The 576,716-nt window shown below is 32.6% G+C and overlaps 7 protein-coding genes across 16 annotated transcripts; 3 read left to right on the top strand and 4 right to left on the bottom strand.

The window, feature by feature from the left end:
• Positions 1 to 11,370: 11,370 nt before the first annotated feature.
• On the bottom strand, positions 11,371 to 53,667 carry LOC118186261 (17-beta-hydroxysteroid dehydrogenase type 6-like). The gene is made up of 5 exons (XM_035356353.2): positions 53,282 to 53,667; positions 21,253 to 21,456; positions 16,477 to 16,659; positions 15,145 to 15,277; positions 11,371 to 12,160 (listed from the first exon to the last, which is right to left on the bottom strand). The coding sequence occupies exons 1-5, from the start codon at positions 53,493 to 53,495 to the stop codon at positions 11,803 to 11,805; spliced, it is 1,092 nt and encodes a 363-aa protein (XP_035212244.1). The 5' UTR covers positions 53,496 to 53,667; the 3' UTR covers positions 11,371 to 11,802.
• A 40,959-nt stretch (positions 53,668 to 94,626) lies between these two features.
• On the top strand, positions 94,627 to 141,653 carry LOC118186260 (uncharacterized). Of its 5 annotated transcripts, none has more exons than XM_085815411.1 (4): positions 94,627 to 95,058; positions 96,911 to 97,035; positions 111,594 to 111,714; positions 141,396 to 141,653. In XM_085815411.1, the coding sequence occupies exons 1-3, from the start codon at positions 94,894 to 94,896 to the stop codon at positions 111,703 to 111,705; spliced, it is 402 nt and encodes a 133-aa protein (XP_085671537.1). In that variant the 5' UTR covers positions 94,627 to 94,893; the 3' UTR covers positions 111,706 to 111,714; positions 141,396 to 141,653. The 5 variants fall into 5 exon arrangements, with proteins under 5 accessions (XP_085671537.1, XP_035212241.1, XP_035212242.1 ...); XM_035356350.2 differs by lacking the exon at positions 141,396 to 141,653 and adding an exon at positions 113,058 to 114,463 and having other exon boundaries at positions 94,628 to 95,058; XM_035356351.2 differs by lacking the exon at positions 141,396 to 141,653 and adding an exon at positions 113,558 to 114,463 and having other exon boundaries at positions 94,629 to 95,058.
• Positions 118,221 to 216,517, bottom strand: LOC118186264 (TATA element modulatory factor-like). 2 transcript variants are annotated; one of them, XM_085815407.1, is made up of 23 exons: positions 215,949 to 216,505; positions 202,766 to 204,388; positions 194,429 to 194,487; positions 192,780 to 192,874; positions 190,798 to 190,915; positions 189,130 to 189,185; positions 188,980 to 189,050; positions 188,697 to 188,793; positions 188,529 to 188,614; positions 179,976 to 180,037; positions 173,661 to 173,725; positions 173,517 to 173,568; positions 169,027 to 169,224; positions 167,553 to 167,607; positions 167,374 to 167,475; positions 166,953 to 167,145; positions 158,733 to 158,802; positions 151,677 to 151,769; positions 149,926 to 150,021; positions 145,578 to 145,727; positions 130,531 to 130,656; positions 118,554 to 118,664; positions 118,221 to 118,438 (listed from the first exon to the last, which is right to left on the bottom strand). In XM_085815407.1, exons 1-23 carry the CDS (start codon positions 216,085 to 216,087, stop codon positions 118,412 to 118,414), a joined length of 3,744 nt encoding a protein of 1,247 aa, XP_085671533.1. In that variant the 5' UTR covers positions 216,088 to 216,505; the 3' UTR covers positions 118,221 to 118,411. The 2 variants fall into 2 exon arrangements, with proteins under 2 accessions (XP_085671533.1, XP_085671535.1); XM_085815409.1 differs by lacking the exons at positions 118,221 to 118,438; positions 118,554 to 118,664 and adding an exon at positions 140,827 to 140,978 and having other exon boundaries at positions 215,949 to 216,517.
• Positions 216,518 to 217,012: 495 nt separating this feature from the next.
• LOC118182413 (nuclear pore membrane glycoprotein 210-like) lies at positions 217,013 to 399,474 on the top strand. 3 transcript variants are annotated; one of them, XM_085815406.1, is made up of 45 exons: positions 217,016 to 217,246; positions 238,434 to 238,576; positions 243,153 to 243,284; positions 243,706 to 243,793; positions 258,957 to 259,107; positions 260,715 to 260,844; positions 263,880 to 264,008; positions 267,896 to 267,964; positions 268,060 to 268,166; positions 284,247 to 284,387; positions 296,826 to 296,966; positions 297,209 to 297,382; positions 300,657 to 300,762; positions 300,853 to 300,939; positions 302,120 to 302,268; positions 308,626 to 308,734; positions 310,284 to 310,343; positions 310,431 to 310,474; positions 310,579 to 310,652; positions 313,678 to 313,768; positions 323,349 to 323,541; positions 328,608 to 328,711; positions 328,929 to 329,033; positions 336,877 to 336,978; positions 337,491 to 337,619; positions 337,739 to 337,866; positions 341,648 to 341,792; positions 342,556 to 342,618; positions 342,726 to 342,902; positions 343,696 to 343,776; positions 346,390 to 346,521; positions 346,870 to 347,028; positions 357,093 to 357,184; positions 360,016 to 360,199; positions 360,986 to 361,158; positions 361,391 to 361,475; positions 361,583 to 361,715; positions 365,610 to 365,746; positions 372,392 to 372,530; positions 373,071 to 373,220; positions 375,848 to 376,095; positions 391,569 to 391,785; positions 392,520 to 392,636; positions 392,790 to 392,885; positions 396,081 to 399,474. In XM_085815406.1, exons 1-45 carry the CDS (start codon positions 217,059 to 217,061, stop codon positions 396,236 to 396,238), a joined length of 5,760 nt encoding a protein of 1,919 aa, XP_085671532.1. In that variant the 5' UTR covers positions 217,016 to 217,058; the 3' UTR covers positions 396,239 to 399,474. The 3 variants fall into 3 exon arrangements, 2 of the variants coding, with proteins under 2 accessions (XP_085671532.1, XP_085671531.1); XM_085815405.1 differs by having other exon boundaries at positions 392,502 to 392,636; XR_015040766.1 differs by lacking the exons at positions 372,392 to 372,530; positions 391,569 to 391,785; positions 392,520 to 392,636; positions 392,790 to 392,885; positions 396,081 to 399,474 and having other exon boundaries at positions 217,013 to 217,246; positions 375,848 to 375,984.
• Positions 399,475 to 453,060: 53,586 nt separating this feature from the next.
• On the bottom strand, positions 453,061 to 506,577 carry LOC118182412 (phenoloxidase-activating factor 2-like). Its single transcript, XM_085815404.1, has 6 exons — positions 506,422 to 506,577; positions 479,653 to 479,872; positions 459,992 to 460,171; positions 457,983 to 458,089; positions 455,368 to 455,636; positions 453,061 to 453,694 (listed from the first exon to the last, which is right to left on the bottom strand). Exons 2-6 carry the CDS (start codon positions 479,851 to 479,853, stop codon positions 453,342 to 453,344), a joined length of 1,110 nt encoding a protein of 369 aa, XP_085671530.1. The 5' UTR covers positions 479,854 to 479,872; positions 506,422 to 506,577; the 3' UTR covers positions 453,061 to 453,341.
• LOC118204516 (tryptase-like) lies at positions 506,501 to 568,241 on the top strand. Of its 3 annotated transcripts, XM_035376828.2 has the most exons (8): positions 529,435 to 529,574; positions 535,883 to 535,952; positions 540,033 to 540,259; positions 546,251 to 546,348; positions 549,599 to 549,879; positions 551,191 to 551,342; positions 560,343 to 560,465; positions 567,228 to 568,240. In XM_035376828.2, the coding sequence occupies exons 1-8, from the start codon at positions 529,557 to 529,559 to the stop codon at positions 567,426 to 567,428; spliced, it is 1,170 nt and encodes a 389-aa protein (XP_035232719.2). In that variant the 5' UTR covers positions 529,435 to 529,556; the 3' UTR covers positions 567,429 to 568,240. The 3 variants fall into 3 exon arrangements, with proteins under 3 accessions (XP_035232721.2, XP_035232719.2, XP_085671529.1); XM_035376830.2 differs by lacking the exons at positions 529,435 to 529,574; positions 535,883 to 535,952 and adding an exon at positions 506,501 to 506,623 and having other exon boundaries at positions 567,228 to 568,241; XM_085815403.1 differs by lacking the exon at positions 535,883 to 535,952 and having other exon boundaries at positions 529,506 to 529,574; positions 567,228 to 568,241.
• On the bottom strand, positions 560,618 to 563,327 carry LOC146997673 (52 kDa repressor of the inhibitor of the protein kinase-like). The gene is made up of 3 exons (XM_085814220.1): positions 562,798 to 563,327; positions 562,055 to 562,153; positions 560,618 to 560,816 (listed from the first exon to the last, which is right to left on the bottom strand). Exons 1-3 carry the CDS (start codon positions 562,848 to 562,850, stop codon positions 560,618 to 560,620), a joined length of 351 nt encoding a protein of 116 aa, XP_085670346.1. The 5' UTR covers positions 562,851 to 563,327.
• Positions 568,242 to 576,716: the final 8,475 nt, after the last annotated feature.

Genomic DNA, 576,716 nt, shown 5'->3' with positions numbered 1-576,716 from the left:
GCCGCGGAGAAAATAGCGCAAGGCGAAAACATCGGCTTTCAAAACACTATAGAAAGGCAAGAAAAAAAAAAACATCGCAGTTCTGAAACATCGTAGTATAAAACATCGTCGTCAAAAATAAAGCAGGTCATAAACATTGCAGTTTTTGAACATCATCCGTAGAAAACACTGCAGTAAAAAATAAAGTATGTCATCGCATGACGCTAGAATCGCATGCATGTATTTTCCAGGCTATTAAAGTTGTAAATGTGTATTTTTATAATGATTTATGAGGGCAAGAAGGAATGAGGAGATTTACATTTTTAATTAATTATTAATTTTATTATTTCATACGTTTTCATTAATTATTAATTTTTGCTAAAAACGCAAGAAGAAAATTTAAGCATTAAAAAACTGGAAATGAACTAATTAATTAAATAATTTTAATTAAACTGAACTAATTAGTTAAATAATTTTGATTAAACTGAAGTAACTAATTAAATAATTTTAAAGTAGGTAATTTTATTTATTCAATTACTCATTTTCTTTTCCTAGTTTTTTATAGACTATAATTTTTTGAAAAACTACCAATTCAAATTTATAAAAGTGGTTGATAAAGTAATTACCTTTAATATATGTTTAAAATTCTAATAATTGCTATGCGTAACATTACTTTTCTATTCATTTTCAGTTTTTGAATATTCAAGTTTCCTTCTTGCTTACTTAGCAAGAAAATTATTAATTAATTCAAAAAGATAAATATAGAGATAAAAATATTCCCCATTTCTTCTTGTGTTCACAAATCATTATTTCAATATAGTATATTTACTACTTTTAAAGCTTGAAAAATATATGTCTACAATGTTATCATCATGCGATAATTTATAGATGCTTTACTTTTTACCAGGATATTTAAAAATTGCGATATTTTATAACCTCTTTATTTTCGACAACAATGTTGTGTACCACGATGATTTAAAGACCTGCGATGTTTTTTTTTTTTTTTTTGTGTGCTTTCTTTTCTTCCACGATGTTTAGTACAACGATGTTTACGCTTTGCGTTGTTTTCTTCGCAACAGTTTCCTCTGCGATATCTTTGCCGCGATGTTTTCGCCTGTAATCATAATAACAGTAGTAAGACTTCTGTCGATACGCTCATGATAAACAGTAATATATTGCTAACTCATAAGTTTATATATTACACATGTCACATACTACTTATATAATCTTAATTACATTCTGATTATGGAGTAATTATTAAATTTTGTTTATCATATCACATTGTGAGGTGCAATGCCTAGTTTTTTAGCTTTCCGACCTGAGGCAGTCGATTTCTTTGGATTTCTTTGGACCTGAGGCAGTCGATCGATTCCGTATTATAAAATTTTACAATACGTTTAAGTAGGTTTTCAAGTCTTTAAGCATACAAAGGAGAGATATTACAAAAGGGGGGGGGAAAGGATAATTGTTTGTGAGATCACAAATGTTCCACAGATTTAAACATTACATTTATCTATAATATTAGCTACAGATAAACAGAATGATTGTATAAAACGAATTTCTCATTTTTCAATTGAATTATGATAATAACATTATAAAGTACCCTAACACTGATTTATAGATTTAAAAAAGAAGTATCTGTTCGCAGTTGATATGATCACTATAAAACAGGGGTTCTCAACCTGTGATACGCAAGAGAAAAATAGGTGGTACGCAAAGAAGCAAAGTATTTTTAACTATTAAATTCAAAAATTAAAACCCCAACGTCCTAATTTTTTTTCCCTCTAAAAACTCGTAAATTTAGGCGATCTGGGCTTTGTTCTTGAACTTGTTATTTGTTCAAGGTTCTTGAGCTTGTTGTTTGTTCAAATTATTGTTTGTTCAAGGTCAGTAGCGGCTTATAGACTTTAGCAAGAAGCGAACGATCTATCTGCATGATAGTTTTTGTGGTTCTTCCATGTTGTACGCTTAACAAATATTCTTTTAGTCGTAGACATAACAAAATTTGCCATAAATGATGTTTTTAAAAGGCGTGATAGAGATGGATGCTGTATTTAACAGGAAATAAAAATAAGTTCCTACAAAAAAGATAATAGTACCTCATTAATTCTCCAGAAGGCATTTCTCGTTTCGGCATTTTGCGTTGAAAACTTTAAACGTCGGTTCACTTTTCAATTTGTTGCCACCAAATATTATCGCCATGTGTTATATTTAAAGAAATTAAATAATGAAAAATCTGAATAAATGTTTGTATGGTTCTCAACATTGTGATAAAACAACGGTTCCTAGAGCCATCAAATTCTGAGTAACGCAATCTTCCGCCGAATATGGGCTGGAAGCGCTAATTTGGAAACTGAAATTTGTTTTATTATCAATTTCATATTTTGCAATACTTCAACAAATTGTTGATTAACAAACTCAACGATTTTAAAGCTAGCAATGACAAAACTGCACGAAAAACAAACATTTTTATCTCCAGTGCGCCAAACTGTGTATCGGAAATTCTAAAGATATGCTCATTTTAAAATTATTTTGCGATATTGCTGTTATTTAATAAATAAAAGTAACACACAAAAGCTTAAAAAAAGCATAATGTAAAATCTGAAATGCTTTCAAATTTTATTGTTATTATTATTTAGTATTTCTATTCAGAAATTAAAAAATAATCATTGTAAAATGTAGTGGTGGTACTAAAGGTTTTCAATTTTTGCTTAGATGGTTTGTTAGATGGCGTTGTTTGTTCAAAAGGTTGAGAACCGCTGCTATAAAACATACAAGAGAAGAGTCTCTGATTTTGTTCACGAGATGGCGCCACTAAATCATTTTTTATAGGTTATGTCCATATTCTGCCCGAAAATTATTTCAGTTGTATTAATGTTGGTTATTCTAAGGCCCTATTCCAGCATTTTCGGTGTCCTATGTGCTCACTATAGATGGCAATCGGTATCAATTAAATATATTAATAACTTAAGGAAAAATAAAGAAAAAAGGGATTAGTGTAGTACAGAATATATTCATGTAGCACAGAGGTTATCAACCGAGAAAAATTTCTGGGCAGGGGAGGGGGGAAGTATTTAATTTTATTTTATGAATATAAAAAAAGTAATTTTATTCATGTTTTAGTATTATTCTACACTTTTTCTTGTTTAATTTATAAATCACATTAAAAAATAATCTCTACATAAATAAATGTGTATATTTTCAGTTTTGGAAAGGAAGGGGGCATGACCATCTGGCAATGGTGATAGGGGTGCATGGAGCAAAAAAGGCTAAGAATCACTAATGTAGTATTTACTTATTATGTGTGATACTTTATTCTGCGTTTAGTCCCCGTTGTAAGAAGGCAGTGGATGCTGAAGATATACCGTATCAGTCGACGAGAACGAGTAAACTCGTTTTATCTCTTTCCCTCCTACAATGCGATTCCTTGATCGCAAAATTCATACTATCGCATTACAGCTATAAGAAAGAAAAGCATTTATTATTTACCAATGAATCTGATGTACTCTGTAATGGAAATATTGTAAAACTATAATACAACCAAGCAGAAACACTAAAAGTCTGATTCTTACAATAAGCTTGAATTCAGAGCTTACTGAATGAAGAGAAATGTTCTTTGTCTATTTTTCTTTCAAGTGTAAATTTTTCCAAAATTTTATTTGATAAAATTTAGAGAAAACTGATTAAAAATTTGATAAAATATAAATAATTTTGGACTTTAAATTCTAACAATCTAAACTAATTTTTTAATTGTATAAAGATTACCGCCTAAACTTCAAAACTGGTGAATTTTAAACTTTTCTCATGTGCATAATATTATTTTATATGCTAATCAGTATGTAACAAAGTTAATATGCAGCCAGTTTTAAAATACGTTTAATGTTAATTCCAATTTATTTACATAATTTAATATAAATTTGTGTTAAGCAATATGCCCTTTGTGTAAATTCAGGATTATTCCCTTCAATAAAATTTCATTTAGATATCGTTTACAGCTTTGTTGGCACTATTAGCGGCTGCTTATGCTGCCTATACTTGGAATCGGTCCTGTTCTTCCTTCTCACATAAACATAATTGTATCTGACTTATGCTAAATAATTGTTTGAAAAAGAATTCCGGTTACTCTGAAACAGAGTCAAAAATCCAGGAGACCATTTTCTGAATTATTTTAATTCAACTAACTGATTAAACAAATGCAATCAAATTTCTAATTTAATTCCGCTAATCTCCGTTATATTAATTTTTACTTGCAAATATTTATTGATAAAACTGCTATTAATTTCATATAAAATCACTAACTAACAATTAATTCAATACAATTTTCTATAAGCCACCAAAAATAACACTACTGTTTATTAAAACGCTTCAATAGTTTTCAAAATACTTCGACTGCTAGGGTTTTGCCACGACAACGAAAAGTGCAATGACCTTATGACCTTTGTAGGGGATAAATATCAAAGCGTACAGAAAAGGAAAATCAAATACAATAGTCTCACCTTATCAGGTGCCTGTTAAAAACATAAGATAACTTTGAATTCCCTAGATAAAACTGTAAAAGATTCTAGACTAAAACGCTCACTACAAAAATAACCGTACTAAACAGGATAATATATAAGATTCGTAACAAAGTCACTAGCAAAATTTATTGCCCGAATTAGTTTGCATGTTTGTATACACAAGCCAGTCATTCAATGTCTTCCTTAATATTCTTTGTTTTAATTCCTAAAAATAATCAAGCAAGAAGACCTTATGAAAGTATTTGGGTTTCGTCAAAAAATGTAATGTTGACTGTTTATGAACAATATCAGAATTTAATAAATATCAGAACAATATCAGAATTTAATATTTAACTGAACAGAGAATAACAGATACTTACTTATTTTTCCAGAAGTCAAATATTAGTGTCAAAATAATTTTTGCAGTAATATAGTATTTATCGCCTTATGCTGTTACTTAATGTAAATGGTTTAAAGTTTATTTTAATCTTCATTGTTCTAATTTTATTCCCTTTACTTAAATGCTATTTGCTGAACTGCGTTGAAAAATGTTTTCTCTTAAATCTCCAGGTAACAGGCCATTTTTTTTTTTTTTTTTTTTTTTTTTTTTTTTTTGTAGTAGACCCAAATAGAGATTTGATTGTATAATGTGAATGCGAGCTAGTTTCTTTAGAATGTGTTCTAGGAAGACATACCTCATAAGATAGCCTTTGAATGCTATTATATATATATATTGATGAACTACTCGACTGATCTTGAAATAATGTTGGGCTGAAAAGCTAAAGCGTTAAATCTCATACATTTTCAGTAATAATTAACAGAAGAAATATTTATTACTTCTAAAATCAAACTCAACAAATAATAGAATTTACTTTAATTGAATTTATTCTAAATGCAGTATTAAAAAAAAATTTCTTATGAATAAACCTATATTAATGTTTAAAAAAAGATTTAGCTTGGAGCACACTTCTCAAATTATAAAGGAAAATCGTCTGCGTTAGTAAGATACGAGCTCGAAATTCCGAATTTCACCCTTAAGTTATTCTAAACCACTTGAATGACTCAGTATAAGATCATTATGATCTTGAAAAACAGAAAATTCTTGTTTCAGATCCAGTAAATGCAATGCTAATTCACCACTCATTGTAAGTATATATTAAACGAGTACACATACTATAACGCTATTTAATAAAAGATATTTAAATACTTTGAGTATACTTTGAGTTCCAGTTTTAGTTTAAATAAGTTTAAAAGGAAAAATGAATTAAAATTTTAACTTTTGTTGATTTCCTATCCAGTCTATGAAAGGGCTTAAGAATAAACATGGAAACTATCGTTGGTTATATATAGAGAGAATCAACGGTGGAAGCCAGATGTTGATCAATCCCTTCCCCTTGAATCTAACTCCACTGCCGTTAATGTCTCGAGAGCACTTTCATATCGGCGAATTTTAAATGCCTTTGTGCAATAACGATGTTCTACTGGATTTCAAACCAAGCTCATCAGCGTGATAGTCAGCCTTACTTGGTTATCTTACGGTAAAAATCATCGTGAAAATAATCTTGGGATTTATACTGCTAGTTCAAATAGTAACACTTATCATGTTATTCAGCTACAACAGGTCTAGGAATGTTTAAATTTTGTCCGGAATTTTGATAAAAGCACATATTTTTCTTCCAAAGGACGAAATTACTTTTAAAATATTAGAAAGAAAACGACTTATATTTAAGTAATGTAATTGATAGCTAAGTCGAATAGGTAAAATGCAACGATATAACTTGGGGCAAAATTTGAATTTTTATGTGAATTGATAGCTGGAATCTTCTTAGTAGTTAGATGCGCAGGCATAAGAATATTGTCACTTCTGTTTGACACCAGTTCATTTCGTATAGGTGCAATATAATAATACTCCGGGTTCAGTTTTAAAAACTGACAAAACTAGAACTGGAATTTGAACAGAAAAAATCTGCTCCTCGTATAGAGCGACCGCATCGTTTGATTTTCAGAATGTATTCAATCTTTTATTTGAAATCAACACCAAACAAGATTTAATTTTTTATATTTATTATAATCAATTGAGAATCGCAGATTTTTCATTACTAAAAACCTACTACAAAACAATCTGGTACATTTAATCTATTTAATGTTTACGAACAGATTTGTTAATTCTAACTTATTCATATTAAAAGAAGAATTAAAGGAAAATAGAAAGAAATAAGGAAAAAAGTCAAAGAGTTAAAGGAAAATGGATGCTAGTTTCATAATGTTTTTTCATTCCAAATTCCAGTTTTAGTTTTTGAAATCCGAAATAAATCTTCTCGAAAAGTTACTCTGAGTTTATGATATTAACTGATATTGATTCGCTGGCATTTGGTGCAGATGGTTATTTTTATTATTACATAAAATTTCATTAGCATCGCGTCAGATTTTAGTTTAGACGCTTTACATTATAGACGCAAAGAAGTAAATTAAGAATTAGACTAAATCTCATTTTCTTCTTTTTTATTTACTGTTAAACATTTAAATGTCATTTGTAGCTTGTATGTTACAAAGACTAATTAGCGACCTTAATTATGTAACAGAATTCTTTTGTGAACATAATGAAGTATAAGATGCTTTCGACGATTTTCATTAGTTTAAAAAATATTATTCACAGAAAATATATACAGATCTCTAAAGTATATCTTTAATGTTTTAAATAAACTAAGAGAAAGTTAAGTAAAATTATTTCGAAATCGCTACGTCAGAAATGCTTAAAAATATTTCTAGCTTAACTATTAGAAATGGAATGCTGGCAATAAATACATATCTTCTCAACATCGCTCTAAATAACGTAAATGAATTATTTACACAGCAAATATTAACCAAAAAACTGAAGGTTTTTTTTTTTGTTTTTGTTTTGTTTTTTGTTTTGTTTTGTTTTTTGTTTTGTTTTGTTTTACTAGATCTTACAGTTTGAATTAAAGCTAAGGGTTATGTGTAGAAACTCTTTTATACTCAAATGACATTTTAGAAATTCAGTTGAATGAAATATATCTATCCGTTCACATATTGCATTTTTTCTTTTTAAAAATACAGTTATGTAAGTTTCATATCTTTAAGTCATTATCGGCCAAGGGAAAGCTAACGAATAAAATTTCACTCCTTCGAAGACGCACTTTGAGCTAATGTAACTGAATAAATGCACTTTCATTTTAATATTGGAAGGTGAAGTTATTCTAAGCCTTAAATATAATTTTAATTATAAATAAACTTTACCCACTTCTTCTTCTTACAGTTTTTTTTATTTTATGTAGCTTGTATAAAAAGTTTTAGACCAGGCAGCATGACTACTTATACTAAGTACAATGTTTATGTAATTTTCGAAATGACTGCGTAGTAGCGTAATATAATTGTATCAAAATACCGCAAAAATTGATTTTTAACGCGTCTGAGCATATACATACGTGAATTTAAAGCTTACAGAAGCAGATGTTAATTCATTGTTAAAAAAGAAATAAACATCTGCACAAGCATTTCGGTGTAAAGAAAAAATGAAGAACGTAATTTAGAGTACCATATTAACAACAGGTTTTTATGTGAAACCCAGAAAATGACACAGTTGATAACATTAGAACCGTTTACAGCGTAATAAGGAAAACATCATGAAATGGTCAAGTGTGTTTGAGTGGTTTAAAGAGTTCAAAGAGGTGAGACAAGACCTAACGGATGACTTTTTTTAGAATCACAGAATAAAAAACAACAAAGGGCCATAATATTAAGAATCGAGATGAGATATGGTCCAACAAGTGATAGCTAAAGAGTTACAAATTAATCAAGAAACAATCAGAACAATTTTAACGAAATAGCTGGGTATGAGAAACATTTTTATAAAGTTTCTGTTCATAATCTGTCACACTCTCTGACCAAAAGAGCAATTACCGAATTAGATTCTTCAAGTTTATTCAGCTTATTTGTCGTATCCTTTTTTGAACTGGATCGACTTTTTAAGATATGAAAATGTAGTCTAAATGACATCTTTTAAGATATGAAAATGTAGTCTAAATGACATCTTTTAAGATATGAAAATGCAGTCTAAATCTGAGTCCACACGCATGCATAAACAATGCTTTGAAGACAATAGTTTCCACAGATATACAAATCAAAACATATGATTTATGAATTATTCATAATTTCAGATTTAAAACTTTCCAGATTTTCATAATTATTTTGTATATATATGTATACACACCCTGCTTACTTAATCATGGCGAATTTTGTTTCACTGTATGCTATTATCTTTTTTTACCGCTGAAATCTGATTACTGTTTACCAATTCATTGAGCCTTTATATAGATAGATTCAGTCCTAAAGTCATAATTAAAATAGTTTGTCCTAAACTTATAATAAAAATTGTAATACTTGCAACAATGGCTCATCATATATTCAGAAAGATAAAAATATGAAGATTAGGGAAAATCTAAATAATAATAAGCAAATAAGCTTGCGCCATCTGCGTAAAGCAGAACGGAAGGACAAGTTCCGTGAATATTTCATAGAATTCTACAAGTAGAGCAATACAAGGTCGTTTATAGAATTAAAACGCAAGCAAAACTATCTAATTACTCTGTTGACCCATATTTAACATATGATGCTTTGATTGAGATCTTCAAAAACGTAATTAAGGCTTCTTTTCTATTCTTATTCTCAGAACTGTTGATGACTTATCTTTTTTTTTTTTTTTTTCCCGCGCTCTAGTACCACCAAACAGCGCCGTTTGTACATAACACTTCGTTATCATCGAAACTGTTCTGTGAATATATACAAGTTCTCTCCCCAATGGTAAACCGCACATACTGACCATTTATTCAAACTTTATTTCAGAAATTTATATTTCATTACATATTGCATATTTCAGAAATTTACGTTTCCTCCTTCGTGTTAAAAAAAAATTACGACACTTTATCATTCTATTCAACGTGAAATAGATTTATAATACTTTTTTAATATTAGTAATGTGATATGAATATTTTTACTTTATGAAGTTTATGATGAAATTTCTGCGACTGCTGGTTGGATCAGTTGCGCAATGTATTTGGATGTTTAGTAAAAGAACAAAAGAATATAATTTGTAAGACACGAAATGAGCACCAGCCTTTTGGGAATAATAATTTGTTGCGTAAGATAGACAAAAAGAAATGTTGAGAACAAATGCTTCGCAATTTCTTCTTTCTGTTTGAATTTTGTTACTATTTCACAATTCTCTCTTTCTTCCAGGAAATTCCTAATATTTCAAGGACTATACTAATTGACACTGAGAGAAACATACGGGTTACTAGCAAATATGGACTCACTGTGGACTTCTCACAGAACCAAAGCTTAAAAAAAGTGCGATTCTTTTGTGTGCTTTGATATATCTGATGTTTTTTTCCAGGAAAACGCTAAAATGTTGAACCATTGCGGTGGGAGATTTCACACTGCTGTCTCATATCACGCAGGAAGTAAAATAGCGCTTTTTATACTTTGCTACAAATATTCGTAGTTAGTCTTTGGATTAAATATAAAAGTATAATTGGTCATTCACAGCTACATTATCACATTTTCATATGTTCAAGCATTTATAGTTCATTCGCTGTGATGGCAGATGACTGCTAATATCTGCTTCCTTTCTGAGGCTCCGAAAGTCATGATAATCAGTAGTACTGATAATGGTAATTATTTTCATGAAACGTCAAAACTCCTAATTTTTATTAAAGCCACCATTATGTCTTAAAAGCTTCTCTTGTTTCAACTACACATTTCCTTTAGAAGTTCTGTCGGTGATATATTTCTACCACTTTTGACATAATTAGTGCATTGCTACATTGTGTACCAGTTTAGTTATATTAAAAGTTTTGACATCAGATCTATAATTATACCTGAAAGTAGCTTTAGCAATATAAAGCTTGGTTACATTTTTATTTATTAAAAATAAACACTTCACAGAGTTTCTGTTTCTAATGTATTTATATGCGCCTGCAAAGAAATAGCATTCATTTCGTTATGAATCTTACTGAAAATACAATTAAATACCATTATATTTCACTAACCCGTAAAGGAAGATAAGAACTCATCAAAAGCATTGCTATGGTGGCAGACAAATATTAGAAACATGACTGATGAACGTTTAAAAAATCAGTGCTGAGCAACTCTTCTGGCAAATTTTCAGTTTTCGAATAAAACTTTAAAACACTAACTTTTAAATTTTGGCTTTCCATTTTAGAGTAACATTCTCAATTTCTTTCAGTATCAGTTGCTTTTCCCTGCTTATTCCTGGTACATACTGAAGATATGCATCTAAATCTAGTATTCACTGTACATGCCGCCCCCAAGATATTTCTATCTAGATTAGATTTATATAATGAACGTGATAAAACGTGAAGTCCGAACGAATACAATGGTAAAATTTGGTTATTCCTCTAATAGATTTAAAAAGCCTTAGTATCTGTTTGTTACTCAGTTTTAATATAAGTAAATTAAATTAAATCAACACTGAAAATAACTCCAGCATAAAAAATGCTATAGATTTATGCAAGCAAATATAATAAACTACTTATAATTATTTTACACACGGAAAAAGAAGGTAGGAATGTCCATAAAATTTACGTTTTCTAATTATGCGTTTTAACAATTTTGTTCTCCCAAAAAGCAGTTAAAAGAATTTCATGCTTCACATGATCACTCGCAGACTCTTTTATGACTGTAGACATATTGCTTACGCTTTAATAAAATTATAGTATTTTTGTTAATAAAGAATAATTTTAGAATGATAGCAGAACAAACGTTTTAATAATTCATTTTAAACATCTGTTTTAAAATTATTTGTTCATGTATTATTTACTATCTGTTTTTAGTTAGTTTATAAATATACATGACACATATGAAAATTGTTTATTTCAAAATAAATATATTCAATTAACTTTATAACGATTGATAAAAGTATATGAACATATGTTTCGCAGAACAGCACACTGTAGCTGTTTTACACATTTTTAAAATGTTGATGAGTTGATTGCCCTTGCAGCTAAGTTTTCTTAAAGAAATAAAATAGCAAATAATTAATTAACCATTCAAATTTTAAACTAATGAGATATTACAACTCTGCCTAATGATTTGCTCATACTAATAAGTAAAAATATATTATTTTAAAATAAAATACTTCCACAGTTAAAAGAGAACTGCCGAATAAGATCAAACAAAATTCTATATATTCTTCACCACGTTGTGTTTTGGCCTACACTCCAACGAAATTCAGCATATATACGTACTTTGCTATGAAATTAATTTGTACATCTTTATTACAGTTTTATTATGAAGATTTCCCATTCTTTTGCCCACCAGACAACTGTCTGTGATTAGGTTGTATAATCTGACATATGAGTATATCTAGCAGCTGAGTGGGTAACAAGGACATGAACCATAGTCGGATTTTGTCCGCAGGTCCAGAGCACCGATAACTAATTTTCGGCCACACGCTAACTACGGCTACCTCCATGCAGTCGACTACTTCGTCCAGATACGGTCGGGCATGCAAAGCCATCTTTTGCATGCGAACCTTAAAATCTTGATAGTAAGGAAATCCATAAGCTTCTTTTATGGCTTCTGGTGTTTTTTCCCAAGAGTTATCCAAAGCACCCGTAAGAACATCAGATTGTGAAATTTTCGTTCTGTCATTAAAAAAAAGTGTTATTTAGGAAAATTGAAAATTATTACATATTTAAAATACATAAATAGTAAATATAAATTTAAGTTTTGTATCTTAATCTTCTATCATTAAAAATGGTAATTAAGCAAAATAAATAGAACTTTTAAGTTCTGTATACTAAAATAAATCGATAACAAGAGCACTATATCGCAGATGCAAATATGTTAACTCTGTTATATTGTGATATTTTCTTGGAATGTACACTTTATTTTCCATTTTCGTAGAATTTCCATTACGTTCTCATTCGTATCGAAGTATTTTAGCTATAGAATTAGCTCTGTGTTTAAAACGTTTTCAAAAATGCTTCGTTCATAGCATGAAAGACGTGGTAGTAGAATTTAATAAACCTGCACAGAACTGCGATTTTAAATTTAACAATCTAAAAGGATGCATAATAAAATATTAAGCATGCGATTTTTAACAATATTATTATGTAATGAGTTCACTAAATTTTGAAAATCAGTTTTTCAATCCTGTGAATCTAAGGCTATCTTCGGGTTAAATTAATTGATTTGGATCTCGAATGTTTAGTCTTTAGCTACCTTTCGAGATGAAATTGAATCAAATCAAATTAAACAAAGATATGAAAGAAAGGTTGTGATCTGGTTACAATAAACGGATCTGGTTAATAAGCAAAGAAATCTTTTTGCTGAATTTCATGAACTACTTTTAATGTTAAGGTTTTTTTCCCTCTTTTGGGTAACCTATCAGCCTGCCTTTATAAATTTCAAAATAAAAACTATTGAAATCGGAAGAAGTTTAAATAACCTTGCACAGTTAAAAATCAACTAATTATAACAATTGTAGTTAAAAACAAAGTTAAGTTTAACGGTAATAACCAACAATACGTTAGCTAAAGTGTAGACTGAATCTCAAGTGTACGTTTCTTATTGTATTTCGTGTACTGTCTTACGTTTCTTACATCTTGAGATTTCTTTTTAAATTCCTACTATTAGCTCCCACTCTCTCTATATCTTGTTCAAGTTTTCAGTCGTTAATAAAATACTTTTTATTCATCCACTCAAGTTCAAATACACTTTTTTAAACTTGTAGTGGATGACACTTCATGTTAATACAGGTTTTTCACATATTATTTTCCTACTTATTTATTCCTGTTTATCGGAACTATTCTGTTTTTATATACATTATATGACTTACAAATAATGACTGTTTATTAGAAATTATCACGGGCTTGAAAAATTAATTTTATAACAACGTATAAATAATAGTACATGACTGTGATAAATGGGATTGTAATATTTAACAAAAATAAGTGGCAACAGTAAGACAGAGTTCTAAAGATTTTTAAAGAAAGTGTATGGAATTAAAGAATAGTAGTTTTATAGAGTTGGATGAAGCGGATGTAATGTCCCATTACTTCGAAAAGTAAGTTGCGAAGCACTGTAGATTATGCACTAAGCACTATAGCCACTGTAGCACAGTAGATTGTGCAGTAATATATCTAGGACGATTTATATTCATCAAAGGCATTGATATGGGGACAAACAAACATTAGAAACATAACTGATGAACGTTTAAAAAATCAGTGTTGAGCAACTGTCCTCGAAAATTTTCGGTTTTCGAATAAAACTTTAAAAATAAACTCTTCGCAGCAGGTCAAACATATGTCGCCTTGAGTCTTGTGAAATCATTAGATGGAATATTAATTGAAGAACTGAACTGCTCGCAACTCACTGGAAAGGTTCCTTGCAATAATGAAGCATTTTAAGAGATGGATAGAATGTGAAATTATAGACCAATCAGCTTCATAAATTAGAAATGAAAAAATGTTAATAATGTTAATAAAAAGTAACTAAAATAAAAATTTTCTTTTTTGACCTAATTAGGAATTGACTTTAAAATGTCTTTTATTTTACTTGTTACTTTTACTTTAAGTGCTGTCCTATCTTCCCTCTCATTCGCGGCACATATTCGCTGAGACCAGAAGATTATAAAAATTAAATCGCGTGCAAAATAGTTTAATAGCTAGAGAATGTTAACTGCAATTTCATGCCTCGTAAAATAGCATCCTTTCCTTTGTTCCTAAGAATTAGTGCCGATTTGTTTGGAAAGAATTAATATTGATAGAAGGCTGCATCGATTTCCATTGCCTTCTAAGGTGGTTGGTATGTGCCCCCCCCCCTTCTACAGCCGGGGATAAAAATTAGGTGTCTTCTTTCAGAAGATTTGATTTTGATAGTTATAACTTTCAAGACTTAGTGGCCTTAAGCATTAACAGTCAGTATCTTGCAAACTCGGATATTCAGTTGTTCCAGTTCCTGATATTCAGCTTCAAAAACAGCGTAGCTTTTCTAGTTATTTGATTATTATCCCACACAGGGCCTAGCAAGCAGAATAGTTAAACTCCCAGGGAGAAATCTGCACAGAAGAAAAGAAAGTCATTATCGATAAGTAATCGAACCTTTTTCTAACTACTCACATGTGAACTAATAAAGTTTATTGAATTTTAAATATGTTTTTGTGTAAGTTGATTGTAGTCAAGGCAATAAATCGCTCATAGTTAGGAAATAACTCTAAGTGAAATACCGTTAGGTGGACAGGGTATAAGCACAGAATTACATACTGAGTACAGTGTAGTAATTTTCATTTCTATATCACCGTATGCAATTTTAAAACATATACCCCTGGAATTATTAAAATGAAATAAAAATAATCATTGTCGAAATTCGCCTTCCTAGGATTTTAAATTCTTATTTTCTTGAATAAAATAATTGCTCTAAACTACCGTAATGAATGTTTCGTGATGCTAAATATTCTTATTTATCATTCCAAATATTTGTAAATAGCGATTGACAGCTTTAAAATGACACAGTGCATATTCTTATGTATAGAATGATGTGAAATGCAGATTTTTATGAACAGAAGAAAATCTAAAATCTGCTTGGCTATAATCTTAACAAACAATTCAAATAAATTCACACTTACTTATACATAGATGGCTCAATAGAAACTACACTAACGCCCCACTTTAACATTTCTCTACGCAAGCCATCAGCGAATGAAACTAAGGCATGCTTAGTCATAGAATATGATAAGAAACCTGGATACGTCAAATGACCTGCAAAAAATAACTAGATTTTAAACAGATTACTAGATCAAAAAGAAATATGCAGGGTACTTAATACAAATAGTTGCGTGCATTACTTCTTTAAATATTGGTATTTTCAATTACGATGTTTCTCAAAATAATACCCAGTAGTATTTTATGAAATCAATTTCGGTATTGAGAGTTGATTACTAACTTTGATGAGCAGGCATAAAGTTTACGTTTTTATAAGAATTATGTGCAGCAAAATGCTTATATTTTTATAAGAATTATGTGCAGCAAAATGCCCAAATAATAAAATTATAATTTAATAAATTAAATGGAAAATGTGCTACATATTTAAGTGCAGGATTCGACATTATCGGTTCTGAACAGATTGAAATAGTGTCCTTATTAACTGAATGAATTTTTTTTAAGTAATTCAAAGTTGTATGAAGTTATCTAATAAAGTTAATAATGAGAGTGTTACTTTACTCAACGATTATTCATTAACTGTCCAAATGAATATTTTTAATTTTTTGGCTTTACTGTTGCTGCCTAAATCTGGTCAAAGCCTCATCGAAATAACTTAGACATTAAAATGATGAAGTCAACAGACTCACTCTTGAAAATATCTATAAATTTTGAAAGTAAAGTTACGGGATGTTTTGTATTTAATGAAACATGCTGAACATTTTCTTGGCAGAGCTTTCGGCTCGCCAAATAAAAGGTTGTACTTTGTAATTACAGACACCTCCTACATTTAATACTTTAACAATTCTCCAATGTAAGCATAAAAACTGAATATGAGGATTTCTGGATTTTTCATTAAAATATACGCAACAATTGTATTAAACACGCCAAAGAATTACGTAAATAAATGTTCACGACGGAGTTCAATAAAGACTGCCTGGAACAGATCATTTACTTGAAATTAAAGTCCTCTTATTGCACTCAGCATTAAATATGCAATGGAATAATTTCAATTCTATTTGTTTAAAATTCATTCATAATTTTCTTTCATATCCATATAAAATTAAACTTCACAGAAATTTATAAAACATTCTCAATTGATCTGTCAGCTTTACAAAGAAATCTGCTTGAACATAACTTCAAATTTTATAACTTAAGTAGCGAATTTATGACAACTTTTGCCTAATTTAATATATTCGTCTTTCAGCTTTAAAATTACATAACCCATAAAATGCAAAATTTTATTAGCAAATTAATACCTGCAACGCTAGCGACAATAACTACCCTTCCCTTTGAGCGTCTGAGAAGCGGCAAGAAAGCTTTAGTTACACGAACAGCTCCTAGCACGTTCACATCGAACATATGCTCAATAACGGACATACTGCACCATTCTAGCTCTGAGAAAATTGCTACGCCAGCATTGTTGACTACACACCACAGATCTGAAAAAAAAAAAGAAAAATTGGGGCAATACATTTTTAATTAAATTATAACTGTGTTATTAAATTAAGGTGCTAGAACTAAATTATAATAGACAATAATATTTTCTAATCACTACCAAATTAAATTAAGCAATAAATAAATTAAGTGAAAGATTTGGCATTAAATAACAGAATCTACTAGCTTAACTATTCCTGCCAATAAGCAATATTTATGTAATTACAAAAATAAGACCCATCTATCATTCTGTGAATATAATCTGTTGGTCTGTGCAGATGACAGATTCTCAGTTTTCCCAAAGAGGTCCATCTCATCAAAAAACTGATCTTAAAATCAAGAAGAAAGTCCAAGAGGAAATTCAATTACACTCTTAGACGAAAAACGAACGACGCACCGAGAAGATATAAAGCAAATTGGACACAAATTGATTTGCATGCAGTTTTCGACGGAAAATGTAAAATTTTACATTTTGGCTGCCAATGAATGAACGATTGTCGCTACAGCGCATCTGATGTGCGCAACTGGCAGGATATTTAAGAGGAGAAATTACGATTCAAGGTCATAATTTCTTCGCGAATTTCATTCCGTGTACTCTGGTAGACAGTAGCTATGCTTCGCATACAGGTGCACGAACGATATGCGCAGATGTCAAAATTTGTCATAAAAACTGAATATGAGGATGTCAAACAAAGAAGCCGGTTGGTCTTATCGGAGAATAGCTCGACATTTGAGCAGGAGCGATGCCACTATTAGACGATGTTGGCACGAATGGGTGAACCATGGCCGCACACAGCGTCAAGAAGGAAGCGGTAGGCCTAGAGAAACAACAGAACGTGAAGACCGAGCAATCGTCAGAACGGCACTAACAGCGCCAGATGCATCATTATCATCGATTGTACGTGCAACTAGTGCTTCAATGACCACAAGGACCATTCATAGACGGCTCACAGAAAGGGAGCCGAGGTCACGGCGCCCCTTGCGCCGACTACCATTGGCCTCTGTACAACATCAAGCCCGTTTGCAGTGGTGTCGGCTCATTCGCACTGGAATGTCACTGACTGGAGTAGAATAGTCTTCAGTGATGAGTCCCGCTTTGGACTGAGCCCAAATGACCAGCGAAGGCGAGTCTGGAGACGCCCCGGGCAGCGGTGTGATACCAACCTATCTTCTGGCAGACGGGCCGACAACCAGGAGTGATGGTCTGGAGTAACATTTCATTTCATAGTAGAATCTCTTTGGTTGTCATCCGTCGCAACCTTACAGCACAGCGGTACGTCGACGAAGTTCTAAGGCTCGTTGTGTTGTCCTTCATGTCCCGCCACCCTGGGGTTACATTTCGGCAAGATAATGCCCGCCCCCACACTTCACATGTTTCTACTGCTTGCCTAGTGCTTGCCGAACATTACCTTGGCTAGCAAGGTCGCCGGATCTCTCTCCTATTGAGCACGTTCGGAGCATTATGGGCAGGGCCCTCCAACCAGCTCGGGATGTTGACGATCTAACGCGCCAGTTGGTCAGAATTTGGCACGATATCCCTCAGAAGGACATCCGCAACCTCTGTCAATCGATGCCAAGCCGAATAACTGCTTACATAAGGGCCAGAGGTGGATAAACGCGTTACTGACTTTTTCACTTTGTGAAGCTCTGTCACTTCAATAAATCATCCAATTTTTCTCAAACTGTAATCATTTGTTTTCCTGTACATGTACATCACTTCTACCGATTTTCGTCCCATTCGGATAACTCCTTCTTGGTGCGTCGTTTCTTTTGTCTAAGAGTGTATGATGCAGCAAAGAAGCACCCCCCTCCTCTGCCTATGAGTGACTTTAAATTCAAAACTGAATATTGCATCATGAAAAACCCACTGAAATGATATTGATATCGATGAAATGTTGTATGTCGTGTACCTTAGTCTGAAGAACACTATGATTGTTGTTGCTTCTCTCTGTAGTCTGAGGCTAAGGTAGACATAAACTAAGCCGTCACATTATCAATTCAAATCTAGATTTTTTCCCTGTAACTTAAATTTTAGGCGTCCAGAAAAACCATACATAGCATACGCCGAAGGACATATGCTTCATTGCAATGAGTTTCTCAATTAACGCGTCCTTGAGTTACCTTCTCAAAAGTAACGATTCTTTAAAGCAGCTAATTAATTATGACCCATGCTAACTCAGTCGAGGCTACAGGAAAAATAAATTATTCATTAATTCATGTGCTTACTTAAGAAAAATTAACTGAAGTACTGCAAAATTAAATCAACGCATATTTGGTAAAAGGGTATAAATTTTATGTTCAGCTTTTTGATAAAGAAATAATGCAGTTCATGATAAGAACGCAAGGAGCAAACACAAAAACGCTAAGAAATAGAAATTTTGGTTTATTGATTTATTTTTTATTCGGTTTATTATAATATCGGATATCAGAAATTGTAATATCGGATCTATCGTGTCTAATTATATTTTATTGCTACATTATATTTCGGTTCACAACTTTCTTTTAACTAATTAACTCGCAAGCATTCTTGATTTCAGTCATGAATATTTTTTACTGAAGAGGAATGTCTTGAACGTGTATTTGAAGTATTTAGATTTACTAAATGAGTTTGTAAAGAATTATCATGTTTCTCCATGTGTGCTGTCGTGGTTTAAATGGTAAACACATTCAGCTAGCAAATTGGAAGATCCCACATACACAGCCTTCCTAATGTGAAACATGTGGTAATATATTCAAAATAAAGCAAAATTATGTTTTGATTGATTAATTTTTCTTAAGGAAGTATTCAACTGATTTATGTATTCATGCAAACAAGGTATTCGAAAGCAAAACGTTTCACAAAGTTCACAAACAAATAATATTTATTATGGTATTGGATATGTCACCCCTTAAATTTGACTGAAGTTTTACAACAGCATTTCATCTTTTTAATCAGGTGGTCTAGTGTAGAAGGTAATATACGTTACTTCTAACTAAGGGCAGCTTGTAATGCTGAGAGAATAGTTAGAAGAAGCTGGAGAGCAAAGACAGCTTCCAAAGATTTTCTGTAATTATCCCAAAATTATTCTAAAATTTTCTGTTGAAATGTGATGCCTTGAAGACGCCAACCGCTGCATATAAAACCACTAGAAAAATTCGCGTCAAAGAATAAAGCTATCAGCCGTACTATGTGCACATTGTTAGACGACGCGTAGAGGAGAAGGAGAAACTTTCTGAAAAGCTAGCTTCAAGAACTTTCGCGTAACTCAGAAAATCAAATAACTCGAAAACCAAATTTTGGAGAAATGATTTTTTCGGCGAGCTGTTGAGGATAGTTTGTAGATGTGATACTGGTTTTAAATGTACATTTCCTGCCTCTAAAACAAATATTGATTCATCCATGAAGAGTAAATCTAACTATTGCCCTTCTGTTTACTGTGCATACCAATGTCATCATTTTAATCGTATTTCGATGGCTTTAGCTCTGAAAGAAGCATGTGCTAATGGTTCCTGGGCAGGAATTCTTTCCCCTCACCATACTGGCAGATAACGACCTTCCTAATCATTGGTACTGTTGTTCGGCACCGTACCAATCTGTGGTAATCATTGCTCGAGATTAAGTACGGTTGTTCGGCGATTACATTAGGCAGTAATGCGTATTTTGGTCACTAGAGGATGCTGCCTTGTGAAAACTTAGCTGGAATCTCTACATAAAAGTATTATTTGTTTAGAATCGTTTCCTCAAATGAGAATTGATAGAAAAGAAATTGAAAGTTTTCTTAATGGGCTCTCTCTCCTTCCAGGCTTCAACGGCACGGCAGTGTTTATAATCTACTTTACGTATTCTATGTGTAATAACCAATCTTTATAGAGTCATTAGGCGTTTTTGAAGTAAAACGCTTAAAAAATGTGCAATGCCCTAGCCGCAATTCAAAGAGCGATCTCTCAACTGTCCACCGGATACGCTTCCAATTACCCCTCAAAGGAAAGCGAGAAGGAGAGAGAAAATACCTTACACACTCGCCCTTTTAAAAAGCAACTGGGAAGGAAGAAAAACAATCGCTAAATCGTCGGGGTGATAAATTAGTGTCCACCACCATTTTTAGTTCGGGCGCCAATTGTAGAGTCTATTGGGTATATTTTTGAGAGTCAGATATGAAAAATGTGCAGTGCTCTCCCCAGGATACGACTTCCACACCTTCATACTGTAAAGCCTGACGTGTTTTCCAATTATACCAGGAAGGCACGTGGTAAGAAGGGATAATAACCTTGCATCTTAACAAAAACCAATGCAAGCATTTTTCAAAAATTTATTTCAGCTTTGAATTTTCCAGATAAAATAAATGTATTTTTCACCACCATGATTAATTCAGACGTTTTTCATTCAACAAGAAGCTTTCTTAACATTAATTTAATATTTGAATATCCCAAACAGTTTAGTACGATAAATAATTTGCAAACATTACTGCAAGTCTTTACGTTCTGGAAAGCAAGGTGGTTAGCCAAAATTTTATATGAAAATTTTAAACCCGTTTATAGCAATGTACAACAGCGTTATAATGACATGCAAGTATGTAAAGTTTCTATTGAGCTAAAATTGCTTAGTTCTTTAAGCAAACCTTTATCTCCTAGCTCTTCTTCTACTTTACGAACAAGAGAATGCACCTGGTCGTATTGAGTAACGTCCAAAGGTAAAACCTTCACAGACATCTGCTCTAGCTCCTTCGCCCCATCACTATCTAACGATAAACAACAAGCATAAACAGTAAATCCAGCAGCATGCAGACGCTTAGCGAGATCCAATCCAAACCCTGTATCACAACCTGCAAAAAAAGAATTTAAATTAAATACATCTTATATATTTATTAACAGTGAGTTATCTAGAAGTCAAAATGAATGCCGTGTTATAATTACAATGCATAAAATTCGGTTATAAAAAGGGTTCATGGCCTTTTCCATTTTCTGTATATTGAAGCAAATATAGGAAAAAGGCTTTACTATCAAGCAAATAAACTACATCAAATTTAGCCAATTCATATACTTTCGAAAGCCAATTTATGTTCTGTGTTGGGGACGCAGACAGGGTTCTATGTTAAATAAACATTTAGGAATATTTCCTAAAATAATAAATACAGGTTATTTCAAGATTCTTATGGACAGTCTTAATGGTTAGAAGTATGAAAGTGTCCGGAAATTTGAATTAAAATAATAATTCTGTTAATTTAGACGCAGGCTATCACTTGGCTATCACTGAATTAATAATCATCATTCTTAAATAACTAACTAGGACTGTCAAAATCGTAAAAAACAACCTTATATTTAGCGTAGGTATAATGAAACACTCAATCGATTTCGAGGGCAGCTAAAGGTCCCTCCTCATCAGGAGAAAGACATACATAGAAAGAAGAAAATAGGAATCACAGAAACACGTGGTGCTTATCAGCACTGCACGTGGTTATAACTAGATTTTTAATCAGAGTTGCACTGGCCGCCTACTTTTATTGAGCCAGGCTGTCTGATCAAGCATAAAGAAATATTAGCGAAGTTAAAATAGGGAGCGAGGAGCAAATGCACATTACGCTCAAAATCTGAACTTCAAATAATGGAAAGCAACCACTGAACGGATTTTTATACCCTCTAATAGTACCAAGTGCGAGGAGGTAACGCCATCTATCGGCAAAAATAATTGAATTAAGAAAGTAGAATTTTAAAGGCATTAGGAAGGACTGGATTGGACTTCAAATCATTAACTAAACTTTCTAAATCTTTGTGAATGTGAAAAGCCTCAAGAAAATCCAATTCGCCTATCGAAGAAGCCTTCTGGATGATTTTTGCAGACCCAAAATCAAAATTATGGTTAAAAGTCCAGCTATGATACGTTATTGAAGACTTGTTAATTTCCCCTTTTTTGACATAAGATTCATGTTCCTTGATACGAAACTTCAACGCTCTTTTTGTTTGGCCAATATATCTTAAACCACACTGACATGATATACTATAAATTCCCCAAGAATTCAGGACAGAAACGCAATCTTTTAGAATCGAAGGGTGAATTTTATTAATAGGGCAGAAACCGACTTGAAAATTGAATTTCTGGAGAATCCGTGCAATTTTATAGCTAACAGAAGGATAAAATGGAAGCACGACAAGGTCATTGATATTATTTCTAACAGTGGAATGTCTTCTTTGATGGGAATCTGAAAATTTTTTGACGGCTTTATCAATAATCACGGGAGAAAATCCACGGTCAATCGCAACTGCTCTCAAATAATTAAGTTCATTGGTAAGCAAAGATTCAGAGGAACAAACTTTTAGCGCGCGGAAAACATAATAGTAAAAAGAAGCAATTTTTTGCTTAACAGGGTGGCATGACTTGGCATGGGGTGGTAAACAAACTGCAAAGGGTTTACGGTACACAGTGGTGCTAAAATGGTACACAGTGGTGCTTACAGTACACAGTGGTGTACCGTAAACCCTTTGCAGTTTGTTTACCACCCCATGCCAAGTCATGCCACCCTGTTAAGCAGAAAATGGCTTCTTTTTACTATTATGTTTTCCGCGCGCTAAAAGTTTGTTCCTCTGAATCTTTGCTTACCAATGAACTTAATTATTTGAGAGCAGTTGCGATTGACCGTGGATTTTCTCCCGTGATTATTGATAAAGCCGTCAAAAAATTTTCAGATTCCCATCAAAGAAGACATTCCACTGTTAGAAATAATATCAATGACCTTGTCGTGCTTCCATTTCATCCTTCTGTTAGCTATAAAATTGCACGGATTCTCCAGAAATTCAATTTTCAAGTCGGTTTCTGCCCTATTAATAAAATTCACCCTTCGATTCTAAAAGATTGCGTTTCTGTCTTGAATTCTTGGGGAATTTATAGTATATCATGTCAGTGTAGTTTAAAATATATTGGCCAAACAAAAAGAGCGTTGAAGTTTCGTATCAAGGAACATGAATCTTATGTCAAAAAAGGGGAAATTAACAAGTCTTCAATAGCGTATCATAGCTGGACTTTTAACCATAATTTTGATTTTGGGTCTGCAAAAATCATCCAAAAGGCTTCTTCCATAGGCGAATTGGATTTTCTTGAGGCTTTTCACATTCACAAAGATTTAGAAAGTTTAGTTAATGATTTGAAGTCCAATCCAGTCCTTCCTAATGCCTTTAAAATTCTACTATCTTAATTCAATTATTTTTGCCGATAGATGGCGTTACCTCCTCGCACTTGGTACTATTAGAGGGTATAAAAATCCGTTCAGTGGTTGCTTTCCATTATTTGAAGTTCAGATTTTGAGCGTAATGTGCATTTGCCCCTCGCTCCCTATTTTAACTTCGCTAATATTTCTTTATGCTTCATCAGACAGCCTGGCTCAGTAAAAGTAGGCGGCCAGTGCAACTCTGATTAAAAATCTAGTTATAACCACGTGCAGTGATGATAAGCACCACGTGTTTCTGTGATTCCTATTTTCTTCTTTCTATGTATGTCTTTCTCCTGATGAGGAGGGACCTTTAGCTGCCCTCGAAATCGATTGAGTGTTTCATTATACCTACGCTAAATATAAGGTTGTTTTTTACGATTTTGATTGTCACATTAGCGTGTTTCTCTTCTAGTCTAACTAGGACTGCCTTGAACCACAAAACTGTGACAGCAGGGTGATGTTAATAACCTTAACATTTGATACTGAAATTTTCTTCTTAATATTTTCATATAAGTGCAAAGCTTTGTATAATTCGCATATTTTTTCAGTCATTCTGGCTGATTATATGACCAGTTCCTGAAGCTTTGCTGACAAGATTCATGAAATATCGAAGTCAAACAAATTTTTCCCTTTCGTTTTCAATACCTAGGAAGAAAGATTAGAACTAGAAGACTTTTCGTCTGATAGGCATGTTGTATACCGCACCGATGAAAAGAGAAATTAATAAGGAAAGATTTCACATCGTAAGAAACTAACAATGCAAATGATATATGGATGTGTGCGTAAATCAGTTATAACACTGTTAAGTTTTAACTAAATATACAAGTATAGTTCAAATACACACAAATAAAGTTTAACGGTTCAGGAGGTCATCATTATCTGCTATAAATTTTGCAATTGCAAATCCTTAAATAAATTAAACTAATTAACGAAAATCAGATACAGTTCCCTACTTATCAAAACTTTTAAAGCTAAAATTTGAAGAATAAATATAGATAATTGGAAAAAGATTTTTTTAAATTCTATTGCAGAAATTCAACAAACTGCAAACATTTTGCTTTACGCTGTATCTTTTATTTTTGAAAACAATTATAAAATAGTTTTTAAAGTAAATGCTATTAAATTGTTACATAATGCATTTCAAGTATTCAACTGATTTATGTATTCATTAATTAATTAAGTTAATTCCGTATAATTAATAATTAAGTTAATTCCGCATTTATTAAACTTGTGCTTTAACAGCCATTCTTAGAGGCAATTTAATTTTAAAAAGTTGTTCTTACTCTTGCCATATGATAGATGACAGAATTTAAACATATTTTCCTTTCATCATTTGCAATTGTAGGTACATACCTAATTAATTCATGTAAACTTTCTAACAACTGCAATGAAAAGCAAAGAAATGTAATTAAAATGTTGGCGTAACAGGTCATAATTTATGTAGCATGTTCATTATCAGTTTCAGTAACAAAAGCTGCTTTATTCTTTCTGATGATTAATAACTATGGCAAAAGGAAGAAAAAAGATCCCTCTGCAAGAAAAGAGGCAGAACTTGGTTATTTATGGGATCATTAATGTTCACAGGAAGGAACCGGACTACGCTAAATATCTTCAGTAATCACAAACGGTAGCTACCTCTTTTTAAACGAGTACAAAAGCAGAGCTGTTATGTTGGAACTTGATTATGTATTAAAACAACAACAAAAATTATTTCCGATTTGACAAAAATAATTTACATTTACAATAGTATCCTTAAGACTATGTACTTATAAAGTTTTTTCGACATAACTAGTGCCTTTATGGTCAATCACTGGTTGAGCAAACGTTTGGTTTTATACGGTCCGCCCATATAAAACCAAAGGTGAAACGTAGGAAATGAGAAAGGTAGCAAATTATTTTCTAAACAAAGGGCGTAAGAGCTCTCCAGTTAGTTGAACAACCGTATGCCGACAGTGAAAGAAAATACGAACGTATTATTGATCATAGACAAAAAATAACTAGACTAGTTTCATAAGGAAGAATGGATCTCAGATTCAGCGCGGTAGATGTCGAATAGCAAGTTAAAAATGAGAATTTCTGTCTTAGTGTCAAGCTCTTGATTTTTTTTTCCCCCAAATTTTGAGGGTGTTCTGAATACGCTCTATGCTCGTCATAATTGATAAACGGAACTCAGTTTCGACCTCGTTTGAGGAATTCATCTTTTTGGGATAATTTCTCTTTTTACACTTTAAAAAGTCTTGGAATGTCATGCCCACATTTAGAAAACGGAACATCCCTATTGGTGCAGCACAGCTCTGCTATCCAATTGGAGGAATAGAGACGTTAGAGACTGTAGTTTTATTTCAGAATTGTCCAGAACTTTTTCAAGTTCTGAGGTGAACACAGGATGTGAAACTTCTTTAATACAGAACTCTCACGTCCGCAGAAAATAATTGTTGAAATGACTCTTCTAATCAAGCTTCCACTTCTGACCATTATGGTCGGGATCGAGGAAAGCACCTCTTTGGTTAGAGAGACACAAATTACCTTAAATATAAATTCTCTAAATAAGTGGATCAGGGAAGCACACAAAAATTTCAGTCACAAAAACAGCTGAATAAATTACAAATCAAATAATGCAAATAAAAAATTAGCTACTATCTTAAATTACTCTTAGCAGTTATGAATTTAATTTTAACAGCTGCGGTATAAAAAAAAAGGAAAAGAGTATGTATTTAGCTGGGAAAAAAAGCAGAAGAAAACTTGAAAAAGCAGACTTGGGAAAAAAACGAAAAATTTCTTGATTAAATACTGTTATAAGTGATTCAAAAAGATTTTTAAAAATTTTCTTTAAATACCCATGAATTTCATTAAATGCATGTATACAAATTGTCTGACACAAACTTTTGCTACGTAATTTTTGTATTATATTTAATTTAAACGCAATATTGATTACTTATAGGTATTTGAAGATAAGTTGTAAAATAAAATTTCAGTACCTGAAAAATGAGTTTAAAAAAAAATTTAACCACTTTCAGAGAAATTTCTATGTGATTGAGTTTTTCAGTCACATCTGAGTCTTGATAGCCGAAAATGCGTGCTTTGTTTTAAGCTTTTATACAATGGTATTTTTCATATTAAAAATCGCATTTTTAATTTCCCCATCCCAAAGAATAAACTTACTTGCGCCGAGTTAATGTGAAACTGAATATTTATTTAGTCTGTGACAAAACTCTGCAACTGTATGTTATTATAGTAAATATATAAAATTGACAATGACGTCAACATTTAACAATCGGTTTATTAATAACGCAGATTATGGTTTCCATATCCTATTTCAAAAATATTTTAAACTATATCGAATTTAAAAAAAAAACTAAATTAGATTAATTATCTTAATTTAAGTATTATTAAAAATCAAGGCACATACATTTTCAAGAAATTAATTAAAAAGTCTGACCTTTTTACTTACAAATCACAAATTAACTCTGAACTTAATTTGTAACATGTTGACCTCTCGTAAAAGCTAATTTCCGCCAATTATAAGGCAGTTTTTATTTTCCTTTGAGAACATACAGACTCCCCGTGCACCACATATGTACAACACGGGGCAATTATAAGGCAGTTTATGAAAGAAACTTGAGTAGAAAAAAATATATCAAGATGTCTGATTTTAAGATTATTTTTAGCCTGCGTAAGGACCCAGTCTGCTTCCAAGTGGTTCAAGATTAATCCAAAAGAGCTCTGTAAGAAAGGAACTTTAGTTATCACCATGTAAACCGCTCGATAGGTTTCTGCCGTTAAAATGTTATTTCTAAAATTCCATTATTAGTCCAAAGGGGCGCTTTGTCCCTGAAGGACTATTGTTTTCGTTTTGCGATTTTGCGTTGAATCACTATAAACGGCGAATCACTTTTCCAACTGTTGCCACCAAATGCTAGAGTTCTGCATTATATTTGAATAAATTAAATAATTAAAAATCTGCATAAATGTATGTATATTTCTCGCATTGTGATAAAACAACGGTACATAGAGCCATGGAATTTTGAATGGCGTAATCCTCCTATGAATATGGAGATATGGAACACCAAATTTGAAATTTGGAATTTGTTTTATTATTGATTTCATATTTTGTAAAACGTTAGCGAATTTTTGAGTAATAAATTCAACGATTTAAAAACGAGCAATGGCAACACTCTACGTGTTAAAAAAAAGCTTTTTATCTCTAGCACGCGGAACTGTGTATTGGAAATTCTAAAGATATACTCATTTTTAAATTATTTTGCACAATTGCTATTGAACTGAATTTTATGGTTTAAGTGCAAAGAACATGATAAATAAAGGTAACACACAAAACGTTAAAAAAACGCCCCTTTGGACGTAATTTTAAATCTAAAACCTTTCATATTTTTTTTAAAGTTTATTTTCGATGTTCACTTTCAGTCAACAAAAAAATACTTCTAATTCAGCAACAAACAAAAAAATCAACAAAAAATACTTCAGTCTTTAACTTTTTCGTGTTATACAGAGTAAAATGGGAGGAGGGATAAATAAAATATCAAATATTTATTTCCTTTAAAAAAGGCTCGAGTACTACTAAAATTAACATAGACGTGATTGATCACAGACCATATTTTCTTATTTATTTCGCTTGATTGTGTATGCCTTGTTTTCTGACTAAAAGTTGAATATTTTAACAACAGTGCTCCACATCTTTTGCCTCGAACCCTGGTTTAACGTAGCGTTTGCGCTTAGCATATCGTTTCTGCTTATTTCTTTTCAGACAGTTACGTCATAGATTCATCTATATTCAATAGGTGGACTATGATTTTGGTAGTTAGAATGTTGCTACCTCTCTTTAACTATTGATGATGCTTCAAAGGCTGAGAGGCTAAAGCCATGGAACCCTCGTAGTCCGCTCTAGGTTCTGTTCTTGAGGATTGCTGCATAAAGTAAGAGCACTTTCCCCTTAAAAAAGTTCCTCCACGAAGGCATCCATCCCGTGAAATAGCTAGCTTTTCATGATTTTAAATATTCACTTGATTATTTAACCAAACTTAAAGCTTTTACGCAAATTTAGCGTTTAATTTAGCATAGCAGTTTTACTGTAAATGTACCCTTCGCTAATTAAATACCTGATAATTTACAAGCCACTATAAGACAACGAATAAATTCACTATTAAATATCAGATAATAGGAAAAAACATTCTTTCAGTTGCAACACCTGCTGTTGATTTCAAGTAACTGAGCTAATAATTCAACTACAAGAATAGTAAGTTACTGCGTTTCTTCTGTGAGGTCAAGGGCAAATTTACCAGCCAACCTGAACCTGGTTTAAAAGTCAAAGCTTCCTTTCACAATGGGTACAAATTTAACTATTATAATCTTATTTGACTAGAGACTACAACTTTTCGTTCCAATAAAGGACCAGCTCCATGGTATCAATGGAGATCGACTAACAACTAAAATCATAATCAGGCTTAAAAACCGGCTATCACAGAGGATTGAAAACCGACAAAGAAAGTAGGAAAACCTACAGAAACTATGATCTGCCCGGATACAGAATTGACAACTGCACACATTTTTTACTGTCCGCCCATCCTTGCTGAATTATTAAAAATTCGAATCGTGTTTACGAGACTGAACTTCTACTGCCAGGATTGTGATCTTTCGCTCATGACACTATTTGAATAGGCTTCATTATAGACACGACAGCAATAACAACAGCTACAAATTTTGCCTAAACCGCGACAGAAATTTAAACACAACACTTGACAGTGTGGGATCTGACCTTAATATACACAGTATTCACAGAAAGACCAGTACTGGACTCGCCAGTAGACTTTGCTATAATCGGCCAGGCAGCGGATCGCAGGACACACTACTATTCATAATTCTTTAAACTTTGTAGCTAAACTGCTTGCCTTGAATCTACATAAATTCTGGAATGATCGAACCTCGTGACGAAAAGAGGCAGAAAGAAAGAAGTAAATCAAAAAATATTTCCTTAGCAAATTTTAAACATAAATCCCATGCAGTTAAAACAAAAAGACTCGGTGTTTCAAGACAGCCTACAGTTTTTCCTAACTGACGGAAAAAAATTAATTCATTAATTAAATTAAGTTATAATTATTCGTATAAACGTTCTTAAGTACTAAATTTCACTTTTATAAAATTAATTGGGGGGGCGAGAACTACAGAGAGTTTTTCTATCTATCAAAATTTATGTTATGTTAGCTACTTTTTTTGGTTGAGAAAATCTTAACCTTTAACAACGCTAGCTCATAGTTTCCGTTTTTTTCATATTGTTACCTAAACTTGCCTGGATCTATTCCACTTCAGATAAGCTTAATTTCGAATAAATATGCACGTACAGTAGAATTTATTCATGATCTACTCTACTCAGTCTTATGGGCTGACACTTAGCCCCATCCATTACTTCAAAGACCTAATAATTTTTATAAAAGTTGGAGGATTAAGTAATTATATTTTTTATTACAAATAAAAACGTAAAATCATTTCTGATTCAAAGAAGAATTCACTCACAGGACGCCATATCATAAATCCCTTACAAAACATATCTTTCTATCGCTTTCTACAAATCCTAACCGTTTTTTAAAGGTTTCAATATTTGATAGACATGGATTATTATTATAATAACTGCATCCTTTTCAAACATCTTGCTCTGATTTTCAGTTTTAATCTTGAAATTCGATATTCGGATAATTAAACACCCGGATAAATGGAGTTCTGATAACTCATGTTCTATTATATTTCTATAAATCTCATATACTTAATAAGTAGCTTGTTATTATCTCAACATTTAAATTTTTTCATTCATAACTGAAATTTGAACAATAAATAATTACATAATAGGCTAGAAAGTATACAATACGTAGAGTTATTATGTTTATTAGGAGCCGAAACCATGAAAAAGGAAAAATTCCTTGCCGGGATTTGAACTCTGGACCAACTCATTGCTAGCGGGACGTGCTTCCAACTACACCGTGAAAGCACGGAAAAAGTAAGGACAAATTCTTTACGAGGAGAAATACAAAATCACACGTAATCAAAAACGGAAAAGATTAATTTTTTTTAAACTCACTCTGAGCTGAAAGCTATGTCTGTAGAACAAAATGCACTGGAAGAAAATTAAAAATGCTATACTCAGATGAATACTGGATCGGTAATAAGATGAAATATTCTTCTTGCTCTTAAGTTCTATTCGCGGCCTAGACGAGACCATGTCGTCACAACATTCCTTTCACTCAAAGCCTAATTCCGCTACCTAACTCTCACCATTAATATAATGTAGACTTGAAAGAAGCGAGGTAGCTGTAGAAAGCAAATACAAAATTAGAAAAGTTAGTTCCTAAGGTTAAAGGAAAAGAAGCCACCTGCATAACATAATAATGGCGAACCACGCTAATTTTCCGGTAAAAACCATGCTGATCAATCAGCGTCAGTAGCACTGAGACGAAACTCCGCCAGCAAAACGATTACGTCGGGCTCAAAAATCAGATGATGAACAGCAATTTTGAAACACCAAATCGTTTTTAGCTCAGGCAGTAAGTATTTTTAGATCTTATATTTTCACGCATTTCATAAGCGGCAGATAGCGTACGTATAACTTTAACTGGTGAAACAGAAAATAGCTCAACTGGTAAAACAAAAGATCTTGTGTGAATCGCTTTATCTTGTGATCTAGAACTTGGAAAAGAAAACAGCCTAAAATCAAATCTGTAGTATTTTCAAGTATGCATTCCCGTAATAATTCTAAAAATATTCTGTTTTATATTTCGATAGTTTCTGAGATTATAGTGATTTGAAATGAATACCTGCATGCTGTTGCATTTACTTAATTTATTTTACATTTTTTTATCTCTAATGTATGGCATTTAAAATTTTTTAAAAATTTAAGCCAAAGATAACTTTTTATTTGAGATCTGTGTGAATAAATTAAATACACTGGTTATCATATATTAAGGAAAAATCACAAAAATCACGATTACTGAAAATGTTACATGTAGAATTTAATGAAACTTACCCACAATATAAAACACATAGTAGTGTATCAAATAACATAAAAAGAAATTACCAGACAAATATCGTAGTATAGAAATTAGCACATGTATAAAATGAACAAATCGAAGGTGTCAGTTTGCTATAGGAAAAGTACCTTCAATACGGAATATGATACAATACAGCACATACAGCGCAATAGAAGCAATACAGCACATACAGCGATGCGTGATGCTTTCAATTATGCGGTCTATCAGTTACATAGGAAGAGAGAGCCATTGCTCTTGCAAAGCAGTTGCAAGCGCGACAAGCGTTTGAGGGAGCGGATTGAGAGCAGGTAGACGTCTCCCTAAATCATCCAAAACGCGCTCGATAGGATTCAAGTCCGGGGATCGAGCTGGCCGCTCCATGCGCATAATTGTTTCCTGTTGAAGATAATCATCTATGATGCGAGTCCTGTGTGGTCTTGCGTTGTCGTCCTGTAACAGGAAAGCATCACCTATTGCTCCAGCATATGGGCGCACATAAACATCAAGGATGTCATCTCTACAAATCTGAGCATTCACGGATCCCCTTGTAAAGACATGGAGATCTGTGCGTCCACCCAAAGAGATGCCACCCCAAACACAGACACTGCCTCTTCCGTATGCATTTCTTTCACGGATGATAGCGGGTTTTTGGTTCTCTCCATATCAAATAACGTCTACTATCGCTTTCTAGACTAAACCTGGACTCATCCGTAAAGAGAACCGCCCTTCATTGATCAGGCGTCCAGTGGACATGTAGTCTTGCCCACTGAAAACGGTCCCTCCTATGGCGTGACGTAAGCGGCACACAAATGGCTGGTCGCTTCGCATACAGACCACCTTCGTGAAGCCTTCTACGGACAGTTGACGTTGACACAAATCTTCCGGTGGCTGCAGCAAGGGAGGATCTAAGAAGCGTCGGAGTAGCGGTTCTATTCCTGCGTGCACATAATGTCAAATATCGGTCACCGGCGCTCGTCGTAGCAGTTGGCCGTCCTTGGCTGAACCTCCTAGATGACAAATCTGTGGTTTGAACTTGCCTCCAAAGTCTATGAACCACAAATGGACTCACATTTAGCCATCTGTCCACTTCTGTTTGACTTTGTCCTGCCTCTAGTCTCCCAAGGCGCTCCATCGCAGTTCTGCGGGCAAATGATTCCTGGAGATCATTGTTACGAATTGGTTATCTCAGATTTCTGATGTCACTGTCACAGTGAAATATGTGGGCTTGCTCTCAAACATGGACTTTTATGCTCCTCGCAGATGTCGTATTGCGAAAGCAGCGCCACTAATTTGCATATCGCAGTTTTACTCAGTTACTCTTACTTGGCAACATATTCAAATTTTACACGGTTTGGCTAATTTTTGAGGGAGTTATCGCTATTTTTTTATTATTATTATTATTATTATTTTTCCTTAATTTATGATAACCAGTGTAAAAGTACTCCCAAGTCGGAAGAATATTTAATTTTAGAGAGAGAAAAAAATAACCCCAAAAATAACAAATTTTATTGAATTAAATCAAAAGACTTTTCCTTACTTTATTACCATCAGTAATTCAGTGCGTTAAATATAGAGTGTCCAGAAGTCCCTGAACAAATTTATCTTATTATTTTCAGCATTTTGTAGAGGTAGCGCTGTAAATTTACATTATATTACATTTTTATATATATGTAATGTGAGGGTATGGGAATCCGAAATTCTTCGTATTATAGAATTGAAGAGGGACAGCCCGAAAGTGAAGGTTTGGTGTTGGGATGCTGAAATCATTTTTCAACCGGATGGCGCGCCAACGGGAACTTGACACAAGCTTTTCAGCCTTGTTTGTGAAAGTGTGACCAGTATCAAAGGTATAAATTTTTCCATTCCCAAACAGAAAACTGTTAAAGTTGTTCTGGGACTTTGTGGACACTCTGAATTATGGACTGTGCAGTTGTCTTAAATTAGTATCTAACTGCAATTCTATAATTCCATGTTGCAGATCACTCAATGTAATATCAAATTCTATTTAAAATGGATCGCAAACTCTCAACAAATTTGTTTCAATTTTTCGAAACTCGCCAAATTTTGCTAATAAAGGATTGTCTACGATATCTAAAATTCTACCTTGATTTTGGAAAAAAAAATCTAGAAGTTATAAAACAGTTAACAAAGTTAACATTTTAAATGAATTAAAAATTCAAATCTATTTTACTGATAGAGGCATTGAAAGCAGAGAAATTAAACAATGCAATGCTATTACCTTAAACCTGTATCGCACTACAAATCTATAATTTCACGTTGCAGATCACTCAACATGATCATTCAATGCATTATTAAGTTCTCTTGAAAATGAACAATGAACTATTAAAAAACTAGTTTCTATTTTTTAAATCATCAGATTTTGCTAATGAAGCATAATTTACGATCTACGAAATACTATCTTGATTTGTTTGATTTGATTTTTAGAAAAGCTTTAAATTCTGAAATAGTTCAAAAACTGGAAAATTCAAAATGTTATTGAAAGCAGCATCAAAAGACAGAGAAAGATTAAGCTATTAAGCAATCAAAAATGCCTTGCATCGTAAGGAATTATAGCATCCCCCCTAATCGTGCTCTCATGGTGTATGTGCTTAGCATGTCCACCTAGCAAATGAAAGATCGAATCCTGGGCAAATTCGATTTCTCCAAGCTCCAAAAAAATTAGTACGAAAACAACCTCTATTGGAATGCCAGAATTAAAACGTGGGGCAAGCTATTTGTCACCACGCAGACTTGATAATTTATTCTTACGCGTTCCTTCAGTCCCCTTTAAGTGGAAAAAATATAACAAATTATCGCATTTGAGTGAGCGTTTTCTCATGGTGTACGCGGTTAGCAGAAAATCTATGGTTCTATGGAAGATCTGTGCTAGCATTCAGATTGATCTGGTTCGAATCTCAAGCAGGGCGGTATTGATTTCCTACGTTCCCTGCCTTCGAAAATCACTGGTACCCGAAATAAATTGTGATGTACTGTAATTCCAACCGAAGCCGATTTGGTTCACTGGGGCTTGTGCCTCTCTTCTGTCGCCCTTTAAAGGGGGAGGGAATGTAAGGAATAATCTCCACTGAGGGTAATGCAGTGTAAGAAGTTCTATGTTCAACAAGCAAGTTGAAGATGTAGAGCTCAAATCCTGGTGAACTCACACTTGAGTTTTCATGTTCATATTCCTAAAATTCCAGTAGTGATTACAGCAAGATACAATAGATAAAAGCACGACCTAAAACGACTTACGAACAGTACCTATAGAAAAAAGGCGGGGAATTTATGACTGAAAGTTTCTGCTGAAATCCGTAGAGCAAGCGATGTGTTATTTAGTTACAAAATCTCATCAAAATGTATAGGAATGTATTATAGGGACTTTTCCCCTTGGTCAGATAACGCGCTGTTCGATGTTATGCAAATTGTATTTCTTTCTTTGTACCGAGGAGCGGCGCAGACGCAAATTTGTTAGGTTTTTAAAGCTCGCGTTTAGAGCTTTGAGGTTGCTGTGAATTACTGGAGTTTCAACTAAGCGGAGGTTCTTCTGAGTTTGTGTTGGTAAGCCGCCACTGAAGTCGAAGTTTGTGTGGTCTTCGCCGTTCCTCAACTAACTTACTATTTGAAAGTCAATAAAGAAGTTTCGGTCAACGTTAGGGGTCTGAGGTTTTTTGAGTTCTATACTGAAGTAATATCAAGTTAATTTACAGTCCACTATTTTTAAACAACGAAACGTACATGTTTTATGGTCCGTCGGCTACGGAGTCGCAGTAAATTTGGTGAGTCAGTGTGTTTTTTTATCTTTCTTATTAGATAATGGAATTTACAACGCTTAGGACTAAAAAGCGTGTAGCTAAAGCTAAGTTAAGTAAACTGAAAGAGAAAATTGCAGTGACTTACGATTCTGCTGATGTTGATCAGTTGGAACTTTTTAAATCTAGATTAAATGACTTAATGATCGAACTTTCGGATATTTTTAGTAACATATTTGTAGTGTGTGAAGAAAAAGATATTGATGTATTTATAGAAGAACAACAGGTCATACAAGATACTGTTGATGAGTTAATTTTAATGCTAACCAGAGTTAAGAATGTTAAAGACATTAGTGTGGAAACTAAATCTTGTGAAATAGCGAGTATACGCTTACCTAAGCTAACTCTTCCTGTATTTAGTGGCAGTACTGAAGAATGGTTATCATTTTTTGATTTATTTAAAACGGCGATGGTGGATAATGACCGTTTATCAGGTGCACAAAAGCTACCATATTTAAAGGGTTCTTTAAAAGGAGATGCTTTGCGGATTGTTCAAGCTTTAACTATTTGTGACAGGAATTTCGAAATAGCGTGGCATTTATTGTGTCAAAGATTTTCACATAAGAGAGAATTACTTTCATCGTTATTAAAGAAAATCTTGTATTTATCAAATTTACAATCTGAAATTCCTAGTCAGATATTAGCGTTAGTAGACACTGTAAGAGAGTGTGTATGTTCGTTTGAAAATCTAGGATTCAAAGTGGAGCAATTCGCGGATACTATTTTAATGTTAATAGTACAGTTTAAATTGGATTCTTCGACGAGAGGATGGTGGGAAAGAACATTAAAGAGTGAGGAAATACCAACACTTAATAATCTGCTAGAGTTCTTGAAATCTCATGCCAGAACCTTGCAAGCAGGTAAAACGCAAGGTGTTAAAAAACAAGTTACAAAAGACAAATTAACTTCATTGGCTTCAGAGATTCGCGCGTAGTGTACGTATTGTAAAGCCGGTCATTCAGTTTTTAAATGTAATAAGTTTTTAAATTTGAATGTTCAGGAGCGCGTTAATTTTGTCAAGAGAAATAATGTTTGTTTTAATTGTTTGGTTTCAAACCATAAAGCTTTCGAGTGTAGAAGTACACATAAATGTAAAAAGTGCTTTAAAAATCATCACACACTACTGCATTTAGAAAGAGTTCAAAATGAGCCAAAGGCACGTAAAGGAGTTACGAACAGTTCGAATGAATTATCAGTGACGGCTAAGCCATTTTTCCCTGGGCCAGAACCTCGCGCTCAATCGGCTGGGTCAGGGAAGAATATCGCAAGTTCTAGTCCAGTAATTAAATCTTGTGTTTCAGACTTTAATTTTCAGAGTGAAGTTTTATTATGTACGGCTCTTATTAAAGTGTTAGATTCATCGGGTGAATACCAATTGTGTAGAGCCCTCCTTGACCCTGGCAGTCAAGCAAGCCCGATTTCTGAAGATTGTGTACAAAGGCTAGGGTTAGCAAGAAGAAATGCCAAAGTTTTTATTTCATGTTTAGGGTCTTTGGATACGAAAACTAATGGGATTACGGAAATAAACTTCGTTCCGCATTTTCCGGCGAAAGTGTCATTTAAAACACCAGTATTTATCATCAATAGAATTATTGGAACTTTGCCGCATTTTACATTGGATAAGAAGTACGTTGAGGAATATAAGGATTTAATGTTAGCAGATCCAACATTTTACAAAAGTGGGCCTGTTGATATACTTTTAGGCGTAGATATTGCCTTACCTCTTTTAAAGGGAGAAATAATTAAATGCGAAGAAGGTAAACCGGTAGCTTCTCGTTCTGAACCAGGATGGATTATTTCAGGTAGTGTGAATAATTCAACAGAAACTAATCCTACTATCTATGTTAATAATATACAAGTGGAAACTGATCAGATGCTGTCTGACTTTTGGAAATTGGATGCTGTACCTACGTTTGACATGCTTACTAAATCGGAGAGAGCATGTGAAGATTATTTCAAATCTACATATACGAGAGAGGAAAGTGGGGTATATACTGTGAAATTGCCGTTTCACTCTCCGCCTTCTCAGCTGGGAGATTCCAGACAATTAGCTATGCGTAGATTCCAATCTTTAGAAAATTCACTTCTAAAAAGGTCTCGGATATATGAACAGCATAAGGATTTCATGAGGGAATACCTTGAGCTGAACATATGGAGGGAGCGCCTGAGGGAGAGATTCTTATTGACTCTACGTATTACATGCCTCATCATGCCGTATTAAAGGAATCAAGTACTACGACTAAACTGAGAGTTATTTTCGATGCTTCAGCTAAAACGACATCGGGTCTTTCATTGAATGATATTTTGATGGTTGGGCCAAGAGTTCAGCAAGAGCTGTTTCCAATTCTTCTACGGTTTAGAACTCACAAAATTGCAGTATGTGCCGATGTAGAGAAGATGTTCAGACAAATTCGTGTCCACCCAGAAGATGCAAATTGGCAACGAATGCTTTGGAGGGATAGTCCTAGTGAGCCCTTGAGTACATTTAGATTAGTGACAGTTACATATGGGACTGCCTGTGCGCCATATTTGTCTACTAGAGTAATGAAACAACTTGCATTAGATGAACTGAGATTTCCTTTAGCATCAAAAATTGCCCTTCGTGATTTTTATCTTGATGATTTGCTTTCAGGGGCAAGAAGTGAAGAGGAAGCGAATGTTCTAGTTCAGCAGTTGAATGAAATGATGAAAATGGGTGGATTTCGCTTAAGGAAGTGGATTTCAAACAGTTCAGCTATTTTAGAGAATATTCCCGAGTGCTTACGAGAATCCAATATTTCTCTTGAAATAAACAGTGACAAGAAAGTAAAAGTATTGGGAATTAATTGGAACAACTCTAGTGATACGTTTCATTTTTCGGTATGCGTAAGTGATAAAGAGTTTACTAAGAGGACTATTTTATCAGAAGTAGCCAAAATTTTTGATCCAATGGGATGGTTAGCGCCAACAATAATATACGCGAAAATATTATTACAAGAGTTATAGAACTTACAGCTGGGTTGGGATGAACTCGTTGATAAGAGAATAAGTAGAAAATGGAAGCGTTTCTATCTAGAATTGCCCTTACTTTCAAGCTTACAATTTCCGAGGTATGTCTTGAGTCCGAAGGCAGTAGTGATTGATATCCATGCTTTCTGCGACGCTTCAGAAAAGGCTTATTGTGCAGTCATTTATCTCCGAACAATCAACCTTGATTCGTCAGTCAAAGTCAGCCTTCTGACATCGAAAACCAGAGTAGCGCCCTTAAAAACCCAGTCTCTTCCGAGACTAGAGTTGTGTGCTGCGTTACTTTTAGCAAACCTCTTACATGCAGTATTATCATGCATAGAACTGCCTATTAACAATATTTACGCATGGACCGACTCGCGGGTTACATTGGCATGGGTTTCGTCCGAACCTCGCCGTTGGCTACCTTTTGTGGCAAATCGAGTTGCAAAAATCCAGGAAGCTGTTCCAGGTATTCAATGGAATTATGTTGCTGGGAAAGAAAATCCTGCAGACTGTGGGACCAGAGGTTTTATTCCATCAGAATTCCTACAATGTGAGTTATGGATGAAGAGACCGCAGTGGTTAAACGAATCCGTAATTCATGTACAGCAAAATTCAAGTGTAGAATTAGAGAGTGAAGTTATGTTGAAGGAATTGAAAAAGAGTTTCAGTTCAAATGCTTCCAAATTTGAAGAGCCTAGTGTGTTTTCAAGATTTTCATTATGGTTAGTTATGTCGAGTGTTAGCGTGGTGTTTAAGATTTAGAAATAATTGTAGTAAGTTACCTACAGAGCGTATAAAGGGTTATTTATCTACTGAAGAATTCTGTGAAGTTACTTCTATGATTGTTAGGATTGTGCAAAGAGCCGAATTTCCAGAATAATTATTCTGTTTAGAATCTGGTAAACCCTTGAAGACATCAAGTAAATTACTGTCTTTAAGTCCTTTCTTGGATTCCGCGGGAGTAATGCGTGTAGGCGGAAGGCTCAGAAACTCCACAGTTTCAAATAATCAGAAACATCCTATGATTTTACCTAAGAATCACAATATTACGCGTTTAATTATTAAGCATTATCATGACACGTATCTTCACGCAGGTACGCAGCTACTCACTTCTGTCATACGACATAGATTTTGGATTGTGAATGCTAGAGATATAAGAAAGTGTATAAACCAATGTGTTATCTGCCGTAGAGTTAGAGCGCAAACTGCAACTCAGCTAATGGCAGATTTACCCGCTTCAAGAGTTACTCAAAGTAGAGCTTTTTCTCGTGTAGGGATTGATTTAGCAGGACCATTTAACGTAAAATATCGTCCGGGTAGAGGAGTCAAAATCTTTAAGTGTTACGTATGTCTATTTATTTGTTTTACTACAAGAGCAATACACTTAGAATTAGTTGGAGATCTTTCAACAAAATCATTCCTCGCGACACTTAAGCGGTTTATAGCTCGTAGAGGCAAACCGTGTGAAATTCACAGTGATTGTGCAACGAATTTTATAGGAGCTAATAAAGAATTAAGGAAAGCCTTTTCTATTCAACGTGATGAACAGCTACAGGGTTATATTTCTTCAGAAAATATTAAATGGTTATTTAATCCTCCCTCTGCCCCTCATTTTGGAGGGCTTTGGGAAGCGGGTATCAAGTCTATGAAACATCACTTAAAAAGATGTTTAGGAACACTTAACATACGAAGAATTTTTGACATTAATAACCCAAATTGAATCCTGTCTTAATTCTAGGCCTTTAGTACCAGCTTCAAGTGATTGTAGCGACTTGGAGGCGATAACACCAGGACACTTTTTAACCGGAGCGGCTTTAAGCGCTATTCCAGAATCTAACCAATTTCAAGAAACCATGAGCTGCAGTGACCGTTGGAGGAACGTGCAAAGATTATTTCAACATTTCTGGAATCGTTGGAGCAGTGAGTATTTATCTAGATTGCAGCAGAGACCCAAGTGGTGCAAGTTACAACAAGATCTGAAGATTGGTGATATGGTTCTTATTAAGAACGAAAATCTACCTCCGCTACGTTGGAAATTAGGTAGAATTATTAACGTGCATGCTGGTCTGGATGAGAAAGTTCGAGTGGTGAGTTTACGCACGTCTAATGGTGAAATAAAACGACCTATAGCAAAGCTATGCGCTTTGCCATTTAATTCTTGATTTAGAGACTTTAATTTTTATTTTTCAGGTTTATGCAGTTCAACAGTTTAAATTTATTGTTTGAATCCCCTTGGGACTTCAAGGCTGGGGGTATGTTCGATGTTATGCAAATTGTATTTCTTTCTTTGTACCGAGGAGCGGCGCAGACGCAAATTTGTTAGGTTTTTAAAGCTCGCGTTTAGAGCTTTGAGGTTGCTGTGAATTACTGGAGTTTCAACTAAGCGGAGGTTCTTCTGAGTTTGTGTTGGTAAGCCGCCACTGAAGTCGAAGTTTGTGTGGTCTTCGCCGTTCCTCAACTAACTTACTATTTGAAAGTCAATAAAGAAGTTTCGGTCAACGTTAGGGGTCTGAGGTTTTTTGAGTTCTATACTGAAGTAATATCAAGTTAATTTACAGTCCACTATTTTTAAACAACGGAACGTACACGCGCCATTATAATAATTTTAAATAAACTTAAAATTTCCTTTAGCTTCATGGAAAAGCATTTGAAATGTATGTAACTATAATATTGTTATTTAAAAATATGAGGGGAAAAACTGATTAAACGTTAATTATTTTCAACTGTCTTATCATCCTTAAAAGTATCAGTATATTGTTAAAAAGCATATTGTTTCGCTTTATTGCAATGATAAGCATTATAATAGCATAGTTTGAAGATGCATCAAAAGTATCGTAGGAACACAATAATGTATCGAAGCCACGGTCTCCTCTCACATTAACGTTTCATAAACAAAGAAAATATTATGAAGTGTTAAACTCAGTATTTTATATGGAACAAACTGATAAGGAGTTAATGAGCCTTCGAATAAGAATGATATGATTTTTAAAACTATTTCAGATACAGTAAACATAAAGTTTACAAAGGCTTCGATTAAGACCTTTGTAAACTTTATGTTTGGCACTTGAAATCTTCTAAAGTTTCAAATTAAAATAACTTGTTAATTAAACTAAAACTAAAATTTTCATAAAAAGTGATAAAAATAATAACATTTACTTATTTTTTAAGTTGCTAAATGTTTTTCTAGTTTATATTTATTTTCGTCATTTTCTCACTTAGCGTGTCCTTCTGGCTCCTAACAGCAGTTTATCTAAAGAAAAGCAGCAGACCTTTACGGGGAAAAAAAATATTACTTCTTTTTCTTCTATACGTTTGAAAGCAATGCTTCTTGCTCAAATTATAGTCCAGAAAAAGTTGTTTTTAAAGGAAGAAAACGTATTACTTTATAATTTCTAAACACAAGCGTGTTCTCCACTTTTGTGCTGCTCTTTTACTGAATTTGTTTGGATATTTCATCTCGAAACAGTATTTTTAGATTCAGTTTATAATCTGCATTTCCAATTGTTTTTTAAAACATGCTTTTTTTATTTTATTGTATACATTTAAGTGTATGAAAGATGTTTAGTTAATTACTTTCATTTGTAAGTTATATATTGGTTATTTTTTCTCAGTAACCAAAACAAATTTATGAACTAAAAAGGAACTGAGTGCTCATTTCGACCATGTCCAGTTTGGGCCAGAACGGGTTTTCATCGGCTGAGTAAAGCTAAGTACTATTTAACGTATTACAAAACTTGATATTCATGAAACAAAATAGTAAATGTAGTTTAAACGTTTTTATTAAATACTTCTCTTATTTAGAAGTAAATTTAATTGACTCTTGAGATATTAGATTAAATTTTTATTGTCTGCAGTATTACTAGTAGTACCTGTTAATCTAATGTGAAATATGTTTAGTCATGAATATTTTTATTGATATTATAATGGGTATTCAAACTATCATTATCATTAATTTTTAGTACGCTCTTGTTTAGCAGTATTCTTGTTTAGTTAGTGTTTAGTACGCTCTGATAATTCATCATGGCCCAATACACGTTTCAAGAAAGTTTCGTTACAATCCAAAACTTTTGGGCAAACCATTATCTTCTCAGATGAAGCCCATTTCTGCTTGAGCGGATATGTTAATAAAGAAACCTGTCGGATTCGTTGTAAAACAATCCCCAAGAGATGCATATGAAAAACTTTTGCATTCTCAAACTGTTAATGTATGGTGTGGTTTATCGCATAGTGACATCAACGTATCATTTTTTTTTTTTTTTTTCAAAATGAGAGAAGAGATGTAGTTATAATGACTGGTAAGCGATATTAATTGATACTAATATTTTTTATTATTTATTTATTTATTTATTTATTTTTGGTGGCCAGATTTGGAGGCTATTGATTTGGCTACAAGTGGTTTCAATAAGACAGCGCCTCACGTCACACTGCTAATGCCGCTATCGACGGATAGCAAAAACAAGTTCGTCAAAGAATAATGTCACGACATGCGACTATTTGTTGCCTCCCAGAAGTTGTGATTTAACTCTTTTAGATTACTTTTTGTGGGGTAATTTGAAATTAATGGTCTATACGAACAAACCGCGAACGCTTGAAGCATTAAGAATAAATACTGAAAGCTGCATTTAGGATATTAGGCCCGAGATATTGCATACAATAGTCGACAACTGAGTTTATCGAATTCGGTCGTGTGCACTAAGTCGAGGTGGGAGACTTAAATGATGTTTTATTGTGTTTCAAAACAATAAAAAAAAAGTTTGATCCGAGCGAAAAAGAGCCGCGCTCTGAGTATGAAAATAGCTATAACGCGAACGTCTGATGAACTTGCTTTTAAACACGTTATTATCCGCCAAAAATCTGAGTCTCTTATTAAATTAAGCTTAATTGTCAACTTCAGCTTAACTTTTATTCTACAGAAGGTTGTATTACACATGTTTAGAACGATTACACATGAATTATGAATGTTTAGAACGATTTCTGGGCCGTTTAATTACAGTATTTAAAACGTAAAGAGAATTTCTTCAGATGTTCGATCTAGCAGCCTTTTCTCGGACTATAGGTCTGCCTCGTGATTTCAATTACAGAAAGGACTTTTGTAAAATTTCCAAGAGTATAAATTTCTATTTCTCTTTCACTCCAATCCAAAATCCATCAGTCATGGTGGGTTTTCACTCAGGAAGAGCGCTTTTCGTGAGACCACAGACACAATAGTCCATAGGTGAAACCTCCGAGGACTTTGCAGGATTGCGTTCAAAAGATATATTTTCAATACAAAGTCACTGAGATAAAGAAATGGAATTTCTTCTGTAAATATCGGACGTATAACTTTTTCTTGATAACCCAGTTTTTAACATTTCTTTCCACTCTTCTTATTTTTAATTTCTCGGTGTAAGAGATTCCTGAGGGAATAATAAACCGCTTACTAAAAATTTCTTTTGCATTGATTGAAGCAGCTTCGCACTTTTTTTTCGTTTCCGATAAGAAATATACACTGCTGGGCATTAAAATTGCAACTCCATGAAGAAAAGCAAATATAAAAGATATTTGTTGTACGTAAACAGTATGACTTGACAATAAAATGACTAAATTTGTAAGCAGTTTGGGGGTTTACAGGGATGCGAAATTAGTAGAAACAGCTGCCAACCTCTGGCAGCTAAAACGACCCCTACCGCGTTAGGCATGAAATCGACCTGGGCTTGCATGATAGAAACGGGCAACTCATTCCATGCTGTTTCAAGTCTATGCCCCACTTCTTCAACTGTGTTAGCTGGAGAGGGGTGGGGCCAGTCTCTCAGCAGCCTATGACCAGATGTTTTCATTGTGTGATAGATCTGGAGACCGTGCAGGCCAAGGCAGCAGTCGAATATCCTGTGTATCGAGGAAGGTCAGAACATGACGTGCAACATGCGGTCTTGCATTATCTTGTTGGAAAATGGTATTTGGCAGGCCTCGAAGATAGGACACAACCACTGGATGTCAGAAATGAACAAAATTACCGTCGATTCGAGGTAGAGATGTGCGTGTCGTGCACCCAATGATTGCCCACAACATCACACCGGGTACAGAGCCCCTATGCTGATATCGAATGCAAATAGGCAACGCGCGGTCTCCTCGCTATCTCTAGAGACATATATGGGCATCAGAATACTGCACTCAGAACCGATACTCGTCTGAAAAGGCCTCATTATGCCACTCCTGTATCCAACTTTGTCATTCGGTTCAATAGAGTCGCCACCTCTCTCTATGATGCAATGTCGAGGGAAGCCGAAGTAATGGTCGCCGTGCTGATAGTTCACGCTGCTGCAAATGTCGATGTACAGCACGAGCAGATACTGGGCTTGCTCCAAACATGCCCATTTCCTAATTAATGGTCCGTGATATGGTTTTGCAGGTCTAATCTCACAATATGTCTGTACTCTCGGGCGTTAGTAATGGGAGAGCATTCAGATCCTGCATGCCGTTCAGTATGACCCGCTGCAATCCATTGCTTCCATATTCACACGGTAGTGGTTGGATGTTGACCAGTGCGACGAGCGATATCACAGAACGGTAATTAACACTCTCGATAGGCAACGATCTTGCCTCTATCGAATTTCGACACTTGCTGGCATGCATTCTTCTCATTCGAGGCATATCACAATATTCTGAGCAAACTCCGAACTTACAAACTGCTTTCCGAATGAAAAATCCGCTTCACAACTTTCCTTTTATTCAGTGATTCAGATGTCGTTTCTCCCTCCTGCGTCGTCTAAATGCAATGAAATATTAATTATTTGCATATCCCAACCTCTTCGTCCTTCCATGTGATTCTAACGTAGTCAGATCCTTCCTTCCTAGTGTTGCAATTTTAATGGCCAGCAGTGTATACTTTTCTGTTGCAGTCATTTAGATAAAACAGCACCATCTGGATACACCAGCATATCATGCATTTCACAACGTTTTTGAATTATGGAATTGAAATATTTCTCTTAACGAAGCACAAAAACATACCCTTCAATCCATAGCTTGTTCACGTGCGAATTTTGAAAGAAGAATAAATTCAAAGGTAGCAGGCGATTTCTCATTTGTGATATGTTGTTGCCAGAAATATTTTTCTCAAAACATTTCCTTTTCTTTTTTTAATTCTTTACAGAAATCGTTCTAAAAATATGCAAACGCCCTTTGTACATTCATGAATAGCCAAGTGAAGTGTAACAAAGTAATCTTAAGACCTGAAGTAGAGGTTTATTAAAACTAATTTGATGGCATTCAGTCATTCTATCTGAATGAACTTCGCCCTTCATTCTGCTCACGAAAACTCGTGATGTGGGATATATTGACACCTGTTAGAACTCACGAGTAGAAATGCAAGGTGATTTTGCTATACACATGTACTTCAAATTTAATACAAGCGTCATGAAGTTAACTTATTAATTTTTTTGGAAATGTTTCCTGAGTTCTCTCAATGTTTACTTTTTAATGTTAGTTTATTTTGTGTTAGAAATGGTCTCAGATTCTAATTTCTAAACTTGAAATAGAGTACTTAATTTAACAGTATCTCCTTTTAAGACTGGAACAGATTCTAAATAAAAGTGAATTTATAGAAATAATACCAAATTTAAATTTAAAATTATGAGATATAACCTTTAATTCAAACTTACAAGTTTCCATCCAAATGAAACAGAATGAAAAGGGAACAGTAAAAGAAATTAAAAAGATTCATCACTAGAAGCATTTATTAATAACGAATAATAAAAATTCTACTAATCAAATTCTAATCAACGATAATTAGCAAACTGTATTTTTTATTTCATATGCAAAACTTCAAAAGAAAATCATCATCTCTGCAAGAATATATAATATCTAAAATAAAAATAAAAATCAAATCTCTAAAATAAAAATCACTTCGTTTTAGTGTAATAAATATTAGAACAATCCCTATTTATTTTACAATGTTTAAGCAGTCCCACTTTCCTCAGCGATTCTTCCAAAGTATCAGTTTTAGTTCTTAAACCGAACTTCCGATAGTCGATGCTGAACTTTTCTTTCGTCTCATGGATCACCCGTTCTATAGAAACTATCTATATCCAAACACTGGCCAAAATAATAATTTATAAAAAATTTAAAATTTTATACTGTAGAGGGTAGCTCTGAAATATGTGTTAAAAATGTAGATTAGGTAGCAGGATCTAACTAAACGTATTTTGTAATGGAATGTGTTTCAGGATATGGCGCAAGTAAGTGCTGATACCAAAGAAAGGTACATTAAACAGGTAAATAAGAAGCAAAGATAAAGTCACAAATGTTTGATTCAGGTTTGAAAATAGGTGCTCGAAAATGCGACTATCAATATCAATACAAGGCTCACAGCAGCGACATATTAATAAAGATCTCAGGTACTTCAGGCGCATTTCCAGCAATTACTGACAATGTTGCGACTAAATTTTCATTGGACTCAATGGATCTTCCGCAGATCATGTTCATAATGTAGCCCCAAATGAAAACAGTTATGCATTTGAAATCCGGGAACCGTGGTGAATAAACATGCGTCTTCCCTGCCGAATGGGTAACGTCAAGATAATTTCTGACGTTAATATTGAAATGAGGTAGCGCTCCATCATAGTGGAACCACATTCGTATGTGAACAGCTGAAGTATAAAAAGGTAAGTTCCGGGAAAGTATTTTGTAGAAACGTGCCGCATGTACTACCGTTCGAGCGATTAGGAAGAATGTATGGCCTTGCTGGGTAATTATTCACCATACCAGAACAAACACTAATGCAGAAGTGTTCCGGCTAAGCATATGATCTCGTACCATGTGGTGCAAACCTAGCCTCATGTGAATAAGAGTGCAAGTCAAAATTCGCTGCAAACTACTCTAGATACTAATGGTTAAAATTAACCCGTAGACGATAATCGCCCAGTTTCAACGTCTGTAATCTCTGGATATAATATGGATGAATTTCTTCCTTATTTAAGGTCTTCCAAATGGTGAGTTGGCTCACACCTAACACATGTCCAACAACTCTCATTCTTGCACCAAGATTTATCTTCATATGTGCATATTACAGCTTTTGCTTGCTGCAGGAATTCTGCGATATCTTCTCCTGATCATAAAACACCTATAAGCACGCAAGTTTCCATATTCGCAAAATCGCCTGTTAAGTTGGGAATGGTATGTACAATCTTTAAACATCAACTTCACTTCCGTCTATAGCCTCATAGATACTCTACCTTAAGTATATACCTATATACTTGCCTTTCCTACTTATCTCGTTAACCACTACCTTCACGTAGCGATACATACTCTAGAAACCGCACGGGAAATGATGATTTTGCGCAACTGCTGGTTTAGCACGCCGATCTGAACAGCGCTCTCTAACACCTCTACGAGCCATTTCTAATTACAAAATTTGCTTACTTTATTCCTCCCTACCTGCCTGTACATTTCTGATAGATATTTGAAAATCACCCTGTATGTAATATTCACTAGCATCCATGAAATAAGTGGTTAGGAAAGAGGAATCTTTCAAAAAATGCAGCTCTTCTTAAGCGCTATGTGCCGTGGCATCTCATTAATCACTGCTTCTAATAAAATATTATTTTAAAGTTCCTCTAAGCTCTCTATCACTAATCCAGATTAAAAACCACGGCCATAAGCTTACTGCACGCTATGAGGAAGATTCTGTTTTTCTGCACGCTATGAGGAAGTCGTTAAATTCAGATTTTACTATTAAATAGTTACAAGGTAAAATCAACGAAACAGAGATTTTATGTACAAAATTAGAGAACGTGCATCAATGCTAACAAATTACAGCATCTGTTTATTCACAAGCATAAAAGCGAAAAATAAATGCTAAGATTATTTCGGGAAAAAATCCTAGTAGTTAACAAAACATCTTGGAGTCAGATTTAATTCGAGCCTTAATTGGAAGAAGCATGCAGCAAATCATATTCTGTTCGTAAAACTACTGATGGGATTTCTAGAATAAAATGACTTTACGATTTTTTTACCACTAGAAACCTCTTAAATAGTGCAGAATATATATATGATTATTACAAAAATTTACTCTCACCTATACGTCTCGGTTTGGCACTCAGAACTAGTAATTCCTTAATATTAATTACAAACATTCCAAAACAGCATACAAAAAACAATTACAGCAGCTCCTTGGTTTTTTGTGCACAATATCTTCATAAGGACTGAAAACATGAAGAAGCATATTCATACGTTGAACTAGAAATTTGTTAACAAGGCAATGAAAGTGAAGATTGCCAGTTATGCAGACAATTTCAAGTATAATCGATTGACGTAGCTTTTAAAATCAGATCAAACAACATCCACCTACATCATGATTAGTTACTAGACTGTTAACTGTACATCGCTGTTAATTTTTTACATTTATGTATTTTCTTCATCTTAAACATGTTTTGCATTTGTATTTTTGTATTTTTCACACATGTTTTAGTAAGAATTTTCATTATTTCAATTTCTATTTCGACATCATTTGATTAATTACAATTGAGTGTTGCTAGGTTTGAATTTTCTCAGCTCAGGTTTATTCTGCTTATCTTCACAGGGACTCTGGACTTGACAAGTAACATTCGGAAATTTCGATTCATTTGCTGATGCATGATATAACACTTTATATTGAAAGCCTTTACTCATGCAATTAAATAAAGTATCCTAAGTATACAACAACGAGGTGACGCAAAGATGAAGCGAACTATAAGGAAAAAAATCTTCTTAGATTGTTATATCAAGAGGAAATATTAATGAGATTTTTTAGAAAACTTGCGATTAGTGACCCAGTGAAGTTCATTGTTAAGATTTGGAGTGAAACGTTTGATACTACTTTAAAGCCCTACATATAATAAGGAAAATTTTGGAGAATAAGAAGTAAGAAAATCAATCCCATTGTTGAAATCGTTTCCAGTATCTTTCCTTGATAAATGACTTTAAAAGGATAAACAAAAACAGAGAAAAAAAAAAAAAAAAAAAAAAAAAACCATTGCAAAGTTACTACTGAAAGACGAGAACGATGAAAATTATAAGATTTTCAGCGTGTTAGCTTAAATTACAACACGAGCCAATAGAATGGATGGAAAAAGTAAGTGAAAATGAAGGTAAAACTGCAGAAGTTGGCCAGGATGAAACATTCGAGTGTGCAATGAGTTATTACATTATAAAGGTCAGTGAATTGAGTTCGAATTTAAGGACGTTATGGATTAGCGCAGGGTTATTTAAACTGCAGAAACGAATGACGAATTATATAGTAGAGCTCTGCAAACTTTTTCAAAAGCAAAATCATTCTTTGTAAGTTTTATTATTATTATAATTTAACTCTATTTTAAATACTATGCTAAATCTATTTTACGCGGGTTTTTTTTATCTTGTATAGGATTTTTTGTCAATTATTTGCATTTCCCTATTTTCTGTGCTCAATTCTTCAATAATTAACGGAGATAACAGGAAATTAAGTATATGTTACAGCCTAAGTCTTTTCTTCCATAGCGATTAATTTGATAGAGAAAAATAAATAGCTGAGCTAATAGTAACAATATTTTCAAAAATTTTGACTAAACCATTATTTACATTTTTTTTAACAGTTACAAATACTTTCAAAAAATACGCAAAAAACATAATTTTAAAATCTTCAGATCGTACTGCCTAATTCCAGATATAAAGTTGTAATCTGTGCTATTGAATAAATATTTCTTTAGGGTATTTGTAATATTTAAAAAGCGATTATTGATAAAAAAAGTCTTCCAAGCTAAGAATTTTCGATATTGTTTAAGTTACTCAACTAACTAAATCCATGAGCAGACTGCGTATATTCCTTTGTTTGTTGTAAATATGCCCACTAGCGGCAGAGCGGTAAAACCGCTGAATACTGGTAGTTCGACCAAGGCTCCAATCCGAGCAAACGAGATTAGGCTGCATGTAAGTTTTCGTGGTTTTCTCCAATGTAACTTTATTACTAAAAGATAAAAGTATAACTTCAAGGATTATGCTTTTATCTATATCCAATGAAAGCTTTTCTTTAAGTTTTAGTATATTTTTATGTTCAACAAATGCTTTGAATACAATGAGTTTTATCTATATCCAATGAAAGCTTTTCTTTAAGTTTTAGTATATTTTTATGTTCAACAAATGCTTTGAATACAATGAGTTTTATCTATATCCAATGAAAGCTTTTCTTTAAGTTTTAGTATATTTTTATGTTCAACAAATGCTTTGAATACAATGAGTTTTATCTATATCCAATGAAAGCTTTTCTTTAAGTTTTAGTATATTTTTATGTTCAACAAATGCTTTGAATACAATGAGTTTTAAATTTGAAACTTTCTTATGTTTAGTAAGACTCGAACTTCTCTCTCTCTCTCTCTCTCTATATATATATATATATATATATTTATATATATAATTCTCGGTAAAATTAGTAAAATTTTAAGAGCTTTTTTTTTTTTTTTTTTTCCGATCAATGAATTCATTTCTTTATTTTTATTTCAATAAATGTCAGAAAATGTTTTTAATACGCAAAGAATTGTCATCAATACAACATAAATAACTCAGTATAGTGAGGCTAAAATATTTAGATTTAACTTATGCATATTATGAATCGAAAATTAGTCTCATTATTCACGCAGTTTCAATGAAATGACTCACGTAAATGACTATTATAGTATTCTCTAACAGATCTGTAATGAATATATTTCGCTTATGCTCATAATCACAATTCATAGTCAATAAAGCTTACTTTACTTAATTCATTTCTTAATTTGAAAGGTTTGGATTACGAGAAATCATTCAAGAGGTGTAAACTAGTGCAACCTTTTTAAAACCCTTTGTATACCTGTAGATAACGTTGCGATTAAATAAATATCTGATTTTTTTAGATTTAGAAAAGGCAAAAAAAAAAAAATGCTGACTTATAACTCACTCACTGATTTAGCTATATGTTGCAAAATCGTAACATTCTATCGTAGAAATTCTATTTGGAAAAGGTAAAAAAATGCGGACTTTTAACTCGCTCACTGATTTAGCTATATGTTCCAAAAACGTAGCATTATCGTAGAAATCCTATCAATATGATAAAAAAAGTCATGATAAAAAAAAAGGGTGTGAAAATGAAGAGCTACTTAAATATAAAGAGAAAAATGCAGACAGTTATATCAGTATTTGTTCTTAAAAAAATTTACGCTTCCTGTCAATCACTACGTTAACTTTTTCTCTAGATAGTAATTATCAGCATGAGATACCGAAACGCGAAGCCCCATTATACAGATATATGCCACTGCATGGTATCAATGTCGCATTGTAGAAGACTTTCTTTTTTTCTCTTCTGCCCTACCCTCTTTATTTTAGTTTTCATTATCTCTTGGTATTAAGTTTGTTGTCTTGCTCATATTTATAATTTAACGAATACTCGAGCCCTTACGTAGAAGCTCGAATTCCGTTTGCTTTTCGTAAAAGAAATTATGATTAACATAATAAAACAAAATTATGAAACAAAAAAGAATTTAATAGACAGAGTCCGTAAACACTGCATTCATTAATCAGTCTTGTTTTATAGTCTCGGTATCAAATGGGATGTGTATCTGTTATTTATTTGCACTACTTGTACTTTCCGCGTGTTCAAAATTTGCATAATTTATTTTTATTTAGGGGTATAAATTTACAAACAAAAAGAAAAACATCTTTTACTCTGAATATTTTTAAAACTTTTATTTTAGATAAAGAACTTGCAATTTTATGCAAAATGAATAACAATATCACACAAAAAAGGCAATAAATTTTTATCTAACAACTTTTTATTAATTTATTAAAATTCAAATTCTGATTACGGAAAATGACTAACAGAAGCAGTTTAAAATAGCATGCAGAAAAGCGTAATGATTAGCAAATTCTTATTTTCGTAAAAAAAAGCATACCTAAGATTTAGAATCTTGATTTATGATTTAAAAACTTATTTTACGCTAACCTTTTTCATTTAATATTTTTTTCTAATTAAAATATGTTTTTATAATTAAAATAACATTTTAAATTAAAAAAAATATTTTCAATTATAAATCGAACACAACCAATGCAATTAATTGTAACACAGTATTAAATGTTCTTTAAGTCTGAAAAGTTAATTAAGAAAAAATTGTTAAGAAAAAAAAAGCTTTTCATGACTATTTCAAATTTAGCTTAAACAGCTTTAAATTTTAATGTGCATTCTCGCGATCGGGCTGGCTTCACAGTTTTAATAATTTACCCATGCATGCGTAACAGTTATGAAAGGGACTTTCTTAGAAAACATGTTCACGAAGGCATCTCTCCAGTTAGACAGATAGCCTTTGCGTGCTTTCTTATAAGCATTTAACCAAGCTAAATTTTCAAATGGGTAAATTTTATCACTCGTATTTACGTCAGTCAGTCCAAACTTTTTTTTTTTTTTCATTAATTTCGTCAATATAAAGTGCACATTTTTATCAACTTAGTTATTTAATTGATATATCATCATATCTCATGCAACGAGACTGAACTAATTTAAATAGCACAATAATTAGCAATGTGTTATTTTTTATATATTTCCTACATATAAAAATTTCTTATACATAAGATACCCTTTAAATGATTTAGAAGAGAACTTACCAGTGATGAGGACTGCTTTCTCAGCTGGACAGACTTTCAACTTCGGAATAATTGATAATACCCATCGAGTCAATACGTTAGCTGTGTATACTACCACTATAACCCATCCTATTACACCAAACATAGCATTGACACTATTCCACATCGAAGCAATGGAAATTAATCCTCCCAAAATAAGAAGAAACAAAATTCCCGCCACAAACATAGTTCCCATCTTGAAATCCTGAAGGTGAGAGCGTACCGTTTTGCTTAACTTAAGAAAAGCAAAGCAAAGACAATGCGATTCGGTTTTGCCTCGGTACACGCAAACGAAAGCCTTTTCCTCTTCTTTTTATTGGCAGCTCTTCACGGGAGCGGTTCTGACGAATGGCATCTATCTGATAGGATAGGAGGCGCCAAACACCTCAAGCATTTCCTGATTGTTTATATTCCCAGGCACACGGGCACAACAGCGGAATTAATTTGACTTGTGCACCAACACATTAACAGCCGTTCTTCTGTTCAGATCGTACAGTATATAGCAGTTGTTCTCAATCTTTTTTTATCTCATACACTCCTATAACTACTGCTGGAAAATTACTCTCTTCCTCTCCTTTCCAAAACTTGGAACATATAATTTTATACATATTATATATATATATATAGATAGATAGATAGATAGATTATCTTTTAACGTGTTTTATAAATTAAACAATGAGAAGTATAGAAAATTTTGCATAAATACCACAACATGAATAAAAGTTTAACTTTTATAAACTAAAATTAAATACGTAGATAAATAAGGGTCTGACCGCATTTCCCGATTGCAACTGTGTTTCCCGATTGCAACCCTCCTGGTTGAGAACCCTGGTATATAATGTAATAGAATAACAGAAGTGACCTTTAACATACTCATTAGACTAGCGTATATGAGTTTCTTTTTATTAATTACTCGTGCATGTATACCGTAAAATTCCACTTCTTCGGACTAAAACCTTTGCCTGTACCAGTGATCTCAAATTGATAAGGCCAAATGCACGATCTGAAAGCAGCTGACGGTCCGAAATTTTTTAACAAAATGAAAAGATTTTTATCAACAAAATTAATTTTTAAGCTAAAATTTAAATATGATACACTAAATATTTATCAAAACATAAATAAACAGTAATAAAAATGACGCAGAAGAAAAAATTTTAATTTATTTTTATTTTCAGTCTGAATCTAAAAGTTGGTATCCTCAAGAAATTTCTGTTGGTTACGCTTTGTAACCGAAGTCTACTGATAGCTAAATATTACACTTTTAGAGTGGCATTTGTTTCAAATAATTCTAATGTGTTGAATTAACCACTAAATAACTTATTTTTAACTGAGACAAAAAATAAAGAAATTACGAAAACTTTACAACCGTAATAAAACTTGGGAATAAATAATGACAGCCGATTATCTTTCTGGAACTTGTTAAGATTTTCTTTGCATATACAGAAAAAAATACATGTCTTTATAAGTAAATAATATTAAACTTTATTATTTTTTACTTCAACTTTCAGCTAAAAACGATTATTCTTACTGAAAATTTTCATAACCGAAAGTATTTATCTTTTGACAAGTACAAACAAAACTGAATCAAATTGATGTCTGTAAAGCTTTGAATAAGATTTTGTTTATATAATTGCGGCAAAGCCTCGAGGACTATCTGCCTAAGGAGAGGGAGGACTTCGTGGAGAACTCTATAAAAGAAACTGGCTCGTATACATATTACACATGGGAAAAACCACGAAAGCGCCCATGCAGCCAGCCCGCTCGCGAGATTCAAGCCTCGGAACGAAACGCGCACTATTCAGCGGCGTTACCGCTCGGCCGCTAGTGGGCCTGAATAGCATTTACATCAGAATATAAGTAATTAAGGGTGTACTCCAACTGCGCTAATGAAAATCCCCCCCGGGTCGAGATATAGTCCAACTGCGCCAATCAAAACTTCTTTCCCCTGCTGCCTACAGGGTTACAATTTAACTTTTCGAAGCCAATTGTAGCCAAGAGGAAAATTAAAAATAAATAAATAGAATTACATATCTCAAGAACCAGTAAAAAATATCTAACGAGCAGGCAAATTACTTGAATAACCGTAATAAATGCGAGAGCTAACAAAGAAAATAAAAGGTATTGGTAAACGTACATATTAGCATTACAAACATCTTTCATTTACGATATTATTATCATAAGTTAAATAATTATAAAGCATACAAATTATATTTTTAATAAATTACATCAGTAATAGTCAAGATGTTTGAACTAGACTGAAAAATTTAATAGAGTGCAAAAAATTATTCCATATCAAAGTGTGTTAAAGAGTGGTAGAAATATTTTTTGTTAATTAAAGCAATCATGTAAATGTTTGCAGAAATTAATAGTTAAATTCAAAAAAAAAAAAGCTTAGCATGAAATCTATTATAACAACATTACTATGCGTTTGGATCACTGACGCATAAATTGTAAATAAATTTAAATTATTATGCTAAGAAATTTTTCTAAAATTTATCTAGAAGAAAAGAATTAGATAAACTGTACTGCAAATTAATATAATCAGTCAGGCCTCTCAATAAATAAAAGCTTATTTTTTTAACCAAAAATTAAAAATTAGGATGCAAAAGTTTGTGTAGTATACTTGGAAATATCTGAACATATAATTAGTTAGAAACATACAATTAAATTAATAACAAGCTAATTAACAGTAACATTAAGCTTAATTCCATTCAATCTAAAACAAGCAATCGATCAGGAGCTCCGCATAACTGAAGTTTTAATGGTATTTTACGTAGATTTGCGTATAAAATAAAAGTTGCACTTCTGAAACAAGTGAATAATATACTGATAGTCAACAGGAATTAAAATACAGTGGTTAAAAATATAACTACTTGTCAGAAGGTATGCAAAGTTGCCATGGCTAGAGAAATTGAATGATTATAGAAAACTCATAAAGTTAAGCGCTACAGTGTGTAAAGAAAATTCTGGAATAAACATCTTAAGTAAATTAGATGGAGAAATAATCCTTAATTTATTGATATCCATATAAACTCTAGGCTTTTGGAAAAATGTTACATATAATTTGCACCGAGGTATCAATCACCGAAACTGAGTTAATTTCTTTCCTTATTTTTTCTTATTAGAGGGATTTGTAAAAAGGTATGCTAAGATAAAGGTGAAAATTTTTGCATTATTTTTAAAGAATAAATTAAAAAAGTATTTTTACTTCAAAAACTGAAATTTTTACGCTACATTTTTATACAGTAAATAAGTACAAAAAAAAGAAAGAACTGGGGGATCACTGGGACTAGAAACTCGGGTCGAAGTACCAATGTTTAGGGACTTTTCCACAAGACCTTTTGAAATTAGGCTGAACAATATATTAAAGAAAATAGAAGATACAGCACACGTAAGAACAAAAGTGGGCTGAATTAGAGATTTACACGTTTGGTGAATGAGTTAAACTTACCTGTATGGCATTATGAAATATTAGGAATGTAGCATAAAAGCGTGAGTGAAGAAGGCAATGGCAATCTAAATCATTGTAATCTAAATGTATATCATTATCAGTATCCGCTATTTATTTCAATACTGCTGAAAAATTATAAATGAATTATATTATAAATCTCATGAACTCGTTGCATTATAAATTACAACAGTTAAAAATATTATTAGCGTGATTTAGCGACCATCTTTGTTAACAAATAATTTCAGTAATTAATTTTACAAATTATTCAGCCTAAAACTAGGATGGAAAACAAGCTACATGCTGAAGATTAAGCTTTTCCAAGGTGTTAGAAACATCTTCTGTTAACTAGAGTTGTGATGCAAGAATTTGTAAAAATTATCATTTAAATATAAATTAGCATAAATACAATACAAAGTATATAAATTCTACATACATGAAAACTTGAGTACAGTGCAACAATATGTGAAAAAGGAATGGATTAAAAGGGAACTGAAAATCCCAAGATATGAATATAAGGAAGTTTATTATTTTTTTTAATTAATTAATTTATTTATTTTATTATTATGAAAATTCTGCTGACGCTCATAATTATTAATTTATTAATTAAATGTGTATTAGAAATTAAATGTATGCCAAAGTACATAAGGTATAAAAGAGAATAAATATTTAAACGTTTCTAGTATTAAAATATTTAATTTGTAACAAAGTTAAATAACCTTAAAATAACTTCAATGATTAAAAATGGAAAGCTTAATACGGGAATATATTGCAATAATATTAGTGCGAATTTAGAACTACTTAAGGAGTCCAATTTTTAGATTTAATAAAGATAATCTTTATAATTAAATTAGAACTGTTTACCTAAAATGGTAAATTTGAAAGTTAAAACCATTCTGCTATCTAAGAAGATTTGTTAATATTTATCTAGACAAGAAATTTATTTAAGGTGAGGTACAAATCCGATATTTGATACGTTGATTATGTATCAGTTTTGTGTATGTCATTAATCTATCAATTTTACTATTCAAAACTGATATATATATATATATATATATATATATATATATCAGCGACTAAAATCTACAACTTGGAAAGTTTTTAATTCTTACAGAGAATAAAAAAGATCTGGCTCATCATTCCTTTAAGCATCATAAAACATTAAAATGAGTGTAAAAGAAATTTATTTTTTAGCACACGCCAAGCTTTAAATTAATATTTGTTTTACATGCACAATTTTTACAATATTGATAAACGAAAATACAGGCTTGCAGTCTCAATAAAATGTCCCGTTAATGGCGATAAACGACTTTTTGTAGCACCCAATCTTCTTGGTAAAAAATGGGGTTAGGAAATGTCGCGCAGTTCGTGGATTAGAAAAGAGGTGGACGGGGATTTTCGATCAAATTTGCCGCAGTTCTTACCCTACCGTAATTAACACTATTTTTGTATTTTCTGAGGCTTTACTCACTTTCGTCTTTACTGCTAATGAAAATAACGTTAAATTAGACTCCAAGTCAATAAAAATTTAAACATTTTCTTTAAATATTCTTGTCATAATTGCACCAATTAATTTACCGAAAATGTATTAGCGAGCCACGTCAAATTCCTATGGGAAACTTAAGTGGCTCGCGGATCACCAGTTTGAGAAACATTAGCCCATGCCAATAAACTGAAAATTTGTCTGTGTTCTGTTTTTTATAATACAGATCGAATATTTGAAGTACGAAAATATATATTTTCTCGTGCGCTAAATATATTTATTTACTTCCGATGTAAGAAAAATAACGTTGATTAACCCCGAAGAGGTAGACGAAGTTGCTTTTCTTGTATTGAGTTTTATTAGGTGCGTCATATTTTTTTTTTTTTTTTTTTTTTTAAATGTACTTATAAGGTATTTCTCCCGCCTTCCTAGCGTGCCTTCGTGGTGTATTGGTTCTGCACGCTGGGCCGGTATTCCAGAAGTCCGTGATTCGATTCCCGGAGAAGGAGTTGCTAATTTTTTATCTCTCTTGCTTCAAAATACGTAATGTCTCTACATACTTAGTACATAACGTAAATGAGAGAATTTATTTTTTTCGCTTATCGTCTACTTTTTAATAAAAATTATAGTTATAAGTAATAAAATATTTACTTTTAGTAAACAAAATATGAAACTTTTATTTAGATTTTAGATAAGATCGAATAATGAAATTTTTTATCTATTGATATTACACAACAAGTTATATTTTAATTATTGTAAAATAATGGACTTAATTTTTCTTTACACAGGTTCCAAAGTGACCACTGTTAGCATTTTCATACTATATCTAGTATTTGTTTTTAAAAAGATTTTAGTGTTTTAATATAGTAGCTTCAAAATCAAACTATACGTGGACGAAATGCATGAATCTGAAAGTGACTGAAAGGTAAAATTTGAAAAAAGAACGTAAGAAAAGAAAAACAATTTTTTTAACAAAACAAATTTTCTAATTAAGTTTAAAAATTTTTGCTAATATTAGCAATATATTTATCAGTATACAAAAATGAAAAAAAGAAAAAATTAAAATTTATGATTATTTTCTGTCTAAACTCTAAAGGCTGGTATCTATAAGAAATTTTTTCTGAAATTTTGAAATTCCCACTTCGTAATCCTTCCGTACTGATGCCTAAATATTAAAATTTTCTGACTGAACGTGTATTCAAATAGTAATTCTAATTCACTGAAGTAATCACAAAAATAACTTACTTAGATTAAAAAGAAATAGAGCTAAATTTCAGAAGAGGGACAAAACTTGAGAATAAATAATGTTTATTTTCTTTACTACATTTTCCTGTGGCGCATTCAGAAAAAATGCATGTTTGTAAGTAAATGATTTTAAACTTCTTTGTTTGTTACTACACCTTTCAAGCACAACACCTCTAGGCATTTCGATTTTCATAAAGTAGAGAGAGCGGAGGAAAATTACTAATATTTTCATCACAAATTATAGTTGATCATCGGAATTCTGGTTCATTTCATAGACTTATTAATTTTGAACTTCAGGATTAAAAAATTGTTCACACATTATGTACTCCCAAACAAAGCTATTATTCTTATTGCAAAAACTGTTAACTTTGATTATTTGTCTTTGACAAGTACTACTAAAAACTACCTTCAAATCTTTTAATTAAGATTTATATCACATTAAAAATTAACTGCGTTTCTAGAAATTCCAAGGCGTTTTTTAGTAATTAAAATATAAAACAGGACTTCAGACCATTATAATATTAAATTTTTTATACATTATAATATTATTTTTTATGTCATAATAATGTTATTTAATTTGTTAACCATGTATTCGCCGGCCACATAAAATTACTTCGGGTGCCGTATGTACCCCGCGGGCCGACAGTTTGAAACCACTGTTCTAATACATTTACTATCGGATTTAGCATTTTCTTCCTTCCGAGTCATGACAATAAAAATAACGTGAGAGGAAACAGACATATGAATTTGTATCTGACCTTGAGTGCAACAAAAAATGACAACAACAAGCAACTTTGGGAGCAGTTTAACTGCTCCTAAAATCTCTTAAACTAGAGTACATTTTTTGTTCTTAACATTCATTTTACGAAAAGTAAGTACCTTATATTCCGGTGTACAACGCACACATTTAATACAAAGATCCAAATTTACGGGTGCGCGTTATACGCCGGATATAAAAATGGTGGATTAAAAGTAAGGAAAAAAAATCAGTATACAAAAATTAGATTTTTTACAGCTCTCTAAATGCTTTTTATTTAAAAGAAATCCCATACCTTATGAACTTTAAAAATTTCCTTTATCGGATAACGCGACGTCTTGTCCATCTATCGTTATATCTTCAGGCACATCATCTAATTCTGTTTCATTTTCTATATCATTGTCACTGATCCATAAGTAAATAGTCATGATCCGTTCCATCTTTCTCAACACTAAATACCCTTGCTGCAGCACGATTTCCATTTTCTTTCGAAAACTAAATAACTTTGAAACCAGCACTGTGTTGTTTAGTTTGGCAAAAGCCATATTTAACACTAAAAGGAACACTAAATCAACTATATTTCAAATAAAGCGAATGTGATTTATTAAAAACTTTAACGTTCATTTCAAAATCACGGCTTCATACACGGCTACAGAAAGAGGAAACAGTTGACTCCTTTAATTTCGCGAATTCATACGGGTTGGAAGAGCATTCTCATCCCAAATTCTATCTCCCTTTCCTCCAAAACTAGAACAATATTCTTACGTCCTTCTGCACTGAATACAACCCACTCTCTTTGCAGAATTATTTACTCCTTCAAGCATTTTACCCGCACATACGTATTCTTCCCCTTATCGCTTGCCATTTCGGTGAACCATTGTTCAAACGCCTGGAAAAATTCTTCGAATGAATAACTTCGACAAATAAAGGTATCTTCTCAAAAATAAGGGTGCGCGTTATACAGCGAATATACCTAAAAAGTAATGCATACAGTTTGAAATCATATGTGCGTGGTTATAAACCGGTGCGCTTTATACGCCGGAATGGTCAATTTAAATTCGGATTTCTACTTTCGGCTGACTATTACCTTCGTTTTCTAATTTCATCAGGAGGAAATAAAATGAAAATTATCATGGAATATATTCATGAAACTTTTTCATGTTCAATTTTTAGGTTAGATTTGGGGACTGATGTTCAATTCTTAGGCATTAAAATATATATTTAGGGATGAGAGGGGAAACGCTTTTGAAATGACTTGAATGTATTGCAAGCGAGATAATGACACATTAAAACACTTTAAAGTGAAATAATTCTCTACTACACTGAATTCCTTTCCAAGTAGATAAATTTCAGAGATACTGTATTAGAATGTTTAACGTTGCTGAAATGTGAAATGAGTAAACTCATGTTGTTTTTACATTATAATGTTACTCCTTTTGAATTTTCCAAATCTTGCTTAAAACAATAGTATGCAAATCTTGATAGAGAATGAAATCAATCGAAGACCATAAAATTAGTGGAATGAATGATTTTGAAGAATTCATGGTTTTGAAGGAATCTGCTATAGCAGAACAAACGCTTCCTAATTCTATAAGGTATTTCTCCCGCCTTCTTGGCATGCTTCGTGGTGTGGTGGTCTGCACCCTGGACGCGTGTTCCAGAGGTCCGTGGTTCGATTTTTGGCGAAGACGTTGCTAAATTTTCAATCTCTCTTTCTTCCAAAAATTACCTAATGTCTCTACAATTCAACAATATTAGTTCAAGTTGCACTGTGCTTTCTTCATTTGCCCATAGCAACTGAAAGAATATTTCTTGCTGTGATAATTAAAAGAACAAAATAAAAATTCATCTACAACTTTCTTGAAGAGTGACATCTTTTGACAAACAGAAAATACGAGCATTCACTAACACAGATTTTATTGATCTTTTAAAATTAATTCATTTAATAAAATGGCTGTAGTGTAGAATTGAGTGTTCCTTCGATTAGCGACTTTTTTTTTTTTTTTTTTTTTTTAAGTTTTAGCGATGAAACCTCACTTCTCTTTACCATGATAGTTTTAACTTTGTTTTAGCTTCCTGATTTTATTTAAATGAAAATAGATTGATGTGTACATGGACATATTTAAGGCAGTGCGCAATGCCTAGTTTGTGCAATTCTAGGATTTTTTTTTTTTTTTTCAAGTGATAACAGATCGATGTGTACATACATGGACACAGAGTTTGTGCAATTCTTTGACTTAATTTCAATTTTGATTCTTATTGTGCTTTTGTGTAGCGACCATATTTAAATTCTGCCTTCCTGGCGCCGATCTTGGCGTCAAAAAAAAATCACCAAAAAATAAGGGGTACTCAATTGTAAACTTTTACCAATAAAATTTGCAAAAAGTTATATTAATTTTTTCTGTGCTGTTTGTTGAAAGTGAACATGTATACGGTAAACATATTGTTGCGTGCATACAGGTTCGTTTTGAATTGAATGCACAAGTCCGATGAAAAATGAACAAAATTTATTATTATCACAACCAACAAAACAAAATGACTAAATTTCCTTAGATATTCGTACAGAATCACAATATCTCACAGTAGTTACCTTTTAACTACTCAAACGTTCAACGTAATATTGCCTAAATTTCCTTAGATATTCGTACAGAATCACAATATCTCACAGTAGTTACCTTTTAACTACTCAAACGTTCAACGTAATATTGAACTCATATTGTTGAATTGTAGAGACATTACGTAATTTTTGGAAGCAAGAAAGATTGAAAAACTAGCAACGTCTTCGCCAGGAATCGAACCACGGACAGCGTGCATACCACCACACCACGAAGCTATGGAATATGTTTCCAAATACACTAAGAAGACATGCGAAAAGGAGGGAGAAAATACCTTATAAATATAGAACTGTAAAGTATTTTTTTGAATCAAACTCTCAGGCATGCTGCTTCTGTAAATAGGTACCTGCAAACACTGTAAAAGTTCTGGCATACAAACTTTTTAAAAAATCAATTTCTTAGTCATGTTGTCAGTTCTTCCGGCGTTGCAGTACTTATTACTTTTGAAATCATTTTTATATTTTAAATATAAAATTTCTTTGATCACTAAATAAGATTTTATTATATCACTAAATAAGAGTATGTTATATAAATACTCTACGGCAATGGAAAATTATACAGAATTTTATATACATAAAGAGTTGATGTTTTTCTCGCTTTTATACAAAGTTCACCATACAGATTGACATTTACAAATAAATTTTCGTAACCATGGTAGCAATACAGATTATGTTACATATCACCGCTCAGTTACTGAAATTTTGAATTTTATGAACCGTGTAAATTATGAAACGTCCCTTTCTGCTACTAACATTTGTCTTTTAAAAGAAGAAAAATCTTCCTGCTACTCTCGACTTCAACGCCTTTTGTCCCTCTTCTCTTTATTTATCACACTATGGAGGTAAAAATAGATGATGTTTTTAATAGGCGATGAATTTCCTTAACCTCACAAAATCCGCTCCTTCTTTGAGGGACACGAATAAACTCAGAGAAAACATCAAATCAATTTCTGTCTTTCATTTACAGACTTTTACACTTATGAGCAGTATCTAGCCCATTCTTTCTCAACTTTTTTCAATGAATTAGTGTTTGAAAACTGAATATCAAAAGCTCACCTTTATTACGAAACAGTGTTGTAAGTTATAGTATTGGTCGCATTTCTTGTTGTTAAAAACAGTATAAAAGATAAACGTTTCAAGAACGCTTTTCGCCAGAATCAACGGGAAATACCCAAGGATTGGGGAAGTTGAATCACCTAGCGGAATTCCTAGATGAGCGGTGTTCCTAGTCTGTGTAAATAGGTAGCAGGTAATATACTTGCAAAAAAAAAAAAAAAAAAAGAAACACAATAATATGATATGAATGTTGTATTTCAAGGCTGCATAAGAATAATGTAATTTAAATACCTCTGCAGCTTTCTAAGAACATTAAAATGTTAACGGTATTAAATAATACTGCACTGCTGACTGCGCAACGTTTGTAAAATTTCAAAAAACACTCGAAAGACTGCATAGAAAATCACGCAGCCGTTTTTCTAATTCCAGTCTCGGCAAAATACTATTTAGCAAAAACCGGCAAAGTTTTGGTAAAAGTCTGAAACTTGTGAGTCATGAGCATGATAAATACCTATTATCCCAACTTTTTACTTTCTTATTCGAAGTAAAGGAAGTATTGTAATCGCTAAAAATTTCGGGCATCATATTTCGACAGAAATATCTATTTTGACCGTTTCCGAATCCATCCGGACGATTTTTTTTCGTTTGACGTCTGTACGTAGGAACAGAACAAAGAACTGTTTTTTTCCAAAACGGATTTAAAATGGATTCTAAAAGGATTTTTTTCGTAACGTACACATGTGCGTTTCGGGACGTCTGTACGTACGTACGTACAGACGTACGCATGTATGTAGGTATGTATCTCGCAAAACCCCAAACCGATCAAACGTGAAACGTTGAAATTCTCTATATGTGACCGTTATAACCTATAACATCTAGCTGTGCATCTACTTTTTTGTTAGAATTAGCAGTACCAAATATATATAGTACATTCTTTTGCAAAATAATCGAAGCACGATAAAGGAAGTTATTATTTTTAATGAAACTGAATATGTGTCTAGCTCAGACACAGATAATAACATGAAAAATCAAGGTCATATTACCTGTTCACGGCTCACAATCGCCCATTGAGTGTTTATTAAATTAGTAGTTGGTCGAACCGCCCATGGAGGCAAGGAGTGCTTGAATTCGTCGAGGCAAGGAGTGGTAGAGGTTCCTAATGTCATCCTACGACAAATTCTGCCACGCATTCATCAGTTGTCGCTTCAGATCTGCGATATTTTGTGGTTCCCGAATCTGGCGGCCTACCATGTCCCAGACATACTATGTGAGCGGTATGTGGCCTGGCATTAACTTGTTGGAAAATGGCACCAGTATGACGTGCCGTGAAGGGTAATGCAACCAAAGAATCTATAGTGAGATTCTTTGATGCAACCGGCCGCAGGATGGTATCAACATATCGTTGAGCTGTTAAAGATGTACGGAGAATGACGAAAGACCACCTGCTTCATAAAAAATAGCGCTCCCCACCATCACACCAGGGGTTATGGCTGTATGCCTTTGTAAAAGAAAGGCTGATTGGAACCGCTAGCCCCGTCCTCTCCAGACACGAACTGAATGGTTATTTTCTTCAAGAGTGAAGCGGGATTCATCGCTGAACACTATACTACGCCAGTCTGACGGAAGCCATGATGATTATGCCATCTTCACGTATGATCATACCAGCGCCAAATTAGAAACTGCATTTGATCGAAAATCGCTCAGTTAGATATACTAGGGTAGCGCTCACGCGCGGGCACCTGAATGCAATGTACTGACGTACTGTCGCTTGATCCGAAGCCATGATGATCGACTGCGACACCACTCCAGACGATTCCGCCGATATTTGGAGTCAAAGGCCTTAAAGGTCTTAAAGGCCAATGTGAGCGTAACCCCGCCTCAGACAAGCGCCGTGAGATGGTGGACGATACCACAGGAGGTATAGATGTGGATGTAGTCCGTTGAATAGTCGACAATGATACCGTTGGGGCGGTTCGGACCTGACGAACAATCATCCTATCTTGCCTGGCATTTGTGCTCCTTGGCCTTCTAGAGCCTTCATTTCGTCGGCCATTTCCTTGTAGCAACTATTGCTACCAACATCTTCGCACAGCAGGTGTACGCTGCAGGTGGCGGCCTATTGTACGGTATGACCACCCAGCTTCACGCAACCCTACAATGCGACCACGTTTAAAGTCGTTTAGTAGTCTGTGAGGTCTTCGATATCGTCGTAATGCCATCTTTAGTTGCTTCTTTACGGAATTGCAATGGCAGCAACAAAAAAGATAAATTTTCCGCCTCTGTTACTGATTTTATTCTTTGCGAATTGCGCACTAGAAATGCGCGCTATGATCGCAATTCCTGTTCATTTGCCTTGAAACTTCGATCATTTGCATGTTCGATCAAGATGTTTTTGCATACCAAATTTCGTCACGATCGCAAAAGTCCTTCTTGGTGCTTCAGTTTTGTTGCAAAAGAGTGTATATATATCCAGCCCCCTTACCCGGAGTAAACGTCCTTACGCGGCCTTTTCACAATCATTGATCATAGACTTATACTTCCAGTTACAGAAGCGTTTTAAATGACGTCATATTTCGGCAATTTCAAATTTCCCATACGACAAAAATTGAACGGGATATTTAATTTAAAAATTTACAATTTTGATGTCATTTTCAACTTGCCTTGCGGTTAGTTAAGTTAGAATAATTCAAGGAAATACGTTTAAATGAAGTGCAGCAAAAAATCTGTAAAATTTAATAGACCGTACAAGGAATTCATGTGGTATCCACATCCGTTTTTTTTTTTTTTTTTTTTTTTTTTTTTTTTTTTTTTTGTCAACGAATATAGTATGACGTATTGCTGAAACTGAGTATTTATTATCTTATTTTCAGAAATTTGTACAAACAACTTTAAAATTAGCATTTGGATAGATTCAATATTTCTGGAATAAGCATGACTGTCAGTCGATTCCAAGGTATTCAATCCAAGTAAAGTGTCCAAGACGAATCGAGTGCAAGACATATACCAAATCTGAATACGAGTACTAAAGTCACAATATTTGGTAGTAAAATTTATTGAATTTATTAATAAATGTTTCCTTTATATTTATATTTTTTATGTAAGAATCGAATTTTTAATTTACAGTATCTGCTTAGCATGATTTCAAAAGAAGTATATTTATAAGTAAATGCTTTCATTTGAAAAGCAAAGGTTCTCATTTCTTAATCACTTTTAATTTCTTTACCTCACTTTCAAAACACATTTTTTAATTAATTAAATATAAGCAGAATACTTTATTTGTCCAAAGAGGCAATTTGCTCAGAAGGACTATTGATTTCGTTTTGGCATTTAGCGTTGGTACCTATAAATATCTATAAAAATCTGTTCACTTTTCAAATTGTTGCCACCAAATATTATATTTAAAGAAATTAAATAATGAAGAATCTGCATGTATGTATGTATGTTTCTCGCACTGTGTTAAAACAACGGTACCTAGAGCCGTCCAATTTTGAATAACGTAATCCTCCTCAATATGAGCATCTGGAAGCCCAAATTTAGAATTTATTTTATAATCTATTTCATATTTTGTAAAACTTTTGTAAAACGAACTTTTATTAAGAAAAACCAATGGCAACAGTGTACGGGGGGCCAAAAGAATTATCTCCAGAGCGCGAGATTGTGTAACGGAAATTCTATACCTATGTTCATTTTAAAATTATTTTGCGATATTTCTGTTGAGCTGAATTCTATAGTTTGAGTACGTAGAACATGATGTTTAATAAATAAAGATAACACATAAAACGCCCCTTTTGGACTTTTGTGTGTTAAAAAACGCCCCTTTTGAACGTAATTTAAAATCTGAAACCTTTCAGCTTTTTTTTTTTTTTCCTTTGTCAAAAAATTGGTGCAAACAAAAATTGGTGCATTTGAATTGCAGCAAACTTTATATATATCTGCATTAATCTTAAGTAATTCCAAAAGTGAAGTTTTATTTTTAATGGAGTTATCGCTTAAGACAAAACCAGTATCTAAAAGCCAATTGCGAATAAGTTTTAGAAGATGACGAACAAATTAACGAATTTTTGATTAACAAACTCAATAATTTCAAAGCGAGCAATGGGAATACTGTACAGGGAAAACTAATTATAAACAGAACACTAGCAAAAGCATAAAAAATTTTTAAATAAAAAAATCTGAAAGTTTTCAGATTTTACAGTACGCCCAAACGGGCTTTTTTTTAACGTTTCGTGTGGATCTTTTATTTATCAAATATCATGTTCTTCGCACTTAAACCATAAAATTCAATTCAGCAGCAGTATCTCAAAATAATTTTAAAATAAGCATAGAATTTTTTAGAATTTTCGATACGCAGTCTCGATACGCAGTTTTCGATACTCAGTTTCGCGCCCTGGAGAATTTTTTTTCCCCTACAGTGTTGCCATTTCTCGCATTGAAATCCTTGAGCTTTTTAATCAAAAATTCGTTAAAGTTTTACAAAATATGAAATCGATAATAAAAAAAATTCTAGGGCTTCCAGATGCCCATGCTCGCTGGAGGATTACGTTATTCAAAATTTGATGGCTCTAGGTACCATTGTTTTATCACAATGCGAGAAACATACATACATTTATGTAAATTTTTCATTATTTAATTTCTTTAAATGTAATACAGGGTTGTAATAATTGGTGGCAAGAGTATGAAAATTGAATCAACGCAGAAAGTGAATCGACGCAAAATGCCAAAAGAAAATTAATAGCCCTTCTGAGTTGACGTCTTTTGAGTTTAAAAAAAAAAAAAAAATCTCCAGTGCACGAGACAGTGTATCGGAAATTCTAAAGATATGTTCTTTTTAAATTTTTGTGGTATTGCTGTTGAATTGAATTTTATGGTTTAAGTGGAGAACATGATATTTAATAAATATGTTTTTGTAAATTTGAAGAGGTAACTTTACATGTGAACTTTCTCTTATTGAAAATTATCTTCGTAAATAAGCAACAACAATCAAGGAAACTGCACAATTGCTATTATAACGAACTATTACTATTACGCGTGTTTTTTTAAAGTTTATTAGCTATATGTCTTTTAAAAACATAAAATGAATCACTGGCAAAAGCAGAAAAATTATCAGTAATATCAGTAAAATAGGAAATAAAAAAATAATAGAAAAAAGAACTCCTTCCATTGCATTTATTAGAGATAATCCATTAAAGGGAACTGGAATGAAAAGCACGGAAGGACTTACTTCCTGTCGATTTTGTAATATAATCCTCAGAAATTTTCAGAAATAAGGGGAACAAGAGAATAATTAATGCCAGAAAGGGCAAAACTACAATAACTGAAGCGTATAGCATTCCGTCTTGCATTTGAACTTCTGTATACACTTGTGCACGTAAAATTTTCAGCACAAATTTTCCAGTGCGAACATTATACGGGTCTTCTCTTCTAAGCTCGCGCTAGTTTACACATATTCTTCCTCTGAAGCCCGTAATAACGCTTAAAGGCCCGAACCTATGGAAAAAAAAGAACGTATGAAGGCAACGATAATTAAATGTGTTATGCAAAGAATTAAAAATTCTAACATATACAACTCTGGGCTGTTTTTTATGACGTGGACAAAAAACACACTTTTACAACTAGTTTTTTTTTTTTTTTTTTTAGTCCAAAGGGATTTGAATCCCGAAGGACTATTAGTTTCGTTTTGGCATTTTGCGTCGGACGGATAAATGTCGGTTCACTGTTGCCATAAAATGTTAGAGTCCTGCATTATATTTGAAGAAATTAAATAATGAAAATCTGCGTAAATGTATGTATATTTCTCACATTGTCATAAAATAACGGTACATAGAGTCATCGAATTTTGAATAACGTAATCCTCCAACGAATATGAGCATGTGGAAGACCAAATTTGAAATTTGAAATTTGTTTTATGATCGATTTCCTATTTTTTAAAACTCTGACGAATTTTTGATTAACAAACTCAAGGATTTCAAAGCGAGCAATGGCAACGTTGTACAGAAAAAACATTTTTATCTCCAGCGCGTGAGTCTCTGTATCGGAAATTCTAAAGATATGCTCGTTTTAAAACTATTTTGCGATATTGCTGTTGCACTGGATCTTATGGTTTAAGTGCGAGGAACATGATATTTAATAAAGAAAGGTAACACACAAAATGTTAAAAAACGCCCCTTTGGACGTAATTTAAAATCTGAAACATTTCAGATTTTTTTTTTTTTTTTTTTTTTTTTTTTAATAATTGTGCTTATAAACATATTATCTAAAGCAGATTCTACCGTTTTCATCATGACAAAAGCAAAATGCATCATATACGGAATGAAATTTTCATGCGGCTTAACACGGAAATTAAAAAATAAAAATGCTGATGGGAAGATTACGCGCGTCAATATTCTTTGTTTATAATTTATCCTCAAAAGCAAGTTGCTAGCATTACGAGTATACATGGTACACACAGTATTATTATCATTCTATATACGAGGGTTGGAACTTTAATTGTGGCAACTATTCATTTACAAGGAATACAAAAGTGATTCATGTCACCATGTTTTACAGTCCTTCAATATAGTCGCCAGCATTGTGTACAACCCGTTTCCAACGATGTGGAAGTCGCAGAATACCTGTAGCAGCGCCTGTTTGTTTGATTGCCTCAGTCCCATCCTGGCTGATATCTACATGCATTATTATGAATCAAAATTGTTTGAAACTTTAAACTTCCCGGCATGGTTCCGCTACGTAGACGATACTTTTAGCCTGTTTGAAGGTAATAAAGATGATTTAAATAAAGTTCTTTCAACAATGAATTCTATTGATCCTGCTATTCAGTTCACTTTTGAACTTGAGACTTGCAATTCTCTTCCGTTTCTCGACATTCTGGTCACACGTAACACATCCAACTTCAGTACTACAGTTTACCGTAAACCTTCATCGGTTTGCCTTCCACCACACTTTAAATCATGTCATCCGACTAAACAAAAGTTAGCTTCATTTTATTCCTATGTTTTCCGTGCTCTTCAAGTTTGCTCCTCCAAACTAGCCCTTGATGAAGAACTAAATTATTTAAATGGAATAGCTATTGACAGAGGCTTTTCACCCAACATTATTAATCAAGCAATTAAAAAATTCTCATCTCAACACACCAAAAGGCACACTCTTGTTTTAGGAAATTATAAAAACTCTGTTGTCATTCCTTTCTTTCCATCAATTAGCTATAAAGTGGCACATATTTTGCAGAAATTTAACTTTCGGGTTGTTTATTCATCCATCAATAAAATTCTGAGTTCCATACTCAAGGACCCCATTCCGGATATGAATTCCTGGGGTATTTATAGGATTCCTTGCCAGTGTGGTTTAATTTACATTGGCCAAACTAAGAGAGCCTTAAAATTTTGCGTCAAGGAACATGAGGCATATGTTAGAAAAAAGGAAACACAGAAGTCTTCTGTTGCTCAACATTGTTGGCCCGAAAATCACACTTTCAAATTTTCTGCTGCCAAATTTATTCAAAAAACATCTTCCATTGGAGAACTGGATTTTCTAGAGGCATTTCACATTCATAAAAATCTTTCTGTTCTAGTTAACGATCCTAATTCCGATCCAATTTTGCCTTCGGCCTTTAACCCTCTGAGCGTTATGACCGGGCTTAGGCGGTCAAGACGGCCTACCTCGAAAGCGTTACGGACGCTTCTAGGCGGTCACTGGAAAAGTGTTCGAAAGCGTTAATGACGGTTCTTGGCGGTCAGTGGTGAAGACCTCGAAAGCGTTATGACCGCCTTAAATGCAGCCGTGCAGATGTCTCCTGCCCCCTTTATTTCTGGAACCCTGGAGATCTCTAAATGACAGTTCTCAGTAGGAGGCAAAGAGGGTTGCTCTTTTTCGTTTTAGACCGCTATGTTTAATCGCCAAGAAAACGCTTGGACATGTAGTTGTTTATAAACAACAAACAAGCGCGGACATTCTTCGCGAAATAAAAAAGTAGCATGTAAGCATGTTTTTTTCAATACTCTCTTTAAACAGATAACATTTTCATAAAATATCCTTTAGTTTTTAAATTGAATGTTCAGAAATATGCGAAATGCTCGTGAATTCAATTAAAAAAGAGCATTAGGAAATATTTAAACAAATTCACTTATGGATATATAGATACATAATTAAAACCGACAAGTTATAAGTTTTAATTAATTCGAGCGAAACGAGTAGAGCATTTAATTACTGCATTTAATTTAATACTGCATTTAATATGAGTTATATATAATTACATGTAAAGAATAACATAATTCAAATAAAAATTAGCCATCAACAGTAATTTATAATAAGCGTATTTTGAACGGATTTATGAAGCATAATCTAATTTGATAGTAAAAATAATAATGGCGAATTATTTATTCATTTTGAAACAATATTCGTCGCTTATACTGGTTTGATGAAGTTCTGTTCAAATTCATTTCAAATATTCCAAATCTGTTTATGTACATTGATTTCAATGCGATTTTTATTAGAAAAAAATTCAATGAGTTTGATTTTCTTACATAATTGAAATTACATTGTTCAACGCAAAATAACTACAAGCAGAAAGGCAAAGGTGTGTTAAAATTTCTGTATTTTGCTATATAAATTATTAAAATAACCAATCTACAGCCTAACAACTGAATGCCCGAAATATAACCCGCAACTTTTTAAATTTCAGTTAAAAAAAACCGCAGTAAATAAATAAAACGAAAGACTATTAAGAAAAGAAGCACGAAAATTTACTTTTTTATGTTTGCTTACTTTATTTTTAGTTCAAAGGGACAATTTGCCCTGAAGGACTTTTAATTTCGCTTTGGCATTTTTCATTGAAAACTATAAACGGCGAATCACTTTTCAAATTGTTGCCACTAAATATTATCGCTCTGTATTATACTTAAAGAAATTAAATAATGAAGAATCTGCATGAATGTACGTATGTTTCTCGCATTGTAATAAAACAACGGTAGCTAGAGCTATCAAAATTTAAATAACGTAATCCTCCATACAATATGGGCATGTGGAAGCCCTAATTTGAATTTGAAATTTATTTTATTATCGATTTCAGATTTTATAACACTTCAACGAAATTTTGATTAAAAAACTAAACGATTTCAAAGCGAGTAATGTCAACACCGTACGAAAAAAATCCCATTTTTATCTCAAGCGCGAGAGACTCTAAGATACGCTCATTTCAAAATAATTTTGAGATATTGCTGTAGAACTGAACTTTATGGTTTCAGTACGTAGAACATGATATTTAATGAGGTAACACACAAAACGTTAAAAACGCTCCTTTGGATGTAGTTTAAAATCTGAAACCTTTCATATTTTTATTTATTAGTCCAAAGGTATTTAAAACAATAGTCCTTGAGAGACTATTGTTTTAAATACGTATACTAATACTGTTTTCGTTTTTGCCATTTTGCGTTAAATCACTATAAACGGCGAATCCCTTTTCAGACTGTCGCCACCAAATTTTAGAGTCCCGCATTACATTTGAAGAAATTAAATAATGAAAATCTGCGTAAATGTGTGTATATATCTCGCATTGTGATAAAAAAAAGGTTTGAAAAAAGGCCGTCCAAGTTTGCATGACGTAATCCTCCTACCAATATGGGCATGTGGAAGATCAAATTTGAAATTTGGAATTTGTTTTATTATCTATTTCATATTTTGTGAAACTTTAACCAATTTTTGAGTAACAAACTCAACGATTTCAAAGCAAGCAAAAGCAACACTCTACGGGAGTGGAAACCTTTTATCTCCAGCGCGCGGAATTGTCTACCGACAATTCTAAATATATGCTCATTTTAAAATTAATTATCGACATTGCATTTGAACTGAATTTTATGGTTTAAGTGCAAAGAACATGATATTTGATAAATAAAGGTACCACACAAAAGGTTAAAGAAATGTCCTTTTAGACGTAATGTAAAATCTGAAACCTGTCAGATTTTTTTAAAAATTTTTTATTGTTTTTTGAATGTGTGTTCTTGGCGAATGACGCAGTAGTCGTGTATAATCTGAATATATAATAATTATTTGTGCTATTTTTTTATTTGAAATGCATAGAATTCTCTAAAATAGTAGCATTCTTAGATTGAATATTGTCTAAGCAGGTGCAATGATATTTTAACTTCATTACCATATCAAATTTAGTTTCTTTTTAATTTAAAAACTTCGTCAGCGATCCGAAGCACCTTTTTGAATCATAGGATGAGTTTTAATAAAATTTGTAGTAGTCTGAATTTTTATAAGTATTCAGAATTACTGAAATAAAAAAAGCTAAACTTTTTAGAATTTCTTTATCAAAGTATTACATCTTAGGCCAGCAAGACCTGATTAGTAAAATCTGGGAAAGAATCTATGATTGTCTAGTAAGAAGTTAAAAAAAAAAAGTACTTTAGGTCTAAGCAGTAAAAAAAGCTTGTCCCTCTATCGAAAATTGTCACGTATGTTAGAAAAGATTTTGCAAGACATTAATATTTTGGTTCAAACATGATTTTTTTTAATTTAGTCTCTTGTTTTGGAGATGGTGTTCAAGCATTTTACCATAATTTTATTTTCACATGTGCAGAATTTTTATATTTTTTATTGATCGCTGTATTTTTAACTTCCATAGCATAAATTAAAGAACTACACATAGCAACTTCAGCCATAAACAGATGACTTAAGAGAAATTTGTTTTGACATATTATGCGAAAGATTAAATAAATATTAAATGCTTTTGCATTTATGTTACATGACAGTAATTAGAAAACAATAACTGTAGATGTGCAAAAAACCTGTACTTATAAACCTTCTGTATTTTTAAAGAAAGTACAAAATAGTTCAGAAAGCAGATGGCTTTGAGATCATTCAGTAATGTCATCGTAAGTATATTCTCTTCAGATTTGTCCTAAAAGAGTAATTACACCCCTGGGGATTGGCGTACTTACGGAACGGAAAAACAAGCTTTGAAACATACTCATACAAAAGTCCTACCTTCTCTTCGACAGATAAATGACAGATGTGATAATTTGAACACATGCTTTCAATCAGTTGTTTCCTTCTAACAAAGCGTCTTGCGCGGCTAGCAGGATCCTAGCAAAGTCTTGGTAATAGCCTCTTGTGTTAAATATGCTGTGTTCGAACTCAAATTCAAAGACAGGCATTTAAAGATTTTATTAATGTTTTTTTTTTTTTTACATTCGACGATTCAATATTTGTTTAAAAAATAACCACATAAATAAACTTGCATAGAAGACCAAAATTATGTTGCTGTGGAAATGTTTCATCAACAGTTATTAGTAGTTATAACAGCATAACTAAATAAGCCCATTTCGAAATATGGATGATATTGCATTCATTATTTTTAATCTGAAACAATATCAAGTTGTTATTACTAGATAAAATGGCTTAAAATAAGCTGACACATTATAAGAAATTTTTTTTTAATGAAAATTGGATTCACTTTCTTTCACATAATTTCCAGGGGCGTAGCTAGAGTTTCCAGCGCCCGGGGACAATTGAAGAATTTGCGCCCCTTTCTGTGTGCCAAGAATATAAAACGTTTCATTAAAAAATTTTGTAGCATGAATTTGGCGCCCTTGGACGCTGCGCCCGGGGACAGATGTCATCCCTTGCCCCACTCTAGCTACGCCACTGATAATTTCTGACCAGTTCTTCCAAAATATTTTAAAGCTTACTTTATTACATAATAGAAATGTCTCCACGTTCGTTATTTTTAGTTAGTAATTTTAATTAGGGCTGTTATATAAGAAGGCTATGTATAGTTGTTGTTGTGTTATAGTACTTATTTTATTGTATAATGCAAATTTTGATCAATTGGTTAATTTTATAATGTATAGAGGAATTTCAAAAAGAACAAAAGTAATTTCCATCGTTATAATATGTCCTTAAATGGTTCCCAATAAAAACATAGTTAACTAAGTAGTATACTACATTATATTGATTAATTTACTAACCAAATAGCAAAAACATTTCAAATTCGAAATCCATCTTTTTGCTAAGTACTTTTTGCAAAGTAACAAAAATTCTAATCCCTTTGTTGTTTAAATTAAAGATAAACAAAAAAAAATTTTTTTTTTTCTTTTTTTTTTTTTTTTTTCCCTGAAATGCTAATTTTATGTTATTTGATAAAAACTGGGAAGTGCAAAATCAAAATCCTGGCGAAATACATATACTTATGAATGAACACAGCACACAAACATTTCTTCAACCTAAGCACGAACACAAATAATATTTTAAACAGCTTAAAATGAATCCACTTTCAAAGTATTTAATTTGTGATAGATAATGACAGTAGAAAACATTTTCCAATATTTCAAGATAAAATGAGGTTATTTCTCAGGAAGTTTCACAAATAAACTCACAAAATAAAGAACGCTTTTTTAAATTTTTAATTTGCAATATGTTAGATGCTTTATTGAAGAATTTGCTATAATATCATTCTGATTTTCATTTTATCCAAGATTACCATTATGTTTCACTGATGAGCAACTTGCTAATTATTAGTCCAATGTTGAGTCCTCCTTCTGTTTTCTCATAAAATCGCCTTTGTAAATTTAAAGTTTAATTTAGCAAAACATTTTCCACCTAAGTGGTAAAATGTCTTCGTAAAGGATTCCCTAAAGAAATCTGCTTTGTATTTATGTTGCATTTAGGGATATTTTCAAAAACACACGCTGCTGATTGCTATTTTTAATAGGTGAACAAAAGAAATATTTTTTTAAGAAAGAATAAAACTTAACTTACAAACTCAATTTTTAAAATACATTTAATTATCTTTATGCTTTAAAAATGCCTTGTCTGGTAACTGTAAATGCATAAATCACTTGTTTTTTAAGACTAAGTGATCCACTCTAAGTTGAATAATTACAAATAGCGTAATGTGAACGATTAATGAAGCTAGAACGGCCAGTTTATTCTTATGTAATTAATAAAAATTTCATTGTTTCAGCATCCTAGTATCTTTCTTCTTCCATACTAAAGCTCACATTTAAGCTTTAGAAAATAATCATATTTCTTTCAATTACCATCCCTCACTCGAAGCTGATGAATAAGAGTTTTTATGCATAACAAAGGTGTTTTACTGGGTATTCGGATAGAAAAAAAAAATTCTCGAAAAATTTGAGTTGTTAATATATTTTTGAATAACATTCTGAGAGGAATTCATTAATAATAGTAATATGTAAAACCATGAAACAGGTAAACTCAAAACGTCCTTGGAAGGATCAAAATCATGATCGATTCAGTTATTAAATAACGCAAAGCTGCGAGGGCTACCTGCCTATGAGTAAGGATGCCTTCGTGGAGGACATTCTGAGGGAAACTAGCATATTATACAGGGGGATCAACCATACAGCCGGTCAGTTCGTTTGTGATCGAACCCAAACCAGGTCGAACTGCCAGTATTCAGAGGTGTATCTTAACCACTGATGAGGCTTGGATCACAATCATGAATCTTCAAACTTATTCATCTAGACGGGCTGTCAATTTACCTTACAAGGGCACCAAAAAAAAAAAAAAAAAAAAAAAAGATCATTCCTTATATTCTCTACTACTTGCACCACCACAGGACGCAAGGTAAACCAGTAAGTCTTTATAAATATACTAGCACGACAGCATTATATGAATTGTTGAGCATTTTAACTTCGAAAATTAGAATAGTATTTGAAAATGAATATTATGTTCAATTATTTTTAAGTTTGTTTGCAAACTGATCGTTGCCTTTCCAATTCAAAAAAATTTCGAATCATATGCTAGATATATCATTAAAACATTTACTTGATTTGGCCACCCACTTAACTTACACGTTGACTATTTAAATAGCGCACTACCAAATGGCACATTGAAAATGATCATATCATCTCAGTGAGATGGATATGATTTGCATCTCTTTTCTGTTTAGCATCTCTTTCTCGGAAACAAATCTACCCCTGTAGTAGATTAATGTATAGGTAGCAGACATTCTGTCACTGTCAGCCGAGCGGTAAAGTCGCTGAATAGTCGCAGAATATTTTCTGCGACTATTCAGCGCAGAAAATATTCTGCGACTAGTTCGATTCTAGGAGAACGGGCTGGGTGCATGGGCGTTTTCATAGTTTTTCGCATATATATATATATGAGCAGTTTCTTTAAAAAGTCCTGGGGCCCACCAACGGCCGAGCGGTAAAGTCGCTGAACAATGGTAGTCCGGTCCGAGGTTCGAATCCCGCGAACGGGCTGGCTGCATGGGTGTTTTCGTGGTTTTCACCATGTGTAACGTGTATACGAGCCAGTTTCCCTTGGAAAGTCCTCCACGAAGCCATCCCTCCCCTTAGGCAGATAGCCCTCGAGGCTTTGCCGTAATTAAATAACCTAACTTTTAAAACGTCCTCCACGAAGAGACCCTCCTCTTAGGCAGACAGCTCTAGTATGCTTTAATGTACTAAAATAAGCCAAAACATTCTGTTGGCGAAAAAGCAAGATTGCATTTATCGTGAATAATTTCTAATGCAAAAGTTATACTTGTTACTAATGAAAGAATTTATTTTTGTATAAAATTCAGATCACTTGAATTTTAATAATTCTCAGAAACGAAACACAAATAACAAGAAACTAGACAAATAGTCATAATTAATTAGATATATAAACGATGTAATCATTAAGCATATTTTTAGTAAGAAAGAATATTTTGTAATAAATAAATGAAAAATATATTTAATATTAAAGAATCCTCTATATATCTCTACAAAGTATAAAAATTACAAATATTTTTCAAGGTGCATGTGTATATGTACCTGATAAAAATATTTACATTGTTTATTATTCTAGGGATATTTTTAACCAGGTGCATATTTTCCGTGAGGCATTTTCTGGAGATTTTTTTTCCGATACACATTTTCAGGATATTTTCTTGGCATTCGTTTTACTCAAGTGGTTAGATTAAAGTGTTATTTTGTATGCTGTGAAACCTAACTAGAATTTATTTTCATTCCATAGTTGCTTCACATAAATTTTCGATTTCATGTAATATTCAGTTTCATAATTGCACTATCATTTTGAGATTTACTATACTTTTCAGTTTTTTTTTTTTTTTTTTATTATTATTAAATGTCGTCTACAACTACTTTCAATAAAATACTGATATATAATAGGGAAATATAACATACACGCGCACACATGCTCACAAACATACATCACCATATGTATACACAGTGTTTTGTATGTGTGTTTACATATATATATATATATATAGTTTACATACAAAACAATTTTAATAATTCCTACGAAAAATGTGATAAATTTTCACGAAATAAACTGCTTAAATTTATATATATATATATATATATTGCGCTTTCCATAGTTTAACATAGATGAAGTTTTTAAAGTCTGAATTTAAATAATGATATTGTGTTTATATGTACTGTAATTACTGATGAAAGGATGTTTCTGAATTTAAGGCCAGGGTAGTTTAAATTACTAACAGACGGCAAATACACAACTTGAAATCAGAGTCTTTGGAAGAAGCAATAAATTTAGAATTTACGGCAGCTCCATTTCTCGTCATAGTTAACAAAATGAAAGAACTGAGAAAGATCAGAGTTATAGATAGCGGATGCTTTTTTGTCCTTGCGCAAAGGTAATGGTCTCCCATATAAAGTAGAAAATGTACAAAGGTGGTAAGCTTTTAGTTCAGTACCCCCTGGAGGTATATTTACGTTGAAGTCAACGTGGAGATTCCGCTATTAGGTGTTTTTTTTTTTTTTTTTTGAAAAGGGTAATATCTTTTTCAGCACATAACCAGAAATAAGAGTTTATGTTTTCATTACTTAATCTTCAAAGCTGTATAATTTGGAGCATCTGCTCGGAAAACTGTTAACTTATTTTTCATCATTCATGAAAAGAATACACACCTGTGTAAATGTCTTGGAGAAATAACATCGTTAACAATTTTGCTACAAAGAATTTTTTTTTTTTTTTTGTTTTGGTTTCTATTAACATCTCAATAATGCACGTAGTATATAAATACTTGCATTGTAACTCATATATAGCTAATTACAAGGAAAATGCATTGTAACTCGAAAATACATTTATTTTCTCAAGAAGCTCCTTTGACCAAGCTATTTACTTGTTTTACACCCCCCAAAGTGATTTTACTCTATAAAAGCCGAAATGCCACTTCATTTATTTTGCTGTTGAGTTATGCGATATACATGCATACATACGTACAGACATACGTCGCGCTAAAACTAGTCATAAGTCCCAAATATAAAATTTCAACATTTTATGTTAAGTTATGCGACATACTTACGTGTAAACGTCATGATGGAACTATTCAAAATGGAAATTTCCTTTGAAATAGGAAAATCGAAATGTTTCGTGATTACAATACTTTATTTATATCTCACAAGTCAAAACGGTGTCATAAATAACTAATTACTAATAAATTTATGATGCAATCTAAAGAATTAATTAAATCTAACACATTAAACTGATAATATTTGAAAATTAAATATAAACATAACACTAAAATAAGTTGCGAATAATTTGTATTCGAAAAATTGGAACACGAGAGAAAAAAACTCTCACAAATTCCCTTTGTATATTAAAAAGTATTTCCTCAGAAAATAAGAATAAAAAAATGCAAGATTAATTTTTACCATTATCGAAGCAATTCCTTAAAGAAACTGGAAATTTAAAGCATTTTACCTAGTTTCTCTTACTGATGTATATTGACTAACTTTCTGTATTCGGCACATATCTTGATTTAAGGTACGAGTAATATACAGCATATGTGTTAGTGTGCAAATTATAAAGTAGCCAAATAGGAGATAAAATACTATTTTAGCAACCAGTCTCGTGACGAAGAGAAAAATTAATTTCACTCGCTAAATTCAACGGAGGGGAGAATTAGCTTAATTATATCCACATGGTAAGGGGGGCCCACTTTTGAAATAGATTGAGTAAAAATGCTTGCCGTTTTTGGGTAAGAAAACACGATTATTTTTACGTCGTTTCCTGAAAAAACCCGTAACGCTCGGGTGGGGGGGTTAAAGAAATTATGTTTTAGTTCTGGTTTCACCAACAGATGGCGCCACTTGCTTATTCTTGTCCAGGCTTTCTTATCTAATCATTATTTCCTATCTTGTTCATTTGCGGTTTTGCAGCTGAGGATGCTGGTTTGGTAAAACCATCGAAACTAGTCCTGTGAAAATTTTGTAAATATAACGCTGATTTTTGTTGTTTGACTTCTGAATTAGTAATTCCTGATTAGTTTAGGTGAGATCCACTTTAAATATATAATTTAATGTTAGCGGATAATTATGAGAATCTTTTATTATATTAATTTGGATATTTGATCTTGATAAATGAATCTTTGAATTGATACATAATGTTGAATATTAATAACGGTTTGGTCAGCTATCTGAAATTGGATATTCGAGAAAATAATAAATGTGTTTGATTTATATTTTATGTTTCATTTGTTTAATTTTGTGTGTAATTTACTGTGGTCTGTCATGTTCCTCCATTTGCTTGAGCCGGGAGACTTTTAAGAAACATGGATCTTTAGTGAATTTGCATTATTGTTTTTCCCTAGTGGGCTTCACAACGCGTCCCATTGTACTAATCCATTTCGAATAACGATTTGAAAGTGTTTTGGTTTTAGGATAATTGATACTTAGGTGCTAGGAATGAAATTAAACTTTTGATTGATTTTTCCTTAGGGACTGTTTGGTGTTTATGAATGATTCTTGGCTGGTGCTTTGAGGTTCTGGTTTAATGAAAATGAACATGATTCTCTCAATTTAATTAGTGAAATGATTTGATTATGTAGTTAAGTGGATTTCGGATATTTAGAATATGAGAGTTAATATATTTTTGCTCGAGCACTAGGGAAGATTTATTCCTCTATTCTTTTATTTGAGGTTAAGTTTAATATTAAAGGTATGTGAAGTTGCATTGATGGACTTGATAAACTTAATAAATTATTAAGATATGTTTTGTTAAACGTTTTTGAGTTAGATAACCAAACGGTCCACCTCTCCCGCCACTACACATTTCAGGTTTATTACGTTAATTTTTTTTTGTTAGTTTTGTCCAGCACCAGTCAGTTAATTTTAAAGCCCATAATTTTCAGATATTCAACACTTGGTAAAAGCTTAGGCAGGCAACCCTCGTAGGTTTCGCCTTAAAAATTCAGTCTAACAATTTCAGTAATTAATTATTATGGTAACTTGCTTGATGCAGTTTCATTCTTTACGAGTATATCTTTGCAGCAGATTCCTATCATGCAAGATTGATTTTAGCGAGACTTAGATTGATCATCTTTATTAGACTTCGCTTCTGTAAATGGGTTCGTTGGCTAATTGGTTAAACCAATGAATACGTGTTCCACAGCACATATTTATATATGTAAGTATTCTGCAAAGCCCCTGCATTTAGATAAATTAGATACCCCCTGCATCATAGATAAATATCTATCTATTCAGAAAAATATTGCCTTCAATTTAATTGTTGTTAAGTGATTTCAGTAGTGCTAGTTCTGCATTTAGAGTGAAACCGATGATTTTCAAGATTCAAAAGAAAAAATAGGAAAGAAAAGGAAGGAACGTTTTCCAAAATACGAGACGTATTAGTGATGAATACTTGCCATATGACTTTTCATGGCATGGCGATGAACATAACAGAATCCTGATTACCTATTGTGAGGAAATAATATTTAGTGGACTCATTCGGCAATACATAAAACTTAAAAGGATCTTAAACAGCAACCATTCTCATGTTGTTCAAAATCGACAAAAGTTTTTAAGTGGCTTTTAAAATAGCAAAATAAATCTCGTGTTTAAAAAAAGTATTTTTCGGTTATTTTGATTACCCATTAGGTACTTCATTTGAAGTAACGTTCAGCAGAGGGGGGGGGGACCTCTAAAGTAAGAAAGACGTTCATTTTATCAAAAAAAAAAAAAAAAAAAACAGTGAAGTGCTGTGGTGAAAGAAAGGCGTTTTCGGTTGCAATCAAAAACGCGTTGGGTAACACTTAAGTAAAGTAAAGATTATCTCCCATTAAATATAATGGAGAACAAAATGTTTACTCTACAGCAGGGGTTCTCAACGGAATGCCCTCAGCCTTTTATAAACTAATTTTATTCGAGTTTTGGTATTCATCAACGTTTTCTATGCTTTTTTATTATTTAATTTCCAAAGCACGTTAAAAATTATCTAAATCAAAAATGTATTTCTAGCTTTGAAAAAGAGGGAAATGGTCTAGAGTAATATTGAAAGGGGCGGATGGGGTAAAATAGGATAAGATCCACGGCTCTACAGTTAAACGAAAGACGTTAAAGGGGAAACTATCAATTAGTACATTTCATTAACTTTACTTATTTAGATACCCTTGAATCACTTTTATTTTGCAACTATCATTATAACTATTATTAGTATCATTGCTTGAGCAAAAGTATTTTTTGTTGAATATAATATACCCTGAGAAAATGACATTTCTTTACACTGACGAAGCTATGTCATTAACAGCACAAAATAAAGGATTAATGCTTTTATGACAGGAAGTTATTTATGACAGACTTGTAGTTGTATTAGTAAATCTTGGTATTTCCACAGAAAGGCATTATTGAGGAGACGCATATATATTTACCAGGGCCGTACTTACGTATAAGCTACGCAAGCTATAGCTTAGAGCCCCCGTTTCTTGGCCCCCCCACGAAAAAAATATATATTATAAATATATTATAACAGACTTATAAAGTGCCCCATATCTCAAATAGCTTAGGCCCTTATCAAGTCTAAATCTTGCTGTGGTATTGATGGGGAAATTTTAGAACAGGTATTTAAGACGACTACTGCCGATAATCGTGAGTAAAAAAAAAAAATAAAAAAAAATAAAAAAAAATTAACAATATAGCTAATAAGCAAGCCTAATTAAGTCGAAAGTATTTCTAAAGCTGTATGAATGTTTGGAAGGGGATGGTTTATCTGGTTTAATTATGGCAAAGCACTGTAAGGCTGTTCACCTAAGGGGTAGGACGGCTTCGTAGAGGAATTTCAAAGGAAACTGACTTGTATACATGTTACACATAGGGAATGAAACGCCCATGCAACCAGCCCGTTCTCCTGAATTCAAACCCGGACAGAACTACCAGTGTTTAGCGACTTACCGCTCTGCCGTTGGTGGGTCCTGTTTGGGATTGACTATGCCATTTTGCTGCTGAATTCTGAAACGGTTTTCAGGTAGGCCAAATATTGATTACAATCAGTACAGTTTCAAGACTAACGTTTTGGAGCTTTGAGGATAAAAACTTTTTAATGACAAATTTCAGTGTTTAAACTAAAATACCTTGACAAAATGTATGACAGATTAAATTCTTTAAATGCACTTCAGTTAACCAGAAATAAAGTTAACATAATATTATGTCATTTATAATTTTAAGTCACAAAACATAGAATTTATACAACAAAACTGAATGATTTTGCAAAAATTCCTGCTTCGGCGCACTTAGTCGCAAAGGGTAAATGCTCACACTTTTGAAAATAAATTTAATCGTATTCAAAAAAAAAAAAAAAAAAAAAAAAGGAATGTCATAACGATACAGTAAGTATACATTTTGGAACTTTTAAAGTCCAAACATAAACTTAGCGCTAAATATAACCGTTGGAGCGACCAACATTCGCCATTTAACACCAGACATAAACAGTGGAACGAAATCGGTGCTACTTTGGTAGACGCACGGATTTTGGCGAGTAATACAACTTATGGTAAACCCATTGCTGGATAAGTTATTTATGGTAACCTATACTTTGTTGTCATTTTATTTTAAAAATAGTGCGTTTTATTGTGCATAAATTCCGTGTTTAAAATATTATTTATGGCTTTTAAATATTAAAAATCAATTTAATTTTGCATTTTTATGTGAAATAAAAATTTTATTGTTTATCATATTTTATGAAATTTTATGTTGTGGATGATGTAATCAATGACGTCACCTTACTTTAAAAGTAATTCGTTTTAATATGTATAAATTTAATCTAATGTTTTAAACATTATTTATGGCTCTTAAATATTAAAATACAATTTAATTTTGCATATTTTTTTAAAATGATTTTATTATGTATGAATTTTTAAATAATTTTAATTCTAGCCGTGATGTAATAAGCTCTCTGATTGGTTATAGAATATTTGTGCATTAACGAGCTGTAATCAGCTCCCTGATTGGTTACTGACAATTTGTGCATTTCCGCGCCGTTTTAAAATTTAATTTATATCTTCGAATTCCTTCAAAGATGTCTTCAAAGATGTTATCTAAATTATGATTCTGATTTTTTATTGTGGTACTTTGGTACTTATCAATAAACAACAGGTTAAACACTCAAAAAAATGTAAGTACATATTTTTCTTTTATTATATAATTGTATACTTCAATTTTTGTTAAAAAAATTAATACACTATTTTCAGAAATTGCTGAGATAATTATTGTCCATATGTTTTAATGTTAATTATATTCTATATAACGTATTTTAAAGTATTTTAATTTAATAATATTCTAATTCTTTTAAATGTTGGTATGATGGTTTTTAATTCGATATTCAATTTCAGTAATATTTTAATCTAATTAAACGTTGGCCCAATGTTTTTATAGCGGTGTTTTTATTCTCTTCTTTGATATGAAAGTAATAATAACCTTACTTTAGTATTTTATACTCGTAGTAAATGTATTTATTTACACTTGCCTGCCATCTTAAAAAATGACATTTTCAACAAAAAATTAATCCATTACTTTTAACGATATTTATTTATTTATTTTTTAAATTTCGAATACTTTACTATGCGTAAAAACAGCGTTTTTCAAGATGGCTGACGTTTGTAAAAATCGCGCCAACAATTCGGCCAACGTAAATCGCCAAAAATCCGTGCAACCGTCTACCAAAGTAGCACCGCGAAATCTAACAATAGCAGCAATGGTAAAGATACTTAAAGCTACATGAAAACAAAAATAAACTTGCAGTACAGTGAAGTATCATACAAGTATAATATGTATAATTTATAATATGTACAGTGTCGAAGCTGTGCGGGATGTCGAATTCGGGCAATTCTCTCACGTTTCTTAAGCGAAAATAGATTCGAAGAAAGATCAATATTTTTCAAGCGAAAACAGATAGTGTGCAAAGGTGATAGAAGTGGGCACATTATTGCATACTTATTCACCGCTTAGCTATCATGACACGATATAAACAAGATACCACATTTTGCTGTTCGGCGTACATTTGGCGACTGGCGCTCCGGTAACTGAAAAGTATTTGTATTTTAACCAATCGCTTATAAAGATTCTCCTTCCATCTCCGTCTCCCTGATGGAACAACTATTTTCTTCTTTTGGCTCATCTGGTGAAAACAATGTCCAAAATATCACCGAAATAACTTTCACACACACACACCAAAAAAGTAAGATGGGTCTTTACCATGGAAGCAAAACTTCTACATACTTCAGTGTCGTCCTTTTGAATTTATGCGCTATGTTAATGTCTTACAATTTAAAATGGTGCAGAAAAAAATATTACTAAAATTTTCAAATTCACTCTTGTATGAAGCAGTAATCTCTACACATGAAAATGGTGAAATCTAAGCACAAAAAGAAGCTTGTTCATCTTGAAGATTTGTCGGTAATTGTACATTAACCGATACGCGCCTTTGCGCTGCCAAAAATATTGGCTCATTTTGGCCATTAGATATATTTTGCACTTCAGCAGATCAATATAGACGAAACAGCTCTGTCAAGTGTTTGTAATTACATTCATTATAACTTCCTGCAGCTCGTTCCTGCTTTCGTATCATCCTTGAACGAAGCGTTCATTGCAATGGGCGCCTGGACTGGAGTCCAATCCCAATCAATGTTATATCACTTTTCAATTATTATTTCCATATGGTGCGTGAAGGCATATCGTAGTGAAAAGCAATAATTAAGGCAATAGTCTTTGATAAGAAATAGACTGTAGAGATGACACAAGCAATTGTAAGTCCGCAACCGAAGGGTCGAAACGTAGCATCAGGAATACTGGCAGACAATGCGTGAAGAGAGAAGTAACATCTAACACTGAAGGCATCGTTGCTTGAACTGGGCGGAGAAGAGGCTGAACTATCTAAAGTTGAGGCAGGTCATGTGACACTGGAGCGTCCAATGTCAGATTTAAGAAGTTACATTTGGGAGGCTGAGGGAGGTTACATGCAAGCTGTGATTTTTTTTAATTTTAAGATGTATTAATTAACTTAAGAATATTTTCAACAATTTTTTTAACTAGTATTAATTAAAGATGTTTGCTTCTTCACACATATTGAAGAGTAGAAATAGCTTTTCCATGGGAGTTTCTGCTTTTCTGAGCTGATCCATACTGGATCTTAATAGATTGAATAATTTTGAAACATTACTATTTCCAAAAACAGTATACAATTCTTTCAAAGTAGAAAATATGTGAGAGAAATTATCCTGGTTACTGTTGTTCTGGTTTTTAGCTGTTTGCATGTGCTTTGATGTGGCTTGGGCGTAACGTTTTCCTTCAGTGAATGTAGCTGAGTGAAGAGTTGTGTTCTTTAAGTTAGAAATTAAATTTGGTGTGCTATTATTATTTCTGGGTGGATTTTTTTGGGAATTTCTAGCAACCGCGATATGATGCTGGGTGATTTTTTTAAGCAATTTGCACAGATTGGTTTTTCCTGGTGTAGGGCATTCTGAATTTTTATGATTCTGTGCACATTTAACACATCTGGGCAAAAAGAAGCAATTGTCTGATGAGTGGTGGAATCGCTGACAATTGAGACATTGTGGAACTATGCTTTTGTTGATGTATCTTTCAATAGTGATCATGAAAAGTCCTAGGTGTGTTTCATTATAAATATTTTCAATATTGACTGTTTGCATGAGTTGAACCTGGAATAAAGGCATAGGTTGTTTAGTTTTAAAACGACGAACTGTGCTAAATAAGAAAGGGACTTCATTCGAGCATGCTCTTCGGCTTGAATCACTTCCCAGTTCTTATTCTAACACATTAACGGCTGTTGTCGACATTACATATCCATCGTATATCTTCCATCATGTACAATTTTATTGCGTAAGAACTAGTACCGGTGATACTTTAGCGAAATACCATACACCTAGAAATAATGGATTAGTTCTGCTTCATTTCTCGGAAGACGCATAATGCAAAATTACTAAAAATTAATACGAGACGAACAAAAAGACGTTGCATCGAGAATTCTCCGGAGATTGCCAAATAATGACACAGTGAATATACGTGTTTAGGAACGTGCACGAACTCAGTTAATACATAATAATTTAATATGTTCATTATAATGTAGATTTTTTGTGGCAACAGTGATGTTTTTTATATATTGCTTTGAGCGTGATAACGCATGGAATTTTATTCTTTTTGTAATGTTTAGAGAATGCTAAATAAAATGGTTCGTTGTTAATTAAAAAGGTTTTCTCTGCTAAATATATTACCATTCGTCCGAAGTTATTAAATAAGTCAAGAACTTGATTAATTTCAAACAACTGGCGTCCTTCGACAGGACGGAATGACTATTTGAAGAAAACGAAACTACGGTTTGAAAACGAAACATCGATTTCGTATTGGAATTTATCAAGTGAGTTTATTTGATTATATCCTTTATTATTTGAATATATTGGACATATTGAATTTAAAATCAGGGAATTTTTATTACGAAAGCGTAAGCCTCTAAGGCAATCGTTTACGATTACTTCCAGTGCTTTAGATGCTGAAATTCTAAAGCCTGACGTGGAGGTTAATCAACTCCAAGTATTGAGCTCACAGTTGGAAAGAAAATTTAAGCGATTAGATGAAGTTCAATCACAAATTTTCGAACTTTTGTTGAAAAGTGAAAACGAAAGTGAATATTTAGCTGATTTTGACACGAATGAAACATATCGTGATAAATATATCAGTTTAAAAACAAAAGTAGAAAACAAAATGGTGAATTCCACTCCTGTAATTACACCTGGAATTTTAGAAAATTCCACGAAAAGGAACTTTAAATTACCAAAGTTGGAGCTTCAAAAATGCAATGGGGAGACCCGAAATTGGTTAGGATTTTGGAGGCAGTTTAAGAAGATTGACGAAGATGTAAATATAGATGACGATGACAAATTTCATTACCTATTACAAGCAACGGTCGTTGGATCCCCAGCGAGAGAGCTCATAGATAGTTATCCTCCCTCTGGCGCGAATTATAAAGAAGCTATCAAGCAGCTAAAATCTCGATTTGAACGAGACGAATTACTGGTAGAAATCTGTGTTCGCGAATTATTAAAGTTGGTTTTGGCTCAAGCTAGCAAAAAAGGAAATATGATTCTATCCAACTTATATGATAAGTTAGAAACGCAACTCAGAGCTTTGGAGACGTTGGGGGTAAAAAGTGAGATTTATGCAGCTATGCTGTATCCCCTTGTAGAGTCTTCACTACCTGAAGAAATCCTGAGGGCATGGGAGCGATCTCGCCAGCGTAGGAAAAGTGTTGCACACACTGAAAATTTAGAAAATTTATTGCATTTTCTCCGAATTGAAGTTGAAAGTGAAGAGCGTCTTCAGTTGGCCCGTACAAGTTTTTCTGCTCCAGACAAATATGACTCTATTCCAGCCACAGCAGCTTGTATTTATGCAGGAGATTCAAAGAAGAAACAGCTTAATTTTTGTGCTTGGTGTGACAAGGAAACACATAATTCTTATGAGTGCTTTAAGCTGCACAGCCTTTCATTGGAAGATAAGAAAAATTTACTAAGAAAGAAAAAAAGCTTGTTTTAACTGCCAAAAAATTGGGTATGCTGCCGAAAAGTGTAAAAGTTCTGTGAAATGCCTATTCTGCAACAAACATCATGTAACGGTGATGTGCAGAGAACTAAAAGGTTCTAAAAGTTCAAAAAACGAAGCACCTAAAGTAGCTAACGAAACGAGTGAAACTTTATTGTCTAACCACAAACTGCAAACGACTCTTCTCCAAACTATTATGGTGAAGATTGTCCATAATGGAAAAAAGGAACTTGTGAGAACGCTTTTTGACTGTGGGTCCCAAAGATCTTACTTACGGAAATACATAATAAAGAGACTAGATTTAGTCCCATTAGATCAAGAGATTTTGAGCCACAATTTGTTTGGTGGAGTTGAAACTGAATCTCAGGTCCATGGTATTTTTGATATCGAAATGCAAGGAACGGAAAATAAATTCAAATACGAGTTATCGGTTTTAGATAAAGACAAAATTTGTGGATACATTCCTAGAGTGACACTCAAATATATATGTTCCTCACTTCGAGAACATAAAATCAAAATCAATGATTCTGGCAGAGATACACCGGATATCGGATTGTTAATAGGAGCCGACTATTCCGGACTGTTGATGACGAATAATATCATTCCAATCGACAAAAACCTTATTGCGCTTGAAACAAAATTGGGCTGGACCCTACAAGGCCCAGTGCAAAGTCATAATACTTTGCTTGATACCGTCGGACTTTGTTATTTGGATCTCACAAAACTATGGAATTTAGAGACAATTGGCATAAAAGATCCAGCGGAAGTGAAGATTAAGGAGAATTTAGACACTGACACGATCAAATGTTTCCTAGAGAACATTGTAATATCGTAGTGTATGTAAAGTAATCGAGGGCAATAGGGATGAAGTCTGCTTGCCTTGGAAGGATAGTCATCGGATTCTTGAAGATAATAAAGATAAAGTGGAAAAAAGACTTTTCTCCAATACATGAAGACTGCAGAAGATGGGATTTTTCGAAAAATGTGATGGTATTATTAAAGGCTGGTACTAGGAAGGTATAATTAAAATAGCTCCGAATAATAGTGATACTGCTCACTATTTATCTCATCAAGCAGTAATCAAGGATTCCAGTCTGACTAGGAAAGTGCGACCTGAATTCGATGCATCATTGAAGGCTGAAAATGGGAATTCCTTGAATGCTTGCCTCGAAAAGGGGCCGAATTTAATAAAATTGCTTCCAAAACTTTTGATACAATTCCAGCAACATGCAATTGGTGTTACTGCCGGTATAAGGAAAGCATTCTTCCAAATCAATTTGTGTGCCAGAGACAGATACTTTTTGAAATTTCTGTGGTGGAAAGATTCAAACAAAACCGACATTGTTACCTACAGACACTGTCGTGTCGTGTTCGGCATTTCCTAGAGTCCCTTTCTGTTGGGAGCAAGGATTTCTTACCATTTGAATAATGCTCCACGAGATTTGAAAGGAACGGCACTTAGATTGTAGAAATCCTTTTATGTCGACTATTGTATAGCTAGTTTCGAAACCGAAGAAGTAGTCAAGTTCAAAGAAGAGTCCCAAACTCTAATGTTTTCAGGAGGTTTTGACCTTAGAGGGTGTACTGCTGCACCATTCAAAGATAGAAGCATGACTTCCTATCAGAAGATCATTCCAATTCTGGGACTCTCATGGGACACCGAGAATGATGAAATTTATTGCAATTTAATCCCTTTGACATTTTTGGAGAGTGCCCACACGAAACGATCTCTTCTGTCAGTCTCACAGAGGATATTCGACCCCATCGGATTTACAAGTCCAACTACGTTAATTCCAAAACTCCTTCTGCAAGAAACATGGAAGATGAAACTTTCCTGGGATGAAAACCTTCCACAAGGTATAGAAAGAGAATTTCAGGCTTGGCTCAAAAGACTACACTTCTTGAATTATTGTAAAATTTCAAGAAGACTTGTGATTGGACCCTTCGATGACTGCTCCATCTCTCTACATTGTTTTAGTGATGCTAGTAAGGTATCTTATGCAGCATGCATTTTATTGGGTGCATATTTTGAGGGCAAAACTTCAGTACAATTGGTATTATGTAAATCAAAATAACCCCTGCCAGTTAAGTAACTATTCCCATATTAGAGTTGCTTGGAGCACTTATAGCTACTCGGCTGTACCGTCAAGTCATTGACGCTGTTAAATTGACAAAGTGCCAAGTGTACTTTTGGAGTGACTCGTCTGTAGTTCTGACATGGATCAAAAAAGACTCCCACTGGAGCGTTTTTGTGGCAAATTTGTAGCTGAAATAAGGAGATGCACAAATCCGGAAGACTGGCATTATGTACCAAGCTCAAGCAATCCAACTGATCTTTCCTCTAGAGTGTGCGATGCCAATATATTGCTACAGAGCAGATAGTGGGAGTGGCCGGATTGGCTTAAACAAGAGCCGGATAAATGGCCTCTCTCTGAAGAATCAGAACTATGAACAGTAGAGAATATGTTGCAATTTCCTAAAATTGCAAGGTGGGAGGATGTTCAGGAACGTGCACGAACTCAGTTAATACACAATAATTTAATATGTTCATTATAATGTAGATTTTTTGTGGCAACAGTGATTTTTTTATACAGTCAAAAGTCGTTAATTCGGACACCCATAATCAGTAATGATCTATAATCCGGACCTCAAAGCTACAAACTTTCTGCGCATGCTTCGCATTCATAGGCGTTTACACGTGCGCGTAAGACCTTTACGGCTGCGCATATGCGTGTGCGCAAGCGCATAATACGTTTACGTATGCGCGTTTAATGTTTAACGGACGGTATAAGCTAAGCTAAAATTATCTAATTCAGTTAATGTTATAGATTGCGTTGTTCCTTAATCTTCGAATTGGATTCGGCTTATTATTTTTTGCAGACTGTTAGAGCAATTTTATAAAATTAAGCTGGAACTTTCGATTATGTCAAATAGAATTTCCGATATATATTTACTAATATGTAAAGGATCTACAAAGCGAAAGTATGTTTTGAAATCCGAAATCTGTTTATCAATTTCACGCTGCTCTGCGGCAGGGGAGGGGCAGAAAAGCCGCGGCGCGCAATGAATTGGAAGTTGATCTGTCATCACTATCCTTATCTTTAGGGCAGATGTTTTTATTTTATTTGGCTTATAATTCCTTACTAAATGTAGTATTTCATCTCGATGTACTCCGTCTTTGATATGATTTAAATCAAGTTCCTCGTCATTATAATTCGCTTCTGATAGTGAAGAAAGTGACAGAGAGGTTATTGAAAACGAAAACATTTCGATTGACAAATTAGTCGGTATTCTCGACACAGCAATTATAGGACTTGAGCAGCGGAACTTTGAAACTAAACAAAAAATTATGTCTGTTTAATAGAATTAAAGAGAAATTATTGTCACATGAAATGAAGCAACTTAAACAACTTACATTGAAAGAAATGTTGAATAAAGTAAACAAATAAATATTAAGCTCTTTCTTTTTGTAAATTTTGATACCCTTTAGATCATAATTGTTCTTTATTTCATAAATTACGATTTCATATTTTTAATTTTGTAATTTCTGCATGCCATCTTACCAGATTTAAACTGATGATCTATAACCCGGAAAAATCGATAATCCGGAATCGCCGAAGTCCCGACGAGTCCGGATTAACGACTTTTGACTGTATATTGCTTTGAGCGTGATAACGCATGGAATGTTATTCTTTTTGTAATGTTTAGAGAATGCTAAATAAAATGCTTCGTTGTTAATTAAAAAGGTTTTCTCTGCTAAATATATTATCATTCGTCCGAAGTTATTAAATAAGTCAAGAAATTGATTAATTTCAAACAACACGCTCTTGCTCTAATTCGTCTGAATTTGACTTTATATATTAGAAAAGAAGTTATCCCCGTCTCTCCTCACTCCTTCTAAATAAACTATATCCGCACCCCCTCTCGAAAATTCTCCATCTCAATGGCAACTTAATAAATTGGCGAAAAACTAAGTTTGCTGTCTTTAGGGTTCAGTGAAATATTTTTCTTCCTAAATAACAATAAAAAGAATTATTTAAGGAAAAAAAAAAAGACATTTTCTGGGAAAATTAAAAGTCACCGAAATAACATTAGCCAATATTTTTCAATTTATCGTATGGGGAATGAGTTTAAATAAATATCCGATCCGATCCGAATAGGTTATTGCGAAGCGCGCTGTTTCCAGCTCCTGAGTTCTGCCCATAGGGCAGTGGAGTAGCGAGCATAACTGACGCCCAGGGCAAAATACCTTTTTAACGCCTGCCCTTCCCCGAAAAAAAAAAAAAAAAAAAAAAAAAAAAAACAGTGATATGATGAAAATCTTGTTTGGAGACCATTTGGCGCCCCTCTGCGAGCGGCGCCCAAGGCATCATCCCTTGCCCCCCCTCGCTACGCCACTGCCATAGGGCACATGGCATTGAATGTTGAGGACGTAGTAAATCCAGCGGAAAGAATCTTAAGGTTGGAGAGAAGAGCCTAGACATCATAGGCAATAAGAAGAAAGTTCATCATAGGCAATAAGAAGAAAGTTCATCATAACAGCTACAGTAAGTGCGAATCCCACAGAACTACATCATACAGGAAAGTGAACAAATCTATAAGTTCACTTTGATCCTCTCTTCAATGATTCCCAAAGCGAGAAAAACTTTTAAATAAATATAAAGTGTGAAAATCTATATATACCCAAATGCGTGTCTGGTACGCGTATGAGTGTGTTGCTGTTGTGTTTTTATTTAAAATTATGCCCAAAACACAGCCATTTTACTGACTGTTGAAACCAGTGGTGCAGATAATCAGAAGGTACCAAAACATTTAGTAAGGAAACTAACTAAGCTCCTTGCTCGCAGCACTCTTTCATGTTCCATTTTATTACTACGCGGCTGTTAGCTGACCAGCCCTTGTACCCTGGAAGCTCTCTAAAAAATTCCCTTTTTGAGGGATATTTCCTCTGAGTAATAGGGAAAGAGGATATTGATTAGCTGTGAAGGTTTTTAATGCAATAGACCGAAATGTTATAGCAATTATGGAAGTAGACTTGCCATATATAACGTGTGTGTGTGGATGAGAAATAAACTGAAATACGTAATGTTGAGAAAGAATTTGTGAAACGCAAGTTAGAGGGATCTAACACAGAAATCAATGTGATTTCGTTAAGTAAATTAATAGCATATAAAATGCTTCCAGAATTAGATCATTTGAATTTCAGTGTTTTAGAGCATTATATTTTAACGCTGATTTTAAGTGTAATTATTGTGGTAATTACTGTTATTGTATCTAAAATATATGCTACAAAAATCGATTTTGGAAAGAAGGACACGAAACGTTCAGAAGTAATATATGTTAGTTTCAAAATTTTTCTAATAAAGCTTATCGGACTAATCGGAGAAAAAAGTTAATAGTACTTACTTATTGTTAAATTTATTAATTTTATTTTTTGTTTTCGTGACTGTGCGTTTCTGCAAAACATGTTTTATTTTAATTGATTAATATAATTGACAATTAATTATCTTCAGCCTTTAGAATTAAAAAAAATTAATTTTAATTTAGAATTGTATAGTTGTTTCAAAGTTTAAAAAAAAAATTGTTTTTAACTTTTAATTTTATTTTGTTGAAAATTTCGTAATTAATTTAGTTTCTTGCTTGAAAAGACTTTCCTCTTCTATTAAAATAAAATGAAATAAAAAAAAATGAAATGAAAATAATTTTTCTCATTAAATTTAAGGGAAAAAAATTATAGTTGAGCAGTAATCAGATTGTATGCGTATTAAATGAAATGATACTGATGATTCTCTTTAATATTATACTGAAGCAATCTGGCTAATGTCCTGTTAGTTAAATGAACTGTCATTGACTTCAGTAGTATACCTAGTTACACAAATATTTTTCATTTTCCATTGTAACAGTGAAGATAATTATTCCAGTCTTTGTTTGTTTAAATATTATATTCATAGCTAGGGTCTTCAGCACCCAGGGACAAATAAAGATTTCACACATCCACCTCTTTGCTGAGAAGGGAAAACATTTCATTAAAAATTTTTCAGTTTACCACCTCCTGGATGCTGCACCCCCAGGGACAGATATCTACCATTGCTTATACCTTAGCTATGCCACTGTTGAAGATAATTATTGCAGTCTGTTTCAGTGTAATCTATTATATTCAGCTCTTGACAAAATTTGATTCATTTTAATTCCTTATTCCTGAGGTAAATAAATCATACACAGTTATCCTAAATATGATCTAGATTCCTTTAACCTAAATTCCTACTTATGAATTTTTTAGTTAGTTAGTTAGTTAATTAGTTATGAATTTTTGTATATGTATCACTTTCACAGTAATCTTTCTAAGTATATAAACATTAACTGATATGTGAAAAAAAGAGTATATTGTATATATATTTATGCACAAATCTTAAATACCATAGTGAATCAAATATAAGAGGGTGATCCTTATTTGTAACATTTCCTTTGGAAAGCTATATCCATTTTATATGTGTGGCCTAACATTTAAAAAACTATGTTAAGGTCATATATTTTTTAACTTTTGCTTTGAGAAAGAACATACTTATTTTGTTTTCCTTCACGGTGCATTATGCAGAGCATTTATCTTTTTAATCAAAAGTTTTGTCCGTGCTCTTTTTTTTATTGGGACTGTATTCAGAAATGTATGTATGGATGTATATGTTCATGCATGCATGTATGTTTGAACGTAAGAATATATATATGCACACATATAGCCAAATATATACATACATAAATTTCTAAATCCAGTCCTAATAATAGAGGAGCCTGTTTCAACATATCACATATTAATTTATACTTGTATGTAAGGTATCTTATGTAGAAACCCATTTCTTTTCCTGTAAAATTCCTTAAAAATTATATGATTATTGAATAAGTGAGCTTGTCCTACATTTGGTCTGATATTTTATATAGAGACTTACATTGCTGTCCATAATGTATGAGCATTATATGTATCAGTATTATATGAGCAGTTTTCAAGTGTATTTTAAGACAAAATGCATTAAAAATGAGAACATTGCTTAGCACTTTTTCTATTTTAATGAGGATTTTATATTTAGTTGCAAACCTTTAGATTGTGCATTAATAAGTTTAATGTACTTTTTACACTCATATAATTTGATTATAATTATTCATATATTCATTATTAATTTTTCATTTTCGCTTTTGCAGATTAATAAACCTGATGACAAACAGTTCAGTACAATTAATTCTAAGATGAAGAGGCCATTAGCTGCATTTGCTGAAAGCATGATACATGCAGATATGACAGAAGAGCAATTATTATGTGAGAAAGAGTAAGTTGACTGTAGTTTAAAGCATAATTAAAAATTAATGTATGGTTCTTTAGTTATAATAGTGCTCTCTTTTCTGAGAGGGATGCTGAAAAGAAACCAACAGCATTATTAGCAAATTTCAAATTTAATTTATTTTAATGCTAATTGATATTATTTAACAATATAATTGATACTAATTCAGAAGTCAAACAACAAAAATCAGTGTTATATTTTCAAATTTTCACAGGACTAGTTTCGATGGTTTTACCGAACCATCATCCTCAGCTGCAAAAGCGCAATGCAATCCATTTGTTTCTTCAATCCATTTACGCTTTTGCAGCTGAGGATGATGGTTGGTAAAACCATCGAAACTAGTCCTGTGAAAATTTGAAAATATAACGTTGATTTTTGTTGTTCGATTTTCGAATTGGCATTTGTTCGGCATGTTATTGTGTCTTAATAATATAATTGATATTATTATTATTATTATCTATTAGTTAATTGATATTTCATCAGCAAAGAATTTTACCAGCTGTTTTTGGCAAAATATGAATCCATTGCCGAGTTAATCTTATCTGTTTTTGCAAATGTCTTTTAGTAAGTGCTACAATAATCAGAAAAGTCTGCTAGCACAATATCTTCAGTATAAACCAGACAAGTCAGCATTTCAATTCCTAATCCATGGATCTTTTATTGAATAAATGTTGAAGAGTCATGTTGGTGTTATTTTGAAACAGGATTGCACCTTTTCTACTAAATTATTCCTGGTAGTTTCATTTTAGTTTTTTGACTAGTCAGTTCAGTTATTGAAATCAAATCTGTAAACATCTATAATGAAAAACTTATCTGTTGCACAATATCTTTCCAATCCAATCATCAGAGCCAGTTTATCAAGTGGCCCCCATAAATCTGCCTTTGTCCACTAGAGAAGCCTTTTTTTTTTTTCCATACATAAAAAGATTTTAGTAATTTATTCATTAGATCATAACTTCTAATGAATAAATTATGGGGAACCCATATTCAGTATAGCTTCTCAGTGGTTTATAAATAGTCACAAATGATTCTCACTTATGATGTCCCATGTCATTTAATTCTTAATACAGTTTTAATTCTACCAGTACAATGAAATGTAATAAAAATAAAATGTCAAGGAAGTTATCAAAGAGGAGAGAAATTATTAAACAGTGAAATGCTGTATCCTTGATTATTAAGCAATGAGCTGTTTATATGTATTAAAAATCAAATAACATATTTGCGATACATATATTATTGAAGCAAACACTTCTGCAACAATAATAATAGTAATAGTTTGCAACTGGGCTCAAACTATCATCTTACTCTGTTTATTTTATTTACACATACACTGCAGAGAACTTAGCTATTTTGTGATTGGAGTAAGTAATTGTGCAATAACTTACTTTACTTTAATCTCTCACAGAAATAAGAGTTTGGGATGCATACTATTGCTTTGTTTTATGCTTTAAAACTCAGTGTTAAATTATTAAAACTCTAAATATCAAAAGCCGAATGCTTTGCTACTCTTGAAATAATTTCTGAGAATCTCACAAATCAGTTCAGCATTTAGCAGTTCATTTAAAACATAAATATAAGCAACATATGCTGTGAATATCACATCAGAGAGCAATGTTACCAGCTTGGAAATTTAACATCTTTGATGAAATGCAACCTTGTGAATTCTGGATAAATGTAGAATCTCAAGGCAGAGGAAAGCAAGACCATTTATGATAAATAAAGCACCAAATTGAAAAACACAATTTTTAAAAATTCCTGTTTCATGTATGCTTACTAATTTTTTATCCGACTCACTAAATTACTTGCAAAAGGTTGAAGGCATACAACTTGTCATGCACTGATGTTTCTAGCCTCCATGAAAGCTTAATATTATACTTCCTGAATAATAAAATATTTAAGTTTAAAGTATATGTAAAAAGAAAACCTTTTTAAGTTGTATGGTTTTATTTAATTTTATTTGTAAGACTGTTAATAAGAACATACTGTAAATCAAAATGCTTAAAGAAGATACTGATTGATTATCATACTCAATAGAATCAGACACTCAGTAGAATCAGGCATATTTTCTTATATACACGTGACAGTAGCTAACTCATGTATGCCTGTACCACACATGTGTGTACATAAGAATTTACATGCATTATATTTAGTAAGTGTTTTACTGATCAGTGTTTTCAAGAGCACTTTTTGGGTCAGAACTAATTGTAATGGGGCTGTGAACTTTATAAAATGCTTCTTTTTAGCATTATTTATGAACAGAATAGTACGTATTAGCTATAAAAATATCTAAACATATATTTGTCATAAAGTCAGCAATGATTTGCTGACTTTTTATAGGGATGCAGATACTCAGAAAATACTAAGAAAAATGTAACTGAACAGAATACAATTATTCTTGAACATGCTTTTTCTTTGAAATTCTTGTTATTATTGCAATATACTTAACTGTTGTCCATATAGGAATATTGGAAAATTATTTTGTTAATATCCCAAAATTCTTATATGAGTATTTATGATTTTATATAGTTTCTAAGAATGTTTCAATAATTAAGAAAAGTTTTTGTTATATTTTAGTACATTTAACAAACTGCCAAAATTCAGTAACTTATATTAAACATTCTAAATGACTTAAATTAAATTAATTAACTTTATTTGAAACATTATTTTCCAGTCTATTTGATGTTTTTAAGTTTAGAATAGTATTGGGATGATCATTAAGCAAGGATATGTAGGAAAAATTCAATACTTATTTTAAAAAGACCTGTACCAGAATTTAAAACAGTCATTGTGGAATGTTGTTTTGTGATGGTAAATAAATGCATATGTGTACAAAAAGAAAATCAGCATGTTGAAAAGGTGTCAAAAATTGATATCATTGATGTGTGTAAATAAATTAATCAGCAGGTAAAAAGACAAATCAAACTGAATAAAGCCTGTAATAACAACAAACTATTTACATCAAATATAACTATTTTTCTGGAGGCCTTCTACAGTATTTAATAGAAGCACTTGTAAAATTTCAGTGTGTAGGTAAAGAAAAAAAAAAAAAAAAAAAAAAAAAGAGAGATTTTAGTCCAATGGATGATGATTGAGAAATAAAAAGAAAAATTAATATTAAATACCTAGGTATAATTTAAATAGAAAGTAAGTTAAGAATGAATTCAAAGTTAATGAAAAAGGATCTTGCTTTAAAAAATTAATAATTGGTGCTACCATAAACAAAATTCTAAATAGTACTCATAGTATTTATATCATGCAAGAATCAAAATTTAATATCCATGATTGTTACAAAATGATTATTGTTTCTTATGCTAGAATATATTGGAAGCTATATTATATTATTAATTCTTAAACAAAATTAAAATATATTTAATTAATTATTAAACAATAAGATGTTTTCTGTGATATAATTAATATTAATAAGTGATTGATGCAAAACCTTTCTAATGATATTATTTTCTTCAGGTTCCTTTTCATAGAAAAAATGAGATTTTGTTATAGATTAATCATATTATCATTATGATATGGTTGTGTCATATTGCTCTATATGCTCTTCATTTGAACATAATGTGATAAAGATTATGATTTCTTAATATGCAGTGAATGTTTTTTGAAAATTTTTTATGCCATTCAATGTGTGAAAAGCAGCTCAAGTATATTTTGTTGCTGGTAGAACTTCTGTTTTAACTTGATCCTTTAGATTTTTAAATTGTCAACACTTTTTGATTATGCAGGATATCCACCCCAGAAGAGTATTCATAAGGCAATGCACTGTATTGCCAAACCTTCAGATTTTAAAATTTTCTTTAAAAGTTTTTAAAATTATATTAATTAAAATTTTAATTATATATGCTGAATTTCTTCTTATACATGAAAAAATGAATAATAGTTTTATAGAAGGTGCTACAATATTTTATGATTAAAACTTAAGGCCTGTATGTAAATAATGTCTATACCCAATAGTGAAGTGATCAACATAATAGCTACTACTTCATTAGAAGCTAGATTCTAGAGTCCTGATGACAGAATGTTTCCACTGGTTCAGAATATATTTTAAGCAATAGATGTCATTTCATTAACCATATTGTGTAAAAAAATATAATGTAAACCAAAAAACTAAGATTGATGCAGTGTACAAAGTCCGAAATCCGGACATCCATTAGCCGGAATGATCTAAAATCCGGACCTCAAAGCCACAAACATTTTTTTATTAATGCTTTATGCATGCACATTTGATTTTTCCTTCCATAATAAAACATGTGGAGATTTTCACTTTTTTTTTTTTATATTAGTAAAAATTCCTATTCTTAATTTCACTTAGGCACTAAATAAAATACCTCGTTATGGAAAAAAGTCATGTAAGCACATAAATTTGTGAGATTAATAATTTGGTTCCATAGCTGAGTATCTTCATGGCATACATCTCAAACCAAAACATTAACTTATTTTATATCCCTGACGCCGACCTCGAGAGTCATTATTTATTATATTTTGCTTCAGTACCGCATGTTTATCAATAGCTTCAATAATAACTCATGCCGTGATGTTTAAACTTTTTTTTATATTAGTAATTGAATAACAAGAGTATGGCAACCTTTTATTTTAACATTATGCTGGGCGATGATTATAGATTTTTCAATGCTCTAAGAAATATTGACGAGGAAAAATTCAGGAAAAATTTCTTTTCATATGCTAAAAATGCCAAAACATTACATTCAGTGCTATTTTAATTAAGAATAACTGATATGTTATTCACCATAAACCTAGAATTTAGGGAAGACAAAATTTTTGGAATTTGGGGAAGCACCAAGCGGCAAAATTTAGGGATGAGAAGTTTTTATGATTTAGGGAAAGCACTGGGATCCAAAGTTTAGGCGTGGTGAAAATTTAGAACTTAAGAAAGTGCTTTGTAGCAGAATTTAGGACCCGTAGAGACTGCAGCAGGCAGTATCTCGCGCCAGCTCTAGATAAAGCCTTAATATATGTGGGATTTTATTTATTTAGGACTCAGATTAGTTTGAAGCATGTGCAAGAAATAAACATATGTATAGTGATTAACTAAACTAATACAATTCAGGCTTAATTCAGTACGCAATAGGAGCAAGACAAAATTTAGTGAAACAACTTGGCTTTAGTCATCAATCTTGTGATACATAGCCAATAATGTATAAGGGACTCTATTAAGCTAGGCTAAAATTATCTTTACTGATTCGAAGGCATTTCAATTAACCCGTTTATGCCTAAATTTTTTTGGCAATTTTATTCATTATTAATGAACTTATATCACTTAATATGAAAGATATAAATACACTTTCGACGTCAAAGTGATTACGATTGCCATATTTGCTGAGTTAATTAATGTCCTGTTTATGGGACACTGGGCATATGTGTAAGCAAAATACGCCTGTACTCGTATTTGAAACATTCACTATTGCAAATCATTAATAATAAGTAAAGGTTAATATAAATAAATTTTAAGAACATTTTATGATTTTACATATTATAAACAATGGACATGTAAAAAAAAAAAAAAAAAAAAAAAAAAAAAAATAAATAAATAAAAGCAATTATTTTTCATGAAATTGTTGAAAGCATTTATCATGCAGTCCAACGTTATATTTTTCACATTTTCTTGTGGTCATACCTGAACACTGAGCACATTGCAGTTGTGTTTTACTTACATAGTTGTGTTTACAATTTTGTAGCCAATTTGGTTAAATAAAATTTCATTGTCACACGCTTACTCATCTTTGTTGAAGTGATTGTTCTTCCAGGTTTGGGAAGCACTCCAAATTGTTTGAGATAGTTCTGTGAAATGCTGCTGCAAAATTCTAGTTGATTCATTGTGACCTGTTTCTTGCAAAATGTTCGATAGATGATCCATGAATTTTGAATTGAATACACCTGTATTCAAAATTTTAACATTGATAAAAAAACACGGCATTAAACATGGTATTAAAAACAATCATCATGGCAATTAAAAAGCATGTCAAGTGGAAACCACCACTTCTTTCCACGGAATCAAATGCGATAATTTGAAATATTATCATCTATTCGATCGATTTCTCCCATAAACAGGTTGTATGTAATAATTACCATCTTCTGTGTCTCAGAAGTTGACCAGCGTTTGGTTGAACCTAATGGATTCACTCCAGTACAGTTTGAAACTCTTCTAACAACACTTATTTTTCAAAAGTACATTTATTACACCAGATGACATTCTTTCTTGTAATCGATAGCACCTCTTTCTTTTTTCTCTCAGATTTTTAACGGTTTCAACCAGATAGTTTCCTGTTTTCTCTGGGTGTATCTACAACCGCAAATCTAGAATTTGACAACTCCTCAATGAGCTTTTTGGACGAAAAGTAATTGTCTATTGCTATCGTAAATGGATATTTCCTTCATTTAAGATTAATTATCTGAAATAATTGATCGAATTTTCCAGTAAATAACAATTAGAATTTTTTTTTTGTATGCACAAAATAACCTAAATCATATTTTCGTTTCAATAATATACGTAATCTGAAAAAAAAGTTTCAAGAAAAAATAAAAAATTGATTTTCACAATTTTAGCGAATATATTTTCTGTACAAACAAATATATTTTAGCAAATCTTGTAGAATTTAAGTATTTTGTATACAATAATAGTAATAAGAGAGTAGATTTTGAAGTTTTTTGCATAAAACATGCATATTTCGAATACAAATGTGTTTAGGTTATTGATAAGACAATAAAATCTTTTAGGCTTAGTGCACTCACAAATGCCCAGTGTCTCATAAACAGGACGCCAAAGATTAAACGTAATTATACAAAAATGATATTGTTATTTTTGCAAAATAACTTTGCAGAAGTTTTTTGTGATCTATTTTAAGAAAATCATTTTAATGTTTTTTTAGTTTTATGAATAAGAAGTTTGCAAAAAATACTTCATGTGGCTACCCATCATTTGTCAATGCTCGAATGTTTCTTATAAAAATAACTTAATCTAAAATAATTTTAATGTCTATCTAGTGGTTCCACCTTTTGATAACAGTAAGAACAATCCTCAGGTGCATTGAAAAATTGCTTCGGTCAAGTGATATATGCACTACAATGTTTCCTACACAGTAATTTCTAAGCATCCCATATTTTAGCCATTGGGCATAAATGGGTTAATGTAGCAGACTGCACTGCTTCCTGATCTTCTAATTTGATCCAGCTTATTAATTTTGCAGACTGTTATTATTATGGCAGTTTTATAAAAACTAAGCTTGAACTTTCGATTATGTCGAAAAGAGTTTCCAATTCTGGAGTTGTCAAATGATCTACAAAGCGAAACCATGTTTTGATGTCCATTAAACAAAAAGTGGAAATGCTGCAAAAAGTGGATAAAGGCATATCTGTCTCAAAATTATGCGAGGAGTATGGCATTGTCCATTGTATATGACACAAGAAAAAGGAACTTTTTGAATTTTTTGTGGAAGCATCTTAAACAACTTACATTGACAGAAATGTTTAATAAAGTAAACAAATAAATATTAAGCTTTTTTTTGTAACTTTTGATACCCTTTAGATCATAATTGTTCTTTATTTCATAAATTACGATTTCATATTTTTAATTGTATAATTTCTGCATACCATCTTACCAGATTTAAATTGATGATCTATTATCCAGAAAAATCCCAAATCTGGAATCACCAAAGTCCCGACCAGTCTGGATTTCGGACTTTGTACTGTAGTATTTTATTGATATCACAGGTGAAAATATTTTTAAAAGACAACTTATATATAGAACTTAAGTCAAAACAAAAATGTAAATATTTCAAAGTTCCACTAGTCACCTGTAAATTGATTTAAAGATGAATTTTCTGCATTTCTAAGCACATTAGAAGTACAAGACATTTTCGAATATTCTGCTTTTATTTTAGTTTATTTAAAGAAATGTGTAAATTAGTTTAAAATAGAGAAATATTAATGAAATGTTTCTAAATAATACAAATAGAGCAAGTAAAAATAATCTTCACTCCATTTTTCTAGATGCTACTACATGAGATATAAAGTCAAATGCCAAATTGTGATTTTCTGATCTTTTATTTTTTCAAAACTTAGTTTTTCAGCTGAAGCATGAACTGCATTAGAAACAGCTATTGTGACAAACCCAAATGCAATCAAAGATTATATATTTTTCTAACTGTTATTTTCTGATATTTTGCTTTGATTTTTATTCTTCATATGAGGCAAGCAAGAGTTGTACAAGTTCCTTTTTGCATTGAGACGATTTCCATAAAATTTTGCTGCTGTAATTTGTAAATATGGTGAAGCAAAGTGTTATAAATTAAGTTTAATAAGATAATTTTCATTTCTGGAAAATGTCTTAAATTAATATATTCTGCATAATCATTCTTTTTCTAAAAGTATCACTGTTGAGAAAAACAATTTAAATTTGCATATTGCTAATCATACAAGAATAATTGTTGATATAAGTTTAATATTTCTAGTGTATGATATAGCTGCCAAATCTCCATGTTTTACTGGGATACTCCTAGGTTTTTATTCATTATTCCTGTCCCCAGGTAGATCAGGATTAAGTTTTTTGGAATCGATTTTTGGTCCTTAAAGTCCTTAATTTCGGCTAAAATCAAAAGAAGGTCCTTAATTTTAATAATCTGTAATTTCTGTATGTTTTTACAACTGCCATTTTGAGTGTGAATTAGCATTTTGCAGCAATATTTTTGGTGATTCACTGTCAAATATGGTTATTTTTTGAATGGGTGAATGGGTTATAATTTGTTCCTATTTGTAATATAAATGGTGGGATGCTCGAGGTTCTGAGCAAGAAGTGAAACATAAGCATTTCGAAATTATTTCATATTTTGTAATGAAGAGCTCTCAAACAACTTTCTGCTTTTGGGGATGTGAATTCTTTTATTAAATGGTTCTAAATTTGGCAAATTACCAACATTTTGGCGATTTTAAAATTGGTTTCTAGGAAAATTTTTAATTCTGAGATTGGGAAATTTTAACAACTTTTTTAGAACATTTTAACATTGATAAATTTTATTAAAATAATGGTAATATATTAGAATTATATTTAAAAATAACATTAAAATAAAGCATTTTTATTTTTCACTGTTATATTATAAAGTTTCATTTTGGCCACATATTATACAATGTTTTGAATCTGGAAAAGAAACAGCATATAATGCTATAAAGAACACTTTACAAAACTGTTTTTAGCAAAAGCAAAATAGCTATGTATTTAATTAAAAACGTCTTTTTAATTTTTTCATGATAAGAGTTTTTCCTTTTTCTCAGAATGTTCAGAATTCTCAGAATATGCATCAGTTTTTTCTTTCTCTTTTTTTCACTAGACTCAAGTATGGAAAATATCAAAAATGCTTCTAATCTTATCATATGGACAGGCATTATAGATAGAAAGGAATTTTTTTATTAATAAAGAAATTGAAAACTGACAATTCAAAAGATTCATCATATGTCTTTAATGCATCATACATAGGGCTGGTGCTAGGCATTTGGCTACCTGACACAGTCTCTGTGGATCCTAAATTCTGCTGCCTTTCTGAATTGTGCCTCCAGTGCCTGCTGTGAATTCTAAAAGTTTTGCCATTTCTAGATTTTGTTGCTTGGTGTGTCACTAAATTCTAATAATTATGCCATACCAGCTCTGTGACCGGACCTTACCATATGTATTTCATATTTCTTCTGAATGTTCGTATTACTAAAGAAATAAAATTAGCAGCTTTTTCCATACATTCTAAATGCATTTTGTCTTTTAGAATAACAGAAATCTTTAATTAAATTCAAAAATTCTAAAGTGGAAAGGAAATGTGTTGAAGAAAGGAACTAAATATATAAAGGGAAAGAAAATTATTCTTCTGAGATATTATAAGTTATTATTATGTAAATCACCCAGTTGTTAACAATTTCAGCCTTTACTATAATTTCCCATTTCTATTTACTCACCAGAATGAAAATCACCGAGACAGTTTTTATACTGAGGTGTTTAGAGTGTAAGACAAGAGTGTCTTTCTGATCTCCACTTGATCTCTGTATTAGTTCCTACCAGCTCTGATAATTTGTAATTACAGTCAAAAGTCGTTAATCCGGACTCGTCAGGCGATTCCGGATTATAGATCATCAGTTTAAATCTAGTTAGATGGCATGCAGAAATTATAAAATTAAAAATATGAAACCATAATTTATGAAATAAAGAACAATTATGATCTAAAGGGTATCAAAATTTACAAAAAAAAAAAAAAAAAAAAAAAAAGCTTAATATTTATTTGTTTACTTTATTAAACATTTCTTTCAATGTAAGTTGTTTAAGTAGCTTCATTTTGTATGTGATAATACATTCTCTTTAATTCTATAAACAGACATAATTTCTTGTTCAGTTACAAATTTCCACTGTTCAGGTCCTATAATTGCTGTGTCGAGAATACCGACTAATTTGTCAATCGAAATTTTTTCGTTTTCAATAACCTCCGTCACTTTCTTCGCTATCGGAAGCGAATTATAATGACGAGGAATTTCATTTAAATCATATCAAAGATGGAATACATCAAGATGAAATACTACATTTAGTAAGGAATTATAAGCCAAATAAAATAAAAACATTTGCCCTGAAGATAAGGATAGTGCTGACAGATCAACTTCCAATTCATTGCGCGCCACGGCGTTAAAGATAAACAAAGGATATGCCTTTACCATTTTTTGCAGCAATTCCACTTTTTGTTTAATGGACTTCGAAACATACTTTCGCTTTGTAGATCCTTTACATATTAGTAAATATATATCAGAAATTCTATTTGACATAATCGAAAGTTCAAACTTACTTTCATAAAATTGCTCTGACAGTCTGCAAAAAATAATAAGCCGAATCCAATTTGAAGATTAAGGAACAACGCAATCTGCAACATTAACTGAATTAGATAATTTTAGCTTAGTTTATACCATCTATTATACATTAAATGCGCATTCGTAAACATATTTTGCGCACGCACATTCGCATCCGTAAAGGTCTTCTGCACATGCGTCGTGGTTGTGTTGACGCATGCGCAGAAAGTTTGTAGCTTTGAGGTCCGGATTATAGATCATTCCGGATTATGGGTGTCCGAATTAACAACTTTTGACTGTATTAGTCTTTCCATTACCGCTGCTGACATTTGAGTTTATTATGACGATGGAGTTACTGAACCAAATTATATTGTCTATATTTTTAGTTTAATTACATTAATTTAATTACCAAGAGCACCAATTACATCATCTTCTTCTTGTTTAATGACATCACCAAGAACTGTAATTGATTTTGTTTGCATAAGAACATGCCTTTATGTTCTGAGTTCTTTTTAAATAAGAAGCTTATTTAAACCTCTGATTTATAGTTACTTTCAGGCATAGTGGTAATTTGTTTCATGACTGTCTGGGGGTGGGTGGACTATTTAACTTTTATCAGATCAAGTAAAGCCTCATAGGTAGTACATTGTGGAGAGATTGAAATTTAGGAGATAAAACACACAGAAACTAATGAGAACATTGTTTTGCGTATTGAGACAAATTTCTAATTGTTAGAAAAGATGCTTAAGGAGAAGGAAATTGCTATAAATTAGCCAAAATGTAAGGGTAGACATTCAAATTAAAAAAGATGCACAATTATTTTGTTTTCTTGCCTAATATTGTTTAATGTGTAATTATCCTAATATTGTTTAAAAATCAATGTCATAAATTGCATGTATTTTAAACTGTGAATTTGATTAGATTGTGATATTAATAGGGTTTTTTTTTAGCAAATATTACAAAAATTAATTTAATTTGATAGTGGCTATGTAAATCCATAATGACTAAGATTTTCTAATACCTAATTAATTACTTCTAAGTAAGTGCTTACCCTTAAAAATTATCTTTGCATATTAAAGCGAGTTATTGCTTTTCATTAACCTTTACTGTGGTCACAAGGTAAAACACAAAAATATAAAAATTCATGTAAAACTTATTCTTTGCATCTAGTGAAACTTAAAATAATGCAAAACAACTTATCACCTCTAGTGCTTTGGCTTAATAGAACCTTAATGTATATTAACTGAGTTATAATCCCTACAACTCTACACGAAGCTACGACATTAACTGCATCAGACAGATTTCAGCTAACTTTCAAAACTTCTAACTGTGGCTACATCAGGCCTTTCAGGTTTGTTCTGATCAGCAGGTCTCTCTCTAGGCAAGCAGTCTTTTGTTATGAATCATGCTGATTATGATTTTAATGCTCATTTTAACCTATGCTTCTTGACATAAAATCTACTTACTATTTACTAAACCTCTAGACTGAGCAAGTATGTGACAAAATGAAACATAAAAAAAAAAAAAAAAAAAAAAAAAAAAAAAAGAGCCAACTGTTAGTATATTTAATGCTACTTGATAAATTTCATAATATTTATTTTATTCTCAAACATAAATTTGTTAATTAAGCTATATTTAATAATAATTCATCTACTTACAGATCTCTTTTATTTTTAGGTTGGTATTAAAAAGTGAAGTTCAGGCATACATATAATATTTTTAATTGAATTTATTCAGTTCCCATTTGCTCATAGGTCCTTAATTTTGTTTCATTAATGGTCCTTAAAAGTACTTAATTTCCGTGTGCAGAAATGTGTATGAATCCTGTAGATCACAGAATTTCCTAGATTTTGATAACATTTACTAAAAAAATATTTTCTTGCAGTAGATGAAATTTGCTGAATTAGTTAATTCTCCCACCCTTAATGATTTTCAGAAATTGTATTTAATCTGAATTTTCCTAATTTACTGCAGACATTTGTAAGAATTGTTTTGAAGATTAAACTCGTGTTTAATCAAGTAATATTTGTATTTCATTTTCTTTTACATAAATGTATGGTATATTATTAAGTTTATCCATACAATAAATTAATTTTATTTTCATTTTATGTTAAGTAATTTGACAAATAAACATCTACATTCAATTTTCCCAGTACAAAAGTGTAAGATAATTAGAAAATGAAATTAACCAAAGAGTATGGATTTTAATACAACTGATCAAATATTGGGTATAAACAAAAGTTTCCCATTACCACAAATATCGTCTGCACAAACAGTTCGCATTGGCATGTTTAATTATATTTTATCAAACGATATTTGGCATTTGAAAGAGACTTGCTTTAGAACACTGTGTTGCAAAATTTGTAAAAAGTATTGCTGTCATTAAGTACAAGGTATCTGAAATGGATATGGTTATTATGCTACCAGATTAGAACCATCATTTACTTGCAGTTCTGTTGCAAAAAGTCAGTTAAAACGTCATGAAGTCATGTATACAGCTTTAGGTACTAATGTTATATCATATGACACTCTGAAGATTTGGTATTGAAATTTCAAAAAGGACTATGACATTCAAAAAGCAGAGCATTTTGGCCGGCATACTGGCGCTGATGAGGACCGCCTGTGAGAACTTGTGAAAGAAGATCAGTATGCAACCATTCGAGAGCTTGCTAAGGAGTTAGACATTACAAATTTCTGGAGCGGATTGTCACATGTGATCAAAGTGGATTTACTTCACAGGATGAAAAGTGGGTTGGTCTGCACCCGGTGAGCTCGTCAGCAGCGTCTCAGAGCACAATTTGACTAACAAAAATCATGCTTTGTATCTGGTGGGATTGTCACGGTATTATCCACAAAGAGTACCTGGAAAAAAGTAAAATCCTTGACAGTAAGATGTACAGCGAGATGCTAGTCTGTATTGACACTGCTATCAAGGAAATACATCAAACCGAGTTCTACATGTGTCTGCATTCACCAGCTGGACTCTGTACAGACTTGAATGGGATCTGTTGCCACAACCATCATATAGCTCCAACATTGCTCTTTTAGACTTCTATCTTTTATCACACCTGCAGCTACACCTTGCTGGTGCTATTTTCCGTTCTGCTTAGGATGTCCGAAATGAAATTGATGTGTTTATGGACTCACGGCCGCCAAGTTTCTGAGCCGAAGGCTTTGAAATTCTATCAAAACATTGGAAGAAAATCATATATTTGGGTGGTGATTACTACCCGCACTAAAGGTATCCGGAAAAACGTGGTTTTTTTTTTTCTAACTTTATTAAGGATGTTTTTTCGAGGAAAACTTTCGTTACAACCAAGTATTAATACATTTTACAGGTATGGATAGATATAGGGAAAAGTGGGTGGAATATCAGAATTTCACCATTGATCACACAGATATAGCCCCATGGCACTAACAGCTAATAATTTTGTAAATAGTTCAGTTGTTTCAACCACATATTATAAAGTGAATAATAATAAGTCAATTTGTAGTTTTTGGTTTAAGTAGCATTACCACAAAGAATGAAAACTTCTTTTTCTTATGTCAAAGTTGGCAGCATGTGAAGCATTTAAAAAAATAAAGCATGATATTTTTATTTGTATCTCATTTTATACCAATAGTTAGTCATGCATGAAAATTATAAAAAAGATATTTGATAATATTCTTGCCTTTCTACAAGTAGTAAATATTCCTCTTTTTCTCAACAGAGTTCGACAGCAGCAGTTAATTCAAATATATGAACTTATGAAACAACAGAGCAATAAATTTGGGGAAATCAGTTTATCAGATGTAGAGGAACAAATGAAGTTGTATCAATGATATTTTAAGGTATATGTTTATTGTATGTGAAGTGCTTAACTCTCTGCATTCATGTTAAACTATTTAATTTATGCTTTTTCTTAGAAACTGCACAATTTAAAACAATTTTGTAAATGTATGCTTAATATCGTATATTACAGAATAAAACAAAACATAAAATGCTATGCATTTTTTGCAACATTTCTTCACCTTTAGCAAATATAAAAATGCTTTAATACAGTCAAAAGTCGTTAATCCAGACTAGTCGGGACTTTGGCGATTCCGGATTTTAGATTATCAGTTTAAATCTGGTAAGATGGCATGCAGAAATTATAAAATTAAAAATATGAAACCATAATTTATGAAATAAAGAACAATTATGATCTAAAGGATATCAAAATTTACAAAAAAAAAAAAAAAAGCTTAATATTTATTTGTTTACTTTATTAAACATTTCTTTCAATGTAAGTTGTTTAAGTTGCTTCCTTTTTTATGTGATAATACATTCTCTTTAATTCTATAAACAGACATAATTTCTTGTTCAGTTACAAAGTTCCGCTGTTCAGGTCCTATAATTGTTGTGTCGAGAATACCGACTAATTTGTCAATTGAAATTTTTTCGTTTTCAATAACCTCCGTCACTTTCTTCGCTATCGGAAGCGAATTATAATGACGAGGAATTTTTTCATTTAAATCATATCAAAGATGGAATACATCAAGTTACGCATTTGTAAACGTATTTTGCGCACACGCATATTCGCAGCCGTGAAGGTCTTACGCACATGCGTCCTGACGCATGCGCAGAAAGTTTGTAGCTTTGAGGTCCGGATTATGGGTGTCCGAATTAACGACTTTTGACTGTATATACCAATTAGATGAATTAATAAAAAATGTGATTTTTTCTTTTTTTGGAAAATGGAGCTTTTTTTATCTGTTATTTATTTTAGCAATATTATAATAATTGTTCTATAAAAATTGAAAGTATTTTTTTTTTGGAGTCAATGATAATGCACAATGGGCCAAACTGATGATTAACATAATAAACAAAGTACACGTAGTAAACATCAGTAGATATGGAGGATAATTCTATTTTCATAGATTCATAGTCTTTTAAATTTGATCTGTATTTTGGCATATAAACTGTGGATGTGAGTGAATCAGAATTAAAAAATAAAATTTGTTATATAATAAATCTTTTCTAGCGTTTCAATAAAAATAGGCCTAGACATTATTAGTTTAATGAAAAAGACCTATAAGACAAATGTTTTGGCAAGTCAACCACTTTTAGATGAAATCATGATTTCAGAAAAAGATTCTTTGCCAGATAAATTTTCTCAAAAGCCTAGCTGACTTGGAAAGTTTTTTTTTTACAGAGTAACCTTGCAGAAAGACTGACAGATGATATGTGAAGACATTATACAATCTGTTAATAATCTGAAAACATCTGCATTTTGCTTCATAAATTACTGCTGTATATACCATTTATGTTCCAAGTAATTATCTCATCAATGAATGGAAGAATAGTTTTTAGCCATTTGAGATGTGTAGTGAAGGAAAATAAATTGTTGTAAAGAACTCAGGTGTCTAATGTGTAGTAAGAAGTTGAATATCATCCCACATTAAAGCAAGAAGTGGTTGCCTGGAAACATAGTAACTTCATTTCTCTCCAAAAAATATTTGCTAACAGTCAATTGGAAAGGTAGTAATAATAAAGTTTCAGGTATGGAAATCTGGTGAACTGGAACATCATTCTTCATCTTGTTATTGTTAGTCATGACTATTTTAATTTTGAAATATCTGCATCAATATCTATCAAAGATGTATAATATGTGGTTAGGCATCATTATAATGCCCTTTTGCATCTGTTTTCTAGAGTTTCTAAAGAATTATTGTATTAAAATCCTACCAGAGCCTGCCCTTATCATAATCTTCCTCAAATGATTGATTTCTGGTTGTTTTGCATGGTTGTCTGAAGAGAAAACTGTAGCATAAAATTCAGTGCTGAAGCTGACATCATTCAAGATTCTGTTCAGAATTCACCAAAAAGGCTTCTGTAAAATGCCTTCCTGACATGCTTTGAAAAGTAGACCAAGTTATGGGACCATTGCATGTCATTTGAAGGCAGACAGATTTGAGTAAGGACGATATATATTAATTACCTCATTTTTCTACAGTTTACTCTGTTTTTATGGAATGGCTTTTGTATGAAAAATTCAGATATTTGAATTTGCGTGATTAATTGCTGTTCTGTTTACTAGTCACTAAAATTCTATTGAATTTTGTTAAAAATATTATTGTTTTGCAGTGTTAAGATTTAGGAGGGGTAGAGAATAAAATCATAGTATAATACCTCATAAGGTAATGCATTGAAAATAAATAATTAAATGTACAGTTCCTTATTAGATGCTGAATTTGAAACTTGTTATAAATACATACACTATGTTAAGAAATATAAGTATGGCACATATGACAGAGAAAAATATTTTTGTCTCCAAATGACTTTTTGCATGGAATAAAGTGATGTTACACATATTAACCATATTAAGAAATTGAAATGCAATTAATATTAGCAAAATGAATTCATTTTTTTTGTGATATCTAATAGTTAGGTAAAGAGTTGTCTATAAAAGATATGTACTGAAATTAAAGTCTTCAAACAGCATCATATTGAAATTTTAAGATTCTTTTATATTTGTAAACATGACAGCTTCCAGCTTGTATAATATTTGTTTATATTTATGTACATTTATAAATAAAATATTTACATTTTGAGAATTTATATAGTTTTGTTTTTATCAAACATAATAAATTATTTTACAAAAACTTGTGTATAATTTGCTTATTTAAGTATTCACTTGAAAGGAACAGGTCAGCCACATGATATTGCCATGCAGGAAGGGATAAAAGGGTTTCTCCTGTTCAACTGTCTTGAAGTTCCCCCCTTCTTTTTTTTATCAAAACATTCTGTGATTTGTTAAGACATTTGTGATAAGTTTTAACATGTTCCGGGGTAAACATTCTGCAATTACAGAATGAATATAAGTATAAATGTATATATTTACTTTTCCTATATTCGAAAGATTACTTCTTTAATATTTCATTCTCAATGGAGTGAAAGGCTATTACTTTTACCGTGCTTCAAACATTTTTAATTTGAATGAAATGTTTTTACACATTTTTGCTAATTACATTAGAAAGAAATTTTTATTTGGGTAACGATGGTAAGGCTAATATAAAGTCATGCATCATTTTTCTGTTTACAGAGTTTCTTTATAAAATATTTTCTCAGATAGATGATACTTTGTTTTTCTGAAGTGCTGTTTAAATCATCAAAAGTGAAAAAAAAGTCATAGTCTTCAAGACTTGTCATTGAATTACTATGAAATAAAGAAATAATTTTAATATTATGAATTCTGTACATAGATAGATAATTTTAGTCAAGTTATATGTGAAATTGCTATTTTTCTGTATAATGCAACATAAGAAGGTAAGATAATAATAATTTGGCGAAATATCGCGAAGCTGGCAGTGGTTTTGGCTGCTAATTTTTGTCACCAAATTTGGCGAGTAAAGTCCCAAAACTTGGCCACCATATGGCGATATTTTGGTTCGATTCCTTTATAACTGTAGTGAATACTGTAATTGATTCCTATATTATCTGCTACTGTTTCTGGCCCTCACATGCCTTCCAGTAATTGTGAGAAGCGGAAAGTACTAGAGAATTTCTCTGTAGCCGGGAGAAAACTATATAAGACCGTCGAAAACATCAGTTTCTTAGCTTTTAGTTTTGGTTTATTAAATTACGGCAAAGCCTCGAGGGCTATCTGTCTAAGGGGAGGGATGCCTTCGTGGAGGACTTTCTAAGGGAAACTGGCTCGTATACACGTTACACATGAGGAAAACCACGAAAACGCCCATGCAGCCAACCCGTTCGCGGGATTCGAACCTCGGACCGAACTACCAGTGTTCAGCGACGTTACCGCTCGGCCGCTGGTGGGCTTCTTAGCTTTTAGTTCAGAGCGACTTTGGAGTGAGAGTTATGTTTTGCATTCTGTTGTGTTTAACGTTACTAGTATTCTGAAGTGTAAGTACTGATTGTGTTCTGTGATGTGCTGTACGACTATTCTGTGGAATGGTCCAGAACTATGAAGTCTCTTTTCATAAAATAAATTTTATCAAGCTATCATCGGTTCTGCGTGCATTCAATCTATTGCAAACCCATACGCATGCAACAATTTTTCATATCAGCAGTGGGATTGAATGCCAGTGACAAGAGTGATGGAAGAGCACTTAAGACAACTGGTTGCAGCTTTTCTGCTTTCAAAGAAGAGATGAAAGCTCGCCAAGATCCTGTTAAAGAAGAGATGAAATCTTTTCAAGGTGAATTTGAAACAGATCAAGAGGAAATGAAAAGAGAAATTACGTGCATATTAGAAAACAAATTTGAGGTTATGAAAGACAGAACAGATATGATTGAAAATAGGGTTGCAGAAATTGAAGAAAGAGTTTCTTCTGTTAATAAACCAAAGAGAGAATTTCTCCCACCAGCAAATACCTTAAAGAAATGCATAACGATTCTCATGGATTTAATTTTTTATCTATTCTTTCTCTAAAGCTTTCCACATATGATGATAGTAAGACCTCCTGGCAAGCATATAAGACACAATTTCTGTAGTGGTGGATGCAAATGGATGGGATTCCCAAGCTAAGGCCTGTCATCTCGCCGCTCTTCTGATAGCAGGTGAAGCAAATATCCTTCAAGCTTTCTGAAAACCCAAAGGCTAGTGTTCAAAGCCGTATCTGGCACTTTGGAACTGTGCTTTTGGGAGATGTGTTTAAAAGACTGTAGCAGGCTTCAATTAAAAATCCTTCAACAGAATCACATGGAAACACTCCAGGAGCTTGCCATAGATGTTGAACGGCTGTATCATCTTGCCTTTTCGGAATGCTCAACAGAAACAAGGGAAATCCTTTCTCTGCAGTACTTCATCGATGGTTAACAATCGAAATTAACAATAGATTTTGATGCTGTGGCTGCATGCTTTGTCTTGATGCAATTCTACTGATTGATCGCACTATATGTATAAAGAGTAGGTATTTCATATTTGAAAATTGGGTATAAAATAAGTTTATGATAATATGTGGACTCTTATTTTTAATTTGCCGTTATGTGAAAAACCAGAAACAATCATAAATCACTTAGAAAAACTTTCTTTAGATTCCTTGAACCATGCTTTAAGATTTTTTTTTTTCTTTTCTTTTATGATAATAAATGGATCTTTTTTTTTTTTTTTTTTTTTTTTTTTTATATTACAGTCATTTAAGTACACCCAAGATTCATCTGTAGTGACAACATTTTCCGATTTTTGTCCAGATAAGTGTTTCACATAAAGAATTCTGCGGTGCATTCTACATTCAGTGATATGTAGTGGAGAAAGACGATTCATATAAGTTTTCTTGCCTTTTTAAGATTCAAATCAGCATTAATTGCTTTGTTCATAATTAACACTGAGTATTTTATTGATTATGAAACTGTCCTTTGACTTAGCAGATTTTCTTTTAACGTTAGAAACATTCCGTTTTTCCGTTGGATATGTATTTGGAAAAACTTTTCCACTTGAAGCTAAATTTCCCCCCTTTGTTGGCAACATTACCTATTGTAGCTTTAAGATAAACCATGGCTTTCAAAACCTTTTTTACTAACTAAATGCGAATAATTTTCTTCAGAAAGAACACAAACATAGCTTTCCATCCATAGTTTTTTTTAAAAGTGACATTTTGCATAAAAACAAAACTGTGAAGTAATGGATTATAATTTATACTTTCAAAAATATAGTTGCAGTTAAAAAAAATTCCAAGCAGAAGATTTTTTTAAAGCAACATCTAAAAAATGTATGAACAGCCTCTGTATGTTTTTAAAAGCAGTGTTTTATGATGAGTTTTAAACCGGAAAATTGACAACCATAATTTTTTAAAATTGAACTTCTAAAACCCCTTCTGATGATACTAGTGATTTTTAATTATACTCGAATGATAAAACAATTTGAAACATTACACAATCAGGAATGATGCAATATTTGCGAGTTGAAGTATCAGAAGAGAAACTATTTGTTGCTTCATAAAAATCCATGTAGAACAGAATTTGTTTAACAAAATATAAAATATAATAAGAGAGAGTAAAAAAAAAAAAAAAAAAAAAAAAACTTAGATTGCAAGTTCTTTTTTGCTTACTTTTCCCCTGAAATCAGAGCAGCATATTGTTTCCAAAATTCTTCTGAGTTTTCAAAAGTTTACTTATTTATTATTGTTATAAAACAGGGTCGTCATTGCCAATACTTGGATCAAGACTACACGGCAAATCAGTTGGCTGTAAGGTTTTGTGTTAAGAGTGAACAGTTGAAAATTCTAGACTTATGGCATCTGGTTTGAAAAAAAAAAGGAAATGAACATACTATGAATATACAAGCTTAGTTAAAAACAATGTAACAGCAGAATTAGAAATCATGTTAACAGATATGAAGGGAAAAGATTTCAAGTATTATAAATTAATTTATTATATTTATACTTTATAAGAATAATATTAATAATAATATATACATATAATTATTCACACTAATACATCTTTTAACGTTCCAAACACATGTGACGTGTTTTCAATACCCAGTGCTTCTTCAATACACATTGTAGAAGACAGAATTGGCTAGCATTTATGCAAATGTGTATGACTTCATTTATTCACCAATAATTCTTCAATCTAGAAAACAAAATTTCTGAAATGAAACTTCAAGATTTTTGTAAGAAAATATTCAGCAATTATTAATGCACTTAAAACACATCAATTGTATCAGGTATAAAATACAAAAACTTACTTGAGCTTTATACATAGATTTCACATCAGCCAAGTCTAATTGTAATTCTTCAGTTTCTTCAACTTTTTCTCCATACATTTGTAGTAAAGTATTATATTTTTGATTGAGGTCCTGAAGGGAAATATAATAAATATGTATCCTTTACATATACAAAAATTTATATTCCATTTTGGGCAATTAAATATATAAAAGACATCTGACCTTAACGTTTATGCATAATATGTGCCCAAAGTCTGGTAAATCCTAGGTTTTACTGGTAAAACATAGCTTTTACCATGGCTTTTAAAAAACAAAATTGGTTACAAGTGGCTTGGTAAAAGTCCGCAATATGCTTTAACATGATTCCAGTTCACCCTTTTACCAAGCCTTTACAGTAAAACCTAGGAATTACAAACACCTTTCGGTAAAAGCCCGAAACGAGGGATTTAAATTGACTCTGAATAAACCCACGCATGCAAATTTCCTTCCTTATTTGCGCCATTTGCAGTCTAGCTCCAAGCAAAGTAAACAAGTGGCTATGATCTAAAATGGAAGCAGTTTGTTTACATTTCAACATATTTTGTGTTTTTTATTTTGCTGAAGGAAATGAGTGATGTTATGCAGAAAACATTTTATGACATTTACCTGAATCTGTAAAAAATAAACACAATAACAGCTTTTATTTAATAAATGAAGTGAAAGAAGCAAAATGTGTGAAGAAAAAACAAATGGTTCATTGCAGAAGTTTGAAACGCTACGATATTCGAAAATTTGGAGGACAGGACAAACTTACAGCACCACTATCTTCAGAAAAAGCAGAAATCCTGTATTATGTTACAAGTGATGAAATCCTCAATGTCATACATGACGCTCATATCGCAGTTGGCCATGGGGAAGAATCCATATGATTAAGCACCTGAATCCCAAGTACAAGAATGTAATAGTAGAATCTATCACCATGCATTTGAAACCATTTCAGAAAAAACAAAGAAACTGAAAAAGGGGATTGTAATCAAACCAGTTGTGCATAGCGAAATGAATTTTCGATGCCAAATAGACCTAAGAGATATGCAGTTCAATCCTGATCGTGATGTAAAATTTATTTTGGTGTATCAAGATCATCTTACCAAATTCGTTTTACTCCATTTTTAAAACACACACACACACACACACACACAGCACATTAAATCACTATTACTTGTCTCCCATTATGATATGATAATAAAACTGGTTCTGTTTGCATATGGAAAATCTTTGCAGTTATTCTTATCACTGAGCATATGGGATATCCATTCACTACCAAGCCAATACATTTTAAGGGATGCTAAAACTGTTGACCAAGAAATGGTCATCTTTTTTGAAATTTCCTCAGTTGCTTGATGAGGACCTTCTTCCTCAATAACCAGAAAACATTTGCATCAAAGGTGTGAAAAGCCACTTTTTCAAGCATCTTCAAGGTCAAAACTGCCAATATGAAATACGTTGAGACATTGTTGACATTTGCAAATATCTAAATAATTTACATAAAGTGGGCTGACATTCACTGTTAGAGTAACTGTATTATGACCACAAGCCTAATCAGAGCTCCTTGAAGCACCATTATTCATTTTGTAAAGGGTATTAAATGTTCTATTAAAATCTCAGTTGAAAGAACAACATATGTGCACTTTAACAACCTGAATTGGAATGAGATCAATGCTACAGCAAACCTAACAAAAATACCAAAATTCTATGCCTCTAAAAATAACATTATTTATGTGCCCTTATTAAAAATGTAATACAAGTATGATTTAAAGAGAAAGCTGCATTTATGATGAATACATTTCTTAAGAAAGACTTGTATAATAACACCCACATTAATGAAATTAATAATATCATTTTGAGCTATAATTAAAGTCAAAAAGAAAAAAAAAAATGGTTTAAAGGTTCACATGAAATAGCAAGCAAGAGGCTCAAAGTACTCTCAGTTGCAGGTATTCTTTTCCTAAAACACACATTTACACAGGGTGTTTAAACAAAGATAGGATAAATTTAAAGAGGTTGAAGAAAACTTCAGAGCAATTTTTTTTATTAAGTTAAAAATAAAATGTAAAAATTCTTGACGTGAAGACAAGCAGCGAAGGCACAACCACAGTGACACAAAAAATGGGGGGAGGGGGGGATTAAAAAATAAAAATTGAAAGATTTCAGATTTTATATTACACTCAAAGAGGCCTTTTTTAAATGTTATGTGTATTACTTTTATTTATTAAATATAATGTTCTTCACACTTAAACCACATAAAATTCAATTCAACAGCAATTTCAAAAATATTTAAAAACGGCATATCTTTAGAATTTCCGATACACATTCTTGCACACTGGAGATAAAAGTCTTTTTTTATGTACAGTGTTCCACTCCTAACTTTGAAATCACCGAGTTTGTTAATCAAAAATTTGTTCCAAGTTTTATAAAATATGAAATACACTGGTGTGCAAAAATTAAGGACGAAATCGAAAAATTAGCATATCAACTGAACGAAGAGGCAGAGCGGACAGAAAGACCAATCAGGAGATTAAGTATGGTGATGTACAGTAGCACATGCGCAGATATGCAGGTAGACGTAATGGGAGAGTGTCTGAGTAGTATAAAGCATGTTGTCGGTGTAAGATCAGTATTTCTGGCAAAGAGATTGCACGCCGTATAGCAGTTAAAATTACACCGAGTTGCTGCCTCAGCGAGAAATGGCGAATAATCAATCTGTTAGACGACATCTGAATGCTTTTACCCGAGGTCAAATCATTGGGAAGTTGGAGGAAGGCCGCAGTGTGACAAGTGTGGTTGCAGAGTTCGGAATTGCGCACAGCACCGTTTCACAACTTTGGAGACAATTTCAAACTACAGGAACAGCTATCTGGGGGTTTAGTAGTGGTCGTCCACGAGGAACCACACTCGCAGATCACCGGTATATAACCTTACAGGCCAGAAGAAACAGGCGGCAGACAGCGGGAGAAATCGCTAGACACACGACACAGGCAACTGGACGACCGACATCGCGTTTTACCGTGGCCAGAAGACTGCACGGTGGTGGTCTGTTTGCACAACGACCTGTACGGTGTGTACCTCTAACGCCTGCCCATTGGAGAAGGCGTTCTCTGTTGGTGCCGGGAACACCGGAATTGGAGAGACAATGAATGGGGACGAGTACTCTTTACAGATGAGAGCAGATTCAGTCTGAGTAGCGCATACTCATCTGGAGAGAGCGGGGAAGCCACAACCATCCCTCGAACATCATTGAAAGGGACAGGTATGGAGGTGGCGGTGTTCTCGTTTGGGGAGGCATCATGCTTGGTAGTTGTACAGATCTTCACATCTTTGATGCAGGTTCAGTCAACGGGACCCGTTATTGTAATGAGATTCTTCTTCCATATGTGCGTTTTTTTAGAGGCGCTATGGGTCCGCAGTTCCTTTTCATGGACGACAATGCACCATATCATCGCACAGTAGCTGCCGAACAGCTCTTAGAGAGTGAGGATATTGAACGTATGGATTGGCCGGCACGATCTCCGGATCTCAATCCCATCGAGCATGTATGGGATTTTCTAGGCAGACGCTTGGCAGCTCGTACCTTACCACCAGTAACGATTCTGGAGCTTCGATTGGCGCTGCAAGACGAATGGGCAGCAATGCCTCAACAACTCATTGACACCCTCATTCTCAGCATGGGCAGACGCTGTGAAACCTGCCTAGCAGTCAGGGGAGATCATATCCCCTATTAAAGACTGGATGTTTCTTGCTGGACACCCATCACAGGGATGTTTCGGCCTTCAGTCGCATTGCACTCCATGCTACTTTTTCAATAAAGCTTCTTTTTATCCCTCTGATTTCTCTTTGAGTAAGTGTTGCTTACATTACTCATGTCCTTACGTATTGGGGATCTTACGGTATTAAATGTGTTGATTTGGAAAGCTTTTGTACAAAGTTATATTGAAAAAACCGTCTCGTCCTTAATTTTTGCACACCAGTGTTGTTGACGTCAAAGGCACCATCTGTGAAAAATATGTAATATTTGTGTTCTAAAACCATGCGCTGATGTTTTTATAGTGCCACCTTGCGCCCACTTGTATTGAGTTTTGAGTGTGTTCTGAGACGCCGCCGAGAGATGTGAACTAACTATGCGGCTTTTTGAGTAATTAATAAATTTTAGTATATAGTCCATTTTTGAGTTTTTGTGTAAAGTGATTTATTTAATTATGAGTTTTACTGAGCTATTGACGGGCCCATTATTGGTCCGTCGAGCCGGAGCTCGAAAACTTGTGGATTACTCTTAAATAGAAGGCATGTGGCCTTAATTGTAATAACTGTGTAATTGAAAAAGTAGATTGAAAATGTTTAAAAGTGCAAAAAAAGATGATTATCAGCGTATTGCTGTAGAGCTGAATTTAGACATTTCAGAAGCGAAAACTACATCAGATTTAACTGATATAATAAAAAACAGTGAAAGCTATAAGAAGGATCCTGTATTAGTTGAAGGTATAACTAATAATATCATCGATGAAAGGAAAAGTGACGAGAGCCGTTTGCTCGAACTTGAGAAATTGAAAACGGAACGAGCGAAATTGGAACTAGAACTTGCGAAGTTGCGAGCAGAATCAAAGAGTGAAAACCTCATAGAATATGAGAAAAGAGAAAATGTAGAATCTCTTGACTCTCTTATTAAAAGTATACGCACATTAACAACTAAAATTCCAATTAGACTGGAAGGTTGGGGTTATTTCTTTTCATCGTTAGAAAGGGCATTCATTTCAAAAAGTGTTCCAGAGAAATTTAAATCGGAAATTCTTCTAAATTTGTTGGGAGATAAAGCCACAAATGTTATTACATACATTAAAGACGACGAATTAGGAGATTATTTGAATGTTAATGAAATAGTACTAAGAGAGTTCGAACCATTTCCCCAAATTTGTTTAGAAAATTTTAGGAAGACACTACGAATGACGAATGAAACTTATGTGGAGTTCGCGTCTAGATTAACCACGAGTTGGGATTATTATTTGAAACAGAAAGGTAAATAAATGACTTTGAAACATTAAAACAATTAATGATTTCTGATAAAATATGTCAAACACTTGATAAAGAGGTTATGTGTTTTATAAATGTAAGGCAAGAAAATTCTTGGTTTAAACCTGTAGAATTGGCGAAGGAGATAGATTTATATTATACATCAAAACCTGTAGTGGATAATTCTAGGTTGAGTAATAAAAACAGTTATCCTAAAAATATGTCAAAGGTATTTCTAACTGATATAAAAAATTCGAAATGTATTTTATCATGCAATGAAATTCATCCTTTGTCCAAATGCCCTGTTTATAAAAACATGACAGTTAGGGATAGAGCTGGGCTAGTGAAATCGAAACAGCTGTGTTTCAACTGTTTAGGAAATCATAAAGTGATTAATTGCAGCAATAAATTCTCTTGCAGTATTTGCAAAAAGAAACATCACATGACACTCCATTTCCCTCCGGAACGAAAAATAAACATAGTTGTGCAGGCATCATTTGAACCTCTGCAAGCTAAAACGAGTACCGATCAAAATTTATTATCAACAACGTGCAATCTTGCAAATGAAATAAAAGCTGTCTTACTCAGCACTTTTGTTTTTTTAATTAAAGATGTATCGGGTAACTTTTTTAGGGTTACAGGTTTGTTAGATGTGCTAATTCAAATTTTATGAGCAAAAGGTTAGCAGATTTGCTTCAATTAAAGGGAGAAAAGACTAACATTTCTGTTTCAGGATTAAATAATTTGTCTTTGCATATAAAATCTAGAGTTAGTGCAACTATTTTAAATAGAGACAAGAGTTTCGATTTAAGTTTAAATTTTTTGGTGGTTCCTAAAATAACAGAATATACGCCCTCTAGGCCTCTTGAAATTAATGTTTCATCTTTAGATAATATCAATTTAGCAGATGACAAAGTTTTTGAGCCAGGCCCAATTGAATTTCTGATAGGTGCAGAACATTTCTATGAGCTTTTAAAACCAGGTCAAATTTCCCTTCAGGATTCAAATTTAAGATTACAAAATAGTGTTTTCGGCTATGTTGTAAGTGGGACTCTTCCTGCTAAAGGGGAAAGTAAATTACATTGTGGGGTTATTACAGATAATTTTGAGTTAGAAAGAGCAGTAAGAAAGTTTTGGGAAATCGAAAACGTAGAAAGAGAGTCTGAGATTTCTAAGAGTAAAGAAGCAGAAATTTGTGAACAGCATTTTCTCAAAAACTATTCTAGGGCTGAAACCAGAAAATATGTAGTCAAGATACCGTTTAAGGAAGATCTAATGTGTTTAGGGAATTCGAAACAAATCGTGCTTGAGAGGTTGAACTCGTTGTGGACACGTTTAAGTAAGGATGAAAATTACTCATTATTGTACTCTGATTTTCTACATGAATACAGTGAACTAGGTCACATGACTGAAGTGAAAGATGAAGATGAGCAAGAGGGGAAGTATTATATTCCACACCTTGGCATTTATCGCCCTGAGAAAAGTTCGACACCTTTGAGAGTAGCGTTCAATGCTTCAACTTCAATGTCAAAAAGTAACTCATTGAATTCAATTCAGTATAATGGTGGTGTAATTCAAGAGGGCTTGTTTTCAATTATGGTACGTTTCTGAAAACATATTTATGCTTTTACAGCGGATATCAAAAAGATGTACCAAATGATATCAATTCATCCTACTCAAAGGCAGCTACAGAGAATTTTGTGGAAAGAGTCAATTAATGGTCCAGTTAAAACTTTAGAGTTGAACACAGTCACCTATGGCACAGTAAGTGCACCTTTTTTTGCCATGAGAACATTACGTCAGCTTGCTATAGATGAGTTCACAAATTTTCCATTAGCAGCTGCAGTTCTACAGAGTGATTTTTACAAGGATGATGTTCTAACAGGGTCCAGTTCATTGAGTTTGGCAAAAGAGCAGCGTGAATTAATTGAGATTTTAAAAAGTGCAACTATGACTCTGTACAAATGGTGTAGCAACAATCCGGAGCTTGCAGTTAACATTGATGATGAATACACATTTCAGTGCACAAATGAAGTTTCAGCCCTTGGTGTTTCCTGGAAAGCAGATAAAGATTGTTTTAATTTTAAAGTGAAACTAGAAAATGAGTCTAAAATTACTAAAAGCAAGTTTTGTCAACAATAGCAAGAATCTTTGACCCACTTGGTTTATTGGGTCCCGTGATAGCTAAAGCTAAAATATTTCTTCAGAGACTATGGGTTTTGAAGCTCAATTGGGACGATCATCTACCTAATAAAGAAGCCAAAGAATGGCAACAGGTTTTCTCTGAACTACCACAAATATGTAAATTAGAAATTAACAGATGCATTCTTGTCGCAGAAGCAATTGTTATTGAGTTACATGGATTTTGTGATGCCTCCGAGTTAGCTTATGGAGCTGTAGTTTATTGTAAATCCATCTCCCAATACGATGAAGTGGTGATAAGGCTGGTAACAAGTAAATCAAAAGTTTCTCCTATAAAGCAAGTTACTATACCAAGATTAGTTATGCGCAACTGTATTGCTTGCGAAGTTAATGACTCGAGTAATATCTGCTCCGAAACTTAATGTGAATAATGTATTTTTCTGGAGTGACTCTTCGATAGTTTTGGCTTGGCTGAAAAAGGAGCCCTGTTGTATGAAAACTTTTGTGCTAATCGAGTTGCGGTGGTTCAAGAAATGACGGAGGTGCAACAGTGGCATCACGTCCCATCTAAACAGAACCCTGCGGATCTCATATCAAGAGGTGCTGATCCGGTCAAACTTCAACTGTGTGAACTGTGGTGGAGTGGTCCCCCATTTCTTCTTCAACCTGTGATGACTAAGTGCCAAGATGATATCCCTAAGGAGTCCGAAGAACTGTATCTTCGTGAATTAAAACCACCAGCAGTAAGTGAAATATGTGCACTTATTAACACTTATGAGCCATTAGATGTCATCAATAATTGTTCATCTTACAACAAATTGCTAAGAGTGGTGGCTTGGTGCAAGAGATTCTTGCATAACACCAGGCATCCATTGCATGCTACACGCGGAACGTTGACAACCAGTGAACTTTCTAGTGCGTTATTGTGTATTGTGAAAAACATTCAAAGGACTTCATTTGTGACAGAAATCCAGTGCTTAGAAAAGGGTTCTCCTATTCCTAATAGTAGTAAACTATTGAATTTGTGTCCATTTTTAGATCATGATGGAGTACTCAGAGTGGGTGACAGACTAAAAAACAGTGACTTAAGTGAAATGAGAAAACATCGTACGATTCTGTGAACTAAACATAATTTTACTATAATTGTGATTAATCATTTTCATGTTCTTTATTTTCATGCAGGTGCTGAAACAACCCTATCACTTACAAGGAGTAAATTTTGGATTGTTTCTGCAAGAAATTTAATTAGAAAAATTATATTTAATTGTATGATTTGTAAAAAGGTAAATTCTAGGTCTGTGCAGCAACAGATGGCTGACTTACCAGCTGCGAGAGTTTTTGCGAAAACAGGTCTCGATTTCTGTGGTCCATTTCTGGTAAAAAATTTCGTAGGTAGAAGTAAACAGGTAAGAAAAGTATTTGTATGTATTTTTGTATGTTTCACTACAAAGGCCTTGCACTTTGAAATTGTTAATGGTTTAACAAGTGCAGCATTTATAGCAGCACTTAAAACGCTTTATTGCCAGGCGAGGTAAACCCTCAGATATTTTCAGTGATAATGGCAGAAATTTTGTGGGTGCTCATAGAGAATTAAGAGCGATTTTAAAATCTTTATTTAAGGATAAAAAGTGAGGAAGAAATCAAAGGTTATTTGGCTACTGAAGGCATAAATTGGCATTTTAATCCTCCCTCTACTCCCCACTTTGGAGGTTTATGGGAAGCTAGTGTAAAATCCCTTAAATATCACTTGAAACGTGTGGTGGGAAAAACAATTCTAACTTATGAATAATTTTTTACTCTGATTGTTCAAATTGAATCTGTACTTAATTCTCGTCCTCTTCGTCCCAAATCAATTTATCAAATGATCCAAATGATGTAGAGGCATTGACACCTCACTTTCTTATTGGTTCATCTTTAATTGCATTGCCTGAACCTAATTTTACAGAGATTCCTATAAATCGGATAACTAGATGGCAAATGGTTCAAAAATTAAATCAAAATTTTTGGAAAAAATGGTCGTTTGAATATTTAAACAAACTTTTAAATAGACCTAAATGGTATAAAGGAAAAGTAGAAATGAAGGAAGGAGATTTAGTTTTAGTAAAAGATTCGGATAATTACTCTCCTTTAAAGTGGCATTTAGCACGAATTATTAAAACCCATCCAGGTCAAGATAATATTATTCGAGTTGTGACACTTAAAGATAAAAATGGAACCTATAAAAGGCCAATCACAAAAATTGTACCTTTGCCTTTTGTTAATGAAAAAGTTTCAGTTACTTAAATTGTATTTCTAGTTAATTATCAAGTTTGAGTTTGTATAATTGTATAACCATCATTATTATTATCTTGGAGTGTTGTGTTTGTATTTTATAACTTGTGTTCGAAATTTATTGTTGAATGTAACATTCAAGGCCGGGCTGGATGTTGATGCCAAAGATGCCATCTGTGAAAAATATGTAATATTTGTGTTCTAAAACCATTATGCTGATGTTTTTATAGCACCACCTTGCGGCCACTTGTATTGAGTTTTGAGTGTGTTCTGAGACGCCGCCGAGAGATGTGAACTAACTATGCGGCTTTTTGAGTAATTAATAAATTTTAGTATACAGTCCATTTTTGAGTTTTTGTGTAAAGTGATTTATTTAATTATGAGTTTTACTGAGCTATTGACGGGCCCAAGTGTAGATAATAAAAATAAATATTTGGGCTTCCAGGTGCCCATGTTCAGGTGGACAATCATGCTATTCAGAATTTGATGGCTCTAGGTCCCATAATTTTTTTCACAATGTGAGAACATACATACATTCATGCAGATTCTTCATTTAATTTCTTCAAAATACAATACAAGGCGATAATATTTGGTGGCAACAATTTAACAAGTGATATGCCATTTGCATTAGTGAACCAATGCAAATGTCGTTTTGAGACTAATAGCCTTTCTGAGCTAACGCTCCTTTGGGCTAAAAGTAACTTTTACCATTAATAATTACAGTAACTGCTTGAAAGGGTAACCACCATCATATATAACAATGAAGGAGAAAGACTGAGAGACTTTCTTGTATACACCAAACATCCTGTATGCAACTGCAACACCAACCCATATTCTGGCAGAGTTCCTCATCAAACTCAATAAAGTCTCACAGATGAGGCTCATGAGATGTACCACAAAAAAAAAAAAAAAAAAAAAAAAAAAAAAAAGGATTCAGCAGATCAGCGATTAAAGAAAAATCTTACATTTTTTGTATTTGCAAAACTGCTACTTGTAGGTAATTAAGTCTTCTTTGAACCTTTACATTTAATTCTTAAATGTGTATTCTACGGGAAAAAATATTTCAGTATATTCTGCCACCTTTTTTAAGATTGTTCTATTTTTTTAATATATCCTGTATTTTATTTCAAAGCATAATAATTAAAAAAAAAGCTTGCACAAAACATGTAATATTGACATTATTTCATATGTCAGTTTAATTTACAGCTGTTATCAAAATTAAAGGATAATGACAGAAATAAAATGTAACTGATACTTAATGATTGTTTGCAAAATTGTGAAATTAAAATCAAACTTATGAAAATTGAAATGATGGAAAAATTAAATCACTTATTGTGGAAAATGTTTTTAATTAATATAGTGTACGATCATCTCAGACAGATACGCATACCTCACATCTTGATTTCATCGACTTTACGAAAACATTGATCAAGTCAATTGATGAGGCTGACCACTATCATACATTAGCAAACATTCTGGGCCAACAGCATCCCTAAACAGTCTAACTTAAAGTTCTAATACGTCATCTACATGTCTCTGAGTGGTTACAGATCCTCCTTGAAAAGATATGCAGCTCAGTGCGGCCATTTGTCATGATTTCTTCCCAAACCATTAAACCATGATTGCAGTAATGAGATATTCCATGGACAAGAGAAGGCGAGTTGCATGTTTCTTCCTCTTTCCAGATTAGAATATGTCTAAAATCGCTGTTCAGACTATATCTGGATTTGTCAGTAAACAATACTTGGGCCCAGTCATCTTAACTGCATTGAACATGATGACGCCACCAGTTTAAATGGGCCCCTCTGGAAGATGGAATGAGTGGAACTCAAAACATTGGTTTTCTTACATACAGTCCAAGCTCGTTAAGCCTCTGCACAGCAGTAGAAAGGCTAATTTGAGTTCCTGTGGCAGTCTGAAGGTCTAAAACCAAATTTCTTGTAGTTGCTTCATGGTTTCTTCGAGCCAACAATGACAGAAAACAAGTTTCTGACACAGTTGTTGCTTTTGATCACCCTTGATCAAGTTGTCTATCAACTGATCCAGTGCTTTAAAAATAGGCACCAGACTCTTGACATGACACTTTGAGGGATATTCAAATCTTGGGCGACCCCCATTTGTGTTTTATCTACCTCGATTCTACCAATTATCTGCCACTTTTGACCTTCACTTAAATGAGGCTTTTGAGCTATAACTACTGAATACTGATCATTCTCAGTAACCACATTCACTTTAAACAACACTACAGACCGGAATTCCAACATGCATCCATTGTGCATCACACTGTCAAACACCAAATTTGCATATTTATGATGCTAATATATGCACAAAAGTGCAAATTTGTATTCAATTGAATTTAATTAACATAACTAATTACAGCTCTGGGCATTGGTTGCAACATTAACCTAGTGAGCATATTTTTTCTCACTATCCTTTAATTTTGATAACCAGTGTATATATTGATATGAAGCAAAAAACAAAAACTAACACAAAGTTTTTTAATTTCATTTTATAAAACACTAAATGAAAGAAACTGATTAATTACCTTGTAGTCTTCTTCAAAAGATTTTAAATTCATGACTTGCTTTTCAAGCTCTTCAATTTTTCCAGATAACTGAACTAATTCTTCAGCCATTGATTCTTTTAATTTTTCTAATTTGGAAATTTCACACTGCAACAAAAATAATTTAAATGCATTTCTTGAAGCTAATCTAACAGCATTAAATTTCATGAAAGGTCTAATTTATAGAATTATATAAAAAATTTGCACAGCTAGAAAAATATTTTTAATCTTCACACATATATAACAAAATACAAATATAGTTTGAAGATCATATTTAATAACAGATATGCCCTTAAAGTGATGAAATTGTATTTTGAGATTTATTTACAGAATCACTTGAATGAAACAAAATGTGAAGAAATAACATTTTTTACTGAAACATAAAAACTCCTTCAAGTTAATGTGACAGATTAACTTGTCCTCATAATTTCAAAATCGTTATGGAATAATAAAATCAAAGCTGTTAAATGTAATTAACAGTAATTTCAGCCTTTAAGAAAATAATACTAAGAGATAATGAAACTACTGCAGTCAAGTGTCAGCAACATAAGTAGTTGCCAAGGACACAATCAAGAATCTCCCACCTCCAAGAAAGTGAAAATAATAAATACAAATTTTTCTCAGTCTGATATTTTTAATACTTTTCTGTCTGAGTGTCACTTGGGTTCAGCTTCTGACATTCTTGAGTTACAGCACTTTTTATCACTTTTTTTTTTTTTCTTTTCTCCTCAGATACCGACCGTTTAATTAAAGAAATATATAGATGACAACACTCAACCAAAGTTGAGCTAGAATCAGCATTTTACTGTTTGTTTCTGACACTGTGTTCTGACAGCAATTGTGTTTGACTGATCAAGATAAAAGTGTACGGAAAGTAGTAAAAGTAAGGAATGCCTGCTGAGGTAATTAGAGTGAATTACTGATACTGCTGTTGTTCATGAAATGAGCGACTGCATTTTAAAAATTTACTCATGTTTCATGCACATTTTCAGTGGTATATATTAAAACAGCATCATCCTACTTGCAACTTTTGAAACTATTTCTTAAGGAATCTTTTTTTCCTATATTGTCATTAGTCCCCCTACCTAATTTGGTGGCATTCCAGCTAATAGATCAAGCTACAGATGCCTCCAAAACGAGTCAGTTAAAAAAAAAAAAAATAAATAAATAAAAATAAAAAAAAAAAAACAGGCCACCTCTCTTTTTTAGCTTAAGAGCCACTGGTGTTTAATGAATAGATTTCTAAAGGCAGTGTGAGGATGTTATCGAACATATAAAACAAACAAAAAAGATAGATTCACCTCAATTAGATTCTTCATTTTCAGCAGAAACCGAGAAATGCAGGAGGTGCACAACTCCCTAATTAACTTAGAAGGCCTTTTAACCAAAGAAGATATAGGCCAGAAGCTAGGTAAAAAAAAATTCACAATCAATTCTTAGGGCTTCCTAATATTGTTACTAAGGAAAATTCTAGGATAGCTCACTTAGCAAGACAGGTTGAACAGACACAGAATTTAGAGGATTTAGTACAGGGTTTGTTAGTTAAAGAAAGTAGGACTTGCAAAAACATAGAGAGAACAAGATCGGTAGCAGACAGAGATCCAGATTGAGATGACCACAGTCAAGAGGAAAGGAAGTGGTTCAAGAATATGTCCTATTGGTTTATCCCAAGAGCTCAAGGAGAAACTGGTCAAATAAATCCAATAGTCCAAATTAAAGATAAGGGTAAAAAATGTTAAAAAGATTAGCAAAGGAGGACTTCTGATCGAGATAACGAAGAAAGATTAATTAGCAATCCTGGAAAAGGTGATCAAAGAGAGAGTAAGAAACTAAAAGGACACCAAATATTCCCAAAAGTGCAGTCCGAGAATGATACTGTACAATGTCAACAAAGATATAAACCAAAATAATCTCAAACATCTGCTAGACTTAAAACAAAAAGGGCTAGAAGATGCAGAAATGGAAATGCACTTTATCATCAATGCATGCTATGGTCAGCAGTGGACCCAGCCATCTTTAAGTACTTAAATCTAAGAAAGTCAACATCCAATGTACAAAAATCAACATCAAGGAATTTCTAAAAATCGCACAATGTGTCAAGTGCCTGGGATTTAACCACAGAGGCAAAAATTACAGACAATAGCAGAAATCATTAGCTACCACTTCCTGCAGGATAATCCCTCAGAAGTTGGTGCAGTGTATGTGCAAACTAGAATAGAAGCAGAATTCCCACCAGAAACTGAAGATGGCATCCTTTTTACGATCCAGGAAGTGAGAAATGAAACAGCCTCAGCTAAAAAAGGGAAGGCCTCCGGCCTAGACACCCTCACGATCGAGACAGTAGGTGAACTTCGCTTAGCCAACGAGGATAAATTCTTAACTCTCTTATACAGCTGTCTTAACACGTTGACACTGGCCTGACCCATCAGTGGGTCATACTTGTCTGTTCCGTAGTGTGGCCTGACTCACCGGTACGTCATACTTTCTCTGTTCTGTGGGATGGCATGACCCACCGGTGGGTCATGTTTGATTGTTCCACGGGCCAGCATGACTCACCGATGGGTCACGCTTGTATATAAAAAAAATACTAAAATAAACTTGTATATCCGAAATTCAATTATTATATTATAAAATATATAATTTTACAATATAATAAATTAATTTAATAATTTTAACGTTATAATTCTTTAATTTTATAATTTGGCACTGCGCCACCGAACAAATTCCCCGCTAATTCAAGCGTTATTGCACGAAACGAACAATTATAAGGAATTATCCACACCGCATTATCAGTGTATTAAATATAGTTACTTCCCGACAGCATGGAAGAATGTAGAGTTAGTGCTGTTCCACAAAAAAGAGAAGGATGATAAGTCAAAACCCAGCTCATACTGCCCTTTTGCTTACTATTGACTTGACAGAAACTACTAAATAAACTCGTGATGCAAACCTAACACACCACCTGGAAAAGAATGGTCTTTAAAGTAACAGCCAATATAGCTTCAGGAAAGGATGAAGTACAATAGACACCCTTAATAGTCTGCAATACATAAAACTCAAAAATAAAGAATAGAAACTGCATATGTGTGTCATATCTTTAGATATAGCATCTGTGTTTAATCAGTTTCAGTGGCCAGTTGTTACCATATGGGTCACAAAGTTACCTACAGAAGAAACAGTGTCAACATCATGAAGACATACTTCAAAGGAGCACCTCAGAGGTTTAACATCAGCCCAGTGCTATGGAACATTATTGTCGACACAGCTTTACATTTGGATTTTCAGGGTATGGCACGAAATCAGGCTTACACTGATGACTTCATTCTAATTATAAAAGGAGGCAACAGAAGCATAATAGAAAGACAGGGGGCTCACACCTTAGAGATCCTTATGAAGCAGAGTGAAGATTGTAAGTTAAAGTTTAGAATACAGAAAATGAAAATTGTATGTTCTCAAAAGGGACCAAAATAGGTTCGAACACCCCAAGGATTAAGTGGCAAAACATCCCACTCATGAAGCAAGATATGCTAAGATACCTCGACAAAAAGCTCACCTGGATACCCCACCTCTCTGAAATAAGAGACAAATAAAATAATTAATAGCTTAAATTGAATGGTCAATGCCCAATGGGACGATTAACCAAGGAACTTTACCTGAGGGCTATAGAAAGAATAGTACTTGATAGCAGCACAGTCTGGATGACAGATATGGCAAGAGCTTGTGAAAAACTTTTACAAATCCAAAGGATAGCACTTTCGACAGCTTTTACGACCAAGTCTACAGCTACCCTGCAAATATTAGCAGGAACAATACTACTAGACTTGAAAGCACTTTTATGACAAACTATAGATTCTTCCATTATAAGCAACATGCAAGGATCAGAGGATGTACCATCATAAATAGTGACAATATTGAGATCAAGGCCAAAGAAACAAACTGCCACTTGTCACTAGTGATCAATGTTAAATGGACAAACAAAGACATGAAGAGACAGATTACAACATATACACAGATGAGTCAAAGATGAAAGAGAAGGTAGGAGCTGCTTTCATAACTTCTAAAGACAATGTAGAAGTCTACCACGAAAATTATCATCTGAGCAACCATGCCACATTTTTTCAAGCTGAGTCATATGCTCTAAGAGCAGCAGCCCTAAAACCTCAATTAGCTCTCACACAGGGAGCATCAGTGTACTGCAGGCTTTAAAAGAGCAAAAAGGACAATACACCGCAAAATGCTCTAGCTGATACACTTCTACCTCCTGATAATACTCCCACGATGTTAGCAGGGGACTTCAACGCGAAAAGTACAGCGTTGAACTGCCGGAGGGAAAACCCCAATGGCAATATTCTTCAAAATTATCTCATCAATCATCCGGTTGCGTTATACGCACCTGATGAATATACTTATCGACCGGCTAACATAACAAAATTGGATATTCTTGACTTAGCTATTACAACTACTTCCATCCCCATTACTCTAGATGTCGCACATGAATTGTCTTCAGATCACCTCCTGGTGATAGCAACACTTAGAGTTATCAAAAAAGACTCTTCATGCACTTGCAAAATTACGAACTGGATTACTCATGAAAATATCATGCAAGAAACAAAAATTGAGATGCAATATTTAAATAGCACGAATAACATTGACTGCACTGTCTCCTCCCTTACTGAAATTATTCAGAATGCGGTTGAGCAAGCGAGCAATACAATTCAGAAATTAGATAAAATCTTTCAATTTCCAAGTGAAATTCGACGGATAATGTGAGAGCGCAACCACCTCTGCAAAGCTTATCATCTCTCGTGGGATTCTGTTGCCAAACGAGAGATAAACCGCCTAAACAAGAGCATCAGAAAAGCAGTAAAATAACACAGCAATGACTTGTGGAGTGATAAAATCTCCCAAATTAACATCCAAGCCGGGTCGCTTTGGACTCTTATTAAAAATCTTCAGTCGAACTATGTTTCCAATCGCCCATTATTTTATAACGATGTTGTTGCTACCGCAAATCAAGAAAAAGCAGATATCTTTGCAACTCACTTGGCGACACAATTCGCACCAAATGAATGGCCGGTTAATAATGATTTCGAGATCTCGACTCTGTTAAGCTTAAGAGCTTAGACTGGTTTAATGCACCCACTGTAAGAAACCTGCCGAAATTTGCTACCCCTGCAGAAATAACAACATAAGAAAATAAATAACAACATAAGAAAACGCAAGACACGTAAAGCACTTAAAAATGATGGAATTACCAATACTGCAATGAAGAAACTCTTATCATCTGTCATCAGCAAACTCACGAGCATTTTTAATCCATGTTTATCTCTATCCTACTTCCCAAAACAGTGGAAAAGGCCAATGCACTGCAAATGGCTAAAGTGATTTTAATTCCTAAACCCTTCAAAAACCACATGAAACCAGACGGATATTATCTGATCAGTTTGCTCCCTATACTAGGGAAAATATATGAGAGGATTATCTTAAAATGCATGCAACCCCACTTGGCACGTTTGCCGCCGGAGCAGTTTGGCTTCCGTGCAAAATTATCGACTACGAAACAACTGGTTAGAATATCAGAATTTGTAGGTGCTGCCTTGCATAATAAACAGTGCACTGCTGTCCTCATGCAGGATGTGGTGAAAGCTTTCAACCGCGTCTGGCATGAGGGGCTTATCTTCTGTCATTTTGAAAGAGAACTTATTCTTACAATCCATTCCTTTATTTCCGATCGCACTTTTTATGCTTGTGTGAATGGTGCAAACTCTAAGGAACAACGTATTCTCAGTGGATTTCCACAAGGGTATATTGTCGGACCAATTTTGTACCTGTTCTATGCTTCAGACTTTCCGAAGATTAATCAAAACAACTCCATCCTTGCTTGTTATGCGGATGATACTGCTCTGGCGGTTAAATCTGCTAATTTCAATCATGCTGTGAAAACATTCAAAAAATTTATTCCCAATATTAAAGACTGGTGTGCGAACTAGAAGGTTAAAATTAACGCCACAAAATCACAGCTCATGATTATCCGCAGGAAAAAGCGTAATGCTGTAATCAAGAAAAATCTCACGCTAATCAATGAAGTAGTGGCGGTGGTTTCTACTGCAAAATACCTGGGAATAATCTTCAATGACCGTTTTACATGGACGCATCACATTAATAATGTGCATGACAGGGCGACCTGTGTTATGAAATGCTTACTTCCGATTATTGGTAAGTACTCGAAACAGGATCTTGACAAGAAAAAGTTAATCTACATATCTGTCATCTGACCAATAATGACTTACGCCTCCCCGGCGTGGACTACTGCTACTAAATCTGATCTCGATAAACTACAGAAGGTACAGAATAGATACCTTAGAATCATCACTAATGCTCACTTCTTCGTGAGGAATAAATGCCTACATGATGATTTGAAAATTGACACTATTACTAAACATCTTGGCAAGCTTAACAGGCAATTTTACCAGGCTGCGAAAGATTGCAATGTTATGAATTATTTTAATGTATTCACCTATGAAATTCTCAATGAGGACCGTTATTTATGACCTTTTAGTGCTTTCACGTTATGGGAAAACGAAGACTTCCCAACTTAGCGGTTTTACACACTCTCAAGCAGTGTTTGTTTTGGTCACAACCTGGGAGGATGACCCCCATGTGACTAGTCGCTGACGCTTGACAAGCTTACTGTAAATACTGTAGTGCTTCCTTTGCATTTCTTCTATTTTATCACATGAATTTTGTATCCTAGTAGTCGAGGAAAACTTGATTCTCACTGTATTATTACTTATTTATTTTTACTTTTATGTTTTCTGTGTTTATCGGACTCTGTGGACAGTAACCAATCGGACTTTTCGATGGGCATAACCCATGTGACTCTAACAGTGAGGACTTTTTTTTTATCTGATATGGACTGAATTTTGCTTTTTATTGTACCAATCCTCATTTTTATTATTATATACCTCTTCCTATGCTGGGAAAAATATGATTACTATGCTTTTTCACTATTTTATTTTATTTAATGCAAGTTACTCTGTAACGTGGACTCTGCGGCCAAACACCAATTAGATGCAGCCATGAAGATCACCCCCTTCTTACTATGTAGTCAGGATATATCTTATTATTTACCATATTTTCACTATTACGCCTGTTTTGTAAGCAAAAAATCATTTTATATTTTATTTTGCATATTTTGCTGCATCCTCTATACTTTAGGATGCTGGAATTTCCTCCTGAACTACCATTCCTCCTGTCTCCATGCCTACGTGACCTGGCATCACACCCCTCTCGTCTCCTACTACATTTGAGCACCTGCTAGCAACTACATTTCATGACAGCTGCCAAAAGCTAGACTTTCTAGCTAAGCCCGACGAACAGCGGTAAATGGAATGTACACAGAGACTGTGAGAGAACTTAACCTAGAAAGAGAAAAAAAGACGTGAAACTCCAGTCTCAGAGGAGGCAGCAAAAGGTAGAATTAAGAAAGCCCTTCTCGAGTAGTAGCAATTAAGATGGTCAAACGAAGACACAGGAAGATTCACTCATGATATTTTTCCAGCGTCGGCCCAATGAGAATCAAGTATAACCAATACTATGTTCACGCCGGTACTAATTATGGAAAATTCCCAGCATACTATGTCGATATGAATATCAAATGCATCTTCGGCACAGCAGGTCCAAGTGCTGACAACATCCACTACCTTAAAGATTGCTCAAGTACAAGCCAGCTAAGAGCTTCTTATTTTCCACTGAAGTTCAATTGTCAGCAATCTTTAAAGACTACTACTGTTTTAAAGGCACCATCATCATTATCTCTTCATCAATAAAAAACCTGCATATTACAGTAGAAAAATAAATGTAACAGGTCAAAGAAATTAAAAATGAAGTTTGATATATAAAATGTGAGACTCTGTTAAAAGTATATTGCTGGAATCATTTCCTAACTTAATTGCATACTTTTGCTCCAGTGTGCAACTTTTATTGCATAAATTTTATGAATTATATTATTATTCTAATACCAAATTTCATAAATTTAGCCTAAGCTAAGCTCTAAACTAGCCTACATTCTATTTTCTCTAATGTGTCATTTCTAACAATGCCATACAAAATATTATGAAATAATTACAGAAAATAATACATTCATACAGGCATTGTTTACTTACATTGTCTAATTTGTAACAGCACTGGATTAAGAGTTTACTACCAACACTAATGAATGCATTATGGTTTAAATAATTTCCAGAAATCAGATAGTAAATTTTTCTTAAAATATTTTCTAACTATAATGATATTATTTAGTGGGTACACTTATGATAACATACGGAAAGTAAATTAATTTTCTTCTCACTGAAAAGACAAAAAAATAAATAAAAAAGTAAGTGAATAATAAATAAACATTTTCAAGAATATATTAAAAAGGGCACATATTATATAATTTTTATTTTAAATTAAAAAAAATCAATTATATTTCATGATTATTCCATAATATATATAATATACAAAAAGACAGGTTATACATTTTTCATTTATACACCTTTTTATTCCTGTCCCAATTAACTTCTATTCATATTGATAAAAAATACTTTCTTTGCATGAAACATAACGTTGATTAAATATCCCTACTTTTTTTTTTATAGTTTATTCATCAGTATTTCTTTTCGCAGCTCCAGCTTCTCTGAAACTAAATTTTCTTTTTGGTAACTTTTAGAAGCTTTATTTTGGTAACAAGGCATGAAAGAAAGATGTGGAATATCTCAGATTGGGCAAGGTTTTAAATCTGGATCGCTGATAGAAAAAAATTTGTTTGGATTTTAGTCTTTTAACTAAGGAAGTTTGTTGATGGGACATACTTCATTCTTGTGCTACATAATAAGAAAGTTTAAATTCTGTAAGTGAACTACTGTTCCTTATTTTCATTGTTAGTGTCTTGCTTAAGCCTCAAAATTCCAATTGTCGACAAGATCCCACTTCAAAATGTTTTCTTTAAAAACATTAAAATCCAGATCTATGCTAACGCTTAGAAGACAGGTGACCTATTTATAGGCCAGAGTTTCAGAGTCTCAAAAAGACAGCTGTGGCCAAAGTTTCGGCCAGAGAAATTCTCCCCTCCCAATTAGGGTGCGGAGATAGTCACTGTTCGAAAACCTTCCCCTGCCACTTGTTTGATGACCTCTGCACCTCACAACTATGGCGTTTCATAAATTACCTTTCATTTTCCCTCAACAGTGCAATGTTACCTTTAGGCAAAAACTTTCAGTTGTGTTTATTATGATTAACTTCCTGTCTAGAATTTTACATAAGTAACCTAACCATACTAATATGCATATGAGTATGGTATATATGTATGCAGATGAGGTGATGTGTGCATATGCAACACAAACGTGAATGTGCAACATGCATGTAAGCTAATTGCACATGTGTATGTAAAAAGATATACGTACATGCGAATAAAAGCATACACATGCACATATGTGTAAGTACCTTGTATATATGATAACTTCGTATATGTATAGATGTACCCATACAACTATGTGTCACAGAAATCAATGAAAATCACAGATTTAAATTCAAATATTAAATTAATTTATGTTATTATGCACGATGAAATGCAATAATATTCCAATTATTGATGATATTATGGAAAGAGACTAATTCCTCTTATAAAGTCAGAACTTTCTATGAGATCAACAAGTAATTACTCATGCGTTTGCTTTCTATATTTAATATTATTTCTATATTTATTATATTCTACATTTAATATATATTTCTATATTATATTCTATATTTAATATATATTTCTATATTTATTATTATTTTCTATATATAAATATTTGCAAATCCAAAATGTGGCAAGAGAGCAAAATGTGCAAATTTTGCTTCCTACAGTTTTACAGCATTTACTAAGATTTTACTTTAAAAAAAATCTTTCACTGAATTAGCATTTACTCTTCATTTCTTAAGAGATAATTAAAATGAATATTAATAATTAAAATATAAATACATATGTATCCTTGTATCCTTTTGCTTCAACCTTTTTCTTATAAGAAATTGTACCTGTATTGATAACAATCAGGTCATACCTTCGGTCAATTGAGTATTACCTAATGGCATATCAGTGAAGTTGATATACCCTGGTGGTTCTCGAAGGTTCTATTCTCTGCTGCAGCTAAATAAAACTTCTGTTTTTTTCTTCACACACATACAATGAACATATGGGCCAGTTACATTCAGAAAGTCCTTAACAAATGACCACAAGCGGCCGAGCAATAAAAATACCTGGACATTGTTAGTTCAGTCTGGGATTCGAATCCTGGCCAACGGGCTGGCTGCATGGCCGTTTTTGAGGTTTTTCCCATGTGCAACGTACATGCGAGCCAGTTTCTCTGAAAACATCTTCCATGAAGCATCCCTCCTTTTCTGTATAGTGCCTAATGGCAAATCACATAATAAATAAATAATAATAAATATAGTCCTTGAAGATGTTATTTTCCCATATAGGCAAACAGCAGTAGCATAATTTTGCGTATTCATACAATCTAATTCATTTGTACTACGTAATTTTATCTGTATTATCTTATTCCCTATTTTACCAAGAGAATGAATTACTTTTCTGCATAAGCCTTTTTTTAAAATTAAGAATGAAATTATCATCGTCATAAAGTAATAATGAGAAATCCTATTTTAATAAAATTTGTAATTTCAGTATTCCTCACATTCTTGTGCTTAATGAAACTGTGAGCTAAATTCTTGTGAAGTGACATGCATAATAGCATCTATATTTTAACAAGATAATTATCTGTTTATGAATATCCCAATCTTTATACACGTATAAAAAATTTTTTCAGAATATTTGGATTACGACCATGGCACAATGGGCTATCTGCCGAAGAGAGAAAGGGCTTCCTGGAGGACTTTTTAAGAAAAATTGGTTGATACTCATGTTACACATGACGCCACAGACAGCCAGCTTAGTTTAATGAAATGTGAACCAAACCTAGCTATCAGTGTTCATGGATTTCATAACTGGACTTCTGGTGGGTATATGTAAATAAGAAAACAAAGTTAATAAATCCACTTGACATTTTATGATATTAGCATTAATTTCAGCAATTTTTCAGTGTCATCAAAATGTATTCCCGCCTTTTTATTGTAATTTTTTTATTTAATATTGCTGTTTGAATCATGCAAAATACAATGCAATGCATTAAAATATAATCAATAAAATCCCTTTTTTTATAGGAAAGGAGCATATATATATATATATTTATTTAAACAAATTTAAATTTTAACAAACATGTATATACGTAAAAAAGCAAATTTAAAGTTAAAATAATTAAAAAATGTGCAAACATATAAAAGATTTAATTTTCGAACTAATCTACAATATCATTTAAATTCAGACAGCATAAGTAAATCAAGTGCAAAACCAAACCATGAAAATAAATTCACCAATTTAGCAAATTAAAATTAATCTAATTTTTTTTTTTTTTTAATGCATAAGTGAATGAATGTTGAGCAGGCAGGAGACAGACTTATCAAGGGGAAGTTGCCTTCAAACCTAACTCTCCAATCATTCAATTCGTGTTTCGTCATTCATGTAGGCAAGGGTAAAAGTCAAAACCAAAAGCAAAGAGTGAAGAATGTCCAAAAAGAAATACCAATAAAGTGGTACCTTTAGAAATTAGCAATTAAAAATTAAAGTTCTAAAAGGAAAATACCAATGAAGTTTTTTGAGAAATAAGCAATGTAAAATCAAGTATTAAATTAAACTTTAAAAAAAATTAATTTAGAAACCAATGCATTTTAGAAACCTTTGTCTACAGAAACCTCCTCGAAACGAATATGCATATCAATAAAAAGGGAACTAGACATAATTTATATAAACCAATAAGAAACAAAAAGAACTAATTCATAATTTAAAAAATATATATTTATACTTAAAAATATAATTTCATATCTAGAAAATACTTAAATACCACATAAAAAATATTAAAAAAATACTTAAAGCAAGTAAATAGTAAGTTTTAATTCAAACTTACCTACTATATTAGCCTTGGGGTCTGCAAAAGTATTTCCAAAGTGATGTAAGTGTGTTCTTCAAATTATATAGATGGCGCTTATGTAAGTAAAGTTGAGTGCCAAGCTGCTATCTTTGTTTTATTAAATTTTTTTTGCAAACTTTAATATTAAAATATTTAAATATAAATCTAGAAAAAATTAAATTAAATTAAATATCCTAAAAGTATGTAATTCAAGTTTTAATTTTAACTGATCAACTATTTATGGTAGGGAGTTAAGTAGCTGAGCCAATTAAGAGATGTAAGTTTGCTTTGCAAATATCATAAAAAGAGTACTAATTGAAGTAAAGTAGAGTTAAGTGGTTATTATGAATTAATAAATGTAAACTGTTTGTAATGTGAAATGTGTGTTCTGTTGCAAAATTGTGTAAATATTCCAAATAATAACGTTAAGTGAAAAATTTTTTGTGAAAATTGCAAATAATTAAAAAGTAATTAAGTAAAACTGAAATGTTTTACATTTTTTTTAAAAAAAAGTTTTAAAGTAAAATTTAAAAAGTCTTAAAATGTCTAAAAAATTCTTAAAAAAATTTCCCCCCAATTTATTTTTTTTGAAGTAAAAATTTTTTGAAATGAATTCTTTAAAAAACCTCTGAAAAATTCCCAGAAATTTCCCAAAAATTCCTTAAAAAAGTTAATTAAAAGTTATATTTAATGAAAGAAAATATTGAAAGTTTAATGAACTTGATTTCAACTGGTATATCAAAACTTAACTAAATACTGGCTAATGTATGGAAAATTAGAAGAACACTCAATTCGAGCTATAATTGAGACTTTTGAAAAGAGTTGGCCCTTTATTAGTAAAAGGAAAGAATCCAGTATTGATTAAATATGCATATTTACAAATTTATTTACAGTAAAAATTTACAAGATAATTCCTTTACTCTTCTATATCCTCCATTACCCTCCAGCTAAGGTTTAAGGTAATGTTATCATACCAAAAAGAGCCAAAAAATTATAAAGTAAAGTTAATGCCTGCCTTTTTAATACATAAATTAATAAATTTTGGTGATACTTGGTTATCAACTTGAACATTAATTAGCTTTATTATTTCTTCCTTAAAATCTTCTATTTCAGTACATATATTTTTTATTCTGATTATTTAGCTATGAAACGTGTTTTCTATTACTTTTCTAGAGATATTACAGTTCCAATTAATTAGCTTAATAATATGAAAATGGAAATTCTTTTTTTTATCATATAATTTAATTTTGCTGTGTTTAATAATTAGCAAGTCTAGGTATTCAATAGTATCTTGATTCGTATTCGTTTTATTCAGCATTTGAGTCCTCATACAAGAAATTGTCCTCTGTACCATCCAGTGCATTACTAATGCCACACTTCTTAAGTGATTTAACCATTTTCTGTGTTCTCACAGCATGTCATGAAACTTTGACCCATTCACAAATGATGTATTCGACGCAGTATCAGCATATAAGACGGACTCCGTTTTTCAGAACTATTTTCACAGGAAAAAGGTGCGTCTTATATGGCAACAAATATGGTACTTAGCTATGAAATCTCACCATCATATGTTTTCTTAGTTGAGGGAGAAGAGTTACAGAAAAGTGAAAAAAATTCCTTTGTATTATTCCCTAGTCACTTATCTGAAAATCAACAAAGGTGACCCCCAAAGGCAACCGAAAGGAAAAGGTTTCAAAATAGCAGTCGTTTCCCTTTACAATGGCAGCTAAAAGGTGGCAGAAATGCATTTGGATTGCCCATCTTTTTAAGTGTAAACCTTTCTAAGCTTCCCATCTTTTAAAGACTAAAATATTCTCAGAAAAAAATTATTCACTCAAATGTGAAAAAATAAAGATATGGCCTTTTTTTATTTTGTTATTAACCATTCAGGACTATGATCACATATATGTGATCATGCGGTTTCTCCCTTCATGGCTCATGGTATCGTGTATGAGCCAGCCTTTCCAAGTATTGAGGCCCATCATCACACTGATGTAATTTAAAATCAAAATATTTTACTCATGTTTTAAATGACATCAGATGGTGTTTGAGGTCCATCATATTTTTGAATAATGTTCCGCAGAGTGTCGATCTTCGGTATATGCCTTCAGTTCTCAGAATATTTTGTTTTTTTTTTGTATTTTTGTTAGATTAGGGGAATTTGAACATATAAACAACTGCACACATTCAAATCTTTCTAGAGTACAGCTGCTAATACAACTTTATACATGTAAATAGTTAGTTCATTTTGTTATATGTATGAAAATTGTTCTAACATACCATGTAGTTTTACTAGTAATTTGTTAAAATTTTTAAAGTGTCCATTCCCCCCCCCCTCCACACACATACACATTGTATTAAGAGATGACTTTTTTTAATAAAATGAAACTAATTTCTTAAATTTACAATTATTTTTTTTTAAATATGACGAAAATTTTATTACAGTATATTCAGATATTATCAATGATAATAAACTGTAAATTTCAGCAATGATTTTAAATGAAATTAAGCTTAACAGGGAAAAATGCCTGGCCCTGTGTGCACATATACTTTTATAAAGCATGGAACTTGGAGAACACTTCTTTCTCTTTTCCCCCCGTCTTGAATAGGTTAAATTTTATATAATTCGAATTTGTACAATTTTAAACAATCAAATAAACTTCTTTTTAAAATACAAATAGTATTTTAACTAAAATCAGGATAATAAAATTAAATTTATATAGCAGCAGTAACATTAAAACTCTTCAGCTAAAACCTGAAAGTTACATTCTTAAACTAAAATCTTGATTACACATGTTTCTCATTTATGTGAATTTTTTAATGGTCTCTTGAAAGACATACAAATGGTGTTTTACTGTTTTCAGATAGAGAGTTTTACTGTTTTCAGTTAATTTTCATAGACAATGAATATTATAAAATCTTTGCCTATAAAAATTAACTGATAAATAATCTAAATTAATTAAGAAAATCATATATTATATTTACCTGTAGTTGAAAGTTTTCACCTTCTCTCTGTTTTAGCTGTGATTGGAGATTTTCAAGCAAAGAAGAGCCACTTCCTAATCGTAATGATTCATACACAGACAATCTGTACATATTCACAGGAGTGTGCATTCCTTGATCATGGACTTCATCCTATTCACATTTAATGAAATAAGATTAATATAAATTCAATACACTACTCTACATTTTTCAGAGTAATATAAGACAGGCAGGGAGCAAAATTATTCAAACTAAGCTGTTTTTTTAATTTCTCACTTCATTATTCCATTTTAAATGAAAATATGTAAAATTACTAGTTGGTACGATAAGAACAAGCAAATTTTTGACTTTTTCAAATACTTTTTTTTTTCCTCCTATCTGTAACCAGTGATGTTTTCATAATTATTGCATTTATATTCATGTTAGCAAAACAATAACTCATTTATTCAGTTTCCTAAAAAACAAACACTGTTTCATTAAAAAAAAATATCTGTGTTTTAGATATGCTTTGAAAAATACACATTTGTCTGTGTAATGAATCTGATGTAGCTTATTTTCCATTAGCCACTTAGAAAAAAAACATCTTTTCTCTAGTTATCAGGGAACTGTGATCTACATTTTGCTTGATGCTATTTCTCTCTTCCCATGTTGTAAAAGTCATCCATCAGTTAGAACAATACTCTCTTCCAACATTTTAAAAATCCACAGCCTTTTGTGTTCAAAAGAGTTTTAGATATACAGACATTTATTTTTTAGTTGTGCAGACTGAAAGAACTGTGAAATAGCAATTTCAATATCTTTTGATTTTACATCCCCTTTTATACTTCCTTGACACATCTGCCATTTATGTTCTTCATCACATTTAGTCCTTTGCTTAAGTAAATTGCACAGTGCAATTTAGGGAAATTTTAGGGAGCTCAAATGCAGTTTCTCTTTGGCTGCACTTAATGAGAGCATCATCACTTTTTTAAAATTTATCCTTCTCTTTCAGTCTTAAAAGACATTTTCAATACGTTAAAATTATGCACATAGCAAATTAAGAAATACTTCCTCCAGTAATTTTACATTCTTGTTCCACATCAGCAGAAAGACTGCATTTTCTCTCTCAAGTGATGTGAGCTCCCACTTCATGATAACAGGCTACAGGTATGACCAATGCTTTCTCTTCTCCCTTTTTATTCAAAATCAATTAATAAGCATTTAAGATAACTTTCTTCTTAACTTTAATAAGCATTTAAGTTAAGCATTTAAGAAAGCTAAAGAGGTTTTTGAGAACTTCTAGGGTGTAATTTTCTTTACTTGGATAAACTAAAAACAGTGTTGATAGAAACAGGATATTCTGGAAGGTGGTATTGGTATAAATAGGTCATTCATGAATCAATCTATTGGCAACCTCAGTTTTATAAGTGCAAAAGATGAATTTAATAAAAAGCAATTATTCTACTTATTCTAATACATTTGTTTTGATTCCTGTAATAAATGACTATTTTTATTTACCAATGAGTTTAATAAGCAGCAGCTACTGTACCATCACCACTGAAAGAACAAGGTCCCTCTTCTGCTGCAAGTGATGTCACCAGCTGCAAAACTAGTAGGCATAACAAACCTTTCTCATGGTACTGTGTGCCCGTGATTGAGGTGCGAGATTTGTATTTTGTATGTATATTTAAAAAGGACTAACAAATATTTTATTTGGTGATTACCAATAATCTACTGAAGAATGGTTTATATCTGTTGTGTACCTACCCACAGAGGAAATTAGTAAAATGCTTAAAAAATGCACTTGTTTCCATTTTATATGCAAGAAGTGGTTATGTGCCATTCATTGGCAGAATTACAATCCATCAAAACATTAGATACATACCTTTAAAAAAAAAACTAAATATGTAATTTTTTACTCTATATAATTTTTAACTGAAAAAGAAAACCCTAACTAATATGTTTTAAAAAATTATGTATTTTTTGATAATCCAACAGTTAAGCTTTATTTCATATTTGATACTAATTAACCCTCTGGCTGCTCATCCCACGATTTCCACAGGCAACTCAAATGTAGCAAAATCTGCTAATCCCGCGATTTCCGCAGGCATGCGTTTTTCTTTCTTTATTTAGGAGCACATTCCGTTTTTGCCCCATTTAACCACTGAAATAAATTATATACAGCATTATACGTTTAGTTTACATTTTGGCCAACAGATGTAGTTAGTTGTCCACTAAATTGCGGCATTTGAAGGCACGTGGTATCACCGCTCAAACTCCACTTTTTGCGCCTTTTTCTTAGAGAAATGGCTGCTGGAAAACATTCAGCGATTATTTTGATTATTTAATTAAATTGTTGAATTATTAATTAGATTTATTGATTAGATTAATAATTAGATTTATTGAATCTGGTGTGAAGACTGTGAAGTTGGACATTGCCTTGAACCCTGTTTTGAACTCTATCATACTAAACTGCATTTCTAAGGTATTTTTTCCTCAGTGCTTTATATTTTCTTAAATTTTATATATTTTACTATTTTACATCATGCAATAAATAGAAATTGACTGAAATTAATTTAAAAAAAATTTTGGGGGGTGATAACATTTGAAATTGGTTTTTCTGGCAACTTAGTTTTTCATGATAAAAATCTATATATACAAAGAATATTTTCTAGAAAGGAAAAATGCACTTTTCATTTCTCCAATATATATATAGAGAGAGATTTAAAGCATGAAAAAAAATTTTTTTTGAAGCGATTTTGGTCTACAAATTGAGCAGTCAGAGGGTTAAACTTCTAATAATGTTATTTTGAAAATAATAAAACTTGAAATTAATTAGACTGATATTAATTAAGACACAATAACACGCCGAATAAATACTAATTCAGAAGTCAAACAACAAAAATCAGCGTTATATTTAAAAATTTTCACAGGACTAGTTTCGATGGTTTTACCAAACCACCATCCTCAGCTGCAAAACCACAAATGAACAAGATAGGAAATAATGATTAGATAAGATAAGAAAGCCTGGACAAGAATAAGCAAGTGGCGCCATCTGTTGGTGAAACCAGAACTAAAACATAATATCCCTAAAAGCCCTAAAAGCCTAAAATCTGTGAAAATTTTGTGAATATAACGCTGATTTTTGTTGTTTGACTTCTGAATTAGACTGATATTAGTTAACAAACAGCACATTAACACAAAAGCATTTAAGTAAATTTGTAATGAAATATGCTGGCATATTAATAAAAGTATTATATTTTAGTTAGTAATAGATAAAACATGACTTCATAAATCTTTTCAGAGGATCAGGAATAAGTATATATACTAGAATTCAGAAAGATAGCATTTTTCAGTTCTGTAATTTAATTCTGAATGAAAATCTAATGCCTTGTAGGAAAACTGCATTTTCATTTTACATTGGAACTATTCGTAAGACTTTCTTATGAATCTATAGCGGAAGTAGATTATGAATTTAATTATCATTCTTAGGTTTCTAAAAACATTTCCTTGAATCAGACATTGAGAGAGTAATCAAGCATTTTGATAATGAAAAAGGAACTTCAGTAAAACTAATTTGTTTCATTCAAGAATGCTACACCTTCACAAATGGACTGCCCACAATACTTATCAGCTTAATCTTCAGCTTCTAAGGTGTGCTTTGCCATAATTAAATACACCACCACACCACTTCAGCTTCTATCGAAAGTGCTGATGACAGCAGAGATATTTGAGAAAAACAATTTACAGCTTGCACTTTTTGCAAATCTTAGTAATGAACTTTATTTTATGATAAGAAAAAATGTTTTCAGACATTTTTAATTTCTGTCAAACATAAAAATCTGAGAAAGTTCTTAATACCTGGACAACTATTTTCAAAGAAAATAAAGTGCTATTATTATGATAAAAAATGTGTGATATTAAAGTTCTATCTTTTTGCTATTTTTAATACTCATTCTGTTTCTGAAGTAATAAATAATATTTTTTTTGAAAGTTTAGATGCTTTATTAAATATTTATACACCATAAAAAGAAAATTTGTTTTCACTTTTATAAAAATACCTATTTCTACATTAAAAACAGTTAATAATGAGAATTATGGTAAGCAGAAAAATGCAGCATTCATTACGGACTTTGTACTGTACATGGATTCTGCATTATTTAATAACAGAAACGACATAAGAAAAGCAACATAGTTCTTTTTTTGTCATTGTTTACAATGAAATAATGCATTTATGATATTTTTATCTATATTATAGATATCTCTTTTATAAGCTAAAATCATACATATTAACTTTTTATACATAGAATCTACAGTGCTTTAAACTTTTTCTTTGTTTCATTAAATTATTGAAATATAATCAAAACTTTACCTGTGACCAGTTGTGAATACTACTCACAGAGCTTCTAACAGAACCAGTTGGTGAAGGACATGGTGAGCTGCCTGACATGATTGCTGCTCTCACATCCTAACAAAAAATTTCTTTAATTTAATATGCTGATATTGTGATAAGAAACATTGGGAATAATTCTATAAAACACAATCTTTCAATTTGCAGGTAAAAGTTTATAGAAAGTCTTTTCTTTTGGCTGCATTGCACTTTTGCTAACATTTCCTCAAAACATAAAATAGTGACACGAAGGGACAATTTTATCACGAGAATAGAAAAAACTAACACGTGCTACATTGTACTTATGACAACATTTTTTTTTTTTTTTTTTTCAAATGCTCAAAGCATGTTTTTTCATAAAACCTCTTCAAGATTTGCAGAGAATATTTTTATTACGTCAAAAGATTCAAAATGGTGAATAGAAAGGGGCAATTTTAAACAAGAAAATAGGAAAAAGAAACAGTTATCATATCAGGTGAACATAAAGCATGAGAACCAGAATTTTTGAACTTTTGCCCAAAATTTAGCCACAAGACATTGTAAATGGCGCATTAATCTAACGCAAAATCTATTACTCATCTCAACACTCCAAGTTGTTTTCTATGAATTACTTCATGCAAATGCTGCAACAACACTTTTTGATAACAGTTTGGACAATTATTCAAAATTCATGATGCACAACACTATGATAACCAAAGAAAACAAAACACAATTTTTTGATTTTTGATTGTTTTTTATGCAATTTTTTGGTCTTACTTCATCTTTTCAATACCATTCATTTGATACTTATGCTGTTCTTACAGCAAAAACATGTTCTACCACTGTTAATAATGCAATTTTAGGAGGACTCCTTAGAAAGCATCTCCTGGGTCACTTGAACACACTCTTTTCCCTTTAACATTAATATTTTCCCCCAAACAAGTGATACATTACAAATGACATTTCAACATTGCTTGCAGAATCAATATGGGAAAATATTAATGAACATCCTTCAATACTTAATGATAGTTTTTAAATTCCAAATCTCTGACTTGATCAATGTGGTGCTCATTAAATGAAGTGCAAGGTCTACTAGAGCAAAGTCCTCTTTAACATATTCTTTGCCTGTTTTAAACATCTTACCAGGGCTGATCCTGGTGGGAGGCAAGATGTTGCACAACACGTGAGCAGCCAATTTCAGGGCGGCGAAATGATTATCAAATATATCATACTTTTGTAAAAAAGGGTGGCCAGTTTTAATTTGCATGTGGGTGGATAATAGTCTACAATCGGTACTGCATTTTACAACACTAAACAATTTTCTTTATTTGCTAATGTGTTAGGGGTTACCCTCAAATGCTTTTGCAACATTTCAAATGTTTTAGCAGCAGAAATTTCACTGTGAAAACAAAATTTAATGCATACTCTTTCCTTGATTACTTTCAGCATTTTGTAAAAATACCAAAGCAAAAATTTTTTATTCATTAAAAATAATTATTTGCAAATAAGGAAATCAATGAAGGTCATAATAATTTCTGGGGGGGGGAGGACACAGCAAACGAGTTCTTGCATGTATGTATCTTATATGAATCATTTCCAATATTTTCTGATTACAACAGTAAGTCATAATCAAAATGTCTTATTAAATTACTTAGACACTGACAGAAGCCCTTCAATTATATATAATTTTATAAACTTTTGAAATCAAAGCTATTTAAAAAAAGTTAAAAAAATTTTCGTTTTTAGACACATACCCTCAATTTCAACTCTTCTTCTAATTTCTGAACTTTTCTTTTTTCAGTATCTAGTTGCTCTAAACAATTTGCCATTGTATTGTGTAAATTTTCCTATTAAACAGAATACATAATAACAATCTACATACTAGGAAAATAAAAAAATCTGTTATAATAATGCCAATAAGGTTGTCATTCTATGTTCAGAATCTAAATAAAAATTAATGCTAATTTGCATAAATTATACAGATTAAGCATAAAGTATTCACAATGAATTAATGAATAAAAAGTCATCTTTACATCGATAGTTTCTTTTTATCTAACATGGCTTCATTCGGTACTATTCCGTTTTGAGGATCGTAAAAAAACTGCAGCGAAAATGTATGCGCAAAAGTGACAAATCTAGTAAATGCGCCCATTTAACAGCGCGCCAAATCTAGTGTATGTGCTGATTTCAGATTGCGTAAGTTTATATAGTTCTATATTTCTTAAGATGCTATTGAAATACTAGTTTAATTTTTAAATCCTTTTTTGATTTTAAATTCTTTTTTGATATCCTATGGATTTAACAATTTGGGAATTGCCCATGACGAAAAGTGTGCAATAGAATTTTGGGTTAAGTGCAGAATCACCCACTTATTTATTTGCCACTTTTTACAGGGGTAAAAACAATTAGATTTTTGTAAATTTACATTACTTTGTAAATTTACCTACTGCTTGACGCATTTTTAAGAATTGCCCACACTTGGTATCCATGTACACATCGACCTATTTTCACTTAAAAAGTAAAAGAAAATTTACAAAAATCTAATTGTTTTTACCCCTGTAAAAAGTGGCAAATAAATAAGTGGGTGATTCTGCACTTTACCGAGAATTTTTTCAAAGAAAAGCATCATTCATTATAGAACATTATGTTCGAACAACCAAGGAGATGAAAGTATGCTTTAGTGATAACTCGGTAGCGAAATAGCGATGCAGGCATCCATTCAGTTATGTTTAGCAATTTTTATATAAATTACAATAACGATCTGAAATAGTTATTTACTCTTATGCTTCCATTCAGTCTCACGCTCAGCCTTTTTTATATAAATTATAATAATGAAAAAGTATTATATGAAATTAACCTTTCATCTAAATTAAAACATCAATCTTAATTATTTACTATTATACTTCCTTTCTTCCATTAGGGTTGCCGCAATTATTTTTGGCAGCACTGGCATCAACAATAGTTTGGCAATTTTTTATGGCCCACAAAACTGAATAGTACCCTTCAACTCCTTCACCTATATCATAAAAATACCTTCTTTTGACCACCAATTAATATATATATATTTGAATTTAACAAACATTCTCTATTCATAAAAAGCAAATTTAAAGTTAATTTAAATGAAATTTAATGCAAACAAATGAATGATTTATTATTGTTGCGAACTAATCTACAATATCATTTAAATTCTAAGAGCATATGTAAATCAAGTGCAAGTATCAAAATCCATGTATAAATATAAAATTAAAATTCCAAAAATTATTTAATCCTAAAATTTTTTTTTAGAAAAATGCAGATGTGAATTATTATTGAGCAGGCAGGAGACAGACTTATCAAGGGAAAGTTACCTCCAAACCTAACTTTTCAATCATTCTATTCGTGTTTTGTCATTCATGTAGGCAAGGGTAAAAGTAAAAACCAAAAGTAATACCAAATGTCTCAATTATAGCCCGAATTAAGTGAATTACCAAAAAGAAATTTAAACAGATGGAATTTTGAGAAATTAGCAATTAAAAGACAAGTATTAAAATTAAAAAAATTAAATTATAAAAAATAAGAGTAGAAAACAAATGTAATCTAGGAACTCTTGCCCACAAAAACTTTCTCTACACAAATTATGAATATAAATTACATATTATCTATCAAAAACAATACATAAATTATACCTAAATAATACTAAAAAAGTAAATAGTAAGTTTTAATTTAACTTACCAACTAGTTTGTTTTGGGGGGTGAGAAGTATTGCCAAACTAAGTGATGTAAGTGTGTTCTGCAAACTTTAAATAGAGGGTGTTAACGTAAGGTTGAGTGTAAAGTTGCTATCTGTGATCAATTTAAAAAGCCTATTCTGTAAACTTTTATGTAATGTAAAATGTGTGTTCTGTTGTAAAATTGTGTAAAAAAATCGTAAAATGTAAACTGAAATGTTATGCGAAAAAATGTAGCAAAATATTATGAAATGTAAGATTTAAAGGATGTAAAAATTGAAAAGTTTTTGAAAAAAAGTACTGATAAAATTTTGAAGTAAAATTTAATTTTAATTCAGATTTTGAAAATTTTTTTATAAAACTTTTTTAAATGCTATTTAAAGAAAGAATTTATTGTAATATTCTAAATTTATTAAAATTGCATTTCAAGTGGTTTAATTAAAACTTTACTAAATACTGGCTAAAAAGTAAGGAAAACTAGAAAAAGATAAAAATCTTCACTTAATTCGGGCTATAATTGAGACTTTTGAAAAGAGTTAGTAAAAGGAAAGTATCTGGTATTGATTACATATACATATTTACAAATTAATTTTTACATTATTTACAAGATAATCCCTTAACTTTTCAAAATCCTCCATTACCCTCCAGTTAAGGTTTAAGGTAATGTTATCATACCATAAAGAGTCAAAAAATTATAAAGAAAAGTTAATGCCTTTCTAATATATAAATTAATAAATTGTGTTGGGATTTGGTGATTAACTTGAACATTAATTAGCTTTATTATTTCTTCCTTTAAATCTTCTATTTCAGTACATATTTTTATTCTGATTATTTGGCTATAAAATATGTTTCCTATTACTGTTCTAGAGATATTAGAGTTCCAATTAATTAGTTTAATAGTATTAAACTGGAAATTCCTCCTTTTATCATATAATTTAATTTTGCTGTGTTTAATTATGAGCAGGTCTAGGTATTCAATAGTATCTTGATTCGTATTAGTTTTATTAAATTTTAAACTATTTGGGTAAATTTTGCATTGCTCAAAAGCAGAATTATTATTGAAAGTTATAATATCATCTATGTATCTAAATGTATTTGTAAATAACTTTAATTCATACTTATTTAAACTTAGTTGGAATGAAAGAAAATAATACATTTTCACACCTTTAATTAATATTTATTGAATAAATTAATTTCCGTATGACCTCTTCTTGTTACTTATGGCCATCATGATGGTGATTTGTAGATACCATTTTTGAAATGTCTTACCCTTAGAGGCGAAGAACTCAAGTAGTGTTTGGCTGACATCTGCTTCAGTTTTCAATTTTTCACCCTTCAAAAATTTTGCAATGAGAAATTTGACTGATAACTGGAGGATGCTAAGTCTGGAAAGTATGGTGGATGCAGCAGAATTTCCAGCCTAGCTCCACGATCTTCTGATAAGTGACCAAAGCAGCATGTGGTCTAGCATTTTCATGATGCAGAATGATATGCTTTCTGCTGAACATTGGCAGACTCTTTTATTTGGCTGTTTTGTTTAAATCATCCATTTGCTGACAGTATCTCTTCATATTGAAATTTCTTAAGTTTTCAAAACCCCAGTGTATTGGTCCTTGGATGTCCCACCCTATACACAGCATTCTCTTATTCAGGATCAAACTCAGTTTAGAGGTGGTTGGGCATACAATATGCTCTTTTCCTGATGAGATTTCATAGGTAATCCACTTCTTATCATAGTTACTATCCAGTCTAAAACAGGCTTGTTTTTCGGCCTGAACAAGCCAAGATGTGCATATGATGACTCAATCATGCAAATTTTTCTCACTTAACTCATAAGGAACCCATCCGGAATATTCATAGACCAATCTTAGTTTCCAAATATGGTGCGAAATGGTTTGTTGAGCTGAACTAAGCTTTTCTGCATTCTCCAATGTTGTCAAAAATGGATCTTGTTTGTTTTACCATCTTGTCTTGACAATATTGTTGCTGATCAAAGGTTGCCCAGGGCATTGGCATATCATTAAGGTTGAAATCATCTCCAAATTTTTCAAATCCTTTCCTGCACATTCTATCCAAAATTGCATCTGCACCAAAAAGTGTCATTAAATTTTGACATGCTTCTGTAGCATTTCTTCTTTGTTGAATTCATACAAAACACAATGTTGTAAATGAACTTATTGGCAAGCATGTTTATACGATCATGTCTCACTTAATAAATAATGATATCAGACATTTTTTTTTCAGTTAATTTAGAAGAGTAGATGTCTATAAATGCAGTGATAAAGAGGGACAGCCATACAAGTCTCAAATGAATATCAGCATGTGTGCTGAAACTTGAAATACATTTTTGGACAGAACTTTCCAGTAAACTTTACATATTATTTAACTGTGGACATGATAATTTTTATAAATTTTAAATTTAATTGCTATATAAAAATGCTTATGTTTAATACTTTATTTAAAATGTTAATACTTTATTGACTTTAAAAGGGGGAAAAGTCCAGAACTAATTATTTATTTCTCTTTATTTTATTCATATACAGTCAAAAGTCGTTAATTCGGACACCCATAATCCGGAAAGATCTATAATCTGGACCTCAAAGCTACAAACTTTCTGCGCATGCGTCGGGGGGGGGGGGAAGGACACAGCGGCACACAATGAATTGGAAGTCAAGCTGTCAACACTATTCTTATCATCAGGGCAGATGTTTTTATTTTATTTGGCTTATAATTTCTTACTAAATGTAGTATTTCATCTCAATGTATTCCATCTTTGATATGATTTAAATCAAATTCCTTGTCATTATAATTCGCTTCCGATATTGAAGAAAGTGACACAGAAGTTATTGAAAACGAAAAAATTTCGATTGACAAATTAGTCAGTATTCTCGACACAGCAACTATAGCACTTAAAGAGCGGAACTTTGTAACTGAACAAGAAATTATGTCTGTTTATAGAATTAAAGAGAAAGTATTATCACATAAAAAACGAAGTAACTTAAACAACTTACATTGAAAGAAATGTTTAATAAAGTAAACAAATAAATATTAAGCCTTTTTTTTTTGTAAATTTTGATACCCTTTAGATCATAATTGTTCTTTATTTCATAAATTATGGTTTCATATTTTTAACTTTATAATTTCTGCATCCCATCTTACCAGATTTAAACTGATGATCTATAATCCGGAATTGCCGAAGTCCCAACGAGTCCAGATTAACGACTTTTGACTGTATTAGAAGCACATGATAATTCTCATTTTAATAATCATTAGATATCAGAATTTTCCCACCCCCATGTTAAATTCTGTCCTATTATTAAGTAAACATATGTGATTAGGGAAGGCCTTTTTTTGAATTATGGTTTTTCACACAAATTAGATCTACAAAAGTAGACATGAATATGTAAAGCAATGACATGAATCAATAACTCAGAGTTAATTGAAAAACATGTATAGTACTGTCATTCAAATAAAAATTTGTTTTAAATTCTTTGGATTAATGAGTCTTCTTTTATTTAGTTATTCATTTATTTTACTGTGTTTTTACAGCAATTTTATAGATATTCATTGTTTGTTTTGAGCGAGCCTAATTTGTGACCACTATTTTATTTGCACTTAATTAATTCCCTTACTATTTTACATGTAATTCTTATAAATTGTGAAAATAACTTAAACATAACCTGAGGCTGTTGATGTTTATTCATTCTTGGCAACAGATTTTGATCACCAAGCCGGCTTTTCATGTATTCTTGCCTACATGATAATATTTGCAAAACTTCCAGAACACACATTTTTAACTCTCTAAATTGATACTTTTATATCATTCAATACTACTTTCTTCCTTTGATAAAGATATAAATAGCTGGCTAATATGGGTCTCTTTATTTTGCATTGGCATGCTTATGAATTTTTTATTCAGCGAATATAGCTTTTGCTATACATGCAATTTGCAATATTTAATGTTAAAAAGAATTTCAGCAATATTTTTATTTGTTTTCTTTCAGACGTTTCTCTATTTAAACCATTATCCCCTTAAACTGAAATAAAGGTTTATGTTTACCTCTTCATCCAGCATAGTTACTTGACAAACTTTTAATTTATATCTATATAGTACAGTAGAAAGACTCTAAGGCATTAAAAGGCTTTCCCCTTCACTTCTTATTGCCCCATACACAATTTTAAAAACTCAATCAGCATTGGTAGTTTTTGTTGTTGATAAAAAAATGAGATATACTCAACATTATCTTTTATCTTATTTTATGAAACGTAAGATACTACTTACAAAGGATGTAAAAATTTCTATATGATTCACATATCATTAACTTCTTTCTACACCACTCTTTGACCACACTCTACTTAATTTCAACCAAACAATTTTTTTTCATTGATTATTGTTCGGTGTCTGAAAGAGTATTGCTTGGCAGCATGGTTTTACGCCAAGCAGAGTTTGGCTTTAGTGTAACCCTAAAGTTATTTCGTTTTTGCTTTATTAGTATGAATGATTTCTGACTTGATGTAAGAGCATATGGTTGCTCGCTTTTTAGCTAACTTACATAGGTAACTATAAGCACATGCGTGTGCTAGTATTCAATAATGTTGTTTTTGTTAAAATAAAATTGTTATTGTTAATATTACAGTCCACTTACTGAAGTTAAGTATCATTAAATAAGTTCGAGCTATCTTCGGCAGGAACAATTATCTAAGAGTGGCATAGCACTTCCTAGAACTTTCTCTACATGTGTAGTAAAATTGCAAAGCTGTAATTCATGCCTTTTATTATCTTATTAATTTAGAAAAGAGATTTTTTAAATGAAGTTTTAATAAATTAAACATAGCTAATAGGCAGTTATGTTTCAACTCTTGAAAAGTTACAGCAGGTTTATCTGAAACTACTGTGTTTCTGAAAAATTAAACATAACAAAACTTATAAATGAAGCTTTGCACATCACAAAATATATACTTAAACTGCATTTTGAACACATATAACTATCAACAAACTACAAATATGTAAAATAATAACTGAATAAAAAGTGTATAAAATAAGATGAATACAAGTTACAGGAATTATGTGGTCAATACATTATACATAGAAAATAAAATTACCTTTTCTTTTTTTAGCTTTGATAATTCTAAATTTAAATTCTGCTTTGCTGTTTCCACTGTGCATGTTTTCCTGCCCAGAGAAAGAAAATTGATTTTTTAAAGTTTTATCCAATACTGTATTTATCACATACATAAATTAAAAGGAAAAGAAAGGCTGAAACAACAAACTAACAAAATTTGACATAATTTTAAAAACTATTAGAAAGGATCAGATTTGAATTATAAACATATTTTAGTTTTTATGAAATAATCACTCTTTTATACATCCTACTTGTCCCTACATCAAATAAACAAAGAAATACACAAAACAACAATTATTTTGACATTTCAATCTTTTAAGAATTTATATAGATAACAAAACATCTAAAGAATGGATATTTATTATTTAAAGTACTTCTTAAAACTGCAGAGATAAATTTGTTCTCATACAATAATTAATATCTGACATTCATGAACTAAATAATACACTGTCACAGAAAAGAACAAATTATTAGACTTGAAAAATTAAAAGTAAAGAGGCTAAATGTCCTAGAATTTTAGAAGCAGGGATTCTAAAGGCCTATCTACATGGAGACAATCTCCAAATAAGTATCTCTGCATGTCTGTGGCGCTTATGCCAATTCATTTTACATAAGAAAACATATCTCCGGAACATCAGATAAATGTCTGCACAATGCCTGTACCACAAGTCCTGATGATTGCACATGACAGCACATGTTGTCACCAGAGAAATATTTGCCAATAGCCAATGAAACTGCATATGGAAATGACATGTCCAAAAAGGAATGGCGGTTACTCTCAACATTTAGCTTACAGAACATATGGTGGGAATCATTGAGTTTTTCCTATTATTTTAAAAAACATAATTTATGATGCAGTATTTCTTTCAGATCATAATTCCCAATGATTTCCTTATAAACAGAATATTTTTTTCACTTTGGTACAAGCTATACAATGATGTATCTTCTTTTACCTCATTTGTTAGCATTAATTAAATATACTAGAATATTCATCCCTGGGGATTATTACTACATTCTTATGTTCTGAGAAGTCTGACAAAAAAGAAAAGTTTACTATCGTTTGCTATTTGCATTTGATTGTATTTCCACTGGGCACATTTACCATTGTATTTAAATTTTCTGTGAACCAGTAAATTGTGACTTCAAGTTCAGCCAAGCTATTTTCTGGTTTTTTCCTACTGAAAATAAATATTTTATTGTTTCTGAAATTTGGTAATTGACAGTTTAATAATACACGAATTATTACAATTTTTACATATCACGTACTAGCAGCTTCGCTGCCAGCCTTCGTCTGGCTTTTAAATGTACCGGAAAAATGGCTGAAGGGAACACCAAACGTTAAATTTAAAAACTGTGTAGAATTTTACTCTGCAGAACAACTTCATAAAAAAGTTATTACGTATAACAAAATTACAATGAAATAAGCAATATTCCTTAATACAAATATTAATTATCCTAATAAATAAATTAACCAACTTCCCTTTGCAAAATCTTAAGAACTCAAATGGTATAAAGGAGGTTAAAAACTTCGTTTCCTAAAAAAATCACTCAAAACTTCTCAGTATCTTAAAAACAGTGAAATGAGCAATAAATAACATAAAACAATACAAAAAAAACAAAAAATTCTGAAAAGCGAAGTATAATTAATGATATTTTATCTTATATTTTCAAGAGAAAAAAATTACAATGAAATAAGCTATATCCCTTTATACAAATATTAATTATCCTAATAAAAAAATTAATCAACTTTCCGTTAAAAGAAAAAAATCATGCAAAACTTTTCAATATCTTACAAACAGTGAAATAAGAAAAAAATAACATGAAAGAAACTCAAAAAACATAAAATTCGCGCAGAATTTTACTCTGCAGACTAACTTTATAAAAAAAATCAATAAAAACGTATTATATATATATAAAAAAATGACAAAGAAATATGCCAATCTCTTAAAAACAGTGACATAAGAAATACGATGAAAAATTGTTGCCAAACCCATATTTCTAAAAGAATGAAACTATTCAAAACCATGCGATTTCATCAAAAATCTATTATTTTTCTATCATAAAATTTTTTTTAAAAATACAAAATATTATCATTTTTTCAAAATTCTTTTTGTAAAAGCAGTCGCAAGGATAAAAGTTTAACGTGTCCAAAAATCAAAGAAAAATAAACTGTACATTTTTAAAAATAAACTTTTTAAGAAAAAATCCCGTCGAAAAGGTGTTAAGCTCCCTTTTTTAAATAAATTCGTATTGAATCGATTTATTGAAACACGAAATTTATTTTAAGTTCGTAAAATAGCTAAGTGCCTACGTTTCATGACGATGTGAAAATGGAGTGAATAGAGTAAAATCTCGATTTCCTATAGACCATTATGTCTCAAAATGACGCAATTTCGTCACAAAACAAAATATAAAAAACAAAAAATTTTAATTTCAATTTCAAAAAAATCGCTTCGAGGTGCACTGGCTCTTGTTTAGATGCACCTATGGACCAAATTTCGCAGCCGTGGGTCTATTAGCTTACGCGCAGCGTAAATGAAAGACACACACAGACAGACAGACTCTTTTATTATATGTAGAGATAATAACTTTATGCTATTTTATTATTATATATGAAATTTTATATCGATTATTTGCATAATAATTTCATATTAATTATATAAACATTAGATTTTTACATTACTTATAATGGGATAATTTTTTTTCTTTCATACACTTAAAATGATAGCTTATTATGAATCTAACTATCAGCAATGTGTGTTAGATTTTATGCTATGTATGAAGTAATTGATTTATTTTCTTCTATGTAATGAATGTATATACATATATATTAAAAGCAATTAGTATAAAAGGAATTTTTTTTTGCAACTTAAGTGCAGGAATTTTTCAATTAAGCTTTTCTCAGTTTCTTTTCATGCTTTTGTTTCTCATGAGTTATACACACATATTATATGTATATTATATTTCACAATGAATTGCTTTTCTTTATCACTTCATTAATCTTACTTTATTTTTAAATTTATAATTATTTATTTTTCATATTTTGCATATTTATTGGCTTTTTTTAAGTTATGATACTTTCTGTCTGCTTTTAAGCCTTCTGTTAATTACTACTACTATTATTATTACAACTTGTTGAAAAAATAAAGGCACTGAAAACTTTGCAAATTATTACTCTTGTTGTAAGATCAATGGAGGTCTCCAATTGGATACAAATTACATCATTTGCTTTGACTGCTCTGACTGGCTTTGTAGCTAAGCTCGGAGCAACTTAAACACAAAATCTCCCTCTGCAGAAAAAATTCTGTCAGGTGATACGTCTGCGAGGGAGACTTGCTTGAAGATAGTATGTCTCCTTGTGACCATTTCAAAGTGGAACTTTAATGATAACCACCCAACATTTTATTATTTATAATATTTATAAAAAATAGGATAGCCCCACTAAAACCCCTTACTTTACTGAGGTTAGAATTAATGGGGGCATTGTTATCAGTTAAGTTAGTCAGGAATATTCTGAAAGCATTGAAATTGAAAATTACGTGCTATTTTTGGACAGACTCAACAATTACTTATTTTTGGATCCAAAAACAACCTGAAGCCTTCAAACTTTTTGTCAAGAATCGTGTCTAAGAAATACAAAAATTGAGAGCTCACCTCAAGATTGGCATTATTGCCCAGGTGTCGATAAACGTACAGATCTTGTATCTCGAGGAACGAAGATTTCCAAGTTAACGAGACCATTTGGATGCAAGGTCCCCAGTGGCTTCAACTCCCTCACAAGCTTTGGCCAAGATTAGATATTAAAGAAACAATAGATGAAAACAAACTGGAATACCGAAAGGGATCCGGTGATATACATCAACTTGAATGTACAATCGAAAAAAGTACAAATTTAATCGAAAAGATTATCTTTTCGACATATCAAAATATAGCAAATTAGAGAAGGTGTTGAGAGTCAATGCTTGAGCAACACATTTCATTAGAAAATTAAGAAAAACTAGCGACATTTTAGGAACTCTCACAGCTGAAGAGTTACAAAAAGCAGAAAATTTCTGGATAAGGTCAGAGCAAAAGAAGTTTTTTGCCAAAGAATACAAATCCCTCAAAGAAGGTAATTCGGTTGGAAAAAATTCTCCTTTGTACAATTTTCTTCCTTACATTGATGAAAAGGAAATCATGAGGTTGAGAGGAAAATTGGAACTTTCTGACTTCTCACTAGGTAATAAATATCCAATAATCCTACCTAAAAATTCCCGACTGACGATACTAATTGTATGCAAAGAACATGAGAAGATAATGCATAGGGGAATTGCTGCAACTTTAGCTAAAGTCAAATCATGTTTCTGGATTCCTAAAGGACACCAGTTAGTCAAAAAAGCATTAAAAGGTTATATGATCTGCCAAAAATATTTAGCTAAACCAGCAGACCAGATGACAGACCCCTTACCAAAGGATAAAATCCAAGAATCACCTCCATTTCCAGTCTGTGGAATCGATTTCGCCGGACCAGTTTACGTAATGAATTCTAAAGACACTCGAAAATTCTATATTGTTTTGCTCGTTTGTGCAGTAAACCGAGCTGTACACTTAGAACTTATATCAGATATGTTAACAAAATCCTTTTTACTTGCATTTCGTAGATTTTTGGGCAGAAGAGGAAACTGTGTAATCATCTACTCTGGCAATGCCAAAACTTTTAAGAGGACAAAGAAAGAACTTAAGAATTTTTCAAAAGTTTTAAAAGATGACAAATTCAAGAATTTCATTCCCAAAGAAAGAATCCATTGGAAATTTATAATCGAGCGAGTCCCATAGTGGGGAGGGTTTTATGAGAGACTTGTTAGATCTGTTAAAGAATGTTTAAGAAAAATCGTAGATTGTTGACTTTTGAAGAAATGTCTACACTACTTGTCAAAGTGGGGTCAGTTCTTCATTCTCTAAGTTATGTTTACAACGACAATGACGAGCCACAACCCTTGACTCCAATGCATTTCCTAAACATTGGCCAAACTGATTTGAAGTACCTTTGACTTTTGCTAGAAATATCGGTAGCGAAACGACAAGAGAAATGCTGTTAAAAAGAAAGTATTACCAAGAATTGCTATTAAAACTGTTGCAATGCAAATAGAAGCAAGAATATTTATTAGATCTTAGAACTGCCCATTTCTTGAATAATTCGCAACTTCAACCGGAACTAAAGGTAGGAGATGTTGTTTTCATTGAAGGAGATAATAAAAACACACTATTATGGAAACTTGGCAGAATCAGAAAAACTATTCCTGGACGTGATGGTAAAGTCCGATCATTCGAATTAAAAACTGGTAATGGGACTTTAAATGTACTGTTCAACATCTATATCCTCTCGAACTAAAAAAAAAAAAAAAAAAAAAAAAAAAAAAAAAAAAAAAATTAACGATTTGTTGTGCATTTTTCTTTTTTTTTCTCCTATTAATGATTAAATTGAATATTGTTAGTTAAGTTGAAAATATTTTAAAAAGTTTAGTTCATTTATTAGTTATAACATTTATTAATTGATACCTGTTGTGTATAACCCGTTTTGTAATTGAAGTGCTTGACTAATTATAATTTTTTGTATTTTTATAGAATAGTGATATATGTACTTGATTGTACGTATAACTTAGAAGAACTCTTGTCAGAGTTCATGTGGGGAGTGTGTTAAGGACTATTCTTTGATATCACCAAGAGATGGTGTTAGAAAACCATCTATTGGCTTCCTTAACCCTTCCCCTTCTGAACACGTGACTTGAAATTTTATTCTTACTACACAATATAATTCGATTTAGATTCTTTGATGGAACTATTCAGTTCTTGCTTTTTGAGCCTTAACATTCGATTCAGGCATTTTAGCCTACATTGTATATATGTAAATATTAAGTTTAATTAAAATTTATGTAAAACCCTTCAGGCCATGTTTCTTATTTTGGATTATGAATTATTCGAATTTGATCTAGAATTTTGTTACACCCTTAATAGTAAGGTGTATAGCAAGATGCTGGGCCATGTTTATGCTGCTATCAAGAAAAAACTTTTAACTTAGTTCCGGGGAAAAAGGCAATGTTCCATCAAGATAATGCAAACCATATGTGTCTACTTTCACCGGATGGATTCTGTATGGACTTGAATGGGACCTTTTCCGCACCCACCCTATAGCCCTGATATCATTCCTTTAGATTCCTACCTTTTTTCACACCTGCAGCTACATTTTGTTGGTGCTGTCTTCCATTCTCTACAGAATGTCCAAATAAGGTAATCTGTTTTTGGATTCGCGGTCACCAATTTTCTGGCCTGAAGGCTTTGAAAAACTATTAAAACATGGCAAAAAAAACATAGATTTGGGTGGTGATTATTACCTGCACTAAAGGTGCTGCTTTCATTTTTTTCCTTCTAACTTTATTAAGAGAACGATTTTTGGCGGCAAACTTTCGTTACAACCAGATATTTATTTCATGTAATCATAAAATCTATAAAACAATTGACATCGAGGAAATACTACAAATACATTCATCTGAAATTTCAATTCAGTTATTAGAGATTTCCTTTTTAACAGAAGGCAAGATATATTTAACAAGTTATATGTGTAAATAACACATAATAACTCTTTGAAATTTAAATTCAATTTTTAAGCATGTTCTTTTGAATATTTTTTATCATAATAACTTGATACTCACATACCTATGTTTCTATAATCATCATTTGTGATAGTGGAAAAACTTAATTTTTATTTAAAAATATTTTTTATTCAAACAATTCAAAAGAATAGTTTATTTTAATAGCTAAACATAAACAACAACAAATAATTTTGCTAAATACATGATTGAGTATTTCAGCTTTCGAAATTAATGAATTAAACAAATTAACGATATTAAAAACTTAATTTTGATTTTTTGAACTTAATGAATAAAATTATTATATACAGTCAAAAGTCGTTAATCCGGACTCATCAGGACTTCGGCGATTCTGGATTATCGATTTTTCTGGATTATAGATCATCAGTTTAAATCTGGTATGATGGCATGCAGAAATTATAAATTTAAAAATAGGAAACCATAATTTATGAAATAAAGAACAATTATGATCTAAAGGGTACCAAAATTTACAAAAAAAAAAAAAAAAAACTTAATATTTATTTGTTTACGTTATTAAACATTTCTTTTAATGTAAGTTGTTCAAGTTGCTTCGTTTTATGTGATAATACTTTCTCTTTAATTCTATAAACAGACATAATTTCTTCTTCAAAGTTCCGCTGTTCAAGTCCTATAATTGTTGTGTCGAGAATACCGACTAATTTGTCAATCGAAATTTTTTCGTTTTCAATAACCTTTGTGTCACTTTCTTCACTATCAGAAGCGAATTATAATGACGAGGAATTGGATTTAAATCATATCAAAGACATAGTACATCGAGATGAAATACTACATTTAGTAATGGAATTTACAACTAAATGTACCATTACTACATTAGTAATGGTACATTTAGTTGGAATTATAAGCCAAATAAAATAAAAACATCTGCCCTGAATATAAGGATAGTGCTGACAGATCAACTTCCAATTCAATGCACGCTGCAGCGTCCCCCCCTCCTGTCACAGAGCAGCGTGAAATTGATAAACAGATTTCGAAATGGTTAGAGAAAAAAAGGATATGCCTTTATCCATTTTTTGCAGCAATTCCACTTTTTTGTTTAATGGACTTTGAAACATACTTTCGCTTTGTACATCCTTTACATATTAGTAAATATATATCGGAAATTCTATTTGACATAATCGAAACTTCAAGCTTACTTTTATAAAATTGCTCTAACAGTCTGCAAAAAATAATAAGCCTGGATCCGGCTTATTATTCGAAGATTAAGGAACAACGCAATCTACAACATTAACTGCGTTAGTTAATTTTAGCTTAGCTTAAAATTTATGCACGTTATACATTAATCGTGCATGCGTAAACATATTATGCGCATGCGCACATGCATATTCGCGGCCGTAAAGGTCTTATGCACATGCGTAAACGCCTATGTGCATGCGTCAACACGCCTATGCGCATGCGTCAACGTGACGCATACGCAGAAAGTTTGTGGCTTTGAGGTCCGGATTATAGATCATTCCGGATTATGGGTGTCCGAATTAACAACTTTTGACTGTACCACTTTCAGATATGATGCAGCAAGAAATATAAAACATTACTTGTTCAGTTTTTCTTCCAGTACTACTATTTTGGATTTTAGTGATTCAAATTCTGTTGACAACTGCAACTTTTCTTGTCTCAAAGCACTATTTTGAGCATCAAGAGCAGTAACCTTGGTTTGGCATTCTAAATATTTTTCAGAAAGACTATGCTCTTTTTCAGACAAGACTGCAAGCTGATTTTGAGCATTTCCTATAAAAATATGAACATACAAATATATGTTACTAAAAACAAAATATTTCACTATAAAATGAATTAGTAGTATATACAGAGAATAAAGTATCATTTAATATTTAAAAATATTACTATTAACATAGACTAGCTAGTATGAATTATGATCATTCATAACACTGTCAAATTTATAAGCTTTTACACATATTTAAAATTCAAAATAAAGAACTGTGCATGAAGATATCCTACTTAATCTATCAGTGAGATTTGCTTCTGTTTTCTCCCATGAAATTATATGTGCATTATATGTAGCTTGAAGATTCTCAATTTGTCGAACTAAAGGCCTTGTTGCTGAAAAATGAAATAAAGTAAGTTAAAGATTGATTTTGAATGAAACACATACAATATATGTATATATATAACCTTACCTGATGATACATTTTTTGTTAAGTCTTCATTTCGCTCTTCAGCCTCTTGCAATCTCTGAACATAAAAAACAATAAAAAATACAAAACGCAAGTATAACCCAAGAAATTTAATATTAAATAAGTACAGCACATTTTGCTGCTTCCTTAAATCAGAGAAACATGAGTGTAGAGGCAAATAAAATCTACTTTACTGCAAGCAGGAAAGCTAAAGAATCAAACTCTATCATAATTAATTTTATGGATGTCCTACATTTCGACTAAAATACATACGAGTTTTTAAAGAACTTTTACAGATTAATAATCATTGGCTTTATGATTAATAATCATAGGCTGAAACTAAAATGAAGTCATTTGCGGATTTAAGGCCCTGAACTCATTTTGCTCACATTAATTGTCCTCACCATATTCTGATTCTCACGTCAAAATTACAGAAGCAGAATTCTGATTCATTTTAGTAATCAAAATAATTTTAAGACAATATCATTAACTGATTTCATAACAATAATTATTTCAGTAAAAAATAAAAAGATATAATAATAGAAATGAAATAAAAAGAAAATATTTTTTATTCTCTTGATTCCACCAAAAGGAATAACTTTCTTCTCAAAAAATAATTGCTGCAGCATTTTTATGAATGAGAATTAAAAATATGAGACAAATTGGAAATTAATATTTTGGATGCTCTATCCACACTTTTTTTTCAGATAAAACATAAAAACATTAATGAGAAACTGAATGAAATCATCTTTGATTAACAACAACTAGCCATAAAGATGAACAATTAGTCATAAAGATGGCATTTTTTAACCATTTGTTATTATTATTATTACCATTATTAAATCACGCCTCCATTCCCCATTTTTTCATATTTCATAGCAAATGTAGTTAATTTATATTAAAAAATAGATTATGAATGTAAAATTTATTTTAAGTAAGAATCAGTAATCAGTGAATCAAAGTGAGTGAGGCAGAGAATCAGTGATGGAATATGAGTGAGTTATTTATAGATGCTTAATTAATAAATGTTCTAAAATATTACATCTAATTTTACTTAAAAAAATCAACACAACAATCATAAATAATTTTAAAATATAATACTCTCTGCTTTCAATTCAGTGATCATCAAATAGTTGTATTATCCTCCTTAACATTAAAGTTATCCACCTTTCTGCAGCTTTTTGTATAATTCCTATACCTTTTACAATTATAAATAATTAAGCAATAATTGAATAGATAAATCACTTCTGAACAAAGAAACAATGTCAGTTAAAGAGAAGTCAAGTAAAATAAGTTAAGTACATTAAGGATAAGTATTTAAATTTTTTAAGGAAATATTTCATTAAATTAATTTTATACTCAATGAAAAATTACTTTTTAAACAATTCAAATTAATCAGGGAAAGTTCAAGTCAAAATATTAGGATTTTATTCAAGAAATTTAATGTCAACAAAATAAGATTCTGAAAAATTCTTACATTTTGCAATGCTGCAATTTCAGCTTTAAGCATTTTTTCTCTTAAGCTCGCCTCTTCTTCATTATTAGAAACAGTATTTCTCAATTCAGTTATTTGAAGAAGCAAAATTTCTTTTTCCCTAGCAGCTTCCTTATTGGCATTTTGCAACATCAGCATTAAATTTTCTCTGGCTTCAACCTCTAGTTCAGATTTCAATGACTGAAGAAATACAAGCAATATTTTCTGCATTTAATTACACAAAATCCCTTAACAATTTATTTTTAGAAATTTTACTATTAAATACACTAAACAAATATGAAACACAAAAGCCTGGATGCACAACAACAAACAGCAGGAATAAAAAGATGAAAATAGTAATAAAGGATTAAATATACTTATATTAGAGAAATTTTAAAATTAAAATCAATTACATGAAAATAAAAATAATTTTTTTTAACAAATGTGCATGCGTGTGATTATATATATATATATAAACACATATACAGGGTGTCTCAAAAGGTCGTTACCAAACTTAATTACTGGTCTGTCATACCATGACAAACATGATTTACATGGGAACTTGAGTCTGAAAATGCGTACGGTTACCACTAGAGGGCAAAATTTTTATGGAAGAGTGGGAAGTGTGATTATTTCAGGTAAAGAGGTTGCAACAGAAGGAAGATTTGGTTTACTAATTCAGCTCTTTATGGACATTTTGTAGAAAGAGTATTGCGTATCTGATGGTTGATGTTCTAGCAGCTACAAGTGAAAGCATCTGGTTTAAGCATGATGAAGAGTCTGCACATTTTATTAGCAAACAGAATCATATTTCTGCTAAAACTGCAGTCTGCACATTTCAGCATCAGGAATATCTTGACTAGACATATCCTGATCACTGGTTTGGCCCAGACAGAGCAGTCGCATGGCCCTGCAACCCCGACCTGACTCCCCTAGATTTCTACCTATGGGGCTACATGAAGTCCATGGTGTACGATACAACTATAACATCGGACGTGGATCTTGTAGCCAGGATCGTAGGGGCAGCAGCACATGTCCGTGACACACTTGCCCAATTAGAACGGGTCTATGAAGTCATGCATCGATGTTCTGAAGCATGCATTGTGGCGAATGGAAGACATTTCTAACAATTTGATTTATTGTTAGAAATGTCTTCCATTTATTGTTAGAAATAAATGGAAGATCTAACAAATCTAACAATTTGATTTATTGTTAGAAATGTTTCTAACAATTTGATTTATTGTTAGAAATGTCTTCCAATTTGATTCTTAACAATTGTGATTTAACCATGTTCTTTAATAAAAGTTATATTAATACCTCTTTCAACGCCCTTTCTTTTTTCCCCTCTACACTTGCGAACACTGCCCTCTAGCAGTCGAAGTTCACATTTTCAGATGCAAGGTCTTATGTAAATCTTGTTTAAGTTTGGCAACGACTTTTTGAGATACCCTGTGTACGTATATATATATTATATATAATAAAAGCAAGGAAAAAGTCAGAACACTGTTGATGCACAGTTATCCTATATTGAAGAGGAAGTATTCTGGTTGCGTTGTAAGCTAATGTGTTGACTTCGTAAATAAAACTTGTGAGTCGAGGCAATTTTAATTCCATTTTTATTTCCAATTGACATTATGTGGCCACAGATAACTTGGCACCCTAGTCGTGCCTGTTCAAGAACATTTAGATTATTGATATTTTTGCAATAGGAAGCAGCATAGCGAAATTGCGTCCAAGCACAGCCCAGACAGAAGCTGAAGTGTGTAGTTATGAAAGATGGAAGCACGTGAAGAGAAAAGTTTTGGTTTACAAAGGTAGTTTCAGTTCCCAATTAATAATTTTTTAAAAAATATAATGGAGTTCAGCGCTGCGCAGGCCATGCAAAAAAGAAAGGAAAGATCTAGAAGTGACACAATGCAGAGAAGTTATTACGATATTTAGAATAGAGAGGGAGAATTAATGTTTTACCGTTAGTTTAAATTATAATTTTGATTCACATATTTTATATATATATAATGATACACATACATATATATGCAGTTTTTGCAGAAGACAACACCAATTCACTCTTTATTCATGGATGAGATGACTATGAGGAATCTCATAGATCTAGAAATGAAGTGGAATTAAATTTGAGGATGACTGCTGTGAACATCACAACTGGCTTGATGGTTGAAACATCTATCCAGTGATACATTTATGCTGAAATTGGTACAACACTAGGAATGCTAAACAAGCTCTACAATTACCATATCAGATAATAAAGAAAGAAGACGAAGCAAGAAATGTTAATTCAAGCAGCAGCAGGAAAGGAAAAGCAATGCATACTAGTTTCGGTCATATTTATAGCCAGAAAGTCTTTGAATTAATCCAGAGCAGAGATTAGGCAAAAGATGTCTCACTGTAGAGAAATTGCAGGGAAAGAGTGACGTAAAATGGTGCAAAGCGAATCTTTGAAGTGGGGATGTGTTTAGTTAAAATTTATAAATTTGAAGTTCTTTTGAAAATTGTTTTCAGTTAAGTTTAATAATTTTATTTCATATTTTATATTTTGCACACACACACACATATATATATAATATGATTATGAGACTTGAAAAAGTCAAAGAAGAAAAAGGAAGAAATTTATCAAAAAATGAATGTGCTATGTTTATTATTCCATACAAAGGCTCCAACAGCATTAATTTTCACTGGTTTCTAAAAATGGATTACAAAATATTGATCGATCTGGTTTATAAAATTTATTAGTATAATTAATTTTTAATTATTATGATTAATTAATTAATTATAATAATTAATACAATTATGGGTTGCAAAAGATTATCAAAATGGATAGACTTTAACATTTCCTTCTTTCCTTTCATAAAACTATGAATCTGAGCCGATGTAAGCAGCATCTAAATATTCTATAAACAACACAAACTCAAGCAATACATCAAGAAATAAGACATGAAATAAACAATAAAGCAGTTAAAAAAATAATTTAAAAGGCTAGACTTTTTAAGTAAAACATTAATCAGCACTAATTTTCTTTGGCTTCTAAAGTGGGTTACAAAAGATTATCTTGAGCTATAAAATTAATTATTATGAATAATTAATTATTATAATTTTTAGTACGGTTATAGGTTACAAAATATTATCAAAATGGATCAGTTTAACATTCTTTTATATAACTATGAATTTGAGTCAAGGGAAGTAGCATCTAAATATTCTACAAAAAACATTAACTCAAGCAATAGATTAGAGACATGAAATAAACAATAAAGTAGTTAAAAAATTATTAGGCTAGCTTCTTAAATAAAACTTGCATGATGCATTTCACTTTTTCCATTATGAAATTTTAAATGAAGATCGTAATCTGCGACCTTATGCTGCATTCCTCCTTAGAGACAATCAGGATTTTCCTACTTAATTTTTGTGTTTATTTTAAACTTGCAAAGTTAAGCAGCTCTGCAGTTGCATGACATGACAGATGAAGATTACCTCCACTCAAAATTAATTATTTTATTTAATTATTCATGAAATTTTGTGTCATTCATCTAATTTTAATAGATAAGGTCCCAGCCAATCCGATGTCACCATCTACTCATGTGACCATGGTCACTTTCTCTTCTACACTTTCGACAGTTCATCTTGGATTCAGCTTAGGTATCAGTCTCCAGGCTCACAGTAAAACACCAGTTGTGCATTACTTGCACAACAACCGCGGCATATCAGCGGTAGTTGGAGTTGGATAAAATACCTATAGAATATTAAGTATTAATCATACTTTAATATACTGTTATTTCCTATTAAATGTTTTTTGAATCTTAATATGGGCAATATCTTTATATGTGACCTACCGTAGCAAACACCATGGCATATTATTAAGGTAAAAGAGAGGGATTTATCAATTGATATGTGAGCAGATGTGAGATTTGTCTCCACAGAGATACACTGTCACATTAGTACCACTTAATATTAGAAGATTTCTGATTTTAAAAATGTTGGACAGAAGTTCAAAATTCTTTATTTGCACTTATACAACTCTGCATTTATAATGACCATTGTTTAAAGGGGGGAGGGAACCTTTCAAACACTTGAATATTTTCCGAAATATAGAAGACTAATTAAAAAAATTAAATTAATATTAAAGAATTACATTTAAATATGATTTACATTAAATGTGTGAATGTTAATGTTTTTGATATGGCAATTGTTGAATAAATTTTCATAGGCAAACATATTAAAAAGAACTGAGCAAGCTATTAAAATTCAGACAAAACTATTATCATTTAAAAAGCATCTTAAGTACTCAATGTAATTAACAATAACATTTCTGTCATAATTTAAAATTTAACAATTGCAAGAATATTATATTAATTACTAGCAATGTTTTCAGTTTTCCATATTCTTTGCATAAATCAAATATTTTTAAGACAGCAAATATATCATATATATTTGATTACATATCATATAGTCTACTCATAACTAATTATTTAAGCAAGTTATACCTCTACTTCATTCTCTTTATCTGCGTAAGATTTCCTTAACTCAGTAAGATCCCTAATTTAAAAAAAAAAAAAAAAAAAAAAAAAAAAGAATATTATTAAAAGTGACAACATTCAAACAAAATCACAACAGTTAGAATCACATACTTGTATGTACTATCCAGTGACTTCTTTAAACTTAATTCTCTTTCTGAGCTATCTTCCAGGTTACTCTAAAAATTATTAAAAAATTGTATATATATATATATATATATATATATATATATATATATATATATACATAATAAAGAAATTTAAAGAGCATGTATTTCAACACTCTCAGAAGCAAAAGGTTAAATAAATATGTGAAATGTTTAGATATACTAAAAACTAAGCCTTGCTTTCATTTACTATTCTGAATAATCAATGCAAATGCAACTGCCCAACGTCGCAAGTTCTGACAGTTTCGTTGGGAGAATCTTAAGTATTTTACAACAGCTGTGCTGGAGAATCATCCGAAATCCCAATATCAGTGATTCCCCAGCTAATTTCTTTACTGATCACTACATATGAGGAATCTCATAGATCTAGAAATGAAGTGGAATTCCTCATACTTGAATATAAAAAGGTGTTTAGAGTAGTCAGGCATAATAGTAACAAGTTGATGTTTGTTTTATAAATTGATTTTTTTTATTTATTTTATTATTATTTTTTTATTGATAACTTTATTGATTCTAATACCATCACATCACACAGACTCTTCGGAAATTTAAGAGGAAAAAACAATTTTCGGAGCCATAATGTAAATTATAAGGAAACTCAAACAGGATAACAGACATTTATTTTTCAATCATTACATACACATATTTAAAAAAAAAAATAGGGGAATCAAAATTATGAGTACATTCTTCCTACTAAAATACTATCCTATCACGTGATTCATGGCAGGCATTAAAATTCGCTGGTCTCTTCTGCCTCAGAATACTTACTTACTCTTTTGTTAAAGATAATGATAATAATAATGAGAGTGATACAAATGAAATTGTCCCTAAAGAACTTAGGCCAGTTAATGCTGTTGTAAATAATTAACTTAGAGCAGTTACAAGAAACTTCGGGCAATGTAATGAATGTTACATGTCTTTAGAATACACGAACAATAATGGTAATATTTAGTATGTTATATGCAGCAAAAATATACCAAATAGCCCTATGGCTCCAGCTAAAATAGAAAAGCTCTCCATTTGGAATCTGTTCATGGTGAGTTGAAGGGAAAAAATATTGAATTCAGTCGAATGTGTAACAAATTCTTAAAATTAAAAAGGTTTATGTTTCAAACCAAAAAAAGATACTACACATTTTTGGGCTAAGAAATGAGGAGAAGGGTTTTTAAAACAAAATTTCAAACTAAAAATTTGGTTATTTCATAGAAATCAACTGCTTAAAATTGCCTATTTAAGCAACATTTTTGACAAAGATAAATGAACTTAACTCTTCAGGGCAAAAACGTAAATGTATTTACTGCTCATGATAGAATGCTACCTTCCAGGAAAAGGCAAAATTTTTTATAATTTGTGCATGCTGCAACCATGTCGATTGCTTTCCAACAATAAACAGCTTTTCAGAACAGGAAGGCGTTGAAATAGGGTAGACATTTAGTGTAGAAACTAAGCAAAGTTTCTTTGAAATATTTTAATTGGTATTTTCTAAATGAATAGCATATTAAATTTCAGAATGAACTGTGGATTTAAAACCCACTTATTGTCAATGCACAACCTTTGACCAAGTTAGCAAACTATGAAACTTGCATTGAAATAACATATTTATCACTGGAAAAGAAATGACATTAATGTTGTAAGTGGAATTCTGGTATAGTTTAAGAGAAAAAAACACCCTCAGTTGTCACAAAAGGCTCTGTTTGCACTAAAAAAATTTTCATCGACATGTATGTGCAAAATGGTATTCCCAGATTATGTGTCAACAAAAAGTAAACATGACAACAGATTAGATGCAAAACCTAATAACTTTTAATCCATAAAGCTTAATATTAAATAAATCTGCTGTAATAAAAAGCAGTACCACTCATCTCATTGAAATTTATAAGTGTTGTTTCAATATGTTATTTTAAGAAATTTTTAGTTAATTTTGAAATTACACTTTGAGGCAAATAAGTATTATTTGACATAATTGTCATTTTTGTTGCAAATAACAAAATTACAGAATGCTGCAGTAAATCATATTACTGAAGCAAACAAGGAGTTTCATGATAAAAGTGGACATTTGAAAGAGTTCTACACATAAAAAAGATTAAGAAACACTGATCTAGAAGTAAAATGTATGAATTCACTTCCACTATTACATAGAATGTATTGTTAAGTGCCTATGGGCTCATAATAGATTGAATGCCCACATAGCTGATGATAGCTCAATAAAATTAATTTTACCAGAAGAAACAATTCACAGTTCTAGAACTTTCCACAAAAACAGTCATACAACTCTTCCCTGTATCACAGAGTACAATCAGTAGTAACTCTTCAAACTACTATGAACATTAAACACAATGCTACACTTCAAACTAATAAGAACATTAAACACAATGCAATGCAAAGCACATCTAAAGAGTGAAGCTAACCTAGAGGTATCTCAGTACTGCAAACTCACACTAAACCAACAACTATGACAACAACTCAGAAATTGATGCTATCTCTTGTCTTATACAGTTTATATCTGGCAACTAAGATATTTTTAGTAATTTCTGCTTCTCAAAATTACTGAAAGACATATGAGGGACAAATACGGTTACAGTTACACAGACCATTAATTACAATACTTATTAAGGCAATACAAGGACTGGACCAAAATGTCGGCAAATGTGGCGACTTATCGCGAGAAAAGTTAGTCGCAAACTCATCACGAGTTTAATGATATCTGGGCAGTTTAGTGAGATAGCCATTTACTCATTGTTAAACAAAATACCACCATTTCATATATAATTTCACTAAAATCATCTGTCTATGTATAAAATTCATAACATTGCCCCCCTTTCCCAAGGACTGCATGTCCCAAGCAGTACAGCAAGCAGGACAGGAAACCATACTCACCACTAAGGCAAATCAATGCAATACTTAATCATGATAAATGACATAACACAATTAAAATGCTAAATCAACATATAAATGCATAAATTTATAAATTTATATACAAATATGACCATAGTCTTCGTAAGCTATTCACATTAATACACTAAAAGAACCATGTACCATAGCCATAGTAAGGGGATAGCCTGTCATAATGGAAGTCTTCAGGCTTAGAATTTGATGACTTGAGGATTCGAACTATGACATCATTCTGCCTGTTTAGGACTATGTAAGATATGTACTTTGGTGACTTTAGTTTCCGTGAGAATCCCTTCCATTGAACCAGATTCCATAATCACATATTGTTCTTGAATTGATGTTCCATAGCTCTTGTGTCATATCGGATTTTATTCTTCTGTCACCAAGATGACTCATTCTCATGCAGCTTACATAGATGTTAATGCCTCCAGAATATCATCAATTCTAGGAAGAAGATAGCTGCCTTTTTTTGTAACTTCATTAAACGAATGATAGTCAATGCAAAATTTCGTTGCACTATCTTTCTTTCTGATCAGGATGATGGGAGAGGCCCAAGGACTTGTGGAAGGTTCAATAGCGTTGCTTTCTTGTATGTCCTTTAGAAGTTTTTGTACCCTTCCCTGTTTAGCAATCAGGAAACATATTGGATGTTGCTTGATTGGAAGATGATCCTCAGAATCAATTCTATGCTGTGTGAGACTGGTTCAACCTACATCTGAAGATGAACAAGAGAAAACTTCTTAAAATAATTCTTGAATGACACTTTAAGCAGCACTCCTCTCTTCATTACTTAGTAGTGCATTCTGTAGTTACTCCAACATTAGGATCTCCAAAAGACACAGAGACTGGCAGACTATTGAGTTGTTTAACATGGCTGGTCACTGAAGTACATGCTGCAACTACTTTGCTTTCCCTACAGATTTTCGCTTTATCATTCACGCTGGCAACTCTCACCAGGATGACAGTCCTTGATAAGTCAACGAGCATTAAAGCTGTTAGTACTCCTTGCAAGACGTTACAGGGATATTCTATTATACTGTACCAGAAATTTCTATTTTTGGCTATGGAACCAGGAAGGAAAAATTCTGTTCTTGCTGGCACTATATCATCATTTTGAGTTATAATTTGGTGGACAGATTCAACTACTTCATCAATAATTTCAAATAAAATTATGTCCTCAGAAGCAGAATGCAGTTCATTATTTTTAAAATACAAAATAAAATTGTATTTCCATAGAAAGTCTTGTCCGAGTATGCAAAAGTCTATAATATTTGCTACATATGCCATGTGATGGTAGGCGTCACTTCCAAATGTGATGTTAACGTTTAATTTTCTTCAATGTAAATTTTATTCCCTGACTCAGTCTGAAGGGTAATACACGGTGGTGTCCAGATGAGTCTAACTTCCAACTGTTGAGCCAAAATGTTTTGGATGATGGTAACATTGGCTCCAGTACCTATGGTCTTACTGCAAAGAACTCCATTGATACGTCTTATGATGAAGAGTTCCTTACTGCTGCCACTTATTGCAGAAATCTGAAGCAATTTAAGATGGGGTTCCTATTATCTGGCACCCTCTGCTCTGCGAGATGGCTACTTATTTGTTTTATACGTCCTTGCTGAAGAACGGTCTTATTTTCCATGCGTTGGGATGTTCTGCAGTTTCTTTGTATATGGCTTTCACCACCGCATTCCAGCACTTCAGGGTTGGTCTCTTGTGACTCCTATTTCTTCTCAAGGCATTGACCTATCTGGTTAAATTGTCTAGACGAGTAGTCACTTGATCCACTGGCTCTTGGACTTGAGCAGTTCTGATTGGGTGGCAAGTTGCATGCTGGGCTGCCTTGAATTTCATGGCATACACTAAAGCTCTTTTTTAATCCTTGACATTCACCATTCTCAGGCCTTTGTGTATCTCTGGATCCTGGATGCCACCAATGAAGTACTGCAGGAATAGCATTTCCCTTGTTAGGCAGTCCAAAAAAGCAAGATGATATAACTTTTCAACATCCACGAAGAGCTCCTCGAATGTCTCCGTAGGTTTCTGTTGGTGAGATTTCAACTGAAGACTGCTATAATCTTTTAAACATTTTTCCTCAAACTGCAGCTCCAAGGTGCCAGACACAGCTTCAAAGCCTAGCCTCTGGCTTCTTGGAAACGTTTGAAGAATATCTCCTATCTCTGCTCTCAAGGAAACAACAAGATGGCAGGCTTAAGCTTAATCCCATTCATTTGCCACTACAGAGAACAGCATCTTGTACACTTGCCAGGTGGATAGCGTTTGGATATGGCCAGTAGGACATATATTTGAATTTAAAGGCATTAGAATTGGGACTAGCTGTCGTTAAACTACCTTGGCAACAGTAGCAGAAACTCTGTCATCAATTTATTGTCGATTTTTTGTCAGATGGAAGAAACTTTTTTTTTCAGTTTGTTGTTCCAGAGAAGAAACTCTTTCTTGAATTTCTCCAAGTTTGTCTTCAACAATGTCTATTTTGCTTTCCACAGAACCAAATTTGTTTTCTATTATGGCAGTAATTTCTCTTTTCGTTTCCTCTTGAACAGCTGTAATCACTTCTTGGCCCAATTAATCTCTTCTTTAACAGATTCTTGTCCTGCCCTCACCTCATCTTTGAAGGCAGCAAAGGCTGCCAATAGCTGTCTTAATTGCTCATACATCGCTCTTATCCCTAGCATTCAATCCCATTGTTGACATAAAAAACTGCTGTGTGCATACGAGTTTGTAACAGATTGAATGCACAAAGAACTGATGATATCTTGATAAAATTTGTTTTACCAGAAGAAACACTTCACAGTTCTGAAACTTTGCACAAAAATAGGAATAAATCTTCTTGCCTGTACCACAGCGTACAAACAGTAATTTCACTACAAACTACTAAACAAGCTAACATGGACATACCTGAGTACTTTAAAACTCAGGCTGAACTTACAACTACTACAACAACTCAGAAACTGATACTCTCTCTCGTCTTACATAGTTTTCAACCGGCCCTGAGATATGAGTGTTTTCTGTTTCTCGAAATTAATAGAGAGCCCAATACGGTTACAGTTACACAGAGCATCAATTATAGTTATTCAATTACAATACTTATTATGGTAAAACAGGAACCAAACCAAAATGTTGCCAAGTTTTTGATAAAAATTAGTTGTCAAAACCATCACCAACTTGCCAACATCTCGCCAATTTAGCGAGATAGCCATTTGCTCAAACAAACTAGATTTAAATTGAATGCCAAATTAAATATATTCAGACATTTTAAAATAGCTTACATGCAGAAAAAAATGAATGTGCAATTTGTGCTTGGAAACAGATTTTGAATATATATTAATTAAAATAGAAATTGCATTACCTGTAAAATAGAAACTTCCTTTTCAAGCTTCTTCACCGTATTTGTTAGCTGTCGGATAGCATCTAGAATTAAAATTAATCTATTACATAATGTATTATTAACAAGAAATATTTACATGCAACAGCTTCTTGTTTTAAATTAATTACCAAATATTTAATATTGCTTACTACAGGTAACAATGCATAGTACTTACATATCAGCACAACACAAATAACAATTCTATAGTTTGAAAAATCAATGTTTTGAGTTTGTCCAATGAGTTGTGTTTGCTGTATTCCAAGTACCAATGGCTTCTACACACAAATTTCATATCTTTCATTTTTAACTCAATTTTAAAACATATACTTGTGAGATTTGTCTGTGGTGAAAGTATAATGCAATAAAAGGTTTGCAGGAATGATGCCACAAAATCACTAAAGGGAACAATTGTTTTAAATCTTTTCTAAAAGCAATAATCACAAATTTTATCAAAAAGTTTGCTCAACGACAGGGATCTTAATATCAGCAGCAATTCTGTGTAAACTGACACCATCTATTAGACGATACAGTCCACAAACCAAAACTTTTTACTCACAACTTAAATTCTTCTTATTCTAAATGTTATTTTGGGATACTTTTATTTTAAATTCCATCATACTTTTGCAATTTTATTGTTTTATGTATCATATTTCTTTTCACCTGTGAGCACAGGAATTGAGATAAAAACTAGTTCAGATGGAAAAAATTTCAAATAATTTAATAAATATATAATCTAATACCTCTAATTATTAGAGTGACTCTCACGGTCATTAAAAAGGTGGTGCAAATAAAAAAAATTTTTTTTCAAGATCACTTTCTTATTTGAGAGGATGATTTATTGCTGTGAGTGCAATTTTCCCATGCTCCATATTTTTCAATATAAAGCATAACCACTAATATTTTTTAAAACATTCTGTATGCAAAAAAATAAATATTTATGATCACATGTATTTACTTCTAGGCAATAGAAATGTCCCAAAAGAATGTGAATAAAAATTACAGAAAAAGTTAAATGTAATAAAATAGATACAAATGTGCCACTTGATAGAAAATCACTAATCCTTTTAAATTTAAATATTAAAACAGATTTTTCTAATACCTAAAAATTTCTTTTTCATGTAATTTTTATGAATATTTAACTTCCGATAAAACATATACTCTTCCTATATACAAGAATTTAACAAAGGCATGTATGTGCATACGATTTAAAAATTAAGGCTATTTCCATTATTTGATAATTGGTCTGACATCAGCAAAATAGAGTAAATACAGAAAATACAGTTAAAAAGTTATCAGCTAAATTCAGATATATTGATCACACAGATTCTGTACATAATATTCAAAAACTGATTGGGAAAACTAAATGTGGATAGTAAATTTTTTTTCCCATCTCTTCATTTCAGCAATTTAATTTCCTACCTTTTAATGCAAGTATCAGAAATTACAATTTTTGTGGATTATTACATTACTAGAAGTATAAGAAAATACATAATCTGCAAATCAAAAATTAAAAAAAAATACACTTGTCATGATAAGTTTGTAGTTATAAACAATTACAAAAAAATTAACAATTTTACTCACTGTCAAGTTTCAGTTGAAAGTAAACTGACACACTTGCAACATGAAATGCCAAAATAAATTTTAAAAACTGCTCTTTTATTAAGGAGAAATACCTCTTCATACATATACATAAGATTAAAAAAAATGTAAAGCAAAATTCTAACTTTAATCTGTAATAGTCTGTGGGATTTCCAATTTAATTTGTATATCCCTTTCTGCCCTAAAAATAGAAATTGCTTAAAATAAATCACTCTAAAATGCATCACTTCAAAATTAACCCATCCATATGATTATTGCATAATGCTAATGAGGCAGGGACTTACATAAATGCTTCAGCAGATAATATTTCAAATTTGGGAACTGATACTTTTTGTTAGCCAACAGGGATTAAATGTGAACCATATCATTTTGAACCAAGCTTTTATCTTAGACATGTAGTATTTACTCCCTGCTTTTCTAGTTAGCCAGATGACTGTCACTGCTTCTCTTCTTATTGCAACGTCTTAAGAGCTGTAAACTTCATTCAAGTATGGGTTGCTTAGAACAAATTTAACAGTGATGCATCACAAGTATTTCTCAATGAGAATAAATACATATTAAAATCAGCCATGGCTACAACTATTTCTTTATGCATAAACTTCTAAAGCACTACATAGATGTATATAATATTTAAATCAAAACTATGAAACATCAAATATAAATCAAAAATATGATACTCATGCAGTGTAAACTATACTAGAATTACATCAAAAGATCAAAATTTACTGAACTGCAAATTGATGGGAAATTACATAAATATTCTGTTTGTTTCCTCAAATAAAAATAATATTTATCGTTGCTATTAGATGAAATGAAGCAGAATCCCCCCCCCAAAAAAAACTGTTTCTTCAAATGCTCAAAATACAGATACTCTGACAATCTGATTACATCTTCAGTAACTGTAATAGACAGTGAACTAGAAATCCGGCTGCCATCAGGGTTCGTACACATTTCTGAACACGGAAATTAAGTACTTTTAAGGACCATTAATGAAAAAAATTAAGGACCTATGAGCAAATGGGAACTGAATAAATTCAATTAAAAATATGATCTATGCCCGAATTTCACTTTTGTAATACAATCCTAAAAATAAAATAGATTCCTAAGTAGTATGCATTATTACTAAACATGAATTAATTAACATCATACATATTAAAATCAGCCATGGCTGCAACTATTTCTTTATGCATCAACTTCTAAAGCACTACATAGATGTATATAATATTTAAATCAAAACTATGAAACATCAAATATAAATCATCAATTATTAATAAGTTTGAGAATAAAATAAACTTTAAGTCATTATCAAATAGCATTAAATATTTTACACTTATAATAGTTGAACATATTTGAAAGAAGGTAAGTGACATTTATGTTTTACTAACTGTTAGCTTTATGTTCATTTTTTTTTTTTTTTTTTTTTTGTGTGTGTGTGTGTGTCTTATTTTGTCACATACTTGGCCAGTCTAGAGGTAAACAGCCCGTAGATTTTATGTCAAACGGCACAGGTTAAAATGAGAAGTAAGATCAAAATCAGCATGATTCATAACAAAAGACTGAATGTTTTCACCGCTACTGCTTGCCTAAAGAGAGACCTGCTAATTAGAACAAACCTGAAAGGCCTGATCTAGGCACGGTTGGCAAGTGTTGAAAGTTAGTCAGGCTCTGTTTGATGCAATTAGTGTCGTAGGTTCGTGTAGAGTTCCAGGGATTAAAACCTAGTTAATATACTTTAAGGTTTCAATAAGCCATTAAAGCACCAGAGGTGATAAGTTGTTTTGTATTATTTTAAGTCTCACTAGATAAAAAAAAAATATGTTTCACTTGAATTTTTACATTTTTGTATTTTATCTTGCGACCACAGTGAGTATTAATGAAAGGCAATAACTCACTTTAATATGTAGAGGTAATTTTTAAGAATAAGCAGTTAGTTATATATAATTAAATTAGGTAGTTTGATAACCTTAGTCATTTTGGATTATGGCCACTATTAAATTTTTTTTTAACAGTATTTGTTAAAAAAGGTTTTTTGCCCTTTTAAAATCAAAATCTAATAAATTTTCACAGTTTAAAACACATGTAATTTATGACATTGATTCTTAAACAATATTAGGATAATTACACATTAAACGCTACAAAACATTTATGTTTTGTAACAACAACACTCAGCAAAATATTTATCCGTCATTTTAATTTGAAGCTTTCCCAAACATTTTGGCTAATTTATATCGATTTCCTTCTCTTTAAGCTTTTTCTCTAACAATTAGAGATTTGTCTCAATATGCAAACCAATGCTCTCGCTAATTCCCACATTCTTTATCTCCTAATTTGTCAACCTCTCCACAATGTACTACCTACGAGGCTTTACTTGATCTGATAAAAGTTAAATAGTCCACCCACCCCCTGACAGTCATGAAACAAATTACCGCTATGCCTGAAAGTAACTATAAATCAGAGGTTTAAATAAGCTTCTTATTTAAAAAGAACTTAGAATATAAAGCCATGTTCTTATGCTAACAAAATTAATTACAGCTCACAGTGATGTAATTAAACAAGAACAGTCAAACTAAAAATGTGGACTAGTGGTAAAAGATTATACAATTTAGTTTTAATTTAATCTGGTTCAGTAACTCTATCATATGAGGAAATAGAAATGGCAAATTATAGTAAAGGCTGAAATTGTAAACAATTGGGTAATTTACATAACAATAACTGCACATATCTTTGAAGAATAATTTTCTTTATGTAACCAGTTTCTTTCTTCAACACGTTTCCTTTTCATTTTAGAATTTTGAGATTTAATTAAGGATTTCTGTTATTCTAAAAAACACTAAATGCATTTAGATTGTATAGAAAAAGCGGCTAATTTTATTTTTTTTAGTAATATGAACGTTTAGAAGAAATATGAAATATATATGGTAAAGGACAGTTACAAAGCTGATGTGGCAGAATTTCTAGAATTTAGTGACACACTGAACAACAAAATCTAGAAATGGCAAAACTTTTAGAATTTAGAGCAGGGATTGGAAGCAGAATTTAGAAAGGCACTAGCCAGCAGAATTTAGGATCCACAGAGATTGCATCAGGTGGGAAAATGCCTAATGCCAGATATGAATATTAAGACATATTAGATGAGTCTTTTAAATTGTAAGTTTTCAATTTATTTATCAATTAAAAAAATCCCTTTCGATAATGCCTGCCCACGTGATAAGATTAGAAGCATTTTTGATATTTTCCATGCTTGAGTCTAGTGAAAAGTAGATAAAATAAAGGGAAAATAAACATGTTAAGCTTCTAGTATCAGAAGTAAAACATTCAAATATTATGCTTTCATTAGTCTTCCAGACATTCTCCAAAAAGTAAGAAATTTATTGCAAACTTTCTGTAAAATACATCCATTATGTGTTGATACCATGGAGATATTCTTCATTTTGTCACATATTTCTCGAATCTTCTAGAACCGTGGGTTTATAAATCTTGCCTTCAAATACCTCTAAACCTTTGAAGCTGCAATGTCTAAAATCCAAAAGAAAAATTATCTCTACCAATTCTGTAACAGCAAAAAGCCAGAAATATTTTTGAAAAAAAAGGGGGAGGGATAAAGGGTAAAATTAGTTTTATAGAGAAAACTGATGCATATTATGAGAATTTTGAATATTCTGATATATTTACATGGGATATGAAAAAATTAAAAAGAAGACATTTTTAATTAATTACATAGCTAATTTTGGTTTTGTTAAGAGCTGTTTCGTAAATTGTGCTTTAGAGCATTACACCTTGTTTATTTTTCAAATTCAAAATATTGTATAATAAGTTGCCAAAATGAAACTTTATAATATGACAGCAAGAAATAAAAATGTTTTATTTTAATATTATTTTTAAAATATAATTTCAATATATTACCATAATTTTAATGAAATTTGTGAATGTTACGACGTTTAAAAAAAATTGTCGAACATATCTCAAATCTCGGAATTAAAAATTTTCTATAGATATTAAAATCGCCGAAATGTTGATACATCACCAAATTTAGAACCGCTTAATAAAAGAATTTACATCCCTAAAAGTGAAAAGTTGTTTAAAAGCTCTTTATTAGAAAAAATTAATTTCTAAATGCTTATGTTTCACTTCTTGCTTAGAAACTCGAGTATCCCATCATTTATATTAGAAATAGAAACAAATTATAACCCATGAACCCATTCAAAAGATAACCATATATGTCAGTGAATTGTCCAAAATATTCCTCCAAAATGCTAATTCACACTCAAAATGGCAGTTGTAAAAACAGACAGAAATTTCAAATGATTAAAATTAAGGACCTTCTGCGGAGTTTGGCCAAAATTAAGGACTTTTAAGGGCCAAAAATTGATTCCAAAAATCTAAGCACTTTTAAGGACTGTACGCACACTGTGCCATGATATGACTAAGAGCATATGCTTGTACTGATGATAATTTAATGTAGCTGAAATATGTATATTTAAATGTTATTACTCTTATATGCAGTACATATTGTTATGGAATATTTGTTTGTGTTCAATGGAATATATTGTTATGTTTAAATTCAGCATGCAGTTACATTCCATTTGACTACACCAACTATATATAGTGTAGTCTTGGTTATCTGAGCTAATGCAGGGAAAGCAGGTCATGGATAATTGAAAAATAAGGATAATCCAAACTATCAATTTTCATGCATATTTTATGGATTTATATCTTTAAAAAAAATAATAATTTTACTTTTTATTGAGAATATTTTAAATATTTGGCAAATTTCACTGTGTATTTTTCAAAGTGCTATTTTATCATTGTTATCAAATCCCCTTTGTCAACAAAGTCCAATAAGAGTTTCAACAGAAGTCCTTGCTGTCTCAGGACTAATGTAATTGTCAGTATTTTCTTTGCTTGTTTCTTCAGTATCACTTTCTACCTCTTCAGTTCTTGTGACAATACTATGAAAAGTTTTCATGCCAATTCCATATTCTTTGGCAAGTTTTGTTGTCGATTTGCCATGTTCAAACCTTTTGATTATGGTACAACTTTCTAACACTTAGTACTGTAGCATGTTCATTATTCATTTTTTAGTTCAAAAATATTAAATCAATTTTTAAAAGAATATAAGAAAATATTCATGAAAATACATAGCAAGCAGGGGGAAAAATAAAACAGTGATCAAATCAAATTATGCCTTCAACTATGCAGAAGCAGAGCAAAATGTATGAGATAATCATTGAAACTAAAAGACGCAACTAAACAGTCACACTTTTGTACACAAAGTTGAGTGTGAGTGCATGTGCACTGATATGCATGGGTAATCCTCACTTGAATAATTGAGAGTACATTGTATATGCACATATATAAAACAGCCGGTCATTAAAAGAGAATAAACTTAACAGACAGAAGCAGAAAATCTGCAAAAGAGCAGTATTTTACAATTTACAAATCATCCTTTAAAAATAGCCGTAAAGGAAGTATTACAGTCAAAAGTCAATAATCCGGACACCCATAATCCGGAATGATCTATAATCCGGACCTCAAAGCTACAAACTTTCTGCGCATGCGTCAACGCATGCGCATAATACGTTTACACATGCACGTTTAATGTATAATGGATGGTATAAGCTAAGCTAAAATTATCTAATTATCTATTTCAGTTAATGTTGCAGATTGCGTTGTTCCTTAATCTTCAAATTGGATCAGGCTTATTATTTTTTGCAGACTGTTAGAGCAATTTTATAAAAGTAAGCTTGAACTTTCAATTATGTCAAATAGAATTTCCAATGCTGGAGCTGCCAAAGGATCTACAAAGAGAAAGCATGTTTCAATATCCATCAAACAAAAAGTGGAATTGCTGCAAAAAATGGATAAAGGCTCCTTTGTTTCTCTAACCAGTCCGAAATCTGTTTATCAATTTCCCGCTGCTCTGCGTGGGGGGGGGGGACGTCGCGGTGCACAATGAACTGGAAGTTGATCTGTCAGCTCTATCCTTATCTTCAGGGCAGATGTTTTTATTTTATTCGGCTTATAATTCCTTACTAAATGTAACATTTCATCTCGATGTACTCTGTGTTTGATATGATTTAAATCAAACTCCTCGTCATTATAAATATCACGAATACACATCAAATAGTTTTCTGGTTGCAATTTTCTAATTTCGACTATGCGTAATGTATGCTTTACGCGTGCGCGCGTAGAAAGAAATGTTTAATAAAGTAAACAAATAAATATTAAGCTTTTTTTTTTTGTAAATTTTAATACCCTTTAGATCATAATTGCTCTTTATTTCATAAATTATGGTTTCATAGTTTTAATTTTATAATTTCTGCATGCCATCTTACCAGATTTAAACTGATGATCTATAATACGGAAAAATCGATAATCCGGAATTGCCGAAGTCCCGACGAGTCCGGATTAAAGACTTTTGACTGTATTATCATGTAAAAGAAGAATAGAAATCCTTTAAGCACAACAATATTCCCCACAACCTTTTCCAAACTACATGGCTCACTTATAGCACAGAAAAAGCTTTTTATTCTCACTATCAGCATCTCTTTTATGATGGGGTTTTGATATTCCATCATAAAACTGTTTGCTAATTATCATTATTCAATAAAATAGGCATTTGCATCATGAAATTAACATTAGAAGTATTAACAGAATATTCTGTTAAGTTGGCCAACAGTAGCATGAATGCCTGAATGAAAGGTTATGCAAAAATGCTCAGGCTTGGAAATGGCAATTTATGCAATAAATAAAAGTCTGGTAAAAATTAATTTGTCATCAATTCTTGCAAATAGCCTATAATAATTGAGAAATTTAATTACAACATAATACTAAATAAAATTTATAAACATCTTTAAAAAGGATTTTTTTTAATATACTAAAGCAAATTAATATAACTATGCCTCAATTTTAAGAAATCGCCTTCAGTGATATTACCAATGTGCTTTTTTTCTTGTTCTTCTTTTGCACCAATGGATTTTCTTAGCCTTTCAACTTCTTTTGTATTTTCTTCAACCTTTTCACTGGTGAAAACATTTTCATTAATACATAAGTTAATAAATAGATTTAAATCTCAACATCAGTAGTGGAAGAATTTCTACATACGCTTGTGACTTAATTGTCTTTTCCATTTCTTCCTCTTTAGCCCTCAGTTTTTTTATTAGAGTGGACTGTTGAAGCTCCTTTTTTGATAATTTTTTCCCTATAAATAAATTTAAAACATTTATACACAGCTCAGCCTTAAAAGTATTTACATTAGCAAAAACAATGCATAATATACAATACTGTATAAAATTCTGACATAATTACATAACTGAAAATGCATGACAACTTAAAAAACTTCAATCTAAAATCAGCAAATTAAATTAATTCTTGCAAATATTTTTACCTTCTTCTGTAAGTTCCATTATTTGTTGGTCTTTTTCTTTTATTACTTCTTCAATATCTGCAGCTGAAATTCTTTAAAAGAAAAAATCAAATTACTTTAGAAATTAATGTTGATTACCACTAACATTATAATAACATAAAAATACAAAACCTTCTAGCAATTTCAATTTTAGCTTCTTCAAGTTGAATGTGAAGACTGTCTCTCTCCTGCAAAACAAATATGCCATAACAAACAAGCCATCATATTTAGTTTGAGGAATCTACCAAAAAATTAACTAAAAGTAAGCTCTTTAAGAGATATATTCAATAGGCAACAAATATAAGAATAGCTTATATATCAAAAACACATTAAAGGATTTCTTTTAAATACATTCATCCAACAACTGGTTCTTTCTGCATTTGAATGTGTATACATGATAAGTCCAGTGTAGTTTAAACATGGGAAAATATGAAACATTACCTCCCTAAAATTTTCCTACATATACAAAAACCTTTTTAAGAAACTAATAGATTTCCAAAGATACCACACAACAATCTCCAATAATAAAATTTTAATTATGGCTAATTAAATTTTAGTAGGATGACTCAGAATCAGAAGGTTTCATTAAAGCATTTAAAATGTAATACAACTGAAAGCAGTTTATTCATAACAAAAACAAAACGAAAATATTAACATACAGCATTCAAATATAATAGTTATGGTCTCTGTATAAATTTACACATTCTACAATTTATCAAGGTTTCCAACAAGGCTCCTATGATTTATCACGGTTATCAAGGTTTCCAAGATGATACATAAGCAAGTGGCCTGTCTGCTTGTTACTAGCATCCACTATTGTGATTCTTTGTTAAAGAAAATATATCTTACTGAGATCCTTCACATAGTTTTTATATCTGCATCTTCATGGCTTTTGTACTGATAATGAAATATTTTATAAGTCATAATAACGAAGCAAGCATGGCCAGCTAACACCTGTCTGTACTTGCATATATGCTGTATTTTCATTATATGCTCTTCTTAAATTCCTTTCATATTCAGTCTTCTCTTACTGTTACAAAAACAACAATTGTGTATAGTTCCATGAATGTATTACATGATCTGGTTACAGCCGAAAATGTCGCCAAGAAAACATCGCAAGGTGAAAACATAATGGTACAAAACATCGTCGGAGAATATAAAGCAAAGAGAAAATACCGCAGTTCTAAAACATTACGGTACAAAATATCGGCATAAAAAATAAAGCAGTTAAAAAACTTCACAGTTTAAAAATATCGTGGTAAAAAATATAGTACCTACAAATCATTACATGACGATAACATCGCTGACATGTGTTTTTAAGGCTTTAATAATTGTAAATGGATATTCACATAAGGATTTGTGAGCAAGATGGAAAGAAGGATAATTTTTCACATTCATATTTTTTATTAACTAATAATTTGAATAAAAGAAGAAATAATTTTCACTATAAGAGTATCAGATTAACAAAAGTGAAGACAATAATCTCATAATTAGCAATTTTTTTATAGATAAAGTCATGCAGTTACTTAAAGTTGCAAGTTTTTAAAATGCTTTATTTTCAACGACGATGTTTTGTGCTGTCAACATTTTGTCTTTGCTTTCTTTCTCCCACGATGTTTTGTACCACAACATTTTTGCCTTGCATTGTTTTCTCCACGACGTATTCATCCGTGATGTTTTCGGCAGACACCCATGATCTAGTAATTAATAGTCTTAAGAATTAAGAGTACTCTTTGCACACCAGTTTCAAAAAAACAAAAACTGATTTTACACCAATTTATCATTCAACAATAATCCTACCTTATTAGCATCTTGTAGCTGTTTTTCAACTAATGCAAGCCTTAGTGTAAATTCTTTTGTTAAAGCAGCTATATCTTTAGACTCTTTGGTTTGCTCTATTCTCATCTTTTGTACTAAACTAAAGGGGAAAAATGTGCCCATTATTAAACTTTTCTAAAAACAAAAATAAAATTAAAAAAAATATATCCAAGTCCTAAATTAAAGACAAAAATTCAGTTCCTAAATTACAGTAAGAACCTGACTATCTGTAAAGCTCGGGAAATGCCAAATTCTGGATATGTGAAAATTCCAGATAGTTGAGTATACAGAAACTGGGATTCATGTTAGAAAAGCCAAAACAATGCAGAAAATTTCCACTTTAAAATTATTAAAACAATCATCTTATTTGTTATCAACTTGAACATCAAAAGCCTCTTAAAACTATATAAGAATTTGAAAAAATAAAATCAGTTATAAAAGATGACATATTTCCATTAATATTAAATCCTACCAAACATGAAAGGTGTGGCAGATGTCACCAATAATTCTGGTAGAAATTTAAATGAACAAAATATGGAACTGCCATTGTTTATCCATTTTCAAAGTCACATACCCTGGTCTTTTTTGATGCCCAAATTCTGTACCTTTGAAAAAAAAAAAAAAAAAAAAAACTGCACACCATGCAGTCCCAAATACTATACATATTTTCAAAATATAAGGAAAAAATAAAACTTATATCCTTCTTTACTAAAATTAAACCAGCTTATTAAGAACTAATACAATTTACATTAAACCAAAATTAATTTCTTATGACTGCTGTGATGTCACCCTTATCACTTATTGGCACTAAACCACACTATCTGGCAACATTGTATACATCTTAATAGTAATATAAGCTCGATAACAGCATTACAAATCCCTTATTTACAAAATTTTTGGGCAAGAAAATTTTTTCCGAAATTCTAAAATATTCCAGTTAATTGAGCTTTCTGGTTAGTTGAATACCGAATAGTCAAGTTCTTAATCTAATTATAAATTAAATCTTATTTTAAATTGGTTCAAATTGTGTAGTTATGCACTTTTAGCATTCTTGTAGTTTATGCACTTTTAGAATGAATTCACAGCTTTATACCAGCTAACCAACAAGTACCCAAACATTCATCACCTGCTCATATGGTAAAATTTTCCTGAATGTATGATATGCACATCTATACATCTGTATAACGTCTCCATTATTTAAATAATATCACAAGGTAACTAACTATACTCAGAATTTATCTCGTGATAGGTGCACTATTATTAACTGTGGTTATGACTGCTGGATATTTGGCAATGGTTTCCAAAAGATCTGGATTACAGTTAATTGTTAAAGGTTTCTGTTTTTTAAAAGTCTATTAACAAGAAGATTTTTGCTGTTGTTTAAATAAAGGTGGTCAAAATAATAAGGAAGTACCAGTATATCTCTTAACATTGTTATTTTAATAAACAAAACAACATATTTAAAAAATTTTTACTGATGACATTTACTTTAAAAGCATGAATATTATTATAAAAACAAAGAAAAATACATTTAATTTAATGATGGCCAATAGGGTCACTTAATGTTAACAATTAAACACTAGCCCACTTAAATATTTTTTTAAAAAAAAGATGCATGTTATTCTATAATAGAAAATATCTAGAAAAGATCTGATAAGTCTACTTAGTTTTTAATTAGAAATGATAATACCACAGTTTCATAATGCTCTTAAATCACAGAATAAGAAAATTTCAGTTCAGAAAAGTAAAACTATAAACCTTGGATTTAAAACTGCTTACAAGTGCCTTTTTTAACAAATTATTAAATTTATTTTCCAGTTAAAAGAGAGAAATTACAGCCAAATAATTCTTTTGGACCAATTTAGACTCTTTGCATCAAAATCATTCTGAAAACAGATTCTGTAAAAACAAATTATTAGTCTCCATATAAATATATGAAAAATTCAACCCTAAAAAAATTATACTTTTTAAGCCTTTGTTCATTTTCTTGCAGTTCAATAATTTCTTTGTTTAATTCATCTATTTTCTTTTCCTTTTCCTGCAATACCTGTTGAAGCCTCTAAAATAAATTTAAAGAAAATTCAATAAAATTCCTTTCCAGATAGTAACTTAATTGACACAACAACATAAAACAAAATTATACAAAAGAACTTTAATTTGTTTTACACATTTTTAAGATGAAATGAAAAAAGTATATTACAAAATACAAAAATCATACTTTGACAGGAGTTTTTAATGTGACATATGCAGAAATGAAAGATAAGGTTAGGGAACCCACTGTTTTGCTTAACCTGTTTTTACAAAAAGTACAATAAAAAGATTTCATAAGGTTACACTCTCCCTTATCACAAAAGTTTAGACTTACAATGTTAAGTTCCTTTTTAACTTTTAGACAGAGGTGATTGCAATCCCATTTCAGAAATCTTGAAAAATATTGTGTGATAAAAAGTCCAGAAAAACACACTTGCATACTTACATATTTTCAAACTACTTCACTAACAAAGCAAAAAGTAAACTTTTTCCCCCTTTTATTAAAACTATGTTTCACCACACTAATTCACAAAGTTACCTATCTATTTGAATTCTCAACATTTCTAAAAAGTAACTGCTAAGCTAAGCTTGCTTTTCCTGAAGGGTGATTACTTTCTGGGTTTATATTTTTCTTTACTAACAACTGAAAATTCAGTATGATCTGAACAGCATTTTGATGCCTTTCTGGGTTTATATTTTTCTTTGCTAGCAACTGGAAATTCAGTATGATCTGAACAGCATTTTGATGCAAACAATGGCTTTATCAGAAGCTGCTAGAAAGAGCTGAATGGTTTGAGTAATATAAAGAATAAACTGTCCAGGTATGCAATAAATTATCCCTAAATTTTTATTAATAGTTATCATATGGATTCTGAACCAAAAATTTTACATGCAGTTTTGTATAATGAGAATAGATAACATTTCAGTTTGTACAGCATCTAAGCTATTATTGTTCAAATTGTGAATACTGGATATTTCTGTTTTCCATTTTTCAGTCTAAATACTTCATCCCAATTTTACAATATATCAGTTTTTTATCTTTTTCTGTATACGACAAATAGCAAAATAAGTCTTTTGTATAAGACATACTTAGTTTGCTTTAGCAAGTTTGACCTCTCATTGAACTTTACACAATCTAAAAGTTTTTGAATCTGAAATGATATATTTGTTCTGAAACAAAATATGAAAAATTCTGATTTTGAGATTTGAGAACTGATTGTAGAGTATATATTTCTCAAATCTAAAAAGTCCAGTTTTGAGAAAACAAAAAATCTGGGATTCCGTCTATATCTGCTCATAATCATCACTGCTATAAAGACATCTTCTGCCCACATCTGGTTTCTTACATTAATAGAAAGAAGACAAAATATTTCTGACCTAACTAAATGATCTTTAGTTTTTTTTTTAAAGTTAAAATCATGTGACATAGTCATCTCACTAGCATTGTGATAGATCATAGTAATCATATCACACTAACAATGAACTCAATCTTTATTTTGTGACGTGTCTATTTATGATGTAGTTCTTAATAATAAAAACTACCATATTAGAATTTAAAATTGATGAGTATATGTGTAAATACCTGACATTTTTTATACTGATCATCTTCACCGTAACTTCTGTGGCCCAAACTCTTTTGCCCTATATACATTAGAGAAAAAAAATAATTAGTTACATTAAGAAAAAAAAAAAAAACTAAATATTACATAAAATATAAAAATATCAAAAATTGTATATGTTAATCCCAACTTATGTCAAGATAATTATTTAAAACATTATCATCATTATAGATTATTTATAAAAATAATTCATTTTTAATTCTAAATCAGAAGCTAATATTAATAAAGAATATTGGTTACTTACTTATAGAGAAATGCGACAAAACAAATGAGGCATTTGCCTCAAGTAAAAATTGAGAGATTTATATTAAATATTAATGTCAAAGAGACAAAAATATTCAAGGTTTCAATTTTGCAACCAAATTACTTAAATCTGTCCGCACAGCTCTGTCTCATATTGGACATAATTTATATCATTCAAAATTTATATAATAATAATAAAATAAATAAATAAAATAAAATAATAACACATATATTAGAACATTTCTTTCTTGGTAATTTTACAAAGCACTTCTCAGAGAAACCAAAAATGAGCCATAGCATAAGTTACATAAAGCAAAATAACTTACATATTTCAAATGCTCTGAAAGTAAAATATAATTTTTTAATACTATATTTAAAAAAAAGAAAAAGGAAGACTTATGACAACTTAATATGTTTTGCATACTTTTATAGAATGTGCATTCAGAGAAAATAGAGACTTTTCCTAAAATTTTTAAGCCCACAGAAAAGATAATACGAGAGTAAGTTGAAAAATAAGATTCCCTGCCGACTGTGGTCATAGTTGTGTATGAAAGTCAAAAAATAGAATGACACATTAAAGATATGACATACCTTTATTTTTCTACATAGGTACCAAGTACATTGAGACATTTGTCATATCGCTTGATAAGCTTCAAAAAGCCCTCCAGGAAAAAATCAGGGCTTTGCATATGGAAGAAGCATTGAACGGCTTGTTTCACTTCAGTATTGCTTCCAAAGCGCCTTCCCCCGAGATTTTTCTTCAAAGCCGGAAACAGATGGAAGTCGCTTGGTGCGAGATCAGGACTGTATGGCGGATGGTGTAGACGCTCCCAACCAAGAGTTGCAATATGGTTTTGCGTTGCTGTCGCCAAATGTGGTCTGGCATTGTCATCCAACAGCAGAACGCCAGATGTGAGAAGGCCAGGCCGCTTTTTCCGAATCGCCTCTTTCAATTTCGACAGGGTGTCACAGTAGCGTGTAGCATTGATGGTTCCAACCTCAAAAAAGTCCAGCAACAAAACTCCTTGGGTGTCCCAGAAAACTGTGAGGAGCACTTTACCTGCAGAGGGAGTTGTCTTGAACTTCTTTCGGACAGGTGATGACAGATGTTTCCACTCCATAGATGCAGCCTTCGATTCTGGCGTGAAATGGTGGACCCACGTTTAATCCCCCGTCACAATCCGAAACAGAAAGTCATTGCCATCTTCATGGTAACGCACGAGATGTTCCAGGCTGACCCCCATGCGTTGTTCCTTGTGTGTCAAGGTCAGTTGTCGGGGCACCCATCGTGCTGACACTTTTCTGTATCGAAGAATGTCGTGGATGATATTTTGAGCTCGCTCATGTGAGATTCCAAGTTCTTCCACTACTTCATCGATGGTGATGCGCCGGTTCGCTCTAATCATGTCATCCACCTTCCTGACATTTGCATCCGTAGTGGCCGTACGCGTCCGTCCAGCTTTCGGTACGTCCTCCACTTGCTGACGCCCATCACTGAATGTGCGACACCATCTCCGCACCATTTGCTTCAACATCACACCTGGCCCATAGACTTCCACGAGGCGGTTATGAATTTCTGTTCCTGATACTTCACGTGCCCATTCATAGCGGATAACCGCTCTCACTTCCTCCTTTGACCACGAATTCAAAACACACCTTCTCTCCATACCTAACGGGGCTCAAATGAGAGGCTGGTCTCCGCTTTGCGCAGGCACTGCAACAGCGCCATCTGCTTGATTTGCAGCGACCTCTACCCAATGGTGTATCGGTGACTTGCGCATTTTCCTGCTATGTCGCCTTTCGCCCATAGCCGTTCAACGCTTCTTCCATATGCAAAGCGTAAATTTTTCTTGGAGGACTTTTTGAAGCTTATCAAGCGATATGACAAATGTCTCAACGTACTCGTACGAGAATAATAAAATAAAGGTATGTCATATCTTTAATGTCTCATTCTATTTTTTGACTTTCATACAGAACTCTGACCACAGTCGACAGGGGAAACTTATTTTTCAACTTACCCTCGTAATTTTATACAATTAATTACAAACATAATTCCTTATATGTAATGTATCCTTTCTAAACAGTCAGTTATGCACCTCAATGGGAAGCAAAATTCGTGTACCTTTCATCTTTTGTTCTGACACATTTAGACCCCAATCAAAGGCTGAGTGGTTAAGACTGCAGAATACTGGTGATTTGACCTGGGTTTAAATCCAATTGAACGAGCTAACTGACGATTCACTTTTTTCCCACGATTTTCCTGGTTTTCTCTATATGTAATTTAAGCCAGTTTTTCATAGGAATACCTTTACAAAGGCAGCTGTCCTCAAAGGCTGATAGCCAATGTGTGCTTTGCCATATTCAAATAAACTTGCCTGAATGGAATCGAGTAAAAAATATGTTTTTGTACTGATGCATGGTACAGCACATGTACAAAAGAGGTGTTTTTGTACTTTTAATATACTTTTGAATCCCATAAATTAAATTATTAAAATAAAATTTTCTTGATGTCATTATGTATCTTGAACCATCATGTTGCCAAAAACTATTTATGTTGCAACCAGGTAAGTGCATAGCACATATGTGCTTGAGTACACATGGATTTGCATTTTAGAAATTCAATGGTAATTTAATAGTATTTCCTTTTGCATCAAGTATATTTGTTTTTGTTGCAAAGAATCATAATGGAGCTGTGGAGTTAGTTAATATTATGCTTGGTGATGATTACAGATTCAAGTTAAAAACACTAAGCAATGTTGACGAGGAAAATTTTAACAAAAATTTCTTTCCATATGTTAAAAATTTATTTTCTTAGTGATACTCATATGCCAAAAGATTACACTTAGTGCTATTTGAATTAATAATAACTGATTTGTCATTCATATAAACCCAGAACCAGCGCCAGGACTCATATGGCTGCAATGGGCGGCAGAATTTAGGGAACACAAGGGAGGTGCTTGGTAGCAGAATTTGGGATCCACAGAGACTGCACCAGGCGGTAAGATATCTAGCACCAGCCCTCAATAAGCCTTAAGTATATGTGGGACTTTATTTATTCACGACTCAGATAAGCCTTAAGCATGTGCAAGAAACAGACACAAGTATAATAAATAACTAAACTAATACAATTCAGGCTTAATTGTCTCAGAGCACGATAGAAGCAAGATAATATTTAGTGGAAAAACTCATCTTTAGTTGCCAATGTCATGATACATAGCCAAATAAGTATAGTGATTGATAGCTAAATTTTATAATGATAGGCGAGAATTTTAAAGGTTTTCGGATATTGCAAACCAAAGGTGAAATTTTCCAATTAAAGGACTTTATAAAGAAATGTGGAGAAGCGATAATAAATGAAGATGATATTTAAAAGAAGATTTTCATTGTGATGACAATGTTCCTTAATCACTAATTAATTAATGAATGGCAAAATCTGTAGTATGGTTCTAGATCAAGAAAATACTGCACCGATAGTGAAGAAAGTGAGAGAATTTACAGAAAATAAAAAAATTTCGATTGACAAGTTAGTCAGAATTCTCGACACAGCAATTACAGGACTTCAACAATGTAACTAAAAAAGAAATTATGTCTGTTTAGAAAATTAAAGTACCAGGTGCGTCATAAATTCATGCAAAGTTCAAAAATTCGTAATAAAAGAAGGAATGAACGGAAAAATTTTCTGTTTGTGCCAATATGGTCAGAAAGACCATGGATTTTTTTCCATGTAAAAAAAAAAAAAAAAAGTTTCCAAAAGTAACCAACAGAGGGCGCTCACATGTCATACTAAGACATTTTATTCAAATCACGCAAACAGAAACAGATAATCAAACAGATCACAATAACATAACATTATGCATTTATTTTATAGTAATAGATGTTCAACATTACCACCACCACAAGGGGTAATAGGTAAGTGAGGAGTGTCACTACGCCCATTACAGCAGAGTGTAGCATGTTGCCATCGATGGCAGCAACAGTCAATCGAATGGCATTTTTCAGTTCCACCAGTGTGGTTGGGAAGTCCCGGTGCACACGAGACTTTAAGTATCCCCACAACCAAAAATCTGCCAGGGTCAAGTCTGGTGATCTTGAGGGCCACTGAATCTTACAACCGCAACTTATCACTCAGTCTTCGGTGAAAGATTTTAACAAGAATGCCTTGATGTTGTGTGCAATGTGGGGTGGGGCACCATCCTGCATGAGGATGACAACAGGTAACACATGTCTTTCCTGCAATGCAGGCACAACATGGTCAAGCAAAAGCATAAGATACCATGCTGCAGTGACTGTACAGGTTGTCATGCTGGATACAGGACAGGGTTCTTCAAAAAAGAAAGAGCACAGAATAAAAGACGTGGTGAAACCACACCAAACATTCACATGAGGAGAATGCAGTGGCTGGCTCTGGTACTCACAAGGGTTTGCCGTTGCCCAAATATGACTGTTCTGCGTATTGATATCACCATGCAATGAAAAGTGGGGCTCATCCATCCACATGACATTCAGCAACCATTGTGAATAATGTTCCATTTGTGCCAGCAACCATGTAGCAAACTTTTGTCTTGCAACTGTATCTGCCAGTAATAACTGGTGAAGTCGCTGGATTTTGTACGGATACAGGTCCAACATTCTGTGCAGAATATTACGTCAAATTGACACTTCTGGAAACCCTGTTCTCTCAGTTTCCCGAGCACTGCTACTCCCTATTGACGTCTCTGCTGCCATATCTTTCATGACACGCTGTACCACATGGACACGGTCTCCTCTCAAGGGTGGTCTGCCACTTTGTTGACTATAATCCAAACTCCTCCAGAATGTCATACGAAATTCCGTATCCCATTCAATGAAATAGGGCTTTTTCTCCATGCAAAACTTTTGCAATGTAACAGTTGTGAATTCACCATTCTTGTAGAATAAGTTAACCACCTACGCCCAATCTGGTAAAGAAAGTATGCTGCCGGCTTCGAATAACAGATCCGTTTCCAGCCAAGTGTTTTATTGATAGGCTGATTTGCATAAAACATCTCAGTATGCCAAATGAGCACCCTCTGTCAGTTACTTTTGTAAACAATCTTTTTTTTTTTTTTTTTTTTTTTTTTTTTTTTTTTTTTTACATGGGAAAAAATCCAATGTCTTTCAGACCATCTTGGCACAAACAGAAAATTTTTCCGTGCATTCCTTCTTTTATTACGAATATTTGAACTTTGCATGAATTTATGGCGCCCTGGTATTAGCACTAAAAACGAAGCAACTTAAACAACTTACATTGAAAGAAATGTTTAATAAAGTTAACAAATAAATATTAAGCTTTTCTTAAAATTTTGAAGCATTTATGATTTTGATTATAAATGCATAGTTATTTCATAAATCATGATTTCATATTTTTAATTTTATAATTTCTACATGCCATCTTACCAGATTTAAACTGATGATCTAATATCCCCAAAAAATCCCAAATCCAGAATCGCGGAAGTTCCGACGAGTCTGAATCTCGGACTTTGTACTGTATATAAAATTGTTATTCTTTCCATGAAGCTTTATGTATGACTACAGATGACTATGTAGCTCTGTGTATTACTTTATGTATCAGGTCACATCTAGTTAGATTAAACATTACAGTACATTAGATCTATCAAACATTAGATCATATCTAGTTAGATTTTGATCTAATACTTATGTTGGTGCTAAATTGTGCCCTGTTAACAGAAAAGTACCAAAACATTCTATGCATTTCAAGGATGAATGGGGCCCACCAGCAGACAAGCGGTAAAGACGCTGAACACTGGTAGTTCGGTCCGAGGTTTGAATCCCGCAAACGGGCTGGCTGCATGGGCGTTTTTGTGGTTTTCCCCATGTGTAACATGTATACGAGACAGTTTTCCTTAGAAAGTCCTCCACAAAGGCACCCACCCTTTAGGCAGATAGCCCTCGTGTGCTTTGCCATAATTAAATACTCCAATCAAGGATGAATGACAGAGGATTCTGCTCTTTTGAGAAGCATAAATATCCTGTGCCATAGGAACTTACAAAGTTTAAATAAAATATGCAAAGAATATTAAAGAAAAAGAAAGCAACAATTGTAGCTCCATTTGTCAAATAAAACAGAATATATTCTGATGCAAAATATATTCATATTTAATTAAATATTCTAAATTTTATGTTTCTTCGGCAATTTAATTTTGTAATTATCTTAAACTTTCTTATTGAGATAATCCTAAAAGAAAAGTTATTCTTTAATCTTCGGATTATGGTAACTTGGCAATTTTTTGGCAAAAATTTGGCGACCAACCCTGGCTACAGCAGCTTGCTAGTTTTTGTTTGGATGCCATTTTGTTTTCACAAAGAAAAGGCTTTTTTTTCCCCCCAACAATCTGCTAGCCGAATTACGCTTATGCTAGAACTTTTATGGAACAAAAGTGCTTAATCATGATGAAGATTAGGTGCGAAATTGGGAGAAAGTGCAGAATCGCAAACTGCTTGCCGCGTTTTTAAGAATTGCACATACACGGTATCCATGTACACGTTGACCTATTTTCACTTTAAAAAAAAATTCCAGAATTGCACAAAAATGGCATTGCGCACACTCCTGACTTTAGCCATGTATACTGCTAAAGTCCTAGCTAGTAACCTTTATCATCTTACCAAAATGTCGCCAAACTACCTGTTACCATATTCCAAAGATTAGTGAAGTTGGTATTTTAAAGACCTTTTAAATATGATTAAAATAAAATTAGTAGTTAATATACATATTATTATGTGAATCAACACATATTAATATAAAACAAAAGTAAACAGAAATATTTACAGCAGATTAACCGAATTCAGAAAAAATGATATTCAGTGAGAAAAATTATGCTGAAAATTATTCGGAGTGAGAGGATTTTGCACAATAAGCAGTTTCATTAATACAATAAATTTCATTCACTGCAATTTTTTATAGTCCCTAAAAAAGAATGGCTAATCTTTGGAATATGGTAACAGATAGTTTGGCGACATTTTGGTAAGGCGATAAAGGTTACTAGGTAGGACTTTAGCAATAATCTGAGAAGTACACAGTTCGAATTGCAGATTATTTTGTCTCAAGAAATGAGAGATCATCAGACATGTGTGATATTTTCTAGAAAATTCCGATCGTGATTTTAGCTAATAAGCACTTGGAAACAATTTTACTGCTAAAGTGCAGAATCACCCACTTATTTGTTTGGCGCTTTTTACAAGGGTAAGAAGAATTGGATTTTTGTCAATTTTCTTTGACTTATTAAGTATAAATAGGTCAATGTGTACATGGATAAAGTCAAGCGTTTGCGCAATGCCATTTTTGTGCAATTCTGGGATTTTTTTTAAAGTGAAGATAAGTCGACGTGTACATGGATACCGCATATGTGCAATTCTTAAAAACGCGAGAAGCAGTGGGCTATTCTGCACTTTCTCCCAATTTTGCACCTAATCTTCAGCATGATTAAGCACTTTTGTTCCATAAAAGTTCTAGCATAAGCGTAATTCGGCTAGCAGATTGTTGGAAAAAATGTTGAGCAAAAAAAAAAAAAAAAACATGCCTTTACTTCATGAAAACAAAATGGCGTCCACCAAAAAAAAACTAGCAGATTGCTGTAGCAGGGTTGGTCGCCAAAAAATTGCCAAGTTACCATAATCCAAAGATTCACCAAAAGAACTGTACTGATAAAAATTAAAAACCAAAAGATTTTATGCTTAGAAGATACTATGATAAAAGGAGATACTATGAAAAATTGAGAGTTTCACATTAAAACTGTAAGAGATGACAAATACATAAAAACTTCCAAAAATTTCACACATTCTGAAAAAAAAAAAAAAAAAAAAAAGAAAAGGGGGAGGAAGAGGTACTTTTGATATAAAAAAACAAAAATTTTCTGAATTACGTATACCTACTAATAATAAATGAGTTAATTTCTAAGAAAAGAGTTAGAACATTAAACTTAAATTTTCACCAAGATATGAATTAAAAAATTTAGTTCACATTTTGATGATCAAAATAGCAAAATCATATATCTTAAATATAAATGCAAAATTCTACTAACCATTATTACTATGAAATGCATCAGGTAAAATATTTTCAACTCCACTATTAGCCTCTTCCATTTCCCGCACAACAGGCATTAAACTTTCTTTACTGCTATCTGATGGTGGACTTTCAGATCTACGTACCCTGAAGGGACGAGAAAGCCATATATGCTTTAAAGGAGAAGCATTACGGTCATCGTTTTCTCCATTAGGTGGAGACAGAATTTCAATATCAGAAGATGTGGCAGTTTCATTTTCATCTCCTGACGTATTCTGCTCCGATTCATGCTTTGTGATATCAGATCTCTCAGATGTAGTTACAGATACAGGCGACTGGCCACGATGCATAATGTTATCATTACCCTCAACAGCAAATTTAACAAATGAACAAGATGATGTAGTATGAGAACTGCTGCTGCTTGAAGATTTGGCATCATATTCTTTAACTTCTGTAGTATCAGTATCATCAAAATCTTTGCTACTGTTACTACTACCATCACTATGTGAAATTTGCTCCTCGTTTGTAGTACTTTGTGGTACAGTAATAAATGATTTTCCCTTTTTAACCCAAATATCACTCTCAGGAAATGAATTTATTTCATCTGTGTTAAAAGAAGTATTTGAATTTTCAAGTTTACATGCTTCATGGAGATTTAAATCATCCTCACCTCTTGCATAAGAATTCTCTGCAAGAGCATACATATCTGATGATACGTGATCCCACTCCCAGTTGACATTAATATCAGCATTACAATGAGAGAAATCATTTCTTGAAGAAAAATTATTATTATCATATAGAAAATTCTGTGATGAAGTCATTATGTTAGATGCTGAGGACTGAATTGATTCAGAAGTAGGTTCTGCTGAATCAGAAAAATATTTATCTGAACTTCCTTCATGCTCACTGGTTTTCTCAGAAAAAATACATGATTCTTCAAGAAGAGATTTAGATGTTTCTGTACATTCATTTTTACAACTCTCAGAAAACAATTCATCTTCAGGAACTCTAATTAAATCACTAGCAACAGAACTATTCACAGTTTTACTGGTTTCAGAAGGTTGATTATCACAGACAAATTCATCACTTTCTTTTAGTTTATTATCAAATTTTTCAGACATTTCATTTCCATTCCCTACAGAACAAGGATAATTCGACTGGAAATCTGTAGTAACTAGTGATGACTGTTGTTCATTACTATTTTCTTTTATGTTACTATCTACTGCTTTTGTATCTCTTTCAATATTTGTAACTGAACTACTAGCTTCTTCATGTGCAGATAATGTTTCCCTTGATGTTTCAATATTTTCAAGTTCATGACTTACATTTGTAACAACTTGAGAATCACCTGGAAATAGACTAGCTCTAAGAGGTTGAGATAATACTGCTCCACCTTTCTTACTACTGCTATCTGTTAAGTCACAATCTTTGCTAGAAAGTTCTTTCTTGGAATCAAGTTTTAATGTATTCTGCCCTTTTAGTTCAAAAAATGATCCCCAAGTGTCAGTCCAAAAATCCAATCCCTCAACTGGAAAAGTATCCAACTGGGATTCGTGTTCACAGACAGCATCTTTGTCTTCAGTTGACTTTGCAGCAGAAAAAGTATGACTGCTGATGAATTCTTTGGAAGGACCAACCGCATCTAAAACATATAATACTAAGTTACACACATAGAACTTCACTAAAATTCATTACATACTGAATATTACAGTACATTACGGCTAATCTTTGGAATATGGTAACAGGTAGTTTGGCAACATTTTGGTAGGTAATAAAGGTTACTACCTAGGACTTTGGGAATAATGTGAGAAGTACTCAGTTCCGATTACGCATTATTTTGTGTGAGGGAAATGAGAGATCATGAGATATGTCATGTGACATTAATGGATGAATTACAGTTCTTTAATCGGAAAAGGGGGGAAATCTGGAAAAAAATCTGCAGTACTTTATAGCATTTTGTATTTAGCTTCATTCTGTGTTGTGTGAAACAGGGTTGGTTAATTTTTGGATCCCATGGCCCTATCTAAAGTGAATTGGAAATGGGTATTTAGTGGGATTGAAAGGGGTAGTAATAAGTGTTTTTTTACGGTTATGCGAGATAGAAGTAAAGATTGCATATTAAGTTTTATTAAGCAGTATATTCTACCTGGTACAATAATAATATCCGATTGCTGGAAATCATATGTCTGTTTGGAGGATGAAGGTTTTCAACATCTTGCTGTGAACCATAAGTATGATTTTAAAGATCCTGAAACAAGCGCACATACCAGTATAATAGAAGGCACGTGGAGTGCTATAAAAAGCGCCATTCTGAAGCATTATGATAAAGAGAATTTTGCTTTTTATTTAGCGGAGGAAATAAGAAAAGTTTATCCGCCACGTAATCAAGATTCTGAAGAAGATTAGGTAAGTTAGTATTTTTAATTATTTGAGGATATTATTTTTATGCATTGTTCTAAATGTAAGGAGTAAATAAATTAATATGGTATTATTGGAAAATTTTTATTAGCAATGATTTAGTTTAAAGTAATTAGGATTGTAAGCTAATTTTTATTAATTTAATGTATGTGCTTATTTATATTTTAAGTAGTGTTTTTTTAATTTAATTATGTTTTAATTAAATGATAGTTATTTTGTGAATTATATGTTTGTAGCAATTTGGTACACATTTCAGTGGAAGTAAACGTGCATGGAAATAATTTAAATATTTGACACTAAGTATTTGCAACCATTTTTAATGTTTGCATTATAAATTCGTTGGTGACGTTTATAACAGATAATTTAAAGGTAAAAGTTTTTGGATATTTTATTTATATTATACGTGGAAATGTTCATTCTTGGAAAGGGTATATACTTTTTCGCGATCAGGTAATTTCATATATGTGCTTTTTACCGAGTTTAAAGATTCACAAAATTTTCCTGCATTTTCGTGCAAATGTTTGTAATTTATGAGAAAATAGCAGTGTAGATGGATAAAGTCAAGAGTGTGCGCAATGCCATTTTTGTGCAATTCTGGGATGTTTTTTTAAGTAAAAATAAGTCGCCGTGTACATGGTTACTGTGTATGTGCGATTCTGAAAAACGCGGCAAGGAGTCTGCACTTTTTCCCAATTTTGCAGTTAATATTTGTCATGATTAAGCAGTTTTGTTCCATAAAATTTCTAGCATAAGTGTAATTCGGCTAGCAGATTGTTGGAAAAAGTGTTGAGTAAATAAAAAGAAAAGAAACATGTCTTTATTTCGTGAAGACAAAATGGCGGCGAAAAAAAAATAGAGGGTTGCTGTAGCAGAGTTTGTCGCCAAATTTTCACTAAAAAATCGCCAAGTTACCATAATCCAAAGATTAACCTACATTACTGTACCAAATGAAAGTAAAACACAATTTATAAATAAATAAACTGTAATTAACAAGAAAAATATTTAATTTTTCAAACTTCCACATTCTGAAACCATGCTTAACATACACACTACTAACAACAATTAAATAACTTAAATACTTATTTAATTAAATTATGTGTTAAAGATAATAAAACAAAATATATAATTTTAAGAATCTTATATGTGTCGGTAGTTTTAGCAATCTTTCTATAACATTTGGCTTACAATATCAAACTTTTATCTAAAACCAATGGTTGTAATTTCACTGACCAAACTTTTCAAAAACTGAGGTTAATAAATGCCACTATTTCATTAATTTAAGACTAGTGGGGCTGCCATTTGAAAAAATTTAACTAAAAATACAACAGTGCAACTAAATTAAAATGTTAAAAGTTATTCTAAGATGCATTATGAAAATATATTGTTACAAAACGTAAAGGCGCGGTACGATGGCTTCCCCACAAAGCAGTATTAGGGTTGCCATAAAATGGCAAAGGAGGGCAGGGTTGCCATATTTGGCGATATACCATGGACAGTTGGAGAATCTTCTGGAACGAATTCTTACTGGTTTAGCCCAGAATGTTCCCGAACACAATCCGAAAGCTATATAAACCCTGCTGGTCTGCAGTCATTTAGTGTGTCTCTCATCGAGTGTGTGTGTGTGTGCCTCGTCTAGCGAGCTGATAGTCAGTCACTAAGTGAGTGTCTCAAAGTCTAACGCCGAGGTAGTCGTCGAGTGCATCGAGAGAGTCTTTTAGTGCATCGTTAAGTTTCGTCATAGATTGTGCTGAGTCGAGAGCTATACTCTTCTGTATCGTCGAGTGCATCATGTGGAGAGCCTCGAGAGTACGTGGAGTTCTGAGAGCAACCAAGCAGAGTTGGAACTGTACTTTGGTGCTTTGCGGTGAAGCTGTCTCCACCGTTATTGCCTGACAGTGTAAAGGCTGTGTCGCTGTTTGTTCCAGCGCATTTATAGTAGACCTTCGACGACTGTAAAAAGTGATTTTGGAGCTGTCCTGAGACTATTGGTAAATAAAGTGTGTTTTGATACTTCATCAAGTGTCATCGTTATTCACTCAAAATCTACAAACCCCGTACGAACGTGAAGGAAGAAAATAACGTAACAACTGGTGTCAGAAGAATAGAAAAGAGAAAAACGTAACATTTGGTGTCAGAAGTATGATTTGAGGGTGAATGCCATGACAAGAGCGATGGAAGAACAATTAAAACAGCTCATGACTGCCTTTGCTGCATTCCAAGAAAAGATGGAAGCTGGACAGAAAAAGATGGAAGCCGGACAGGAAGAGATGAAAGCTGAAATGAAAGAGATGAAAGCTGAAATGAAAAAGATGAAAGAGATGAAAGCCGGACAGGAAGAGATGAAAGCTGAAGTGAAAGAGATGAAAGCCAGACAGGAAGAGATGAAAGTCGAACAGGAGGAGATAAAGGCTGAGATCAAGAGCGAAATAAAAGCCATATTCAAGAAAAGATGGAAGAGAAATTCGAACAGATGGAAGTGGAACAAGAAAAGATTAAAAGTGAGATCGTGGAGCTTAGAGAGGATACTGGAGCGAAAATAGCAGCTGTGAAAGAATGATTTGAAGAAAAATTGAGAGAATTCCGAAAAGTAGATATTTCGAAAGAAAACCGGACTGGGCCCAAGAATGAAGAAGATTTCAATGTTCCCCCAATGTACTCTCATACGGTAATCAAACCTAGCACATACAATGGAAAATCATCATGAAGTGTATATAAAACCCAGTTTTCCATCGTGGCCGAAAATAACAAGTGGGGCTCCCAAAAGAAGGCTTCGCAGTTGGCTGCTTCACTCTGAGGAGATGCTGCAGACATCTTAGGGGTCCTCTCCGAAGACCATATTTTGAATGTCCTCTCGAATGCACTGGAAATAAGATTCGGGGAAAAGTGCGCAAAGGACTGTAGCCATCTGCAGTTGAAATCTCGCCAGCAGAAAATCACGGAAAGCCTTCAGGAACCGGCGACTGACATCGAGAGGTTGGCGCATCAAGCATATCCGGACTGTCCACCTGATGTCCAAGAAATTCTGGCTTTGATGCATTTCATCGATGCCGTTAAGGATGCGGAAATTCAGAAAGCTCTCAGACTGGCGGATCTGAAAGACCTGAAATCTGCCTTGGTTTACTCTATGAAGTTCGAGTCGGCTCAACAAGCGACTCGAAGAGATCGCCATCCTATTAGAGAGGCTCAAATAGAAGATCCAAATTTTGATATTTCAAAACTAAAAAATGAAATAAGAGAAATTCAGGAGGCATTAAGAAGACCTAATAAACACAATACTGGGAAGAAAATTGTCAAGTGCTGGAACTGTGGGTTGGAAGGACATCTCAGCAGGAACTGTCATGTGAATCAAGACTGGAAGAGAGCTCCCGTGAAACAAAACGAGGGAAACTAAAATGTGGCAATCTCACGGGGTGGAGGTTACCAGGCAAAGATGCAGCCCCTCTGAAAGTTCTTCAAATCTCTTCAATGAGCGGCGGAGATAATGGACTGTTCGTCGAAGGATACATGAATAAGCATCTTTGTAAAATGATCATAAATATGGGAGCAAATGTAACCATCGTAAGAACAGATGTAGCTTGAGAATTGAGTTGAAACGTTGCGCTGGACTCTGCCCTGTGTGACTTTGCAAACAGTGACAGGTGATAAGATTCCAATTGAAGGTAAAATTAACATCATCATTACCTTCGGAAATGAGACCTATCAGCACTTAGCTTTTGTCACTAACATCGCCGACAAATTAATACTCGGATTGGACTTTTTGCGGAAGTACGACTTTACGTTGGACTTTAAACGTAACAAAATGCGCTCTGCAAAAGAAGATATAACTGTGTTTGAAATGAAGAGCGACATTCCCTCAGCTCACCAAGTAACAACAAAAACAGATGTCACCATTCCTCCGATGACAGAATTATTAATAGCCGGATCCATAGAAAAAAAATAGCTTCAGATTTGGACTAATTGAATACCCTGAAAATAGCTTAAGAGAGGTATTAATGGCCTCCTCATTAGTAGATCTTTCAAAAGATTTCATCCCTGTGAGAGTGGCGAATGTTAGCCACAGAACGAGAAACATCCAAAGGGGTGAAGTGCACTCCAGTTACTTGTGTTTATAAAGCCCCACTTGAAATTCCGACTGAGGCAACTAGGAAATTAATGGAATAACTTCTGCAGAGTGCAAATTTAATCTATGAACAAAGACATGCGGCAGAGAAAACAATTAAAAAATTTGAAGATCTATTTTCTAGGTCATCCGGAGATGTTGGCCGCACAAAACTGACGCAACATCGAATTGATACGGGGGATCACTCTCCGATAAAACAACATCCCAGACGTTTACCATTCACAAAACAGGAAGAGGTTGGAAATCTTCTGAAGGAGATGCAAGAAAATGATATCATCGAACCATCCACAAGTCCATGGGCATCTCCTATAGTTCTCGTCCGGAAGAAAGATGGCTCGACAAAATTTGGTGTCGGAGACTAAATAATGTCACTAAGAAAGACAGTTACCCTCTTCCCAGGATTGATCAAGGATTGACCTCAAGAATGGATACTGGCAAGTGGAAATTCATCCCGGCGATAGAGAGAAAACTGCGTTCGCTACCGGTCAAGGACTCTGGCAGTTTAAAGTTATGCCTTTCGGACTCTGTAATGCGCCTGCAACATTTGAACGCCTAATGGAGACAGTGCTTCATGGTCTATCTTACGAATCCTGTCTGGTCTACCTAGATGACATCATTATAGTGGGCTGTACTTTCGACGAACATCTAGAAAATATCAGGTAAGTGTTCCAGAAATTGAGAGATGCCAACCTTAAAATTAAGTCCTTCGAAATGCAAATTGTTCCGCAGAGAAGTTACCTATCTCTGGCACGTCATCTCTGCCGAAGGTGTCCGCACAGATCCAGAAAAGGTGTCGGCAGTTAAGGACTGGGAACGTCCTGTGGATATTCATCAACTACGGAGCTTCCTGGAACTCTGTACTTATTACAGAAGATTCGTGAAGGGGTTCTCCAGCATCGCAAGGCCTCTGCATAAATTAACAGAAAGTAAACGAAAATTCGTGTGGACTGAAGAAATCCTTTAATCAGTTGAAGACGGCATTAACATACATCTACGCCCATGCTCGCATATCACCAGACAGACAAAGAATTTATATTGGACACAGATGCAAGCAACGAAAGTGTGGGAACTGTCCTTTCTCAAATGATTAATGATCAAGAGCGAGTAATAGCCTATTGGAGTAAATGCTTGTCCAAACCGGAAAGGAATTATTGCTTCACCCGTAAAGAATTGCTAGCTATCGTAACGGCCATAGAACATTTCCATCATTATCTCTATGGCAGAAAATTCTTATTGCGGACTGACCATGCTTCTCTAACTTGGCTACTGAATTTCAAAAATCCTGAAGGACAAATAGCCAGATGGATTCAAAAACTACAGGAATATGACTTTGAGATAAAACATCATAAAGGCTCCTCCCATGGAAATGTGGATGCTTTATCCAGGAAACTTTGTCCTGCACACTGCAGCCATTGTTCAAGAGCTGAGGCTAAGTGTGGGTTGGAGAATCTGAGTATCCGGCAAGTAACATCTTCAACATCAACTGATCCAGATCCGTGGAGTGATGAAAAAGTTAGAGAAGACCAATCAGCGGATACTGACATTAGGCCAATAATAGAACTGAAGGAATCATCCAGTACAAAACCCAAGTGGCAGGACATTTCCATTTTCAGTCCTGGAACTAAAAGGTACTGGGCTCTCTGGGATTCACTCCACTTCCGAAATGGAGTCTTATATCGATTATGGGAAAGTGATGATGGAACTAATAAGAGATGGCAGCTGCTGCTTCCTCGAAATCAAATACCTGATGTTCTGAAGGAAATACACAGCAGCTCAACAGGAGGGCATTTCGGCTGTATGAAGACACTAAACAAGGTCTGAGAGCGCTTCTTCTGGAGTTCGGTGAGAAACGATGTTGAGAAGTGGTGCCGATCTTGTGATGCCTGCGTAGCCAGGATAGGACCAAAGAGACATAGCCGAGGAAGGCTGCAGCGATACCATGTAGGAGCGCCTTTCGAGCGAATTTCCCTCCACATACTTGGACCTTTTCCTCGGACCACAGATGGCAACAAATACATCCTTGTTGTCATGGATTACTTTATGAAGTGGCCCGAAGCTTAGCCAGTTCCAGATCAAGAGGCTGTCACGACAGCTGAAGTTCTGTTACAGAATTGGGTGTCAAGATTTGGGACCTCCCTCCAGATTCATTCCGACCAAGGCAGGAACTTCACTTCGGCTGTGTTCAAGGGACTCTGCGACTTGCTGGAAATCAAGAAAATGCAGACAACCCCATGCCCTGATGGCATGGAGAGGTTTAACCGTACAATCCTGAACCACCTCTCACTCATGGTTTCCCAAAACCAAGAAGACTGGGATTGCAAGCTACCCCTGTTCCCGCTTGCTTACCGTAGTGCCGTCCACGAAAGCACCGGCTATTCTCCATCACAGATGCTCTTCAGTCGCGATCTCCGTCTGCCAAGCGACCTGCTCTTCAGCCGCCCTCCGGATGTACATTCCTCGCTTGACGAGTACATGCAAGACCTCCAGGCCCAGTTGGAAACAGTACACAGGTTTGCTCGAGAGCGGATCAACATCTTGACGGACAGGATGAAGAAGAGATACGACTCAAGAGCCACCGAGCATCAATTCCAGGAAAACGACAAGGTTTGGCTCTGGAATCCAAGGCGTTTCTTCCAAACTGCAGTCACATTGGGAGGGACCCTATACAGTCCTCAACAGATTGAACGACGTTGTGATACGGATCCATAAATCCCCCAATTCAAAACCCAAGGTAGTTCATTATGGCAGATTAGCCTCATACTATAAATGACAAAACGGAAAAAATGCAAAAAAATACATTTCCGTTTTAATTTCTTATTTGCCAACACAGATCATCATGTTTTGACATCTGGCATACAAGGCAAATAAAGTGAGAAAGAGATTCATCTCATGATCTTAAATCCTCTTACTAGCATAAATGATGATGAGATGAGGAAAAAGAAAAATTTCATAATAAAATAACATTCATGCGCAAAAAAACTTATAGAAAATAAATGACAAAGAACACCATGCAATTAGTAAACTCTGGGATATAGTTAATTAATTAACTATCGATAAATTATGGAATTTATTAAGAAGAAATATTCTGCAAAACTTTGGCTATTACAGAACTGAGATGTTTATTTCGTATAGCATGGGGCCATAGTACTTAGTGTTTCTCATTCCGTAGGGTACATACTTGCGAAGCACGTAATAAATAAATGTGGTAGTTCAGGTCTTTTACATTTATTTCACTATATGTAATTTTTTTTTTTTTTTTTTTGGTACTTAATTTTTATAATGCTTTGCAATCCTGGGTACCCATAACTCTTGTGCACGAGTTTTTTTTTTTTAACCTAATTTCTGTACATAACTTGTATATAGTGTAAAAATTTGCTTCTTTAGTTATATTATTTGTTTGATTTAGAACCTTTTGTTTGTATCGAATTATGCTTCTGACCAAGGGTTGTACTACCCGGGACGTACAATCCTTGGGAGGGGGCAGTGTTACGAAATGTAAAGGCGCGGTAAGATGGCTTCCCTGCAAAGCAGTTTTAGGGTTGCCATAAAATGGCAAAAGAGGGCAGGGTAGCATTATTTGGCGAGAAATCGTCCATTTAGCGACAAAATTGGCGATATACCATGGACAGTTGGAGAACCTTCTGGAACAAATTCTTACCGGTTTAGCCCAGAATGTTTCCGAACACAATCCGAAAGCTATATAAACCCTGCTGGTCTGCAGTCAGTTATTGTGTCTCTCATCGAGTGTGGGTGTGCCTCGCCTAGCGAGCTGATAGTAAGTCATTGAGAGAGTGTCTCAAAGTATAACGCCGAGGTAGTCGTCAAGTGCATCGAGAGAGTCTTTTAGTGCATCATTGAGTTTTGTCATAGATTGTGCGGAGTCGAGAGCTATACTCTTCTGTATCTTCGAGTGCATTGTGTAGAGAGTCTCGAGAGTACGTGGAGTTTCGAGAGCAACCAAGCAGAGTTGGAACTGTACTTTGGTGCTTTGTGGTGAAGCTGTCTCCACCGTTATTGCCTGACAGTGTGAAGGCTGTGTTGCTGTTTGTTCCAGCGTATTTATAGTAGACCTTCGACGACTGTAAAAAGTGATTTTGGAGCTGTCCTGAGACTATTGGTAAATAAAGTGTGTTTCAATACTTCATCAAGTGTCATTGTTATTCACTCCAAATCTACAAACCCCGTACGAACGGGAAGGAAGAAAATAACGTAACAACTGGTGTCAGAAGAATAGAAAAGAGAAAAACGTAACAATATAATGCTTATTTTCAATATTTCAGATCTTTTGGGAAGAGGAGAGGCTAATGGGAAAAAAGTACTGGTATAATTAGTTACAGGGTCATAAGACGCAACAGTAGTGAAATAAACTTTTTGTACTTATGTATTATTACAACCATCTTATATTAGAAAATCACCAAAATTTCAGAATGTGTCAAACTCTGACAACCACATGCATGACCGCTCCTCAGGCAAACATGTGTATGGTAATTATTTAGTTTTTAATAACCAATGGCACACATTTTTCATACATTCTGGTATACAATTTTTTGAATTTCAAATGCCAATGGTTTTTATGAACAATTCGTAATTATTTTTTTCCTTAAACTCAATTTTAAAATATGTGCTTGAGGAATTTGCCTGCACTGGAAGAAAGTTGGGTAAAATTATTGTAGCAATGCAGTATTCTGTGGCAAAACTGCTAAATGAACACTGCTTCGAATCTCCTAAGATGATCGCCACAAAATTTCCACCACACAAAAAAAACAAAATCATGTTTATAAAAAGTTTATCAATTGTTTTCTGGAGTAAATACATAGTTGAAACATATGTACGTAATAAATTTTTTATGAGAAAAAGTCATTGTTTTTCACCTGCTGTAAAAATATACATAAATATAATAATATACAGTCAAAAGTCGTTAATCCGGACTCGTCGGGACTTCGGCGATTCCGGATTATAGATCATCAGTTTAAATCTGGTAAGATGGCATGCAGAAATTATAAAATTAAAAATATGAAACCGTAATTTATGAAATAAAGAACAATTATGATCTAAAGGGTATCAAAATTTACAAAAAAAAAAAAAAAAAAGCTTAATATTTATTTGTTTACTTTATTAAACATTTCTTTCAATGTAAGTTGTTCAAGTTGCTTCATTTTTTATGTGATAATACATTCTCTTTAATTCTTTAAACAGACATAATTTCTTGTTCAGTTACAAAGTTCCGCTGTTCAAGTCCTATAATTGCTGTGTCGAGAATACCGACTAATTTGTCAATTGAAATTTTTTCCTTTTCAATAACCTCTGTCACTTTCTTCGCTATCGAAAGCGAATTATAATGACGAGGAATTTGATTTAAATCATATCAAAGATGGAGTACACCGAGATGAAATGAACTTCGAAACATACTTTCGCTTTGTAGATCATTTACATATTAATAAATATATATCAAAAATTCTATTTGACATAATCGAAAGTTCAAGCTTACTTTTATAAAATTGCTCTAACAGTCTGCAAAAAATAATAAGCCGGATTCAATCCGAAGATTAAGGAACAACGCAATCTGCAACGTTAACTGAAATAGATAATTAAGTAATTTTAGCTTAACTTATACCGTCCATTATACATTAAATGCGCACTCGTAAACGTATTTTGCGCACGTGCACAAGCATATTCTCAGCCGTAAAGACCTTGCGTCGATGCGACGCATGCGCAGAAAGTTTGAAGCTTTGAGGTCCGGATTATAGATCATTCCGGATTATGGATGTCCGAATTAACGACTTTTGACTGTATAATAGTATTTCCCCAAACTGCACCAAGGTGGTTGTGTTAATACGTTAACAACCAAACTTTTCCAGATCTCTTTAAAAATCTATTTTAATTGGAATGCAATATCTCATAATTTTGCTTTTATAAATACAACCATAGAATGGCAAAAAAATACATTTCCGTTTTAATTTCTTATTTGCCAACACAGATCATCATGTTTTGACATCTGGCATACAAGGCAAATAAAGTGAGAGAGAGATTCATCTCATGATCTTAAATCCTCTTACTAGCATAAATGATGATGAGATGAGGAAAAAGAAAAATTTCATAATAAAATAACATTCATGCACAAAAAAAACTTATAGAAAATAAATGACAAAGAACACCATGCAATTAGTAAACTCTGGGATATAGTTAATTAATTAACTATCGATAAATTATGGAATTTATTAAGAAGAAACATTCTGCAAAACTTTGGCTATTACAGAACTGAGATGTTTATTTCATACAAATTTTTATTACACTTTTGACATATTCAATAAATTTAAACTGTATGTTGAAATACATATTAACAAAACGATAATATGAAGTTATACTTTGTAAACTTTATAGAAAAGTAATAACACAAGTACATTATGTTTCTTCATTGAAACCTAGCATTTTAAAAGAAGCAGCAAGGATTATTACAACATATTACGATATAAGCACTATCCTTGTCTTGAAATGAACCCAAATTATACCAATATTTATCTATCGAGCTGACTAAACTTTCATTGGTGCTGTTTGAATTACCTATGCGATCTTCTATATTATTCTCAATCACATAGAGAATAAAAATTCCATACAGTTGGTTACTATGATATTGCGTCTTACGTATCTGAATTGAGTAACATACCTCGTTTCTGCTCGACTTGCTTCTCCGACTTTGGAACTTCTTCACTCTGTATATCTAAAGCTTTGTCTATAGTTTTCTGAGCCGTTGTAAGAGCAGATTTAGCTAAGCTGGCCAGTCCGGCTGTATCAAACCAGCTCATTGCAAATACCGAGAACGACTGGAATTTTTTTTTACAAAACAACAGAATTCATGACATCTAATACAACGAAGTTACTACTTAAAGACTGCAGCGAAAGCACTGAAGCAGCATTAAATCATTATCTCCGGATTTAGAATATTTTAGGAAAATAACAACAGATATTTTATTAAACTGAAATAATTTGTTCTTCATAGCTAATCTCTACACTTCAGAAATTATCTTAAAATTATGAAATCTATATTGCGGGTATATCAGAAAGAAATTTTTCATAGACATAATAGCTAAAAGTAAAAATAAACTTCAAATTAGAAAAGAAAATATAATAATTAATATAAAACTTTTGACAAATAACTACTGTAAAAAGGTATAAATGCTACACGTAAATACACATCACGAAACACGAAGTACATGTAAACAAAGGGCAGTTGCCATATTTTTATTAAAAGAAATTAGATCTAGCATGGAATTTCAGAGAAAATAAAATTTTTTCATCAGTGGTTTTCCACCATACAATAACACTGTCCTAACTAAAAGAAAACAAACAGAGACAGGAACAAAGAATATGTGTAAAAAAAATCTTCTATGTCGATAAGATTGCAACCAATGCAGGAATTTTCAAAATTAGAATATAGAAGAGATGAGAAAAAATAAAATTTCATCACATAATAAAATAACATTCATGCACAAAAAAACTGATAGAAAATAAATGACAAAGAACACCGTGCAATTAGTATACGCTGGGATATAGTTAATTAATTAACTATCGATAAATTACATTTTGTTATCTCATCAAAATACTTACCAGCTTTAATTTTTTATTTTATTATTGCATAAATATAGATTGATTAAGTAAAGTAGGTTGAGTGCACTGCATATAGCAATTATTGATCTGGCTAAATGATTTAAAAATCCTTTGCAGGGGTTATTTGTTCGTAACCGCTTTACCATTGAAAACAGCGTGTTGTCTAAGGATGGCGGTAAAATTTGAGGAATGTATTTCGTTTTATAAAATATTGGTGAAATTTGTGTTACTTTTCTTATTATGCATTCATTCTGGGAGAGCGGCAAAATTGACAGTGCCTCGAATACTTCTGCCGTACAATACAGGTGTTCCTACAAATTATACTCTTGAAGTAAAAGAAGGAGGTTGCTACAAATGGTATATGTTGCTACAAATCTTTTGCTTTGGAGGTTACTACAAATGTTTAAGATAGAGTGAATGTATTTTAAATATGCTATTTTAAAAAATACTATTTAGATTTTTATAACCATGCTTATGTATGTTATAAAAAAGAAGAAGGGTTCATATCAGCGCTGTTTGTAAATATAAATAATGTTCGTGTTTAAGTGCTGCATATGTATGTATCGATTTTGTTAATACACTATGTAATTTCTTGGTATGATATCTTATATGAGGATCAAGTTAAACAAGATTCAGATTTCTCCTTGAACAGCAGTAATTGATATAATTATCTGGTACACGAAAGATCTGACCTGTGTAAGCTTTAAAGTGACTGTCAAAAATAGCGAAACTGCTTTTAAAAATCATATAACATACTTAGGAAACAGTTAACAGGTATTTTTCCTAAAGGAGATTGATTGAATTTCAATTGATGATGAGCATCATTAATCAAAATTTCTTCCTAGAAATAATTTTCTAGGAACCGTTTACTACTCATCGTATATGTCCCGTTTTTACTGCTCATCATAAAAGTAGCCAAATCCCGTGTGCACCGGATACTAGGATGAAACGCTAATTTATTTTCTGTTGAAATATTTTTGTTAAAAGCTGTAATAAATTTATTTTGTGCACCATAGCTAGATAGGATTTCTGCATTCTATCCAGATGAAAATAAATATTTGAAATAGATCTTTTAAAATTATTTGTGTTTAAATACAACACAATTTATTTCATCCATATAGCACTAGTAGAAATGTATTGAAACCCTAGTGGATATTTATTTATTTTTATGCAGTTTGATGTTCTTTATTATGTAATTTTAGAACAATATTGATTCATATTTTGTCATGCACATTTTTTTTCTTTTTATCAACTATTTCTCTAATTTTTTCTTCTAACTCTTTAAACTTTTGATATTTTGAACATTTATATCAAATTTACCTTGTGCTTAGTTATAAATTATGGTAAAAATTTACAGTATCCCTTGGCGAATTGTTTCTTTTTTGACGCGATCCGCAGCAATTTCAAGATGGCTGCTACACAAAACCAAAATAAAAAGTCAAAGACTTGCACAAACTCAGTGTCCATGTACACATTGACCTATTTTAACTTAAAATCAGAGAATTGCACAAACTAGCCATTGCGCTCTGCCTTAACTTTGACCATGTACACATTGATATGTTTTCACTTAGCCCATTAACCGCCAAAACTACAAGGAATGTTTCTTTTCTCTTGAAAATAATAACAAATATTAAATTAAGCATTTATAACATAAATTTACATTGAAAATTAAAAAAATGCTCCGCTAATCTTTGGAATATGGTAACAGGTACTTTGGCGACATTTTGGCAAGGCGATAAAGGTTACTAGCTAGCACTTTAGCAGTGTACATGGATAAAGTCAAAAGTGTGCGCAATGCCATTTTTCTGCAATTCTGGGAGGTTTTTTTTTAAGTGAAAATAGGTCGACGTGTACATTGATGACACTGTGTATGTGCAATTCTTAAAAACGCGGCAAGCAGTGGGTGATTCTGCACTTTCTCCCAATTTCGCACCTAATCTTCGTCATGATTAAGCACTTTTGTTCCATAAAAGTTCTAGCATAAGCGTAATTCGGCTAGCAAATTGTTGGAAAAAAGTGTTGAGTAAACAAACCAAAAAAAAAAAATGCCTTTACTTCATGAAAACAAAATGGCGTCCAAACAAAAACTAGCAGGTTGCTGTAGCAGGGTTGGTAGCCAAATTTTTGCCAAAATTTGCCAAGGTACCATAATCCAAAGATTAACCAAATGCTCTTACCTGTGGAAAAAGTGAGTGTTGCATTCGCGCAGTGTCAGCGGAATAAGACTACAGATGTTTAGTGAGTAGGATTGTACTCGTGTGATGTTTCTTTTGAGTGGAGCACAGGATTACTTTTTATCTGTATAACGTTTTATAAATCTGCAAATCACTTTACTTGTAATTAATTTAATATTAAAATATACATTGTATTTCTTTTACAAATATAGATTATTTCAGTTGAAAGATTCAAGCATGAAAAGCTTGGTTACAGTCATGATGTAAAGCTACATTACATAATTTGCATCTATAAACAGTCTGGCTATGGTACTCTTTACAACGAAGTCTTTTGTTATCAACGGACTTTACAATAAAATGTCTACCATCTCCATGCAATGGTTTTTGAATGCTGAATTTACTAGGTCTTCCTGTTGCTGATCTATTTCTGGCTAATTCTACACTCTCAATAGGAGTTTGCAAAAGGAATAATGCATTCTCGTGTCTGAAATCTAAAATAGACTTTATATTTCCAGTAGTAAAAAGTGGGGATATTTAGTAAGTTTAGATATGGTCTCACCTCATATAATTTATCAGTATTGTCAAATGCAAATTCTGCTTCATATTCCTGTACTGCAAACGTGATATCGATTCTCGTACAACAGGAACAGAAATGTCCTTATCACAAGACCAATACATTTTTTCTTGAGGTAAAGAATTATATCCTGTAAGCAATAATATTCCAATAAATCTTCTCATATAGGCTTCAGATGCAATAAATTCTGGGCTTTTTTTTTTTCTTTGCTGAGCACATATATTTGTCTGTTCAACAAGAAGAGAGTAAATGTTTAAACCAAAAAGAAAATTGAAAATCTGTGCACTAGTTTTACCTTGTAATTTGTCTTTTATAATTTCTCTTCTATCTCTTTCTTCATGTTTTTCCTGAGACATAACTAACAGTTCTTTTTTTATCCACTTCAAGATTTCAGTCTTCTGCTATTTAAACTTTTTAGTATGACTATAACTGCTTTTAGAACGCTGAAACTTACTTCTTACGTGAATTTCAACTTCCCCAGCAGTATCATTTGGTAAAATATCATTATCATTATTTAAAACATTGCCATTCCTTTCTTCTTTGTCATTAGCTTCTGCAATTTCTGGGGGAACAACAACAATTATCAGTTTCATTCTGGTCATTATAACCATTATCATCATCTGTTTCTTCATCAAAAAATCTTTGAAGGCCTTCTTCTAATGTAAGATACCTCATTCTTGGCATTTTTAAGGAAAGAAAGGAATGAGTGAAAAAGGAGATTGACTACCCGTTTCCTGCTGACGTTTCGTCAGCACAATGCCTGTTTTCCCTTCCTTCCCAACACAAATATAAACATCTGACTGATGTAATGTTCTGATAAATGGTGACCTTGACTAAAAATAGATCACTCATAAAGACTGCGATTCTTTTGTTAAATATTTTCAGCAAAAATACCCAGTCGAAAATTTTGCTTAAAGTATGAGATTAATTATTATAAACAAAATGATTGTTGAAGGCAAATATTTTTTTACAGAAATAATCTTCATAATGTTCCCTACACAAAATCATCTGCTGGTATAAAATATCTTAGACAGTTATATTTATATACGCATTTATTTTGACCGTTGTGTCAACACAAGATGAGCGGCTAATGAGTTAAACAAAATCAGGAAGTTATAACAAAGTTAAAACTATCATGATAACCAGAAAAAGTTTGCTGCTGTAGAGATACAAATAGCCAAATATACACAAACAGAGGAATAAATAACCAAAAATACATATTTCCTAACCTAAAAACATTAAACAATAAATCTTTTAACAAAAATTAACACAGACAAATAAATGAATGAAACATCAGTTTTTTAACATACATTTTTTTCACATGTATAGTCTTCCCATCAACATCACCATTGTCCTCCAGTTAAGCAATTCAATTAAATTTTTCATTCCTTTGCCTCATATCTATCAGCAATTAAACCAGCTTTCATGCAAAAATCAAACATCTTTCGTCCATCATCCATCCCATGCAAAAACCTCAAATTCACAATTCCATTATAATCCAATCCATCAAGAGTCTTTCTCTTAGTCACCTCCGACATACTCATTATGGTACCCACAGCAAAATAATGGCAAGTTCAAAATAAAAGATAATAACCATGCATGTGCAACCAAATACTACAATTGAAAAGAATGATAAGAACCAAAAAACCCAAATCCATACGAAAGGGTTACTATTACAAAAAATAGCCCAAATCTAAATTTATCACAACACGTTTGGCGATATTGGCAGATATAACCCCTTTTGGCTCTAGTGTAGCATTGGGTGCCCCTTCAATTAGCGACAATTTTTTTTTTAAATTTTGCCTATGAAACCTCACTTCTGGTTACCATGATAGTTTTAACTTTGTTTTAGTTTCCCAATTTTATCTAAATGAAAATAGATTGATGTGTACGTCGACAAATTTAAGGCACTGCACATTGCCTAGTTTGTGTAATTCTAGGATTTTTTTTTAAAGTGAAAATAGATCGATGTGTACATGAACACAAAGTTTGTGCAATTCTTTGATTTCTTATTTTGGATTTGTGTAGCGGCCATCTTGAAATTGTGCCTTCCTGGTGCCAAAAAAGAATCGTCAAAAAACAAGGGGCACCCAATTGTAAACTTTTACAACCCTTTTTTTAATGACAACTAAAAAAAAAAAAAGCCAAATTTTCCACAATTCTAGTTTAGCCAACATTACAGGGTTCGTACAGTCCTTAAAAGTCAGTAATTTTTTCAAAAATGATTTTTGGCCCTTAAAAGTCCTTAATTTTGGCCAAAATGAATAAATGGTCCTTAATTTTGCTCATTTGACATTTCTTATCATTTCTAATGATTGCCATTCTAAGTGTGAATTACGATTTCTCATGAATATGGAATTAAAATTACACGGCTCTTAACCAATCTGTTGGTGAATTTGCGTTGCAAATGATAAAAAAAATTTAAAAAAAGCTACCCGAACGAAAGTATCGGTGTCTGATTGGCTATCACTCAATCTTTCGAAACAGGTGTTATCCATAAATTTAGGCAGATTGTGACGAAAGTGTGAAGCCGGGAGTTCTTTAAGATGCGAAAGTGATGATGAAGGTGCTCGAAAAAAAAAGGGGGGTATTTGAAAATATTTGCCAAAATTATAACATTTCCAACCTGGAAGGCCACAACCCCTCTGCCAATAGGAACGAGATGCCTGGAAAGTGCATTTTCAATAACTGTGGCTTCATCAAGCTGACTACAAAGACTGGATATTGATGGATGACAATCCTTATAAAGCTAAATGTGGTCTTTGTCTGAAACAAATTGAAATTTCTAGAATGGGAGAGTCAGCGCTGAAAATTCACATGAAAATTAAGTTTCGTTTTATCATTTCAATTTGTTTTTACATGATTTTGCTTAGCTTAATTTCTGTGTTTGTTTCAATTAAGCCATAAATTAATATTTTATCACCTTCTACGAAGTTTATTCTCTTTTGCACATACTACATGTATGGGATATCGGGATTATGAGTTTATTTCTGCAGAGGGTCTGTTATCGATTTCGCGGGAAATCTGTTGGCTCCATTTCGATTTTAGGTCGCCAAGGGCAAATTCGGTAACGCTAGCCGAAAAGAAGTGAAGTTCGGAAATACGTTTTGAAGCTTCAATAGACAATTAAGTATTTGGTTTAAACCTATGTTGTTGATAGTAATGCATAATTTTTGCTAATGGCGATACAATTATTAGTTGAAAATAACTAATTAAAATTTTTTTAAGATTTTTAAAGCTGAAAACAACTAATTGAAACTAATTTTCCTGAATTAACTAGACGCAAAATTAACTTTCATGAATTACTAAAGTTATTGGGTAGAAGTTTAACTGAAAATATACATTCCGTATTATATATATATATATACAGTACAAAGTCCGAGGTCGGGACTTCGGCGATCCCAGATTTGAGATTTTTCCGGATATTAGATCATTTTAAATCTACTAAGATGGCACGTAGAAATTAGAAAATTGAAAATATGAAATCGTGATTTATGAAATAATGAAGCATTTATGATTTAAAGGGTATCAAAATTTACAAAAGAAAAGAGCTTAATATTTATATGTTTACTTTATTAAATATTTCTTTCAATGTGAATTGTTTGATTTATTTTCTCTACTAATACTATAGACATATAATTTCTTGTTCAGTTATTAAGTTTCATTGTTCAAGTCCTGTAATTGCTGTGTCGAGAATTCCGAATAACTTGTCAATCAAAATTTTTTTTCGTTCAATAACCTCTCTGTTACTTTCTTCACTATCTGTAACTGTATTTTCTGGATTTAGAACCATACTACGGATTTCGCCCTCCGTTAATTGATTGATGATTGGGCATTGTCATCACAATGAAAAACTTCTGTTTAACTTCGCTAAATTCTGCCGCCTGGTGCGGCCATGCGAGCTCTGGTGCTGGTTCTGGCTTTATGTGAATAACAAATCAGTTATTCTTAATTCAAATAGCACTAAATATAATCGTTTGTCCTATGAGTAGTATCATTAACAAAATCTATTTTTAGCACAAGGAAAGAAATTTCTGCTAAATCTCCCCTTGTCAACATTTTAGCGCATTAAAGCAACATTTTAGCGCATTAAAGCAAACATTTTAGCGCAGCGGACTTTGTACTGTATATATATATATATATATATAATGTTGTATGAACTTAAATCCATTTAGTGCGAATACAAGTTATTATTACTTGCGCAATTGCTGCAAAGTTAGTTAATAATAATTTATTTCCTAAACAGTATTGATTAATTGAATATATTATCTAAGTTTAATTAAAGTAGAATTATTTTAAAGGTGTGCATCCATACTGGTAAGTTATATTTTGAAAGATGTTTTGAAGTAATTTGAAAGCAAAATGTTAATAATGTTTTAACTGGGACTGGAGTTAAATCATCACGAAGAATAATATTACAATTGTAAAAGTAAAAATTAAAACATGTAATTATTGTCATTGATCGGAAATTAGTTGACTTTTCAAGGGGAACAAACCAACTCCCGTTCAATGATCAATAATTGATAGAAATACGTAAATATGAAAGTGTTTCGTCTTTACTCGAGTTATAAGTTAAAGCCAAACCGGCAATTCTAGTCAGGCCAAATATTTCCGCGAATAGTTGTTACTCAAAGAACTGATTCTCATGAAGCATTTTAGTCAATTCAATTTGGAGTAAAAATCAATTACTGTAGAGAAATCTTGTAAAACTCGAGTAATCGTCCCCGACACTATCATCTTTATGTATTTGAGTACTATATTATTTGTAGAAATTAAATATTGGAAATTGTCATTATGAAATCGAAATCAAAGTAAAGTTGAAATAAACATAGAAGATTATAAAAAAGATAAATAATGCAAACTTTGCAAAAACAAATCAAAGAGAACATAAAAATAATATAAAAATAAAATAGAAAATAATATAAATAAGATCAGTGAATGTACATGAAGATATAAAGGCCAGAAAGGTATTAAGTAACTTACATTCTTTCTAGTGGGAGAGTTGGCAGTGTGTTCTCTTCGTGTCTGACTCAGAAGTGTAGGGTGTCCGAAAATTCTTAGCGGCAGTAGGGGCTTTGAATTATATCAGTCGATAAGACTTGGGTGAAGAAATTTATGGTAGTGGGTGGGACTTGGAATTCTTGAGGGATGTATTTTGTGGAGTTCTTATCTGAGAGAGACCGTCTGTTAAGATTTTTTTAAAAATACTAGTGAATGGAAATTAATTAATTTCTGGCTAATTGTCGTGTCGCAATGATTAAGAATTTAAGAAAGGAAAAAGGCATTTTCGCTATCCAAGAGCTAGTAGACAGTCTAAAGGCAGGAAATAGGCCCATTTTTTTTAGTAACAGTATAGTAACAGTATATGTCTGAAGACAATTAGCTTTTTACAATATATACAATTGAGTAATTACACTATATACAAATCTTTCAACTGACAGTCATCCAACTTATACCGCCTTCTCAGGTTTAGGAATAAATTATCATATCCCTATCAGTTAAATGATTTAGAGTGAGTATTTAACGCCTGCTCTTTTAAGGCAATGGTTGATAAATTGAAAGGGAATTAGATTATTTTTGAGAATTTTGATAAGGATCAAAATTTTGCGTTGTAAATCTATTGTATCTGTGCATATAGTTTTAATTCGTTGTATTTGATTAATTATAGTATTGTTAATTACTTTTTTGGATATGTTGGAGTTCCAATTTATTAATTTGTTAGTATTGAAATTGAAGTTTCTTGTTTTGTCAAAAAGTAAAATTTTTTTGTAGTTAATGATTTGAAGATCTAGAAAGTCTATGCTATTTTGTGAATTATTAGTTTTATTAAGTTTAAGACAATTCGGATAAATGTCGGAGTTTTCAATTTTACCAAAATTATTAATTGTAATAAGGTCATCAATAAATCTGTAGGTGTGTTTGTAGTAATTTAACTCTTGTGGTTGTAGATTTTTTTGGAAGTTAAATTCTTTGACAAATAAAAAGATATTACAGATCGAGGTGCTGGAATGTAAGCCCATTGGCAATCCTCTGACTTGTTTAAAAAGTTGATTTTGAAACTTGATGTAGTTATGAAAAAGTGTGCATTTTAGGTAGGTTTTCCATTTGTCAAGAGTCATGATATTGAGTATATTAGGGAAAAGTTTTGGTAGATCAAGTAGACTGGTATAGATTTCTTCTAGAGGAAGTGAGGTATATAAGTTTTCAAAATCATAGCAGTTAATGTTTTGGATGTTAATGGTATTAATGACAGGAGTGTTATTATGAATGATCCAGCAATAGTTATGATTAGTGTTACAATCATTGAAAATAAATTTACAGATTTTATTAAGTTGAATTAAAAAATAATAGTCTATATTTTTCTTGTAATTATTAGTTCCATTAGCTATAAATCTAAATTTTAATGGTGTTTTATGGAATTTGGGAATCGCATAAAGATTAGTAAATCTGTTGTAGTTTGCATTGAAAGTAATATTGAGTTTCTTATGAAAAGTTTTAATCCTGTTTATTATAGATGTTTCTGTAAGGTGGTTGGCTGATTGATAAGTAGTTGCGTTGAGAAGTTCTTTATGAATAATCTCAGTGTAGAATTGTTTTCATATAATGCTAAAGTTATTAGTTGCTTTATCTATTTTTGTAATAGTAAAAAGCTGTTTTAATTTACTAATATCAGATGTAAGTTGCGACCAGTTCAGTGTACTTTTAAATTTGAGGTGACTGATTTCTGTGGATATGCGTTGAAGAATTTTAGCTTTCCATTTTAAGAAGGTATCTATGGGAAAATTCAGTTGATAGCTTGCTTTAACTATAAATTCATTGATGTTGTTTTCGAAAGTCTTGTAACAGTAATTTGTAGTCATGTTTCTGACTGGTCTAAATTTTGTACCATAACTCATTAGTGTTTTTAGTTGATGGTTTTGTATGATATTCAGGTTGCCAGTAATTATGTGCTGGTGATGAGAATCTACGTAATTGCTGTAAATTGGTGTCTTACAATGTCATTCTGCAGTTTCATCTATTTCATGGTGGTTAGTAAGCAAGTTGCTTAAGGTCCTTTGATATTTAAATGCAATCATTGGTATAGTGTCAACTGCGGGGAAGTAATCTTTACAATCTCTGATGATTCTTGAGAAATGAATATTGTCAAACTGCGGATGCAGAAAATTGACTTTAAAATAAATTTTGCGTTGAGTGAGACTATTAGAGAGTCTGAAAAGACTAAAATCAAGAATCATGTCTTTAATGATTTGTATGTCGTCGTAGCTTTCTTGAATGAATTTTTTTAGTTTGATAAGGAATTTATTAGTACAGGAGTGTAACCAGTTGAGAAGTTTCTTGGGAAAACAGTCTGAGTCAAAAAAACATTTCAATTGTTTTTTCAATGCAAGTGTATCCAAAGTGGATAAAAATCTCGCATTATTTTTTATTTTGCTTCCTCTTTTTCCTCTCTGCATTTTGATGCTGTAGAGTTTAAATTGGCTGAAAATAGACTTCTTAGAAGTATCTCTATGACTATGTATATAAGTGTTAAGTCCATATGGATAAAGTGAACGTTGTTTTAGTATATAGAGAGATTCCTGAAAAATTCGTGTTTTGTGATTGGGTATTATATCTAGTATCTGAAGTTGAATAGAGTTGAAGTCATGGTGTTTAAAGTGTTCTAATTCTGCTGTATTAAGTTGTGATGGTGTACTTATTTTAATGTTATTTTTTTGTGCGTTGAATTTTTTGATTTGAGCTCTATGGTTATTGATTCGAAAGTTAAGATTGTTTTTAGTCTGTCCTATATATTTAATATGTCAAGTACCGCATGTAATCATGTAAATACAGTTAAATGTTTTTCATAGAAATTGTTTTTTGGGTTTACCTGTAGCAGGCATGGCGTTAAATTTTCAAGTTTGTCATCTAGTGGAATGACCACATGAACAGGCCTCTGTGGAAAGGGGCTTTTCTGTAAATAAAGCAATTGAAATTGAAAATTTAAGTGACTCATCATTTTTCACAGTATTTGATTCCATAAAATTTTCTGGAGGTGTTGTTCTTAATATCGAAATTAATAAAGAAATGAGATCAGCAGCAGCTTCTGCAAGAAGTGGAATTCGTTATTTAGAAGAACAAAAATCTTTAACTAAATCTGAAAATTCAAAGAGGAAAAGAAATATTTTGAGGAAGAAATTGATTATATGAAGCAGAAGAAATTTCTTCAAAGGGACATTAAAGATGTTAATGAAGAAGTAGATGCTTTAGCAGATGAAGCTGAGACCAGCAGGAACATTGATTTGTTTATCAAAGCAAATGAACTTAGAAGAATAGTTAAAGAAAAGGAAATAGACATAAATAAATTAGATGTTAAAATAGCTGAAAAGATTTCAGGTTTAAAAAAAGCTTAAATGTTTTGTATCTTTTATTGTACAGTTTATTATTCTAGTATCTTTCAAAAAACCAAGGAAATAAGTTGTATGTTTACAAATCAGTTATTTTAATCTGCAAAATATTCTTACATTGTGATTATAATAGTAGTTGACTGTGTTTAAATAAATATCAAATAAGTTAAATAATAATCATGTAAGTCTCTAAAATAGTGACTGTTATTAGTATAAAATACACTTATACATGTTTTTCAAGAAATTATGTCCCTAATTTAATGTTATCTACTTCATAACTTGTAGGGAGTTAGTTTAATTTTCAAAATTGTTTTATGGTAAGTATTAAATTGAATTTAATAATAGTGCATAATACACACTTCTGTTAGTTTCTTAAAGTGAAATTACAAGCATGAAGTCGGTTGTATGGATAATTGCTTTATTCTATTCATTTTTTTTTGTTTGCTTATAGGTCCTTAATTTTTTCTTTGATGGTCGTTAAAAGTCCTTAATTTTCATGTAGGGAAGTGTGTACGAACCCTGCATTAAGGGTTACTGTAAAACCTATTTCATGCAGCGGGCTTCTACATTTCATGAGCAACCACTTAGCGATACCACTTAGCGATTTTTTCAGGCAAACACCAAGGGGTACTGTACAATAAAGATTACCTTAAATTATTTTTCATATTGTAAGCTTCTATTTCTAGTTTTTTATGCTGAGAATAATATAAATGGGAAGTCTGTTATTAAGTAATGATAAAGAAAGAATTCCATCTTAGAATCTTGGATATTTTCTGGAATTAAAAATACATGAACTTTGCAATTTTCTTACATTCATTTTTTAAAATACTGGTATGATTCAGATTACATACAATTTAGTAAATAAGCTTTTAATATAGATATAATTATCTCCTTAGAAAAAATCATGAAGAAAATGGAAAGGAGAAAAAATTATGGAAACCCATTTTTTAAATTAAATGATGGCGAAAATATTTTCTATATAAAAAGATAAAAAGATTGGCATAAAGTATGCAAAATAGGTGTACAACTTATAAAGGTCTTAATCATACGCTGCCATTTGGTTATAATTCTTGTTGCTTATTTTCATCCTTTTCCTTACGATCCTTCATTTGGCATATCTTTATTTAGCATAGTCTAATTTTGACTTAAAAAGCTCACTGAGGTAGTTTAATTGATATCATTAATAACTGCTAATGTATTAAATGCTGTTAATTGAAATATTTAACTAATGAAGAATATGTCATTTTTTACGTAATCATATTTATTCTCCTGACAGTATGAATTCATGTAAAAACCTTGCAAGCAAATGCAGCTTTTTACTGCTGTAGAAATTTCTTTTCTCGATATTTTCTTTCTAATAATTTAGTAAATAAAATTACTTAATAAAATGAAAATTTTATAAGACACATAAGAAACTGCTATATTTAGTGTCATTTATTGTAAATGTAAAAAATATTTGAATAATGCAACGGATCTCAATTTTCTATCATTATCAAACAAGGAATCAGCATTTTACTATGCAAAAAGGAGATATAGATTAAAATTTTCATCAAAGTCAGGAAGTTTTTTTAGTCCTATTCGAATATTATACAAGACAATTGCTCAATCCAGAGGTTTCTAAACTTTTCCAGTGTGCGGCACACTTATAATTTTATTTTGTGCAGTGTCCCGGATACAGTATTTCTACTATAATCAGGCACAAAAATAAAAGCACTTTAATGACAAATTATAATTTTAATCAATAAGAAAACATGCAAATCAAAAAACAAGTAAACGAAGCCTTCGGTGGCAAAATTAGAAAGTCAGTGTTGCAATTGAGCTTTTTGATTCCCACATAATTTTTCAGATCGCAGAAGAAGGCTTGATACAGCTATTTCTTGCTCCACACTGAATTTTGAACAATATATAATCTTTATAACAGTGACAGCTGAAAAATCTATTTTCTCATATATAGGATATTGCAGAGGGAATGACCATCTTTGGAAGTTAATTGATACTCAGTTTTGATTGAAATCTAAAACTTCATTAAATCTGAACAAGCAAGTTTTGTTTTCTGGATGTTGTCACAAGAACATTCAATTAAACTCCCTTTGTTTTGTGAAGTAAAGTCCTGGGAAGCTTAAGAATGAAAAGGATCTTCGAGCAATGTAAGTTTCTCTACATCAATTTCCACAATTATTTATTAACACCAGTAGGCCAACTTTGGAAGGTATTCCATGAAAAAAGAGAGCAGTTCCTGTAGAACAATGATTTTAGCAGAAGCTGTGTACTGGTATGAGTAGAAAAATAATGTTGAGCACCTTCATCATTAAGTTTTCTTATTCACAACTGCAGATTTTTCCTAAACACTGAAATTTTTTGTACAAGTTTCAAGTTGTGCATGTATTGCCCTGCAGAGACTGTTTTAAGATATTTAGTTTGGCGAATAGGTTGCATTAATATGCTAGTTTGAGTAAAATACATAGCAATCCCATGGCCTTCCTCTTGCAGAAAATGTGAATTTCTTGATTCAGCTCAAACACAGAATATAGGATGTTCCTACTTGAAAGCCATCAGGAACATCCATAGTATTGCAGGGCCATGTGTTCAGCTTCCATGTCTTTTTCAAAGCTTTTTGAAAAATCTTACCTTCAGCAGTTTAGTTTTTAGGTAGTTTACTATGTCTGTGACACATTTTAATTCCAAACTGAAGACAAAACGAATTTGGTGCATGTGCTTCCTTGTAGATAATGCAATGGGTCCACACAGCACATGGTGTTTTGCTGTAAATAAAGCCTCATTCACATGCAATGCTCTTTTGCACAACCACCATTTGTATTAGGGAGAAAAGGGGATATGAAGCAGTTTCGCCTTCAGGACGGATCAGATGCACATAGTCTTCCATCCCTCAACCCTTAAACCATTGCGAGTAATGACATCACAAATGTGAATCTGATTGGCAAATTTCAAACGTACATTTAGCTCTTTTACGACATTGTTTACTACTGCTGTAGAATGCTATTGAAATTTTCGTCATGGCATCTCTGGATCCTAAAATTCTGTCCATTTGGTAATAAAACCTGAAAGTAATTTTACCACCGGCTCCAGATATTCTTAAAGGGCACTTTAAACCCCAAAATTGATATAATTACTGATTTTTAGTTTTTGTGCTAAAAAATTACCTTAATATCCTTACTGCTCTGAAGAGAAATTTTGAAAGGATCTGACAATAATAAATGGTATAAAAAACCTTGTAAAAATTTTGACAGCCCTTTAATTGCCACACTTCCTCAGTGTTAATTTTTTTTTTTTCTTACTTATGTCAGTAACTTACTAAAAATCGGTCTAAAAGAAGAAGAATGTAAATGAACAGCAAACTCTGTTTATATGTATCAACTGATTCATTTAAATATTAACTAAAGTTGTTAGAAAACATTTTTTTCCCATTTTTAAACTAACAGGTATATATATATATATATATATATATATATATATATATATTCAGCAAATATTTCTATGTTATATTATCAATTTTGTTATTCTTCTACAAAATTGAAATTAATTGTGATAAGACATGAACAGAAAGAGGTGGCATAATGAAAGTAATTCAAAGTTGCTGACTGTAGCATTATTGAAAATCCTGCTGGAACAAACATTAAACTCTAATTAAAAGACACCTAAATTAATTTAAAATTAAATTTATATACGAGACCAAAAGGTTAAAGAAGAGAAGAAATGGCATATGCTTCTGAACCGTTTTAAATAAAATTTGCTTTTTGAAAAAATGAATAAAACAACAAATTAATATTAGTTATAAATGTTTTAGAAAATATATTATAATTAATTCATGTATTAAAATTGTTTTGAACATGTTTTACAAAACGAAAACAGGTAAAGAAAAATTCTTGCATTTTATAATTTTTTTTGCTATCTTTCTGGCCAAATAAAGTTTTAAATAAAAGCTTGTAATTTATGTTTATATTAACCAAGGTCATATTAGGTTTTATTATAAATATATATATTTGTAATTGGCAAGTATATATATGGTCTCCTAGTTGTTGGTGCCTTGACACTCGACCTTGAACTGTCATTACTATTGGTTTGCTTGCTTAATAAAAAATCTTTTCATTTTGTGAAATATCAATAAAGACATGTTGATTTGTTGCAGTATTTCGTTTGAGATCAAGTTTTTTTTTTTTTTTTTTTTTTTTGGGGGGGGGTAGATGTACAAGATTGAAGGACCTTCCATCATGTTTATGAGCTTGGTACTTAGGGTAGTGAAAGGAAAAAGAAGCCAAACAGCGATCTTATAGTAGTAGTAGGAAGTAACAGGTGCAAAAAATGTACAGAATAATCCAGTATGACATAGTTACTCAAACTGAAAGAAAAAATAGAATGAAATGGTGCCTTAGAAAACAAAATTAAGAACTAGAATTATTTTAGACTAAAAGAGGAAATAAAAGTGTTAAAAATATAATTCTATTGAATTCAATGAAACATTGAAATTAAAATATTTAGAAAAACTTAAGGATCTATTATTTTAAGAAATAGCATAAAAATTAAGGAAAAATGTTATGAACATATAATTAATGTAAAATATGGTCAAGTGTTCAACGCAAGTGCAAGTCTTGTCTCTTTGTGAAGCAATGTCATGTGGCACCTTGTTCTTACTTCATATTGCCCAAAGGCCCTGTGGTGCACACCTCAACCCCTGTTCGATCCATGCATTTTTTTATATTGAAAAATAAATGTGCACTTTTTCTCTTTAAAATCAATTGTTATCTAACTGAAAACAGTTATGGAAAATACCTGAATATTTTTAAATGTAGAGTTGTACTGAGTTTTATTGAATGCCTTTATGGACAAAAGTCATAATTTTATGAGCATATTTAATCTTTTATATTTTAACATGCGTGTACTGAAAAGTGAAGTTTTTCTTAATTTATAGCACATTTATAGTCTATTTTTCCTTGAAAACATTACTTTAAAACTGAAAACCCAAACTGTGAATAGCTAATTCTGCACACCTATATAAACTGAATATAAATAATTAAATGGGAGGATTAAATCTGCTCATTATATTAAATATATTAACAGTTTTTTAATTTTATTCTGTTGCATCACTTTTTCTGTTTTATGGAGCATATTCATTGACATTTTTATTTTCAGCATTTTTCCAAATTACATCTTAATCAGAATAATTGTTACTGTTGAAAATGCTAGTTTTTTTAAACTCTTTTCAGTTAATGGTGGTGGAATTAGTCTCCATACCTTCAAGATCCATTTACGTTTCAAATTCTGCTGTTGCATTTTACTTTTAGGATTCCATTATGGTTACCCAAGTCATCCACTCTGTGTTGATTCTTGAAATTCTGTATATAAAAGCTGTGTTAACTGTAACTTTATGAGGAATTTTTTGCCGTTCCTATGCTTGCTTTTATGGTGCAATTCCTCACAGGTTTGGCTAGCATCAAAAGATGCAGAATTTGAATCTGGGTGAGGACATAGCTGACTTTTCACATCTTATACTATGAATACTTCAATAGCTGTACAGTGATGGCTGGTTAAAACACTGTGGAAGATTATTTGTTATTGCCTGCATTTGCCTGCCTGAATCTTTTTCCTCTCACCAGATCAGAATATAAGCAATTTTTGCCCTTCCTTCTGTGTAATGTTATAATATATTTGATAGTATGTCTAGTTGGTGATCAGAAGATTGGAAATTTGAATCCTAATAAACGCATAGCTGATTTTCACATTTCCTGCTTGTAGAAAATCTAAAACTGTCATCAGATACTCTTCAACTGCATGTCAAAGAAATATTTCTGAAAATCTTCACTCGCGGGTTATCTGATTAGTGGATTTTCGTAAAAACTAGTTTGGCAAAGACTTATATAAACTAACTGAAAGTGAAACATTTTCCCTGATTTCGTAAAATAACATGTCTGTGTTCTTGCTGTCAATTGCAACTGCTTAACTTAGGAACCTTCCATTTAAACTAGTGCTGAGATATCTCATTTTTTAAAAGAGTTATAGTACCATTCCTTGATATGTGTCTTAAACCCATAATAGCTTTATAACTTGAAGTGTAATTCTGTAGGACCAAAGTTCAGTCTTCATTAATTAAAACCGTAGTTAGTTGTTGGGTTGTTTTTTGCTTCTTCTCTTAGATTGGCTCATCCAACAATCTAGTTTTGTTACTATAGTCAGATATTATTTTTTAAAAAGAATATAAAAATAATGGTGCAAGAAGTATGCTAAGAAACATAATATGTTACAACCAGATTTAGTGTGATACAAAACTTGATTTTACAAGAATTTTATTTTGTCTAGGCATTTGGAAAAAAGAGTGTCCAACATTATGTATTTGGGTGTTCATTAAAAGTGATTCAATTATACAGTACAAAGTCTGTAATCCGGACATCAAAACTACAAACCTTATGTGTTTACGCATGCGTGTTTAATGTATAACAGACGACATAAGCTAGGCTAAAATTATCTAAGGCATTTCATTTGATGTTGCAGATTGTGCTGTTCCTTAATCTTAATTTTATCCGGCTTATTATTTTTTGCAGACTGTTAGAACAATTTTATAAAAATTAAGCTTGAACTTTCGATTATGTCAAAAAAAATTTCCAATTCTGGAGCTGCCAAAGGATCTACAAAGACTGTTAGAACAATTTTATAAAAATTAAGCTTGAACTTTTGATTATGTCAAAAAGAGTTTCCAATTCTGGAGCTGCCAAAGGATCTACAAAGCGGAAGCATGTTTCTGCAAAAAATTAATAAAGGCCTATACGTCTCAAAATTATGGGAAAAGTATGGCATTGGAAAGTCCACTATATATGACACAAGAAAAAGGAACGGATAGAGTAGACTTTAAGGTACCCCTTGTATTATGGCGAAGTTGTTGTTTGGTTTATCACCAAGTTGTTGTTTCATTTATGGTAGCCTGAGTAGTTGAATGTTATGGAAACCCTATTGTGACATAATCGGGTGCATGATTCCAGGAAATTTTGAATCATGGGATGTTTTGTAAGCATTTTTGTAGTGTGTGTTAAAACCGTTTAGATGGATTTGAATGGGTTTGTAGGAAGAAAGGTTCAGATGGTCACTATGTGAAGCGTTCGATCAGAAAGAGTACCTGGTTTGAAAAAAGTCATTTGAGTATGATTGATATTTTGATTTTTACATGGCTCTGGGTGTACAAAGCGAACTCGAAAATCATGGTAAGTGAATATTTGCTTTTAATAGTGTTTAAATGTATAACATGTTTTTATTTTTTTATGTTATTTTACGAGGGCCATCCAGGAAGTAGATTACGTTTCCGTCTGTGTCCGCTAGCGGCGGGGCTAGCGCGGCCATCTTGGGGTCAGAGCGTTGCGCAGCTCAGTCTGCATCTAGCCGTGCTAGTGAGAGGTTCGTGCTGTGCTCCGTTCAGATACTGTGACGGTTTGAAATGTCTGCGTTAATTGAAAATCCCGCGAGGTGCGCTCAGTAATAAGGTTTCTGACTGCAAAAAACTGTAAACCGATAGAAATCTATCGGCAGCTTCGTGAAGTGTATGGGGACAACATTATCACTGAAGGTGGAGTGCGTCAGTGGGTCATAAGATTTCAAAATGGCCGAACCAATGTTCACGACGAAGATCGAAGTGGGAGACCCAGCATAGTGACCGCCGAACTTCTCGAAAAAGTCGATGCTAAAGTCCGTGAAAATCGAAATTTCACAATAACGGAACTTTCTTTGAGTTTTCCACAAATTTCGCGAAGTTTGTTGCACGAAATCATCAGCGAAAAGCTTGGTTACCACAAGTTTTGTGCAAGATGGATTCCAAAAATCTTGACAGAGGACCACAAAAATCAGCGAATGGCTGCAGCGTTGAACTTTTTGGACGCTTACCATAAGGATGGTGACTCTTTACTCGATCGCATCGTTACTGGTGACGAAACATGGGTGAAACATGTGAACTGTGAAACGAAATTGCAATCAATGCAGTGGGGGCACACAAGTTCTCCCCAAAAACCCAAGAAATGCATGCAAACAATGTCGGCAAGGAAGATGATGGCGACTGTTTTTTGGGACAGAAAAGGTGTAATTTTGGTGGACTTCCTGGAAAGAGGCACTACAATAAACTCTCAAAGGTATTGCCAAACTCTCCAAAAACTCAGAAGAGCAATTCAAAACAAGCGCAGAGGAATGTTGAGCTCTAAGATCTTGTTGATTCACGACAACGCCCGGCCCCACACGGCAAATGTCACTCGTAAAGTTCTTGAATCTTTTAAGTGGGAGTTGTTTCCTCATCCGCCGTACAGTCCCGACCTGGCACCGAGCGACTTCCACCTATTCCCAGCAATGAAGAAGTGGCTGGCTATGCAGCGTTTTGATGACGACGCACAGCTGCAAGAAGAGGTAACGAAGTGGTTGAAGGTGCAGGTGGCCGAATTTTTCGACGAAGGAATTTCCAAGCTCGTTCATCGCTACGATAAATGCCTTAATTTGTATGGTGACTATGTAGAAAAGTAGTATTTGAGTGTGGCTTTCATCTGTATATAATAAAATTTGTTTCCTATACTTTGTTTATTTTTTTATTCCAAAACGTAATCTACTTTCTGGATAGCCCTCGTATTATTTGGTTTAAAATGTATTTTACTGAGATTATGTATTTTTTGCTTGCCTATATTGTAGACTTTGGTGCTCCTTTGACTTTTTAAGTGCAAATATATCGATGTGTACATGGACAAAGTAAAGGGAGTGCGCAATGCAAGTTTGTGCAATTCGAAGATTTTTTTTTTAAGTGAAAATAGGAACACGTGTACATGGATAAAGTCAAAGGAGTGCGCAATGCCATTTTTGTGAAATTCGGGCTTTTTTTTTTCAAGTGAAAATAAGTGGATGTGTACATGGATCCGAGTTTGTGCAATTGTTTGTCTTGGTATTTTGGCTTTGTAAAAATCGCCGCTTTGCAAGCCAAAATAAGGAGCCAAAGAATTGCACAAAATCGGTATCCATGTACCGCCAAAAATTGCCAAGTTTCGCCAAGGGTTACCCTAAACTATACTTTTACCAAAGGAACTTTTTGAATTTTTTGTGGAAGCATCTTGAACAACTTACATTGAAAGAAATGTTTAATAAAGTAAACAAATAAATATTAAGCTTTTTTTGTAAATTTTGATACCCTTTAGATCATAATTGTTCTTTATTTCATAAATTACGGTTTCATATTTTTAATTATATAATTTCTGCATGCCATCTTACCAGATTTAAATTGATGATGTATAATCCAGAAAAAACCCTAATACGGAATCGCCGAAGTCCCAACGAGTCCGGATTACAGACTCTGTGCTGTACTTTAGTATTATAAATAGCTCTTCTTCAAATGTTATGTGTATCATACATTAGAAAAACTAGTGTTGATAAAAGTAATCAGTATTTCATATTCTTGAAATTAGTCATTCTAAAATATATAAAAAATATAATTTTTTAAAAATTCAAGTATTTAATTTTTAAACGAAACTGCTTGATATTTATATAATTTTTTAAAATTTATTTAGTTGTCAACCAAAACTGTAATATCTTTTTCCTTTCTGTTAACAGTCCAGTTTTTATGAACCAACATTCCTGGAATTCCAGGAATTTACAAAACTTTTTTATAAATTATATATTGTAAAAACACCAATGTTGTGGGAAGTACTTCCAACAATCTCGAGTTCCAGCAATATATAGCATCTGTAAACATTTTTTAATTATGTTTATTGCATTTTAAAAAAAAATTCTTAATATTAATAGCAAGTAAACTTTATAAAATTCCAAGTAAAGATTTAGCTCATAATATTAAAATGATCTGAATAATTGCATTGTTCTTCCATTATACTGATATCCTAATAATTACTGTTATTAGTACTGAGTTATTTCTCCATCCTATGCATTATTATTTGATATCATTTATTTGCGAAGCAAATGTTTTATTATCAACAGTTATGTGTAAGTCATGTTTAATCTATTTCATATTAACCTCTTCTAAATTAAACATTAGATAAACATATCTCTTAATGGAAATAGTTTTGGTTGTTATGTTTTCAGTAATCTTATGAAACAAAAGAGACTAAGAAATGTCTAAATGAGTTTTAAAATATGTGTGATATCTATAGAACATTATAAGCTGCATTTCTATTTTATAAATTTTGTAATTTTTAAAATTAAATTATTTTTATTATTATATGGTAATGTATTTGGGTGTATAAAAATATATTGCCTAGTTAACAATATTACTGTTTTTTGTAAAAATTTGTACTTTTCCTTTTAGAATATATTTCTAATTTTATATTAAGATGTAATTTAAAAATGTTTAAAATTTGTTTAAAATATTTTGTTTTATTTTGAGATTTTCTGCTTTATCCATTTTAATGATACTTTTCATTCTATTTAAATAGGAGTTCAAGTAGATATGATTTAGTTTCAGTTATTCCTCTGCCATCTGAAAGTGGGAAAGAAAGTTGTTCCACAAAAGCACTAGTTTCAGCTGTTTCACGATATCCTGAACATGGGAATGCTATTATTCTAGCAGAAGATGAAAGTAAATTAAAGCTTTAAATTTTTTAACATTACTAATTCAGTCTGCAAATTAAAAGTATTTGTATGAAGGTGTGGTATAAACCCTTTTAGTGACTTTTTTGATTGATTATTAAAAAAATGTCACAAAGATCCATATTGCACTAAAAATTGTTTATTGGAAATGTGAGAAAGTTTACAGAGGTGTGCTAGATAGATGAGGCTAACATCCAAAAGAGCAGAAAACAGGAAATTAATTAGAATAAAAAATGGCTTCCCCCCCCTTTCCCAGGGCTGTGGTCTCGGTAGGGAAAATGACCCTCTCCGATTCCTGGAATTTTAGATTCCGACTCCCTCGTATATATGTAAACATATACACATGGGTTACAGCTTTATTTTTTTAATATAAAAGAAGTAGTAGATGCTATAGGAAAAAACATTATGGCATAGCAAATTATTTATAGTAATTAGCACTTAGTATGTGTGTGTATGTGTGTGTGATTATGGCAAAGCCTCGAGGGCTATCTGCCTAAGGGAAGGAATGCCTTCGTGGAGGACTTTCTAAGGGAAACTGCCTCGTATACACGTTACACATGGGGAAAACCATGAAAACGCCCATGCAGCCAGCCCGTTCGCGGGATTCGAACCTCGGACCGAACTAACAGTGTTTAGTGACTTTACGTTTCAGGCGCTGGTAGGCTAGCACTTATTATGAAATGGAAAAACTGGCATTAGTACTTTCTAAGAAACAGTATAGCTTTGGGAAGATCTTTGTTAGAGGACTATAGAATCGGATTTGATAAACTTCAGAGCTAAGAGAAGTCTTTCTAGGAGGAAGAGCTGTTACTGTTAGGGCTACTTCTTTTAACTTTTCAGGATAGATTTTTATAAGTTCTAAAAGAGGTGTCTTGCAAAAGCAATCATATTTCTGTATTTCTTCAAAGGCCGTGTAGAAACCTTGTTCCTCCCCCCATTTTTATATCTAAAGGCTCTTGGTTCTTTATTTTCATTCACTTTCCCTTAGCCTTTTGAATATTATCCAAATATTTTTCAAAATCTAATTCATCCCTGGAAGAGGATGCTAGAGACTCACTTGCAATGTCTGCAGTTTGACTGTCCTGATTTGAATACTCCAATTGTTCTGAGAATAATTTCCTTCTTAATGAAAGTTCATAGATGGCTTTCTTTGCCTTTTTAATTTATTCGTCATCTAACAAAATCCGGTGGTTTGGATCTACATATATTGAATCTAACAAGATCTCATTGTCTAGCAAACTAGTTTCTCTTTTCTTGATTGAAGAAATGATTCCTCTGTAATAAATCTTTCATTTCAGAAAGAACAAACATCACATTCTTCCATTTTCACCTCCTATTAATTCTTCAGATTGTAGCTTTTTTGTGGCTATATACAACATAGAAAGAAGAGTTTTCCAATTCTGCAAGATCATTCCACAGTCTTTCTGTTAGTGAAACATTACGGTTATCTAAATCTAGAAATGTTCCTAATTTTAACAACCTCTATATCATCAAATATTGGGTACCCCACTGCATTGTTTGATCAATAATTTCTCCTTTTCCTGATTGCTTCCTAAGAATGGCATCAATTTTGGGAGTTTATGCTGCTATTACTGTGTACCTAAATTTACCAATGAGATTTCTTACTAAATGAATCAATTTAATCAATAATGGAAAATATCACGTCCATCCTCCTCCCTTATATTTATTTCTTAATATGTGAATAAAATAAAAAAATAAATATTTATTAATGTATATAGTCCATAAAAATAATAACTCAGTTTGTCATTAATTTTTTTTTTTTTTTTTTTTTTTTTTTTTTTTTTTTTCAGCTCGCCTTAATTTTATTTCAAATTCAAACTGTCCAACAAAAACTGGAGTCGGAGTCGGCATGTTTTTAGGCAACTTGAGCTCCGACTCCTTTTACCCACAAATCTGCCGAACTCCGATTCAGACTCCACAGTCTTGGTTATTTTACAATGAACTTTTGGTCATCTCACACATTAGAACAGTTGATTAAATGTGGTGGCTAAAAAAATTGCTTTTAAAATTAATGGGGAGAAAACTAACTGAGAAAAAGAATAGTTGATTGGAATTATTAAAATATTACATCTAATTTGAAATAGCACATTTTTGTAAGGAAACAAGTTAGCTCAGAATGAAAATGAGCACTATATTGTCAAAACATAAAAACAAATTTTTACATTATTATTCTTTTTTTTTTTTAGTATACTTAATGGTTCTTTTCAATGAAATAAATAAAAAAGAAAAATAGTCTTTAGAGTCCCATCTAATTGCAAAGAAGCAAGAGTCTTGGATTAAATAATGGTTTAGCCATTATGTCAGCAGTTTGCTCCTCTATAGGTATCTGCTGCAGAATTATTTGCTTTTACAGAACTTCCTTTCTAATGAAAAAGTGTTTGATATTCGTGTATTTCATATGTCAACAAAACTTTGAGTTTTTTGACAGTCTGACAGGTGTTATCTAGTTTTTTTGAACATTGCATAACTTGGTAACATCACCATATAGTAATTTTGACCAAATGACTAATGCATTTACTAGCTGAAATCATCTCTGATTCAGTTTTCAAAGCTGCAGTAAATAATTTGCCTTTGAATAATACATATAGCACACCACTATATTATAAAACTTCACCACTTGTAGATTTTGCTCTCTGTATTAAATTCTCCCGACATCCTCCAAAATCAGCATCACAATAGCACTTCAGTATTCCTGGTTTGTATATGTTTTTGTATATGATGCTTTTAATAAAAGAACCTGCCATATATTTGAATACATGCTTCATTTTGATCCATTCATCTTTTGAAGGATTTTAAAGGCAACATGAAAAAAATGCCACTCTCTTTCACTCTTTCACTTGGCCAAAAGTGGAAAAATACTGATCTTTGGCCTTCATTTCTTTTGGATGCTTTTAGTCATCCCTCTTGAAGATAGATCTGATCTGCCGAAACTTTCCATAAATTGCTGATAACATTATAGCAACCTGATAAGATTATAGTGAATTTCTCTTCCATCCTGAGTTTTGGATTATCCTGCATTCAGTCTGCCAATGATTCTGCACTTCATTCCATCATCTAAGCATTGGTGACTATTTATTCTACTAGTTTGCTTATAAAATTAATACTTGCTTAATAAAATTTTACAAACACTGTTATTATCTCCAGTATGAGCAAGTAAGATGAGAGTGAAACAATAATGCTGTCGTAACGTCTACACATGTATGAATATAATTATCTGTTTGATACCAGTATTACATTATTATTTTACTACCTACTTTTCAGGTTTGGCTCAGTATTTCATACTAATTCAAATAAAGTTTGTTTACTTAATTTGTGATACCAATGTATTAATGATGTAATTAAAACTTTCTTTGTTTCCACATTTTGCTTTCTAAAACAATAAGATTCTCTTTCTAAAAGTATAATATGTGATTTCAAGTATCTGTATTTATGTATGGTTGTTTCAGATTATCCACATTCCTACCGTAAAGCTGCAAAATAGTATTGAGGCAACACACCATATCATTAACAGTATTTATGTGGCAATCCATGATGTCTTCCAAAAATATTTCTATGTTGTCCCAAGTATGCATGTGGCATACCCGCAGACAGCTTTCCACTTACCTAGACATTTTTGCTAGTGTGACTGCAGATTATGATCCCTCCTATGGAAATTTTAGTATTGTGGTAGACTGCATACCACAGTTTTTGCCATCTTAGTGGGGCATTCTAGGTGGCATTAGCTACGTGGGGCTTTCTGTGCATGTAGAACGTAATATAGCTCAGTTAAAGGCATCATGTGGCGCTTTCTTCTTTCTCATTTTGGATTTTTGCTGCCAAAGCTGTGCGTGATGCTGTGTTTGTGCTTTTTTCCCCTCTCTCTCTCTCCATTGAAAACAAATTGCTGTGTGCATGGGAAGAACAACAATTCTCCTTAAAAGAAAGGTATGCATGTCTTAGAATGGAAAAAAAAAAAAAAAAAAAGAAGCACTTTATACATTGTTGAAATAATGTAAAAGATACCCAAATAAACATTTCTCCGAAATTGCCAGTGAGTTCGGGATTTTTTGGTAGGGAACTCAGAAGATCAGAAAGTACCTTGCTCACACCCAAAAATTTTCATTTCTTTCTGTCATTCAGAATCTCAAGATTTTTTCGGATGAAAACATTTTGCTATTTTATCTTATAAGATGCTAATATTGCGTGTTTATATTTGAGAGTTATTAAAGATTTACTATTTGTCGATGTCATCAACAATATTCTGTAATTTTGCTCTTATAAAAGTTTTTATTTTGATTATGGAATTTGAATAAAAGTTAACAACAGTCTAAATAATATGAATAAAAAAATATAATTTTATGTTTTTCTTTTCATTGTTTCTTAATTATTTACACATAAAGCATGCCATGCACATCTATATGGTTAAAGTCAGTAATCAAACCTGGTTAAGAGATAGTTTAAATTTACCTGTCTAACTTTGTGTGTAAAAATATCTTTAAATTATTCAGAATTATGTATTTCAATATATGAAATTCTAATGTCCATCACTTTTTTAAATGTTTCAGAAGGTGGTCAAATTCTTCGATGTGATATTGTCATTGATTCGTTACATTCTATTGAAATAGTCACAACAACACGAGTTTTATTCCTTGAAGATGCTCCTGAAGTTTTTGAAGTTATGGCTAAAAATGACCAAGGTTGGAGTAATCGTTTTTGTCATATTCTGTCAGTTTAGTTTTTTTTAAGTATATTGTTCCATTACAAAATGAAAAATACTAAGCTAACCCATCCATCTAAATTAAAATATGTTGTTTTTATATTATTATTTATTATATATTTTATATTTTCCTGAGAGGGATTTGCATTGACATATTTTTTTTCATAAATTGTTGTGCAATCTTTAATGTGGTCAATGCTAAGGTTGTGCTGATTAAACATTGTATAATTTATATTATACATTGTTGTTAGGATTGCCACCATGCAGTTTGATTTCATGCCAGTGGTTATGTTTGATGCTAAGTAATGCATCGTTAACAGAAAAGTACTGAAAATAATTTATGTATCATATATAAAAAATATTATTCCCATGTTTAAACTAATACTATAAATCAATTACAGGGGATACATTTTCGAGTTTGGGAGGCGTTGCTTTTCAGTGGTCATTGGAAAGTGATTCTTCTGCCAGTGATGCGTATGGTGTCTTACGGTATGTGTGTGTGTGTGTGTGTGTGTATATATATATAAGCTTAATATGATATAAAATTTGCACTACATTCGCTTTATTGTAAAATTTTATTTGTCACTCATTTAATATAATATCTTATATACGAGGGCTGTTCAGAAAGTATCGAGACTGAATTTATTCTATTTATTCCAGAAAACTCCTAGCGATGGGACAGTGCGCATGATGCACGCATATGTTTCACCTCGTTTCACAAAAAACGGCAGGTCTGTACAGCGTGCTGTTCAGTCATGCTGACTTCTTTCATGTATCATGTATCATATATTATTGCATGCGTTCATCGAAAATAGAAAATGTCTGAAAACACGGAGCAGCAAATCTGTATCAATTTTTGCTTTAAGCTCGGTAAAACAGGCACTGAAACCTACGAGATGATGAAAACAGCATTTGGAAATAAGGCGATGAGTCTTGCTTGGATTTTCGAGTGGTTCCGGCAAGGAGGGTCGGAAATGAGTGGACAGTGATCCCAGTTCTGGACGCCCATCCACCTCTCTCGCAATGAGGACAAGATTGCACAAGTGCAGGCTGTGGTGCGCTCTGATCGTCGTTTAACAGTCCGAGAAATTGCACAGGAGTGTGTCATTTCCATAGGATCATGGGATGAAATTTTGAGAAAGGACTTGAACATGCACCGAGTATCTGCAAAGCTTGTGCCGCGTCTCCTCACTGAGGATCAGTAATTCCAATGACTGGCAATCTTATCTAATTTGTTTTGAAGTGCAAGCGATAATCTGGAGTTCATGAAGCGCATCATCACTGGGGATGAGTCATGGATTTACGGATATGATCCCGAAACAAAGCAGCAGTCTTCACAATGGAAAAGCCTCGGGTCTCCTTGGCCAAAGAAAGCACGGCAGTTGCGAAGCCAGATCAAAGTCATGTTGCTTGTGTGTTTCGATGCAGATGGAATTGTTCATCATGAGTACGCTCCCCAGGACCAGATAGTTAACAAGGAATTCTACTTGGATGTCATGAGATTAAGAGAGGCTGTTCGCAGAAAACGACCTGTGTTGTGGCCATCCTCTCACTGGATGCTTCATCATAATAGGGCCCCAGCACACAACAGCAATCTTATGCAGCAGTTCCTGGCAAAACACGAACCAATCTAAGTAGCACATCCTTCCTACTCGCCGGACGTGTCACCTCCAAATTTCTTCCTCTTTCCCAAGATCAAGAACATCTTAAAAGGATACCGGTTTCAGGACATTGAGACCATAAAACAGAATTTCATGCAGCAGCTTCAGGCCATCCCAAAGTCGGAGTTCCAGAAATATTTCGAGGACTGGAAACATCGTTGGGCCAAATGTGTTACTGCCAATGGAGCATATTTTGAAGGAGATTGACTCAAAACCTGTTTTGCATAATAAATTCAGTATCGATACTTTCTGAACAGCCCTCGTATTCTGGCTAGTATTTACTTCCTTATAAGTTGTTTATTGTAACTATGTTTATTTGTTAGAGTAAAGAGGAGTAAAATGTTTATAATTCTGAATAGCTTTAATTTAATATTGAGCACTGCCTGTTTAATATGTAATTGCTTATAAATAAATAAACTGTTTGTTATCTGTTACATTTGTTAGTGTGCCTTGTATGTAAAGTTTAAATTATATGTATAATTTGGCTGTTGAAGACATGAAGGTGTATAACGTTGTTGCAATCATGTCCAGTATTGGTTTTATGCATGGATATTTTTAATGGAACATTGACAAAATGTTCCTGTGCTTCAAGAAATGTTTGTTTATATCCAAAGAAAATGCAGCAGTAGGTGGCAAATAAGTTGGAGAAGGAATATGACAGGTCTTAGACAAAAGCGCAGTCAGAGTAATTTAATTACTTTGTTCTATAAAGTTTTAATTCTCAAATTTGAAATCATTATTGGCTGAAGCCTTATGTAAATATCTGCATCATCAGTGCTTTACTAGAATTATGACAGATTAATTTTGAAGTGTAATGCAGAGCAATTTATTAAAAGCAATTACTGTTTTTATGATGAAAAGGGGAAATAATCAAATCAAAGGAGAAAGTTGAGGGATTACTGCAAATCCACACTGTAATGTTTATTTAGACATTTTTTGTCTTACGTATTCCCCTCCCCACCCCCTTTCAAAGAGGAAAAAATTCTGATGTGGACACCACATGACTTTCTTGTACGGCCTATTAAATTATGTATATTTTTGGCTGCATTTCATTTAAAGTTATTTCTAGAATTTTATTAGAGGTATAGTTCTCGTTCAATTAATTCAGTTCTCACTTCACGAGAAGGCAAAAATACATAAAAACGCAAAACATCTTTTTTAAAAACTGTAAAATACAGAAATATATAAAACACAAAATACTGTTAAAAATAGTTTAAAAAAAGAAACATTTTTTGCAATTAAATTTAGAGTTTCTGCCAACACATGCACACACAAAAGCAATTTGGCCAGTGAGATTTTTTAATGCACAAAACTGAAAGTTACCTTTTGATTCCACTTGGCAAAAAGACACTGAAAGTGCAGAAAATAACTTAATTCACTATTCGCCCAAGTTTCAAATGTAAACAAATTTCAGCTCTGTTAGGCTTTTTAACACTCAACAACTTTTAAATTTTTTATAATTCTACAACTGCTATATGCATATTAACTAAAGGCATAAAAACTTTAATTGGAACATAAGAGCAACATAATTTGATCACTTTTAAAGCAAAAAAGGGCACAATTTACCAACATATAAGAATAAAAACTGAGCTCATCGAGCCTGGTAACAGAGTGGGTATATATGTATATTTATATACTTTTCATGCGGCCGATTCCACCTAAAAAGGGAGATTCAAAACTACATATTATAGATATTCATGTCATGGATGGATCATGCCATGGAGATTCAAAACCATATACAAAATTTCAACTTTCTGAGGCTACTCATTTTTGAGTTATGTGAGATACCTACATACGTAAGTACAGACATCACAAAAAACTCTTGAATCCGTTTTACAATCATTTTGGAGAAAAAGAGTTCTTTATTCTGTCCTTATGTTCAAATATTGTGCAAAATCATCGTTAAATTGCATTGGATAGCGGACAAAATGAATATTTTCGTTGAAATGCGATACCCGAAATTTTTTATGATTGCAGTACTTCCTTTTTTTTGTACAAGGAAGTAAAAAGGGCTTAGCAACAAAAAGCCTTTCAGAGAAAAAGGGCTACAGCAGTAAAAAATTAGGAGAAATATTATATGCAAACATAAATCACGAAATTTTGAGCTAAAAATAATTTGTTAATAATTGTAGAATATATTCAGCATTGCATTTAAAAAAATTAGCACAAATTTTTAGAGAGTACCTGCGTGTGAATTACAAACACTAGTCAATGTGGCAAACTTTGGCAACCATTTTTGTATGCATTCTTTTTGTTGTATTCCAAATTCCAATGATTTTTATAAACAAATTGCAATATTTTTTCTCCTGAACTTAATTTTAAAATATGCACTTATGCAATTTATCGGCAGTGGTAGAAAGTGCATTAAAATTTCCGCAGAAATACAGAATTTTACCCCCGGAAGGCAACGTTGAGGATGTGGGTTGAGCAGATAGCTGGTTTTTTCCAGGTTTATACGATGCTGAGTCTATGCAATTCTCTGATATTTTTTTTTAAAGCAAAAATAGATCGCTTTATACTTGAGAAGAGTAATGCAAAAAAATTATTGAAAGATTTGGAGATGAACTCAAGTGTTTTATTTTTTTAATGTATCATGTATTCCTTTTTTTAATAATTTAAATTTCTAAATTGTGTTTAATTTTGATATGTTCATAATGTTTAATATAAGATAAATATTGATAAATTGGGAAATTTTTTTAAATAAGTCACGATAGCTACCAACTTGCCTCCAATAATTAACTTAATTTTGTAAAAAATCTCCAAATTTCACCAGAGTGTTTTCATTAATACATAAGTACCTCTTGGGGTCCTATTGAAATTTCTATTGTTTAAAAATGTCTTTGTTTCTTAAAAGTTTAAGGTATAACCATGCTTCTTCAAGGAAGGCTTTAGCTTCTCAAAGAAACAAAACGTTTTTGTATAGCCATCAACATTTTGATACATTGCAACAAATCAAAAAAATTGTTAATATTTTTCAAAATTATAATTTAATTTTTAATGTTATAAATATTGTAATAGTTTATTAATTTTTTCACTTTCATTTCTGGGTCTTGAACAAATTGAAGGCTCCACAATTATCTCAAAGCAAACCGTTTCCGTTTAAAACACGGTATATCCTTGCTGACTACTAAGTTACTGCAACAGTTGTTAATGGTTCTTTAGCAGTTGCTTGAAAAGGTCTGTGTTCTTTGCATAAGGTTAATGGCCTTTGAGAATTATTTAAAAGAAAATCTCTCACCAATATATATCATTTTCATTCTTAAAAAATGGTAGTAAAATAAATTCCTGTAATTCTGAGCCGCTATTCCCTATGATATTCTCTTCTTTAAATCGGGAGTTGGCAAACTATGGCCCACAGGCCAAATTTAGCCCATGGGATGGTATTGTTTTTTACATGAAAAATAAATTAAATTTTGCACTATTATGCATATTCTCATGTTTTGTTATTATTTTTAAAATCACTCCCGAACAAGTGAATATCTGTGTGTTGACGATTTTGTTATAGCATTGTACGTTTTATCATCTGTTGAGGTACTCTGTGCGATATTTTTATTCTTTTTATTATGTTTTGTTCATTATCTACCATTACTATGTCATGTATCAAATAAGAAGAGAAAAGTAGACTTCGTATGTCATTCATTTAAAGCAGAATGGAGTGCCAAGCATTTTGTCATAAATGACGGAGTTTTACGTTTAATATGCAATGATATAATAGCTGTATGAAAAGAGTACAATGTATGTTGTCATTACCAAACACACACTAAGCACGTAACACAGTATTCAAACCTCACAAAAAATTAACAGACATTAAAATTGGAAAGTTTGAAACAGAGTGCATCATCACAAATGCAGTTTATTCATAAAAAAAAAAATAAATAAAAAATTATAATGAAGAAGTAACTCGGCTTAGGTGTAGCTCATTTATTAGGCACGGAAGGAAAACCATTTACTGATGGTGAATTAATTAAATCATTTTACTTGTGGTAGCCGAAGAAATATGTCTAAAATGGATATGTTTCGATCTGTCAGTCTTTTGGTGGGAACAACCGTTTGAAAATTTGAGGACATTGGGAGCCATACCAAAAGTTAATTAAAAGGCAAGGAAGAAAGTTCCAAATGGTTTTTGTTGGCTCTTAATGAGTCAGTAGATATTACTGATACTGCCCAGTCACTGGTATTTATTCGAAGGGTCAATGCTGAATTTATGGTTAATGAAGAATTAACTTCTATCAATAGTCCGCATGGAATGACTATAGTCCAAAAAGGTTAGGACAATACAATTTGCAATGGAATCAGTTAAAATGTCTCACAACTGATGGTGGAAAAAATATTTGTGGAATGAGGAAAAGATTAGTTGGACAGGTTTTTAAGGCCTATAAAGAAGCTAAATGTTTAAAACCTGTGGTAATTTATTGTATTACAGGGTTCGTACGGTTCTTAAAGTCCTTAATTTAACACACACGTGTTATTGAACCATCTGTATCAGTAGTAAACTTCATTAACTTTCACCAATTTTATGAATTTTTATTGGAGATGGAAGTTGAATACTTGCCTCATTATACAGCTGTTCGATAACTTAGCATGGAAAAGTTTTGTTGAGATTCTTTAAACTGAGAGAAGTGGTAGGTATTTTTTAAAATTGAAAAAATTGCTGCAACATTTATTATCAAACAGTAAATGGCTATGGAAATTAGTATTTGACACAGATATGTGGGCTATCTCTACAAAATCGTTTTAAATTTATAGGGGAAAATTGTACTCATATGTGAAATGTATTTTATGTATATATCACTGAAAATTTGCAGTAATCCATTTACATAATTAAAAAATTATTCATCGTAATTTCGGATGTTACTCTTGTACATTTAACTTTTGAAGTACATTAACCCATAATAAATTTTCTTATAATTATTGAATTTCATAAAAATATGAAAAGCACTAATATTTTATATAGTTATTATAAAATATTTAATGTTATCTATATGAATATTCAGTACTCAAAATTATTTTATTATTATTAACATACCGTATTTGTCTTTTTCTGAAAACAAACACAATTTTTTAAATTATTCAGAATTACAGTATTTATTGCATTAAATTTTTATAACTTTCCTAAAATAAAATGCTTCAAATATTTTAAGGTTCATTACTTAATTTATTTAGCATAGTTGTAGGAATTGAAATTTGTAATACAGTACAAAGTCCGAGATCCGAACTCGTAGGGACTTCGGGAATTCCAAACTTAGGATTTTTTCCGGATAATTAGATCATTGATTTAAATCTAGTAAGATGGCATGTAGAAATTGAAATCATGATTTATGAAATAATGAAGCATTTCTGATCTAAACAGTATCAAAATTTACAACAATAACCCTCCTCACCTAAAAAAGAAGGAAAAAAGCTTAATTATTTATTTGTTTACTTTAATAAACATTTCTGTCAATGCAAGTTGTTTTGTTTTTTGTGCAAATGTTTTCTCTTAATTCTATAGACAGACATAATTCCCTGTTCAGTTACAAAGTTCCATTGTTTAAGTCCTGCAATTGTTGTGTCAAGAAATCCGACTAAGGGGTCAATCTAAATTTTTTGGTTTTCAATGACCTCTCTGGCACTTTCTTCACCATCGGTAGCAGTATTTTCTGGATCTAGAACCACACTACAGATTTCGCCGTCTGTTAATTAATTGATTGCGGTGTCATTGCAATAAAAAATTTCTGTTATGTAATCTTCTTTTATACCTGCTTCTCCACATTTCTTTACAAAATCCATTAATTGTGAAATTTCACATTTGGTTTGTAATATCCGAAACTTTCAAATTTGAAGCTATCGTGTTCATCGTGCTACCGTGAAATATGGTAGCTAGCCATAAATTATGCCAAGCATTTTTTATGTAGGGGGATGTATCTAGAGACACATCCCCCTGCAGTTTTATGATGCTCCATGCAGCAGATTTTATGCTAAAATATTTCAAAAATTCTTGAATAGTCTTGCCATTATTCAAGAAATTTAACATGGATTTTTAAAATGCTACTTTATATTTGCATTTCAGTGCACACACTATTCCAATATCCATAGGCTGAATGATGGATATATAAATTGGAGAAAATAATAATACGGATACAATATCTTTCACTAAAACTTAACTGAAGTGTGAGGCAGTTATCTACATTCAGGGTAATTTTTGTATCATTAGGTAAACCAACCGATTTCAAATGTTGCCGAGCCTTGGGTATGAAATGATTTTCCAACAAATCACTCATTAACCCTTGTGTCATCCATGCTGTTTTATTTGCATGATATATAATGGGAAAATCTTTACTCCTTTAAACGCTCGAGGATGTGCATGTTTTCCGATTACGAATGTTGCCGAACCTTGGGTATGAAATGATTTTCCAACAAATCACTCATTAACCCTTGTGTCATCCATGCTGTTTTATTTGCATGATATATAATGGGAAAATCTTTACTCTTCTAAACGCTCGAGGATGTGCATGTTTTCCGATTACAAAAAGTTTGCACTTGTGCAGTCCTACAGCATTTGCACATGCTAAAATTGTTAGTCTTACTTTGGGATCATTGACACGAGTTGGAGCCTTTTCTGTAGATGTTGCCAAGGTATTTCATGGCTAGAAAAGACCAGTTTAGTCAAAATTGTAAATTTGTTCTGGTGACAACTTTTCACTACTAATATGTTCATTTTTCACATAAAATTTTTAATTGCTTTATCACGGTATTTTTTAAAATTTGGTTTACCTACTTGTTGAATATGTGCATTCACTTTTTAAGTTAATTTCTTCATGACATATTTTGGCTTGAGCTATTAACATTGGAACCATCAATAACATGCCCTCACTGCGACTCTGTCTGACCCATTCAGTCTTTTAGCAGAATGAATACTTTTTCAATTTAATTTATTAAATTTTTTCTGTTTTGATTGCGAGTGGGGTGTTGGAATCTACCAAACATTCAAAAAATTCTTTTTTCTTTTTCCTTATGTCATATACCGTTGATTTTCCCATGCCATACTCCTCGTGATTTTGAGACGGACATACCGTTATCCATTTTTTTGCAGCAATTCCACTTTTTGTTTTATGGACATCAAAACATGCTTTCACTTTGTAGATCCTGCAGGGTTCGTACGGTCCTTAAAAGTCCTTAAATTTTTCAAAAATGATTTTTGGTCCTTAAAAGTCCTTAATTTTGGTCAAAATGAATAAACGGTCCTTAATTTTGCTCATTTGACATTTCTTGTCATTTCTAATGATTGCCATTATAAGTGTGAAATGCGATTTCTCATGAATATGGAATTAAAATTACACAGCTCTTCACCAATCTGTTAGCGGATTTGCGTTGCAAACGAGAAAAAAAAACAATTAGCTACCCTAGGACGAAAGTATCGGGTGTCTGATCGGCTATTCACCCAATCTTTCGAAACAGGTGTTATCCATAAATTTATGCAGATTGTGATGAAAGCGTGAAGCCAGAAGTTCTTTAAGAGGCGAAAGTGATGATGAAGGTGCTTGAGGAAAAAAAAAAAGGGGGGGTATTCTGAAAATATTTGCAAAAATTAGAACATTTCCAACCTGGAAGGCCACAACCCCTCTGCCAATAGGAACGAGATGCCTGGAAAGTGCATTTTCAATAACTGTGGCTTCATCAAGCTGACTACAAAGACTGGATATTGATGGATGACAATCCTTATAAAGCTAAATGTGGTCTTTGTCTAAAACAAATTGAAATTTCTAGAATGGGATAGTCAGCGCTGAAAATTCACATGAAAGCTAACTTTCGTTTTATCATTTCAATTTGTTTTTACACGGTTTTGCTTATCTTAATTTCTGTGTTTGTTTGAATTAAGCCATAAATTAATTTTTAATCACCTTCTATGGAGTTTATTCTTTTTTGCACATATGTGTATGGGATATCGGGATTATTAGTTTATTTCTGCAGAGGGTCTGTTATCAATTTCGCGAGAAATCTATTGGCTCCATTTCGATTTTAGGTTGCCAAGGGCAAATTCGGTAATGCTAGCCGAAAAGAAGTGAAGTTCAGAAATACGTTTTGAAGCTTCAATAGACAATTAAGTATTTGGTTTAATCCTATTCACAAGGTATCCGTTGCATAAGGGATTTGGCTACTTTTGGCAACTTTATGATGAGCAGTAAACAGGACATACACGATGAGTAGTTAAACGGGTCATTTTGGTGTCGGCGATAATTTTCAAAATTGCACCAAGACTGCACCGTATACTAGAATTTTATTAAGTATTTTATATTATTATTTATATTTAAAAGGAATACTGCTTTCAGAAGAATGTTATTCAATTTTAATATCACATCAGTTATCCAAATAGTTGGTCGATATAAAATTTCATTGTGATAATGATTGAAATTATCTTTTGTTATTAAGCTAATTTCACCTATTTATAACTAGAAATTAAAATACAAATAAAAGCTAAATCGTGAATAAAAAGTCAGTGTTGAAATGGTAAGGAAAAAATAAAAGAAACGGAAGATTAATAAATTAAAAGAAAATTTAAAAGTAATTTTCTTCAGGGCATTACACATTGCAACTTGAAGAAGGATGCAACTTGGAAAGTTTAGAAGGATTTGAAGGGAAGATTTATAGACTCACGATTCCATAAGATTTAGAAAAATATGGCAAAATGAAAAATTTCGCTATGGTATTAACACTTAATGGATGTATTTTACAAAAAGTTTGCAATGAATTTCTTACTTTTTGGATAACATCTGGAAGAAAATAAAAACATAATATTTGAATGTTTTACTTCTGATAGTAGAATCTTTTTCTTAACATGCTTATCTTCCCTTTATTTTCTCTACTTTTCACTAGATACAAGCTTGGAAAATATTAAAAATGCTTCTAATCTTATTACATGGACAGGCATCATAGAAAGGAATTTTTTGATTAATAAAGAAATTGAAAACTGGCAATTTAAAACATTCGTCTAATATGTCTTAATGCATCATACGCTGGTCTGACGCTAGGCATTTTCCCACATAGTGCAATCATGTGGAATGTTAAACTTCTCTGTGTAGATCCTACATTTTGGTGACTAGTCCGTTTCTAAATTCTGCTTCTAGTGCCTGCTCTAAATTCTAAAAGTTTTGCCATTTCTACATTTTGTTGCTGGGTGTGTCACTAAATTCTAAAAATTCCGCCACACCAGCTCTGTAACTGGCCCTTACCACATATATTTCATATCTCTTGTGAATAACTAATATTACTAAAGAAATAAAATTAGCAGCTTTTTCTATACATTTTAAATGCATTTAGTTTTTTTAGAATAACAGAAATATTTAATTAAATTCTAAAATGAAAAGAAAATGTAGACAAAAGAAACTGAATATATAAAATTATTCTTCAAAGATATGTACAGTGTTATTATTATGTAAATTACCCAGTTGTTGACAATTTCAGCTTTTACTGTAATTTCCCATTTGTATTTTTTCCCCAAAATGGAAATCACCAACACATTTTTTAAACTGAGGTGTTTGGAGTGTAAGACGAAGTGTGTTTCTGACCTCCACTTGCTCCTTGCATTAGTTCCTGCTGGCTCTGTTAATTTGTAATTATTTGTCTTTGTATTACTGCTGCTGACATTTGAATTTGTTATGACAGTAGGGTTACTGAGCCAGCTTAAAATTAAATTGTATAGTCTTTGACCACTAGTCCACATTTTTTTTTGTTTGAATTTGATTGTTCTTGTTTAATTACATCACCCCAAATTTTAATCAGGGTTCGTAGCGGTCCTTATAAGTGCTTATAAATCCTTATATTTGAAAATAAAATATAAAGGCCCTTATAAATGTTTACTTTTTCTTTAAAGCCCTTATTTTTTGTTTTTAGTGCTTATTTTTTGCTTTTAGTGCTTTTTTTAATGAACGTGCTATTTTTCCCCGTACCAAAGCCGAAACTAAATAAACAACTTTTCTTCCTAATATGAAATGTCAGATGGTGAATCATACTCTCGGAAATAGCTTTCCCCCTTTCTCTGCATTAACATAACCTTTGGTATGCACGAAGAGTACAGACAGGTGCCCGTCGTTCTATTGGTCAAAGAATTCTGAAAGCAGTAGAAAATTCCGGTACGTTCGGCATTCTTTTCCTCCCACCCAAACACTACACACGTTTGAATTTCTATCAAGACCTTAATAATTTACATTCTCGTTCTGCTTGGTCAGTTCATATTTGTGTTTATTATGATCATTATGCTTATGTTATGAGCATATGTATGAATGTTTATAATAACATAGTTGCAATAACTGCTGAAGTATAGTAAACTTCCAAAAATAATTGTGTTTTAACACAAATTAGCTTTCTAAGGAATAATATTCGGAAAAAGGGAAAGGAAAGTAATCGAATAGTCAAACTAATTTCATTTTTTTGGCCAATACATTATACAGTACGAAGATTGGGAGGTGTTCCCCTTTCTCCACAAAATCTCAAATATTGAAACTGTTTCAGTTCACTTTTCAATCTGGATTGAATAGGACTAAAAGTTCTGCGGTCTAACAACCCAAGCGAAGAATGATTCTATTCCGGAAATTTAACGCCGTCTCTTGAAAATTAGAACCCCAGTTATTTAGTTCTTTATTCTCCCAATACAGGCAGCTGTTGATTCCGATTGCATAATATCACGTAGGGAAGAATTACGGCACATGTTTTGCACAATAACATTTGCGATATTTTGCAGAGATAATTGATTTTGATGTTTTGTCCGAGATTTGTTTATGAACACTTAAAAGAGTTTTACTATGCTTGCTAAGCAGAATATTTTTCAGTTCCATTGGTTTATTTTTATATGATGCACATATTGAAATGTCAAAATCATTTATTTAGCGGAAAAATCTAAAGAGCGGCTACAATCTACCCGCTCCTCTTTTTCAAGTTACGCTCGACTGTCCGAATATTCGCCAATTTCCAGGTATGTGGGTTAGTTAAGCTTTTACTGTTAAAGGATGACTGCATGAAGCAAATTTCTGTCTTCTGATTTCAGAAATGTTCATCTTTTTTACTTAAATTACTTTGCTTGCAATATCTGTTAAGGAAAAACTGATATACAATGAAAATTTAGAAAATGTTCAGAATTTAGATTTAAATTATTTAAATATCATTATGAGTGGAAAAATAAATTGTATTTATTATTAGGTTCCAAGCGAATACAATATATCCAAGCGAATACAAGCCTTATTATTATTTATTTTCTCTATTTTGAACTGAAATTTCATCATTAAATCTTGTAATATAGTTTAGTTCTGCATAGTTTTTTTTTTTTTTTTTTCCCTCTCTTTGTAAACTAGTTCTGTAAATTGAACTGTAATTTAAAATTTAAAAAAAAAAAAAAAAAAAAGGGGGGGTACTTTTCCGATTTGCCGGCGCAAATCTCGCCAAGCAAACTTTATTGGTGACAACACACACTATACACATAAAATATGTTAACAAATGTTTGTTCTAAGGGTTTTTTATTTTGAAGGGATAAACACTTTAATATCGTTTAAAATTTTGTAAAATGAAATTAATTTAAGAATTTACTATACTTTCATGGTACAGAATCCTGATTCGCCGGTTCATGTCACTTGACCTCGAGTGATCTCATCTCACGTTAACTACGCTACAAAAATCTAATTCTCTCATTAATTTCAAGTTATCCAGTTATTAGTTCATTCTACATTAATTTCAAGTTAAATCTTAATATGGAATAGAAGTTTAAATGCAAGAATCATTTTAATTCGTAGGAATAGCTTGCTCAAAAATTCTGTAAAACCACAGTGGTTTACTTCGCTAGTGCATTCTCATTAGAATTGATGAATTTAGCCCTTTACTTTGCCTTTTCCGTATTTTTGCCTTCGGATGAGCAGTGTGATTGCATCCTAACTGACTTAACTACCGCAAATGGCCTTACGGCATAAAATTGAACTATCTGGTAAAAGTTCTATGCAATTTTATGCCAGTATTGAAAGAAACAATTAATCTGATAAGAAATCGCTGCGACTTGCTTTGTAAATGAGGCGTAAAAGGCTACCAGCAAGGATATTCCGTTTGGAATCGGTTATACCATTTTTGGCGACTTTATCGCCTGCGCCGGCAAAACGGAAAAGTACCAAAAAAAGTAATTATTTTCCATGGTTGAGGTAATGCTTATTCTCTCTTAATAAATAATACATTTCTCATATTTTAAATTACAAGTCTAATTTTTAAGGTTATGCAGTTGTGTATAATGTAATTAGACAGCTGCTTATTTTTTTTCTTAAAATGTGCTTGGAAAGTGCTTATAGGTGCTTATTTTTTTAATTAAAATGTGGCTATGAACCCTGTTAATTGATTTGATTAGCATAAGAACATACCTTTAAGTTCTTTTTTAATAAGAGGCTTATTTAAACCTTTGTCTGACTTTGAGTTACTTTGAGACATAGCTATAATTTGCTTCATGTCTGTCGGGAGTTTTTGAACTATTTAACTTTTACCAGATCAAGTAAACCCTCATAGGTACATTGTGGAGAGGTTGACAATTTAGGAGATAAAGCATGCAGACACTAATAGAACATTGGTTTGCATATTGAGAGAAATTTCTAATTCTTAGTAAACATGCTTAAAGAGAAGGAAATCTGTATAAATTAGCCAAAATGTCTGGCCAGGCTTCAAATTAAAAAGAAGCATAAATATTTTGTGGAGTGTTGTTGCTATAAAACATAAATGTTTTGTAGCTTTTAATGTATAATTATCCTAATATTGTTGAAGAATCAATGACATAAATTGCATGTATTTTAAAGTGTGAAATTTTATTAGATTGTGATTTTAATAGGGACTTTGAACAGTATTGTTAAGAAATAGGTAAAGTTTAATAGTGGTCATGTAAATCCATAATGACTAAGATTATCTAACTATCTAATTTAGTTTAAAACTAACTGCTTACACTTAAAAATTGTCTGTGCATATTAAAGTTATTGCCTTTCATTATTTTTTAGCGTGGTAAAACACAAAAATGTAAAAATTCATGTAAAACTTAGTCTTCATATCTAGTGAGACCTAAAATAATACAAAGCAGCTTAGTGTCACCTCTGGTGCTTTAGTGGCGTATTGGAACTTTAAAGTATATTAACTGGATTACATCTCCTGTAAATCTACATGGAGCTACGACACCTTATATTATTAAGTATATTAACTAGGTTTTAATCCTTGGAACTCTGCATGGAGCTATGACACTAACTGCAACAGACAGAGCCCAACTAACTTTAAAAACTAGCTAACCGTGTCCACATCAGGCCTTTCAGTTTTGTTCTGGTCTGCAGGTCTCTTTTTAGGCAAGGAGCAGCGGTGACAACAGCCAGTCTTTTGTTATAAATCATTCTTATTATGATTTTACTTCTCATTTTAACCTATGATGCTTGACATAAAATCTACCTGGCTATTTACTAAACCTCTAGATTGAGCAAGTAACGAGACATAAAAAGAAAAAAAAAAAAAAAAAAAAAAAAAATCCAACATGAAACTATAACTATTTGTAAAACATAAATAAAAAGGCACTTATCTTTCAAATATGCTGAACTGTTATAAGTGTAAAATATTTAATGCTGTTTGATAAATTTCATAAATTATATTTTATACTCAAACTTACTAATAATTATGTTATGTTTAATAATAATGCATCCTACTTAGGGATCTATTTTATTTTTTGGATGGTATTACAAAAGTAAAGTTCAGGCATAGATAATATTTTTAATTGAATTTATTAATTTGCTTATTGCTCATAGGTCCTTAATTTTTTCATTAATGGTCTTTAAAAGTACTTAATTTCCATGTGCAGAAATGTGCACAAGCCCTGAACTAACATATACTGATTAATGCATTTCCTTTTGCTATATTTTATTTTATAAAGTAGTCATTTATTATTAAATTGAATTTGCTTTTATAATATTAAGTTATTTGTGTGAATAATAGACCTCATACTTGTATATAAATTACTTTAGATTTTTGAAGTTTGCTGATTCTGTTTATAAGACACCACCTTCAGTTGAGTATTGGGAAAAACAAAATTTGCATGGTTCTATGATTCTCATGGAAGGGTCTAAAACTGGTTCAGCAAAGGTGACAGTAAAGCCTCTTAATCCAGCTTATAAGGTATTTAAACAGATGATACATTCTGTAATTTATTTATCACTTTAATCTGATATCTTTCTTTGTTTAAGAATAGTAAGATACTGATACATATCTGACTAAAATTACTAGAAAATTTATTTTGACCATGTAGCAAATTAAGAAAAATTTCTAGAAAGATATGGTCTTTATGTTGTAATACTGTTGAAGAAATCAAAATATGATTTCGTAGGGAATTTATCATTAGGTTCTTTTAATACAATAAAGTTTTACTTGGTTGTTGTAGTTTTTAAGTTTAAATAACATCACTGATATTTGGGTGTTAGAACCTTGAAATGTAAATAAAATTTTTATGTTGTGGATTGTTGAAATAGATTCATTTCTTTCAGTGGAAGTCTTCTACATACGAGGAAATACAAAATTAAGTAGTAAGTTACCTATAATAAAATACAGACTGTTATTAAAAAAAAATTACAAAATTTATTTCATTATGCCATCCACAAGTAAGAAAATTTGTCACATTTAGTCCACTGGTAAGAAAATTTGTCATGGGTGTCAACACAGTACATTTATGATTTATCACAATGCCATATATACCTTTTTTTTTTTTTTTTTGGTCATGAATAGTTTTAAATGTAATTAAAGGTATCATAGATAAGCCAACACACTTAGCATTGCTGAAATTCCAATGTTTTTTTAGGGATGAAAGTACAACATTTGTCCATTTTCTAATATTGATTCAAATTATAGGATACAGCAACGTCAAGTTTACATAGAACCAAATTTTTAGGATGTTGTTGCCTAGCCATTGGTTAGAAGGATATATGTATATGTGAGGCCTAGAGAGGGAAAATTTCAATTTGTTGGAAATGTGCTCTAAAGATCGTATTACACATTGAAAACATTTCATGAGAATAACACATTAGTACTGTTTTTCTGCTTTGTGGCTTATAAAACAGCAGACGGTTTGCTGTGGATCACTTTGGGGTTACAAATAAAGGAGAAACTAGTTCTCCATCACAAATGATGGGTGATATCTAATTGGTTGTTGAAAACAAAATACTTACGATTTGTTTGAAAGTAGCATATCTTTCTCTCAGTAGTAAAGCAGGTAAGAAAATTTTAGACAATTGTTCTTCTGAAATAAATGGATATGTGGTACCAGTCTATGAGATAATTGCATACTTATCATCATTGCTTAGAACAGAAATGAGGATGTAGGCGTAAGTTCTGAATAAGAACTTCGTAAAGCATGAGTTTCAGCCTTTTACGTAGTTGATGGGTATAAGAAACAGTTTTAAGTAGATACATAAGATCTGCTTATTGAATTGTTTTCTCGAAATATAATCTAAGGATTATGATATGTTTACTAAATCACTTGATGTTTGTTGAATCATTTTCTACAGTGTTGAAGCAGTAGTATTTAACCTGCTCTATTGTTCATTATCACTTTTTGTGTTTCTGCATTTAAACAAAACAAAATAGATAATAATTTTTATTATGAAACTTTTTTACATTTAAGTTGTTATGCTAAATATATAAAATGTGTATATCATTACAACATTTTATTTATTTATTTTTTTATTTTATTTATTTATTATTATTATTATTATTATTTTTTTTTTTTTCAGAACGTTGCACCATATGATGTCAGTCTGGTTGTAGTGGCAAATCTAAATCTAAAGCCATCTCATATTTATTTATTGCCTGGTACAAAGGTTAAGTACCATTTAGAATTAATCAAGCAAGGCAAAGCTTTTCGTAAGCATTTTACTTTTTAAGTATTTAGCTCAAATATATCTTCATTGGCTTTCACCATATTAATTATAGTGAACTATACTACAGCTATCAGCAAGAAGAGGTAGATTTACTGAGTGAAACTGTCTCATATTTTTATTATGCATTAAAAATGTATGAAATCTGTGTGCAACATTCAGCTTTTGTGAACCAAAAATGTGTTCCACTTTTAATTACTTCACTTATTTCATTAACCTGTACAACAGTGGTTTTATGACTTTGTGTAATATTTCAGCCAATCTTATTTTACCTTTTGAATTTATGAAGTGCTTGATGATGTTTTGTAATCCAATTTCAGCAAAGGATTGCAGAATTCAGTGCATCTGTGCTTTTATTGGAAGCAGTCCAAAATAACTTTATTTTAAAGTGGGAAGGTTTTTGTTCTAAACATTTATAGTTTCGTCTCATTTTTCACATTTTCCATCAAAGCCTCTGCTTAAAAGTGATTAGTTAAACATTAATTGTAGATTTGGAAAAATTTAAGTTGAAATAAATAATCCCTCTCCCTTGTGAAATCAAATAAAAACTTTATACCCAAAAGGTTTTAGTTTCATTCACAAAATAATATCCATCTGACATATTTTTTGTTAACTAATGTAAATACTGTATATTCTCATGATACACTCTTTTTAAATTATTTTGTGATATTGCTGTTGAACTGAATTTTATGGTTTAAGTGTGAAGAACATGCAAAACATTAAAAAACGGTCCCTAAAAACTAATTCTAGCAGTATGATGACATGCCATCCCGAAATTTAATGCACATATTTTTGCTTATGTATGCTGCTAAATAAATATAAAATACCTGAATTTATTTAGAAATATCATTAAATAGATTTCTTTAAGATAGATAAGTTCTCTTTGCTGTTATAAAATTTACTGTATTTTATTATTTCAAATTTGCTTTCAATTCTTTGGATTGAGTACTCTTTGTTTGAAAATAGAATTATGTTTAGAATTTACTTTGTTTTTTACCTTGCTTTGGGGACGGGCGAGAATTTTCAGGTGAACTGTTATAATTAAAATACAGTCAAAAGTCTTTAATCCGGACTCGTCGGGACTTCGGCGATTCCGGATTATAGATCATCAGTTTAAATCTGGTAAGATGGCATGCAGAAATTATAAAATTAAAAATATGAAACCATAATTTATAAAATAATGAGCAATTATGATCTAAAGGGTATCAAAATTTACAAAAGAAGAAGCTTAATATTTATTTGTTTACTTTATTAAACATTTCTTTCAAAGCGCGCATGCATAAAGCATACCTTACGCATATCCAAAATTAGAAAATTGCAACCAGAAAGTATTTGATTTGTATTCGTGATATTTATAATGACGAGGAATTTGATTTAAATCATATCAAAGACAGAGTACATCAAGATTAAATACTACATTTAGTAAGGAATTATAAGCCGAATAAAATAAAAACATCTGCCCTGAAGATAACGATAGTGCTGACAGATCAACTTCCAGTTCATTGCGTGCCACGACCCCCCTCCCTTCCCCGCAGAGCAGCGTGAAATTGATAAACAGATTTCCGAACGATTAGATAAACAAAGGATATGCCTTTATCCAATTTTTGTAGCAATTCGTTTTTTTGTTTGATGGACATCGAAACATACTTTCGTGTTCTAGATCCTTTGGGAGCTCCAGCATCGGAACTTCTATTTGACATAATCGAAAGTTCAAGCTTACTTTTATAAAATTGCTGTTACAGTCTGCAAAAAAATAATAAGCCGGATCCAATTCGAAGATTAAGGAACAATGCAATCATCAACATTAACTGAAATAGATAATTTTAGCTTACCGTCCATTATACATTAAACGCGCAGTCGTAAATGTCTTGCGCGCACGTGTAAAACGCCCATGCGCATGCGTCAACGTGGTGCATGGGCAGAAAGATTTTAGCTTTGAGGTCCGAATTAACGACTTTTGACTGTACATTGGAATGGTTCATCGGCTAATTCTGGATACAGAAAAGATTTTTTTTTACAAGAGAGATTTCAGTTGATTTCAGTATTCCTCCTCCTGACGAAGTAGCATTGAAGTTGATTGAATTCCTCTCCTGTTATGTTTTTTTCTTTAAATTTCATTGATTTTTTAAAATTAGGTATTACATGTTTAAATTTTTTTAGTTTTAACATTAATTTTTGTTATTAGTATTATTGAATGGATTTTATGAAATTTATTACTTGTGAATTTCAATTTTTGTCTTTGTAAAATTGGTTCTAAATTTCTTAATGTCTTTCCTGATATTTTTCAGCAGCTTGGTGCATGGAAAATACTAGATATAAATTTTATTAGATTTAAAAGAATTTTATTGTATAGATATAAGAAAATATGATAGCTGCTACCTCAAAATTAACATTTCTAAATTTGATGCCCTCTTCCTAAATTCATCTGTTCTCCCAAATTCGAGATCTTTCTACGTTTTGTAACATTATTGGGAAAGGGCAACTAAAACTAATCTTAGCCAATCATAGCTTATTTCTAGAACCATAGCTACTGTGTTATAAATACCTCTGGTGAGCTAATTAACGTCATTCTTCTACATTGCTAATATCTCCCGACTTCGCTTTTCTAAAATGCCTGCATCTTAATTTTAAGAAACCAATGTACCTAGCAATTTATTTAATCATAGAAATATATCGAATTTTGTTATGATTGAATAAATATCTACGGAGAGGATTTTATATATGCGTAGAAATAAAAGACTGGAAATTCTTCAAGTTTATATTTTGTTATCTTCATCTGTGAGCCTTCACCATAAGCCACAACGACTGCAATCTGATTCCTCTTCTATGCTTAAAAAATATTGCATATATAGCTGGATTAACCAAATGACTTTAAATGTGGTTTATGTGTTTTGAGTTTTGGGTACATTTTTGCAACAAAATTTTATCTACTGGTGTAGATTTGGAAACATATGATAATTTGATATTTTTTTGCAGTGCATTAAGGTTTTTTAATATAACTTACTATTATTTTTTTCTTAGCTATAACCCTGCCATCTGACCAATATTATTTAGAAGTGGGAGACAAGACAATTGCAGATCTAGAAAATACATCCTCAGTAGTTACAGCATTGAAATATGGTACTACAAATATTGTTGTCAAAGATAAATGTATCCTTTTCCTGTATTTTGAAATATATAGAACAAAAATGTTTTATTTTGTCTTTTAAATGACGAGTGGTGTATTATCTTTACATGTCTGAAAATAAAGATTTAAATTCTATCATTACTTATCTTTCATTATTAAACAGGAAATATTTTGCTAAAAGTACGAAATTTATTATTAGTTCTATGCTGCATATAATTTATTAGAATGAATTAGAAGTGCTTTTTAACATAATATGGTACAGTTAAATTCAGAGTAAAGAAAGGGAATTAAAATATATGTTTTATTCTAAAAACTGAACAACTACAGTACAAAGTCCTAAATCCAGACTCGTCGGGACTTTGGCAATTCCAAATATTAGATCATCAGTTTAAATCTAGTAAAATGTCATGTAGAAATTATAAAATTAAAAACATAAAGTCGTGATTTATGAAATAATGGAAGTATTTATTATCTAAAGGGTATCAAAATTTACAGAAAAAAGCTTAATATTTATTTACCTTATTAAACATTTCTTTCAATGTAAGTTGTTTAAGTAGCTTAATTTTTTATGCTAAGACTTTCTCATTAATTCTGTAGACAAGCATAATCTCTTGTTTAATTACATTGTTTAAGTCCTGTAACTACTGTTTTGAGAATTCTGACTAACTAGTCAATCGAAATTTTCTCGTTTTTAGTAACTTCTCTGTCACTTTCTTCACTATCGGTAGCGGTATTTTCTGGATTTAGAACCATATTGCAGATTTCGCCATTCATTAATTGATTGATGATTGAGATGCATAGTCATCACAATAAAAAACTTAGTTTAGGCTTTCATATTAACTTCATTTATTACCACTTCTCCACCTTTCTTTACAAATTCCTTTATTTGGGAACCTTTGTTTTGCGATATCCGAAAACCTTCAAAATTCGCGGCTATCATCATCAAATTTAGCTATCCTTCACTATACATATTTGGCTATGCATCATGAGCTTGGCTACTAGACAAGTTTTTCAACTAAATTTTGTCTTGCTTCTATCGCGAATTCAGACGAACCCTTTGTGGCCCAGTGTTCCACTACATGGAACACCCAAATTGAATTGCTTCTGAAACCTTTAAATTCAACCGTAAGTAGATAAAAATGCCTTTATAATATACTTTGAACTTTTGTTTTTAAACAGTATGTATTTCTGAGTGTCTCAAATTAACATTATAAACAGCATATCACAAGGAGACACAGAATTTTCATTTATTATGTGTTATTAAAATCCCTTTTTTTTTCAAGTAATTTTCTCTATTTTTTTAATGATATAAAAAATTTTATTTGGAAAAAAAATTAGGCATAATTTTGCTTGCTGTACTCCAAATTATTTGTTCTATATTTTTTTAAGTCTTTCATACAAAAACCATACACAGAATCATTGAATGAAGCCAGGTGTTCCATTAGCAGGAACACTGTGCCTTTAGCGCTCTCATGCTGTTACGAGTCAGAACATCTGTGCTTAGAACATCCCTTGTTTACATTTTCTGTTTCTGTTGTTTTGGAGGGGAATGAATTCAAACAAAGCAGTATTGAGGGCTGAGGTGTGTTTTGTGTTATGAAAGCCTTAATATTGGCATCTCAAAATTTTTGGAGTAGTTTTTAGGCGGAATTTTATTAGTAGCTTGACTCATCTTTATATAGACTTGCACGATTTTTTTGCTGTCGCTTTTTAGCTTCATTCCCGTTTATTTTTCTTTATTGTTAATATTAATCGTAGTTAATTTTTTTAATAATAATTTTCCATAAATGGCGCGGAGAGGTCTAACTCTTTACGAAAATTTGTAAATATTTTTGTACATATGACTTGTGTATATAGATATTTATCTCATTTATCCATATATATTCAAGAATATTGTGTATATCCAGGAAACCATGTATACAGCCATAATACAGAGCTTTTTCATTCTTATACAAACGCTTCTACTCATTTTCGTGCTTCACTGTAATGCTTGCTTAGTCACACTTTTAAAAGCTCTGGCGGCGCAGTGTTCCACCTCATGGAACACCCACAGAATTAAAACGGTAAGTTCATCTTTTACAAAATTTTACCTTTATACTCCTTTAGAACTAAATAGACTGCATACAGCTTTTTTTTGTTGAAATTCCGACGTTAGCGTATAGTGCGCCACAAAGGGTTAAGCCTGAATTGTATTAGTTTAGTTATTTATTATACTTATGTTAATTTCTTGCACATGTTTAAGGATTATCTTGCACATTCTTGCACATGTTTAAGGAGTTCTGAATAAATAAATTTCCACATATACTTAAACCTTATTGAGGGCCTGCACTAGATAACATACTGCCTGATGCAGTGTCTGTGGGTCCTAAATTCTGCGATCCTGTGGGGCCATATGCTCCCTGGTGCTGGTTCTGGGTTTATGTGAATAACAACTCAGTTATTCTTAATTCAAATAGCCCTAAATGTAATCTTTGGGTCTATGAGTATGATCAACAAAATCTATTTTTAGCGTATAGAAAGAAATTTTTGGTAAACTTTCCTCGTCAACAATTTTTAGCGCATTTAAATTAAATCTGTAATCATTGCCAAGCGTAATGTCAACATAAAAGATTACCATACTCCTTTATTATTTAATTGCTAACATAAAAAAATTGTTTAGGCATCACTGCATGAGTCACTACTCAAGTTTTTCATGTTTTAATAAACGTGCGGGGATGAAAGGAAAGTATAATAAATAATGATTCCCCAGGTTGGTGTCAGATCAACGATGTATCTATGTGGAATGTTTCGGTTTGAGATGTGTACCAAGTAGATTCACAGCAACGGAGACAAATTACCGATCATACAAATTTATGCATTTTTTATGCTTAAATTGTTTCTTCAATAACAAGGTATTTTATTTAGTGTTGAAGTGAAATTAAGAATCGGGACTCTGCAGATGTTTTATATGTACAGAAAGGAGAAATCAAATGTGCATGCATAAAGCCTATGAGAAAAACTTTGTTGGTGGTTTGAGGTCTGGATTTTAGATCATTCCGGATAATGGACGTCCAGATTTCGGACTTTGTACTGTACTTTAAAAGCAAAAAGATATCATTTTAGTAGTAAACAAAAAGTTTCTTTGTGTTTATAACGTGCAGGAATGACAGGGCCTACAAGTACAAATTTTGGCTTAGATTCTCCAATCCATGTGAAATTTGAATTTTTTTTAATTCTCTTTTTATTTTTTGCAACATTAAAATAACTTTAATGACATTTATACTTAACTATTTAATTAATAATAAAAAATTTCTTATTTTTGCACAGTCTGATAATATTGAAAAAAAATCTTCTAAATGTAACTTATTCTAAATTTCTGGCTTAAATTACTAATTTTTGGCAATTATTTTTGATTGACTTTTTTCCTATAATTCCAATCGTTAATATCTAAACCAAACTCCTGTACTGTCTCAAAATTTTCCCATTTAACACCTTATTTTAAAGTTAGAATTTTCAAGTAATATTAATTTGGCTATTTTGTATAGTGTCTTAAAAATGCATTGTGTAATGTTCCGTAGCTGAATATTGCATTATTCTGCCCCTTTGGCCAATCACTTGTCTCTTGGAAAAAACATGACATCATATACTTTGTTTCTATAATTTTTATATTGAATTATATTTCATTTAAATGCAGTGGCTTTCTTTTCAATTATTAATTCTCCTACTTCTATGGCTTTCCAATAATTTATGGGTGTTACGGGGGTAATTTTATTTTTGACCCATTCAAAAACATGTATTATATTAATTAGAATAATAAAATAAACATTTTAAAGAGCAGATAGGTTATGTAGATAGATTATATTTTCATTAGTACACAATTATATTTAAGTATATCCATTTCTTAAAAAAGAAGGTTCCTAAATTCTTGTAGATATCACTGGTCGTGAGCTTACTTATTTGCCATCAGGTTCAATTCATGTTACGGTTCCATCTTATTTGAGTGAGTGTTTATTCTTTATTTCTGAATTATATTGCGATGCTATATAGCTTATTTTGAAAAAAAAAAAAAAAAAAAAAAATTCCCTTCCCTTGCAGCTCTTTCTGTGTCACCTGGGGATAAATGGATGTTACAAGAAAAAAGAACCTATTTGGTATTTGTTAATGTTTATGATAGGAATAGTCAACCAATTCATATTACTCAGGTTAGTATTTTTAATTAAATATGCATTTTCTAGTGTTATCAGAAATAAGTATTAAAGGAAGAATTTTGTTTTTTAATTGGGTTTGTCTTTCATAGAGATTCAGCAACATTTTTTAATGTGGTTCTTGATTTCCTTACAAAAGTATAAGAATTGTATTTGCCTTTATTATTGTGCTTTCTGCCATATAAGTGCAAAGTTTTAATTTTTATGTTAGTTTTTGAACTTTTGGTATTTTTGTTTTAACAGACTTTTTTTATGTTGATTATCTGTGTATATTTGTTTTTTTGGTAAGACTGAAATAGTTACCTATGGATCTTGTATGAATTCTATAATTTTTTATTGCAGCTAGCAATAATTACATATTTTAATACTAATTACAGCATAGCTTTTTTAGAAAGCTAATATTATACTAAAACTTGACAGTACTTTAAAATAAATACGTTATTCCTTTCGATGAAATTACTAGCTATTTAAGAAACCTCTGAAAGGGTTATGTGAAGTGAATAAAATATAAGTTGCATATTTTGGAAAGTAATGATATATCAATAATTAAAATATATAACTAAACAGATGGTAAGATTAGTGTTACAATGAAAATTGTTTTGGCTATATCTTTCATGATATTATAAGTAACACTGATCAACAATGGTTTTGTTACCAAAAAAAGTTCTGCTACTTTCACTGCTAATGCATGTTGTATTGCTAATTTCGAATCTAAAGTAACAAAATGTTCTCATCAGACTCCTTCTCCCTTTTTTTGATGACAGATCATTTGATCGATTTTGTTGTTCGTACTGAATTTAAGTTTGAATATTTTACCAAATCCTTATGTGTATTGTATGCAATTTAACTTGAATGATATTGTTTATGAGCTTCAATTTGTCAAAATTAAAGGAGTGGAATTTCTTAGAAAATCTGCCAAAGTAGGAAATTTTTATCAGAGATTGCATGAATGTTAATTTGAAATAATTATTTTTCAAAATTTTTATATAATGCACTATAGACTCATTTTGAAGCTTCAAAGTATCAACACAATCTTGAATAATTGAGAAGATTTCTGGATTTCCCAAAACCAAATCTAAAAGCAGCTCTGTTTTGTAATGGAAGTGGGGAACTATCACTATCTTTCAACTCTATTATGAAGAATGTCTAAGATCTGAAAGTAAAAGCTGTGCTCTTTGAACTGTTACTTGAATATGTTAAGTATTATATTATGCTAATTCAGAAGTCAAACAACAAAAATCAGCGTTATACCTACAAAATTTTCATAGGACTAGTTTCGATGGTTTTACCGAACCATCATCTTCAGCTGCAAAACCGCACATTTGCGGTTTTGCAGCTGAAGATGATGGTTCGGTAAAACCATCGAAACTAGTCCTATGAAAATTTTGTAGGTATAACGCTGATTTTTGTTGTTTGACTTCTGAATTAGTATTTATTCGGCATGTTATTGTGTCTTAATTATATTATGTTGAGTAGAAGAAATATATTAAAAAAAATTGATCTGGAAAAAAAAGGGGGGAAGATTTTATTCTGAAACTTCATTGTAAATGTGTGTGTTGCCTTCTACACCTTCAGAAAGTATACTTGCTACCTGTTTCACATCAGACTACAAACTAGGTAAAATGAAAATTTTAATAAAGCAGTGGGGATAAAAGGTGAGGACATTTTCTAATAATGAAGTTTTCTGTATAAATGAAAGTTATTTGCACATTAATGTAATAAAGAAATAGGCATGTGTATTTAAATGTACATCAGAGAACTAATTGGTAAGCTTCCAGATTCTTAAAAAGAATTGTAACAGACCTCCTAGGATGCATTTTTTGGATTCCAAACTTTCCAGCTGTAAATGACAAGTTTGTAGAAATATTAGGTTAATTTGGAAGCAGGCGAGATGAAAAATTAGCAACATCTTCACCGGGAATTGAACCGCGGACCTCTCAATTATGCACTGAGTATGCTGTCCACTACACTAAGAAGGTGGGAGAAGCACCTTTTAAGTTCAGAAAATGTTTCCATCAGGATATGCACAGTGTGTAAATAGAAAGATGGATCCGTGGGATGACGATTGCTTATTGTTAGACTGTTAAAAATATATGAACTAGAGGTTGATGACATTGGTTTGGTCTCCAAAGTAATTATTATTGTTTGCAGTTGCTTATGTATGTAAAATAATATTTTTTGTAAAAAGTAAGAGGTAAAAATTGATTTAAAGAGGAAAGGAAATCATAATTGTTTACTTCATATTTTGGAGGGAAAATATTCTGAAGTTTTTGGGATTAAAATAAATAATGCCAGAAATTTGGCTACTTTCAGAGATTTTCATTTGTAGAAATTTTGATATGATTATAGCATAAAATTTTTAAATCAAAGGAAATTATTTACTTTTTACTGATCTTTGCATGAGGTAAGAATAAAAGGAAGTACCAACCCCACACTACTACTGATGCACTACTTCCAAGCTCTAATCTCTAGAGTGGATGTTTTTTGTTTATGTTCAGAACGTATTTGACAGCACTTTGATAATATTTCCACATATGATAGTTCTACACAAATCGAAAAGCAGGGACACTTCCACATAAATGAAACATTTATTATTCGATGGATAATAGCAATTTGTATAGCTTAGTGGCGTTTATGCAAAAATCGCATCTTGGTTATTTTTTGATAACTTGCAACAGTGATTTTCAATTTGTTTTATAAAATTCTAAGCTCTTGGACTAGAAAAATTCAGATTTTAGTGAAATGTTTATGTTATGCATAAAGAATGAAAAATACCTAAAGATACCTTTAAAGTGTCAAAATATCACAAAAAATATAATACACTTTAAGCCTGAATTTCCTTATAACTAAGTGGTAGAAGCATGAAAATTTGTATAATTTATATATTTCTATCTTTTTGATTATTTCTATAATGTATGTATTTGTGAATTTAGATGAATTAATTGTTTTAACTGTTTTAGAAAAATTAAGCAATGTTATGCAGAGTAAGGCAATCTGATAATAATATGGATAATTGTTATTTAATATATTATCAGAAAATTATTAAACTGGGTAAAATTGCTGAAAGAGGTATTGAATGCTCTGCCAAAATATATTTACTAGAAAATCTAAATTTGATAATGAATATATCCAAAAATGTGTTTTCAATCAAAGGTTTGAAATGATAGCTAAATGTAAATATTAAATTATGCATGTTAAAATATTTGTAATTAGGCACTTAGGTCAGGTTAAGTTTTTTAAAGAGGATAAAGCATGCAAGGTCTGTCAGCCTAAAGAGAGAGCTGCCTTCGTGGAGGAATTTCGAAGGAAAACTGACCTTTGAATCTGAATGCATGTAATTTTCATTCAATTTGTACATATTTCTTATGTAAAAAATTCTGATATATGCTATATTATTGTAAATTACTTGAAAAATATAGTGAATGCACAGTAATAAAGAAATAAAAGATTTGCACATGCTGAAAATAAAAAATATTAAATGTGTATGGGTCTTTATGCATATCCTTGTAAAAAGCATGCATGTGCCTTTAACAAAATATGTAAATTTGTATTCGTCAAATGCCTAGCCATTGACCATCAGGTCACTATCGATCAGAGAAGGCAGTTTGAATCATCACTCTTCAATGCACTAACCAAGCTCCTGGGTACAGCTCGACACTGCACATCTCCATACCAGCAGAAATTTTGTACGGAACTCCAATTCGCCTCCCAGGAGAATTCCTGTGCCCTACTCCTGAAACCCCAGACCCAGTGACTTTTGTTGCAAAGCTTCACGAATCTATGCAACGCCTCCTACCTTCTACAAATCAGCCTCACGGTGAGCAAGCGGTATTCGTCAGCAAAGACTTAACCACATGCCGTCATGTTTTTCTTCAAACGGATGTAGTGAAAAGAATTAAATTAAAGAAAGTGAAAAGAATTAAATTAAATTAAAGAAAAGAATTAAAGAAATCTTAAACAATTTTTCGCTTTTGGGAATGTGAATTCTTTTATTAAACGGTTCTAAATTTGGCAACTTGTCAACATTTTGGTGATTTTAGTTTCTATAGAAAATTTTTAATTCCAAGGTCTGAGAATTTTTAGACGATTTTTTTTTAAAACATCACAGCATTGATAAATTTCATTAAAATAATGGTAATATATTGAAATTATATTTAAAAAATAACATAAAAAAAAAACATCTCTATTTTCTCTGTCATATTATAAAGTTTCATTTTGGCAACTTATACAATATTATGAATCTGAAAAGTAAGGTATAATGCTATAAAGCGTAATTTACGAAACAGCTCTTAACAAGAGCAAAATTAGCTATGTAATTAATTAAAAATGTCTTCTTTTTAATTTTTTTCATAGTAAGCATTTTAGCCATCTCAGAATATTCAAATTATCAGAATATGCATCAATTTTCTCTATAAAATTAATTTTACACTTTTTCGCTCCTTTTTTTTTTTCCCCAAAAAATATTTCTGCCTTTTTGCTGTTACAGAATTGGTAGGGATAATTTTTCTGTAGTATTTTAGACATTGCAGCTTGGAAAGTTTAGAAGGATTTGAAGGCAAGATTTATAGACCCACGATTCTACAAGATTCGAGAAATATGTGACAAAATGAAAAATGTCTCCATGGTATCAACATGTAATGATGTATTTTACAGAAAGTTTGCGATGAACTTCTTACCTTTTGGAAAACGTCTGGAAGAATCTTTTTCCTAACATACTAGAATCTTCCTAACATGTTTATCTTCCCTTTATTTTCTCTACTTCTCACTAGACACAAGTATGGAAAATATCAAAACTACTTCTAATCTTATCACATGGCCAGACATTATAGAAAGGGATTTTTTTTATTAATAATGAAATTGAAAATTTTCAATTTAAAAGACTCATCTAATATGTCTTAATATTCATATCTGGCATTAGGCATTTTCCCACCTGATGCAATCTCTGTGGATCCTAAATTCTGCTGGCTAGTGCCTTTCTAAATTCTGCTTCCAATCCCTGCTCTAAATTCTAAAAGTTTTGCTATTTCTAGATTTTGTTGTTCAATGTGTCACTAAGTTCTAAAAATTCTGCCACATCAGCTTTGTAACCGGGCTTTACCATATATACTTCATATTTCTTCTGAATGTTCATATTACTAAAGAAATAAAATTAGCTACTTTTTCTATACATTCTAAATGCATTTAGTGTTTTTTAGAATAACCGAAATCCTTAGTTAGACTCAAAAATTCTAAAATGAAAAAGAAACATGTTGAAGAAAGAAACTGAGTACATAAAGAAAATTACTCTTCAAAGATATGTGCAGTTGTTATTATGTAACTTACCTGTTGTTTATGATTTCAGCCTTTCAGTTTATGATTCAGTCGAGGGTTTGGGGCTATTTAACTTTTACCAGATCAAGTAAACCCTCATAGGTACTTTGTGGAGAGGTTGGCATGTTAGAAGATAAATAAGCAGAAACTAGCGAGAGCATTGGTTTGCATATTGAGACAAATCTCTAACTTTTAGAAAAGATGCTTAAAGAGAAGGAAATTGATATAAACTAGCCAAAATGTTTGGTAAAGCTTCCAATTAAAATGAAGGATAAATATTTTGTTGAGTGTTGTTGTTACAAAACATAAATGCTTTGTAGCATTTAATGTGTATCCTAATATCATTTAAGAATCAATTTCATAAATTATATATATTTTAAACTGTGAAAATTTATTAGCTTTTGATTTTAATAGGCTTTTTTAACAAATATTGTTAAACAATATTTGTTAACAATATTAACAAATATTGTTTAACAATATTTGTTAAACAATATTTTAACAATATTGTTAAAACAATATTTGTTAAACAATATATAGTTTAACAAATATTGTTAAAACAATATTTGTTAAACAATATATAGTTTAACAATATTTATTATATCCTTAAACAAATATTGTTAATATTTAACAATATTTGTTTAACAATATAATAATATTAAACAAATATTGTTAATATTTAACAATATTTGTTTAACAATATAATAATATTAAACAAATATTGTTAATATTTATTATATATATATATTGTTTAACAAACAATATTTGTTAAACAATATATAGTTTAACAATTATTGTTAAAAAATAAAATTTAATAGTGGCCATGTAAATCCATTATAACTAAGGTTATCTAATTACCTAATTTAATTTTTTATAACTAACTGCATACCCTTAAAAATTATTCTACAGATTAAAGCGAGTTATTGCCTTTCATTAACACTCACTGTGGTCACAAGATAAAACACAAAAATGTAAAAATTCAAGTAAAACTTATTCTTTGCATCTAGTGAAACTTAAAAATAATACAAAACAACCTATCATGTCTGGTACTTTAATCGCTTATTGGAACATTAAAGTGTATTAACTGGGATACAACCCCTTCGAACTCTAAACAAAGCTATGACACTAACTGCATCAAACAGAGCCTAACTTTCAACACTTCCCAACTGTGTCTACATCAGGTCTTTCAGGTTTGTTCTTATGAGTCATGCTGATTATGATCTTACTTCTCATTTTAACGTATGCCTTTTGACATAAAAAATCTACCTGCTATTTACTAAACTTCTAGACTAAGTGACAAAATGAGACATTAAAAAAAAAAAAAAAAAATCGACATAAAGGTAACTATTAGTAAAACGTAAATGTCACTTAGCTTCTTTCAAATATGTCCAGCTATTGTAAGGGTAAAATAGTTAATGCTACTTGATAAATTTCATGCATTTTATTTTATTCTCAAACTTATTAATAATTATGTTAATTATTTCATGTTTAGTAATAATGCATACTACTCAGGGATCTATTTTATTTTTAGAATGGTATTACAAAAATGAAAATCAGGCATAGAATAATATTTTTAATTGAATTTATTCAGTTCCCATTTGCTCATAGGTCCTTAATTTTTTCATTAATGGTCCTTAAAAGTACTTAATTTCCGTGTGCAGAAATGTGTACGAACTCTGTTATCACAAAAAACTCATTTCAGTAAATATTAGGAAACGTAATAAATAAGTCATAAAAATTTTAGGTGAGCAGCAGTTCCTATGAAAAGGTACATCAAGTATAAAAAAATCACGTTTGGAGAAAAACGCGTTTTTATGTAAAAATCCTCATTGATTAACCCCTTCGCGCCGACTGTCACGTATACGTGCCAGCAACGAACACACTTATCTACCGGCCGACACGCAGGCGTGCCAGAGCATTGTTGCGTTTACTACCGACTGTCACGTATTTGTGCCAGTACCTTGGAACGTTTTTCAAACTATAATTTCTGCCACAAGATGGCACTGTATGTCCATATGGTTTCAGATACATGTACATTAGACCTTCTACTCGAAATGAGAGAAGCATGACTCACATACACGTGTTTTTAATTATATAAACAAACGGGGAACTAAATGTTTCCGAATGGCGTGATTTATGACGTCTCTTTAAATCGCACTTTATTCGCACGTGGTAGTTGTTTATTGTAAGTAGAAGTTTTATATGCGCTAAAGCGTTGATTATTTCAGTTTACAGTTCAGTTTTTAGAAAATAATTAGATCTTGTTAGACGTGAATTCTTTCTGTTTTTACCGTTTCAATATCGAAGTGTCGAAAATGTTTAACAGAGCATGAAATAGCAGAAATGATGCAAAATATTTCAGATATTGATTCTGATATTCTGATATTGATTCTGAAAGATTAACTGAAAGACATTTTCCAAAACTTTGTTCAGAAGAGACTGATAAGAAAATGAGACGACGATGCTTCGTTTGTTCACATTCCCGGAAAAATCCTACAAAACAGCAAATGAGTTATTATGAGTTCAAGGAATGTAACGTAGGACTGTGTGTAGATCCCTGTTTTAAAGTTCTTCATACGAAAAAGAATTTTAAGTAATATATTTAGTTTTCAGATGTATAATGTTAAAAGTCATAAAATGGTGATAAATTAAAATAAAATGTGTAAAATATGCATTTAAACAAGAAATAAGGTAATTAAAGTATATATATAAAAATATCTATAAAGCATAAGCTGTTTAAATACTGTATAGAGCATTATTAAACAATGCGTTGATACTTCGGAAATTTCATGGACTTAGTAGCAGCAAAAAAGCCCCCGGCCCTAGAGAGACGCTCGCGGAAGACACTGCCAGTCTCCGCGATAAGCGCGCGTTTTCGCTACCCGGCTCGAAGGGGTTAAAGCATTCAATGACAAATTAAAACTAGATTTTTTACACTTCTAATTTTCATAGAGATTAAAAAATGGTATTTTTAGAAGGGTAAAAGTGTAGAGAATTTGAAAATGCAAAAATCTGAAATCATCATTTTTTGAAGATTTTTGGGTTTCTTAAACAGTTCTGAAAAAAGTATAACATGTAATTTGTTTAGAATGAAATGTTGTTAAAAAAGGTTAAATGTTGTTTTTTGCATACTTAGGACTCTGAAATTTTGGTGAAAAAGAAAATATATACATTTATATGTACACTGCTCAAAAAAAAAAATGGGACAGTCCTATATCTCCCGATCTACTGGGCCGATTGACAAAATTCAAATTGCGTTCATCATGTCTCGAAAGCGCGACTTAGGATATATATTAGATTTATATATAGCACTATTCTAACATAGGTATTTTGACACAAAATCGGACTTTTTCTGAAGTAACATACCAATTTTTTTACATATTTCGATTCTACGACTCAAATTACGCCTAAATATGAAATTTTGTAAAATTTGGAGCGAAATTTACGGAGAAATTCACAAATTTATGTTGGCACTTTTTTGTCAGTTTGCGCCAAGAATACTTCACTTGGCGAACTTCTTAATATATGGCAACCTAGTTTCCTTAGGAAAAAAAGTCACCATCGTTCCTTTTTTCCAAATAATATTCTTTATATTATATTTTTAATTATTATTTTAAGTAATTTTTTCTTTTTCGAATTTCATTTTAATTGTTTAAGTTGCACGTTTTTTTTTTTTTTTTTTCGAATAACTGTTTTAAAAATTTCTATTTACCTATTCGAACTGCGTAAATAAAGGTGGAGCGTTTATTTATTTTTTTTTTTTCAAATAGTTTTCTTTATATATATTTTTCGTCATAGCTATTATTTTAGGTCATTTTTAAATTTTTATACTTTTATTTTAATTGTTTGTGTTGCATTGTCTCTTCAGATAATTGTTTTAAAATTTTCTATTTATTCCTTCGAACTGAGCATTTTAAATATATTTATTAATATCAATTTTCCAGAATTTGATTTTATTTATTTGAACTGCGTTTTTTTCGGAAGAATACTTTGTAACCCAGACTACGATGCGTTTGAAAACTGCATACTATATTAAAAGAGAAAATACAGTAAAGCACAGTTTTACACGCCTTTCAATGTTCCGTTCAGAAAAAAATATATATAAATAAGAGAGATGTATAACCGATATTTTAACTTAGGATGACTTGCATACACTGCTTTAAACAGTTTTATCATTGTGCCCATTGCTTTACACAATTTTATCCTACATTTGGTTTCTTAAAATGTTATTCATATTTTAGTCAAATATTTTATTTTTGAAATCGCAAGAATCAAATATCATAAGATTGAAAAGTTTTAAATTCAAAAAAATACGAATACTAAATTTTACGAAAAAATTTATTTTTCTTCTCTGTTTCTTTAAGCATTCTGAAAGTATATTGAAAAGTATCCAACTTTTCGAAACATTTTGGTATTTCTGACAATCATTTTAAATAAAGTTATCACCTTCCATTTCATAAAGGCCCACAAACGGCCGAGCGGTAAAGTTGCTGAACACTGGTAGTTCACTCCGGGGTTCGAACCCCGGTAAACGGGCTGGTTGCATGGGCGTTTTCGTGGATTTTCTCATCTGTACCGCGTATGACAGCTGGTTTCTCTTAGAAAGTTCTTCACGAAGTATTTCGTCAGAGCCTTTATCAGTCTTTAGAGGCTGAACATTTTGAAGCTGTGAGATGAAAGGAAAGACTGGTTTCATCAAAAGGTTTTGGTTTATTTTATTATGACAAAGCACATTACGGCTATCTGCCTAAGGGGAGGGATGCCTTCCTGGAGGACTTTCTAAGGGAAACTGGCTCGCATACACGTTACACATGGGGAAAACCACGAAAACGCCCATACAGCCAGCCCGTTCGCGGGATTCGAACCTCGGACCGAACTACCAGAGTTCAGCGACTTTACCGCTCGGCCGCTGTTTCATCAGGAAGGGGGAAAAAAAAAAAAAACATCTTTAAGTGACATCCACGTACATCACTGGATAAACTCCTGAATCTTCAAATAATTCGACTGAGGAAATCATGGGATTCGCCATTTATGATATGATATGATGTTCTATAACGTAATTTACACAACCATATAGTTTAAAACCAGTCGCTCTTCACTTTAATCTGCAATGATATCGTTTTGTCTTTTCTGTTAACACAAGCTCAATTGATGGTATTTGCTGGTGTACTCGTCCAAGTGTTTTCTCTTTGAACACCTAAATTCTTTGAAGTATCTTGAAAGTATATTCGAAAGCGTCCAACTTTTTGAACATCTTGGTACGTCTGACAGCCAAATTTCCCTGCAAATTTTTGCTTACTTTTCTCCCTAATTTTCTTCTTTCCTTCTACAGTTATTTTCAGTGCTCACACAAGAAAATTAAGATTTTTCGACTGCTAGACTTCCATACATTTTGCATTCTTGTCAATTTTTTAAAATATCAATTATATGAATTGCGTTTCAGCTAAAGACAGCTTTTCATTTTCTAGTCATTTTAGCTATAAATAAAGTTTAAAGCGAAGTCCAAAGGATAAATATTTTAATTAAAAGATTTTTGCTAAATGACAAAGAAATAAAACAGTCCAGCAGGGTTTATTCTGTACCACAGAGTAATCCGATTCTTATATCGGCTGAAACAATCTAAATCATATTAAAGATCATGTTTTTTTATACAATCTATAACGCGAGAGAAAAATTAGCTTCTTAAAACATGCTTTCTAAGAGAATTAATATAAAAATTTATATTTATATATATATTTGTTAAAGTTGGGACTTGAACCAAACTGGAACCAAACTGTCAGACTTTTAAAGCTTATTTTACATGGTGGTTATTATTAAAGTTCCACTTTGAAATGGTCATAAAAGGAAAACTACTGGACCAAATGTTATCAAACTTGGGAATCGTGTAAACGAGGTTATGAGAATTTATTTTCGTCGGAAAAAAAAGAGTTCAAAAACTCACCATCAGGGGAAAAATGGCGCTGTATACAATATTGTTAAATGAAATAAGACACGAAAACATCTGTTTAAAATGTGTTTAATATTTTCCGAAACGTGTTACAAAGCATGTTCAATGTAGCGTCCAGCATTTTCCGAAAGCAAGTTAAATCATGTTACTGCATTCTCAACAGCAGCTCTTAGCATATCAGGTTTGGTTCATTAGATTACGGCAAAGCACTCGAGGGCTATCTGCCTTAAGGGAGGGATGCCTTCGTGGAGGACATTTTAAGGGAAACTGGCTCATATACACGTCACACATAGCATATCAGGAGGAATGTTATCAGTGTATCACATTTTTCATTTCTGCCAAATTGTTTAGATTATCACCATAAACAGTGTTTTTGAGATAACCTCATAGACAAAAGTCACAGTGGTTGAGGTCTGGTGGGAAGAGGGGAATTGTTGGCCTATAAGACGTTCATTCGTGAAATGTTGCCTAAGTAACTATGCTACACTCTTGAGGTGGTGCCCAGCCCTGCATAAAAATCATAGTATCTAAAATGCCACGTTACTGCAGTTCATGTATCACGAAACATTTTAATATTGGCTCTAAGTGAGCTGCAATCGCAGTGGTCCAGCTGTCGACTGCTCTTCAGAAAAAAATGGTTCAGTTATAAAACTAGCTGTCATTCAACAGTAAACGGTGTGAAATGACTGTTATGCAATCGAATGCAGTAGGAGAATGCAATGGAACTAGATAGATAACGAGAGATTTCTTTGGCCCAAATCGATTAAAAGCGTTTTGAATCCGTATCTTCATGTTTTAGTGCCGAATTCAGGCTTAAAAATTTACAAATTAGCGATCTGTAAGAAAACGATTTCCAGATTGTACGCACTTGTGAGAGTGATTTGCGATCTCACATTTTCTAATCGCTAATTCGTGGTTTTCACGGATGAAATTCTCACTTACAGGGATGGCGCACTCGACATTTATCGAATTTAACGTCTTTAAATGGTAATTTGCCTACTTCAAAGTTTCTTAAGGGTATACAACATATTAAACCCATTTAACAAAAGGTTAAGTTAGATTCCGACCCATATTTCGTTTAACAATATTGCATAACGCGCCATTCCCCCCCCCCTGGTGGTGAGGTTTCGAACTTTCTTTTTTTCGCGGAAAATAAATTCCCATGACCTCCTTTACACGATTTCCAAGTTTGATAACATTTGAGTTTTCCTTTTATGACAGTTTCAATGTGGAACTTTAATTATAACCACTCTGTATATTATTAAATTTTAATTTGAAGCTATGCGTTATATGTATACCATGCGTAAAATTTTCGCTTTTATGGAAAAATAAAAAATCGAAGCAAATATACTTAGTATAATGGACCAAAACTGAAAACATTTCCCCTCCCTCCGAAAATAAAATATTGAAATTTCGAACTTGAATTTACTGAGTTATCGAAATATTTAGTTTGACTTATCTTCTAAGTCCTAGTTCCGACAACAATTCTGTCAAAAATTCCGAAGTATTTAAGCTAAAGTAAAAGATTTAGTATATATTCACTGTATGTTATTAAAGTAATCAGAGTGTAATAAAAATAGATTATAGAATTTACGCTAATGTAACTTTTTGTCTGACTGCACAACATGTAATGGAAGAGAAGGTTTGTAGAGATCTGTTTTTGACATGCCTCTAAAAGTAGATGTCATATTAATTTTGTCCCTTCAATGTCAAAAAACTTTGCTTTGAGAGGCAACTTTAGTTTTTGAGAAAGAAAAAAAAATCACAAGAAGACAATTTTGTAGAACATGCAGGACGATTGAATATACATACTTATTTTCCGAACACAAGCGGTTCTCAGACTGGTTATTGAATAATGAAAAGATGCATTGTCATGCAATACAAAACATTTGGAATACGTTTTCTGGCTGAATAACGTAAGATTAAAAGTCATCTGCTTAATTCACATCCATTTACAAGTCAACTACTCGGGCAATTGCAGAATCGTTTTGATCCTGAGCTTGTAAGACAAACCTAATATCACTGGATTTAAACACTTCTTTAATCTTCCGAGAACGTTCCTTCTTTAGCTCATATTCCAAGAATATTAAGTGAATACAATTTTTGCAAAAGAAATTGAATATTCATTTGCACTACGGCTTGGTAGTTTACTAACGAGTTAACAAAACTTAAATTCTGCTTTTTGTGTCTAAGTATACAACAATATTTTAAATATTTACAAATAAAATATTTAATTGGAGCCTCATCAGTTGCCTAGCATTTGAAAAAGAAAAGATTGTTAAATACTAATTGTTTGCTGCTCAGTCTAACCCAGGCTGCATGGTTGGTTTTCGTAGTTTTTATGTTCTCTTTACAAAGATTCTCTATGAAAGCATCTTAATCAAATTGCTCCCATGTTCTTTCTATGTTCAAATAACCAACTAACCTAGTTTAAGCGCGATTTCCAAGTGAAGTTACTAGTAAAATCCGAATACTCATTAAAAAATCATGTAGCTAGCCAATCGGGAGTAACATGAAAGATAGGGAACCAATAATTGAAATGTTGTTACGGTACGCTGTTTCTTAACTTAGATGGTCATTCCTTAATTAAATAGCCCACCAACGGCCGAGCGGTAAAGACGCTGAATACTGGTAGTTCAGTTCGAGTTTCGAATCCCGCGAACGGGCTGGCCGCATGGGCGGTTTCGTGGTTTTCCCCATGTGTAACGTGTATACGAGCCAGTTTCCCTTAGAAAGTCCTCCACCAAGGCATCCCTCCCTTTAGGCAGATGTTTAAGGTAATTAAATAATCCAATCCAATCCTTAATTAAATATAATTGATTTGTAAATTCTACTATAACTGACGGTAAAAATTGAAGTGGAAATAGGTAATATGGTGTGCAATCTTGATTAATATAAAATTAAAAATATTTGCATAGAAAAATGTTTGCATTCAGACAGAAAGTTTTTTGAAATATTTGCAATTACTTTATGAGAAGGATTTATTAATAACCGTAATAATTACTTATTATATTACTGATGATTAGGATTCAGTTCTTGACAATTACATTCTAAATTAGAATTTTAAGGATATAATGAAAATACGCTACGCACAAAAATACATTTTAGGAAAAAAAATGAGTTGATTTTTTATGTTTTAAAACTTCTTAAATTCATTTAGTAAACATCGTATCCTCGTTGTTTATTGAATCCAGAATGTTGGTGTCGTTTATATAATTATTCTTACTTGTCCACAGAATCTGCTGACTTATCCAGCCATTAAGTAGCTGCAGATCATTTCTACATAACCATTGAACTTCCATTAATTCAGTCTCTAGAGGGTTGTATGTTTATATCCTAATTTGACTTTTATAAAAAATGATTATTCTAAATATTATGTTTCTATAAAAATATATTGTGCTTTAAAAATATGGATAATAGTATCAGCCGCTCTTTCAGCCACTTCAAAAGCAACAGTTTGTTTAGAAATAAATTATGCAGTTAATGTCATAAAATTCAAATAAATATCAAACGAAAATTCTCAGTTTTAGACAATTCGATTTAAACGAAGTAAAGTAGCAGACGATAAAACGCCGAAGGTAAAAATTTACTCTTACAAAAACTTACTCTTAAATTTTTTAAAAAAAGAAAAGATACGAGAGAAATTTAAAAAAAAAAATAATTAAAAATTTGAATAATATCATCTATAATTTAAAAAATAGCCTTTCATATTGTATTAATAAACATTTATTACGCGTCATTGAGGGGAAAAATGTCATATAATTAATTCTCCGTAAAATTTTACTTGATGTTTAAGGTTAAAAATAACTGTGGCAATTCAGTGTAACAAAAATCCATAGACCACATTTGGCGTTATTATCGCTCAAAAAAAAGGTGCCAAATTTCAAAACGCGAAATTATGTAAATTCGTGTATATCTTAGAAAATTTTGAATAAAAAAGTCTAATTTTTTGCAGATGTGCTTAAAAATACACCTACTTTAAGATGATGGTAAAAGTTTTATAGGTTATAATTCAAAATTTTTTTCGAAAAATCTATAAAAATTATTTAAAAATAGAAATTTAAAAAATAAAACGCAAAAAATGGGTAAATTTTATTTGGAATGAACCAAAATTCCGAAATGTGAGAGAAAAAATCAAAAAAGTTTAATAAAAAAAGAGATATTAATAAATATTTGCCAAATTCAATTAACATTGAGGAGCTAAAATTTTGAGAGCTAATATTTTAAAAACTATTCGTACGATGTTTACAAAACTTGGTATTCTGGCATAATTTGAGTCGTAGAATCGAAATATGTAAAAAAATTGGTATGTTATTTCAGAAAAAGCCCGATTTTGTGTCAAAATACCTATGTTAGAATAGTACTATATATAAATCTAATATATATCCTAAGTCGCGCTTTCGAGACATGAAAAACGTAGTTTGAATTTTGTCAATCGGCCCAGTAGAACGGGAGATATAGCACTGTCCCATTTTTTTTTTTGAGCAGTGTACATTTATAGCATAATTACAAAATGTTTACCTCCGGTTTTGCCTTTGGTCTCCATTAGGGGTGTGCCTGCTTCAAGGCAGTTCATGGGGAAAACCAATTAGGGCCTCTCGTCTTTTTTCCTCCCTCCATGGATCTTTGTTATCCAAATCTGTCTCTCTCTCTCTCTCTCTCTCTGTTTTTTTTTTTTTTTTTTTTTTTGTGTGTGTGTGTGTGTGCTATTTTAATTTCTATGGTGTATACATAATGTTCATATTACATAATATATTTTTTCATTTTAAAATAATCTTTTTGTTTGTCACTTAATTAATAATAATGAATTGCATTTCACTTAGGAAGTTAGAGTTTCTGTTCAGTTTCCTGCAAAATATTTTCAAGCTGAGAAACTTTCCACTAATGGTACATATTATGAAGTAAAGACACTTGCTGCAGGTTCATGCCAAATTTCAGCTGTCCTGTTGGGTATTGCCAGCAAGGTATATTAGTATAATATATAATTCTTTGAATAAGGGTACTTTTTGATCGTTAAAGTATCACATAGAGCAGTGTTTTAAAATTATTTTTACTTTCCCATATTTGATCTATTTCTTATAATAATAATCCTCCTTTTTGTTTTTTCCCTTTTTCTCCGTTTCTTTTTTTTTTTATGTATGTGTGTGTCTATATATAAACACATAGATATGTAAACACATACATCTATAAATGTAGGTCAAAAATTAAGTAAAAATATGTAAATATAATAGTTCATACTGTGGTTGTTGGGGTTGACAGTCAAATAACCATCAATAATACAGAGCAAATAAAATAAATTGGTGCTCTTCTGTTATCAGAACCAGATTCAGAAATTATATATATATATATGCATGTTTGTATAGATGAAAGTGTTCATATATACATATGGTATGTGTGTGTGTACATACACACATGTATGCACACGCACATGCATACATACATACATTTCTGAATATGGTCCCGATAACAGAAGAGTACCAAAAAATCTGATAAAGCAAGAGGAAATGCAAAATGAGAATTTTTTTTTTTTTTTTTAAATGGAGGAAAAAATCTATTTATTATGGAAACTGTCTATCATGCACCCTTTCATACAAAGGGGAGCGGCAACATATAATATGCTCATAATCAGTTATGTTTCTGAGCTTACTTTCAAAATCTCATTTAGTATGAACTACTATGTTTATAGACTTTTATACCATTTGTTCTCTACATTAAACATTTTTTCCCCCTATCTTGCTTAGCATGTATCATTTTCTTGATTCATTCAGTGTTATATATGTATGTATGTTTAATCAATTTTATATATGTTTAAAATCCTTTCTTATTAAGATTCTAAAAACAATTTGTTGTTATAGATTAATGAAATGTTAAACTTACAAATATGAATAATATGTTTGCCTGAAAATAAAAATGAGAAAGAGCTGTTAAGTAGTAAAGCATAATCCTGGATATATTCCCTAATCCTAAAATTGTAAAATATTTTAGCAGAATTTATAATTTTAAAAGAGTTTTGAAAGTGAAATGATTTAAAAATATTCTTAGTGTAAAATAATAAAGAACTAAGTAACCGTATAAATCCCAAATAGAAGCCCAATTTTATGTAAATAATGGAAAATAATCATTAAATGATAAAAAAGGGAACAGAGAAATTTAGTCTCGAGGCAGTTAAAAATTCTGGTATATATAGTGAGTTTAAATGGGATATAACCATCTTTACATTCCCCGAATTCACATAGTCCAGCAATTTGTCTCAGTCCTGTAAATTTTGCTGTATTCACAATGCTTTAGTCCCTGCTTTTACGTTAATGGAATTTTGAATTCCCTGCCATTTGCATTCTAAACCAGCAGAAAAAAGGGAAGATAGTGATTTAAATCAATGAACAGTAATTTTTTTAAAAAAGCACAGTAAATGCATGGTATAAATGAAATAATGTGCCAAGTGAGTAATAACAGACAAAAAGGAGTGAAACTGTATTGAAAGCAGTTGCAGGACCAAGCCACACAATGACCTGGGTTTTCTTAGGTTCACTTATCAGTTACTTGGACCTTTACTGCTTGATTGCTCTTGGAATCTGTTGTGCTGCATCACAAAGAAAGTTATTTTCTTATTTTTAATAAAAGTAAGGAGCAATTTACTTGTCCAGAAATATAACAAAAGGAGGAGAACGTATGGAGAAATTGCAAATCCTCAAACAAGTAATCATTGAAGAGCATTTTGGACTTGCAAAAAACATAGTCATCAACTCTGGACATAATCGTAAAACATACAATAATACAATAATGGCAGTAGTAAATGAAAGTGGACCAAATAATAAGAAAAGTAAATAAGCAAATATGTAGAGTTGGAGGAAATATTAAAGAACTGGTTCTAGACTATATGGGCTTCCAACATTTCAGTCAGTAGCATGCTGTTGAAAAAAAAAAAAAAAAAATGCATGTATAGTGGCTGATAGAACTTCTTGGTGTCAACGGGGATGTACTGATAAATTAAAAAAGTGTTATAATGTGGTTATACAAAACTGTGTGGCGAGACCAGTGCTGTTAGCAGTGAAAGTGTAAATGATTAGCAATAGGTTAGGTTGAAAGAACTAATAAAGCTATAACCCAAGCACATTTTTAACATTGATGACATTGGCCTTTTTTCCAATGTCTTTACCAGCAAATCCTTAGCTTTCAAAAAGAAAAAGTGATATAGTGGTAAACATAATAAATTATGCTGTTGAGTGCAAAATCTGATGGTTTGAAAGACTTTGTTAATCAGTAACACACTGCTTTAAAAACATTAAAATGATAAACAAAAAGCATGAACAAAAAAGTATGTACGATATCTTAACTTTTTTGAGAGACATGCTCAGTAATGGGAGCACAGAATAGGATGATTCTTCTGTTTGTTGACTGCTGTCCTACACATCCAAAAAAATCTAAGGAATGTGCAGCTTGAATTCATACTGGCAAACTGCACAAGCATACAAAGTTAAATTGGCATCTCTGATTTACCTATTACAGTGAACACAGTAAACAAGGTCTTTCAAAGCCATTAGATTTTTTGTCCAAAATCATATAGCCTTCGAACCTGAGAAAAATCCATGCCTTCAAATTCTATTATAAGAAAGGCTATAATGTAGTGGGTAATGTGCTTAATAATGGTAAGAAAGAAGTCAACCTTTTTTGGAGTATCTATACCTGATGCTGTACACCAGAGGTTCTCAATCATTTTACTAACGCGTACCATTAAAACAAAATTCTAAAAACTTTAGTACCACTACATTTTACAATATTAATATATATAGCCATTTGCACAACCTATTAACTATTTATATTAAATATACACATGTAAAAAATTAGATTAAAAATTTGTTACCATTTTAATTATCAAAATGTACCGTATTTATGCGAATCTAATGCGCATCGATGATATGAGGAATTTATTGAATCTTATTTTATACAACAATGGATTTGTATATAAACTATCAATTAATGGTATGATAATTTTATTTAAATTTAGATACCATATTTTATACAACAATGGATTTATACATAAAGTAACAGAACATAGAATTAACCTATTAGTGGGCTATTGTCATGTGAAACAATCATTGTTAATTAGCACTACCTTATATACGGTACCTATAGTAAAATATGAACATGAAATAAATCGTAACATTTCTATCTAGCTAACAGTTTCTACAATCAGTGATTAATAGTAAACGTCTTTATTCACTAATGTTTTCATCACTGGAATCCTCGCCGCTCTCTTCGTCAGAAGCAGATTCATTTCTTCTTTCCTCATCCTCGGCGCTCCAGAGCACGTCATCGTCACTGCCATTTAATGAATTTGAAATGCAGCATTTCTTGAAAGATTTCACAATCATTGGTGCTTCGATGCTTTTCCAGGCAGCAGAAACCCAGTGTGCAACAATGTGCGGTGCAGCACGCTTAATTTTTCCTGTCGGGGTCAATACACGGTTTGGCTCACAAAACCATTTTTCGTAATCCGCCTGAACGTACCCCTTAAAAGGTTTATTTATACTAACGTCCAGGGGTTGTAACACAGACGTCATCCCTCCAGGAATGATAACAAGACCACTGCCTAGGCTGTGCATCTTCTTTTTTACATCGTCGGTGAGATGACCGCGAAATGCGTCCAGACAAAGCATTGATGGTGGATTAGAGAGCCCACTGGGACGGCGTTTCCACACATTTCGGAGCCAATCCGAGCATTAATAATTCCGTCATCCACCCCTTCTCTTGGTTTCGAATCAGGACATCATCTGGGAACAGCTTTTCATTCTTAGGGGTTTTAGGGCATGTTTTCCGTTTGAAGATTAAGAAAGGGGGAAGTTTGCACCCGTCTGCTGTTATTGCCAGCATCACTGTTACGCGTTATTTTTCACATCCCCAAGTTTTGATGATAACTTCCTTAGTCCCCTTCTCCATAATGGTGTAGTTACGAGGCATATCAAACCAAATTGCCGTCTTGTCAGCGTTGCCAATTTGCCCCATTGAAAAATTCTTTTCCTTCCGAAGTGTGATGACATACCGCTGAAATGTTAGTAGTTTTCCCTCATAATCTGCAGGAAGCTTTTGGCATATTGTTGTACGGCGTCTTAGAGATAAACCCATACGCTTCATAAACCGATCCACCCATCTACGGCTAGCCTTAAACTCTTGTTTCGGTATTCCAAGAACTTCAGCCTCCTCTTTTGCTTTATTTCTTATGGTGTCACTAGTCACAGGTTGTCGATTCTTCCTCCTTTCACGTACAAATTCCAAAACTTTTTCTTCAATTTTAGGGTGTCTTCCTTTGCGAGGGCCAGTGAATTTCTTTCTACTAGCTTTAGTTGCAAACAGTGCCAATTTCTGTTGCCGCCACAAGCAAACATTGCTCTCCGCTACGTTTAACTCTCTCCCTGCCTTTCTATTGCCATTTTTTTCAGCATAAAGAATTACTTTACGTTTGAAAGTAGCGTCATATGACATTCTTCTCTGTTTGCCCTCAATTTCGTGACTACGTACTCTGCAGTTTGTATCCTCTATGCAATAATGTGTCAACGATAAATGTAACGGTAAATGTAGTCGAGAAATTTGGTTGACGTCATCGGTGAACTTTGCACTCGAATCTAATGCGCACCCCAATTTTGAATACTACATTTGGCCAAAAACGATGCGCATTAGATTCGCGTAAATGCGGTAAGTTATAATACTTTAATTCTAAAATTTAGTGTGAAATTTGGGCCTGTTTAAGAGAGATGAATTTCTTTATGTCTGGTCTTATTTCACTTAGTTTTAGTCGTAAATTAGGATCCACTTTTAATTTTGTTCTGTATTTATTTTTTCAAATATAACATGGAAGAAAATAATTCTACACCCAAATAGGTTGTGCAAAAAGGAAATAAACATTTCATAGCTTTATTTGAAAGGTCTTTAAATTCTCTTTTATTTTTGGTTCAACCAAAAATTAACAAGTGTGTTATTTTAGAAATCTTCACTTTCACAGGAGTTTCGATCATAGAAATTTTCTATCAATTGTTTTTTTTTTTCTTCTTCACAAGGTAAAATTTCAGGTATATTTGCACAAAATGGGTTTCTAATCCAATTTTCTTTTTCATAGTCCTTGGGAAAATAAATGTTGAAATGATTTATCAATGAAATACAATGATTTTTAATATTGGTTGCTAATTCCTCTTTTATTTTCAGCTAGAAAACTTTCTAAAAGTGGTAAAAAGCTTAAAATAATATTATTATCCAATTTTTGATTATTAGCTTGAGTTTTTTTATCATTGCATTTATTTTATCTCTAATGGTCAATTTGTCAACATATTTACACTTTGTTTTTGTAATCATAAGTTTAATTCATTTAACTTTCCAAAAACATCAGCTAAATGTGCCATCAATAATTCACTAAATAAAGAATTTTGCAATTTAAATTTTGAATCTCAAAGGACAATTTGAATTTCTGATAGATGTTCAAAAAGACTATTTAAAACTTTGCCTCTGGATAACCACCTTCCTTTGGAATGTAACAAAAACATTTCATGTTCACTACCCATCTCTTAGCATAAAATCAATAAATATTCTTGAATTTAAATCTTTAATAAAAATTGCTAATTTTCACAACTTGATTCAAAACGTTTTTTAGATTATGGCTACTAAAGCTTCACGATGACTGGAGAAGTGAGTAACTTTCTTTATCTGATAAATAACACCAGGATGTTTTCCTGTTAAAGCCCAAATTATGTCACTGCATACAACAATGTGCTTATTCCAAGGAATATCATTCAGACATAAAATTGTCAATTACTTTGAAGTTTTCATTTGCAGTTGCTCTATCACAGTGATGGTGAACCTATGGCATGTGTGCCACATTCAACGTGCAGAGCCTTATCAGCCAGTATATGACTAAAATATTGCTTCCTTAACCAATGATCGCAATAAAATTATACTATGTAATTTAAATAATCATTTTATTATGTTCTTGAATGTTCCACTTATTGCATAATGCCACTGGCATAGAGCCTAAGACCAGATATAAGATTTTCATATATCACCATAGAAATGACATACAGTGGTGGCCAAAATTGTGGACAGTTTTGGAAATTTTTATGTTTTTGAACTTTGTATGCTTATAGAAAACATTAAGTTTCACAAAATGCAAACTTGTATTTATCATTTTAAAGAGAATTTATTACTGAATTCAATACAAAACACAAAATTCAATTATTTGCAATACAAAAAAAGTTAAACGAGAATAGTTATTGATATACATTAGATAGTGATGATTGCAGTGAGTTATCAGTACTTAGTAGGGTACACTTTATTTCTGATTACAGCTTCACATCAACGTTTCATCGAGCTGACAAGAGTTTTAAGCTCTTCTTTCGTTATTACATGATGCCAGGAAACAATTATGGCCGCAATTAGTTCCCTTTTATTTGATGGGCGTCTCATTCGGACAAGAGTTTTGAAACTGAAACGGTGCCACAAATTTTCGATAGGATTGCGGTCAGGACTGTTTCCTGGCCATGACAACAATTTAATGTTCTTTGCACGAAACCACTCTTTCGATATTTTGGCCGTGTGGCAAGGAGCAGAATCCCGCTGAAAAATAAACGAAGCATTCTTGGGAAAGACTCTGATGGAAGGTAAAAGTTTCGGTTCTAGAATGGTGTCAATGTATTTTTTGGCGTTCAGTGACCCATCGATGACATGAAGGCGACCATTACCATCTGCTGACATGCATGACCAAATCATTACACTAACTGGGTTCTTCACAGTAGCTTGAATGCAGTCAGGATGTAGCTCTTCTCCTATTCTACATCTTACATATTTTCGCCCATCACTACTGAATAACGATATCTTAGTTTCATCACTCCATATAACTTGTGACCACTGATCATCTGTCCAATTAATGTGTTCCTTTGCCCACTGTAGTCTTAATTTCGTTGCTGAAAATTAAGATAAGGCTTTTTTCGTGGAATTCTACTTCTCAGTACAACATCTGTTAATCTTCTCATGATTGTTCTTGAACTGACAGAAACACCAGCATCATTCAGATCACTTCTGATGGCTGCTAATGACATTTTTGTATCTTGGATACATAGTCTTTTTATTCTTCTGTCATCAATAGATGTGGTGCACCTTTTTCGGCCTTTTCCTTCTTTGTTTTTTATTGAATTAGTCTCCTGATATCGTAAACAAAACTTTCAGACTCCAGATGTAGTCACTGAACCACCCACCTGTCTTGCAATTTCAGCATAGGAAAGACCACTTTCTCGTAACACAATAATATTACATCTCTTTCTAGATGTCCAGTCTACTCTTTTATTTGATGGAATTGCTTCTTGACTAAATATTAAAAATTTTTACAAAAATTCCTACTTGTAATTGCAGTGTATAAGAAACAGGTCCTCCTTCTACAGAACAAAGCAAAATAATGAATTATTTCAAGTGTAAACATGATGTCAGCTTCTGCTGGCAGTTACTAACATTTGATTGGTTCTCAGAACAAGAACAGTGATTGGCCAGGAAAGCTAGACATTACAAACCACTTCATAACTGTGTTTTTTATTTATATTAAAGTACATATAACTTTTTTTGTATTGCAAATAATCGAATTTTGTGTTTTGTATTGAATTCAGCAATAAATTCTCTTTAAAATGATATATACAAGTTTGCATTTTGCGAAACGTAACATTTTCTGTAAGCATACAGAGTTCAAAAATGTAAAAAGTTCCAAAAGTGTCCACAATTTTGGCCACCACTGTATATATTTATTGAACCAATTTATGATGTTTAAATTGTGTGGCTCAATCATATTACAGTACACAGTTCGTAATCGGGACTCGTCAGGACTTCGGCGATTCCGGACTAGGTGTTTTTCTGAATTATAGATCATTAATTTAAATCTGGTAAGATGGCATGCAGAAATTATACAGTTAAAAATATGAAACCGTAATTTATAAAATAAAGAGCAATTATGATCTAAAGGATATCAAATTTTACAAAAAAAAAAGCTTAATATTTATTTGTTTACTTTATTAAACATTTCTTTCAATGCATGCATGCGTAAAGCATACATTACACATAATCAAAATTAAGTTTTCTGGTTGCAATTTTTGTGATATTTATATTTAAATCATATCTCCGTCTTTGATATGTAGGAGTGGTTGTGTATTCTTGATATTTATATTTAAATCATATCAAAGATAGAGTACAGCGAGATGAAATACTACATTTAGTAAGGAATTATAAGCCGAATAAAATAAAAACATCTGCACTGAAGATGAGAATAGTGCTGACAAATCAACTTCCAGTTCATTGCACGTTGCGCCGCTTTCTCCCCGCAGAGCAGCGCGAAATTGATAAACAGATTTTCGGAATGGTTAGAGAAACAAATTGTTAAGCCAAGCTGTTCTGATTATGCAAGTAATATCGTGCTAAGTAGAAAAAAATGTGGTTCATTTAGACTATATCTAGACTTAACGACACTTAAAACCTGGTGAATTCCTTTCCGAATATTTAATTGCCATGATTGCTATGCGTGAAATAGCCATTCGTGGTTCTGTTGATGATTCACCAATTCTTGATTATGTAATCATTGGGATACCGGATCAGACTAGTAACAAAATTATTTTGTATGGGTGTAAAATTATTTCTGAATTCAAAGAGAAATTAAAAATTTATGAGAAAATCCGTGTTCCAGATACAAAGAATAAGGGTTATTCAAGTACTAACACAAAATAAAGAACGCACTATACCTAATAAGAGTAAAGAACCAAGGTGTTATGACTGTGGAAATATAGGGTAAAAAAAGTTTGTGGCTTTGAGGTCCGGATTATAGATCATTCCCGATAATGGACGTCCAGATTACGGACTTCGTAATGTGCTTGTTACATGGCAAAAGAACAAAGTTGAAGCAGCTATTGTTTATTAAACGAATTCAAATTTATAGCCGACTGCCGGTGAGTTTTAATACTTTCATTGTTAAATAGATTCCAGTTTTCAGATCTAAGCACTTTAAGGTAATTTATGAATAATTCTAATTTAATATCTTAAACGAATGGCATGTGGCCATTCCATTTTGGGCACACAACTCCAAAAAGGTTCGCCACCACTGCTTTATCATGAAGAGATTCAGAAAATAAATACTCTTCAGCAATTCGATTATCATCTTTAAAACATATGTAAACTGTTGAACAAAGTTCGTTATATCACTATTTTTTCATTCAATTGCAATGCAAAGTACTCACTGTGTTTTATTTTTTGAATAAGTGTCTCTTTTTTGGAATTTGTATTTCATGAATTCGTTGACTTATCATTTGATTATGGAATATTATTGAATTTATTAGCCATTTTTGTTGTTGAATAATGTTAAAACAATATCTTTAGCTGCTGATAATATAAAGTTTCCTCCTGCCTAGTCTTGGCAAATCTTAGGCTTACTAGGTAACTAGCTTCCAAAGCTTTTTCACTTGAAGTAACAAAATCTTTCCTTACTTGTTTATTACTTCTGAATTCTATTCATGGGCAAGACAACTGTCACACAGGAAGGCTTCTTCAATATGGTATCAGTCAGGTATGGGTAACTTATAATCCACACTTTCACATACATTCTAAATCCGCTTCTCTGCGAATGTGTGAGTGGGTAATGTTAATGACTACCCCATAGATCCATACCTCCTACCTGCACGTCTCAGTGGCTCACGTCATCGTATTTTTCTGCAAGAGGTTTTACCAGTATTGCTTCAGAATGTTCCAGCTGTTGTTTCTGATCGCATGTAGTTCCAGTATGATGGTATGCCATCCCGTTATAACCTGATGGTCCACAATGACTTGGATGGAAATTTTGCAAGGCAATGGATTGGACATTGTTGATTAGTTGCCCTGTTTTCCAGATTCATCCAGCATAAATTTCTTTTTATGAAGGCATCATTTACGAAACTCCCGTTGACTCACTGGAGGACCTCATTGCATGACTATACATTGTGGCTGCAATCATCTGTGAAATGCCTGTAATTTTTCAAGTGTTTGCTAATCTCTTCTATGATGCTACCAAGCATGTGTTACTATAGTGGTCACAATTTTGAACAGGTCTTTGTGAAATCTGTATTGCTTCAAAGAAGCACTTTGCGCTGAGTTTTTTAAATAATATTTTTCTTCTCGTATCATTTTATGTGTTCGTGCCTTAATACGTCACTTTCGATCCTACATGTTTTAGTACGCTCAACCATTTATTTCCAAGTTTGTCCCATGGTCGCAGAATCACTCTGTATGTTTTATGGCTAATTTATATTATTTTAACAGGATTGATATATGCTGTTAGAGAACTTTGGTCTGGTTTCTGCAGTAGATTTTATGATTATATATTGTAGTTTGGCCTGAGGTTTATAAGGAATATTAATTATAAATATGTAGGTTATTTGGAAAGTAAGATCTGATTTCTTATAAAACAAACAATCCGAGACTTCCCCCCCCCCAGAAAAATTTTTATTTAATTTCCTTACACATTTCTCTATTTTTCTACATAGTTTCTGTGTTTAGTTTAACATTTGTCATAAAGTTCTACGAGCTTTTGTTTGATTTATAAAGCCTAAACTAAAATTGTGAACTAAATAAAAATAAAAATTCAAATGGGACTCCATCCATTGTTCACTTATAATAAGGTTTAAGTAATTCTAATAATAAATTTTTTAAAGGATGAGTTTAGATAATTATATGAAAAATTAACATTTTTAGGTAAATGATAAATAATATAGTTAAAAGGTGTCAAATAATAAAAAAAAACTTAATATTTATGTTTACCTTATTAAACATTTCTTTGTATGCAAGTTGCTTGTTTTTTTGTGCTAATACTTTCTCTTTAATTCTGTAGACAGACAGAATCTCTTGTTTAGTTACATTGTTGAAGTCCTGTAACTGCTGTTTTGAGAATTCCGACTAACTTGTCAATCAAAATTTTCTCCTTTTCAATAACTTCTCTGTCACTTTCTTCACTATCGGTAGCAGTATTTTCTGGATCTAGAACCATACTACAGATTTCGCCATTCATTAATTGAATGATGATTGAAAAGCATTGTTATCACAATGAAAAATTTCTTTTATATCATCTTCATTTATTACCGCTTCTCTACATTTCTTTACAAAATATGTTTTATATTTCATGTGGCCACTAATGAAAGTGCATTAAAGATTGAACATTTTCATGTTAGTTTTTATGATCTAATTTTGTATTTTATTGTAGATTAAATTGTGCTGTTTCTATAGAAAATATTGAATCTTCATGTTAATATTTTTGAGTATTTGTTCTTAAAACTTCAAATTTCTAAAATATTTTAGCCTTGGCATTAAATATTTATACTTAATGCTATATTTTTATAATGAACGGTTACCAATTTACACATTTGGGAGAAAGAAAACAATTACCAATCTGTGCAAACAATCTAACTGGTGTTTTGTAATTGCATTATTTTAATGTAGTAGATTCTGTTGAAAATACTCATTATGCTTACTATATTCAATCTTCCATCAATGGAAAAAGAAGCTGTGGTTGATGTCTGAGGTATTATTATTAACAGCAATTCTGAACTGTGGCCACCAGGAAGTTTTAAAAAAAATTCCAGTATGTTTCTATGATTTTTAATAAATGACTAATAAACTTTTATTTAATAAAATAATAAATAGAATTTTCTGTCATGTTTACATGTTATTATTTTAAATAAATTGCTTATGTACTGTATTAAGTATGATAATTAATGTATATATTAAATAAATTTTGTTGAAATGTATTGTTATTTTAAATAAATTGTTGACAAAATTGTATTAAATACTAAAATAATTCTTATATGTATAAGATTTTACCATAAATTTGTATTAAATTCCTGTGTATATATATATATTAAATAAAACGTAAAAATATATTCAATTGCCAATTTATCATTTACTGTAGCCAGTTTAGTTATCATGGTTATTTGTAACATTTGGCAATAAATTGCAATTTCTTAAGCCCAAATTATGCCAATGCCATTTTCTCTCACCAAGGGTGCTATAAAGCTCCATTTTCATTTTTCCAATAAATAACCAAATCTTGTAGCTTTTATTGGTGACTGGGCAGTTATACTTAATCCATAAACAGAATCAGGTAGCACAAAAGAAAGGTTTTAAAAACCATAAAGGTCTATACAGTTAAAAAAAAAAAAAAAAAAGCCTAGATGCTGTATAAGAAATGTAGTCTTCTTTTCTGATTATATATTTAATTGTTCCTTTGCAAAAAACTGAATATACACTTTTGATGTTTTCAATCTGTAAATATTTCTGAGCATAATTTTTCAAAATATTATTTTATGCTGCAAATGATTTCTGCATATATGTAACATCATTAACTAAAAATAGTGATTCGTTTTTAGACTGGTGGTATTGATAAAATCCATCCTGTAGTTTCTGCATTCCAAGATGTGGTTATATATGAACGCATCAAAATTCTTCCTGAATATACTTTATTACCTTGGGATGACATTACTAAACCTGTATATACAATTTATTTGAAGGTAAATTTATGTTAATATTGTTCAGTGTTGTTATAATAAACTAGATTTTGAAGTTTTCATTTAGAATACAACTACTGTTACTGAAAAAATAATTATTTGCTTTTGTGATGTAGAAAATTTGGAAGTACCTCAAATTTTTTATTTCTTCTTTTGAATTTTTAAGTATGTTTTATTTGCTTCAAATGGTCTTAAATTTGCTGTGTTTCAATCACTCAAATCCGAATATCTTTTCTTCTTTTTAGGCATCTGGGGGCACAGGAACATTTAACTGGTTAAGTAAAAGTCCATCTGTAGGATCTGTTATTCCTGTTTCAGAACAGGGCGAGCAAGTAGCAAGAGTGAGAGCTTTCGGTTTGGGCACATTTGAAGTGCAAGCATCTGATGCCCACATTCCTACATTTGTTGGCTTTGCTGAGGTAAGTAACTTTTTTCCCCCTGATAAGTGAAGTAATAAAAGTGACATTTTCCTTTGTATGATAATTTGTTTTATATTCTTTTCTACCTGTTGTATGATAGTGGATCTAAGGTTGTAAAATCATGAATGTCTTTCTGGAATTGTTTATAATGTGTAGAAAACATTAATTTAACAAAATACTGTAACTATAAAATACATATACACATATTTCAATCAAAACAAAAACACAGTTTTTATCTCAGTTTTTTAACTAAAATTTATATTAACATGGACTTAATAAATTTGTACCAGCTCTGAAGAGAACATTTTTTTTTAATATCCATGTAATAAATACTTTTGTACAGTTTAATATTTTAAATTGAGATGACTGTATAATGCCTTGTATAATTGTTTGGTGTAGTCAATATCTGAAATAATACATTTAGTCAAACAGTAGCATGGGTTCTTCATGCTTTTTTGAATATATTAAAAAAAGGTTTAAAAGAAGGGTATTGGGGGGAAAAAAAGAATGTTTTTAAAAGTTTTATACTATTCAGGTATAACCAAGAGTTTTGTTTCTATGTTTGGGTTAAACATAGTGAATCAAAACAGTGTGCATACAAATTTATGACCGAAGGAATTATCATAAGATTAGTAAATTCTAGTGTTTGTGGCAATTCTTAAAGTGTTTGTGGCAAAGCTGACTGAAAGTGGTTTTCAGTCAGCTTTGCCACATGCACTCCTTTCACCACTGCTAGAAAATTCACCCTTCTACAAAACTTAAAAAATATATACACACATGTATTTAGATTATATTAATTGTTTTTATAAATTAAACAACAGAAAGTATAGAAAATGTTGATAAATCCTAAAATTTAAATAAGTGTTTTTTTAATATTTTAATCTAAGAACTTAGCCACTGAATAAAAGGGTGGCTACTTTTCCTCTCTCTCTCTCTGAAACTGTGGAAGTTCCATCTGGTTTAGGCCCCTGTGCTGTAATTTTTTTATTCTTTTGACTGTTACAGATTAAATGATGCTATAGTAGCTAATAAAATTCCAAGAAACATTAACCATATAATGAATAGGTCTTTTTTTTTTTTTTTAATAATAATATTTTAGGCGCTTTGCTTTAACAAAAGCTGAAAATTCAAAGCGTTCACGTAAATAAATCAACAGCATGTTTAATTTCACTTGACATAAATTGGGAAGGGAGAAAGAAACAATCCGGTTAACTAGAATTCTGGATATTTGGTATATGATTTGGTATCCGATTTTACGAAATGAGATTAGAATTGAAACAGCTCTGAATGAAAATGTTAGCGATCGCTTTCTTTTCTGGGTGCAGTTTCAACGGGTGGGAAAACTCATTCAGACGGATATTCATTGAGCAATTTCTAAATCATGTCACACTCGTGATCTGATGACGTCACTTTGCACGCTCGAAAACACACGGTGCTCATTAAATGGAGAAGATGGAAAGCGTGTGCAAGGAACCCAGTGTGGGACTGAGATGTTTTTTAGTGCTTGCTTGACGCCTTCTCTTGTCCAGTCTCTTAGGGGGGTATCGTCTGAGAGGTGGGCACCCCACGTTGCAATGTCAAGCTCTTATGAGTTACTTCTACAGTCTCTCGTAAGACAAATAAAAGAGTTAAAACATGAGTACCTTTTCCTTTTTTTTTTTTTTTTTTTTTTTTTTTAACTCATCGTTATTTTGCTTTTAACAACCCAAACTTACAATAATCATTTCAAATATTTGTGTGTAACTTTTTTTCAGTTACTTTTGAATACATTTTAATTTATCTATAATATAGTAATCTGAAATGAAAATGACAGAGGCAAGTGAATGTGAAAATGTCCATATTTCATTAAACCTTTTATTTAAAAGTCCCATTGGTGACAAACCAAACTGATTTATCAATATGCATGAATTTAAAAAAATATTTATATATTATTTGTGGGGATGCAGCTTCATTAAATTAAAATTCTATTTTATAAATATATGTAAAATAAAGCTACATATTCTACATAGGTGCTAACTATTCTCAGTTTTTGTTGCATCTCCTGGTTAATAACCAAATCTCACAGTTTTTGTTACCCTCTTCTATAAAAAAAAAAAAAAGTTTTTCAGTAGTAAACCAGATTTATTGAATCATGAAACTTAAATTGTGCAAATTTTATTTCCTTTTGCCTCATGATTCTCATTGTAATTTTCCTTATTAAATTATACTTGATCTGAAATGTCTTAATCTATTATAGAACTTTAATCAAGATTGAACCAATATTTATTCAGTTAATAATTGTATTTTATTTTATATCAATATATGGTACATCACCAAGTTTATCCATACAGTACTAGGTATATTAATTATTATTTTCATTGTTTAAAATTACTTAAAACTTTCTGTCCATACTTGGGGGTTCCTCAGTATCAAGGTATAAAAAAATTACAAAATGAAGCTATATGAGAATCATATTAATTGGACATTATAAAGAAAATTGAAGTTAAATTTGGAGTTCTTTTGAGTGTCATATTCAGCGCTGCACAGCACGAAAATATTCTCCTGGTTTTTGCCTTGTTCCTTCCCAGTTTTTCATATTTCAAGGTTGGTCATGCAGCTGTGCCTTTACATGTAGTTTATATTTTTGAATGGTATGCCATGCAACGCCATGACAGTCTTCTAATCTTATCTTTTTATTTTTTAATGTTAAATCTGCATATGAGGCAGAGTTGTAGAGATCACTTTGTATAGTTTTAGATATGGAAGTATTTTTTGTTTTCAACCGTTTATGTGAATGCTGCTTGTTTAAAAGAATCTTCATGTAAAATCCAAAATTTAAACTGAAATTAACATGTCTTGTTACTACATATTTGCTATTGCCTGCTGAACATTGTTTTAATAAAATTTTTTATGAAAAAGGTGTTGTTTCCTTCATTTGTTAGGTTGAAAATAAAATATTGATATTTATGTATTTTAACAAAGAACATAATTAAAAAAATTAAGACAAACGAGAAATGAATTAAAAGTTAGCGTTAGATTTGGTGCTTTAAAAAAAAGAGGACAAATTCCTTTTTTAAAACTGATTTTAATTTGGGGGGGTATATGTGTTGTGTTGCAAAAAGCCATCATTGTTACATATAAATTTTTTATGCCAATTAAATTCTAATGATAATTCTATTGTTTTTTAAACATAGGTATTAAAAAAGGTGCCTTAATAGTCTTGGAAAGTAAAGATTAAGCATTATGATATTCGATTCATTTATTTGAAAATTTGATTTTTAATACTTTTTTATAGATATCTGTTCAGCCAGTGATGGATATGCAGATTTTACCTTATGAAGTTGAAACTGAACTAAATGGTAGTTTAATTTTGCCTTTGGCCATGTATGGCTTTCTACCAGGTAGACTGAATTTTCTTGTTTTTACTAGCTGACATACATACATACATAAAGTAAAAAATGCATTAATATTGGTTTCTGCTCTTTCAACAGATAAGATGAAAAAAATTTTTAGTAATTGTTCTGAAGTCCCTGTTTCTGTAGATATTGATGAGATGGCAAAGTTTGTCCATGTAGATGGTATGAATAAATTTTGTAATATATGTGTAACATTTATAGAAAAGAAGATTTTATTACGGTGGCTTTTTGTTATATTAAATAAAATTACGTAAATGTAGTAATAGTAGTTAAGTGTGCATGCGAAATCCAGTAGAATAAGTGAAAGCGTAAATGCAAATTGTCTTATCTTCGCACAATGTCCTGTAACTAGCCAAAAGGAAAGTTCTTTGTTGGTTATTAACATAAGTATATGTAACTAAGACAATGAGTTCATGTATATTTTTCTTGTAAAATCAAGGGGTAATGAATGACCAATGCCCCAGTGCAGTGAGAGAGCAGCTATGTAGACTTTAAATCGAGATGGATTAGTTTCTAATCGGCAGGCACCAGGACTGCCTATCTAGCCCCTGAACTAGATGCACTGGTACATCATGGACACACTGAATAAATGGCAGATTATTCCATTAGAGAATGCCACCTTAGGTCTGGATCTTTTCCTACTGAGTGAACAGTTACTAACTGCTACTGAGTAAGCTCCTGCTGTTAAGCTACCCAGGTTTGCAGTTGAACTGTGAAACAGATCTTCATGATATCATTTCATCTTGCACAGCTTCAATGAAATGCAAATTTTTGAAAATAATATATAATAAAAATTAAATTATTTGAAAATTAAGTACAAGAACAATGAGATATTAACAAGATTGAAAGCAAGTTTTTGTAATAAATGCGAGAGTTGAAAATGTAAGCTGAAAATAAAAGTTTGAAATAATTGTTATTTTTTTCACAAATCCAGGAAACCCTTTAAAAAAATCTCCGTTTTCTTAAAAAGGTGATCATAAAGGCTGAGTGAAATTTAATCTTTTTAAGGGGGAAAATATTGAATATATAATTATTCATTTTTACAGAAATTCTTTCTGCCCATTATTAATTGGATTTAATTTTTTGTTACTTGCTTTGTATATAATGTATACATGTGCTGTTTCATGTTATTATGCTTATTTTTTAATTTTTCATCATTTTTATTTTTAAATGCAAAAGCACTGTGTAGAAATAATTTTTGCATTAATTAATGATTCCTATCTCTCTCTTTTTTTTTTTTTTTTTTTTTTTTTTTGTATGATCCTTTTTCTCTCAACAAAATTAGTTTTAAATATAATTTATTAAATTTTTTGTTTTATCATTACTGACTGTAATTTTACAGATCACAACTCACCAGTAAGAAGCTCTGCTTGCCGGAATATTCATTTAAGATGTTTTGCCAAGGGTTTTAATAGAATACGTGTGAAGTATGAAAGGGAAGACGTGTCTCTGAAAAAAGCTGTAGTTGTTGCGTGCTACAAAAAACTGAAAGTAAATATTTTGTAAAGTAATATTTAGAGGAATTTTATATATATTTTTCTATACAAATCTACATTTTCTTCTGTATGCTTTTATTTTAATTTTATTTAAGAAGTGATTGGTGTTTTAACGATGTGCTTTCCATTTTTCTAATAAAATATGTAATATTATTTAATATCCATATCAAGAAATAAAATTAGCATTTTTATGCTGATCATTAAGATTTCCTCCTATACTGTAAGAATGTGCTCACCAGATTGAGTAAATGGCACATACAAGTTAGGATCATGTTGTCATCAGTTAGGAAAAGGCATCATTTCAGCAGCTACCTGTGCATGTAAAGGCTGCTGATTTGCAACCTTAATAAATGCAGGGTTGTATGATCTTTAAAAGTCCTCAGGTTATTTGGAATCAATTTTTGGTCCTTAATTTTAATCATCTGAAATACCTCTTTTATGACTGCCATTTTGAGTGTGAATTAGCATTTTGGAGGAATATTTTTTGGCAATTCACTGACAAATATGTTTTTCTTTTGAATTGGTTCATTTGTTCCTATTTACTCGAATTTCTGGACAGGAATCGAAACATAAGCATTTTGAAATTATTTCATTTTCCTGATGAAGAGTTCTGAATTTTCACTTTTAGTAAAATGAATTCTTTTATTAAACGCCTAAAAATTTGCCTATTTTAAGATAAGTTTCTACAAAAAATTGTTATTCAGAGATCTGGGAGATTTTCATTGATTTTTTTTTAAAACATAACATTGATAAATTTCATTAAAACAAAGTATTTTAATTTTTCGCTGTCATGATATAAATTGACAGTACTTTCCATTTTGTCAGCTTATTATGCAATGTGTTTAATTTGTAGGTAATAAATGCTATAAAGCACAATTTACAAAATAATTGGTAGTAAAATTAAAATAGCTATTTAATTAAATAAAAATTATCTTTTTAATATATTCATTGTAAGAGTTTTTTTCCATGTAATTGTCGCAGAATTTGCATCAGTTTTCTCTGTAAAATGAATTTTACACTTTCTGTCTTCCCCCCCCCCCATCCCAAGCGAAATATTTGTGACTTTTCCAGTTACACAATTTGTAAGAGTAATTTTTCATTACAATTTTAGACATTGTAACTTGGAAAGTGTAGAAAGATTTGAAGGCAAGATTTATAGACTCGTAATTGTAGACGATTCCAGAAAAATTTCTTCTTGGTATTAACTAATAATAGATGTTACTTTTTGGAAGAACAATGAAAACATAATATTTGAATGTTTTACTTCTGATACTAGAAGTCTTTTTCTTAACATTTCTTAACATTCTAGTGTTTCAACACTAGATGTGTCAGACAGAAAGAGCACAGCTAACTTTCAAAACTGCCAACCGTGCCTACATCAGGTTTTTAGGTTTAATCTGATCTGAAGGTTTCTCTCTAGGCAAGCAGCAGGGGTTGTAAAAACCAGTCTTCTGTTACGAATCATGCTGATTATGATTTAATTCTCATTTTAACCTAGGCCATTTGAAATAAAATTTACCTCTAGATTGAACAAATAACGGGATCGTAATGAAACAAGACAAAGAAAAAATCAACACAAAGCTTAATTAGTAAAATGTAAATGAAATATCACTTATCTTTTTTAAAATACGTGCAACTATTATAATTGTAAAATATTTAATGTTTCTTGATAATTAAAGTCGATTTTATTTTCAGATTTGTTTTATAATTATGTTTAATAATAGTGCATTCTGCTTATTGATCAGTTTATTCTTAGGAAGATATTACAAAAATGAAGTTCAGGCATAGAAAATATCTTTAATTGAATTTATTCAGTTCCCTTTTGCTGTTAGGTCCTTAATTTTTGTTCATTAATGATCCCTAAATGTCTTTTAAAAGTACTTTATTTCCATGTGTGGGAATGTATACAAATTCTGTAAGCGCCACATTGTGATACCCTGAAGGCTGAAATGAATATCTATGAAATGGTATTTTTTGTTCTGTGTTTCTGTGCCATTATTATTAACCCTTAGTGCTCCGCTACGAAGCCGTCCATCATTTGTTCCGTAACTCCGTAAGCTCCGCTGCAGAGCCCAATGTTTTTAGCATTAGGCTTGGAATCGTCGGCATTGGCAATTGTTATCTGTAGTTAAAACATGTTCAGTCTCGCTACTGTTACAATTAAAACATTATTTGACCCATTTTATGGTTAGCAACATGGAGAAAAATAATTATTGTGATGAGAATATAGAGTTGAGTGATAGTGAAAATGTGTTTGATTTTTTATTGCTAGAAGATATTGTGGAAGACAATGTTGATTATAATTCTGACACTTCTCAAGTAGTGGTTTCAAAATTATACTACCAAAGAGACGACGAATGGTAGTTATTGAAAGTGAAAGTGAAAAGTCGCCGTAAGGCTTAGATGAATGGCGCGATGTCATGGAAGAATTACATATTCCAGATAGAATACATTTTAGTGTATCGCCAAAGGTCATTGGACAACAAATTCCTACAAATATTGTACAGCTGACACAATATTTCAAATTATTTTTCACAAACGAACTGGTAAATGAAATTATAAAAGAAACCAACAATTACGCAGAAAATGTTTTAAAGAATAAAGAAATATCTAGTAATTCTATTTGGAAAACACGGAGTGCGGTGGAAGAGGATGAGTTTTGGGCTTTTATTGGAGTTATTATCAATATGGGCACGATACCCCTGACAAATATGCAAGATTATTGCTCAGTTAAAGAGAATAGTCACATCCCTTTCTTTGGTAAAAGATTTACAAGAAAGATTTATACAGATATTCTGGATGCTGCTTTCCGCTGCAAAAATGTGCCGAAGTTACTGGTAGGCAGTGGGACAAAAACGTGTAGAGCGCTAAGGGTTAATGTCTGTGAAAAAGGCAGTGCTCATTCTAGATGGTGTTGATGGTGAAACTGATTGTGGTTCCCAAGCTGTACAATCATAGTAGGTGTGAAGGCCTGAGCAGTGGTTGTTGGAGAGGGCCCTGTTTGGTGAAGGAAATAAGGGGCTGCCAAATACTTCATCTATCTGCTGAATACAGTGTAAGGCCAAGCACAAGTATATCTGAGGATACAATTTATTGGACTCTATTCAGTATAGAACTCTGCTGTAGATTTTCGTCATATGAGCCTCTTTAAATCATCATCAGCAGCATTTATAACTGTCACAAGCTCATGAACATTGTGATTGAACCATGCTTCAGTGGAAAAGATTTGCCTAATTAGATGAATCGCAATTTCCTTTGTGCTGTGTTGATTCATATGTCAAGGTATGCCATCTTCATGCGAACAGTTAATTGATACTTATGTGTACAGTTAATTGATACTTGTATACAAACAAAGAAAGCAGATAATCAAAATCAAGTAAGCAGATAATCAAAATGTATGCACCTCTCCTGCAATCAGTTACACAACTGAGAGAACTGTTTTCCTTCTGAGAAACCTCCATATTATACAAGGGGTATGTCACAGCTAGATGAGTCACAAACTCTTTTTCAGCTGGAATACTGGGCGACAAACTCCAAAACTTAGCTTCAGCCCATTGAACGTAATTCCACTTAGGAGGTGTAAAAGAAATCATTTATGTCTGGAGATCCGGGTCTCACACCGACTCTTAACCTCAGACGAGAAAAACTCCACAAAAAACCCCACCTACATAGCCAGGCCTGAGGGGTCACCCACTCTGTTCTCAGCTTTCAGTGAAGGTGTGACCTGAAAACCTGAAGGACTGATTGGTTGTTTAAATGCTCCCGCCAGTACTACTCGGGCAGCGCGTCACATCAGGACATTACCTAACAAACTCGGTGCCATCCCACAACAAGCCACAGAAACATCTGTTCTACGTCTTATGCCCCCCCCCCCCCCAGATTAGATCGTAGAGACGATCCAACACCGAGTTCTGGAATCTCCAGGTTCATGATTTTATCCCCATAATATTCGAACTAAAAGAGCAAAATAAATGAGTCGTATTAGATACATTTAATTAAATTATTACATGCATTATTGCAATAATTTATTATATGCATTAAATTATTATTACATATATAAATTGATTATATTATTCAATGTATTATATGTACACAGCATCGAGATTTGCCGATTTTGCCTCATGCAAAGATTTCCGGTGTTAGAATCACTGTTGCTGTAAAATTAACAGCTTTTCTTTATTTTTCTGTATATCATACACAATCATGTCTCAACTCCATATTATTCTGCTATAAATCAAGGAGTAGCACCTGCCACCATCTTTTCAGAATTTGTGCTACCGTCAATGCAACGTGTTTACGTTTTTCTACGTTGCAAGGAGTAAAATCATGAGTGCGTTTCTTATCTGTCATTGTATTAGAAGGGGCTGAAATTTAAAATATTCTTAATTGATCCACAAAATATCCGGATTTAAAAAAAAAAAAAAAAAAAAAAAAAAAAAAAAAAAAAAAAAAACAGTACTAAGCAATCTCGGGAAGTAACAAAGCTCAGAAAATACAATAACTTGAACGAAGAGTTGAGTGAATCGTCTGCTTTTTTACCTCAATGCAGATTAGTGGGGGGAAAAACTTCTATCTTATTTTTTTAAACTTTTTTATGTCAATTATTTGGTATTTCTGTTATGACTTATTATTATTCGGTAATTTTTTTTTCTTCGTTATTTCGTACTCAATGTTGTGGTTTCCGGAACCTATAAACTGAATGTTTATATTTTGAGAGGCAACGCGGATTTTCGGTATTTGACTGTATTACTTTATGAATATTGTTTCTGAGAATAACAGCATCTTTGAAAGATTTTATTATTCTGTGAAACAGTAAGCCATATGCAGAAAGCTGCAGCTAAATGTTTTCGTTTCAAAGAAAAGCAATAACTTTCATGCTTCCATGTCACTCATGCGCATCATTCAACGAAAACAAAACCTTAAGAATCCCACCTAAATGTCTTTACGCCAAGAGAAAATGGTGTCATCTGAAAATATGTCAATGACAAGTATGGAATTTTTCCCATGCGCGCGGCACGGTACAGAATGCTTATATGCATCTGGGGCACTACTTGTAGGTCACCAACCATCTTAATGCAATCTATGGGAAATGCATGGCTTCTGCATCTAAATCTAATGCAGCCTTCCTCTGAACACTTACCGTAATATTTTAATTATAACAAGGAAATTATTGAATTATTTTATTTTAAAAATGGTTAAAATGTTAGAAAAATACATTTTTTTGAAAGAAAATTTCCTTTAAATTTTTATATATTTACAAATTTATTACTTAGGATCATTTGGCATATGAAAGATGATGAATTTGAATTTAACTAATCTTTAATATTACTAATTGCAACATAAAATGATCAGAGTTATGAAAAAACAGTTCACTTGCATAAGAATGTTATAATTTTTTTACATTCAGTGCTAATAAATTAATCTGAAAAGAAAATCAAATCTGAACTGCTTTATAATTAATTAAAAAGAGATAAACAATGAAAAGAATTAACATAAATAAAAATAATAAAGCATTTGTTAAAATTCTATGTTTTTTAATTATAGACATACATAATTATATGTACTTAAGGTAATATGCAGTAAATTTTCTTTAGGTTCTAAGTGCGACATTATGATAATTGTGCTAAAAGTTTTACTTTGTGTATTAATTATTCTATCAATCAAAATGTTGATGCAGAATGTGATGAGTTTTTAGTGCCAATCTGGCAGTTAGAAATTCATAAAAGTACTTGATCTGTAACATGAAATAATCTTTTCTGAAAAACATGGAAAAGCAGAATATAATTACAAATAATTTAAGAGGGAAAAACTGGAGATGAATATAATTTATCATAATTAAAATTTTTTAGAAATTATTTTCATTGATAGATTGCATGTACTTATCTTTGAATAATTGAACATACATAGCATCTAGTAGAAGCTGGCTTTAAAAATAAAAATATTTGTATCATCAAATAGAAACTGTCAATTTCCTCTTCAGTCACTTTTTTTCTCCAGACTGGGTCATTTTAAAGTTTCCTGAGTTTCTTTTTTAAAGTGTTCAAACTATTTCATAACTAAGTACAAATTGGTGCTGCAAAATCTTGGCACTATGTGATTTAAGCATACAGTATTTGGCATAAAATCATTAGTAATTGAAATAATTAATTCTCAAAATTTTTATTGCAAATATAATATACAAAAATTTAAAAAAATTTTTTTTTGAATAAATCATCAAAATTACATTTTGATGTTCTTCAATGTTATTAATAAACTGTACTGAAAGTAATAGTCACCACTAAAATAAGTTCCCAGTTTCTTATGATTCATGTTATCATGTTATACTCTCCGTTAATTGTGTGTTACTTAACAGTTAATATATCCACTCAAAGAAGCTGTGATAGGTATTGGATCCTCTTTGGATGTAATTTTTGAAGGTGGACCAAGCCCTTGGCCCAGATGTCAAACACATTATATTGAAAGTAAGCATTTAATTCAAATACTTTTTGTTTTTCATATTTGTTTATTATGTACATATAGAAAAAGTAAACTTTCTGAGCTCTTCATTTACAATATCTTGTATTATTCTGATGTAAATTCTAAAGTGTGTTGATAAATTTTGAGCAGTACAGTACAGTCTTTAATCCGGACTCGTTTGGACTTCAGCAATTCTGGATTAGGAGTTTTTCCGGATTATAGATCATCAGTTTAAATCTGGTAAGATGGCATGCAGAAATTATAAAATTAAAAATATGAAACCGTAATTTATGAAATAAAGAGCAATTATCATCTAAAGGGTATCAAAATTTACAGGGGGAAAAAAAAAAAAAGAAGAAGAAGAAGCTTAATATTTATTTGTTTACTTTATCAAACATTAAGTTGTTTAAGTTGCTTCATTTTTTGTACTAATACTTTCTCTTTAATTCTATAAACAGACATAATTTCTTGTTCAGTTACAAAGTTCCACTGTTCAAGTCCTGTAATTGCTGTGTCGAGAATACCGACTGACTTGTCAATCGAAATTTTTTTGTTTTCGATAACCTCTCTATCACTTTCTTCACTATCAGAAGCGTATGTCATATACTTTTGACTTTCCAGTGTCGTACTCCTCGCAAAAATTTGAGACGGATATGCCTTTATCCATTTTTTGCAGCAATTCCACTTTTTGTTTGATGAACATCGAAACATGCTTTCGTTTTGTAGATCCTTTGGCAGCTCCAGAATCAGAAACTCTTTTTGACATAATTGAAAGTTCAAGCTTACTTTTTATAAAATTGCTCTACAGTCTGCAAAAAATAATAAGCCGGTTTCAATTAGAAGGTTAAGGAACAGCGCAATGTCCAACATTAACTAATAAAGATAATTAGATAATTTTAGCCTAGCTTATACCATCCGTTATACATTAAATGCGCATGCGTAAACATATTATGCGCATTTGTAAACGTATTATGCGCACGCGCAAAAAGTTTTTAGCTTTGAGGTCCGGATTATGGACATCCGGATTAAAGACTGTACTGTATTAAGTTTTAGGCCTTTGATCATTGTACATGAAACTTGCAGCTGAGTATTATCAAAATTAACACTCATTTTTTTTTAAATAAGAAATTTTCCGATTTATGTTTTTTTGTGTGTTTGTTGTGTATCTAAACTTGATACTGACTTCTCTTAGGTTATTTGTTTTGTAACGATTATTGAAATTATTTGATCAGCGTAAAATGTAAACAAGAAAATATTTTCTATTTTACCATAAAATATGTTATTTATTATGACCGAGGAGTCAAAGAGTACTAAGGAAAGAGAATGCCTTCATAGAGGACCTTTTTAAGAAACATTAGAAAGTCCTCTATGAATGCAATGTATTCATATTGCATATCACGCACTTTGCATAAAATTATGAATCATCTTATGTATATATATATTTTTTCTTGTTTATCTCAAAATGCTGTATTTATGAGTTGAACATTTTTTGCCATGTAAGGCAAATTTTTTTTTTTTTCCCCCCATTTTTTATGTAATTTTTTTTATTTGTAGTTGGTCCTGATTCGGAATATATTGATGTTACAGTATTAAAAAACGAATCTGAAGTTTCAGGCAAGTAAAATATTTTGTTAAAATAAACTGATACGTGGAATTGTTATTTCTATTTGTAATTAATTTTTCCCATTATATTTGTTTTAGGTATTCATAAAGTCAAAGCATTTTGCAATGGATATGGCACAGAAGTGAGTTAAGTTTTTAATAATTTTGTAATGATAATGAATGAAACATATCTCAACATTTAAGTTTGAAATGATGTGAATTAGATTACATTAATTTTCTTTTTCAGATGTTTACACTTAAAGTTGGAAATTCTCCTTGTGAAACAAATTTACATCCAGCTGTAAATGAAGCATCTGTTGGGTATGCAGACAACTTAATATGTATTAAAAATCCATGAAATTTAGAAATTTGTCTTTCTTTGCCTAATTAAGAAAGTATCAGTTTATGCTTTACTATGTATGAAATATTGTTTGTCCTGTGTACTTATTTTTTTAAATAGCAATATTTGCATATCTTTTTAAAATATTACACTTGCATTTAAGAAGGGTCTTGTAAGTCTTCTTTTATTGCAACTAACCTGAAGTTTATATTGCTTTCCGCTTAGTGCAGTCTATAGCTAAAACAGGGTGTTCAGCTTATAGCTGTAAAAAAGGAAGAGCTCCCAGTATCAGTTGGGCCAAGAATTTTTTGGATATGAAATTGTGTCCTGATGCAAAATACTTTGTTGTTATACATCACAAAATAAGAGGCATTGGCTCCCTCACTGTCACGAAGAACTTTAAAATACTTTTAAATGACCGTCCATAGTTAATGTGACATATATCCAACCTGTACTTCAGCTTTGTCCAAGTTTTAGACTGCAGGGTAGGCATGATGCTGTGAATTCTATGTTGACTTCTCCTTTTTAGGTTGTTCAGGTTGTGCAAAGGTGTGAAATATGCAGAATTCTTAAGGTAACCTGAAGGGAAAAAAAATGTGGTGGGGAAAGCCAAGTTGAATGTGGAGGCATGTCAAGAAATACTGAATTTCATCCGATCCGTTATCCTGGTAAATGTGTATGCGGAAAAACATATAAATAGAACATATAAACAGGTTTGTAGAATATAGTGGGGTGCTGTCCTCTGAAAAAATAGTACCTAGAAGAAGTTGATGCATGACCAAAACATTTCAGAATACCACGACATACATTCACTTTTTAATGAGTTATTCTCGCTCTTGTGAACCACATAGATTTTCTCTATCCAGATCTGACAACTGTGTCTGCTCATATGTCTACTAACATGTGAAATTTCATTGGGAAAACATGCAACTGCTAGGAATTCTTTGTTCTCTTCAATTTTCAGTAGGATTCTTTAATAAATTTGGCAAATAATTTTCTATTTTGTTTATGATTGGGATAGATACAGTGGTATATCTAAATCTGGTAAGCTCACAATTGGAGGCATTTGTCCAGGAATAGGGAGTTCATGGATAATGCATCTTTTCCAATGGATATCCTTGAACTTCTCTGGAAAATCATGGAAATTCTCTCCACATTGTCCACATTCCTCTTTGATTGCTTTTCATGCATCGCTACAAAATTTGCTAGGGTTGTCCTAAAAAAAGTACATTGCCTTAGGATCGCAGACCTCAACTCAGCAAATGATAACGTGCAGAATACCTTTTGTTTTGGAATCCATTCAGCCATGTTTTTATTACTCTGCTATGTGTATGCATGCATAGCCTTTTAGTATTTTATGTAAATGGCAACAAATAGTATTATCATGCATATTTAGTTTTCGTTTGTGCCATTTATTCATATTTTATCATGCTTGTTTTTTACTTCCTTGTACCAAGTAAAGGAAGTATTGCAGTTGTGAAAATTTTTGGGTTTCAAATTTCAACAGAAATATTCATTTTTGACTCTCTTTCCCTCCCATCTTATGACATCTGTATGTACAGACAGAATAAAGGAGCCTTTATTCTAAAATGGATTTTTTTTTTTTTTGCGACATCTGTACGTATGCATGTATCTTGCATAACTCAAAAACAATTAGCTACAGCAAGTTCGAATTTTGCAAATGAGACTGCTATAACATAAAGCAGTTTTTTTGAAAAAACACAATATAATCATGGCTAGTATTTCCGTGCCTAAAGCTGCTGAATAATTCTCGGTAAAGACATAAAGTACGAAATTTAGAACCAATTTTTCACAAAGGAGGGGGCCTTCTCTCATGACATCTGTATGTACAGACAGAATAAAGGGGCCCTTTATTCCAAAATGGATATTTTTTACGACATCTGTAAGTATGCATAACTCAAAAACAATTAGCTGTAGAAAGTTGGAATTTTGTAAATGAGACTGCTATAACATGAAGCAATTTTTTTGGAAAAACACAATATAATCATACCTAAAGCTGCTGAATAATTCTCAGTAAAGACATAAAGTACGAAATTTAGAACCAAATTTTCACAAAGACCAAAAATTGAAATTCATAAGTAATAAATTTCATAAAACCCTATAAATGTTAAAACTAAAATACTTAAAACATGTAATACCCTAATTAAAAAAATCAATGAAATTTAGAGAATAAGAAAGAAGAGGTATTCAATCAACTTCAATGCCACTTTGTCAGGAGTAGGAACAGTGAAATCTCTCTGCCATAAAGAAATCCTTGCTTTTCTGCATTCAGAACTAGCCTATGAACCAATTCAACACATTTTAATTATATTAGTTCACCCGAAAATTCTGGTCCCTTCCCAAAGCAAGGAAAAAATGTAAATTCTAATCAGAATTTTATCTTTAAGCAAAGGGAACTCGTATCCAAAGAATAGAAAACATAAGTGAGTCCATAAAATATTTTAATGAAAATTTCAAATCAAAATTTTACCTTTAAATAAAGAGAACTTATCCAAGGAATTGAAAACTTAAGTAGTAAAGTTATAAAACTTTAGTGTTAAACTTAATCCAAATGGAATTAAAATATAGACTCGCAAGAAATAATTAAAAACTTTGAGTACTTTCAATTAGAACAGATCCCAAACTATGGAAAAGATCTTTACAATTAGTGACATTTAGGTCAGCCAGTTTGGCGTCATTTGCAAAACTAAAATTCAGTGGCAAGAGAGTAATCTCTCAAAAGGCAGAATTTTGAAACGAAAAGAAAAATCTTTTAAAAATTAGATCATTTAAAGTGATCAATGCAGTCAGTCTTCTGTAATAATGTGCATTTTCCCAAAAAATTGTTTGCTCTTTTTTTTTTTTTTTTTTAAATAGTTTTAATAACAAAATAATTTGTTTTTACTTATTATAATACTATACAATAATATATTGCTATATTTATTAATTTCATGTCTCGCATGTTTAAATTGCCAATTCTGAATTATAGCTAATTTTCTTTTGTAGAATTGTATGCGAGATTCCAGAATCAATTACTTTACGTCCAGTACTACCATTTATTCAAGGAAAAAAATGCCCTGCTATAGGAGAAAATTTGGTTGGTAAATATTTAAAAAAATATTTTGCTTCTGATTGTTATTTGCTTAATCATTTGTTATTGTTATGTCTAAAATATTTTAAATACATTAAAGCACAGAATTTCCTTTTAAATGAATTGAAAATTCATAACTCTTTTAATTGTTTCAATGAATTTAAAAGAGAGAAACGTCATCCCTCCACACATACATATACGCACAAAGGAAGTCAATAGGTGCTTTTTCTACACAAGTGAAAAGAATGCTATGGTAAGGGAAGTCTCAAAATGTATTAAATTATTTCGTGTCTTGCTAGATAATTTGAGTAATTACTTGGCTTATGTTTTATTTAACTGGTTTCTTATAGAGTACTTTGTAAAGAAAGTGTCTTATTTATGTTGGAAAGAAAATTACAAAATCCCTATACAACCAAGGAAACTGAAAGCATAACAAACTAGCAGTGTTTCCTAAATTTAGCCATAATGTACTATGTAAGATTGTGCAGTACTAGTGGAATAATATTACAGAATAATATTCATGCTTGTCATTGAAGATGGGAATTATTTATAATTATATTACTTATAATTATATAATTTGGTTTATTATTATATAATTTGGTTAAATGGCCAGGGTGGACTTCAGTGCATCTTTGATTGAGTTAATACTAATCTTCAGCACATTCCAATATTTTAGTTATTACTCTGCAATTTTTTATTTTAATTGTAAAAAAGCTTTTGCATGTGTGTAAATCTACTGAAATTATTTATTGATCTTACAGAGGCTACAAACCAAAAACCTGCTTGAAGGTTATCATGAGAAAAGAGATTATTCTGATGCATTATGATCTTGCAAACAAAAGTAGAACATAAACATAAGTTAGAATACTGAAACTTTGTTTTTTTTTTTTTTTTTTTTTTTTTTTTTTTTTTTTTTTTTTTTTAAGGTATTTGGAATTTTATGGGAAATTTAAAGAACAATATTCAGAATGTAGATATTGAGAAAGGACTATAAAAATGGACTATTTTAAGGTTCAAAATATGCTATATGGTCTCCTGTTTATGACCAAATAAATTGAATGTATTAAAAAATGAAAAGGAATTTTACATTGTAGTATAAAAGATTAGATATTTGGGTAGGGAGTATAATCTAGCTTTTTATTTGTGATTTTGCATCAGATTTACTTTAAACACTGAGTTTGAGTAATCATTCAGGTGTATGCTCAAATTAATCTCTTTAGAATCTGGAAATATTTTAAAAGAGAGAGGAGTATCTGTTTGCCAACATTAAAGTTATAAAATAAACCAGATTCACATCAGAGGATAATTTCATGGTTTTTAACAGGTTGCTCATGAGTTTGCTGCATCTTCAGAGATATGTATTCTGTTATATACTACCATGATAAAAAGTATAGGGAATGATTCATTTAAAATATACTACCTGCAAGAAATTTTTCGCAAAACTTTTTCAGAAATTGATAGAAAATTCAGGGATATTGAGCAATCTATACTTCATCGTTTGTAATAAATTCATTTACAGTGAAAGAAGAAATTCTCGCTATATAGCTTTCCCTAAGTGACAAATGTTAATTGAATAAGGATTGTACATTAAATTTTCTTTTGCAACAAGCACTATCAAAAAATAAGAATTTTTTAATGGTATAGAATCTTTAAAGAAGTCAGAGAATGTGTTGCAAATGAACTATGTTCCATCTGTTTCTACTAATAAGCAGTATGCCAATCAAATCAGAGATTTTGTACTCAGTAGCTGTTATTTAAAAATTAGGGATGTCAATGATAAAGTATCCATGTTCCAAAAATGCTGAATTTTCCCCAAAAAATAAATGCATTCTATTTTAAGGTCGGTCTAATGGTTAAAAAATGAAATTGAATGTATTTATGTATATGCATATATTTGAAAAGGGTGTCAAAGGTATCTGTCTGCTTATTTTACATCACTTATGCTTCAATATATTGTGTGACACAGTCTAAGAAATCATTTTAAGGCATGCAAAAGTTAGGCTTTGCATGCCTTAAAATGATCTTGTCCCAAGACTTAGAAGTTACAGCCCTATAGATATCTTTTACATTGTCAGAAAAAGCCTTTTCAGTTGTAATTTCACTTATGAGAACAACATAGTTGTAGGAGAATTTATTTGAGAAATATGATAGATAAGTAAGCAAACACGTTTTGGCCCAAAATTCTTGTACTTGTTTGCCGAGTCTAGTGCATTATCGTCAGAAATTGCTTAATATAGAGATTGGACTCAATAAATCCTTCTTCCCTCTAAATTTTAAAAAACTGCATGAGCAATTTGTCCCTTAGACAAAAACGAAATGCAGTTTCCCTTGCTTTCATAGAAACGTACCAAGGTTATTTTCACTTTTGACTTTTGAAAATGAAATTTTTTCCTTTAATTAATGATGAACATTTGGTTTTCTTTTGTGCAATCAGAGCTGGAGTATCCTGTTTCTTCCTCAGCAGTAGTCAATTTTAATATATTTTAATTCCTATAACTTCAAAAAGTCAGTTTGCATACTGAACATGATCATGTTTTTGATTATTAAAGAAAGAAGTGGCACAAACTGGAAAGGGAATTTTCTCTTGCTTAACTTTTTCTTGAACATTTACTTTTCTCTTTGATAGCACTAGATTGATGTTCCATCATTTTCACATTCAAGCAATAATCTTCTTTCAATAATTTTTCAAGCAATAATCTCTGGCTTTTGCAGTAAGCACCTTGTTATGAGAGAAATAAGGTCCAGACTTAATTTTCATCTTCATTCATTTTCTGCACCATTTTGAAATCTTGCATAGCACCTGAATATTTGTGTGAGGGATGAACAAATTATCATTATACACTTGTTTCAAAATTCAGCTACATTACTTGTGCTTTTTCTGAATTTAAAACAAAATTTAATATCTGCTTCATGTTGTTTATGTAATAATGTTATCTCAATAAAAAAAAATGTCGTCACGGAGCATGATGAATAATCACATCATGGTTTGTGAATTTCACTGGAATATTCCTGAATCATAAAAAAAGGCTGGTGGGTGACAAGTGTTGCTTCATAGATGACATTTCTAGGCTGGTGTGATGAAATTACTCTCATCATTTAATTTCCAGGTTATGTATATAGAGGTATAGAAATGCTACCTTGAATCTGTGTATAAAATATTTAGAAAAAAAATAATAATGCAGTATTCATTAGCACATTGAGTTATCTTCGGATAATATAAATAAAAGGGGGAACAAATCCAAGGAAGAAACTGACCTATTCATTTCCCATATTTAAACTCTATTCAAATTCTTTGGAATGTTTAAATTACTAGATTATATAATACTATTTACTTGCTAAAACTTTTGATGAAATGGTAAATGCATTTAAGGAATGATGCAATTTCTGCAAAATCTTTTTAAAACTCATATAATTCTTAATTTTTTTATATCGTGCAACAATTATTAAATATTTTTCCTTTTAAGAATTTTTATGCACTGAAAAGACAAATTATTATACAGACATACGATATGACATGTAATTGAGCATACAGTGGTACCAATGACCTGCAAGCTGCTAGTTATCATCAGTACTACAGAGTGTAAATAACGGATCCTCAATGAGTGCACCAGTGATTCTTATCATGGCTAAATAATGATCTAAATTAATTTGAATTGTAGCTAAATTGTCAGTGCTTACAAGGCTAGATGCTCTATTGATTCAGCAACTACCGAATTATTGGCTATATTGTGGAGTGTTGTGGAAACACACCAACAGTACCTCAAAAGTGGGAAAATCAGTATGAATCGTGCAAAATGTGGTTGTGAACCAGTGATCAATGCACAAGGTGCTAGGATTGCATGTTATATCGACAGAAAGAAGTGCAATCAGGTTGTGAGAGATTATAATGCTGGTGCTTCATTCATTGTTTGCACAAGAACTCTATGTTATGAACTGTTGTAACTCAGCTGTAACAATTGAGGGCCATCTCAGGTTCCACTGCTAATGTTACTGGTTGCTGCTGCTGCGTTTTTATCAATTTGCAGATCATCTGAATGGTAGAAGATTTGAAATGTATCATCTGAAATTCCAGCTGCCGAGACAGGTGGCAAAGCTTGCGTGTAATGCAAACAGAACCTAGCAGTGCATTTCTTGTGTTGGATATGCATTGTGCAAGCCTTTAAGTTTTTAATTAATGGTCTCAAGCTGCATTTTCCAAATACCTAGTCATACCTAGTGCTGGTTCATGAAAGCAAAATACCATGTTGCAGATAAACTTAGCACGTAACCTTTCAGGTACTTCAACATCGTGAAAAAATACTATATCATTAAAGAAATAAATTAGATTCTCATATGAAAACCATCTTGTTCAAGTTTTTCAAATGTTAATTCATAATACATCTCATGCTTAAACATATTAGACTGAATTATAAACCAAGTATAGTTAATCAGGTAATCTGAGAAAAAAACTAAACCTAGTAAGCAAAAAAATATATACGCTACATTCAGAACTCTAAAGATTTTAACATAAACATTTATCGCAAGGCCTGCCGAGAGGAAAAATATCAAAATATCACGGCTGCAGGTGCACGATTGCCAGAGATCACGTAGTCATTTTATTTTCAACCAGCAATGTCCAATCCAGCATTGGTAAGAACACAATTAGGAGCTTTTGTACATTCTTATGGAAATGGAGTGAAGCACTGTCCAGTTAAAAAATGCTGTCATCATAATTGAGGTTCAGCTAGGATAACAACCAGGTTTCCAACATGTCTAGAAATGAGTCACTGATCACAGCTCCTTCTTCAAAGGAAAACGGGCCATGCACTTTCTCGTAGGACACCACCCAGAAAACATGCACGAAACTGATACTGCACTGAAATCACAGAACTGGATACCTAAAAATGGAGCTCACAGAAAGCCTTTTCCTGTTGTGTCATCATCTTGGAAACTGACGCTGCATAGATTTATTATTAAATTTTTAAAACCACACCATTCATTTGTAAACACTTTGTAGTATAATTTGTCAATAGAAGATGTCAAAATTTAGTAATCTAATGTCTTCATAGAGGACACTTGATACCAAAACTTATCACTGATTAATTTATTTTAGCTTCTTTTTTAATGTTATGTGTAACGCCACCAAAAGCTGATTAGGCTTGACTAGAGTTTGACAGCAGACTCGGCCATTGTTTTTGTATGAGAGTGACAACACCGAGTCTGGACTAAAGTGGGAAAACATTGCTAATGTCTACTGTGATATTGCAATTAACCTTTAGTGACGACAGAACGTTATTCACACTCTCAGTGATTATTTGTTAGTTATGAGTTCAGATACTGTATGAATTTTTTGTACTTATTTATTATTAATTATAATATTTTATCACATCTAATTATCAATGGGTAAATGGTTAGTAAAACAACAAGAAAAAATTGCTAGTTTATAACTGATAAATAATCAAATGATGTCCAAACAGGAACAAAAGACCTTCAAAGTGTCACTTGGAATTAAAATGTTTGAACTACAACAACAAGCCAATAGATTTCCTTATAAATGAAGAGGAAAAAATTAATACAGTGGGTACCGCTTAATACGATCATGTCCGTTCCAAACTTATTTGATTTTATAAAGTGGTTAGATTTTATATGCGGTGCTGGGCTACAAGCAGAATTTTGTTTCAGTTAAGGATACATGGTTGGATATTTTCAGGGGTGGGGGATATAAAAATAAAACAGACTTATTTTATATAAGGTTTCAATAAATTTTTATGAATAAAATGTGCACATACCTGAACCCTCTCTTTCCTTGTATAGGCCCCTGCTGTTGAGATTAATTCTGCATTTCTATATTTATTCTGTTTAATATATAAATTACATACATTTTTGTAAGAAAACTTTCATTACTTTTTTCCATAGATGGTAAAAGCAGTCTTCATTCAGAAAAATTAATTATATCAACATGTTATACATGCCAGTACAGTATGTAAGCATGTCATACATTATTTAAAAATTTCTCTCATTCGAGTTTGCTGCATATTTCTTCTTAGTAGCTTTCCAACAGCTGTTTCCAAGAGATGGCATTGCTTGTAACTTCCTGCATCTCCACCTTTAAGTTTGAGCATTCTCAAAATTTTTATGCTTGTCGAAACTCTGGTGCTGTTGGTATAGGATCCCAGGGTTTGTAGCGGTCCTTACAAGTGCTAATAAGTCCTTATATTTGAAAATAAAATATAAAGGCCCTTATAGGTGCTTACTTTTTCTTTAAAGCCCTTATTTTTTGTTTTTTGCTTTTAGTGCTTTTTTTTATAAACGTGCATTTTTTTCCCGTACCAAAGCCGAAACTAAATAAACAACTTTTCTTCTTTATATGCAGCGTCAGATGGTGAATCATACTCCCGGAAATTTATTTTCCCCCCTTTCTCCTCTGCATTAACGTAACCTATGGTGCACGCGAGAGTACAGACAGGTGCATGTCGTTCTATTGGTTAAAGAATTGCGAAAACGGTAGAAAACTCCGGTACATTCGGTATTCTTTTCCTTCCACCCAAATACTACACACGTTTGAATTTCTATCAAGATTTTAATAATTTGCATTCTTGTTCCGCGTGGTCAGTTCACATTTGTGTTTATTATGATCATTATGCTTTTATTATGAATATATGCATGAATATTTATAATAATATAGTTGCAGTAACTGCTGAAGTATAGATAAACTTCCAAAAATGGGTGTGTTTTTACACAGATTAGCTTTCTAAGGAATAATATTTGGAATGGCTTAAATTAAAGGAAAGTAATCTAATAGTCAAAAAAATTTCATTTTTTATTTATTTATTTTTTTATTGTGCCAATACATTATACAGTACGGAGGTTGGAAGGTTCTCCCCTTTCTCCGCAAAACCTCTAATATTGAAGTAGCAGACTTTTTTTTTGTCACTGTCCAATCTGGATTGAATAGGACTAAAATTTTTGTGGTCTACCCATCCGAAGCGAAGATTGATTCTATTCCGGAAATTTAACGCAGTCTGTTGAAAATTAGAATCAGAAACACCCCAGATTAGTAAGTCTCTTTTCCTTTATTTAGTTCTTTATTCTCCGAATACCGGCAGCTGTTGATTCCGATTGTGTAATATCACATGTGGAAGAATTTCGCCGCACGTATTGCACAATAACGTTTGCGGTATTTTGCAGAGATAATTAATTTTGATGTTCAGTCTGATATTTGTTTATGAACACTTAAAAGAGTTTTACTGTGCTTTCTAAGAATATTTCTCAGTTCCGTTGGTCTATTTTTATATGATGCACATATTGAAATGTCAAAATCATTTATTTAGTCGAGAAATCTAAAGAACGGCTACAATCTCTCCCCACTCCTCTTTTTCCAGTTACTATCTGGAATATTCGGCAATTTCTGAGTGTGCGGGTTAGTTGAGCTTTTACAGTTAAAAGATGACTGCATGAAACAATTTCCTGTCTTCTGATTTCAGAAATGTGCTTCTTTTTTACTTAAATTACTTTCCTTGGAATATATGTTAAGGGAAAACTGTTATGCAATGAAAATTTAGAAAATGTTCAGAATTTTGATTCAAGTTAAATTATTTAAATATTAATATGAGTGGAAAAATAAATTGTATTTATTATTAGGTGCCAAACGAATACAATTAATATGGCTTATTTTCTATATTTTGAACTGAAATTTCATCATTAAATCTTGTAATATAGTTTAGTTCTACAGAGTTTTTTTCCCTCTCATTGTAAACTAATTTTGTAAATTGAACTGTCATTTATTTTTTTTTTTTTTTTTTTTTTTTTTTTTTTTAAGTGGTACTATTCTGTTTTGAGGGCCTTAACAAAATTGCAGCGAAAATGTATGCACAAAAGCGCCAAATCTAGCAAACGTGCCCCCACTCAATCATGTTTAGCCTTTTTCATATAAATTATAATAATAAAAAAGTATTATATGAAATTAATCTTTCATCTAAATTAAAACGTCAATCTTAGATAGTTATTTACCATTATACTTCCTTTCTTGCCGCAATTATTTTTGGCAGCATTCGCATCAACAATAGTTTGGCGATTTTTTACGGCTCTCGAAACCTAATAGTACCAAAAAGGTTAATTGTTTTCCATGGTTGAGGTTATGCTCATTCTCTTAATAAATATTGCATTGCTCATATTTTAAATTACAAGTCTAATATTTCTTTTAAGGTTATGCAGTTGTGTATAATGTAATTAGACAGGTGCTTATTTTTTCCTTAAAATGTGCTTGAAAAGTGCTTATAGGTGCTTATTTTTTTAATTAAAATGTGGCTACGAACCCTGAATCCGGATTTTCGTCTTTGGACTGACTTTCATCTTCACTAATCTCTTTGTTTTCTCTGATAACTTAAGTGATTTTTGTATCGCTCTTTTCATAGGAAGTCTGGATATTTTCATTGATTCCCAAATATTTGAGGAAAGTTTCATCGTGCATCTTTTGATGGAGGATTTCTCGCAACATAGTAGCATGCCTCTTCCTGCCATTTCAAAACCACTCCAAGAGGGCAGTTTTTACATCAGTACACTTTTCGCTTCGCTTCTGCTTACGTGAGACATTTGCACTTGCCATCAGTTCATCCAAAATTGCCTTCCTTCTTTTCAACCATGTACATAATGCAGATTTTGGAACTTCGAGCTGTACAGAAGCTTCACATTAACTGCATTTTTTGGTAAAGCATCATATTGCCTCAACAGCTCTTTATATTTTAAGCTTAAGTCTTTCTGTTTAGACATTGAGGTATGACCAAACAACAACAGCACGATGTGGATGTGCAAAGTGTGTGAACAAAAAAGGGACTGTTTTCTATACAAATTCTCCCTCACACCTTTTTTAAATGTTTCCCCTTTCCCCCAATTGGTCTAAGCCAGTTCTGACAAATCTCTTGTGACCTATCCCTTCCCGTGATTGGTCCGGATAAGGAAATTCTAGCATTTGCACCTGCACTTGTAAAATTGAATCGCTTGAAACACAGACTTGGGGTAACAATTATAGATAAAAAAAACTGTATCATTTGCAGTTCCATGTGCAAAAGTGAATCGACTTTGAAAAAAATCACTAAACTTGAAACACAAACTTGGGGGTTTGACTTTACAATTTTAAAAGCGATTTGATGTTATTAAGCAGTTATTTTATAATGAAACTGTATTCATATGATTCCCTTTGCAGAACATTTTGATATCCTTTAGATCATAATTGCTCTTTATTTTATAAATTACAGTTTCATATTTTTAATTTGATAATTTCTGCATGCCATCTCATCAGATTTAAATTGTTGATCTATAATCTGGAATTGCCGAAGTCCCGACGATTCCGGATTAAAGACTTTTGACTGTATTGTATTATAATATATATACTATATATAGTCTGTAATCATTTTAAATCAAATTGTATGCATGCTTTTTCTGTATTCCACTGCATATTATTTTCAAAAGCATTATCTTCAGTTAGTAGTTGTTATGTGTAAAATTGTTAACGAGGGTATAACACATAGATTTCTTCATTTGGTAATAGCTAAAATAAAAGGACTTTCCCCCTGCTATTACTTCTGATTTGTATGTATTTTACTTTTAGATTGCTATACTCGGTACAGAAGATTTGGAAGTGGAAGTTATTGTGAAAGATAGTCTGGGTCGAGAATTCCATAACATATCTTCGTTTGATATAAAATGGTATCTGTCTGATTATACATTGGCTTATTTTTCTAGTAATGAAGGTGTCAAGACAAGATTAATGAGTGTTCAAAATACTCATTTCAAAGCAAAATGTGAGTTCTAAATATTTACTGTCATGCTATTTCTTACTGCAATGGATTAAATTTTAATGAGCATTTTTTTGTGTATAGTATATTCTGTATAAATTTGTGATGTCTGCTTCTTTTTCCTGTAAGAGACTGGCATTTGTTCTGCATATAATTCTGTACAGAGTATTTATTCTTATTACCTTAAATGCATCACTTAGAGTCATTAAAAACAAGTTAAATTTCAAAATTTTTCGTAGTTGTAGTGCCCTATACTTTATTGTGTAAAATATGTTGTAGGGTTGAAAAGTATATTGCCTTCAAGTAAGGCAAATAATTATTCATTTATTCTTTAATTTAAAATAGTTAAAAATGTATCTTATTCTAACCAAAATACCAGGGATATTCAGTAAATAAGCTTCCTTTTATCTGTCTACAGAGAGTAAACATAATTTTATGGGAAGATTTGTTACAAAAGGTAGAGCAATTGTTTAATTATTTTTCAGCATAATCACCCATCAATTTAATACATTTTTAACGTCATGAGATTAATGTTTGAACCCTACACCATAGAATTATGCTGCTTAACATTGGAATTAATATGTGACAGCTGTCTGCACTCCTTCATTCCTTTGATAATGTTGTTTGGACTACAGTATCTTAAGACATAAGAAAAGATGGAAATTATGAGAGGTAAGATTGGAATTATGTAGTGGTTGTTCAAATACTTCTCATCAGAATTTCTCTGGGAGATCTGTTGTATAAGAAGCTGTATTGGTTCTGGGTGTTATCAAATAACAAAACAGTATTGGTGCTGAACACCATTGCGTGTTTCTGAATAGCCTGGCAATGTTCACCAAGTTTCACAGTAACAGTATGTGTTATCATTCTCAGTTCTAAATCAGAAAGCAGTTGTAAAAGTGTTTTCTGGCCCAAAACACTGTGCTGTGTTATAGGTACTGAGTGTTATCAAATAACAGAACAGTATTGATGCTGAGCACAATGTATTGTTTGTTTCTGAATAGCCTGTAGCAATTTTCACCATGTTTCACAGTAACAATATGTGTTGACATTCTGAGCTCTAAATCAGAAACCAGTGAGCAAAAATGGGTTTTTTCCCAAAACACTGTGATAGCATAATCTGCTTGAATTTAAACTTTATGAGATTTACTATGATGCCAACGCACTAATTGTTCCCAAACTTGGGCAAAGTATTCATCACCTTGGATAACATGGTCCAGGAATTTGTCATTCTCATCATGGTACTGCTGCCGAAATGTTGATGTGCTTTATTTTGTATTCAGACATTAGCTGTTTTAACAATCATCTTGACCAAAATTACAGATAAACAAATGCCTCCTGACTATTTCATGCAAAAAGATAAAGGAAATCTGAGGGAAATGCTCCATAAACCTTAAGCAAATCTTTAAAATTCACTGCTACACTTCTTCAAGGTTACTTCTAAGAGACAATACCTTCCCACTGTACCCTTCATCATGCACATTTTGTTACTGAACATTTACTGTACTAGCGACATAACATGTGCTTGCTTGTAACATTTTACTCATACACCAAATTTTTTGTTATACGATGTTTTGATCATTTGCGACATACAATCAATTGATCTGAAACTTTGATTGTGGTTTATGGTGTGGAAAGCAAATAGCCCTTCAGCTAATGCTAGCTGTTCCTCCGTTAATAATACATATTCGCTGACGAAACGTAACGTTAATGATAGAACACCGCCGAGTAAATCTAACTCGTTAAATTGCCTAATTTAGTTTACTCTGCATACATTTTATGTGTTTTTTTAATTATGTATTTTTTATTTCTTTATATTTACTATAATAATTAATAAATAATGGGTAATATATTTTTACACTACATTTAAAATAAGAAATGCGGATGTTTTCTAAAAAGCGGGACATTTTAAAAAATCGGTGGGACGCGGGACAGCCCTCCAAAAAGCGGGACTGTCCGACCAACATCGGGACGTGTGGTCACTTTTACACTAGTGGGCAATTTAAGCTTTAATGGTGGCAGTAGAGGCTTTTGTCCATCTGATGATGAAGGTCCATTCTCCTGCATGCAGCTCTCCTCTTTCCTTATATTTATACGAGTTTGCTACTTCTCTTAGATATTGTTCTGTGAATATAGCTCACATATTGTGATTGTCACATCTTTAAAAAGTGTGAGGCTAGAAGAAATTTTTTGGGAAACAAATTTCTCTTTTTCTACTGCTGAAGTATTTTTGCCGAAACAGTTTCCTTGGAACCGGTGTCCTGGCTAGCTAAGCAGGATATAAATTTTCTATCTCTTATAAATATAAGTAAATGGATAAATTCAACTATATATATTTTTTACTAAACCTCCACCACAGTCGTAGCTAGGGTTTTCAGCGCCCAGGGACAACTGAAGATTTTGCGCCCCCTACTGCGTGCCAAGGATGGAAAACATTTAATTCTAAAATGTCGTAACATCAGTTTGGCACCTCTTGGATTCAGTGCCCCCCCCTTGCACCCCCTCTAGCTACGCCCCTGGCCTCCACTCAGAAAATAACTTTGCATTTAAGCTAAATTATGTTACTGCGAAACCAGTGGGCGGTAAGGAAATTTTACTATCACCGAAGTGGTTGGTAGGTATATATAGGTTGACTATCTCTGGTCTAAAACTTTTGAAAATCAAGAATTTTACTAAATTCTGTAACTACAGTAGGTTTTCTTTGATCTTAATGAATTTAAGAAATGCTTCTAATCAGGAAATCTGGTGTTGTTCTAAAACTTTTGTGACAACTGATGTTGCTAGAAAGATGCTAAGATAAACTTCTGACCTTTTTTTTCCAAAACTATCCGCTTACATAGCCAGCTACCTAAAATAGTTATATATATGAGGGCTATCCAGAAAGTAGATTACGTTTTGGAATAAAAAATTAACAAAGTATAGGAAACAAATTTTATTATATACAGATGAAAGCCACACTCAAATACTACTTTTCTACATAGTCACCATACAAATTAAGGCATTTATCGTAGCGATGTACGAGCTTGGAAATTCCTTCGTCGAAAAATTCGGCCGCCTGCGCCTTCAACCACTTCGTTACCTCTTCTTCTTTTCGCTGATGATTTCGTGCAACAAACTTCACGAAATTTGTGGAAAACTCAAAGAAAGTTCCGTTATTGTGAAATTTCGATTTTCACGGACTTTAGCATCGACTTTTTCGAGAAGTTCGGCGGTCACTATGCTGGGTCTCCCACTTCGATCTTCGTCGTGAACATTGGTTCGGCCATTTTGAAATCTTATGACCCACTGACGCACTCCACCTTCAGTGATAATGTTGTCCCCATACACTTCACGAAGCTGCCGATAGATTTCTATCGGTTTACAGTTTTTTGCAGTCAGAAACCTTATTACTGAGCGCAGCTCGCGGGATTTTCAATTAACGCAGACATTTCAAACCGTCACAGTATCTGAACGGAGCACAGCACGAACCTCTCACTAGCACGGCTAGATGCAGACTAAGCTGCGCAACGCTCTGACCCCAAGATGGCCGCGCTAGCCCCGCCCCTAGCGGACACAGACGGAAACGTAATCTACTTCCTGGATGGCCCTCGTATATTGAGAGAGAGCCCAGTTAGTGTAATTTCACAACTCCAGCTAATAATTAATAGTGACAGGTATAGAACTGTGCTTATTGTTTTTATCACTTTGTGGATCAGTCACTGACAGATTGAAAAATCACATATCTTTTGTTTTTCCAAATGGCAACACCCTGGTTTGTGGAAGATGAAAATATTTTATTTTAGGCAGTAGTAACACATTTCTTTTAAATCACTGAGCGTGTTGATTTAAGTCAAAACACAAATATCTTTGCTGAGATATTTCTTTTAAATTGCTGAATTTTTTATTATTTTAATTGAAACACAAATATCTTCTGCTTTGTGGCAACACATTGCTTTTAAATTGTGGAGTTTGTTAATCTAATTTTCATATTAAGTTCACTCAAAATGTGAAATAAATGAAAAGCAATTTCAAAATTTGTGTGTTGATGGGCTCATATTCAAATGGATTTGTGTTCAAAATTTTTTAGCTTTACGGGTCACTGATTTTCACATAACATATATATGCATACATACATACAGATTCTTCAGAAATAATCCACGAATTTGCATACTTAATGGTATTTTCTTCATAATACCAGAAGGATGACCAATAAGACTACTGTGAAATTCTGGGCAAATGCTGGGGTGTTAATATCCCAGATAAGATGAGTTCCCTCTTGAAATGTTTTCAATTTTAAGCTTCCCATCTTGCTGCTATAATGAATCCAGCGGAGACTTTTATCTTTTATCGTTGTACTAGTTGTTGCTTTAACTGAGCTATTCCTTTCATTTTTGTCATCCTTATCCAGAATAAAATTATTTTTGGATTAAACATAAGGCAATTTCAGAGCAGATGTCATGGTATCCTTTAATTCTTAAACTGATTCATCATTTCAAGAAAACTTTGATTCTGTTAACTGCCAAAGAGAGTGTTGACTCTTAGAAAACTGTTCAAGAACTCTGAGTTCAAAGACTAAGAAATATATCAAGTATTATATCAGTCATGAACTTAGGTGTTCATTAGATCTGCTTGCTCATTTGGGGAAATATGTTCACAGTAGCTAATTTCATAGTGAAACAATTTGCAGTTCAGAGGGTTTAGAATCTCATTGTTTCTGCTGTATCAAAATAATGAATAAATTTTAAAAATGTAAAAAGATATATATATACACATATGCACAGAAAATTACACCATGTTGATAGAAAAGTGGGGACATTATTAGTTACAGTGGTCAATTCAGAAGTGCCACAAATTGTAATATATATGGACCTTGTTGCTTAAAATATTTATCTAAGTGACATTTTGTGTGTAATTTAAGCACTTAAATAGTGATTGTTTGATTGTTTCTAATTGCCATTGTACTTAAAGCTGGAGCTGAGAATAGTGGTTTTTTTTTTTTTTTTTTTACTTTATTTTTACAAACTTAAAATGAATTTCTTGAGTACGATAAAAACTTCTTCAGACATGAAATTTTCTTTTTTTTTTCTGTTAAGATTATCAAGTTTTGCATCCATATGGTTCTGAAGGAAATCTGAGAATTATAGCAAGCATAACAGGATATAAGTCATCCTTCCTTAAGGGCATGGATATGCCCAATGTGAGTAAAAACATAATCTTTTGAATCATAATACATGCCTTACAGCAATTTGTATAATTATTGCCCTACAGTCTTAGTATCAGAAATAAAATTTGCAAATAGCTGCCAGACTTTTCTGTCATTGAACCTTTCTCTCTCTCTCTCTTTTTTTAATAGAATGCTTACATTATTTTCCTCTTAATTATGGTGAACAATTCTGTTATATATGTATTTTCAGGACAAAGTGTTCCCCTCTATTAATAGTTCATTAAATTTCATTCTTGTGGAAGAAGCTGAAGTTAGTCCGAAAACGATATCAGTTTATAACAGCCCCTCCAACAAGGTAAATATTTCTAAATGAAATTTGTACTAATAGCTATATATTTATAATAATTCCAAGATACGTCCAAATAACTTCTGCAATACTTTTTAAGACTATGATTGAGAAAGTAAGAGTGGAAAAAATATCCTTTTTTAATGTATATCTTTTTGAATATTTCATATTAACCCACATTTGTAGGAAAATCAGACTATTTATACTTGATTTATTGATATAAAATTAATAATTATTGTGAAAGATTGTAATTTCTTAAAGGTATTATTTTTTAAACATTCTCCAAGATACTCTTCAAATTGACATTTGCAGATCTCAAAATAAAAAAAATATTAGTTAAATTAATTAGAGAATTTTTTTCTTTTAGAAAGTTGATGTTTTATATGAATTTTACTATTTAAATACTTCTTCCCTGAGATAAAATAAATGCTCTTAAATTAAATTATATAGAGTATATGGGAAAATACAGGGTGACCCAAAAGTCCATTAACATTTGAAAATCCAGTAATTCACAGATAATGTAGATATAGAGGTAAAAGTTGACACATATGCTTGAAATGACATGTTGTTGTATTGAGTGGAGGGGGAAATATGACATATGCAGGGGTGTTTGTGCTCCGGGGAAATCCCGGAATTCCGGGGATCGTCGTTCAAAAGGAAGTAGGAATAATAATGAATTATTTATTTTGATCTGGGTAATTTTGTTTGCTTTGAAAGCAGAAAACGCAAGGTCAGTGTGTGTGGTGAAAACTTTTCCTTTCTTTCTCCAAAGGCAGTGATAATGCGTGAAAAGAGGGAAAAAAACTTCTTTTTTCTTCTTTCCTTATTGCGAGTTATGACTCATTCCCCCGGTTCTCGGACATTCTCTTCTGGATTCTTTTCCGCAAGTAGGCGCGGCAGAGAAAAAAAGGGAGAGACTTCGTTCGACCAGATGTGCGATCACGTGACTCTGGGTTCAAAGGTCTTATCTCTCCTGGCGTGGCACCAATAAGTAGAGAAGGGGGATTTTTCGCCCTATTAGCTATTTGTCATTGATCGCTTCTCAACTTTTTTTCTCCGATGTGTAAAATTTTCGTTTCGTTTATTGATGCACGTGTAAATTTTTCGTTTCATTTATTGAAATATTTTTTTATTTATGTACGCAAGAGAATTTCACTATGAAATTTCTCGATACAAATAGTGATATTATACAATTAGAAGAAGGTGTCCGGAATGCATTTAGGTGGAATTGGATTGAACGGAGAGATGGTAATGGGGATACCATCAGCACATGGTGCAAGAAAATAAATGTTGCTGGACAAGCATATTGTGTTTTTTGTAACTCACTGCTGAAGTATGGTGGGGAAGGATTCAAGGCTTTCACAAATCATTCTAAAACTGTGATGCACATAAAATATTCAAAGTGCATTAGACATTCAATGACTTTAAGTAATTATGCTAATTCAAAAAATACTGATGACTTACTGGAGACTGATGCTCGGCCATTGGATATAGTGACAAGAAAAGCACGCCAAGAGGTATTAATAACTTCGTTTATCGCCGAGAATTCTCTTTCTTTCAATGTAGCTCCCAATTTAATTGAACTCTGCAAACAGTTGAGCCGTGATCAGACGGCACTAAACTCGTTGGAAATGTCCAGGACTACTGCATGTTATAAGATGAAATATGGGCTCGCAAAAACTATTAAAGAAAATAGCATTAAAACTTTAAAGGAGACTCCATTTTCTCTAAATTTGGATGAAAGTACTAGCAATGCTCAAGAAAGTATACTGGCAATATTGGTGCAGTTTTATGACAACAATCAAAATGAAGTTGTAGTTCATCATTTTGCATCTCTAAAGATGGAATCTTGCAATTCAGAAGCTGTTTTTAAAGCAGTTGTTAATACTATTGAAGATAATAATATTCCATGGGCAAACTTAATTAGTTTATTAATGGACTCATGTAACACCATGCGAGGAAAAAAAAAAGGATGTTGAAACCAGACTACGATCAAATAAAGCACCCCACTTATTAGATATTTGTGGTGACACATGTCACACAGCTAATAACTGTGCAAAAAAATTTGCTTCATGTTTTGATAGATACTTAGAAGATTTGTTTGATGACATCTATTTTGATATGAAAAGCTGCAGGAAAAGAGAAAATTTTTTCAAAATCTGTGAATCCCTTGCCATTAAAAAACTTAAGCCCTTGAAGAGACCCAGACCATAGGTGGGTGTACATTTTATGTGTTTTAGAAAGAATCAAAGATCTGTGGGATGCTCTTATTGCATTTTATTTTCACTACTTGGATAAAACTGATAAAGGGGATTATTTTATGTTGAAACTGTATACAATAAAAGAAATATTTCTGCAGCCCAGAAAAAGTTGTTGAAGGAGTGTATTCTTGCTTGCATTCCCAACAACTCACAAAGAATGCTTTAGCTCGGGAAAAAAGAATACTAAATGGGTTATTTGTTATGCAAAACAAAACTTTATTGCATGTGGCATTATATTCAGCAGTATTACCAGAGTTCAACATTTATATTAAATTATTTGAAACAAAAAAACCAATGCTTCATTTAATGCATTCCAGTATTTATAAATTGATGGCAAAATTTTTCTCTTATTTTATGAAGCCAGAAAATATAGAGTGCCCATCTTATAATGATTTATTAAAGGTTAATGTCACAAATCCGGAATTCCATCTACCTAGCAAAGTAATATTTACTGGGGCAGAAGCTTCCACTCTCCTAAAGAAATTATCAAAAAATCATCCAATAGCAAAAGAATTCCAAATTTCTTTGATGAAAGCTTATACTAATACAGCACAGCATATGAAACAGAAATTACCCCTTAAAAATTCATATCTAATTAGTTTTACAGCATTCGATCCAGGTAAAGATCCAGGTAAGAGGTAAAACCAGTACAGTATTAGCTTTTGAAAAATTATCATCTTTTATGTCCCATATTTTTAGTGATAATGAAAAGTCAAAAGTAGAAGCTGAAATAAGGTTATACCAGAGTGATATTGATATCACCAAAGAAATGCTCTACACATCTGATGAAAGTGGAATTCAAGTCAAGTGTACAATTGATAAATATTGGTCTAAAGTTTTTAATTTAAAAGATGATTTCACAAATGATTATAAGTATCCTACATTGGCTAAATTGGTCAAAGCCTGCCTTAGCTGCTTCCATGGCCCATTAGTGGAAAGTGCATTCAACTTAATGGATACACTTGTCACTGACTATAGAACCTTTCTTAAGATTGATTCCCTACATGCAGTGCAGACTATTAAATATGATTTAATGGCTTCTAAAGAAACCTCATGTGAAAAATATGGCTCAAAAAATTCAATGACTGATCCAATTCACAAAGATCTCTTACTGAATATGAATAGAAGTTGGAAAACATATCAAGAGGACTTAAAAACATGTATTTCAGATGAGTCACCTATAAAAATCTCTGAAAAACCTTCTACATTCGCAGAAAAGCAAACTGCTTCTACCTCTGCATGTGCAGTTCTTGAGGAAATTTCTTCAACTGTAAATGAGGAAAATAAAAGTCAACCTTCCTGTAATTATGAAGTTCACCACAAAAGAAAGACAAGCCTACAAACATCAGAAAATAAAATTTAAAAAAAAAAAAAAAAAAAAAAAAAAAAAAAAAAAAAAAGGCAACAGAAATTAGATAATTTTTTTAAAAAAAAAATTAATTCAGTTAATTTAAAATATTTACATAAAATGTAGTAGTTTATATGTTTGAAAATTTATGGTTATTAATTTTGCAAATAAAAGTAATTAATTGAACTTCATTCAATACTTCATAATTGTAATTATTCATTTCTCTTCCCCCCTTTTTGAAACTCCAAAATGTCGGTAAGTAAGTCCGTAAAAGTTTCAAGGGATTTTTTGGGGTCCCACAAACACCCCTGCGTATGGTAGTAGGCAGCAAAATGTTGACTCAGGCAAACCTGAGTGGTTCGTTGTGATGGGTGCCCACATGTAATCACTAACCCGGAGTAGTGCAGTGTCAATTTTCGATTCTGTTATGGTTCTTAACCCTTTGACACTCGGTGGTCGTGCCCTGAAACCACCAATTTTCTAATTTTTTTCTCCTCTTCCTTCCGAAATTTTTGAGTGAAAATCAACTGATTACTGATCTTTTACCTCTAAATAACACAAAATGACTACAGAATCATACATGTTTTAGGTCTTAGTACTTGAAAAATTATCATCTTTTATGTCCCATATTTTTATTGATAATGAAAAGTCAAAAGTAGAAGCTGAAATAAGGTTATACCAGAGTGATATTGATATCACCAAAGAAATGCTCTACACATCTGATGAAAGTGGAAATCAAGTCAAGTGTACAATTGATAAATATTGGTCTAAAGTTTTTAATTTAAAAGATGATTTCACAAATGATTATAAGTATCCTACATTGGCTAAATTGGTCAAAGCCTGCCTTAGCTGCTTCCATGGCCCCTTAGTGGAAAGTGCATTCAACTTAATGGATACACTTGTCACTGACTATAGAACCTCTCTTAAGATTGATTCCCTACATGCAGTGCAGACTATTAAATATGATTTAATGGCTTCTAAAGAAACCTCATGTGAAAAATATGGCTCAAAAAATTCAATGACTGATCCAATTCACAAAGATCTCTTACTGAATATGAATAGAAGTTGGAAAACATATCAAGAGGACTTAAAAACATGTATTTCAGATGAGTCACCTATAAAAATCTCTGAAAAACCTTCTACATTCGCAGAAAAGCAAACTGCTTCTACCTCTGCATGTACAGTTCTCGAGGAAATTTCTTCAACTGTAAATGAGGAAAATAAAAGTCAACCTTCCTGCAATTATGAAGTTCACCACAAAAAAAAAAGACAAGAGCCTACAAACATCAGAAAATAAAATTAAAAAAAAAAATATTTAAAAAAAAAAAAAAAAAAAAAAGCAACAGAAATTAGATAATTTTTTTAAAAAAAAATTAATTCAGTTAATTTAAAATATTTACATAAAATGTAGTAGTTTATATGTTTGAAAATTTATGGTTATTAATTTTGCAAAAAAAAAAGTAATTAATTGAACTTCATTCAATACTTCATAATTGTAATTATTCATTTCTCTCCCCCCCTTCTCGAAACTCCAAAATGTCGGTAAGTAAGTCCGTAAAAGTTTCAGGGGATTTTTTGGGGTCCCACAAACACCCCTGCATATGGTAGTAGGCAGCAAAATGTTGACTCAGGCAAACCTGAGTGGTTCGTTGTGATGGGTGCCCACATGTAATCACTAACCCGGAGTAGTGCAGTGTCAATTTTCGATTCTGTTATGGTTCTTAACCCTTTGACACTCGGTGGTCGTGCCCTGAAACCACCAATTTTCTAATTTTTTTCTCCTCTTCCTTCCGAAATTTTTGAGTGAAAATCAACTGATTACTGATCTTTTACCTCTAAATAACACAAAATGACTACAGAATCATACATGTTTTAGGTCTTAGTACTTCAAATCAGATGTCTTTTAAAATTCGTTTTCAGTGAGACAAAATAACTTCCTTTTATTAATATAAACAACTTTAAATTTCAAAAGTTATTCATCGCACATCATGATTTCTATCATAAACAATAAAAAATAGCAAAAATTAAACTGCATATATAAAAAAAAAAACCTCTATATGTATGGCATTTGCTTTGTGGTTTCAGGGCGCGACCACTGCCCCACTAGAGCATTGTGTCACAATGCTCTAGAGGCACGGTGGTCGCACCTTGAAACCACTGTTCTTCACAATGGCGTTTGCTTGCTTCTCAAATAGGAATTTTTATTTTTACCCGGATATAGATAAGGGGTTTTGAAATCACAGAGTTATTTTATTACTAAACAATAGATGCATCTGCCCAGTAAAAAGGTCTTTCTTTTCCAGAGACTTTTCTCTGACCTCAACACACTTGCTTCCCAAGCTAATATTGTGATTTTATAAATTATTTCCTGTGTATTAAATTTAAAGTAAATATACTTTGCTGTAATTAAAAATAGAAATCGTATAAAGTTTTATTTAAATTAAAAATATTTTCTGAATATTTTGAGATGAAATACGAATAAAATAAGTATGAACGGGAAACGAAGAATCCGTACCAAAGCCAAAAAGACCAAGCCCCTCCCCCCCATTAACACCAAAAAACCACAAATTCCATGTACCAGATGAAAAGAAACTAAATAATGCTGGACATATACCAGTGAAATTTAGATCCAATCAGTAGCACAAGGAAGAAACATCATTGAAGAAGACACGCATGCGAAACGTACAATGTGGGTCTATGCATGTACCAAAAAGACAAAAGATGCTTTCAACGGTGTCACAAAAAATATTTGTTCTTTGAAATTAAAAAAAAAAAAAAAAAAAAAAAAAAAGTTTTTTTATCCTTAATTTACTGAGTTTTTTAATCCATGTAGGCAAACGTCCTTATTGTGTAGGTACTTATACTTTCACTGCGATAGAAAAATTACATAAACGTTTATTTTTTAATTTTTTCTGACGATTTAGTTTGTAAAATAATGTAAAAATATATATATATTATTCAATTCTTACATGCATTTTTTTTAATTCGTAAATTTCGTCATTTATTGGAAACGTGCATGGAAAAAGGCAAGTTTTTTTTTTTTTCCTACTACCTAGGTACGTTTCAAAGTCCTAGACGCGCGGTGGTTTCACAGTGCGACAACCACCCACAAAACAATGGGCAAGAGTAGATTTTTTTAAATTCCTATATTATTTGTCTCTAGGATCATAATATTCAATTGCTAGAGTTTTTAGTTAGAAAAATTATAAAAATAAATATTGCGCACGTCAAAGGGTTAATAGGTCTTAGATGAGTGAATCACAGTTTTTAACTACATTTGCAGCATGGGTAACATAGTTGAGGTAATCAAAGCACATAGAGAATCCGAACAAGACTAACACCTGGAACTCTGCAATTTTAGAGCCATAATTAAATAGCAATTATTGAGAGGATTAAAAAAATTCCACTATTTGCCAAAAACAGTTTCTGAAGGATCATGTGAGTGTTGTTAAGTGTACAGTAATAGTACATAACAAATTAAATACAAAGCAAAATGGCAACATGAACAGAAATATGTACGAATCAGTTATACTAAGATATATCATAACATTATCGATTTAGGTGGCAAAGAACTGCAAGCGGCCTTCTATGATTATCGTGACTTTCATAATCATAGCTTAATACAGGGATAGTTCTGTTTTCCTTATCTGGGATTTTCATAAAAACATTTTCAGCAATCTTAGCAATATACATCTGAATTTCAGGAATTTTAAGCTCCCTGTGAATTGCCATGTTCAGCAAAATGTCAGTGATATGAGAATCGTGTATTAAATGAGCAGCTGTGTTGAGAAAGGGAAACACTTTTCTAACTTCACCTCCAAGTGTTAGTCATGATGTGATAAGAATTTATAACATCAATCGTGATCAAATCCTTTTTCTCTGAGGAAATGCATGATTTTGCTATTCAAACTGTCAGTGTGACGGATGTGAGGTAGGCTGATATGTTACAGAATGGCATAATCCCTAGTCTGGTTGATAACCACTGTTGGAAGATTGTTGATGAATGGCGGTCAGTGAACATTTGTTATAAAGAGCATAGTCTTTGTTAAAACTCAATTACTGTATGGTAATTACTGGCAGATCAGTGCAGTGCCAGAAACAGTTTTACGGTATGTTGCTTGTAATTGGCATTACCTAAACATCAGTTTAAGTAATCCATATCTTAATGATACATACACTTACTGTTAGTGTCTGTTATTTATATTGTGCCTTTGAAAAATAGTAATAATGAAATTTATTTTAGGTCTATTTGAATGTCACAAAAGGATCAGGATATTTTCATGTTGAAGCCAGTGATGCCAAAAAAGCAGAAGTAACATATTTGAGTAATACTCGACAAATTGAGGTAACTAACTAATCTTTTAGTATATTAATAATTCAGTTATATGTATATTTTCTATTTAAATAAGTGCTTTGAATTGAAACAGCCATAAACTTATTTTTTTATTTGATTTGATTGTTGGAGAAAATTTGCAGACATTATAAATTTTAAGATTAATTTTTCATAATTTTATAAGCTGCCTTATTTTTGGTATTTAAACTGCTTACTTTTTCTAGTTTATATATTTTTTTCTACGTTGCATTTTGATATATTTTTTATGTAGACTTGTAGAAGACTTAATAATTTCAGAAGATATATTAAAGCAATATATCATATAAAAATATGACATAATAATGTCACAGCAAGTTTGATCCGTATATCTTTATATTTTCTATATTATATTATGATTCTGTATTTCTTAAATTGTTTGGTTTATTTCAAATTGAATATGCTTCAAAGGTTGAGATTGTTAATTATTAATATTTTATTTTATGTGTAATTTTCTGTTATGCATGATTTTATTACTACTCTTCTAGATCATACCATTAGAGACTGGTATTTTTACAGTCACTCTTACTGATTTATGTCTTGGAATAAAATATGAAAGAGTCGCTCAAATTCAAGTATATGGCATATCTGCTATAGTTGTGAATGTACTAGATAAGGTATTGGGTTTCTAATAGTTTTATAGTTAGATATTTTTATTTTAAACTTTATTCAGAGAAAAATATTAGTGTGAAAAATGCAGCATGTTATATACTCTTTTACAATGTATTTTTGTCAGGTTCAATTGGGTAAATCAATAACAGCCTCTGTTGAAGTATTAAATGAAGATGAAGAACGGATTCCAGCATCACTATTTAGTTTGATGAATTTGCAGCCTATCTCATTCTCGAATATAGTTTCTGTTAGGTATGGTATATAACTTTTTACATTGTTAGGTGATAAATTTATTTTTTTCTTAAATTAGTGGGAGCTTTCTTATATTTTATACGATGGTTGGAACTTTAATAGTGGCAACACAGCTGAAAAAAAGGCTTCGCAACAAAACCAAAGAATATCGCGTATACCACACGTGAATTACATACGTACCTTACCTCTCAGCAAAAAGACTTGTCCTGCCTACGTCACGTGCATGCGTAGTGACGCGAAGAACGGATCCTTGTATTAGCTCGCGGTCTAAAGCAAATGTTGTCAGGATGTTTTCAAAACAAGAACAACGATGTTAGATAAAAATTGAATGTGCCAGAGGTCCTACAGCACGACAGTGTCATCAAGGGCTTCAAGAGGCTTGCGGGGAATCTGCATTGCCTTACAGAACCGTAGCAAGATGGGTGAAAGCATTCAATGAAGGACGCCAAAATGTGGCAGACATGCTGCAGCCAGGTCGTCCGAGTGTCAGCGTTGCAGACATGCAAGCTGTTGCTGCACTAATCGACAGTGATCGCCGCCAAACGATTTGTCAGCTGGCCGGACAAACAGGATTAGCGCATACGACTGTGCTGCACATTCTGAAGGAACACCTGTCCATGAGAAAAATTGCTTCACGATGGGTTCCACATCAATTGATGGAAATGCAGAAATGGCTACGATACGATGCTGCCTGAACCCACCTAGAGTGCCGTGATCGCGAAGAAGATGCTTTTTTATGCCGTGTGATTACGCTGGATGAGACTTGGGCCCGATCATACCAGCCGGAACTGAAACGAAAATCAAACTAATGGCGTCATCACGGGTCACCACGACGTTTGAAATTTCGTCAGAACCCCAGCGATGTGAAAGTTATGGTGATTCTCGTGTACGACTGTGATGGTGTCATCCTAATGCATACCGTTCTCCCACAGCAGACCATCACTGTGCAGTATCACTGTTCATTTTTTTAGCTCAATCTCCGACCAGCTTTGAGAAAAAAACGGCGACACTTTCTGCAGAACGCTCCTCTCATTTTGCATGACAATGCTCGGCTGCATGCAGCGCAAGCTGTGACTGATTTGTTCAAGAGATGGGGCTGGGAAGTGCTTTACCAGCCACCATACTCCCCAGATCTAAGCCCTTGTGACTATGACTTAATTCCTAAGATGAAGGAACCACTTTGTGGCACTCACTTCCAAACTGTTCCTGAGATTCTTGCGGCAGTAGACCGGTCCATTCAAACTATTGACAAAACAGGCGCTGCTTCAGGTATTCTGCGACTTCCACATCATTGGAAACAGGTTGTACACAATGCTGGCGACTATAATTGAAGGACTGTAAAACATTGTGACATGAATCACTTTTGTATTCCTTGTAAATATATAGTTGCCACTATTAAAGTTCCAATTCTTGTATAAATGATTTGATACTCAGTTGCTCTCCTTTTGTGATGGCTAATTGACCTCACTATAAAACGCCTTTTAAATTACATATCTGTAGATGTTTATATAACTTTAATGTATTATTAAAATTACTTGTAATTTATTGGAGAAAAATATGTCTAATTTAAAGGTATTTCAAATGTGAAATTATTTTTAAAAATCCTATTTTTATTGTCTTTTATTGATAATCCTTCTGATAAAATAAAATAAGGAACACGATTTTAATGTAAAATATCTATAGAGTGGTTTTAAAAATCTTCTTCAGAAATTCTTTTAAAAATGAAGAACAAAAAATGAACTCAAGCGTTCCTAATTTTGAATGAGATATTATAAAATAAATCCTCAACAGCATTAAATGAGAAGGAGGCATTGTAGCTTGGCATAGTTTTCTGATGTTTATTTGTCACTTGAAATTGTGAAGTGAAATCCAGCTGCAAATTTAGTCAAATGAGATACATATTTTTATAATACCTTGTGAATGAAAAATCCCGTAATTAGATACTGAAAGGTATTAGCAACGTAATGGCACAATCTGTGACATAAGGAAACTTCTCCAGTCTCTTCATTCAGTACCATAGATTTTTCTCCAAACAAGATTTAATTGTTTCTTTATAGTATACTTGTAAATTCTTTATTTCTCTTACTGGAGGGAGAAAGTCTGATAGAATTGTTTTTTTGATTGGGAGTTGTTATTCATCACTTCTTCATATAGATGGGAATAGGGCTATTTTAATAGAACCATGAAGTGCTATTTCATTTCTCTGCAAAATTTTCTGAAAGTTTACTTATTTAGATCATAAGATATCGGTCAAAAGATATATCTTTCCACACTTAACTACTGATATAAAAATGACAGTAAATGTGTAGAGTGAAAAACTTGAACAAATGAGCAACAGTCTCTTCTTGTGAAAGCAACTTTACTTTTTTGTGGGAAGTTTATGCTTCCTACGAAGAAAATATAATTTTTAAAAGTAATATGGGATTATCTTCACTGTTTCTTTTATTTCATATCCTTATGATTTTTAGTAGCAAATAAAGTTGCTCTCAAAAGTTGCAATGAAGGAATTTTTGTTTGTGCTAACAAACTTCTTCAACGGATAAACTACAGCACATTGTGCTTGCGAAGTAGACTTCCCTATCAACATAAACTCTAATGCTTTCTATGTATGCAATACTGAGTTAATGAAATTGTTAACAGTATCTGATATCTTGTTCCATTGTTTATTAAAAAATATCTGGGATAATAAAGTGTCTGCTATTACAGAGAAGATAGAAGCAATATATATAATCGCTCTTGTCATTTAAGCAAAATTGAACAATGTGTACAGTGTATTTTCTGTTTACTGATTAGCTCCTATAAGTCAATATTTATATTTGAAATCCAGTTAGGCAGTGTAACGGCACAATCCTCCCCTTCATTTCACTAATAAATCTCTCTCCCCCTTTTTTGTAGTTGTTGGCCAGAGGAAGTGTTTTTGGATTTAGTTTCTAAATAAATCATTGTTAAAAACTCAACTTAGCTGTAGACTCGTAGTAGTAACTGTAATTACTGAATCATAATTAGTCAGTGTCTTTTAATTAAACACTTAAGTATTGCCTACATATAAATAAAATTTTTTTAAGTTCTATGATTTTTAAAGGGAATAATGAAAATTATAAACCAGTTCTATGTAAATCTTTATTCTTAGCATGTTAGACTTATAAAAGTAATGCATAACCAGTCATTAATCAAAAGAGAAATAGAACATGATCATATGCATAAAACTGTTGTAGTTAGCTTATTTACTTTAGGGGGGGACATTGTTAGGATTGTTGTTATAAAATTTTAAGTGGACAATTCCTACCTAAAACATTAAAATATAACCCCCCACCCCCAAAAAAGTAAGATAGAAGTCTGATATACCAGTGCAAAAGTTCATTAGTTAATCTGTTCGCTGCTTTTATTATCTTGCCATGTTTCCTTAGGAGTTGCCCGCATAACCTATGATATTCATTTACATATTCAGGGGTGAATGAGTATATCACAATTTAAGAACTATTGTGTCCAATAATCTCCCCTTTTTTCCCTTATCTGAAGTTTACGATTTAGAATTTTGCATGTACTTGCTTGCTTGGTATAATAGTTACATATTTCTCTATTTTTTTGTTTCCTATTATTCGGAATGGTATGCTTGCTAATGTCAAATCTTAAACATTACCAATTACTCGTAATGCTAAATGGAAATGGTAATGCAGTTTTATATAATGTTTAGATATGCATTATGCATTGCACTTAAATATACATTTTTGAAAAATGTTTGCTTTATAAAAAAAAGTTATATGAAATAATTATATTTTAGGTTAGCATCAGTTCCTGAGCCTAATCAATTTGAAGCATTCTATGTAATTAGTGGACTGTCTGTTGGGCAAACAAATTTTAAAATTGTCACTAAAGCAAATGTATTCAAAGGGATACAGTATTCAAGTGATAATTATCCTATTCAGGTTAGTATTGAGATTTTGCAGGTTTACTGTTATGCTGAGTTGCTGTTTTATGACTTTAATGTTCATTTAATTTGAATGCACACACATAACCGCCCCCCCCCAAAAAAAAGAGTTGTGAATATATGTTTCTATAAGTTTATATTTATAACTACATTGTATGGATATATTCTGTACTACATGCATGCACTTTTATTATTTTACCACAGTTTTATATGAATTTAACATTTCTATGTCATAAATTTGTAAATCATTGCTGTTATTGTATCAATATATATGCACATAATTGCCTACAAAAAGGAACTGTTTTCTGGTTGTTAATATTTGTGCACCGTTTTATACTGAAAATTTGCTCTTCAAAAATAGTGTACACTTTTCTGTTTTTGTAAATCATTGCTGTTATTTTATCAATCATATATGTGCACATAATTGTCTGCAAAAAGGAATTCATTTCTGGTAGTTAATATTTGTGCACAGTTTTATAACATGTTATACTGAAAATTTGTTTTTCAAAAATAGTGTACACTTTTCTGTTATTTTGTAATTATTCTTACAAAAAATTGCGGGTGGGCAAGGTATTAAAAAGTATATATTATCTGTAGATAATAATTTTATTTTATTGAAATAATTTATTATTTTTATTAAAATATGTAATTTTTTTCTATATGAATGGTAAAATTTTTGCACTGCAGTGTAACATTATAAAGATTTCATTACATTTTTGTACATGTTATAGTTATCTGAAAAATCTAATTACATTCAACAGGTGTTTGCTCCTCTTAAACTGAATCCTGATCAAGTAGTATTGGTGAAAGGAGGTACATTTCAGGTATCCCTTATGTAACTTTCAATATATGTATTTTTATATTAATTTTTGCTATCTCCTTTTTTCAAGGTGTTATTGATGTAAATAATTCATGAAACGTCTTGTGTTAGGTGTTATGCTCTGGTGGCCCTCAGCCCCAACTGAATATAGAGTATATTATTGATGATAAAGACATTGCAGTTATATCTGTAGCTGGCATTGTGGAGGCAAAGAAAGTGGGCAAAACATCTTTAACTGCAAGATCTGTGGGTCAGGATAGAAGTGGAAACACTATTGTCTTTTCTGAGGTAATATTTATTATTATTATTACTTTACTGCAGTATTTACTTTTTTCTTTTGAAATGTTAAAATGTCATTTATTTATTTTTTATATGAATTGCCAGAGTTTCTTCTCCTTTTCTTTTTTTTTTAATGTTTAATTTTTAAATTAGTGCTAACATGAATTATTCTATTATGAACATAAATAAATCAGAATTAGCCTGCATGATGAAATTAATTCACAGCATATATGCTGTGAATTAATTTTGAGAACTATAAAGAAGTAGATTTGTTTGAACCATTATAACCAAGATGCTTTAATTGAATATTGCATTAGTTTAGTAAAAAAGAAAATTATCAGGGGGATTTAATTTTAAACTTACATTCTTTTGGCTCCTCTATATCACAAAACTGGCACACCAACATAAGAGGAAGCATGACATAGTTTTACCAAGCTAACCCTCCCCGGAAAATATTATATTAATATTGTTGAAGAGGATTATATTAATATTGTTGAATTAAATATTAAATATTAATATTTAATTTCCTCTTCAACAATATTAAATGACTAATTACCAAACAGATATTAGGTGCCAGTTACTTATAAACAGACAACAAACAAGTATCTACTTCTTAGTTTCTTTACAGATCTGAAAATTATCAAACTTTTAAAAAAATGTATTAAAGATTTTCTATTAACAGCATAAACTGCATTGTACTGTTTATGTATTTTATGTGTACTAAGGAGTAATATGCTATCTATTATTCCTATGCAATTCATTTGTCTAAATTTTTAATGATGGTTTTGTGTGGTATTTGTAGGATAGCATTGTGGTTAGCTGCACATCCTTAGCAGGAGTAAAAATTTATTCACCCTTGTCAAGGATACGTACTGGTTCAGAGGTAAGTATGATTTATATTTATTATTTTGTTTCACTTACTGATGTAGGGTTTATATATATGAAAATTATGTACAGGATACTTGAGACCTGGACCTCATTAGTAGTGCAAAGGACACAGAATAGCATACTCTCTGTTACCATTCATAGCATTTCATTAGAAATTGCTGAATTGAGGTTGGTATGATATCAGTAGGACATTCTGTCATTTTGTCATCTTAACTTTCCTTTGAGGAAGATTTTCCTCTAAATAACCCATACATTTGCAGATATTACCCCCTTCCAATTCCTCCTGTAGATTCCTTTCACATGATATAAAGTTCTTGGTGATTAGGTCTGGCTGTCAGGTGATGCTTTAACTTATCCCAGAAATGTTTAGTTGGTTTGAGATCAGGACTTTGGGCTGGCCCTTTGAGTTCATTCTCTTCTATTTTCTGTAACCACTGAGTGGTGGCTTTTGCTCTATGAAACAATAAACTGTTATGTTGAAAATGATAAATGTTAATTCCAAATAGTTGCCACAGGGTCGGTATTACAGAATAATTTCGCATAAGGCACAGAAAACAAATGGATCTGAAACTAGGAAAGTAATCCTATTTCATTAATTTTTACTCCTTCCGTGAACATTCATCAGGTCTGTATGCATCTATTTAAATGCCACAACATCTAATGTGAATCATCACTCTACATGATCTGTTGTTGCGTCCACAGACAATAGTTAGTTTATTGATCATTAACTTATGTTCTGCAGCTTGCCCTTGGAATTCAAATGCAGACACGTCTGTAAAATGGTGCAAGTACTGGCATCACTTGCAGATGCCAATCAAAAGTCTTTGCCACAATTTCTATTAAAAATTGTTGATATGACTTCACTGCAAGCTGGATGTAAAGGTGATCTCTCAATTTTTTAGCTTTCTTGGCTTGAGCTTGGGTTCTAAGATTATCTCACATTTCCATTTCTGTACTTCATCGTTCATCATTGCACATGATGTGTAGAACTTTCCAGGTATCTCGTAAATGAAATAACTGAATTGGTAGGCACAGAAAATCGTCCCTTCTCAGCCTCATACAGCTGTCATCATGTGACTATTTTCGATAGCTATAGCTAGTATACATCCTTACTAAACACTGATGGTCTTTTTATATGCTCACAACATGATTTAGTATCGATGATCATACTTACCTCTCAGAGAGTTCCAACCAATAATGCAAGATTAGATAGGCTCATCAGTGTTTGGTTAGATAAACATGTAATCGAAATAATTTTATTGTTTCTGATGTTTTATGTGTAGATGAAAATTTTGATTCATAAATCTTCCTTATTAATTTTAATAAGTGAAGTGTCAGAGTTTGTGTGATTCTCAAACATGAAAAGCATTGTAAGCATTTTACATGCTGAATACATCACATAGGTTTATCTCTTATTGCATGACATCTAGCAATAAATCAGCTGATATTTTTAATTGTACCAAAAAGTTTAGCAACATATTTGTTTCTAATTACTCTTTTGTAGATATTTGTCTCTTTTTGGGTGTAGACTTATATTTCATTCCATGGTCAATGAAAAAGTGGCTATTTATGTGTTAATGATTTTGTTTTATCATTACATAATTTCATAATTTATACAGCTTAAAAAATTTGAATTCCATTTGAAGTATTCACTTCCCCCCCCTTTATTTTTTGAAATGTGAAAAGAAAATATGAAAAACAAGCAACATCCATATGCTGAAACACTGAGCAAAAACTAATGCTGCAGAATGGTTACATCAACCATGTGCTTGTGTTTTGAGCAAAAAAGAAAACTTCCTTTTCTTCTTGATTTCAATCAACATATCCGAGTGATTGATACCATTTATGCAAATTTATTTGCAGGTTGTTATTGGCCAGTTATTAATTACTTGTAAAATGCATGTAAAAAGGAAGTAAATTAGATTTAAAAATGTAACAGTTGCAGTAAAATTGTGTTGTCCTTAAAAGAAAAGGAAGAATGTGTGGTTTCATACCCAGAGTTTCATTAACACGTCACATTACCATCTCCCATTTAAACAGTTATATTACTAATATCTCAGACATGGACGTCAGGATCTTTCAACTTAATTTTACTTTAATTAGTATCATATTATGTATTATTCTCTAAAATTACATTTTTAGGTAGAAAACATGTTTAACTTCAGTAACATGAAACTTTATTATGTACTTGTTAAAAAAAATCATCTCTAATTTATCACTTGTGTACTCTCAGCCTTGTCCAGCCATGTCAAAATTATTTTTGTTGCAATTAACTCCAGATGTAAGGGCGGAGACAATTCCTGCTAGCCATTTGTAATCACCAGGTGTCTCTGCTCTCTGTCACTTGTCCATTTAAAATTGAACTGCATAGTCAGCTTAGAACAGAAGACATCATAATATGCTCAGCTGGTAAATTTGAACTTTAAAATTATTATGCAAACTAAACAGGTTAAAGTAATGAACAATTCCAAAATGTATATTAGAAATCTGTAATAATTTTAATGTGATGAAAAGTAGCATCTAGGAAACTATTAATGATTCAGCACTCTATCTAAATATTTTTATTTAAGCATATTAACTGAATGTAGTCTTTCTGATTTTCTGTTAGATGCCTATGTATGCAATGGGTTTGAGTGAGCAAGAAAATCCTTTTGCATTTGGTACTGTTTTGCCCACTGCGAAGTTCAAGTGGAGTGTTAGCAATGATAAAGTTGCTACTTTGTATAACTTGTACAGCTCTGTAAGTTTATTTTAGATATTTGGCAATATTAAAATACCAGTATTTTTACAACGTTTGATATTTTCTGATGATGATTATGGCAGTTTGTTTTTTATATTAAGATGCAATATTACTTAATAACTTCTAATTATTGTATTAATAATATGTTACATAATGACATTTATAAGAGCCAATGCCTCGTAAAGCAATTTTCAAAACTTGGGCCAATTGTCTGCTGCTAATAATAATACAAATGACTTTACCAAAGTTTGTCTAAAGATTACTTTTACGAAAGTTCTTGACTAAGTATTTATTTGTACATAAAATGTTGCTGTTTATTTTTGTATAATTTAAAATTTTATTTCATAGATGGGGCTGCAGGAAACATCTGAAAATAATTTCCGTGTTGGTATAAAGGCTCAACAAGATGGTTTAGTCACTGTGCATCTGGAAGTTACCTTACCAAAAGAAATATCTTTTAAACCTTTTGGCTCTTCCTCAGTTCTTACAAGTGAAATTCAGATTCAAGTAAGTTAATATTTCCTTGTTAGTGTTAAAATGTTATTTTTTTAAACAAAAATATTTTATGTTTGCTAACTTTTGATTAAAAGGAATTTTTTCTTTGATATGCATCAGTTAACTGTGTACCCACTGTTATGGACTGTAGCTACGAAATAGACGAAACTAAATTTCTTTTAAATCCATCTTTTATTCTATTCAAAAATTAACCGCTCAATTAGCAGCCATTAAAAAATCCAAGCAACAAATTTCTCATCGAACAAGCTAATAAAAAATAATTTAAAAAAAAAAAATTGATGCATGTGCGTTACAAGATTCGTTGCTAGGCAACTAAGTAAGAGGCGAAAGGTTTTGCATAGCACAGAAGATCAGGTGCCAACATCCTGCCCGACGTTGAAATACTAATTTCAAAGCTAATATAAATTATTTAAGAAATTCAAAGTTTGATACATATATCAGTTAGAAACAATTAAATGCAATATTAATATAAGTAATTATAAGATAAATTTTCTTTTTTCGAAAACTTTAAATGTTCAATAATAAAAGTGAATTTCATTCATGGAATTTGCTTTCATTTTCGTAGTTCTAACATATATTTTATTGCATTGTTCTGATTCTTTGATACATTTATTTGTGCTGAGAATTGTTAACATGAGAAACATGTAAATAGTTTTCTTTAGTTTAATGAATATAAAATATTAATTACATTTTTATTTTCTTATCATAAAATTTTTCTTGTAATAAATTACAAGAAGTGGCAGATGATGTTGATGTTGTCGTTGCCACTGGTTTTGGAATCTTGTTGGTCTTGTGGCACCATCTATAAGGCTTCTATCACACGTCGGTTTGTTTCGGAAGACAAATATTTAGAGCAATTTTTCTGCTTTGTCTCAACAGCCAATCACCATAGATCGCCTTGGGGTTAACACAGGGGAAACTGGTTCTCCATTACAAACAAGCTGATTGGTTGAAAACAAACAACTTACAATGTTTTTGGAAAGGAAGGAAAAAGTCACTTTCTTTCAGTAGTAAACCAGGCCGGAAAATTTTCCAATAACATTTGTTCGTGTGTGAAGTGTCTGGTGTGCAAATATAGAATAATAACACTTCTCTGACTCCAATGGAACCAATATTTTATTCCTTACGATGTTATATATTCTTATTCATAAGATTTATTTACATTTTACACGCACGTAGCATCGCATGACAAAAACTCGAAGTTTGTTTACTTCGTTCTTCGTGGAGACTAGAAGGTGTTGCCATTCTGCTTTAACTAAATTTAATGAGAAACTTAACGGAACTGAAGCGACACTACACACCCCCTTCCTAGTGACAGCGATTATGGAAGATAATCTTTAAAGTGACTGGGAAACCTCACATGTCTGCGGGTTCTAGTAGTCTTGGTTTTATGATGAGTTTCTGAATTTTCTTCAGTGTTCTTGAGTGCAGGTGTTTCCCCAAGTTCCGCTTTCTTGGAATGGGAGTTTTGAAAAGGAATATCAGAATCTTGCACTAGGAAACATGGCTTTAGTCTGTCTATTGAAACTCTTTTAACTTTTCCTTGGATTTCAATATCGAAGTGCTTATTCTTTCTTGCTCTTACAGGATACAGTCCAAGATAGACAGGCTGTAGCGACGAATTATTAATGTTGTTGTATAGGAATACGTGAGAACAGTTGGAAAGATGTTTAGAAACAAAGACTGTTCTATTTCCATGGGTGGTGCTAGAACTTGGCTTCATAGAGCTCTTATTATTTTCTGAAGGTTTTGAGAAAATTCAGACTGTTTCATATGAGGTACCGTTGAAAAGAATTCACCAGGTAATGCTAAAGGGGTTCCGTATACAAGTTCTGCGGATGAGCAACCTAGGTCTTCCTTGATGGCAGATCTTATGCCTAAAAGAACGAAAGGCAATGCTTCCAGCCATGATTTTGATTCGAGTAGATGACATTTGAGACTTACTTTTAAAGTTCGGTGTTGTCTTTCGATCAGGCCATTTGCCTGTGAATGGTACGCAGTTGTAGTGTTTGTATGAAAACCAAGATATTTTCCTAAAGCTTGAAAAAGTTGGCTATCAAATTGCCGACCTTGGTCAGATGTTATGCGATTCAGAATTCCAAAGCGTGAAAACCAAGTATAAATCAAAGCTTTAGCAATAGATTTTACTGATTGATCTTCTAACGGTATCGCTTCGATCCATCGTGTATAACGATCGATTATGGTTAGAAGGTATTTGAATCCTTTGCAAGGAGGTAGCGGACCCACCAGATCTATGTTTAAATGCTGAAATCTGTGGGGAGGTACTTTGAATTCTCCCAAAGATGACTGTGTATGTCTGTGAACTTTAGATCTTTGGCAAGATAAACATGCTCTAGTCCATAGTTGGCAGTCTTTATTCATATTGGACCATATGAAACGTCGTGTTATCAATTTTATCGTGGATCTTATTCCAGGATGAGATAAATTATGGATTGAAGAAAATATTTTCTGCCGAAACTTTGCAGGGATGTATGGTTGATTATAATTTGTAGAAGTATCACAGTAAATTTTCTTGTCGCTGTCCGGTATAGGGATCTGTAGGATTTTTAAGTTTGGGTTGTTTTTTAGTATCTCCAAGTCGTCATCTTCTTGACAGTCTACTATAGTTTCTAAGTCTATTGCAGATGGTACAGAAATGGTGTCTATGCGAGAGAGAGCGTCAGCGACGGTATTTTCATGCCCTTGTATGAATCGGATATCGTTTGAGAACTGGCCAATATATGACAGTTGTCTAGCTTGTCGTGGCGAAGCTTTTTCCAAATTTTGTTGATAGGCAAATGTTAGTGGTTTGTGATCCGTGTATATTGCAAAAGTTCGCCCTTCTAAGATGTATTTGAAATGTTTTACTGCTGTATAGATGGCTAAGAGTTCTCTGTTATAGGCACTATATTTTTGTTGTGCTGATGTCAAATTTCGGGAAAAGAAACTTAAGGGTTGTTTTGCATTATTCACAATCTGATGTAAAACGGCTCCAATGGCAGTATCGGAAGCATCAGTTGTTAGCGATATTTCAGCCTTTTCGGATGGGTGAGTTAAGTTTGTGGCATGAATAAGTGCATCTTTTAAGATCTGGAAGGCGTTTCTTGTTTCTGCCGTCCAGGTTATTTCTTTTCTGCAGTTATTTTTAATACCACTGAGCAATGTTGTTAAAGGTTGTTGCAGTTTTGCACAATTTGGTATGAATCTGTGATAAAAATCGTCTTAAACTAGTAAATGTGGTTCTGGGAAATTTTTAATGGCATCAACTTTCATTGAGAGAGGTTTAAGTTCTTCAGCTGACACTTCGTATCCCAGGAATGCAAGTTTTGTTTGACCAAATTTACACTTTGCCGCATTAATACACAGGCCATATTCGTTTAGTCTCTCGAGGACTGCTCGTATATGTTTTCGATGAGTTTCTTCATCTGGAGAGGCTATTAGAATGTCATCCAAATAGCAAAACACGAATTCTAGTCCATTCAACACACTGTTCATGAAACGTTGGAACGTTTGGGCCGCATTTCGTAGGCCGAACGTCATGAATGGTAACTCGAATAAACCAAAGGGAGAGAGAATGGCCGTTTTCGGTATATCTTCTTCGCGAACTGGAATTTGTTGGTACGCTCTAATGAGGTCAATGGATGAGAAAATTTTTTTCCAGCTAAAATGGAACTGCAATCTGTTAAAAATGGGAGAGGGTATCTATCAGGAATCATGACGTTGTTTAACGCTCGATAGTCTCCACAAGGTCTCCAATCACCTGATTTCTTCATAGCGAGATGTAGTGGGCTCGACCAGTTACTTTTGGATGGCCTGCATAAACCCATTTGGAGCATAAATTCAAAAACTCCTTTTTAGTCGCTTTGAGTTTCTCAGCTGATAGTCTCCTGGCTTTAGCGAAAACTGGTGGACCTCTGGTTTCGATATAATGTTCAATGTTATGATTTTTAACTTTATTATTAACTACATTCAGTTTTAACAAATCCGGAAAATCGTTAATGATACGTTTATATGGATCATTTATGGCATTTAAAATTGGAATATTATTACTGTTATTTTGAAAACGAGGAGTTCCATTGGTTGTTAAGAATGTAGTACCATCAATCAACTTGCGATTTTTAGAATCTACCAAAAGGTTAAAATTTGCAAGAAAATCCATGCCTATTACCGGTTTGTTTACCTCCACAATTACAAAAGGCCATGTGAATGATTGTCCGAGTCCAAGATCAAGCTTGAGTAATTTTTGGCCATATGTTTTAATTTTTGTACCATTTGCAACAAAGAGTTCTAATTTTGAGATTTTTTTTTTTATTTGCTGGCAAGGGAGGAATGACAGAAATTTCTGCCCCGGTATCTATTAAAAATTGGGTAGCCGATTCTTTGTCGCTGATGAAAAGATGACTCAGCTGCACCCCTTGTCCCTCCGTCGTCAATGAGAGACGGGGAGCTGGTTTTCCGGACTATTTTTCTGTGATGTTGATGAGTAGTTGCAGGGTTGTTTACACTTAAATGACTTATCACCGAATTTTTTATGTTAGTAACAAATATCACTAGATCTGTTACCACTGTAACTCCTATCTCGTGATTTGGATAGGTTACGAAAATAGGGACGACTGTCGTTGCTTGTTTAAAGCAGAAACTTGTAAGCTAAGTTCACTAACCTGTTTTTGTAAATTTTCAATCACTTCCTTTTTTTCCCTTATGGATGATGCAGCAGCTATTTGGGAAGTAACAGGGTTTAATTCCCAAATCTTATCGGCCATTGTAGCCACTTTTGAGAAATCTTCACTACTAACAGATATAATGCTATGCATATTAACGGGTAAACGTTGTAGCCACAATGTTTTTAGGAAAGTATCTGTTACTTTATCGCCAGCCAAATTACGCATCTCACACAGTAATTGAGATGGCTTTTTGTCACCCAGTTCTAACTCACTCAGTAATTTTTGGGTTTTTTGAGTCTCTGAATCAGCATATAATGAAATTAGTCTATTTTTAATTGCCTCATATTTATTATCTTGTGGTGGACTTAGCAAAATATCAGATACCTGTGACAAAATATCAGGTTCAATGGAACTTATAACATAATCATATTTTGTTTGATCTGCACTAATTTTTGTATTTCTAAATTGTGCTTCTAGTTGAATAAACCATATTTTAGGATCTGGCTTCCAAAAAGGAGGAACTTTAACGCTTACCTTGGCGACAGATGCAGTTGTTGCTTTAATTTCAGTTTCGTCTTCATCAACCATTGTAGAATTCGATCATGCCGGGATACACCAGTGAACTGTCTGGTGTGCAAATATAGAATAATAACACTTCTCTGACTCCAATGGAACCAATATTTTATTCCTTACGATGTTATAGATTCTTATTCATAAGATTTATTTACATTTTACATGCACATAGCATCGCGTGATAAAAACTCGAAGTTTGTTTACTTCGTTCTTCGCGGAGACTAGAAGGTGTTGCCATTCCGCTTTAACTAAATTTAATTAGAAACTTAACGGAACTGAAGCGACACTACAGTGTGAAACAAACGCTGTGTGATATGCTCCTTTTATTGGTACTGTAAAACCAGTTGCAACTCTGCTTCTTTGACTTACGGAGATCACAAAAAAACTGTGAAGCCATGACACTCCTGTTGCACCTTGCTAAAATGGAAAAGTATTGAATTTCATTTACTCTTGCAGCTCTGTGGCAACCTTGTCCAGACATTCTCTATACAGATTCCATATTCTTAATATATATATATATATATATTATTCCTATATTCACGATGCAGTGCATTCTCTAGAAAGTCTGTAGAAATCTGCACTTGAGACTGTCCAGCTTCCAGTCTCCTGATGATTTTTCACCTCATTCCGTCATTCAAATGTTGATGTGAACTTGGTGTCTAGGGGATCTGAGCTGACGATACATATCTAGGTGACTAAAGTATTTTATATAACTATCAGTGGAGATACATTTAGTGGAAAAAAAAATAAAAGTGTGATAATTAAGAGGTTTTATCTTTGTTGTCTATTCATTACATCTTAGTCGAAAGCACGACTGCTCCCCTTATCTTCCATCATTCATCTCACTGCGATACAGTTAGTTGTGTTGCGTAGTTGCAGTTTTGCTACTTACACTCGGGCATCCTGATGGAATGCGGTCTTTCATTTTGGTAGCACGACCATCGGCATTTGGAGATCTTTGCTGAGTTTTGCCCCAGTCGTCATCATGGCCGTCTTAGAACATCGTAGCCGGTGATTCCCTTCTTCAGTGCCATCTGGAACAATCTGTCTGGATTCATCTATGTACATATGTCTCCTCAAACATGGTCTGGATATGTCTTCTTAACCCTTTGTTGCTCAGAACTTGAATCACTTCCAACACTCTTAAATTAAAACATAAATGGATGAAAATGCCTTTATAATATACTTTGAACTTTTCTTTTTAAACAGTAGATGCGAGCATATCACAAGGAGACCCAGAATTTTCACCTATGATGTGTTATTAAAATCCACGTACAGTAAGACCCCGCTTAACGCTGTTTCGGTTTAGGGCTCTTTTATTTCAACCCGGGGATTCTCCGAAATTGTACGCAGCGCTAGGTTTCCAACTAACATATCCGAAACAGTGTAGTTGTGTTTCTTGCTTGGTGGACGCATTTTTATCATTTGAAACATTTGTTGACATTATTGTAAGTTTAAATTTGTATAATACTATAACGATTAATACAGTGACAAATATTTTGATCTTTAGTTTTTATCATGGGTGATAATAAAAAACAAGAAAAGAAAGCAACCAGAAAAAGCATTTCACTGGAAACTCAAATGCAAGTGATTAGAAGATTAGATTCTGGTGAACGTCAATCTCAAATTAGTGCTGCATTGATTTTGGCAACTTCAACAATAAGGACAATTCTTAAGAATAAAGAAAAAATATTGTCATCGGCAACTGCAAGTACGTCGAGCTCTGCAACTAGAATTACCCGTTCTAGAAATAATATTATAGAGGAAATGGAAAAACGACTGTCTATATGGATTGACGACGAAATTGAACGCAATATGCCATTAAGCCAATCTATCATAATGCCTTCTTAACAAAAAGGCAGAAAATTGGAAACCCAGAATAGACTGAATGATCTGACTGAGAATTTTATTTGTTTTTAAAAGTATATGCGTTTATATTGTTTTTATTTTTGTAAGAAATAAATGTTTGATTTTATTTTTATTAAAAAAAACATTATTAAATTTAATGCCTAACCATTTTTTATCCATCTTCCCCTAACCCCATTATTTACATGTTAAGATAGCCTCGCTTAGCACTGTTTCGCATTACGCTCTACTTCGATGGAACGTATCCCCCGCATTAAGTGGGGTCTTACTGTATTTTCATGTAATTTTCTCTACAAAAAAATTTGTTTGAAAAAAAATTTCTGTTTTTGAATTTGATGACCGTACTCTATATTATTATTTGTTTTATATATATTTTTTTAATTTATCATACAAAAAGCATGCGCAGAATCATTTAATAAAACGGGATGTTCCACCAGCGGAAACACTTCGCCTTTTGCCATCTCATGCTATTATGCATCAGAACATCCATTCTTAAGAGAAAACATCTGTTGTATACCTTTTCTGTTTCCCTTATTTTGAGGGTATAATAAAATTCAAACAAAGCAATATTGAGGGGTGAGGTGTGGTTTGTGCTATTAAAGCCCTTGAAATTTTTGTGAGTAGTTTTCAGGCGGGAATTTTATCAGTAGCTCGAGTTATCCTTACTTAGAGCTGCACAAATTTTTTGCTGTCGCATTCCCATTTATTTTCAGTAATTGTGTAGATATTTTTTATGTATGTATATCTTATAGCTTATTTTTCTTTATTGTTAATATTAATTGTAGTTAATTTTTTATTATTAATTTTCCATAAATGGCGTGGAGATATCTAAACTCTTTCCGAAGAGCTAAAAGTGCTTCATAAATTACCCTCGGATTCTGAATCAGAGCATTAGGATAGCAGTGATACTGAGATATACACTCCTGAACCACTTGTGCAATCTAATTATGATATGTCAGATTAAACTTATTTATCGGATGAGGAGGTTGATGATCCATCTCAGCCAGGCCCTTCTACGCAGCTTCAAGTTACTACTTGGAATTCTAAACATATTGTACCACGGAACAGAAGCCACACAAAGCAAGTTTTGTGTCAAAACTTGAAAAGTTGGTTTGTGCTTCTCTCTGAACGGTGTGACATGCTTTGAGCAACTTCACGAAGCTAAGAAATTGAAAAATTTGTAAAAAATTTTGTATATAGTACATATATTTATCTCATTTATCCATATATATTAAAAAATATTGTGTATATCCAGAAAACCATGTATACACCCATAATACAGTGTTTATTCATTACTATACAAAAGCTTCTACTCATTTTCGTGCTTCACTGCTATGCTCGCTTAGTCGCTATTTTAAGAGCTCTGGCAGCGTGGTGTTCCACCTCATTGAACACCCACAAAATTAAAACAGTAACTGCAATTTTTACCAAATTTTACACGTATACTCCTTTAAGCCTAAATAGACTGCGTACAACTTTTTTTGTTGAAATTCCGACTTTAAAATGTAGTACGCCACAAAGGGTTAAATATTATATAAATGCGTCTTTGATATCCTCAAGATCCGTCTTTCGAATTTGTCTTTAAGCCGTCTTTCTTAATACATTTCATCCTTAGTCATCATCTTCATTCCTCTTAAAATAGTTTATCTTTAAACAGTGGTCTGTTAGTAAATTCGGGAAAAAGTCTAAATCAAGAATCATCAGAATCGGTATTTCCTTATCAAAACTTACACAGTTTTCTTCCTTGATCCTCTGAATCTGCTTTTCCGCTTCTTTTTTCTCACCTTTATTTACTTTTGTTCCGTATTTGCTTTTTGTATTAGTGTCTTTGTAATCGGGTTTTCTGGTTTTCAACCTTCTCCTCTTCGCCGGTGGTCTCTGTAGTTTGTACGACTTCAGTGGTTTCTTTTGGTTATATGTTGCAAAGTATGTTACTGAAGTTTTTCTAGTGGAATTAGCATTTAGTTTATCATAAACTATGAGCTGAGACTTTCCATTGGGAAAATACTTTTTTTCAGAATCTCCTTCTGCGTTGGCATTTTTCCTCAATGGCTTCAAATCTGCATCTGTTGTACTTGAGATTCCTTTTGCATTAATTCATCATTGACAGCATCATTTTCATTTACAGCAGTATCTGTATCACACGAGACGTCAGAATCCACAATCAGGGAATCATTGCCATTTGCTTTGATTGTAGATGAAGTGTCCAGTTTGATCACATCATGTACTGTAACTGGAACTATATTAACAAGATCAGTTTCTGGTTTTGGAAGTGAAAAACAAGAATTCACAACTTTTCTAGCTCCTTTCTCAGAACCACTTCCATTGCAATAAGCACTTTTGTGCCCTTCAGAATCACTTTCAGAGTTCTTGTTTTCTGTGGTAATGCAAATAGTTGATCTAAATAAAGAACCATCTGTTTTGAATTCACCTTTAAATCTCTCTAAAGGTTCATTACCAAATCCCATTAACTGTAAATCTCCCTGGGATTCTAGTTATACTACTTTCAATTGCTATCTGGGTATATAAATCACTTGCACAACAAGAGCATGCATTAATATTGATTCTTGAAGGGTGACTGGGAGAGGTATGAGATGAAATTTAGTTGGGAATGAGTTATCTGCCACCTTTTAATTTGGGTGCAATTCTAGAAACTGTGTAGATTTTTGGAATGAATAATGTGAAAAATCTACTGCACTCATTCCAGAAATCAAACCATGGCTCTTCCAGTAATTAACTGAATGTGCCACTTATACAATGAGAGCATCTATCGAAAGTACAATAATTCCTTCATCTAAAATATTATATCAAAATAACAGGGTATAAGAAGAAACGTTAGTTTTTATCTTTTTTTCTCAAGCATTTGTCCATATGTTATACCAGGTAGCTGCTTTGATGTCAGTATTTAGACTTTTTTATATGTAATAGAATGAATGCATATTTTAATTTCAGGTGTTTAAAAGATTGGAATTAACAAATCCTGAAGTGGTGCAAGATATGATATTACTGTCTCCAAATTCTCATCTAAAGCTAAAGAGCAACAGGTAATATTTTTTGGCATTGACTTATACATTATGTATTGGTTTTCATCTTTAATTTGATGCTAAACGATTTTGTAATTCACATGATCCAGAAAAGAACGTCAAAGAAATTCACGTGTCAAAGAAAAAACATTCTTTGACAAAAAGTTTCTTCTTTGATTAGGTGCAGTGGGTATGGAGATCTGTAGCTGTGTACGCTGCACCGAAGTGTTTATATTACTGTTAATTTCTTATATTAAGGCATGTTGTACTGAGACTATGGCATTATTTCCAAGAATAAGTACACAAGTTCAGACATGGAATTTCTGTTATTAATATTTGCTGTGAATGATGTAGGAAAGAATAGTGGATAATAGTGTTTTTCTTGAATGATTTAAAAGTAGCTTCTTGCATGAAGCTACAATAGAGTATTAATCGATAGAGCTTGGTGCAGAATATATTTAATTTTAGATATTTTTTTTTTTTTTTTTAATCTTCCAAAAGCAGAATATTTTGTAAAAGACAGTTTTTGTCTATGTCTTTTTTGTGTTATTTCTGTTATGTGACTTAAGATATTACAGATACTGAAATCTAAATACAGATCTTAGCTGATGCACTATTTTCTTGCCACACTAAATAATGGGAAGCTTCCTGCAGATTTCATAAAGGAATTAAACTTAGAAATGAAATTGCTAAGCAAATTACTGTACAAATATTAAGCAAAGTGCTGCTACAATGTATGGCTAAGATTAACATTTCAGAAAAAGAATAAACTTGCCTTGTTTCTGTGTAGAGTTTTGTGAAAAGATATTCATTCCTGAACTTATCGAATATGCTAGGAGTGTATCTGACTGCAATTATGACAGAGATTACAGGAGAAAACCTAGAGGAATGGTGATATTGATGATGTTATGTCTTCTGTTTATCAAAAACTAAGCAATAAATTTTATCGATGGTTTTGTGAGAGGAGCCAGGAAGAAAAATGAAGTGGAGAATATTATTTCTGTAGGTAAATGTATATACTGAAGCTAAGCAAACTTAGCTTACCTTTCACACATCCCGCAGTGCTGTTAATTCTCCAAAACAAAACTTATGAGGACTATATCCATTAATAATAGGACGCATATTTAAACACAAATCATATTTATTCATCTGTAACTAAAATGATAAAGCGACACATGCATTAATGCTGCATACAAGCATATACGAAAGCTTAATAATAAAAAGGAACATGCGATATAATAATTGAGCGTGATTGGCACACACACGCCTTTGCATTTCCAGGATTACCAGGAGTGAGTTGGAAAAAACACTTTTTTTGTGTTTGCCTGATTAATTTACAACATATAGGTAATGAGAAATTTAGACATTGCCAGGGACTGCATCATTCTAGAAAATAAACTTCCCTTCATATCTTGTTCTCAAGGGCAAATACCATGCTTTTTTAGTATAGATATCTTGATGAACCTTTATGTCAGGGTTTGTAAAATGCTTAAAAGTCTAGTTTTTTTTTTTTTTTTTTTTTTTTGTGTGTGTGTGTGTGTGTGTGTGTGTGTGTGTCCGTCCATCAAAAGTCCTTAATTTTACTCATTTGACATTTCTGGCTGTTTTTTATGACTGCCATTTTGAGTGTGAATTAACATTTTGGAGGAATATTTTTTTTCCAGAGCATTGACAAATATGTATTTGATAGATCGTTTCAAACCTTTCCCACTTCTTCCTAAAAAATGGTAGATACTTGAGTTTTAGAAGCACGTGGCCCTGCTTCAGTTGAAATATTAACATTTTGAAGTAACTCTTTCTTTGCGAATGAAGAATTCATAAAACTGGCTTTGAATTTGGCAACTTTTCAGCTTTGATGATTTCAAAATTAGTTTGTATTAAAAATTTTTATTTAGGGATTCATGAAATTTTGACATTTTTTGAAATAAATTTAATAACACTGATAAATATAAAAATAGTGATAATATATTAAAAAATGATATTACTTTCCGTTTTGGTGTCATAAGTTTTGAACCCTCCCTCTCCCCCCTTCCCCCTGAAAAAAAAGGGGGATAATAAATGTTATAAAGCCCAGTTTCACAGTTTCCGAAACACTTCTTCGAAAAAACAGAAATACTATTGTAAATATTTAATAACTAATTTTAATTGTCCTTTTTTTAGATATTTTTTCATGTGTAATTGTTTCAGAATATTTAAATATGCATCAGTTTTCTTTTGAAAATTCACTTTACCTCTTTCTTTTCCTCTTTTCTGAATTTTTTTTTTCCTAAAATTTTAACTGCATTGCAATACCAACTATTCCCATACAGATGCACAATCTCGCTATATAATTAATTGCCTCACCTCATAATACAACTTTGCAAGTGATCTAAGCAGTCATATTCTTGCTCCTAAATAATGAGTCCGGTGTCTGTATTATTCTCTGAAGCAGAATCACAACATTTGTTTTGAAATTATGTGAAGTACTTTTATTGTGTTTTGTTCAATATTTTGGTATATTTTCCCTTTTAAATGTGGATCACAGGGATACATCTCCCCAAAAAAAGGTTCAAATTCTATTAAAGTTATAGATTGCTGTGGTGCAGGCTGCAGTTTACAACCTTTTATAGGCATATTTTAGAACATGGAGGTGGCATCATTCTGAAATGTTTCTATATCTACTAGCAGGTATTACTGTGACATTTGGAAAAAAAATTTTTGGAACTAAAGTCATTGTAGAATTTAAATGAATGTAATTGTATTTTATCAGATTTTTTATAGGTTATTAATTTGTGTTCTGTTTTTCTTTCTTATATTTTTATTAATATATATATAATGAAATATACACACACATATATGTATGTTTTAAATAGGTTTGGTCCTACTAAAGTCACCTATAAAATTATAGTTCCTGAAAATAGATCTTCTCACGCTGCAGTTGTAAGTGTAGATGATGAAGGGAATCTTTTATCATCATCACAAACTGGCTCTGCTATTCTGTTAGTTACAGCAATTGAAGAGTTTGGTATAATCCAGCAATTGTCTGTTATTGTAAAGGTAATAAAATATAATGCATTTAGTTTTAGCATTTAAGGCAAAATGTAAGAGATTTTAAATATTTTCATAAAACAGTTTCTTTATAATTTTTTTAAATAAATTCAAATTGCTAAAATCTTATAGTTATTTTTTTATAGTTTTGGCTTTTAAATTTTAAATTGTTTAAAAATATTTATTTGATATCAACTTTTGAGTTGCAAATTGCTTTTGGTATCTTTCTCTCATTGGTAAGGATTTCCATTGTTTTATTTACATATTCATTTGCTTTCTTAGTTTAGCTGGAAATTTTGTTGAATATTTTTTGCCTGTAGCCAGCTAGAAAATTCTAGTATTTTGTATGAGTATCCAAAAATTTTTATGAGAATTGTTCCCATGATAAGAAGGAGTAGTATTTTGTCATGTAAAAGTTGCGAATAAAGGAATAATATCCTTATTAGCTTTCAAACAGTTGCTTTTTGACAAGTGCTTTGAAACTAAAGATTGTATTTAAAGTTTCATTTCAGGCAGAGATGAATATAAAAGCTTTAATAAATTCCTACGTGCAGTTACATTCAGATATATGCTGCTTTCTGTTAGAGAAGGGAAATAAAGGCAAATAAAGGAGCTGCTACAAAAAATAAAGAATCTAGTATAAAAGGATAATTATGTAGAACAATCATTTCTATTGTATCCAGCTGCAAATGCAGTTATTATTTAAATTTTGTAGCTGTTATTTAGTCATTTCTTATATGCTATAGTGCAGTTTGCATGATTATTTTGATTTTTTTCCCCTGAATGTGTTTATAGATAGAAGAAATAGCATATATGATGATAAAACCAATTGGAGATATTAGAACTAGAGACTGGCCTTTGACTACCCTCCCTGTTGGTTTTACTATTCCCTTTTTTGTGACATATCATGACAACATAGGTCAAGTATTTCATGCTGTTCGCTCTCAGCTAAAATTTAGAGCCAGCAGGTAAGACTTTGGTGTTATATTTTAAGTTGCTCATTGTACTTGCGGGAAATGAAATTTAAGAACCATTTATAATGCCTTTAGTTAATTTTAGCTTAAGTAAATATGGTTATTAATTAGTGTAAACAAACAAGTAGATAAATTATTGGAATTTTTTTTTATTCTGAAGGCTATTTTATTCATTGTTTATTCCCTGCTGTTTCTTTAGAAACATTAAATGTCTTCTTGTGTTCAGGTATAATTTAGCAAGAATATCTTTTGGTGTCATGAATAATAGTTTGGCAATTCAAGTTGTTAAACCTGGATATACTGTAATAAAAGTAAGCTGGAACTTCATATGATTAAATATCATTTTAAATACTATTAAATTGGTTTAAAATATGGGAAATTTCACTGTGTAGAAAAGCTATATGTAATTCTTTTTAAGGTATGGGATTCTGAATCACCCATTCCACCTGATTACATCAAAATTGTTGCAGGACCTGCTGTTGATCCTTCAGATGTACAGCTTACTGTTGGTGATGTAATATGTTTTGGAAGTCCTTTGTTAACTAAAGAAGGTAACCTAGTTATATCTTTTTATCAGTGTGAATCCATAATGATTACGGATACTTTTATATGGCCTTCTAAATATCTTCTTATAAAGTAAACACAGTGACAAGAACTAACAGATTATAAATGTGAGAGGGAGGATTTTTATATACTTCCTAATGTGACAATTGAGGCTGCATTGTTTGTTGGATATTTGGTGCTACTTTGGTAGACGGTTGCACAGATTTTGGCGAGTAATACGATTTATGATAAACCCATTGCTGGACAAGTTATTTATGGTAGCCGATACTTTGTTGTCATTTTATTTAAAAAATAATGCCTTTTATTATGCATAAATTCAGTGTTTTAAATATTATTTATGATTTATAAATAATAAAAATTAATTTAATTTTGCTTTTTTTTAATAAAAATTTTATTGTTTATATTTTATGGAATTTTATGTTGTGAATGATGTAATAAATGATGTCACATTATTTTAAAAGTAATTGCTTTAATGTCTATAAATTTAATCTAATGTTTTAAATATTATTTATGGCTGTTAAATATTAAAATACAATTTAATCTTGCATTTTTTAAATATGATTTTATTATGAATGATTATTTAAATAATTTTAATTCTATGCGTGATGTAATCAGCTCCCTGATCGGTTACTGAATATTTGTGCATTACCACACCATTTTAAAATTTTATTATTCATCTCTTCGAATTCATCAGATTTCAAATGGAATGGATATGTCTGTTTCGAAGATGAGTCTTGTTATTGGTAATTACCCAAGAATTATTGGTATCAGAATAAAAGAATTGCCCTGTGAGACCTTATTTTGGCCAACCTGGCTTTCCTAATCAAAGATTTATTTATTGTTACAAGGGTCAGAGGAAATTTATGTTAAATTTTTGGAGGAAACCTCGCTAATTGCTTCTTCAATGAAGTGCAATATATGTGGATAACAGATGGAGTTTTTTTTTTTTTTTTTTTTTTTTTTTAAACCCTGGTACTTATCAATATACGACAGGTAAAGTACTTTAAAAAATGTAAAAACTTTTTTTTTTTTTTTTTTTACTTTATAATTGTATACTTCAATTTTTATTAAAAATTAATACACTGTTTTCAAAAAAAATTCCTGAGATATTTATTGCCACATATGTTTTAATGTTAAATAATTATATCCTATAAAACTTATTTTAAAGAATTTGAATTTAAGTAATTGAAAAATTTTAATTCTTTTAAACGTTGGTATGATGTTTTTAATTTAATATTCAGTTTAAATAATATTTTATTCCAATTAAATGTTGGCGCAATGTTTTTATAGCGCTGTTTTTATTCTATTATATGAAAGTAATAATTTAACCTTAGTTTACCATTTTATATTCTTAGTAAAAGTATTTATTTACATTTTCCAGCCATCTTAAAAAACAAAGTTTTCAACAAAAAAATTAATCCATTATTTTTAGCGATATTTATTTTTTTAAAGTTTCGAATACTTTACTATGCGTGAAATATGTAAAACCAGCATTTTTCAAGATGGCTGAAGACTGTACTGCGCCAACGTAAATGGCCAAAAATCCGTGCAACCGTGTACCAAAGTAGCACCATTTAAGTAGTATTTAAGGATTTCTAAGTGCGGAAATACAGACAGCATCTTCAAGAAAAATATGTCATTCAACAGTACTCCTTATCATATCACGTGCAGATGATTGGATTAAAACAACTTCGGATAAAATATCTCAACTTTTCAACAATAATTTGCCAGTTTCAACAACGGAGTAAGCTTTTTGCACTAAAGTTTTTCAAGATTTCTTTTGAAAAATCTGTTTAAAATTATATTCTAATTTTTTTTTTTTTTTTCCTCTTTACATTAAGATAAGTACTTTTGCTATATCTATTAGCATATAAAAGTTATTATATTTTCAAATTATGAAACTTATCATGTTTTATCTTAAAAAAATATACTGAGTTACATTGTTGAATCAGCTCTAACTGATCTAAAAACATGTATCTTTTATATTTTCATTTCAAGATTTTATTGAAATGTAATAATTTTATAATAGAAATAACAAGAAAGTTTTTCTCTTTCTTTTTATATAGGTCTCATTTCTGAATATTCAATATTTAATAAGTTATTAAACATTTTTCAATATTTTACTATTTATTTTCATATTTAAATCATTGGAAAATTACTAGCAATAAAATTGTAAATATCCTTTATAATAAAATAAATAAATCTCATTATAAAAATATTTTTTAAGAAATTATATAGTTTTTTGAACTTGGTAACATTAAATATATAAATGCTATTAAATATTAAGAGGAAATAACAATTACTTCATTGTTTACATTTTAATAGTAGAAAGCACAGACTCTTTCTTTTCAAGATTTCAGTTTTACAAGACTTCAACTTATTACTTCTATTTTACTTCTGTAAATTTCTATTATTTTATAATAATAATGAGTACCATTGATACTTTTTCGGACACAAATTCAGAATTAGATATGGAGTGTTAAACTGATGTACTTGAAAATTTTGAAAATCTCATCCTCAGCCAAAAGGAGGTCATCGAATTCTATTACAACAAATGAGTGAAACAACTAAAATCCAAAAAAAGGTGACAAGAACACTATTCCAATAAATTTGCAAAATCAACTAACACAAATGTGGACAATTTTAAGAAAAATTGGCATGAAATCAACTGAAAATAAGAACTATTGGAATAAATTAAATTCTTTATTAATTGATTTTTTTAAGGGTGCCTTGAAATTAGGAGGAACAAATTCAAATTATATCTGTTTCCATAAATTTTTCATGTAGAATATTCATAATGTTATGCTTCTAGAACCCAAGCAACACAGCTCCAAATATAAATACTTGTATGTATAATTTTTTTGAAATGAAAGTTTGATATTTTTGCAGGTTATTTTTATGAAAATTGCCCTAATAAAAAAAGCCAAAGATATTATTGATATTTGCCAATGATGTACATTGATACTTTATCATATTTTATGCAGGTTATTTTTACAAAAGTTCTATGAAACAAAATGTACTGATAAAAACTACCAACATCATAGTATTTTTCATTCATTACTTTTATGAACATTATATGAATTCTAAAGACCTTGAAAAATATGTATAATTCAGAATATTTTTTGTGTAGGTTTTCTTTTTTTTTTTTTTTCTTCTTTTTATTAATGTTATAATTTTGCGAGGTTCCTTTGAATAAAGTAGTAGGGGAAGAGTGCAAAAAAGTGTTTTTTATTTCAATTTTAATGTCCTACAGTAATTATTTGAATAATAATAATGGATCTATGGAATTAGATGCTTAGTCCTGATATTTCAGCATAAATTTCAATCATTTTAATCATTATTATAAAAATCACATGAGCTGAAATTTTTCAATGGTGTTTAATATGTAAAAAGTATTTAAAAATTTCGATAATTTTTATATGGGTTGAAAATAAATAAATATTATAAGTAAATTATTATATTTTATACTTCTCATGAAACAGGAGTAATTTAATTTTTAAACCAAGGTCTGATTAATGGACACACCGTATTAATAGGTCATAGTATAAACTTAAAGGAAAGCAAAACTAGAGTTCTTCTGTTTATAGATAATGGATTGTCATTCTGTAAAGGATGAGAATTTATCTCTGAATTGAGAAATTATATTTGTGAGAACACATGGCTACTTCATATATATGCAGACTGTAGAAATTTCTGTATAATAGAAATAAATATATAGTTTCATTTTTAGCTTCTCTGGATGTTATGTTAGCACATAAATGTTTTCAGCCATGTCATGTTAAGTAATAGTTTTGAATTAAAATGCCAAAAATGGTCCTTTTCTTTAATTTCTATTTGTTAAATATTGAATTTCTACTGTTGTTATTATTTAAATTACTTAGGCCATAGTGGAACATGGTCGTCTAGTGGAAAGAATGTGCTTTCTATCCATTCAACATCTGGTGGAGCTGTGGCATTAAGTCCTGGTACTTCTACTGTTACTTACTCTTTACTGAATGGGTTCAGCACTTCTACCCAGGTTAGTTAAAACATCATGAAAATTAATATTTATTGCACTTTTGCATATATATAAATATATATATGAGTTTTAAACTTTAATATACCTAGAAAAAGCTGTAAGAAAACTTGAAATAAACCTATTCTTTTCCCGAAACACATTGCAAAAAGAAAAATTTTAGCAAACAGTATTTGAACTGAAAATGACGTTACATTAAAAATGAATGCATATGAGTACCAAAAACATTTGTTAATATCTTTTGTTCGAAGCTTCAAACCAAGTCGATCAACTAGACAAACTAAAACAAGTTTTGTTCCAACAAATCCACTGAGACTTTGAGTGGCAAAGCGAATTTAAATTTAAAGGGCCAACACAAATGAACTGCCTCATTGAATTTGTCTCTTCTCCCGACTTGTTTCTGTTCTGAAAGCCACAAAAGTTATATTAAATGTTGAAATTAGTAATACTAACTAAAGACTAAAAATTTATACTGTAATACAAATAAAAAAACATGTAATAAAATTATAATATACAAGTAAAATCCTAAATAAGAACTTGCCTATCAAGTAAAACGATCAAAAAAATTTTAAAAATAAAATACCTTAAACTATTTTCATACATGAAAATTCATTTGATTGTCCTGTGTAAAGGCAAAAAAAGGGCTTGGATCGAATGTGTGAATTGATAAACTTTTGCTAAAAAAGTTAAATTTAAAAACCTTTGAAAGTAAAAATGGGGAAGAGCAAGTTTGCTAAAAAATTTTTTTTTAGATGGTAAAACCAAAGAATGACAAAATTCATACCTGGTAGTTGACGCTGGCTTCGGCTGCAGTTATGCTGTGAAAAATCCGTATGTATAAAGGTTGCCATGTTTGAAACCAACCCTACAGCCTGGTAACCAGAAAATTGAAACAGTCAATTTCAATGAATGGCTGAGCATTGAAATCAGAAAAAGGTCTTGTTGATATGTCAAAGGTGGCCTCCGAGAAAAAAGGGGGTGTCCAGTAGTGGTCGAAGCTGGAGGCAATTAGCAGCACTAGGCATTAATTTTGATAATTTGTTACTTTGGCTACTTTACTAGTTTCTTATTATATATAATATTGTTGATGTTATATTTAGAAAAGAATATCTGTTTGAAGTCTTCCTTTGGTACTTGAATTTTTATAATGTACCATTTATAATTTATTTGTGTTCTATATTAGTTTTGATACACATTTGCTGTAGCTTAGTAATACATATTTGCATTATAAAGCTGAATTACATTAACATTTATAAATATTACTAGTGCATATGCAAAACATTTGTTATAATTCATGAAGTCCTATGATAAACAGAAAAAATATTTTGGGACATTCTAAGAAAATATAGTTATGATTACTTCTGCAACATTTATAAAATTTAAGGCTAGCATATTATGCTAATTATGTAGACAGCTTAAATTTTAGCTATGAAAATTGAAGAATGCAGCATGGAAAGATGAGAAAATAATCTTGCGTTTGTTAAATATTCAAACATACTTTAAAAAAATGTGAATAAATTAGCCTTTTTTTGCAGCAGTTTCTTTTAAATATCTTCCTTTCCATAGAACATTTTAATTTTTAATACATATTATCATATGATTTTTTAAACATTCATAAATTAAAAGTTAAATTTTTTGTAACTTTTATTTTTATTGAATTTTAAAAAATTCAATAACTTGTCCTGCTTGCACTTGAATCCAATGTTAATTAAAGCCCAGTTGTCTTTGTTAAACTGCATTTTAATGGCATTGTGTTAGAGAATGTTGGATAGTTTGTCACAGCAAAGTACTTAATGTGTATCTGTGATATAAGAGGTGCTTTCATAAATGAATTTGAGCCCACCAGCGGCCGAGCGGTAAAGTCGCTGAACACTGGTAGATTGGTCCGAGGTTTGAATCCCGCGAACGGGCTGGCGGCATGGGCTTTTTCGTGGTTTTCCCCTTGTGTAACGTGTATACGAGCCAGTTTCCCTTAGAAAGTCCTCCACGAAGGCATCCCTCCCCTTAGGCATATAGCCCTCGTCAGGGTTGCCACGCTACCTGGAGAACCGGGAAAAGTCAGGGAATTTGAAAATTGACCAAAATATTCAGGGAAAAGTCAGGGAATTTAAGTATTTTTGTGAAAATCTGGAAAAGTCGGGGAAGTTCATACAACGCCCCCGCCAAAAAAAGCGATTTTTGCGCCGACGTCGGAAGAGATAACTTTTTTGGCGAATTATGTATCACGTGAGTGTCATTCGGGTAGCTGGCATAGAGCCAATTTTCGCAGCTCCAATTTGATTGTCTTTTAAAAGGCAAAGCAACTTTCCCGCAACTTTTGGTTTCCAGTATTCTCGAGAATCGCATGTGCAGTGCATGAATTAAAAAAAGTACCTGTTCTCGTATAAAACAAAATGGGTTTAATCCTAGTATGCGGTACCATGGAGGTTAGAATCAAAGAATATGTATTGTAAAGAAGGAAAACTTCTCTGCAACAGACGTGGCTGTGGCTCCGTTCCATCATAGAGGGAAACAGCTGTGCATGTCTGATATATCTGTCGCCAAACAAACCGGTGTCGAAGTTCGAAGGTCACGTTATCAAGAGTTCATAAAATGAATATCGTTTAAAATTTCTTTAACCACTTGCGCTAAAAAGACGTGCCACGCACGTCGAGATGCTTTTGTCTCAAACCGCGAGCGACGTGAACACCACGTCGATAAGCATTTATCGCAAAAATGAAAATAAGGTGGTGCACACGTCGCTTAACAACGAGATAGTTTATTTCTCGAGTTACAGCTCTGGATTGCACTCGCAGATGCGGAGCGGCGTAAATGAGACACTTTACCGCTTGTTATATTGTAGCGCATGGCACCGCAACCGTGAAGTTTAGTCTTAGCGCAAGTGGTTAAACTCTAAAGGAAAAGAAAATACTTTTTGGTGCAAGTAAATTAATTCACGGATTAGTTATTTTCAGGGGGGGGAAAAAAAAAAAAACTACGAAAATCCTTTTTTAAAATTATTTCGAAAAATCCAAGAAGAAACGCCCTTTGATAAAACGTTTCTTGGATTTTTCGCAATAATTTAAAAACAGATTTTCGTAGTTTTCTTTTTGTCAAAGAGCGTTTCTTCTTAACACGTGTTTCTCAATTTCCTGTACACATCGCGGAGAGGGAAATTCTGGCCGCCAGGTTCCGTCGCCAAATCCCTTGGCAAATTTTCCCTCCGCATTCTAGCGGCGTAATAGCATTTTACTTGTATGGAACCTTTTCTTCTTTACATAGACGTTCTTTGGTTAGAATAATAATGGGATTTGGCGACATCATGATGCGCAGTAAACGGGTCATTTTGGTCTTGGCGATAATTTTCAAAATCGTGCCAAAGCCTTACCGTATACTAGAATTTTACCGCAAAATCTTTTTAAACCTTTTTTTTTTTTTTTTTTTCTTTTTAATAAATACCTTGCCATTTTGCAGTAAAATAAAAAAATAGTAATAAGTCATCTAGGCTAGCCATGTAATATAACTATATTCGCTAAAATATCGTTGATTATTATAATTCAATTTTTAAGTAATTATTTTTATGTTATTCATATAATTTAATGTTGCTTCTTCCCTCTACATTTATTTATTATTAGTAAATAATATTTCCAAATTTCAGGAAATTTTCTCTGGCATAATCCTGAAATTAATTATAGCAGTATGATAACATACCATCACGAAATTTAATGCACATATTTTTTCCTTATGTATGCTGCGAAATTAATATAAAATACCTCAATTTATTAAAATAGATAAAGCCTTATTTTATTCCATATTGGGGAGATTCTAATCTCAATCTTCAGTGGAGAAAACAAAAACTATTATAATTATATTTGTGTTTTCAAGTGTTAAGGTGCCTTTTAAGAACATACCTCACGCAAATTAAATTTACTTAAAATCTAACCTAACTATTTAGCATTGCATTGTGATTTATAAGGACCAGATTAGCCTCGTGTTGAACTGGTGATGATCATGAGTAATAATTAAATAAAACATACATTTGTTATCCAATGTATATATCTTAAATTTTATTAAGTTTCTTAAGTGGAAAACTAAACAAAATTATCAAACAAAGTATACCAAGAATAATTAAGAATAAATGTGCTCTGGGATTTATTGAATAATTAAGTGAATTTGCTACACAATACAAGTAATACCATAATTAATTTACCTCTTAGCACAGCCAACGTACATTATGCGGATAGACTGGAATTTTCTTGAAACACACCTGGAAAACCTGGAAAAGTCAGGGAATTTCATTCTCCTGTTTGAGTGGCAACCCTGCCTCGTGTGCTTTGCCATTATTAAATACACCAACACCATAAATGAGTTTGTAAGGAGAAAGCTTATGTTCGTGTTACACATAGGGAAAATCATGAAATTTTGATATAATCAGCCTTTAAATCTCTGCAATTACACCTGAAACTAATTACTAGTGTTCAGGAGTTTTATCCATGTGGTTGCTGATGGGCATAGTAAAATAGGAAGTTATTGGAAATTATTCATAGTTGGATCATAATCAGAGTTTTAAACAGCTGCCATTGTAGAGTTTTCAGAACAGAGAGCTTCTTAACATAAATATGGTTAACTCAAAAGGGAAATATAAAAATTTTTACAAAAAATTGGAATTTGCGACCAATTAATTCATCAAAAAAAAATTCATTTGAGTTGATCTTATTACAAATATATGCAGTTTTACGAAAAATATGTAAATGTTGTCTCAAAAATTTAATTTCATTGAATAGATTCATCTTAAATCATTGTTTAACTTAGTGGAAAAGTTTTCTTTCTTTTCTTTAATCATTTATTTCACCTAAAAGTCAAATCAGTTTTATTATTATTTTATTGGGTGTCAGAATTTATCTGGTGGGGGGGGGGATCTTATGAATTTTGTTTTCTGTTTGGCTGTATAATTATATGACCTGTAATGATTAAAGCTGCCATCATACATTGTTTTAAATTGGCAAACTATATTGAATGAAGTTTTCCCCAAAGATGCCACTGTACTTTTTTTTTTAATTATTTAGATGGCTTGAAAGATAATGAAGAACTGGACAAATGTTTCATGGAGTGTCTTGGAAATCTTTAATCACCTAAAATGTTTATGCTTCATACATTTTATGTACATTTGTACAAAAAAAAAAAAAGGTTAACTCTTTCACATCAAAGTGGCCCAAAACACTCGACCATTCAGACATCACCGGCAGGTCGCCTAAATGCCTGAATCATTTTCTACCTAGTGCCTTTCTCCCATCATGTTAGTCCATTTCTCATTGCTTTTGGATGTTGTTAAATGGCATGCCAATCATTCTTTTGAAGCAACTAAAAGTAGTACTGTTATTTAAATGCCCTTTCTTTTTCCTTTGTTTACTGTTAATGTTTAGCTATTGATGCCCAAAGTTGCAATCCTGTTCTAATGGGAAACTGCATGCACTGGTGAAAGCAACCTAGTTGTTGCTTTACTTAGATAGGTTATTGTTAGCACTGTAGCATTCTACCTGTCATGGGGGAAGGAAATCCATTCCAACAAAAATACTTATATACGGGCATTTCAGATGTTTGAGTGAAATAGATTTTGGCCTCTACCAATGCGAAAGAGTTAAATAAAATTTATGGTGAAAAAATTTATGGTTGTGATTCCTTGTGGCATAAGTAACCAGTTGCAGGCCACTTGATTTTTCCGGCAATATTTCATTTAAGTGTTTGGAAAAGATTATGAATACTGGCTTTTGATTGAAAAACTTCAATTTTCATCTTTTGGAAGAGTGCTTCCTTCAGGCTAAGAAGAATGAGTATCAATCGCTTGGAATTAATTCAAGAAAGAATAGAGTATCATCTAGTTCATCCTTTAATGGTAGATTGCTTTTTGATTATATTCAGCATAGAGTATAATTTTATTAAATCTTTTAATCTTCTGTTGACAATACCTGACATACCACATTGATGAGACCCATCCTTATTGTAGCAAAAACATAGTGCATTACCACTGCTCTTAAATGGCTAAGAACACAATATGTATACTATAACAAAGGTAGACTTATATAACAAGACTTTAAAATGTGAAGTGGAATCTAAAAGAGAATGTAGGTATAATGTTGAAAAGACTACTGATTAATGGGTGCTATTTTTATGTATATTAAAGTTTTATTAATTAATTTATGTAAAAAATTATTTTAGGGGTGCGTTTTGGATTCTATGAAATCTAATGATCGAGAAAATACTGTGTGTGCTTAATATGAAAAAAAATGTACATTGTTTTAGGTGAAATAGTGGGTGATAAGAAGTATTTCTGTTATATCATTTTAGGTCAAATTAGTTCTGTGGGAACACCATGTATCCTTTCTTTAATGTGCACACCATTTTAAAAAATTCATCCTTAGTTTGGCACTGATTTTTAATGAAAATATTCATTGCATTTTGAGAGTAGGTGTTTCTCTTCAGACAAAAATTATTAAAAATAAATTTCTCCTGATGGTTTTAAAAGAGTCTATAATTTTACTTCTAAAGAGTAAAATGTTTCTGTGTGTACAGAAAATGAAATTTAAATGTGTGTGTGTGTGTGTTTTATTATTATTGTTGTTATATATATATATATATATATATATATAAGTGTATATTTTTATCAAATAGGTCACAGTGAATGCTGCTGCTTTTATTTCCATTGTTCCAGGCAATGTGAATCATGTAAGCAATTTTCCAAAAGCCAAACCATATAAAATTTTCATAGTAGTGCAAAGTAATGATACTCACAGAGTTAATAATATGGTTGGTAAGTTTTCAAATCTTGTGTAATCTAGTTTTTAATTAAAGACTTGTATGTAAGTAGCAGTATAAACCTTTGTTTTCTTTAAGAAGCAAAGATGCTTGTTTGGTAAGGTCTACGTATATGTATATTTTGAGTACGTAAAACTTGCAAATAGACAGATTTTTTAATTAAGCAATGTTAATAAATACTGTGAAGTGCAAGTAGTTTGCTATGTTTCAAATTTATTACATTTTCATATTACTTGATTGTAACATGAATGTATCAATATTAGTTTAAATCAAAGTATTTAGACTGTCATACAAAAATTTGGAACTAGTATTTTAGGATAGGTTATTTTTTCCTCATTCATTGTATAGTGTATTATAGAATTATACACAATGTATTATTTATCACATTATAAAATTTTTTAATAATTTATATACATGGCATTTCTTTTATTTAATGTCACATGTTCACATTTCTATGTGTTTAAATATGGATTCCTTTTTTTATATTTTATTTTGCTTCATATATTGAAATAAATTTTATGCTATTTCATTTCAGGCAGGAATTGTACATATGCTACTGAAACTTCTATGCCTGTGCCTATTGTCCAGCCACCATTTTCATGTGAGCTGAATTTTATCAGTTCATCTATGGATGTAACTGCCAGTGACATTTTTTTTGCAGCCAGTGGTTTTGATATTGATAAAGGTAGCTGTTAAATTTTGTCGTATTTAAAAACATATTTGCATTATTAAAATTATACAAATATTCTATATAATTAAAATGCATTTTTATTCCTTCTTTAATGTATCATATTTTTAGTTCTTTTTACTGATTGGTTTGAAAGAAAAAACAAATCATGTGTCTCAGTTGTTTAAATTATGCTTAGGGGTCAAAAACGTTAGATTGTATAGTTTAATTTACATTTATTCAAAAGTCTATTGTATTGAATATAATGCATGCATGATAGAGGAAACATTTTAAGGATAACAAGTCATTTGAAAGCTATTGTAACTAAGAGATGTGGAGGAGTGGAGTAAAATACTTAATTAGTGAAATTAGGCTAGTAGCAATTAAAAGAATGAAAAAGAACTCATGATAAGGAATTTGATTGAGTATCATGAGAAGATTCGATGAAAATTCTTTAATAGTTCTTGCTTTTAAAGAGTTTTAAATGAAAAAGTCAAAATATATGGGTAGTGCTGTTGTCCTTGAAGATTTGCCACTGGGGATGTAAACATTCATTAGCTTGCCTAATTGCTGAATATTTGGGAACAGCTTGAGTTAATAACTAATCGAATATTCAGCAAATTCAGTATATACAAAAAAGAAAGATTATTTACATTTTTTTTTTTTAATTTCAAAGCTTTTCCTTTATTATTTTTTAATTTGAAACTTCTTTACTTAAGTTTTATACACTATTGTATTTTTTTTTTTTATGGTGTAAGTATAATAATGCAATTTGTAACAAAATTCTGTTGCATTCTGCTCATAAATTATATTCACTTTTGAAAACAGCTGTATACTTTAATTCTAGTTCATATGATCGTTAAAAATCTTGAGATTTTTTAAAACAATTTTTCGTTTATAAAATTCCTTAACCCTTTCAGGACAGGTGCCCCATCCATGCATCACTAGAGATTGCAATCAGAGGATGGGTGATGCATATATGCATTTTAAGCTGAAATGTTTTTCTGAAGGCCACTAGATGGCATCCTATGCCCATTACTTTTGAAATGAACACAGTTTTAGGTTCCTCACCTTGAGTTTGATGTATTCTGCCTGACTTTGGTATTTTACTCATCAACTTTTGAGGGGGGAGAAGCGTAAACAGAGGTGGTTTCTTTAAAACGCCACATGCTAATATAAACATTTGCATGTCTGATTTATATCCAATTCCTTTTTTTATTCTATTTTTTCCTCCACTATGCATGGTCTTTTAGGGTTACTATGTGGAGTTCTGTTACATTTTGCATTACCTTCAGATATATTTCCGTTTCTTCTCTTTTTATTTTGGAAAGCTTCACCTCCAGTCTATTATGGCGGGAAGGCACTATTTATCAGAGGAAGAATACCTTCATATGGTTAATGATTCATTTTCTAAAGAGTTAGAAAGTGATACTTCTGCGTGCTTCAAGATTTACCACACTCAGTCTTGATTGTAATTTTTGTTATTTCTTACTGTAAATAGTCTTTATTGTGTTGTTTTATTAACTTTAAACTTCATTGATGGATTTTATCAATTAAAACTTTGGAGTAATTTAAATAGCGCTTACGAAAATTATTTTACAAGATAAGGAATTTTTTAAGTATCTTTTCATGTAAAATAAAGAAAAAAAAAAACCTTATCAAGTGCTAATCTTAACATATACAAGAGCTCAAGTAATAATCTAAAATGACACCTAAAATTACGATGCTAGAAGTGAAACTTTTTTTTTTCCCTGATTTTATATATATATATATATATATATATATAAAATTAGGCTTAGCGATGCAAAACCTCCGTCCTGTACGGTGATTGCCTTCGATTCCCTTCCGTCTCACATGAGTATCTTAAACTAAGGTGCGCCGTCACGAAAGGTTTTATTTTGGTCCAAACTTGCAAATGATCTTTAATTTTGCCTATCTGATATTTCTATAGCTGCCATTCTGAGTGCCAGTTAAGGTTTTGAAAAATATGGAATTTAAAACACTTGATTCATAATGGGTTATCGCAAATTAGCCTTGTGAACCATAAAGAACAATTGGCCATTTTGGAATGAAATTTTTTGGATGCTTGTTTGGTATTCATTGCAAACTCTTGAAAGAAGTCATCAGACTCCCCCCCCCCCAAAAAAAAAATTAACTGAGCGTGATCTTCATGAAGGTCAAAGATGATTTTCATGAAGATTTTGCTTCCACCCAGTATTATCAGTGTATTCAGAAATTCTTTATCTGCATAGTATAGTTGTCAACTCTGCTAGTTTTGCTGGGAGGCTTCTAGTTTTCCTTCCTATCACCCAAATTTTAATTTTTAGGCTTTACTTTGGCAATTTAAGCAAGAAATGAAATTTATTGAATTGTGCAGACTTGATCCTGTCACAGATTTTCACATAATTATCACTAAATTTATCCATGAATTTAGTACTAAGACCTTGCAGACATATTATTGTAATAATAGTATTTGTTAAATAGCTAATATTAATGCAGCTGTATTTATTTAAAACAAAATTGCTGTTGTAAATCAAACAAGTAAAACCTGAGTTGAATTCTCAAATTTTAATCTTAATTCAAGGGAGCATTTTCATTTTATACCTGTGTAGTTGTATGTAATCTTCCTTTTTCAATTCTTGCAGGCATGTATTTCTGCAGCATAGAAGCTGTCAATAAAATCTCTATGAGTGAAACAAGTATTCTAGAAGGCCAGTTATCTTTGACTGTACATCTGCTGTCCGTAGATCATTCATCATCTTTATCTCAGCAACTATTACTATCATTTCTGCCAGCATTCTATATACAGCAGGATGAAGTTCTTCTTTCGGATCTACAGCCTACAAATCATATTATTATTTCTGCTACTCCTGCAGTACAGCGCTGTATTTTGGTAAATACTTTGTAACTTTTTTTAAGTTTTCATTTAAGAGAGCTTCCCCCTCCTTCCCTTAAATGCTTAAGTAATATGTTACAAGTTCTTAGGTAGTTAACTTTTTCCCATAAAATAGGTTTATAAATGAAAACGTCTGTGCATTATTTGTATTAATAAAAGAGATGAAACCCAGTTCCCCCCTCCTTTAATTATATTGCTCACTGCTGTGGCAGATATACTGCATCCTGCATTACCCCTCTGAATATATATAACTACACTTTCTAGAAGTTGTCAAGATTCATTGTATATAATGGTGCACGAAAAAACTCAATGCCCTGTTATATTAATTTTTAAAATGCTTAAATGTAAATGCACTTGGTAAAGACTGCTTTATGTCACATCATACTTAACATGTAATATAAGAATAAAATATTTGATACATTTCATTTAACTTTATTATTTATTCACATGCAATGCAAGGTTATTCTTAGAATATCCTAGACCAGTGTTTCACAACCTTTTTTTCCTCGCGAACCAAAAGAAAGGTCCAGAAAAATGTGATGAACCCCCTATGTAGTCGTTAATGATAGATTAAAAAAAAAGCAATAAAATTTGATATAATACATATTTTTCATATTGCAGAATAGTTGATTATATTAATCGTGAAACATTTAAATAAAACATTAATAAGACTAAAATGATGGCTATAAAAGTTGAAAACAAGATAAATTTAACAAACTGGTCCTTATGTTTTACATTTGGAAAAACTCTTTATGGGATATTTGTGGCTGTTTGATAAAACAAATTTATCTTTCAGATAAGTATATGTTGAAAATCCTTTCTCACATAGATATGTTGTGCAAAATGGTAATAGAACTTCAATGGCTTTTTTTTTTACACAACAGGATATTGAACAGATTGATCTTTCAAAATTGCTTCTAGAGAACTGTCACAAGATAACTCTATGAGTTTTTCTTTTTCCAGTATATTTAGACAGGTTTCTGAACTTACATTTCCTTGAAATGGATTACGTATCCAGTTGTTTGAGATGGATATATTGCATCTGTAGGGAAAATAGTCATCGAAAGTTAATCGAAGATAGTTCAGATGTTCACATATACTCCTTTTAATGTTTTCGTCAAGTTTAATTGAATTTTCTGATAAAAAAGTGCTGACAGAATCGAAAATCATTCATCATGAATTCATGAATCATTCATCTGCAGGCATTGAATCCAAAAATTGATATTTTTCAGCATAGTCCCAATTCTATCATGTACACTGAAAATTGTGACACCCTCGCCTTGTAAAGACATATTTAATTCATTCAGTTTACAAAAAATGTCAGCTAAATACGCAAGCTTTTGCAGCCAAAGAACATTGGATATACTAGAAGACAAATGAAACGGATGATAAAAAAAAAAAAATGCTTGAACTTCAGACTTCAATTCAAACAAATGCATCAAAACTTTACCACGGGAAAGCCATCTAACTTTTGTGTGAAGTAGTAAAGAAATGTGGAAACTTCCAAAATCCTCACAAAGCATACGGAATAGACGGCAATTTGTAGCACACGATTTTATAAAGTTCACAATTTTCACAGTATCACTTATAGTAGATAACTCTGCAGAAATACGCTTATATACTAAAGCTTGTCTATGAATACAACAATGAGTCCGTTGAATTTTCTCGTTGATCTTCTTCACCCGTGCCACGAAACCAGAAATTTTTCCTGTCATTGATTTTGCACCATCTGTACACACACCCACACAATAAGACCAGCTTATTCCATTCTTTTCAAAATACCCATTGATCATATCGAAAATAGCTTCTCCGGTTGTGTAGGTTTTCAAAGGTTTTGTAAATAGTGCATCTTCTTGAACAATATTTGTAAAAAGATATCTAATGTAGACAAGCAAGACTGCGGCATTTGTTACATCCGTCGATTCGTCAAGTTGAATTGAAAATAATTCAATTTTATTCTTTTTAAAAGTTCGTTCTCCACATAATTAGCCAAGTCATTAATTCTATGCGACACCGTGTTCTTTGATAAGGGAACTAGCTCAATTTTCTTTGCTGCCTTTTCTCCAAGCATACATTTGGCGATATCTTTCACACATGGTCCAATTTTCTGCTATTGTGTGTGCTTGTCCAGATCTTGCAATTCTATAACTTACTCGAAATGATGCTTCAAGGGCCATTTTACTATCTCCGTTTGAAGTCAAGAAAGACGAAAGGCTACACGTTTTTATATCTGCTAATTTTCTTTTGAAATATTCAAGAGGTTTATCTTTGTATGTCGGATGTCTTGTTTCGATATGTCTACGAAGAAGTGATGGTTTTAAACTGCTGTTGGCAAGAACTTCGTTGCATATAATACAAAGCGGTTTAGGTTCTGACTCGTTCCCAGTAAAATGAAAACAAGACCCAATTGTAGATGGTCGCTGTCATATTTTCGCTTTTTCCCTTTTCTATCATTATTTCCTTTGTTTTCCGTCTGGTGAAACGGTACCTCACTACAGCTTTCAGTACTATCATCACGATTATCATGTCTCGTTTCTAAACGACCTGTTTTTAACCATCGACCCATAATAAAAATAAGCTATAATGATAATTAAATTAATAATTATTAAATCATTTACACGAGAACTTGACAGTCACAGTATCACTATCTTTCAAGCTTTACAAGTGCTAAGCCTATGTATGAACGTCGACAGACAGACAACACTACTCTCCTAGTTCCCGGTTGTGAACAAGTATCTAATTCTGAAATCTGTAGTAAACTGCCTTAATTTGATATTTATTTCCAATTGTATTGTAAAAAAAATATATTACATAGAAGGGAAAACTGCTGCAATGATTTTAAATATAAATAAATGTTTGTAATAAAAAGAGAATAGTATTTGATTACTTGAATAAGAGGAATAAATTATAATGTATAAAATTGTTGATATAATTTGATATTGATGAAATAATCTTGAAAAAGAAATGAAAATATTGAAATTTAATATAGATTTCTTAACAAACAGGCAGCGAACAATCTATTTTACAGTAGGTGTTTTTTTTTTTTTTTTTTTTTTTTTTTCCTTTTCTTTTGATTTTAATGGCGTTTTAAAAAAATCGGCATTACAGTATTATTTTCGCGAACCACCAGTTGGGAATCACTGTCCTAGACAATTGGAACAAATAATCCCAGTTGAGGATTGGGGCATATTGTCCCAGGAGATTTGCAGGAAATGGGAAAAGTTAAAATCTGTAAACTAATATTACACTTCTTTTAGTATGTCAACATTAAATTAAACTACTTTTCATAGTTAAATTTTTAATCATGCAAAAGTTGGGTCATACCTCCAATGAAAATTAACTTATACATTTTTCTAAGATAATAATATGCTTTTTTGTGTGTGTGGACAGCCGCTGTTGTACCAGTCTTGACCTATATTTTTGTGGGTCTGTGATAGCACATGAGATGAGAAGTTCAGCTGCACTGCACTTTGCTGTAAAAACCACTTTCAGAATCCCACATGAAGAAGATAATTTTCTGTTTTCAAAGTCTGAGCCCTGTAAAAGTGGAACGGATGTAATCATTTTTCATTTAGCATACTCGAAATGGTAAATTGACTCATTCCTGTGCAGCATAAGATAGCTGTTGTACTTGAGTGAAATCTTTCATAAGGCTCAAAATGATTGTATCCAGGTCTGGACATTGTGCCACTCTCTCTCAATCTAATTCTAGCCTGCTGATCTTGAAAGAACCGGTTCTACAATGCTGGAGGTGTAATTGTGCCACTCTCTCTCAATCTAATTCTATCTTGCTGATCTTGAAAGAACCAGTTCTACAATGCTGGAGGTATAACAACTCAAACAATTTGTGGTCCAAAATTCTTGTATATTAGAAAAGTCTTCCTTCTAAGATTATTATTTTTTAACTTTTGCATTAGATGCTTGTCTACCTTCTCATCATTCGTAATGTCTCCCTCACATCAAGGTTGCCACGCTACCTGGAAAACTGGAAAAAGTCGGAATTCGGAAATCGACCAAAAAATTCAGGGAAAAGTCAAGGAATTTAAGTGTTTTAGTCAAAATTTGGAAAAGTCAGGGAATTTCATACAACGATCCCGCCAAAAAAGCGAGTTTTGCACCGACGTCGGAAGAGATCACTTTTTTGGCGAATTGTGTATCATGTGAGTGTCATTCGGGTAGCTGGCATAGAGCCAATTTTCACAGCTCCAATTTGATTGTCTTTTCAGAAAGGCAAAGCAAGTTTCCCGCAACTTTTGGTTTCCAGTAACCTCGAGAATCGCATGTGCAGTGCGTGAACTAAAGAAAGTACCTGTTCTCGTATAAAACAAAATGGGTTTAATCCTAGTATACGGTACCATGAAGGTTAGAATAAAAAAATATGTATTGTAAAGAAGGAAAACCTCTCTGCAACAGACGTGGCTCCGTTCCATCATAGCGGGAAACAGCTGTGCATGCGCCAAAGCTCGAAACCGGTGTCGAAGTTCGAAGGTCACGTTATCAAGAGTTCATAAAATGAATGTCGTTTAAAATTTCTTTAAACTCTAAAGGAAAAGAAAATATTTTTTGGCTCGAGTAAATTAATTCATGGATTAGTTATTTTGAGGGGGGGAAATCTACGAAAATCCGCTTTTAAAATTATTATCCAAGAAAATACGTTCTTTGATAAAACGTTTCTTCTTGGATTTTTCGTAATAATTTAAAAACAGATTTTCGTAGATGTTTTTTTTTTTTTTTTTTTTTTTTTTTTTTTGTCAAAGATCGTTTCTTCTTAACACGTGTTTCTCAATTTCCTGTACACATCGTGGAGAATGAAATTCTGGCCTCCAGGTTCCGTCGCCAAATTTGCCAAGCGTGGCAAATTTTCCCTTCGCTTTTTACACAGACGTTCTTTGGTTAAAATAATCTCCATGTATGGTACAGAGGGATTTGGCGACATGATGATGAGCAGTAAATGGGTCATTTTGTTCTTGGTGACAATTTTCAAAATCATGCAAAGGCCGTATCGTATACTAGGATTTTACTGCAAAATCTTTTTTCTTTTCTTTTTAATAAATACCTTGTCATTTTGCAGTAAAATAGTAATCAATCATCTAGGATAACCATGTAATATAACTAACTATATTCGCTAAAATATCGTTGATTATTCTAATTAAATTTTTAAGTAATTATCTTTATTTTTATGTTATTCATATCATTTAAAGTTGCTTCTTCCCTCTAAATTTATTTATTATTAAATAATATTTCCAAATTTCAGGAAATTTTCTCTGGCATAATCCTGAAATTAATTCTAACAGTATGATGACATCACGAAATTTAATGCACATATTTTTTCTTTATGTATGCTGCGAAGTCTCAGGTGCTGGGCACTTCAGCAGGCTCCTAGGCTGGGACAGCCATATCCTGTGCAGAATTCATTGTAAATAGGCATATCTTTCCTGGCATAACATATTGGAGAATATAATTGAGGAAGAATGAAATTTTCCTCAAGAGAATTCAGTGGTTGTTGCATCATGGCATAGGTAAAGATAAGCAATTCCGAACGATAGTCAATTCATGAGCCTTGCGTACATACAAATCGTAAAGTCAGAACATCCATCAAGAGAGATAAGCGTAACAGTTACTGCTTCGACATCCGGCATTCAAATGAGTGAGAAAAGGTAGCAGGGCAGGTCCATGGCTGGATGGGAGGAGTTACTGGTCATGTGATCCAATGGGTGTCCTGGAAAGAGAGTGCATTTTCTTGCTCGACAGGCATTGGTGGGGGGGGGCAAATTTTAAAGTTTAAACTTGGTTGAAATCCTGAGTACATTTATTTGATATAATAAAAAGTAAGTTATCAAGTTACAATACAATAATGTGAATTAAAGGGATCCTGGACTGAAATAAGTTGGCCTAATTGAAATGCGTTCTGAACTAAGTATTAAAATAAGATATATTGTAACATACAAGGTGTTGGTGAGATGAATTAGTGATTCATATTCTGAAAGACAGATGGCGACACATGAGCGTGTGCTTTTAAGAGTTGCATATGAACGGTGAAGATTTGCAAACGTAAAACAAATATAGAACTACAGAAAAGCAGTACTTAAAACAGTAGATAAAATTAAATTAAGTGCCGGAGAACTGCTCCGGGTCTTTTTTTGTTTGCTTCGCTGGTATAATCGTAATTTAGTCTTGGGATAGAGCTGTTGTTGATCTTTTCGATGTTGTTGAAGAATTTCCGTGCTATTTTTGCTATGTGTATACTAATGCTTTCAATATTTAACTCGTTCTGAATAGCCTCGTTCCTGAAGAACCAAGGACTATTGGATATAATCCTCAGCATAACATTTTGGCTTTGCTGAATTTTCAGCATGTGAGTTTTACACACATAACCCCAGACTGGGCAGGCATAGGTGATAATAGGTCGCAGCATGGATCTATATACATGAAGTTTGTTTTGGATAGATAAAACAGAGTTTCGGGCAATTAGGGGGTTGAGTAAAGCTTTAGTACCCCGAAACTTGTTCAAAACAAATGTTATGTGTGGGGCCCAAGTGAGTTTTTGGTCTAAAATGACACCGAGGTATTTGGCTTGCTTGGCCCAGGGAATGTTGACGTCGTACATTTTGAGGGTGGTACTTAGGTCGAAAATCCTTTTCTTCGTGAAATAAACAACTTCTGACTTCTCAACATTTATCTTGATTTTCCACTTGATCATCCAGGACTCTAATGCATGGATGTGTTCTTGTAGTGTCTGTACGACTGCGCCCATAGACGCAGCTTGGTAGAGGATCACAGTGTCGTCTGCATAGAGTGCTAGTGTAGTGAGAGGGTTGTGAGGGATGTCGTTCGTATAAATTGAAAATAATGTGGGCGAAAGTAAACTTCCTTGCGGTAAGCCCACAAGGGTTACTTTCCGTGTAGAGTGAGTATTGTTATAACGAACGACAAAATGTCTATCGTATAGATAGGAATTAATGATGTAATCTGGGAAACCCAGAGTGATTAGCTTGTATGTGAGGCCTTGTAACCATACACAATCAAAGGCTTTCGAAATATCGAGAAAGAGAGCTCCAGTGATGTGTCTTTTTTGGAATCCTTCAGCAATCATTTCTGTGACTCTGTACAATTGATGAGTTGTAGAGTGTTTGCTCCGGAATCCGTATTGCTGTGGAATAAGAATTTGATTTTCTTCGAGGAACTCTTGGATCCTATTTAGAATAACTGCTTCGGCGATTTTGCTTAAGGTCGACAGTAAACTGATCGGCCTGTAGGAGGTAGCCAGCGGTGGGTCTTTTCCGGGTTTCAGGATCGGTGCGATGATTGCAGTTTTCCAATTGGTTGGAAAGTTATGTAGGCGGAGCATAGCGTTCAATAGTTTGGTGAATTTGCGTAACATTTTTGCTCCCATTTCCTTGATTATCTTATTACTGATCTTGTCAATACCAGGGCTTTTCCGGTTCTTTCTCTTCTCGATATAACTAATAACCTCTGATGGCATAATTAAGGGTGTGTTTTTGTTTGGAATTGTGTGATGAGTGCCGTAACTGAGTGTTCTGTAGGGGGGTTAGAAATGTTGTGAGTGCGAAATTGAGATGCATAGTGATCTGCAATAGACTCAGCTTTCTCAAAATCGGTGTATGCGATCCCGTTGGGGCCATTAATGGGCGGAATATTAGTGTTGCGTCTTTTAAATTTAGATACAGCACTCCACAGTGAGTTATCATCTGTGGATAATGCTTCTAAATGTCTGGCCCAGTCAAGTTGTGCATGTTTTTTCAATAGAGTCCTGACTTGTTGGTTTAATTGATTAAGTAGAATTTTGTCTGTGGGACATCTGAAATGTTTCCATTGCTTACGTATACGGTTTTGGATCATCTCACGGATGGCACTGTTTTTGAATCTTCGGTCAGCTCTCATTGCTTTGCTGTTTTTGAGTAAGGCATCTTGAAGCTCATCTGTAAATTCTTCAGTGTAAGCGTCTAACGCATCCCTTGAGTGTATAGTGGTGGTGGGGTACTGAGTGTTGTTTAGAGCTTTGGCATAACCTGCCCAGTTTGTAAAAAGGGCTCTTTTGTGTGGTGTACTGTAGGAGTCGGTAGATATTTCCATCATCACCGGATTGTGGTCTGAAGACAATTCTGTCAGACTTTCGACATAACTCGGGGGGTTGATGTTTTTTAAAATGAAAAAATCCATGATTGATGGTCTACCTATCCCACAGTGTGTTGGTTTATCTGGTACTGCCAGGTGAATATTAGCCACTAGGGCAATGTCGTATATGACTCGTCCGTGTTGATTAATATCCCAGCAGTTCCACTCGCGGTGGTGTGCGTTGAAGTCTCCACCTATGATGACTCGATTGTTAGTATTTAATAGTGTTTGCAAATCTGTCCTGACAGAATTTGTAGGTGAGTGTATAGGAAAATAGGGGGAGATAATAGTGATTGGTCGTGACGTGTTTGGCGTGAGTGTAATAGCTAAGGCTTCGACCGCTAAAAGCTGTGGTAGTGGAGTGACATGATGAGGGATGGAGCGCTTAACTAAGATTAGTAGACCTCCTCGTGCATTTCCTCTGGGTGCAAATCTACCTTCAGTAGGCCTGTTCCATCGATGAGTAATATAATTGGAAGCTCTGAAATAATTTTGGGTGCCAAACATGTGTTCTTATAGGAGTAAAATATCGGGGGAAACTTCATGTAAAAACTCCTTAAGCTCGTAGGCTTTTTGGAGCAATCCATTTGCGTTCCACGTGATAAGAGTGAGAGGCATATTAGGGTTGTTCTGAAACATGATTGTTGATCTTACTAACAATTTCGTAGAACATAAATAGCTTATCAAATCTTAGTCAGACAAGGTTTTCAGTTTAGATAAATAATTTTTAAAGATATTATTCATCAATCTAATATTATTGATTCCAAGAATGCTGTTAAATTCGGCTATGTTTTTGATAAAGTTAAGGAATTCAGAGCCTTGTGGCTTCTCCTTGTTATCCATAACATTTTCTTTTCTTTTACTATTAAGGTTATCACTATGTGTCATATTTAAATTTTTTAAAGCATTGCTTAGATCACTAAGCTTAATATTTTCAGTTGCCTTTGAGTGCATATTTTGTGCAGCAGTAGCCGATTCTGAGGGATTAAAATTAGTATTTCCATTAAACATATTGTTATGTTTTTTGGCCATATCAGCGTAGGAGATGCCTTTTCTGAGAACGCTGTCCTTTTTTTGTTGGGTAGGTCTATTTCGTGGGAATTTCTCACACCCACGGTATGAGGCTACATGGTTTTTGAGGCAGTTGGCGCACTTGGGCTCTTCCATCCTTCCTTTGGTCGGGCAATCCATGGTTTTGTGTTCCTGTGAGCACTTAACGAATCGTGGTGTAAAGTGGCAGTTTTCAGAAGAATGGTGCCACTTTTGGCAGTTATAGCACTGTGGCACCTGATTCTTTGAAATATATTTCTCGACTGAAACAGCAAAGAGAAAGAGGTCGGTGACTTGGTATATCTCGTTCACTTTTTCATTTTTGATGATTTGGACAAGGAATAAAGGCATGGGAGCTTTGGTTCTTCGTCTTGTAAGTTGTGTAACTTTACTTATTCCGAACCCCTTGTTTGATAAGGCAGTGGTTATATCCTCCGGTTTTGTGGTTATAGACAGTCCACTTTGATTGGGTGAGCGTAATTTGCGTTGATGACGTAGTGCTCAACTTTTTTTTCCAGGTAAAGAGTTGTCAGGATTCTATGGTCATCTGCAGTGCGTGGTAGGACTTTCAGGAGTTCTCCATTAACCTTTCCCAAAAATTTGGCTTCAGTTTGCAGAGCTAATTCCTTAAGAAAAGCCTCGTGGGTCAATTTTCTGGGATTTACCATTATGGGGGGAATAGCCTGTGATTGGCTGTTGGTCAGCTGCTGCTGCACGGCCTGTCCGTCTGGGTTATTACCAGCATTAACATTTTCATCATTACCAGAATTTTCATTTAACACAGAGTGTCGGTTTACAGTTTCTAAATTTAATGGTACTTTATCTAATTTTTGCTGCTTAGCAGTTTTTACAGGTAACTTAAAACTTTCATTATCAATAATTATGTTACCATGACTAATTTTCCTCTTAGCTTTAACTTCCTCATTTTTCCTTTTCATACTAGAAATAACAGGGGGGACAATGCCTGAAGAGCAAGATAAATTGCACTTACCTCTTATTTCTGCTGCTTGAGCCTGGAGCATGCGTAAGTTCTTCGTCATGATATCCGTTGTCGCATACCAGCGGCCGAGTGGTAAAGTCGCTGAACACTGGTAGTTCGGTCCGAGATTCGAATCCCGCGAACGGGCTGGCTGCATGGGTGTTTTCGTGGTTTTCCCCATGTGTAACGTGTATACGAGCCAGTTTCCCTTAGAAAGTCCTCCACGGAAGGCATCCCTCCTCTTAGGCAGATAGCCCTAGTGTGCTTTGCCATAATTAAATACACCACCACACCACCGTTGTCGTATCCGGGTCCGAAACAGCGCGTAGCCGTTGACATGCTTTAATTGCGGTCTTCACTGTGTTAATTTCCTTTTCCAAATCCATTAGCTTTTACGTATAATAATCCAGGTTTTCATTAATATACGATTGAGGTTGCTGGGGAAGTCCAACACAACTCTCCGTGGTGGCAGGTGTCTCAGGCGGGACGCTAACGTCCATCCATATAGTAACTTCGGCAGTAGAGCCCATCTCCATCGGAGCGCTCATGCTGCGCACCTTCACTTTCAAGGATCAAGGACCGAATGAGTATGCTGCGAAATAAATATAAAATACCTCAATTTAGTAAAAAAATATCATTAAATAGATTTCTTTCTTTCGTTTAGCTGAAGAATGTCTGCAAAAAAAGCCTTATTTTATTCCAGATTTGGCAGATTCTAATCTCAATCTTCAGTGGAGAAAACAACTCCTATTATAATAATATTTGTGTTTTCAAGTGTTAAGGTGCCTTTTAAGAATACACCTCACACAAATTAAATTTATCTAAAATCTAACTGAACTTTTAGCATTGCGTTGTGATTTTTAAGAACCGGATTAGCCTCGTGTTGAACTGGGGATGATCATGAATAGTAATTAAATAAAACGTACAGTTGTTATCCAATGTATATAAATTTTATTAAGTTTTTTTAAGCGGAAAAGTAAACAAAATTATCAAACAAAGTGTACCAAGAATAATTAAGAATAAATGTCCTCTGGGATTTATTGAATAATTAAGTGAATTTGCTACACAGTACAAGTAATACCATAATTAATTTACCTCTTAGCAGAGCCAACGTACATTACGCGGATAGACTGGAATTTTCTCGAAACATATCTGGAAAACCTGGAAAAGTCAGTGAATTTCATTCTCCTGTTTGAGTGGCAACCCTGTCACACGCAACAGCAGTCACAAACATATTGTGCATTGATAGATAGCAGCCAGTCTTCTGCCTTTTATAGGCAACAGTGCAAGCCATTCATTCATTTGACACTGTCAAATGTGTATTATTACTGTTGAATTGCAATTTTGAGTAATTACTCTAAACTTTGCTGTAAAGTAGCACATGCCATCGAAGCGGTAAGTAAGCAGTTTATTTCCTTTGATGTCATATTTCTTGTGTTAGTGCCTCAATGTGGTATGTGTGCCTACAGGAAAAATGTTTGTCATAGTGTGGTGTACTACCTCTTAGTTCAATGAGTTCTGAATCACCTTGTAGAATTAAAAATTTATATTGTTATACAGATACAAATATAAGCAGAAGTTTTTTTATACATAAATTCTATTATTAAAATATTACACATCTAGGTAATTCATCATTATGTTAAACAAATGCAAGCAGTAATTTTGTCTATGAGTTTAAAAATTGAATTTTTATCTCAGCACTAGAATACTGTAGTTGATTTTCTCAGGGGTATTTGTGCTCCGGGGATTTTGAGCTTCGATACCCGGAAATTCCGGGGATTGTCGTTCAAAAGGAAGTAGGAATAATAATGAATTATTTATTTTGATCTGGGTAATTTTGTTTGCTTTGAAAGCAGAAAACGCAAGGTCAGTGGTCAGTGTGTATGGTGAAAACTTTTCCTTTCTTTCTCCAAAGGCAGTGATAATGCATGAAAAGGGGGAAAAAACTTCTTTTTTCTTCTTTCCTTATTGCGAGTTATGACTCATTCCCCCGGTTCTCGGACATTCTCTTCTGGATTCTTTGCGGCAAGTAGGCGCGGCAGAAAAAAAAGGGAGGGACTTCGTTCGACCAGATGTACGATCACGTGACTCTGGGTTCAAAGGTCTTATCTCTCCTGGCGTGGCGCCAATAAGTAGAGAAGGGGGATTTTTCACCATATTAGCTATTTGTCATTGATCACTTCTCAACTTTTTTTCCTCCGCTGTGTAAAATTTTTGTTTCATTTATTGAAATATTTTTTTATTTATGTACGCAAGAGAATTTCACTATGAAATTTCTCGATACAAATAGTGATATTATACAATTAGAAGAAGGTGTCCGGAATGCATTTAGGTGGAATTGGATTGAACGGAGAGATGGTAATGGGGATACCATCAGCACATGGTGCAAGAAAATAAATGTTGCTGGACAAGCATATTGTGTTTTTTGTAACTCACTGCTGAAGTATGGTGGGGAAGGATTCAAGGCTTTCACAAATCATTCTAAAACTGTGATGCACATAAAATATTCAAAGTGCATTAGACATTCAATGACTTTAAGTAATTATGCTAATTCAAAAAATACTGATGACTTACTGGAGACTGATGCTCGGCCATTGGATATAGTGACAAGAAAAGCACGCCAAGAGGTATTAATAACTTCGTTTATCGCCGAGAATTCTCTTTCTTTCAATGTAGCTCCCAATTTAATTGAACTCTGCAAACAGTTGAGCCGTGATCAGACGGCACTAAACTCGTTGGAAATGTCCAGGACTACTGCATGTTATAAGATGAAATATGGGCTCGCAAAAACTATTAAAGAAAATAGCATTAAAACTTTAAAGGAGACTCCATTTTCTCTAAATTTGGATGAAAGTACTAGCAATGCTCAAGAAAGTATACTGGCAATATTGGTGCAGTTTTATGACAACAATCAAAATGAAGTTGTAGTTCATCATTTTGCATCTCTAAAGATGGAATCTTGCAATTCAGAAGCTGTTTTTAAAGCAGTTGTTAATACTATTGAAGATAATAATATTCCATGGGCAAACTTAATTAGTTTATTAATGGACTCATGTAACACCATGCGAGGAAAAAAAAAAGGATGTTGAAACCAGACTACGATCAAATAAAGCACCCCACTTATTAGATATTTGTGGTGACACATGTCACACAGCTAATAACTGTGCAAAAAAATTTGCTTCATGTTTTGATAGATACTTAGAAGATTTGTTTGATGACATCTATTTTGATATGAAAAGCTGCAGGAAAAGAGAAAATTTTTTCAAAATCTGTGAATCCCTTGCCATTAAAAAACTTAAGCCCTTGAAGAGACCCAGACCATAGGTGGGTGTACATTTTATGTGTTTTAGAAAGAATCAAAGATCTGTGGGATGCTCTTATTGCATTTTATTTTCACTACTTGGATAAAACTGATAAAGGGGATTATTTTATGTTGAAACTGTATACAATAAAAGAAATATTTCTGCAGCCCAGAAAAAGTTGTTGAAGGAGTGTATTCTTGCTTGCATTCCCAACAACTCACAAAGAATGCTTTAGCTCAGGAAACAAGAATACTAAATGGGTTATTTGTTATGCAAAACAAAACTTTATTGCATGTGGCATTATATTCAGCAGTATTACCAGAGTTCAACACTTATATTAAATTATTTGAAACAAAAAAACCAATGCTTCATTTAATACATTCCAGTATTTATAAATTGATGGCAAAATTTTTCTCTTTTTTATGAAGCCAGAAAATATAGAGTGCACATCTTATAATGATTTATTAAAGGTTGATGTCACAAATCCGGAATTCCATCTACCTAGCAAAGTAATATTTACTGGGGCAGAAGCTTCCACTCTCCTGAAGAAATTATCAAAAAATCATCCAATAGCAAAAGAATTCCAAATTTCTTAGATGAAAGCTTATACTAATACAGCACAGCATATGAAACAGAAATTACCCCTTAAAAATTCATATCTAATTAGTTTTACAGCATTCGATCCAGAGCTAAGAGGTAAAACCAGTACAGTATTAGCTTTTGAAAAATTATCATCTTTTATGTCCCATATTTTTAGTGATAATGAAAAGTCAAAAGTAGAAGCTGAAATAAGGTTATACCAGAGTGATATTGATATCACCAAAGAAATGCCCTACACATCTGATGAAAGTGGAAATCAAGTCAAGTGTACAATTGATAAATATTGGTCTAAAGTTTTTAATTTAAAAGATGATTTCACAAATGATTATAAGTATCCTACATTGGCTAAATTGGTCAAAGCCTGCCTTAGCTGCTTCCATGGCCCATTAGTGGAAAGTGCATTCAACTTAATGGATACGCTTGTCACTGACTATAGAACCTCTCTTAAGATTGATTCCCTACATGCAGTGCAGACTATTAAATATGATTTAATGGCTTCTAAAGAAACCTCATGTGAAAAATATGGCTCAAAAAATTCAATGACTGATCCAATTCACAAAGATCTCTTACTGAATATGAATAGAAGTTGGAAAACATATCAAGAGGACTTAAAAACATGTATTTCAGATGAGTCACCTATAAAAATCTCTGAAAAACCTTCTACATTCGCAGAAAAGCAAACTGCTTCTACCTCTGCATGTGCAGTTCTCGAGGAAATTTCTTCAACTGTAAATGAGGAAAATAAAAGTCAACCTTCCTGCAATTATGAAGTTCACCACAAAAGAAAGACAAGCCTACAAACATCAGAAAATAAAAAAAGAAAAAAAAAAAAAAAAAGCAACAGAAATTAGATAATTTTTTTTAAAAAAAATTAATTCAGTTAATTTAAAATATTTACATAAAATGTAGTAGTTTATATGTTTGAAAATTTATGGTTATTAATTTTGCAAAAAAAAAGTAATTAATTGAACTTCATTCAATACTTCATAATTGTAATTATTCATTTCTCTCCCCCCCCTTCTCGAAACTCCAAAATGTCGGTAAGTAAGTCCGTAAAAGTTTCAGGGGATTTTTTGGGGTCCCACAAACACCCCTGATTTCTGTTTTTTTAAATTTTGCAAATTTTTACCAGTAACCATCTTGTAAATGCTTTTTCTAAGCCCTGCATCTGTTCTTTTTACTATATTTAATCATACTGGGAATTCTGTATCTTCCACTGTAAGTATTATCAGTAATAATAAAGTTGGATAGAAACTCAAAGAAGTCAGAACCTGTGTTAATATGTTTTACTGTTATTTAGGTTAATTTTCATGTTGCATTTCTTCTTATTATTATTTAATTGGATAAATTTATCTTCTTCATGGTAATTATATTTATTTATGCTTATTCAATTGTTGATGTAGGTTGTTCCAAGTGATCCAACAATTTTGAAAGTTAAATCTCCAGTTTCAAATCCAAATTTTCCTGCTTCTATTAGCTTTGCTGTTGAAGTGATTGATATTAACAACTTATGGAGGACAGACATTGCTTCACTTCATATTGATATAAGTTGCCCTGTTACCAAGCAACAGGTCAAATTGCCTGTTAGAGTTAAGAAGCTTGATATGCCATTAGATATCAGTAAGTATTTTTTATTATTTTTCAGCAGTGATCTCAAATTGCATGCAACACAAATACATGATGTCAAAGGAGCTGATAGGCAACAACAATTTTTCAACAAAATTTAAAAACATTTTTACCCTCTCCTCCTAGAAAAAGAAAACTAAATTTTAAATTTCACTTAGTGAATATTTACCAAATTCGAATTAATAGTAGTAATAACACAAAAATAAAAATTCAAATTTTTTTTTTTTATTTTTTATGTGAAGTCTAAATGCAACCTGCAAAAAATTCCTTTTGGTTATCCTTTGCAATTCAAATACATGGACAGCTAAATGTTAAATTTCAGACTGATGTTTATTTCAGGTAATTCCACTATGTGAAATTAACTGCTAAATAATTTATTTTTAATCTTAACTATTTCAGAATGCTGAAATTCCACCAGCTGTCGGTTGGGAGAATAAATTTACTGACTGTGCTAAATGTGAGAAATTCTCTTATCTTATAATAATATACTGCTGGATGTACAAGCATAAATCAATAAAGCCCAATTTCTGTCTTGTTTCCTTGACTAGCAGTTACACACATTAATTATATCTTTATGTCTTTGAAAACTATAATCTCCATATCTGCAACAAATACATAGTTGATATGTATATTAGGGCTGCAGGTTTGAGACCACTGATCTACAGTACTGAAAAATTGTTATTTTTCTCAAATCAAATTGTACATCTTAGTTTTTCCTTTACCCTTAGGTTCTTATTGTCCACCACAACCGGCACCTGTACCTTCAATTACTGATTCTTTCTATGACTGGTATTTTTTGCTTAAAACATCAACAGCTTTATTAGTAATTGTTATTACAATTTACAGTGAGTTTTTCTTTCTTTCTTTTTTTTTTTTTTTTTTTTTTTTTCTTTTTTTTTTTTTAATATATATATAAAGTTTTATATAATTTTGAATGAATGACATTTTTAGTTTTCCATACAGTTATATATGCTGAAATATTTTTTACCTTTTATTAGTTGTCAAATGGGTCAAAACAGCAAGACGAGGAATAGTCACATCACAGCCGGTCTTCTTAAATACCAGTAGTAGTAGTTCTCATAATTTTTCCCCAGGTTGGTAAATATCATGATGAATAGGTTTTTAGTATCCATTCTTCAGTAAAAAGCAATTTTTTATGTAGTGCTGCTTGGATTTTTTTTTTTTTTTTAACTACAGAAAATAATCTATATAATTAAAATTACGTCAAATGAGAGATGTATAAATTACTCTTTGGAGGATTTTAATTTTTAACCTCATCCACTATATTACTTGATATCATCACTTAATAATTTATATTCTGTTTTATGCATCATCTGTTTACATAATAAACCAAACAGTTATGGTTCTATACCCATATAATCAGTGATGAGCTATAGGAGATTTGTGCAAGCCTTTTTTCTCTATCATCGTGGGAGATTTTTTAGTCTATTGGAAAGCATACTTAGCTATTCAGAAATAAAACACTGGAACATATACATATAGAAACATCCTCCTGACATGAATCATTGACCAATCCACCGATAACACATCAGCGGCAACCATGTTAGTTTACCGCTGATTGGCTTCTGATCAGATTTCCATGTGGGGGGGGAACAAAGACATAAAACAATCAGACAACAATGGCTTATTTTTCCTCATGAAAAGTAAACTTAAAACAAATTTCACATTTCAGTTCTTTTATGTGGACAATACTTATTCTTCTTGAATATTTGTAAACAGTTAAACAAAATATGTAAAAATCCATAGCAGTTACTCCTTTTGTAAATAAGACTACATTATTTAATTTGCTGAAGATGAAATCAAGGTCATATACTCCATTACTCAGCAACCTTCTAATTAATAAAGTGATATCGTATGTCAGTGTGCATAGTTCGACTGTTTTCTGTTGGTGATCTATTAAAAATTTATAGTAGATTTGTTATAGCAAAGTAGTTTACTTTTTTCCAAAATTCAGCTTTAAAACTTTGTCTTTTACGACATATTTTATCCACATTAATTCTTTGCCTCCTTTCATGGTGGGTGAACTTACACCTTTTTGTGTAGAAATTTTCCAAATTACCGACCCTTTATTTAAGTATATGTAGTTTATCCATTCTTTCTCACACATAATTTATTCATTTTAAATTTCGTTCAGACTGAAGCCACAGAGAGCATTACACCTTTTTAGAGTGATTTCAGAATCCGCTTAATTAATGTTAAAATATAAAAGTTTTTTTTTTTTTTTATAAGCAATTTCAACATGTTTGGCAGTGTGTAATTACAGTTCTCCTGAAATTGTGATAAGATACTTACCACATATGCAATATTAGGCCCAATCATATAAGAACTATATATCCCAGTAGATTTCTTAAAGTAAATTTCACATTTCATGAATTTCTGCACTTGTAAACTGACAATCTAGTTTAGTAAGAATAGTGCCTTTAGCTATGGAATCTGAATCAAATTTTTTTCAATGTATATTTGCCGATGTATAAAAGTCTGCTGCCATTTTTTAAGAATTCAATTCTGAGTAACTGGTTCTGTGTAAAATTTTAAGATTAAAAAAAAAAAAAAAAAAAAAAAAAAAAAAACACTTACTCAGCTGTGAGATTAATTCATCTATACAATGTTGATCTTTGCTAAAAAATTACAATATCATGACATATAATGAGAGAATTACATTAGGGCTCTTACAAGCAATTACACCATAGTGTTTTCTTAAAATTTAGATTTTCTTAAGTATTTTCAAATTCTCAAAACCATTCATGATCACTTTGATGCAGACCATAAATGGCCTTGTGTAATAAACTGACTTTACTTTTCTCTTCAATAAATCTTTCTGACTGGGTCATATACATTTTCTTATTTAACTTTGCATATAAATATATGTTTTTCGTGTCTAATTAACAGTTAATCCAATCCAAACATACTGGTACACTGAAAATGGTCAGCAAAATCTTCCCCTCTTCTCAGCCTGAATCCCTATGTGACTAAATGCTCTTTATATGTGACCACTTTATTCTTTTCATTTCTTTTTTGTGTAGAGACTCATTTGTTTCCTAGTATATATTTCCTTTTTGCCTTCCCGAACTTTCCTTTTCTTCATAGTGTCAATTTCTTCCTTCATTGCCCTATCCCATTCTACATTATTTGTGAATTTCCTTGTTTCTTTAAAATTTTATATGATGATAATTTCTACAGAATTTGCCTCTTCAGATGTAGAACTATCCTCCTTTTCTTACAAAAGTAATTTTTCCGGAGTGTTTGCTTTTGCCACTGATTTCAGTCATCTTTCTCCCATTTAATGTTTCTAGCCTCACAGTACTTTTCAATACTGTTATGGTATCTAAAAAAAAATGCTCCACATAGTTATATATATCTATCTCCATTTGGCTTCTTAACTGTTTATCTTCAACCTTTTAAGTCTGAAACTTCTTCCATGTATTGTCTTTATGGATTTATTTGTCTTCTAGTCACTTCGTTCTTTGTCTGGGAATTTTCTATTCTCTATCCGAGTCTGATAACATTTCTAATTCTTCTGATCCTTTTTGAGTTTTGGGTTTCTAACCCGGGATTTTTAAAAACATTAAAAAATCATTTATATAAATAAATGTATATGTATTTTTCGTGCTTTGAAAAGGGGCTAATGATCTTCTAGCACTGGTGACAGGGGTGCATAGAGTAAAATAGGTTGAGAACCACTACATTAGAATACTGTGCTTCATAACAAATTTTGCCATATAAGAGCATGTATATGTGTGTTTTACTCTTATTAGAAATTAAAGATTAATCATTAGTTTTAGAATGTAGTTAATAACTTCTGTAGTTGTGAGAATGTGAAGGAATCCTAGAATGATAAGTTTCACTAAAAATATTTTAAATTGTAGATTGATAAAATGCATATGTTTATATTTTCATAATTGCATGGCCATAAATAAATCAGCCAAAATTTACAATTTATATTTTTATACTTTTTATATATATTTTTATTAAATGGCTTAAAATTTTGTCAGCCATTCACTGGTTTATGTTAAATTTTGTTGTTATGCATCCTTGTTCAAAGCTAAAGTAAGGTGCTTATAGTCATAAAAGAAGGTATTGCATTTTTATTCTACATCTTTATGCATATATGTATAATCTGCATATAAGATGTCTACATATATCCTGTTCCTCTTTTTGATAAGTCATATACATGACTAACAGTTTGCTCTTTATCTCTTCTGAAGTAACAATTTTCAAAATTGTTTCAATTTATTTTTATTTCATAAATACATATATTTTTTTAACAGACTGTAGTCGCTTTTCATCGCCATATCTTGAAAGACAGTATTCTCCACGCTCTGTGCCTGAAGATTTTGAGAACCTCTCGCAGCCTCTCAGGTTGTGTTCTTTAGATACATCTCCAAAGACACTGCAGCGCAGGCGTTCTGATAATATATTTAGATAATATTATATGAATGTAAAAAAGTATATTGTCAGTGATGCCTTTTCATATTTCACTATTTAAAGTGTCATTTTTATGTTAGCATCTGGACCATTAAACTCATATGGAAGGCAGACTGTTTTCAGAATAACAAGTTTGTATTTTTAAATGCATTTTAAATTGAAGTTGTTATTTTCATTCCTTTTGTGCAGTTTGTTATTGCAGAGGCTCAGTTTGAAGTAGAAGTTGTGAAAAATTTTTTTTTTTTTAATTTGATTCTTTTCATCATCATATTGACATTGTAAGCATTTGTATGTACATAAATTTATTTCAAGTATTTTGATTTCCTCTTGTTTGTTGAATTTGTTTTAATTAATGTGTCTCATTTATTTTAAAATTTTCATTGTTATAGAATCGTAAAATTATTTTCCAGGTGATTATGTTTCTGTGTAGAAATATATTTTAATGTCATTATGAATTTTAAGCTGCTATCTAAATTTTATTTCAATAAAATGATTATATGGTTTTTTAGAAAATACTCTCTAAATGAGAGTCAGGGTTATTGGGAAGGCTCCATATTTTGAGACTAAGCAAGTCCTAGCTGAAAATATTCTAAGATTTCCAATTCACCTTGAAAGTTCCAGACATTCATCTACATTCAGGTTACAATATATATTTCTTTCAAAATGTTAAGCAAAATGATAATTTTTTGTCTAAAACATCAGGGTTAAAGAAAAAAACATTAATACTCACAAATTATTAAAAAGTTTTTGTTTTAAATGTTAACGAGTTAAAAGAAAAAAATTGCTCCTCTCTTCTTTACGAGTTAAAAGAACAAAGACAAGCAATCTGCTTTTCTTGCAGAAAGTACTTTATGTGTCTCATAGCTGATACAGTTTTACTAAAACATTGCTCTCTTCTCCACTTATGAGTGGTCTCCTGTTCATTCTCCCTAGAAATGTAACTATTCTATTATCCCTACTTTAGACATGTTACTTTCAAAAATAATTTTTAGAGTAAAAGTAACTGTATTTTGTGGTTAGATGATTAAATGAATTTTTCAATCCAGTTTAATCCTTAGCTCTTTAGTTTTATTTTGAAATATCCATAGGATTAACATTCACTATGAATAATATAATATTATACATTTCGTTTGCATAGTGAACAGTTTTCCTAGGGTTTGATATTTATTTCATTTGTAAAGCTAATTAATTTTTTATAATATTCCTAGTTATTCTATTGTATTTTGTAGAAAATAAATAAAGCTATTAGCTTACTTGATACTTCATTACATTTGATCAGGAAAATTAAAAACAGAATTTCAATGGGAACCGGGTCGTCCTCAACAGATTGCATATGTTAATTTCTTGCATTGATTAGGTAGCTAATTGGCATTCTGTGAATTAATTTTTTTAATTTAGATTTGTATTTTTGATTTGGAAAAGTTATTAAACATTTCTTATAATAGAATTGCATTGGTAAATAAGTATATGCTTCAAAAGAAAAAACTGAACATTCTGTTTGCTCATTTCCTAAGTAAATTTGTAACAAATAGAACTGATTAAGCTTTAAGCTTATTTTTTAAGAGGTAAGCAATTTAAAAAGTATAACAGAATAATATATAGTTGATAGAGTTGTTACAGATTTTTAGCTTAATTATTTAATGTGTAACAAGTTTGTGCTTTAGTTTAGTGAACTGTATTTCTAAAGGTTATACAGTACAAAGTCTTTAATCCGGACCTCAAAGCTACAAACTTTCTGCGCATATGCATTTACGCTTGTACATAAAATCTTTACTCATGCACATAATACGTTTACACATGCGCGTTTAATGTATAACAGACGGTGTAAGCTAAAATTATCTAATTATCTATTTCACTTAATGTTGCAGATTGTGTTGTTCCTTAATCTTCTAGTTGGATCAGGCTTATTATTTTTTGCAGACTGTTAGAGCAATTTTATTAAAAGTAAGCTTGAACTTTCAATTATGTCAAAAAGAGTTTCCGATTCTGGAGCTGCCAAAGGATCTACAAAGCAAAAGCATGTTTCGATGTCCATCAAACAAGAAGTGGAATTGCTGCAAAGAAAGGATAAAGGCATGCAGAAAGTGACAGAGAGGTTAATGAAAATGAAAACATTTCGATTGACAAGTTAGTCGGTATTCTCGGCACAGCAATTACAGGACTTGAACAGCAGAACTTTGTAACTGAACAAGAAAATAAATAAAGCTATTGAAATTATGTCTGTTTATAGAATTAAAGAGAAAGTATTAGCACATAAAGCGAAACAACTTGAATAACTTACATTGAAAGAAATGTTTATAATAAAGTAAACAAATAAATATTTAGCTCCCCCCCTTTTTTTGTGTAAATTTTGATAACCTTTAGATCATAATTGCTTTTTATTTCATAAATTACAGTTTCATATTTTTAATTTTATAATTTTTGCATGCCATCTTACCAGATTTAAATTGATGATCTATAATCTGGAATCACCGAAGTCCCGACGAGTCCAGATTAAAGACTTTGTAGTGTACTTTTTGGAGGGGGAGAGTTGTATATTCTGCATGGCATTCACATTGGTTTGATTTTCATTAACCTGAATAGTATCTGTTTACAAATTGGCATCAATAATTTGATTGGGAAATTTTGATCCAAAATAACTAGCATTCATCTAAACTTTTTTAAATAAGAAGTTAACTGTCAAATACCAAATGGACACTGCTTGTCTTTCTTAAGTTGCACTACAAACTGCATTTTTCTGCATTCTATAAAATTTGAAGAAGGTACTGATACTATCTAAAAAGTGGGACTTGCTAAATCTCAAAGTAAACTACCAAACTTGTTTTTAGTTTTTATATTTCATAGTGTACAGTTACAAAGTTTCATTTCTTTTCTTTAAATGATTAAAAAATATGATAAATTATTATATGTAAAATCAAAATGTCAATTTTTTTAAAATTTTTGATGAACTGAATATAAATGTTATATGATCGAAGAGAGAGGGGGAAGTGAAAAAGTGTAATATTGAAAATCATTAAAATACAACATAAAAACTTCTATCATATATGTAGTTTGTGCTGAAATATCTTCATTTCTGCCAAAAAAGTTTCAAATATCATTAGTGTTTTTATAAATAATGTAAATTATCAATTTAGGCTTCGCCAAATTGTTCATAATACTACCGTATTTTTGAAATTAATGTTTCAAGTATTTGTGATATTTGTAAATTACATCTTTGATTAAAAGTTTCTTTGTATATATTGTGAATTGTGAAATTTCTTTATAGTGATTCAAACATGTTACATCATTTACATTAAAACAAATTTGCCTTTAACTAGCAGGATGTTGGTATTTTGATATGACATTTAGGTCACTGGTAGGGTTTGATAGCTATATATTTTTATGGTTGGGTATTTTATATATCATTGTTCACGTTGCTAGTTCCATTGCATTACTACTTTAATTGTGAGATATTCTACCGAATAGCAAGAATTTAAGGTTTTTATAAAGTTTCAACTTTAAACATTAAGAAAAAGGAACTCATAATTGTCTTTACAGTAAACTCTCGCTACGATACCCGATACAATAACTCCCTCTACTACAATAATGTTTTGTGGTCCCGGTGATTTTGCATATAAACTAATGTTAATCTCCCCTCAACATTGCTATATTCTCTAGAACAATAAACCTCTGTAAAACGTTTTTTTCAATCTAAATTTCAGTATTATTTTCTCCCTTTATAATAATATTTTGATTTTCAAATGCTTTTTTTTTTTTTTTTCGTTTTCTTTTGTTATTTTTTCCGTCTATTAAGACTCATTGTGGATATTCAACTTATCCCTGAATAAATAGCTATTGTTCAGATTTCAAAACAGATGAAGACCACCCTTTTGGGAATTGGAGTGGGTTAGGGCAGGTGAAGTGTAAATGTATGCCTAGTCTCATTTCCCAGTAAGCTTTGGAATTCTGATACGGTTTAAGGACATCTAGACCTGTGGTCACCTTGTCACAGAACAAGTGCCCTTTGTTAGAGGGACAGGGGGAGATGGAGGCGGGGTGTTGTTAAGTGACGTACTGAAAAGTGAGTTCAAAGGTCGTTTTATAGTCTTTAACGATTTTGAGTTCTACGCGAAACATTTGGTTTAAACTTTTCTTTCTTTCACGCAATATTGTTCCCTAAGATGGCAGGGCGAAAGCAACTATCTTTTCGAGATAAACTGAACGTTATCAATGATATTGATGAGGGAATGAAGCAGATTGATGCGGCTAAGAAACATGGATTATCGCAATCTACAGTTGCAACGTTCCTAAAGAAGAGAAAGCAAATCGAAGATGCTGTAACTTCAAATGAAATTAACCCAGAGCGAAAACGACTGAAAGTTGCGACAAATGAAAACATTGATGCTGCTGTTTTAAAATGGTTTCAAGAGATGAGAGCAGCAAATGTCCCAATAAATGGACCTTTATTATGTGCAAAAGCACGGAAATTTGCAGCAATGCTAGGGAACGAAACTTTCAAAGCTAGCAATGGTTGGTTAATGCGTTTTCGAGATCATCATGGAATAACTTTCCAAGAAGTTCACGGAGAGAAAAAGTCAGCCCCGATAAACGATGCAAATGAATGTCGGCAAAACAAGATGAAAGAAATCTTAGAAAAGTATGCTCTAGAAGACATTTATAATGCAGATGAAGCTGGGCTGTTTTTCCAATTCCTACCCGATCGAACATTGGCATTCGAGGGTGAAAAGTGTTATGGAGGGAAGAAATCAAAGCAGAGACTGACTGTTCTTCTGTGTACAAATAGCACAGGAACGCATAGAATACAACCTCTCGTCATTGGTAAATCATTGAAGCCAAGGTGCTTTAAGAAAGTGAAAAGCCTTCCCGTGGAGTATAAAGCAAATAAGAAGGCTTAGATGACGTCTAAATTTTTTTCCGAATGGTTACGGAAGCTAGACAATGAAATGAAGAAGAGAAAGAAAAAAATCGTTCTGTTGATAGATAACTGCGGTGCTCACACGTCATTTCCAAAGCTACAAAATATCGAAATCGCTTTTTTCTCTGCCAATTGCACTTCAATTTTACAGTCTCTTGGTATGGGCATGATTATTTGCTTCAAATGATATTACAGAAAACGATTGGTGGACTCCATACTTGTAAACTTTGAAAATAAAGTAGAAGACCCTTTCAAAGCTGTAAATGTCAAGGAAGTGTGTGACAATATTGCTGGAAGTTGGTGGGAAGTAACAGAAAAAAACATTTGGAATTGCTGGAAAAAGGCCGGTCTTTGTGTTATGGAAGATAAGAAATCTGATAATGATGAAAATTCCATAGACAATGATCTCTCAGATGATCAAGAATGTGTTTTGCACATCAAAAAATCCGTATCCCAACTTGAGGAAACAAGCGGTAAAAAGTTTGGAATTAGTATAGAAGACTATTTAACAGCAGATGATGATCTTATGGTTTTCGCAGGAGTTACTGATGAAGATATTCTCTCTGAAATTTCTGATGAGATAGGAAACAATGATGAAGATGATGATAATACAGGTCCATCGCAGCTCATATTGTCATCCCAGGAAGCTCTTCAATCTGAATTCTCTACGAACATTTTTTTCAAGCCTTCTGTCGACAAATGAAGAACATTTTCGTGCACTAGACTCAATGCATACAGTATTGGTGAACTTAACAGTTAAAAAAATCAATAAACAAACAAAAATATTGGATTATTTTCAATAAAAAGTGTTTTCAGGTATGTGAATATTTCTGTGCTTATTTTCTGAATTTATCTTATTTATTTATTTTTTTTTTTTTTAGTATTTAAACTGCTATTATTAGTATTTTACAAATTAATTTCTTCTAAATATAGACTTAAAAGTAGTATGTTATGCACCTTAAACTAATAATAATTAAAAAAAAAAAACTCTTATTAAATGCTCAAAATATGTGGGCCCTCGATATAACAATATGCCTCTCTACAACAATATATTTATTTGGTCCCTAAAATATTGTTGTAACGAGGTTTCACTGTATTAGTTTTTTAAAAAGTAGTTTATTAGTTTTTTCTTTAAAAAAACTATATAGTTTAAAGTGGAAGTTGAAAATGCAGTCATAGGCTGTACGTGTGGTATGTTATGCATGTAATAGAACTGTTATATAATACACAAATTGGGTTCTGCTGTATGTAATGATATTTAATGTACTTTTGTCAAATTCAGAAACAGAGTGCATAGTGGTGCTTACAAGTCCTTGTATTTGAAAATAAAATATAAAGGTCCTTATAGGCGCTTACTTTTTCTCTAAAGCTTTTTTTTTTTTTTTTTTTTCTCCTTTAAAGCCCAGAAGGCCTATTAATTTTATTTTGGCATTTTGCGTCCAAAACTTTATACACTCTTAGACAAAAAGAATGACGTGCCAAGAACATATAAAGTGAATTGGAAATTGATATGCATACAGGTTTCGACGGAAAATGCGAAATTTTACATTTTGGCTGCCAATGAATGAACGATTGTTGCTACAGCGCATCTAATCTGTGCAACTGGCAGGATATTTAAGAGGAGAAATTATGATTCCAGGTTATAAATTCTTCATGAATTTCATTCTGTGTACTCTGGTAGACAGTAACTATGCCTCGCATACAGGTGCGATATGCGCAGATGTCAGAATTTGAGAGAGGTCGTGTAGTTGTGCTCAAAGAAGCCGGTTGGTCTTATCAGCGAATAGCTCCACATTTGAGCAGGAGCGATGCCACTGTTAGACGATGTTGGCAGGAATGGGTGAACCATGGCTGCATACAGCGTCAAGAATGAAGCGGTAGGCCTAGAGAAACAACAGAATGTGAAGACCAAGCAATCGTCAGAGCGTCTTTCATAGCCCCAAATGCATCATTATCATCGATTATACACGCAACTAGTGCTTCAGTGACTGCAAGGATCATTCATAGACGACACGCAGAAAGGGGGCTGATGTCACGGCGCCCCTTGCACCGACTACCATTGACTTGTAATGAAGCCCGTTTGCTTTGGTGTCGGGCTCATTCGCACTGGAATGTCATTGACTGGAGTAGAATAGTGTTATTTGATGAGTCCCGATGACCAGCAAAGGCGAGTGTGGAGACGCCCCAGACAGCGGTGTGATACCAACCTGACCTTCTTCCATCAGACAGGCCGACAACCAGGAGTGATAGTCTGGGTTGCCATTTCACTTCATAGTAGGACCCCCTTTGGTTGTCATCCATCGCAACCTTACAGCACAGCGGTATGTCGACGAAGTACTAAGGTCATTGTATTGCCCTTCATCTCACGCCACCCTGGGCTTACATTTCAACAAGATAATGCCCGCCACCATGTTGCACATGTTTCTTCTGCTTGCCGAACATTACCTTGGCCAGGAAGGTCACCGGATTTCTCTCCTTTTGAGCATCTTTGGAGCATTATGGACAGGGTCCTCCAAGCAGCTCGGTATGTTGACGATCTAACGCACCAGTTGGACAGAATTTGGCACGATATCCCTCAGGAGGACATTCGCAAACTCTATCAATTGATGGCCAGCCAAATAACTGCTTGCATAAGGGCCGGAAGGGGACAAACGCGTTACTGACTTTTTTTTTACTTTGTGAAGCTCTATCACTAATAAATCATCCAGTTTTTCTCAAACTGTAATCATTTGTTTTTCTGTGCATGTACATCGCTTCTACCGATTTCCGTTCCATTCAGATTACTTCTTTTTGTGTCTCCTCTTTTTTTTTTTTTTTTTTTTTTTTTTTTTGTCGTCTAAGAGTGTATATCTCTTTGACTTTTCAAATTGTTGCCATCAAATGTTACCGCCCTGTGTTATATTTAGAGAAATTAAATAATAAAGAATCTGCATAAATGTATGTATGTTTCTCGTTTTGTGATAAAACAACAGTACCTAGAGTCATCAAATTTTGAATAATGTATTGTAACACGTTAATTAATTTTTAAAAAGCTCGATGATTTCAAAGCGAGTAATGGCAACACTGTACAGGGGGAAAAAAACACGTTTTTATCTCCAGCGCACAAGACTGTGTATCAGAAATTATAAAGATATGCTCTTTTAAATATTTTGTGATATTGCTGCTGTTGAACTGAATTTTATGTTTTATTTTCGAAAAACATGATATTTAAAAAATAAAGGTAACGCAAAAAGTTTAAAAAAAAAAGTCCCATTGGGTGTAATGTAAAATATGAAAGCTTTCAGAATTATTTGTTTTACGAACGTGCATTTTTTCTCTCTCATCTAAGCCAAAACTAAATAAACGACTTTTCTTTCTTTTCTAGACAGGGTTCGTAAGGTCCTTAGGTTTTTTGGAATCGATTTTTGGTCCTTAAAAAAGCCCTTAATTTTGGCCAAAATTGGCAGAAAGTCCTTAATTTTAATCATCTGAAATTTCTGTCTTTTTATGACTGCTATTTTGAGTGTCAATTAAAAATTCTAATTGACACTCAAGAATAATCTTCCTTTTAATTTTTTAATAGTAAGAGTTTTTCCCATGTAATTATCTCAAAATATGCATCAGTTTTATCTATAATTTTACGTTCTTCCCCTCCTTTTTTTTTCCAAAATATTTCTGGCTTTTTGCTATTGCACAATTCATAGGGATTAGATTTCTTTAGCATATTAGACACTGCAGCTTGGAAAGTTTAGAAGGATTTGAAGGCAAGATTTATAAACCCATGATTGTAGAAGATTCCAGAAATATGTGACAAAATGAAAATAGTCTCCATGGTATTAACACGGAATTGAAGTATATTACAGAAAGTTTGTACCTCCTGAAGATTCGGAGAAATGTTTTGGAAACACTTTTTGGAGAATGTCTGGAAGAACAATGAAAACATAATACTTGAATGTTTTACTTTCGATACTAGAATTTTTTTCTTAACATGTTTATCTTCCCTTTATTTTCTCTACTTTCCACTAGACGCAAGCATGGAAAATATCAAAAATGCTTCTAATCTTATCATGGTCAGATTACAGCAAGGAATTTTTTATTAGTAAAAAAATTGAAAACTGACAATTTAAAAGATTCATTTAATATGCCTTAATGCATCATAAATAGAGCTGGGGCTAGACATTTCCCCACCTGATGCAGTCTTCCTGTGGATCCCAAATTCTGCTTCGAATGCCTGCTCTAAATTCTAAAAGTTATGACATTTCTAGATTCTGTTGCTCGGCGTTTCACTAAATTCTAAAATTTCTGCCACTCCGGCTCTATAACCAGCCTTTACCATATATATTTCTTCTGAATGTTCATATTACTAATGGAATAAAATAGTAGGTTTTCTGTACATTCTAAATGCTTTAGTTCTTTTAGAATAACAGAAATCTTTAATTAAATACAAAAATTCTAAAATGAAAAGGAAATGTGTTGAAGAAAGAAACAATACATAAAGGAAATTATTCTTCAAAGATATATACCGTTATTAAAATATAGCTTGAATTAAAATTAAATTGTATAGTCTTTGACCACTAGTCCACATATTTAGTTTGAATTTGACTGTACATGTTTAATTACATCCTCACGAGCTGTAATTAATTTTGTTAGAATCAGAACATGCCTTTATGTTCTAAGTTCTCTTTAAATAAGAACCTAATTTAAACCTCTGTCTGGCATTGTACTTACGTTCAGATATAGCAATAATTTGCTTCACGACTGTCAGGAGGTTTTGGACTATTTAACTTTTACCAGATCATGGCTCATGGCTACATTTGGAGAGGTTGACAAGGTAGGAGATGAAGCACGCAAAATCCAGTGAGAACATGTTTTTGCGTATTAAGACAAATTTTGGATTGTTAGAAAAGATGCTTAAAGAGAAGGAAATCGATATAAATTAACCGAAATGTCTGGGAATTCTTCAAATTAAAGAGACGCATAAATATTTTGTTGAGTGTTGTTACAAAACATTTATGTTTTGTAGCGTTTAATGTAATCCTAATATTGTTTAACCCTGCAGTGGAGGGGCCGGCGAACAGAGTACGCCAATGCTATCTTTTGGGCTGTAATTTTTAGACAACTCCTTCCTGAGCTTCCTCCCTTCCTCTACCCTCCTAGAAATATTTCATGAGTGCAATGCACCTGGTATTTCTGGTCAGTCTGGTTTTCGCCTTCCTTCCGAAAGCAGTTATTGTGAACATGTCGCGTAGGCGAACACCATACGCCGCTCCTCCAAGTATGTACAGAAAGAATATCGTACCTCCTGAAGATTATTTGCGCGTTTTAGAAGTCTCGTTTGATGAAGACTCCGACAATTTGGATAACGCATCTGATGTCGATGAATCGGAAGTCATCGAACATTCTGATCATGAAAGTGACTCAGAAATTGAGGGAAATGTTTCTAAACATCCTCATTTTCCTTCCTCAAATGATGTTTTCCCAATAAATGACGATTTTAGTGATATTGAAAATGACATGAGTGATTTAAAATATGAGGACTTTTTTGTAAAAACAATTTACAAAAAGAAAAAGTTGGAGGAAAATTTCTGAAAGAAGAAAAGGAAACTTATAAGTGGAATAAAGTTCCCCTCAAGAGCAAATTCGCCAGAGCCCCTCGAAAAAATTTGATGAAAAAAATATGTCCAAGTGCCAAAACTTGTGACGATATAAATGATGAGCTTTCTGCTTTTCAGAAAATCATAAATACAAATATGATTGATGCTATCATACAATATACAAATATTTATCTCAAATGTGACAGGACTGCAGATGATCTCCAAAACATCTCAAAGAGAAGCATGTATGATACTAATAGAGCAGAAATGTTGGCCTTTTCAGGAATTTTATTCTTATTAGGGTGCAAAAAAAAATGTCAAAACTCAATTTGGAGGAAGCATGGGCAAAAGACGGTACTGGAATTGAAATTTTGCAAGGAGTCATGGGTCTCAAGCGATTCAGAAACCTGTGTCCTGCTATTAGATTCGATGATAAAGGCACAAGGTATGTTTGAAGAAAAACTGATAAGCTTGCTGCACTAAGAAAACAATCAGAACTGTCAAAACTTTTATACACCAGGTGACGAACTCACAATCGACGAGAAGTTGGAACATTTTCGCAGGAGGTGCTCTTTTATTCAATTCATCTCCAACAAGCCTGCAAAGTATGGTCTGAAAATTTTTGCAGTTGTTGACTCACGAAAGTTTTATACATTGAAGCTTGAAATTTACTGTGGCAATCAACCCCCAGGACCTTACGAGGCTTCTAATTCAAGTATTGACATTGTCAAAAGGCTAATTGGTGCACACGAAGGTTCCAACTGTAACCTGACGACCGATAATTGGTATACAAGCTACCCGCTAGCTCAATATCTTCTTACCAAAGGTATATCACTTGTGGGCACGTTGAGAAAAAATAAAAAGGAAATTCCAAATGAATTCCAGCCATCAAAAACCAGAGAAGTCGGCAGTTCACTGTTTGGTTTTCAAAAGGATATGACAATTGTTTCATATGCAACGAAAAAAAATAAGTGTGTAATACTGCTCAGTACTTTACACGATGATGACAAAATTGACCAGGAAACGAATAAATCTCAAATAATCCTCGATTATAACAAATGTAAAGGCGGAGTTGATACCGTAGACTAACTTCGTAGTAATTTCAGTGTCGCCCGAAAAACCAAGAGGTGGACAATGGTAATATTTTTTGACTGCTAAACGTAGTGGCCATAAATTCGCAAGTGCTCTTGAACTTCTCCAAACCTGATGCAACCATCAAGTTTAGAATATATTTTTTGAAAAATCTACCTACATCTTTGATGAAACCACATCTTCAGAATCGTCTGAAAATGCCATTTCTCCTGTCGCATTCCAAAGCTATTATTAGAAGGCTGGTAACAACAGAAGCGGACAAGACGGCCGAAAGGGACGAGGAACCACCTGCAAAAAAGATCAAAGGAGGCTGCCCTGAGTGCGGTAGAATGAAGAATAACTACACTACCATAAAATGTTCTGAGTGTTCTAAGTTTACCTGCAAAAATCATCTGGGCAAGACAGTACAATTTTGAAAACCTTGCTGCAATGAACAGGGACAATCGGAAGAGTATTAAAATAGCAAAAGGTTTTCAAATTTTTCATTTGTGAAATTTATTACTTACCGAACTTTTCTTTACGGAATATTTATAATTTGTAATTTTTATTTATGTTCTTATAATTTTCGTACAGAAAATAATGCAGAATATTAATTAACTTTAAATTACATTTCCAGGGCATCCACGTTTTGAATTAATTAAAAATTCGTAGTTTCCATCTTTACTGCTTTTTTTTTTCTGTTATACTTTTTCTTATATCATTTTTACTATGACGAATCACCTTATCAATGCCATGTATAAGATTAAATAGTTTCAAACACGAAGTAGAGGCTCGAAAAATGATCTGGCGTACTTCATACGCTGCCCCTCTAAGATTGTACCAGACGCCAGCCCCTCCAATTGAGGGTTAAGAATTAGTGTCATAAATTATATTTATTTTAAACAGTAAAATTTTATTAGATTGTGATTTTAATAGGGCCTTTTTTATCAAATATTCTTAAAAAATAAATAAAATTTAATAATGGTTATGTAAATCCATAATAACTAAGGTTATCTAACTACCTAAATTATTATTTGTAATTGCTTACCCTTAAAAATTATCTCTGCATATTAAAGCGAGTTATTGCCTTTCATTAATCCTTACCGTAGTCACAAGATAAAACACAAAAGTGTGAAAATTCATGTAAACTTTTTCTTTTCATCTAGTAAGACGTAAAATAATACAAAACAACTTATCGTTTCTGGTGCTTTAGTGGCTTATTGGAACCTTAAAGAATATTAACTGGGTTACAATCCGTGAAACTCTCCACGAAGCTACGACACTAACTCCATCAGACAAAGCCCAACTAACTTTCAAAACTTGCCAATAGACCTTTCAGGTTTGTTCTAATCGGCTGGTCTTTCTTTAAGCAAGCAGCAGCGGTGACAACATCCAATCTTCTGTTATGGATCGTGCTGATTATCATGTTACTTCTCATTTTAATCTATGCCGCTTGACATAAAATCTACCTGCTATTTACTGAACCTCTAGACTGAGCAAATGTGTAACAAAATTAAACATTTAAAAAAGAAATCAAATTAAAGCTAACTGTTAGTAAAACATAAATAAAATGTCACTTATCTTCTTTCAAATATATCCAACTATTATAAATGTAAAATATTTAATGGTACTTGATACATTTTATAAAGTTGATTTTATTCTCAAACTTATTAATAATTTTGTTAATTCATGTTTAATAATAATTCATCCTACTTATGAATCTATATTTTATTTTTAGGATGTATTACAAAAGTGAAATAAATATTTTTAATTGAATTTGTTCAGTTCCCATTTGCTCACAGGTCCTTAATTTTTTCATTAATGGCCCTTAAAAGTGCTTAATTTCTTGTGCAGAAATGTGTAGGAACCCTGTCTGGAGCGTGATATGGTGAGTCATAGTCCCTGAAATAGCCTTTTCTTCCCTTCTCTGCAAGGTAGCCTTTGATTTGTGCGATTACAGACTGGTATTGGTCAAAGAATTACAAGGGGTGGAAAATTCACGTACATTCCACATTCTTTTCCTCCTATACACAGACTGTAGGCATTTGAATTTCTATCAAGATAGTAATAATTTGTATTCTCATTCGGTGTGGTCAGTTCATATTTGTGTTTATTGTTATCTTAATGCTTATATTATAAGCATATGTATGAATATTTATAATAGTATATTTTCCGTGACTGCTGAAGTGAGTGAGTGAGTGCCACCAAGGAAGACCACTGACCTGGCCTTAGCCTCACAGTGTGTTATCTTCCTGGCAGAAACCATCTACTCTCTGCTCCATCCTGCTCCGGGAACGCAGCCGAATAGACGGCTAAGAGCGTCATATAGTCTACATATAAGCTTGGATGTTGTTGTACGGGGAAAGAGTATCCTGTTAGGAACTACTTAAAATTAAGCAAAGAAGCAATCAAAAGACTGTTAAGAATCGCTGTTAGAATAGACAGAAACTTGTATTAGATAAAGTAAAGATAGAAGGACTTTGCCTGAAAAATTAACTGCCGTGGATTTTCTGGACTTGCTAAATGTCTACATGCGGGTGCTTATCGTGACACAACCGTCATATCTTTATGGGGCTTCTGTGAAATCGTTGGTCCTGCATGGAGGAAAGTTGTAACCTATTAAATTATTGCACATAGTAAACTTTAAAAAAAATAAATAAAAAATAAAAAAATAATAAAGAGAGAGATTAAAAGATGATTAAAAAAATCCTAGCGCCCAAACATAATTTAACGCAGTTTACTTTCCATGTGCCTGACTCTTATGTAAGAACATTTAAAAGATTGTGTACCTGTTACCACTAAGATAACAAATTCCTGCATAATTTAGTTCTTTGCGCATACTTAAACTGTAGTCGTTTTACAAATTGAACCATTCACCTACATTTTCTTTCGTAGTACTTGCAGACAGGATAATACATACATAAGTACAAAACTGAATATTAAAGTGAAAAACTAACATGATACTGAGTACAGAAATACAGAAAGCTGATCCCTAATGCCTGCATACATAACACTTAAAAATGCATACATAATACATGAAAATTAAAAATAAAACTGATAAGCATAATACATAAAACTGATCATTAAGTACTGCTATGTAGTCTGCTATCCTAGCCAAGTACGAACTGACCTTCATAGTACATGCTGAGAAGGAATAAATACAGACTTGAGTACTTTAAAGTGAACATAAACAGAAAAGTACAGCACCATACTCAGTAAAACTGATATCTGATTCCAAACACTTGAATACATAATGCTGATACATAATTACAAAGAGAAACTTACCTACATTAATTCCATAGTTAGTTTTATCACCTTAGAACATGCACATAATTTATACAAAACATAATTAAGCACGTAATGCTGATCACTAGGGAAGAGATTCAAACATGCAATTGATCACATAAATACAGATATTTCTTCCCTAAGATTTGCATAAAAAGTTGAATATTTATTAAAATTAAGAAGGCAAAAATGCCATACCAATAATAATATCATTCATAAACTTGAGGTGATAACATAAGTTGACCTTGCCCTTCTTGAACCTATTTATCACAAACTTGTAATTTAAATACACGATTAGTAAGTGTAGGAAAAACTCATTGCTGTTGAAGATTTTACTGGCACGATCTGGTCTTGCGAGTCCTAGACCTGTACATTAATTGCAAAAGTAAACATTATAAAGAATATAGGCAGGTTGTTGCCATAGTCCTAATTATCTAAGTTAGTCTTGGGTTGAGAGGTTCGAGGCGTGTGCCCAGATTGATTTAGTGTGATTTATACATTTTATGATTCAGAGCGCTAAGCACTTGATTATTTCTATTTGGGGACACTTATCGTCGTATTAGAGAATACTTTCTCTGACAATGGCTGATTACCGCTTGTAGCTTTTTATTTGCTGTTTTGTTTGTTCTCATATTTGCCGCCCATTGTGGCCAGTAAGCTTGACTTGGCTTTCTTATATGGTACTGTGCCGTGTTTGTGCAGTGGAAGATGTAGTGGTCTGGATCCCCCACCTCTCCACATTGACATATAACTTCAAAAATGGATAAGGGTGTTTTTAGCTCAGATTGGCTGTCTAAGGAAGAATATTCTGAATGGCTTAACCCTTTGACAGGGGAACGTTAGGCGTCGCGCCTTTTTATCAATTTTTATCTCCAAGATGAAGGCTGCAAAATTTCATTTAAAATACATACAATTATGTCTTTTAATTTTTCTAAATGTATAACAGATGGCAGTACATGTATTCATTCATGGAAATAATGAAAAATAAAAATTCTTTGCAGGTCTAATTTTGAAGCAGTTTTTTCCCTTAATTTATTATGCAATTTAAATCGTCTGAACACCAACTTTTGGTGTTAAAATGAATATTTTGATCCGAGAGTTTCCTTTTCTAATAAAAATTATTATTTGAATTCATGTATATTAATTAAAAATGGTTGAAATTAAAAGGTGAGACAAATACGTCCCACTGCGCATGTAGGAATTACTCCTAGTAGATGGCAGCACCGTTCAATTTTTTTTAATTCAAGTGTTATGTTCATTTAGTGTCTAAGTTTAAAAGGCGCAACAGCAACATTCTGCCCATTAACGGCCCCTCTGGAATTGCTTACACTGATTTTGAGAAAGCAGAGTCTATTGCAGACAATGCTACTCAATTTCGCACTCACAACATTTCTCACCCACAGACAGAACACTTGGTTTCCTCCCTCATTACACAATACTAAACCAGAACACACGCTAACAACATGCCCTTAATTATGCCATTGGAAGTTAGTAGTTATATCGAGAAGAGAAAAAACCGCAAAAGCCCTGTATTGGCCAAGATTAGTAATAAAATGATTAAGGAGATGGGTCCAAAAATGCTGTGCAAGTTTACAAAAATCATTAATGCTGTGTTCAAGCTTCAGCACTTTCCATCCAATTAGAAGACTGCAGTAATTGCGCCAATCCTGAAACCGGACAAAGACCTCGCCCTCGCCACCTCCTGCACCCCAATAAGCCTATTATCAACGCTCAGTAAAATTGCAGAAGCTGTGATTCTAAAAAAGATACAAGACTTCATCGAGAATAACAGTATCCTGATCCCGCAGCAATACGGTTAACTCCAACACGGTATAACACTGGGTCTACTGGAATCATCGATTTCGTCTTGCTCGGAAATACCAGTGTTACGCTGGATATTTCCGTGCTTGATGAATTATCCTGTGACCATAATCCGGTCAGGATGATCCTGGACGTCAGCTGCTATACTACATCAGACACTAGAGCCTTTCGCATTAGCTAGCAAAAGTTTGCCAAAGCTCTCAACAACACTCAGTATACAATACCCACGATACAGTCTGGGGATAACATTGATAATTTTATTCAGAAGCTCACTAATAATATAATCAATGCACAGGAAGAAGTTCATAAGTGGAAAGTAAAAAGGTCTAAGGAACTCGCTACTCTTGTTAAACAGAGGAATGCTGCTAGGAGAATGTTCCTGAGGACCCGCTGCAGAGAAGATAAGCAGCACTTGTAATTTAGTCAAGTCTCTTACTCACTCACAAGCACAAAAAGACTGGACCAACTACCTAAATTCGGTTTCTGTGGAGTACAATTTCAAGGTATACCAAATGCCACAATAAAATTCCGCCCCTTAAAGGCCCTCAAAGGATCCATTACACTGAAACTGAGAAAGCAAAATTATTAGCACAGCTCCTGGAATCTCAGTTTTGCACAAACATACATAACCCTTCAACAGATACTCTTATTCACAATTTTCATTCCACCTTTACAACAACCCCAAGCATAAACAACATTCCTCCAGTTATGCCTTCGAAGGTATCTGGCTATATCAGAAAACTCAAGAGGAGAAAGAGTCCTGGTCTTGATGGCATCACGAATGAGATGATCAAGAAATTCCCTATGAAAATCGTTTTCATTCTGTGTAAGATTTTCAACAGCATTCTACAGTTGCAACACTTCCCTGATGCGTGGAAGACTGCGAAAATCATTCCGATCCTCAAGCCGGAAAAACCATCTTCGAGTCCTGACTCCTATAGGCCTATTAGTCTACTATCATCTTTAAACAAGATCTTTGAAGCAACTTTGCTGAAACGCATAAATGACCACCTTGAATAGCACAATATCATAATTCCGTGTCAGTTTGGATTCAGAAAAAACCTTGGCACCACCAATCAATTGTATAGAGTGGTCGAAATGCTGTCTGAGGGGCTGAAGAGTCAAAAATTCACCGGAGGAATCTTCATCCATATAGCTAAGGCCTTCCTGATAGGTAGAAACTTTGTTGTTCACGTTTCGGGTGCAAATTCATCAAGCTATCGTATTAGGGCTGCGGCCCCTTTTAGGTCCTACTTATTTCAATATCTACGTGAATGACATCCCAACAACACATGACACAACATTAGCTATGTATGCAGATGACACAGCGATCCTCTCTCAAAGTGCATTTGCTGGTTCAGTCATACTACACCTTCAAAATTACATACATGCATTAGAGGCTTGGCTCATCAAATGGAAAATTCAGATAAATGTGAGCAAGACCCAAGCCATCATGTTCTCCAGAAAACAGAAGTTCAAAAGAAATCTCCACTTTTACGGAAATTCTATTCCCTGGCCAAGCAAGTCCCTTACCTTGGGGTGATCCTCAGTAAGACGCTTTCATGGAACCCACACATTACAGCTAGTGTACAGAAGTTTCGAGCCCGTAAAGCTAGACTCTTCCCCTTAATTGCTCCAAACAGTGTTTTATCCATAGATAACAAATTACTCATTTATAAATCCATTCTGCGTCCATTGTCATGTTATACATGACCTGTTTGGACATATGCTTGTAATAAGTACAGAGGCAAACTTCAAATAGCACAAAATGGCATTCTTAGGCAGATTATCAATGCCCAAAAAATCCTGCTGTAAAAATTGCTGACTACGATTTTAATGACCTAAGTAATATGGACAGGCCTCTTGCAATTTTAAATAAGTGGATAATGTAAATATTGTGTGCTGCGTACTGTACCCTTTATCCTTATATTTGTACATATTAATATCTGTATCATGTATATTCTTGTGTAGAGTATCTGTGTATGACAGATGTAACATGTCTAACTATATTACACCCTGTTAAAAATTGTACTCCTTGGTATTGCAACCTTGTCTGGCATCTTTTAGTACACTCTGGCACCAATGATCGCACACTTGTCTTGCCCTGTATTTATCTCTTGCATTTCAGGAATCACTTCACCAGCTTGACCGGCTTTCTGGCCTACAGTTATACATTCTGCCTTAAAAATTTAGATTAAAAAAATAAAATTAAAAAATTTTAAATATATATATATAAATCACATATATCAGTCCTGGTTAGCCCTAATGTGATTCGAAACGTCTCAACAGGAGGTAAGGCCTTTGGCCCAGGTACCCCGGGTGTCACGAAGCACCGCTCTACTGGAGGATGAAAGCAATACGGTTTCAGGCAAGAACATTCCACCGCCAATCAATTGTACCGTGATACGAAGTTAACTGCTGATGGACTCAAAAACAGACGGATCACTGGATTTCTCTTTCTCGATATTTCAAAAGCTTTTAATTGTGTATTGTTACAGGGTCTCACATACAAATTAATCATTCCATTTCCATTTTTCGCTGTTATACTGGGCCTGCGTGGATCGCAGGCTTTTTGCCAGTTGTCGTCTAAGTACAAAAAAAAAAAAAAAAAAAAAAACAGAACAAAGGTGTCACAGAGACAAAATGTGAAAATAAGGGAAAATGTGGCACTTAGCCACTAAAGAGTATTACATCGTGGGGTGGTGTAAAGACAAATCAGATACAAATATGCATAAAGGTTGAAATGGTGAAAGTCAAAAATAAAACATAGTACAAATTAATCACTCTCCCAGACCACATCATTAATTCCTATCTGTACGATAGATACTTTGTCGTTCGATATAAACAAGCATACTCTACACGCAGAGAAACCCTTGCAGGTTTGCGTCAAGGAAGCTTACTCTCGCCTACCCTATTTTCAATTTATACGAACGACATTCTACACAACCCCCTCACTACACTAGCAATATACGCAGACGACACTGCAATCCTGCACCAAAACGCGTCTATGGCCGCTAGAATTACTAAACTAAGTCCTTCAGTGTGTTTACCTTTTTTCACTGTGGAAGGCAGTTACTCCTTTTGTTAAATTAACATTTTGGCACTAAATTTACCTCTTTTCCGATCCCCCTTTTTGGTGATAAAGATAATTCTTTCACGATGTGGGGATAAAGGCTATATGCCTAAGAGCCTCGTAATAGAACCCTTCCTTGGTCCTTGGACGTTAAGACAAATAGCGAACTGTCAATGGTATATTAGGAACGATGCCATACACAGAGAAGTAGATATAGATAAAATCAGTGTTTGTATTGCGAAAATCTCAAAGAAATTCTTCAGGAACATAGAAAAAGTGAATAATGTTTCTATTCCTACCATGAGTTATGACATTCAGGATGTCTCAAACAGAAAAAGACCGGGTGTAGTCTTATTGCATCTGAATAGGTAGTTAAGATGATATTTTTTCGCTCTTAAAAATGTATTAAAAACTTTTTAACACCCTTTTTAATTTGTGCAATAGTTGTTTAGGCCCCCATATTATCGCATTCCGCGCTCATTTTACTGCAAAACATATCTCACTTTAACTCAAAACATATCTCACTTCATCCTAGCCAATTAATATTGGTGCAATTGTGTCGCCATCTAGATTCGTAAACTTAAACTAATTAATGTTCCAAGTTAGCAATCCCACTTAGCCCCGCCCCTCCACCAATGCCTGACTTGCTATGAATTGTACTTGCCTCCTAGGTTTTTCATTGGATGATGACTGATCCAGTTAGCTCCTCCCTCCTGACCGGATTCATTCAAGTTCCTTCCACTTGACCACCATTTGGGCTTAAGAGGATACTGTTCGATTGCTGTCTACAAATTAGGCTTTTAATTGCTGATTCCTCAGGACATTTTACCCATGGGCACTGCGTAGCAGAGTAACCTTTGATTTTTATGCGAAGACTTATCTTCCTGATGTACTGAGAATTTTACCCTCAGTTATGAATTTTTCAACGTTATGTCCATCAGAGAAAGTTATGCGCACGGACATTTTGCTACACTCAGGATCAGGCTTTTGTCCAGGCGCCTGTCTTCACGTGAACTGCACCTAAGTCTTCATATATAGATAATGCAAATTTATATTTTTTAATAAATTGTAGTAATGTTAAAACTTGAAAAAGATTTAGTATTTTTCCGAAAGAAATGAAAATATAACCCTGTAACATGAAATATCATTGAATACTGAATGGATATGTGATTCACCATAGAATAATATCCTAAACAGAAAAGAGCCCACTAGCGGCCGAGCGGTTAAGTCGCTAACACTGGTAGTTCGGTCCGAAGTTCGAATCCCGCGGACGGGTTGGCTGCATGGAGTTTTCGTGGTTTTCCCCATGTGTAACGTGTATACGAGCCAGTTTCCCTTAGAAAGTCTTCCACGAAGGCATCCCTCCCCTTAGGCAGATAGCCCTAGTGTGCTTTGCCATAATTAAATACACCAATCTAAACAGAAAAAGAGAGGTGAGATGTAAATAAACATGATGGCCTTCTAAATATCTTCCTTTTGAAAAAAATAAAGTAGCAAATAAAGACTGAAGCGAAAATCTTCTCTGTCAAAAATCTATTATGAAATTTGAAAATATCTAAAAAGTCATACAGGGAACGATTTTTTTAAATATTTTTTATTTTGCGAATATGATCAATATTTTCCAGATAATTATTCAAAAACGTTTTTTATATCTTGCATTTTCACTTGGTTGCTAAAACTAGCACTTTATATAAGCATGTTAGAAGAATTTACACTCAGGCAAAGATGCCATTTTATTGCTCTAGATGCGCGGTGGGACAAGCGATATCCCACCACGTCATGGTGGTTACACGTCATGGTGGTCAAACAGGTAAACCTTAAAGGTTTTTTATTATTTTTATATGAAATAACATTGTATTAGGGGCTAATTATCTATCTGTAAAGTTATTTTTTCTAGAAAAAAAAATTATGCACAAAACCTCAAAGGGTTCGGTGTGAACAAAGTGAAAATAGTCACAGGGACGTGTGTTCCTGATGTAAATCTAAAATAAACATACCAAGCATGGAAGAGTCTGATCTAAAGTGTCACATATATCGTAAGTAAACATTTTTCTGTTTAATTATTATTAATTCAAATGTGTGAAATTAAAATCCGCCGTTGACCGTTGATTTATTTACTATTTATAGTTTAATTTTCTGCTTTCTAAAAGCTTTATTCATCCTATTCATATACAGGAAATAAATATGGAAACACCTTTGATATGTTGGACAAAAATATGGAAACACCTTTAAAAAAACATGTTTCTTTGCTTAATATGGTGTAGGAAACCCGTTGGCATCCAAAACAGCTTGCAGTCTTCTCGGAATGGATAAATACAGTTCCTGTATGTTTGCCAAGGGAATATTATACCATTCTTCCTGCAAAACGGTGGCAAGTTCAGATAACGATGTTGGCGGTGGATAACGAGAACGCACTTTCCGTTCCAATGTAGACCACAAAGGTTCGATAATATTCAGGTCTGGTGACTGTGGTGGCCAGGGGAGATGGGACAACTCATCCTCGTGCTCAAAAAACCAGTCCTGGACAATGTGAGCTGTGTGAACAGGGGCTTTGTCGTCTTGGAAGACACCATCACCATCGGGGAACAAAGTTTGTACCATGGGATGAACTTGATCGGCCAAAATGTTCACATAAGTCTTGGCAGTCATGTGCCCTGACACAGTTATCATGGGGCTAGCAGAGAACTACGATATTGCTGCCCAAACCATAACAGAACCCCCGCCATGTTTCACTCTTGGCAACAAGCAGTCTATATTATAGCCTTGAGATGGCGTTCTCCAGACGTAAACTCGGCCAGAAGTGAGAAACAATGTGAAAGAAGACTCATCAGACCATATTACTCGCTTCTACTGCTCTATAGTCTAGGCTTTATGACTTAAACACCACCTTTTCCTGTTACGGGCATTAGCATCACTGATGAGTGGCTTCTCAATTGCAGCACGGCCAGCAATTCCCTGTTTATGAAGCTCCCTTCTAATTGTTTTGGTACTCACAGGGTTCGGTAACACAACATTCATTTCAGCAGTAACTTTTGCAGCTGTGGTCTTCTTATTTTTCGTCACAATTGCCCTTAATGATCGTCTGTCACGATCACTCAGGACACACTTTCGTCCGCGCTGTGATTTAGCAGATGATGTTTTTCCGCTTTTCAAATATGCGGAATAAATCTTCGATACAATACCTCTTGAAACACTAAACACCTCGGCTACCTTTCTTACGGAAGCACCTACCATACGTGCTCCAACAATTTACCCACGTTCGAAGTCTGTTAACTCTGACATAATGCAATGACAACCTCACATAACAGTACTCCGACAACAACTGAACTGTTTAGCACATTTACGAAGTTGTTTAGGTGGCGTCAGTAGTCAAAAACGCCAGCGCCACCTACATATTTCATTAAAATCAATCTTTCTTTTCAAACATGCATTTCACAAGATGTTTCCATATTTTTATCCATCCACTGTATATATGCTCCCACTTCCTAATATTTCTGTATTGCACGCGTATCTTCAAAGTTGGGAATTTTGGGCTTACATTTTCAATTATTTTGCCAATGCATTATACAGTACGGAATCGGAGGTTCTAAGATCCTGGATCCTCCCCTTTCTCCGAAAAATCTCGAATATTGAAACTGTTACAATTTGTCATTTTCCAATCTGGATTGAATACGACTAAAAGTTCTGCGGTTTACCAACCCAAGTGAAGAGTGATTCTAATCCGGAAATTCCGGAAATTTAAAGCAGTCCGTTCAAAATTAGAATGAAAAACACAAAATTTCGGCTCTTTCTTTTGCTTTATTTAGTTATTTATTCTCTGAATACCGGCAGCTTTTGATTCCGATTGCGTAATATAACGAGCGGAAGAATCAAGGCACGCGTACTGCGCAATAACGTTTGCTGTACTTTGCAAAGATAATTATAATTATTAACCCTTAGCCTGTCGAGTGATTACCTGCGAATCTCTTTAAAACTGTTGCTAGTTTTGGACCGAACTTCCGTAAAATGTCGCGAAAATAACCCTAAACCTCTGAAAATTGTCAAGCAGTTCTTTTGTTATTTCCCATCCGTCCCAGAATTTTACTTCAATGATTCCACTAAGTGAGATTGATTGCTACATATTGTTCGGTAGCTGTGAGCTCTCAAGAGAATTGCAAAAGGCTAGACTCTCCGTGCGTCTTAATGCCGCAGGCTACAGCTGCGAAACTTGAAAGTTTCCTTCCCTTAAACAATCTTATCTCTACATATCTTCTCTTCATATAATAAATGAGAGTCTGTCTGTGTGTGTGCGCCTTTCGTTCGCGCTGCGCGTAAGCTAATAGACCCACGGCTACGAAATTTGGTACATAGGTACATCTACACAAGAGCCAGTGCACTTCGAAGCGATTTTTTCGAAATTCGAATTTTTTTTATTTTATGTTTTGTGATGAAATCGTGTCATTTTGAAACATAATGGGCTATAGGAAAGCGAGATTTTACTATACACACTCCATTTTCACATCGTCATGAAACGTAGGCACTTAGCTATTTTACAAACTTAAAATAAATTTCGTGTTTCAATAAATCGATTAAATACAAATTTATTTAACAAAGGGAGCTTAACACTTTTTCAATGGGATTTTTTCTAAAAAAGTTTATTTTTAAAAATGTACAGTTTATTTTTCTTTGATTTTTGGACACGTTAAACTTTTATCCTCTCGAATGCTTTTACAAAAAGAATTTTGGAAAAATGATAATATTTTGTATTTTTAAAAGATTTTAAATGAAGCTTCCGAGTACATTTCTCACATCTCACATTTTTAAAAATGTGATTTTGGCAACAATTTTCCTGTCTTATTGTTGTTGATAGATTTTTGATGAAATCGCATCATTTTGAATAGTTTCATTCTTTTAGAAATATAGGTTTGGCAACAATTTTTCATCGTATTTCTTATGTCACTGTTTTTAAGAGATTGGCATATTTCATTGTCATTTTTATATAAATATAATATATTTTTATTGATTTTTTTTTTTGATAAAGTTGTTCTGTGGAGTAAAATTCTGCGCGGAATTTTATGTTTTTTGAGTTGCTTTCATGTCATTTTTTTGCTTATTTCACTGTTTATAAGATACTGAAAAGTTTTGCATGATTTTTGTTCTTCTACGGAAAGTTGGTTAATTTTTTAATTAGGATAATTAATATTTGTATTAAGAGATATAGCTTATTTCATTATAATTTTTTCCCTTGAAAACATAAGATAAAATATCATTAATTATACTTTGCTTTTCAGAATATTTTGTTTTTTGCATTCCTTTATTTTATTTATTGCTCATTTCACTGTTTTTAAGATTAAGACACAATAACACGCCGAATAAATACTGATTCAGAAGTCAAACAACAAAAATCAGCGTTAATTCACAAAATTTTCACAACTTCTGAATCAGTGTTTTTAAGATATTGAAAGGTTTTGACTGATTTTTTTAGGAAACAAAGTTATTAACCTCCTTTATACCATTTGAGTTCTTAAGATTTTGCAAAGGGAATTTGGTTAATTTATTTATTAGGATAATTAATATTTGTATTAAGGGACATTGCTTATTTCATTGTAATTTTGTTATACGTAATAACTTTTTTTATGAAGTTGTTCTGCAGAGTAAAATCCTACGAAGTTTTTAAATTTTACGTTTGGAGTTCCCTTCAGCCATTTTTCCAGTACATTTAAAAGCCAAACGAAGGCTCGCAGCGAAGCTGATAGTTTTCAAATAAATTGGTTTTAAAATTTACCCGGTTAAATTTTAAATTATTACGCATTTTTAACCTAAGTAACCTAAATCTGTATGTCACTGATTATCACCGGAATTTCAATGCAGACTGATTAAACTGCTATCACTAAAATTTTATTCTGACAAATATCTGGTGCAATTTTCATTCCTTCTGAGATATTGCTGAAACATTTCGTATTATTTCCGATTTTCTGTATTTTTGTCATTAATTAAAAATCTTTAAAACCTTCAGCATTTTCCTATATTCTTCAACTGCAGGCAACTAATAATTATTTTAAATAATTTCTTTTTTCCTTAATTATTACGTAGTTTTAAGAGAGTAATAAACGAAATATTTGGGTGTTTTTAAGGGTGGTAATATTAATATTAAATTTGCATTTTACTTTTTCATATACATTCAAGATATTCAGAAAGGGAATTAAAACATGAAACCGTTTTCAGTGTATCATAAATTTATTGATTCAAATTAAAAATTCTTGTTTTCCTGTCCAAGAAACACTAGTAAACTTTATCTGAAATAGGAAAGATGAGGCATATTAATAACAAACAAAGCAATTAATTTGGAAGTCAAAGAACAAAAATCAGCGTTATATTTTCAAATTTTCACAGGACTAGTTTCGATGGTTTTACCGAACCATCATCTTCAGCTGCAAAAGCGCAAATGAACGAGATAAGATATAATGAAAATTAAATTGTGAAAATTTGAAAATATAACGCTGATTTTTGTTGTTTGACTTCCAATTTAATGTTTGTTCGGCTTGTTATTGTATCTTAATTAAACAAAGCAATGTTGTTACTTATTAGCTTACAATATAATTTATTCAATATGGTATTTTTGTAAAGAAAGAGTGTTGCTGTACATTTGGTAAAGTATAAATAAGCATTTCATTTAATAATTATAAAAGTTATTAATTATTTAATAATTAATCATAAGAATATGAATAATTAAATATTTTTTCGGAGATATATTTTCCGGCGATATTTTTTTTTCTAGGGATCCCAGCATACATTTTTGAAGCATTATGCTCTAAATAAATGTCTTGTTTAAACATAGCATTTATTGTTGACAAATCTCCAACCAAAGGAAATACCTTACTAGGGAGGATATTCAAACAAAAATTTTTATTAGAATAAAAATTTTCGTTATTTTAATACTACTAATAACATACAAACATTAGTTTAAGTTCACTATAGTTGAGTGAATAAGATTGCTGGATGTTGGTATTTTGTTGTTGGCAACCGAACAGTTTAGCTGCTTGTGGTATTTATGATTTTCCCGATGCGTAACGTGAATTCAAGCCAATTTTATTTAGAAAATTGCCCACGAAGGTGTTCTCTTAAAGCAGATAACCCATGACTTCTTAAAAACTGTAAAATATAATCCGTGGATATTTTCCGTTATACGATAACACGAAGAAAATGATTTCCTATACGAAACATATGATCAGCGCTGTTATTGCCCGCCGTTTAATTAAATGCATCCATCTTATTCCTTACAATTAATTTTCCTTTTTCAAAGAAAGTTTGATTTCAGTAAAATGTACTATTTACAATGTGTCATTTTATTTTGCTCGTTTTTTATGCAAATATTCAAATTCAGATAGGTATTGCGTAAGTTCAGAAAGCCAACTAGTAGTCTCCAAGCGGTAAGATAGCTGAGCACCGGTAAATTCTAGCGGCTGCATGGGGGGTTTAGGGGTTTTTCATAAGTACAATTGATTGTGAATTAACAGTTTGCTTCCCACAAAAACAATCTACCCCGAAGACTTCCTTTCCCTTAGACAAATAGGTCCTGTGTGCTTTATCATAATCCAAAATCTTAAGCGTAAAAATCTTTTATCATAGCCGATGATGACGATAAAATATTTTCTATCTGATGTGTCAAGTTAGCATAATTGTATATTTCTAACGAAAATTGTTTGGCTCATGTTACCCTATAATGAAAAAAAGATTCAAATCGGTTTTTAGGTTAAACAGTATTTTCATTATTAATTATATCACGAATTTTATCAATAGTATTCTTAGTATTAATTGCAGGCATGTATTCAAGAATATAATATACACAAAGCTGTGTCTAATGATTACGGCTAATTTTTATATAAAATTTTATAGTATAAAAATTTAGGTTCATAGGTCAGCCATATTTGAAAGAGTACTTGTGTATTATAAGAAAAGAGAGAGAGAAATTTAAGAATCAAAAAATTTACCACGAAGTAATATAAAAATGCAATAGAATACAAAAGAGTACAATACCATTTCATGTTTCGTGGAGATACTTGAAGACAGAAACATGTTTCAGCTGTATTCGTTCATCGGAGAAAAACTTTTCATATGAAGCTATTTTTTTTTTCAAATCTTTCAATATACAAGTAATACAAAAGCAGTATAGGAATTTCTTTTCTTAATACCCAATCGAAGAGCTGAGGGGACGTATAATGATTAACATACAATATGTGCCTTGATTTATTTTGCTTTACATGCAATTTCCTTATATATGTAAAACAAAATAAACTTTTACCCATTCCAAGATTTCAAGAACTCACAGAGAGAGAGAAATATCTATAACAAATTTTATTGCTGTTTGACTGATTGCTTCGGAAACAATAAGTCTTCCAACTCAAGCTTTCAAGCTTCAAGCTATTCAAATACGAACGCTTCTCAGCAAAGCCATTTGGACAGCATCTGCTTTGTTAAAGAAAACCTTTTGGGGGTAAAATCATCCGCTTCATCGGGTTTTTCAAACAAAGCAGTCAGTGGTCCTGTTACTACCTGCTGACATAGCGAAATTTCTCAGAAACTTTTGTTCGAAGAAAACGAGTTTTATATTTTTAAGAATTTCCATTCTGACAGCAAGATTTTGTTATTTTTCATATATAAATGAAAAGAAACTAATTTGTTTTTAATAAAGAAGAAAAAATTAACCACAGCACCGAGTAAGGAGACGAAATTTAATTTTCTTTATAAATATTTTTCTCAGACAATAATTTAGTGTTTTTCAAATTACGAGAATAGCGCGTTAGTGTGCATTTTCAAATCAGATTTATTTAATTAATATATATGGATATGCCGAACAAGCACACTTTCGCACACATACACTGTATATTAGTACATACATAAAAATGAAATAAAATTTGAAAACAAGCAATTTAAAAACTACTGTATTGAAAAATTATTGAAAATTTGTTTTTACCTCTTTTCTTCTTTCTCTTTTTTCGTTATATACATTTACTTCAGTTTTTTTATATGCATTTATTTAATTTATTTTCTTATATGCATTTACTTAATTTTATTTTGTTATATGCATCTGTTAGTGTTTTTGAAAAATTTTTAGATTTTTTGAGTATGGCAAAGGAAACGAGATCTATCAGCCGAAAGCAATGAATGTCTCCATGGACGACTTTCTAAGTAAAACGTACTCATGTTCATGTTACACATAGGGGAAATCACAAAATTCAACCAGTTCGTTTGTTTGGGTTCGAATACGAATTGAAATAGCAATAATCAGATATCTTAGCCAGGAGGCCATTGATTGGGTTTGACAGATTTGGAAACCTAATAAATAGTATTTAATAAATATAATATTATTAAACGAATCGGATTTATATAAACCAAATAAAATTCTTATATCGAACACAACTAAAACTCGATATAACTTACACTGATAAACTGATGTGTAATAACACTGATAAATTAAAATACTAAACGGAATATACATTAATTCGACATAGATAATTTTTCGTAATGTATTTCGCTGGGAATGTCTGGCCGCAAAATCCTGATTATATATATCCTTATTTTAAGGTTATCACATATCGGATGGTTTGACTTTTACCTCAAAACACAAAGAATCCACAAAATTCAGTAAAATTAATAACTTTATTTCCCTGTTGAAAATTCTCTGAATCTTTTCAAATATAAAAGCACACGCGCCAAGCAGTTTGCTTTAAATAAATATATGCAGCAACGAGAAGATGCGCTTTTGACAGCAACTCGTTTCGAAAATCGAAAATTTTTCTAAATGTAAGAGATTTGTCGCTTAAATTAATTTTTCATTAAACAAAAAAAAAAAAAACAAAATAGAATCGCATATTATTAAAAGAATTTTATTGATAATTCAGATTCTGAAAACAAGAACATTGTTGTTATAAAAAACAAAGAAAAAATAAACAACATATTTCATTCAACGGGGGCCAACTTTGGCGCATGAACTTTTCAACATAAAAATATTTGAAGCATGTTATGGATAAAGGTTTATTTGATTATGGCAAAGTACTCGATGGTTATTTGCCTAAGGTGAAGGATGCCTTCGTTCGAGGACTGCCTAACGGAAATTGGCTTGCATACATGTTACACATATGAAAAACTAAGAATATCATCCTGGCAACCAGCTCGTTTGCCGGGATTCGAACCCCCGGACAGAACCACCAGTTGTTCCGTTAGACTCCGCTCAGTCGCTGGTGGGCTGTCCGATAACGGAAAAGTTCAAAATTTCATATTAGAGGAAAAGTGGTAGCATAGTATAATTCGAAGTTATTGCCATTTCAGTAATGTGAAGAGATTTCAAGAATGTTTAATTATTTTATTTAGCTTATGACAAACTAAATAAAATAATTAAACATTCTTGGAATCGCTTCTCTTAACAACACAACCCGAGCGAGGACTCGTAGTCAAGGCACGTCATCATGGAAAGCTAACTAAAATTGTCTCATATTCACATTAAACATGCGCAACAAACATTCGCTAAAACTGGTATGCAGGCAATCCATTCATCAGGATTTGAACCCGCTTCAAACTATTAGTATTCAACGATTTTACCGCTACTTCGTTGGCGGCCTTTTGTAGTATCTATAAGGAAAGTAATCGCAAAGACACAATCATTGCGTACCGACAGATGAACTAAGTTCGGAATTTAAAGAATAACTTTCATTCGTGCTATTGCTGTTAGCATTGACAATTGGACAGATGTTAATTTATTTTAAATTCTTTTAATGTAATTAATTTATATCTTTAAATAATTGATCTTCTGACTGTAATTTTTTGTGCGCATTATATCTAACCCTTTCGTACACTAACTGTTTTAATTAATTTACACTCCATTAATTTTAAGAGATTTTATATCGATAGATTTCTTTCCAAAAATGTTTCAAGGATTACATATTTTTTTCTTTAGATTTCAAAACATTTTGTATTTAAAATCTTAATAATAAAATTTTTAAAACAAACATTTCTAGAAATTCCTTCGGCGTATTCATTTATTCCATTTAGTTGAAGTTCCGAGTAGAATATCTTCCTTTCAACATTCATATAATTTTTATATGTCAGTTCGCCATTTCTACGGAGCATAGAGCCACACATACGAGTACAAAACTCAGGAATGCTGAAAGCACAGTTTTAACATTTAAGAATGTAAAAAGAAGAATATAACGTTATAATAACGCGCATTTGAAATACGAAGGCAAACAAGAAAGCTGGTTGCAACATTTTATATTTTTTCCTGACGAATCAGAAATTGTAATCATTTTTCAATACAAAAATAAAATATTTGATTCTATAACATATAGGCATAAAGGCGTCCTCCGTTACAATTCTTATTTTTTCTTGTTTCTACTAAAATTCGGCAATGCACTATAACAACGTCGGATCCTGTTTGACTTTCATTTGTATAAAGTACCACAAGGCAAACAGTTGTAAAACGATTTATCTTCTTTCGCAAACTTTTAGTCGGCACACAGGTAATACATACCTGCTGTCTGACAAAGATACTTCACTCTAAGGACTTTTTCCTAAAGTGCTCTTTTCAAAGAGACTTCACACCCTATTAAGACCTTTGTGTCAACTGACAGCCGCCTGCAGAAAGATAGGGGAAGGAAGACCAGATCGCGTCGTCTAAACACGTCTTAAGCAATCTTCGCGAAATTCGGCCTTCGTGTATACACGTCTTAAGCATTTTTCGTGCGATTTGAAATTCGTGTAAAGACGTCTTAAGCATTTTTAAAGAAATTCCAAAAACGTTTAAACACGTCTTAAGCAGTTAAAGGGTTAACATTTATTCTACAGTAAACAGTACCTACTTGAGGCAGATATGTTTTGATTCCCAATATTAGAATTTTCCCGATAAAAAACAGAAAATATCTTGAAAGGAAATTCGAAAGTGCCATTACGAGCAGCTATAGCGAACTTCAGTGACGTCACAGTCGAACCTTTACATTTGTTTATCTAAGTGAGCTAACATGTTCTTCTATGCACCTTGGTACATTGCATCATTAGAAACTAAGACCCAGCGATAACAACTCAGTATTTCAAACAGAAGCTGTAGCAGTCCGTAAAGCCACGCAATCTAAATGACATTGTCTTTTACACAGAAACAACTCTTCAGTCCTTCTCTATACCCTGAATCATCATCACAATTACTCTTATAATTACACAAATCCAGAGGAACCTATCCATACAGCAACATCATGATATTATGGTCTCCTGGCTAAAAGCCAGTTTCGGCGTAATCGCAAACGAGACTATGACAGGCTTGCCCAAGAAGGCAATTCTGAAATTATCGATTTCTTTTAGCCGGCACTTCGATAGCGCTCATATTTCAAGAAGCTGCACAAGCGTAAAATATACCCTGAATGGGATGAATGCGAAGAAGGCCGCCGCTAACATTACTATGTTCCACAAGTAAATGCCAACATCAGCATCACGTCACCGCAGCTAACAGAGCTCGATCCTTCCCCTCAGTAGTTCAACAAACTATCCAGCCCCTCCCTCAGACTTAAAAAATGACGAAATGACGAGCTTATGACTTTGCCAAAAGTTTCAACTAAATGCTTTACAGCAATTCCGCAGTAACACAGTTTGTAACAGATCATAGTCCATTTCATGCATATTTCAATAGGTTCAGTACGTCAGAAACAAACATCTGCGTCACGCAGTTAAAACCTGCGAAGCTGCTGGCCAGGATGTCCCTAGGCAACCTCGACCACAGGGGTTTAAAACCAGTCTTCACAAGACTAGAATCTCCCGCTCTGACTTCGGATTGATATTGTGTTATTTTTCTGCATTTGCTGGCGCTAACAGAAGGTTGGTCCCGTTGAACCTTGCGTTCTGGGTACTGTAAAACGGCCTTAAGTGCCCTGTGTATGATGCACTTTTAAAGTGTATTTGCTATTTTTTCTGTGTGACTGCACTTTCTTCACTCTGATTTTTTTTCGGAAAACGACCGACTGGTTTACGGACCATGGCATTCTTAAAGCAACTCGCAATTGAATACGAGGAACTCAGGAGCCGTAAGGGAAATGACACCCTGGATTCATGTGATACTTTCCTATATGAAATGACCGTGAAGTTTGTTAATCATCTAGCGATGGATTTGCCTAACTTCAGTGATATGTCCTCTGATTTAACCCACAAGCCTACCATTGCTGCTACTTCAGCAGTTCCAGTTGAGGACCCCAAGGCAATGGATTTCCAAGGTTTCCAACCAGTTAGCAGTAAGCGACGACGAGATCCGGCTCTCCGACTACGTAATGTAACAATAGATTTGCTGCCCTACCTGTGGATACTGATCCCTTCACGGAAAATACTGAGGAAAATCCCATTAAATCAAATATACAAGAAACCGCTGCTAAAGCCTCCAAAAAGAAGAAATTCACTACAATTCCTAAGGATGTAGTCTCGATTGAGCCTCAGAAATCTAAGACCCCCTCCAAAGTAGCGGCCAGTAGCCACGCTAATGTGACGCCATCTAGTGAGATCTCCGAGAAGCCGGCTGCAAGTACGTCTCAGACTGAAAGCATGGTGCGGCCTATCGGTACTGCAGATGAGGTCACGTGCCCGACTGGGCTAATAGGCGATGCTCATGATTATGAAGCTGGCACCAATGAGAATAGTTCACTAAGACCAGGCCACGCCCTCACACAAAGCATACCCAAAGTAGACACAGAACCAGCTGAGGAGGACTTAGGTAAATTTACATTTCCTAAGAAAGTAAGTACCAAAGCTCCGCCTATCATTATTCAAAATGGCAAGTATTCATGGTCCAAATACAGGGAAATGATAAGGGAAGCAGGTATTACGCTCAAATCTGGTAATATGAAATCGTAGGATCACTACGAATTAAAAGTAGATGACATACAAACGCACAAAAATTTGACGGCGTTACTAAACTCCAAGGGAGTAAAATATCATTTATTTATTTTGCCTGAGAATAAGAAAGTTAAGGTTGTAGCATGCAGCCTACCAATCGATACTCCAGGAGATCGCGAAAGAGTTAGTTGACAGAGGCTTCTCGGTAGAAAAAGTTACACAACTTGTCAGACGCAGAAATGGTGAAAAATATAATCTGCCTTTAACCTCAGTAGAAATGAAAAGGCAAGAGGAATTCACAACATAGCGAAGTTATGTGGTCTCAATGTTATGTTTGAAGCCTGCAAAGGTAGGAAAGGACCAGTGCAGTGCTTTCGGTGTCAGGCATTTCATCATGCTCAGAATGTATGCATGACCCGAAATGCATGAAATGTGCTGGCGATCATTTATCGAAAGATTGCCCCAAACCACGTGTGGAGAAACCCAAGTGCATTAATTGCCAATTAGAGCATACAAGCAACTATAGGGGTTGCCCGAACTTTCCTAAAACAGATTCGTAAAACCCACCCTCTAAAACGTTTAACGACAGTGTTATCACAAACGAAACTTATATGCGGCTGCTGCTAGCGGTCAGATTGTCAACAGTAACACAATGAAACAAGGACCATTTTCGTAGGCCTTAAAAATCTTGTCGAAGCCATTAAAGCATCGGAAATACTACAATTAAATTTAACTTCTTGTACTGCCACTAGCAGTTCCAACGCGCAAACTAAGTTCCTACCAAATCATGGATAGTAACATCAACAGTAGCAGGACAATTAAAATCCTAGTTTGGAATGATAACAATCTCAAGGATAAGAAGGATGAACTCGAGGATTTCATTTACGATAATGACATAGAGACATGCCTTATTTCTGAGACACATGCGAAACCGGCAGATAGGCTGAATATTTGTAATTTCAGATCCTAGCGATGTGACAGATTGCATCCCAGAGTTGGAGGCGTGGCCATATATATGCACTGTAAATATTCTTCATGTCTCATCTCCATGGATAGAAGCAAAGGTTTTTAAATTGTGGTCACTTCCATACAACTACACAAATTTGGGGACAATTTGTTCGCCGCCATTTACAACCCGCCGACTAACAAGCTTTCAGAAGTGCTTTTCAAATGCATTATCCCAGATTCCACGAACATTATAGTAGGAGGAGACTTAAATAGCAAACACATGAACTGGGGATGCCGCGGCACCAAACATAACGGCGAAGTTCTTAAGGAGTTCATAAGTAATCCTGTGGGAATCTATGCACCCAATGCTCCTACGTTCAGGCTACATATTACAGGGCACATTCCAGATATCTTAGACATTATGCTGTCGAACACTAATATTAAAATGATCCTGGAAGTAGTACATGATGATCTTAACTCAGACCACTGCCCGGTAGTAGCGACAATGGGGGTTGCAAGTATAAGCTATCCCACTACTAAGACCTACACAGATTGGACGATGTTTCATAACGTTGTTAAGAAGCGGCTCCCTAAGCCTGGAGTACTTAAAACCCCAAATGACATCGACAGGGAAATTGATTCTCTCACTGCTTGCTTAAACAACTCTTACTACGAGGCTACCAAAATCACTCAGAAGACAGATAAGCTTACTACGTTCCCTAAATTTATTAAGGTTCTCAAGACTGAAAGATACCGGTTACGCAGAAGCGCTCAATAGAATAAGTAAAAGGCTCATGAAGGAAATACAGGATTTCAGGCAAGAAAACTGGAATGACAAAATCGCGAAGCTTGAGATGGATTATGATGCTTTCTGGCGCTTCACTAAAATGCTTAAGCGCACGTACCATTGCGACAGGCCTGTAGTAGTAAATGGTATGACAGCCTACTCTGATTATGATAAATGTAAGATTTTCGCAAATCACTTAAAGGAGCAATTTAGTCCCAACATAACACCTTGTAATAATTCGTTTGCACAGCAAGTTCAAAATGAAGTAAATGAACGGCTGAAGATGCCTACTGCACTTAACGCTAGCGGGCTCACTACTCCTAAGGAGGTTACGAAGATTGTCTCTAAACGTAATCTAAAGAAGGTCCCTGGCATTGACGGGATCACGAATCTCATGATCAGGAATTTGCCTAAAAGTGGCATTACAAGACTCATAGGCATTTTTAACGCTTGTATTACGTGTTGCTACTTCCCAAAAAGCTGGAAATGTGCGAAAATATTTTTGCTTCCCAAACCCGCTAAAGACATCACTAAAGTAAAAAATCACCGGCCGATTAGTCTTTTATCCAATCTTGCCAAGATATCTGAAAGGATTATCTTACAAAAATTTCAGCTACACCTGCAATTCCTACCTGATGAACAGTATGGCTTTAGGAGCGACCTGTCTACTGCGAAACAACTAATTAGACTTGTTGAGTTCATAGGATCCGCATTCCATCATAAAAGCTGCACAGCACTGCTCATGCTAGACGTGGCCAAAGCATTTGACCGCATCTGGCATGAGGGCTTAATCTACAAATTAATCAAGTTTAATCTTCCCAGAGAGCTTATCCTACTGACACATTCTTACATTACAAGCAGATTCTTCACTCTGAGCTGCTGACAGAGTCATTCTGGCTACAAGATGATTTCAGCAGGGGTCCCACAGGGGCCATTTTTGGGGCCAATTCTTTACTTATTCTATGCGGCGGATTTTCCAAGGGACAAATTAAATAGGAACACGCTACTCGCCTGCTATGCGGATGATACGGCGGTAGCAGTTAAATCAATAAATCCTAACAGAGCCATCAGCGAATTGCAAGATATTGTATTTGATATTGAAGAATGGTGCTCCAACTGTAGGATTTCTATTTATGCTGATAAGTCTCAACTGCTTATCATACGCAGGAAGAAATTAAAAGTTGTTATTCAGCCACTGTACCTATTCGGCCAGCGGGTACCCACAGTTGACAAGGCCAAATATCTAGACGTTTATCTCAATCAAAGGCTCACGTGGAACACCCATATCAACTATGTAGCTAAGAAAAGTAAAGGTGTTGCACAGCAACTGAATCTTCTATTTGGTAGGTGTTCTAAATTAGACTTACGCAGGAAGCGACAAATTTATCTTTCCATTTTGCGACCTATCATGTGTTACGCCTCACTAGTTTGGGCTACGGCGAAGAGCAATGACCTGCACAAATTACAAGTTGTACAAAATAAAATCTTGCCCACCATTACAGACGCACATTTCTATATTAGAAACAAACTACTGCATGTTGACTTGAATACATTGATGAGTACCCTCCATAGATTAAACAGTAAATTTTATGATAAGGGTTTAAAATGCACGGCGGGCAATTTTAATGCTTCTTTAAACTACATATGCATTCCAGAAGATGTCACACTAAGGCCATTTACTGCTCGTAGAATGAAGGACCACAATTTTGTCACTTAAGCACACACTTTGCTGCATTTCTCGTTGTAAATATCTTTAATTTACAATTTATTTGTTTATTTGTTCATTTTTCTGCAACTTGATATCGCTATATTTGCACATGTATGTTTTGGTTACGAATACTTCTCGTCACACGATTATCTCAGCTCGACTTTGCGCTTCGCGGCCAACCTACCTTGATCCGTTTCCCGGCTGGGATTTAGTTGATAGTTTACAAATTTGATGTTCCCTAGGGATTAAAAGAACAGAGCTTATAAAAGCCGCAAGGCTACATAAGACGAGAATAATGGAGATTCTATGCTTGAATACATTCGCATTCAAGCATAGAATCTCCGTTCATTCGGAGGTAGGTTCAGGCGCGGCAGAAACCGTATGGTACTGTCATGTCTGTCCTGACGTTGTGGTGGAGCTATATGGTTTGATATTTATGGCTGTCCGGTGGCAAAGCCTCCGTCGATCGACTCGGGGAGCTGAGCGGGTCTTGAAGATTGCTCGAGGTGGCCGGCGGGCAGTGGATGCCTCGATATTGTGATGTACATATCCTTCTTCATCGGCCTCCCCCTGAGAGCGCTTGAGATAACATTAATATATTTGAACAATTACAGATCGCCAGTTTGGTGGCCCTGTTGATCCTGTTTTCGGGTTTGGTGGCTCCCTGGATAATGGACTCATCAATATTTCCTCCTGGAAAAGTTGTGAAATGTGACTTCCTGTGCTCACTTGATATGACCTTTTGGGGGGCTCGTCAGATCGATCGATTGGTTAGCGGCCGATTGGACCGCTACCGAAAGAGAGCATTAGTCGTGTATGCTTACTTAACTTGGGTCTGAACTCCTTCTTTATAAATGCGAGATGTAGAATTGAAGGTTCTCCAGAACATTATATTTTCTAATGACAGACTCAAATCATCTACCAAACAACTACAATACAGTACACAAAAATTAATAATGAGAAAGTGTGTGGCAATTAATAAAATTTATAGGAATATAATATATTTATAGTAGCAAAGATGGGGAATGATATATGTCAGCCAAGCTAAATTAAAATATTCACTGAGCTATCATTTCATAACGGATTTTATTTTTTTTATGTACCCATAATCTGAGCGTTCTCAACAGTAACAATGCTTTCAGCTGAACATGATTAACTAATTAACTTATAAACATTTTAAAAACTGTTAAAAGCCTTTAAATCATGAACTAACAGCTATACGATATAGCAATGCAGTCATGACAAAGCAGCTATGTACTCTACTATATATTTATTTACTCTTTTATATTTCGTAACATGTATACTTTTAAGACTATCTTTATATTCATGTTTATGTTGTACGTATCTATTGTATTATTTGTATAATTTTATGATATATGCATAAGTGTTAAATTTTATAATTCTATGAGGAAACCAAAGTTGCCACTCTGTATCACATGTACCATTGTAACCAATGTAAAAAACATTAGCTATGCATAATATTATACTCAGAATACATACACATCCGAAGCGGCATTCTTTTTGGCCCTGGGAGATGTTTCTCTGGATAATAGAGGGCGGGGCCATACACCTGTTTACCTGCTATAGACATCAGGCCCCGCCTTCCGTTATTACTCACTACAAGTACTTCAACAGGCATGATGTGAGCATTATTGACCCATCTCGGAAACGCATGCGTCCCCTGGACAAAGACTAAATATTGCTAATTATGCGTCCTACAGATGTGACAGACTTACTCATACAGGAGGTGGTGTTATGCTTTACTTCAAAAGAAACATTCAATCCTGTCTCATCACGTAAAAGCGCAACCCTGGATATGAACTTGTAACTGCCTGTGCATCGCTACCAAATATAGGAAATATCTACTTTACAGCAGTTTATAATGCACCTAAACTGGGTGCATTAAACTAAAAGCAAACTCACTTCTGAGTTGCTTAACGAACTCTTGCCTGTGGATATTGCAACAATCGCCGCTGGCGATTTTAACGCCAAGCACAAAGACTGGATGTGTAGGAAAACGAACATTAATAGCAAAATACTACACAACTGTTTCAAATCATCCGATAGCACTTCACGCTCCGGGTAAATTTACCTATTGCCCGAGCAACAAATTACCCGGACATCTTGGATATCCTGCTAACAACGACTTCAATACCAGTCGCCATGGAAGTTTTGCATGAATTAAGTTCAGATCACGTGCCAGTTATTGTTTTCTCGGAGTAACCAAACCTGAGTCACGTGACGTCCGAAATATCAAGGGCTGTATCCCAAAATCTACTAGCTTCTGACACCCAGATACCAGCTCCTTAAGAAATATTAATGATATTGATTCTGCTGTTAATTTATTCACTACTAAAATTCTTGAGGCCATCAACGAAGCTTCTGAGAAGGTTTTAGTCTCAGATAAAATTATCAAACGCCCTTCACACATCCGAAACGCAATCCGGGAAAGGAATTGGCTGAGGAAAAGATATCACGTGACATGGGATCTTAACATCAAGCGTGGCCTGAATAAAATAGAGTGATAAAGAAATTAATCAAGGAACATAAGCATTCCTCTGGGAACAAAAGATGGAATCCCTAGACGTCACGGACGGATCGTTCTGGAACACCATAAAAACATTCAAGCAAAAATACTCATGTAACCGACCTATCTACTGCAATGACAAAATCTATGCTACTATCGATGAGAAATCCGCCATCTTTGCAGATTATCTGAAAAATCAGTTCACGCCCAACCCCTGGCCACGCGATGATCATTCGGAACTCAGCATATTATTTAAGGTCTGTGATTGGCTGAACACACTAAACGCGCGAAACATCCCCACCCTCGCCACGCCTTCTGAAATTAAAGACCTACTCAAAAAACATTTAGATGCATTCGTTCCTGACCATTCGAACTTTCCAAGTCTCCGTCGGAAATTCTATCTCCAAAGCAATACTCATACTTGCTGGCGTACCACAAGGAAGTACGATCGGACTGATACTCTACCTATTCTTGTTATTGTCTGTTTTTTTTGTTGTTGTTGTTTGTCTGCGTCGGGTGTGCTGCGTTAACCATGAGACCAATTATTGTCGGCCAGGAGGGTTACAGCATACTCGTCAACTAAACTAAACTCAACTCTACCTAGTCTATGTTGCGGATTTTCCCAAGCCACATTGCTCATCATCGTTGCTAGCATGTTATGCAGACGATACAGGCCTGGCTGTAAAATAGGCTAACATTAACCACGCTTTCAGGAAACTCCAAGCTGAAATCCCTCAAATAGAGAACTGGTGCTGACAATGGAAAGTGGCGATCAATGCCCCTAAATCACAGATTCTGGTAATCAGACGAAAGAAAAGAGGTACTCCAATCTCGGAAAAACTACTTTTCTTCAACGAGCCTGTGCCTCTTGTAAAGCAAGCAAAGTTTTTAATAGTTTTAAATGACAAACTGACTTGGACTGAACACGTGAACTACGTACGGGAAAATGCGTTATGTGTTATTAATATGCTTTTCGCAATCATAGGAAAAAATTCCAAACAGTACCTGAATAAGAAAAAAACTTATTTATACTTCAACTATTAGGCCCATCCTAACTTACGCCTCACCTGCCTGGGCTGCGGTTATGGATAAGTACATCGGTAAACTGCAAATTGTACAATCTAAGTTTCTCCGTCTGATGACTAATGCACACTATTACGTGCGTAATAACCAGCTGCATAAAGACCTCAAGTTGGACTTTCTAGACAAATATCTCAAACGAACTAATGAGCGCTTTCTCACGAGTAAGTGAAGTAATAAAGCGAGAGCAAAGAAAATAAAAGGTATTAGTAAACATACATATTAGCATTACAAACGTCTTTCATTAATTACAATATTACAGCAAGTAATATTATAATAATATCATAAATTAAATAATTATAAAGCATACCAATCGTATTTTTTATAAAATGACATCAATAATAGTCATGATGTCTGAACTAGACTGGAAAATTTGGTATAGCTCACTGGCATGCAAAAGATTATTCTGTATCAAAGTGGGCCCACCAGCGGTAACGTCGCTGAACACTGGTAGTTCGGTCTGAGGTTCGAATCCCGCGAACGGGCTGGTTGCATGGGTGTTCTCGTGGTTTTCCCCATGTGTAACGTGTATACGAGGCAGTTTCCCTTAAAAATGCCTCCACGAAGGCATCCCTCCTTAAGGCAGATAGCCCTCGAGTGCTTTGCCGTAACCTAATAAACCAAACCAAACCGTATCAAAGTGTGCCAGAAATATTTTTGTTAATTAAAGTAATCATGTAAATGTTTGCAGAAATTAATAGATAAATTGAATAAAAGCTTAGCATGAAATCTATTATAACAACATTAGTATGCGTTTGGAGCTCTGACGTATAAATTGTAAATAAATTTTAATTATTATGATAACATACATATGAAACTTGAATACAGTGCAACAATATGTGAAAAAGGAACGGATTAAAAGGGAACTGAAAATCCCTAGATATGAATATAAGAGAGTTAGATTTTTTTATTAATTATGAAAATTCTGCAGACGCTCATAATTATCAATTTATTAATTAAATGTATGAAAAAGTACATCAGGTGGAGTAACTGGAAAACGGAATAAATATTTAAACGTTTCTAGTATTCTCGAGATTTCAAACGATATCTGTTTCGTTGGTTAAAACAGTTTTCTAATTTTTTCGGTGACATCTTAACGATCAAGCTTTCGCCTGTCAAACATTAAGTAATAAAATATGGAATTTGTAAGAAAGTTAAATAAACTTAAAATAACCATAAATAATAAAACATAAATAGTTAAATAATTCCAAGGACTAAAAATGGAAAGCTTAATACGGCAATATATTGCAATAATATTAGTGTAAATTTAGAACCACTTAAGAAATCCAATTTTTAGATTTAATAAAGAGAGTTGTTTAAATTAAATTAGAACTGTTTACCTAAAATGGTAAATTTGATAGTTAAAACCATTCTGCTATCTAAGATGATTTGTTAATATTTATGTAGACAAGAAACTTATTTAAGGTGCGCTACAAATCCGATATATGATAGGTTAATTATGTATCCGTTTTGTGTATGTCATTAATCTATCAAGTTTATTATTCAAAACTGATATATACATATATCAGCGACTAAAATCTACAACTTGGAAAGTTTTTAATTCTTACAGAGAATAAAAAAAAGATCTGGCTCATTATTCTTTTCAGTATTATAAAACTTGAAAATGAGTGTAAAAGAAATTAATTTTTACTTTAGCACACGCCAGACTTTAAATTAATATTTGTTTTGTATGCACAATTTTTACAATACTGATAAACAAAAACAGAGGCTTGCAGTCTCAATAAAATGTCCCATTAATGGCGATAAATGACTTTTTGTAGCGCCCAATCTTCTTGGTAAAGAAAGAGGGGACAGGAAGCGTCGCGCAGTTCGTATATTAGATAAAAGGGGGAGAGGATCTTCGATCAAATTTCGCGCAGTTCGTACCCTACCTTAATTTTCATATTATATTACTGTTTGTAAAAAATGCTGTATAACATCCTCACCACAAATCAGGAGACGTTATCAAGTCACGAGACACAGGACAGCAAATCAAGACTCCTCCAGACCAATGAGTTGAAACTTCAACACCTACGTGGCAATGGTCACGTCCCTTACCTCACCCTCAGCGCTCCATGCACAACGGCAGCAGTCAGTCAAGAAATGCCAGGCGTCGAACGACACTACTTCAGAGAGCCGGATCACGTCATGCAAGTTCGCATGATAATTCCGGCATATCAGCGGAACTAGAAACTAGAACTAAAATTTAGAAAAACACCAGGAATTGATAGAATTTCTAATTTTGCTCTGAGAAACCTGCCCACGAACATGATAACAAAACTCTCCGCAATATTCAATGCTTGTTTATTCAACTATTATAATTATACTTCCTCCTTTCATATTATTACTTATATAATTATACTTCCCAGTTGAAAAGAGCGAAAATCATCATGATTCCCAAGCCTGGAAAAGATCAGTGTATACCCAAGGGATATAGACCTATTAGTATCCTACCAGGTCTTGGGAAATTGTTTGAGCGAATCATCTTTGCAAGAATATTGACTTACCTTCACCTACTTTCCCCAGAGCAATTTGGATTCAGACCACAACTCTCAACAAGCAATTAATCAGGATAACAGAATTTGCTGGGGCGGCTCTGCATTCTAAACTTCAAGTCGCACTCCTCATGTTAGATGTGGCCAAAGCATTTGACCGCGTCTGGCATGAGGGGCTCATCTCCAAGTTAATTCATCTAAACTTCAGCAGGGAACATATTCTTCTGCTGCATTCGTTCCTGACCACTCGAACTTTCGAAATCTCCGTCGGAAATTTTATCTCTAAAGCAACACCCATACATGCTGGCGTACCACAAGGAAGTATGATCGGATCGATGCTCTACCTATTCTATGTTTCGGATTTTCCCAAGCCACATTGCTCATCATCGCTGCTAGCATGTTATGCAGACGATACAGCCCTGGCTGTAAAATCGGCTTACATTAACCACGCTATCAGGAAAATCCAAGCTGAAATCTCTAAAATAGAGAACTGGTGCCGACGATGGAAAGTTGCGATCAATGCCACTAAATCACAGATTCTGGTAATCAGACGAAAGAAAAGAAGTAAACCAATCACGGAAAAACTACTTCTCTTCAACGAGCCTGTGCCGCTTGTAAAGCAAGCAAAGTACTTAATAGTTTTAAACGACAAACTGACTTGGACTGAACACGTGAACTACGTACGTTAAAAGGCGTTATGTGTTATTAACATGCTTTTCTCAATCATAGGAAAAAATTCCAGAGAGAACCTGAATAAGAAAACAACTTATTTATACTTCAAACTATTAGGCTCATCCTAACTGCCTGGGCTGCGGTTACGGATAAAGACATCGGCAAACTGCGAATTGTACAAACTAAGTTTCTACTTCTGATGACTAATGCACACTATTACGAGCGTAACGACCAGCAGCATAAAGACCTCAAGTTGGACTTTCTAGACAAATATCTTAAACGAACTAATGAACGCTTTTTCACGAAAGCCCTTGAGTGCGAAACTCTGAGCTATTTCGGTACCTTCCATTATGAGCTGTTATACGAAGATCGAATGCTAAGACCTTTTGTAGCTCATATGATTGACACAAATTTTCCTACCTAATTTACGAATATTAAAATGCTATCGGGACTTGTATATAGTGAAATAATGTATATAATTTATCTTATTCGTCTTAATTTTCATATTATATTACTGTTTATCAAAAATGCTGTGTAATATTCTCACCACAAATCAGGAGGCGTTATGAACTCACGAGACACAGGAGAGCAAATCAAGACTCCTCCAAACCAATGTGTTGAAACCTCAACACACCACCCACGTGGCAATGGTTACGTTTTTTACCTCACCCTCAGCGCTCCTTCAACAACGACAGCAGTCAGTGAAGAAATGCTATAGCCAAGCGTCGAACGACACTACTTCAGAGAGCCGGATCACGTCGAGCAAGTTCGCATGATAATTCCGGCATATCAGCGGAACTAGGAATTAGACATCATTAACCTATGTATCTGAAGGCAAAATTGAGCACCCTGATCATTACCTCAACTGTTTCCCAAATCATAATAGAATTCCACTTTGAAATACCCCTGTAGACGCTTAAGTATAATTTACGTTTTCGACTAAGTAGCGTCGTCTGGTGGCGAAGATCATCATCAAGCTATCAAAGCACGGTGATGTTTTTTACCTTGTTGCATAGTCGATATACGTAAGAAAAATAAATTCCGATAAGTATTACTGTGAAAACTGCTTTAAATTATATTAACAAGCATCAGTAAATGATACATGCTCAGTACATTAAAGATCCCTCTGCACAATAATATGCAAGTGTCTTTAAATGTTTTCAAGGTATCAGTGCAAAAGTGGATCTGTGTAAAAGTGCATTACAAATGTTTGTAGGGTTTATATTTATTTTAACTAACATTTATTTTAAGTTTAAGCTATCTTTCCTGTCAAGCCTTTACTTTCCCCTAGAATTGCCAATGCCAGAGTATGTAAATTGTAGTAGAACGCGCAGAGTATTCAAATTTTAGCAGAAGTAAATTGAGTTTAAATAGAAGGGAAACGAGATTGTAAGTGTGCTTCTTGAATCGCGAGCGTTAAGGTTGCTAGGTAGAAATTTTAAGAACAGCGCGTTTCGGCCTGTGTGCCTATTTCGGCAGTTCGTTGAATCTTTCAACTTCTTAATCAGTAAGTTTGCTGAATCTCAGTTGTATCTTAGAACGCGGTTAAGTTAGTTACGATTATAGAGCCTCGTAGGTAGTGACCTCGTTATTTATTCATCCTGTCATTTATTTTTAGTTGTATTTTTCTATTTTGTTACACCGCCGGGTCGGCGTAGTTTGTGAGCGTCAAGTGAACGCATCTGTGATTTCTAAAGTGGAATAAAAAGGGATTTAAACCCTTCTTACGAGTTTGTGTAATTTACAGTTCATAGCAGTCACTACTACTGTTGCTGACGCAACATTATATTGGCGCTCGAACACCTTACGAACTGAGATGGCCAAAAACTGGATGGAAGCTCCTGTACAACTCCAACAACAAGAAATGGCGAACCAGTTAGAAGGATTTGGATACCTGATCCAAACGATGAGAGCATCTATCAAGCCAAACGTAAATTTCGACGGAAAAATTTGGTGGCGATATTCTTAGAAGGCCTCGAAAATCATTTCCAGTTATACCCTGTGCCTGAAAGACAAAAAGTTGCCATTGCCACGTCTGCACTTAGAGGACAGGCCTCACTATGGTGAAAGAGTATAGAGAAATTTTTATTAGGAGAATTCGGAGGCCAAACATATACCTTTGAAAATTTCAAAATATCATTATTAAAGGCATTCCCCATAGTGAAAGACCAAGCAAAGCTAGAAGCCGAGCTGTATAGTTTTTATCAACGTAATATAGAAGAGTTGACGGACTTTATTCTGTGAAAAGTTAAGCTGACGGATATGCTGTATGGAAAGAAACCTGACACGGAGATAATTGAAATAATCTTACCAAGATTGCTACCTGCTGCCCAAGATTACTTCGAAATTCGAAATCCAAGCATCTTGCAGGAACTCTTCGAGTTGGCGGTCAAGTTCCAAAACCGCAGAATAGCGGAAAAATCTAGAGGGGCATTGTATTCTCAAGGTCTTCGAAGGCAATCCTCAAATCAACAGACCGGAAACACAAATCGCTCTTATGGGGGAAAGAGCTATCAAGCCAACTCATCGAAGCTCGAAGGTCAAGGCAAAAAAAGGAAATTTGAAAACAACCGTCCGCGTACCAAGAAGACTGAAGTTGAAAGGAAAGCTTTAAACGAGTATAGGGGCCTGTAAAAGCGAGGACCCGGACCCCGGAAGTTTTAAAAAAAAACCCTCAAGAAGATACCTAAATACGGTCGTGGTAAAGAATTCACAATTACCGATTATACAAGTCCTGGTTGGCGATGTACCGGTAGAAGCCCTCATTGATACAGGGGCAGAAGGTAATTTTATGAGTGATACATTTTTCAAGATAAATTTTAATAGGTTACGATTATTTAAAAATAAAAACACAGAAATTATAGCGGCGCAAGGAAAAACCTGTCAATGTATCGGGAAATTATCATTAAAAATACAGGTAAAAGATGAGAGCCTCAAAGTATTAATTTTTGTGGCGAAAAATTTGCAGTCCAGTCATCTTAGGCATGGAGTTTTTAAAGGCCACGAAAGCCAAACTAAATTTTCAGGAGAATTCTAAATATGCTGGAAATGGATTGGAGGGTGGTGGAGCCAGTGGAACAACCGCAGGTAGACCTTAGCCATTTGAATGGCCATGAAAGCCAAACCATCCAGCAAGTGGTGAGTACTTTTTCAAACTTGTTTTCAGAAAGGCCTGGTAATTGTGAAATTGTAACGCATGATATATAACTAACGGCCGATAAACCCTGTAGGACTAAACCCTACCGGTATGATAAAGAGAAAGATTAAAAAAAAATTGAGGAACACATTCAGGAAATGCTGCACAACCAGATAATAACGACTATAAATAGTGAGTACGCGACTCCAGTCGTACTATGTAGGAAAAAGAATGATTTCCCTCCTTCGGATAAAAGGGCTTGGAGGTTTGCTATCCATTACAGAAAGCTGAATATTGTTACTAAGTTCCCAGTTTACCCTTTGCCGGTTATAGAGGAAATTATTAGAAAGATTAAGTCTACGAGATACATGACTACGTTGGACTTAACGTCTGGCTACTATCAAATATCTATGAGACCTGAAGATATACATAAAACCGCGTTTATCACAAAATCGGGCACTTATGCCTTTTTGCGCATGCCCTTTGGGTTGTGTGTGGCCCCGTCAACATTCCAGAGAGCTATGGACATTGTTCTAAAGCCTGTCCTAGGAAAATCGACTTTAATCTATCTAGATGATATAATTACAACGAGTAGTACGTTGGAACAACATATTAACATTTTGTAGACGGATGGCCAATATATTGGCATTGTATTCCCTGTTTGAATGGACGGGGTTGTCCACTTTATTGGCACGTCTTTTCCCCCCATTTTACAGGCTGAAAAGTGGGGTGAAATGTCAAATTTGACGTCCCTGGGTTTTCAACCACTTATCTCTTTCAAAGATCTCCCTTTTGCGACATAGATGCACCCCTCTGAGAATCCATTAAACTACACAAGAATCTTTGTTGCAAATAGGAGTCGATTTCTTAACGGGGGGAAAGCATTCGGTTCAAGATTTCCCGTCTTTTGGTAGCTTTTACTGCTACCAAAGCCCCGGCCTCTTAAAGATTTGGATAAGCTTTTTAAATTATTAAAAGAGGCCGATCTTACAATTAACGCATCAAAATGCAAGTTCGCGACTAAAGAACTTAAATATCTGGGTTATAAAATCTCACAAAAGGGTATAGAAACTCAGGATTAAAAAATAAAAGCCATCAAGAATTTCCCCCTCCCAATACCGCCAAGAAACTTTCTTCTTTCCTTGGGTTATGTTCTTATTATCGGTCATTAATAAAAGATTTCGCGAACATTGTTGAACCGTTGTTAGCAATTAGAAGAAAGAAAAGTAAGTTTACGTGGACAACAGAAGCAAATACTGCATTTGAAAGGTTAAAAGAAGCACTCATCAATGCCCCTGTTTTGAAATTCCCGGAAGGGGACGAAAACCTGGAAATTGCAGCCGATACGTCGGGCTATGCCGTAGGTGCGGTTCTCATGCAGAATGGCCATCCTTTGGCATTTTTTAGTAAAACTTTAAATTCTTCGCAAAGGTACAGAGAGAGAAACATTAGCCGTATTAATGGCTGTACACTAATTTCGAGTTTATTTCGGGAAAACGCCAATAACAGTCTTTTCGGATCATGCGGCTGTTGGTAGACTTTTACTCGGGGAAAAAACTAACGCGCAGGTTAATAAGATGGGCTTTAAAACTTCAAGAATATAATCTAATAATTAAATATAAACCGGGTAAGGAAAATAATGTTGCTGACGCACTATCTCGAATAAAACTGGACGATGAAGGCAATGAACTCAAATGCGTTGTGTTGACATCAAAAATTTTAGATTCTAGAGAAACAATTATTGCTGAATTGAAAGCTGATCCTGAATTTGGAAGTATCTATGCCCGAAAAACCCCGAAAGCTTTGAACACACAGATATCGATGCAATAAGAAATAGACAGAAACTATACTATGATCGAAAACGCCGTGAAGCAGATTTTAAAGTGGGGGATAAAGTGTTAAAGCGGAAATTTTCTTTATCAAGTGCCTCAGATAATTTCACTGCAAAATTGGCTCCACAATTTGAAGGCCCCTATGTAATACCGGAAATCAAGGGAGTCGTATTGTACCTTAAGAACAGAGAGGGTAAATCTGTAAAGCAAGTCCCGACCAGGTGAAAAAATATTATAATCAAAATGATTTCGAAATCCTTAAAAGTTTCTTGCAGGACTCAAGCGCAAAAGAAGTGGAAATTCCAGAATTAACGCCACCCGCTCCACCACCCAAGAAGCAGAGAACAAAAGAGGAACCTAGCCCTTCTACAAGTCATTCTATACTCCCGAAAAGAAGGAAAGAAAATGATCAGACTCCAGCATTCAAGAAGAGCAGGAAATCAACGCCGCCGCTTAAAGAATCTTTGGCAAATAGGAAAAGACCAGATACAACTTTCCACAATAGAAATTCTGCGTCGAGGAAATCACTTCCAGGGGCAGATAGTCAGGAGCAAACAAGGCCGCCGTTCACGAGAAGAAAAAGGAAGGAGGAAACTCGAAGAACCCAAAAGCGGAGATTGACTTCCATGAATTCTATAACTTGGGATCAATTTTGCCAGAAGAGGATGTCGGAATTCCAAGCATCGAAGAGTCAAAGATGCTGGAAGGAAGAGAAAAGATTGATTGCTGAAGACCAAAAAGGATCCTGTAAGAAGGTATGGTAATTTATTCATCTACAGAAATGATTGTAATTTTTGAGGAAACAGTTTGTTTTATGTAAACGGAGCTCTTGAGTTTTAGGTTAGAATATGGAAACTTTTCAACAGGTCGTTTCTAGGACCTGCTTCCAAGTTTACCAAATTCTGGCAGCGGCAAATGTAAGGTTTATATTTATTTTAACTAACATTTATTTTAAGTTTAAGCTATCTTTCCTGTCAAGCTTTTACTTTTACATAGAATTGCCAATGCCAGAGTATGTAAATTGTAGTAGAACGCGCAGAGTATTCAAATTTTAGCAGAAGTAAATTGAGTTTAAATAGAAGGGAAACGAGATTGTAAGTGTGCTTCTTGAATCGCGAGGGTGAAGGTTGCTAGGCAGAAATTTTAAGAACCGCGCGTTTCGGCCTGTGTGCCTATTTCGGCAGTTCGTTGAATCCTTCAACTTCTTAATCAGTAAGTTTGCTGAATCTCAGCTGTATCTTAGAACGCGGTTAAGTTAGTTACGATTATAGAGCCTCGTAGGTAGTGACCTCGTTATTTATTCATCCTGCCATTTATTTTTAGTTGCATTTTTCTATTTTGTTACACCGCCGGGTCGGCGTAGTTTGTGAGCGTCAAGTGAACGCATCTGTGATTTCTAAAGTGGAATAAAAAGGGATTTAAACCCTTCTTACGAGTTTGTTTAATTTACAGTTCATAGCAGTCACTACTACTGTTGCTGACAAGTTGGGGCCACGCAACATTATATGCTTATGTAAATATACAATTGTCTTTTATTGTCTAAAAATATTTTTATACTCAGACATATCGACATCGCTATGATGAGAATATATTGAATTTAACTAGCGCCCATCTAATAGCCTATAAATATTTACATGAGTATTTTATAATCCGGAGCCTAAATGGTATTCAACTATAATGTGGCGTGAATGTACTCAGTACCTTTATATATCAGTATATGTCTACGAGGATATATTTAAATATATGTTCCATATTATATAATATTGTGTATTTGTTTTTATAATGTGCATTTTTTATTTATGTATTTGTTTCTATTATGTGTATTGTGCATTTTATTTATATCTAAAGCTTTTCTGCCCTGCTATAATCAGAAGTTCACAGGATTGCTTTTGAATGTACTTGTTGCTTGCTATCTATTCTACAGCACGTGTGTGACTATAAACCATGACTTGAGAAGTATGATGTTTAGGAAACTGCAATGTTAACACCGCCAGAGGTGGGGGGCGCTGCAGGGTGATTTTAGCTCTAGTATATGGGGACGGAAGACAAATTTGGCTGAATGTCAGTGTTTCCACCTCCGGCCAGGTGTCAAGTGGTACACACAAACTACTCATGAATTCCAGAAAAGCACGAAGGGATGCAAGCGATCGCACAACAGATTTGTGCTCTTAATATGTAGTGATAATGCTTAATAAGTACCAAAGGTCACAAATATTGCCAAGAGAAAGTATCCAAAACTGTCATTGCGCCGCCTTGACCTTATATAGTTTCAATCTGACAAGCTTATGTTGTGTAGAGAATTTATCTGATAGCGTTATAAAAACTATGTGAATGATTTTCTGATTTATGGAAATCTTAATTTTTATTTGATTATGAATTATTTATTTTAAGGCTTTAATTTTGGGGAAAAACAGATGCTTCTGGGAATATTATTTAGTTTAAAAGAATATTATTTATTTTCTTTTATTTGCAAATTTTGTACAAGCTTTGATTCATTGTGAAAGAAGCAGGGAAAGGGAAGCAATTTTTGCCAAGTCATGATTTCGCGCGCTTTGTCCTTTAGAAGGTTCTAGAAGGATTTTTCATTGTGGAGTTGACCTTAAGAGAGGAAGTACGTGACAAAAAAGGTCAATTTTGTCACGACAATATTTGTAATTTTGGGGAAAAACAGATGCTTCTGGGAATATTATTTAGTTTAAAAGAATATTATTTATTTTCTTTTATTTGCAAATTTTGTACAAGCTTTGATTCATTGTGAAAGAAGCAGGGAAAGGGAAGCAATTTTTGCTACTTGTCTTTCAATGTAAGTCATTCAGGTTTTTGGCGATTGAGGGTCCGGTTGTTGGCTAAGTGAAGAAGGGCGCGCATGCGCGTTCACCCTTATTTCCGCATTCAGGGGTTGAAAACGCAAATTTTGCCAAAATTAAGGGGGCGATAAGTGAAGCCATAGTGGGAGCCCGCGTTTGTGAAGGAGACGAAGGAAATTCGAGTTGGACTTACTGACGGGCTTGCTGGACTTTTGGAGGTTACTCTTGAAAACGGGCTTGAAAGAGAGAGGCAAGATGTAATTCACGACGAGAGATGTTTCCCGGCGGGGAGCGGCAAATATGCTCCCCGGCCGCGTTTTGGTTAAGAGGCGAGACTTACTGACTGGCGGGTGGAACTTACTTTGGACGTTACTCGTGAAGCTTGCTCTTGGGATGAGTAAGAACAGGCGAGCCGTAATTGCCTAGAAAAAACGTTTCTGGCCGGAAGCTGCAAACACGCTCCCTTGCCGCGTTCTGGTAAAGAGGCGAAATTTGAACGAGTTACCTGCGTGTTGACTTTAGACTTTCAGAACCAAGCGGATAGCCGTCCTGGGCAGCAGTGCTCCTGTTTCTGTTCTACAGTGGTAAAATAACGTACCAGTGTAAAGATCAGCCCGGCCGACGTCAACGCTTATTAAGATACGAGTCCTCCACTTCAAGATGTCCAACCAAGTTAAGTGCTATTTTTTTGTGTCAGAACTTTGAGTGGGTTTTTAATAACTTTTTCTTGGAAAGTAAAAACAGCGTCGAATCTTAAATTAATTCTCAGGCTTTGAATTGTTTCCCTTTCCCCTTTTAAATTACCAGACAAACCTTAAGTTTTTTTATATGAATTTAAATGAAAAAAAAGGGTAAATGACAAATTGATGACTTCTCCTTAGACTCTCAGATGAGGTTAAGATTTTTTTTCATTGTGATGTAATTGAATAAACTGATATTTAATCTGGAAACCTATTACAGTATGTTTTCTTTATATATTTAATATGCTTTTCCTATATATCTTGTATATGTTTTCGATCCTCTCACGGCGCGGTCCCGGGATGCATTTTTTCACAACGCAAAATGCTTTAACGTTTCACTATACGATCACTAAAAGTTTGGGTAATTAGCAAAATTCTTAAGAGTTTAGTTTCCTCCCTAAGAGGAAGTAGAAACCTCTCACATATAGGAGTTTCTTATTTAACAATGGTACCTTGAAGTAAAGCTATATAACATTATTTCCCGGCGTGAGTTAAAGTAACATAACACTTAAGCCACAACGTCATGGGTTTGGCACACATTCCTGTCAGTTTGATGCAGTCAGAATCACGACGCATCACTCTACCCTTTTCCAACCGTCGATGGTTTAATCACGGTGTTCTGTGCGACACGCAAGATGTTGAGCTCAGTGTCGTGCAGTCAGAAGTGGTACTTTTATAGGTCTTTGGCTTCTGAACCCCATACGGTGAAGCAAGCGCTGCACTGTCCATCTTCAACTATAATGTGAGTTCGCCTAACTGTTTGCTTGGATCCCTTATTCCATTAAGCAGTAACCTGAACTAAACTTTGATGTCCCTGGCTACACACGATTCGACTATCTTCGAAGATAACGATCATTCAAAGCTGCCTTCTCTTGCAGTTTTCCCGATTATTATTTCTTTTTCTGCTATATGTATACTTTTGTTCACCCTTGATACTGTGAATGAGAAAAACTGTAATTCTCGAACTATTTCTGAAAATTAATAACCCATCCGTTCAGCACGTGTTATTTGTTTTCAATCGAAGGCAACTAAACTGCTAGTTAAACCCACCATCCTACTTTTCACAACTACGTAGAGAAGGTTACACTTCTAGTCATATGCATTAAAGTGCGACTCAATTAGAGATATCAAGTCAACAAAGAGTTGGGCCTCCTCTGGCCTTGATAATGGCTGCCATACGGCTAGTCATAGATTGAATAAGTTCGCGAAATAATTTTACGGTTTCCCGTAAAATCGGATAGAGCTGTTCATAATTTAGGAAGGATGGCTAGAGTTGTGTGATGTGGTTTCACACCTTTCTCCATAATAACAGAAAGGTGCTCAGTACGATTATGTCAGGGCTTCTACGTAGCCAATTCATGACAGAGAAGTCGAGGAATGCTCGTCCAACCAGGCAGTAGCCAACCGGGGCCTGTGAAAGATGCAGTTATCTTGCTGGAATACTCCATTTCCGTGTGAATGATATGATAACATAAATGGATTGAGATGACCTCCATCAACTCTGCGTACCAAATCATATTGAAGGAGGATGTATAGGTACCAAGGATCCAACACACTGCCAAGAAAAAACACCCCAGACCATGACTAAGCCGCCATAGCCTTGTACAGTTCTAACCTGGCTTGCAGGATCCATGGCTTCATGAGCCTTCCGTCAGTGTTAAGTAGTCGAAATAGAGACTCATCATTCCATGTTGATTGTTTCGAGTCTTCTAGGGTCCATTCTCTGTGTTCTCTTGACCAGGCAAGAGGTTCTGCTCGATGGCATGCATTGAGCAATGGTACTCTCGTGGGCTTCCGAAGCACATATGGTGAAACGAGAGTTGCACTATTCGTTTACTGACTATACAATTGGCTCCCTGATTCATGTGGGTGGTAATTTGAGCTAATGTTTGGCTTCGTTGATATGAACATTATGGCTGAACCGTCTCACACCACGCTCATTCAAGGCTGATTGTTATTTGTAATTTGCCCGATGGCTAGTATTTTCCCCCCACCATCCGCGTATTCTCGATATACTCTTGACACTGTCGATTTTGAAAATGCTAGTCCCCTAAAGATTTCGGGAACTAAATGGCCCCTGCATTCAGCGACTACTATTTATTCAGGATCGAAAGCGTCTAAATCAAAAGTTTTACCCATACTGGCAATTGAAACAGATGACAACAACCATAGTACTAGCTATGTATGCAATTACCACAACGCTCTCACTTAAGCATAAATGCGGCGAAGCATTACAAAATTTGCATAGCCATGTCTATCACTAATTCAGTGGCTTTTCAGTGTATATATTATGGCAGCTTTCTGACGTGCTCAGAAATAAGGCAGCAGCACCGTGATATTAGAAAGCATTTGCATAATGCTTTCTATCCCTAACTAAGTGGCACTTCAGTATATTATCTGAATAGTTTTAAAATGATAATTTTAGAACTGTTAATTGCTGTTCTTTTTTTGTACTTCTCCCAAAGTCTGTGAATTACAATCTATCATTTAAAACATTTTAAGCTTTTTTGGGGGGAGTATAAGGTTATAACCAGTATCTAGGGCTTCTCTTATTATTAAACGTTCAGGTTAATTTTCATTAAAATAGTCAGTCATTCTATGCACACGAACATATTTTAGACTCTTCTCTTCTCAACGAGTTCATTTTCTTTCTTTCTTTTTTACTTGAAGAATTTAATTATTATTATTATTGGGTTTATTAACACGATTATCCTGAATACTGAAATACGTTATATCAACATGTGTTTCCATCTCCAAAATGACAGAAATTATTTTTGTTTTACAATCTCGAGAAGTATTCTATAATACCTCGCGTTTGTTTCCTCGATTCTTACATCCATTAGAAAATTATCAATTAAGTATTCCTGCTGGAATAGTTTTTATATTACAGCCGATACTCGTTATAGCGAACATTGCATTAAAGACACTGGTGCAAAGTGTTCCTATTTGTTCGCAGCACTTTAAGTCCATTTTTAGCTTTAACGACCATCTTTACAACATTCGTTTATCTTACGATACAAGGATGTCGTTATAATGAACGTCAACTATATAATTTCTGTATAACGAGAATTGCTAATAAGTTATTCAAAACGCTGCTTCCCATTTTATATACATTAATCTTATTACTCCTAGAATTCGTTTAAATGTATTAATATGAAAAGTATGCATTTTTTTTATTCCGGTAGGAAGCAGAAAATTCTACGTTAGGAAATAACGTGTTTTCTATGCCGCATGGATTTCCTGTCTTTTCTGTTATCAGACTTACATGCAGTATTTCCTTTTCCTAATTTCAACACAGTGTTCATTGCTACGGTTTTTCACATTCATGTTTCGTAAGCTGGGTTACAAGAAAAGCAGTTTTCATTAATAGAAATAATTTTTCTACCAAAATATTAACACTTTTTTCAATCTGTTTGTTATTGGTATTTTATCAAACATTTTGTCAAGAGCAACGAAACGAATGTAATCTAATGATTCTCGAAATCAAGAGAATTTCATTAATGCTTCTGATGAAGAAGAACATATATCCGGTCCTCTCGAAATCGTAGAGTTTTGTTCAAAATCTACACCAATCTATGATTGTTCTTTTGCTTACTCCTAATATATTACTTCTTGGCTAGCTAGATTTAAGGAAATGTCTTAGAATTAAACAAAACAAAACAAAATAAAGAAAAAATAAAAATAAAAAAAAATCACATTTCGTTCTTTCAGCTGTCATACTATTTGTTGACAGAATACATCTCGAAGCTTCGAGATTTTAAATGATTCTTTTTTTGCTTTGTATGTCACTTAAAAAAGATATAGCATAATGATACAATATAATGGATGACTCAAAAAATCGCTTTTACTGTTTACTAAGTGTGAGTTTACAAGGTATTTCTCCCGCCTTCTTAGCATGCCTTCGTGGTGTAATGGTCAACACACTCGGCGCATATTCGACAGGTCCGAGGTTCGAGTCCCGGCGAGGGCATTGCTCATATTTCATGTCTCTTGCTTCGAAATAACCTAATGTCTTTACAAGTTCACATATTGTGGAAAAGAAAAATTTACTTTTTATTAAAAACATTCAACGCCTATCGCAATTTTTTACACTTTTGTGCTCATAGAATATTTCAAGTATAATACACATGTAAAGTTAGATATTATTTCGCTGATATTCTTTTTTCCGACAGAATGAATATTTTATTGTGATCCTTGCAAAATCGCTTCGTTGTAAAACTTTGGTTATCTCTTGTTTGTTGCTATTAAAATTTTTGGAGAATATTAATTAATCTCCCTTAAAAAAGGTTTCCACGAAGATAAATATTTCTTTGGTAGATAGCGGTCACGTGCTTTGCGTTAATTAAAACAACCAGCCAACCGCACCTTTAAAAAAAAACATTTTAAAACGTAAACATATGGAAAATAAATAGGAAGGTGATTAATGAAACCTGAATGATAAATTATGACGAATAAAAAATTGCATACAATTTTTTTAAAGTTCAAATAAAAACACAGGGAAATGACACAAATTGTTACCAATTTTTATATTACATTTTATTGTACACAATTAATGATTTTAGTTCTTTGCCTTATATTTTCTTTTCTACTTACTATTAGACTAATAAGTAGGACTAATCATCTTGTCTCGCTGCCTTAGTAAGTTTATATTGTACGCATACTGCCTATTTCCGTAATTCTTAAATTCATTGACTTCAGTACCAGAAGGATTAATGACGTACTACCACATCTACAGAATGACTTTTTTAAAAAATGATTTCTATTCTGTTTCTCCTACATTCAACAATAGTTTTTACAAAGGCGTACTCCAGTAGTCCTGTAATGGTTTTCCAGTTTTAGAAGTGATCCAATTAATGTACTTCCTAACATTTACATATACTCCTGGAACATCCGCGTGTCCACAATCCAATCCCCAGGACACCAACCCGGATACAGTGTAGGAATTGTCAGATCTGAAACAAACTAGCGGACCTCCTCCATCTCCTTTGCAGGAGTCTTGGCCTTCTTTCCCACCAGCACATAAGAACCCAGCGTGTAATTTAAAGTAACGGCCCAGCCTAGTTCTGCGCAGCTTTTCCTGACATTCTGCGTGCCCTAAAACAGGTACTGATACTTCCTTCATGATCATAGAAAAGCTACCACTTTCTGAAAAAAAAATGAAAAAATAATATAAGTAATATTTTTTTTACATAAAGTAAAATTAAAAAAAAAAAAAAAAAAAAAAAAAAATTCTGTTAACATGAGAATTTGAAACAACGATCAATGTCTACTTTGATTGAAAATGAATTATTTTGCTTTATATTTCTACATCCCTCCAATGTCAATTTTATATTTAATGGAGTTTTGTAAATTGTAATAAATGCCTTGAAATGTTTTGAAGTTAAAAATACAGATGAAAGATTTGTAACACACAAAAAGTATTCATCCTGATGCAAACCATTACGGAATATTGCTCGATGGCGGTAAATTGCTATTTAATCATGATATTCAATTGGCAAAACCTGCTTTAGAGCCAGTAGATTATCGTATTTTGCAACGGGAAATAAGACAATATCTTTAATATTGCAGTATTTTTTAAATTGCATTTTCCTCTCTTTATTTATTTATTTATTTATTTTTCTTTTTTTAAGTCTGAAGGAGTTGTTAGCTCAGAAGGGCTATTAGTCTCGAAACGGGATTTTGCGTTGAATCACTGTAAAAGGCTGATTCTCTTTTCAGATTGTTGCCACACCAAATATTATCGCTTTATATTATATTAAACGAAATTAAATAAAGGAGAATGTGTATGATTGTAGCTATGTTTCTCGCAATGTGAAAAAACGACGGTACCTAGAGGCATCAAATTTTGATTAACGTAATCCTCCACCCGAACATGGGCACTTGGAAGCCCGAATTTTTTATTTCGAATTTGCTTTATTATCTATTTTACGGATTTGTAATTAATATTCTCAACGATTTCAGAGTGAGAACTGGCAACACTGTACACCCACACACACTAAAGAACATTTTTATCTCCAGCTCGCGAGACTGTCTATCGGAAATCCTGAAGATATGCTGTTTTTAAATATTTTGTGATATTGCTGTTAAATTGAATTTTTATGCTTTAAGTGCAAAGAACATGATAGTTAATAAGTAGAGATAATAAACAGAACGTTAAAAAAAGCCTCTTTGGGCGTAATTATAAATTCTGAAAGCTTTCAGATTCCCTCTCTTATCTATCGCTCTTTTGAAGAGGGGGGGACGAAATCTCAAGTTTTGCTGCATACATTATAATGTTGGACGGTAGGAATAATATGGAGAATAACAGAACTTGATTTACGCAAGATCAGTCTGTGCCAAGATGAAATCAGGTTTCGGCAACCAATTTTTTATCCCAAATCAATTGTAAATCGATTAACAGAACAGAGTTTAAAAATATGGTTTTAAATTGGTTTCTCTTTAATGTTTCAGTGAAATGACTGGATTCCTATATTTGCTGCTTGTTTTAGGTGCTCAAAGTGTAACGTCAGAAATGAATCCTACAATGGATGCACTTTTGGTTTTCTTTAATGTGTTTTACGCGATATGACAAACCTTTTTTCTCCATACATCAACAATTACAAATTTAACGTATCTAGCTGGTAACTGATAACTGATAGCAAGCGAGGACATAAAACTGATTCTGTAAATTATCGAACGGCTACAAGAAATTTATTGAAAGTTCAGAAAAGCTAATGCTTATGTAAGGAACTTGTTCTTTACCCGAGGTTATATGTATGTCAGTATGAGGATACTAATAATTGGAAATCTCACTGACTGTCTTAATGAAATCTACTTACTGTAGGCATTGGTGCCCCATCCCGTAACAATACAGTCTTGACCAGTAAAGTCATCCTCATCTCTTGGGAGGCAAGCAGTATCAATGTGGGGTCTGAAGACTACATCACGATTGAGTTTCAGAATTGCAATGTCGTTGAATAGATTATTCGAACGATACTGAGGATGAATCATGATCTCTGATACGTCATAGTCTTCATGAGGAAGAAATTCATCGGTATTTTGTGTGTCCCATTCTCCAAGTCGAACAATTAACGTAGTTTCATTACCTCTGCAATAATAAAATAGTTATTACAGTAAGAAATATTAATAAATATAAGAGGAATAATGCATGGCAATTGATACACTTTGTGTTTCACTAAGTTACACGTTCTATTTTGACTGAAGATAACTCCGATTAGAGTTATTACTATATAGCACTGTTTCCTAAATTATTTAGCCTCGCAACCCATAAGCATACAATTGTCATTTAACTGCGAGCCACATCTGTATAGTTACTTTAGAGGAGAAAGGAACAATTTCTAGAAAAATAATAACTAAGTAATAATAAGTAAAGTAACTATTTATAATCAATAATTAATTACATGTAAAAATATATATGTATAAGCCTGTGCGTTTCGCACGACCCGTCAAAAATTGCCTCCTGTTCCAATGGATAGGTCTTGATCCACACTTTGGGATTTACTGTAACCATCAGATAGATCAACTTTAACACAATCAGGTGGGTCAGTAAATTGGTATTATCTTAATAAATTTCGGGATGATACGCAATTGGCTTTCACAGTATAACCTATCAGGAAACTTTACGAAACTTTTGATCAACAGTCCACGGTCTAAGGGAAAATGTATATGAGCCATTTCCCTTAGAAACTTCTCTACGAATGCATCCCTCCCCTTAGACAGATAGCCTTCATGTGCTTTGCCATAACTCAACACACCAACACCAACACCGGCAGGACAAATACAAGATATCCACGGATTATTCTCCAAATTCAGTCTCTCTGTCAAACTCGAAACTCATCGATTTTTTCCATCTTATAAGAGCACTAAAAACCAACTCTAAACAAAAAGCTGTTGAATAGCCGTACTACTGCACGCATTTAGTTAGCTTTCAGCAATATTCTGATAACGCTAGGCATTTTTAATGGTTCAAACAGTTCATAACACAGCGATACAGAGCTCCTCATACTGATGACAACATTCTTTGAATTGAATACATATTGTTACGAAATGTACAGGCACGGTAAGATGGCTTTCCCGTAAAGCAGTTTAGGGTTGCCATAAAATGGCAAAATAAGGAAGGGTTTCCATATTTGGCCAGAAATCACCCATTTGGCGACAAAATTGGCGATATGCCATGGACGGATGGAGAACCGTCTTGAACGAATTCTTACCGGTTTAGCCCAGAATGTTCTCGAACACAAGCCGAAAGCTATATAAACCCTACTGGTTCGCAGTCAGTCAGAGAGTGTGCCTCGTCTAAAGGGCGAGTGCGAGATAAGTTAGTATCGAGTTAGTGTCTCGTCTAGCGAGTCCCTGCGGAGTCGATCGAGTTGGCAGCCGGCAGCGAGTGCCGAGTGGGTCGTCGAGTGCACAGAAGTCTCTCAGTGGATCGTAGAGAGAGCGTGTTGAGCTCCAGGAACGACTGAACCGAAGAGTCGGGAGCTGTGCTCTGCGTGTCGTCGAGTGCATATCGCGAGTTGTAGCGTGGAGGGTCTCGAAAGTACGTGTAGTTCCAAGAACGACCGAGCAGACTCGGAGCTGTACTCTAGTGCTTTGCAGTAAAGCTGTCTCCATCGTTGTAGCCTGATAGTGTGAAGGCTGTGTGGCTGAATGTTCCAGCGTATTTATAGTAGATCTTTGACGACTGTAAAACGTGGAGCTGTCCTGATTAATATTGGTAAATAAAGGGTGTTTCGATAATTCATCAAGTGTCGTCGTTATTCACTTCAAATCTACGAACACCGTACGGAAGAAAAAAAAACGTAACAACTGGTGTCAGAAGAAAAATAACGCAACGATATAATTAGATACATAATACGAAACACTCCAGGCTCATGATTATAACGCGGTGTGCCTTCGTTCACTTGGCCCGAAGAATATCACGAATTTAAAAGAAGCAGTGTGTCGAAATCATTTCAAAGATATTTTGTTTCTTCTAAGATCCTTAATATATTGCACTTTTTAAAGCAATAAATTTTAAAATTTTATGGCTGTAATGCATTCGTAAAGTACAGCACTTGAGGAATTAATGCTATGTATTTAATTCGAAGTAAAGCAAGAAAGTTTTCTTTCTCCTCTTCTCCTCCCTCGGATTTCAGTATCTAAAATATTAAATTGTGTAATGAGATTTAAAGCATTGGAAAACCGCTTATGTAATTTTATAGGAAGCGAATCACGTTCTCATTTCTAAAAACAGAACTGAACTTGAGTCTTTTATCAAAAAGAAGTCTATACGTTTCATTCTGAGAATAAAATGTAATTGAGAAAAATTGGAAATGGGGAAAATTACCGGAGAATTTTGTAAATTCAATGCCTAAATGTTTCCAAGTTATTACTGACTCAAAAATAATATTGCAGACAATCACATGCACGAAAATAATGTGAATGTACTTACAAAAATTCCGAAACGCAATGAGCAACTGTAAGAACATGCCTCTCATCAATGAGAGTTCCCCCACATTTGAATATAAATTCTCCATTGTCCTTCTTTAAAACTGCTGCCTGTAAGGAAAAGTACACATGAGTGGTGTGAAGTTTGGAAAAATAAAAACTATTTTTATTGAGTTGAGACTCTGTTACTTTCTTTGAAATTCTCATTGTGGATAAATTTTTCTATTTTTATCAAAATTTCCGAAATTTCGTAAAGTTTTTATTATTTTTTAACAATTAACTTTTTGTTTTCTTTTATTGGCTCTTGCTCATTCTAAGCGAGAAATAAATATTTTTTCACACTACGGGTTCATGTAGATCTCCTTAAATAACTCCGCCAGATGAACAGGGAACCACTAATCTTTACCGAGACAAAGAACGGCTCATGCACTAAAATAAATATAGAGGTAGGACAAAATTCTTAATGCGCAAGGAATGTTGCAGATCAACAAAATCTCCCGCGGAGCTAAGTCTAATAAGCTCTAAGCGAGCTGTTCATTAGCAAAACAATCGCAGATTCTGAACTAACTGATCGATTGATTGATTGACAGCCAGGAACAGCCTTCTATGTCTAAGACAACTCAGGGAAAAGAGGGTAAACATTTCGAGAACTTTCTAGAAAACTCGCTCTTCGTGCTTCAAAAACGCGTTTACGGAAAAATTTCCAGAATATCGTCAAGCTGAGAAAATTTTTTACCTTACTTTGTTATAAAAGCGAACATATGTTAAAAATTGGATGATTAATTTCATTTCAAAATTTTTATACTGAAGCATAGCTTCCAATTTCCTTAGCAGGAAGAAAAAAATAAGTTTACTATCTGAAAATTTTGCATTCCAGTCTAATACCTCAAATATTTTAGCACTAAAATTTCAAAAAGTTTTAAAAAAATTATAAATACTTTTAAAAATTGGTGAAATTTTAAATATTGCAATCTGATCTTTTTTCAGTTTAATTAAGACAGTTACGATTAGCCTAGTAGTTTAAGAATTAATTCTCCAACAATGAAATAAGGAACATAAAATTATATACATAAAAGGAGCTGTAAAAAACAACAAAGCTTTATAGCTGAAAAAAAATTGCGTTGATATTATTTCATCACAAATTATCACTATAGATATATGCCCTTATTTAATAAAGAAAGGATTTAATTATTCAAGACGTAGGTACGTACTTATTTGACTTCATTGCTTGCTTATGGAGCTTTCAGCATAAATTTCCTTTAAATGGAAGTATTATCTTGTTAGGACACACAGTTCGCTTAGATAGATAATTATCTCTTTAAGGTGTTAAAAAAAATAAGAGATTTTAAAACCTAATACAAATCTCACAATTGCGTATATTGCGTCATCTAAATATTTTTGTTATAGCTTTCATACTATTTAGGAGCCGTAGTTAGGATTTCCAGCGCTCGGTCTGTGTGCCAGGAATGGAAAACATTTCGTTCTAAAATTTCGTAATATCAATTTGGCGCTCCCTGGATGCTGCGTCTGAGGACAGATGTCCCCCTTTCCCCACCCTAGCTATGCCACTGATATTATATTTTTAGTCTATGTTTCTCTCTTCACTCGGCACTGGCAACACCTTCTAGATAGTTCGAGACGGTGTTGGCATTGTTGGCTAAACGGTTATAAGATTGCTGAACAATGGTCATTTGTCCTGAGTTTGGCTTCCGGGGCTGACAATATCAGGCTTCCTTGGTTTTCCACATATTTAATAGTGAATACATTACACATAAGAAAAGGTTCTTCCTCAGAAACTCTCTTCACGAAGATATTCCTCCAAAGGCAAATAACCCTTAAATAATCAAGGTACTTCCAGTATATATGAATGATTTTCATGTTTGGATGTAAATATTAACCAGTCTGTTTAGCACATTTCTGACAGATATAACGAACTTTTCGGTTCATGATTTTTATTGACGAGAACAAAGTATAAATATTAACACGTAATATTATTTGTTGTAAAAATCATACCTGCCATGGCCATTCTCCGAACTCTGCTTCACCTGTCGCATGGGGAGAAAGAATTCTGCCATTGATACCTCCTGGATTTCTGGTGCCACACCTATGTTCATACGGGCGACTCGTGGATGATTCTGGGTTACGACAGCAGACATGATAGGGGCCACATTCAGGAGGAACATATTTTTCATCCTAGTCGGGGGAAAAAGTAAACACTGAAAAGGAATATATAAAATAAATTCGGTTCGCAAATGCAAGCACTAGAAATGAAAATAAAGTTCTTCAGTTGGACGGCGGCTTGATAGTTCTTTTAATGCAATTTATTGCATGAGATATAAACTGCTCAAAACAATTAAAGGATATTGTAAGTTTTATATAAAATAAAGATATAAGCGAATTTTTTTTTGCCGAAAATGGAAGAAGAGAATCACTAACGCAAATTTTTCTGATTTTCAAACTGCTAATTTTGAGTTCGATGTCAAAAACGTCGCTTCAGCGTCAGCGAATGAAATTTGACTTTCAACTGAATAAAAGACAATGAAGACAAGGATGATCGGCATTCAGTGACTGCTTTGTTTCGATGGGTACGATTGTAATGTTGCGCACTTCCAACCTGCACGCAACAATAGTGGTGACTGCTATGAACTGGAAAGTATACAAAGTCTTGAGAAGGGTTTAAATCCCTTTTTATTCAACTTTAGAAATTACAGATGCGTGCTCTTGACGCTCACAAACTACGCCGACCCGGCGGTAAAATAAAAATACGAAACTCAAAAAAAGAATAATAACAAGTGACTAACTACGAGGCTCTCTAAACGTAACTAACCTAACCGCGTTCTAAGATACCGCTGACAATTCAGCAAACTTCTGAATATTACGTTGAAAGATTTAACAATCTGCCGAGGCAAGCACACAGGCCGAAACGCGTGGTTCTTCATTTTCTAACTAGCCACCTCCACGCTCGTGAAGCAAGAAAGCATACTTTCGAACTCGTTTCCCTTCTATTTAACTCAGATTACTTCCGCTGACAATTTGAATCCTTGCGCGTTCTACTAAAATTTACATACTCTGGCATTGGAAATTCCAGGGAAAAGTAAGGCTTGACAGGAAAGACAGTTTAAACTTAAAATAAATGTTAGTTAAAATAAATATAAACCCTACATTTGCCGCTGCCAGAATTTGGTAAACTTGGAAGCAGGTCTTAGAAACGACCTGTTGAAAAGTTTCCAAAATTCTAAACTAAATTTTAAGAACCTGGTTTACATAAAAAAACTATTTTTTCACAAAAGGTAGAATAAATTTCTGTAGATACTTATTTAACTCTCTCTTCTTACAGCAACCTTTCCTGGACTTCAGCAATCAATCTGTTCTCTTCCTTCCAGCATCTGGAAGGAATACGTATCAGTATCTTCTAAATACATTATAATTTACACTTTCTTGACACTGAATAAGTTTTTGTTTTTGAACGATTTATTTTCCTTAGTTACTGTTTAATTCACATTCATTCAAGTATTCAAACATGAATTTAACTTTACCCTGTCTCTCCACCATGTGTGGTGTCAAACGGGAATATTCGTGTTTTAGTATTGCAACACTTCCCCTAACCACAATGATTTGTTAGAATTCAACGACCAAATAGACACACCTTACTCGACAATCTACAACTCGGGCTATTTTAATATTCTTAAAATTCAAGTGTAGGTGGAGAACCTTACAAAACACATTCATTCTAACTTCCCCCTCATTCATCTTTAGACATGCAGGCTTTCGCTCTAAAGCATGATTTTATCTACAGTTTAATACTTAAATTTGAATTCATTTCTTTTGAGCATTTACTTTTAGCACCTAAAATTTTATGCTTCTAGACTAAATTCTACTTTTACATAACTTTCAAGTATTTACGTATATTTACAAAATTCTAATACATATGATTTTTACAATTTACCATAGAATGAATAAGAGAAAAGTAAATTTTTACTTTATGCATTCTTCGCCAAGCTGGCGGCACTGAAACTAAATTTCTCGTTAATACAAGAATACGAAGTTATTTTTATCTTCGGCCAAATTTTGGCTTTAACACAACAGTATTAGTCTTTCGACCAACAGAAACTGCTTGTTCTTAGATTTTATACTTAAAGAAAATAATACTTTTGCCTTAGCTAAATAAAGTAAAACAAAACTAAGTCTCAACCGAGACAAATTGACTTCCATCAAAACATAGAACTTCGTATTTACGCATAACATTTCGGAACAAAAGAAAAAAAAATTAAAAAAGATTTTAAGTTATCTTTGAGTTTTCGATGATTGGAACTCCGACATCCTCTTTTGGCAGAATTGCTCCCACGTTATAGATTTCATCGACGTCAGTCGTCTCCTTAGTGTCCTTCGAGTGTCGTCCACGTTGCTTTTTCTTTTTCGCTCTCTGCATGCTGGCCTCTTGGAGTGGTAGTCGTCGGGTTGCTGTCTTTTCCGTTTCACCTAGACGGCTGGTCTTGGCGTCTTCCGGTCTGGAATCATGCTTGAATTTCTTCTCTTGGTGGTGGTCTTTTCGTTCCTCTTGCTGTCTTTTCGTTCTCGGGAACGGCGGCCTTGTTTGCACCTGACATTCTGGCCCTGGAAGCGTTCTCCTCGATGCAGAATTTCTACTGCGATACGTTGTAGGTGGTCTTTTCCTCTTTACCAAAGCTTCTTTACGCGGCGGCGTTGCTTTCTTGTATCTCTTAAAATGCTGGAGTCTGAACGTTTTCATTTCTTCTTTTCGGTACCGTCGCATGACTTGTAGCAGGGCTAGGTTTCTCTTCAGTTCTCTGCTTCTTGGGTGGTGGAGCGGGTGACGTTAATTCTGGACCGTCTACTTCTTTTACGCTTGAGTCCTACAAGAAACTTTTAAGGATCTCAAAATAATTTTGATTATAATATTTTTTCACCTAGTCGGGACTTGCTTTACAGATTTACCCTCTCTCGTTCTTAAGGTACAATACGACTCCATTGATTTCCTGAATTACATAGGGGCCTTCAAATTTTGGAGCTAACTTTGCAGTAAAATTGTCTGGGGCACTTGATAAAGAAAATTTCCGCTTCAACACTATATCCCCAACTTTAAAATCTGCTTCACGGCGTTTTCTATCATAGTATAATTTTTGTCTATTTCTTGCCGTATCCGAGCTTTTAACCGCCTGATCAATGAGTGTTTGCACATCTTTTTGTTTAAATTCTTGCTCTCTTTGTTGCACAAAGAATAATTTATCTAATGGCATAATTAACGTCCGTCCTAAAAATAATTCTGCTGGAGTTTTTCCCGTAGTATCGTGATTTGCTATTCTTAAAGCAAAAGCTAACTCATTTCTGTAGCCATCTCAGCGCTTGTGATATGTGCTAACATAACTAACGTAACTGCGAATTATTTTTACAATGTTTTTATTAACTTTTCTGCTACGTTTGCCTGTGGTTTATACGGAACTATTTTGATATGGCGTATGCCAAGTCCAGTGCAAATATTTTCAAATATTTGGCTAACGAATTGTTTACCGTTATCGCTAATGACTTTTATCGGTGCACCGTATTTTAAAATGTATCTGTGTAAGAATGCATCTGCGAGTGTTTTGGCTGACGCGCGTTTAATTGGAACAATTTCTGTCCATTTCGAAAAATGATCTACAATTACTAAAAGAAAACGATTTTTATTTAACTCACTCTGGGGGAAAGGACCAAGAAGATCTATGCCTAAAATTTCATTCGGAAATGTAGCGCGAATGCTATTTGAGTACCCGGCCGGGCTGTAATTAATATCATTTATTAACTGACATTGATTGCTTGGACCTGACATACGCTGTTACTATTTTGTATAATTGCGAGAAATATACCGCCTCGCGTACCCTTTTTAAAGTCTTTCTGACCCCTAAATGACCCGCTGTTTTCGCGTCGTGTAATTCCCTCAAAATGCTTAATCGAAGCAAGGCTGGGATGACTGGTTTGAACTCGAGATTTTCGTTTGTTGTTTTCGTATAAAAGAATAAATTATCTATTATTTCATAGTTTTCTGCTCTATTTCTTATCGCATCGATATCTGTGTGCTCAAAGCTTTCGGGGTCTTTCAAATACGCATAGATACTTCCAAATTCAGGATCAGCTTTCAATTCAGCAATAATAATTTCTCTAGAATCTAAAATTTTTGAAGTCAACACAGCGCATTTGAGTTCATTTCCTTCTTCGTCCAGTTTTATACCAGAAAGTGCGTCAGCTACATTGTTTTCCTTACCCGGTTTATATTTAATTATGAGATTATATTCTTGAACTTTTAAAGCCCATCTTATTAACCTGGGCGTTAGGTTTTTCCCCGAGTAAAGTCTACGAACAGCCGCATGATCCGAAAAGACTGTTACTGCTTTGCCGAAATAAACTCGAAATTTGTGTACAGCCATTAATACGGCTAATGTTTCTCTCTCTGTAGCTGTATAATTCCTTTGTGTAGGGTTCAACGTTTTACTAAAAAATGACAAACGATGGCCATTTTGCATGAGAAAAGCCCCCACAGCATAATCCGACGCATCTCCTGCAATTTTCATGTTTTCGTCCCTCTCCGGGAATTTCAAAACAGGGGCATTGATGAGCGCTTCTTTTAACCTTTCAAATGCGGTATTTGCTTCTGCTGTCCACGTGAATTTACTTTTCTTTCTTTTAATTACTAACAAGGGTTCATCAATATTAGCAAAATCTTTTATGAATGACCGATAATAAGAACATAGCCCAAGAAAAGAAGAAAGTTTCTTGGCGGTGTTGGGAGGTGGGAAATACTTGATTGCTTTTATTTTTGAATCTTGAGTTTCTATACCCTTTTGCGAAATTTTATAACCCAGATATTTAAGTTCTTTAGTTGCGAACTTGCATTTTGAGGCGTTAATTGTAAGATCGGCCTCTTTTAATAATTTAAAAACTTCTTCTAGATCTTTAATATGTTGTTCCAACGTACTACTCGTTATAATTACATCATCTAGATAGATTAAAGTCGATTTTCCTAGGACAGGCTTTAGAACAATGTCCATAGCTCTCTGGAATGTTGACGGGGCCCCATGCAACCCAAAGGGCATGCGCAAAAAGGCATAAGTGCCCGATTTGGTTATAAACGCGGTTTTATGTATGTCTTCGGGTCTCATACCTACTTGATAGTAGGCAGACGTTAAGTCCAACGTAGTCATGTATCTTGTAGATTTATTCTTTCTAATAATTTCCTCTATAACCGCGAAAAGGTAAACTGGGAATTTAGTAACACTATTAAGTTTTCTGTAATCGATAGCAAACCTCCAAGCCCTTTTATCCGAAGGAGAAAACTCGTTCTTTTTCCTACATAGTACGACTTGACTCGCGTACTCACTATTTATGGGCGTTATTATTTGGTTCTTTAACATTTCCTGAATATGTTCTATGATTTGCTCTTTCTGTTTATCATAGTGATAAGGTTTAGTCCTACAGGGTTTGTCGGCAGTTAACTGTATCTCATGCTACTATTTGACAACTACCAGGCCGTTCTGAAAACAAGTTTGAAAAAGTACTCAATACTTGCTGGATGGCTTGACTTTCATGGTCATTCAGATGGCTAAGGTCGACTTGCGGTTGTTCCACTGGTTCCACCACCCTCCGATCCATCTCCAGCACGATAGAACTTTCCTGAAAATTCAGTTTGGCCTTCGAGGCTTTTAAAAACTCCATACCTAAAATAAGTGGACTTTGCAAATTTTTTACTACAAAAATTAATACTTTAAGGCTTTCGTTTTGAACCTGTATCTTTAAAGACCCCCCCGGGGTGTTGACTCAGGCGAATGCCTGGGAAGTACTGGTTAGGATCTGTACCTAGGCAGTCTCAACCACAGGGGAATATAATTTGACTTCACAGGACTAGAGCCCGAGTATTGTACTCAGGTTGGTTCAGGCTTGGCAGGGTACTGTCGTGTCTGTTCCTTCGGCTGTGGTGGAGCTATATAGTACATTTGTCGACTAAGTTTCCGGGGGTTTGACACCATTCAGTTCTCGTGGCGGGGACTGACAAAGCGGACAGAGCACCTTTTACAATGTGGTTTTGCCGATGGAGTGGTGCCCCGAGGCAAGGTGACACCGTATTTTATTAGCAACGTTTAAGTTTTGCCCAATGCTTCGTAAAAGCCGGACGGGGACTGCGGGGGTTGCGCCCGCGAGAACGAGGTCCCACGGGCGTTGGATTTTCAACTCTGAGTGGGTCCCGTATAATGAGGCCCCGGACGGAGGTCCCTGGCCTGGTGTGTCTGTATCTTTAAAGATAGTTTTCCGATACATTGACAAGTTTGTCCTTGCGCTGCTATGATTTCTGTGTTTTTATTTTTAAATAATCGTAACGTATTAAAGTTCTTAAAAAAATATCACTCATAAAATTACCTTGTGCTCCTGTATCGATGAGGGCTTCTAGTGGTACATCGCCAACCAGGACTTGTATAATTGGTAACTGTGAACTCTTTACGATGACCGTATTTAAGTGTCCTCTTGAGGGATTTTTCAAAACTTCCGGGGTCTGGACCCTCGCTTTCACAGGTGCCTCTATTCGTTTAAAGCTTTCCTTTCAACTTCTGCCTTCTGGGTACGCGGACGGTTGTTTTCAAATTTCCTTTCTGGGCCTTGACCTTTGAGCTTCGATGAGTTAGCTTGATAGCTCTTTCCCCCATAAGAGCGGTTTGCATTTCTGTCTGCTCATTTGAAGATTGCCTTTGGATACTTTGAGAATACGATGCCCCTCCAGCTTTTTCCGCTATTCTGCGATTTTGGAACTTGTCCGCCAATTCGAAGAGCTCCTGCAATGTGCTTGGGTTTCTCATTTCGAAGTAATCTTGAGCAGCAGGTAGCAATCTTGGTAAGATTATTTCAATAATCTCCGCGTCGGGTTTCTTCCCATACAGCATATCCGTCAGCTTAATTGTTAGCAGAATAAAGTCCGTCAACTCTTCTATATCCCGTTGATAAAAACTATATAGTTCGGTTTCTAGCCTTGCTCGATCTTTCACTATGGGGAAGGTCTTTATAACGATTTTTTGAAATTTTCAAATGTATATGTCTGGCCTCCGTATTCCCCTAATAAAAAATTGCCTATATTCTTCCACCATAGCGCGGCTGTCCTCTTAGTGCAGATGTGGCGATGGCAACGTTTTGTCTTTCAGGCACAGGGTAGACCTGGAAGTGATTTTCAAGGCCTTCTAGAAATATCGCCTCCGAATATTTTCCATCGAAATTGACGTTTGGCTTGATTGACGCTCTCATCGTCTGGACCAGGTATTCAAATCCTTCCAATTGGCTTGCCATTTCTTGTTGTTGTCCAGCAGCTTCCATCCAATTTTCGGCCATTTCTGTTCGAGAAGTGTTCGGGCGCCAATGTAATGTTGCGCGCTTCCAACCTGCACGCAACAATAGTGGTGACTGCTATGAACTGGAAAGTATACAAAATCCTGAGAAGGGTTTAAATCCCTTTTTATTCAACTTTAGAAATTACAGATGCGTGCTCTTGACGCTCACAAACTACGCCGACCCGGCGGTAAAATAAAAATAAGAAACTAAAAAATGAATAATAACAAGTGACTACCTACGAGGCTCTCTAAAACGTAACTAACGTAACCGCATTCTAAGATACCGCTGATAATTTAGCAAACTTCTGAATATTACGTTGAAAGATTTAACTATCTACTGAGGCAAGCAAACAGGTCGAAACGCGTGGTTCTTCATTTTCTAACTAGCCACATCCACGCTCGTGAAGCAAGAAAGCACACTTTCGAACTCGTTTCCCTTCTATTTAACTCAGATTACTTCCGCTGACAATTTGAATCCTTGCGCGTTCTACTAAAATTTACATACTCTAGCATTGGCAAATCCACGGGAAAGTAAGGCTTGACAGGAAAGATAGTTTAAACTTAAAATAAATGTTAGTTAAAATAAATATAAACCCTACACGATGTCTCAGCGAAGTCATTTAACCGATTCAGAAGCTTGGAGAGTTGTTGGTAAGTTAGAAGAGGGCCAAACTCAAGCCGAAGTAGCGCAAGCCATTAGAGTATCACAAAGTGTGATTTCCAGGATCTGGAACCGTGTTTTGGAAACTGGAAGTGCAGGCCGAATACCAGGGCAAGGTCATAGACGGACAACAACGCCCAATGAAGATCGTTATTTAGTGTTAACGGCTCGGAGACACCGAAATATAAATACTACTCTTCTTCAACAACACCTTAACTCGGCTACTGGCACCACGGTTTCAACTCAGACTGTCCGAAACCGGCTCCATGGTGTAGGTCTGTATGCTCGCCGACCGATAGTATGTGTTACTCTAACATCAAGGCATCGTCGCGACCGCAGAGAGTGGGCAACAGAGCATGTGAACTGGAGGAGAAATTAATGGAGCAATGTTCTTGAGTCCTGTTTTTCTGTTCATCCCGATAATAGGCGTATTTTCATCTGGAGGAACCGTGGCAGTAGGAATAATCCTGCGTTCGTGCACGAAAGTGTCAGATTTGGCGGTCGGGAGTGTTGGTGTATGGTGGCATCTCCATTGACGGGCGCACAGACCTCTACATCATTCGAGATGGACCTCTGACTGGTCGCCGATATAGGGATGAAATCCTCAGACCTATTGTAGTCCCTTACGCAGCAGCAATCGGAGATGACTTCATTTTAATGGACGATAACTGCAGGCCACATCTTGCTAACCTGGTGGAGGATTTCCTTTTCGAGGAAGGAATCGTACGAATGGAATGGCCAAAGTGTTCTCCATCCAATAGAGCACGTTTGGGACGCTCTAGGAAGACGAGTTGCTGGCCGCCAACCACCCCCACAAACTCTTCCAAGAACTGGAAAGAGCTCTTCTGGAAGAGTGGGACAGAATACCCCAACTTGTGATTAATAGCCTCATTGACTCCATGCTTCAAAGGTGTTCAACGTTGCTGGCCGTCCGTGGAAACCATACCCCCTACTGAAAATGATTTCCTTTCAAGAAAACACCTTTTCTTATTTTTTTTCTCATATGCACAAATTGTGTTTTTTTCCTTTTGCACACAAATGCGCAATAAAATGCATTTTTTTCTGCCAAACATGTGTAATTTATTTTCATATAACCTACTACGTCTGTCGACCATGTATCAATCAGCTAAAAAGTTTTCCAGACACAAGATCCACCTAAAAGCGCAATATCGTTTAATTGTTTTGAGCAGTGTATATAAGCTGGCAAAATAAAACGTTTTTGATCAGGTTTACTTCAGCATATTTATCTTCTTGAGCGTATTTCCTCCAAGTATAAGTAGTATTTGCCTCATTTTATGTAAAACCAGCTTATTATTTATTGGAGTTGTCCGGAAATTAGGTCGGCTTTCCTACAAGGTAACTGCAATAGCAGTTTATTTTTAATTTAATTTTCAGAAAGGCGTGAAGCTGCAGATACACGCAAACAGATTTCTGCTGTGCATGATGCTGCACTAACAGAACCCGAATACCAGAAGTGGTTCCGAAAAATTTCGTTTTACTGACTTTCAGCTCAAAATATATCAAATTCTGGTAGACCAAGTGAAATTGATGATCACAATTTAAAAGCACTGAAAAGAAAGATTGATGTTTGAATTTCTTATGAACTTATTTAACACAATGTATCAGAATATGTGTTTGCTTTTGAAATGTAATTAAAATGAACCATGAAACGCTTGATAGCTAGTGGTGAAAAATATCAAAAACTAATATTTATCAAAAGAAGGCCATGTTTCTTAGTTTGGCTGGATTATAAAAGCATTGTTTATTTTGAACTTTTACTGTTATATTGAAAAAAATTATGTTTGTAATTTTAAATACTTTATTCCATTATAACTTAAACTTAACTGACTCACTGTGGTGCCAGATAAATTAACAAAAAAAAAAAAAAAAAAAAAAAAAAAAATCAAAATCAGATAATTCACATTCAAAATCTATTTCATAATATTCAAATATCATTTCGACATTCTTATAAACATTCGTATAGTGGTAGTACAATTTAACTTTAGGAAGGTTTGCGTTGTGAGTAACCTATGTAAAAGGAAATATCAATAACTCCAAATTCAATTAAACTCCATGTTTCTTAAAAGCCCCCCGGCTCAAACAAATGGAGGGACATGACAGACCACAGAAACTACACTAAATTAAACAAATGAAACATAAAATACATATCAAACACATTTATTAATTTCTAGAATATTCAAACATATGATAACTAGGTAAACTGATCAGTCCCCTACAAATTAACCTTAAGATGTAAATTAACATATATATCATTTTAAATGTTATACTCATGTTAGGTGTACTAAATTTTTTTTAACATTACATAACTCACAATTTAGGCGGTTGTACGGTATATTAATATAGTATCATTACTCGGTTACAATTTAAATACAAAAGACAGAAAAAAAATTCACTCACAGGGTGAAGGTCATACATTCAACTCCTATGCCATCATCGACTGATTAATATGGAGTGCTGATAGTTCAACAGATCGTCCTACTCATTGCGTTGACCATTCGAAGAGATCGAGAATGCCATCATCGAAGGATTAATACGGAGTTTTAGAGAGTTCAACAAATCGTCCTACTCTTTTCGTTCACCATTCGAAGAGATCGAGAATGCCATCATCGACGGATTAATACGGAGTTTCAGATAGTTCAACAGATCGTCCAGCGTCCAAAGTTTACTCGAGCACCACATTATTCCTGCTGTCCTTTATTCACAAAATCATCGTTAATGGAGGCAGACAGTTCTTGCGAATTTTAAAGATGACTTGGTTGCAACACCATTGAAGCTGTCCTTACAATAAATAAATTCCAGAGCATGGAATGATGAAAAAAAAATCGACGCAGCTGGAACAGCCAGAATAAACTGCAATGCACACCTTAGAAGGGTCCTACACGAGTCTCTTTCATTCTGGAAGCCCCGAAACTCACCATAAGCGTAGAGCACCTTTGAAACAAAATCTAATTAGGAAGTCAAAGCCGGTAAAAACAGAAATACCGCATCAGGATGTCAGGATCACCAAGAGAATCTGCCGAACAATTCTTGGGATAAGAGAAATCGAAATTCTTCTGCTGAGCTCTATGCCTTATGCCAACGCAAATTCTCGCCAGCTAAAAGCCGAGAGAAAAATCATACCCTCTGTCGGCTGTTCACGCGGATCGCGAAAAGCAAGACCCGAAGGGTCAAGCCCCCGCTATTTCTCCTCTTACTCTTCTTGAAAATCAGAATCAGAATGAATTCTATCCTGGTGCAAGCACCCAGGAAAACTCGGTTTCTCCGCCTCTGTGAGCTCATAGGCTTTCAAAAAAATCATAAAATTATATCTTACCAATCCCGGAATTTTAAGTTATCTAAATTGAGAAAATGACACACCCATGACGAATCAAACACCAGAAAATCTGACAATGCAATCCGAAAAACATCTGCACTCATAACGTGAGAAAAGAAATAGATCCCCCAACTAACAAGTGAAACTAAGCTTCTACGAAAATCCAATTACCAGCCGAATATGTTATGTAGCGAATTTAAATTATTAATATGTGTTTTATATTATTATTATTCTAATATTTTTATTTGTATTCATGTGTATTTTAATCTGGAAAAAGAAGTATTCTTAGGCTCTTAAGGTGTTGTTTAACTTGTTGTTCTTGAATAGGATTTGTAACAAAGGCGAGAGACGGTTGCGAGGACACACATCTGGTTATGGCCTTTTCACTAACAATGTCGCCCTTTTAGCTCATGCGTGTGAAACGGAAGTTACTTTCCTGTCGCTTTGTAAGTTTGCAGTTTTATTACTTCAAGACAGTGGGGGTGGCTGGTAATTGGATTTTCGTAGAAGCTTAGTTTCACTTGTTAGTTGGGGGGTCTATTTCTTTTCTCACGTTATGAGTGCAGATGTTTTTCGGATTGCATTGTCAGATTTTCTGGTGTTTGATTCGTCATGGGTGTGTCATTTTCTCAATTTAGATAACTTAAAATTCCGGGATTGGTAAGATATAATTTTATGATTTTTTTGAAAGCCTATGAGCTCACAGAGGCGGAGAAACCGAGTTTTCCTGGGTGCTTGCACCAGGCTAGAGTTCATTCTGATTCTGATTTTCAAGAAGAGTAAGAGGAGAAAAAGCGGGGGCTTGACCCTTCGGGTCTTGCTTTTCGCGATCCGCGTGAACAGCCGACAGAGGGTATGATTTTTCTCTCGGCTTTTAGCTGGCGAGAATTTGCGTTGGCATAAGGCATAGAGCTCAGCAGAAGAATTTCGATTTCTCTTATCCCAAGAATTGTTCGGCAGATTCTCTTGGTGATCCTGACATCCTGATGCGGTATTCCTGTTTTTACCGGCTTTGACTTCCTAATTAGATTTTGTTCCAAAGGTGCTCTACGCTTATGGTGAGTTTCGGGGCTTCCAGAATGAAAGACTCGTGTAGGACCCTTCTAAGGTGTGCATTGCTGTTTATTCTGCCTGTTCCAGCTGCGTCGATTTTTTTTTTCATCATTCCATGCTCTGGAATTTATTTATTGTAAGGACAGCTTCAATGGTGTTGCAACCAAGTCATCTTTAAAATTCGCAAGAACTGTCTGCCTCCATTAACGATGATTTTGTGAATAAAGGACAGCAGGAATAATGTGGTGCTCGAGTAAACTTTGGACGCTGGACGATCTGTTGAACTATCTGAAACTCCGTATTAATCCGTCGATGATGGCATTCTCGATCTCTTCGAATGGTGAACGAAAAGAGTAGGACGATTTGTTGAACTCTCTAAAATTCCGTATTAATCCTTCGATGATGGCATTCTCGATCTCTTCGAATGGTCAACGCAATGAGTAGGACGATCTGTTGAACTATCAGCACTCCATATTAATCAGTCGATGATGGCATAGGAGTTGAATGTATGACCTTCACCCTGTGAGTGAATTTTTTTTCTGTCTTTTGTATTTAAATTGTAACCGAGTAATGATACTATATTAATATACGGTACAACCGCCTAAATTGTCAGTTATGTAAAGTTAAAAAAAATTTAGTACACCTAACATGAATATAACATTTAAAATGATATATATGTTAATTTACATCTTAAGGTTAATTTGTAGGGGACTGATCAGTTTACCTAGTTATCATATGTTTGAATATTCTAGAAATTAATAAATGTGTTTGATATGTATTTTATGTTTCATTTGTTTAATTTAGTGTAGTTTCTGTGGTCTGTCATGTCCCTCCATTTGTTTGAGCCGGGGGGCTTTTAAGAAACATGGAGTTTAATTGAATTTGGAGTTATTGATATTTCCTTTTACATAGGTTACTCACAACGCAAACCTTCCTAAAGTTAAATTGTACTACCACTATACGAATGTTTATAAGAATGTCGAAATGATATTTGAATATTATGAAATAGATTTTGAATGTGAATTATCTGATTTTGATTTTTTTTTTTTTTTTTTTTTTTTTTTTTTGTTAATTTATCTGGCACCACAGTGAGTCAGTTAAGTTTAAGTTATAATGGAATAAAGTATTTAAAATTACAATTGTTATATCGAAAAAAAATTATGTTTCTATTTTAAATACTTTATTCCATTATAACTTAAACTTAACTGACTCACTCTGGTGCCAGATAAATTAACAAAAAAAAAAAAAAAAAAAAAAAAAACAAAACAAAATCAGATAATTCACATTCAAAATCTATTTCATAATATTCAAATATCATTTCGACATTCTTATAAACATTCGTATAGTGGTAGTACAATTTAACTTTAGGAAGGTTTGCGTTGTGAGTAACCTATGTAAAAGGAAATATCAATAACTCCAAATTCAATTAAACTCCATGTTTCTTAAAAGCCCTCCCCCGGCTCAAACAAATGGAGGGACATGACAGACCACAGAAACTACACTAAATTAAACAAATGAAACATAAAATACATATCAAACACATTTATTAATTTCTAGAATATTCAAACATATGATAACTAGGTAAACTGATCAGTCCCCTACAAATTAACCTTAAGATGTAAATTAACATATATATCATTTTAAATCTTATACTCATGTTAGGTGTACTAAATTTTTTTTAACATTACATAACTCACAATTTAGGCGGTTGTACCGTATATTAATATAGTATCATTACTCGGTTACAATTTAAATACAAAAGACAGAAAAAAAAATTCACTCACAGGGTGAAGTTCATACATTCAACTCCTATGCCATCAACGACTGATTAATATGGAGTGCTGATAGTTCAACAGATCGTCCTACTCATTGCGTTGACCATTCGAAGAGATCGAGAATGCCATCATCGACGGATTAATACGGAGTTTTAGATAGTTCAACAGATCGTCCAGCGTCCAAAGTTTACTCGAGCACCACATTATTCCTGCTGTCCTTTATTCACAAAATCATCGTTAATGGAGGCAGACAGTTCTTGCGAATTTTAAAGATGACTTGGTTGCAACACCATTGAAGCTGTCCTTACAATAAATGAATTCCAAAGTATGGAATGATGAAAAAAATCGACGCAGCTGGCACGGGCAGAATAAATAGCAACGCACACCTTAGAAGTGTCCTACCCGAGTCTCTTTCATTATGGAAACCCCGAAACTCACCATAAGCGTAGAGCACCTTTGGAACAAACTCTAAGTAGGAAGTCAAAGCCGGTAAAAAAACAGGAATACCGCATCAGGATGTCAGAATCACCAAGAGAATCTGCCGAACAATTCTTGGGATAAGAGAAATCGAAATTCTTCTGCTGAGCTCTATGCCTTAAACCAACGCAAATTCTCGCCAGCTAAAAGTCGAGAGAAAAATCATACCCTCTGCCGGCTGTTCACGCGGCTCGCGAGAAGCAAGACCCGAAGGGTCAAGCCCCCGCTATTTCTCCTCTTACTCTTCTTGAAAATCAGAATCAGAAAACAGAATCAGAATGAATTCTAGCCTGGTCCAAGCACCCAGGAAAACTCGGTTTCTCCGCCTCTGTGAGCTCATAGGCTTTCAAAAAAATCATAAAATTATATCTTACCAATCCCGGAATTTTAAGTTATCTAAATTGAGAAAATGACACACCCATGACGAATCAAACACCAGAAAATCTGACAATGCAATCCGAAAAACATCTGCACTCATAACGTGAGAAAAGAAATAGACCCCCCAACTAACAAGTGAAACTAAGCTTCTACGAAAATCCAATTACCAGCCACCCCCACTGTCTTGAAGTAATAAAACTGCAAACTTACAAAGCGACAGGAAAGTAACTTCCGTTTCACACGCATGAGCTAAAAGGGCGACATTGTTAGTGAAAAGGCCATAACCAGATGTGTGTCCTCGCAACCGTCTCTCGCCTTTGTTACAAATCCTATTCAAGAACAACAAGTTAAACAACACCTTAAGAGCCTAAGAATACTTCTTTTTCCAGATTAAAATACACATGAATACAAATAAAAATATTAGAATAATAATAATATAAAACACATATTAATAATTTAAATTCGCTACATAACATTACCAAAGAACGAAATTATCTCTTGCAAAGCTTACTGTCAATTACAACAAAATTAAAAGATACTTTGCAACAGAAACATTCAAAAGTTATGGATTATAATCGTATTGTGTTCTACCAATGACAATTCCAAACTACATGGATCTCTAATCATTCGCCAGAAACTGCTGGAACTTACTTGGGATATGTTACCGCATCCACCCCATATTCCAGACTTTGGACCATCAAACTGCGATTGTGTTTCGTACTCTGAAAAAGTCTTGCCAAATGAAACCTTCATTTCACATAATTATTAATTATCGCTTGAAAAATGTTTTTGTAGAATCAAGATTACAGCTTTCTTTTAAAGTGAAATCATGAAATGGGTTGAATGATGTCAAATGGTTGCAGAATAAAATAGAGAATACATTACTCGCTTAAGTTATTTGTTCATGTAAATTTGTTTTTTAAATTTTAATTAAAAATAAACAAAAGTAGTTTCTGGGAAATTAAATAAGTGGATGGTATTAATAATGTTATATAAATAGGAATGCATTTTTAGAGTATTTATACTGCACATTTGATGATTCTTGTTTTAGAATACTGTTAGCTTCGTATGAAAATCGCATTTTAAAACTAGTCAAACATTCAAAATAGCAGAATAAACAGCAGTCGCCGAAAGCTGTGCTAGAAACTTTTTGAACGCAGCATTTTTAGGCTTAGTATGGAATCAAATAAGGCGAAAAGGTAAAAAGGGCAACTATAGGCATTCCCAAAATTCTGAAATTTCCAAATATAAAATTTACATGTGCCACCGTACTATTGTATATGAGTGTAAAAAATGTAGCAACTAAAATAAAAGTAAGTTAATTTGTACGTTTATTCTATAAAAGAAAGAATTAAAATCCCGGCAATAGGAAATAAACTATATTTTCTTCTTTAATCATTCATTGCCTTCTTTATCGTAACTTAGAGGGCAGTTGCAGAAATGAAATAAATTATTGTGCGGTAAAAATAGTCAGATCTTTGAGACTTATATTTTTGAGAGAATTTTAAACTGTCGTGTTGTGTAAAATATCATCTTCGGTTGATCGTTTGCAAACAAAATCTAATTTGTTTTTACAATAAATATAAATGTTTGTAATATAAAATTTTGGATTATATTTTATTTGGAATAACTGGCCGTGTGTTAAAACTGGTTTTTCTAAATTTATGCCAACATAACAATATGTTTGTTCTGGGTCTGGCGTCTACCTGGAGAACGTCTCCTGCCAGAATGCGTTGTGTCAACAGTTAAGTTCGGTGGAGGTGGAATTATGGTCTGGGGGTGTTTCTTTTGGTATAGGCTGGGACCTTTGGTCCCCATTCATGGTAAGCTAACCTCCGATGCCTACTGCACTATTTTGGATGACAATGTGCTTCCTACGTTGTGGCAGTTTTACGGGTTGGACCCCTGTTATTTTCAGGACGGCAATGCCAGTTGTCATGTTTGGACGTTAACCAAGGCTTGGTATGGTGCCAATGGAGTTCATTGAATGGACTGGCCTGCCCAGAGTCCAGACCGGAACCCTATCGAGAACCTCTGGCACGAGTTGCATCGCCGAATTCAGGGGTGCACTACCCGTGCAAAATCGGTGAAGGAACTTCTATGTCTTCTCCAAGCCGAGTGGAAGAAAATACCACTAGCTGTTATACAAAGATTTGTGGAAAGTATGCCTCGGAGGGTCCACGCTGTAATTACCTTTTGTGGAGGCTCTACTAACTATTGATTTTGAATAGTTTTCTTTTCTATCACAGGTGTCCAAATACTTATTATTAGTCAGTGTATTTGTTTTTAATTAAAATAATTAAGTTTTATTATATATTTAAAGTAAATACGTTGAAGTAAATACCATAAATTAATTTTCTTTGATGTTATTTATACAGTATCTACAAATCTAAATGCATTTTGGTCTTTACGTACATCTTGCGACAGTTAAGTATCCAGTTCTCTTCCGTTCTTCAAAATCTTGGGCATACGCAACATATCCACTTCAGTACTCTTATTTACCGTAAACCTTCATCTGTTTGCCTTCCACTATACTTCAAATTATATAATTCATGTCATTCGACTAAACAGAAGTCAGTTTCATTTTATTCCTTCGTTTTCCGTGCCCTTCAGTTTTGTTCTTTCAAATCGGCTGATGATCAAGAACTAAATTACTTAAGCGCAGTTGCTATTAACAGAGGCTTTTCACATAATATTATTGATGAAACGATTAAAACATTCTCATCTCAACCCATCAGAAAGTTCCCTCTCAGTTTAGAAGATTATAAGAATCCTACTGCCATTCCTTTCTTTCCATCGATTAGCTATAAAACTACACGTATTCTACAGAAATTCAACTTTCCGGTCTTTTTCCTTCTGTCAATAAAATTCGCACTTCCATACTTAAGGACCCCATTTCGGATACGAACTCCTGGGGTATAAACATAAATCTTTGCCAATGTGGTTTAATTTAGACTGGCCAAATTAAGAAAGCCTTAAAATTTCGAGCAATGGAACATGAGACGTGTGTTAGGAGAAAAAGGAACACATAAAGCCCCCACTGCTCAATACTGTTGGTCAGAAAAGGACATTTTCCATTTATCTGCAGCCCAAATTATTAAAAAAAAAATAAATTTTTAGCCAATTAGGTTTTCTAGGGACGTTTCACATTCATAAAATTCTTTCAATTATAGTTAACGAACTCAGTTTCAATCCCTCTTTACCCTCAGCTTTTAGAAAAATTATTTGGTAGTTGTTTTCATTTTTCGTTAAATGGTGCCAATCGCTTGACTTCCCTCCTCTCATTCCTGTCGCCTTGTCCTATCGCTGGCTTCTCTTTTGTCATTTGCACTCCTGCAGCTGAAGAAGTAGGTTCTATATTTAAACCTTCGAAACTTGTCCTCCAAATTTATGAATTCTATGCTGTTTATTGTTGCTTCAACAGTTACAATGATTATTATTCGGCGAGTTATTTTAACTCAAATTTATTCTTGTTTTATACTTTTATGCCTAAGCGGCAGAAATCCCAGCTGACATCACAGCACTCCACAGAACGGTAAAATTGTAGTCAATATGGCACAATATTGAAAGCAATACTCTTGCACCCATAAATTTGCAACCCCATACAGCGGTTCACAGTTAACATATGTTGGAATGACATTTCAAATGTGTAGAGCACAGTCTTGGAATGAAGCCATCTCGCGGGAGCGTTTAGTTAGTCTACTTTTGCATTATTTTCGATATAGCCTCCATGGATTAATACCTCACAGTAACATCAGACCGGGTTAAGACTGTTATACGCCCTAAGCGCTTAAAAGATTTTGGTACATAAAATCAAGTCAATTTTTCTTCGTTTTCTCTTTCTCTCTCTCTGTCTTGATTTAGCTGCATCATACATTCCACGGTAAAATTGGCAATGAGAAATTTTTGTGATGCCCTTTTTCCTGAGTCCCTATGTACCTTTTTGTGCCTCCCCTTCTGCTTGATGCCCTAAGCAAGTGCTTATTCAGCTTACTGGTTAATCCATTTCTAAATAGCCTGTTTATAAGAAAACTAACATCTTTTTCTCCTTTACCATTAAATGTGGTTTTTAAATAATCAAAAGAAGTATTTCCATGCATTTTTTAACTTCCATCCATTCCTCGGCAAAACGCACTAGACAGGTATACTTAATTTGCTTTACTAACATGAGAAGGCTTTATAAAGTATTTTCTCTCTCTTTCCAGCATGCCTTCGTGGTGTAACGCTAGCGCACTCGGCACGTAATCGACAAGTTAGAGTCTCCCGGCGATGGCACTGAACATTTTTCATGTTTCTTCTTTCAAAACAACTTAATGACTCTACAAATGGCCCTCGAACTAAAAGGTGATGGACAATAATTCATCCCTATCTGGATTTCCGCGAACGAGGCCTTTAATCCCTAGTTGCCTTTTAAAAAGGGGGAGTATAAAAGGTATTTTCTCCCTCCTTTTCCAGCATGCCTTCGCGGTGTAACGATAATACACTCGGCGCGTATTTGAGAGGTCGAATCCCAGCGAGGGCCTTGCACATTTGTTTCCTGCTTCAAAAATTTTGTTTCCTGCTTCAAAATAACCTAATAACTGTATAACGTTTTTGTAGAATGGTATTTTTGTATTGATAAGAAATGAACTCACCAAAGCTAGTTCGTCTGTCTGTGGTTTCTTCCGAGGATCGATAATGTTGGAACCATCATCCACTATTTCACCATCCACGCACTGGTAAAAGGGTACACACACACAGTCTTCAGTCGGTACGCCTGGCTCCGAATAGTCTAGTTCATAATCATCCTGGCAGCTGACTAAAGTGATTATAAGAAGCAAGAAAATGCTCCTCATCGTTACGAAATGTGCGAAACTGAAAGAAAATATTTAGTGGATCAATTGACATAAATTTAATAAACTCTGTATCTTATCGCCAAACAAGGAATAATGTAAAAGATTAATTTCTAGGAGATAAATATTCAAATTCACAATTGTTGATGAAGAAACGGTAAATTTTAACCGCCCAGGCACTCCTCTGTAAAATAAACAAGAGCCAGGGAGCAGTTCTCCGTTTATCAGTACATTGAATTAAAATAAAGATAAGATGAGACAACTTAGAACACAGCATTTACCTTTCTGTCCATGTAAAATTTTTAAATGGGTCAATTTCTTACAGGTAAGCGCAAGAAAAGTGTAATTTTGCTTTTGAAAAAGATACCAATGGTAAAGCAGATTTACCTATGAAACGAAAGAAAACAAGCAATTGAATTCAACATAAAATGCGATAGAAGTAATATTTTTTAAATAAACGGGAACATTCAAACTTTATTTGAAGTTAATTTTGACTGAAGAAAGGTCATTGCGTCTTAAGGAGCGCAGCTGGCCAACTGTTCATTAAATGCAAAAATGTTGTGCAAGTATAATGAACAACGTTAAAATGAAGCAAGAGACATCAAGCTTGAGGAGAGAAGCAAAAATATTGAGTATTGAAATTAGAATAATTAACAAAGAAGAAATATTTTGATGAAGACAACATGGAAATCTAAATCGCCTTTTGAGAAAGTAGTTTAGATATTGCACTCAGAAAGATATTTTAATGAACGCCAAAAGACAAAAAATGGGATCATGGAATATTTAATAAATTATGTTTTTCAGGCATAAGATTAATGTTTTTCAATGAGAATAGTTTAATTTAAATTAACAAATCTCCCACTAATAACCACTGTTGGTCTCTCTGTTATTTATTTAAATTTGCTCCTGTTAAAAATTTTAACATAACATGAATGCTTTCAATTCGTGTCGCATTTAATTAACAGTTTTGATTCCAATTTTTATAGTAAAATAGCATGTTAGCACTTTATATTCATTAATTTGTTTTCCCCTTTTTGCTACAGTAGTCGGATAAAGTCTTTTTGCTACAGTAGATGGATAAAGACTTTTCGGATAAAGTCAGTGTCTTCGTCCTATCGTGTTTGCGTTGATGCACACGAAAAGAGGAAATTGTTTCCTCTGATAACAGTTGACTTGATCTGTCCCTTGAATGTGTCCCTTGTGTCTTTTTAAGTGAAATTAACATGAGAAAATATATTTTGTCATTTATTAAAATTGACAAGCATTTCTCACATTTTTTACATAAAAATTTGTATAATTATGTCGTAAGAAGAAGGAAAGTATAGGTATGTCGTAGTTCTCTTTAGAGTCTCTTAAGGAGGAGAAAAGTGTGCAATAAAATAATATATAATTTTCTAAAATAATTAATATTCGAAAAAGAAAAAAATATATCGAAACAGTATTTGGTATAATTAACCAAGATTAGGAAAGTAATTTTTGAAAGTAAGTTAGATGGTAATTTCAAACTATGAAACCAGAAAATTTAAGGTCTTCGAATTCTTTTAATGCAAAGCATTTTTAGTTGTCCTATTAAATCGACCATGTGTAATATTGAAAATTGTTAATTCCGTATTTCTATAAAAATCTTCGCTTACAGTTATAATTTTACTTCTTTTAAAGGCAACCGATATTGATAATATTCAGCTTTATTCACTTAAAACGGGAGGGGGGGGGAATTTGAAATCTTTCAAATTTTATATAACAGTCCAAAGGGGCGTTTTCTTAACTTTTCGTGTGTTACCTTTATTTATTTAATATCATGTTCTTCGCACTTAAACTATAAAATTCAATTCAACTGCAATATCGCAAAATAATTATAAAATGAGCATACCTTTAGAATTTCCAATACACAGTTTCGCGCGCTGGAGATAATGGTTTTTTTTTTCCCTCGTACAGTGTTGCCATTCTTTGCTTTGAAATCGTTGAGACTGTTAATCAAAATTTCTTTAATGTCTGACAAAATATGAAATAGTTAATAAAATAAATTCCAAATTAGAGCTTCCAGATGCCCATATTCGGTGGAGGATGACATTATTCAAAATTTATGGCTCTAGGTACCGTTGTTTTATCACAATGCAAGAAATATCCATACATTCATGCAGTTTCTTCATTATTTAATTTCTTTAAATATAATACAGGGCTTTAATATTTGGTGGCAACAGTTTGAAAAGTGAATCAAAGTGCCAAAACGAAATTAATAGTCCTTCTAGGTTAACGCCCTTTGGGTTAAAAAAAAAGAATACACTTGTGGCGTTTCATTTAAGTTTTATGAACAGTTAAGATTTTGATTCTTTCCTTTATGCCTAATGCCTTTCACTCAGCCCAAAGAATTATGCAGATTTTAGGGCAAATGGAGTATTTTAAATTGAGAGGAAGAATCGTAACCGGCACGACTTAGGCTGTTTGCCTCCGGCTTTAGCTTGCCTGTCTGAGAGGAAGCAGCTGATTAAATTAAACATTAACGTCACACATTCGGTATGGGTTTGGTAAGTGTTGATCATTAATAGAATTTGTCCGATCAAGTTGGTATTGTAGCTTTACGTAGGATCTCTAGAGTTCTAGCCAGGTAATTTATTACAAATTTCCAGCTAGCAGCTTTACTCAAGGAGACTTACATTTTGTGTAGTATTACTTTAACTCATCAGCGGTGAGGGGAAAAGGTCATCTTTTACCTTTTGTATAATCTCTTGTTGCCACAGTTAGTTTCAGCAAAGAGCGATAACTTGCCATCACATCGTAACTTTCGAGGGAGAATTGTTGGTAAACATAATTAATTAGCTAGTAAATCACCCCTTCATCATTATTCACTAATGTTCAAAATTAAGCAATAAAAGAAACATATTCGGCGAAAGAAATAAGCATAGCTATAAAGTTTTCATACATAACAGGTACAGGTTAAAGCAAGACCGCACCTATGCATCCATCTAGGTATATTAGGTTATGCCAGGTCTTGCTGACTAGCTTCCGCCCCGGGTGGAATTCTGAGGAAGAACACTCGGCAGGCGATCGGAGGATTTCTCACTCCTCTTTCCCTCTCACCAAACTCTCGAGAGAATTTCAGCTCGCCGTGTATTTTGAGAGCCACCTTACCCCACAGACATTGTACGCTTTCAAAAATGCTTTCTTGGTAATTCGAACCCGGGCCCTTCGTTACGGCAATCAGTGACACTAACCACTATCCCGTATGAGCGGCTTGCATTCGTAGAAGAAGTATGTGAGCATAAACTAAACTGCAGAAAAAAAAAAAATGCATACCATCATATTCAAGGAAATTTGTTATGTATAAAAACGGTCTGCATTCTGCACAATCTGAATCTGTGCTTTACGCACTTCAGAAGGAAAATCGAACTAACGAAATTTTGAATAATGAGTAAATGACATCAGCGGAATGACGCCAGGCATTGGGAAATAATAGGATATCTCGAAAGAGGTGAAGAATAGTCGAAAGCAGCGAACGTCTTAAATATTAGTCCCATTTTGGGGGAACTAGTATCAAAGCGAAGCAATTGTGTCGCGAATACCAGTTGGTGGAGGTACAAGGGTCACAAACATTCAAGATGAGTGCTTTCTAGTCTGTCGGCATAGCTACAGGTCAGAAACTGTATATTAACTTAATTTTAACCTCGCAGCGTCGTCAAGAGCTGGATTCTTTGAAAATTCTTTACAGCTATCTACATGAATATCATCTGCAGGAAAGACATTGGTTTGTATTCTTATGATACCCTCGCGCAAATGGTCCTTTTACACTAATCTCGAGATCATCTTAATTGTATTTTACCCAGGAGAGTACTTGAAATGCTATGGATGAATCATGGTTTAGCATACAGAGTAATTCCCGACGGTTATCGGACTGGAGAATGCCTATAATTCATTATCACGCTAGTAAGATCAGCGAAATGCACACATACAGAGGCAGTGGTTTAATGGTTTGGGTAGAGATTAGCATCTTTTGTCGGAATGATCTTCCCATCTTCTGACGCACTGCTGTGACTGTAATATAATATATAAATTTATATTCTTGCTCACGGCCAGAGTCTAAAAGCCACATTTTTATCAGTTACAAGTAATGTGAAAAAAAAATTAAGTGAATTCCTAATTAGGTCAGCAAAGAAAAAATTTATTTTTGTTACTTTTTATTAACATTTTTCGTTTTTAATTTATGAAGCTGATGGTGGTCCATAATTTCTCATTCTATTCATCTCTTGTAACGGTTCATTATTGCAAAGAGCCTTTCCAGTGAGTTTCGAGCAGTCCAGTTCTTTAATTAATATTTCATCTAATGATTTTACACAATTCAGTGATACATACACTGATTTCCTTTCTCTAATCGTCGCTTGCCTTGTGTTGTAGTTTCTTTTCGCCTTCTCCGTTTGTAAAGAAAGGGACATTTTAAAGTACATTTTAAACATATATTATTATCACGTTAACATAGAAATATGGGGAGAATTTTCGCTACATAATGGGACATTACATCCGCTTCCTCCAGCTCTATAAAACTACAATTCTTTAATTCGATACACTTTAAAAATCTTTAGAACTCTGTCTTACTGTTGCCACTTATTTTTGTTAAATATTACAATCTCATTTATCACAGTCATGTACTATTATTTATAAGATGTTATAAAATTAATTTTAACAGCACATGTGAATTCCTAATAAACGGTCATTATTTGTAATTAAAAAACAGCATATCTTTAGTTCCTATAAACAGGAATAAATAAGTAGGAATTGACTTTAATATGTGAAAAAGCTGTATTTTACTACCAGTTTAAAAAAATGTATTTGAACTTGAGTGGATGCATAAAAAGTATTTTATTAACGATTGAAAATTTGAACAAGGTATAGGGACAGTGGGAGCTAATAGTAGGAATTTAATAATGCGCGAGTTCCTGGGGTTCTCACTGTCGGTCAGTATTTGAGAAAAATTGCTTCATAGTGGAACGGTCATTGAGATCACCCGACTGAATCGTAATAAGCACACATGAATATGCTTGAAAAATATTGAATTTTTCTGTGTGCTAACTTCATTCTAACTTTATGAGTAAAGACTATATCTGCTCCGTGAATGGAAGCAGATACCTCATACTTTTATAGATGATCTTATTTTTGGCAAGAATGGATGGTGTAGGGCACGTGTTTTAAGTAGAGATCATCACATGCCATATTAGATCTCCACTAAAATTGCCACTCAAAATCTTACGTTTTCATTTATTATTATTACTATTTAATTATTTTTCAGTCATTTTCTTTCCTTTTACCATGCTGTCGATTATATCTCATGATCTGTGTTAATTTCTAACAAAATCCGAATGAATTCTATTCGTTTTCAATTTTTTCCCGTTTGTTGCTTACATATTGGACATGACCGAGTTTCCACATTGTTGTTGTTATGCTTTGAGAAGAAAAATAGTTTTCTTTATTGCATATAGCACATATACGGCCATTTTTAACTTTCCAAGGTGAAGTGCCAAGGTAATAGAAGTACCCTTGTTTTATTCCTAAAAAAAAAAAAAAAAAAAAAAAAAAAAAAAAGATAGCACATTTGTTTGTAAATTCGTACTTATTTCAAAACACAAAACATTCATGCACATAGCTTCTTGTCAATCCGCTCTTCAGATGTTTTTAATTTACGACTATAGTAAACGGGGTATTTCGCCATGTTTTGCAATTTAAAGGAGAAGTTTTGTTTATTTAATTGTACTTATCTTCGTGTATAAAATGCATTATGCAGCCTTTGTATGCATTCGAAAGTGAGGTACAATGCAATATTTCTTGTTTCTTCTTTGTGATTAAAATAAATTTGTAATTCTTCTTCTTCTTAAAGAAAAGAATGGCTTGTCTATTTCTCACGTTTGGCAATGCTTTGGTCACTAACTAATTAAAATTATGTGCTGGATGGTTTTTATCAGCGAATTATATATTAAGTGCTTTGAAAACTTTATCGGATTTCAAAGAATTCAGCAAACTGAAAGTTTTGTTCCGTGAGAGAGCTTTAGTGATGTAAAGCGTTATTTTTTTAGCTACTTTAAAATATATATCCTGCATCTTACGTAACAAAATAATATTTTTAATGTAATAGAAAAAAAGACTGCTGAAGAAAATAAAATTGGATATCTACAAAGTCTTAGGACAGAACAATATATCCATCAATGTTTGGGAGAAGTGGTTTGAAAAATTAAGGAAGACAAATCGGATATTAATCACATGCGGCCTCAGGAAAACCCAAATAATTTGGCAGCGATAATTATACAAAATTTCTTAATGAAGACTTGTTTCAAACTTCCGAAGACTTAGAAATTGAATAAGCATAGTTTTATATTGCTAATGAAATAAACATACGTTAAAGAAGATTTGTAAGAATACACTAAAAATTACTTTCTGTTTAAGGTTTAGAAAATAATTTATAATTATTTCCTGCACTATATTTGTTCAATTCTGTGAATTTAAAATTAAAATAACTTTCACTGGTAATAACAGAAAATAAACATCGAGCAACAAATAAGGGAAACATATTTATTTTTTACCGGAATGACAACTTGTTCTAAGGATTTTAATGTCAAAATTGTAATAGTAGTTCTTTTTAAGATGGAGTATTTATATGTTTCAAAAGTCTAAATAAAATTTATTAATGTTATTAAACATGGATTTTTATTATGAAAACCAACAGTATTTGCTTTATTTCAATAAAGTGAGGGAAGATGAAATTCATCTCAGCAGAATGAAAAGAAACAATGAAATCTTATTACATTATTTAATGATGATTGGACAATGTTCATGCAAATTATTTTTTTACACTTAAAAAATTAAACAGAGAAATTTTCTTTCAGCTCAGAGTAAATCGTACTGCCATATGTCTCAACTTTATTGTCTCAACATTATTTTGTCCAATATCATTTCAAAATAGTGTTATACAACGATATTTTATTAAAGTACGCCTTAATCCATAACGTACAGATTTCTGTTTTCTAACACATGAACTGTAAATGCAAGTTGTACCCTGCATTTTTTATTACAAACTAGCCGCTATGCGGCCAGCCTTCGTCTGGCTTTTAAACGTACCGGAAAAATGCCTAGAAGACACACCTGGGACCGATGGTCGCGTAAGTTCTTCCAAATTTTTTCTCTTTGTTAAGATTCCAATCCCCCCTTGCATACGGCCCTGATGTAGCTTCAGAAAAACATATACATCTTAAATTTTTAGCAAACTGATTGCATGAGATGTGCATTAAACATTTGTTAAAGCATAAATTTATATCCTCCTTCTTAACCACCACCACAACTACATAAAAATTATATAAAAATTCTACAATAAAATTATAATTTTTTAAACAGTCTCTTACTCGATAGTTTGAATGATTCTTTTTCTGAAATATTGAAATGTTATGATACTTTAGGAATCTTCCGAGAAAATGTGTCAGCAGTCACATCGCAGCCATTTAACTTGCATTTAACTAAGCAGTATCCCTTAATACAAATAATTAATTATTCTAATAAATAAATTAACCAACTTCCCTTTGCAAAATCTTGAGAACTCAAATGGTATAAAGGAGGTTAAGAACTTTGTTTCCTAAAAAAAATCACTCAAAACTTTTCAATATCTTAAAAACAGTGAAATAAGCAATAAATAAAAGAATACACAAAACAAAAAATTCTGAAAAGCAAAGTATAATTAATGATATTTTATCTTATACTTTCAAGAGAAAAAAATTACAATGAAATAAGCTATATCCCTTAATACAAATATTAATTATCCTAATAAAAAATTAACCAACTTTCCGTTGAAGAAAAAAAAAAAAAAAAAAAAAATCATGCAAAACTTTTCAATATCTTACAAACAGCGAAATAAGCAAAAAATAACATGAAAGAAACTAAAAAAAAAAATTCCGGGCAGAATTTTACTCTGCAGAACAACTTTATAAAAAAAAATCAATAAAAATGTATTATATTATATATATAAAAAATGACAATGAAATATGCCAATCTCTTAAAAACAGAGAGATAAGAAATATGATGAAAAATTGTAGCCAAACCCATATTTCTAAAAAAATGAAACTATTCAAATGATGCGATTTCATCAAAAATCTATCAACAACAATAAGAAAGGAAAATTGTTGCCAAAATCACATTTTTAAAGATGTGAGATGTCAGAAGTGTACTCGGAAGCTTCATTTAAAAAAAATTTTAAAAATACAAAATATTATCATTTTTCCAAAACTCTTTTTGTAAAAGCAGTTGCAAGGATGAAAGTTTAACGTGTCCCAAAATTAAAGAAAAATAAACTGTACATTTTAAAAAATAAACTTAAAAAAAAAAAAAAAAAAAAAAAAAAAAAATTTCCCGTTGAAAAGGTGTTAAGTTCAATTTGTTAAATAAATTCGTATTTAATCGATTTATTGAAACTCGACATTTATTTTAAGTTCGTAAAATAGCTAAGTGCCTACATTTCATGACGATGTGAAAATGGAGTGTGTAGAGTAAAATCTCGCTTTCCTATAGCCCATTATGTTTCAAAATGACGCGATTTCGTTACAAAACATAAAATAAAAAAATTCGAATTCGAACTTTGAAAACATCGCTTCGAGGTGCACTGGCTCTTGTCTAAATGCACCTTATACCAAATTTCGTAGCCGTGGGTTTATTAGCTTACGCACAGCGCGAATTAAGGACACACACACAGACAGACTCTTTCTTTTATTATATGTAGAGATAGAGAAAAAGACTGCGAACAATTGAAAAAGAAAAAAACTTCACAGTAAGTTGCCCATTGTATTTTCTAGTTATGTTAGTTTGAATTGCAAAGCATAATTGCAGTTCAGATTGACATATGTTTTCACATGTGTCTGTGAAAATGTCTATTTTATATATTTTTTTTTTAATTCTTCACCATATCACTTTGAACTTAGACCATTCATTTCAAACACATCAATGGTATATATTCAAATGACGTCGAAAACCACACTCGCAAAAGGAAAAAAATGAAATAATTTTTTTTTCACTTGAAAATACAATAGAAAAATTTCTATATGTGACAGACTGACGTGAAATTACAAAAGCACATAATTGCAGGGAAGGGTGATTTGACAGTGTGCAATTCATTTATCGCTTAAAATCTGAAGACAGGCAGGTCAAATATTGTATCAAAGCACGTAAGGAATGCTTTGTATGGCCTTCATATAACACATTACATTCTAAGGGAAAACTAGCTTGAATTTGCATAATGTTTTGGAAGATTTGAGATAAGCCTCACTCACAGCCAGCAATTTCTGCCACCGAGGACTGAATTCTTAAGAGAATTACCAGTCGTTAGTAATTTAATTCAATCTTTGATAATCTTATAAATGCTGAGATGAACTTAGTACATGCACGAAAAGCCTTCAGATTTTTCTGATAACTTAAAACTTTAATACAAATACCTCTTCATCTTGTACTATATAAAGCCTAAAAGAGCAAAATGAATTAATATATCCATCATTCGACAATTTTTAGAAAATTCCAGAGCTTTCAATTTGTACAAAATTAGGATTTGAAAATGAAAAATAAATAAAAAATGAAACCGTAATTTTAATAGAATATTATAATATTTATGACATTAAAATATAAATACGAAAATTAGAGCGTTATAAAATGTTGAGATTTGATGTAATGTATCAAAGTAAGTAGTGCGGATGTGAAAGTTTTTTTTATTCTTGGTATTCTGTGAAAAAAGCTTGAAAATCTTCTTCGAAGAACCATGATTATAATTTGGACTTTTTAAGAAGAAGGACATCTTCCAAACCTCAAATTTCAATAGGACCCTAAAAACTTGGATTATTCTTAAAAAATATATCCTACATTTTTAAAAATTATTTCATTTCACATTTTTTATTTCAAAATTTCATGACTTCTATTCCTATACTATTAATTTTCTAACGCCTTTCCTGTAAAAGATTCTTTGAATACACAAGTTAAAAATATGGAAATCCAAATTATAATTTTAATTTGAAATAATCCTCAAATTCTCTATTTTTAATTTGGTTATGTTCTCCTATTTGTCTTAAAAATAGTAACTGTTTATAATAATAACAATCTCTGAATTGCGGCACTTCAAAACTAATCGCTATTAAATGAATGCCGTATGAAGTTAATGGCGCAAACAGTTATATAACGCTTCAGCCAATAACTTCAAATATGAGAATTGAAATTTGAACAACCAGTAGGAGTTTAAGCTTAATCAAAAGCAAATCCTTCTGAACTAAACTTTTATTTTAGACACGTCACATTCGCTTTTCGCTTCTCTAGATCACTTCTCTGTTCTGGATCACTATCACTCTCAATGTAACGACCCATCTGATAAAAATCGCATTTCAAAGTTCTCTTGAAATAAGTAAGCATATTTTAGTGCATTTATACCTCATCACAGAAAACACAAACAATTAGAAATAGAAAAACTTATTTTTCATGGAACTAGAGGATCGTGGGCACCACACCATAAATTTCCTAAATGTTTTCCTATACTTCATAAATAAAAGCGAGTAAAATATAATATTTTTTAAGAATGGGTGAAAAATTCATATAAAAATAAGTGTTATTAAAGGAAAATAACATTTCATTACTCATTGATAACTACATTGCTCAATCTTAAATGTAGGGAAAATTTAAATTCTATAAAACTAAACTTCCTTACTCAAATGTTAAGTAGGTTTTACAACATGTGGATGAAGGGATAACCTACAGATTAGGTTTTACAACTTGTGGATGAAGGGATAACCTAGATTAAGAAAAAGCATTATGTCTTTCATAGGCATTGCCGGAAATGAATTGAGTATAAAACTATAATAGACTTGGGGCCGGACATATAAGATAACTACTTTACGTTTAATGAAAGCAAAAAAATGAAGTTTTCGTAACAGACTTTCGCAATGGATTTCATTAGGCAGAATTTATGAATGAAAATTCCTTCCCCAAAAATGTACTGATATAGCTGAAACAACACTTTTACAAAGAATTAAAACTTTTGAGGATTATATTGCAATTGAAGAAACTTTCAGTGTTTACAGAATTTCTTTGAAATTATTTAGTGGCAGAATCGCTAAATTTTGGACATGGAAGTACAAGTAATTTTTCAATTGGAGAGAAAGAAAGAATAACTATCTCTGTTAGTAAAAATAGTAAATGAGATGCAACAAAAATGATGCCGAAAAAAAAATAGTAACTGAGATGTAACAAAAAAATGACTTAAGATGCAGCAAATGCAAGTAAAGTGCTGCGAAATCTTTACCGAAGCAAATGCAAGTTAATATTTTACGTTATCTAGCACTTCAGAGAATGAAATAAATTGAGGAAATTACCTGAAAGAACTCAGCGTAAGTGATTTCATTAAAAAAAATTAATTTTTGCATACGAATTAGTTTTGATATCTACTATAAAAACTTTACTGAACTATAGGTATAAAAATAAAGAAAGTGTTAATGTGAACATCTGATCTATCAGCATCAGAAAATGAAGAGTTGTACTAGCTGAATGATTTCGAAATCAACGGGCGAAGAAAAACAATAGTCATAAAAAGGAAATTGATAAGGAACAGGGAAGTGAAACAATACAATAATAATGATGATGCTTTCAAAACTCTTCTTAGAAGGGCTAAAAGAATGGATTGATGTAGTTATAATACATATCAAATAGCTGCTTGTTAAGTTGTCCATTAATTTAACCACAGTATATCCCTGAATTTAGCACACAAACCTAAACAGAAGAAAAAAGTGCTGCAAAATAAAAGATTTATGCACGTATAAAAGATAATAACTAATTCTGTATGTTTAAGATATTAATAAATATTATATGTTATGTATAAAATTCTAAATAAATATTATTTGTTCTGTGGTGTTTTTTAGTTGCTACTGTTCGTAACTTATTTATTAGTTTTCGATTTAAAATACTCTGTCAGTCGTCATGGTCCACCAGTTACTGAGCGAATAAGACTGGTCTACTCATCATAGAGTAGCTGAACATTGATATTTATACCACGGATTTAAATCTTGGTGAATGGTTTGGCTGCACGGTCATTTTGGAAATTTTCAAGCGACAAGAATTTAAAAATTCACGGTTATCTTCATAATGTTTTATTCAAACTCATATTCTAAGTAACTTATTCGTTCCCGATACAGAGCTAAAATGTATGACAAGAAGATCCCAAAACTTCGCATTTTTCCTATATTTATCGCTTTTCCCTAATATGTAACATAAATACGAGCCAGTTACTGTAAGAATCCCCCATGAATCCTCCTCCACCTTCCTTTAAGCAGATTTCGTGTGCTTTGCTAGAATACAAGTAACCGAAATCTATATATTACGAAGTAAGAATTTCAAGTCACAGTTATCAACTATGAAATGTGAAAGGTAAAATAAATTCGAAAATATAATTCTATTTTTTGTGAAGTTTATTTAATTTAACCAGTTATTTTGTGTTTGAAATCTTTGCGTTTTCCAGTCAGAATGCAAATTAATTCACGTGTATATGAATGAGGGTTTGAGACTGTTAGAGAGTGTTCTATCCCTTGAAGGGCACGTTACTAGGTTTGCTTTTTCGATAAGAGCTCCCGTCTTCGGCCTTGCATTATACTTGCCGATAGTTAAATTTACGCCGATGAAGTCCGAGTCAACTTCGCGATAAATTACTCTATGTAGTTTTTGGCTATTAGTATTTAAAGTTAGCTTTATCTTTGAATTTCTACTTTGAGTTGTCGCCATAAATGCTGGCGGATTTGTAAGCACCAGATGTGCTTTCTGTTCAACTTACTGGGTTTTCAATACAAGGGTTGTTTATACCCTTTCCGAGTCTCTGTTGTATTTTCAGACACAGCGATAATTTGCTTTACGTCTGTGAAAGGTTTGCTCACAGTTTAGAGCAGCGAAAAACTTCAAACCTTAACAACTTCTCTGTTTCACTTTGCTTAATTCGACTAACGTGAATACAAGACAGTTTCTCCTAGAGAGCGCTCCACGAAGGCATTCTTTTCCTTAGGAAGAGAGAACGTTGGTTGCATTCGATCTCCGCATAGGTGTCCTGCACCTGGTGTGATGATTTGGGCAGCCATTGGGTAGACGACACGCATATCTCTAGTTCGGATCCGTATCGATGATAATTTAAACGCAGATCGGTACATTTTTTACATCTGACGTCCAGTGGTTGTGCCCTATCTTCGAGGACTACCAAACGCCATCTTCCAACATGATAATGTAAGCAAACATGTTGCACATCGTGTTTTGACTTTCCTCGATACACAGGGCTGCCCTGGACTACGTGAACTCCAGATCTGTCACCCACTGGAAACATCTGTTCATGGGTTGCTGAAAGAGTGGCCCACTACTCCTCTCCAGCCAATACGGTTGATGAAGTGGGGTTGATGATACAGTTGATGATTTAAAGCAGCATGGAATGAATTGCCCGTTTCTGTCATCCAAGTCCAGTTCGACTCCATGCCTAACCGGGTAAAGGGCGTTTTTGCTGCCAGGGGTGCAAGATGCTACTACTAATTTCGCACTCCTGTAAACCCCTAAACTGCTTACAAATTTAGCCATTTTGTCTTCATGCCATACTGTTTACTTATAATAAATATCCTTTTTTATATTTGCTTTCCTTCATTGTGTTGCAATTTTAACGGCCAGCATTGTAGATTTCGGAAATGTAATGTTTCAAAAATGCTATTTGACATTACAATTTACATTAAAGTGTACGACGACTGGGATAGATAAACATTTTAGATGTCCAATAATAAACAATAATATCGTCTTTTCACATGAGTCCCGGTTTACTTCATGTATATATTGTACTTAAACAGATTTTCTTTATTAAATCTTTCTTAATTTAGATTAAAGAATTTACGTTAATGTAACTTTAGAAACCTTTGAAGTATTTTAGAATTCTAGAAAAGCTAAGGTGTACACAAGAAGGTAACATAAAGTTCAAAGCTTATGTTATTCGTCATTAGGTTAGTACTTAAGACTGGAACTTTATTACTGAATTATTTTACAGTAGAGCAGTTTTCACATGGAAACAGGTAGAAAGTAATACCACAGTTAACTGAATACAAAAAGTAACGTAACAACACAAGAGGAAATTTTTAAAAGATACTGATTTTAAAATATATTTGCTTTTCACATATTACACTTCTGCAAGTTTCAGTTCTCAACATCTCACGTATCAAGATCGTTTCAAAATTTGCCAAATGTGCACCTTATTGCCGTTCAGATTCGTTTTTACTTATATCCTCTCCAGGCGATTATTCTGAATATTACTTTTGATTTGATAAAATCATTTTTGCTCAACAGTGTAACTGTAACAAGGTGGGGATTTTGATGCAACACACTACATGTAACTGGTGTAAAGCTAACAGAGAATACGTGTTATCTACAACTTTGTCATTTCATCTGCATCAAAAATCCAACTTCATACTTCAGTACGTTAAAGCGTCTGGAAGGTCTAAAATTAACCAACCTAGTTCTATTTATGATTTTTCTTTCATTCTTACGTACGAGAAAGTTTCTCTTGAAAAGCTCTCCACAAAGACAAACCTAATTGTAGGCAGTTAGCTACACGTGCTTAAAACAACTAACGAACAGATCTTTTATTTTTTTCATTTAACCACTTCACCTACCTTACACTTTCCAAAAGATGCAAATTAATAGGACAGTATTCAAGTGGTATGGATGCGGAAAAATTTGATAAATATTAGTTGGCTATTAAACCCGCTCGACGACAATTCGTAGTCCACAGCCGATAAGTAAGCTTCGTATTTCAGTGCTTGGAAGTTGTCCTTTCTATTAGGAGAGATTCCAGTTTAAAATGAATAAGAAATTATAGAAGGCTTAACGTTATTTAACTATCTACCTGTAGAATAAGTTCTGAGTTCTTGTGAACGTAAAACAAATAAACCCAACTGTTGTTATCTGTGGTTAAGACAATAACGCAAATTAATATCATTAGTGTTCGAAGGTTGCATTCAGCAATTATTCATAAAAGCCTCTTCCCTACTGTGCATTTAAACAGTCCATTGTTACATTTTAAAACTCTTTTTCTGTTTTTAATAGCCCAAAAGGGATATGAGTCTCTAAATGCGGTTTTGCGTTATTTCACTTTAATGCTCCACTTCACTTTTCATTCAAATCTATTGCCCTTCGGCAAAATGTAGAACATTTATCTTTCAAGTTTAATCTGTCTGTTATTGATGAACAAAATAAGCTATTTAAAATCAATACATGCATTTCTTAAGAATAGTATTTTTTTTTTTTTTTTACTTTTGAATTGATCCAGTTAAGTAAAAATGCATTAAATTCATGATATACATGATTAAAAACATGAACCATATTTATAGAATTACATTGTACATTTTCCATTTTTTAAATATACAGAATATTTATAACGTTTAAATGTTAGTTCTATATGCATATTTACTTAATAGCCTATAAAATGTTTTGCTGTTCCACCTGGGCCATGTCTATCGAAAATCTCTGTTGATTAAGTCTTATTAAACTTTAAAAAGCTCTTCTAAGTTTTAGGCAATCGTTAAAATCCAAGTTCTTTCAGATTTCAGCGGGAAAAAAAGAAAAAAGTGAAAAATATGATTTCTTTCAGATTTTGTTTGGGGGGGGGGGAACGGCCCTGCTTAAACATTTGCATTTATCATATGTTCCATCAAAACGCGTTCTTCTGTCCCGGTATTGAGTACCATCGACAAAGCAGTGTCACTGAATTCTTAACAGTTGCATCTGAAATTCGTGTAATAAAAAATTCCTTATTTCAATATTGGCTTATACTTTCGAGATGATTTTGCTGTATGGGCTCACCAGCGGCTGAGGTATACAGGTAGTTCGACACGGTAACCGGAAAAATTGCCCATAGGAAAAACGCTTACAGGAAAAATGCTTACTTAGAAATATGCTCACACGGAAAAAAGCTTACATAGATATATGCTCACATGGAAATAAGCCCACTGATAAATAAAATACGTAGAAATAACCTTAGATTAATCAATTAATAATTAATCGATTTGAACATTGTACACATACTTAAATTGTTCAAAGAAAAATTATTTAAATTATATGATATATATATATATATATCAAAAACTGTATAACTTATGTGTAGATTCAGTTGCTATCTAAGATTAATAAATGAGCTGTTTTGAATTAGGAAAAGAAGAGATAGAGGGAAGAAAAATGAAACAAAATATACAGTGAGAAATTATTACAATTTTAATTGTTAAAAAATAAAATAATAGTAAATATACGTTACACAATTTATAATATAAACATTTGGAAGAATAAGCAAACATAAATAATTATTTAAATTAAGTAAAATACTTTATTATATATAAATCATAAATATATATTTCAAAAAGTTATAAACACATAAACGTGATGAATATTAGTTAATATATGTAAATATCTAATTTTATCATCAATTTCATCATAGTTTCTTACATGATTCGCGATTACCAAATTTAAATTTGGTAGGGTACGAACTGCGCCAAATTTGATCGAAAATCCTCGTCCCCCACTTTTCTAATCCACGAACTGCGCGACGTTTCCTGTTCCCTATTTCTTTACCAAGAAGATTGGGTGCTACAAAAAGTTATTTATCGCCATTAATAGGACATTCTATTGACACTGCAAGCCTTTATTTTCGTTTATCAATATTGTAAAAATTGTGCATGCAAAACAAATATTAATTTAAAGTCTGGCATGTGCTAAAGTAAAAATAAATTTCCTTTACACTCATTTTAAAGTTTTATGATGCTTAAAGGAATGATGAGCCAGATCTTTTTTATTCTCTGTAAGAATTAAAAACTTTCCAAGTTGTAGATTTTAATCGCTGATTTATATATATATATATATATATATATATAAGTTTGGAATAGTAAAATTGATAGATTAATGACATACACAAAACTGATACATAAGCAACGTATCAAATACCGGATTTGTAGGTCACCTTAAATAAGTTTCTTGTCTAGATAAATATTAACAAATCTCCTTAGATAGCAGAATGGTTTTAACTTTTAAATTTACCATTTTAGGTAAACAGTTCTAATTTAATTAAAAACATTCTCTTCATTAAATCTAAAAATTGGACTTCTCAAGTCGTTCTAAATTCACACTAATATTGTTGCAATATATTCCCGTATTAAGCTTTCCATTTTTAATCATTGAAGTTATTTTAAGGTTATTTAACTTTGTTACAAATTCCATATTTTAATACTAGAAACGTTTAAATATTTATTCTGTTTTCCACTTGATGTACTTTGGCATACATTTAATTTCTAATACATATTTAATTAATAAATTAATAATTATGAGCGTCAGCAGAATTTTCATAATTAACGAAAAAAAAAATCAAACTCCCTTATATTCATATCCTGGGATTTTCAGTTCCCTTTTAATCCATTCCTTTTTCACATATTGTTGCACTGTACTCAAGTTTTCATGTATGTAGAATTTATATACTTTGTATTGTATTTATGTCAATTTATATTTAAGTGATAATTTTTACAAATTCTTGCATCACAACTCTAGTAATAGCAGATGTTTCTAACACCTTAGCAAAGTTTAATCTTCAGCATGTAGTTTATTTTCCAACCTAGTTTCAGGCTGAATTATTTGTAAAATTAATTACTTGAAATTTAATGAAAATATAAACACTTTTTAAATTTATTCTTTAAAAATATTGCAAAAATTTTCACCTTTACCTTAGCATATCATTTTACAAATCCCTCTAATAAGAAAAAATAAAGAAAGAAATTAACTCGGTTTCGGTGATTGATACCTCGGTGCAAATTATATGTAACATTTTTCCAAAAGCATAGAATTTATATGGATATCAATAAATTAAGGATTATTTCTCCATCTAATTTTCTTAACATGTTTATTCCAGAATTTTTTTTTCACACTGTAGCGCTTAACTTTATGAGTTTTCTATAATCATTCAATTTCTCTAGCCATTCATGGCAACTTTGCATACCTTCTGACAAGTAGTTATATTTTTAACCACTGTATTTTAATTCCTGTTGACTATCAATACATTATTCACTTGTTTCAGAAGTGCAACTTTTATTTTATACTCAAATCTACGTAAAATAGCATTAAAACTTCAGTTATGCGGAGCTCCTGATCGATTGTTTGTTTTAGATTCAATGAAATTAAACTTAATGTTACTGAACTTAATGTTACTGTTAATTAGCTTGTTATTAATTTAATTATACTTTTCTAATTAATTATATGTGCAGATATTTCCAAGTACATTACTCAAACTTTTGCATCCCAATTTTTAAGTTTTGGTTAAAAAAATACACTTTTATTTATTGAGAGGCCTGATTGATTATATTAATTTGTAGTATTGTTTATCTAATTCCTTTCTTCTAGATAAATTTTAGAAAAAACTTCTTAGCATAATAATTTAAATTTATTTACAATTTATACGTCAGTGTTCCAAAAGCATACTAATGTTGTTATAATAGATTTCATGCTAAGCTTTTTTTTTTAATTTAACTATATTTAATTTCTGCAAACATTTACACGATTACTTTAATTAAGAAAAAATATTTTTAGCACACTTTGATATGGAATGCTTTATAATTATTTAATTTATGATGTTATTATAATAAATGAAAGATGTTTGTAATGCTAATATGTATGTTTACCAATACGTTTTATTTTCTTTGTTAGCTCTCGCATTTATTACTGTTATTCAAGTAATTAGCCTGCTTGTTAGATATTTTTTACTTGTTCTTGTGATATGTAATTCTATTTATTTATTTTTATTTTCCGCTTGGCTACAATTGGCTTCGAAAAGTTAAATTGCAACCCTGTAGGTAGCAGGGGGAAGAAATTTTGATTGGCGCAGTTGGACTATTGCTCGACCCGGGGGAATTTTCATTAGCGCAGTTGGAGTACACCCATAAATTTTCATTTTTTTTTTTTAATAACTTCAGTACGCCATGTATTTACAATAGCTAATAATCAACGTTGACAGGCTAAATCTTTTTTTTAAATTCGTCAAATAAAAATCACATACTGGGATGGCTACAATTAAATAACGAATTTAGTACCATTACAGTTTGTGGTTTTAGGAGATTTTTTGAAAGCTGCTTCATAATGATTCCACACTTCGATTGGAAACTGTGGTCTAGAACGTTTTTGGCTCCAGACTTAAATAACTACATTCAAACATATATTTCTATAGATACACATAAAAAGTATGCAAAAATAGAGTAAAAAAAAACAAAACGATTGGCAGTTACAGGAATAAAAATGTAGTACAGGGACAGCAGTATAAAATATTATAGTACATGCAAAATTTTACTATAGTTTTCATTCTTTTTAACCGCCCCTGAAAACGTTTATGTGAGCATGTGTCGAATAATTTTTTAAATGATCAAATCATTTTTCTTTTAAAAATTAAGTATGTGTACGATGTTCGAATTAATTAATTATTGATTGATTAATATAAGGATATTTCTACGTATTTTATTTATCAATGGGCTTATTTCCATGTGAGCATATATCCATGTAGGCTTTTTTCTGTGTGAGTATATTTCTAAGCGAGCATTTTTCCATGTGAGCTTTTTTCTATGTGAGCATATTTCTGTGCGGGCTTTTTTCCTGTGAGCATTTATATACCTGTGAGTATTATTCTGTGAGCATTTTGCCCGTGGGCTTTTTTCCTGTGGTTTTTTCTTCCTCCTAGAACCTTTCGACACAGATCAAAATAGCAGCAAAACGCCTGTTTGCAGATTTGTTTTCGTATCTAATGCCGGCAATTTCCCTTAAAAATTGCTCCACGAAGGCATCCCTCCTCCTAGACAGATAGCTGTTGATAGCTTTGCTATAATACAAACAATTCAATCTAATCTATTTTGCCCTACGTCCAAAGCATCCCTGAATTCCTTACGGGAATTCTTTAGCAAGCATGAAATTGACATTAATGCATGTCAATTTCATGCTTGCTAAAAACGTTGTATTTTATTCGCAAGCTCTTCAGTAATGTTAAATTAGAAATCCAAGTTGGGAGAACATCGGTCATTCACCACATTCTTAGCTGAATTGTGATGAACACTTCAGGCTCAAGCACAAAATCTTTAATAGCATCAAGCCATTCTGAGAGTAAGCGTGATTTCAATTTTTAGTTGACTGAACGTTTCTTAAATTGCGAAGATTTGAACTAGAATTTAGCAGAAGTTTTACATTGCAACGTGCTCTGAAAATACGTAATTCGATGCATTTTAAATGACAGCGTACAGAAAATGTTTGTTATCAAAACTTATCTCAGTTGTTTGACAGTTATCACATCATGTCCGTGGATTCTATCGTAGTCTAAAGGCAAGAGTCGCGCCAATCGCTAGACACTTTAATAGGTGACAGTAGAATCTGTGCAGCTCTGTTTCAGTTTTGAAGGGGAATATTACTCGGGTGACAGACAGATCCGAGAATCTCCCGTCCTCTTCATTTTCTTTCATTCTCTTTCCTTCATTCCTTTTAGGCTTTCCTTCAAATCTTCAATCTTTTCGGCAGGCTTTTAAGTGTCCTCACACTAAGTGTCACTATACGCTTCAAACATCCATGCCTTTTTGGAGATTCGAACCACGTATGTATGACCTTTCCTACGTTCATAATTCGAACTCGGTCCTAAAGTTATGGCAGCCGGCTCCCAATATATTAGTAGAATGACGAAGAAAATGTTTAAATGTATACGTGTCGCTTCCAATTGTTTACCGTTTAATTCTAATTCTGCAGTATTTTGCGTTAAATTTTCCAGGTTTTACTCTACAAATAATGGTTCCGTTTATTTTAGGGTTTGGGGTCTTATTGTCTCTGTTCTTCTGTGGTTTACCTTTCAAATAGGCTTTTCTGCTTTATCTCGGATTTCACTTTGCTCATGTTATTCCTTACTGACTAGTTTATTAGGCTGACAAGCTAAAACCACAGAACTACAATAGTTTTCCAGGATCGGCTTCTGGCGGCTAAATGAGCAGTTTGCATTGACATTAATATGGCACAGTTCTTCTAAGAAAATCCTCTTTTTTGTTAGGTATATAGAATACGAACTCTTTGCTCTAATTAATTAATCAAGAAGCTGAGATTTACCCGTTTACTGGGTCTTCTTATTTGGTTTTAGCTTTTAAACTTTACATGTTCTTTCAGTCGTTTTTTACGCTCTCGTTTACGGGTTTCTAAAGGAATTAGTTTAATTCTCTCTTTCACACACTTTTGTGGACTTTATAATGGAATTAACTCAGTTCTTTTTAATTTTTACTGGGATTCTTATTATTTAAAGCCTCCGTTTCTCTTCAGAATAAATATCTGACTTTTAAAATGTCTTTTCATGTAACCTGATACTTCCAGAGACTTCTGCTTCATTTAGTGACACTAATATTTTTACATTAAAATAATATTACACTTCAGTACTTTTTCTTCATTGAATGTAATACTGAAATATTTAATGTTTCGAAAAAAAAAAAAAAAAAAAAAAAAAAAAAAAGAAAGAAAGAAAGAAAGAAAGAAACTACCGTAATGGCTTCTAAACTTTTCACGTCTAAAGACACACCTTTCAATTAAAAATACTTTTGTTGATGAACAAATGCGATATAAAATATGTTGCATTCTAGCATTAGACATCGCAACAAGACATGCTTATAACCCAATTTATATTGCAATGTCATTTAAACATACAGGTATTATTTTTCGACAATGCAGTAATCACATTAGCTAGATTTGTAAGAAAATTGCTCTAATAGTAATGAACATTGTTAAAAGTGAAAAATATATTTAAACGTAAGTTGTTATTATTCTAGATATATATATTTAGCAGGAGTTTTACACTGTACGTAATAACTAAAATTAATTTAGGCCGATGTAAAAATCCAAATGTTGATAAGATTATGTAAAATGTTTTTTAATTATATTATAACTGTCTTTCTTATGTAACTTTTACTTTGTAACTGTTGCTTCTTATTTTCAGTTTTACATATTGTTCCCTAATTTACTACATTATTGTCTCCACGTAGGTTATCTTAACGAAGTCGGAGAATTTCTTTCGCATTTATTGAAAATCAAGGATTTAAATTAAAAAAATATATTAGTTTGCATATTTTGCGTTTTGACATATAAGTATTTTTCAAAAATGCAAGAGAGACGAAAATGATTTGATTGAATTGTTGGTGATTTTATAGAAAAAGACTAATTCCCCTTGAAAAGATAGGACCTTTCTACGGAATCGGCAACAATTTTTCTTGTAAAATATTTTTATGTGTTTATATCTAACAATTTCTTTTTTTATTTAATAAATGCAATAATTTTTGATTTTCACATTAAGTACTATCTTTAATAAGTTTTGCACTCTTCAAAATCTCAATCTTTCAATAGTTTTCTGTTAGCAATTAATTTTTTCTTATCATTTATTATTAGATACTTAAACTGAATTTAATTATCAACATTCATAATTTCGAAGCACATTCGCGATGGCTGAATGAAGCGAGAGGAAGAAGTTGATATTAAACTAAGTTCGGCCAATTATGATCTTCATTTCCAAATTTCCAGGCACACTAGAATAATTCCTCGTAGAAAATATACTCTTTAATCATAAGAATTACGGTAATTACTTAAACAATTTTTTTTTAAACAAAAAGAACGACGCAAGCATTTTACAGAAGCGAAGCGAGGTCATATTAGCAAGCTAGAAGCTAGAAGAATAATGACGTAATTATTGTGCTAACAGTATTTATACCATGTCTGAGGTGTAAGTAGAGCTAATCTGTGATTTGTTAATATTAGTTTTAGTTGCCCTTTTCCAGTAGCGTTACATAACGTAGAAAAATCTCGAATTTGGGAGAACACATGAATTTAGGCGGAGATCACCAAATAGAGAATGTTAATTATGAGATCCCTAATTATTTTTTTAAAGCAGCTGTTGTATTTTGTTATATCTTACACACACACACACACATATATATATATATATATATAAAGAGAAGTATATGCTAATGCCACACACATTCATCAATTATGATTACAACTTTTGATGCAGCAATGAGACATTTCTCTCAGTATATTTTTACACGTTCGCAGATGTTAATAGATAGCTTCAGAGCTAAGTGCACTTAACTTGAACTATCCGTGTACCTAGTTTTCAAAATAATAAAATGAAATATGTTACAGTCCTAACTTTACAGCATTGTAGCAGAATCTGTATTGTTTCATAAGTGCAGAGTTTTAAACAAACGGAAAAGTTATAAACTAAGTACATTTTTATAGTGTTGAATAACACAGAGAAATGTGTCATATTAATGAAGTTATTTTAATTTTAATTAAGGTAAGTGACGAAAGCTATTTCAGTCACATATTGTTACTCTAAAACGTCTTCTCTAACGGATATGCATTCTGTAAGTAGCGCAGCATATCAAGCCAGTCCTTTCGTATTTTCTTGCTCATAACTTTACTATTTCCTAAAACAAAATGCAGCTATTTGATTAAGACGAAAAAAAAATTTGATGGTCTCGAAGACTTTAATTTAGCTTATTTATCAATTGAAATATGTCAGGTAGAAAGTTCAAGCATCTAATACTTTGAATCATATACGACGTATTATTATTAAAAATCATAAATGCCACTTCATAGAATTCATAAAGGCCTACTTGAAATGTGCTTTTTCAGAAAGCCAGTGATTCTCTGCATGCAGAAGCAATTTTGTGTGAACTTATTATACTTCTTTCCACGAAATCTAGTTTTGAATAAGCATGCGAATTTAATAACATTCCCTAATATTATTGAGCTTACTAGAATATCCAATATCTCACAGCATATAAAATTTTCAGGAAGCATCTTTCTATGAAAAAGCACTGGTTTCGTAAAATTTTTCGTTTCCTAACTAAACATATATCCACGGGATAAGCATCTTTTGTGAAACGTTCTATCACGATTTCGCTATTTTTGGTTTAAAGGAGACGGCACCGAAAATATTTTCATCCAGGGTGCCAAATACAGTAAAACTGGCTTAGGCTTAAATGTTTAAAATGTATAGCTCTATAAATTAAATAGCACATATAGAACAGGGTTATTAATAACAATACTGAGTTTGTTCAGCAATTAGTTAAACAAAATGTTTTTTAATAACCAACGATAATGATAATGCTTTTGTTAGATACTTGATCTATCTATCGTCATTTCACGTCCATGTTGTCAGCGGAAAAGACTGACTTCATGAGATTTATATCGTTGACCAAATGTCTAACGAAAACATCAGTTTCCTTTAGGAATTCTGCCACGAAAACATCTCCGAAGCTTTTGACTGCTTTACTCAAAATTAATAACCAGTAATTAGCTATTAACATGCAGTTCTAATGTTACCTGCTTTTATTACACATCATATCATGTTTGACGACTCCTTTTGTAGATTTTGCTTAGCAAAATGCCAAATTAATAGTGTTAATGAGATAAAAGAGATTAATTTGTATTATACTAAAGATTACGTGTTTTTTAAGTCCTTAACAAATTCAAAACTTGGATTACTGGCACGTAATTATTTCGTAAATATATACTATTCATAATTGTACAATAAATCTCGACTGATATTTAGGGTATTAAAAAACTGATTAGTATGATTAGTAGATTATGATGAAAATTTAAATTTATAAAACAAAGAATTAAAATGATGCTCATTTGAAAATTTTTACACTTAAAACTAATATGTGTTAATCGCTTTGAACACGTTTTTCATCGAACGTATCTTGGATGGCAGCGCTAGTTACTGGATTATATAGAAAACAGAACGTACATAGTCATATATATAAAAGATCATAAAAGAGAAAATGGAGCAACTTTCCATTTAAAAAGTTGGGGAAAGTGCAGAATCACCCACTGCTTCCCGCGTTTTTCAAAATGGCCAACTTGAAAATAACAAGTCAAAGAATTGCACAAACTCGGTATCCATGTACACATCGACTTATTTTTACTAAAAAAAAAAAAAAAAAAAGCGAATTGCACTTGGCATTGTGCACTCCCTTGACTTTGTTCGTCCATTGACACATCGATACATATAAGTGGACGATTCTGCACTTTACACAAAAAGTCTAGTGCACTTGAGTACAGTCTTAAAATTGGATATTAAAAACACTGACGTCGTAACTGTGAAAAGAATATAAAAACTTAACAATTAATAACAATTAACACAATTTAACTTCAAAATAAGCTAATGAAAGCAATGCAATAGATTCTACTAAGTATGAGCAACAAAAAACAAAAAAACAAATAAAAAATTGCGAAAAGAAATTCAGAATGCGTTGATAATGTCGGAAACTCGAAAACAAAATATTAAAAAACACAGATTAAATACTATTTAAACACATGCTTTAGATAATCCTATTATATTTATCTAATCACTTACATTTTTTTAAAATTTGTAACTGATTTAAAGTAAACATAGTGCATTCCATTATTCCCGTCTCCTTTCTTTAACATAAAGTTTAAATGCTTTGTGTGCAAAATTAAGAGCTACGTTCAATGGCATAAACATTATTTGCACAAGATTAACTCAATTAATTAAAAATTACATAACAAATGATGAAAACATTAATTCACATATGTCCACAAGGCTATTTTTCATAAAATAATTTCCAAAATTGATTTATAACTTAAAATTCTAATGATCAACAGTAAGACAACCTTTCTGGAAGAAGCTTTAAAAACTAATTTATGAAACTTTTGGAGCACAGAAAATTTGAATTCCAATAGCTTATTCAAGTTCAGGAAAATAAATGCTCATATAACATGTTATTTTTATTCATACACAAACCCTAATTTTTCAATATCTTTCATTAATTGCGTATTAATACTGTTCTTAAAGTGCATTCGATTCATATCGCGGAAGTAAACACTAACTAAATTATGCAAATTTTTAAATAAATTTTTTGACGACTGTAATGTTTGATTGATTTGCAGATATTATGCTTTTGAATGATATAAAATTTAAGAGAAATTTTAAAATGTAAATTTAAAGAAAAAAAAAAAGGCACCCAATTTTCAAAGTTATCACTTTTAATTTTATGGAATGGCGATAAGCTACTCGTCCTCAGGAGAAAAGTATTCTTTACACTTTTTGTTTTGAAACGTTTGTTAGTCTAATAGCCTAAATATTAAACGTAGTAGTTGGTTAAGATACAATAAACTCAGAAGAAAAGAGGTTTGGTAAATGTACAAAAGACCAGTGGAATCGCACATCGAATAATGTTCTGAACATGAGATCGCTACCTAGAATATCATTTTAGCGTTGCAAAACAAGCGTGTTAAAACTTCCAGTATAAACATTTTACTTTTCTGTGATTATGAAAATGCTGTAATCATAACAGAAACGTTTAATATTCCGCCGACTTTCCGTACAGAACGAAATCGTCATAATGTAGTTGATATTTACGGCTTCCTATGTTACATTAAACCAACATTGTTTTGTAAATATGTTTGATATCTCTTGATGGAAAGCATTTGAAATGAATATCTGAAAATACTTACTCAGCACAGGGTCGAAAGACCGGTCTGACTCGTCTCTGATTGAAGTTGTAAAAACGGAAGGAAAATACAGACTGCGATAGAACAAGCAAGGTCAAAGCCGGTTAGTTATCCATTGGCTACCCAACCAAGTGACGTCAAGTGCACAAGGATACTGATGAAAGGAACATTTTGCGCAATGTTGATGTTACCAAAAGTCACAGAGGTCAGATATTTTTCTTTAAAGGTTTTTATTTTGAAAGAAAAGTTGCATAATAGGCTAGAGATGCTGAACCCGTGGCATGTCATAACGCAATAATTAAAAATCTCACTAAGGTGTCGATGGTGGGAATCTAAAATCTGAGAGCAAAATGCTTCGTACTTGCCTAATCTGAAAGATGTGTCCAATATATTATAGAATATTCATTTTTCTATGTAGTCCAGTTTGAAAGTGAACTGAGATTGTTATCACATTTCCATATTGAAATAGTTTAGTTCAAAGATAAGTGAGGTGAGCATCTAAAAAGTATTTGAAAGTAAAGATAGAACGTTATGGCATGCTTATTAGCATTTTTTTTTAACAAGGCAGTTTATTAGAATTTTTTTAACAAGGCAATTTTTTTTTATCCAAGATGCAAATCATCTATACTTTTTTATCCACAACTCTTGTTCTGCCAAACTGCTAAGTTCTTAACCTCGACCCTTTCAAATCAAATGAACCTTGAACTAAAATAAATCAGCGTAGGAACAAAAAAACAATTGAAATTACGATGCATCTACGTCCACATTTGAATTCTAGCATTTCTAATTTCCAACTGAAGCATTTTATCCATGGAGTCATATTCAGTGCTATGTTTTATGCTGTACAGCTTTCATTTTTTAGTTGCAACAAATTTGAATTTTAAAAACATTATTTTTGTTCAACCATACCTAAAATTAGCAATTTGCAATCATATTTTAAAAATTCAGCTGATAAAGCAGAAATTTTAGCATCTTGTTTTCATTTGTTTCTTATTGTAAACCATTAGCGCTAAATTTCATTTTTTAAACCAAAGCTTCTTATTTAAGCCTTTTTATTTATTCGGATGCAAAGAGTATTTTAATACAGATATTTTAGTGTTAGCGTTTAATTATAGTCTCACAATTTATTTTCAAGAGAAGATCTGAGTAAAATACTAAATTAATGTACTCAGTCCTTTTTTTTTTTAGGCAATTCATTGGTTAAAAATAAACTTTGGAGCACTTTTATTCGATTCGTCAAATAAAACTTTTTTTTTAATCTTTATTCTGTGAACGTTTTATATTGCGAAAACAATTTAATTTCAGAGTCCTATTTCAGTTTTTGAAATGAATAAAAATACTTCTTTATAATAAACTATATTAAATATTCCATAAACATTTATTTTTATAATATTAAACATTTATTTTCATAAAATTTAAGCATTATATGAAAGTAGTGAAGTACAGATATTACAAAATATTCTCAGTGCAACATGCAAATCGATCAGGAACTCACGACTGGGTAAAAAGATAAAGCCTTTGAGAAAATTTCTGCATTTAGACGTAGACGCTTTGAATCTGGCATTCGATAAAGAACTATAAACACTCGTATAATGGCGCTGCGAAAATACCATCTTTATCAACAGAGTACTATGGAAATATAAGATAACTTTATTTTTAAGTAATATTTAGTTTCATTTTAGAGATGTTACGAAACGTATCGTAATAGGTCTAAGAAGTGAGACGTGTGTATGTATTACGTTTTAATAAACGGTAGTTAGTTATTGACGCTTTTAAAAGTTTAAAATTTAAAAAATAAATCAGATTTTAACTTATAGATTAATATACACCAAAGCTAACATTTTAGATTTTAACTTAGGCATCAAATCAAAAGTGGAATAACTGTAAAGAAAGAGTTATTGAAATTTCGAGTATTATTCTCATAATCATATTTGAATTATGTGCTGATATTTCTTAAATTTAATTCGAAACAATTAAAAATGGAAAATGTACTAATGTTATCACTTAATGTATATTTTTCATCATCTGAAATATATTTATTTACTTTACTGCAATTTTAGTTTAAAGACTTATCTGATAACTTCTGCGCAAACTTATGTATTCACTGATTATTATTAATTAAAAATTATTATTAGTTAAAACAGTTAAAAATTTGATAATTGAAATTTTTGTTTTATTTAATTTTAAAATATCTCTGGAGGTGAATAACTTAAAACTATTTATCAAAATGTATGTTTCTTTGGAAAAGAAAATACATATCAGATATAAAGCTAATAAAATTATTGACTGAAGCTGATAAATAGCAACTGACTAGTAAAAAAAAAAAAAAGCAAAGTGTCTTACATATGAGTATGTGTGCATGGCTTAATTTAAAAAATTAGAAGGCCGCAGCCTGATAGAAGGCAGTAAGGAAAGACGAAAAAAAAATGAATCAAAGTATCAATAAGTTCAGTAGATATATAGTAAATAATAACAATATATAATCAGATTTAAATAAAATAATAACACAAACGAAAGGTTATGGTATCAAGGATATTAAAAAAATAAATATTTTGAACACATTTTTCGCAGTCGATGAAATCGTTTCTTCATTTTGATTTTCATCTCTTTTTGGTCGAATGAGTTACACGAAATAAATATCCATCTTCCTGAAGGATCGCATTATTCAAGTTTTCCTGTTTATTTTACTCTTCTCAGGAAGAGGGAGTTATTCAATTTTAATGTTACTAACCGCTAACTGGAAAGCTTATTTTAGTAAGAGAAATGAACCATTTTTCTATTTAGTGACACCAGCGCTTATATTATTGGAGTTCAGGCACTCTTCAGCTGAAATTATGAGAGAAATTATAAGAGAAATTATGATTTCTCTTAAAAGCTGAATTTAGTTGAATTTAAGCCCTGAATATGTGTATTTAAGTGTGAAAATTTTATAACTGAAATACCAGAGCAGAAGAGAACTGAACTATATAACATGTGTAAATGTTACATGAGTAATGTTAAGCTTGCTTAACATTTAGTACATGCTAAACACTTACTAGGTACACTTAAATTACTTACTGGGTCACTGAGTGCTTTTTCCACAACACTACAGTTTCTAATTCATTCGTGATGTAAAGGCACTGGTTTTGCCTCATGATATTCTCCATTTAAATTGTTTAATACGTAGACCAATCTTTTCCGAACTGTATTGCGCGGAACACAGATGTTCCTCAAAAGTCATAAAGTGTTCCACTCAGAATTATGAAGCAGAGATTAGACAGCAACAAAATATTGCCTACGTCTATCTATGTAATTAAATTTAAAACAACTCTGAAAAGAAAAATATAGAATTATGTAGAAATGGAGAATAGAGATTCGCTAGAAAAGAATAAATTTGGCTGTTTTCCTGTCTTAGATGACTATTTAAAGCAGGAAAGTTTAAAAATACACAGTAAAATTTACAACCAAATATTACAGCATTTACATGACTTGCATTTAATCGTTTGTCAGTATACCCGCATTCCTAGGAAAACAGTTATTGGATACGAAACATTTCACGACGACAGCTAAGCCACCAGATATGATGAACGCAGCTGATTTTTTAAAAAAAATATATATTTGTTACGAAACAAAACTTTAAAAAACTACCGTTAAATAAATTTTGAATGTGTTCGCGAAAATAACATTAAATTTATCAAAACAAGCTATTAATATTTTTATTTCCTTTTGCGACAACGTATATGTGTGAGGTAACTTACGTTGCAACAAAATCCAAATATAGAAATCGACTTAATGCTGCGTTTGATAAAAGAAGTTAGTTTTTTCAAACATATTGGCTGACGTTAATAGCAGTCTGACAAATTTGTAACTTGAAGATTCAAACCAAAATTATTCAACATTTTTTATATTGTTTGTTTCATATAATAAGTGTTTTTATAGTATTTGTTTCAATTAATTATTGCTATGTTTCTTTTTTTACTGCTTTGTGCGAAGTAAAAGAAGTCGAGAACAACTCCAGTTATCCGAATCAATTGGAACCGGATCCCATTCGGATAATCAAAAATTTGGATAATTGGATTTTTTCCGAAGAAAAGGTCTGCGTGCACTTTAATTAATTAAAGTATTTACTGTATGTTGAAAATGGGAGAAAAAAACTATTTTTAAAGAAAAAGAGATTTTAATTAATTTAAATGAAAAGGCAACACTTTTACGTACGTGTTATATAGCATACTGTACAGCACTTACAAGTGCTAAAAGTCATTACTTGCTAAACATCTGGGGCAAAGTAAGCTCTTTGACTGTCTTCATCCGTTTTCGGGCAGCTAAGTCGCGCATCCGCTTGACATATTAAGGTCATCTTCTTCATCCACACTTTCTCATCTCACACTTTCAATAAGTTCATTATCATTTACAATTTGAAACCCAGGGTTTGACGAATCCCTCACCATTTGCTCCTTTTAATGTCTGAAATCGTTGATTGTCCAATACCGTACATCTCAGGCGACTGTTTACTTGTATCTCCTTTATCCGATTGCTCTATAATTTTTAATTTATCCGCTAACGGTAACACGACACGTTTTCTTTTAGAAGCCGCGGTGAACGACGAAACTTTTCCGTCTTAATTTTTTTCTTAAATTCTGGAAGCGATTTGGATAATCAGCGATTCGGATAGTCGGAGTTCAGATAATTGGAGTTGTACTGTACTGTAATCGCGAAGAATGTCGGGTATCATATTTCAACAAAAGTATGCATTTGGACCATTCCCGAATCTTGCGTTACATCTGCTCGCATCGAATAGAATAAAGGTCATAAAGATAGAATAGAATAAATAGATTCAAAAGGGTTTTTTTTTTTTCGTTCATACGTACGTAATGTATGTATGTGCATGTCTCTACCTAAATATGTATATAAGTGTAAAGAAAAGCAATCTTCCAGATGTGAATGAATATTCTCAAGATAAGTAAGCACAGAAAAAGAACTGAAGAAACGTTCTATTTACTAATTTAGGTTTCTGTGTATATCTACTGTACTGTACAAATTAATTGGTAAGAAACAGTGTTTTCATAAAATTTTAAGTTGATTGCCAGTTGGCGTCAACAGATCTCTGAAAGGAGTTTTATCTGCCTTAATATCACCTGGATGTCTGCTTGTGAATAATTAGAATTGGTTTAGGCAATAAATTAAGATTATCGCACCATTTTAATGTAATTTCTGTGAGTAGAGGAAGTTACTTTTGCGTCCTTTTAAAATACGTTTTGCATTCATTCATTTTTGTGTACTAAAAATGGAAAGAAGATTAACTGAAAATTATGCCTAGAAAGAGAGCAAATATTATCGCACTTATCAATCACACATCCATGACTGTAGGAAATATTGCTTCCACGGTTGGTGTTGGGCAACCTTGCTTTTCTCGAACTCAGTGGAAACGCAATGAAACAGAATCATTACCTCGAGAAAGGAAGAGCAAATGTGGAAGGAAAAGAAAACCAAATCCCAAGTCTGATGGATTTCTACTCCGAAATAGCATTATTAATTATTCAATAAAAAATAGAAAAGACCTCAAAAGAAATATACTAATTTTAAATAAATTAATAATAATTTATTTAAAATTTTAATGGAAATAAAAATTTTGATGGAATGATTTATTAACATGGATATTCATTCTTCAAATGTGCGGGGTAGACTTTTCACTGCTGGTCGGAAGGCGAGAAAGTCAATTAAAAAAAAAATTGTCACGTCAAGTGAAGCAAAAACGATTATTGTGGGCGAAAAACTACAAGTCTTGGATCATCAATGACTGGAAAAGGCTCATTTTTGTCAACTAAATTCATTTATTTATTCATGGGTTCACAACTAATACTGTTAGACGAAGCAAGGACTGTAAGACCTCAGCATATACGAAAACCGTGGAATAGTCTCAAAAAGAAATGCTTTGGGGATTGTTCACTGCAGATGGCATTGAAAGTCTAGTTCCTTTTGATGGAATGATGAATTCATCTAAGCATACGGAAATTTTAAAATGTAGGTTTGTTTCATTCTTGAAAACCTTTGCAGGGACATCTCAGTATAACTTGGCTCCCCGCGACAATACGAAATCTGTCAGAAAGTTCGTGTCGAAAAATTAATGGCCTAGAAATTCACCAGACTTAAATCCGACCGAAAATGTGCACACTCTCAAGGAATATTTCAGCAAAATGATTGTACGACAAAAAATCGCATGATTAAGAGCACTATAACAATGCGATTCTATGATAAAGAAGTGAAAAATATATGCACAAGACTAGTAAAGTCGAATCCTAAGCGCCTCCTAGAGGTCATTTCAGCTAAAGGAGAACATATTTCGTATTAATTTTATCATTATCACTGTATATGATGGCATGTACATAAATTATAAAACAATCACTTTGTTCCAATTAATTTGCGCAATATAGAATATATCTGTATATTTGCAATATATCAATGTTTACCAAGATAAGCAAGAATTATCAAGAAGAGCAGACACAATCTAAAGTAAACACTGCTCTGATTTTTATATTTCTGTTACCAAACCCTATCTGAAACAACTATAAATAAATATCAAATAACCTATTTCCCTCAATATAAATACTTCTAAACATAAACAGATTTTTTGCTTTTTTGGTGATAGATTATATTTATATGAAGAGCAAAAAATTCCGGTGAAAGAATTAAAGCAGAAAATAAAATTTGAAAATCATAATTTACCAAAAAATATTAATTAAAACTCAATTTTTGCCATTTCTAACAATAAGCAAATCAATAAGTAAATGAAGAACGTTTTCGAGTCTATGTTTTTATTTTGGAAAATTGCAACATAATAAAACACTGTTTATATGTTTTTCAAGGGACCCCTGAAAAAAAAAAAATATCTAAAATCGTAACCCATATAATCTAAATTTCAATCAAGAATGTGATATAAGTAATAATAATGTAAAATTTTATAATTAACTTAAGGATTAGAATATAGTTAATAAAGATGAGATATTTATATGCAACAACTTGGAAAGGCTTTGATGCTTGAATTCATAAGATGGCTTTCATAGACAAACGTAACCAAAACAACATATTAATTTATTCTTGGACATTCTTGATATCTCAAACAATTTCGGGCGCACAGTTTTTAGACAGTGAACGACATAGAGAAAAACGCGTCGCAACAGCACATCTTAGTACAGCGAGAGGAAGGCAGGAAAGTAGTTCAACATTTCAGCAAAAGAGTATTTAGACTTCTTTTAAAAATTTTGAACGGTGAGTAGACAAGAAGTTTTCGCATTGCTTCTCTTATATAAAGGTGCAACGAGGATTAATTTTCAGATGATGCAAACAGGAAGGGGACGCAGCCAAATTACAATGAAAAATTAAAAGGACTATTGCTATATTAAAGTTAATATTTTCTTTCTTGTTTTATAGCCCATATACAAATTTAAATACTTTCATTTTTTAATGCGAAAATTTTAATTTTCCTGCATTTCATTTATCTTCTGCAACAACTGCTAACTCCTTTAATTGCTTAACTCTTTGACAATAAATTCTTTTTTCACCTTATTGGACTTGATAGCAACTAAAACTATTGCTTCAAATTTGTAAAATTTTATCGCATACACGAAAATTCGTGGATGAAATGTTTAAAAATATATTTTTTAAAGTGTAATTTTGTAAATAAACTGAAATTTTTTAAAGTTGCTATATATTAAATAATGTAATGAGTCTAAGCTAATTGCCATATTTTTAGAACTTTTAAAACTCCACATAAATTACTATATATTCATTCTTAAAAAATTTCATCTTTCTAAACATTTTAAAGCAAAACATATTTATGTTTCAAATTACTATAAGATGTTAAGAAAAATCACAACTTTCTTCTAAGCATTTAATTGTTTTAAAATTTGTATTCTATCTGTCTAAAAGTGTAAGATAAATATGATGCTTTTAAGCATTCTTTACCGTTTGGGTAATAGATATGAATAATTTTTTTTTTTTTTTTTTTTTTTTTTTGCTATATATGTATTTACAAAACTGGGTGATCTTGCATTCGTTTCAACCAATCCTTGAAAGCAGATATACTGTAACTTGACGAGCGTTCATGAACGAATAAAGAAATCAGTTTATCTTGTGCTTCAGGGCAAAATATGTGCTTTGAATGGAAATCGAATCTCTTGTTTAGTTCTGCAAGTGTTTTATCGACATGATTATTAAGAAAGAGTTTTTTTTTTTCTTTTTGAAGGCCACGTATTCTTAGTTAACATGGCCTTTATTGAGCTAAATATGTGAAAAGCTTCCCAAGCTGTCAAATATTAATTTCAAGCCTCCATTCTCTCATTACCAATGATCATGGTAACATAGTTTACATCTCACCCATTAAGTTTCAAAAGCGTGTGTGAAACCTTAAGGAATGCCATTTTACAGAAATATTTTTATAGGCAACCAGTGAAGCAAACAGCTGAAGCACGCGAAGCACAAAGTCAGAAGGTTCTTCACAAACTGCTACATTGAAGGAAATCTTTTCCCTTGCAATTTACTTTCATTTAGATAAAATTATTTATTCTATGTAAGCTGAAAAATTAAACATTTACTGCGAGTTTTAAATTAAGGACAAACCTACATAAAGCAAATAAAATTCATCAATAATATACTTAAAAAGTGATTTACGAAATCTCAAAAATAATTATTTGCGCTTAAGAAGTGATAAATGGAAAAAAAAGAAAACATGACTGATTGTAAAAGAAACTATATAACTACATTTAAAAAACTATCAAAAGACGGAATATTAAAGAAAATGTTGTATAGATATATTTAATTATGACTTCCAAAATTAGGTATATTTTGGAAGTCAGGAGAAGTTCGTTCGTTCGCCGCCGACCAGGCTTCAGTCCTAAGGTGAAACCAATCGGAATTAATACCTGATCAGCGGAGGTAAAATCTACTTGTACAACCAGCCACCATAACTAAGTAGACTGCCAGATCAGCGACGCTTATTTTCTATCAGCCAAAGTAAATTATTACAAAAATTAAAGAATATGTATCAAAGACATCCTTGCACTTTGTGCGACATATGTACAAGTGATATATTACATAATCAAAATTTGCATACGAGAGCTAAGCAGTTAGAACTGCTGCCTTCAACCATATTTATAAAAAAAAAAAAAAAAAAAAAAAAAAAAATACAAGTTTGAAAACTATTAGAAACCTCTTGAAATCGTGAAGTCTTGAATTCATATTTTGTTCTTAGCTAGTTGGAAACGGCCACACAATTGAATCCCAGTCAAATCAATTAGGTCATAATTACATGAAAAATGTGGTTACTTTTTAAATTCATTTATCATAAATTCTTAAGTCTAAAAACCAAAACAATAATAAACAATTAACAAATTATCAAGTTTCATTATTCATAGTTAATACGATCTATCTAAATAAATTCTTATTTAGGCCAATAATTTATCTTAATTATAGAATAAATGCCCTCCTAATTAACATATTCCGGTTTGAAATACAATCTCAAAAGCTAAGAAAAGAAAAAAACAAATAATATAGCAATAACATTTAGTTTGCTATTTCATTATTTTAAGCCTTGAACCGAGAAGGTAACTCTTTTTTAAAAATAACGCAAGCATAAGAATTAGCAAGTGTGACAAATTAGCAGTGTGACAAACTGTGTGTGCGTTTCTAAATTTGATCTTAAACAGTTAATATAAGAGGACCCTCTTTACAGTTCGGAACTAAATTATCATGCGTATGAGCGCAGTGAGAGCAAAATAAAGAATTCGCACAATTTCGAATATGGTGGCAAAAAGCCTGACATTCATAGCGTGTTAAAATTCGAATATATTTACGAAAACTACAAGAATGAAATCGGACATAAACGCGACCCTTTAAACCCAGCAATGTCAAAGACTGCTTGTCTATTTGTAGAATGAAATTCTTACTATTGTCTGTGCATTTAAAGTTCGTGACAAAATTTAAATTTAAATTAGAATCTCTCGGCAAGAGCGTCTTAAAAGCATCTTCGAAAGCAGCCTCAGTTACTTTAATAGGAGCTCCAAATAAAATAATTCTATCCATATGCGATCTGGGTACGCGTGCCGAAATATTGGCATCTGGAGAAGATGATATCAAATGTTTAAGCTGTTCTGCTCCTGTGTATCCAACCTATCAGAAGATCCTTCGAACGAATTAAACGCATAATCGTAATGTATATTCCTGTATTTGATACATCAATTTCAGCTAACTTAGATTGAAATTCAGCCAAAATATTGACTGGTTGCGATGAGGAGACAATGATAACATGATCTAAATGACGTTTAGAAGAATTACCAATCATAGAAAAATTATTCTTAAACGCAACTTTTCGAGTGTCTTCTGTCAAGGAAACTTCCCTTACTGGGATAAGTATTTGTGAAATTTTATCTTTTGTGCCAATTATATCCGTTTCAATCTCTTTATTTTTATTATAGGAATGTGAGTCTAAATATGCTTAATTAGTTTGAATGTTGAGTCAGTTAGATCATCTGCCGCAAAACACTTCAACAAGTTATTTAAGATCCATTACACACTGTAGTATAGGTGCCGTTTGCCTTTGTCGTCCAATTAGATCAGCTTGTTAGCTAATAATTTTAAATTGCTTTCAAGTATTGCTTTTACATCGTTTAAAGGAATACGAAGTTTTTCAGTATTTTTCCTGGATAATTTTAGAATTTCTTGATTTTGAACATTGGAGTGAAAATAAGCAAAATCTGCCAAATCCTTTTGGTTTTCTAGTTGGACAGCACTTTCAGCCATGATAAAGGCAACGGGAAAGGACCCTCAAAGAATCAGTTAACAAAATAATTAATTCAGTAACTCAGTGGGAACAAACTGATTCAGTACTCAGTATTTAACATTAGAGTCTATTGAGTTATCCAAGAAAGAACCACAAAAGTTCAATTTCTATCATTATGTGAATATTAAAATAATATGAAGATAAAATTTAGTAAAATAGTAGGGGCAACTTCATGCTTTAAAAGGGAATGTGGCGTACCCCAAAATTGCATATAGTTATTCTAATATTTAAGTTACCAAAAAGTTGTAAATGGATTGGCGACAAAGCAAGGCAGTAAGGGAGCCAATATGGGAAACACTTATTTTTAGTTCAATTTATTTAATTACGACAAAGCCTCGAGGGCTATCTCGCCTAAGGGGAAGGATGCCTTCGTGGAGGGCTTTCTAAGGGAAACTGACTCGTATACAGGTTACACATGGGGAAAACCACGAAAACACCCATGCAGCCAGCCCGTTCGCGGGATTCGAACCTCGGACCGAACTACCAGTGTTCAGCGACTTTTACCGCTCGGCTGCTGGTGAGCCAACACTTTTTTTTTTTTTTTTTAAAAACCAATTAATACGAAAAATGTGCAACGTCTACGCCGGGAATCGAACCACGGACCTCTGGAATAGCTCTGGAATCTCTGGAATCCAGCCTGCAGACCCCGAAGGCATGCAAAGAAGGCGGGAGAAATACCTTATAAGATGTCAATGTTATTTATAAAAGATAGATGCCAAAATTCAATTTTGGAAAAAAAATCCAATACGATTGGGATTATTATAACAAAAATTTTAATAATAGCAGCAGTTTAAGGTTAATTTTTAAGCTTTAATATTTATTCGTCGCTCATGTTTTATATATAAAATTCTTTTAGAGAGTTCTTTCATGCATAGAGTTCTTTTCTACTTTTACACTTTTAAATATGCATCTTTCTGTATAACTGCATCATAGTTTTAGATATTTTTCAAGAAAGGGGAATAAAATGCCATTATACTTTAGAGTATTTCTAAGTACATTGAGAAATCCCATTCTCTTATGTTAAAATGAAGAATTGACTGGAATTGAAACTAATCAATATACTTCTTTAAAAATGTTGATTCTTTGAATTTTTCTTCGCGCAATTTGATTTTGAATTGTATGAAAATGTGCCCTTTTCTCTATCTAATAATGCATTTTCTCTAATTTTTTTTGGGGGGGAGGGGCGAGGGGAGTCGAAATTATGTCTTCATATTATGGAGCCCAGTATAAACTTCTTGTAGTTTATTTGATGGCAATCTTGAATCGTTTAAGTCTTTTCTTAAACTTTATTATTGAGAACAAGTAATGGATACAGTTTCAACATAAGAATTTATCATAAATAATTATTGGATTTCCTTTACTGGCAACAACTTTATTACTGTTATAATTCAAAGAAATTTTACTTAAAATATTTCATTTTGTGGAGATGCCTATTATTTTTCCTTCTTGATTTCCCTAGTAATCTCATCAGTTTATTACTTAGAGCTAGAACTCAGCCAACTGACAACATTCGTCATTCATACATCATTCGTCAAACGATATGCTCCTTACAAACATGGTGTTTAACTTATTTTGCACTTTTATTTATTTCAAAACCACTTGCATTTCCATAGATTTAATGACATCTTTATTTTCTCTATTATTTTTAAGAACTGAATTTCTGGATCCCAATATCCTGTACAGGTTGAATTTGCTGATGCAATTAATTGTGGTTTTACCGACTGCGGTAGTAATTCCCGTAATTAAGATGCGCGACGATGTCGTAATATTTTATGTCATTGTCCTGTGTTATAACAAAAATCAAGTTTATAAGCTATTTTACAATGCTTTATTTTATTGCCCTGCATTGGATTAAACTTTACTGTTTCCTTTAAAACACACTTAATGTTTTGGCTTCACTTATCGCATATACTTTGAATGTTATGTGTGCATACATGAATAAATGCATGTTATGTATGCATACATGAATACATACATGTTATGTATGCATGCATGAATACATAAATATTATGTATACATAAATATTATGTATACATACATGTTTTATTGTTATATTTTCCTGATTCTATAAGCATTTCATATGAAAATATATATCTTCATTCTATTATTTCAAGTTTTTCATATTTTCACGTAATTGAACATTTATTAATAATTAAATTCCATTGACCGTAAGAACAAGAGATCTGAATTTACTGAAAACGAGTTATGCTGAGTTTACAACAGTGAATATTTTTTTAGCATCCGTTAGAGTATCTTTACGTGAGTCGAATTAAAGAGAAAAATTTATAGGATTTACTTTGTTGAGAATCGCCGCTAATGCTGACATAAATGTTCTACAGCTGCGCTAAAGAGACACTAAATGCTCTGCATTAGTTTTTACTTATCTTTGCAAACGGAGCTGTCTTAGAAATTTTGCCCTTGAGTTTAAAAAAAACTTCACAGTTTTACTCATTTAAAGTTCTTAAAAACTAGTGCATGAAGGCTAGGCTGTAATTTTAAATTAGTTATTAAGTGCCTTTTATACCGATGTTCAGGTTGGTATGGCCTCAGGAATAATAAATACATGGCAAGAACTTTTCTATGTTCGTAAGCGTCTACCTCGGTTCCAGATTTGGATAGAAAATTTCCCACAAAGCCATTAAGACGGTAATATTCTTCTGCGAATTTTAATTTCACTGGCACATTATTGGTTAAAAATTTCAGCAAAATTAGCTAAAATAATAATTTAAGTAATACTAAAAGATGTGTAGTAAATATTAAGCTAATAAGAGCGATTTAATTATATGCAAGTATCAGATAAAATTGTATTTCTTTTAACTAACTATTTAATTCTAATACAAAGAAAATGGCGAAAAATTTTAAAAATTTTGTCAAGAATTACGAAATTTTATTGTGGAATTTATTATTCCAGATTTTAATTATATTTTTATTATTTGAATGATAACGGTGGAATAAAAACATTACGTCAGAAGTTCCTCATAGATGGCGACACTATTAAAGCAATGTAGAAAAAAGTTTAAACTCGTAACAATCCCTTTTTTTGAATATACTTATTGAAAGCAATTTATGAACGCTTTTGAATGAACGCAATAGCGTAGTTGCAGATTTTCTTGATTTCCTGTTTCCGTGTGTAGTGAAACAAAGTAGTTAACGCGCGCGGTTAGAATTTGAAGGAGTGACTTCTCCAAAGCTCCGGCGTGCTTGCTCTTGCTATTCTCTTTTTCGTTTCTTTACTTAAGCTTCTTTTCTTTAATTAAGACATTCATTCTTTACTTAAAAGTAAATACTTGCAACTTATTCATTATTTTTAAGCCTAATACACGAGGGAAATTACTGGAAATTCGGAAAAATTTCCGAGACGCCAATGGCTATATATGTCCGCCATGTCACCTGGTATCGGTGGTTTAAAAGCGGATAAAACATTAATCATAACTGAGAATTTAACGACAACCTCCGAAAAAAACTGGAAGGCGAATTAACTTACCATCTGAACTCTCTGTTCGTTAGATTGTCTCGAATTCATAACTATTGAATCTAATCCTTTATTGCACAGAGCAAAAGCGGTAAATTTTCATGTCCCTCCATTCTGACGATTTCATATTTATGTCCTTTTATAAAGATGCAGCATTATACAAATAACAGATTGTTCGCTAAGACATAAGCCATCATAAAGATACTCTGACATAAACATTGCAGCATCTCTACGAAAGGTCCTTTCTCCAAATTATAATTGAGCTTCAGAATGGCACCGGAACATTTATTTCGCTACGATCCCTAATAAATAGTGGCCAGACGGTATAGTGGATAGGGGAGCCTACTACGGTTCCGAAGGGCCCAGGTTCAAATCCCGGAGAAGGCATGGATGTTTGTAAATGTATAGTGTCGATGCAGCATGGCAGCACTCTAAATATACGGCAAGCCGAAAGTCCTCTCGTGTGGATTGGTGGAAGGAAGGTTTCGCCAAGGAAAAAAACACCATAAAGGCATAGCACTCTAACGGAAATTGCTTTAAGTTATAAAGTGAACTTCATAAAAATACCAGGCACTCTTTATGGTACTCCTTGTTAAACAATGGTCAACTTGAAAGAGTTGCCGGCGTAGAAGCATCTGTACTACCAAGAGCTTAGATTACCAAAGTCTATAAGGAAGCTATAGCCATGCTCTGTCGCTTTTTCTCTCCATAACCCTGCTATTTAATTTATATAAGTTCATTAATTCCCGTGTTTATTTTCTATAGCATTTTTCAGTCAGTATGAAAACATTTTTTAGTTGTTTTGATGTGTTTGAAAGTTCTTATGTCACATTTAATGGCATTAAAATTCTTAGAGATACTAAAGCTACATGTCCTTCTACTAATTTTTTGCCGCAGTATTGTTCACCACCTTGAAAATACCTTCTAAAAACTTTACACAAAGAAGAGCAGCAAATTATTTACATTTAAAAGACATGCCTTAGTTGTCATAATGTTTATATGCATAATGGGAACTCAGATTTCGTTTATTATTCTAGCAGCAGGGGAAATTTGGAATGATGCTCAATTAAAGCACTATTCTTAAAGGAGCAGATGGGATCTTTCACTTTCAGTTCTCGTGAAATGAGACAGTCATAGGGAATGTAAGGTAACTTCTACCCTTATAGTAAAAGACAAAAAACTATCAAAAAGATAATGATGCCCACCGTTTCTGCGTCTTATGTGTTTGGTTCTTGTCGATCGGTGGTCAAGTAATTAAAAACGATTCGGAGCGGGGACTTGGTGGATGAAGATTCACCGTCGGAGATTGTGCCTGCCTCTCAGATCCGGTTAGCAAGTACGTGCGTCTCGTGTGGTTTCACTGTGAGACCACGTGCTCTTACGAATCTGATTGCATCAGCATTTTTCAATGCTATTTTGCGGTTGGTATTTTTTGTGAAACGCTTATATGCTTTCACTATTTTATTTGATTATTTTATTTTAGGATTATTTCGCAAAATTTTGATTTTCACCACCACGTGTCTTGCCAAAATTGCCTGATTGCTGGTTTTGCGACTAATACATGCCATATTGCTTATCATTAAGACTATTTGCGCGTTTGAATATTTAATCGTATAATTTAAATATTTGCGCGTTTGATTTTGGATTATTGGATCGGATAACACACGTAGTTACCCCCAAGCTCTCACTTCAGGTGATTGTCAGGGGCCTCGTGTGTTCTTCGCCTGCACATCCGTCTGTGGAGAAGGCTATCGGGCCAGGCTCCATCCCGGGGTGCAGGACTCCATTTTTATGGATTTTTTGCGTTTTTGGATTTTTTGCGTTTATTTCTGCGTAGCGGACCATGGAGAGGCTCGTGGAAATTTACACAAATCAGATTAAGGAGTTGGATAAATGATGATCCAATCAACAGTACTGAGGAAAAAGCACTTGATCAAGATACAAGTTCAGATGAGGAAATAATTAAACGCCGCAGAGGCGACCAGACCGTGAGAACAAAAATTCACAAACCAATTGCTAAAAAAGTGAAACTCAGTACGCACACACAAATAATCTCACCGATCATTACAGCTAATCAAGCTAGTAATAGCATGAATGATCATACGCCGATTAATAGTGTGCAAACACAGGAAGAACATAATCAGGATAACGAAACTGATAATAATATGGATACCAACGTTAGCGAAACAGAAAATCAGGATAACATAAATAATCAGACGATAACAAATAATGACCGCACTGAAAGTAATACGCGAAATTCAGAGACTAATACGCAAAGAAAACTCCCACCACTAATTCTTAAGGAAAATGTCATGACTTGGGGAAATATCAAAATATTTCATACCAAAAAATTCTCATTTATTGGACAAAACCTGAGGAATGATGGCATAAAGGTCATTGCTGGAGATGCTGAAAGTTATAGAGGCATGGTTAAAGTACTCAAAGAGCTCAAAGTTGAGCACCACTCCTACATACTGCCTCAAGATAAAAACTTAAAAGTGGTCATAAATGGACTCACTACTATTTCTGACATAGAGGAAATTAAAACTGAACTAGAGGAATTGAATTACAAAATTATTGAAATTAAACAAATGTCACGACGACGAGGAGGGGAAGTCATTCCACTCCCATTATTTCTTGTTACACTGCCAAAAACTGACGATTCGAAACGAATCTATAATGAATACAAACTCTGCGATATGAAAATTAAAGTAGTGGTGTATAAAGGCAGACAGGGGCCCATACAGTGTTTTCGCTGTCAGGGCTTCAATCACACCCAAGCCGGATGCAATTATGCTCCGAAATGTGTCCGATGTGGCGGAGACCATTCAATTAAAGAATGCCCTGACAGAAAAAATCCTGATAAGCCCCTAGTCTGTGCGACAGAAACCTCACACATCTAGTTTTAAGGGTTGTGAAAAGTATCCCAAGAACAATAATAGCACAAGTAACTCTGTCAAAAACAAAACTTTCTCAAACCGTATCATAGAAGGTAAAAGTTATGCACAAGCCATATCATCAGGACTATATTCGGAAACTATCAATGAAGCAAAAACAGTTTTTGCTAATCTAGCAGAGCTAGTAAAAATCGTTAAAGGCGCTGGCTTTTTACAACTAACACAACAAACAAATCAGACTATTCAAACCAGTCCAGAAACTGCCAAAACACAGACTTTAGATCATGGGTCAATACAGAAATAGTCGGCCCCTGTTCAGTTCATGACCTGGAACGCACATAGCGTCCAGAATAAAATTACGGAACTTCATAACTTCTTACTTGTGTATGATATTGACGTTGCACTCATCACAGAAACGTTTGCGACTCCCTGCTACAACTTGAATATCGCAAACTATATATGTTATAGATGTGACAGACTAAGTCATAGAGGTGGTGGGGCCGCGATTTTTGTGAAAAACACCCTGCAATCTTGCCTCATCAGCGAAGATCGTGATAACGGATATGAAGCAGTTACTGCCTCAGTTTTACTCCCATTTTATGGAGTTGTCTATTTTATCGCAATGTATAATCCACCGAACAATGTCCTGGATATCGACAAATTTGCTGAACTTCTCCCAAATAATAAACAAATCATCCTAGCTGGAGATCTGAACTCAAAACATACTGAATGGGGCTGTTGAAGAACCAACAATAATGGCGAAGTCCTAATTGAGTTTATCAATAACTATCCTATTTATTTCTACGCACCTGCAGTTTATACATACCTCCCAGATAACCCTAGAAGATTTGACATTCTTGACATTGTGCTCACAAATACTGACATTCCAATGTATTTGGATGTTAAAGTTGAACTTACCTCCGACCACGTGCCGGTTATTGCTATTTTGGGCACTAACAAATGTGAAGAAAACAAGTTTAAAAATATCACTGACTGGCAGCATTATTACACACAACTGTTAGAGAACCCTCCAATTATTAGCTCACTCAAGAATAAAGAGGACATTGATAATGCGATTGAAATTCTCAACAGTAGTATCCTCAGTGCATACAACATTGCTACCAAAAAAATCTCAATTGATAAAGACAATTTCCGTTTACCCAGAGAAATTAGAGATATGATTAAACAGAGAAACCGATTGAGAAAGAGGTGGCATATCTCTTGGGATCCAGGGGTCAAGAAAGAACTTAACAGACTTAATAATAAAATCAGTTGCAAGATTCGGAAACATCGGGATGAGGTCTGGAATAATAAAATTGAGAGTTTTAATGAATCTGGAAATGGTTTCTGGTCTTTCGCAAGAAACCTTAGGCGCAAGCCCCCTTGCAATGAACCAATTTATAGTAACAACAGAATCGCACTTACATACAAGGAAAAAGCCGCCCTTATGGCAGAGCACTTAGAACAACAATTCGTACCGAATCAAAACCATTGTGATCCTCTTTTCTCATCTAATACTAGGCAATTTATCAAAGACTGGCTTGAAGGACCAGGGGCCAAAAATCGCACTGAATATACATCCCCGACCGAGGTTAGAAACATTATCAGAAATCTGAAAAACCGGAAAGCACCTGGTTATGATGAAATAACGAACGTTGCAATTAAAAATATGCCTCTTAATACTCTCACAAGATATGTTAGCATTCTCAATGCCTGCCTGGAAAATAACTACTTTCTCGAAAAATGGAAAAAGGCCAAAGTCATTCTTCTACCAAAGCCGGGAAAAGATGCCACCAAACCGGAGGGATACCGTCCGATTAGTCTACTCCCAGGACTAGGTAAGATTTTCGAACGGGTCATCTATAAAAGAATTGAGCCGCATATGGATAAGCTCCCAATGGAACAATTTGGTTTCCGTAAAAATCTCTCAACGACAAAACAACTTGTTCGTCTGTGTGAATTCATTGGATCTGCTTTATTCAGGCATCAAAGTGTCGCCTTACTCATGCTAGACGTGGCGAAAGCTTTCGACCGCGTATGGCATGAGGGGCTCATTTTCAAGCTCATCACACTAGATTTCAGTAGAGACCTCATCTTACTTATCAACTCTTTCATACGGAACCGCAAATTCTTTGTAAATTTTGGATATGAACACTCTGAGACCAAATATCTGAAAGCTGGGGTAGCTCAAGGATCTATTCTTGGCCCTATTTTGTATCTTTTTTATGTTTATGATTTACCCAATAGTGCCGATCTCAATACTTACCTCGGATGTTATGCTGATGACACCGCCCTTGCCGTGAAGTAACATAGTCAAGAGCATGCACTAATAAAACTTCAAGAAAAAATTCCAGCCATAGAGGAATGGTGCGCTAAATGGAGAATTGCGATTAACGTACAAAAATCCCAGTTGATAATCATCGGTAAAAAACATTCCAGAATCCCTTTAGACAGAAAAATTAATATCTTTAATGAAGAAGTACCACTTGTTAAAAAGGCTACTTATCTGGGATTAGTTTTGAATCACAGATTTACCTGGAAAGACCATATTCACAATATTAAATGGAAGACCTCCTATACTATCAAAAATCTCCTCCCACTAATAGGTAAAAACTCTAGACTTGATCTTAAAAGGAAAAGACACATCTATACAGCAATTATCAGACCAATTTTTTGTTACGCATCCCCTGCCTGGGCGACCTACACTCAAAGTGACATGAAAAAACTCCAAGTAACGCAAAACAAACTTCTCAGAATTATTACTAATGCGCACTTTTATGTTTCGAATGAGACCTTACATAGAGACCTACGTATAGACAGAGTTGAAGAGTTCCTTCATAAAGCTAATAGAAAATTCTTTGAAAAAGCAAAAAATTGTTCACATATGAAACACTTCAAAGTATTCGATTACCAGATCTTTGCAGAGGACGCACGTATTCGACCACTCGCGGCCTTCACCACTCGAGATTCGAACTTCCCTACGTAACTTTATCACGAGTGCAACGTCGCGGTAAATATTTAGACTTATTTTGCCGTATTTTATTTTTATACTCTTTTTCATTTTATTTGCATGTATTTTATTATTCTAATAAATTGTATTGTATCAGCTTATTTGTATAACTTTATTATGACATGTACCTATCATGAACAACAGAACAAGTCTGATTTTCCCCCTGTCTTCGCCTCTCCTGGTCCTGGGCTTCGTCTGCGTGTTTCTCTGGACTTGTGACGTCATGCTGTCACCCCCTCTTCGCACTACTGATGCCTCCTTTCAATCGTCATTGCTTACTACCGTCACGCGCCCTTCGGGCCTATGTGTCATGAGCCGGAAACATTGCGTAAAAGCAGCAATTTGCCGGCAATATTGATGATGATGATGATGATGATAATTAAAAACTTTCGAAACGTTGGTAGTTTAACACCGGGTTCGCTTCCAATTATCTGCGTCATGACAATTTCGTAATTTTCCTTAAGTAGGACTGAAATACGGGTGTTTATCATTTTAAAAGTTCTCCATGAAGTCATACCTCCTCTGTAAGTAAATAATGTCGTTCTTATCGGTACAACAGTTAGTGTGCTGTATCATTGAGCTCGGGTTCAAATCTCAACGACAAGGATGCTTAAAAGTGTGTAGTATGCGTATGCGACAAGGAGACACTAAATATATACGGCGAGCGTAAAGTCCAGTCCTCTCGAGTGGTTAATGAGAGAGGAAGAGGGGTGGGAAAGCCTTTAACAGCCGAGATGTTCATCAAATTGGAGTTGAACTTAACAGTTAGCAAGGCCCGTGGATACCTAATGTATTTTAAATAATGCATAGGTGTCGACCTTGCTTCAACCTGTGCCTGTAAGTAAATAATAATTCTGATTTTCATTGCCAAAAGTCAAGTAATGAAATACACTGATAGACTGAAGGCTTATTTTCAGTTTAAATAAATTAAATTTTTTAAAATTCAAAGTGAAAAAAAAACAAGCTAACGAATAAGAACAAGAAATGTTATGATTTTTTCTTTAAATCTAGAATTGCATTTTAGTCAAGCACAACTCAAAAAATTACTCCTAAGGACAGAAAAGATAAATTTGAAAGATACTGGCTAGTAAATACGAAACTTCTCGCAGCATTCTTTACCGTGATCAAACAGATCTTGAGCAGTGTAAACTGCTTTAAATAGAAGAATGTTTTTTTGGAAAGTTATTCAACATTTTTGAATACATTATGCATGTATCTATACCTATCATTCAACGTCTATTTAAAATAACGCAATAAAATAACATTTCGGCATTGTTTCAGAAATATATAGTATTGCAGTTTAATGGCAGACGATTTTTTTTTTTTTTTTTTTTTTAAGCTGACTGCGATACCGAAGGGCCTGGTTTCGAATCCTGGAGAAGGCATGGTTTTAACTGGCCCACCTACTAGGTGCCTTCGTAATAAAGAGACCACCACATCTGGTCTTGTATAGGTTAATGGACTGTGTTACACTGTAACTGTTCACAATCTGCCATTGGAAAAAAAAAAGTTCATTTTGTTTATAAAAACACAAAGGAAATGTTTAATACTTAATATCAGTTTTCCTTATCCAGAACCAGTTGGCCATTCATGAAAATGTGGGAACATAAGAATAATATCTAAACATCAGAAAAAATAAAATACATGACAAGCTGGAATAAATATAAGGGAACAGCAGATGTGTGAATACTGAAACAAGATCTATGTATTTCCTTTATTTTAAAAACCGTATGATAGGAGCAAAATGATAAATAAGGAGAAAATAAGCATAATTGATGGTCCGGGGTAATTATGAATGTATCTCTTCAGGGGGAGCATATGTGCATTTCCACTGCTCCACTACTGATCTCATTTAGTCCTCTCATCAAAAACAAACACAAACGCAAAACATTAACTCTGAAAATGAATAATTGCATGACTTTATTGGCGAGGCTAGAAAGAAAGCTATTGGACTTCTACACATGTCGGTTCCAAGACAATTATATAGTTTCATTATCTTTTTTCTTTTCTTTTTTTTTTTTTAAATTTTGTTTTAATTTTTAGTTGCAGATATATGTGAGCAAAAGTTCTTAACCTGCCCACATTGATAACAGTTTATTATTATTATTTCAAATTTGTATCTTTTTTGTATGGATTTAAATAAAGGGGTAAATTTATTATTGTTATTTGTCTTTCTTTTTATTTCAACATTCACTCATATTCATTTTCCTTATAATTTATTCCAATTTTTCATGCAGTTTTTTTTTATTCTCATGTTTACACGTTATTACTGTTTATATTTTTATGTTTACACATTTTTAAGAATTAACAACAGCCTTTGGATGATTAAAACTTAATTTTCTGAAAATATTAAATACTTCTTTTATGCTTACATAAGGAAGCTTAATCTAGATTAAGTATTTCATCTTACTGCAGCATTATACGCATTTAAAATCTGTCTTTTGGCTCTTCTACTAACATCTCACTATACATACATATATAATGACTATATCAGTATCATTTTTTTTCAGTAAGGGATGGTAGTACCTTTGTGTCTTGTGATTAAGGTACTAAATTAATAGAGGGACATGTTAATTTAGATTCTTGAATAGGATATTTTCCCATTTTATATTTTGATCATGAATTGATCATAATCTCATTTTATCTAAGCTGCTCAGAAAACTGGAAATATTCTACAGCTGTTCTGAAATTAAAATACTCCTCGTTATCATAATGATTTATGCAGGAAATATAACCATCAGTTTACGTCACTCCCGCCCAGACGTCCTACATAACTATGAATGGGTTTACTAATGTTGTTTTAAAACAATGTGTCACTTGAGGGCGCTTCCTACTATGTCCTGTTCGGGAGCTTTTTTTAGTTCATTTATTGTTCGGGAAGGGAGACGCAGCAAGCTGCCCCACTGACCTAACAACCCCCAGAGAGCTGCCAGAGAGTCACTCGGCATGGGTTGCATCGAACAGGTAGGCACGGTTTTCTTTCTCCTTTCCATTCACTGTTCGGATGCTGAAATTCAAAATAGATATTGAAAATTTTGTAAGTTTAAAGATAAATTTGGCAGATTAAGTTCTTTCATGATTTATTATATCTTTGAATTTCAGTTGAAAAGAAAGAAATCAGCTTAGAATTTTGGATCCAATTATGCAGTATGAAAATTGTCAGTAAACTTGAAAATTCTCTTGAAATGACCTTGAGCAAATGTAGCCAAAATGTCTGATAATAACATTTGGTAATTTTTATAAAAGTATCAAAAACAAAATACTGGCCGTATCTAATTTTCAAAAAGAACCTGATAATAAAGTATCGAAAAGGTACATAAAGTAGAGCTGCTTACATAAACAAAATTTATTTCTGTAAACTAAAGAGCGAAATTTTAATTTTTAAAAGCGTGAAATCTTTGCTTAAATAAATAATCTGAACATGTCTGAAAAGAACTTCTTTGAAAATTTAAGAAACACTTTATAATTTGTCATTTTGTATAGATCGAAAAGAAAAAGGGGGGATGAACTTCGAAAAACTAATTTAGAATTTCTGAAACATTTATCCTTTTAAGTTTCCATTTGAAGTTAAACTAAAAAAAAGTTTATAATTCAAAATGAAAGTACTCTTTGAGAGTTTCTTTGCATAAGAAATTGAATCAGATGGATCTTAAAAAGCTAGAATATCCATTTTAAATTTTAGAATAAATAATATTTAACAAAAAAAGTTTTTGTACAATCTTTAATGAGAAATAAGAAATTTTTCTTTTGAACTCTAAAAGAACATTAAATTTATTAATCAAAAGGTATTTTCTGCACCTATTTGACGTAATGGTCAGATTCGAATCTTTGAAATAATTAATGCACAGATATTTAAAAACGGTTCGTTATAACTTGTTATTCTACTAAATATATTCAATAAATATTATAATACAGTACCTTTTTATTAATTTTTGTCGGCGCTAAAGAAAAAAAGGCGTGCGCCATAAAAACTGAATAATAAATCACAATTCAAAATATTAGCATTAATTACTGCCAGTACAAGCTTATTATAAATTACAGTGTTGTATTTAATGGATATTGGGATATTGTGGAAATTCTTTCAACTGTTCACGTTCAAAAAACAAAGCGTAAATTTAAATAATGATGATTCTAATCTGGTAGACTGATAGGTCCATTTGAGACACCTTATACTTAATGCTAAGGATATTTTTCTTTTTACAAATTTCGCAACACAGTCTTCTAGAGCAAGTCTCTTTCTTTCAAATGCTAAAAATCGTTTGATCAAATTGATCCGCCAATGCGACAACGTTAACTGTTTGCGCAGACAATATTTGCGGTGGCGGGAAACTTTCGCTAAAACCGAATATATATTAAAAAATTCACGTGAAAAATATTTTGTCACAAATATTCGAGTTCCTAAAATTCACAATTATTTGCATAAATTTCTGTTTAATATAGTTATAAAGGAAATTTAAAATAAATAGCATAGATTTATTAGATAATGAATGAAGGCTGAAGAATTTCCTTAAGAATTTTACCAACAGGTTTAGCTAGTAGTATTTAAGGTAACAAATGGGATAATTAGAAATCTGTAGTACTAGTAAAAGTAAAGGCTTTTAAGAATATAGATTTGCTTGTGCTTCATAAGATATCCAATACAATTTATCTTTAAAATTTTTTTAGTTTGATATACGATTCATTATCATTTTTTAAACCTCACTACATGAAATATGTATCAACTAGTTTCTACAGCCAAGCGGTTTCAAAACCAATTTTACTTGTATTTTAAAAATCAAAATTTCTAATGCATATCGTAAAGTCAATACTCTTAAAAAACATTCTGGAGACTCTATTGTGGATTATATGCATTCAGAAAATTGATTTCTCAGACTTTTTAAAATGTATTTCTATTTGTTAAAATAAAAGAACTTCCCTTCTTTCCTTTCTTATTTTGTTGATGGTGGCATTGAAAAAGTGTTTTGCATCTCCTTTAGCACGTAGAGATTTTAAAATCGTGTAAATAACGATGTCGAGTTATTCATGTTGTTGCCTGCGTGCGGGTTCATTACGGATTGAATGTACACAGAACTGATGATAGCTTAAAAGAATTTATTTTCCGAAAACAAACACTTTACAGTTCTAGAACTTTCCACAAAAGTGCTCGTGAAGCTCTTCTCAGTATAACAGAGCATAATCAATAGTTACTACTTCAAACTACTCAGAATGTTAAGTACAACGCAATGCAAAGCGCATTTAAAGAGCATAGAGATCTCTCAGTACACTTAAGTCTACTTACTCTAAACTAAAAATGAGAACCGATGATTTCTTCAGTCTTATATATTTTTTCCACGGCCGCCGGCTAATTTCAAATGCCTCCAATTTCTCGAAATGACTGAAAGACATATGCAGTTAAAGTTATATATAAGAGGCGTTTGCTGTTACAGTTCAATATAGGGATCAGTTACAGTACCAATCACTATACAGGGATCGGACCAAATGTTTGCCGAATTCGGCGACTTCTGATATTTTTTTCCAAATTTGGCGACACAAATTAGTAGCCAAAACCCTGTCTAGCTTGGCGATATCTCACCAGTTTAGGGAGATAGTCATTTACCTCAATGTTAAATAGACTTGCCTCTGTAACCTTATTTTCCCAGCAGAGCTTCACTCTCTTCAAATTTTTCATGTTACATTATACAAAATTTATAAGAATGTAGTATCATGGATGTAAATAAATATATTAAATAAAAGAAAATACAAGTAATAATCAAATTATGAAAGCATAACCAAAACTATAGCATTATTCAGGAAGTATTTTTGACATCATAATGGAAAATGTACGATTGATGAAGATAATACTGTTCTCTTAAAATTTAGTTCTTTAATTGCTATTAAATACATCAAAGAAAAGTTTTACAAGATATCCCTACTTTAGCAAAATATTTGTTGCAAAGCTAGTGCGCAGGCGATCTAGAGAAGCAAAGACGCAGATATGTCTAGAATTTGTTAAAATTAAACAGGTGCACAAACCTCCATGTGGCGTTAATTCACAGTGAAATAATATTATGACAAATATTTTAATAGCATTTGGTTTTGAACAGTTTATTTTAAACATACGATTTTTATTTCATTCTTCAGGACTAATTTTAAAATTAATGAAGCGTATTATAATTGCTCAGCTTAGAACTGTTTCAGGCGTTAAACTGAAACGTACATATCAAGATCAGATTGTAATTTCTTTTCGATCATGTCATAAAATTTATGTCAGTCTCATTTTTCTTTTCCAGTCTGTTTTGTCACCACGTCTAATATGATTTGATGCGTTTCACTTCATTTAATCTTTATCTGTGATTTTGCTTACTATTTACAATTCGTTTATATGAAACACCTTAACCATCTGTGGTTTATCGGCTTCTTTTCTTAGTTTATTATTTTGATTTTGTTAAGCAAAAACGTAAACTTTGTGCAGCTTTTTCTTTTGTAATTCTTGAATACAGACACTTTTCATTTTTAAGAGTCAAATTAATTCTACCTTTCTCAATAAAGAAGTTAACACTAACCGATAAGTAGCTCAGTGGGAGGAACTTTAAATATTATTATTATCTCTATAAGCAAGTTTCTTAGGCAAGTCAGGTCATGCAATATTGAATAAATATTAAAATCACTTTTAGGGCATTTGAAGATTTATTTTAGATAGAACTATGAAATAAAGTAGTTGTAAGTCGGTCGCTATTTCGAAGTTTTTCCGATCATAATTATTTATTAACTTTCCTCAACTAAAGAAAGGAAAGGTTTCATTATTATTTCAGTTCAAAGGCATTAAATCTTAAGAAACAATTATAAATATAATATCACTGAGTATCCCAATCATTATCATTAATTATAAACTTAATGTTGTTAAATGATATTAGATAACTGTATATCAAATTATATTAAACACGTAATTATTAAACAATGCCATTTAATATATAATTATTAGATGAGCTATCATCATATTATAAAACTTATCCAGTCTGAATATCAAAAGGAGTCTTTGACATCATACATTGAATAGCAAAATATAATTTTATATTATGAAAAGCCTTTTATGTATATGACGATATAAAGAGATTTTATATAATTACTTAATATTTTCGAAAAGAAGACCGCTCTTTGTTTTCGCTTCTAGTGTATGTTCGTATCATATTAGTAAACATTTTGCATTTATGTTTGTATAATTTTTGCTATTTGGAACCTCGGACTACGAACGACTCTCGTCACAAGCAATTCGGTTCACAAATAAATTATAAAATAAATAAATGAACAAATAAAGTCTCGGTGAAAAATGGTGTTCTCGAGTTATGAACACTAAATTCGGCAATAGACGATTTTCAAAGGTGTTTTGAGGTAACCTATGCCATACAAATAACATTCGGGACTCCCAGAAACATCTCATCATTCTAATACTTCCCTTTGCCCTATAGAGTCTACTAGACATCTCAAAGCAGAAAATAAGAAAAATCAGCAGTGCCCTTGCCGGAATTCGAAATTCAGAGCTTCCGATTACTAGCCGGACTTGCTTTCCAATCACAACAGGCCTGTGCTAGGGAAGGAGAAGATTACATCTTAACTCTCATTATCTTAAAGTCTAGTATCGAGCGACTTGAAGGATCATGATTTCGACCTGGACGAAGTTATGGCAATTTAGTGTTGCAGGAGAGATTTTGAAGACAATTAGAGTTTTTTTTTTTGTTTTGTTTTTTTTTGTTTTGTTCTCTGTGCCTCTAGGCATGAGCTTGGAAGTTAACAATGAATATGTAAAAGAGCTATTAGAAGACCATAAAAATCCGTTCAGATAGAAAAAACTACAGCAATTTCAGAAGCAGTAGCAATAGGGGATTGTGAAGGAAATGTTTTCAGAAGGAGAGGAATGAAGAAAAAATGATCCCAGTCCTTTCGAACAGAGCATTTTATGCAAAATAGAACAAGGAACACAACATGCATATAACGATATTACCCTAATAAAGCAGTAAAGAACTACAGAATTAGCAGTTTCAATGACAATGCTGGGTTTCTGTAAGGTTTATACTTTTTAACCCATTATTTCATTACTATTTTTGTCTTTACTATTGATTCTAATTTATTTGACTCTCACCAGGATGCAAATTAGTTACTTGAGTTCTTGAAAGTTAAAGAGAGAGCTTTGATTTTTTATATATATTTAAGCTTTTTTTATCATTGGCACCAACTTTTGTAATATATATATGTAAGTAAGTATTTTAGACCGGCGTTAGGTTTTTGCTAAACGAGTTTGCTCGTGCTTTAGAATCCTGAGTCAAAGCTTGATAGAAATTGATTTTATGAATTCAAGCGTTTAGCTTTTTAATTTTATCGAGTAGCTAAAACTGAATTGTAAGCACGAGCTGTGCCTTCTTAAAACGAAACTTCATTAAAAAAATAAATAAATAAAGATTTGCTTGAGTCTTCTTTTTCACAACTGCGTTGATCAGATAGGGCGACCAAATGTCACCTGAGAGTCTCACACGGAACTTAGTTAAGCAAGCAGTTGTTTTTCGTGTATCTTACTTTAGAAACATTTTTAAACGTCGACAACAACAAAGTTCTTAGGATAGATTTTTATCGAAATATGAATGAGTCTAAAGCAGAGACGAGTGGCTCTAAGAGACAAAGGAAAGATGAAAAAATATGCTCTAGGAAAGAGAGTTACTTGACATTGTTATGAGAAGAGATTTCTTATTGAAACAACATCTCTTCCTCATCACTTTCCACTTATGCAGTTCACTTCCTATGTAACAAGTATAGTAATATTAAATTAAGTTTTCGTCTGTTTTATATGCTCCATATTGTATTTATTTTTTGTGGGGGGGGGAGGGGTTGCCGCAAATTTAAGGATTTCCATTAGTTTTGCGTTGTGCCCTTTTTATACGAAGTATTTATTATTTTAAAGTATTATGCACTTTTATATAAAGTACTGTTTCAAAGTTTAGATAAGTAATCAGTTGTAGTTCAAGAACGAATCAATCCATTTAAAATTAATTGCTATTGTCAAAATAATTTCAGCTTAGAAACTTTTCGGCTGATTGAACGGCTTTCCGGAGAAAATTAAATTCGTAAACCGAAATTTCTCTGCTTTTCGAAATAATGGCAGTTTGAAGCATTTGACAAGTTATTGCAATAACTCCAATTTAAAATGAGCCTTTGTAGCTAAAAGATACTTATAAGACACATTAATAATTTCTTTTGTTGTATCATTTTTCACCAATTTCCTGATATCTTCAAATTCATTTCAGCGGAATCGAATATTTGCTACAATTTTATGGGTTTTGATAACAGGAAGAGAACTTTTGATCACAACGGTTGGTAAGTACTTTGACATTAATTGAACTTATTAAAAAATTCTTACAACGGATAACCTGTAGAAAGACGAATTAAAAACAATACATTATTATCTTTTATTATTTTACAGTAGGCGAAATCGATAACCATATTACACAAACCGTTTCGAAAAAGAGTAGATTTTAATGGTTCGGATAATTTCTGTTTCTTGCTGTATGAAAGGCATATGCTACTTAGAAAAAGGGAAAAAATAAAGGTATCATGCTCGATTATGTTCGATATGTTATATCAATATATTATTGACTTATTCCCCTCACTAACATCATGGAAAAGACAATGGAAAGACTCTTGAAAAATCAGTTAAACTGGTACCTTGAGAATTATAATCTACTTCCCATGCAGCAGGATAGTTTCCGTAAAAATAGATCAACAAATGATCAGGTGACTCTACAATTTTTTTTAAAGATATACTAGACAAAAAGAATACACTAATAGCTATCTATGTTGACTTCAAGAGCGCATACGATTCCATTTGGAAGAAGGAGCACTTACAGAAATTACTGAATTTTGGAGTTACATCCAAACGCTCTATTGGTCTCAATCTTTTCGTAGTCAAAGATCGCGTAGAGTAATATGAAAATGAATTTTCAAAATATTTTAACTTACAATTCTTTGATTTATACTATGTCTTTTACTTGCGGATGACTTAGTGATCTGGACCCAGGCACCGAAGAAAAATGCTAAGATCTTTGTTGAGAACACGCCCTACAAAGCCCTTAATGCACTTTCAGAATGGTCTAAAAATAAAAAGAACACACCAGAGGCTTTGTCCCGGTCTGAAATATAGGAACAACTACACTGCATATATTTATTTAGTTTATTATACCACTGTTTTTACTTATTTAGGTGTAACGTTTGACAAAAAAATTGCTTTGGATGTAGCATATCCTATCTCTTTCAGAATGGTTCTCAAAGAGACTGAATATACTGAAGTGCTTGGCAGGAGCTATGTGGGATAGTTCCCGCCGCGCTCTCTATATTACTTATGAAACCTTTGTATGGCCGCTTTTGACGTACTGTTGCGACCCACTTAGAACAATCTCAAATTTGTAATATAAAAAACTCGAAAGCTTACAGTACCAAGCGTTAAGGCTTATCATTGGGGCAGTGAAATCCAGGCCTACTGATAGAATTTTAATACTATATGAAAGCTTTCTAGACTGAGGATACATTTTGGAGAGATTATCAACTAAAAAATAGAACAAGGCCCAAGCTTCATTTGTTCAGAAGATTTTGTCCTATAGAGAAATCTATGAATTTCATGAAGAACTGCAACTGCTGGCAAAACCCAGAAATCCCATGAAACTGATGGGTCTAGAGGCAAACTTAAACTTGGCTCTATCCATATCAAAATATGAGACGTCCCTGGGATGTACTAAAATGTATTGCTTTGGAGATTATTGAGACTAAATATCCTGAAAATGAATGGCTGCGTATTCATACTGATGGATCACAGCCTTCAAGACATGAGAACGTTGGAGCTAGTGTTTTCTCGAATCATATTTTCCTTCTATGCACCAGCTGGAAAGTATGGTATTGCCTTTGCTGGTGAACTAGAGGCTATTCCCATCGCACTTAAACAGCTAACATGCCATCTGAGTAGATTTAAAAAATGTTGTATTACTGTCAGATTCACAGGCTGTAATTCAGTCCTTCAGTTCTATTCAGGCTCCATTACCATATGAAATTTATCTGAGTCAAGAACTGCTAATTTGAGGTCTCGGTATAAACGGGTTGTTTTCCAATGGACACATGGACATTGCAAAACAACATAGTTTACATGGAGACAACCAGGCAGATTTTCTTGCCGAAAATGGATGCCATGCTATTATTATTATTATTAGACTGTACAAAGCGATAAATCTCTTTTTTTTACTGCTAAACTATTTATAAGACAATTTATGCAATCGAAGTATCAGGATCTTACGCAAAATTGAAGCGAAATATGAAAAAATTATCTTTTAGATATAGTTGATAACAAAGTTGGGAGGCAATAGCTGCTTTTCGACCACTTACCGGGCATGTTTTTGCCTGGCTGCTCATCTGTGTCGTATTGTTGTTCTGACTGATGTTGCCTGCTCCTTGTGTGACGAAAACGAACCTATGGAAAACATCATCTGCTTGTCTGGCGGAGCTCCCCATGGAGATATTGATGCTCCTAGATACTGGAAGGCTAGAAGACTCTTCGGGGAATAACCTTCAGTTATCTTGTTGTTGTTTCTACGGCTTGTATTTGTTCTTTTTCTCTTATTACATGATTGTATTCTGTTTCAACTACTTGCTCTTATTTTGGCTTATGTGCCCCATCATTGGAAATAAAAAAGATGTGAACATAAATGTTTCTCACCGCTGAATTCGTCAAAGTGCATACGAACTGTGCTGTGAAATTCCCTTATGACTTTCTGTCACTGCGTTCTTTGAGGATTCATACAAAACAGTGTGTACATGCTACTCCTACTACATTATTCAGAGTTTGACAGAGAATTTTTGAAGAGTGTATTCCATAGCTGAAGAACAATTTGGGTAGGTGTAACATAAAACTGACTATTGATTTAAAGAATTTTGATTCATTGAAGGTGCATACATAATGAAATGCCTAACTTAATGGAGTATGCACAATTTTGTGTTTGATACTTGCAAAAATTTAAAAATATTTTTTTTCAAGTAAGTTGGTTCATCGAATATGACAAAGCACAAATGTGCTATATGCCTAAGGGGAGGGATGCTTTCGTGGAGCAGTTTCTAAAGGAAACTAGCTCATATTTACGTCACATATGGGGGGGAAGCTAACTATGCAGCGAGACAGTTTGCTTGGGATCGAACCCGTGTTGAATTCTCAATATTCAGCGATGACTTATGCGACTTGCAAGTAAGTAAAATCTGCTCCTTCTATTTGAAACTCGTCATATATCAAAGCGCATTTCGCATTAGCGACACTTATGAAAAATAATTTAGTACTCATAATTAATTAGTGTTTTTAAAATTAAACGCTTTTAACGGTGGCATGCCATCAAATGTTAAAAGTAATGTATAACCAGTTTGTATAATTTTAAGGGGACTCATACACTTTAAAGCCCATAAGATCTTCGAATATGTGACTGTTGCAAGAATTGAGATAACTTATTTATTTTAAACGCAATTACTTCCAACATTTTAACAGCTGACTACATAATATAACTGCTTTCTGAAATAGTAATCAGAGAGTTTGTGTTGTCACAAATATTTTTATAATTTAATCCGCTTTGCGACAAAAGTTTTCGTCATGTTTCCACCTTGCGCGCACACTTTAAAACATTCTGTTGCATAACTTAATTCCATATTTAATATATAGCTTTTATAACATTAGGAAACTACCGTGAACCAAAAATTCTAAGAATTTCATGTTAAATTTTTATTTTATTTGGAGTTGAGTTTATAAAATGTATTTTATTAAAAAAAAATCTGTAATGCTTTCGTCCATAAAATTTTTTAATAATGAAATATTCATCAGATTTTTGGTTCAGTTAGAAAATAGTGCCCATATAAAGAATTCCATTAAATTTCAAGTATGTACCATTAGCCATTTTTAATATACCGTGCGCGCAGGGTAGAAACATGACGAAAATTTTGTCACAAAGCGAATTAAATTACAAAAGTATTTGTGGCAACACAAACTTTCTGGTTACTAGTTTCTAAAGCAGCTATATTATGTAGTCAGCTGTAAAAAGTTGGAAGCAATTGTTTTTTAAATAAATAAGTCATCTCAATTCTTGCAACAGTCACATATTCGAAGATCATAAGGGGTTTAAGGTGTATGAGCCCCTTAATACATTTCGCGTTAAGAACAGCAAAATCTTTCGAAAAGTGTGGATGCTACTGCCAAAATTTCATAATGCAACACCAATTTAACAATCAAAACTAAAAATCTAGAAAACGTTTTATGTGAAACACCTCAAACTGTGAAATTCATTTAATAATTGGATGATTATAAATTGTAACCATTATTTAGCAAGCTCACATGCGTTTAGCCAAATATTTATATCTTTCTTTCTTTTCTTTTTTCAGTTGCTGATCGAAGTCATTGCGATTGCATGGACTATTGGGAATGCATAGGCTCAGGTGGCACACCTTATGCTTACTGTTCATATAGCAGTCAAGTATGTTGCTTTGTGGAGCCAAGTGCCGTGTCAGTAGGTATTCTTCCTAGGCGTAAAAAATCGGGCTCTTGTGGTATAAAAGGCCCGAACAAGGGAAGAGATGGAGTAACAGATCCAGGGGAATGGGCTTGGCATGTGAGTATTACATTACTATTCAGTCTCAAGTTTAGAGAAAATTGTTAATCTGACGGAAACTGTATTCGAATACCTGGTAGAGATGGGATGCTGATCAATCATTCGCCTAAGTTGTAGAGACATTAGGATTATTTTGGAAGCAGGCAAGATAAAAAATGAGCCTTCGCCTGGAATCGAGCCGCGGACCTCTGGAATACGCCCCCAACGTGCCAAGACCACCACACCACCATGCCAAGTAGGCGGGAGAAATACTTTATATATACACCTCCTTTTAAAGAGCGACTGGGGCTTTATTTAGGGTACCCATTCCCCAAATCCTGGGTGTGGAGAATCATCATCCACGACTCTTTTAGTTCCAGCGCCACTGTAGAGACATTAGGTAATTTGTTGGAAGCAGGCAAGATGAAAAATTAGCAACGCCTTCACCGGGAATCGAATCGCGGACCAATCAATTACGCGCTGAGCGTGCAGACCACTACACCACGAAGGCTTGCTAAAAAGGAAAGGCTTTTAAAGGGCGACTAGGGTTTTTTAAGGGAACCAATCGCCAAATCCTGGGTGAGGAAAATCCTCATCCAACACCGTTTTTAGTTCGGGCGCCACTGGGGCGACATTAGGATTATTTTGAAAGCAGGTAAAATGAGCAACGTCTTCGCCCGGAATCGAACCGTGGACCTCTGGAATACGCGCCCAGCGTACAGACCACTACACCACGAAGGCAGACCAAGAAAGAGAAATAGTGAAGTAAAATATTTCGTGAGAGAATGTTCCATACGTGGCTGGTTGAAAGGAAAGACGGAAAGCAACCTCTTTCGCATTCGACCTCGTAAGTATTCTGGATGGAAACTAGATCATAAAGTTTTTTTTAGTTCAACGTGGGCGCTTGCCTTTTCAGCATTGGCCACTTCTAAGGCCAGTAGTGGTGGCCCTTTTATTGTGGAGGCACCTAATAGGTGGCCACCGTTGCCTTCTATGAAGAGGCGGTCAGTTATAACTATGCTTTCTCCAGGATTCGAACCCGGACCCTTCTGTGACTCAGAAGGCTTCCCTAAGCGCTATACTGCCTGCGCGGTGAATTATATGATAAAGTAGAATGCCACGCAGTGACTATAAGTGAAGCTTCTGTGTCAATAATACAAATAAAATTTTCTTCTCTTGAATAATTTTAATGATATTAATAACATTGAAAATGCTCATAATATAATGATGCAAGTAATTAAAAATGACTTCATATGTTGTTGCATATATTCTATGTTTTTAAAAATTCTTCATGTTATATAATTCGCATTATTTTTCATTCTGATGGTCTCTTAATTTATTCTAAATTAATATCCTGAAAGTAATTTATTTTAAGTAACTGCTTAATGTATCCAAAACATTTGTTCGATGCTAAGAAATACGTAACGACATCAAATATTTTTGCTGTGGACAGAATAAAAGTTTTCATACAGTTTAGGCATAGCAGTTTCGTATTAATACATTGTAATACTATTATATTGTATTAAATTATTATATTGTATTAAATTATTATATTGTATTAAATTATTATATTGTATTAATATATTTTATTAATAATTAATTCGATGTCCAACAGACAAGGTATGATTATGGCCTAGGCTGGCAAGTTTTAAATTTAGGACTTCATCTTTTAGCGAGGCCCCAAAATCGTCCTTTACATCTCAACCCTATTCTTATTTTTTGCAGAAGCAAATAAAACAGATTCTGAAGACACCTGAACGAGTTGTGTGCTTTGGGTCGAAGATTGGCATAACAAGGGGCTGGCGGCAAGTAAAGCCATTCATTGGTTTATAAGAGGAATTAATTTTTGTAATTGATTCCTAAAGCAAAAGTACATCCAAGAGCTATATAAATGATATTCGAATATTTATATCGTTACTAGCGGAAGTCCTCGATGCCAGTTAAGTTAGATTGAGAGAAATGTATTATTTTCCTTATGACATTATTTGAAAATTCGTGTAATAACATATTACACGTCACAAGGAATATGATGCGTCATTGTAATCCATAACAAATGCCAAAGAAACAAAGTAATATTCAATACATGTACCACAACTGACTACGTAATCATAAAATCCTATCGTATATATACTCATATGACATATGGAATTGCCATTTGGGTCAGCAAACAAATACATCATTATTTTGAGCGATAATTTCGATAGAAATTTCACACATAAAAATTTCGATAGGAAAATAAACTAATTCTTTCCCATTATATCAGCAAAAATGGCACACAACTATTGTTGTTGATGTATCACTGTTGCATTGTTGCTGATATCAGCACTGTTGCCACTCAGAAAAATGGCGAAAATTAGCATTTTAAGAGTTTTTAATTAATATTTCTGATTTTAGCTATTTCTTTTTTTTTTTTTTTTGAAAAAAGTAGATGCCGACCTTTTCCAGAACCCAGTAAAAAATTGTAGAAAGTTTAGTGACGATAGCTGTAGCAAATACGTTACAATATTTTATGAACGTCTGGAAAAAGTATGTGTATTCCTACTTGTTCTTGTGCAATGTATTCATAAAGTAGGTTGACAGTTTGGCAAAAAGGCAGTCAAAACGATAAACTAGTATTTGTCAAATTTGCATGGAATTTAGCTCATAGCTATTTCCTTCCACACATAGATTTGTATAATAGTGAAATGTAAAGACAATGAAATTCTGTCCATATGCAAATGTAGAAAAAAGGTGAACCAAATAATGAGGTACTAAATTTAGTTCCTATTAGCAGAGTTCCTATCAAATATAAGCTGATAAAGTTTTGCCAAAACCGCCGTATATCTCTTACAATGAATTCTCACGAAATTAACGAAACTGGTGAATCCTACTACTTTGCAAAACTAGATTTTAACTTGGATTCTTCAAGGGTGGGGATGTCGAGAATAGTGACTACTTCATGCTGCGAATATTTTGCTCAGATAGAAGGGACAAAGGTCTCATCATTGAAACACTGTACGATCACATTGTATTTGTTGAAATCGATCAGTAGCGTATGAACATACAACATAATAGTAACCCATAACACGACACTTGCTCTATGATAATAGTTATTTTTAATTTTATTAGAAGGAAGGCAACATGCTAATTACTTTTCCAGATAAAAAATATGCTCAAGAAATGGATTGTACATGAAGTGTAAAAGGTAGAAGAACAAAACGAAGCCTAAACGATGCGTCCTAAATTAGTATTCAGGTATGTTCTATGCTAGATATCTATTCACAATCCGCGTCTATACAAGTTACACATGCGTAAACTATGAAAAACACCCGGGCAGCCAGCCCGTTCGCCCTGGAATCAAACCTATGTTTTAACTACCAATGTTCAGTAACTTTACCGCTCTGTGGTGGGCAGAGTCAAATCGTACCCTCTTAACTTTCAACGTCATGGCTTACAAAATTTGCCCGAGCATGCCGGTTGTTGAAGTATTCCAGTATTTTAGACTGCTTCATATCTGCGTTTGAAAAGAGAGCGCCACAAAGTATGTACTGGGTTTCTTTCCAATCATTAGTTATTCCGGTGCAGTGAAATAAAACTCCACGTAATCATTATGACATTTTCTTTTCTTTAACATTATAAACGCTAATAATAATTTAAGAAATATAACCTGAAATGTAGGTCAAGTAGATTAAAAGAAAAATATCAATATGTAAGTAATATAACATAAATATACTTACTATTTATTAGAGACAGAAAATGCATGAGCATGGTACGAACACAGAATGACTACGGAATGCGCTCAGACTAAACCTTTCGCCGTCCTCTCCTGTTCGCGAAAATTTCCCCCCAGCGGCCGTCTGTTTTTCGTAGCGTGTAATGTTGTTTTTTCTGTACATCATAACTTTCTATACATGACTTTCGTAGTGGATGAATGTCAATGAATATTATGTAAAATTATAAGGAAGTAAAGCATAATGGAAAAATAATAATATCTCTGCTTATTTCTAACAACAGGATAATTTGAAACCATCTGATGCAGACGGTCCACTTCTCCCATTTTGTTGTAATCTTTTACAATTATTGGTTTTTTAAAAGTTCCTTTTCGTGTTCCAACATCAATCACCGAGTTATTATGGACTGAACTCATCAAACGTAAATCCTTCTTGTCTTTCCAATTCACAACCTCATTTTTTCTCTTTTTCTGCTGAGTAGACGTTGAAGCCATCTCTCACTGTCTTGTATCTTATGTAAAATGGCACGAATATTCATAAAACCCGGGGCAAATTCAATTAGAAATAGAATGCCTGATTAGTGCTACCGTCTAGGAGGTATTAGAACAAACAAAAATAAAAACTCAAACAAGTAAACATTTAGAAAGCGTTTTAAACGTTTAAAAGTTTTAAAATGTAGAAAAACGCTTGAGGCGCGTTATGGCCGATGGGTGTAATTTTTTAACAACTATTTAATTCATTTAAACAAAACCTGGTACACTCTAAAATATTGCCTCTTATACCTGGTTGGGAATTCTTGATTTACATGATTACTAGAATTCATTTTATAGAGCTGTCTGATTGCTAGCTGGACGTGCTTTCCAATTACATCACGAAGACTTGTGGTAAAGAGGGAAAACATTCCTTACAAGTCATCTAAAGAAGAAACTTAAAAATATTTTTTCCTTCTTTTCTCATAGAACGGATTTTAGATTCATTGCGTGCTTTACTAGTAATTCAACTGGTATATTTGGATTGACTTGGAATCCAGAAATTATGCCTTTGATAAAAGAAGCATTTTACGGTACCTGTTTTTTTACAATTATTCTTGAAATTTTTATTTCCTGCTTCAATTAAGTAAATTTTAACAGAACTCTGCGATTATCTTCTTGTAGTACTTGCAGAAAATCTGGGTAGAAATTACTGTTCTGTAGAAATGTGAGTATATCAGCAACTAACATAACTTTGAGAGATTTATAGGAAACACGAGAAAGAATCAAAGTACGTTATCGTTTTATGCAGCATTTAGCAAAACGAATTGTACCTGAAAGTAATTGCGATTTTTCGGTTTGCAACAAGAGTATTGTACTTGAAGTAAAAAACATATTATATGAAGTCACAGAAATAATTGTGTACAAAAATTACCCTTTCAAGAGAAGCTTGATGCTAATATCGAACCTTTGGATTAAAAACTTCTGTTACAAAGCAAAGTAATTTTTTTGATTTCTAAAAATATCGCTGTAATAAAAAAAGTGGGATGTAAAAAAAGGGGAAAGGAAAGGGAAAGGAAGGAAAAAATAAAAATTAAGCAAGCAGGCAAGTAGAATATTTATTAACTGAAGCTGTAGATATCTTTGAGTTATAGAACCGGTAAGAATCAGCAATGCCCTTGCCGGGAGTCGAAAGCTGGGCCTTTCCATTGCAAGCCGGACTTGCTTTCCAGTTGCTCTATGAAGGCATGTGGAAAGGAGCGAGGGAAACCTTACAAGGTAGTAATCGATAAAGTCCTTTATACTGTATGCTGCTGATGACAATAAATATTTTCAAAGGTACTTGTGGATGTAGGGGTGCATATTTCTAGGTATTGCAACAATAGAGTATGCGAGTGATAATAGACCATGACATGTACCACAGATTTATAAACATAATCCAAAGCTTGAGATTAACAAATACGCTTCTTATTTTGACCAAAAGATATAATCCTAATCCACAAACAACCAAATGATAGGACTCATCTGAAGTATTCTTACTCCATGCAAACACAAAGACAGAATCATCTAAGTATCCCAGAAGCATCCAGCTATTCTAATACTTAAACCTAGGCCCAACAGCATAAAAACTTCCTGTGATAACCAAAATATTGAATGGCAATGGCTTCACAAGGCATATCATAAATTGTTTCTTTTCTTCTTCTTCTTCTTCTTCTTTTTTTTTTTTTTTTTTTTTTTGTAATCGAGATATTCGTAATAAGTTATTCATAAATGATACTTTAGATGTTTTTGTAAACTTGAACTGAAATTAATCTTTTCTTTCTTCCTTTTAGGCTGCAGTGCTAGAAACTCCCCAAGATCTTTACATATGTGGTGCCTCACTATTAGACGAGTATTGGATTTTAACGGCAGCACATTGTGTGTACGAATAGTAAGTTAATTTATAAGTAGTTTGAATTTTATTATGTAAGAAACAAATGAAGAAACATTTCCAGTAAAAGAATTCAATTACCTTTCATGGAAACGAGGACATTTTTGTTTTTACGGAGGAAATGAAATGTTTAGCTCAGTATTTTTAAACGCTAACATCTCTGCTTTTTCATTTTGCTTTACTATGTCACAAACTGGAAAATCATGCATGCTCAAGTTGTTAGAAGAAACTGAGAAAGAATCAAAGAGTTTCTGAAGTAACATAATTTGGTAACTACGATAAACTACAGTTTTTTCCCTCTAATAGTTTTAGAAACATACAGTAAAGTTAGACAGAGTAGCGTTATTTAATCTAGGAAAGCATTCAAGATTTATTATAAAAATTTGTAACATAATTCCTACAACTGGGATGTACGCGAACAGAAAAATTGTAGAAAATTCCTTATTATTGTACACTGCGAAAAGAAAAAGGGGACAGTTCCATATCTCCCGTTCTACTGGGCCGATTGAAGAAATTCATCTTGCTTTTTCCATGACTCGAAAGCGCGACTTAGTATATGTATTAGATTTATACATAGCATTGTTCTAATGTAGGGATCTGAACCAAACTCGCACTTTTTCTGAAATGACATGCCCATTTTTTTTCAATATTTCAATTCTAGAACTCAAATTATGCCAAACTGCCAAGTTTTGTAAAAATCGCACGAGTAGTTTTTCAAAAATTAGCTCTCGAAATTTTAGCTCCTCAATGTTAATCGAATTTGATATATATTAATATCTCTTTTTTTATTAAACCTATTTGATTCTTCTTGTGATATTTCGAAATTTAAGTTCATTCCAAATAAATCTCGCTTATTTTTTCTGATTTATTTTTAAAATTTGTATTTTTAAATAATTTTTATAAATTTTTCGAAAAAAATCTGTATTATAATGTATAAAATTTTTATCCTCTAAGCGGCAAGGACGTATATATACGGCCTAGAATACTTTTTGCGACATCTGTAAGAACGTATATATACGTGCATATTAAAATATGTCAAAGAAATTAAGGCAATATATCAAAAGTACACAAATCCAGGTATGAAATACCAGGAGAGCTTTTACAGTAAAATAAAAAAAAAAAAAAAAAAAAAAAAAAAATGTTCTCATAATAGTTTTGGGAAATTTGTGCTTTCTTAGTGAAACCCTGGCCGCTCAGAGGGTTTTAAAGTAGATGTATTTCTAAGCATACCTGCAAAAAAAAAAAAAAAAAAAAAAAAAAAAAAAAAAATAGAGTGTTTTATTCAAAATTTCCGAAGATATACGTGAATTTATATATTGGTGCGTTTTGAAATTTGGTATATTTTTGAAAGCGATAATAACATCAAATATGGTTTAGGCACTTGATTAAAATTATTTTAAATTAAAAACGATGTGACATTTTTCCCGCTCATGCGCAATGTAAAAAGCTAGGAACGCTGTGACTTTTCTTAGCTCCTGTAGAATGGAAGAGAAAGGAAAATAGGTTGCCATATTCGCCAAGTGAATTATTCTTTGCGCAAATTGAAAAAAAAATGTGCCAAGTTAAACTTTTAGATTGCTCCGTAATTTTCGCACCAAATTTTACAAACTTTAATATTTAGGCATTATTGGAGTCGTAGAATCAAAATATGGAAAAAAATTGGTATGTTATTTCAGAAAAAGTCCCAGTTTGGTTGAAAATACCTAAGTTAGAACAATGCTATATATAAATCTAATATATCCCAAGTCATGAAAAAGCAGATTAAATTTCGTCTTCGGCCCAGTAGAACGGGAGATATAGAACTTTCCCCCCTTTTTTAGCGCAGTGTACAATGTTTAAAATTCTTTATTATTGTAAATGCATTGCAAATGTTATTAGTTAGCAAAACGTGTAAACCTTGTCTGGTGGCAATACATGCTGATATGATCAATATGTCTTGGAGGCATGGGGATGTTTTATGTTGTCCTGTCGCACATTCTTTCAAGTAGTATAAAGCCGCTGCTCCAGATTTCGCCAAGAATTCTTCAGTTACATTTGAGGACGTACCTTGTAGCAGACTGCAAAAGATCTAAGAATTTGGTCGGCCAAAAACGGGTGTTAACATAACGCAGAAATTTTCAAGAGACTGAGATATTTGTGATCAGACGCTTTCATGACGAAAAATATCTTCTGGAAAATGTGGTATGCAAGACAGTGCAACATCTTATAGGATTCCCTGATTATATCTCTGTGTAATAAAATTGCTTCGCACAAGTATAGAGGGACCAGGTGCCGTACGAGATGGTTCTTCAGAGAATTACATTGGGAATTAACAGGTTCGACAGCAAACAGCGGTGGTATCGCTGTCCGGATCACTGCCTGGCACGAATAATTTGACAGCTGTCACATGGCAGCTGTATTTGGCAGATATGGAATTTGTCACTAAACATCATATGATGCCATTTTACGTCTCTTCACTACTTTCATTTAACGGACGATATGCGTCATATGAATATATATACGTCTATATGAATGTCAAAAGACTTTTAACGGGTGTTACACCTCCTGTTCTCTTCTACTGTTTGCCGATGATTCGTTAAGAAAGAAGATGCCTTACAACTAATGATAAGTTTCATTAACTGGTCGTTAAATGGAACATTTAGATTGATGGTAGCTTGTTGTAATATCATGCTGTCCTGTTCCATGATTGTTCAAAGTGAAAACCACCCAGAATCTTCGCTATATGTGTATCGACTTTCACGATCCGTTTCCGCTAACTGAAGTCTTCGCTTTCCCAGATCGACGAGCCAATCTGCCGAATGGTTAACCTGTTCACATTAGGATCCCTTCTGGAAACGTTCGATTGAGCATACGGTGTTATAGAGCGTGTTAGTGGCATCTTTGGTCGTAACTGATGATAAATCGCTTTAAATAATTCACTAGAAGATTCCCAACTGCTCTGGCGCAATTTGCATTCCAAGCTGCACTACAACTGAACAATGCTTTAGGATATTGCCTTTCAGTCACAGGATATATATGGCTATCAGATTAATATTAATAATATATCACAGGATATTTTTACCGCTTTAATATGAATACTTTTCAGAATTTACTTTTTAAAAAATTTATTCATAGGCACAGAAGAGATCTACAAGTTATTGAATTTTATGCCTTTTCTCTTTAGACGCAAATAATTATAGATACGTACATGTATTACGCTAAATAGGAAAACTAATTTGAAGGGTAAACTTTGAATTTTTTTTCTTTTCAGTTCATTGCCAAATGCTTTGAAAATCCGCCTTGGTGAATATGACGTTTCAACAACCAGCGAGCCTTTAAAGTATGAAGAGTATACTGCTTCCAGGATAGTTGTGCATCCGAACTTCGATAACAGAACGTTGTTGCATGACATCGCTCTTGTCCGACTTACTCGTCCAGCTAAAAGGAAAGCCAACATAAATGTAGTGTGTATGCCTCCTGAAGGTACAACTAATAACGAACTCGTCTCTTCAGCGCGTTGTTTTGTCACTGGATGGGGTAAATCTACTGAAAGTAAGTACATAAAATTTCACGATCTCTTTCTTTACCTCAATTACAAAAATGATTTTATACATTTGAATACGCACGTATTCTAGTATGCTATTCATCTAACCTTTTGGAAATTTCTTTAAATATAAGCGTGTGTAATCCTCGATTTCTCGAACATTCGTAAAGGGATTATTTCGTAGGAAGTATTGTTTTTCTAATTTAATCTGAAGGTTCGTAATTATGAAAAATTTAAATTGCACTAAAAGCCGTCAAAGGGAAAAAAGGATGATCAAATCATTTTATCAAAACTAGAAAAAAATTATAGAAATCTAGCATTCGTAAAGACCATTTGGAGGAAATTTATTGTTAAAATTTCCCTTAAAATTAATTCACAATTCCTTATTGGAGAAAACTGCTCTTTGCATGAACTTTTCACTTAGAATCCACTCATTATTCGATCAAGGCACATTAAGGTTTGCATTCTAAAGAAAAACGTTTGAGCAGAATGTTACCGCGGAATGTTACTCCATTACCGTTTTGATATTCTTATATGGACTGCTGCATGGTTTTTTTACTTTCATAAGGATCAAATTGCAATACGAAATGTATAAATGGAAAAGAAAACGTAATAGATAGTGTATTTTATACTTTTCTTTGGATAACTGTACATTCAAAGAAAGAACAGGTCCACCAGCAGACGAGGAGTAAAAATCGCTGAATACTGCTAATTCCGTGCGGGGATTGAATCCCGGTGAGAGCGGGTTGTCAGCATAGGCGTTTTCGTTGTTCCCTCCCCCCCATGCGTAATGTGGATACGAGTCAGTTTACTTTAAAAAGTCCTCCACGGGGCATTCTTTTCTTTCAGTGTAATGCCAAATGGCGGAACACACAATAAGTAAGAATTAAAAAAATGTGCAGGTGACTTAAGTATTTACCCCCCCCCCCCCCGAAAAAAAAAACCGGAGGAGGCGCAAAGTTATATTATTACTAATTATATTGTTACTAAGGAGAAGGTGTTAAAATATATAAGAGTGGTAATTATGAGATTAGCCTTCGCGGAAAAATCTGTCTGCAGAGCACTGATGAGTGATTATTGTATCCAGCTCCACATTCTTCATTCGGCAATTTTTTGATGGAACTAATTAAAGATCTTAAAGCCAAGAGATGACGTCTATGTTTCTGAAATTCCTGAGAAGAATGACAAGGCAAGTCTATAATTACTGCGTCAAGTAATTGAAGTTTGGATAATAAAACGATCTAGCCTTTGATAAAGTTAAAAATATATTGCGACATATATTTATATTAATGAACTTATAGTAACCCTATTTTTAACAGACGGAGAACACTCAGTGGTACTTAAAGAAGTGAATGTACCTCTTTGGAGGAACGACGACTGCGAGAGATCTCTTAAATTCCATTTTGGTCCCAATTACAGGCTACCTGCTACTTCTCTCTGTGCAGGCGCAGAAGGAAGGGATGCTTGTGATGTGAGTATCATTAAGTTGATGTGAGTCTTAATTATCATTAAGTTGTTAAAATGTGACCAATTACGTTTTACGTCACATTATTGTAATGTCTTTAGTAAAGAACTTTGAGACAGCATCCTATATAATCCCATCAATGGCATAATTTAGAATAATATTGTTAGAATATTTAATAGATTAAAAAACAAGTTTGTTTTCTTTATTGGGGATATCTTTAGAGGAGAAACATGAGCAACTGAGAAGTCAGTGAGACAATACCGACGTATCAAAGGAAATTAGCTTACCTCACCTTCCCATATATATATATATATATATAAAACGTATGTAAATTATATCTATAACAATGTGTGAAAGTTATTAGATGTTAGCGCGATTTTTTTTACAGATTTCAAGTTTACTCTAACAAATGCCTTGGCTACTATTTAGTCCCACACTTCTTGAATTAAATTTTAATAAATAATTGAATAAGTACGTAAAACGTCAGAAATGTAAAGAAACTTATAGTGTTCAGAATAGATTGCATTTACTCACACTATTTCTGAAATAAATTAACACGAATCGACCATGCGTGTCTACTCTGATGATCGAAGTATCTACAAATAGCTATAACTATATAAATCGAAAGATCTATCTGTGCTGATGATCGAAGTACCTACGTATAATAAGTATGCTCTTAACCGCAGGCAGCAGTTTTGCTTTTAAATTCCATTATAGTCATAAAAACAATAGTTTTATTTTAAAATATTATTTCAACTTGAACCCGTAGTCCTGTTACTACGTGCTTTCTGTGTATCAATAATTTCAAAAATATTCTCCATTTTGTAAAATTTACTAAATATCAAACTATGTGTCATTTCTCCAACTTCTTTTACGAGCTTGACGAAACTATTTTTTGAGAAGGTAAGAGCTGTTAGGATAAAAGAAAAGACAAATATTTAGACACAAGTACAGTAGAAGACAGGCCTTTGTCTTGTACTGTATTTGTGTCTGACTAATTGGCGTTACGAATGTATTCAATTTTAAATTGCTTTGACAGAAGTAAAACATATCTAAGAATCTTGTATGTATTTAATGAATCAGTTAAATAATATAAGGCAGAGTTTTATTTCTGTGTATTGTTTTCCCGTTAGTTATGTAGTTAGTAATGTAGTGTACTTTTATGCAAAAATATGCTGTACTTGCGGCGCATTTTAAATAACTTTCGCTTGTCGATTTGCAGTTCCTAAATAGAGTGCTTTGTTTTATCTGGTTGTTCGGAAAATAATGCAGGTTTTTGCAATTGTTTATGTTTCCTGTACACTTTTAGCAACAAAAATATTTGAATTACATTAGTTTATGTATAATTTTGAAGCTCTATTTTCGCTCTATATTTCTATAATAATAATTTTTTCCAAAATTATATTCAAAAATATTTACTAGGTGTTTTTTTTAGATGTCAAAACGGGATTTTCTGCAAATTTACTTTCATAAGTAGAAGCTAGGCCATAGCGCAGCGTAAACGGCTCGAAATGTCAACGAAGTATGGGGGCAGAAAAGTGTTAATGAATCTACAGTTCAACGGTGATACCAGAAGTTTCGTCGTGGAGAATTTGACCTGGAAGATAAGAGCATCGTGGACGCTCTTCAGCTGTTGATGACGATGATTTGAAGGCTTTAGTTGAAACAAACCCATGCATAACTGTTCGAGAACTTGGCGTAAGCAAAATAATGATTTCTGATCACTTTAATCGTATAGGAAAGTCAAAGAAGCTCGATAAGTGGGTGTCTCACGAATTGAAGCGAAAATAAAAAAAATCGCCGTTTTGAAGTATCGTCTGTTCTTCTCCGCAACAAAAACGACCTTTTTCTTGATCGAATTGTTACGTGCGATGAAAAGTGGATTCTCTCCAACGACTGGCAACATTCAGCTCAGTGGTTGGACGCGGTCAGACAACACAACACTTTCCAAAGCCAAATTTGCACCAAAAGAAAATTATGGTGACTGTTTGGTGGTCTGAGGCCGGTCTCGTCCACCACAGATTCCTAAATCTGAGTGAAACGGCTACAGCAGATAAGTACTGTCAACAAATCAACGAAATGCACCAAAAATTGCAACGCATCATATGCTCGGCATTGGTCAACAGAAAGCGGCCAGTTCTTCTCCATGACGATGCTCTGCCGGACGTCGTGCAACTGACCCTACAGAAATTGGATGAATTGGGATACGACACTCTCCCTCTTCCCCCACATTCGCCTGACCTCTCGCCGACTGATTACCATTTTTTCAAACATCTGGATAACATTCAGAAACCAAGACGAGGTCATAACGCCTTTGACGCGTTCAGAACTCCAGAATTATTCTACAGGCATAAATGAACTTCTATCTCATTGGCAAAAATGCATTGATTTGGCTGCTGCTTATTTTGATTAATAAAATTATTTTTGAGTTATGATACTTTAAAGATATAGGTTAAAAATCTGCATTATTTTCTGAACAACCTAATATCTCCCTTACTATGGAATTAATAATGAAGAAAATTCGTGAATTCTATTCTTAAAATACTTGTATTATTTTTAATTCGAAACAAACGATTTTTATATTCCTATAGAAATCGCTATATTTTCTTCGATTTTCAGTTCATTCGGATTAAAATCAGTTCTTTATCATAAAGAAAAAAATAGAATAGCAGGAAAAATAAGTATAAAAAATTTTAAAAAAGTCCCCTTTTTTTTTCTTTCTTTTTTTATACATAATACAAAGGTTTAATATTTGAGTATCGTAGAAACTTATTTTCATGAATGCAGAGCAAGAATAACAAAAACTATTTATGTATATTTATTATAAATAACTCCCTTAATTGTAAAGTGTAATATCATTGTTAAATTACTGGAAATATTTTTCTGTTCTGTAATAGTTTTACTACTTTTAAAATAACGTAAGTATCTGATAGCGCTTTTCCATAAATCTCCTTAAGGCACTTCGATTTTTCTGAATTCTGACATACGGTTCTTACTGATGTGAAATTTGGTCATACCTACAGTATGGTAAGACTCTCAGTACAATCTTTACTGTTTTCCTTCGCATACTGTAAAGCTAATATGTCCTTTTGTAGAGACATTAGATATTTTTTGGAAGCAGGCAAGATGAAAAATGAGCAATCGCCTTCGCCGGGAATCGAGCCACGGACCTCTGGAATACCGGCCCAACGTGCAGAACCACTACACCACGAAAGCACGATAGGAAGGCGGGAGAAATACCTTATACTTTGAGCTAAATTTTCGAACGAGAATAAAAACCTAGTAATTGTATAAAGTTATCGGGCTCTGTAAAAATAATTGTATAGACTTAAGAAGGCTAAATTTTCGTAAAAGAGGGAATTTGGAACCCTTTCCCAATAACTTGTGTTGGAAGGTTCTCGTACTTAAGGTAGCATAATTTAACTAACTGAAAATGCTAAAACGCGATAACCTGTAATAAAATAATACTTATAAAAGTTCTAATTAGTATTATTACTTTCACTTAGTTTCCAAATTATAAAATATTATTCCAAATTAAAAATAAACTAGATGGAGTTTCAAAAAGAAATAAGTGGATTTCGAAAAGCACAAATTAAAAAAAAATTGTAAATTTGACAACAAAATGTTTTGATATTTACAAATAACAATTACCTCTCATAAATAAAAATTGCGCAACGAATGATCAGAATATCATATTATGATTCGCATTCTAAATCTGAATTATTAAATACAAAATCTTTTTTGGGGCGGCAAATTTTAGGGAAGGAAAAGATAATAGTAATTGTTAAACCATCCCTAAGGGGAATTTCAGTATTCAATATGAAAATAACAATTCTAGAAATTTTTTTTTCGACTGCACTTTTTTTATTCTACCATATGCCAGCTGTTTGAAGTTATCTTCATTAACTTATAAATTTCTCGTGGAGTATTTAGGGAATAACCTATTTAAATCTGCAAGAGAATTTCTCTACCTTCTATTAAACTCATATAATTTGATGTTTAGATTTTAAAATAAGCATTCAAGAAAAAATTACTGTGAAAAAACATGCATAGTTAAGATCGAAGTAAATTTCGAATTATCGTACCCTCCCAAAACGGAAATACTTACCCAGACGGATAAAGTAAGTAAAAGAGAACGTAAAATTTATTAACAGCAGTAAAGTGATTTAGTTAAAATTTGAAATAAAAAATTAATCAATAAAACCAAGTGACTGAATCCAGTAACTGGAAGTTTAAACCATAAAACGTCATTACATAATAAACGTCGTAACAGCGTAAAACGTTAGTTACATTTGCTTAAAACTGGCGTTAAAGAAAATACAGAACAATACCAGGCCAAAACATAAATGTAATTCACAAAAAAATTTGCTTTTATCCCTTTAAGAAAATACTCTCATAATTATAATAATATTAATAGTCATTAAATAACTGTAGCTAACTTAGTCATTAAATATTCTTCATATCGCATAACGTATTTTCACATTACACTAGTTATAACGGCAAAACATGAAACTATAGATTTTATTGTAAAGTAGCCTTTTTTATAAAATATATATATACGTTTATTGTTTGAATAGACGCTTTTGGAAAACCGTCGGGAGAATGATTTAATTTCGGATGTTTCGGTAATGTATGCGAGATGGAGTAGCGTTTACGTTCTGCGGGCCTTACGCTTCTCGCACGCGCAATACACATTTTTTCAGCACGGCGACCTTCATCGATTGGCGACGAATGTAGACTTCAGGCAGGCATTATAAATTGCTGCGAAGTGTGTGTGTGTGATGTGTTTTTTACAAAAAAATAAATGTATAAAAGTATTCATATTCCAAAAGATAAATGTTCAATACTGTTTTCATTAAGAAGCACTGATTTGTTATTCATCTAAACCCAGAAATGTGGTCATTTACTATATTATACCTATATTTACTGTTATAATATTCCTTTTAAAATTTATTTGAATTCATATTTTTCACAAAGACATCTCTCATCTAAATAATTGTTGAGTGCTTTGCTACAATCAATTAATTGGAACTCATTTTTCAGTTTTTTTCTAATGCAGTTTTTAGATCTATATTTTCTTGTATATATCTATATCTTCTATATTATATATATATATTCTTCTTGTTGATTAAAACACGTACACACGTTCTTCATCGATCCTGTAATGGCTAGGCTTACCATAATATTTTTGGCTCAAACCAGAAGAATTTTGAGAAAATACTCGCACAGAAAATTACGGCAGGTTGCGTTTGGATATTGATCAATAAATTACTTATTAAATCAATCACATTTATTTACAATTTAAGTAGCAAAGAAAAAAGAACATTCTACAAAACATATCACGCCGCGTTTATGCACGCTAGCCAAAGAATCTCTAAGGAAAAGAATGAAAGCTTCCATAGACGCAATGTAAACCTGTTTCGCCTCTGCGCCGCTATATCGAGGAGACACGGCTATGCAGTGAAACAGCAGCGCAGGGTGGAATTTAAATAGCGCAGTCCGAGGAGATAGTAAATTTTTTTACTTTGAAATTCCTCAAAATGTTTTATTTTCATACATTTCAGATAAATTATGTAGCTGATCTTTTATCTTCTAATCTTTAATCGTCTAGATGTTTCGCATAGAAAATCCTAAAATTCAATTGCAAAATAAATGAAAAAAAGATGAATAAATAAATAAATTTTATTATTTTTCTATTCCTTATTTTTCCCCTTAACCCTTTGCCTTAACCCTTCTTTCTGTAAACTCACATAATTGTTATTCTTTTGATATAATATCAAGCATTAATTTATAACTAACATCAGAATTAATAGAAAACAAAATTAACTACTGTCGTGTTGTTAGATTTCTAACAAATCTGCAATTAATTACATAAATAACGCTACTTTTAAAAAATATGCAATTAATTACATAAATAACGCTATTTTTTAAAAATAGCGTTATTTATGTAATTAATTGCATCAAAATGTAAATCTTTTCATATTTTTATGAAAATGTAAATCTTTTCATATTTTTATGAAAATGTAAATCTTTTCATATCAAGCATATTATTAAATATTAAAACAAAGAATAACACATTTGAGTTAAAAAAATGATTTTTATTGACATTTCTCAAGTTTCAGAATATACATATGCAAAATAATTTTAAGCATCTTCACAAATACCAAGAAATTTTTTAGACAATTATTTGGAATGACCATTATGAAAACAATGAGCAAATTTTGCAGCCAAGAACCAAAAGCATTTCACTTAAATTAAGAAATACAAAATTACACTTAAAAGGCCTTTTGAAGAATTTCACATAAATTATTAAAATAAGCGATTTCATTATTTTTTCATAAAATATTCAATACTTCTTACATTTATTAATATAAGATTAAATACTGAACTTGAAAATCAAACCTTCCAGGTGTTATTAAAACCTGGGAAGAAATTTTCTAAATAATCCACTCAATCAAATAAATATTGTTGCAGCTCATCCTGATGAAGATTAGTTCAAATTATGAAATTAGAAATTGATTTTTTTAAATAGCAATTATAAAAATGACTATTTTCCATCTTCACTATACATATAATAATTCTAAAAATGATGTAGCTTGGATTTTACATAATTTTAATTTTGCAAAAATCTATTTAATACCAAATTATTCGACCAATGAGTACATTTCATTCTGTAAGCTTAAAAAATAAAAAACACATAACATACAATTCATAATAAATTTTTATAACTCCATATTTAAAATTTTACAAGCAAAGTTTGCATATAACTAACCAAAACAGAAAAAATAATTAAAAACAATTACAAGTACCCCTAAATAAATTGAAAACGCTGAATTCATTATAATTATCTGACCTCAAATTTAAGAAAAAAAAAATTATTATTTGGAATGACCATTATGAAAAAAGAGCAAAGTTTGCAACCAAGAGCCAAAAGCATTTCACTTAAATTAACAATCACAAGATTACATTTAAAAAGTCTTGAAGTTTTGCAAATAATCCATTGAATCAAATAAATATTGCAGCTCATCCTGATGAAGATTGTTTCAAATTATGAAATTAGAAATTAATTCTTTTAAATAGCAATTACAAGAAATGCCTATTTTCCACCTTCACTATACCTATAATAATTCTAAAAATGCTGTATGCTTGGATTTTACATAATTTTAATTTGCCAAAAATCTCTTTAATCCAGAATTATTCCACCAATGAGTACATTCAATTCTGTAAACTTAAAAAAGAAAAAAAAAAAAAACATATCATACGATACATAATAAATTTTTAGGAAACCATATTTAAAATTTTACAAGCAAAATTTGCATATAACGAACTGAAACAGAAAACAAAATTAAAGAACAATTAAAAGCACCTCTAAATAAATTGAAAACAGTGAAATACATTATCAATATCTTATTACAATTAAAAATATTAACATTAAAATCAATACATAATAATAAATATAACCCAAAAGTAATTAGTAAACATAATAAAAATATAAACAAGAAATTTTTCAGAAATTTAAAACAATCTGCGAGATCTTTTACGAAACTTAAAATTTTAGTAACAGTCAATATTTCGACTAATAACCGTCAATTTTGTTGCACAGCATTCTCTGAGCATAACATGACAGGCAATCCAAACCATCAATTTTGTTGCACAGTACTCTTTGAGCATAACATGACAGGTGATCCACTATTATTGATGAGTTATTTCTTAGATGGCGCTATTGTTAAGCATATTGAAATAATAATAGTAAACAAATTCATTAAAACTATACAGAAATAATAATGTTGAATACATAAGAAGCTTCTCACACATACACTGAAATATAATATTTACAACAAAAGAAAGAAGCTAATATAATAAAAGAGTTACAGAACGTAAGGTTAAATAATATTTTATTTAACTCATTCAAATATTCAAAACTCATTCAAAAGTGACTAAAAAGCTAAATAAAAACAACTGAAATTGTCTTTCAAAATATGATCAAATTACTATTTGTATATGTAATAAAAATCATAAAAATGTATTTGAAATAATGGAAATGAACTTTGAAATAATACAAATAATTTAACAAGAGCACAAATTATTTTCTAAATTACTGTATTTACTCGCATAATAGTCACCTCCCCCTTTTTAAGGAAGAAAAAATTTTCAAAAGTGTACAATATTGTGTAGTTGATTTCCCCGCATAATAATCGTAGCCTAGACTTTCACAATGAAAAATTAGCAAGAAAAGCGCGACTATTACACGAGTTAACATGGTATATCACATTTACTGAAAATAGTACAAAATGCTAAAATTTATTATTAAAACATCACATACAATAGCCACAGGTGTCAAACCACAGTCAAATAATTTCGACAGGGCTTCCATAACCAAAGTACATAACATAAAACCTGGTGTAGTCTGAGAAGCAAAAAAGTAACCAAAAACTTGTTTCCACTTTTTACACAACACACGTACCATAAAAACAAGAGCATGAGTTGCATATTGTGGAATTACAATGGTTTTATTGTAAGAACCATAATCTTCAAATCCAACAATACGGTCATTTTTTTTGTCATACATTACACTAGTTTTTAAGCTCATTTCATCAAATGACAAGATGCAGTACTTGTCTGGATATTTCAGCTTACTGACGGCAAGCCTCATGGCATTAAGCACAGCAGCTGAGAAGCCAGGTTCTAGACAAATATTTGAAATTGCTTTTAGAAGTGTTGGTTTGCTTGGTAAATGTAAGAAAGCTTTTAATACATTATAAGTTTTAGGACTACTTAAGTATACCTGGAGGCATAAGTTTTTGTCCTCCAGAGACCAACGTCGTCCATACTTTGAAACAGAGGATGCTTTTAACTGCCCTTTAATAAAATTGTAGACACTAAACTTAACCATTGGGCGAATCATCTGGAGTATATCATCTACACAGCAATTCTTTTTTGTGCGTTCATACTTTCTTTTTAAATATGAAACTTGGTTTGTTAATTTTCTTATCTTTTGGCTTTTAGGTGTACAAACCTTACCCATACATATTAGTGCTTCATCTTGTTCAACAGCTAGTTCTGCATCACAAGATGTTTGGCCTAGATCTTCAGCCAATTTCTCTACGGTTGAATGGGACTCCTCTGACTGTAATTTTCTTTTTAAGTTACTTTGTAACATTCCTAAGTCCAATCGTATTCTTTTTGAAACTTCAATATCTATTAAAAGAAATTTAGACATATAGTAGAAATATGTAAGAATCTCTTACAGTACAAACATGAAATGTACTAAAAACACAAGCCTATTCAATAAAAAAATTGTAGATACCTGTTTGTTCAAATTTTGTTGGCACTGCACAGGAATGTAAATATCGCATCTTCGGTGAACAGTAATCGTCATCTTTGAAATGTGACGAACATATTCTTGCATTTGTATACAAATCAGTAGGTGATTTATTTAACAAATCTTGATTACTGCATGCGGCAGCCCATTGTTTTGATCTATAAAAATGAAAAACATTCATTTTATATTTTAAATTTCAATAAATCCATTTTCAGTGTTAGTAGAAAAATAGCAAACTAAAAACATTCCCTATACATTAGTTACACAATCTCGAGAAGGGTTATATATTTTTTAAGAACAAACATTAAATTATAATTTAAGGAAAAATTCATGTATAACACAATGAACTTAATATGATTTATTACATTTCTGACATATTTATACTAATTCTCTATTATTTTGATCTATGAAAACAAAAAACAATTTTATTTTCTTTAATTAAAAGAACCTCTTTTCAGTGTTACTAGAAATTTAACCTTATTATAAAATTCCTTTTACATTAGTAACAAATTCTGAAATGATTTCATTTCATCTAATTTTATTTTGATGTACGAAAACCAATAATTTTGCAGATATTACGTTAAATTGTAGTTACCGGTCATAGTATCTAGTTACACAATTTAGCATTTCTTTGTACAGTTTTGTTAACAATATGATTAAAAAAGGATAAGGCACCAATAAAAAGTACACATTGTTCATAAAGTGCATCTTTAAAATGTTTCCTTCCTTATTCACACCAATATGTAGTGGTTCCCTAAAGTGTTCAGTGAAATAGTGTTATGAGAATTTTTTAATATCTATAAATTTATCTTAACAAAACTCTATAAAAGTATTTTAAGAATACAGTAAAACTTTTTTGGGGGGGGGAATTAATAATTAAAAAGTAACAAAAAAGTTACCTCACAAAAATCTTCGTGCACTTTAAAGAAATCTGCAGACACTATTACGAAATAATGCAGTTAAATTTCTGTCAGTTTTTGTAGGATATCCTGCAGCATTCAAGCTTGTAATACATAAATTACAAAAATTATCTTCTAAAATATTAGAAGAAACAAATTTTTTAAAAAAATTTGGTTTTATTCAAAATCACTTCGAGATATGAGAAAATATTGGGCTTTATAATCAAATTCAATTCCGGGCTACAGCGCATTTTTTACAAATTCTTAAAGTGTATGAACACTTTTGGGAGCAACTGTATCACAAGCACAGTTATCTTGGATATTTACAGAAGAACACTGAACTATTTGTCTATGATGAGGAACACTTAATGGAAAAAAACAAGCTATTTATTTAAATTATTCCATATACATGAAATATTTGCTTCTCTATCGAAAATTGAGATATATATATATTAATAATCACAGCTTAGTTTCTTTTAAACTTAAAAATGATTTACCTAATAGGATCCTTAGGAAATCTGAAGAATTTCCTGTCTGGTGTTTTTCGAGACGTTGTCCCACAAACACAACAGCGATACCAAGATTTGGGTTGTTTGCTAAGTAAAAGATAGAGTGAGTTAAGTCTGTTATTCACCACACCACATCAAATATTGAGAGAAATCAAAATTATATTTTTATAATAATGAATATAAATTTTTCAAAAATAATCATAAAATACGAAAAATTGTATATAACTATCAATATACTAAATTAAAAATAATCTTCAGTGGCCACTAATATTAAATAAGTTTATAAATTTTCTCAGATAAACTATTTGGTAATCTATAGCATAAATTTAAAGCTGGAGCATAATACAATTTATTAATAAAATTAATTTATGCAATCATACATGCCATTAGCTGCCGCATTATTATAAATGGCAAATTTATTCCTGATCGCTCGTTTTGTCGTAATATTATTATTAGTTGACTTTAAAGCTTAAAAACTCATTTAAAAAATTTGGAAAGAAATATCAATATGCCTGCACAAGCTATAAGTATTTGTTTGCCATATGATTAATTATATAAATTGAGATTCATATGCTAAAATGCAAAGTTAATATATTAAGAATGAAAATCTAGCTGTTGTGTTATACAATGAGACAAAATATTTTTGGAGCTTGGAAATAAAAATTAATGTACTATACAAAATCAATTTTTAAAATCTATGATAGGTTTTCGAATTAAAAAAGCAAGCTTACCTCACAGAAAGAGAATCGGGTGAATTCCGGTGATCGTCTTGCGAAACATCCATCTGATGATCTGCTTAAATAGCTAGATAAAAGAACTGAAAAAAACTTTCACAAAGAACCTCTTCGAACAACGCGGTAAAAGATTGCTAATATGGCTGACGATCTTGCCTGCTATTTCGCACATGCGCAGAAAGGTACGGAGGGTGGATGGATTGCCCCTTTAAAATAAGCTTCAGGGACATACACAGAGCGTCTCTTCAGTCTGAGGGAGCCACATTTGCTTCGGGAAACCTTTACTTCTTCTCCTTAGAGATTCTTTGCGCTAGCGAATACAGCACAAGCACGAGGAACAACTAACTACAACAAATCAGTTCACTTCACTTGAAAGAAAAGTACAGAGTTTAGTTGCAGCACTGCTATACATGAAAACACAAACAGTTAATATTTAATTTAAAAGTTCGTTGCATGGTTGCTGCAAAATAAAACCTGAAAAAGCAACTACTAAGAAAAAAGGAAAATAAAGAAATATTGAAAAGCCTAAATCAAGAAGTTATTAACAAAAAAAAAAAAAAAAAAAAAAAAAAAACAATGAGCGATAATAAATTTTTAGTAACTCAATATATTATTCATTAGTATTTACCAGTAGTGTCTAGTGTTTTTATCACTAGTGTGTTATTTTTAACAGTATCGAAAAAATCCACCGCAATTTAGATGACTATTAATTTTGCAGATTAATAAAGCTTTTACTGTTGATTCCGCCAGTTTACCTCTTTCTTCAAACAATTTTTTTTTATGATGCTCCATAATTGACAATATTCTTTTGCTTGCTGCCAGTGTGTATCGCATGCTTGAAAATGTATTCTGTCATTTAAATGGCACTGTGCAATGAAATGTGTTTTCTTTGAAATGACGAAATTTTGCATCCATTTTTCTTCACAATTTTTTCCAATTTCATTGACAATATCAGTTGCTTTTGTACTTTCCATAATCAACATAGCTTTGTTAAATAATCTGAGTTGCCCTTGTACAAACTATAAATAGTTCTTTCAAAACAATTTTTTATCATCTCTTAAAAATGCTCTTGTGGAATAAAATTTCAAGTATTCTGTCAATAGCTGGAAGTAGCGAAAGAAAATAGGTGTTGTTTATGTTTAAGAACGTTTTAGTCTACATATACAAATTTACAAAAATCTTTTAGTTTAGTGACTCAAATTTATAAATAATAATCACACTAAATATGAGACACAAGTAAACTGGTAAGTCAGGGATAACTCTAGCGGAACCCCGCAGAACGGAGACGCTACTTGCAAGATGGTCATATCCTAATCAATCCAGTAGGATTCAATAGTTTTACGTTAAATTTTATACAAATATATGCGCATCACCCATTTGAATATTAATGGAGATCGGAATTCGTTAATTTTCATTTTCATTTTAGGCAAAATATTGCCTTAAAAGCACAAAATAGTTTGAAAGATGAAAAAAAAGGACGTGCTCTCGCTTTGTTTTGTTTGATTTTTCTGCCTTATTTATTGTTAAACACAAGAACTAAATTAGTTATTAAATACAAGTTAATTATTAGCGTAGAAAATCTCTTTATTGCAGAAACGCTTATTAATTTCTTATATAAGAAAAAACAGATCTTTTTAATTTCCAGAAATGCATTAATCCATTCCAGTATAATATATAAAGAACGAAGGTTGAATTTTAAGAATTATCTTAATGTAGAAACATCTTTGTTACTATTTTATATTTTCACATAATATACCATTCATATTATAATAATTAATTATACCATTATAACATCTATTAATTATACCATTTATGAATTATACCATTATCATTTATTAATTATACCATTATGCCAATTATACCATAATTATATCATTTATGTTAATTAATTTACTGGTACTGTTGTTCAATCTAATGTATAATTTCTTTTTTATCTAGGTAATTTTTTTTTCTTTACGTTTATAAAGTGTCTTCCAATAGGAAAGCTATGGTTTTAAAATGAAATAAAACATAGCTTTTTAAGATACAACCAAATTTTTTACATTATTTTTGAAAGAAAATTTATCACATTATGTCTTGAATAAAATTTCATTTAAGCGTCCGTCTCGACTTAGTACACACGAGCGAATTCGATGAACCAAGTTTTCGATGACTGTTTATAATTATTCGAGTATAGTGTCACGAATGCAAAATTCAAAGTTTACTCTTAATACTTCAAAGGTTCATAGTTTGCTCTCACAGACCATTCATTTCAAATAACCCCATAAAAATGTAAAGGAGTTAAACTTCTGAGAGGTCAAATAACAGTTGAATTTCATAGAATTATTCCTTCATCAGCCGCCCAGACAATATACTGGTTAGGGAAGCCTACTGTGGTATACTAAAGGGTCCCGGAGAAGGCATACATGTTTGTAAATGTATAGTGTCTTTGCGGCATGGGTGCACTCTAAATATATGGCGAACCGAAAACTCTCTCGTGTGGTTTGGTGGTAGGGGAGAGGGATGGAAGACTCTCGGAGCATCCCCTGGGGTGCTCTTCCTCAAAACTGGGATGGAAATAGAAGTTCAACCTCTTTGAGGCTCTGGCAACCATTCTTCCATGAAATTCATGGACAAGACAATAACTTGTGACAAGACAATAATTTTGTCTTTTAACATACCCATTCAAGCAGAGGCGAGCTTCATCACTCTTATTAGAATACGCTTTACTTATTGACCGCTGAATTGCATACGGGGTTTTCGGGATTATCATTCAGCCTAAATCTGAACGTTTGTATGTTAACCAAATGAGATTCTTAGAATATTATTTCTTATTTATTAATTATGTAAACTGTGCATAAAATGTTTACTTGGTGTAATTGATGGTAAATTTCTTCCCTTCGAATAATTAAAAGAAATTGCCTTATTTCCAATTTTCACAATTAAAATTTTAAGTATTCTTATGCAAATAAATTTGACTAATTTTTCTGAATAATTTTGAATTATATCTTTATTTAGATATTAGATAGTTAGCTATTCCTATAGAAATAAGAAACGAATTTTTAATTAAGCTTACATTTGATACTGAAGTTCCTTTTTTGATTTACTTCGAAACTATGTAACAAAAAAAATCATTTTGCGCTAATTGGTTTCTTAACTTATGCTATTTTACAAATTGGGCACAAATTTAAGACGTAAATTTATGTATAAAATAATATTTAAAATTAATTTGCAATAATACTTTTAAGCCTCGTTTTTAATTTGATTAATTCATTTTTCTATTCCCTAAACCAAAAAATGTTCACAATAAATTTTTCTGATGTGTGTCATTTCAGTTCTCTCATTCATCTCTGTCACATGATTCTTATATATGCTAATGGTGTATGTATTTACGCAACGGAAAATGTAAAATTGAAATTTCATTAATAATAAAAAAAAACTGTAAGGTTTATGTTAATTAACATATTTTCTTGTAATTTAGAACTGTACAGTCACTTCTCCTTTTCATTAGCTCTCACCAGGATGAGAATGAAATTCTAGTATTTAAGACAAAGTTCTTGAAATTTTACGCTGAGTGAACTTTTAGTAGCAACACTGGCCGTAGTGCTTTTTCCCCTCAGCTCCGCGACTTTGCTATCCGGTGTTAGCTATTTTACTAGCCAAAATGGGCCGCGCATGTAGTGAATTTAAGATAACGCTTGCTAGGTTGTTTGCACTGTAGTCTCAAACGTAGAATTATTTTGAATTTTTAATTCCGTTAAATGATAACCTAAGAGTTGCGGGGAATTAAATTGTAAACATGAGTCTCTCTGAGCATCTGTCGCATGAGTACAGTTTAAAGTTTTAAATAAAATAAGTTGTTTAAACATTTTTAGGACTCATTTGTTATTTACATACAAGGCTTGGCTGTCATAGTGGAGACTGAGGAATCAAGTTAATTATCGAGAGCAACCTATAAAACTATATCATAAATTTTATAATGTCAAAATAAAGTATCTTCAGAAGAATTTGCGGGAGTAAATTTTTGAATATCCTTTATTTACATCTACAGAGTTTATTTATTATCAGTATTATGTAAGAAATATTTTATTTTCTTTAGCTATTACAATATTTTATTTTATTCAGCTGACTTGTATTAGTATCTCACTGATGACGAAATTGACTGGTGTAACAATAAATAAATAAAAAAAGGAGTAAGAATTTCTCAATCAAACTTTATATTATAAGTAGGTAAAGTGGGAATATGAGTCGTTCATAAGCCCATCATTTCGTTGAGACATTTTGATTTCATTAGGACATTCGTTCGTCATTTTGGTATAAAATCCTGAGTTTTTCAAATTTCAGATGTCAATTTCGCATTTAACAATAAGTTTATCTTATTGTTTTATGTATATATCTGCTTAATATTATCTTTTATATCACATTCATACATTTATGTATTTCTTTAGGGAGACGGAGGTGGACCATTAGTATGCGAGAAAGAAGGTCGCTGGTATCAAGTTGGGATTGTATCTTTCGGTATCGGATGTGGCCAACCAAATACGCCAGGAATTTACACTAGAGTAGAAAGCTACAGTAACTGGATTCACAGAGTTGTTGCCAGCGATAATAAAAATGATAACTCATCTTTCGGCGTAAGATCAACTTAAGATTATAAAAGTAACAGCAATTCATGTAAAAACACCAATTCTTTTCCTGATTCAGGAAATTTTGTGCCTTTTTTTCACAGCCATTTAAATGATTCTTCAGTTAACGTAGAACGTTTGAAACACTGAATGATTAAAGCACAAAATTTTGGTGAAATAATTTGCTAAGTGGGAACGTAGAACTAAAGAAGTTGATTTTCGATTATCAAGCAAAAATAATCTCTACTCAGAGAGAACTTTCAAAAAATGTACTATTTTTTAAATTATAATCAATGTAATGTATTTTTACTGCCAGATGTATTCAATATATGATCCCAGCCGCATCATACAGCTGAGATTAACAAGTACTAGCTAAGTTCTAAAATTGGAATAATTTAATTAGGAGTTGTTATTTTTAACGCCATGCAGTTGATGTATAACAGAAAAAGTGTGTTTCGTAATATAAAAAAATTTTAGACTACAAAAGGCAAAACATAAAATAGATTGAGACTGTTTTAGAGAACTCTGCAAATATCTTTCTGAAAGGAAGAGAAATATAAAGAGTTAAGCAGATATGTAATGATATCAGTTCTAATTTTTTTTAAGATTGCGATGGAATGTAACTACTGTCTTACATTTGATATATTTATTTATTTATTTTGTAATGAATATTTTTATACAATATTTTGATTTCCATAAACAAGTCCAATCTTGTCGTTACGTTTTACTTATTTGTACGACAAACTGGTTATTTATTTGTAATTTTTGAAATTGAGATTTAGTTTGAAATAAAGTCTTTACCTTTTCTGTTGTAACTCTTTCTATTATAACTCATGACTAAGTTGTGGTCGCCCAAACAGTTGCAATTAGAAGTCCAAACTCCTTGAGGCTCTGGCAGCCATTCTTCCATGAAATACAAGAAGACAGCAACAACAATTAAGTAGCCTCTGCTTGTGTCTAATCTTGGGTATTTATACCTCATTCTTTACTCTCCTTTTTACCTCCCATAAACCTATATACATAACTAATAGAGGTAATGTCTCGGTCTAAAATTTCGTTGGCGTATTTTCAGTGAATAAGCAACACATTTCGACTACTTTTACAATAATGTCTGTCTACCTGGGTGTCTGTATGTGTGATAACCCTTATATCAAACTACGGAAAAATTGAGTTTTCCGTATTTAAGCTTCCTGCATTCATATAAAGAGCTTACTAGATTTTGGATAAAATTGTACAGTTAGAAGTCATACTTTACATGAAGCCCACAACAGTTTTTAATGGACAGATGGAAGTGGTAGCCACTAACAACTTTTAATGAACATTAAAATATCGTCTAAAACTTTCCAGTTATAGCATTTAAGACTTTTATATCAATGGGAACAACATGTTACATTTTGGCTTAAACTGGAAGTGATACTTTACTTGAAGCTCTGAAGATATTTTCGAGAAAAATATAGTAGGAGACAATCCAAAACTTTTCATATTTTGTATTTAAAATATATACGCGATTGGGAACAACATATAACTATTAAATGTGTTCTTGGAATTATGTCAAATGCAACGTGAATAAATTCAATGTGACATTGAGCTCTAGTTACCAAGCAATTAAATGTATTAGCCTCAATCCTCAATTCTGTATCCATTTCACTCTTGTGTCGAATCACCTTTCAAATAAAGGGACGATGTCACTCACGATAATCGTTACGTATTATTTTTTAAACAAATGATGTAGAAATAATATAAATTTAAAGAAGTAATCTAAATAGTCTAGCGAATATTTAAAAATATATGGCAACATATAACATTCTATTGGAAATTCTAACGATTTGCTTTCTTTTAAAGATTTTGCGATTTTGTTATTAAAATGTTATGTAGCTTAAGTGAAAAGAAAGAGATGAAAAGGACAAACCAAAAGTTGTCATCTAGTGAAAAACAATTAACACTGTACCAGAAATTTTAAAGTTATTCTGCATTTAAAAGAAATATGATTGTTATGTCATTGATTTTTGAATACGAAACACTATATGTCCAAAGGATATAGTATGAACCATGCGATATTTTTAAATGAAAAGTATGAGAACAGATGTGTACATGAGCACGTACAGTTAGTTATATTTCCGCTGTACTGTTAATTTGAATAATAGAAGACGAGTAGTGTTTATAATTAACACTGAGCCATGAAGTTTATAAACATATAGGATTTTATTGACAAACAATAAACTAATTCCATGTTTTAAATAACAATCTGCTTAAGGTAAAGTTTGTTATTTAAAACACAGAAATGGTGGCAGGTCATGTGCTGACCATATCAAATTTTTATTTTCACAAGTTTTCACGCTTTATTTTTTAAGATCTTTTTTATTTGCGAACGTAATGACTTTTAAATTAACAAACTAAAAGATTTAAAAGTAAAGTTTTACCACAGCTCGAAGCAAAATATAGTTATCTTCATCGCTCCTGAGGATTGCCATTCGACTCAGTTACCTTTAATTGCTTTTTGGTATAACCAAAAAAAAAAAGAATAATTTTGTAATTTACTTTTTTTAATCAAAAGTGTGTTTCCTATTTGTTGACCAATTCAGTGTTTTCTATGCAGTAAAACGTTTGTTGAAATAAAATACAATGAATGTAAAATGTTCATGTCTTATTTGTAATACAATGAACAGTATGTGCTCAGCTGTCATAAAATCTTTCCCTCACACTGGTAGACACTTGCTAGTTGAGGAATCATCAGGAATAGTCAAAGTCATGGCTCATTTAAGTGTCTCTTCATCAAGAATGTTTCCAAGCGGGCACTACTTGCGGCGATTTAGTTACTCCTTCGAGAAAAGGAATATGGCGTATGATGGGGAAATATCCCACGAGATGGATCTGGGGGTATGCCACTTCTTACCCCTCTTTCCTCATCACTAACCTCTCAAGAGAAATTTGGGATCAGCATTACTTTTAGTGCCCCCTTGTCGCAAAGACACTATGTACTTAAAAATAGCCAAGCCTTCTTCCGGAATTCGAACCTAGATCCAAGGCCTTTATCTTACCATCCAAGAACCTCTTTCTTACCATCATGGTAATAGGGCGGCCAACAAACCTAGTTATCTGAATAGGATTGGATTTATTTGATTATGACAAAGCACACCAAGGCTATTTGTTTAAAAGTAGATACGCCATAGAAAAGAAATTTATACAGAAAAATTGTTCGTATTCACATTAAACATGAGATAAATCGTCAAAACACACGCAACCAGTCCCGTCTCCAGTATTTGAACTTTTCGATTTCATTATCCGGATTTTCCGAATACTGTTTTAAGGGTTATTCTTCTAAATAGTTCGAATACTTGGAACTATAATATTTACTTCATTTTATATAATACATATTTTGTAGCATTTAACGCTTTAGTATTTGTATATAATTTTTAGAAATTATTATTTAGTTATATAACAATTAGATTTTATTTTCGTGATTTAAACATTTAAATAAGTGATATAGAATGCTATGCAGTAAGATAATACATTAAGGTTAGATAAACATTATTTTTTTATTAGGAAAAACGTTGTATTACTGAGTGGAAGTTTTTTAAAAGAATCTTTGAAATATAAAAATTAGGGGAAGCTGTTAATTAATTCATTATGCATTATAGTTTCAAAAATAAGAAGGATTCGGTTTCTATTTAGTAGCAATATAACAACAGTTTATTCTAGACATTTCCAATAAAGGTGGAAAAAGCTAATAAGATACCAAAGGAATTCATAACAGATACAATAATAATAATAATATAGATGACAAGTGAAATACAGCCGTATTTTCATACGCCGATTTATCGAAGTAAATATTTTATAAAATTGAAATAATAAAATTTACAACAGCTAATATAAATTGAACTATAATTTAGAAATTATTAAAATAAACAGGTACTTTTCATTAAGTGTCATTCAGAGAACTGTTCTGTAGTTGATCAATCTCATTGATCAAAGCAGTAGATGACAAATTAAAACTAGATTTTTTTTACAGTTCTAATTTTCATAGAGATTAAAGAATGGTATTTTTAGAAAGATAAAAGTGAAGAGAATTTGAAAATGCAAAAATCCGAAATCACAATTTTTTGAAGATTTTGGGGTTCCAACACCCCTTAAAAACAAATCCTTGCAATAATAATGATATAGTAAAAAAAGGGAAGAGGAAGGAGATACAGATTCATATAATAAACTTTATCTCAAGGAACTATTATGAACTGTTATAGATTATGACTGTTAGCCTACTATTATTATACCTATTATAACTACTATAATTATATCTAATAGATATGATATCAATCAAAATGTCGATATACTATTTATACTATTATATTATGTGTTATATCATCATACGCCATATTCCGTTTGTAAATGCTTAGTAATATTTTGTAAAAATTAATTGAATTCTCGACACTGCTCAATTGAAATTTTAGAGAATTTCTAAATGTTCGTTCTGCTTTCTGAATTTAAATGACATTTTCCTTCAGAGCAATCATACCTTTAGTTTAAACTTCATGTTCTTCCATTCTTCTACAGCAAGGGCGATACAATTAAATGCACACGCTTTCATTTCTTTACAAGAAAACGCCTTCTTTTACAACTACTTACTCTGCAGGAAGAGAGAAAGCAAGATCGTTCAAGCGCATCGTTACTGCAACTTATTTTACGGTGTGCTGTCTCAGCCATTTTCATCAGTTCTGTTTCATTCATTTAGAATAACTATATCTCTTCTCATGCGAAAAATGAGAACAGAAATGCAGAACAAAAGTACGAGAAGTTTATTGTTCTTCATAAATATTATGAAGAAATAACAAATATTTTCGAAACTTCATTAACGAGCTAAAAGTAGTCATTTTATCGATTGCGTGAAGACCATATTTATAAAGGAATCTAGTGTTTATAACTTGAGGGCGCGGAGTGTTTGTAAAGAGCATTTAACTTCTGGATATAGAGAAATACAATTAAGCTGCTTTACAGAGACATTAAATAGTACATAGTATAATATAACACATAATATAATAGTATAAATAGTATATCGACATTTTGATTGATATCATATCTATTAGATATAATTATAGTAGTTATAATAGGTATAATAATAGTAGGCTAACAGTCATAATCTATAACAGTTCATAATAGTTCCTTGAGATAAAGTTTATTATATGAATCTGTATCTCCTTCCTCTTCCCTTTTTTTACTATATCATTATTATTGCAAGGATTTGTTTTTAAGGGGTGTTGGAACCCCAAAATCTTCAAAAAATTGTGATTTCGGATTTTTGCATTTTCAAATTCTCTTCACTTTTATCTTTCTAAAAATACCATTCTTTAATCTCTATGAAAATTAGAACTGTAAAAAAACTAGTTTTAATTTGTCATCTACTGCTTTGATCAATGAGATTTTTTACATAAAAACGCGTTTTTCTCCAAACGTGATTTTTTTGTACTCGATGTACCTTTTCTAAGGAACTACTGCTCGCAGGTATCTAAACATTTTATGGCTTATTTATTAGGTTCCCTAATATTTACTAAAATAAGCTTTTTGTAATAAACATTTAAAAAAAAATTAAAAATTTTTTTGTGTGAGAAAAGTGCTAAATTTTACTATGCCTAACAAAATATTCTGTAATTTAATCTAAAATTCAAAATGTTTCAAAAGCTCATTTCAGTATAATCAGATAGGTATACTTTAATTACAGAAAAAATTTCAAGCTTGTATCTACAGCAGATTTTGAGAAAAGGTACATTGAAAATGGCCAATTTAACATTGTCGGTATAGGGGTTTCTGATACCCCTTAAGATAATTAGATAATAAAAGTTTTAGATGACTTGCAGCTTCAAAAATGAATTTTGACATTAATTACGTTAGTGCTCACATAAATTTTTCCCTATTGAAGATAGATGTTTGATTGTACTTTTTATTTAATTTTTTTAAATGTTTGTTGGTAATTGCAAAACAAAGGAAGGCATTGATATTTGAATTAGGCAATTTAATATGAGTTGACTTTGTTAAAGGACATTGAGTAATATAATGGATTAGATCACCTTTATTTCCACATACACATTGCTCAGAGTTTGAGATGTTTATTCTGAAGAAGTATGTGGGAAATGGCCCATGTCCAGTTAAAAAGCGGTTTATATAACCATTAACCATTGTACATGTATCATTTACATGAGGTGCTATTTGATGTAATTGTCTTCCTGTATTTATTATTGTCCATTCTTCTTTCCACATTTGGAGGCTGATTTTATGTAGATATTTCTTGAGGTATGATTTCGGCCAGGAGATTTTTCTTGAGGGGATATTATTGTTGGTAGTTGCTGATTTGGCTGCTGAATCGGCTTCTTCGTTACCAAGAACTCCGACGTGAGCCTTTATCCAATAAATGTTTGGTGATATTTGAAGATATTGCATAATTTTGTAAAAATATCTTGAATTATTTCAGGTGTATGTTTGGGATTTTGTAGAGCTAGTATTGCTGATTGACTATCTTAGAAAATATTGATTTTTTGTAAATTGTTATCGATTGAGTATTCTATTGCCATTCGAAAGCGTGTAATTCTGCTTGGAAGATACTATCTTCCTTGGCGAGTCGATTTTGGAGAGTTATTTTCTGGGTTTGATCTACACTCACGTTTGTGAAAATTGCAACACCAAGAAGGAATCGTCATAATTGAATGCAATTTAATACACAGTTGAGTGGTAGTGGTACAAATAAATGATTAAATGTTCAAAGCAAACAAACAAGAACAAGAGATCAGAATCAGTATTTTGTGTGGCCACCACGCGCCGCAATAAGTGCTGCTACACGACGTGGCATGGAGTCAAACAAAGTTTGAATGTCTGACTGAGGAAGAGCATTCCATATCGTTTGTATGCGTACCCAAAGTTCGTCTGCAGACGCAACAGGACGAGGATCACGAGCAAGACGCCGACCAATGACATCCCACACATGTTCAATTGGCGACATATCCGGGGAACACGCAGGCCAAGGAAGAAGCTGTACCTGCTGCGCTGCAAAGAAGGATTTAACAATCCGAGCAGTATGAGGGCGGGCATTGTCCTGTTGAAATACAGCGCCTGGCAAGCTTTGAAGGAAGGGAACAGCTTCGGGCTGTAGAACTTCACGGATATACCGGTTGCTGTTCAGATTGCCCACAATTTGTAGCAATTGAGATCGTCTATGATATGCTATGGCGCCCCAGACCATAACTCCGGGTGTTCGTCCACTGTGGCGTTCGATAATGCACTCCGGAAGGTGGCGTTCACCGGCATAGCGTCTGACACGAATGCGGCCATCATGGTACCACAAATTAAAACGGGATTCGTCAGAAAACACGACATGCTGCCAATCAACACGCCAGTCTCTGTGCTGATTGGCCCATTGTAGCCGCAGGCGGCGATGGTCGTGCGTTAGGGGGATCCTGTATAAAGGAGTCCGTGCGCGCAGTCCACACTGCAGCAGACGTCTACGAATTGATGAAGCACACAATGAAACACCTGTAGCTATTGACCACAGTGCTGTCAATTGTCTAGAGGAAGCTGTACGGTCCGTCCGCGCCATGCGGACCAGGTGTCTATCATCGCGAGCTGACGTCACATTTCGGGGTCCACTCCCGGATTTCCGAGTTGTCCGACACGCGTCCGTCCACTGCTTCCAAACGCGCATCACTGTGCTGCTGTTACACTGCACACGAGAGGCTACTGCACGATACGACAATCCAGCTTCACGAAGGCCGATGATTCTCCCTCGTTCAAACTCTGTAAGTTGTTCAAATCTCGCTCTCTTTCGTCGACGAGGCATAAGTACAGATTGAGTTAACGTTTACCACTAGCAGATAACCACCGATAACCATACACGCCTCGCTACAGCCGTCTATTTATTCGGATCCATCAGCCGTTCAGAGGGCGCTGCTCAGCATACGCATGCGCTACGGATTTGCAATTCTAATCATTTGCATATCATGCGCTACTTTGCATTTCCTGAAAATTTCAGCTCACTCGCGTAAGTCCTTCATGGTGTTGCAATTTTCACAAACGTGAGTGTATTTGTATTTTAAATGCACAGCCAACTCCTAAGTCCATTTTCGATCCATCTGTATATATTATTGGTGGAGATATGTGACTGGTTGGAGGTTTTATTCTGCTATATATTTTAGGATTAGATGCAGGATGTCTTCTGTAGGGGTTGACTGAAATTTCAAAATTGTTTGGATTAAATATTTCATCATGTAATATGCAGGATTTTTTTAATTTGAGAACTGTGGCTTTTGCATGTTCCGTTTGTGCTAATCTATGAAGAGGTGCTATGCCTGAAAGTACACATAGGGCAGCATTTGATGTTGTTTTATAACATTTTGTGATCCGGAGAAGGAATTGACGTTGTATGGCTTGCAGTTGTTTTTGTTTCCGAACAGTCATAGACTGCGCCCTAATTTCTGCACCATATAAGACTATTTTTGTTATTACTGTATTGAAAAATATTTTTTGAATATGAGGATTTAGTCCCCAATTTAGTCCTTGGACATAACGTAAGTTGTTTGCTATTTTTTGTGTTTTAGTTCTGATATATTTGAGATGTTCAATCCAATTGAGGTTTTTGTCAATGATTATGCCCAGAAATTTAAGTTTTGGGACTATTTTTATTCTGTTATTTTCTATTGAAAATTTTGGTAGTCGAGTGAGTTTTTGAGATTTTTTATGGAAAATTATATCTTTTGATTTTTCTTCACATATTGTCATTTAAATTTGTTGCATTCAGTTTTAAAAAGATGAAGAGTTTCATTTACATTTTTTTCCAGAATATTTCTTGTTCTACCACTGATCACTAAAGCAGCAGAAGCAACACTTTATGTATGGTTTGGCCATTTGAAAGATGTTATTGAGTTAAAAGTAAGGTTCCAAAGTTCAGCACTAAGACAGGAACCTTTGGACAACAGCTTTGTTGAGCATATTCTATTATCTTATTGTTGTATATTATAAAACCTTTTCTTTCACATAGATAATCTTGAAGTAAGTATAATATATTTTTGGACAATTTGCTTTTCTTAATGCTTCAAGTAAAGATGGCCACCATAATGAGTCAAAAGCTTTGGTTAGATCCAGGCAAATAAAAGCAGAATGCAGATTATTGGAGTTATTGATATGAATTTGGTTTAAAGCTGAATCTATGGCATTCGTTGTCGATTTATTCGGGATGAATCCAAATTGATTATTGCTGATAAATTCTATTTTTGTTAGATGATGACGGAGGCGATTTGCTATTATTCTTTCTAAGATTTTTCTAATGCCGGTAATAAG

The sequence above is a fragment of the Stegodyphus dumicola genome, chromosome 4 (genome assembly GCF_044657685.1).
Source record: "Stegodyphus dumicola isolate Sdum_Otavi_A_Nest chromosome 4, ASM4465768v1".
In the NCBI taxonomy this organism is placed as follows: domain Eukaryota; kingdom Metazoa; phylum Arthropoda; class Arachnida; order Araneae; family Eresidae; genus Stegodyphus; species Stegodyphus dumicola.
This window is presented reverse-complemented; position numbering and strand designations above follow the sequence as displayed.

Coding starts and splice junctions, on each gene's coding strand:
- LOC118182412 (XM_085815404.1), bottom strand. CDS start 479,853: ATGAGGAGCATTTTCTTGCTTCTTATAATCACTTTAGTCAGCTGCCAG. Junction 460,172..479,652: donor AGACAGACGAACTAGCTTTG/GTGAGTTCATTT, acceptor TCCCCCGACTAG/GATGAAAAATATGTTCCTCC. Junction 453,695..455,367: donor ATGGGGCACCAATGCCTACA/GTAAGTAGATTT, acceptor TTTTTTTTTCAG/AAAGTGGTAGCTTTTCTATG.
- LOC118182413 (XM_085815405.1), top strand. CDS start 217,059: ATGGCGGTAAAATTTGAGGAATGTATTTCGTTTTATAAAATATTGGTG. Junction 323,542..328,607: donor TACTCATTTCAAAGCAAAAT/GTGAGTTCTAAA, acceptor TTTTCTGTTAAG/ATTATCAAGTTTTGCATCCA. Junction 357,185..360,015: donor CTAAAGCTAAAGAGCAACAG/GTAATATTTTTT, acceptor TGTTTTAAATAG/GTTTGGTCCTACTAAAGTCA.
- LOC118186264 (XM_085815407.1), bottom strand. CDS start 216,087: ATGAGCTGGTTTGATACAGCCGGACTGGCCAGCTTAGCTAAATCTGCT. Junction 188,615..188,696: donor AAGACAATTAAGTCACAAGC/GTATGTAGAAAT, acceptor TGTTTTCACCAG/TGAAAAGGTTGAAGAAAATA. Junction 167,146..167,373: donor AAATCTCACTGATAGATTAA/GTAGGATATCTT, acceptor ATATTTTTATAG/GAAATGCTCAAAATCAGCTT.
- LOC146997673 (XM_085814220.1), bottom strand. CDS start 562,850: ATGGATGTTTCGCAAGACGATCACCGGAATTCACCCGATTCTCTTTCT. Junction 562,154..562,797: donor CCCGATTCTCTTTCTGTGAG/GTAAGCTTGCTT, acceptor TCTTTTACTTAG/CAAACAACCCAAATCTTGGT. Junction 560,817..562,054: donor TTTCCTAAGGATCCTATTAG/GTAAATCATTTT, acceptor TCATTTTTATAG/ATCAAAACAATGGGCTGCCG.
- LOC118186261 (XM_035356353.2), bottom strand. CDS start 53,495: ATGGGAACTATGTTTGTGGCGGGAATTTTGTTTCTTCTTATTTTGGGA. Junction 21,457..53,281: donor GAAAGCAGTCCTCATCACTG/GTAAGTTCTCTT, acceptor CTTTTTTTGCAG/GTTGTGATACAGGGTTTGGA. Junction 15,278..16,476: donor TATTGTCGCTAGCGTTGCAG/GTATTAATTTGC, acceptor TATTTTTTGCAG/GTCATTTGACGTATCCAGGT.
- LOC118186260 (XM_085815411.1), top strand. CDS start 94,894: ATGCTTCCAGAATTAGATCATTTGAATTTCAGTGTTTTAGAGCATTAT. Junction 95,059..96,910: donor AACGTTCAGAAGTAATATAT/GTTAGTTTCAAA, acceptor TCGCTTTTGCAG/ATTAATAAACCTGATGACAA. Junction 97,036..111,593: donor CAATTATTATGTGAGAAAGA/GTAAGTTGACTG, acceptor TTTTCTCAACAG/AGTTCGACAGCAGCAGTTAA.
- LOC118204516 (XM_035376828.2), top strand. Junction 535,953..540,032: donor ACTTTTGATCACAACGGTTG/GTAAGTACTTTG, acceptor TTCTTTTTTCAG/TTGCTGATCGAAGTCATTGC. Junction 540,260..546,250: donor CAGGGGAATGGGCTTGGCAT/GTGAGTATTACA, acceptor TCTTCCTTTTAG/GCTGCAGTGCTAGAAACTCC.